The 576,716-nt window shown below is 33.9% G+C and overlaps 18 protein-coding genes, 1 long non-coding RNA gene and 2 other non-coding genes across 50 annotated transcripts in view; 12 read left to right on the plus strand and 9 right to left on the minus strand.

Moving 5' to 3' along the window:
• The first annotated feature begins 1,247 nt into the window (after window positions 1-1,247).
• LOC124539988 (ethanolaminephosphotransferase 1-like) lies at window positions 1,248-6,136 on the plus strand. The gene is made up of 9 exons (XM_047117377.1): window positions 1,248-1,566; window positions 1,926-1,994; window positions 2,782-3,004; window positions 3,305-3,458; window positions 3,871-3,979; window positions 4,216-4,373; window positions 4,718-4,895; window positions 4,995-5,171; window positions 5,741-6,136. The coding sequence occupies exons 1-9, from the start codon at window positions 1,510-1,512 to the stop codon at window positions 5,801-5,803; spliced, it is 1,188 nt and encodes a 395-aa protein (XP_046973333.1). The 5' UTR covers window positions 1,248-1,509; the 3' UTR covers window positions 5,804-6,136.
• A 1,922-nt stretch (window positions 6,137-8,058) lies between these two features.
• On the minus strand, window positions 8,059-10,914 carry LOC124539989 (coiled-coil-helix-coiled-coil-helix domain-containing protein 7). Its single transcript, XM_047117378.1, has 3 exons — window positions 10,663-10,914; window positions 10,484-10,582; window positions 8,059-10,325 (listed from the first exon to the last, which is right to left on the minus strand). Exons 1-3 carry the CDS (start codon window positions 10,702-10,704, stop codon window positions 10,209-10,211), a joined length of 258 nt encoding a protein of 85 aa, XP_046973334.1. The 5' UTR covers window positions 10,705-10,914; the 3' UTR covers window positions 8,059-10,208.
• A 606-nt stretch (window positions 10,915-11,520) lies between these two features.
• Window positions 11,521-29,417, plus strand: LOC124540140 (partitioning defective protein 6). Its single transcript, XM_047117586.1, has 7 exons — window positions 11,521-11,752; window positions 12,790-13,015; window positions 23,669-23,796; window positions 24,822-24,919; window positions 25,875-26,043; window positions 26,517-26,626; window positions 27,568-29,417. Exons 1-7 carry the CDS (start codon window positions 11,693-11,695, stop codon window positions 27,686-27,688), a joined length of 912 nt encoding a protein of 303 aa, XP_046973542.1. The 5' UTR covers window positions 11,521-11,692; the 3' UTR covers window positions 27,689-29,417.
• Window positions 29,418-36,655: 7,238 nt separating this feature from the next.
• LOC124540326 (dual specificity protein phosphatase 23-like) lies at window positions 36,656-40,130 on the plus strand. Its single transcript, XM_047117814.1, has 4 exons — window positions 36,656-36,834; window positions 36,918-37,342; window positions 39,112-39,235; window positions 39,392-40,130. The coding sequence occupies exons 1-4, from the start codon at window positions 36,690-36,692 to the stop codon at window positions 39,541-39,543; spliced, it is 846 nt and encodes a 281-aa protein (XP_046973770.1). The 5' UTR covers window positions 36,656-36,689; the 3' UTR covers window positions 39,544-40,130.
• Window positions 40,131-40,562: 432 nt separating this feature from the next.
• On the plus strand, window positions 40,563-44,224 carry LOC124540087 (dual specificity protein phosphatase CDC14AB-like). Of its 2 annotated transcripts, none has more exons than XM_047117503.1 (4): window positions 40,563-40,805; window positions 41,917-42,341; window positions 42,902-43,025; window positions 43,795-44,223. In XM_047117503.1, the coding sequence occupies exons 2-4, from the start codon at window positions 41,949-41,951 to the stop codon at window positions 44,097-44,099; spliced, it is 822 nt and encodes a 273-aa protein (XP_046973459.1). In that variant the 5' UTR covers window positions 40,563-40,805; window positions 41,917-41,948; the 3' UTR covers window positions 44,100-44,223. The 2 variants fall into 2 exon arrangements, with proteins under 2 accessions (XP_046973459.1, XP_046973460.1); XM_047117504.1 differs by lacking the exon at window positions 40,563-40,805 and adding an exon at window positions 40,838-40,914 and having other exon boundaries at window positions 43,795-44,224.
• A 489-nt stretch (window positions 44,225-44,713) lies between these two features.
• On the minus strand, window positions 44,714-48,217 carry LOC124540079 (probable 26S proteasome non-ATPase regulatory subunit 9). Its single transcript, XM_047117493.1, has 3 exons — window positions 47,918-48,217; window positions 46,386-46,618; window positions 44,714-45,126 (listed from the first exon to the last, which is right to left on the minus strand). Exons 1-3 carry the CDS (start codon window positions 48,090-48,092, stop codon window positions 44,875-44,877), a joined length of 660 nt encoding a protein of 219 aa, XP_046973449.1. The 5' UTR covers window positions 48,093-48,217; the 3' UTR covers window positions 44,714-44,874.
• A 2,643-nt stretch (window positions 48,218-50,860) lies between these two features.
• On the plus strand, window positions 50,861-53,394 carry LOC124540346 (26S proteasome non-ATPase regulatory subunit 9-like). Its single transcript, XM_047117862.1, has 3 exons — window positions 50,861-51,210; window positions 51,572-51,795; window positions 52,428-53,394. The coding sequence occupies exons 1-3, from the start codon at window positions 51,018-51,020 to the stop codon at window positions 52,662-52,664; spliced, it is 654 nt and encodes a 217-aa protein (XP_046973818.1). The 5' UTR covers window positions 50,861-51,017; the 3' UTR covers window positions 52,665-53,394.
• A 1,952-nt stretch (window positions 53,395-55,346) lies between these two features.
• LOC124540306 (26S proteasome non-ATPase regulatory subunit 9) lies at window positions 55,347-57,293 on the minus strand. Its single transcript, XM_047117788.1, has 3 exons — window positions 56,885-57,293; window positions 56,255-56,478; window positions 55,347-55,650 (listed from the first exon to the last, which is right to left on the minus strand). The coding sequence occupies exons 1-3, from the start codon at window positions 57,093-57,095 to the stop codon at window positions 55,429-55,431; spliced, it is 657 nt and encodes a 218-aa protein (XP_046973744.1). The 5' UTR covers window positions 57,096-57,293; the 3' UTR covers window positions 55,347-55,428.
• A 1,206-nt stretch (window positions 57,294-58,499) lies between these two features.
• LOC124540331 (microtubule-actin cross-linking factor 1) lies at window positions 58,500-356,180 on the minus strand. Of its 25 annotated transcripts, none has more exons than XM_047117832.1 (109): window positions 251,124-251,259; window positions 237,435-238,131; window positions 222,634-222,695; window positions 215,585-215,674; window positions 211,488-211,658; window positions 169,318-169,511; window positions 168,684-168,769; window positions 165,866-166,053; window positions 164,587-164,718; window positions 163,801-163,970; window positions 163,127-163,348; window positions 162,242-162,446; window positions 161,504-161,608; window positions 160,753-160,871; window positions 159,948-160,092; window positions 159,202-159,318; window positions 158,148-158,272; window positions 157,213-157,441; window positions 156,436-156,615; window positions 155,876-155,968; window positions 154,236-154,410; window positions 143,388-143,603; window positions 142,459-142,555; window positions 141,909-142,029; window positions 140,483-140,706; window positions 139,936-140,086; window positions 139,430-139,513; window positions 137,795-138,082; window positions 123,202-123,314; window positions 112,171-123,031; window positions 109,876-110,022; window positions 109,660-109,764; window positions 109,454-109,572; window positions 109,159-109,357; window positions 108,755-108,982; window positions 108,479-108,616; window positions 107,725-107,948; window positions 107,267-107,467; window positions 106,799-106,975; window positions 106,608-106,710; window positions 106,422-106,529; window positions 106,190-106,333; window positions 105,632-105,737; window positions 105,358-105,429; window positions 104,725-104,882; window positions 104,117-104,248; window positions 103,614-103,726; window positions 102,909-103,050; window positions 102,057-102,223; window positions 101,794-101,953; window positions 101,005-101,201; window positions 100,177-100,367; window positions 99,583-99,707; window positions 99,265-99,425; window positions 98,930-99,054; window positions 98,246-98,445; window positions 97,692-97,886; window positions 96,763-96,987; window positions 96,532-96,666; window positions 96,027-96,437; window positions 95,206-95,400; window positions 94,881-95,012; window positions 94,427-94,560; window positions 93,798-93,990; window positions 93,464-93,690; window positions 93,198-93,342; window positions 92,940-93,059; window positions 92,048-92,245; window positions 91,415-91,578; window positions 90,923-91,022; window positions 90,596-90,781; window positions 90,058-90,176; window positions 89,557-89,715; window positions 89,211-89,442; window positions 88,922-89,110; window positions 88,547-88,701; window positions 88,193-88,204; window positions 87,352-87,577; window positions 86,446-86,578; window positions 85,445-85,568; window positions 85,144-85,264; window positions 84,113-84,270; window positions 83,493-83,644; window positions 82,842-83,082; window positions 82,161-82,256; window positions 81,632-81,814; window positions 80,633-80,792; window positions 78,681-78,758; window positions 78,445-78,564; window positions 77,578-77,850; window positions 76,100-76,223; window positions 75,630-75,757; window positions 75,231-75,307; window positions 74,604-74,675; window positions 74,064-74,096; window positions 72,814-72,888; window positions 71,773-71,944; window positions 71,358-71,475; window positions 70,861-70,970; window positions 70,205-70,327; window positions 69,812-69,929; window positions 63,436-63,647; window positions 62,939-63,096; window positions 62,750-62,856; window positions 62,517-62,679; window positions 62,249-62,317; window positions 61,342-61,695; window positions 60,235-60,318; window positions 58,500-60,080 (listed from the first exon to the last, which is right to left on the minus strand). In XM_047117832.1, the coding sequence occupies exons 2-109, from the start codon at window positions 237,604-237,606 to the stop codon at window positions 59,900-59,902; spliced, it is 27,246 nt and encodes a 9,081-aa protein (XP_046973788.1). In that variant the 5' UTR covers window positions 237,607-238,131; window positions 251,124-251,259; the 3' UTR covers window positions 58,500-59,899. The 25 variants fall into 25 exon arrangements, with proteins under 25 accessions (XP_046973788.1, XP_046973790.1, XP_046973789.1 ...); XM_047117834.1 differs by having other exon boundaries at window positions 251,163-251,257; XM_047117833.1 differs by having other exon boundaries at window positions 251,149-251,257.
• LOC124540332 (protein wntless) lies at window positions 65,673-68,267 on the plus strand. The gene has a single exon (XM_047117849.1). The coding sequence runs from the start codon at window positions 65,783-65,785 to the stop codon at window positions 67,412-67,414; it is 1,632 nt and encodes a 543-aa protein (XP_046973805.1). The 5' UTR covers window positions 65,673-65,782; the 3' UTR covers window positions 67,415-68,267.
• On the plus strand, window positions 200,977-211,477 carry LOC124540333. The gene is made up of 3 exons (XR_006967131.1): window positions 200,977-201,162; window positions 203,491-203,578; window positions 211,402-211,477. It is a non-coding gene; the product is annotated as an uncharacterized LOC124540333 (long non-coding RNA).
• A 500-nt stretch (window positions 356,181-356,680) lies between the features above and the next one.
• Window positions 356,681-367,756, plus strand: LOC124540106 (protein Cep89 homolog). Its single transcript, XM_047117538.1, has 13 exons — window positions 356,681-357,103; window positions 358,009-358,231; window positions 358,797-358,969; window positions 359,400-359,637; window positions 360,147-360,279; window positions 360,848-360,987; window positions 361,770-361,871; window positions 362,440-362,733; window positions 362,999-363,158; window positions 363,549-363,716; window positions 364,398-364,539; window positions 365,879-366,045; window positions 367,450-367,756. Exons 1-13 carry the CDS (start codon window positions 357,071-357,073, stop codon window positions 367,604-367,606), a joined length of 2,130 nt encoding a protein of 709 aa, XP_046973494.1. The 5' UTR covers window positions 356,681-357,070; the 3' UTR covers window positions 367,607-367,756.
• Window positions 367,757-374,854: 7,098 nt separating this feature from the next.
• LOC124540141 (venom serine protease 34-like) lies at window positions 374,855-411,930 on the plus strand. 2 transcript variants are annotated; one of them, XM_047117588.1, is made up of 10 exons: window positions 374,855-374,990; window positions 377,298-377,378; window positions 378,247-378,387; window positions 378,862-378,988; window positions 379,482-379,585; window positions 380,668-380,869; window positions 409,625-409,685; window positions 410,267-410,400; window positions 411,090-411,241; window positions 411,737-411,930. In XM_047117588.1, exons 2-10 carry the CDS (start codon window positions 377,298-377,300, stop codon window positions 411,911-411,913), a joined length of 1,179 nt encoding a protein of 392 aa, XP_046973544.1. In that variant the 5' UTR covers window positions 374,855-374,990; the 3' UTR covers window positions 411,914-411,930. The 2 variants fall into 2 exon arrangements, with proteins under 2 accessions (XP_046973544.1, XP_046973543.1); XM_047117587.1 differs by lacking the exons at window positions 379,482-379,585; window positions 380,668-380,869 and adding exons at window positions 406,580-406,683; window positions 408,147-408,348.
• LOC124540142 (venom serine protease 34-like) lies at window positions 387,127-391,295 on the minus strand. Its single transcript, XM_047117590.1, has 5 exons — window positions 391,078-391,295; window positions 389,727-389,804; window positions 389,222-389,362; window positions 388,048-388,174; window positions 387,127-387,219 (listed from the first exon to the last, which is right to left on the minus strand). Exons 2-5 carry the CDS (start codon window positions 389,802-389,804, stop codon window positions 387,140-387,142), a joined length of 426 nt encoding a protein of 141 aa, XP_046973546.1. The 5' UTR covers window positions 391,078-391,295; the 3' UTR covers window positions 387,127-387,139.
• On the minus strand, window positions 402,482-402,553 carry Trnac-gca. Its single transcript has one exon. It is a non-coding gene; the product is annotated as a tRNA-Cys (tRNA).
• A 3,885-nt stretch (window positions 411,931-415,815) lies between the features above and the next one.
• LOC124540120 (centrosomal protein of 104 kDa) lies at window positions 415,816-434,204 on the plus strand. Of its 2 annotated transcripts, none has more exons than XM_047117553.1 (20): window positions 415,816-416,108; window positions 419,776-419,934; window positions 420,909-421,044; window positions 421,942-422,029; window positions 422,555-422,738; window positions 423,316-423,527; window positions 424,001-424,186; window positions 424,479-424,644; window positions 426,400-426,487; window positions 426,743-426,914; window positions 427,488-427,714; window positions 428,246-428,383; window positions 429,104-429,235; window positions 430,900-431,113; window positions 431,369-431,770; window positions 431,853-432,270; window positions 432,387-432,486; window positions 432,905-433,044; window positions 433,418-433,513; window positions 433,934-434,204. In XM_047117553.1, exons 1-20 carry the CDS (start codon window positions 416,069-416,071, stop codon window positions 434,053-434,055), a joined length of 3,420 nt encoding a protein of 1,139 aa, XP_046973509.1. In that variant the 5' UTR covers window positions 415,816-416,068; the 3' UTR covers window positions 434,056-434,204. The 2 variants fall into 2 exon arrangements, with proteins under 2 accessions (XP_046973509.1, XP_046973510.1); XM_047117554.1 differs by having other exon boundaries at window positions 426,758-426,914.
• Trnac-gca lies at window positions 429,954-430,025 on the minus strand. The gene has a single exon. It is a non-coding gene; the product is annotated as a tRNA-Cys (tRNA).
• Window positions 434,205-441,020: 6,816 nt separating the features above from the next.
• On the minus strand, window positions 441,021-453,812 carry LOC124540108 (tRNA (cytosine(34)-C(5))-methyltransferase). Its single transcript, XM_047117540.1, has 13 exons — window positions 453,639-453,812; window positions 453,469-453,561; window positions 453,055-453,269; window positions 452,375-452,552; window positions 451,435-451,519; window positions 450,431-450,570; window positions 449,477-449,610; window positions 448,075-448,262; window positions 446,710-446,854; window positions 445,585-446,010; window positions 444,538-444,704; window positions 442,933-443,079; window positions 441,021-441,199 (listed from the first exon to the last, which is right to left on the minus strand). The coding sequence occupies exons 1-13, from the start codon at window positions 453,759-453,761 to the stop codon at window positions 441,060-441,062; spliced, it is 2,181 nt and encodes a 726-aa protein (XP_046973496.1). The 5' UTR covers window positions 453,762-453,812; the 3' UTR covers window positions 441,021-441,059.
• Window positions 453,813-454,092: 280 nt separating this feature from the next.
• Window positions 454,093-479,023, plus strand: LOC124540060 (5-oxoprolinase). 2 transcript variants are annotated; one of them, XM_047117467.1, is made up of 29 exons: window positions 454,093-454,229; window positions 454,984-455,155; window positions 457,786-457,977; window positions 458,705-458,996; window positions 459,452-459,653; window positions 459,773-459,870; window positions 460,226-460,333; window positions 460,890-461,042; window positions 461,225-461,364; window positions 461,982-462,049; window positions 462,862-462,995; window positions 463,804-463,955; window positions 464,202-464,344; window positions 465,021-465,162; window positions 465,991-466,123; window positions 466,457-466,601; window positions 467,138-467,285; window positions 468,560-468,672; window positions 471,237-471,412; window positions 471,824-471,921; window positions 472,046-472,156; window positions 472,740-472,873; window positions 473,416-473,527; window positions 474,574-474,705; window positions 475,276-475,368; window positions 475,983-476,118; window positions 477,154-477,261; window positions 478,124-478,221; window positions 478,835-479,023. In XM_047117467.1, exons 2-29 carry the CDS (start codon window positions 454,988-454,990, stop codon window positions 478,982-478,984), a joined length of 3,879 nt encoding a protein of 1,292 aa, XP_046973423.1. In that variant the 5' UTR covers window positions 454,093-454,229; window positions 454,984-454,987; the 3' UTR covers window positions 478,985-479,023. The 2 variants fall into 2 exon arrangements, 1 of the variants encoding a protein (XP_046973423.1); XR_006967118.1 differs by lacking the exon at window positions 475,983-476,118 and having other exon boundaries at window positions 478,835-478,897.
• A 2,079-nt stretch (window positions 479,024-481,102) lies between these two features.
• Window positions 481,103-489,408, minus strand: LOC124540310 (serine/threonine-protein phosphatase 2A regulatory subunit B'' subunit gamma-like). The gene is made up of 7 exons (XM_047117792.1): window positions 489,116-489,408; window positions 487,892-488,243; window positions 486,252-486,423; window positions 484,849-485,037; window positions 483,724-483,860; window positions 482,368-482,581; window positions 481,103-481,452 (listed from the first exon to the last, which is right to left on the minus strand). The coding sequence occupies exons 1-7, from the start codon at window positions 489,255-489,257 to the stop codon at window positions 481,225-481,227; spliced, it is 1,434 nt and encodes a 477-aa protein (XP_046973748.1). The 5' UTR covers window positions 489,258-489,408; the 3' UTR covers window positions 481,103-481,224.
• Window positions 489,409-497,796: 8,388 nt separating this feature from the next.
• LOC124540007 overlaps window positions 497,797-576,716 on the plus strand; it is a 141,986-nt gene continuing 63,066 nt past the window's right edge. Inside the window, exons 1-2 of one of the 2 annotated variants that reach the window (XM_047117404.1) lie at window positions 497,797-497,991; window positions 556,181-556,773. In XM_047117404.1, the coding sequence (XP_046973360.1) occupies window positions 556,206-556,773 (568 nt within the window). In that variant the 5' untranslated portion in view covers window positions 497,797-497,991; window positions 556,181-556,205. Of the gene's footprint in view, window positions 497,992-555,633; window positions 555,727-556,180; window positions 556,774-576,716 lie in introns of those variants that run through there. The other variant, XM_047117405.1, reaches the window with a different exon arrangement.

Consider the following 576,716-nt stretch of genomic DNA (forward strand, 5'->3'; position numbering starts at 1 on the left):
CATAAACTGTCGAAACCATATTGATGACTTCTTTTGCCTATTCGATTGAGTGCAGTTGGCGTGGAAAATCATTCAGGAACTCAAATTACAAAAAGAAATCAAATGGCATTCAAGAATAACAAAAAGCCTGTAAATTTCCTACTGCTGAAATAAGGCCTCCTGTTCCATTAACGAGAGAGTTTGGAACATATTCCACCACGCTGTTCCAATGCGGTTTGGTGAAATGCCTGTGTGGCAGAATTTCGATGAAATTAGACACATGCAGGTTTCCTCACGATGTTTTCCTTCACCGCCGTGTATGAGATGAATTATAAACTCAAATTAAGCACATATATACAGTGGTGCTTGCCTGGGTTTGAACGCGCAATCATCGGTTAAGATGCACGCGTTCTAACCACTGGGCCATCTCAGCTCTAAGAGAGCAAAAAGTAAATTGTAAATTCGTCTATTTTAGAGGAGCTCAAGTTATAATGGATACATCCTGTTGTATAAAGAGTGTCGTAGCGGTCGTTCGTTTCTGTTCGAAAAGTCTATTTCATGAGTTCTTATGAGTTACTACAGCTGTCTTGTTCTCGCTCACGTTGTATAAAACGTACGCTTTAATATTCATATCGATATCTTATTGTAGTTATATATAATGGTCATTGAACGTTACCTATTACGTGTAAAGCCTTTAATATACTTATAGTGGCCATGTACTTCTGTATATATTTTTTATCTGTAACAGTTCTTCCGATTTGCAATTTTTCACGGATGAAATTCATCAATAAAAACCAAATGTAAAAATTAAATGATTCTTCTTTAATAAAATAGTTAAGTTATTATTAAAAAAAAAATTATGATTTACAACCACTCATGAGCCCTGTAGATTTTTTGGAATGTTTATAAAATTTAAAATTTCCCAAATGTCCTGAAAAATGAGAAAAAATAGTCATCATAAGTATAATTTATACTACACTCATACTACAACCAACCCGAGTGAAATATTTTTTTTACCACTTACTAAATAATTTAATTTCAAATAAGGTCGAAACTAAAGAAACCAAAACATTTTTTTACTCAATAAAAGTAATTATTGCATCAACGTCAAATCGATTCTTTTATTATACGACATACACAAATATACAAAACGTTTGACTCGTCGAATATTTTTCATATTTTAGTTTCGTTACTTTCACATACTAACTATACTCTGTGGCAAGTTCTAACCCATTATTGAACTGCCATAGTGTCAACTGCCAACTAACTAGTAATAGTAGACAGTAGTCTACTCTGTGGCTAGTAGGCTATAGGTAGTTAGGTACTACGCGTATCGTATAGGTACCTAATAGTCTAAGTCAAATTAGCAATATTTATTTATATCCTATTTTAAGAAATATCTCTAAACAATTTGGGTTGTACAAAGTGAAAAACATGAAATACAATAAATATATTCAATTAGCCATAAGTATTTAAAAAAAGTATATTTACTTTATCCGCATAGTTATCGTAAGTTATAAAGCCGTAAAAATGTTTCAATATAAATATCTCAGCCGGGAGCATCTTGAGGGCTTCGACAATTACAAGGTAATTTAATTTAGTTTTATAAAAAAGCATATTATTGGTGTATATATTTTTCAGACATAACCTAAAAATCGATCTTTTTACGCAACATTATACTGCACTTGCAACTAGTTTCTGCAACTAGTAATTAAAATTCAAATATTTGTAATAATTTACCAATTATTTAAACGAAGAATTGCATATAATATATTCAAATAAATATGCAACATTACTATTAATGGAAAGAAATATTCGATTTTAATTTTTATCTGAATGATTGCAAATAAAAATAATTGCATTTTATGCAATGTTAATAATAATTAATTGACGCCATAAAAAAGTGGGAATTTTTTTTTTCAATTATATGTATTTTTTTATTTCAGTATATGTCAAAGGACACAAGCCCCCTGAGTGTTTATGTCATGCACCCTTTTTGGAATAAAGTTGTAGAGGTATGATTTATAAAGTTTATAATTGCATTTTTAATTTTGACATATTAATGTTTACTAGTCTAATTGTACACTTTACCTTGATATTTTTTTTCAATAAAGGTCGATAACCGTTTAAAAATAATTATATTTGTTTATATAAGCCATACAAAAAACATTTGTAAATGCAAATTACTTTAACCTTGAAGTTGGTAATTAAAAGTATTATTTAATTATGATATTGTAATTAGTAGTAGTACTTTGTGAGACATTATAAACACTTTATAAAAACTTTGAAACATTAGTGTGTTGTTATACAAATTACCATTTTGTTGCATTAAAAATACAGCTAAACAAATTTATATTAAATGTGTTTACAATTATTCAGTAAGATGTTGATGTAGTAAATTATATAAAATTTAATATCAAACGAATAAATATATAGTATAAAATTAAATTTATTGTCTGTACCAAGTCTGTATAAGTACAGAAATCAATTATTTTTGTTATTTGATAATCATAATGTAGTATAATTGTGCCTCCAATCACATTGGGAAAACTGAGTGGAATGGTATTACGTAGCTATTGTATATAAGACGTATTATATTGCTATATACATTGCTATTTGGTAGCTGGCTTTATAAAGAAATTCTATTTATTTCTATGAAATTCTATGTTTCACTACTTAGAATAATTCTTCTAGTTACCAGACTTCCTAAAACCACATAGTTAATAATAAAATAAATCAAAAATGAATAAAGAATCCTTCAAACAAATTAAAATATTTTTTCTTACCATGTTTCTCTTAAAGATAATACCACGATGGGTTGCACCAAACGTTTTGACATTTGCTGGGTTTATGCTGACAGTACTTGACTTTGTGCTGCTATCATACTATGATTACGACTATTTGGCTGCTAGCACTAAAGTTCACAATGAGACATCGACAGAACCGCTGAAGGGCCATATGGAAGTCATTCCACAGTCTCTGTGGTACATCTTAGCAGTATTCCTGTTCTTAGCCTACACTTTAGGTAATTAACCCCACTATAACATTATCTTATTATTTTGAGTAAACGTAATACTATAGACTAATAAAGAGTTTAATGAATATTTTATCCATGAATAGTAGTCAGTTAGGATGTGCATGTTCAAAAAATTTACTGCATATAGCTTTCAACCATATAAAAATATTTGACAAAATACTTCTTTATGTAAAGCTGGAGATTATTTTATATTTGTGGTCAAATTAAACCTTGTCGAATACTATGGATGATTGATTGAATAATTACACATAAAGTAGTAGGTATATTTACTAAGTAATATATTTTCAGATGGTATCGATGGCAAGCAGGCACGTCGGACGCAGACCTCTGGACCTTTAGGTGAATTATTTGACCATGGACTTGATTCATATTCAGTTTTCTTTATACCAGCCTGTCTTTACTCCATATTTGGACGATTAGACTTCTCTATATCACCTATTAGGTAAGTTTTTCATTTTTTTAGTTCAGTTAAATCTTTCTTTGTCATCCACAGTAGTTATAACTATTCCATTTGGTATGCCTGTTGTATAATTCTCTCATTTATGCCTCATACTATTATTATAATCTGGTTTAGAGGGTGAGTGAGCCAGTCTAACTATATGCACAAGGGACATAACATCTTAGTTACTAAGATGGTGTTGCATTGACTATGTAATAGTTAGTATTTCCTAAAGCTCCCATGACAGTAGTGACCTTGTAAAAAAAAGTGCTACCTTTTAATTTTTTCTTCAGTCATCTTTCTTATTCTATTAAATGTTACATTTCAAATGAAAAATAGATCTATTATAGGTAATTGGTATTATAAATAATTACTTCATAAGATAATTATGCTATAATTTTATCCTTTTTTTCAGAATGTATTATGTTATGTGGAATCTACTTATCAATTTTTATCTGAGCCACTGGGAAAAGTACAATACAGGCGTGTTATTTCTCCCGTGGGGTTATGATTTCAGTATGTGGGTGAGTGTTATATATGCTTAAAATATGCTGTACTTATTTTTGTGTGATTTACAAATCATTTTTTATTTTTACAGCATGAATTAAAATTTTATTATTGTTAAATCTGCATTCATTTGTAGTTTGGCTCATAGTGGACCAACGAGTCTATGGCCCAGCGTTTGACTGACAATGTTTGTTTTAAAGTTTTTACTACGAATTTCCTTATAAAAGACAATTATTTTTATTAATAATTTCAGACGTCAACGGTAGTCTTCCTATGGACGGGTCTAAGAGGCACCGGTTTCTACAAGCGCTATTTATTCGGGGGATACACTCTCGCAAACGCGTTCGAGTGGCTCATATACTTTACTGGTGTTTTCACTAATTTACCTGTCTCATTATATAATGTATACAAGTAAGTGATATTTATTTAAATTTTTGAATGATAACACAATTGAATGGATAATATACAATTTTTTGCTGTTAGTATTCATTTATATATTTAATAATATAAACAATAAATCTAATCAACATATCCATGTGTTGCATTTTAGTAAATAAGTGTAACTATTATGTTTGTTATTAGTTCTTGTCTATATAATTCATTCATTGTATTCTGATCCAGTGTTAGGCAATGGTGGCATATATACATGCTTTTATGAGCCTGTTAGAATTAAATAATGTTTTTATCTACAGGCTGTTACTTTACTTTGATTTTTGTTTAAATTTTTAATAAGTATTATTTATAAATATTCGCAGATCGTATAAACTTAGGACTGGGAAAATGCGTTCTACGACTGAAGCAATACGACCATTATGGTCTCTGCTAAGCATGATGGTCGTTTGCTCGATATGGGTCCACAAGTCGGATCGGTTGCCCGACTGCGACCCGCGTGCCTTATTCCTACTTATTGGCACGCTCTTCAGTAATGTTGCAGTAAGTCTTTTTATATTTATGCAAAAAAAAAATTGAGTAAAAAACTGATTCACCACAATTACTGTAATTATACTGGTTTATTGTGTATTTTATTTTCAGTGTCGTCTCATAGTGAGCCAAATGAGCAACCAGCGGTGTGAAATGTTTAATTGGTTGCTCTGGCCATTGTCGGCCGCAACAATAATGTCCCTCGTCTTCCCCAACTACGAATTAGTAATGTTTTACACTATGATCTCTATGAGTATTGCGGCTCATATTCACTATGGGGTTTGTGTGGTGAGTATTATTTATAATAAATAACCCACTAGCATAATTATTTTTCTGTTCATGCAATAATTTTAAGATTAAGATAATTGATGTTATTGTTACGTCAAAGTCAAGAGTTATTGTAAATATTATTGATGGCTCGGGGTCTTGAATAAAAAATCTTTGGATATATGTATCGTTGTAGCTAAGTGAACGATAACATCGTGACCCAAAAGACTATATCAGATGATTTTTTTTTAAATAAATTTATATATAGTTAGATTATTGCAGTCGTTAAAATTTGATCAAAGCTTGTGTTCGAAACGTAATAAACATATATCTTATTCGAGTATACTTTTACAGTCACTTTTGAATCGTCATTTCAAACAACAAATGAACAAGCTTAATAACAATATTTGTGTGAATTAATGAAAATGGGTTATAAATATGTTATAACTGTAACGTTATTTAAAAAGAACATATTCCTTTGAGTGTAAAACTTAGTATATTCCTATGTTCAACTACATTAAATGCTTATTTTGAATACATTATACGTTCATACACACAATCCATGTTATAATTTTTTTCACAATTTTCAGGTAAGGCAAATGTGTGACCACTTCAGAATAAACTGTTTCCACATAAAGCAACGTTCAGATTGACTCTTAGATGACAATGCGTGCTAATAGCATAACATTGAATGCCTTCTTATGTTAATTGCATTTTATACTATATGTAAATCATTGTAAGGGTATACACATAATGGATGTATTTATGCAGTCATTGAAAACAATTATTTTTAATCTGTGGAAATGATATATTTTTTTATTTACTTAAATTCTGATGGTCAAATTTTGCATAGAAACATCCTAGTGACGTGGTATACAAGAACAGTGATAATGCAATAAAATATAATCAAGTATGGCAACATAGTCACGCTGACATTACGTTCATGTATTAATAAATATATAAATATACACATCATTCGTACTGACGTAAATTAAAAAAAAGCATTCATTTGAAAAATGTAAGTTTGGGTTTATTCTCGAAAAAGCCAATATATTTTTTTATGTCACTAATAAAAAATAATAATATATGTGTTTATTTGTATTATTTTTTTTTCGGCACTATGTTGATAGATCAATGTTATGTTATAAAAAAAATGTGTACAGTAAATAATTGACATAGAATTTAATTTCTTAAAACATTGTTTTTCTTTTGTCTGCACACATTTTTGTCTAAGTGTATGTAGCACGCATTGTCTATGAATTTACTATTATGACTTAGTGAATTCATTTAATTAATATATTATTTCGTGTGTTAATCGTTAATTATATTTGTATTAATTTATGTTTAATTTACCTTAATTAAGTTTCCGAAGGGAATACGCATACTAAATAAATGGCAGCTCATAATGATAACATTGGCTAAGTAACATTTATTGTAACAAATCTGAACACCAGACTCACGTTTTGATTCTGCTTTTAATAGGCTTTAACATGATTAATCATATACAGGTTGATTAAAAAACAAATTGCTACACCATATATAATGAATGTTATTATTTTTTATAAATTAAAATAAAGTGTAAAGAATTGTGAAACTTATGTTTACATAAGTGTTTCCCATTCTGTAGTGTTTTTTTTTTCATATATTGATTACTAAGCAATATTTTATTCCTATTATGTTAATGAACTATTCTGCCACATATAAGTTATTTTTAATAATTGCAATGAGCAAGCATTTATATTTTGACGACGCGGAGATGAATATTAATTCATACTTTAATAGTTTAATCCATAATCTATTAAGCGTTATAAAGTAATATCGAGTCAGATTTTGTCATAAAATATATAATTGTGTTGCAGATAATATAATTGGTCATACCCCATATATATTTCAATTTAGTTGTACTATGTAACATATTATATTAACTCGAGTACATTCTGTGCGCAGTCATAATAAGATGCAAACTTTTGATGGTGAGACGCGCTGGTTTTGTGGTTGTACCGTCCACACAAGCGTTTATGTTCATAAAACAATAGGACTTTTTTCTGAGAGTTGGAATGTTGTTCGCAATTGATTATAAATAATTATGAATTAGCAGTGATCTGCCAGTCATATACCCGATTTAAAGGTCGAATTAGATTAATTGTTGGATAATTATTTTTTTGCTGACACTACATCGCTCAAGAACTGTGTTTTGAAGAAGTAAATCTAAAGTATGAGTTAAAGTAATTCTATCTGGATGTTCAGCATTAGCTATTATAACAATATTTATTGCAAAATGTATAAGTTGTAATAAAATACTAATTGGATATATTCGTCTGATAAAATAAGTAAATCTACTTATAAATAACAAAATTTAAAAAAATACTAATTTTTATATTTTAAATAATACTCTTGTATTACAATGTATATAAAAATATATAATTATATTTGCATATCTAAGCAATGATACACCAGTGAAATTGTTTTATAGTGAAGTTCTTTGTAAACACGCTTAATGTAATGTGAATATTTAATTTCGCTAAATTAGCATTTCTTGATGATGTTTTTTTACATAAAACACTATTATATATAAGCTAAATCTCTCGTGTAAGGTAAAAAAAGGGTAGCAACATTTTTGCCAATGTAGCCTCAAACTTGTGCCCACCATAGCATAAGTGTAACTGTAGCTTTACATACGCTTGGTGACGCAAGTGTGCTCGAACGCCTTTTATTCCTTGTGTACATTTATTATAAAATAATAATAAGAAATAAATTTTATACAAACCCTTTATTTTTATACGACTATTTTGTTTTCTAGAAGTTCTATACGATCCAAGGGACAAGATTTAATTGTTAATTGGATATTTTTTGTTAATAAAACGCCTTAATATAGTTTTAATCAATACTTTAAAGTAATAAGATTGAATAAACTGAACAACTTTATTTCATAATGCGTATTCCTTTTAAAGTATTTTAATGAGATTATTTTTTTTTTTTTAATATCATAATTTTAAATTGCAATACCCGTTTGTATTATATGCGCTACATTTGTGTATTATTTCAAGCAATTGTGACGTTGATTCGTTTTTTATACATTTAAATAATACTGAACAATATTAAGGAACATAACTTTTTTTTCTTTTATAGCATGTATCTATAGTATTCTGCCAGTCAGTTTAAAATTAAACCAACAAGGCTATTGACGGAAAAAACAAAATGTATGTATATATTTTTGTTTAAATATGCATTTAAATGTATTATAAATATATTATACCTTAATATTTTCTTTACCCATGTAATGTGTAATGTCTGGCAGAGTAGAATAGAGCCATGTGACAACTTTCAATGCGATTAATCTACATAGAATACTATTTTATAATTATTTTGTTAAATGTTGCCTCGCAGGAGTTTTCACGTCAATGTTAGCTATTTAAAAACTCTAGGGGCTCAATATGCGAACAAGTGTAAGTCGTCCATTCAGAATGTAATTTAAACGAAATTACTACATTGCCATAATACAAAATTAATCAATTATTTATCTAATGATCCTAGTCACGATTCTGAATCAAATTAATTTAACATAAATTTGTAGAAGCAGACCTCATCACTAAAATAAGTCTGATTTTAACCCACCAGGAATATAAATTGTTTTCAATATCAAAAAATTCAATCAAATTCGTACAAAACAATTATTCTATAATTATCAAAGTATGTTTATTTTTTGTAATTAAATCCATCATTGGTCCCAGTTCATACCATTTTAACAATTGACGAAAAACCTTTGATTTTCAAACAAATAAATGGGCTAAAAATAAAAGTTATTCGCCTTGTCATAAAAACAACACCAGAAATTAATACTAGTATTTATCGAAATGAAATTTATCATTTGTACAAATTTGATTGAATTTTGGCACATTTGATTGGTCTGTTTAATATTTTTATTAGAATAGGTATGTACTTTCAAGTATAAATGTATATGTTAAGATACATCTTATGTAACTGTAACCCATTTCCACAGAATTTGTACAAATTGAAGTTTACATTTTTACACTGTTTATTTCTCTTATGGCAACACTAAAAAATAAACTTATAGCTTGTAAGAATAAAATTGATGAAGCTTTGTACAAATTCAATTGATATGAACAAAATACTAATAAAAAGTAAGTGTCGTTTACAGCAAGAATGTGAAATTTCATATAATTTGGAGTGAGCGAGATGAAACATGTTCTTCCCAATCTGCCTTGATCAAATGTGATAGAATAATAATTAGCTAGCTAGTTAATCGCTTTTACACGGACGAAACACTGTCATTGCTTATCGCAACACACTCACATGAAAATATAATGTTATAAATCTTTGTTGTTTTATTTCATGAAAATAGGCTTAAATAAAGACCTTGAGCTTGTTTACAATTTTTATTTATTAATAAAATATTATTATTTAAAGTACATTTGAATGCTCAATTTTATCAGCAGGCAGTCTTTGAAATAAAATGCTTTATTATTGTAAATGTTGAATGGATCCTTTTGAATCAGATGTTTAATTTTGATGTCAAACCAACCTGATACTTGTTTTGTAGTTTGGTTAATGGGATGAAATAACTTGTATTAAGAAGTTTTACTCAATTCATAGGAATATAGTTACTCAAGATATATAAATTTCTTATATTTAACCTCTTTCCTAGTACTTCTGTTTTGATAGTTATTTTTTATTGTTTAAGTATATTTAGATAAATTCAAATTACAGGCCAATATCATTGAAAGATTTTTTTTAGTAAATATGTAATGCTTGTTAGTTCTTATTACAACCATAAGTGATCCATATTCATCCCAAAAATAATCCAACATCCTGACTAGTTGTGTATCTGGATTAATAAGTAATATTACATTGATGTTTGGTCTTTTTTAGAAATTTAAGTTGGCTAGTATCTTTTGTGCATTTAAAGGTTCATATAAATATATTTTGTTCTAAATATCTAATTTCAATACTTTTTTAAATATAACTAATGCATATCAATTTTATAATAATTCTTAGTTGTCACACTATAATAATTGTTCTGTAATATATTTATGCAAATTAAACTGTATTGTTTTTTATTTTCTGTATGTACTCTCCTTTTATTCTTTCTCTATCTGCAACATCTGGTAAATAAGGTGTCAAGCCTCTAGCTTTTCTATCTTTGAACACTTTACCCTGAAATTAAAAAAAAATAATGTCATTTAAAATAACCTTTGGTGTTAATCATTCAGCTGGACTTACAAATAAATACTCATTTTCAATAATAAATATATGTACATGTTGTCTTCGTACCAAATTATTAGAACAGCTATATTTTTAAAAAATTTACATACCCAGAATTTTTTACATGTGTTGTAATTATCGAAATAGGCTTCACATTTTTCCTGAACAAATCCGTTTTTATTCAAGCATTCATAAGATTTCTCTTGCTCCTGTAGAAAAAATTACTAAAATAGTTATATAATTTACTATATTAATATAATTGTAATGATTTTTGAAATATGCTACGTACCTTCAAACATGGATTTACCCGTTCGGCGTCAGTGTTTTTCATTATTATTTTTTTTATATTTTTCTAATTTATTTAGAAATTAATTTCCAATCTTTCAAAACATTTTATGACTTTGAAGGATACATTTTTATAAATTGTTGTACGTCAAATCGAACTGTCAAAATCAAATAACAGGTAATTATTAATTATAACAAAATAAAACATAAAAAAGTGTGACACTATGTACTCTACTAAGTAGTAGAGTAAGCAAGTAGTACTACTTGCTGTACGCCAATTTTTCAAAAGAAAAAGTTACCGAATTTGTATAGCTAATATTAACACAGAGCTAAATAATTGACAATATTGAAAAATATTTATTGAAATTTCATAATAAAAATAAATACTGTCACCATTAGAAATAATATTATGTTTAACATTAACCTGCTGAAAGTGTTTGTTGTTTATTTATTTTTTGCATGTTGAAATTCATTATCATTAATATTTGTCTAAAGGATGATATTGTAAGGATAAATTGATGAATGTAACTCTAATAAATACAACGAATGAAATTCGAGGCAAAATGTAGTCACACTGAAGTATAAATTACCTATGAAAGTGAATATTAAATAGAATATAGATTTCAGTAGGAATTTATAAAACCATTTGATTTACCATTTTATGATTTTTAAACGGTAAGATCTATTTACTTTTTGATTAAAAAAAATCATATTGAACGTTTGTATATGTATGCGTCAAACAGACAACCTATTTGTTTTCTACGTCAGTTACTTTTCGCTTTACAAAATTAACCAATCAAAGTACGCAGATTTTGAAAAAAAATTGATATGATTAGTTAAATATTACTAATGCATGAAATATTTTGTAAGCCAAATAGAACTAACTAAAATTACGACGCGAGAGTAGTATTAAAAGAACAGCCTCATTTATTTGAAACTATTGATATTTTACAATGTTTTTTCGTAAAATAAGTGCCTAAATAATTAAAGAATAGTTTTAACGTGTTAGTGTTATTGTGTTAAATGCTGTCGAGATGTCGAAGAACAAAATAGCTGCTCGAATCGACAGTCAAAGTGTTGAAGTAAAAACTAAGGTATGTGGGAGCAAATTTCTAACTTCCTTACTTAAAATGAATGTCATTTACGATATTTATTTATTTAAAAATGTTTTTCAGCTCGTAATAAAATTACTTAGCTAAACTTCTCTCATTTAGTCTTTCAGTATAAAGAAATATTGAGTCCTAACATGAACTATACTGTTAATTTGTTACTAATGAATGTAAAGAACAGGGCACTAATTGGGAATCTAACGAACTAATTAAGAAATAAACGATTTAAACAAACTAACTTTGATATTATTCTAGACCTAGTTATAGTCGATCAAATTCAAATAAAGTAACTTTTATTAACTTTTGAAATCTCGATAAAGTTTTTCGAGTACTTAACATTAATTATAAAAATACAGTTTCTGAGATTCAAGCGCAGTTAATAACAGTGATATTATTTATTATAGAAGTTATTACTGTGATTCGTTTTAAGGTAGTCAAGTATGTTCAATGACTTAATTGTTTTTTTTTTATGGAATGTATGCAATTTTGTATACATTAATGTAAAAATATCACCTAAATTTGCTTGTGTTTGTGTGGTGTGCTAAAGTTCTATCTTAAACATTACTTCAATGTATTATATGAGAATGTATTTTTCAATGTATTATTCTTTAAAAAACACATTTTATAGTCATCATGAAATTTTATTGTTTGTGATACCATAGAAACAGATTAACAAATGAATAACCAAGATAGTTAAGTATTATAAGAGCCAAGGTCGCCCAGATAATCTGAGGAACTGTAAATCGTAACCAAGTTCTGCTGATATATGCTCAAGCAAGCATCACTGAATATTCATGAGCTCAATTTTTGTTTGCAATTTTCCTCATGTTTAATGGTACAGAAAGTATGTGTGTGATGTAAATGTGCCAAAAGTTTGTCCACCAATCCACATTTGCAGACTGTGGTGGAAAATGTTCAGCCCAGCAGAATGACATTTATAAGCTATTAATTTACTCTTTAACAGTTTAACAATTTAACAATTGTTTGAGGTTTTTTTTAAAAAGTTTCTGTTTTGTTTTCAGTTTGATGCAGAATTTCGTAGATTTTCACTGAGTCGATTGGAAAAACTTAAATATGAGGACTTCAAAGCTCTTATCGAGAAACTACACAGACTACACGATGTTACCTTTCTCATAAGTTACACAGACCCTCGAGATGGTGATCTGCTACCCATCAATAATGATGACAATCTTGCAAGAGCTCTACTCACTGCGAGGCCTCTACTCAGGGTCATCATACAGAGAAAAGGTAAATTGAAATACTTATTCTTATATTAAAGAACCAAAGACAATGTCAGTTCATTAGGTAATATGATAGCTAGTAAGTGTATGTATGTGGTTTAAGGTATACCTCATTACCTAGAGGCTTCTATATATAGAAGCCTCTAGGTAATGAGAATCTCAGGGCCCTGGTGTCTTCAAATATTTAACCTTATACTACTATGAAATTATAATATCTCATTTCTCACGTAGTTATTAATGTTAAATGGTTAATACTTAACCTAAAATATTAATTTCGAAAGTAAACTTTAATAAACATTCTTAAGACCCACAAAGGCTAATATTAGGTCCTTATATATAATATTATTTAAAATGTCACAAGGTTTTCAGAATGAACATATGATTGATTTTTCACAATTATTATGACATGTCAGAAAAACTTGCAATAATTTCTATCGAGGATTGCAGAATTTAAACCGGACATTTGTGTGATCTTAATAACAAATAATCTCTAATGCAAGGATGTGTTAAAAATTGTCAATTGTCTTACAAGTATAGTATAAGTGTGGACTTTGATTTAACTTTTTCATAAGATTGTTTTTCAGTTTGTTTTTTTTTTGTATAACTTTGCAGATGAGCTCCTGATGATAAGTTGTCACCATCACCCATAGACAAAGACACTGTAAAAAATATGAAGTATTTCTTACATCAATGTACCACCAACCATGGGAACTAAGATGTTAAGTGCCTGTAGTTACACTGGCTCACAAACCATTCAAACTGGAACACAACAATGATGAGTACTGTTATTTGGTGGTAGAATAACTGATGAGTGGGTGGTACCTGCCCAGCCGGGCTAGCACAAAGCCCTACCATCAAGTTTCATAAACTTTGTTGTTCTTAATTCAATAGAAATGAAAAACAGTTTAGATACATTGTCAATTTAGTACAATTATATGTATTGTGCACTAAATATCAGCCTTAATATGTGTCATTCTTTCTTTTATAATCTCAATTAGGGCTTGTCTGCAATTTTGTTCAAACTTCAAAGGGTTTATCATCAGGTATTTAAGAAAGTCTTTGTACTTCTTAGAGGTTTAATCTTTTAATCTTACTTCAAACTAAATTTCATAAAATTCACTCTCGTTCAGCAATCAGAAAGATACGCAAAGTTACTTTCCCATTTATAATATTTATTATAGATTAGGCTTAGTCATTTCCAAATCCAAAAAACCATTTGCTTAAAAATGGCAAGTCCATATAAAAGATTTTTTTGTATATTTACTATAACAACAGTTTACATGAAATTTTTAAGTAAAAGTATATTGATAAAATATCTAAATTAATGAAAACTCAATTAATTGCAATCACAATAATAATAAAAAAAACAATGTTGATGTTGTTAAAGGAACAAAAGTATTCTGCCATTTTATCACAACACCTACTTCTTTTTCTCAAGTTCTAAATTATCTGTAATTGAAAACAAGATTCGTTATAAGATACCTCAACAGAATTACCCATTCAATAAATTGATTAATTGTTCTAATTTCAAACAAGTGTTTACAAACAACATCGCTGGAGTTTTAAAATGTTTATACAACACTTTGATGCCTATATACAGGGGAAATATATTAGAGTGTCGTTAAATTTTATCTCTTATATCTATGGGATTAAGGGTTAGTTTTAAATACTCGGTGTGTTATACAAATCGGATATGGACCGTCATTATGATGGTTTATTAGCATAGAATGCGACACTCCCATATTGCTGGCTGTTGACTCTTTGAGTGACTATTGTGAAGCGACATGGTTCTGAATTGTCGTACCTTATCTATTGTTTGACACTTTTTTATGTTTCCCAAACAAGACGACGGCGATATCATATTCAGCCTAATTCAATGGCAAAGGTAGAGGTTTTGACAGTGCAATTTATTTTTTATTTTTATTAGGAATAAATATGAATGATGAAAGTAGGTTTTAATGCATAACAATTACAACGATATCGTCAGTTTGTAACAGTAAATCATGCTGAAGATATATAAGCGATCAGCTGTGCCATACTTCTCTGTTGGACGTCATCTAACAAGTAACATTATTTCTACCCATATCGTCTTTCACACAATCCATCCATTGTTTCTTTTGTCGTCCATCCATGCTCAAGACCTTCTTCACATCATGGTCCTCATTCCTCCGCATAATATGACCATACTATGTCAGCCGGTTAACATATAACAAAGACAATGGGACAATTATGATGATCATAACACAACTAAATATATGTAAATAGTGTCAAACACTACTGGGCCAAGGTTACCTCTCCTTTGGAGAAGGTCCATCACCATACAAAATTGACATACTTTCATCCGACACATGCAGGTTTCCTCACGATGTTGTCCACCGCTGAGTGAGAGATGATATAAGAACAAATGAAGCACATAGGAATTTAGAGATTTTGTCTGGATTTGAACCCGCTTTCAACAAACTACAGTGACACCTTATTTGATTAATATAAAATCAGTCTCCTGGTCTCAAACTATCTTTGTGCTAGATTCGAGACGATCGGTCGATGCGTTTAAACGTGAAAGCATAACGAACAGACACACTTTCACATTTTATAATAATATTATATTAAATATTTGTTTATATGTGAATAATGTATGTGTTTTTATAAATTATTCATAACAAAGTTACTTAAGTTTATTGTAAACGTATAACTAGTCTGTTAAGTTGTGTTCGAACCGCTAAACTTATTTTGAAACTCAAAACTCAAACTCAAATAAGTTTATTCAATATATATTAACTAAACTAAAACGATAAATTTGTATGCTGCTGTCATGAATTTATAATTGTAAAGGAAGAGGAAGCCTTATCCCAGCAGTGTGAAATTTACTTTACTTTTTTATTTTTGTACTGTCTCTACTTAGTATAAAAAAAAGTCGCTCATCGCCCTCTCTACACTTTTAGGTATTTTTATTTTTTAACTAGTAGTCGCCCTCGGCTTCGCCCGCGTTTTTGGATGTGTCATTTGTTGGGCAAAAGAAGCAGCTTATGTCCTACCTTGGAATTTAACTTTGCTTATACCAAATTTCATCAAATTCGGTTTAGCTGTCTAGTCGTGAATGAGCGAAATACAGACTTTCTTTCACATATAGATAAAGTGTGAAGTTGAGGCGGGTTGCTAGGTTGCTAGTCCGTATATATGGAAAAGTATTTAAAGATGTCTGAACTGATAAACGCCATGAAAGCCAAATATTTTTTAATCACCGCTAATAACGTTCACGGTGCGATGAATAAATAAGCGATGTAAGGCTGTCTCCACACTCAAATATAAAACCTATTCATAAATAATAACTAACTTGAGAATTTAAAAAAAAAACTTGTAAATAGACATTAATAATCTGTTCTATTGTGGTGACCCAATGTGGATTTGTACGCATGACAGATTTTCATCCATCACATGCACGAAATGAATTATGAATACAAATAAATCACATAATACATTATTATTAGGATTTAAAGTTTAATCCCCCAAACATTAGCTAGGATTGCGTATTCAATTTTTCATAGAGCTATTATTATTAGCTATATTGTACAATCTGCCTTATATAAGGCTAATTTAAACATGAAACCACCAAAGCGAAGCGCAATATTGACATAGTGAAGGATGAACCGACATATTATAAACGGTATATTAGATGTACATATATATATAAAGAATAAAACTCAATGCATACTAAAAATATAACTCAATAACTCTCTAAATAGAGATATACCTCTAGGCTTAATCATTTCTGCTCTGATCCAATGGTACATGCATTTGTTTTTTTTTTTTTAAATAAATAAATATGAGACAACATCACATACATTACTTTGATCCCAATGTAAGTAGCTAAAGCACTTGTGTTATGGAAAATCAAAAGTAACGACGGTACCACAAACACCCAAACCCAAGACAACATAGAAAACAAATGATAATCTACATCGACTCAGCCGGGAATCGAACCTCGACTGGCGTAACCATGAAAACCGGTGTACACACCACTCGACCACGGAGGTCGTCAAATGTTAACGCAATACTTTTTACGTTTGCAATGTTCTTATCGCTATGGAATGCAGTAACTAAGTGTATTATTATCATGATCTGACTGATCTCATATATCACTTAATCTATCTATATTAATATTATAAATGTAAAAGTAACTCTTTCTGTCTGTCTTTCTGTCTTCTTTCACGGCCATTGAACCGATTTTGATGAAATTTAGTATGAGGAATACTTGAGCTCCGTGAAAAGACATAGGCCTATTTTGCCTGACACGTGACAATCAACACCCTAAAACGCAGGCAAAGCCGCCAACAACTAGTCGCTATATAAAACTAAGATCGTCGCCTATACCCCAGACACTCATCGTGTGTCGTGTTCATTTGTTAATTATGAAAACAAATGAAAGTTTTCTTTATACGGTTGTGGTGAGATTTCGAAATTTATATTGACTGAAATATACGACAGTTGTTTAAGAAATAACAAAATATGTCGAACTAGCTGTGCCCGCGACATTGTACGCGTTTGAAATTAACTAAAAAAAAATGTATTGTTGTGTGGCTACAATACATTTTTTTTAGTTACTCTTTCTGGTTACTCTTTATTATATCAGTTATCAGTGAAAGTCCCGTCAAAATCCGTCCAGCCGTTTCAGAGATTAGCCGGAACAAACAGACAGACAGCCAAAAATTGTAAAGAATGTTATTTTGGAATATGTACCGCATATACATATAAAAAGGGCACTCTTAATATTACAAACAAACACTCCTATTTTATTATATGTATAGATGGGACTAGCTTGTTGACTGAACTCAGAATTGAAACAACAAGAAAATCAACTCAAATAACAATCTTTATTGACTTCTGGGCGGTAAATAAATAATTGTTGTTCACTGGCCTATTCTGTAATTGAAATGGTGGAAAAGATTAACTGATTTACTTGCCGGTTCTTCTCGATAAAATCTAATTTGCGAATCAGTGGTAGCTTTACATATCATTTTATGAGGCTACTTGAATCAATATATATATAAAACTGTTCCGTCACTAAGTGACTGAGTGACTGACAGACCACTCGTCTTGACTTGAAATTTGGCACACGTATGCCTTGAGTGTCCTGAGAGGTGCACTGAGAAGGGATATTTCAAAATTTCCTCGCGATAGGGAATAAATGGGATTTATATTTTCGAACCAAATTAGCTCTATCTCCGTAACTATAATTAGGGGTTTCAAATTTAGCATGCAGGTTATAATAACCACTAAAAACTATTTTTAGGATATTTCAGAATTCCTAAGAGATAGGGAATAAATGGGACTTGTTTAGTATAAGTATTGTACCATTGTAATATTTTGATTCTGATATTGTCAAGAAAATTAACTATATAGTTCGTATATAAATTAAAAGTACATTATTTCACAAAATAATACTTAACTCTTTGACATCTAATTCCAAAAGGCTAATGGCGGAATTGTTAAACTGCCGAATCACTATTTTTTGTCTTAATATATCAATGAGATAATTTAAGTATTTAATCTGACATACGTATGCATATTCTTTACGATTAGATAATCTCGTTACAAGCTTATACATATAATATGTATATAAGATATACTAATAATAATTTGTCTAAGAGATTAGACCTCGATACGACGAAGTAGCTCTTATATTTTATGGTTTAAAAAAAGAACAATATCATACAACGGTCGAAGGTCGAGTTCTTTATGCCAAAGAATATCATGACAAGAGTATTTTTTTTTTCATCAATTTAATAAAGACAATATCGAAACTTATATTTGAAATAAGAACATTTTTTTTTAATGCAAAGACTTAATTCCAAATTTATACAGGATAGAAACTGGAAAATCAGCGATAATTTACGTTTACTTAATTTTTGACAGTTAATAAAGAAAAATATATATGTATGTACGGATTTCTGTTAGTCTTGAGCGCAATCATCATCATCATTACATAGTATAAAACAAAGTCGCTCACCGCTGTCTGTCCCTATATATGCTTAGATCTTTAAAATTAAGCAACGGATTTTGATGCGGTTTTGTGTAATAGATGGAGTGGTTCGAGGGTAAGGTTTATGTACATGTACAATATAGTAGATAGTGACTGAAAAACTAAACATTGTAAGACATGCAGTATATTTTGTATCAGCATTGCAATCGTGCGACGCTGGGTCGGGTCGCTAGTGAGAAATAAATACTGGAACAGTGGTCATTGTTCCAGTTAAAATTTATAGCAGAGATTTATAACAGTCTAGTTTGTTAGCAATCATGTTCAGAAATATGTCAAAGCCGGGATGTACCTTAGTGTTCCGTAAAAAAAACATAATAAGATGAAGGATGACTCAAGTGTCAACTGTTTTGGAAATATAATAACGCTAGAGTGTTTGCGGATACACAATTGGAATCTCATAATACGATGTGTTAAAGAATAAGACTTCTGCACAGTGGCGTAGCTAGGTGTGGAAGGGCCCGGTGTAGAGAAAAAGAATCGGGCACTCACCCCCTCTTTACATACCTTTAACTAATAAATACCCTTTAAATATATAGATACCAAATAAGAAATCTTCTACGCGCAGTCGTGATTTTCTGTCTTCCGAAGCTTAAGGTTTAGTTTAGAGGGCCCCCTGAACTCCGGGGCCCTGATGCACTGCATCAGCTGGCTCTACGATAGCTACGCGACTGCTTCTGCGGCACAGGACCAACACTTTTGAATGAAGCACGGCCTTATATACATTTTGTTGCTATATTCCATAGTGAGAATTTTTGTGCAGGATAATCCACCAACTCTTAATCCAACCAACGGTAGTTGAGCCAAGGCGTTGCTGCGGCCTTGTATACTGGACTATAAGCTAGCGGTTTTAATTAAAACACAATGTGTAGGTCAAGGAACTGCCCGTCGGTAACCATGCGTAACTAGACTTGCTTCTCGTCGTATTAAGTAAAACAAAGAAATAATACGTACAAATGTAATCAGTCCGTGCCTTCGTACAAAATGGATTAATTTATATTATATTTGATTTATCTCCTGTTATTTTATCCTTTCCCAAAAGAAGAAAAACTTAAGCTATATATAACATACAATTTGCTCAATAGCTTTGCTATATTATGAAATACAGATATTTCGTGATTAATATATTTTTTACTTTCGACAACAATTTTACCGACACTGAAAACAATAGTTTTTCACGAATCATTGTGGATTTATTCAAGATCTAGACCAATGGTATAGCGTCTGTTCAGTGTGGAAAAAAAAATCGCGAATCATTGTGGTTGTATTAAATAATTTCAACCAATGATATTGCGTCAATTCAATGATAAAATTGTTTATTTTGCTTTTACTTATATAAACTACACCATAAATAAGGAAAACCTCCCTCTGAGAACTCCCAAATTTTATCAACTACCTACTGTGGAAATCGATAAGGTTGTAATAAAAACAATGTATACATACTTTTATTCGCTAATTTATATGATAATACGGGATTTTGGCTGAAGAGGCTGATTTTAAAAATCAATTATACATGTGTGTGTACAAGTTAGCAGTCTACTCACTCTCTAATCCAAAGGAATGACAATCCGTTACTACAATAGAAACCGTGTTATAAGTGCTTTTTGAGGCAATTTTAACGCAGGCCGCTAAACGAACGAGGCAGTCTACAAACATACATAACAAATACACGAATGAACGATGTATTAATAATTGCGACTATAACTCGTTGGTAATCGTTTTCTTAGTACAGTTAAATGACGCACGAAGACACGTGACGTAGACGTGACGTTAGCGTGACGCGAACGTGTAAATAGTTTCAGTTTAAAAAGGTTTTATAGAAGATTTTATTAAGTTTTATTGAAAAGTCATGTATAATTAAAGGGGTGTTTATTTTTTTAATTCTTATAAAATCGTAGACAGATCTATTAAACCACTGTAATCATGTGTAAGGTAGGAAATATAGAAGTAACAGTCTGTAAATTTCCCACTGCTGGGCTAAGGCTGCCTCTCCCATTGAAAAGAAAGTTTTGGGGCGTGGGAAAACATATTACACCACGCTGTTCGAATGCGGATTGGTGGAACGCACATGTGGCAGTATTTCGACGAAATTAGACACATGCAGGTTTCCTCACGATGTTTTCCTTCACCACCGAGCACGATTTGAATTATATACACAAATTAAGCACATATATATAGTGGTGCTTGCCCGGGCTTGAACCCGAAATCATCGATTAAGATGCACGCGTTCTAACCACTGGGCCATCTCAGCTCTAGGAAATTTAACTTTGTATATTTTTTAGCGTCAATTGCGCAATGGTTTAAGGGGGGGTCAGCAATGGAAAAAATCGCAGGATCGCCTGACCGCATGGCCAATTTAGCACATGAATATTCAGTGGTGCTTGCCTGGGTTTGAAATCGCAAACATCAGTTATGATGCACGCGTTCTAACCACTGGACCATCGCAGCATTTAATATAACGTTGACCTAAAATATCCGTTTCACGGCAAACATTGTTCGAAGGGAAACGCTCAATGACTAAAACATAACGAATGGTGTGTAACTTTATTTGGAAACCTGCAGTCAAGATATTTGTGTGACATTATGGTCTTTGTTCTCTGGTCCACATATCTTGGATACTAGTCACGACACATATCTGAAGCCATTACGGTTCGAACATGTGACCAATAAGAGAGTAATAAAACACATTTTTAGAACAAGATCTCCTTTATTCGACTGAAATTAATAATCTATTTTATAATCGAAAAATTTCTCCAGATATGTAGTAGCGTGTGGTATCAAATTATTATTTAGTTATATGTGTTAATAAGACTTTTTTAAATGTCAGATGCTTAGAATACTTTCTAAAAGATTTCAAAAAAGGAGTAGGTTCTAATTATGATGTTTTTTTTCTATATATGTACGGGCATAACTCCTTCCTATAGAGACGAGTTTTTGTAATCATTTTTATTCCAAAGAGGTTTTGGTCCAATTTATTGTTTGTCGTAAAGGTCTTATATAGTTTTGGAAACAGGAATCGGGACTCTTCAATAAGTGCCAGCAATTTCTGCTATACTATTCCTATATTGAAGTCTGTTTTTGCTAAAAAAAAATCTCTTATTAAAGAGATCTGTAGTCGCTTGAATCTTTTTTTGGTATAGGTTGGCGGACGAGCATATGGGCCACCTGATGGTAAGTGGTCACTATCACACATAGACAATGACGCTGTAAGAAATATTAACTATTCCTTACATCGTCAATGTGCCACCAACCTTGGGAACTAAGATGTCATGTCCCTTGTGCCTGTAGTTACACTGGCTCACTCACCCTTCAAACTGGAACACAACAATAATGAGTACTGTTATTTGGCGGTAGAATAACTGATGAGTGGGTGGTACCTACGTCACACTCACGTCGCCAGTGTGTACGATAAAAATAAATAAATCCTAATTAGACTTTTTTGACGCTTCGACATATACATACTTTTAACTCTTATTTAGTTTCCATTCCCCCTTTATGTTTCTTCGTAAATGAATAACCCATGCAACTCGTCGCTTATTGTACGTTGTATGGTATTGTGTCAGAAATCTGTTCGCAAGTATCAACAACAATCAAAACTATCGTACAATTCAAACGAATTAACGATGCGTGTACGCATATAATACGAACCGAAACAAACGTCAAATTGTTGACATTACGTAGTTTTCTGTTTAAATGTTGATCTCAATTGGAATGTCGGTGAGCAATTCCAGTCCAATGAGTCTCGAATTAATTGCATTTTATGGAGTTTTTATTAAATGGTTATCGTCATTATAAGAATTGATATGAAAATCTAAGAACTACAAATTTATTTCCTTAAATTGTACAGATAATTTCCAATTGGAAGTTTTTAATAAATTTGACATAGGACTATTTTTTTAACGCTAAATATTAAGCAATATCGATTACGAATGAACTGAGTTTTTCTTTGTTTATTTTATCTTTATCATTATCATCATGATTACAAAGTATAAAACAAAGTCGCTTACCGCTTTTTGTTCCTATAGTTATGCTTATATCGTTAAAATTATTCAACGGATTTTTATATACATTGATTAAAGAAGAAGTTTTATATGTATAATTATATGTATAATATATGTACAATATAGTAGAAAGAAATACTGATAATTTTAGTGATATTTAAACTGACGACATAAATAAACACATTCTGCAAACGCTAGTTAACCCTAGGAGATATATCAAAATAATATACTGCAATATTATACACCTTAAAAGGGTCTTCAAAAAATCCACTATAGTTTAAATGTGTATTTTAGGGATAACCCAAAATAACACATAACCCGATAAAATTTGCGTAAAAATGATGCCATTGTTGTGTGTGTCTTTCTGTTTGACATTGCACGGAACTTCGCAAGAAATGTTATAATGTGCAGAAGACTCATATAGACACACCCAGAAGGATCTTAAGTCTAGGAGAGTAATGCGCCAAATTCCAACCTCAAAACTACTTAAACTTTCTTAATAGAAAACAACAAATATTATTGGTTAATTTTTGGGGCCTCTAATAGAAAAACAGTATAGTCAAACATGTCGTAAGTGTTGTACAAATGGTACTTATTTATATTTAATCTTATTATTTTTCAGGAGACAGCCTTGAAGAGCTCAACGGCTATGGAACGATGCGACCTCGGAACATAATCTCCTCGATACTGAGCGGAACCCCTGCTAAGAACAAGGGACTCGCCATTTCGAATCCTCACGACTTTAGAATGGTAAGAATACATATCTTATTCTGTTCGTCTTAACGTAATTAATCCAAATTCAAAGGATTTTTTTTTATGGTATAGATTGGCGGACGAGCATATGGGCCACCTGATGGTAAGTGGTCACCATCACCCATAGACAATGACGCTGTAAGAAATGTTAACTATTCCTTACATCGTCAATGTGCCACCAACCTTGGGAACTAAGATGTCATGTCCCTTGTGCCTGTAGTTACACTGTCTCACTCACCCTTCAAACCGGAACACAACAATACTGACTAACCTAATATATTCGTCAATTTGACGCGTCGATTTACATGCACTTGCTTTCTCTGACGCGTGAAGATAGCGACGAATAGCGTCGAATGGCGCGATAGGGAGCTATTTTTATTGGTTGTGTGAATCGGCAGTAATCGGTTTTATTATCATTCCATTGCATTTTCCGATGCTACATCTAATTTGTGTCGTACTATACAGTGTTATGTATGAATAGTCAATTCCAACCACAAGGATTAAAGCAAAGTAAACAACTATGGCATTGAATTAATACGATATCATCGGTCTTGAATAATAATATTAATTATAGCCATCATCATTATATGATATCAACTAAGCCAGGCCCAGTGGTTAGAACGCCTTTATCTTAATCTATGGCTGCTCGTTCTAACGAAGGAATTATATGAAATAATTCTTATGTACATAGGTATATGAATTGTGTTAGTTTTTCTAGGTACATCTTAACCGCGTGCATCTTAACCGATGATTGCGGGTTCAAACCCAGGCAAGCACCACTGTATATATGTGCTTAATTTGTGTTTATAATTCATCTCATGCTCGGCGGTGAAGGAAAACATCGTGAGGAAACCTGCATGTGCCTAATTTCGAAATTCTGTCACATGTGCATTCCACCAAACCGCATTGGAACAGCGTGGTGGGATATGTTCCAAACCCTTTCCTTAATGGATGAGGAGACCTTATCTCAGCATTGGGAAATGTACAGGCTGTTACTTTATTTTATTTTGTACTTTTTCTAGGTATCAGCAATCATAGATGTAGATATTGTACCAGAAACGTGCAGAAGGGTTAAGTTACTCAAGCATGGCTCCGATCGACCTTTAGGATTCTTTATAAGGTAATGTCTATAATCATTATTATTAGAATTACGATTGTGTACAATAAATTAACGATAATTCGGAGTAATCTTAAGTTTATTATTAAAAAGACCTAAACCATTTTGACCATTTGCCAACAAAAATTAATAATATATGCCCAACTATTTACTTTTGAATGCGGTCTTTGTTTTATTACAAAAGGAATTAATTATTTAGGTCTGCTCCACGTGGGCAGACTACGACACAGTGACGTATTTATATTAATTAAAACTAAGTGGTAAAACCAAGAAAAACTAAAAAAAGTAAATACCCAAACGTATAATACACATAATCAAAATAAAAAATACAGACGAATTGAGAAAAAGCGTTTTATTTTAAGTCGGTTAAATATGTAAATATACGTTAACTTTGGTTCTTGGTAAGTGTTCGCTACCGATCATAGACATTGGCGCTGTTATACGTATTAATCATCCCTTACTTTACCGGTTTGATTGACGGGACTTTCCCTGGCAGATAGCTGATGCCTGTCGCCCTTTCAAGAAACCAATAAATCATTTGATAGAATTTGGTGTGAAGCAAACTTGAACTCCGAAAATGGACATAGCCTATTTTCTTGCCTGGCATATGATAGATAACCAACCACAAAACGGCACGAAGCCGCGGATAACAATTAGTATTTTATTTATCAACTAGCTGTGCACTTGACCTATTACGCCTTTGAATATAACAAAAATTATTGTAGCCTAAGTTACTCCCTATTGTATCAGTTATCTGTCTGGAAAGTCCCGTCAAAATCGGTCCAGGCATTCCAGAGATTAGCCGGAACAAACAGACAGACCGACAAAAATGGTAAAAAATCTTATTTTGGTATATGTACCGTGTATACACATATGCATTGATTAAAAAGGGCTATTTTAATAGTACAAACAGACACTCCAATTTTATTATATGTATAGATGGTATCAATTATTTCAGAGACGGCACATCAGTCCGGGTGACGCCGAATGGAGTGGAGAGGTCGCCGGGTATATTTATATCGAGGCTGGTGCCCGGAGGCCTGGCCGAGTCGACTGGCTTGCTCGGTGTCAACGACGAAGTATTAGAAGTCAATGGAATCGATGTCTCGAATAAAACTCTCGATCAAGTACGTATGACGAGAATTTTTATTTGTTTCGTGTGATATATTAGTTATTTACATTTATATTATGATTCATTTGGAAATGGTGATGTTTGGGTGGGTATGTCTGGGTACGTCCATAGTGGTATATGGTTCCGAAAAGCAAGAATTTTTCTTTACATGTTTATCTTACCTATAAAGGAACCCGTAACGTTAGCTTGTTACTTTAAATATAATACTCGTTGTCAGGTTTATTTATTTTGTTTACTTCTTTAATTATATATATATATATATAATAATATTTTCTGTATTCGTATCCAGGGCTCATTTCAGCTATATATCTGTCAAACGAAAAAAAAACCTTATATAGTAAAGACAATATGGTATAGACAAAAAATCTTTAACAGCTACCTACACATACCTAGAATGAACAAAGATTTTTTTACAGATAGGCGTTCCTTCCAATGTCCATATAAATAACGCGTTGCGTGTGTCGGCAGGTGACGGACATGATGGTGGCCAACTCGTCCAACCTCATCATCACGGTGCGGCCCGCCAACCAGCGCGCCGCGCCGCCGCCGCGCGCGCCCAGCGAGCCCGACGACGACCGGTACGCCAGCACTCCCTTCTTTCTCATCAACACCCCCCCCCTTCCTCACCTCCCCCCCTTCCTCACCGCCCCATTCCTCACTGTCCCCCCTTCCTCACCACCACCACCCCTTCCTCACCCCCCCTTCCTCACCACCACCACCCCTTCCTCACCCCCCCTTCCTCACCCCCCTTCCTCACCCCCCTTCCTCACCCCCCCTTCCTCACCATCACTCCCCCTTCCTCACCGCCGCCCCCTTCCTCACCGCCCTCTCAACTGCCTCTCTCAATCCGATGGGCGGCAAGCGCACCGATATACTCATGTTTGCTTCTTGAAGTTGCTCCTGGAAAAACCCCGATAGCTATTATCGCTATGATGGTTTGGGATTTGAAGGAGCCCCGGGATTGCCACCTTATATCTGACCACATAAAGGCTTTAATATCATTATTTCAAATTGTCAAATTGACCACCTAATGGTCACAACCGCCCGTAGACATTGGTGCTGTTAGAAATATGATCCATCCCTAACAACGATAATACACCAGCTATCTTGGGAACTAAATTTTCCTTATATCTATAGTTACACTGAGTCGCTCTCTCCTCAAGAAATACATAAATATGTGTTCATTTTACTATTAAATTAAACTTCACCCTGTTATAAAAAAATCGAAACTTCTTAAATAAGTATACTGTACAAATAAACAAAACTATTGCGCGATCTAGGTTTAGTACAACGCCATCTAGCGGTCGAAAGCGCAAAGCTAATTTATAATGGTTTAGTATATTATTACATCGCGATTCAGGAGTATACTAGCGCCATACTACGCATATATTAAGTTACTATCTTCAATATTGATGAACTTTTTTCTGGCCAATTATTATTGAATTAAAGCACTTAACACGTGAAAGAATATACTTAAACAAAACGGTTAATTAAAAATAAAACATCGTTCCTTCCATAGATTCGATCAAGAGGATCAAGACGAAATAGTCGACTTAACAGCGGTCACATTAGAAGATCAACCGGATCCGGCGTTCGCGCACATCCCGAGCAAAGACGACGGGCAGATACTACACCTATAGTACATACTGCAGAGGTACCGCCGCGGCATGCAAGTAAGAGACATTCCATAGTGCTATGTGCAGTGATCATTCAATTTTAGATTCTAATACGTAGACAATAAGAGTTGATATTGTGTGTACTTAAATTTTATTTTTTCATTCCAGTAGTAACGACAGGTTTATAAGATTTTTTAATGTAAATGTGTCAAATTATAAAACGTTTCGTCTCTGAAAGAGTTAAACTAAAAAAATCACGTTATGGTCTAAAGTCAAATATATTTAAATCGTAAATAAAATACTATTCCGTATTCGTTAAAAGCAATTTTGAATTATTGTGTTCAAAGTTTGAAACATATCAATTTGGAAGTTAAATTCGTTAAAATAAGGTATACACTAAGCTTATACAATTAATGAAGTGTAAATGAAATGCCCGAACTTTAAATACTATGAACTAATTCAATTCTATTATTAATAATGATTAATAATTAACATATCGTTATTTAAGCGTCCCGCTAATCCGGAGTTGAATCGTCTCTTAAATCGGGACGGGTTACAAATAGAATCAAATTGATTTTAACTATTATGAATTGCATTACATTTCAATAGGCTATTTGAATAGCGCGAAAACGCTACTTGGACAATATTGGGGTCGGTGACGTCAATTGCCTGTATTAAACAAGGTTAACAAGCAAGTGATGTCATCATAAACCCGGCCAATCGGGAACGTGACTAACGTTTTGAAAAATGCATTTTTGTTTATGGGTTTTTGAATAAATTAAGTATTATTTTCAACTTTCGTTAATAGAATATATTACGACTTTAAAGACTAACCGTCTTTAAAGTCATATTTATGACTTTAAACTGTATTTACTGCTTACAATAATTAACACTTTATTTTTCGCATTGTCATATAGCCTATTGTGTACGGCAATTTTTTGTCTGTTATTAGCTCGAAATTTTAGATCTATTTTAAGATGAAAATTCGTTATGAAAAATATAAGTTATAATATTTTATTATTATTGCATTTAATAAAAAAATAATTCCACGGCCAGTCCCGTCTGTTAGGATTAGCAGGACTCCACTCTGGTTATAAAACGGTAAACATTCTCAATAGGGATGGGCAAGTGGGGAAGAAATATCGATATATATCGTATCTATATTTTTCAAATGTTGATAAATATTGACTAAAAAATATCGATACCTTAGAGTGAATACACATCTGGCTGTTTTCATATCAGTTTTATTAGTAATGAAGAAATAATATATCAATTTTGATACGATTTTGTCATCTGAAAAAAGTATATCACAGAAAAAAATATCGCTGATTCATATCGATTTTTTTTTTTCTGAAAATATTATCGATATTTTAATTTATTTAGCCCAAGCCTAATCCTAGACTTATTGAGGATAAAATAATTATTCGTAAATGTATATCTGTGTGCTAAAATATATCGTTTAAATTGTTAATAATTTGCCGATACGACAATAATGTTAGCTAAATGTTTTGTATTGAATAGGTATAAAATTCCATCCATTTTTTTATTAGAATGTGCATTTTTAGAAGTTTTTGCTGTAAAATATGAACTATATAGTATTTAGGCTGATGTTCCTAATTCGTAAAAACAAATTTGTCTCCTGTTTGAATAGCGGAAAGTTTTAGTTAGATTTGTTGAAACATCATCACGTATAAATAAATAGCTCGTTCCTGTATTTAATGAAACATAGGTAATATTAATTCTATAATTGATGTTAATATATATGAAATAAAAAAGCGAAATAAAATCAGAAGAAATTATAAATAACATAGCTGTACTCAAAATCGCCAAGGTCTTAGAAATCCTCAGTAAAGTTGTAATGAATAATATTAATATCCTGCATACACAAAATTAAGAAATACAAGACTTGATTATTGGCAGGTACATACAGAAAATATAAATGGGCTAAAGATTATTGATAGTCTAGTATAGTACGATACAACTTAGACGTAACATCGGAAAATTAAATAAAATCGATTACTGCCCATTTATACAATCAATAGAAATAGCTTCCAATCGCGCTATTCGATGCTATTCGTCGCAATAGATTCTCGCGTCAGTTCTATCCCAGAAAGCAAGTGCATGTTAATCGACGTGTGAAATAGACGAATATATTCGGTCATATGATATCACAAGTTATTACGTTTGGGTGAAGATCATATTCACATAAGAAATAAATATTGCTAATTTGGGATGGCGTACTTAATTCGGATGTGATCGGTTTTACGAATTTTGCCGATGCTATATTTTAGTTGTGTCGTGTGTGAAATATTATCTCTACTCAAAAAATCGATTAAAATATTTCTGAATCGATATAAGAAAATGATTTATTTAATACAGGTAACGAGACTCTAGTATTCAAATAAATCGAGTAATATTAATTCAATAGTTTCATATTTTACAATGTTAGACGTAATCGTGCGATGTTAAGTTTTAAGATAGAATAGATTATTTCACTTCCAACGGAAGGTGCTATAGAACTTGTTTATCGTATCGTATACAATACTGTTCGTAATACAATATATTCATTGTTTAAAATTGTAACAAATTATTGTTTGAAAAAAATTCGATAAGCTTTATTAAATATAAGACTTTATGTCGTTCATTCGTTTAGATAATATGCGTATACATTCCATAGTAATACATTTCGTGCCTTGAATCTCTGTGTTAAAATACTTGTTTGTATCGAGTATCTATGTGGATAATTGTTTGCATTTCAAACTTAGTTTTTATCATAGTTGAATACATTGAAGTGTATAGGGCCTAATATCATGCCTTGCGGTACTCTTTGTAATTATTCTCGAAAGTATTAATATTTATTGTAGACTTATACACTCTTACACGTACAAACGCACACACACGACACACGGACACACACATACACACCAACACATGAACACATGCGTGAATATTTACATATTTCTTTTTTAATTACCTAAGAGCTGATTTATGAGTTGCCAGTTAGCTTTTATCGGAATGATTAATGAAAAGTTTTTATATAACGATTTTGTATAAACGTCAATTTTATTAATTTGATGAACTGGCGATTCAAAAATCGAATCTTAGTCTTATAATATATGTAGTAAAACATTAACAAGAACACTTTTAATAATAATGTATTTTTTTACAATTACTCTAATGCTTAATCACTTTAAGATAAATTACAAATAATCGTTTCGTTGTAATCATGTGTCATTGTGATCAAAGAATTTGAATATTCTGAGTCGAACTTATTTGATATATTTAGTTCATTAGTAATATTTAATATAACTATTAGCGTGTATTATTAAGTTGTTTTTAACTAAAGATAATAGTGTATCCGCACTATCGAAGAATTATGATATCAAAATCGAAATTTTTATCATTCAATATATATTATATATCAATAAGAACACCTCTATCTATTATATACTCTGTATTATTGAAATGACATCGATGTATTTTTATATTATCATAAGAATTATATTTTGCATTTATAAAAAATATTGCATTCCAATTAAAGTAAATTAAATTTTTATACTAAATTATCTTCAATATGAATGAGTCAGATGTAACTAAATTACTGTATTTTTGTTATTATTGGTACCAATATAGAGATTAATGAAAATTATCAATGGTTTAAAAACTAATCATATTTAAGAAACGGCCTTATAATTTGGAATTATATGGAAATAATGTTGTCTCTTTCGAATGTTAAATCAATGATGACAAAAAGAGAGGGATAATTTATCTGTTTTGCTAAATCAAGTGCAAAAATGAAATAATTGTTTCTGTTCATAACTTTACATATTCAATTTATGATGTATATCTAAAGGCCTCAGAATGTGTTATATGAAATATATGTATGTATTAGATTAGTATTACTATGTTTTATTTAAGCATAATCTGATAAATTCCAGTTATGTTAAAGTTTCAGTATGTTGCTCGAAACTTGTGATATAGTATTCATAGTATTCGATCATTCTTAATGTACTTAATTATGTTTATAAAACTTTCAAATCAGTAATTAGCTCGCATTACAATTTTTTTAAACAATTGAGCATGCGTAGCATTGTCCTTTATTTATATAAGATACACGAATAAAAAAAAAAACATTTGAAATTGGAACGACCGACGTATTCGGGGTTCAAATTATTCAGTTCCGTTATTATTGAATTTAATTTTAATATGGCAACACTAAATCCGATAAAAAAATTGTAATGTCCGTTAATATTTGATTTACAATTCAAAATAGGAGTCGTGGTTTATTATGGGCTCAAATCTATACGGTCCAAAAATATTATATAAAATATATTCGTTAGGAGATACCGTTATTTACACTAGCTTAGTATACTTGTGCTGTATGTAATTAAATATTATTATTCTTACCTTATGTTTTTGTTATTTTTGACATTTGACCCCAATTTATCAATATAAAAATCATTAGAGTTTTGCTAGCGTCAGTAATGAGTTTATTGACCCGTGAGGAAATGTGTTACACAATACGGAAGTAATTAAACTATTTACATTTTTTCCTCGAGGGCGCAGGACGCATCTGTGGTGGTAAGTTCTAATTGTTTTGTATATTTTTAGTTCCAAGATACACTTATAAAAAATATATCAACTGATAGACTGAGGGGTCTTTTTAGGAATCAGGTAAGGAGATTATTCCATGCTGATATTATATTTGGCCAAATAACTTTCGACAGAAATTTTTAAAAAGCCTTCTAATGCACCACCAGAGGGTCCACAAAGAGTCTCCAGCCAGTCCTGATTTGGGCTTCATGCTTCGTCTCTTGCCACGTTTTGCGAAGCGGCTTGAGTTCGTCCAGAACCGAGCGTCGCCAGGTTTGTCTCGGTCGGCCACGCTTTCTCTTGCCTTGCGGGTTCCAATCCAAAGCCTGGTCTGATGCCCTTCGCAAAGTATGACCGATCCAATGCCTCTATGCCGATCTAATGCACCCTGTTGTGGACAAATTATTAATCATCAGCGGCAAGACAACTCCAAGGTGCGATATCGGGGTTTCTTTTACACCCTCGATTAAGCACCCAGGTGACTCGCAGATAAGCCAAAATAAAAAACAGGAATTCTGTAATCATTGATTCTCATTTGATAAGACGCAAAACACTGCAATATTTTTGAATTTTCTCTTTTCATCAAATTGGCAACGCTTCCATATCTTTCATCAACACAATTCACAAATACTAGTTGTGACTTATTCTCAAAACAAATCATCAATAGAGGTCATTGCTCTTAGGAAGAAATATTTTTTATATATTACAAGATATTTACCGTTTGGAGAAAAGTAATATTCAGTGTTTTCTGATCTGATTCAGATTATCTTAAGAAGTTTTTTTGAAATACAGTGTAAACTCGTTATAACGAAACTCAAGGGACTGAGCATTTTTTGTCGTTATAGAGAGTTATCGTTATATGGACTGAACATAAAAAAAAACAACCAAATCGATCGAATCGAAATCGAAATAGATAAAACATGCATATAAATTATTGTTTACACTTATAGTCGGATAACTTTGTGTGACTTTTTTTGATATGTGGTAGAATTGTCTTGATTAAACTAAAAGAAAAAATTCTATCAACGCAGCGAAAATTGGTGGTGATTCGGTTTCCGTCCACTTGATAGTCTTCTTCATCTTAATAAAAGAATACTAATTGTATTAGCAGCGAAAAATGCTAATTTAACTTATTTTTTTAACTCTATGCTTCGAAGATTAGACATCATTGGGTGAGCAGGATAATAAATAGTTACTGTCTAAAATTATGAACACATTTCTTCGTAATAGAGAATGGCTGTATCGCTGTAAAGATTGTATCAATATGTGGGTTTTAACGTAAACCAACAAAGTCGTGCTCACTTCTACTTTATAGAGTGTTTAGCGTTATAAAGGATAACGTTATAAACAGTTGACACTGTAATTATAATCTATAATATATACACTAAATATACACCTGTTTTAAATAGCTCTGTATTTTAATGCTCTGTAACACGAGGCCTCTATGTATAAAATACTCAATACAGATGTATCATTATAAGAGCAATTAAATAAATAAAAGTAGGTACTTTGAATCGTCATATTATTGTATTGAATTAAATGTAAATCTATTACCGATTCGGAAACTAGATTTTATCGATAAGAAAAGACTAGAAACTCAGTAGTTACTCTTTTCATACCAATGAAGTAGCAACAACAACAACAACAGCCTGTAAATTCCCACTGCCGGGCTAAAGGCCTCCTCTCCCTTTGAGGAGAAGGTTTTTGGAACATATTCCACCACGCTGTTCCAATGCGGGTTGGTGGAATACACATATGGCAGAATTTCTATAAAATTTCTCACATGCAGGTTTCCTCACGATGTTTTCCTTCACCGCTGAGCACGAGATGAATTATAAAGACAAATTAAGCACATGAATCAGCGGTGCTTACCTGGGCTTGAATCCGCAATCATCGGTTAAGATGCACGCGTTCTAACCACTGGGCTATCTCGACTCCCCAATGAAGTAGAATTAAGTTTAAATAAAGCCTGCTTAGAAATCAACAAATACAGTCCACACCAGTTTTGTCATGAATATATTATTGTATTGAGCAATATTCCTTATTTATAAAAGCTGTTTTGACATGAGTTTTATATTCTTAATAGTCAAATAAATTCCACTCACATATAAATCTTGTACTTCTTGAACGGTTGTATACATTAACGGTTCCTGTATTTAACGAATCGTTATTAAACGAATATTAATTATCCGTAAGCCGTTTTTATATGTCACATAATATGTACATACTACTTTGATACTTAGGAAACGTTTTCATAGCAGAGGTTTTACATAACACCAATTAGACAGTTACTACTATTCGAAAACAAAAGGAATCAAATAAATAGTAACCGGATATTAATCTTTTCTAAATATAACAGAAAAAGGCAACAGCTACAGAAAATAATTATAGTCATCATCATCATCATCATCTTTTTTTTATGGTATAGGTTGGCGGACGAGCATATGGGCCACCTGATGGATAGGTGGTCACCATCACCCATAGACAATGACGCTGTAAGAAATATTAACTATTCCTTACATCGTCAATGTGCCACTAACCTTGGGAACTAAGATGTTATGTCCCTTGTGCCTGTAGTCACACTGGCTCACTCACCCTTCAGACCGGAACACAACAATACTGAGTACTGTTATTTGGCGGTAGAATAACTGATGAGTGGGTGGTACCTACCCAGACGGGCTTGCACAAAGCCCTACCACCAAGTAAATCATCATCATCAACAGTCTTTTTTCGTCTAGTGCTGGACATAGGCCTCTCCAGTAGCACGCCACTGTGATCGATCTTCGGCTACTCGCATCCATGATTATAATATAATATATTAATATAATATTATAAAATAAATATAAGTCATCGCATTAATAAGTAGTGTTGGTAACTTGGCAAGGTCCATTGAATAAATGCGACATTCGCATAAATATAATATGGCGTGTGTATTGAGTTTAATTTTAGAATCATGCGCACGTTCATTATTGACATATTAATTAGACATATAATAATTCATTGGACGAAATGCAACTAAATCAAATTTTGAAGTGGTACAGCAGTATACGGCGATGTCGATATCGAAATGATATATACTACATTAAAAATATAGTAAATACCTTCATACTTTTTTCATTATATATATACATATTTTTACAAGTTATATAGTAAAAATTTCTAAATATGTCAAATTTACGAAAGCCCGCCTGGATAGGTACCACCCACTCATCAGATATTCTACCGCTAAACAACAGTACGCAGTATTGTTGTTCCGGTTTGAAGGCTGAGTGAGCCAGTGTTACTACAGGCACAAGGGACATAGCATCTTAGTTCCCAAAGTTGGTGGCACATTGACGATGTAAGGAATAGTTAATATTTCTTACAGCGTCATTGTCTATGGGTGATAGTGACCACTTACCAACAGGTGACCCATATACTCGTCCCACCTATTCTATAAAAAAAAATACAAAAGCACTGTTCTTGTGTTTGTGCAATACATGCGGATAACTGCGCAAATAAGTTTGCTTGAGTAAACGTTGAGTGATATTTGAAGGACTTTCTACTTAAATATCTTTATTATAAGAAAAGTCGTTAAAGTCTTCGAATGTCCTCTATAGACGAAGATCATCCTTTTGAGAAGATTAAATCCAATTCGTTACATAATTTAAACAGGTAATTGTAAAATGATCACTATTCAGTTCTTAAATTGAGAAACTATTGTTACTATTTAATCTAAATAGTGATTATTACCCCAGTCGTCAGGCTTAAGGAGAAGATATGCTGCACAGACACCAAATAAAATTGGGATAAGGGCAGGAGGTGAGTGAAGCCTTCAGGCGTACTGTTATATTATGATGTTACAATATGATTTAGCCATAGACAATTTAATACTTATTATTAATATTAATAACCAGTGTAACTACAGGCTCAAGGGACATAACATCTTAGTTCCCAAGGTTGGTGACGATTGACGATGTAAGGAATACTTAATGCATATTTCTTACAGCGTCATTGTCTATGGGTGATGGTGACCACTTACCATCAGGTGGCCCGTATGCTGGTCCGCCAACCTATACCATAAAAATGCTAAGAGTAATTGAGATTATCTAATCAAACTTTGAATGAGACAGAGGCGTTGTTGCACTACACGTGAAACTATTAATTATAGATATTAATAAATTACATTATATGTCTGCTTATGTTCACGAATAATTATTAAAAGTTAACAACCATGATTAATTATTGATGTTTTTGTCATTCAGATTTTTATACTAATAATAACGAAAAATACGATTTACGCGTGAAAGTAAAACTTAAATCATTTGTATTCCTGTCAGTTCTACAAAAACATACATTTTATTTGCCTATTAATAAATAAAGAAACATCGTATTCCAAGGTAATAAAGGCTAAAATAGTGAAATAGATTGTTTAGTTTTCAACATAGATATCATGGCCAAGGTCTCCAGAAATAAATGCAACATCCTCCAGAAACAGAGCTCAGTGCCAAGTTTTACTTATCGAGCGTCAGTCAACACACTAAAACCGCGCCAGATGGTCAAGAGTGAAAGTAATTGTCGATGCGAAAAGTGTCTATGTTCGTAATAAATAAATAAAAACTTTTTGGTTATAAATACTACTTTCGCAGTGACAATAAATTTTCGCGCCTTTTTTTGACAGCGAAAAAAGACGAAATGGAGGACGAAACATACCACGTGTACACACGCATGGAGGATATCACCGAACAAGACGATAAACACTTGGCCGGAGCAAGAAAGGAGATTCGTAACGACTTGACTGTTATCATACCTGAAAATCCGTTTCCGGAAATCGAAGTCGATGCGTACCCGCCGTTAAAGTTTTCGTGGGTTATTCCAAAAAAATTAGCAGCCATGGCTTTTCCTAGGCACGTGGAAAATTTAAAATTTTTGGTCAATCAAGGTATAACGCATCTGGTAACACTGACAGCAGGTAAGAAACCTCCAGTGGACGACATCGCGAGGTTGAGGTGGACTGAAATACCCATAGAGGAATTCGAACCGCCGACAGTGGAACAAATTGCGAAGTTCATTGATGTTTGTAAAAGGTCCGACAAGAATGGCGAGGTGAGTACCTGTAAACATAAGCCATTATAAATTTAAAAAAAAAAACTCGATGAAATTACATTTTGTTTTTTTATTTTTATAAAATAAAATACTGACAAGTTTAAAGTAATCTATTAGAAGTAATTTTAAAGTATTAAAGCATATGTGTAGGCCACACATATGTCAAGACGAGTAAGTTAACAATATTTTTAAAATTATTGAATATTGAATTGTAATTAAATTACTAAATCTCTTTCAGTATTTATATTTACCGATGTCTATAATTGAACCCAATCTGGCTTCCGAAACTTAAGATCAATTATTTTAAAAGACAGATTCGCAAATTTAATTGACACTTTTCTATATATACATAAACTTGTCAGGCATCAATTTATAGGTTAAAAATTAAACAAGTAAAAATTGAGATAAGAATTGCTAAATCAAAATTATATTATAAAGTGTTAACGTGAAACACCGCTGGCACGGAAAACGTCCAATTAATCTTTCAGAAACTGGTCGTAAGCCATGATATTTGTTTACTTTTCGCCATGACTGAAGTCACTACGTAATATACAATTATAAACACAGTACGAAATTTGAATTTAGCATCTTAACATTATCTAATTTCAATTGCATCCTCATCTATATATAAACATAGAAAATTATGTGTCAATTTTATGTTTAATTAATTTACTAATAATGAATGCGATATGTATTTATTTTCTCACGCCTTATAGTCAAGTGACAATCATGAAACGACCACGTTTTCCCGTGTACCAACAACCTAACCTAACAATCTGTCCAAAACACGCGTTCGAAACCGTGTGCGGCACGAACGTTGTGATTATGATTATGACTGCATAGTAAAAAACAAACTCGCTTTTCGCTGTCAGTCCCTATGTATGGTTAGATCTTTAAACCATTTATTTTGCTACACACATACATTACATAGATTATACAGAAAAAAAAGAACACAGTGTAGGTAGCAAGGGGTTCATCTCAGTATAAGCTGTGCTAATGCACAGCACTGATTTTCAGATGGCCCCTGACTATATTGTCTTTATTTTTTTTATTAGTCTAACTATTAAAAAGAAACGAAAGAAGTTGAAAGATAAATTATACATTAGAACAATATTTCGTGGTCCTAGAAAACTGGCAGGACATCAACTTTTTTCTACTGAAACTTACTGTTTCTGTATTTGTAGTGCATGATATACCATTATATAGTATAAAAGCTTAGATCTTTTAAATTACGCAACGGATTTTGATGCGTTTATAGATAGTGATTCGAGAGGAAGGTTTTTGTATATAATACATGGACGATATAAAAGCACTGATAATTTTAGAAGTTTCTAATCTAATTTCGTAAATAAACATATCTGTAGTACATTTAGTATCAGTATTGCACCTGTGCGAAGCCGCCTGTCGCTAGTAATATATGACAACAACAGCCTGTAAAATCCCACTGCTGGGCTAAAGGCCTCCTCTCCCTTTGAAGAGAAGGTTTTTAACATATTCCACCACGCTGTTCCAATGCGGGTTGGAGAAATACACATGTGGCAGAATTTCTATGAAACTTGTCACATGCAACCTACATGTGACCTCACGATGTTTTCCTTCACCGCTGAGCACGAGATGAATTAATTATAAAGACAAATTAAGCACATGAATCAGCGGTGCTTGCTTGGGTTTGAACCCGCAATCATCGGTTAAGATGCACGCGTTCTAACCACTGGGCCATCTCGACTCAATATATGTACAATTTGTTATTAAGAGTTTTTATTTTACAGGTAGTAGGTGTTCACTGTCGTCAGGGCCGAGGTAGATGCGCGGTGATGCTGGCGTGTTATCTTGTACATTTCCACCGGTTCTTACCGGATCAAGCCATGAACGTAATAAGAATGATACGGCCAGGTAAATGTCAAACCTAATTGACTTTAAATTCACTAACTACATTTTGGAATCTATATTTATTTAAGTGATTCTAAGAATGTTATAGATAGTTAAACTTTATAAATGTATAAAATTATTTGATTTGATTTTGTTAATAATTAAGTTTTTTTTCTCCAGGTTCATTAGATTTCGACGAGCAAGAAGAAGCGGTTGGTAAATATTTCGAAAATCTAACGGAGAATAACCCCCTCAGATTTGGCGTGAGTGGTGACGTCATGGACGAGTTCATAGAAATTGCACGAGACACAACTAAAAATGCGCTTTTATAATATATAGATTATATTGTATAAAATCCTCATGATTATAATTATAAGAATCTCTTATATAAATAACGATCAACTCTAGGCTAGTTTTAGACTACCGTTACACAAAAAGTTTATAAATCGAATCGCTTCTTAAGAAAAAACAAATGCAAATATTGACATCACTGGCACAAATAACCTAAAAAAAAAAAAACAAAATTATATTTTGCTCATTATTTTTACACAAGGCTATCTATATCAGTGTAGTACTTTCATCGACCTAATTTAAGAAGTACTGACGTCTCTCAAGAATTAGTAGTTATTATCAGTCTTTAGAAAATGTAATGGCTGTATAAAATTTTTCAATGTCACGTTAAATCATTACTTAAGTTCTTTTTGAAAGAATGAATGATGTCACTAGTTTTTTTTTTATTTACAATTATTTGTATTGTTATACCGCTTTATATTTTTTTTAATATGTCACCATTTGTAACTCATGTATATATAGTCTGCTAGATTTTTCGCGCACTAGTTCAATACCTTGATTCGTTTATTTTTTTAATCTGTATTTATTATTTAATGAATTGAAATGTTTCTTTTAATCTTTTTTTTTTTGAAACGACTTTAATTTGCTTTTTTTGAAAAGTTCTCATTTTAATAACAATTCTGAGTTTTATGATATTTTTTATCGTATAAAATATTGTATCTATTCAAATATTAGTAAGATAAAGGTTATGTAAAATTTTAAATTGTTATTTATTAAATATTTATGTTTTGTACCTGAAAAAATGGATTTAATAAATAAAGCTCTAAATATTGACAATTATTGATATAATTTTAACACTTTTGTTCTAAGTGATAGTTTTTGCTTCGTATATTAGCAGATACGACATTCTTCTACGGGCTTTCTTATTAATCGTCCTTGAATTATTGCCCGAGAAATCCGACTTTTCTTATAAACATTGTATTATATGTAATAAAAATATAAAGACATAAATATTTTAAAAAGAACTTCCTTAATCTTAGATAAAGAAATAAAAAAAAAGTAATTTCTCAAAATGGCCTAATTCCTAATAATATATTGGCAGTGAACGTCTTGAACTAAATGTCACAAATGTACACGATGCCAATCGAGGTGCCAATGTATCAGCTGGCGTAATTCCAAGCAGCGGCCCCAATGTCTGTTAAAGCGTCCACGACGTAGGACTGAATATAAAAATAGCTAAGCTCCAAACCTTCACTTGTTGGCACTGTTTACATCGTAAATCATAATAGGAAAGTGTTGAAAGGTAAAGTGAATTGAGATCAGATGAGTGATGAGATGAGTTTTTTTTTTAATGTGAATTAAAAACGTGACCAAGGAAACGAAACGTAAAGCATTGTGGGAATAACGTTGACGTAAGTTTAATTGCTTTGTATAAATAAACGTAGCCTGGTATTTAACTTCGGTAGAATCTTGGAAGTATAACAATGAAAATAATTAACAATCTTCTCAAAAATCCTGCGAGTCTCAATTATTGATCAATTGACTGGATCTTCATCTCTCTATTCCTTAGTTTCGGGTACTAAAATATTACTGGGTTTATTTTTCAAGATATTTCACAGTTGATTCGTTTGGTAGTCATCAATGCCCGCAAATGGAAATGCAAGTATCATCAAATCAAATCAATTTTATTAAAGTAAACTACACAATGAAGTGTTTTTTAATCGGCGATAATTAAAAGGCAGCCTCTAGCAAGAAGAAACGGCAAGATACTCGCATAGTTGTTCTTTTTAAATAAAAAGATTTACAACGCTCTTATGTACAGTAATTTGTTTCTTGTGATGGAACTCCAACTTTTTTTCTAAAAAGTACTCTTTTAATGAATAAGATTTATTTATTTATTTTGTCTTAATATATTTTTTTAATTTTCTAAATGGTAAATTGATTATATTTCCCGGTATCTTATTAAACATGCTTATTATAACTCCCGTGCCTCGGAGAACACGGAAAGTGGTAGTTCTCTCACCGGTAGTGTTAGATTATCGTCATATCAAGTAAATAGAATAAGGAATAGAGCACACATCCTTGTCAGTTCGCGCACTTTATTTGTGGTATCATTACACCTCTGTAGTTCGACAATCTCCATTGAAAATTATTGCTGTAGCTGCAAGTCAGGAGAACATCACATCATAAATCATTTGTTAATCTTTCACAATATATACCTTAAAAATATTTTAAAATAATCTGAGAAACATACATCCCACGTGTAGTATAAAAAACCTGAAATTCAAAACCTTATTTAGTAGGTAGAGAACCTAAATGATGTAATCGGAATACCTACTATTAAATAAAATCAAAACAATATACAATTATCAATACAAATTTACTAAATATAGATTATTTTATTTTGATTGCAGATAAAACCGCTACGTTAAGTACATACTAAATAATGAGTACTGTAAGGAACAGAACTAATGTAAAGTTAGCAAAACTCTTTTACAAATACGCTGAAAGAGCTGATCATGAAGAAATCACGAAAGATGAGGTCAATGAACCGATGGAGACGGAAGAAGATTCGTACCCGCCTTTCAACTTTTCATGGTTCATCGAAAACAAGATCGCGGCTATGGCATGTCCGCATAATGTTGCCAACTTAAATTATTTAGCAGACGTCGGAATTACACAAATAATTACCCTGTCACCCGAACGTATCCCACCTTTAATGTTCTGTAAAAGAAGATTGAAATGTACGAAAATTCCGATCAAAGAGTTTGGCGCGCCGACCATGAAACAGATAATAAAATTTATTGAAGTTTGTAAAAAGGCCGAAATTACAGGAGAGGTTGGTTGAACATTTTAACGACTCAAACCGCTGCTAACCTTTTTTTTTGAATCATTATCATTACATCGTATAAAACAAAGTCGGTTACCGCTATCTGTCCCTATGTAAGCTTAGATCTTTCGAATTACGGAACGGATTTTGATGCGGTTATTTTTTTAATAGATAGAGCGATTCGAGAGTAAGGCTTTTGTATGTACATGGGCAACGAAAAGAAACAATAAATAATCTGTCGTATATATTAAATACTAGCATTGCACCTATGCGGAGCCGGGGCGGGTTGCTAGTTATCTATGCACGAAAATTTAACCAAAATGAACCAGGAAACCAGGGCAAGCGTTAAGTAAATTTTCACAGTATTACTTTGTGTTTGCAATTCAACTCGAGCTCTGCGTTGAAAGATGACATCGTGAGGAAATCTGCATGTGCATGTGCAGACTTCTAGACTACCTTTTGGAGAACCTATAAAAATAATTAGAAATTAGGTACCTATAAATCACTAAACATCACTAAATACAGAAAACTTAAAAAAAACACTGTTAAATTATGTTATTTTTTACAAGAAAATTGGTGTTCACTGTCAAAACGGCCATGCTCGTACTGGCACGATGCTGGCCTGCTATCTCGTCTTCTTCAAGAACATGGCGCCGGAACGTGCTTTGCTTACAGTACGGGTGAAACGACCAGGTAACTTATTTATAATCTGTAGTAAATACTTATTCATAACTTATTTTTAAAGAATGACACACAGGATGGGGTTTACGATTTGATTTTTCGTCCATGAGAAAGTAGGAAAATTCAGTTATAAGATTTTAGTAATGTTATTTATGATTGTTATATATAGTTATTATTTGTTTAAATCATGACAGCCATGGAAAAGTACAATCACCAAAAAAATCGTAAAGTTTGAGAGATATTTATAATCCTTCTGTTACTCAACTTTTTTAAATCCGCTTGTGTCTATATCTCTATGGTTTAAATTGGATAAAATAGATGATGACATAGGGTTCCATTTTTTTGCAAAAAATTAAAAAACTATGCATCGAAAATGGTCGCTGATGTTGTTATATTTGTTAAAAAAAAGTCTTATTAAATGATAGTATTAAAAAAAATTAAAAAATCATAATAAATCACACGATATAATTGGCAGAGATCTTAATTAATCTATGGTATTTTGTGCTGACAAAATGGCATTTTGAAGTAGTTATCGGAACTTTGAAAGTATAACTAAAATGGATATAAGTAGTTAAGGAGAATTTTTCGTATTATTAATAAAAATATATTATATTTGTTGTGCATATAGAAAAGCTTTCAGCCATTGCTTGAATATAAAAATATAAGATTTGTTTATGTTTACTCCTAGAATTTCATCAGTCTCGTTCAGTCAATTTCCTTTTTTAATCGTTGATTTTTTTTTTTACTGTATTTATAAGTATGACAAAGGTAATATTTTCAGGGTCCTGCGAGGCATATGCTCAAGAGATGGTCTGCCATTACCACGACTGCATCAGAGGTACATTAACGAAGCCAGACTATCGCCTCGTCGATGACAAGCTGTATTTCGACTTCTCCATGAAACAAACCTACCCGGAGGAAGACACACTCACAAATTTAAGTGATGAAATGCCTTTTCCTAAAATAGAAACGTTCAAAGATAAACTTTATAAGGACGCTGAATTCATTAAAAAGGTAGATAAAGTTGAGGCAGAGAGAAAGAAACGGATGAAAACAATGGTTATCAATCATAAGATTTATTTTTAAAGCGATTACATGTGCGCATAATATATGATAAATGTTTAAATCAATATAAATGTATTTAAATATAATTAAATTAATTTCTAAAATATATAATAAATTTTATCACAATGTTAGTAATTTGAAATTTCATTTCTAAACTACCGTTTGAATTTATAAATATAAATTACAAGATATCTTGATATAGAAGATTGTTACTGCTACACTGAAAACTAGACTCTTTCTATATTCAAGATATTTGATATTAGTCTGTATTTAATACAATTTTAAGAGCTTTACTGCTCCCTAATAGGGAAGCGTGATGGTAGCTTCACTTAATATAGTTGTTAACAAAGATTTTAATCTTTGTTATGGTTGTTAAATGACGATTCAAAAGTGCTTGTAAAAGCCTACTTGAATAAAGTATATTTGTATTGTGATTTTGACCGTATCTCCACTCCTAACTTCGCCCATGACGTAGTATCCTAAAGTTATACAATCCAAAGAATTTGTATATGGCACCATAATATCACCACAGTGGTAAATATCCAAAAATTTCTTTGTAATATGAAAATAATACTGTTCGTTCAATACATGCAAATAAATGTATAAAAACAGTTCAATATATATTGTTTTTAACAAAAAACGATAAGCGAGCAGACGTCCTAAGCAAGTGGACATCATAACATAGACATCGAATACGAACGGATAAAGATAGTGTTGCCAACTCTTGAATTTCACCTACATTCAGGGGTTAAACCCCTTAAGTTGGCTACACTGTTCGCGCTAACCGCGAAAGAACTTATTTTGGCAAGGCCCAGCGTGGGGATTTAGCTTGGCCCCAGTGACTCATGATCTGGCAGCCAATCAACCCCGGCTTCTCCCAGTAACGAGGAGCCACTACCAACCAAACTTTTTCGTCACCACGTCGCACTTGGATTTTAATATCCTTGTAAATGGACTCCTTAACAATCTTACGCAACTGAAAGATGTCGCTGTAGTTGCCGACGTTGATGTAGTCGAACTGTATCAACTTGTCATTCTCACGTAAACCCTGTAATGTGTAAATATTATTAATATATCTGAAATTAATCAATTTTTATACAGAATAAGGCAGTGTCAAGCCTAGTTGACCAATGATTGCGGGTCTAACCCTGGTCCTCACTGAAATTTCATGTACTCGATACTTATGTGTTTATAATTTAACTCGTACTCAGCAGCGGAGGAAAACATCGTGAGGCATCAGGTGAGAATCTGCCAATCCGTACTGAAGTCTTTAAGCCCTCGGAATGCCCTTAGCCCAGCCGTGGGACAATATGAAAATAACTAAAGACGTATCCGTAACTCTGTAAATAAAAATGTTACCAATAATCACTTAAACTATAATTTTAAAGAGGAAGACGGATCTAGAAATTAAATATATTTTGAAATATTAAACTTACGAGTGCATTTAGTAATATTATATGTTATAAGTAGTTTTAATGTAAGTAAAAAGTCAATTGGATTAAAAGAAATATATGTATGTATATTTTTAATATAGAGAAAAATAATGCGTTAAATTGCAAACATATTTAATGGTTCACAATAATTACATAGATTACAATCTGACGAGAAAGATTGTAATCTAAAGATTTTTTTATTCTTACAGTGACATATATACTATCAAAGACATTAAGTTTTCCCCATAGATCATTTATTAGTTATATTATTATCTATGGCCGTGATCTAATATTTAATCAAATCAAATCAATTTTATTCAAGTAAATTTAAGAAAGAAGCGTTTTGAATCGTCAACAATTAAATACTACCACCGTTTCGGAAAGCCGCTTCTAGCGAGAACAAACGGCAAGATACTCGCATAGTTGCTCCTTTCATATAAACAAATTTACAGTAATTAGTGTCCTATCATGGAACCTGAGCCTAACTCAAGAGGTTTTTTTTCCAAAAAGTGCACAATTAAAGAATAATACGATTTATTTAGTAATTTAGTCTTAATAATCTTTTTAAATTATGAAAATGAATATATTGATTATATATTTATATTCAATATATGAACAAAAACGAACCCCGAAATACCCGGTTTATAATAATATTATATATACACACATATATATACATATAGTCTATAAGTTTATATATGTACGTATATGAGTAAACTTCACAATAAAAACAAATAGGAATATAAATATCATTAACAACAAAGTCACACAGTCACAATCACACACACAGTCGCAGTTAAACACCCAAAAAATTAAAATAACCAAGAGTATAAATGAAATATTTTTTATTTCTAATAAAACAATATAATTTTACCCCGTCGTGAGCAGGTGATCCTTCTGCAACATTGTGGATGGTTGCAAAAACATCGTTGGAAAAGTCATCCACTTTGGGGGGGTTATCGTTATGAGCGTAAGTCTCGAGCTCCTCATATGTTTCATCACCATTAATGGCATTTTCGCCGAACAGGAGCGATTGAAAATTTGGGTCAGTGAACTCAAGATTGAGTATATCGTTCAATGGTACCTTATGGTGGCGACGTACTGGATCTGAAATGAGAGTATTTAGCATGAAGTATGACCTATTTCGTACGTAATTTATATTGGTAGATTGTTTATTACTTCTTAAGAAATGGTGTCCTTTAGGGAACTGAGCTATGAGCATTCTAATGGAGATAGAAATGTACATACCCCAAAAAAACAAAGTGTCTAGTAGGGCTCTCGAATGCCTAAGGTCGGTAAATGTTTTCTGAGAAAAAACCTGCACACCGTCCATGTAAATAAATTTTATTAATATTCACATCGAAACAGGCGACATCACATATCTGAAGAGGCGTCATGTAAATTCCGGGCGGCAACTTCATGACGTACTTGACTGAAGGACACTGCTAATTTAATGTCATGTGTACAACAGTATAAGTATCTATAAGTATATCTAGCCGTCATAGCGGAGCGTATTGATTTTCGCAATAGAGAACAAGCAATAAGTAGGTATAATACATTTATTGTCGTCATGTAAAGCATTATAATTTTAATGGCATATGATATCCGGTAATTTCGATGTTCTAGTCACTTAATGTAAAAAGAAATGACACGTACCAGATTAAGTAAAAAAAATATTAAATAATTAGATGATTATGAAAAAGTTGAATTGTATTGATATCATTTATATTCAATAAGAGGGTACATTGAGTTTTCTGTCCATTATTGTGAATTACTTGATTTGTAATTTAAAAAAATACCTAACACGCAACAGCTCTTTTTAAGATTACAAATCCACCAAGAAAAAATCAATAATTAAATCAGTCAACCCTTCTAGAAAGTTCGTCGATGATGAAATCAAATCAAATCAAATTAATTTTATTCAAGTAAACTTCACAATGAAGCGTTTTTGAATCGTCAGTAATTAAATACTACCACCGTTTCGGAAAGCAGCTTCTAGCGAAAAGAAACGGCAAGAAACTCAAGACAACAGATTTACAATGTTGTTATAATTAGTTTCCTATGATGGGACCCGCGGACTCAGGCGTTTCTTTCTAAGAAGTACTCTTTTATGATTAATATTACCACAAATAACAAACGAATACCAATTCTTGAGTTTCGTTCAACTTGTTACTTGTTGATTCTGTTTACAAAACAAGTTTGTTTACAAACTTTCTCATATAATTTGATATAAATTCACTATGGAATATAAATTCAAGACTGCGAATCCTCGATCGACCAAGCCATGAACAGGAGTCGAGATAGACTTAACACTGGACTGCCTAAAAGTAAAGCTTATTTTAATATGCCATAAAATAAGCTTTTGCATTAGTCTTACTCAAGCAACGATTGGTAAAGATTACTTACTTGGCAATTTTTGTTTCGGCATTTTCGTGAAACAGACATGCCTGAGAACTATTTCCTCGAAATTTTGCTTGAGTTCATCACTGGTCATTTCGGAAAATGGTTTATAGAAATCGATTTCCTGCGTCACTTTAGGTTTTTTAACTTTCTCAGTCTCCTCAATATAGCGGCGAACCATTTTTAAATTTTCACTGAACTTTTTTTAAATTAAATATATATAACAGCACGAGCTATTGCGTATCAATCTTCTTAACGATGGACAAAGACAATCTAATCAATGAGTTCCTGATAGAAGTCTCGTATTGATTTTGTACTTTTAAATTTTATTGTAACGTAATGTTGCCATTTGTCCTTTTATATGTTAAGAGTAACACTTATTGAAAACTGATATAGCTATAGTTACACCGTTTCCTGAAACTTCATTAATTTCTAAAATAAGCATATTTTTAACTGTATATAAGTAACAAAATTATGAAGTAAATTTGCTGTCGCCTTATCAATAAAAAACCTGTGGAAATATTATATAATACCAAAAAATTGTGCAAAAGGCTATTTGACCACTACCAAAATGCTTAATCCCAATAAGTGGTCAGATCTTTTGAGAAAAATTTTGGATCCACTTCGAATAGTGAGCAAATAAACCTAAAGTCCCTTTTAAGGTTGATAAATCCGTAGGAATTGGAAGATCCAGTAGTTTCCTAAAAGATTTATAGAGTCGGTTCCAAAGATACATTTACTAGTTTTCTATCGTGGTTATCTTTACTAGTACCACAAACTATGACATCATCTAAATATGCGAACGTTCCTGCTAATTTTTCTGTATAGATAATGTATTGTAATGTTCACTGGGACGCCGCGACACCGTTTGTTACCCCAAAAGGTATTCTTGTAAATTGATAAACTTTACCACATGTTTCCAATGCTGTATATTGTCGTTCAGATGACAAAATTGGCACCAGGTCATAAGCACTTTTTAAGTCGATTTGGCTAAAATAATTACATTTCGCAACCTTTTCAATTATAGACTCGATGCTAGGCAGAGGAAATGGATCTAGTTCTATAAATCTGTTTATGGTAAGCGAATAGTCAATCTCCAACTGAAATTCAAGCACTGAATGATTTTGTAATAAGTCATGCCCTATAATAGGGTCTAAGCAAAGATTGTTAACAATCAAGAGGGGCTGACGTATATATTTTATGTTGCCCTATTTTGATTGTCGCTACACAGGAACCTTCCACAAAAGATATGTGATTAAGTGAGGCTAAAGTTATGGCCTGCTTACATGGATTTCTTTTCAGATGTATTGTTTGCGCTAAAGAACCGCTTACGAAACTTATTGAACTACCAGTATTAATAAATGCATCAGCTTTGTAGTCGTTAATTGTTACTGATACTGTAGCTCTTTTTAAACTAGAAGGAAAGGCGGCAAAAATCGTAGCAACTTCGACCGATGCGTCTTCTTTTACAACATAGTTAAGTGTTTCTTTGTTACTACGGCACGACATTGGTGAAATGACCTGTTTTGGAGCAAAGTTGGCAGGTGGCATTACGAGCAGGACACATAAATCGTCGATGAATGCTTCTACAACAAAAGAAGCAACGCTTCTTTCTTGGATAATTTGCTATAGCTAAGTTTTGTTGAGTTGGCGTTTCTTGTTCCTGCTTAGAAAGAGCATTTAAATTAAAAGAAGTTTTTTTGACATAGCCCCGAGAATTTCGTCCGGCAGTTTCTAAAGCAATCGCTTGATTTAGGGCCTTATCTAAACTTAAGGTAGTGTTTTCTAAGAGTCTCTGTCGTATCGTTTGGGATGTGATCCCAGCAACAAACGCGTCACGATTGTATTCACTCTTATATTGTTCAAGAGTTGCGCCTTTAAAATTGCAATCATGTGCTAACAAATTCAGTGCGTGTACGTATTCTGTAATAGTTTCATCCTGTCTTTTTTTTCGAGCAACTAAAGTATGTCGAGCAAAAATTTCATTTTTAAGCTTTAAATCTAGTAACGATAAGGCATGCTCGTAGGATTTATTATCGCGTATAACTATAAAGGAGTACACGGTAGGAGATAGATGATTTATTAATAGCTTGAGTTTAAATTCATCAGTTTCGTTACAAGCTTCTTCTGAGATAAAGTTTATGAATGTATACCTCCAGTGTGACCATCGCAAATATGCGGACTCCGTATCAGGTTCGACATTAAGTTTAAGGACGAAGATATCTTGACATGGTAGATATATAAGATGGCATAGAATATTCTTGGACATTGATATTATTTATTCGTAATAAATTGATATAAATAAATAAGAAACCATTAAATTATGGTTTTATTATGAATAAAGTTAGATATATTTGAAAAGACAATATTAATTTACTTTTAAATATTATACGTCAAATATAATTTATAAAATAATAAATTATAAAATAACGGTCACCGGCCACATGGTCACCGCTATTTTTTGATACATTCCTAACACGGTCTTGGTATGAGGTGGTGTACTGGGTAAACTTCTCTGTGGTATGAGAAATATTGACACTATTTCTTCAGATATCTTTCTTATAACGATCACCGCAACTTGAACAAGTTTGCTTAATTGACGTATTTATATAAAAAAAAAATGTTAATTTAAATATATCTTAACTATCCTTACTAACCTCGCATCACTTTACTCTATTTTACACCACACTTAAACAGAAATATTAATACAATTATATCATATCAAATATTTATGATGATTAAGCCTTAATTTTTTCTAACTCAAACATTTAGAAAAGTATTTAAAAAACTTAGATTATCATTCTTATTCCCATCAAACTTAACGCATCATCTATCTTTAGAAATAAAATATGACACAATATTTATATTACGGGTGAGGGTAACATTTATTAAATAAAATTAAAGAAGTAAATATAATCAATAAGTACCATAAAGAGTGTTTCCGACGGAAGTTGAACCAAAGAGTATACAAACTTCCTACGGAAGTATTAGTGTTGCATTTGAATGAGAAGGCATACATATTACGTACAGTACAACCATCGTCTAGGAAGAAGCAAAACCACTGTAATTACTTACCTTACTTGAATTTATTAATAAAAAATTAAAAATGGTTGCTATGGATTGGCCGTCGAGAGATCAGTTAATGGAGTTTATTCAGGAAAAAGATAGAATTGACGGTGAAATCCGCGATGAAAACTCTGTTTTGGATAGAAATGTTGGAATGCAGGATCCTCTCATTGATATGGATGGTTTTCCTCGGAGCGATATTGCGGTGTATAAAGTCCGACAAAAAATCATTTGTGAGTATTAAAATATAAGAACTAAATACTAGCGACACATTATATTTGTTAAACGAATTTTTAAATTCATGAATTTGTAGTGTGTGAATATGAAACCCACAATTTCTAGAATTCAATTAATCTCTTTATTATTGTAAGTTCTACGCAAAAGCAAATTGATAAAAGTCGTGCTGTGCCTTGTATTCTTATGATTTATTATTATAATAATGATTTAAGATTTTAATACTTCAACGCGGCGCTATATATATTTTGTTGGCGTAATATAATTGTTTTTAATCCACACTGTGACTTCACAATTTATTATTTGAAAAAGACACTATGTCAAAATAATAATAATGATGTATTTATGTATACATTTCAGGCTTGAAAAAATACCGCATGAATCCGATTGAGCGGATAGAACAACATCTTGGTAAGGCCCATGCCAAGTATCTTATCTCCAATAGCAATGGCACGTTTGGTCCGAGGCGCTGTGCCTTGTATGCATATGATTATGAAGGACCCAACTGCGATGAGGACTCAATGGATCAAGCTAGTTTTGCTACCGTGGGCTACGTTCAAGAGGGCTCGCCTGCTGATTTGGGGGTAATATATTGTAATAATAATAATAATAATAATTCATTAATTTTCAGACAATAATAGTCCATATTTGTTAGTATACAATTTAACTTATTCTATGTTAGTATTACATAATTAATATTTATTTATTTATTTATTATTATTAATTTCTCAGAACATGTAGTTCAGTGAATCTCCTGTACAAGTCTGAGTCCATTCTTTCACTAATTAAATTCAAAATTTTATTCGAGCTTTCTCGAACACGCCGTACTAATGACGCTACCTTTTTGCGCATAATAGCATAAAAGTCATTAACTCCAGCATCAGCAAACATAGCTGAAGCACTGTAATGTAGTTAGTTATTTATTAATGTAAAACATCATAACGATAAGAACTTAACAACTTGATAGTTATTTTAATTTATGAATCTATTTTTAATTTTCAAATAAATATAAAAGCTACTAATAAGATAATAATCACTGCGAGCTGCAATTGCGATTTGTGCTTGCGATTATTATATACTTGTAAAGTAATAATGCTTTTGTCAGGTAATGTAAAAATTGACTTTATAATTCAATTGTAAATTGACTTTATAATTCAATTGTTACATTAAAATAAACTAAAATTAATTTTAATCCTGTGACATTTTTAATTTTTAGGGTCTACGTCAAAATGATAAGTTTCTGCAGTTTGGCTCTATAAATACCAGCAACTTCACAGACATCAGGCAGCTGCAGGCCGTTGTCAGGCGTTTCATTGATCAGCCTCTTAATGTCCTTGTTAAACGAGACAGGGAAATCATTAATCTTACTATTGTTCCACAACGATGGGAGAGACCTGGATTATTTGGCTGCCAAATCATGAAGCAGTGGTGTATAGTGAGGGTCACAACTTAAGTCTAACTTCATGAAGTATACTTGGTCTCTCAGGTCTTAGATCACCCTGAGATGATGGTAGAATGATGACCACACATTTGGTGGGACATCAGCTTGCTTAGCGGTTTTTGTTGATAAAATCATGCCATTATTTTAAGTATAAATTAGTCTTATGTATGATTTTGCTGTGATTCATTTTGTGATAATTTTTATTTTATTAGAATAAAAATCATTACAATACTATGTAAGCTTGTTAGATTTAGGTATATGTACTTAAATCTGATTAAAACTTTAGTCAGGAATAGATACAACTACACACTTCTATGGTATATAAATATATTGCATTGAAGGAAATAGATGATGATTTTGAACAAGTAAACAAGGTTTTTCAAACTGTACTTGTGATTCTCCAAATAAACTATGCATTAATTACATTTAGGGTAATTATTCTACATTCTCTATGTGTAGGTCTTGTCAGTAGTCTGACCATTGTATCGTATTATCTATCTATAATAGTTATTAGTCAAATACTATTGATGTTTGAGAAATTAAATTTCGATATAATGTCACATGTAATTAGTAGGTTATGATTAATTTCGTGATAATTTATTTTTATTAATGGAATATTTTTTTTACATTAATTATTATTAAGTATCTTGATGTAATGAATTTAAGAAATCATTGAATAAATGTAAGTAATGTTCTATGATATGTAACATGTGTACATTTTAAAAATAAATCTCGATATTGATGGACGTTGTTTTAATTAAAAAAAAAAAATTGCATTGAAATCTTTTAAGTTTAAATTAAATATATATAGAAAAACAGATAACGTACAAATTCTGACCATTGCCACAATGGCGGGAAATCTGTTTCGGTATATTGTTATGAATACGTAAGTCATAAATAGCTGTTTACGACGGATCGATAGGAATTTTCGAGATTTGGAAGTCTAGGACGCATGTCGTATGGCCTGGATATAGGAACAGTTTTCATTGGTCGACAGAGGGCGTCCTATTTTATGGTTCGTCAGTCAATTTGTTTACACCATAATAATATAGTAGTTACCTACTTTGAAGTGCGCGTTACTCGTCAGATACGTCTGTCTGCGGACAAAATCAATAAATACAAAGAATGTACCACCCGTGCAGATAAAGAATAGGATGGAAAATGATGTCGGGCCTTTTTCTTTCTCGCTCGCATGTCTACTCACAAGCGACAGTAAAACTAAAAGTGTTTTATACAAAAAATACTAACATTTACACCTGTTTTAGTAAATTTTCTTTTTAAATCAAACAATGATTCCATATACGTACACCATATTCACTATTCAGCTAGGCTCTAAGGACGACGTTAAATCTTTAATTTACAGTATTAAATTTTAATCTACTCACTATAGTAGTACAATAAGTAGTTGTACTTTGTATTTTTTTGTTGAATATCAATGATCATATTATTGGTTTATACAGTGGCTTAGTTAGGTGAGGAAGGGCCTCGGTGCATAGAAAAATAATCGGGCCATCAACCCCTCTTTAACTAATAATTACCCTTTAAAATTATACATACTAAATAAGAAATCTTGTACGCAGGGTTTTTCTAGCTTTCGAAGCTTAAGGTTTAGTTTAGACGGCCCCCTGAATTGCGGGGCCCTGATGCACAACACCACCTGGCCCTACGATAGCTACGCCACTGGGTTTATATTAATTAGTCATTCGACACGTTAGAAGATATGTGGCCTTTCTTTTTATTGTTGCACTTTGGGACTTATTACATTTTTAAAGTCGATTAGTTATCATTTATATAATGGAAATTAAAGTTTCTACTTCTTAGAAGGATCAAAGCCCCAGACAGCAATTTGTTTGGGGGAGATGGTTCTTCTGTTTGGTCGTTGTACCAATAAGTACCTAACAAGTATATTTTAAAAAGATTTTTTTAATATTAATCTCCTAAGGCCATACAATAGGATAATTTGTTTTGAATGTCGGTAATAGCCTTCAATATCCCAAATTCCCAATGCCTACTTGGCCAACAAGAGGATATCGTTATGCAGGTCTTTTTAACAGGAAATAAATAGGATTAGGCCTTATCTTCTATCTATCTATGTACTATCGGAAATTGGTGCTTATTTCAATGTGTTTGGAACACGGGCAGATTTTCATCTGACCCATGTAATAACCAACGATTCGAGATAAATTCAAATAAACATATGAGATGATACTCTGAAACTTATACAGTCAAGTATTTGTCCCCGAAATCACGTATACATTAATTTTGGTATATCGGCGTTGAAGCCGCAAACATTTCATTTTTAAACCTGTGGACTATTTTGACTGTTTACCTCTTTACGAAATTGTAAGCCAAGGATATAAGAAATATAGATGAAAAATACTCAACGGATAAGAATTAGCTGTAAAACCCTTAAAACAAGGATAAGCAATGCATAATTTAATTACCTAAACCTAATTATTCAGTAGTCTTAATTTTAATAGAAATACCATATTACCATTGTATAAAATATAATAGTATGTACAAATATTAAAATCAATACTGTTAATAATTTTATGTAATATATGTAAAAAAAAATTATATACAGGTTCAACTTAAAATAATTAGCATCCATTGAAAAAGTAATTGTACAAATTTTATATAAGCTTCTCAAAATTAATAAGCAAAATATCAAATGATCATAAATCAAAAGTCAAGTTAAACATTCAACATTTTATTTAAACATTCCCTTTTCATATTTAATCTTTAATTCATTATAGCTTTATCATTCAAGTAGAGTTCATGATGCATTTTGTCTCATTATTTGGCAGCCGAGTAATCCTGGTTGTGCCCATGGCCGAGGAACAACAGTAAAATTGAGCACATGTCTGTCTCGTTTCACCCGAACTTGTATGGGCTGGCCAACTGAGTGTGTCACAATGTTGTGTAGCTGAGTGATGTCTACGAAGTTGCTTGAGTTAATGGAACCAAATTGGAGCAATTTGTCATGCTCGCATAGACCCTGAAAATTTACAAGCATTACTTATTATTTTAATCACACTTATATTTGTAGTAATCAAAATTTGAGCATAATTGTGAATTTGACAAAAATTGATAATGGTAATCATCTCAAAATTCAATCAACTTATAAAAAATTACTGTTTTGTCATTATATTGTCTTCATATATCAAGATTTCCCTGTATATGTGTATATTTCCCTGTAACTCAAATATTTTAACCATGTTTAAATCTGCCTAACACCACTGACTGATTTTTAAGTTCAATAAGTAAGTGGATCAATAAGTAATCTGATGGTCACAACTCCTCGTTGAAATTGGTAGAATTGTGGACCCATTGATTATATTACCACTGACTCACTCACCTATAAAATGGGAACACAAGAATACTATGTATTCTGGCATAGCATTGAAATATATGAGTGGTATTAATCCGAACAAGCTTGCACATTCATTTATATTTATAATTGTGCATATTAGATAAAAAGAACAAAGACATCCTTTCTTATGAAAAAAGGTTTTTGTTCCGCAGCTTAACCTTACTAAGTTATTACTATAAAGCTCTTGTGAATTAATAAAAAAAAATACAAACTAAATTATATTTATTACCCCCAAATCAGCCGGTGAACCCTCTTGGACGAAGCCCACTGTGGCAAAACTATTTGTATCTTCCATCAGGTTCCCATTCGTGCTGGGGCCTTCAACATGATTTGTATGCCCATTATGGTTCCTCGAATTTGAAGCGCCTTCACCATTCGAAACAAACTGAGAATGGACTTCACACAAACCTCGCTCAATTTGTTTCATGATATTTTTGTGATCATTTTGCAAACCTAAAACATTTTTTTTGTTATATTAGTCATGTTAACTTTTATCTTACATTAGTCTTGTCGGTTTTCTTTCAGGTTACAATGGATGAGTTGATGTACTTAATACAAATATATATGGTTATCCAATACAGACATAAGTGACTTATTTATCAGTTAAAATGTACTTACTGATACATTATTGACTACTGACTCATTATTGTGCAAAAAATTAAATCAACACAGTAGGAACAATATTAAAGTACGAATGTAAATAATATTGCAATAATTCTACTTTTTTTTTTTGCTTGTATGATATATCAAATTTGTGTTTGGTTTCATAGTTATCTAGCAATAAATATACATCGATATACATACATACATGCGAAGTTCTTTAGAATTAATAAATTGCTTGAAATTTTGTTATACTTACAAATTATTCTATGTCTAGCATGTCTTACTTTGTATACATCAATATCATTGCGAGGAAACCCCTCCGTATCGACTAGAGAATCTTCCATTCCAACATTATTTGCCGCCAAGACTGCGTTTTCATCACGAATTTCGCTTTCAATTCTATCTTTTTCTTGCATTAATTTCATGACATGATCTCTCGCTGGCCCATTCATGTTGTAGCCAACCATTTCCAATTTTCACTTAACACAGAATCTAAGCAAATGTAGTGCAATGTATCAAACAAAATAATAAGGAAGACCTTGTATTTTCAAAGAAATGTTGATATTTATAAATTGCGATCTAATGACATGACAATAATGAAAATAGTGACACTGACATTTATTTGCTCATTGCCGATCTATTTATTATTACCATTATTGTGAATATTTTTCCCTACAACATTTTTTTTATGAAAATATAGGTATATAAAATTAGTTATTTTGCGATAATGAGATAATTGTCGTTTAAATTATAGACAAAAATAATGCAACTATTACTGGATATATTTTCTTTTTACTTGAAAAAAGTTTTATACCTTATTTGTCAAATATTCATTAAAACGCAAATGTTGCCACATTACAAACCAAGTTAACGTTATTTTTTCAAAGTAACGTTATTTTCGTTTAATCGTTAAACTTTACATTTGCTAAGGAGTTTTATTATCAGATAAACAATTACCAACCCAATTTCACAAGTTGTAAGCTCAAGTATGGGATACACCCACCAACATCAAAAATCAAAATCATATATTGATTTTGATTTTTGAACTTTATTCAAGTTGACAAACACTGTTGAACGAGAAGAACAGGAAAAAAAGAAAGTAGTTACACTGTTTCAACATTTAAAATATAAAGTTAAATACAATTATATGTGTATATTATATATATATTCTGTATGTTACTCAACAACAATTAGTTCCACGCATTTTATCATCTATATGTTTTTAATAATATGCTTTTTTTATTAATTTATTTTTTTTACAAACAATTAGAATTTGTAATATTTGGGCTAAAGCGATTCGTGTTCGACACAGTCAAACGATTTAGATGAATCATAGATATAATATTCTAATAGCATTATGTGACATTTGCCAGATTACACCATACCGTATTTACTCAATTCCACCAATAATATATTATTTAAATTATCGATACATTTGTATTTAAGTCCTACTTTATTTATGATTAAAAAGGCATTCAAAGTTACAACGTGTAGACCAATCCTAAGACGTTGTTATTTAAGTTAAAACTTGTTACTTGTTTATTCTAAATCTTAAGAAAGCTAAAGAAACGAGAGCAAATAAACTTATGTGCTCTACTTATCTTACAAAATAACAATATAAGTAATTTTTAATAGCGATTCCTTTTTTTTTTAAAGTTTCAGTACTCTGAGGACTCCGAGACTTTCAGAGGTTTGTTCGCTCGTGCGATTGGTTTATATTTCAATTATTATATTTAACTTTAGTATTTTAATGATTAACATAGTGACGTACAGTAACTAGTTATTATTATGAGTCATATATTAAACCGAAGCACTGGTGTACATCTTTCGAATAGGGTTGCTATAGAGGGTTTTATAATAAAACAAAAGAATATTTGTTACTTTTTATTTTGAAATCAATTGAGATTTTAAAAACTGTAGCTCTTCAGAATCAATACTTTATACAAAAAAATATTGCAAGCTTTTAGTAAATTTGCTTTGATTTTATATTTAACAAATACAACAATGATTTAAATAAAAATGACCAGATTAATAGTTTTACAATATTTCTAATAATAAGGCTTATTCTTAGAGTCAGATTTATAATAAAATTAACAAGTTAATGTGAGTGTTGGTTAACATTTTTTAGAGAAGGTTACATTTTAAAGCGTTTTTTTTTTCATATATAAAAAGTATTCTTAATATAGCTTCATTAAGTAAATGTCTTTTGTGTGGACAAAGTGTACTTTAATTATTTACTAAAATAAAAAGTCAGCTATGGAATTTCTTATCGTGAACAATGTCTGGTAAAAATAAGTTATCCAGCGACTCTGGCGTAAGTCGGAAGGAATAACATATATTTACCAGTCCAATGTGAACTTCTCTTTACAATCACAATAAATGTATTGTGCAATAACAGTGTATAAATAATCATATACATTATGTAAATCATGACGATTCCTAATAATTATTTAGTATATATTCCTATATGAAATTCGAATAAATACCGAATGAAATAAGATAAATGATTGTGCATTACAAATGAACCACGTAAATCTATTATCACCTTAAATAATTAACGGTAAAAACTTTACACACGTTCTGTTGAGACGAATAGTTTGGCGTTACTATAAGCCCAAGTAACTTAGCGAAAGCCTTTACCGGTAATCGCCTACGAATCGGTATTCCGTAAACAAAATGGTCCCTAAAGGAAAAAATACAAAATCACACTTTCCCGTCTCCAAAGGAGACTAATACGTATATAACACTAACAATTATGGCAACTTTGACAATAAATAAGAAAGAAATATTCACATGAAAAAAAAGGAAATTATCGATTTTTTTTTAAATACTGATAGCACAATTAATTCAATTTATAAAGTGGCAGGGATCATAGAAAATAAGTATACAAGGCAACAAGTGCAGACTTTATGTTTTACTACGCTATAGTTGTTACTAATTAAAAGCCAAATTCGCATTTTTTTTAACAAGCTTGGCCCAGTTTGCGAATAGGTTAATTTATTGTTAGTTATATAATTGTTTCATCGGCGTTCGAAACCGTAATGGTACAAGGCGCTTTGTCAGATCTTTACGCATGTTACATTTTAACACTAGCTTAAAAATAAAAAATACAATTTTGCAAAACGGCATTAGATTACATCGACGATAAGTCAAAGCGGCTTGCAACTTTACGCATAAATAACACTTGACAAAAGACCGCCATGTCAAACTGGTTGACGTTCAATATGGCGGTGTTTTGGTGGGAATGATATCGATATAATATTTTGTTCGTCTATAGTCGGAAGGGTTCGCGTTTATCCGTGGTCCTCGAGGACGCGGGCGTCGCTCGGCGGGACAGCGGGGTGGCGGGCGCGCCGCTGTCGGTCGCATCCGAGGGGCGCCGTACAAGCCGCGACGCCGCCGTTTGTTGGCCAGGCCTCACGGGCGTCGTGCTTCCCGACGGCGTTCTTTGCCTATCATCATTTAATCAATCAGCACTTATTTTACACCACAGCAATCATGCATGAAGCTACGCAAACAAAAATCCAGACACCTAAACTGACGGTATACAGAAGAAATAAAAAGGAAACGCTTAAACCGAACACAAACTACAAAGTTCAGCATTACCTAGAATTATGGTTAGTCTCCTTAGGCACCGGTATGCGACTCCTGCTGGGCGTTTGTCCATCCGTAGAGGCAAACGACCCACTCCTACGACGATGTTAGCAAAGCACAAAGACGGACAGATTAGACACAGGTGAAGATAGAAAGATTTAGTATTGTTAGTGCACATGCGTCTGTGCTTTTTGTTTTTTAAGTTTAAATCAAGACCGAAAACCTCTTAGACTAACAGCAAGTCTTATTAAAAAATCAACATCAGTTACTGTTAAGCTTTTAGTATAAATTTAGAAATAAATGTACACGTCTTAAGAATTAGTCAAAAGATAGAAGCCAATTAATAATAATGAATGCTAAGAAGTTTTCTATTTCTAGTTAGATCATTTTTGTATTCAGAAAAATTATTAAAGAAAGTAGTGCACACGTAAGTGCTTTATTAAAAACTATAAACAGTGCATGTACAATAACAAAATATAAATACAAATAATACATTATAATATTTAAGCAATTAATATATATTTAAAAGTTTAATCTAAAGTATGTCACCAACTTTTGACAATCCGCAAAAGTAAAAATTTATTTGTGACCACTAGTTAGTTAAGTGATACTGACTAGACTAGTCCCTTAGTTGTACTATTTCACATGACATACTAAGAATTAATAACTTTTGGTATAATGATATGAATGAAAAGCTAATAAATGATAAAGCTCCGTGAAATCAAACAGTATTAGTAGAATGTATAGTCTATTTCAATGGAAGGACGATAAACAGATAAATAACTTTTTTAATATCGGCGAACTTTGGATGTAATATTAAAGTGAAATAATTTTGTATTTTAGATGTTACATTTATTTTTTAAGAACTGTTTATTATACCAGATTTTGTAAGTTTAAGATTTGTTTATCTTTAGTCCTCCTGCCATTGAAATATACCATACGTATCCATATGTATAATAGATAAAAATTGCAAAATATCGAAGATGAGAGATTTGTGAAAACGAGTCGACAATCATATGAATGAAGTGAGTGATACGACGTGATGACTAAAAATGAAAATCAACGAGCATCAATCAAAATAATCGGGCCAAAAACATAGCTACGATCAACAAGCTGTACCCTTTGATGTCTCGTTGGGTTGGTTTCGAAGCGTCGCCGCTCGACTCGCTTATATTACTCTCATATTCATTGTCACTTGTCATTCCCGATATGCTGAATAGTGAGGAATCGTCTTCGGGACTCCTCTGGTCCGACTTAGGATCATTGGAAATAGGACTAGGATCTTGTGACGTTTCTCGTGAGTGGGATTTTCGGGACATTTTGGATCGTCGCTCAACGGATGGCGTTCGTTGCGACCGGTTTCCAATGTACACGGGTATTTTCGTCGAACCCTGAGTTTGGAATGCAGGATGAGTATGGGATAAAGATTTAGGATGCTCAGAAGCCATTGAGGATGGCTGGGAATGTGTCGAACTGTTCGTTCGTATCCATTTTCGTAATTGATGCATGTGGAAAGGAAAAATATAATTTAATAATAATTCATAATTAAATAATATATTGATCACCATACTTGTTAGAAAATGCCACTCGTTAAAACTTAGCTGAATTGAGCTCTGGTTAGACTAATGTAACATGCCTTCTTGTTGAATTTACCAACATTTATAATATGTTACTTGAATAATACCACCACCTTAAGAAACAGTATATAAAATGAAATAGCAGTTCGGACAATACAAAGTATAGAAATTCCAAAACGGGTGCACAATACGCTTAGACGTCACTATAACAACTTACAAATTCACCCCTAAAAGCAAAGTGACGTGCTTACAAAATAAACGCATTTGTCCCTATTTTTACGATCGCAATTTGTCACTATACTTTCGATGGTATTATAAAGTAATACAAAACGAGACTTCTTTGAAGAAAAAACCTAAAATATTATGTATATAAATTGTGACAAATGGTGATCGTAACCCAACCTCGTTGCAAACAAGACACGAGCAAATCCACATTCACTTTTCGGTACCTTACTAACGCCGGCACCGGTGACAGTGTCGGTATACTGGATGTGCGGTAAATCCCTCCACTAGGATACCTGCCCATACCCGTGTAAACCAATTGTAATACCTCATAAACTATCGTCTTGTGTTTTTATTCAACACATTTTGTACTAGTCACATTTGACTTATAAATTGACTGAGATTAGAATCAAATATTCTTATAGTTCTATTAGAATAACAAAAAAAATAATAATATTGAAAAATTTACGTAAATGAGTTTGAAGTTAAACATACCTTCCACTGGCTGGCGTTAATAGACCAGTGGGAGTTCTCGGTCGAGATCCACCGTTGGGAGTAGTGACTCCTAATTTAGCGGCATTCGCCGCCGCGCGAGCCGTAGAGGTGCGGGTGTTTGTGACCTTGCGCATCGGTATACGCGACGGCGTAAGAACTTCATCTGAAACATTCATAACTTATTTAATATAAATCCAGTAGAAAGCAAAATGAACAAGTTTAAAATTACCAACCTGTACTATCTAGAGACAAATTAGATCCATGTCTTGAAGGTGGCTTCGATCCCGCCCTAGATCCTGGTCTGGAACCTGGTCTTGAACCACCGGGAGTTAGGGTTGACCTACAAAGATACAATACATATATTATAATGCAACAGATATAAGAAAAATATTGTTGAATTAAGTTTTTAAAAATGAATTTACCTTGGTACACTAGGTTTCCTATATCTCTGGCCGAGACCACTGGCAGCTTCATTGTCGCTAAGCGAATCAGGCGTTCCAGCGCTCAGAGAAGATCTTGAGGCTCGCCCTGCAGCTCCACCAGCGGACATTGGCACTGAGCGAGCTGTTCGCTCTCTTACCTACATTTCAAAAATATAAATTAAAATTTGACTACATCATATTACGAAAAGATGTACTTTAAGTTAGCAAGAAAACAAACAGAAAATGGTATTAGAATAAATCGAAGAAAATGATTGTATGATGTATCCGACGAGTTCACAAATAACGTACCACAATATCTTCTTAGCAAATACGTGTTATGTGCATGCTATCTAAAATGGACTTGACGATTGAAACTATTACTTTAACGTACATATATCTAAAACACAGATAAAAACAAATAAAAAAAAATAATGGCTGCAATCAACTCATAAAAAAGTGCAATCAACCGCGAAACTCTCACATAGCCTATAAATTACCCAGTGATATCCAGGAGAAGGCTGATATCCATGATGGTGTGTATAGTGATGGGCGCCAGGCGTTGTTGAACCTTGAGATCTTGAGTGGCCGTATATAAAGGCTTGCTTAGTGCCATGTGTCGAACCCACGTGTAGTGGATACGAACATGGAAGCTCTTCTCGTTGCCGGAGAGCCTCAAATATTGGTTTCAGCTGCTCCATAAACTCCTCCGCTAAACGCATCAATATAAAACCGGAAGCCTTACATTAAGGATGGAACGAAAATCCATTACAAACAACAAAACTCTTTCAGAGTGCCAATCGTTTTGCCGAAACGCGATTTTAGGAGACGAAGTTACGATTAGTCCACACGATTTGCCGACGGACGCGCGGTTTTTTTATTTTACAGGTATGAAGGGATGTAGCAGGAGGGATGAACAAAATACATTACCATAAGATCCAAATGCGCTGACGTGCCACCCCTCCAATGCAGTGGATCCAATGAAAAGTACAACTAGCAAACAACACCGAAAACTACACGAGCAGGTGTCTCAATGCTTAGCTTTGAGCACACTAATACAATACGATAACGCTACGGGCTCATTACATGCTGCAGTCACGAGAATGCCTTTTGCAAATGGATCAATCAATCCATGTACAAAGTGCAACAGAAAAAAAAAGCGAAAAAAAAGTAAATCCCAAACCGAATTGCTCCCTCTATCAACTACTGTGCGCATAATGTGATAAATGTGCGAAATTAAAACTATTTAAAATCGAACCTGTAGAATTGATTTCATTAAATAAAAAAGTAGCAGTTTCAGCTACTTACCTTTGTGATGGGTCCGGTGGATGGAGGCGTATTGGTATTAGAGCGAGGCGTACGTGGTCTGAATGCAGCCATGCTCTGCGACACTCCATCGGCCAGAATGAATTGCTCTCGCAGTTCGATGTTGGTGCGACCCTTGGCTGCATGCGGGCGGCGTCCGGTGTGCAGGATTTTAAAGGGAAGGGATTGGAAAGGGTAAAAAAACCGTTCGGTAACAGGACAGGTGAAAAAAAAACACCATAAGTGTTAAAAAAACGGGGAGCGTGCATTGGTAGTGAGGAAAAGAAAAAAAAACAACAAAGAAAATCAGATCATGTCAAACAAAAAAAAAACAAACGAACATAACGCATAATAAATTAAAATAAAAATGTAAAATGTAAGTGTGCAGTTAGGATAGGATTGTAAAATACAATTAGATTATTCTTTCACCAAATTATATGCAATCATCATAAATCAAGGGCAAGATTTTTTTGAAGTTCATGTATTCAATAGTTTTTAAAGTTCATTGAAACTATTTGTAAAAGTTATAATAGTAGGATCTCGCACTTGACTTACAAAAACATCTACTAGAAAGTGATTAAAAATACCGTATGCAAATAAATTTTAAAACATGCAAAAATTCTTGGCGAAATTGAAAAGCAAAATAATTTTTACCTCACTTATGTCTCCACTAAAATATACTATGGCTTCTGTATTTACAGCTATAAATAATACATATAACGTGTATATAAATTTTATGATAAATCAAATAACTACTATGAAAGCATCCACTTTAAACCCTTAGTAAAATATAGCAAAATATACTATTTTTCTAAAAAAATAGCTAAGCCACACCAAATAATATCAATCAGAAATGGAGCAATCTTTTCAAATTAATTCCAAAGTATTCGTGAAGTGAATAGTAAAGATAGCTTCCATTGCAGATGACATTTTCTTACCGAGCGGGCAACAAGCTTCATGCTGTTCCGGTTTGCTCGGGTCAGGCAGCGGTAGCACTAATGATACTACTCATATAAAGGATAAGGACGAAACGCAATAAAATAATATAAAAAAAAATCGAGGAATAGGAAACCGGATTGGGTAAAGCGAATACGAATTAGTAAATTAGTAGCAACATCGATTATTGTGGACCTAAATGACTCTTACTTTAGCCTTAGGATTGCTGATACTAGCTTATTTTATGAGGAAAAAAAATCTTATTTGACGATTTTGATTAAAAATAGAAAATAAAACATTATTTTGCGTATTATTATTTTTTAATTATGTTTGTTTAGTAAAGAATTTTTGAAGCATTATGTTAAATTATTAATTAAATTTAAAATATATTTTTTTTTATTTCGTACCGTTATTTATATAACGTTTGGTTTAAACGTAACGCGTTTCTAAACGAAATAACGTCTGCTGGCAACATCACTACTGCGCATGTCAAACATATCGCGTCAATTAGCGTCCGACTCGAAGCTAGACAACAATGGAATGCGGTCGATTATTGTAAGCGAGTTTTTGTTTTGAAATTATTTTAGTTTGAGTGTGTTAACGAAAATGACTGGAACGATAATTGAAAATTTAAGCGGTAGAAAGCTAGCAGTGTTAGTGACGTTTCTTTTATTATGTCAAATAACATGTTTTTTGATCGGTGGGCTGGTCGCACCCATGCCCGCAAATGTCCAAAATATTCTCGGCACTGTATGTAAAGATACATCAATAATGAAAAATGATACTACAAAATGGTTCTACAATCGCGGTAAAGGTAAATGCAAGACTGTTGACCTTGGAGAGACTCGACACGATGTTTCCGAGAGAGACATTGTATTTGCATTTCAAATGCCGATTCCTCGTGAGGGCGAAACCTACGACTATTCGAGATGGCAGCAGAATTTAATCGGCGTGTTACAAATCGACATCGGTTACCACTCACAAATGGAAGTCAAACCGCGCAGTACAATAACAATAGACGCGCGACTGGCGTATAGAAATAAAGAGGATCCTGATTACGACTGGAAATTATACACACAGTCGGTCGAAAAAAGAGTTTTAGACTGCGACATCGATATAAAAACTGAAGATTACTTATATAATTGCTCTCATATACCTTTGTTTGAGCTTGGTTCTTTGTATCACGATTACTATTTGCTAAACATTCGATTGCCGATAGACACTCCCGACATGAACGCACATATCGGTCACATACAAGACATGTGGGTGACTGTTATAAATCAAAATGGAGGCTTCACTAAGGTGTGGCTGTCTCTAAAAACTGTATTTTTTCCTTGCATAATTGGTATATTAGTTTGGTTCTGGCGAAGAATTCACATGTTAGAAAGGAAACCTGTACTATTAGAAAAGATGCTTCTCACTTTGGGTATAGCTTTATGCTTTCTGAATGCACCTTTTGAGTATCTTACACTACAATTCGATTTACCTTTCATGTTGTTATTAGGGGATATAAGACAAGGCGTTTTTTATGCTACATTGTTTTCATTTTGGCTTATATTTGCTGGAGAGCATATGTTAATCCAAGATGCGTCAGCACAAAGTTCTTTGAAGCAGTACTGGAGACATTTGAGTGCAGTAGCAATGGGTTGCATTTCGCTTTTTATATTTGACATGTGCGAGAGAGGTGTACAATTGCGGAACCCATTTTATTCCATCTGGGTTACAGACTTGGGTACTAATTTAGCTCTAACATTTATCATACTTGCTGGAATATCGACTGGAGTATATTTCTTGTTTTTGTGTTACTTGGTATGGCAGGTGTTTATAAATATATCCCATAAAAGGCAGTCTCTTCCGACAATGTGTTCTGTACGTCGCTTGCATTATGAAGGAATTATATACCGTTTTAAATTTTTGATGTTAGCTACTTTGATATGCGCTGCTCTTACGGTAATCGGTTTTATTTTGGGACAAGTGGCTGAAGGCCAATGGAAATGGGACGAAAATATTGAACTTGAATATACTTCAGCATTCTTTACTGGTGTATATGGGATGTGGAATATCTACATTTTCTCATTGCTTGTATTGTATGCACCAAGTCATAAACGCTGGCCAGTTAATGATAACACTTCTGATACACAAAACTTGAGCGAGGAAATTGAATTTAGAGGTTTGCCGAATGAGAGGAGTGAGATTTCTTCATTGACTTCATTTATTAGAAAGACTACGATTGATTAAAAAATCATATAATTAAGATATTTCATAACTTGAAATAATTTATTTAAGTAGAAATGTAATTTTAAAAGATTGAAAAACTTGTAACGGAGCCTCTTTTTAGTTTAAGTTTAAACAGTATTAATAACATGTTTGTACTCAAATATTAGTCATCGGACATACTCTTTAGGACGGCCTTTTCTAATGCTTGTAGTCTAACTTAGTTTTACCTCAAACAAATATGTCTTAGTCTTAGAATTAATATTACTGTATTTTGTATTCAAAATTGCCGTTTCTTGTAGTTGTATGTTATAATATTACACTGTTGTATGAAAATGAGTCATTGTAAGCTTTAAAGATGTGAACTCAGGTAAATATTTGAGTCATAAAATTCCTTAGTCGGGCGAGACGGCGGTTTTCGACCTTGAATGTATTTTTTTATAACTTAAAGTGCTTCCAAATTGATGTCGTATTTGGATCTTGCCATTTTAAAACTACTTAATTTTCTCTGTGATAAGCGTTTTTGATAACTTTTTAATTTATTTTTATATTGGTAGTTTTAAACTTTTTTACTATGTTGCCAGCATTACTTTAACTGTTTCTTAAGTTTAACTAACTTTAGTATTTGTAATTCGATTAGTTTTTATGCTAATAAAAAAAATATTAAATTATCGGTTATTTTGTTATTTCACACTATTTTGTATAACACACACAATATTTAAATACTTGGGGCCCGTCAACACCTGTTATTGGACGCTAAAATAATCCCATGTTATGGGGTTAACACATAAAAATTACCGTAACGTTTGACACTTTGAATTAAATAACATGTAGAGTATATAAAAATATAAAATAACATTATTTTAGACTGACTTTCAGAATTGCAAATTATTGCAATAAGAAAAGTCAGTCAAGTACTTCATGTTAACACGAAATAATTAAAAGAATTAAAATAATAAAGCCAATTTCTTTGAAAATTAATATTACACAGATAATTAAAATTTATGTGTTTTAAAATAGTGTTATAGGCTTTATCAATTTTAATCTTAGTCCATTATAGAACATCATTCAATACTTTTTGGTTATTTAAATTTAGAAACAATTGAATACTTATTAAGATATTTAAGAACGAAGGGAGAAATTTAAATTAAGTATAAGAATGATGTTTAAAGTATATATCTTCGAAAAGAGCAGGTAAGTAAAGTTTTATTTTAAAATATATAGGATAGATGTGATTATTGTAAAGGTCCTGCACTTTTCTATCTAACTTAATTCAATAATTACGAGATTCAGGGTAAAAGTGAATAAATATTTTACGATTATAATATAAAATTATAAATGCAATAAAATAATATACTGAAATAAAAATAAGACTTCAATGTTACCCCGAACGTCAAAGTTGAGTTTTATACCAAGATTATAGTTTTAAGTATAATTTTAATGTGTATACTTGGTAACTGATTTTTTGTGTAAAAGACGAAAGTGTTTTGTGGAAAATGAAGAATATATACGTTTCAAGGATATGGCAATTTAAACGCCTACACAATTTTCCTTATTCAGTCGTGTAAATTATGCCTTTATTTTCATTCATCATTTTAACTGTCATTGCTATGAACAACGCCTAGTAGTCGTTCTATGGAATTGTTTTTCATACTTAGGAGATTTGTTTTACAATAAAACAGAATTTGATACTATTAGTTTCAATTAAGGAAATAGGATTATCTAATTTTTTATAATAGTTCTCAAATGTCAAAAGTAATACAGGATTGGGATATAAAATGAAAAATATGTATATTATTGAAAAAAAGAAGATTTTTTAATATCGCTACAATATTATATCTTTTATTATAGAGATGTTAACCATACCAATATGTCAGCAATTGGTTTCGTTTTATTGCTAAAATAATGTTCAAATATGACATTTCTGGGATTTCAGTTATCTCGAAATAAAAGACAAATGGGTAATCTTTGGGTAGGCGTTTAAATCATATTCAATTCCGCACCTTCTATTGTTGTTGTTTTATGGTTTTCCAACATATAGTGCACAGTGATGAAGTGTCTTTATATAATAACACATGTTGCAATGAGAAGCCTTAAAATGTGTATGAAGCCTGAAGACCCGTGACACTACATTTGGCAGTTGTGGGGCACAGATAACATAACACTGGTCTTGTTCCAAAAGCCAGTTCAAGTATAATGAGGTGGATATATTTTTTTCTGTGTCGGTGACGGAAAAATAATTATGTATTTAATTATATACATAATATATAAATAGTAATATTATCGGATATTTCATTGTTAGTTTCTATGTAACTGTACCTATGTGTGGCGTAAACGATTTTAATGTATGAACGTGTGTATTTGTGTGAGTATGTGAGTCTGTGTTTTTGTGTCTGTGTGAGTGTACAGTCGAGCACCTACCTCGGCAAGGATCGTTCTTGACGAGGAACTCGTCGAGCGCGACCCAACCACCTCCCACGCGCACCATCACGGTGGAACGCAGGATTCGCACCAAGCGGAGTTTCTGGGAGTCGCCGAACTGATACAAGAGAAATGAGGTTTCATTTTATAACCCGAATTAAATCCGTTGCTTGCCTGGAAGAGATCGCTATGCAGCGATAAGGTCGCCAAAATTGTATGCCTGTTTGGTGTACAATAAAATATAAAGCTTAAATTACTTGATACAGTACCTATTACAATAGGTAAATTTTGTAGTGTCGATATTAATTTATCTAGTATTTTTTGCCATTAAAGTATGACATATAAGTAATTATATAGCGTAACATGCTTCATACCGATGATAAATTCACTCACCCTGTATTTGCCCTCTCCGACTTGGAATACCCTGAATTTCTGTCTGCAAGTACACAGCATAACGAGCCGCTTCACTTCATCGTGTATCTTGTCTGCGTCGGTGGGCGGACCGCGTCTTTCAACCTACAAATCGAAACATGTTTTAAAACCGAAAAGGGACATATTTTGAACCATATTTAGGAAAATTTACTACAACATTTAAGGAATATAAGGATTACTTTTCCGTTGGAAAATATGTATACCTGTTATGTAGTAACTAAGTTGGTTGCTATGTTTGTTATTAGGCAATTTAATCTAAAAGATAAATTTTCCATATTCATGATATAATGCCGAGATGGGCCAGTCGTGACAACGCGTGCATCTTAACCGGTGATTTCGGGTTCAAACCCGTGCAAACACCACTGAATATTCATGTGCTTAATTTGTGTTTACAATTAATCTCGTGCTCGGCTGTGAAGGAAAACATCGCGAGGAAACCTGTATGTGACTAATTTGATCGATATTCTGCCACATGTGTATTATTTGAATGTTTCGTCCAAAATATTGAATAATGTTTTTCATTTTATTGATATTGCCTACAATATAGTTTCATACTCAAGTATATACTTGAGTATGAAACAAAACACTATATAGTGCCCAAATCTAAGTACACTTACCCAGTCAGGTCTGAGAGCGGCTATGAATTCTTCCCAGTCGATGAGGCCGCTGCCGTTTCTGTCAAACAGGTCGGCTACGGCGCCCATTTCGAGGCGAGATGTGTCGAATTCTGTAACGAATATATGCTAAAAACATCTGCTGTGTTGATATAATCCTGATTGGTGAAAGATTATAAATTATTTACTATTATGTATTTATGGTAAAGAAAACTACATACTATAACTACATAATACAGTCAGTACAACAGTGTCGCTTTCTCTGTCCCCATATCCTTTGTATGCTTAAATATTTAAAACTACCCATCGGATTTTGACGCGGTTTTTTTTAATACATTGAGTGATTAGATAAGAAGGGCTTTTGTATGTTATTACATATAAAAACCATAGACAATTTATTAAAGAAACAATGATAATTTTAGAAATTTCCACTGTGATGATACCATTGCACCCGTGCGAAGCCGGGACGTTGTTTTATACAATTCTTGTTTTATACTCACTGGTGTTGATGATTCCGTCGATGAATTCGTTTCTCTGTATAAAGCCGTTGTTGTCCTTGTCCATCTTGCGGAACAGGTCCGTGAGACGGGACTTCTTGTGGTTCATGAACTTAAGGAACTGTGAGACAAACGTTGTCATCAGATACGTCATCGGACATTATATAATTGAAGGAACATTCGTCAGTTATGTTATTTTCACACTGATCAGATTAATCGGTTGATCGATGATTTACTTAATATTTACAATTACGTCACGAATGAGATACCTAGGGTAGGTTAAGGTTAAGTAAAGGATTTTCATTAAAAATATGAATATTTTAATCAACTATTTAAATCTTGGTTAAAATAAAAAAGTTGACATGACATATCTTTTAAAATCAAGTGTTAATAGAAAATTTATATTTGGAAATCTCACCCTCTTTCTCCAGTCGTCCCAGCTGAAGTTGGATACGCGCTGAAGTTCGCGCAAGTGAGCGAGACGCTCGTGCAGTCTTCTCTGTCTCTCCCACGCGAGAAGCCACACGGTGCGCCATTTGTCCCAGAGTTGTTTCACACGAGGTGACCTGAACTCCGGTTCTGCGCCTTTGCTGTTGGATATGAGGCTAGTTTTAATATTGCTGTCTCGAAATTACATAAAAATTTTTTAGGTCTATTTCCTGATAGTAATATGTACTTTGAATGATCTATATCGAAAATTAAAACACTAAAATTATTAGAAAGTTATAAGACTATTAAAAAATGAGTATAAGAAATATTGATTAATTACGATTTGGAAACTGCGTAACAGTATGAAATATTATTTTACACGGTAAAAACACAATGTTGCAACAAATAAAAAAAACAAGGAACTTTTATTATTTTCAAGCGTAAACTCATGCTGATTTCAAACAAAAATTACTAGCAATATATACACTTCGTTTACAGCAACAAACATTAATAATATCATATAAATAAGCAGACTGTATAAGTCATAACACAATTTTGTTGAAATAACTAGTTGTGTCATACCTCTAGTACTGTTTGAAAGAATGACTAAGTTTCATTTAAAATAAATACTTACACAATGCGTATATTAGGTTTACAAAAACCTGTTAAACGAATCCTTACCAAACATTCGACAAGAGAAGAAGGAATGAGTACATATACATAATACAGTAGTACATAAAAACTAATAAAAATTACTAACTTAATCTAAAACAAAAACTACTTTAATTTAAGAAAACGACTGTAGATTAAAATTAACGTAACGAAAAATTAAAAGACATTAACCTTCAAATATTTCTTATTAGCATGAGAACAATATTGTCAGATGAAAAAGTGAATTAAAAAGAAAGCTTTCGATTTGACATTTGATTGATTTGATACGAGATATGAAAGTATATGCTGCGTAGAGACATACGATTTCCGTCGCGTAAATGTGGCAGACGTTTTACAGTCTGATGATAGTTAGCCTTACCTTCCTTTAGGCGGGAACCTCGGTCCGTAATGCGGCAGGTTGCGGTCGGGGGAGTCACGTCCGGGACTCAGGCGACTAAAGCACACAGTTATATGAGCACACGCTAATAACACTAAAGTACCCATACCTTGCCTGTTGTTAGTTACTGGTGCGCTTGAAGTTAGTAATCACGTAGGTGTTAGTGACAGCGGTAGTTTTGTACTGGTGTTAAATAGTTGAGGAGAAAGAAGAAATGAGGGAGGAAATTGATTTAATGGAACGATGAGGAAAGTCTTGTTTGAATTTTAGAAATAACAAATAAGAGAAATAAGTGAATGGGACTAGTAATATTAAAAATAAGTTACATCAATTTAATGGTATTGACAAGACATTTATATGATTGACAATTAATTTAAACCAAATCAAATCTGGCTATACTGTTGTTATTGTCATGTCATTTCTTTAAGTTGTCCCAGTTTATTGAATAATAATAATAACATTTTGAATTATGATCGTAATAAAAATGATGAGTCAAAGGGATAGGATATTGCAAAGAAAAGTTCTAGAAGGTTTCGGAAGATTCTGGAAGATTCTTACCGCCGTCTCTCTCCAGCTACAGGTTATGAACCGTGACTTAGTGTATAATTATCTAGATATTAGTGCAACTAATAACATACATACCCTTCTTTATAAGTTGTTAATAGACAGCAGCGTGTGTGGGGTTAGTTGAGAAGCCATCATTGTTATAATGATTTACATTAGTAATATATATAAACATATATATACTCATATATTAATAAAAATAAATGAACAATTATTTCATATTGATGATTTGAGAAAGGATGAATAGACACGAGGACTATTATGGTAATTATTTCAGTTAATAATTAGGACGAATATAAATATAATGACGTCATTAAGTGGAAGCTTATTGTTAAACGGTCCAGAATATCAATTTTTAAAATATTGACAAAATAAAAACAGTCAAAATAATGGTTTAACGAATTATTATAAAGAATAACTAAAACAAAAGGGCGCATGCACGTACCAAGTAATAACAAACACAATTCTACAGAACTAACTAAGTGTTTAAATATTTAAAACCCAAAAGCTAATAAAACATACAATCAAACTATAATGTATAGAAAATAATTATATAACTTATATTTTGTAATATATATACAATTACAAATGACTAAAAAATTTTAATAAATATTCTCTATACAAAATATCAACCCATAGACAATCCTAGAATAAAAACCACATCAAACCTTCCTCGCCTACTTCGACTGTGTATCCTGGACCTGCCGTCGCCAAGCGTGACATAGAGGACGAGACAGAAAGCCACATTTACATATGTTAGAGCGAGATGAAGCTAGTTTTGTTATTGCGTACGAAGAGAGCAATGTAAGAGTTATGCGTATTTAGAGATTTGTAAGTATAGAGGTGATAAATAGTGTGCAAATTGTTGGACTAACTTTCGAAAATTATATAATCTGTATTTAACTTGACTGGCTTTTGACATTTATAATAAAATCTAATATACATTGCGCTCTTAGTACTGCATTTAAATATATAGATTAACATGGAAAGCTTATTGATGGTAGTAATGTATTTATGTATTAACTTGTAAATGTATTAATAATGATTATTTTTGACCTTTTTATGGTTTGGTTACCATGATTACTCATTAATATATTCCCAACATTAATATTAATAATCCAATTTCGAGATACATATAATAAGACAATCACAAAAAAAAATTAAAATTAAATGAGTTTAAATGAAAAAAAAAATATATCCAAACAAACCTGTAACGCCTACTGCCATAATAATCTGGCGATACTGATCTCTCTCTATGAAGGTCGTGTTGCGATCCGCGACTGTGGCAACATTCACATCATGCAATGACGTCACAAGATGGCGGCGACGGGTGAAATAAAACGAAATAAGAAAGCGTGATTTTTGCTTTAGAGCACAGATAATGCTAAACTCAATGTGAAATGGCGGTGTGGTATAAAAATTAAATACAACACAATTTTTGAATAACAAACACAAATGTGATGGAAAAATTATAAGTAAAGAAAATATTGCTATTAACAAGAAGAACAAAACAGTGAAATAAAGAATATGATTGTCTTTCTTGCACGATGTGACTTAATTTGACAATTATTGCTCTGAACTACATAAATTTCTGTAATTTTGATTAATTCATTGAAAATAATTTGGCGATTTTAGCAGAATTTATTTCAGAGTTACTTAATTACTGAATAAGGGTAATGAGATTCTTGCCATTACAAAAAATCTACCTTGAATAAGGTTAATTTTACTTTGAAATAATTCGTGTCGCTTTATGAACTTTGATGCCAAAATTTTCCATTCTTAAGCTATTCACATAGTGCAAGAGTTTAAACAAAAAAACAACATCTATTACATACCTGGGCGTTCCTTTAATCGCTGTTTTAGCTGAAACTTTACGCGGTGTCGATTCACGACCCTGACTTTGACTCTTGACCTATTAAAAAAAATTTGTATTATAGAGGTTATTTTATTATTATGTTCTAAGGTGTTAAAAAAAACTATATTGACATAATCGTTAACATCGTATTGAAAAAGGACATAGAACATAATAAGGATATATGCAGGAGGTTTAAATGGGCTTGGTTTACATGTTTTTATGTTTCTTTTTAAATTTACAATAATAAGGATTTACTGTAGAATTTTTTTTTAAAACTATTGTAGTTCTTCGGCTATAGCTCAAAATTCAGGCTGATATTTTTGTCAAATACTTGTAGACAATATTGGAGTTATTTCTTTTAGTTATGTCAAAAACCTACTTGGTAAGCTTTGCAGACCCTGTCGACTTCGTTCTGGCGCTTTTGAGTGTGTTCCATCAAGTCCTTGTGGTCTTCAATCTGGCCTTCCAGCAATTCGATCGATTCGGGCAGAGGTTCGGCTTCCAAGGCTAAATAAATATAAATAAATATGAGACAACATCACATACATTACACTTATCGATGTAAGTAGCCAAAGCACTTGTGTTATAGAAAATCATAAGTAACGACGGCACAACAAACCCAAGACAACATAGAAAACTAATGATAATCTACATCAACTCGGCCGGGAAACGAACCCGGGTCCAAGGAATGGCGTACCAATGAAAACCGGTGTACACACCAGTCGACCACGGAGGTCAACGAATTTAATATTAAAATTGCCAATATCAAAGTAAACAATAATAAAACTACAAGCATACGATACAAACAAAATATAATAATAATGTTTACTAATATTCATGTTATTTTACCAATAAGCGTAGTCTCGAGTCCGCAGAGCCATTGCAGCAGCTCTTCCAGAACCAGATCGAGGTCTTTCAGGCTCTGCAGGTGTGTCTCCAGTTTGCTACCGCGTTGCATCGCCCATTGCCATACCTGAGACAGATTAGGACAATTAAATACATATATATAGAACCTAGTTTTTAGTATTTTCCTACACGTTTATTATGAGTAGAAAGTTCATAATTTTATATATTATATTATCAGAAAGAAAAAAATAAACTTATTAATATATATTTTTATAGTAATAGTCTTTTCTTGAAGCCGAAATTAAGAAAGAATATATGAAACTATTATAATGTTAATATAATGTAAAACGAAACTTGGAATATTAATACTGATATAAAAATCGTTTTTATTTGTTATAAGTAATAACAATATTATATATTTCAGGGTGACAAATTATAAAACTGTAAGCGCTGTTGCATCGAAAAACAGTTTATTTGTCTTACAACTGCTATGTGGGTAACACCAACCCAGACTCTAAAACCAGTAACCTCAAAGCATACGATTGTTTAATTAAAGTTTCCTAATATTTCAACAAAAAAATAAATAGAATAAGTCTCGCATAAATATATTTTGTCTCATACCAACTTGGGCTTAATATCCAATTAATAAAATCAATCACCTGCCCCGCTGAAACTTTACTAAATATTCTTAGAACTGGCAACACTGACACTGTTAACTTTCTCGGTTCACTCGGCGAGTTTGTGCTCATTTTTAACAACTATTATTTAAACTTTAGCACTTTATATAATACAATAAGACGCCCGAATATTTGATTTTTGTAAATAAGAACTTGTATTAAATTTCATATCATTAAGATAAGATATCGTGATTAAGGTTAAGACATTTTATCAATAAATTTTTTTGCAATCTTTTAATGTATCGATTCGATATTTCAAGGTTTCTGATTCGTTTAATTATATATATGATCATTATGAATGAACAAGCAACTCGCTCCGCCTTCGCACGGGTTCAATACTGATACTAAATATAGTAAAGTTTTTTTCTTGTTTCTTTACTATATTGTCCAATATACAAAAATATTCCCCTAGAATCACTCTAATAAAAAAACCGCATCAAAATCCGTTGCGTAAATTGATTTTGAAAAAACATCTAAGCATACATAGGGGCAGACAGTGGTAATAGACTTTATGCTATGTAATGATGACACTTTTTTTAATCTGTTATCTAACATTGAAATATAACAATTTTAATACATTATAAAAATTACTTAACTTGGTGGGACGTTGTGCCTGCCCGTCAGGATCACACACTCATCATATACTACCACCAATCATAATCATAACAATAAATATCCTTGTCTAAACATATATATGTAAATGAAATTGTTGGTCGTTTCCTTATCAAGTGATGTATATAGCAAGTAATCGATTCTCTCACTGAATAGAGAAGAAAATACATATAGTAAATAAAAATGTCTGACCTCGTCCCATCGGCTCTGTATGATCGTAATCCAGTGCTTGATGACGGTGACGGCGTCGGGGTGCGCCTTGGCGAGGATGGAGTGAGCGAGCGCGATGGTGTCGTCCTTGTCGCGCAGCTTGTCGGCGAGCTCGCGCGCGAACCGCTCGTGCTCCAGCAGCTGCTGCTGCGTCTCCTGCTCGCCCTCGGGCAGCTGCCCCGAGAAGCGCAGCTTCGTCTCCGCGTCCGACAGCCACTCCAGAAGCATATTCACGGATTTGTGCAGGCGTTCGGCCTAGGACAGTGAAAGATTAATTCATGACTATATTACATGGGAACATACTTTGGAACTAATAATTCTAATGATTGTACCGAGTATTGAGTGTGATAAATTTTAATTTTGACGTGACAACGTCTTATAAATTGGTTTGCCGGGTGACACTTCAAGAAACTGCGTTACGCTCCGCTCACGTTATGCGCTCACAACGAGAGCGAGTGAGAGGCACGCGTCCCTTCCACTCGGGCATGGTTAGCCCGCCTAAGAGCGAGAGAGACAGACATAAATAATAAATAATAGTGAAAGGCACGCGTCCCTTAATTAATGTTTTAAATATAATTCTTTGTATAAATAAATGTTTTAAATTGTTACTATTATTTCATCCTTCTTCCTACTATACGAATGAATATTCACATTAAAATTATTTTACCACTCAAAGTCGTTGTCACGTAAAACTTTCGCCCGTATACCGACTTTACAGGCAGCCAATTTTTTTTTATAATAATTACTGGGTGAACAAGCTACTCCTGATTAAATATATGACGTTCTGCCCCAATAAAGTAATTAATTAAGACGATTTGCCAAAGAAATACTTTTGTATGTTGTTCTTACCTCTTTCAACGCTCCCTCCAGCTTGCTCGCCTTCGTTTCGCTGAGGCTTTGTACGGCGTCCCACGCTTGTTTCAGTTCATTGCACTGCTGTTTGATGTTGGAAGCATCTTCTAGTGGAACCTGGAACACAAAAAATACATAAATTAAATTTAAATAAAAATAAATATTATAAATATATATTTAATTGCTTGCGTTGTAGTTCGTTTATAAATAGATATACATATTTATCTACTCACAGTAGCTTCAAGATCTCGCCCGGTCTTGAGGACGGATTGCATTTGTTGCTCGCGAGAGTGTAGATCTTCTTCGAATTGCTGGAAATTATGTCATTTATTACGTATTGCATAATTATTTGATCTGCTTTAATTACTGCAAAACTCAAAAGGTGTAAGCTTATTTCACGATATAAAATTAAGCTAGAGTAATTATATTTTTATATAATTATTCAGATTTAGACTAGTCTTAGTATAAAATATTTGTAAAAAAAAAATAGTTAAAAAAGGTGTGGTATATTTTCACATGCGCGGCGAGATGGCTCCGTGTTTACAATGTACGTATATGTATTTTGTGTAGTTGATGACTGCGGCTTTATTTATTCATCTCATGCTCGATTTAAAAAAAAAAACACCACGAGAAAAAAAATTGTGTACATCTAATTTCTAATGGAGTCACCAATCCGCATTGGAAAAGCATCCTTTCCCTTAGAGTATGAGGAGGCCTTAGTTCATCAGTAGGACGTCTAAAGATTGTTAATATACTCTTTTCTTTTACTTTTTTCTTTTGTTAATAAATATTTTTAACTTTGCCGTCTCGTAAATTCAAATCGTTTATAAAAAATACATTGGTAAAAAAGGCGTATTATTCGATACAAGATTTTGTAGATGATAAAAAAACGTGGAATTAATACCTGTTGACTTCCAGGCAGGATATATTAATACAAGTATATTTTGATTTAGTTAAATAAGTGTGTGTGTGTGTGAGGGGGGGGGGGGGTGCGTACAAGTCTATTTTGATTTAGTTAAATAAGTGTGTGTGTGTGTGGGGGGGGGGTGCGTACAAGTATATTTTGATTTAGTTAAATAAGTGTGTGTGTGTGTGGGGGCGGGTGCGTACAAGTATATTTTGATTTAGTTAAATAAGTGTGTGTGGGGGGGGGGGGTGCGTACAAGTATATTTTGATTTAGTTAAATAAGTGTGTGTGTGTGTGGGGGCGGGTGCGTACAAGTATATTTTGATTTAGTTAAATAAGTGTGTGTGGGGGGGGGTGCGTACAAGTATATTTTGATTTAGTTAAATAAGTGTGTGTGTGTGTGGGGGCGGGTGCGTACAAGTATATTTTGATTTAGTTAAATAAGTGTGTGTGGGGGGGGGGGGTGCGTACAAGTATATTTTGATTTAGTTAAATAAGTGTGTGTGTGTGTGGGGGCGGGTGCGTACAAGTATATTTTGATTTAGTTAAATAAGTGTGTGTGGGGGGGGGGGGGTGCGTACAAGTATATTTTGATTTAGTTAAATAAGTGTGTGTGTGGGGGGGTGCGTACAAGTATATTTTGATTTAGTTAAATAAGTGTGTGTGTGTGTGGGGGCGGGTGCGTACAAGTATATTTTGATTTAGTTAAATAAGTGTGTGTGGGGGGGGGGGGGGTGCGTACAAGTATATTTTGATTTAGTTAAATAAGTGTGTGTGTGTGTGGGGGCGGGTGCGTACAAGTATATTTTGATTTAGTTAAATAAGTGTGTGTGGGGGGGGGTGCGTACAAGTATATTTTGATTTAGTTAAATAAGTGTGTGTGTGTGTGGGGGCGGGTGCGTACAAGTATATTTTGATTTAGTTAAATAAGTGTGTGTGGGGGGGGGGGGTGCGTACAAGTATATTTTGATTTAGTTAAATAAGTGTGTGTGTGTGTGGGGGCGGGTGCGTACAAGTATATTTTGATTTAGTTAAATAAGTGTGTGTGGGGGGGGGGGGGTGCGTACAAGTATATTTTGATTTAGTTAAATAAGTGTGTGTGTGGGGGGGTGCGTACAAGTATATTTTGATTTAGTTAAATAAGTGTGTGTGTGTGTGGGGGCGGGTGCGTACAAGTATATTTTGATTTAGTTAAATAAGTGTGTGTGTGGGGGGGTGCGTACAAGTATATTTTGATTTAGTTAAATAAGTGTGTGTGTGGGGGGGGCGGTTGCGTACCTTGTGCTGCTCTATGAGCGCCATGACGGTGTCCAGGTCGCCGTGCACGGGCGCGTCGGCGGCCAGCTGCGCGCGCACGCGCTGTAGCCACTCCAGCAGCGCGCACATCGCCTCCACGAACTGCCCCGAGTACAGTAGCGCCTCCTCCAGCCGCCGCTGCCTGCCAGTACACGCCACACACATCACTCTAAGTTCATTACACTCGCCATTGAACCGTTTTAATTTGAAGGGTATAGTACAACACTCAGCTCTGATGGCCCAAGAGCTGAGATGGCCCAGTGGTTATAACTCGTGCATCTTAACCGATGATTTCGGGTTCAAACCCAGGCAAGCACCACTATAATTATATATGTGCATAATTTGTGTTTATAATTCATCTCGTGCTCGGCGGTGAAGGAAAACATCGTTAGGAAACCTGCATGTGTCTAATTTCATCGAAATTCTACCACATGTGCATTCCACCAACCCGCATTCGAACAGCGTGGTGGAATATGTTCCAAGCCCTCTCCTTAATGGAAGAGGAGGCCTTATCCCAGTGGGAAATTTACAGGCTGTTACTTTACTTTACTTTTTACTTAGTACAACACAACTTAAGATGTCGCATTGGCAAAATTCGTAAAACCGATCACATCCGAATTGAGTACGCTATCCCAAATTATCAATATTTATTTCTCACGCGAATATGATCTTTACACAAACGTAATAAGTTGTTATATCATATGACCTAATATATTCGTTCTCATTTGCAAATAAGTCAGGTTAGACGCTGCCTTCCAAAAGTAAATTCAAAACGAACGCGAAAAGTGATTCTACTTGAGACATCTCGAAGAGATTATTGTACAAAAAATCTCAATATGCCTATTTCATCTTTGATAAAACGAAATAACTATAAGGCGAGTAATTCACTTTTGAGCCATAATACAAACATCCCTGTCTATCAGGACGGACATTTTAAATTACAATAGGAAATTATTTTAAAAGTTGAACCGAATTTCCTACCTGTCCACTGCTTTGGAGCACACAGTCGTCCACTTGGACTTCAAGTCGGATAACATGTTGCGCAGTACGGGCTCGTCCGATTTGGGCGCCTTGTCTTTAAGCTGCTTGCCGGTCTTGCTCGTCTGGTCGTAGACCGGCTGTTTGGCCGCTAGTGCCTTTTGGAACTCGCGATGTTTGTTGAGTCTATGATAAAGTAATAATAATAATAATCATAATAAACTTTATTGAAAAAACACAATGCTTACATAATAGATTAGAACATATGGCACAATATTAATCTTCTTAAACTTAGCTTAAACGATTACAATGTTTTCCATGGGTTTAGGTGCATTATGGTTTTAGCAATTTTAAAATTTTTGATTATCTTTGGATCCCACGTAAGGAGACCTGTATCGTGGGGCCCGAGTAGGAGACATATATTTTAGCATATTATATAGAGATATGTTTCCGAGAAAACATTGATGATTTTAATGTTAATCAGTATATTAAGTTTTATAATACGAGTTTGACAATTATAAATCAAAGTTACCTGAGTTTAATCTTTTCAGGATCGTTGACGGTCGTTTCGGAGTTGAGTTGGTCCAACTGCTGCTCAGTTTCGCTCAGCCAGTTCATCAAGTTTGTCCTAAACGAAATCGCTCCGTTAGTATATCACACCATACCCTTCTCTTGTATTTCCATTTAAATATAGAATCAAAACTCGAGGAAAACAGAACAATGTTCCTCAAAAGAGGGGGTCGTTGGGGGGGAGGGATTTATGTTTTTTTTATGGTATAGGTTGGCGGACGAGCATATGGACCACCTGATGGTAAGTGATCACCATCGCCCATACACAATGACGCTGGAAGAAATATTAACTATTCCTTACATCGTCAATGTGCCATCAACCTTGGGAACTAAGATGTTATGTCCCTTGTGCCTGTAGTTACACTGGCTCACTCACCCATCAGACCGGAACACAACAATACTGAGTACTGTTATTTGGCGGCAGACGGGCTTACAAATTTTTTTTTTTTTTTTTTCGTATGGTCAGTTACTTTTGGCCAGAGTGGCCTCTACAGCGTCACCGGGCGGGGTGGCAAGTCACAGAAGACTCTGCCGGATGATGAGAGCCCACTGCAGGGCTCAGAGTACGCGCGTCCTAAGGGTGCCTCCTGTGAGGCTTGCACAAAGGCCTACCACCAAGTATATATATGCTAGTGGTACTGACCACATGTCGTGGAAGTCCCTGGCCTCCTTGAGCGCGTGGTCGAGCGCGCGCGTGCGCTCGGCGGCGCGCGCCACCACGCGCTCCCAGCGGTGCTGCACGGACACCAGCAGATTCTTGATGAGGATCACGTCCTGCTTCTGGCTGAAGTACTTCAGGTGGGTGCCCTTCTTGTCCAGCTGCAGCATGCTCTCGCGGTGCGACGACACCTCCTTCTGGAACGCCTTGTGCTCCTCCACTTGGCCTGGGGCGAGTTGCAATTGATTAGTTACATCAACAACAACAACAGCCTGTAAATTCCCACTGCTGGGCTAAATGCCTCCTCTCCCTTTGAGGAGAAGGTTTGGAACATATTCCACCGCGCTGTTCCAATGCGGGTTGGTGGAATACACATGTGGCAGAATTTCTATGAGATGTTTTCCTTCACCGCTGAGCACGAGATGAATTATAAAGACAAATTAAGCACATGAATCAGCGGTGCTTGCCTGGGTTTGAACCCGCAATCATCGGGTAAGATGCACGCGTTCTAACCACTGGGCCATCTCGACTTACATTAATTTATACAAAATTAGTTACATCGATCGACCTATTTCATATTTAAACTAATTTGCATGTTTACTATATTTAATCAACTATTCTGGCAACACTACTCACTCAGTAGCGTCTCCATGACTCGGGAGACGGGTTTGGCAGATGTCAAATTCTTCTCGGCGCTGGTCAGCCAGTCGACGAATGCCTGTAGGGCGTCGTGGAACTCCGTCGCTTCCTTGAGGGCAATCTCCAGCTTGATCTTCTTGTCCGATGCTCTATAATAGGAACATTATACATAAGTACACTTATAGTTCGAACTACTATGGAAATAATATTATTATATTTAATATTTGAGTTATTATTTATATATTTTCAAAAATATATGATTTAATAATTTTTATATAAGTTTTTAAATTAACATGGTTATTTTTATTATTAAAGTTATTAATTTCGGGATATTTACGAGACTACGAGAGATACGAGACTCTTGTCTCGTGAACAAGACATTCGTAGACAATGTCGAAATATCGAGCTCGACCAAACAAAAATAAAAAACATGGTAAATATCCCGAAATTAATAACTTTAATAATAAAAATAACCATGTTAATTTAAAAACTTATATAAAAATTAAATAATTTTGTTGTTGACCCTACTCACTTTCTAATACAGGTTTTTTAAATAATAAGATTCATAAAAGCAAATTTAGTAAAGTTATACTAAGATAAATGTGAATACAACTTACCTAGAGGTAACATTGTCCCATCTGGACTTGAGGTTGGTCAGGTTGAGGTGCAGCTGTGATGTTGGGTTTGGCTTGGCTTGCCGTTTGATGTACTCCTGACCTTGTTGCAGAACCGCATCGACCTTGGGTCGGTTTGCTTCTATCTCATTGTATACCTCCTGTAGAGTGAATGAAAAATTATAGCGTGTGAAACTAACTATAGTACGACACAACTTAGATGTCGCATCGGCAAAATTCGTAAAACCGATCACATCCGAATTAAGTACGCTATCCCAAATTATCAATATTTATTTCTCACGCGAATATGATCTTTGCAAAAACGTAATAACTTGTAATATCATATGACTTAATATATTCGTCAATTTGACGCGTCGATTTACATGGACTTGTTTTCTCTGACGCGTGAATCTATAGCGACGAATAGCGTCGAATGGCGCGATAGGGAGCTATTTCTATTGGTTGTGTAAATCGGCAGTAATTGGTTTTATTTTCATTCCATTGCATTTTCCGATGCTACATCTAATTTGTGTCTTACTATACACGACTCATTATAATTAAATGGTTCATGCCAGCAATAATAAAAAACTTGTAAAAACTAGTTGTCACCCGCGGATTAACTCGCGTTTTACGGGATGTTTGTCATCTGTTAGGCAAAAAAGTAAGCCTATGTCCTTAATTGAACTTCAAGTTTGCTTCACACCAAATTTCATTAAATCATGTTCGTTGGTTTGGTCGCTACAGAGCGGCAGACAGACAGACATTTACTTTCACATTTATAATATTAGGAAAGATTGAAGATAAGTTTCACTTGACAACAATTGCTAGTAAATACAATATTCAATTGAGTTGATATATAAATAAAAAAAGAACAATGCAAGTAACATTTACATGCCCGTCCAAATGTGTATGTGTTTGTTTGGATATTAATGAATTTATTGAAAAACAAATATCGTTCCGTGCTTAACTAAAATACATGAATAATACCATGGGTGATCCAGTAGATTTTATAATAAATTAAACACAACACTCACCATAAACCGTTCAAGTTGTTCAGTAGCAGTTTCAGGCAGACCGCCTACGGGCTTAGAGGCAGCGATCACGCTGTCCACTTCCGACAGCCAGGATAATAGATCCCCGATCTCTGCGTTGAAGCTGTAGACAAACGAATTCGCCATTAGACGTCATTTAATTTAATTTTTATGAAACTATTGTGAAAGCGATTACTTGTAATTAGACTTAATATCACTGAATGTTATAGTATGATTGATTTGAATGTCTTATATATTATATAATTGCTATTTAATTGCTTCATATATTTGTAGAAGATTTTACCTCTGAGCTTCTCGCAAAGCGTCCTCCAGTTCCGCCTGGCGATCTCTTGCCTTCTGTTGCAATTCCCGCCATTTTCTGTTCAGTGTTGCCAGTTTCTCTGCAGTTTCACCCGCTTCGTCGGATTCTATTTTTAAAATGCGATATTGAAATTTATAATATTTTTTTTGTTAAATTAAGACAAAAATATTAAGTATATTAATTTGCATGAGAATTGTTATAAGCAAAAAATGTATCTCATGACCTTCTTCCGTTTTTCATGGTAATTAGGTAATTTGTAAATAATTATTATATAAGTGACGTCACATTTGAACAAACACAAAAGCGTAAGCATTAAGGCTCATTAATAAGTACGATTAACCAATATTAGTTGAATTTAAATAGTTATAATTTGGAGTATGAAATTTCAAATATGAATTTCAAATACATTTAAAAAAAAAGTAATGGGACTCGCAATATAAAGTTTAAATTTTAAAACATTGAGATGATTCTACTACAATTTTAACTTAAAAAAAATATATTTTAGAGAGATCATTATTATACCATAGATAAGAAATTAGAACAGAGTATAGTAGAAATGGCAAATGCGTGTTCTACAAAAAAAAATCTTGAGACTTTAGGTCGTTGTTTATATGGTGGTATTTTACTTGGTGGTAGGGCTTTGTGCGAGCCCGTCTGGGTAGGTACCACCCACTCATCAGTTATTCTACCGCCAAATAACAGTAGTCAGTATTGTTGTGTTCCGGTTTGAAGGGTGAGTGAGCCAGTGTAACTACAGGCACAAGGGACATAACATCTTAGTTCCCAAGGTTAGTGGCGCAGTGACGATGTAAGGAATAGTTAATATTTCTCACAGCGTCATTGTCTATGGGTGATGGTGACCACTTACCATCAGGTGGCCCATATGCTCGTCCGCCAACCTATACCATAAAAAAAAAAAATGAATGCATATGCCATTTCCAGCTATCATCTGATGTTAGAAGCAGCCCAGTGCGCACACGTACCCGTACCCTGCTGCACGAGTTGTGCTCCCGCCTCGTTGAGCGAGTCCACGCTGGGCTGGTGGGCGGCGATGTCATTCACTAACACCTTCAGTTTAGCCAGTTCCACCTCCAGGATTTGAGGGTCGCCCGCCACCTGCAAACATAACACTCAGTATTTTCACGATCTAACTCCGATAGTGCGAACTGTCATTGTGTGAGCGGTACGCCGTCAACCGATCCCTATCACAATGCACAAAATATTATAAATAAATACGAGACAACATCACATACATTACTGTGATCCCAATGTAAGTAGCTGAAGCACTTGTGTTATGGAAATCTGAAGTAACGACGGTACCACAAACACCCAGACCCAAGACAACATAGAAAACTAATGGTAATCTACATCGACTCGGCCAGGAATCGAACCTGGGACCTCAGAGTGGCGCACCCATGAAAACCGGTGTACACACCACTACACCATGGAGGTCGTCAAATTTTGATCGGAGACTTGACCGTTCATATGAAAAAGCAGTACTTGTTCAACTCGTCTGAATGAAAAATGAACTCAACTGAGTCGAGATGGCCCAGTGGTTAGAACGCGTGCATCTTAAGCGATGACTACGGGTTCAAACCCAGGCAAGCACCGCTGATTCATGTGCTTAATTTGTCTTTATAATTCGTCTCGTGCTCAGCGGTGAAGGAAAACATCGTGAGGAAACCTGCATGTGACAAATTTCATAGAAATTCTGCCACATGTGTATTCCACCAACCCGCATTGGAACAGCGTGGTGGAATATGTTCCAAAACCTTCTCCTTAAAGGGAGAGGAGGCCTTTAGCCCAGCAGTGGGAATTTACAGGCTGCTGTTGTTGATTGTTGTTGTTGTTCAACTCGTCGACAATTCCTTTATAAATAGTCTGCGTACCGGTTTAAGTGTGTCGAGCGTGTCGCTGGTGTGCTGTATCCAGGCGAGAGTGTCACGCAGCGCGTGCTGCAGCTGTCCCAGGCGTAGAAGCGCTCGCTCCAGCTGCTGCTGACGCTCCACCATGCCGCGCAGCAGCGCCGCCCAGCGGGTGTTCACCTCGCCAAGGGGCTGCTTGATGGCAGACGCCTGCTCCGACGACGTGCGCTCCGTCAGCTCCGCCGCTTGTCTGCGCAGACGTCACGGTTATATTGCACATTATTAAAGAGAGAGAAATGGAAATCTTAAAGAGAGATTGGAAAGAAAATTATGATTGAATAGACATCATTGATATTATCATTCAGAGATAATGTTGTTTACTAGTCTACAAAGCAGACATGCAGATGTTTATTTATATTTTATATTTTCGTTTATATATTTTAGAAGTTGCATTATTTATTATTTAATATATAAGTTATAAAATCTTACAATAACAAAGAAACAATTAAGTACATGAGTAGAGAAGTTTAATCATAGAGCATACAAAAACATAAGTGTTAATAAAGGAGTCAGGAGAAACGAACACAAAAAAAACAACGAAACAAATATTACGATATAAAATGAAATAGACAACCTCGTACGGTCAGAACAACAAAATATTTTTTTCATAGATTGATGATTTTCTGCTATAATTATGTACTACTTCTAATTTGAAAAACGAATAAATAATAATAATAAATTTTGATTGAATATTTGTTATTCTAACCGTGCGATTTTTTTACGTATATCAGACATTCACTACAGCTACTTTATAACGATAACGGAACACAAGCAACACTCATAATTTGTTATTAATAGTTCTTGCCTCATCAAACTCCTGCTCAAGAAGATTCGTTGCGCGGAGGAACATAAAAAATTAGTACACGATTAATATGGAGAACTGTTTCAAAATTACTTTGGTAACGGACGATTATATCAAATTAAGGGTGGTGGTATTTACTGTTTTAGTCCATTCTATTAGGATTTTTTTAATGGTTTGGTTTCTACATTTAATCAAGGTTTAAACAGGATAAATATTTCATAGTATTGCCTTTTTATATTTCTTCTTTTTATATTAATTAGATCATGTTATTTCCATCACCATAAAATTATTTTATTTTACCGTAATCTGAATATATAAATGGACTAATTTTTTTACATTTAGTGAAAGGTAGTTTACCTGTTGAGAGCCTCAACTTTGACCATGTGTGGGTCAACTTCCTGTTTGAAGGAAGCAAGTTGGGCGATTTGACGCTTGACGGCGTCGATGTCGGAGCCCAGCGGACCCATGCGGGAGAACCGCTCCTCAGCTTTGTCGAGGAATTCTTGGAGATTCTGCAAAATACCCGAAATGATATTAATCTATAAGACTTCAAGATTCTATACTAAGTACGCCGTGGATAGAAGATACAAATTGTTACCGAAAATCGCTTTCGTAATCCACGCAGACAATTATGACATCGCATATTATTTGTCGTTTGGAATTATTTATATACTAATTCAAATGAAGTGATGCGTATGATTTGTTAGAACATTTTATTACATAATTTATTACCTGTAAGGTGTCATGGAATTCCATAGCCTTTTCCATAGCATCGATGAGGTTCTCCTCCCTCCTGGCGTACAGCGCGGTGATGTTGTCCCACGCACTATCCAGATCCTCCATGTGCTTCTTGACCTCCGGCTTGTCAGGTTCTCCACATATTGACATCAGAGTTGATCCAGTTTTCCGGACCTTCTCCACCTAGATAAGACACGAAGAAACATATAACCGATTATTGAAGTTCATTAAAACTTTAAACGACTAGGTAATTACTTTGTTTTGTAAAGAATTATTAATTTACCTCTGGCTTGGTATGGTCAATCTCGTGCCGAATCTCCTGTAGAGCGACTTGTTGCGCCTGTATGGCGAGTGGTTGCGCTGCCGGTGGCGGTTGCGCTGCCAGCGCGTCGGCCAGTTCTCCTAATGCGGCCATTACTGTGTCCAGTTGCTCCCAGAATTTGCGAGCCATCTCCAGCGCGCTGTCGAGCGATTGGCCGCGCTCGCCTGAAGCCTTTTGTACTTCGGCCCATAGTCTGCAATATCATTAAGTTGTGTGAATATGTCGTGGATAAAAGTATACTATATTAGTATATATGTATGGAATAGTATTTTAAATTGTTTTACGGTAAGCCAGTGATGCTACTAACTTGGTGAGTTTGTCCAGTTTGTTGCGGATATCACGTACGGCCGGGTCACTCTTGTTGGCTTTAGCCATAACGTCACTAGCAGCTCGTTGCACCGCGCGGTAGGCTTCCTGCCTCTTGTCAAGATCCTCAATGAGAGCGTTGTTCTCTTCGATCTGGTCCCTATGTAAAAAAATGGGGTTAATGACATCATCACATCAGATGGAATTAATATTATCCCCCAAAAAACATTTTAACTGAGCTTTGTAATTTGCACTTTGGTTTATGTACATAATTTGAAGTATGACATTGTTTATAATTAATTTGATTCTTGAACAGATATAAACTACACTAACACTGCACTAACTAAATAACGGGAACCGAATGTCACCGACTCTCTTTTGTTTTTTTTATTATCGATATTACTCCGTATGATATAATGAGTTTATAGTGATCTGTTTAGTACTTCGTATGATATAATGAGCTTATAATGATCTGTTTGTTAAGGCAGCTGTGCGCACGTACTGTATCTTGTGCGGGTGAGCGGAGACGGGCTCGGCGCGCTGCAGCTGGTCAGCGGCGCCCGCCAGCGCGCGCACCATGCCCTCCAGGCGCTCCGCGAACACGGCCGACTCCTGCAGCGCCTGCGGGAACCAGACCGATGACATGCAATTAAAACCGACAGAGGCGGCACTTATATTAATTATGTGAAACAGAATTTAAATATTTTTTGTTAAATTCGAAATTAGAGTCGAGATGGCCCAGTGGTTAGAACGCGTGCATCTTAACCGATGATTGCGGGTTCAAACCCAGGCAAGCACCGCTGATTCATGTGCTTAATTGGTCTTTATAATTCATCTTGTACTCGGCGGTGAAGGAAAACATCGTGAGGAAACCTGCATGTGACAAATTTAATAGAAATTCTGCCACATGTGTATTCCACCAACCCGCATTGGAACAGCGTGGTGGAATATGTTCCAAAACCTTTAGCCCAGCAGTGGGAATTTACAGGCTGTTGTTGTTGTTAAATTTGTTTTTTAGTAATGCTGTCCTTGTCACATACCTGTTCCAATTCCTGTTGTCTCTGTCTGAGCTCAGCTTTGAGCGCATTGTATCTATCGCAGTCGTTCTCCACGATGTCTTGAACCTTAGCGGCGTCCTCCTCCCCGCATAGCTTGGACAACGCTTCTCCGGTCTTAATGAGCTTATCGACTAGTGGTTTGTGACCGGCGATAGATTGTTGCAGCATCTGATAGAGTAAAAAAATATATTAGAATTTAATAGAATTAAATATAATTAGAGCTAAGCTTCAACAAACACACTTCTTGTAGTTAACATGACTTACTTAAAGTCATTGATAGATATTGGTAGTTTATTGGTAGTATAGTACCTCGTTCTTATCTTGCTGTTGTGCGATGTGATCGGGCCGGAGAGCAGGCAGCGCCAGCGCACCGACCTGCTTCTCCATCTCATCCAACCACGCGCATAGACTGTCGTAATAATTCATATTTTAGTATGTTATTATTGTCTGAGCGTAAGACTATTTGGCTTTAAGGCTTTGTTATGTAGTTCATTTAGTGGCCGAGTACAAGTGCTGCATGAAGAAGGAGTAAAAGTGTCATATTTTGCATATTTATTGTGGTATAAATATTTTACTTTTAGACAACAGTGCATTTTTATAACAAAGATAGAGTCTCATTAATGGCTAGAAGTTAGTAAATAAATTCCGCAATCTACTCTGTTTAAGGTCAGACTAAGTGCGTACCCGTTGTGCGTGTGACACTGACGTATTTTATAACAGAGATTGGAGTCTCATTAATAACTGGCAGTTAGTGTATAAAGTTCACAATGTATATTGTTTAGAGTTAGACCGCCTGCGTACCCGTTGTGCGTGTCGGCGAAGTGCTCGGCGAGCGGCAGCGCCTGGTCGAGCGCGGCGAGGCGCGCGGCGCACAGCGCGCCCACCTCCTCCGTCATCTCGCGCAGCTCGTCGCTGCGCTCGCGCACCGCGCCCGCCTCCTCGCTCGACTGGCACTCGCGCAGCACCTGATGCCACATGTTATAGTCACTCCGCCCTCATGTCTCCGGATGTATCAAAAAAATCAAAATCAAAATAAACTTTATTCAAGTAGGCTTTTATAAGCACTTTCGAATCGTCATTTTACAATTAAGTGAAGCTACCACCGGTTCGGAAAGTAGATTCTACCGAGAAGAACTCTTTTTTAACATTTAAAAAATACGTCATGTTAATTAAATACAATTATTTCAATTAATGTATCCTGATTGGAAGTCAACAGGTATTAACTCCACGCTTTTTTATCATCTACAAAATCTTGTATCGAATAGTATGCTTTTTCTACCAATGTATTTTTAACAAACGATTTGAATTTACTAAACGGCAAAGTTAAAAATTTCTGCGGAATTTTATTATAGAAACGGATACCTTGCCCCAAGAAGGATCCATTGACTTTGCGGAGTCGGAAACTTGGCGATCTCGTGGGTCGAGGCGACATACCTTCTTGGCCTGGCTGAGCAGGTCGCGCGCGCGCACGCGCTGCGCCGCCACGTCGTCGGCCAGCGGGCGCAGGTCGGCGAGTTGCGCGCGCAGGGCGGGCGCGTCGGCGGCGGGCGGGTCGGCGGCGCGCAGGCGCGCGTCCGTGGCGCGCAGCCACTCCACCAGCTCCTCCATGTCGCCCACCACCTCCAGCGAGCGCTGCGGACGGGGCACGGTTACGAACCATTTAAACGTGTCATGTAGAAAAAGTAACTATAGGTCTGTTCGCATTAAGAATGCAGTGAGTTGTCATTGTTTACCGCCCCATTTGACCAATCAAATCTTTTCAAATTACAAAGTCAAGTTCACATTGAATAAGTAAAGACATAAGTTCGAACGTGACGGTTGAGGATTTAATTAATTATTAACTGATATTCAAAAAAAAAAAATAATACCACACCAATCGTACGACCACATCGTACAAGAAGAAATTGTCATGTGGGATTTAGATGTTATGGAACTCGCTGCAGAAAATTATTTTATTATAAATACTAACGACGACACTTTTAGTAGTGATTAAAATATGAATGACTTGTTTTCAATTTTTTACGTTAATGTGTACGTTAATGTTTAAATTCATTACACTTAGCCTTTAAAACAAATATAATTTGTTGGAATTTTAACACAAATATGCATACACCTTCACCCTGCTGTTAAAAAAGATTTGATTGGTCAAGGGGCGGAGTAAGGCCGGTAAACAATGACAACTCACTGCATTCTTAACGCGAACAAACTATAGAGCAGTAATTATATTAAAATAAACTATACAAAGACAGGTATAATAAATCCGAAATAACGTTGTAAATAGAGAGTATTACTCTCTAAACTCATCGTAGGTTAATTCTGGACTCACCTTCTTGTTGAGCAGCAGGCGCTCGGCCTTACGCTGCACCTGCTCCGCGATGGCGTCGAAGCGCCGGTTGTCGCGCGTCACCACGCCCTCCACATGCGTCGCGCCCTCGCCGGGGGAGATCTGGGAAAGTAGTAACGATCATTTTGAATATTACGAATAGTTTTCATTCAAATATTGGACGTCAACTTTCAAACTATATTTAGATTTAATGTAAAAATCGACAGTGAAGTTTTATCGGTCGATGAAGACTATTATTACCTGACAAAGCTGAGGTCCTACGAGGTTGATATTATCCAGGACAGGTCTAAATTCTTGCAGCTCTGCTTCCAATCTCAATATGTCCTCTTCTCGAGGTTCGACTGACTGTAAGCACGTCTCCGCACTTGACATCCAATCGGTTAACCTGTTAAGATAATCAAAGGCATTAGCAGGTAGTTCCGTGATGGAATGATATGATACTCTGCCATAGAGTTATTGTAAAACAGACATGTCAAAACACAAAATCTAAGCTAAAGAGAACTCACTTGGCATGGCTGTTGTAGAGCTGCTGCACTAGCGGCAGAGTCTCTGAGGCCACTCGCAGGAGGTCAGCGCCTCGCGAGGTGAGCTCGTTATATCGCCGCTGCAGCGCATCCAGCTTGTCTTTCAGCTGCAGAGCTTCGTCACCGGAGATGTGCTTCATCAACTCTAGTCCCGAATCCACCGTGCTATCCACAGCCTCTTGCTTGGATGCGATTTCTTCGGTCTTTTCCTGTGGAAAGCGTTTAAGATATATTATTTCGTTTATAAATATATCAAATTATGTACTTGGAAAAAGCACATGACAAATTATTTGGAATGAATTATCGAAGTACTTACAGCCAGTTCATCCATCTGCCTCAGGAGTTTCTCCATGTGAACTGGCAGGATCTTCCTCTTGGCCAGGTACTGCTCCATGCCGTCCATCCAGGCGGACAAGTCTTGGTATGTCAGTACCAAGTGTCTGAGTCCCTTGCGGGAGTTGTCTAATAGTTCACCGATGTTCAGACTGTGGTCGACGAGGGCTTGGTACCTATGTAATAGGAAAATGGTATTTATAAGTTTGCAAATACATTTCTTTCCGTACATTCCAATTCTAGTCGAGATAGCTAATGAAGAATTTGGATGTCATTTAAGCTCACCGAGAGACCGTCGAGATGGCCCAATGATTAGAACGCGTGCGTCTTAACCGATTATTGCGGGTTCAAACCCAGGCAAGCACCGCTGTTTCATGTGCTTAATTTGTCTTTATTATTCATCTCGTGCTCAGCGGTGAAGGAAAACATCGTGAGGAAACCTGCATGTAACAAATTTCATAGAAATTCTGCCACATGTGCATTCCACCAACCCGCATTGGAACAGCGTGGTGGAATATGTTCCAAAAAAAAATTTTTCCTCAAAGGGAGAGGCGGCCTTTAGCCCAGCAGTGGGAATTTGCAGGCTGTTGTTGTTTGATATTGTAAGCTCACCTATCAGTAGCCGCTTGCAGTCTATCAGCGAGGACGGTAGCTTCATCGTCTCCCACCAATCCCATCAGCTGTGAAGCGGTCTCAGTTAGCTGCTTGAACGGTGGCTGCTTGGTAATGATATCATCGTGCAGAAGCTGAAAGATAAATCATATTTTAGAACAACATTTCGTGATCGTAGAAAATTGGTACGCCATCAATATCATAAATTTGAAACATATGACTGTTTCTGCGGTGTTTGTAATGCATGTTATTCAAAATCAAAGTATACTTTATTCAAGTGGGCTTTTACAAGCACTTTTGAATCGTCATTTAACAATTAAGTGAAGCTACCACCTATTACTACCATATAAATGAAACTATTACCATAAAAATCCTTTAAGTTAAGCTTAAATTGACTGATTGATATAGAATGACAGAAAATTTACTATCTTACATTAAAAACTTATTAACTAACCTTGTGTTCCCTAATCTTCTGCTGTATTTTCTCCTCATCAGTGGGCACGAGCTCCAAAGCCTTTACTTTACGTTCTGTGGTGCCCAGCCATTCGACCAGAGGTTGTAGTTGTTCTTGGAAGAGTTTCGCCACCTAATAAATTCGCCATAATTAAAACGTTATGTTATCAATTCTTAATTTTAACGATTAATAATTTGTCTCATTTAATATTTAAATATACGTCTAGTCCAACAAAACCTAAGTTTAAAATTATATTCACGAATTATAATAATTATAAAAAAAGGTTTAGTACTGATAGAAGAATACATTATATACGAATTCCTACCTTCATAGCTTGTTCCAGGTCTAACATTCTCTGCTGTGCACTACCAGTGAGGTTGTCAAAGCGCAGCATGAGGCCTTTGAGTTGCTTTTCTATGGCCTTTCTTTCAGCGGAGTCGCAACCTGCCGCCACTTCGTTGCCCATCGCAAACAGGGATGACATGGAGTTCTGACGATCCATCAGCATCTTCTTGAGGAACTGCGGGAGAGAGTTTGAGTTATGTTACTCAAGTGATAACAAATTGAATAAATCAAAATCAAAATAAAAGTATACTTTATTCAAGTGTAGTAGTAGTAGTAGTGTGTAAAAGCCACAAGCACTTTTGAATCGTCATTTAACAATTAAGTGAAGCTACCACCGGTTCGGAAAGTAGATTCTACCGAGAAGAACCGGCAAGAAACTCAGTAGTTACTCTTTTTCAACATTAAAAAAAATACAGTCATGTTAGTTAATACAATTATTAAATTAATATATCCTGCGTGGAAGTCAACAGGTATTAATTCCACGCTTTTTTATCATCTACAAAATCTTGTATCGAATAATACGCCTTTTTCACCAATGCATTTTTTATAAACGATTTGAATTTACGAGACGGCAAAGTTAAAAATGTCTGTGGAATTTTATTATAGAAATGGATACCTTGCCTCAAGAAAGATTTATTGACTTTGCGGAGTCGGAAACTTGGCGTTATAAGCTTATCCTTACTTCTAGTGCATATACAATGATTATCACTGATTTTATCAAAGTGATCAGATAGCTGTGGACTATCTTTATAACATATTTTAATCTGATAACAGATATCAGTTTTGTTATATATGTCTTACCTTCTGCTCCTGTAGCTGCGCCTTGACTACCTTGTAGTCCGCAGAGGGTGGTTTCTGGTTGTTCACCATGTCCTCGGTGTCTGCGAGCCACTTCTCGAGCCCAGCGAGCGCCTCCGCAAACTTGCCGGACTGCAGCAGACCCACATCAAGTCGACGTTCGCGCTCGTTCATCTTATCCTTCAAAGCGTTCCATCTATCGTTCATCTTTTCCAGATCCTTTTCTAGCTGTTGGGTAGACACACCCTGCAAGGCTGACCTCACGAGACCCTGCCCTATCTTGTTGCAATGGGACACGTTCTGACCCAAGGGCTCGAGGGTACGTTGCTTGAGGTCCGCGAAGTCCTTCTGTTGAGAGCGGATATGTTCCACTTCTGACGAAACTGGTTTGAGGCTGCGAATTTGTTCTGAAGCCTGGATAAATAATGCGTATGTTAGTTTCTTAACTGTTATCAACAATATTATAAAAAAACCTAAAAAGAAAAAAACATTGTCCTCGTATTCGTACCTCGTTGACGTCATCCATTACAGAGTCGTAAGCTTTGTAGAACGCTTCGAGTTTGCTTAAAGTATCGTCCAGATCTTGTTCCTTAGAACGCGCACGTTCGTCCAACTTGACGAGTTGCTTACGGATATTTTCCACCTGAAAAATATTGTTATTCAACATCCGTTTTTTTTTTTTTTAATATAAACAAAGACATCTATCTCTCTTTAATTATTAGTTTAAGCCAAGGCTTACCTGATTTCTAGCTTTATCGGAATCTCCGTGGCCGCTATCGGCCAACGACTCGGCCGCTCGCTCCGAGTCTATCACGAGATCATCCAATCGCTCCAGCTTCTTGTAGAAGCGGCCGAGGTCATCCAGCTGCGCCTTGACGGTCTTGATGTCTCTACCGGGCGGCTTCATGCCGTCCAGCTCCTTCTCCAAGTCCGACACGTCGTGGGACACGCCCTTGACTTTTTCCTAAATGAGGCATTTCGATTTATTAGTCGAGATGGCCCAGTGGTTAGAACTCGGGCATCTTAACCGATGATTGCGGGTTCAAACCCAGGCAAGTACCGCTATATATATGTGCTTAATTTGTTTTTATAATTCATCTCGTGCTCAGCGGTGAAGGAAAACATCGTGAGGAAACCTGCATGTGTCTAATTTCATCGAAATTCTGTCACATGTGCATTCCACCAACCCGCATTGGAACAGCGTGGTGGAATATGTTCCAATCTCTCTCCTTAATGGAAGAGGAGGCCTTATCTCAGCAGTGGGAAATTTACTTGTTACTTTACTTTTTTTACTGTACGATTTATGAGTAACATGTAACGTGTGTGACAACGAGTCAGCAGACTCGAGCGCGGTCACGGACCTTTTTACTTGGTGGTAGGGCTTTGTGCGAGCCCGTCTGGGTAGGTACCACCCACTCATCAGTTATTCTACCGCCAAATAACAGTAGTCAGTATTGTTGTGTTCCGGTTTGAAGGGTGAGTGAGCCAGTGTAACTACAGGCACAAGGGACATAACATCTTAGTTCCCAAGGTTAGTGGCGCAGTGACGATGTAAGGAATAGTTAATATTTCTCACAGCGTCATTGTCTATGGGTGATGGTGACCACTTACCATCAGGTGGCCCATATGCTCGTCCGCCAACATATACCATAAAAAAAAAAAAAAAACCTGGAAGTGCGAGTAAGCGGCGGCGGCGCCGGCCAAGCGGTCGCGCGCGTCGTCCGTCTGCAGCTCGAGGTCGCGCAGGCGCTCGGCCAGCGCGCGCGCCGTGTCGCCGAGCGCCGCGCGCGCCGCCGCGCCCGCCTCCGCGCCGCGCAGCTCCTCCGACAGCGACACGATGTCGTCCGCCGCTAACTGCACGCTCTGCGCGACACCGACGATTAAGGATTGCGGCCAACTCTTTTTACGCACATCGATAATTCAAAGTCAAGCCGTCTACGGGGATGACATCTTAATAAAAAGTTTACAAAGACAGTGCTCAATACTCATTCATGATTTTTATTACAAATGAAATTACTACTTCTTATTCAACTGAGTAGTTACTCAGTTAAATAAGAATTGCAGTAGTAATTTCGTGAACATTGGAGACTGAGATTAAAAAAAAAATATGTCTAAGTTAGGGTCGGGATATCGTATCCTGTATTCGTCCTCTACGCAAGTGAGTGAGTGAGAACTGTGTGTCCGATGTCAGTCAGTGTGGTCTAGTCATGTATGGGGCGTACCTGAAGAGGTGCGCGTAGGGCGTGCACGTGCTCGACGAGACGCGCAACAGCGTCCCGCGCGGCGGCGGGCGGGCCGGCGAGTGCGGTGCGCAGGCGCTCCTCGCAGCGCGCCAGTGGAGCCTCCACGGCGCGCACGCGCTCCGCCCACTCGCCCAGCCGCCGCGCCGTGCTCTCCAAGAATTCGGCCTGCTGCAGCACCTCTGTGACAACCGATAGAGGCATTAGGTAGTGTCAAAACTTTCACACTTCATATTACGAAAGAACAATTTCAAATGGAATAGATGTCTAGTAAAAAATATTTATGTAGTATTCAGCTTGAAACGATATCAAGACTTTAATTTAATTTTAAATACGAACTGATATCAGGTTCATGTTAAGGTTGAGATTATATTGAATTTTATTTTGAACAATATTGTATCACGACTTCGGTTTAGGCGACGTAATAATACACAAAAATCAACAAACCGTTTAAATATAACTAGTTATAACGGATTTTAATCGCGTATATTAAATATTTTGGACATCCCGACGTTTCGAGCACTTTACAGCGTTCGTGGTCACGTGTAGACTGTCTACGTCGGGATGTCCAAAATATTTAATATACGCGATTAAAATCCGTTGTAACTAGTTTTATTTAAATGTGTAATAATCGCGAAAATTTAAGACAACATTATGTCAACAAACCGTTGTTAATTCTGTCCCATCTCTCCTTCATGACGTCGAGCTGCTTCCTGACCGTCTCCTGGTCCACGTCGCAGGCCGATATGAAAGTCTCTCCGAGTGTTTTATTGTTCTCGTACTCTCCGGATCTGAAAATTTATTTTTGTTTAGTAAATCGTGTCATCTCACAATATTCACTCAATAATATACATCCACTTTTTAATAGAGAAAAAATACATCAAACAACTCACTTATCATAAGATAATTTATTCGATGACATTGAAAACTTTTTATATATAAGTGAGATTTTATATGTATATATAATAAACTTATATATTATATTATATGCTATCACTAACCTCTTCCAAACGTCGTTCCTAATTTGCTGCAACTCGCGCAGCTGTTTCTCGACATCCTTCTTGGTGAACGCGAGGGGCGGTAGTTTGGCCAATCGGTCCTCAGCGTCGGAGAGCCAAGGCAGGAATGATTCCTGCGCTTTGTTGTACTTGCGACAATGTTCCTGTGCGAATTAATTAAATATTATACTGATTTCACGGTTGGCGGAACATTGACAATTTTAACAGTATGTATTTTTATATATATTATCATTAATATCAGACACTTTTATTGCTTGATAAAAATCTATTTAAAAAATGTAATTTGTAAATTCTCCTTACCGTCGCGGTTTGTAATCTGTTGTATCTGTCAACAGCCTCTCGTTTGAGTTTGTCCCACTGGGCTTGAATCCTGTCGAGGTCTTTGCGTAGGCCTTGGAAGGCAGGCTTCTTCTCCATTTCACGACCTAATAAAATAAAAAAAAATTAAAAAAAATTGTTTTTTTTTTTAATTGTCAAATACAAACTTACTATCTAAGCATTTATATTTACAGCCAATTACATTTTTTGTGTGGTATAAAAATATTTTGTTTAAAATTTCTGATTTAAGTTTTGCCATATTGATGTAGTTCATGAGTCGAGATGGCCAAGTGGTTAGAACGCGTGCATCTTAACCGATGATTGCGGGTTCAAACCCAGGCAGGCATCGCTGATTCATTTGCTTAATTTATCTTTATAATTCATCTCGTGCTCAGCGGTGAAGGAAAACATCGTGAGGAAACCTGCATGTGACAAATATCATAGAAATTCTGCCACATGTGTATTCCACCAACCCGCATTGGAACATCGTGGTGGAATACGTTCCAAACCTTCTCCTCAAACGGAGAGGAGCCCAGCAGTGGGAATTTACAGGCTGTTGTTGATGTAGTTCATTACCCTTGTCGAGCAGCATGATGATCTCGTGTTCGCGCTGCGTGAGGTCGCGGTAGAGCGGCTCGTGCTTGGCCAGCTGCTGCTGCAGCTTGTTCCTGTCGGCGGACACCTGCAGGCGGCCTGGCAGCGCTGCCAGCTCTGCCTGAAGCCAGCCCAGCGTGCGCGACACGCTCTCCTCAAGGTTACGACCATCCCTGAGAAACGAACATTATTATATATTATATAAATAAATAAATATGAGACAACATCACATACATTACTCTGATCCCAATGTAAGTAGCTGAAGCACTTGTGTTATGGAAATCAGAAGTAACGACGGTACCACAAACACCCAGACCCAAGACGACATAGAAAAATAATGGTAATCTACATCGACTCGGCCGGGAATCGAACCCGGGACCTCAGAGTGGCGTACCCATGAAAACCGGTGTACACACCACTCGACCACGGAGGTCGTCAATTATTATGTGTTTATTCATCACACTGACTATTTGAATAAATATGATTTCACTTTACTTTTTCCAGGTGAATAGTTTTATTGATCGACGAATAATTTTGTACATAACTGGATATTATTTAATATATATGGAGTATCGCACTTGATTCGATTCGACTTGATGACTGTAGTATTAATTTGTAGTGTAACTAATGGGCAGCTTGACAGAAGTGATAAGCTAATGACTAAACAAATTAGCGCATCAGCCTCGTACGCAATATTAACGACATTTCCGTTAAATCGTTTTAACCGAACAGAACATTACTTACATTATTATAATAATAGACAGCAATTCAAACTGTGTTAGTGTAGATTAAAATATTTCAGTTTCTTACTTGAGGGCAGCTTCGATTTCCGCTTTCCTGTGGTCCAACTTCCTCTGCAAGGCATCGTATTGCCTGGCTACAGCTGCAAGTTTGCCCTGGATGTCCTGTCTGGCACCTGGATCAGCGAGTACGTCCGCGAGTGCCGCTCCGGCCGCTTCCAGGTCTGCGAGTAGTGGGCGTTGTCCTTCCAGCTGACGTTCTAGATTCTATAGGAAGATATTATGCGTTTATATTATTATAAAAAACATATATATTTTTGTTCACAATCGACACCGTTTATGAAATACCCATATAAATATAATTAGGTGTAATTTATTTATACCATTTAGTAACTATTACGTTACGATATTAATTAGTTAATTGCTAATATCGATAATACAACAAAGCATTTTTGAAATATATATTTTTTTTAAATTAAATGTTCGTATTTAATCATTGATTATGGATTCATTTTCAATTTTTACAAATGTTAAAAATGCTTGCAAACATTTGTGTTAATCACTCAGACAAGGCGGGACAAGAAAACAATGTGAGAATATACAAAGCGTAGAAGAATACGCTTAGAATCTCCTACAGAGTAACGGCACCTCTCATTAGTTCTAATCAGTAGTACTAAAGAATATAAAATGGATTATAAAAACCATTCAAATATAGGAGGAGGTGGCTATGTATGTACGAGTCCATCTGAGACGTACAACCGTAAGTCAGTATTCAGATATTCTACAGCTACAATTCAATACGTAGGGTTACTGTTCCAAAGGCGAGTGAGTGGGGGGTAAGCAAATGGCAGAGAGTGACCTCGACGTCACGCAGTTGGTCTGCGGGCTCGCGCTGCGCGGGCACGTCGTCCAGGCGGTCGGCGATGGCGTGCAGCGCGGCGCGCATGCGCGCTAACCCCGCGTCCAGCTCGCGTGACGTGTCCGCCGCCGCGCCCAGGCTCTCCGCGCGCTGCTCCAGCCTGCGCACGTGTCACAGTCAGTCACGTGGTCACCGTCAGCTAGTTAGCCCGCTCGCTGCGAGGCCACGTGACCCCAGCGGTAAGCCGCCTGCGGGCTACTCACTTGTTGAGCAGGTCGTTCCACCTGTCCTGCAGGCTCTCCAGCTTCTGGCTCAGCTTGCCCGCGTCCGGGTCGTCCTCGGGCAGCCGCTGGAGCACCGTGTGCGCGACCTCCTCCAGGTGAGTCAGTTGAGGCTGCTGACTGCGGAACTCCTCACGTAACACTTGTACCTAAATTTCAAAGCGTGTGAGAGTGTGCATATAACGTTTTTATGACAATTTAAAAAGTAATTGACATCGCTTTCGCATTGATTCTCATTGAAACATGCTTTATCAAATTAACCTTTCTTCCCATTACTTGTATGAAAAATGTGCAAATAGTTTTGATAATAACACATCTTAGCTTATTTATTTATATACTCTTTATTGCACACCAAAAATAATAGGAGTAAAACAAAAACAAAGAAAAGAAAAATGTACAATAGGCGGCCTTATCGCTAAAACAGCGATCTCTTCCAGGCAACCTTTGGTAGAGGAGAGAGATAGGATGGTAGGGGTGTACAAATTATTTAATACATAAAAAATAGATACTATATATATATATATATATATATATATATATATATATATATTGTATCTATTGTATATATACGATACATAAATAAATATTCCATAAATATATAATAATATAATATACATACACATTATAAATATATACATCTATATACTATAGATACTTACATAATAAATAAAATATTAAACTGCAGTATTTCTTTATGAAGCAAGATAGTGCTCTTTTATCATATTTTTAAAAGAAGTAATAGTTGGTGCACGTCTTGTTTCTAGTGGAAGAGAGTTCCAAAGACGAATTGATTGGACTGAGCTTCATGTAATGTAGGAAGAGTCGCGGCCTCACCTGTTGCACCTGCGTGTGCACGACGCGCGAGTCGGACGAGATGGGCCCGAGCGCCGCCATCATGCGCTCCTTGGCGCCGAGCCACTGGCTCAGGCTGCCGTGCGTGTCCAGGAAGTCCTTCGTCTCCTCCATGGCGCGGATCCTGGCGACACGTGCTCACTCGTGACTCACAATTCATTTGTATCGCGGAATTCATTCATACTTTTATTATTTATAGAAATATATTTAATTAATAATGAAAAGTATTGTTAACAATTTTATTTTTATACACTATTATTATTATATTGTGACGTCATAATGTTAACCTGTTAATGACGATACGAACGTAGCAAAATTAGTCTATGCGACCCAATTTTACGACAACCATAAATTTTATTTCCAAAAAACGTATACATTAAAAATTGGGATATTAAAAAAAAACAAACAAAAGAAATAACAGATAATAAATGATGACAACATATCAATATCAAAGTGTAATTGTACTCAACAACAACAACAACAGCCTGTAAATTCCCACTGATGGGCTAAAGGCTTCCTCTCCCTTTGAGGAGAAGGTTTGGAACATATTCCACCACGCTGTTCCAATGCGTTGGTGGAACACACATGTGGCAGAATTTCTATGAAATTTGTCACATGCAGGTTTCCTCACGATGTTTTCCTTCACCGCTGAGCACGAGATGAATTATAAAGACAAATTGTACTCACTTGTCCTTAAAGGCGTCATGTAGCGCTTTCCACCTGGCGGCCACCTCTTCAGCCTCGTCGTGTAAGCGATCCGCGCCTTCGACGGCCTGCTTGCGACGGAGGAGTTCACGAACCTAGAGATATTAGGAAGAAACAAACTATTTAGTATTACATATAAACAGGAACTTTTAAAGAGAAAAAAAAAACAATTATTATAATGAATAATATGCCGTCAAATTAAAAAGTCGTATTTGACGTTTAACTACGTCAGATTTTTCCTTATACTCAGAGGTATTTTTAAAGCCAAATTCACACTACAAAAATTAGAAACCGGTTTTTAAAATTTACTTTTTATTTTGTACCAAAAACTCAAGTATTCGTAATACATACTTTTTTAAATAAATATGGTCAGGGATATCGAAGCGTATATTTAGCAATGTATACCCATCTTTAAATTTCACCAAGCATGACACAATGTTGTAAATACGAAAACTTACTAGTATTAAATCTTTTGTATACGTCACCTGTGTCTTGGTAGAGTCCAGAATGCTCTGCTTCTCGTACATCTCCTCGAGCACAGCTCGCGATTGTTTCATGATTTTATCAGCGTCCTCCTTGGTGTTGGGAACCGATTCGCGCGGTAATTGTCTCTGGACCTGGAATTAACAACAATTTTATATTTTGTACATGAATATTTATAAGAACACAGTATTTTGTAAACACTTCGTTTTGATTATTGATTTTGTTTTTTTTTTTACTTGGTGGTAAGGGCTTTGTGCAAGCCCGTCTGGGTACCACCCACTCATCAGTTATTCGACCGACAAATAACAATACTCAGTATTGTTGTGTTCCGGTCTGAAAGGTGAGTGAGCCAGTGTGACTACAGGCACAAGGGACATAACATCTTAGTTTCCAAGGTTAGTGGCACATTGACTATGTAAGGAATAGTTAATATTCCGTACAGCGTCATTGTCTATTGGCGATGGTGACCACTTACCATCGGGTGGCCCATATGCTCGTCCGCCAACCTATACCATAAAAAAAAACATTCTATAATTTTTTTTGCCCTTATCACACATAACTAAATCATGCTTCCTGAAATAGCACTATAATGACACTATGTCGTACATACCTTGTCGAGGAAAGTGTTGAGTGCTCTGATGCTATCAAGATGTTTCCTAACTTCCTCTCTGGTCGAATCGAGGTCCGTTTGTCTGTCTGACAATTTCGTTCCGAGCAGTTCGTATCTGTTGTTGATTTCCGATACTTGTTGTTGAACGGGCGACATTTCTGTAAAATGAATAACGTGACTGTAAATATCTCGTCTTTCAAAATTAAATTATACTTTATGCAAAAATGAGCTTTAACTCATATAGATTAAACTCTAGAGAATAATCGAAGATACTCTGAAGTTACTCTGGTAAAGTTACTATGACGACCTTCGTGGTCGAGTGGTGTGTACACCGGTTTTCATGGGTACGCCACTCTGAGGTCCTCGGTTCGATTCCCAGCCGAGTCAGTGTAGATTATCATTTGTTTTCTATTTTGTCTTGGGTCTGGGTATTTGTGGTACCGTCGATACTTCTGATTTTCCATAACACAAGTGTTTTATCTACTTACATTGGGATCAGAGTAATGTATGTGATGTTGTCTCATATTTATTTATTTATATTTAGGAAATCGATAATGATGAAAGATGATCGAATAAATATCTTTTGATGATCGAATCGGGTCATCCTACGAGTGTTGCAACGTTCTCACTCACCGTCGAGATGGAAGGCGTCCTGGCTGGTGCGGCGACGAGTGCCGGGCGACGGGGAGCGGCCCTCCGAGCGACCTGAGTACCACAAACGTGTATTATTATCAGAAACTCACCTTCGCACGGGTGCAATATATTTGTAACAAAATAATAGATACACATTATATAATTGAAAGTATACATGTCATAAAATTTACCAGAACAAACAATTAAAGTTAAAATTTAGAGCATAAAAAATTAGAGCGTGTTTTGTTTACACGTTTAAAGTTAAGATACTAACTGGGCGTCTGCCTGCGGGCGGGGCTGTAGATCTGGCGCCGGCGCTGCGGGCTGTCGGCGCGCTCGCCGCGCGTCAGCGCCTCGTACACGGCGCCGGCCTCGTTCAGCTGACACGAATTACATAAGATTACAAGCACTCAATAAAACAAAAGCACTAGTAATGTTGTGCTGACCGATTTAGGCATGCAATACGCAGGACAAATCATTGTGCATAGCTGTGTGCACAAACACAGATGCAATTTTTTTTCCGGCAATCCAACGGCAATTATGTTACGACCGGAATGTGTTCTTCAGATTACCGGACTGTGGGATGCTACTGAGAATTTTCGATGGAAAAACCCAATAACGATTTATCGATCCGACATGGAGGGTTTCAACGCTCCAACATTCTAGTGATTAGACCAATGAGGCAATGTACAAAAACACTATGAAATGTGCGTTACGATGCCACATTACTCTCTAGTTTAACGCTATTGTATTTATTAATACTAAATTGATAACCTATCACTAGTAACATAGCAAGTAAGCATCGAAAATATACTCATATAATTAAACTAACCTTATCGATGTTGATTGAGAAGTCTCTGTACTCCTTTGCGATCGGCCTGAGTTCGTCCTGTTGTTGCTTAAGTACGTCCAGGTCTACGGCGACGGGTCTGAGATGCGCGACGCGATTCTCCGTGCTCTGCAGCCATTCTAACACCTGGATTGAAATTGTATATTTTTAATGATTTGAAAAAAGAATTGATGTTTCGTTTGTTATTGATTTAACTAATGATTGAATTATATACCTGCATCCTCAATGACTCGTATTGATTGAGCTGATCAGCTTTCTGCTTCGATAGCTTTTGTTTTTCTTCTAGAGAAACATTGAAGTCACGCCATTGGTTCTCCAAAGCCTGTAAAATTTATTAAATATATGTGACCAATAGAAACACAGATTTTTTCGAGTGACGAGCGTATTAGTGAGTGCGTACCTTCATCCTGTCACGTACGACGTGCGTGTCGGTGACGTCCTTTTTGGCGATGAGTTGCTTGCCGTTCCTGAGGCATTCTTCTAGCATTGGCATTTGTTTGTCTCTGTAAAAAAAGGTTTTATTTAAATATAAATACATATAAGTTCTACAAACAGTAAATTCCTGGTCACTAAACTAGACAGCAAGCGCACCTGGAGTGTGCGAGGTCGGCGAGGCTCGTGCGCTCGTCGCGCGCGTCGGCCAGCTCTGCCAGCTGCGCGTGCGCAGACTCCAGCGCCGAAGCTTGCTGCGAGAACTGCTGCAGCTCGATCGAGACTTCATCGAGGTACTGGCTGCGTTTGATTGATCGCTCCAGTATTTTCTCGTATCTGGCAACAAAGAAGAGGAATTCGTAATGTTTGCACACACCGATTGTATATTTACAACCTAGCTGAAACCGTCCAGTTATCATTTTAACCACATTGGTCCTAAATAAGACTTTAAATTAACATTGTTATTTTTATTATTAAAGACATTTAATACGGGATATTTATTATGATTTTTATCTTTTGTTGATTTAGCTCGATATTTCGACATTATCTACGAAAGTCGAGACCCGTATTAAATAATTAATAATACATTGGTCCCCTACTGTTATTGGGTCATTCCTACGAGCTCACCTGGCATAGATGTCCTCAGCGCGTTGCTCCAGCTTCTTGGCGATTCTGGCGTTGGAGGGCGTGAGTGCAGCGTCTCGCGCGGAGGCCAGCAGCTTGTGCAGCGTGGGGCGGCGCCCCTCCAGCTCCGACAGCGCCAGGCGCTGTTCGCGCACTTGCTCGTCGAGGCGCTCGCGCATCAGGGAGGCTCCCTTACTCTGACCCCTGAAACAATTCGTTACATCTAGTGTTACAACCTGAAAAACAATCGTCATGTCACTGTCACATTATTATTAGCTTTTAGATTTATTCTATTATTAAGATTTCCAAATTGTGCGGAGTTTAACTTTTATTTTTGGAAAACCCAGCATAAAAGTTGGACATACAATCAAATCATTTCAAAGAGATTAGTAACGTTGAACTTGTTTTTTTCCGAATGACTAGCTAAAGGACTTAAAACCTCGCATAGAAGAGTAACTTACTTGAAATTGTTTTCGACGGCGGTGAGCCACTGCGCTTGCGTCTCGGCCGCATCTTGCAGGCCCTGGCACTGCAGCAGGGCGGCCTCCAGCTCCGCGCACCTCGAGCCGACCGCATCGGTCAGCTCGTTGTAGCGATCCGTCAATTCTATCACTGGCACCTCGAGTTGCCTTATCTCCGATGGAGTCAGGTTGCCTTCCAGAGACTTCACTAGCTGATCGCAAGCCTGGTAATCAAATATAACCTAGATATCACAGAGTCAAGCAACACTTTCTTTCCACTTAAGTTTAATTTATTTTATATGTATGCATTTATATATATATATATATATTTTTTTTGTATCTATGTACGTTGAATGTATATATAGGTATATATTAATGTATTTATTTTTATTTAGTGTGTAATATATTAATTTATCGTTAAGTCTATTTTAATTTTATAATATAAAACTAATTGATATTGTACCTACACCATAAATCTGTACTACAAATAATCTCCACTAGATTCAGGGTTTCTGGAAGAGATCTCTTGTTAGAGATAAGTTATCCCTATGTACACATTTTTCATTTGTATAATTCTCTTGTATACTCTGTTGGTACATAAATAAATAAATAAATATAATTTTAGTTCTAAAGTGCAATTAGGAGTCGATTCTCCTTTGGTATTTCGGCATATGAAAAATGTAACACTGTTAATAAAAGTTACAACAATAGATATTTAGAGTAAGTCAAAACTGGTTGAGGTTCGCAGACTCACATCCTTGGCGTTGGCGACGAGTCGCGCCTGCGCCAGCACGTCGGAGTGCAGCGCGCGCGCGCGGCCCAGCTGCGCCTCCACGGCGCGCGGCTCGCCGCCCACCGCCTCCGACACCACCGCGCGCACCTGCGGCTCCGTCTGCAACACGCCCCCCAGTTACGTCACCACACTACCCTCGTCCAAATAATACTAAACTGATTTGCTGAGAAATTGTGTCATCAGAGTTTGTTAATGAATTATATTCAATTGCATTTTTTTATACATTTGAAAACGTACCGTTTGTAACCATCTCTGTGCTCTCTGCAGGGCCTCTCTGTATCTTGCAGATCCGTCGGAGGCCGTTCGTAGTCTATCCAGGAGCCTCTGTGCTCTATTCGCCAGATCGGAGTGTCGTCTTCGGGCCAGTGCGGCGTGTTCCCGGACAATGCTGTCAACTGGTGCTGCCACGTGTGACAGGCGCGCGGGAAGCGTCGTACGATACTCGTTTAGGATTGATAGGAATTCCTGGAAAATTTTAAGGGTCGATTTGGCATTCACTTATTATTTTATTGCGATATTTATGTATTCAAAAGCTTACGGTAATATCATAAATAAAATACTTTACACAAATATGAGAAAATGTATCCTGCGAAATTAGTCAAATTAATATTCATGTTTCAGGATTATTTTTTGTTTCTTACCTTGCTCTCATCCATGAACTTCTGTGCGGCCATAGTGATGAATCTGAGATCAGCTTGGTGCGCGATGACGTCTGATACGAAATCGCGCACATCGTCACTCTGGCCATTAAGGTTCTCCACTTTAGATAATGCGACTTCCTTGTCTTCAAGAGTGCGATACGCACTTTCCATCCATGCGTTAAACGTGTTCAATTCATTACTAAAAACAAAATGGTGATATAGAACTTTCTTAACTACAAAATGATCCGATGGTCTAATGCAAATATTCTTAGGTAAAAAGAATATTTTAACTTACGTGAATTTGCCAAGTTCGTCTCTGGCTGCAACAAGACGTCGAAGCATTTTGTCGCATTTCTCTGTGCATTTATCACATCGTTGTTTGAGAGATCTGACTCCGCGCTCTAGGGCAGCGACCTGGGCACAAATTTGAGATGTCACAAATAGAATATCAAACATACCGGTAGAGAAATTTTTAGTTGGAGGTCCAAACCAATATTTTACCTCATGAGGTGCTAGTACATCTCCGCCCGAAACTAGGAGCTGTTTGGCCTGATCTGCGCATGCGGAAACTTGACGTTGGTGACTCTCAAGATCATCCTTGATAAGCTGTAATATAATATAACATATATTAAATACACAAGAATATTATTCAAAAATTAATTAAATTGAAATCCAAAAATTTCAATGATTATTTAGATAGAAATCTAAATTACTTACCTTAAGTACGTTGATCTGGTTACGAAGTTCATCTACATCTTCTTTAACGGCTTCTTGATTGGCCAGTCGTTCTTCAACGATCCCTATCCATTCCAATAACTTTGATAGAGTCTCATCGCAAAGCCTGTACTTCTCTTCTACTGCTTGCTAAAGACGATAAATGTTATGTAAGTTTATATCCTTTTGAAGTTTTATTAATGCAAAATATACATGCCCACTTTCGGAGCTGTGACTGTGCATAGTATCTATGACTACTCAATGACTTTTAATGCAACTATCTACAGTGCTGACAATCACTGTACATAATCTATGACTACTAATGAAATATACAGGTGCCATTAATTTACAGATAGTGAAATAAACAAAAACAAGCATCACACGCTCTTCACTTAAATTTTGGACATTTGAATATTTATAAAACTAAAAAAAAGAAGAATATATAAATCAACTAGGGAGCCGAGCAGTTTACGACCTGAAAAGTAAGCTTACAGTACTAGACTATGCATAAAAGCAAAGACAATACCCAGAAACACATTGAGACAGGTGACACGAAAGAGGCCAATTTACAAAGAGCGTGAATATGACAAGACACAACCAGTCCGATTGTTGTGTAACACACGAATACTAGGTGCAAAAAGCGTTACATGCAAGCGGTGAAACAACTGCAACCGCCAAAGACAATGAAACATAAGGTATTTGACGTTTGCATGATGAATATGAGTCTGATACATTGTATCAACATACTCACTAAAGTTAAGTTTAATCCATAAGTTAAGTTTTATGTATAAGTAAATTGTTAAAAAAGTAAAAAAGACAAAAGTACCTTTTTGGGAAATCTGAAACTTTAAAACAAAACGTCTTTTCGTAAAATAACTGAGATTTTAGATATAAAAGTAAGAATATACACGTATAGGCGAAAATAAATTTGGACGAATTTACATATTTAAGTTAACAATGAGATCTTACTTCATTACATAGATTTTTTTTTAATTTATCGAATACGTTAACAGTGTAGTTGAAAGGAAATGAAATAAGTTCCCACAAGTCGCAGAGTTTAAAGAAAGACCATAATGAATTATCAATACTACCTTTGGTTTATGTGTTTGACGAAAATGTTTTACCATGTGATATTGTGAATGTTTGCATCGCGAAAACCGCCGCATTATCACAATAACTTAGCGTCAATCATGCATTCCGAAATTTTGTGAGCACGTTTCCAAGGAATGAGTATATCGGAACACAAACTTTGGATATAAGAGATAATGCTAAGTGAATTTGGATTTCCAAAGACTTTATTAAATCAGCAGTCATAATTAGCTGATTTTCAAATGAGGAAGCAAACATACGTAAGCGAGAGGTCGACGACACAGGTCAGGACGTAAGTCCATTTCGACCTCTCCTATTGAATTCTTAGCACAAGTGAAAATGGGGGTTAGGTAATTGGCGATACGGTGATGGTTCTTAAAATCGTCGTTAATATGATCCCTCAAAGGCAAGCATTCACGATTTAGCTCAAAAGGGCTCTTTAGCATCGCAGGCAACGGCTGGAAATAAAAAACAACATACATCGAGCCTTATTACAAAGTGGATAAGCACATATTCACTCGATTCACTGATGTTGACAATTATCTGTCGCAATAAATTATTAAGATTAATTTTAAATGCCATCATGTGTAACAAACAAAAATAAAAGTCATTATATTTGATTTGATGGTTGACAAGTTTATCATAATAATATTTAATAGAGAGTACCAAGATAACTGTCAATAATCGAGTGAATTTACCTAAACTTAAGCATCTATAACACAAGACACATAACAGATCAAAGAAAATTCACTACGTCAATAGAGAGCTAGGAAGCGTTTTATTTTATTTTTCCTAATAATACTGCAAATTAAGGTCGGAATCACTATAATTAAGCATGTTTAACATAATGTTAATCCTGTGGTACAGCATAAATGTAATTTCGACCCTCTGTATGCTCTATGTGCTGAAACTACATAGGAAACAATGGCAAATAATATCGATGAATATGTGACTTAGTTATAGGTAATATTTTAATATGTTTTGAATATTGAGGAAGGTAATATTGCATTAAGTTACTTTATATTATATAAATTAATTTACGCCTATAACCCAGTCATGGACGTAAGTCATGTGGGTGTTGTGCCATGCTAATGTTTCAAGCCAAACGCTTAGATATAAAAGATCACCATCTAAGAGTGGAAACATAGGAAGTTGTAAAGCAAAACCTTTGCTTGATCGAAGCACAAAATTAAAACGAAATCAACTCACCCTCGTTTCTGCTGGCAGCAAATATCCCTTTTTCAAAGCTTTGACTAAATCGAGACTGATTCCTTTCTTTGGATCGATCACCAGTCTCCCTTCCACTGGGTTCACAAGCTGTTGTTCTATTGCTTGTACTAATGGCCATATCTTTCCCGTTTCCGGTTCTTTAACCACGGTACTAGACGGATCAACGATACCTTGATGAATTGCTTCGCCTAATGTTAAGCGTTTCCTATCCATCACACTTGTTGTAATGAAAGGATCATTTAATGCACCAGTTGTTGGGTTATAAATACCGAAATTTAACGTTTCTATAAGAGTAAAACTCTTTTTAGGTGTCATAAGAAGTCCATTTTCAATGGCAACGCTTAATGTATTCAGCTTAGAGGTCTCAGTGTCTAATATATTACCCTTTTCAGCATCCATTAGTCCTTTACGGAAAGCTTCAGGAAGTTTTACTAGCCTTTTTTTAAGATTATCTTTGATGAGCGCCGTGTCCGGATCGATATAGCCCAAAATGGCTGCGTCTTTAATAGTTAACACATCGTTGGATTGAGGATCAGTAAATCGTGCAGTGTTAATATTCAGATGTCCTTCTTCAATTGCTTGCTCAAACGTTAAAGGTTCTCTAACATAAACTATTAATCCGTTTTCAAAAACAAAACACAGTGTACGCGACCTACTTTGTGGATCAAACAGCCCTTTAGCGTTACTATCAATAATACCTTTACTTATAGCAGATTTCAAGGGAATATATTTATTTTTATGTGGATCTTTTATTAAAGCTGTTTCGGGATCGATAAATTCATACTTGATTGCTTCATCAAGAGTAAACTCACGCAGCACTGCTTCTTTGGAAGAAGAAGTGTCGGAAATGTATCGTCTAGAAATCTTTTGTGAAGTTATAGGTTGAATGACCGTGACAAGTAAACCTTTATCGAATGCAATATCTAAACTATAGGTTTTCTTTGCTTTAGTATCTAAAACCCTACCTTTTGTTACATCAACGTCACCTTCATGAATCGCGTTAATAAGTGGTTTAAATTTATTCGTAGAACTGTCTTTAACGACTGTGAGATCTGGATTAACGAGATTAGTTTCGATAGCTTTATTAATATCTATAAATTCGTTAGTGTTAGGGTCAACAATTTTACCGTTGTCTGCTCTAAATAGACCATTCTTTATGATTTCTTCAAGACTAAGATTTTTCTTTGATGTTACAATGAGGCCGCGATGCTTAGCATCCAATAAATTAATTTGATTCCCATTAGGAAGTATGTAAAGACTGTTATTTTCGTCTATAATGCCTACTTTAATAGCTTCGGTTAAATTAATATATTTACTAGAGGGAATATTTTTTATGTATGAATTTTCTGGATTTACTAGTTCTTCAGAAATAGCAGTTTTAAGAGAAATTTTTCGTTCTGTTACAGGATGAACAAACATAAGCTCAGTTATATCATACATATTCATTGCTAAAACTTCGTATAAAGAGAAACCGGCACTTTCAATATCGACTATGAGACCCAAGTTCATGGCCTCGGAAAGCGTTATAGGTACATCAGATCCAGGTTCATTGAATTTACCATTTCTTTTGTCAACAATATCACTACGACAACATTCGGCTAACGTTAAGGGTTTTTCAGATTTTTTGTCAAAATAGCAGAGGTATTTTGGACTTATAATAGACCGTCTGATCGCTTCATGCAAAGTAATTTTTCGTGTAGTTACTGGATCAATAATTTTACCGGTGGAATCGTCATAGAGTCCTTGATGAAGTGCTCTTTGTACGCTTATAGGTGCTTTGCTATCAACGAGTAACCCTATTTCGAAGGCTTTCATAAGACTTATTTCCTCATTGTCATTGTTAATATTTTTAATTTTACTAGATTTATCGTCGATTACGCCTGTCTCTATTGACTCTGGTAATGTAATTTTATCCCATTTACCAAGCCTGTTGTCTTGAATATGCACGGAGTGGGGATCAATTAAATGCTTTTTAATAGCTTCCGCGAGTGTATATTTTTTGCCGCTTTGAGGATCCATAAAGAGACCCGTGATTTCATTATAAACACCTTTTTCGATTGCTTCCATTAATGACAGCGGTTTGCGAACTTCTACTAAAATACCTCTTTCAAAAGCTTCCCTAAAGTCTACTCTTTCTGCTCCTACCAAAATTGTACCAGTTCTACCATCGACTATACCTTTATCTACCGCAAATTCAAATGGAATTACTTTACCGCCTACATGCACTAGAGTGGATTGCGGATCTAACATACGTTTTCTTATTGCTCTGTCTGTTGGCATTTTATCTTTATTTTGTGGGTTTGAGAATTTACCAGTTTTAGGGTCATAGAAACCTTTGAATACTGCCTCTGGTAAGCTAAGTTTTCGTTTAGCTGGAACTATTAATCCACGTTCAGAAGCATCAGTGAGAGAAATCTTATCACCTTGAATTGGATCTGTTACTTTACCTTCTTTTGAATCAATAATACCTGCTTTAATTGCATCTGCAAGAGAAATGATTTCCCCAGAAACTGAATTTCGTACCGTTAAGGCTTCTGGGTTGATATTACCAATTTTAATTGCATCGTCTAGAGTCATAGTAACGTTATTAATTGTTAACAAGCCAGTTTCAGGGTCGTAAAAACCTTGAACTAAGCCTTCTTGTAATGACCATGGTTTTTTGTCGCTGATTATGTAACCTTTTTCGCATGCGTCTTTAAGGTTATTTTCAGGTGATGTTATAATTCCTCGGTCTAAGTCTAACAAATTTGTTTTGACAGCTTGTTCAAAGGAAACGACTGTGTCTAACCTATCGTCTTTAATTTTAATATTTGATGGATCAATGAGTTTATCTTGTATAGCTTTTCTTAGTGTAACGGTTTCGCCAGTTCGTGGATTTAAGATTTTACAGGTATCTGGTGAATAATAACCTAATTCAATCACATCGAGTAAAGAAAACGTAACTGCTTTAGTGGCTATTAGACCCTTCTTTAATGCATCGTCTAATGGAATGTATTTTCCAGTCTTTTGATCTTTTATTTTACCTGTTTCAGGATTTATTAGTTTTGTATCAAGAGCTTCGGATAGTGGTACATATTTTTCTAAAACCGTGTCTTTAATTTCAGAAATAGTTGGATGAACAATATTTCTTTCTACTGCTTCGTCAATCGCGAGTAACTGATCAGTTACTTTATCTATTATTTTACCGGTATTGGGTTCGTACATATTTTCATGAATTACGGCTTCGATTGATATTGCTCGTCGAGCAATCGTTATTAGACCACGTTGAATAGCAACAGATATTTCAATAATTTCCTGAGTTTCAATTATAGTTATAATTCCGCCACGTATTTCTACAATGCCTCGATCGATAGCGTCTGATAAAGTAAGAACTTCGTTAGATTGGGGGACCCTAATAAGCAGAGATTCTTGATCGATAAGGCCTTTCTGAACTGCATCACCAATAGGTACAAGTTCACCTGTATTAATATCTTTAATTTCTCCCGTTTTCGGATCGTATAAGCCTTGTTCAAAAGCTGATTCAACGGTTACCTGTTCTGGAATGGAAACATCCTCTGGTGTTTCTACAATCCATCCTATTTGAACACACTCTAAGAAAGATACGCGCTTACCTGTTTTAGGGTTAACCATATGGCCACTTGTCTTATCAATAATAGGTCGCGAAATAGCTTCGTCAAAGGAAATATAATCGTCGGATTTGCTATTCAAATCTTTTACTAAAATCGTTGCCGGATCGAAAACGTGAAGTCCGTATACTAGTTCTTCAAATGAAATTTTAGCACCGGTTTTTGGATTTAAAAATATTTGTTTTTCTATATCGTAAACACCCATTTCCGAAAGTTCTTCAGGTGTAAGTTTTTGTGAAATAGATAATGAATATTTAGGTTTATGTTCTTTAACAATAATACAATTTTTAGAAACTACATCTACAGGAGCAAATCTACTTATTTGCTCTTGTTCTAATGAATCCTGAACAGTCAATGGTGATTCTACCCCATTAATAATTATCCTGCAGATTTTTGGTTCAATTTTTCCTTGAGCGATTGCGTCTATTAAAGTAATATTTTCACATATTAATTTTAGTGGTTCGGATTTAACTTTTGTGACATTTTGTTCAGTAATTTCATCAATACTTCTTAATGGCTGCTTTTCAGCGTCTATCAATAGGGCTGACATAGTTTTTCCATCATCAACTACAGATTGTTTAGTATGACTCGATTCAGAACGGTCGGTCAAAGTTTTCTTATCAGGTATTTGAGCTGTTTCTGAAATTTTCATATCCTCTGTTGTAGTAAGAGTTGAATGGGAATCATCTGCTTTATGTGGTGTTTCAATATTTTTATCCTTAACCTTTAATTCCTTCTCGTACTTAGAATCTTGCTGTAACCCTTTACCTGTTGATTTAACAGCCGTAGTGGAATCCGAACTAACACTGTCCTTTACTAGTTCCACAACTTTGGATGCGACAAAAATAGGTGCACCTACAATTGCTATTAAGCCCATTTTAGCTGCATCAGTAAAGCTCATATTTTTTCCACTGTCACTTACAATTTCGCTCATATTTTCATTCACAATTCCTCTGTTCAAAGCTTCCTTCAATGAAATTTTCTGTTTCGATGTAGGGTCTGTAATTACTATTGATTCGGAGCCAATTACTCCTTCATTAAGAGCTTTTACTATGTCATTAACCTCCAAACTACTAACTGACACATCATTTTTATTTTCTTTTGACAAGTTAATAATAGATTGCTCTGGCGATACTTCAGGTTGATTTTTGTCTTCAGTCGGTATTATTTTATTTTCTTTATTTATATTATCATTATTAGGTTCCAGTTCGATAGATTTTGGTACTTTTTCATAAGGTTTTTCCGGTAATGAGTTATCGACCTTTTTAACAGCTTTGTCAATTTCATCAAGATGTTCCACAGTTTTAGTTTGTTCCAACGGTTCACTTTCATATTGTTCAACAACAGTGTAAGATGAAGATGAATTTTGAGTAACTTCAATCGTAGTTATTTGTGACGCTGTAGTTATGATAGTATCATGATGTTCAGTTACATATTCAGCAGGGTCAGTTTTAGAAATAGTGGTCTTGACAATAGTAGTCACTTCTTTGCCATCTGGTGTAACTTGTTTAAATTCTTGGATTGTAGGCTTTTCTTGCATGATGTCAATTTTAGATTTACTTACTAGACTGGGTTTAATGTCTTCGGGAGCTTTCGTTTCATCCGGCAATTCATCGGGTTTGCTAGACAGTCCTTTTTGCTCTTTCATACTGTTTTTATCAGGGAGTAAGCTTGTGTCGGTGTCTTGTTTCGAAGACTTCGCATCATAGGTTTCTTTTTGATTATCGTTTCTAACCTTAGAAACTGTTTCTGTCAATTGAACATTACTAGATTCCTCTTTAATTTCAGTTTCATTATTTTTGTCATTCGGTTGAATAACTGATTTCTTTTGAGCGACTTTTCCTTCTGCAACCAATGAGCGTGTGTCTTCGTCTGCCCGTATATAACTCTCAGTAAGTGAATGATCGGGTTGACGATCTTTATTTGTTTTAGATTCATTTGAAATAGGTCGATCTTGTCCTACTGGCAAGGCTTTGTTTTTCTTTGAAGCAATACTTTCTTTTTCTGGTATAATATTTTGTGCACTCGCAGTAGTGGTGCGTTTTTCCTCATTGTTAGATTGTGTTAATTTGCTACCCAACATTTTTGCTCCTTCGACAACTGCCATGCCTGCTAAAACTGGGGCAGCAACTACTGCAATTAAGCCCATCTTAGCTGCTTTTTTAATATCAACAGTATTTCCAGTTTCCGGTTCTCTAACTTTACCAGTCGCCTTATCTAAAAATCCTGTATTTAAAGCATCTTGTAACGTTGTCGCTTTACCAGCTTCAATATTATAAATAACCGATTCAGGGTTAATTATGTTTTTCTGTAAGGCTTCAGAGAATGTAATAACTTTATTTGGTGCTGTTGGGTCACGGAACTTTTGAGTTTTTTCATCAAAAAGTAATTCAAAGGCTTCATTGAGGTCAAGCATTTCCATGCTTTGTTTTTCCTTGCCTCCAGTTGGTACGTCATCTGATGTTTCTGTATTTAATATACCTGTGTTAACAGCTTCAGCAATTGAAATAATCTCTCCTGTTTGTGGGTTTGTAAAAGTACCTTTGTTTAAATCTATATAACCAAGATTTAAAGCATCCTCAAATGTAATATTTGTGTCATTAGTAATAAATTGTTCTTTGCTCGTTTGTTCATCTCTGATAATCCCTTTGCTTCGAGCTTCTTCTATTGACATTATTTCGCCTGTTTTTGTATTTTTTACTTCATTAGCATTTATTAAAACATAATCCGCTAAAAGTTCTACCATTTTAGTTGTAACGGTATGTTGAGAGGTAAAAGTTTCCGTTATAGTCGTGACTATGCCTCCTGTTTCACTAATGTCTTTATTAAGTTTAACTGCTATTATACCTTTTTCTAAGGCCTTGTCGACCGAAATTTTTTCGTTCGTTTTTGGGTCAATAATAACTCCATTTTCTAAATCAATAATACCATCTTCTATAGCCTTTTCTATGGAAATCGTTCCAGTCGATTGTGGATAAGGAATATTCATGATTATACCTTTTTCAATAGCCTCATTTAGACTAATATTTTTGCCCGTGAGAGGATGTTTTATTTCACCCGTCTTTGAATTAACAATATTTTGTTTTATTGCAACAGACAGTGTCATCCCAGCAGGGGGAATTTCTCTTACTGAATTCGTTTTGGTATTGGGGAATATTTGAGCATTTACTGCCTTGATTAAATCAAGTGAACCGTTGGAGGTTTTTACAATGTTGTTTTCACTATCAATTACATTTTTTGCAATAGCTTCATTCAGATATATAGTTTTTCCTGGAGCAATTGTGACCGATGACAATGGATCGACAATATCGCAAATAATTGCCTCTCTTAATGACAAATGACTTCCTGTCTCAGGGTGGATAATTTTTCCTGATGTAGGGTGTAATAAGCCTTGTTCAAGAACTTCCGGAATCGTCAGACTTTTAGCTAACGGTATTAACATTTCATTTTGTCCCTCAGGATCTAATAAACCTCGACGTAAAGCTTCTTTAATTGAAATATTATCTCCATGTACTGGATCTATAATATTACCTTTATTCTCATCTATAAGTCCGATTTCAATAGCTTTTTCTAGTGTTATTGGATTACCTTTGTCGTCTTTATATGTTTCAATGGCATCTAAGATTTGCGCAGTATCTTTGTCAATTAAACCCATTTCAACTGCTTCCTTTGGCATAACAACATGCTTTCTAAGTTTTTGTAAAACAACAGGTTTAATATCAATTGAAGGTGTATAGGTTTTACGGTCCTTGATTTCGACACCGTATAAAGGTTTAGCTAAGACTTGATCTTTACTTAATTGTATAGTATCAGGTTTGTGTAAATTCTTATCCTTTGTTTTATTATCCGCCATTTTTCTGTTGTCGGCAGTAAGGCTACTTTGAATAGATTCAACAGTTATAAAGCCTTCCGACACAGCTGCTCCAACCGATACAGGTTTGTTAGATCCTTGCGTTAATTTTGTTTTACTAGAACTAGCTTCATTTTCGATCCTTTCTTGTTGCATGTCAATCTCTGAAAAATCGCTTAATGATTCTTTATATTTTTTATATGTAGCCGAGTCCATAAGACCTTTTTTATTAGCTTCTTCTATCGTCAATTTTTCCCCAGTGAAGGGGTCTATAATCATCATGGACTTTGATTTCGAAACCGAAACTAAGTTGTTATCTGAATTAAAATCCCTTGCTTCAGTAGTATCTAATTCCGGAGTTTTACTTGTAATGGATTCTTCATAATTTTTGTAAGTAACTGGATCTACAAGTCCTCTTTCATAAGCTACTTCCATAGGCAGCTCTTCACCTGTGTTTGGGTCAACTACCATGGTATTCTTAACCACTTGAATTATTTTAGATGCAGCAACTAGAGGTGAACCTATTACTGCTATGAGACCTACCTTAGTGGCATCTGCGAGACTTACACTTTTACCTGACGTAGTTTTGTATTTGCCTAAGTTTTTATCTATAATTCCTTTTTCTATAGCCTGTTTTAATGTAATCTGGGTTGTGGTTTCCGGATCCATAACATGCACTTTATTAGCTGGCACTAACCCGCGATCAACGGCTTCGATGATATTTTCTGAAACTCCTGTTGTAGTTGATATAACTAAAGCTGTACCTGGATCATAAATAATGCCAGGTGCAATTTGTACTGGCTCCAAAATATATTGTTCATCATAGTCAGGTACAGGTGAATCTCGGGTCAGTTCGGATATTTCCATTTTATCAGGCATGCCTGCTATAGAAGTAACTGTGATAACTTTTTGGGTCGATGTTGTTTGTGTAATTGAAATACAGACAATATATCTTCTTTCAATTGCCTGTTTCATTGTCAGCACTTCACTGCCATTTGTATAATGTCCCGTGCTATCTATGACTTGATATTCTAAAGCCTTATGAATAGGTAATTCTTTTCTAGACTTTGGATCTATTACATAAGCAGATTCTGGATTAATAATGTTAAGCATTATGGCTTCTTTAAGATCTAAAATTCTGTCAGTACCATGAATAATAAACATTCCCGTTTCCGGATTGAAAAAGTTTTGCTGAATCGCTTCGTGAAGAGTCCAGCCACCTAGTGGAAGTTCTATGGTGTTTTTCTTTATAGTAAGAGATGTTACGGAGGGATCAGAAACATTTGATTTTGACGTAACAGTTTTTACTCGACGAGTTAAAACTTCACGAGGTTGGACAGATTCACGAATTGTGTAATCAGGACTCTTGACAGTCTCGGGCCTATTATCTTGGTGTAATTTACTTTCTGGACTGGGTGGTAAGTCTTTAATAAAAGACTTTTTGGTTATTTTTAACTCGACTACTTGACCAGGGATTAATTCATTCTTTGTTACGCGATCAGAAAGTCGAGCAATATGTGGATCATTTTGATCGACACCTAAAAGACCTTCGTCTAAGGCCTGTTGAATGGGGAAAACGGTACCGGTCGTGGGATCTGTAAACGTTTGGGTAGATTCATCTATAAGACCGCGACGTATTGCTTCGGCAAATGTAATAATCGTTTCGGATCTATTCGTAGTATTCGTTACAGTCACGTACCTTTTTACAGTTTTTGTTACTGTTTGGAGAGTTAACGTGATGTTTAAGAGGGAATTCAACAACGCAGCTCCTTCCGGAGTAATCATATTAATTTCAACGGCTTTATTAAAAGGTATAGGCTTTTTGTTAGCAGAATCAAGAAGATACCCTGATTTTGGATCAAGAACATTTTTAAATACTGCATCTAGAACCGACAATTCTTTTTCATTTTCGAAAACTCCAATTTTACGATTAAACATTTCCAACACTTCCGGGCGAACTATTGAAACTTTGGGACAATCTTCTAAATACACAAAATCACCACTTTCCGATTTCAAGAAAGTTTCACCGTTAACATATTTTAAATTACCTTTACTAAGTGCTGAATTAAATGAAATAAATTCACCAGTTTTTGGATCCCTGAATCCGTCTATGTCGAAAATGGATCTTTGTGATACGGAAGTAATTAGCCCCCTATCTACAGCTTCTGGAATGGTGCAAATTTCACCTGTTAAATTATCGCGAAATTTATTATCATGAAGAATGATTCTTGTTCCTAATGCCTCAGACAAAGTAAGTAACTGACCGGTTGTAGTATCAGTGACACATTTAATGTTATCGCTATCAAGAACGCCCGCGGATATAGCTTCCAAAATATTAAGAGGTGTTCTATTTGTGGGGGACAAAATTTTACCATCGTTTGTCATTAAATTATTATCACAAATATCTTTAAGTGTCATAGGTTTGCAAATAAAACGTTTATTGGCGGCTTCTTTAAAAGTCATTTTCTCTTTTGTTATATTATGTACATATTTAGAATGTTTTGTATTTATAATGTTTTTCTCTATCGCCTGAGCAAGTGTTATTTTTGTGTCATTTTTAGGATCTACGACCTCTCTTATATTTGGATTAACTAATTCATTTTTAATAGCAACTTCTAATTGAAATCTATCACCCGAATTCCTATCCAAAATCCAACCATTTTGATCTACTAATTCTTGACTAATTGCATCTGACAAAGACAAAGCACTCGATTTAATTTTAATAATCTCATTATAGATAAGATATCCTCGTTGGTAGGCTTCTGAGATAGAAATGTAGCTTCCGTTGGGTAACCTATAGAGACCTCTTTGTAAGTCTACTTGACCACGATTTAGTGCGTCCGATATACTCATTCCTTGACTGGCTCTTTCACCCTCGACAGTCACCTTAATTCTCTTTTCCGCAGGATCTGTCAGTCCCTGCTCAGCATCATAGAGCTCTCGTTGGATTGCTTCTAACAATGTAACTTCGTTGCCATCTTCTGTCATGCCGCAGGGTCCAGTCAATCTGGCAGCCAATTTGGGATCAATAAGACCTTCTTTGGCTGCTTGTTCAATGCTTATAGTTTGTTTTGTGTTAGGGGAAGACAAAAGTCTACCCGTTCGTACGTCCAATATCCTCATGCTTATCGCCTGGCCGACTGTTAGTATTTCTCGAGTTTCAGGGTGGACGATGCCTCTGGATTCTATGATATTAGGGCCTTCATACATTTTATGAACACGTTTTAGATTTCTTACATCGGGTCGTTCGTCATCTCCGATGATAGTCTTGGTTGTGTAGTTCGGTGAGCTCAGTTTGCCATTAGTCATTGATTTAATCGGCGCGTGACCATCGATCTCTGTTGAATGTGACGTCCTGACGTATCTGTGGTAATTTTGAAAATGGAATTATAATTTAACGTTTTTATCGCTTGCCTACATAGATATTTCCTAGAAAAACTGAGACGAGTATTCGTAATATATAATGTAACAACGTTGGTAACGTAACGTCATATGTACCTTCGTATAGTATGCGAATGTTTAGATGTTACTTACTTTTCAGAAGTAAAATGTGACGTATACGTGTGCTCTGTTGTCGCTAGGTCCTGCATGTTGAATTCTTGGCGGAAGGATCGTGCTGAGCGAGGCGCCATTGCCTCAACGAGGCGCTGGAAAAAAATCATCATTAATACATTATTTGCCTAAAAACCGTGAGTTAGTTTTGGATATTTGGGTTTAAAAAAAACAAATAAACAATAATTCTTTGTTATTATATTTTAGAATTCTACGAAATCATTAATCTTGTGTTTAAGGTTCAACTGTTTTGTTTTAATATTTATATTTTCATTGTCTAAATAAGAGTCTTTTAAGACCCATTTTTCAAGCAATATTGCGTTAGTTTCCTACTAAAATATACAATAACCTTTTTGTACACATATCTCGACGTAAATTAACGACCGTTGTTTTATATTAATTTTAGAGATATTGTGTGCTGTACACACATTGTGAATTAGCAAAATAAAACATTTAAAATTTTGCTTTATCTTTTAGTTCAGCATCATCATCCAGAGCTACATCTCCAGGACTCCACAAGAAAGTGAAGTCTACAGAACATGATTATAAAACAAAAAGCAACCCAATTTCGACAAGTACACATGTGACAGTGAGAGAAAGAGACAGTGTAAGGAATTAAATTTGTTTTAATTATTTTAAATCGGGAACATATTTTTCCCTTTGCTCCCCAAAATTTCTAGAACTGTTTATTTAAAGTTATTATTTTTGACCAATTTTATACATTGCTCGATTTATTATGAACTACTGGTCTTTACAAATAACTCTTACCATATACATTAATATGTTTGACAAATATGTACAATTCAAGGGACTGGATTGAATTGCAAAATTTGTTTCGATTGTAGGTCAGACATGTGCATTGAACATATGTAAATGTAACTATATCAAAGCCTAACATGTAATAGGTATAGACTACTTAAATTGGTCATATATTTAACCATATGAAATATTTTATCTTTTAATCGTCTCTCTATTGACATTTACTCGAATTATTTTTTTATTCTTGAGCTTTATTATAACGAAACATTTATGGCAACATTTTGACATATTGACAGCTAATATAGAAACTTTTTAATTTTTTAATCGTGAGTATATCACATGGTAATACCAACCCGGCATTCAAACGCGAAGTCATACTCGTACTCCTCCATTTTAACACAACGAATTCAAGGGACTGGATTGAATTGCAAAATTTGTTTCGATTGTAGGTCAGACATGTGCATTGAACATATGTAAATGTAACTATATCAAAGCCTAACATGTAATAGGTATAGACTACTTAAATTGGTCATATATTTAACCATATGAAATATTTTATCTTTTAATCGTCTCTCTATTGACATTTACTCGAATTATTTTTTTATTCTTGAGCTTTATTATAACGAAACATTTATGGCAACATTTTGACATATTGACAGCTAATATAGAAACTTTTTAATTTTTTAATCGTGAGTATATCACATGGTAATACCAACCCGGCATTCAAACGCGAAGTCATACTCGTACTCCTCCATTTTAACACAACGATAAATAGCACAACACTAAACACATTTATAACGTTTACAAAGTAAAAACATGATTCACACTATCTTTTAATTAAACTTAAACGTAATAAATTAGAACATTTTCTTTCACAACCTAGAATTAGTTTAACACACAATTAAAACCGTAAATAAAAATAAAAATCAATTAAAAAAAAAACAATGCTTAGATAAATATTATCGTAATTAAAAGAATAATTGTTATTTATAATGACAGCACGAGTGTACGCTAAACGTGCTGATTGGAAACTGAATGAAAAGCATGAAAACCGTAAACCGAAAAAAAATAACGCGCATTCTAAATTTAAATCATTTCGTAATAGTTTCCGACGCGTCTAGTCGGGACCGATGATTGTTACGCTGATTATTATTACGTTTGTCTTTTAGGAATTTTTGGTTAACAGCTGTTTCTAAATAATTTGAGGTTAGGAAAACGACTGGGCCACTCGATACTGGGAGATGCGCGCGCATCCCATTGCGCCGGTGCGGTGCCTTAAAATGGACTAGGGATTAAAAAGTAATATAACACATCAGCCGAATGAAAATAAACTTTATTCGATTGTTATAAAATCCAAAACAGAATATATCGTTTCGACACTACTAATAGTACTGACCCTATGACCTTAAAGTGACGTAGTAACTTTTTGTCGCAACAAGGAGTATTTATTATGATAAAAATACTATTTCTAATTACAAAGAGTATGTTATTTCATTCTGATTGCATGCATGATTCAAAAGTGGTTTAGCGGAATTTTAATTAATATGAAATTATTTCCTGTTTGTTAGTTTGATATTAAGTAGTACAATACGCTGAAGTTAGGTGTCGTAGATTTACGAAAAAATAACAATTAGACAAAGAAAAATGTACTTTATTGAATGTACAGTAAATTAAGAAATCGTTTAAACCGGTAATGTCCGCTGTGTATTAGGATAATGTTATTTGTATTTTTTAATCCGATTAATCTTCTTATGCAATGTTGAGCCAGGGATAAACTATTATTATTACAAACCGTACACTTTATTTTCCATTTCGCTGACGGCGATATTATGCAAAGACAAAAATCTCTATTCAATAAAAAATCATTTACACTTGTTCATATTAACCAGACTAATGTTTTAAGGTCTGTGCCTGATTTTTTTTTTTTTTAAATAGAATATTTTTACCGTGTTTTATTTTTCAGTATAGTTCACATTTAAGACTGGTCTGTCATACGTAAATTATACGAAGAGATTAAATATCTCATCTGTTACTTTAATAAATTAAATTGGAATATTGTGTTACATTTTAGTAATAAATCATTTTCGCTTCGTCTATGAATCATAGTCGTGATCCTTTACGTACGTATACTTGTACAAGATAGGATGAAACTATTTTATTAAGGAAATTTAAGATCGAAAACAAAATATTCCTTATTTAAGCACTTAAGGCTTCGCACGGATGCAATGTTGATACTAAATATACTACAGAATTTGTTTATTTGCGACATCACATTAGATACTTCCAAATTATGAATGTTTCAAAACTATTGTCCATGTATTATATAAAAACCTTCCTCTCGAATCACTCTATGTATTAATTGCATCAAAATCGATTTGTAAAAGATCTAAGCATACATAGGGACAGACAGCGGTAAGCGACTTTGTTTTATACTATGTAATGAAGCTCTTATGTAATCGCTTCTGAATCGTTATTGCTTATACTGTACTAGACGATTAAGCTGAATGTACCCTACAAAGCACCTTCAAGGTCCAATTCGCAGAATAGATTAAACTGAACAGAACCCGCTAGAAACTGTGTTATATTAATATTTAAAATGAGAAATTAACTCAGTCTGTCTGTCTTGTCTTTCATGACCAAACCACTGAACTGAATTTGATGAAATTTGGTATAAGGCAAACTTAAGCTCCAAGAAAGGATATAGGCTACTCTTTTGCCAAACACATGATACCCAATACCATAAAACGCGAACGAAACCATCGGCGACTCCTAATTCCTAATACAATATTTTTCATACGACGTTAAAGACATGTTCAAATTGTTTTGGTATATATTCTGTTATGGGATTATTATATTCATTTCAAAACATACGACATTTATGCTAGCTAGTATCTTTGAACAATTGATCTAGATTTATAATTAGGTGTGAAATGCTCTATTCATTATTTTGATAAATTAGTGTTCATTTCACAAAACATATTGGAAGTATTTAACAATTATAAATTTAATGTAAACGCTCATTATAATATATAAATCTACATTTACATCATATGGATTAATTCATTGAATCCTTTATGTAAATAATGCTATTAGAACAGATTTATTTAATATACGTACAATTGCTATACACGTGTATCTGAATGTCTGCTATTAATAGATTACTAACTAATACAGTTGTATAGAATTGATTGTGATATAATTTACGTATATTCTATTCCAATTCCAGAAATAGTTACAAATGATATCGAGATATTCGTGAAGAATTTCTTCATAAACGAACTAGCGACCCGCCCCGGCTTTACACGGATGCAGTACATATACTAAATATCCTAAAGAATTCGTTTATTTATGACATCACATTAGAAACTTCTAAAATTACCAGTGTTTCTTTTATATATTGCCCATGTATTATATACAAAAACCTTCCTCTTGAATCGCTCAATCTAATAAAAAAAACCGCATCAAAATCCGTTGCGTAATTTAAAAAATCTAAGCATCTAACAAATGTCACGTGAATATCTCAGGCGAACACCCGATTTCGCATTGACTACATTGATGCTACATTGAATAAAGAAAATCATATTATTTTTACGAAAACAGTTTACATTATATACCAATTAATTGCCAATAAACGTTTCAGTTACGCCACGAGATAATAAAGCAAGCATGTGAGATGTCCGATCAGTGGAAACTCAAATATTTACATCACATAACCCTCATCTTAAGTAATACCTAAATATAAACGGTGACTCAGTACATATAGCACTTAAAACACTGGTGTAGGAAGGAAGTCGAATGTGTTTGTTTTAGCATAAACGTATAGTAAAAAAGTTAAACATTTTGAAAACAAGCCAAGTTCATGGGAGTCGTGATAATATGTACCTACTTTCAAAACTAACGCATTAGCAATGCCCGGTAATATTTAACGAACGCTGTCATACTTTAATTGGTGGTAGGATGAAAGCCCGCCTCGGTAGGTACCACCCACTTTATATTCTACCTCCAAGCAGAAAATTTAGAATCGCCGTTTCCGTTTGGAAGGTGAGTTGTTGTAACTACATGAACAAGGGTCGTAATATGTTAGTTCCTAAAGTTGGTAGCGCATTAACGATTTAAGGAAATTTACAGTACTAATGTCTTAGGGCGATAGTGAACAATTTATACTAATATCATAAATGTAAAAAGTAACTCTGTCTGTCTGTCAATCTTCACAGCTAAACCAATGAACCGAATTTGATGAAATTTGTTATGAAACCTCCAAGGAAGGATATAGGCTACTTTTTTACCTAACACGAGACAACCAACACCTAAAATGTAGTATATAGATCATAAATCTAGTGTCAAAAATCAACAAATAAGAACTTAGGAGACACAATAAAATTGATGTATTATTTAATTAATAGCAAATAATATTTAGAGATAAATGCAATGATATTCTAATAAACAGATATGTTATACCCATACTAAACAACAGAAACAACAGAAAAAAGTGTGCCGCGCCGGGGACCGTTTATTTTACATTTCGTTACAACTAAAAAGGATATCTTGATAAAAACAATAAGTAAAAGGGATAACTAGATGTTTTAATTACGCAAAACGTATTAATACATAATTATGATGTATTATAACGTATTACTGGCGTAATTATGATGAAAACGACTAAGGGCAAACGTCACAATTAGGACGTTTTCTAGTCTTCACTTTTTGCGCGTTAATGACATATCTGTTTACAAGAACATCATTGGATAAATGTAAGTGAACAACAAAATCATGTATAATTCATTATTTTTAAACAGGCGGAACTCGTTCGGTTTCACAAAATAAATTCTTGCTTGTCGACGCATAAACACAATCTACGATATCGAATGCTGACCTAAAATTCGAATTTCAAACGTTTGCTATACTATGTACGTTTTTTTTTTTTTCATAAAACCTTTATGATTTACAACACGCAGCCGGCAGTGACACGTGCGTTACATAATTACTAATAATAAACATTCTTAACGTTCATTCATTCATTACTCCGAAAATATTTATTTAATCTGCATTCTGTTTTATCTGTACTTAAAAAATGTAATACTTATCGTGAGATTTAGTTACTTTTGATAATATACTGCTTTAACTGTATTTATTGATTAAATTAATTATTAAAAAAAATCATATGTAATCTATTGAAATTTGTCTATAGATAGAAATGTCCAGAAAAAACATCGATTGCATAAACAAAAGCGTGTATTTAGAGCGAAGACTTAGTAAAAACGCGCCAATGCGTCTCCGATGAGGTCGATGACCGAATTAAGACGTGCAACGATCTTTACGAAAAAGCAGAAATTTATTACTATTATTATTTATAGTGTGGGATTTCATGTTTTATTTTTTGTTAATACAGTTCAGAAAATGATCGAATATTAAATTTGGTATAAGTATATTGACTTTCCTGTATAAGTTTAGTATATTGATCTTACTCGAATCTTTACAAAGAACTCGTTTGAATTATTATTTTTTAATTTTAATGCATGATCGCATGGCAAAGAAAACGAACCTGGGTTTATCACGGGGTAATGCTCTGATGAATTAGAAAACCGGAGTAAAATATTATACATAGTTTATAAAATAGTTTTCAAACAAAACAATCTGAAATAAATGCTAAATTATGCGAAAAAAATATGTTAAATGTACCATACATTCCGAGAGTCAATGATTTACTGGTAATAAAAAAATTCAGATACTCTCTATAACGCAAAAAACTGGTATAAGTCCACCGTAGTTAAATAACATTTATAATTTGTTGTTCTTTTTTTATTTTTAAAGGACATTCAAATAACGACCTAATTGTCATTCTGTTTATAAAACACACGTCACCTTGAAACGCAAAAATAATGTACCAACTTGTGACTATAGAATATGGCCTTGAAATTTAACGTTTATTTTGCCAAGTCTATTTGGGAAAACGCCTTATTTAAAACAAAATAATAATAACAATAAAATTTCAAATAAAGAACTACTATTATTCACATTATGTCATATTAATTTGTCGTCTTACAAATAATATTTACACGACTTTATTCAATAAATAAATTGTATCGACGCCCTTATTTCAAAGGCGATACGGTTTAAAATGTGTGAATTACTGATAACAAAATGTCACGTGCCTGTAAAAATAGGCGATCTGGCAAGAGGCAATCGTTTGGTTTCAGTCTATAGCGATTAGTTGCCAAATGACATTTCAACTAGAACGCAAAATAGGATTTCGTCACGATTAAAAAGTATATTAGGTATTGTACAAAAATGTAAGGAATTCCTGATACAAACAAAATTTGTACGAGTAAGTTAAGATTACATTTTGAAAAGTACGTCAAATAGATCGAATTGTCTTGAAAGCAAAGATCATTTCAAATTTAACGGCTTTAGGTAAATTACGGATCCAATTTTTTAGTCATCAAAGATTTGACACTCGGAAGAAGAAAACACAACATTGTTTAATTAATCACAACCTAAAAAATAGGCGAACAAGCTGAACTTGTGACTCGCTCAGCGTAAGCCTACACCTTGTAAGGAATCTATCTGACAAATTTCAATCTTGGTGGTTTTGTGATTCCGTAATTAGTTAGTCAGTGGTATATTGCTTATATATACCTATAGATAGATAAACCAAAGTAATTATAATCGATTCTAAAACAGAGGAGGTGACTAAAATTCCAAAACATGGTATACCTACTGATATTAATAAAAAAAACTAGAACGAATGCATTCGTCCTGAGAGGTGTGGAGAGGTGAAACATTGAATTAATAAAGGTGACGCTAACAATTTGATTCGAATACAATGCATGATAGCGCCCAGCTCGAAATAACTCAGCACACTTTTCTTTAGAAATCATCTCAAATAAATTTGACCAACCATGAAATAAACTCAATTAAGCTTCACCGTTTGTTATATTCGTAACTGAAACCGTTTAAAAATGACGTCACATATTAATCAATATACAAAATTGAATAGTTAAAGGTATTACTATAAGTGTTTTAATAGCGGTGACCTTAAGAGAGGAAAAGAGTTATCATTGGTTTGGTCATGGCTGTGAATGAGGTCACAAACGTGATTAATGTGACGATAATATTACGCCATTTGCGGTACAATAATCATTGAAGTATGGATACCTATAATAAAATTACTTTGTAAGTATATTTTCCTATCTATGGCCAAGTTTCAGATAATAGGGTACATCTCTACCGAAATATCAGAATCGTTTCGCAACTATTACTTAGGGTTGCACTTCTTTAAGGCAAGTTTTTAAGGAAAATTCCTTATATGATCGTGCTCAAGCAACTCTCTAACTTTGTAACATAAATAAATAAGTCTTACTACTATAAATTGTAACAGTTTATAAAGATGTTAATTGTATTTATATCACTCAAAACTTTTATAACACATTTTATGTCTTGTCTTACGAACGTTGTTTAGTTAAACACTGTTTTATCTCTTTTTCTCATAATTGATTTGACATTTGAAAGAAAGAGATAGCATTGTTTAATTAACTACCCCTATGCAAAATTTATAGGTGCCGTTGTTGATGCGTACTATAGTTAGACGGTATCAGCTTTATCGGCCTTTATCACCTCTTGGAGTGTTGTATGTTTCTTTAACACTGTCAACAATTTCACAATGCATGAATTTTTCAGATTCAAAAAAGGAACAAGATTGATTCGATTGAAAAGATGATGAATTCAATATCTTACTAGCTTAACCCTTAATCATCAACGTGAAATTCGGTTTGTGACGAAAATACTTCTAGAACTGCCCAGAACTTGTCTATGCTCGTCATGACCCTCGAATCAGTAGTTTAGCCATAAAGTGTAACAGACATAAAAACATACTATCACATTAGTACAGATAATCATATCTAATATTTACTTTTAATTATTACGGAGAGTATCTTTGATCTCAAAGTGGTCTTCTGTAAGGCCTTGAACTCTGGCGAGATCATCGCATTAATTAAAAACTAGATTTTTGACTGTAGAAACTAAAGGAGTACATTTTTCATTCTATTGGTTATGTCAAATGTATAATGTATACTCAATAAAACGAAATTACTCGATTATTCGTTAATATAAAAAAAAAAATCGACTAGAATACGATATAATAATCGATTCAAAATTGTTCTAAATACGAAAGTTATAAAGGCATTAATTTAAAAAAAGAGTTTTAGAGCAGTATTATTGTTCACTAATCGGTAGAGTCTAAACAGTTTAAGGAATTATCGATGTTTTACTGCACCGATAACAAGATTACACGGTATTGTAGTATCATTTATAATACTTCTTAAACATCAACATTGATAAGGCCCTTGTATTAACATTTCTAATCGATTAAAAAGCAAATTGCAACCGTTATAACATCAATACATCGGGATTATTGAAATTTAAATTTGGAACAATATTTTTTTTATATAATTAATTTACTATTTCAAGAACGCTTCACTTAGAGGAATTAAAAGTAATATATTTTATACGACTACTTAAAAAGTACTTTATTTACTATTTTACGACTTAGTTCACTTGTGTGACAAATTTTATTATTATTTTTTTTAATTTAAAATAGACAGGCGGCCTACTAGGTGGGCCACTTTTGATAAGCAGTAACAACTACTAAAAACCGTAGCACTGTCAGAATTATTAACCAACCCTTCATAATTAATGCGCCACCAACCTTTGGAACTAAAATGTTACCCCTTTGCGTGCAATTACTGGCTCAATCATGCTTTAAGACCGACTACAACTATAATAAGTATTCCTGTTTTGCTATAAAATATTGATTTATTCAAAGAATTTTCAAAAAACCCATTATGTTTATTAGATGAAGACGCGGATGTCGTATCTCATATGTCATGATATTATTCTCGATTGGGAAGTATAATAAAAATTTCACGTTGTAAAAATGCAATTTGACAAAAACCGCCTCTGAAACAGCTTTCGACGACATCCAGAAAAACTTGATTTAATTTTTATTGTTAACTCGTACTATTTACAGTCATTAAAGTACATAATCGCGAATGTTATTTCGTGACTGCACTTATATTGATCGCTTCATTAATATCTGATACGGTAAATATTATCGAATGCTGTTAAGTTATTTTATCGTGTAATCTGTGAAGTTATTTTTTTTTCTTTATTGTTATTAAACGCAACAAGGTCAAGGTACGATTGATTTAAAAATAATTCACTGTAGATTTTTTCAAACGATAAAAACTCCTTGGTCACTGAACCTTCTCAGAAAATATTAAATGCACAAAACACTGGCACAAAATAACTTGCACATCGATAACTCGTTCGAATTTCGAAAACGCTGTACGCAGTTTGTATGAACGTGCGTCGATCAGCGATCGTCGTTCGCGCGATACTGAAAAAGCGGACGTAAAATCGTCATCGCGTCAAATCGCCGGGCTATCTGTTGATGATTGACTGCAACTATATAAATGACGTAATCTCCAACTTTTTATATAGCTTATCTGAGAGCTAAGCACTCTGCGAAAATCCCGATACATTTAAAGTGCAAAATAGATAATAATTCTCATACAATATCACGGATCAAACTACTCTAAAATTCACTTAACATTGTAAAAATAATGTCCGACAATTCTAAATAATTAATTCATCATAACGATTATATTTTTACACACATCAATAAAACCCGAAGAAATAGAAATCTTCAGTTTACATCACGTATAAAATAAAAGTAACAATAAAAAATACTTCGATAAAGACGTACTAAAATTGCCGATTTTTTTTTATCTGTAGTTATAAACGAACACGTAGAGAGATATAGAAATACTATCTACAGAATTGTTTAATTGCTTCTACAATAAAAAGTCAAACAATAATGCGAAACGGACGTGCATGTAATTACTTGAAAACAACGTCAACTCATTTGTAAATAAATATTACGTAGATTTATTGCCATTTGGTGGTAAGGTTTTGTGCAAGCTCGTTTGAGTAGGTACCACCCAATCATCAGATGTTCTACCGCCAAACAACAGCTGGTATTGTTGTGTTCCGGTTTGAAGGGTGAGTGAGCGAGTGATACTACAGGCGCAAGGAACATCTTAGTTCCCAAGGCTGGTGGCACATTGGCGAAGAAAGGAATGGTTAATGTTTCTTATAACGCCGTTGTCTATGAGCGGTGGTGACCACATACCATCAGGTGGCCATCATCGTCTTCCAATCAATAGCTTAAAAAAATGATGCTAAAAGGGCTTATATCAATAACCCTTAATTTGGTAATTAGAATATAATCAATATTAGTTATTTTATAGAACACTAACTGAGCAACATTGTTTAAGTTAACGAATATTTAAGGTATATAATTTTATATTCCTTCCTTTACAGATGATTTATGTTCTTTCCGCGAACGCTAACTATCTCTATAATAAGTATCATCGAAATCGGTTCAGTGGTATAAGCGTAAACAGCTAACAGAGTTACTTTTGCAATTATAATATTTGTGTAAATGTATAAATATATTTATTACGTAGTTTTAGCACAAATAAATATTTTTAGGTACGTTAATCTTTTGTTAATGGTCCGAGGCAAAGTGTACGTACAAAATTTGCTCGATTTTATCAACATTACGTCATTGTGTGGTTTTAAAGTAACGGATTTAAGTGGAATATATAATCACGCATTTGAAATTCATATAACAATTTACGAGGGCAGGATTTGAATCATAACTGTGTGAAAGGATAAGATCAGAAGGTTTGCCAATACAGGTATATGATGCATATTGGCTGATATATTCTGAACAATTATTTATTAGTAATAGACAACTTGTCGCAGCAAGGCAAAGGCCTAACGAAACGCGGCTTGGTAGATTTTAATTATCTGTGTGCCAAATTAATTGACATTTTACCTGGGTTTAAATTCTATATTTTTAGTATCTGATTAAAATAGATATATTTTTTAAATCTGTGTTGAACTCGTTTACTCATTAACGTCAAAGTTACAGGCCATGTGAAAAAAAGTGAACCTCGATCTGTATTAGGAAATACTTCTTACGTACTTGAAGAATGTGAGGAGCATACGCCATATTCAGACTTCATTTATAAATTATAGACTACTAATATAAATAGCATTCAATCATTAAAATTAATCGACTTCGAAAACACTACAGATAATGCCCAGATGCAAGTACTTCTCGATTGGATGCACTTACACGTTACCGATTCGGCTATGATGTTATAAATCGTTCCGAGATAAGAACTAATTGTGTAGTGTTTACTGAAATGGTTCTGAAGTAGCGGTAAATAAGTATGTCTATATTATTTATCTTGCAATAATATACGGATACATACTGGTGGTAACAGATATATCCATTATAGACGTAAAAAAGATGAATATGCTAGAATCATATGTGTAACTGTAAGTCCAGAGACAACCACAAGAATTATATATAGACTACTGTAAACTCAGAGAAAACGCGGGAAAAGATGGGCTGTGTCTGCATTTCACAAATTAGAAAAAATATTTAGAAAATATGAGGATTTGTCTTTATAATAACAAACTGAGAAACACTAACTACTCAGATACATAAATCGCCTAATGGTAAGTGATCAATTTTAACCATTTATACATCAGGAAAACTCCTCCGATAATGAGATATAAGATGTTTTGTCTCACTCTTTCAATCCAAAACGGAGCAATACAAAGAATTACTGTGTCAGTAGAATAGGCGTTGAGTGGGTAGCACCCACCAAAACGAGACAAAATCCTAATTAAAATATGACCTAGGGTGATATTATTCACCAAGCAGTTCGTATATCGTCTTGTTAAAGCTATTATGTAAAAAAGTATAGATAAAAAAATCTCGAGCGTTTAATTGGAACTATTTTCTTTTAGACTTAACGTTAAATCAATTGGACGTATTAGGCAAAAATGTTTAGAGCATTACATATTAGATAGTATTAGCTAATCCGATACCTTATTTAGTTGCCATAAAGCACCTAACCTTTGCGTTCGCTATAAACTCAATTACGCGTCTCGTAATAAAACATTTATTATCGGCCCACGTTGACTGTAGAGCAACGAGTGGGTGTCGATTTGCCTTATACAGAACGGTTGGATCATTGCTTAAGACTAGATTCAAAACGTTATTATTCAACGCTTAACGGCAAACAAAGTAAAACCATAATCAAAAATTAGGTAATCTATACGAATAACTACTATACCAATACAATTAATATTAATTTAAATAAGTATTAACTAACATGACTTTGTATTTTTTAAATGTTGAAAAAGAGTAGAAGGTTCTTCTCAGTAGAATCTACTTTCCGAACCGATGGTAACTTAATAGTTAATTGACGATTCAAAAGTGCTTGTAAAAGCCCACTTGAATAAAGTTTATTTCGATTTTGATTTTGATAAACATGAAATTATCAGAAGATGCCAGAATTATATCAAAAGATGAATTGTATCAATTTGGAACAGATTAAATTGCGAGGAGTTACTTACTAGTAGTATTGTTGTGTGCAAGCTACTCTGTGTGGGTACCACCCACTCATCGTGGTAGTCAGTATTGTTGTGTTTTTGCCCTTAAGGGCGACTAAGCTAGTGTAACTACAGGAGCCGCCCAAGGTTGGTGACGCATTGGTGATGCAAGGGATATTCAATATTTCTTATTACCATTGTCTATGTTGGTGACCGCATACCATCACCTTTACCCATCTGCCTATCTATTAAAAAATATATATAACAAAATTAGGTATATCATAAAACCTTCTCTGAAGCGAACCAATATTCTGATTAAACGTGTACCTAATAGGTTTTTCCGTTAGGCATCCTTTGATTTATATGTATAATCATAGCAATATTATAACCAAACGTACTATATTAAAATAAGTTAATATATAGAAAATAAAAAAGATGTTAAACATCAAAAAATATTATAAGACAATTTAAGAGACAAGATCATATCTAAAAGTTATTTAATTATAATCTATTAAAAAAATATATATTGATATTTATTTGCAACACAAAATGACCATTAAAAGTCAATATATTACAAATATCAGTCATGATCTAAAGCGCAAACTAGTTCGGTAAACACAGAGGCCTAATATTTTCTTATTTATTATTCAAAACTGGCGCCTGCCAGTGGATGGCCTCCTGCGAGGTCCGCACGATAAAATGACATAATCGTGACATCATTTCGCTACGAATCAAGTGAAACATACGTCCTTACTAGATACGAGTGTTTTCGAATGGAATTCAATGATTTCGATTGACTAGTATTCGTCAAGTTGACGAAATTCGACCGCCATTACTGTTCACTAATATTATAAATGTATTATAAATGTATTATAACTTATACTGTCTATCTGTTGCTCTTTCACGGTCAAACCAGTGAATTGATTTTGATGAAATTTTATACGAAGCAAAATTAAATCCTGACGCTTAAAACACAAGCAAAGCTCTGGGCGACAACTAATTGGTACTAAGGATCTTTATTGAATACGACGCAAGTAGTAAAAAAATTTCTACGAATAGAGAAAAACATTGCTACTTTTTTAATATATAGAGAATTTATATATACTCAATATTTAACAAGTTTAAGATCCGTTTATTTGCCTTATTAATTTGTGTTGATTAAAAATTCGTTTTCAGGTAAATTAACGTTGATTTTATCTCGAAAATCGGACTGCAAAACAATTATCTCAATCCTCATTCAAAAATTAATTGCTTCTCACGTGACGTCATTGTTTTGACTTACACAAATTAAATGCACGATATTTTTACACGTCAAATATCTAAGTAATCAAATTCAACTCACCAATGTGACAATGTCTCCGGGATTGGCGGCAGCTATCCTCCTCAGTCTCTCGTATAACAAGTCCAGAAGCCGCTGGTGTTTCGCATTCAACTCGTCCAGCTCCCTGGCTACGGCTTCAGCGCCTGATGGAACGGGTTCCACGCCGGGCACCACATCCGTTCGTCCTCGGTTCCGTAAACGTTCCGCTAGTTCTATTTCCGCCTGCCGCTTCAGCTGCCTCGTGTCGAGCGAGGGGTGGATCTCCTCGCAGATCCATTCCACGTAACGCTGACATCTCGACGAGTGTATCTAATTCGGGTTAGGTTGGGCGTTAGGGTTAGTTAAGACGGACTGCCCTTAAAGCTTTATATGAACAAACTTCTTCTCAAAAATATCTTCATCGACTAGTAAAACAAAACCTTTGATAGATAATAAATTTAAAAAAAAACATATGACGTTTTGTAAATGTTAAATCAGAGTTGTAACGTTTTGTTTTGTCTAGATACTAGATAGTAATAATGACTCTTAACTTTAAGAACAAACCGCCGTCTGTTAAATTAAGCGTAATATATCAAAAAATTCCATCACACACAAAATCTTTCATCGGTAACTTGAAACTATTGTTTAAAATTTCGTCTATAAATTTTAACATTAAAAATAGGCGCGTCCAGTCGTCCACAGACATCCTTTACACATTCAGAGCACATTCGCACCAAATTTGGAAAACAATGACACTTTATTTATTGGATTTTTTTTTTCTAAGTCCAGACAGGTATTCCAGGATAAAGTGGTCATGCTGGAAGTCCGCTACAAATAAGCGTGCAACACCCAGTGCGTAGGTACACTTTAAAACACCCAACGTGCATCTTCAACCGAAGCAAGATTTACAAACCACTTGTACAATTTCGAATTAAGAATGTTTTTTTTTTTTTATCGTATAGTCTACATCGACAACATTGAATATATTCGCATGCAAAGCGTAAGAACATTGACCGTTTTTTTTTTAATTTCCAGTCACTGATTGCTTTGTAAAATCGATTTGAATTTCGAACGCGTTCCACTCGCGGCCGTTGCGTTATGGCGGCCTAACATCTCGCTTAGTGACATTGCGACACAGCAGTCATATATTGCCGTTGGAATATGTTCAATCACACAAACGTCCCGCTTTCAGAGGTTTTGTTATGTTAGTTATAAAACAAGCGTTGAATAACGATTAGGCTTTATTTCAAAGCGTCATTCAAAAGCATTAGGATTGCCGGCTGAAGCGTCATGCATGGTTCGAAACAGACTGATAGAAAACCGAACAACACGTTCAAAGACCCAAAGACCAAAACGAAACAAGGAAAAGAGAAGGAAAGACGCTGGACACTTATATCAAAACGACTGAAACTTCAAATGCCTTTCATAATCTCTCAAAATTTGCTTCTAACGCGAACTTAATCGCATATTTGCATTCTATGGTATTATATCATGAAGTTAATTTTTTTCTATCTATCCTTTTCTCTCTTATTAGAAATACAATAAGAGGAAAAAAGGAAAGTTATATTTTCATTGAAACTAAGTAATGTCATATATGCAAATTTTGAAAATGGAATACCAAAGAATGCCACAGATTAAATAAACGTCAGATACGATTTCCGCAGCGCCGATATTTACCTTCGCCTCTCGAATGAATCTTCCGCCGTCTACGTTAACTTTCTCAATTTTCGGCGTCCTCTCCACGACACCCGTCAACAGATTCTGTGATTACAGTTATTCAATTAATAAAAATATTTTAATATCGCTAATAAAACTGACCGACAAAAAAACATTAATATTAATCTATTCTAAACTAAAGAATAATATTTTATTTTTTATTTTTTTTATTTTATATTATAGGTTGGCGGACGAGCATATGGGCACCTGATGGTAAGTGGTCACCATCACCCATAGACAATGAAGCTGTAAGAAATATTAACTATTCCTTACATCGTCAATGTGCCACCAACCTTGGGAACTAAGATGTTATGTCCCTTGTGCCTGTAGTTACACTGGCTCACTCACCCTTCAAACCGAAACACAACAATACTGAGTACTGTTATTTGGCGGTAGAATAACTAATAAATAATATTTTACTTGAAATAGAGCTGTAAGCTTTAATTAAAAGATATAGGATGACTTACCCTGGTAGGCTCCAGTTGTTCCTTGGGTCGCACCTCGATGGGAGGCTGCGCTTGCAGCTTGCTGTACGCGTCATCGATCCACTCCGCCTCTTTCTCGAGACCCGCGTTGTAGTTGCGCAGGAGTTGGTACGCCGCTTCGCAACTTCGGAGCCTGTCAGAAAGCGAAGTAGAGTCAAGTTTGCTGACTAAAATATATGCCTTAATTATGGACGTCGGAAAGTCGAAAGCCAAAGGAAATATTGCAAGAAAATATGTATGTTTGGTCATATGTATATCTAGTATAACTGAAGCAGCATGGGGTAAGTCCAGCGCTGTGTCCTGGAGATACGAGAACTTTTCAGCCATTTTCATTACTATGGGATGTACAAGGATTACATAGATAACACTTGAAAGAAGTATTATTTATCTTTGGCTACATTTTCGGAGGTGTAAAGCAAGGAAGGGAATGATCTATTCTTAATGAGACATTATTTTTCTTTAGCTACATTTTCAGAGTTGTTAAGCAAGGAAGCGAATGGTCTAGTCTAAATGAGGCACGAGGTCGCACCTCTCGGCGAGCTGTCCGCAGACGTGCCCCCAGCGCGCGTTGAGCTGCGCCACCTCTTTGTCGAGGCGCTCGAGGTCGGGCTGCTTGGCGCGCGCGGCGTGCGGCAGAGAGGCGCGCGAGCTCTCCACGAGGCGCCGGCAGTTCTCCGCGTCGTCGTTCATCTGGTCCACCTGGATCTGCTGCTTGCTCACCGCCACTTGCATGCGGAGCAAGTCCTCGTGGATCTACGGACGAGATTCGCGATACAGGATAACACATTATTTTATAAAAGTAAAGTAAAGTAACAGCCTGTAAATTTCCCACTGCTGAGATAAGGCCTCCTCTTCCATTAAGGAGAGGGTTTGTAACATATTCCACCACGCTGTTCCAATGCGGGTTGGTGGAATGCACATGTGGCAGAATTTCGATGAAATTAGACGCATGCAGGTTTCCTCACGATGTTTTCCTTCACCGCCGAGCACGAGATGAATTATAAACACAATTAAGCACATATATATAGTGGTGCTTGCCTGGGTTTGAACCCGCAATCATCGGTTAAGATGCACGCGTTCTTACCACGGGGCCATCTCAGCTCTTCATTATTCATTATTTATATTAAATTGTATTTTCTGTAATAATGTTATTAGTTATAATAATAATAAATCTTTATTCATTAAAAAGAGATTGAACAGAGTAATTTATAGTTTTATAATTGATTTGTACAATTGTATCTTATTTCAATCAGTTGGGTGTAGTACTGTACTCCTCGCGAGGTTTATAAAATAATCTGTATTAAGGAGTAACAGTCCCTTTCCCTTCTTTGGGTGTTTCATAAACATTTTGTACAACATGCAAACACGTTATAAAGATTTACAAAACAAATAAAAAAAAATAAAGAGATAAATTAACAATATTATATGTTCTACAGTTATTTATTTAAGTGTTTGTGTGTGTTGTGTGTGTGTGTGTGTTTATATATAGTTATGTCAATGTTATTGAATTTATTATTATTGTTTTTTAATTTAAATGATATACTACAATTATTATATTTTGCATGATGTGATAGCGTATAATTAAAAGGACATTTAAGCTATTGTTAATTTGATAATGAAATGAATGTAATAATGTTTTCTTTTGTTGGTTATCCAAATAATAAAATAAATTAGTTTCAAAAACTCTTAAGATCAACCAAAGAGGTATATCCGATTATCATCAGAATTGTTCAGATATAGAAGATTTCTCCTCTCATTCTTATGATCTCATCTTTGTAGTAACACTATCCAGATAGTAAAACATCGTAATATGAGGCAAATGTATAACTACAGTCAGCAGGACAATATCTGATCTCCCGAGGTCAGTGACGCATTGAAGATGTAAGACTTGATAATTCATTTCAAGAGAATACTAAATCCTTGTTTAGGATATACTATAGATATTTTATACATACATCTTTGAGTAGTTCAACATCATTGGGAAGGTCGTTGAACTGAGCAAGTTTGATCTCGAATTCGGAAATCGTTTGATTGTTCTCTTCTATACTGTTAACGACAATTTCGACGAACTTTAACCTGGAAAAAATAATATAAAATTAATGTGTGATACAAAAATATAAAGTCACCAAATTCGATAGCACCATGCTATAATGTAGTAGATGGTTTAATTTTTACATCTTAAAACTACAGTATTCACACAATTACGTACGTATACATATCTAACAGTTATATTAATTGAAATTCATAAAAAATCTATTTAGTAGGCTTTTAATATTAAATACTACTGAATCATTAATTTACAGCGTTATTTTAAATATAAGGCTAACTACGGTTCCGATAGCAGATTCTACTAAGATCCGGCTGAAACCTCAAGTAAGATTCACCTCAGTAGTTTCGATCTTATATTGCTTATTACAACGTTTATAATAAATATCTGATTACCGTATCAAGTAGAACTAAATCTCAAATTTATAATTACTTCTTACTCTATTTATATAGACTTACCTTTCAACGAACAGTTGACTCTTTGATTGCAAATCGTTCCATTTACCCATCACTTTGTCGAGATTCTTTTTCATAGCAGGAGTCTTGAGGGCAATGCCTAGAACAAGTACATAATTATATTATGAAACAAAATCACAAGAACTTGTAAGAGTATTTTGTATATATCAGTGGCCCAGTCGGGCTTCAAACTGTTTTTTTTTTATATATTTTTACCTTTTATTTATATATTTTATATTGCTTTTTACGAAATGTCTAACAATTATCGTTTTATTTTAACTAATTTACACAAAAACCTAACAAATTATATACCTATATCTTCCTTATATTAGGGAAAACATCATGAAAATCCGTTCCTACTGAAAGGAAATTGGAGTTAATAGCGAACATACAGACAGATAGACGCGGCTGAGGGACTTTGTTTCATAATATGTATTGATGTTTAGTCTGTAATCCCTTTATGTCTAACGGTTAGGTTAAGAGCTATCAAGGAGAAGCTTATTACACCTCGCTAGACTAATGCGACTCAGTTGATACACATTACATACAGATGGATACAGCAGATGCAAGTTCTTTATCAAGATACAAAACATTCCCACGAAATATATTATAGACACAATGAAATCACACTTTCGTCATACCCGGTTTTGAACCCGTAAATTTTGATTTAGATGCACGTGCTAACCACTGGGTCTTTCCAGATTCCAATAAAGTATGATAGAGCTACGTCATCTTAATCCGTGTGTGTCGAAAACGTCGAATAAGATTTTTGACTGTTAAGTGCTTCTATCACTAATTAAAAACCATCAGCGATTAGCGCTTTAACAGCGTAGAGCCAACGATAACATTAGTTCAAAGAATTAAACGAGTTTAAAACTCAAGCTCTTTGTGCTAAAAGGACTGATTAATCAAACGTAACGTCTTTTACTCACCTCTAAATGTCGCCTGAACTTCTTCAATATCAGACGACAAAGTATGCAGGCTGCTCTCCCAGTCCTTATGCTGCAGTACCAGGTGTTCAAGCGAGTCCAGGTCCCGTGGGATGTGACTCGCGATGCGTTCGTGCAGCTGTCGTTCGAATACTTCCAGCCGTTCCAGTAGATTCGAAGACTGTTCGGTAAATATTCGTGCTGCATTTTTGGAGTCCTCTGCAAGACGGAAATTTTATTTTATAATTTAATCCAATAAAATATTTCAACTTTATTCTGTTCGAAATTTAAAAATAATCGACACGTTAAAATTCAAGCCTTTGGCATTCGATTGAAAACAAACGTAATGATTTAAAAAAAAAAACAAATTTCGTAATTGGAACATTAAATCATCAATGTTTTGAGTCACAGTCGGTAATGCAGTTTTAAAATAAAACACCATCATTGACAATCACAGACACGAAAAGCAAAGTGAATGACCGTCATCTAGACAGAAAACAAAAAACGACCTGACAGTTTATAGTCGCACCAAACTCTTTCCACAGAATGCTCGGAGTACACTAATATTGTGTTACGTAACATTTAAATCCGGGTTTAAATTTACAAACTTGTATGATCAGAGGACTGGACCGTGTCGGATCAGATAGAGAAACTGAAAAGTATAGCGGATGATACGGGCACAGAGTAAAAACGTTTGCTTGACTAATTTTCGACGAAACAATCGTGAAACAGATCTAAATATAACCTTCGTTTCGTACTCTCTAAGGAGTTTGCGCGGAAAAAAAAATATTACCAAAACAAGAAATGCGACAACACAAATATTATACAATAAAATACAAATATTTTAAGTGGGATCAAATAACATTTAAATATCTATTAAGAGTAGTGTATTTTATATATTAAAAAAATGGCCCATTTTTACCGAATGATAAATGCGAATTTCTTTATTAGTTTGTAAATTTTCTATTATTTAAATGTTAATATATTCACAGATGTTAAAATTACTCTGTATCCAAACTCCTACACTTGAGTTGACCGTTATTAGAAATTGCTGCTATATACAATCTTGGATATCAAGCCAAGGCCAATAGAATTGACTGCTGGTAAAAAATACTATGACATCATCTTTGACGAAACATTTTTTATTAATTCAATTATGTTGAACGGTGCATAAGGACCCAACGGTTTGAATATTAGCACAGGAAACGCCCTTTGTAAACTTCACAGTTATTTTCCAACACTTCCCAAACTTTATGACTTATTTTATACAGTGAAATGCGCTTTTGAAACGATGAATAAGTCTGCGGTACTGGATTATGGATTGACATTTCAGCGCACCATGCTCGGACATAATATTGATTGCTGAATCCTTTCCGACTGCCAAGTCTCGAGAAAACTTTTGGAACCGCTGCTAAATTATATTTTTATTAACTGTACATTCGTATAAACGAGTTCATATATGTCTTTAACAAGTCTTTTAAATAATACAAAAAATCAAAAGCAAATAAAAAAGACTACATATATAAAATTAACATCACTAAATTTTTCACTTAAACGTTAAGAATTAAATAAAAAAACTACAAAATCAAATTCTTTGTTATAAAGTTTGTGACAACTTTGATAAAACCTCCTTACATAATTCCTCCGAACTAATCTTGTTATCCTTCTATAAGAACAAATTCTGTTTGATTTTCTGTCTGTATTGATTATAAATATGTAGAAATGCATTTAGAATATATACATTATGAATATAAAAATATGAATCTCTATTTCTCTTGGTCACGCCGTACTTGAGAACAGCTTTACCGATTTCATTACTTTTTCTAAAGTTTTATTATACTTTGAAAAAAAAAACTTACGATGAGAAAATTCGGAATACACTTGCAATTTTTAAAAATTCGAGGTTTTTTCGTATTTGCAGTTTACACGTGTTTTCTACAAGTGACTGTGAGCCAATAAAAATTGCGTTCGAGCCAGGGCGGATCGCTAGTATAGGAATCATAAAATTATATCTATTATATAATATATATATAATTTAGTGAACATTACTATAGTGAATCTTGTTCATCTAAATCAATCATGTATTTTGGTTCACAAAACATTTCGAAATTAATTACTATAAATAATTTTAGTCGCTAACAATCACTCACATCAGATAATAATATTTATTTAACTTGTCTCTTAAAAGCGTGATGTTACAGAATTTTATTTACTAAAAGTAGCCTGTTCAGAATGTATATTCAAACGAGAAGAACCATCGAAATAACATATAGTCTACTATATTCATTTAAAATTATTCGCCATGTAGGTACATATAATACGAGAATTTACAAAAGTTCCATAAAAGCCGTATTACCAAATAATTTTGAGAACCTTTTAAAAAATCACACAGTACATTTTAAACGAAAAAAAAAACAATCGAACAAATTACCTCTAACACATACATACAAACGCACACATACACTAACGTCTGTCATTAACATGATTCAAACAGATGGCAATCAAAACGACATTAGGGTACATACGTATTAAAGTTTAAAGTGATGTCATTATAATATCAGCTCAATTGCAAGTTCAGGTTTATATGTTGACCTGAGCGAATCGAAGATATCACGAGAGGTCACAAGTTTAAATACAAACGATAATTGTTATTTATAACGCTCTCGGCGACAGTGCGTTCTTTATTTATAAGATTGGAAGCAAATGTGTCATCAAATTGAAGTTTCGAGATGGCTCAGTGGTTAGAACGCGTGCATCTTAACCGATGATTGCGGGTTCAAACCCAGGCAAGCACCGCTGATTCATGTGCTTAATTTGTCTTTATAAATCATCTCGTGCTCAGCGGTGAAGGAAAACATCGTTAGGAAACCTGCATGTGACAGATTTCATAGAAATTCAGCCACATGTGTATTCCACCAACCCGCATTAGAACAGCGTGGTGGAATATGTTCCAAACCGTCTCCTCAAAGGGAGAGGAGGCCTTTCCAGCAGTGGGAATTTACAGGATGTTGTTGTTGTTTTTTTTTGTGTCATCAAATGTAAAGTTTTCACCTCCATTGCGCCAAAAAACATTTGACTCGATATCATAGATCGAGAGCTTGATTAATCTATGATATTCAGTATAGATTTGCGAAAGAAACATCACGAGACTGTTATCGGTATTTTAGAAATAATAAATAAATATGATCATCATCACATACATTACTCTGATCCCAATGTAACTAACTAAAGCACTTGTGTTTGGGAAATCAGAAGTAACGACGGTACCACAAAAACCTAGACCAAGACAACAGAAACCTAATAAACTTTTTCTGCATCAAATAGACCAGGAATCGAACCTGGGCTTACCAGAGAAAGTAAAATTAGAATGGATAACTAGTGAGGTGTAATAGCGTTGTATAATAAATAAAGATAATCCTAAACTCTGAGTAGTCTACAACATACTTGAGTTATTAGCATATCGCATGAAATACGTAAATAGGTATAAGATTTGTTTATCTTTATTGATCATTCGATAGGAGTAGTCTATATATACAGATATTAGCTATAGAACTAATATAGACCCCTCTTTATGTCGTCAATACTACCGACCATTGGGTCTAAGATGTTATAAACCTAGGCAACTTCACTGATTAATTTAACAGCAGTAGCATATACATTCCATTAGATATTTATCATTACATAAACAAAGAAAGTCGCTTACCGCTGTCTGCCCTTAAATATACTTAGATTTTTAAGATTACAAAACGGATTTTGATGCGGTTTCTTTGATAGAGAGTTTGATTCAAGAGGAAAGTGAATGTTTAATACATGCACAATATGTAGAGAATGACTGAAAAACTGTGAACATTGTAAGATATTCTACAGTATATTTTGTATCAGCATTGCAACCGTGCGAAGTTGGGGCGGGTCGCTAATCATAATATATATCTTAATTTATCTTATGTCAATAAATAAGTACATATATGTGCGTTCGCGAGTGTAAATATGTTTGTGTGTAAAGCATAAATAACTTCTTCGGGTAAGTTTCTTTACTATCCTTAATAAATTAAAAACATTGTTCTAATTTCAAAGTTCTTTATGTCAGGCGTGTTTAAGTTATCTCGTTAACGACAAACATCGTATAGCCTCTTAGATATGGTTATTTATATAAATATTAAAGGAAGTCTGAACGCATAGATATGTTTCTATAATCATGCTACTGCTAACTAAAAGTCAGATACAACATTTTGGCAATTTTAATATAATACTTTCCAAATAGCCGATAGATAACTAATATTTAAACAATTAGCATGAAGCATCTGATAGACGAGACCAGGAAGGAAAAAAGAAATTTAATATTTATCTCGTTGTTTAAAAACCTGCATTTCTATACGAATCCCTATAATCCCTTTCTATATTCCAAGATATTCTTTAATAAATAAGGCTCATAAAAGCCGGTTCGGAAAGTAGATTCTACCGAGAAGAACCGGCAAGAAACTCAGTAGTTAAACTTTTCCAACATTTTAATTACAGATGTCAGTAGTTCATCTTCGATTGCAGGTAGGTGTGATATATATGTTCATCCACATGCACATACTATATATATTAAACGTATTCACACAAATTTAAAACAATAATAAACTATACTTCATTGTGTGTGTGTTATTGCAATTATGTATGTGTGTGTACGTGTTTTATTATCTATTGTTGTTAATGTATCTTGTTTTTGATGTTGTTGGCTTGTGTTCATATAGTTTATAAATAATGTAAATCTTTCTACGGTTTCTGTTAGTAAGTAAACATGTTTGTAAACTATCATTTATTTATGATGCGTTAATATACCGAAGTGTATCGTTTGCATTTAATCAACATAAATTATTTGTCTTTCGAGACAAACAGACAAAACATACAGCTTGTTCTTAGTTAAACTTTGACTTAAAAATGTATGCTGTAGTTATTCTGAAGCCACACAGTTAGCAAAGTTGCTTAAATTGATCCAATATTTAGCTTGTGTATGTGTGCGAATAAAATAAATATAACCAAAAAGGTTTTATATCTATTCTCTTGTCCCATCTGTAAATACAAAAGCACGATAGACGTCAAACTACTGTCATATGAATTGACTTCAAGCAGACGAATCTGTATATTAGTATGTCCGTCTCGACTTACATATATTTTTTTATAATATAGGTAGGCGGACGAGCAAATGGACCACCGGATGTTAATTAGCTACCAGCGCCCATAGACGTTGGAAGGCATATTAACCATTCCTTACATCCACAAGCCATATACCAACCAATAAAATAAAACTAAGACCATTGGCTTCCTAAGGATACGACTACGATTTTATGAATAAATAACATACTATATATAATATTATAATTTATACCCTGTAACACTAACAAAAAGCGTCACTTTTACCAGAAACAAAAATATTAGTTCCGGAGATTGTAACAAAGACATTTTACCTCTTTATATTATTAGCATAGATAATATTAAAAGGTTACATTTGTTTAAATCTCGAATCAGAAAGTCTGGGTTTGTCATTATTATGTTTCAGTCAAATCAAAATTTATTTTATACAAGCATTTTCGAATCGTCATTTAACAACTATATCAAGTGAAGCTACCTCCGGTTCGGAAAGTAGATTCTACAGAGGAGAACCGACAAGAAACTCATTAGTTACTCTTCAACATTTAAAAATACAAAGTCATATGTTTATCCCCGAACTATCTCGACATTATATATATAGATCTAGAATTTGAAATGTTGTTTAAATTGTTTTATTAACGTTTAAAAATCTTTATTGTAGTTCCTTGAATGACAGAGAGGTCGGTGACGAGAGATTACATCTAGTTAACAAAAGTGACGAAACAATAACGTCTTCGTAATAAAAGATCTGAAATATAACCGCAGACGGACGGAGAAATATATTAAATTACAAAGCGTACGTTGTTTTTGGAAAATGTATTTAATTTCAAAAGACATACGATTCAATCTAGCATTTAATGTTTTGTTTGTTTGGTTAGAGTATACTTTATAAGCAAGAGATTACGATTTCGTTTTAAAAATTTAAATACAATACGTCTTCAAATGTGCTGATTATTTTGGACACATGCCATCTTATAATAAAATATATGACTTTTATTTAATAGTCTTTTCATAAATAATAAATATACTTCAAAGTAATTTGATTCATATAAAGTAGGTACTTTGTCTTTACGACCTAGGTTTGCCTTACAGTAAAAATGTCATCTATACTTATATTACAGAGCTGAGATGGCCCAGTGGTTAGAACGCGTGCATCTTAACCCATGATTGCGGGTTAAAATCCAGGCAAGCACTATATATATGTGCCTAATTTGTGTTTAAAATTCATCTCGTGCTCGGCGGTGAAGGAAAACGTCGTGAGGAAACCTGCATGTGTCTAATTTCATTGAAATTCTGCCACATGTGCATTCTTCTAACCCGCACAGGAACAGCGTGGTGGAATATGTTCCAAGGAAGAGGAGGCCTTGTGTCAGCAGTGAGAAATTTACAGGCTGTTACTTTATTTTTTTTACTTTATACTAATATTACGAATGATAACGTTACTGTCACGGCCAAAACACTGAACCGAATTCGATTAAACTTAGTATAAAGCTACAAAGGACAGACTTCTCGTTTTCCAAAACGCGAGCGAAGTCACGAGTGTTACTAGTAGTCTTCAGAAGCTAAATTGGCTAAAAATGTGTGTCGCCTAAAAATCGCTAAGAGTCATGCTTTCTGTTATATCTTAATTTGTCTTAAATGATTCAGATCTTTATAATTTGAGCAGTATTCAGTCACAAAATTATTTTAAAAAAACATAGCTTGTATTTTGTTAAATAATTTATTATATAATTTTTTATTATTCACCTACATAACAGCGCTTTGCAAATAAATAAAAACATCGAGAGAGGCTTTTGGCAAGCTTGGCACATTAATTGGCTGTTACTTTAATTTATCTAAACATTCGATGGTCATTTATTAGTCAAATTTCATAAAAAATGCTTCTATCATTATTTTTCCATTAACCTATATACATTATTGTTTATTATCATGTCATAAAGATAATTATCATGCTTTGTATATTTCATTTGTTTATAATTTTCGATTTTATATTTACAGAACTTAAAATTTAGCATTAATATTGATGTATTTATACAAAATTACAAATTGCGATTTTTTTTTTCTAAACGTTCGATTTTAATTCTAGTAATTATTACTCACCGCCTTTTCCAAATGAGAATATTCGTTTTATTTTCTTCATTTTCGTTGCAAATGTGCACCTTAGTCCAATTAAATAGGGTGCATATTTCTTTAATAAATTTCAGATTTTTTAGTCGATTGAGTCTGCTTTAAATAGTCTCATACGCGTTGAGATAAGTAAACAGTCACACGAACTATTAATATTTCCTTCACTTTAAAAAATTGAATAAATATTAACTTTTAAAAATCGAATCATAGAACACCAAAAGAAAATCAAACTCCACAAAAAAAAAATCACCAATGGGAAAACCGTTTATTTAAAAAAAAAAAAAACCGTACCAGCACTACGTACGCATTAGACAGCGCAATTTATAAATTATCTCCACTGATACTACTGTCTAGTACGACACGGTCATTGTGACTGACAGCTCCCGTAGGACGCCGTCCCTTGTCACCAGAACCTTTGGTAATTAAATGAAGACTATGTCCAATGTTTAATGCGAGTAAATAGCCCGGTACATGTTTCACTAGCTGTCGATCGTGACTTCTCTTGCGTTTTAGCAGTTCGTTTTCAGTTGCAGAGAGTTCAAGCTTGCTTTGCTGATCGTGGAAGTGTATTAGACAGACAAACATACAGAGAGACAATCAGTTTCGCATTTATTATATCAATATAGATACTACAGATTTTCATCTAATTATAACAAAGAACGCGAGCACATTGTACGAGAATAGATTTTAGTATTTATCTATGCCTGTAATTTATAGTCGAATTAAATATTTTTTGCTATAGTACAAATAATTGATTTACTTTAAAATAATTTATGACATACGTACAATTATATTAAAATACTGTTTTGTATTGCTGTTTGTTAGCACAAGGTACGTAACATTTCAGTTACCATAAAAATATACTACTTACAATCAGGTAACCCATTTTCCATTATTTTCCATTATTTTCCTGACTGCAGTGCTTAATTTTACCATTAATAAGAAAGTGTAATGCTTCTACGTTGAATAAAGTAATTTGATTTTGATTTTGACTCTTCAATTTCTTCTTTCGCAATAATATTCGTTTTATTTAGAATTTAAATTCACTATAAAAATCATATATCTCTTGGTGGTAGGGCTTTGTGCAAGCCCGTCTGGGTAGGTACCACCCACTTAACAGTATTCTACCGCCAAATAACAGTACTCGATATTGTTGTGTTCCGGTTTGATGGGTGAGTGAGTCAGTGTAACTACTGCCACAAAGGACATAACATCTTAGTTCCCAAGGTTGGTGGCGCATTGACGATAGTTAATATTTCTTACAGCTTCATTGTCTATGGGTGATGGTGACCACTTACCGTCAGGTGGCACATATGCTCGTCCGCCAACCTATACCATAATAATAAAAAAATAATATATATATTGAAAACAAATATCAATATATTATACGTTGACACAACTGTCATGATATATCTTAATGTTGCATTGGATAAGTAAACATTGTTGTTACGAGCACGCAATCAACAGGACGTCACGACTTAATGTGCAATACCTAACGTGTCAGATGTTATATACGAGCCGAGACCCGAGATGGTCCGGTAGAATACGATAATCTCAACCAAGAACTATTTATACCTATGATAAATGGAAAGACGTTTTTGTAATGCCTAACTAAGAGATATACTAATAAATACCAACAAACAACAACAGCCTGTAAATTCCCACAGCTGGGCTAAAGGCCTACTCTCCCTTTGAGGAGAAGATTTGGAACGTATTCCACCACGCTGTTCCAATGCGGGTTGTTGGAATGCACATGTGGCAGAATTTCTATGAAATTTGTCACATGCAGGTTTCCTCACGATGTTTTCCTTCACCGCTGAGCACGAGATGAATTATAAAGACAAATTAAGCACATGAATCAGCGTTGCTTGCCTGGGTTTGAACTCGCAATCATCGGTTAAGATGCACGCGTTCTAACCACTGGGCCATCTCGACTCGACTATATCATTATACATAATTCTTGTATATATACCACAAAAACCGAGATGGCCCAGTGGCAAGATTGCGTACATCTTAAAACTTGATTGCGAGTTCGAATCCAGGCAAGCACATGTGCTTTAACAACAACCCGCATTGGAGCAGTTTGATGAAATATGTTCCTACCCATCTTCTTAATGGAAGAGGAGACATTAGCGTTTCAATTTAACAAAAGAATTATTGCTGTAGCTTAAGTTAATCCTTATTACATCAGCTACCAGTGAAACTCCTATCAAAATCGGTCCAGCCATTCCTGATTAGCCGGAACAAACAGACGTACAAAAATTGAAATAAAATGTTATTTTGGTATATGTACCGTGTATACATACATACATATGCTTTAAGTTAATTCAAGATTTTTATTGTTCGTTGTCAGTTCTCTTGTGTCGTTATAGTTTCTGAATCGTTAAAGATGAAAATTAATTAATTTTGTTGCGATTGATACGACGCGACCGATATTCAATGTCGTTTGACTTATTTTAATTCCACGCATGACCCAAAAGATGGTCAATTTTCTAATTTACTCAATTGGACATACGGGTACCGACATCGTTTTTATAGACAAAATTCACTATTCGTTAATTACAAGACTATTTATAGAAAATTATGTTTGATAAAGACTTACTGTCGTGCTATTAAACTAATTATTTTATGAAATCATTTTTTTAATTATTTGAACACTACGAAATTTTATCTGGTAACATAACAATTTAGTATCCAAGGTTGGTGGCGCATTGGGCATGTAGGGAATGTTTAATATATCTTACAGAGCTATTGTCTATGGGCAGAGGTGACCACTTACCATTAGGTAGCCCATCCGTCAATCTATAGCATAAAAAAAAAGGTTCCAATCGATTTATTTCGTTAGGATATAACGTTAATACTTAGACATTACAATTGTGGGCATTTTCAAATCAAGTCGAAAATAGTAGTAATATTGACGTTAGAGAAATATGAGGTTTAAATATTCATAACTGTATACGTCCATATCCGTGAAAAAACATTCTACATACAAGGTCTATAAATCGCTAATTCGAAATTGCTCCAAATTAAGATAATTGATCACGACTAAGACTCAATTGTTGCAAAAAGACAAGGCTAATAGCCTGAGAAACGATATAATACGTCAAATAAAGTGTATTCTTGTGTGCGTGTAAGTTGTAAACTTGTGTGAGTACAGTTTTAAGTTCGCTACAATATTATTGAAAATTAAAGATACACCGATGTAATTCTTATGCTAACGCTATCTAATATACAACATACAATAAAAGAAAATAGATATAACAATAGTATCATCAAAAGGTTCTTGTTTTTAAGATTTGACTCAAGATAAATTAACTCCTGACTGAGATATGTCAATTCCCCACATATAAATAATTTTGGTATCAAACTTCATTTGGTGTGTAAAAGTTTTTGGTCGCAATTGACACCAATGATCCTTTAAAATTTCAAAATTAATGCTTTATGCTTTTATAAGCACTTCTGAATAGCCATTTAACAATTATATAGCTTCAATTACGCTCGTGATCTGAAGATTAAATTCCATCACTTGGATCAAGTATATTTTTTGGGTATAGCTTATCAAAATAACAATAATGGCAGTGTCAGACTCACCCTCGGCCCTGGCCCGTCGCTCGAACTCGTCGAAGAGGCGGTTGACGTCATCGATCTCCCGGCGCAGCCTGCGGAGCTGCGGGTCGGCGGGGTCGCCCTCGGCCAGCAGCTTCTCCGCGTCCTCGTTGAGCGCGCGGCGGATCGCCTGGCGCTGCTCCGCGCCCATCGCTACGAACTGGACAACATTTGTCAAGTTATGACAAGTCTTACAAGAACTCCATGGTCGAGTGGTGTGTACACCGGTTTTCATGGGTACGCCACTCTGAGGTCCCGGGTTCGATTCCCGGCCGAGTCGATGTAGATTACCATTAGTTTTTCTATGTTGTCTTGGGTCTGGGTGTTTGTGGTACCGTCGTTACTTCTGATTTCCATAACACAAGTGCTTCAGCTACTTACATTGGGATCAGAGTAATGTATGTGATGTTGTCTCATATTTATTTATTATTTATTTATTTATAACTACCCTCTTCTCGAACAGGACCCAGAATCACATAAATACGGCAGAATGCTTAGTAACGACCTGTGCCCCACCGATTTCGTTCTGAGCCGAGGTGCGATCTCATAGGAGACACCCTCAGGACGAAATTTAGTTTTAATTTAGAGCCCCGCGCTCAACCTCAGGGCAGGGGACATTAGTTCTCGCCCGAAAGTCAGGTGACGCTGTGAAGGCCAGTAGGGCCAACAGCAATACACAACACACAAAAAAAAAAAGTAACGGCCTTAATGTTCGATTGTCTGTCGATCGAGTCTGTTTGTGTCGGTCGTGGTATTTACTGTTCTTACATATATACTAATTAACCGTCTATGTATTGAAATATTCTTGTAACTGATTAAAGTTATGTAGTGATGGTAATTGTTTTCAATTATAAATAAATAAAGATCTGTAAAGTATAGGTTAGTCATTCGTGTTATTTTTTTTTTATTTAATAAATCATAGGGTTTGTTAGACAAGTTTTTGTTTAGATTTTAATAAGTGATATGCGAGGTTTTAAATGTATTCTTAATAAAAAATCTATGGAGTCGACTTCTATAAATTTATATCTTATATATACAAAAGATAACAACAGCAGCCTGTAAATTCCCACTGCTGGGCTAAAGGCCTCCTCTCCTCTTTAAGGAGGTTTGGAACATATTCCACGTGGCAGAATTTCTATGAAATTTGTCACATGCAGGTTTCCTCACGATGTTTTCCTTCACCGCTGAACACGAGATGAATTATAAAGACAAATTAAGCACATGAATCAACGGTGCTTGCCTGGGTTTGAACCCGCAATCATCGGTTAAGATGCACGCGTTCTAACCACTGGGCCATCTCGATTCTTTATCTTATATATATCTTCTATAATTTATATTAATGATTAATTGATGAATAATTCCAAAAAAAGTTTTCATTCATATTTAGTACTAAAGTATAATATTATAAATGCAACTCTGTCTGATACAAGTTTACAGTGAAACTGAAGAATCGAATTTGATGGAATTAATTATAAAGCAAGATTGAAAACCAAAGAATTTATAGGCTACATTATTCTAACACCTGATTAACGCATCAACGCAAGAAAAACTGCGTGCGATACCTAGTATTCAATACATTAAGAAGTTCCTATATCAAATAAATAAACATTTACACTTAAACTTACTTGTGGGAAGTCCCATCCTTTCACCACCTTTATGGTCGCGAAGATCATATTCTGTCTCATCCTCAGTTGTTTCCTCTGCCATAGTTGTATGACCTTGAGGAAGAAAAACAAAATCAACACACACAGAATATACTCCTCATATATACATATGCACAACACGCGCATGGCGATCCGAGGGAGACTGATTCGATTACATAAATATAAACACTATTATCGCAATGTGATATGGAAATTGACTTTTTGCTATATGATGCGATTAATCGTTTTCGTCATTCAGTAGTTACTATAGATCGCAAACTAAATATTAAGTTTTTATATTATGTAGTTTCGGATTTTTCTACTTTGATTTTCTAAGCTGTCTGAGTTATTCGTTTATGTAATTCGTCAAAATTAAGTGGATTTATTAAGTATTATCTTTCTATAGGTTGGTGGCGTATTAGATATGTTGAATGTACGGAATGACTAAAATACTTGGAGGTGATCTCTTGTCATAAGGTAGGAGACACATATATTTGTAAAACATGGGTACAGCTGTCACACTGCAGCGTAAGGCTACTGACCCGGTCGTAGGCGTTGCGCAGCGCGGCGGCGGCGTCGAGCGCGTCCTGGCAGGGCGGCGGCAGCGCCAGCACGGCGCCCGGCAGCTGCACCTCCGTGCCCGCGCCGCCCACGCGCACGCGCCAGCGGCTGCGACCCGAGTTGTCCACCACCGTCACCGCTGAGCCCTTCTCTATTGCCACCTGGGTGATAATAAAGTAAAAGTAAAGTAACAGCCTGTAAATTTCCCACTGCTGAGATAAGGCCTCCTCTTCCATTAAGGAGAGAGATTGGAACATATTCCACCACGCTGTTCCAATGCGGGTTGGTGGAATGCACATGTGACAGAATTTCGATGAAATTAGACACATGCAGGTTTCCTCACGATGTTTTTCACCGCCGAGCACGAGATGAATTATAAACACAATTAAGCACATATATATAGTGGTGCTTGCCTGGGTTTGAACCCGCAATCATCGGTTAAGATGCACGCGTTCTAACCACTGGGCCATCTCAGCTTATCTTATCTGGGTGATAATGTGACGATTAAACTCAAAGTCCGGCGTATTATTCGTATCCGGCTCGAAGGACCAAAACGTAGTTAAGGTACTGGACAAGGTATTTATGCTCTATATCTAGAGAGCATTAATGCTTTTAGCCCTTCGAGGTGCCAAGGATGTGAGTGGCGTGTATACGTTGGCGTGCTTGTAGGCGCAGACTAATCAAGGTACTGGACAAGATATTTTTGCATTAATGCTTTTGGCCCTTCGAGGTGCCAAGGATGTGAGTGGCGTGCGTACGTTGGCGTGCTTGTAGGCGCAGACGGTCTCTGCGCGCAGCGGGCGCGCGACGGGCGCGCGGCGCAGCCTGACGGGCCGCACGTGCTGCGCGTCGTCCACGAGGCGCGACACGGCGCCGCCCTGCTGGTTCAGCTCCTCGCGCAGCTCCTGCATGCCCTTCAGCAAACGCTCGCCCTGATCCAGCGTGAACTCCGACTGCGAGAACGTCGTGTTCAGGGCTTCTTCGCGCCTTAAGTTAAACAAATTAAATTATTTCTATACAATATATATTCGTCCATCCATCATCAAGGGGTATGCTAATGGTTATTGTGCGGTCAAGCTTGTGCTCAGAATATTAAGAATAATAAGTTAAGGTCTTTATTTTAGTTTTTTTTTTTTTTAAGTTCCTATTTGTCGATTTGAAGTGTAGTAAAGTCATTAAATAATAAGTGTTTGTAAAATTGGAATTTTGGTTCTGGAAATAAAGTGATTTTTTTTTTTTTTTTTTTATATACACACAAAAACTATGATATCAAAATAATCGTAAATTCAAAAAAAAAAAATTACCTGTTGCCTGTAAAGTCGGTATACGAGCGAAAGTTTTACGTGACGACTTTGGAGTGGTAAAATAATTTTAATGTGAATATTCATTCGTATAGTAGGAAGAAGGATGAAATAATAGTAACAATTTAAAACATTTATTTATACAAAGAATTATATTTAAAACATTAATTTATACAAAGAATCTCGCACTGAATTTTGTCTGTCTCTCTCGCTCTTAGGCGGGCTAACCATGCCCGAGTGGAAGGGACGCGTGCCTCTCACTCGCTCTCGTTGTGAGCGCATAACGTGAGCGGAGCGTAACGCAGTTTCTTGAAGTGTCACTCGGCAAACCAATTTATAAGACGTTGTCACGTCAAAATAATAATTGAGAAATTAATTTATATCATGCTTACTTCTGTATCCACTTCTCGGCCTCCTTGATTTGTTCGAAGAAGTTGTGGTAGTGTGTGGTATGTTTTAAATGTGTCTCCAGACACAGGGTAAGTTGGAGAACCCAGGCCCATTGTGACTGCATCACCTAAAGTAATTCCATTGTATATTAGCAATAGTATAGGAATAGTATATACATATATAAAAGCTGGATAAATGCTTTTCTATCAAGAATTTGAAGCATAAGCACCGTGATGTAAGGTGGGTTATGACACACAAATGTCTTCAAACACATGAAGATTTTTGGACGATATTATTCGCAAACCTCTAAGAAAAATCCAAGTCTGAACTACTGGACTTAAACTAGCGGCTTTCATTCATTAATTTAAACAGGAAGACATATAAGTAGGCCATTTAATGGTAAATGATCACCAAAGACCATGAGGCTCCAGCTCTAATTAATACAAACCACTCTATACATCTTTAGAGATCTATACAGTATATATATCGTCTTTTATAACTATAATGAAACATAATTGCCATTCAAACCAGATCGTTGAAATACGAGTTAATGATAATTGACGATAGATAAGATACCCTTCTAGTTGGATTTGAAAGTCTACACACCCAACTATCGGTTGTATGGAGTCTACCCACTTGTATTCACTCAGCTTCTATACATATGTTCGTACTCAGTTCTACCTACAACAACAGCCTGTAAATTCTCACTGCTGGGCTAAAGGCCTCCTCTCCCTTTGAGAAGAATGTTTTGGAACATATTCCACAACACTGTTCCAATGCGGGTTGGTGGAATACACATGTGGCAGAATTTCTATGAAATTATTGCTGAGTACAAGATGAATTATAAAGACAAATTAAGCACATGAAACAGCGGTGAACATGCCTGGGTTTGAACCCGCAATCATCGGTTAAGATGCACCAGTTCTACCTAGTGGGCCATAATGACTCTTTAACTCCATAAAATCTCAAATATTATTTATAGAAAGCCACTTGTTCACTGTATGCAAACTTTCCGTTTAAGATTGATGAATTTCAAATTGAAAAATGTCAACAGACCTGCAAATGGGCCTCAATAGTCTTCATCGCCGGGTGGTGTTGAGCGATGAGAGCCTCTCCGCGGTCGATTACGTTGCTGAATTGTAATTCCCGTTTCTCGAGCGACGACATCAGTTGCTATTTAAAAAATAACCTTATTAGGATGACAATAAAATCTAAAATCCATTGCTATATTAACAAGCATGAAAATAAAAAGCAAAACAAATGATCGAATTTAAATGAAAATTTTGTGTAAAACAAACCTCTCTATCGTCTCCAAATGAATGCTTGCACAGAAAGAAAACAAAATGTAAAGAAAATTAAAACAACATCTATGATTCAGGGAGCTCGTGTTCGAGTGAAAATGTGACGTGAAAAGTGGTTTTATGACGTCATGAGATATTAAAATGCGTTATATACAGATACAGAATATTAAAAAAAATCGCTTTTTGACAGTGGGCTTCAAGCGAATGTGTAGAGAAGTTAAAAAATTTAAATTTATAAAAGAATTTCATTTCGACGACCATACAGGAGAAGACCATAGTGTACATAGAAGTCGTAAACAATGAAATGACAGATGAAAAAGTCCTACTTTAAAATTGTAAACGTCAGTGTGTTAGCGTTTTATTCCATAGTTACGAAACGAAAATCAACGTGATTTAGTTCATATATATTTATCATTCAGATTAAAGTATCCTATACATGAAATCTTTTTATGTACATGAGCTTCTGTGAGAAATTGGGTTAGATATTTAATAACAAATCACCTCGTAATAGTGTTGTACAGCGGGCAGGTTGATGTGGGGATCTGCCCAGTCACGCGACAGTTCAACCTGCTCCTTCTCGTTGAGCCAGTTGAGCTCTGCGGTGGCTGACTGCAGGAACTCTTGTAGGGCATCCAATTCGGACATTCTACCAAGAAAACATTTTAAGTTAAGATTTAATGCGAAGCTAACTTTGCTCATTAAGTTGAGTTACACAACAACTACATTATGTTACACAAATAAAAATAATGTAATATGTATAACATATAATTACATAAATAATATAATTATCGTAGTCTAAATATTTCGTGTGTTTTATGTTAATTCGAGCATCTCATCAACCCAATTGTAAGAAGCGTGAAATTTTATTCAAACACGTCTTGGAACAGTTCGTATTGCTTAGAATAAGTTTTTGCTCGTTCCTGGCCGTTCTAAATCTCGGAAAAGTGTGTATGTCTATAATATTTAGACTTGTCATTATACTAGAAAATATATACTTTGAATAAAATAAGTTTTATGAAACAGAGTATATGAATGTCCTATTGGATAAGGCTTAATTTACGGAAAACGTTTGAAGTAAATTCCATCACGCTGTTCTAATGTGGATTTTGATGGATGTTTTTTTTTTTAATTAGACTCACACAGTTTTTTCCTTATAATGCTTTCCTCTACTCCCGAGAACGATCTGAATTATAAACACAAATGGCATTTCAGTGGCGCTTGCCTGAACCCGCGAACATCGGTAACATACACGCCTTCGAATCATTGAGCTATCTCGGCTTATATGCAGTTGTATAGAATGCCATACCGTTTAGTACTGGTTGATAGCAGTTCAGCGTAAAGCTTCTGCAGTTGATTCAAGTGCTGATTGTACAGATTCAGCTCCTCGCCGTTGAAATTCGATCGGTTGTGCACGCACTGCTCCACCTGTAGAATATTAATATGCATAGTAAGAGAGGTTTAATATGCAATACACGAAATATACTAACACAAGGATTTTTAAACTGACAGCGCTATAATTTTGGGGATAGCTGGTGAATGAATTTCTTTAACAAACAAGATATTTATTAATTAAGGACGATTTGAATTCAATCCAATAACATTTCATCTCATGCTATTTCATACTAAGGATTGCCATTCTATCCTTGCATATATCAGTTGTTTCCTTCCTATTAGCTCTTGTCATGTGGTCTGCTCTGCTCTGAGCAACAACAACAACAGCCTGTAAATTCCCACTGCTGGGCTAAAGGCCTTTAAGGAGAAGGTTTGGAACATATTCCACCACGCTGTTCCAATGCGGGTTGGTGGAATACACATGTGGCAGAATTTCTATGAAATTTGTCACATGCAGGTTTCCTCACGATGTTTTCCTTAACCGCTGTGCACGAGATGAATTATAAAGACAAATTAAGCACATGAATCAGCGGTGCTTGCCTGGGTTTGAACCCACAATCATCGGTTAAGAAGCACACGTTCTAACTACTGGGCCATCTCGACTCTGCTGTACTGACTCTCGAGTATTCTCTGAGCAATACCTTACAATGATTGCCATATCTCACCTTAGAATGGAACTGATCAATTTGTTTGTGCTCTCGTTGGTGTTTGTCTGACTCGTGTTGCACCGACGGCAGGTCGGAACCGTAGTCGGCTTCGTGTAGTTTTTTCTAAGGGGATAACACAAAAGTTAAAATGTAAATCCGCATTTAACTCAAAACAGTTACTTAATCCTGAATAAATATTTATTGTTGATCATAAACACTAAGTTTATTAAGTTAATTGAGAACTTTTGAAGAGATTGTTTCTTATGAGAGGGTAATACGTTTCGTTACGTAACGCGTTACGGAGAATCTGGCTTCCCTTTCTCACACGCATACGGCAACGATAGGCAGGCTCCCTCTCTCTCACTCTAACTCACAACATTAGTTTAAGTTATCACTTCTATCGGCGCGTATTTTTTTTCTATAATTTGTTTAATCACTCTCGTAAAGACGTTTTAACTATATATTTGCAGTCACATTTGTATGCAACTGACGGAAATGTATCGTTTCTAATGTAACTTATTCTACATCGGCACGCCCGGAAATCGAACCCGGGACCTCGAAGTAGCGTGCCCGTGAAAACCGGTGTACCCACGATTACGGATATCGTCGAAGGTGTATGACGTCATTTAAATAAAACTAATTATAATGGATGAATCGCGTATATTAATTAATTTTAAAACATCCCGACGTTCGTGGTCACGGGTAGACGGTAGACGGGAGTCTAAATTTAATACAACATTGTATGACGTCAGTTACCAGTCGGTCCTTGCACCAGCGCTGCGCCTCCTGCAGCTGCTGGAACTTGGGGTCGGCGTCGTGCACGCGCGTCTCGAGCACGGTGCGCGTCTCGCGGCGCACGGTGGTCTGCTGCACGGGCAGCCGCACGGACGACAGGCGCGGCAGCAGGCGCCCCGTGAACGCCTGCCGCGCGCCCAGCCAGCGCTCGTGCGCCTGCTGCACTCTGCGTACACGAAAACAAAACTATTCTTGTATGTCTGCCCATCTGTTTGTTCCGCCTAATCTCTGGATCAACTACAACAACAGCCTGTAAATTCCCAGGGGCCTCCTCTCCCTTTGAGGAGGTTTGTATGTCTGCCCATCTGTTTGTTCCGCCTAATCTATGGCTCAGTTGGACAGATTTGAAGGGAATTTCACTGGCAATTAACTGAGTAACTTAGGCAACAACAAGTTTGTTCCGCCTAATCTCGGAATCAACAACAACAACAGTCTGTAAATTCCCACTGCTGGGCTAAAGGCCTCCTCTCCCTTTGAGGAGAAGGTTTGGAACATATTCCACAACGCTGTTTCAATGCGGGTTGGTGGAATACACATGTGGCAGAATTTCTATGAAATTTGTCACATGTAGGTTTCATCACGATGTTTTCCTTTACCGCTGAGCACGAGATGAATTATAAAGACATATTAATCACATGAATCAGCGGTGCTTGCCTGGGTTTGAACCCGCAATCATCGGTTAAGATGCACGCGTTCTAACCACTGGGCCATCTCTGGATCGGTTGGACAGATTCGAAGGGAATTTCACTGGCAATTAACTGAGTAACTTAGGCTACAAATATTTCATTAAATTTAATGGTGCTCGAATCGCGGGTATAGCTAGAAAAATATGTAACATAAACCTACCGCCTGTGCAAGTCGCTGGCTTGAGGGTATCGGCCTTCCCTCAGCGCGTGCGAGTCCTGGAACATCTCCTGTATGGTGTGCTCCATGCTGCGCAGTTCCTGCTCTATCTGCTCAGCGGCCATCTTGGCCTCTGCGGGGTGCACGCCGCGTTCGACGCGACGGATCTCACTTTCGATATGCCGCTCTACGTTGTCGAGGCCGCCTTCCGTTTGTTTTATATCCCTGTTAATAATCAAAGAGTATTTATGATGAGACTTGGATATAAAGAAATCTTGTAAATGTACTTTTTTTATTGCTATAACTATCATCTTATTATAACAATTTTCCTGTGTACACATTTTCCTTTTCAATGTATCTGGCAAGTTGAATAAATGGTAAAATAAAATAAAATAAAAATAACAACAACAACAGCCTGTAAATTACCCACTGCTGGACTAAGGTCTCTCCTCCCTTTGAGGAATAGGTTTTGGATTACACATGTGGTAGAATGTCGCACGATATTATCCTTCACCGAGCACGAGATGAATTATAAACACAAATTAAGCACATGAATATTCAGTGGTGCTTGTCTGGATTTGAACACGCAATCATTAGTTAAAATTTAACAAAATCAAAAAAATACATTTACATCTTTACACATCCTGTATAGTCTATGTTATTAATGTGTTAGTAACCTGTGTAATTTCTCCGCTAAGCGCTGCAAGCGCTCGAGACGCCGGATCTCATCCGACAGGTCCCGCTCCCTCTCCTGCGCTGCCATCAGCAGCCGCGCCCACGACTGTTCCAGCGCTTCAGGGCGCAGTGTTGGTTCAACTTCGATCTCGCCTACCGACTCGAAATATTTCTGTTTGGGATATTAAATTAATTATAAACATTGAAATAAAACTTTTGTTATACAATTCAGTAATTCTTAATATATCACTACTACGCAACGATTGGTTTGAACCCATGATATTTGTTGAATATCCATGTTACCAAAAGGGCTCTTGGTTCGCATATAAATTCTTATTACATTAAGAGATATGTGAATATTAATCTAAAATATTTATAAAGCAATGAAACTCAAAGAGTTTGTTTTATAGCGACTAAACGCCTTAATGTTGAAATCTTCGACATGTGTATTTGTAACTTCAATAAATAAATCTCTAGGTAAATATACTATAAACATTGGACAACATCACATGCACTACTCTGATCCCAATGTAAGTAGGTCAAGCACTTGTGTTATGGATAGTCAGAAGTAACGACGGTACCACAAACACCGACACCCATGACAACCTAGAAAACTGATGAATTTTACTTGGCCGGGAATCGAACCCGGGACCTCGGTGTGGCGTACCTATGAAAACCGGTGTACACACTACTTGACCACGGAGGTCGTCAAATATGAGTTTAAGGCTAATAATAGTTTTAGTAGGAATACAATACTTCATGGAATTATTTCAAGAGTCCACACAAACCTCCAGCTCACGGTACTGATGGAACAGCTTCTGCTTCTCGCGTTGCCGCAGCGGCACCTCCTCGTTGCGGAATCGCGTACTCTCACTTAGCAACTTTTTCATTTCGATCAAAGTCGACGGGAAAGCACGGTCCTGGTCGAAAAGTTTCAAAATGAAAATTATAAACTATCCTAAGTCTAACTAATTACAGCAATGATGTAGTAAACAGATATGTCACTAACGCGCAAAAAGTGAAGACTAGAAAACGTCCTAATTGGGACGTTTGTCTTTAGTCGTTTTCATCATCATTATGCCAGTAATACGTTATAATACATCATAATTATGTAGTAATACGTTTTGCGTAATTAAAACATCTAGTTATCCCTTTTACTTATTGTTTCTTTCAAGCTATCCTTTTTACTTGTAACGAAATGTAAAATAAACGGTCCCCGGCGCGGCACACTTTTTTCTGTTGTTTAGTAAGGATATAACATATCTGTTTATTAGAATATCATTGAATTACAGTAACAGTAAACATACAATTAATTATATCATAATATAATAAAATCATTGAATTTTCGATCCCTAAATATTGTCATACGACAAAAGTTATTTCAATGAAGAATGTATTATAATAACTCTGTAAGTATACAATTACAATCCTTTATAATATTACAGCTCTAGCTAATGTTATATTTATAGATTATATTTATCCAAACATTTTTAATGCATATGTGCGATACATTGAGTTTCTGTGCAATATCACGACGTGTTGTGCAATCTGAATCGATAATGGCCCTGATATGGGTACCATCGACTTCGACTGGGCAGCCAGATCGTTAAGCATTTTCCGATGAAAAATCACCAGAACGAATTCTGGCAAACCAATTTCGACACTGCCTTTCTTTCAAGGCTCCATTTCCGTATACGGCACATAACTTCTTTTGTGCTTGCGAGGCGTTCTTACCTTTTCGGAAGTAATACAATAAAATGTTTAAAGTGCACGTCCTGTTCTTCTATTTTTTAATTGGGATAAAAACAAAACTAAGGCACTAATCGGTATATATTTTTTTACTAAATTAAAGTGAGAAGTCTAAACGATTAGAAAAAAATATAGGTTAGGTGCTTTGACCACTTTCACAAAACAAAAAAAAGCCTAAAGTCCACCTATCCACAAAATCGGCAATCACTTAGTTGCCAACCCAATAATTTCTATAACGTATACGTTTGGATTCAAAATGCTTTCCTATACAATCATCACCAATTATCTTATCATCTATATGATTACCAGTCCACTGACCTGCATCAGCGAGCACTTCTCGTGCAGCCAGGCGCGATGCTGTGCGGCTTGCTCGGTGTAGGCGGCGGCGCGGCGCTGGGACTCCGCGTCGAAGAGCGGGTGCACCGCCGGCGGCTCGGGGAACGTCTCGTACAGCGACGAGATGTAAGTGATGAGGGACTTCTCGTCCGGCTCGTGGGTGTCCACATCTGGGGACAAATTCACTCTTACATTAGACTCCTTAATAGAAAGGATTTACTATGTAAAAAGTTCTACTGAGTTTCTTGCCGTTTCTTCTCGGTAGAATCAACTTTCCGAACCGGTGGTAGCTTCACTTAATTGTTAAATGACGATTCAAAAGTGCCTGTAAAATCCTGCTTGAATAAGCTAAATTTTGATTTTGCTATCCGGGTCGGTTCCATCTACTCATCAGAAATTCAACCGCCAAACAGTGAATCTTTAACATTGTGGTATTCTATTTGTCTGAGTGAGCCAGTGTAACTACTAGCACAAGAGACATAACAATATTCCTCAATGTTATATGAGATATATAATATTTCTTACTCTACGAATTTAGTTGCTTAGTTTTTCTGTGCAATAATCATTAAAAAAAATACATTTTTTAAATAATAAATTCAGTATTCAGATTAGAATCAATTCAGTTTAAGAGATAATATTGTATTAAAAAAAACTGCAATAAAATGCACGAACGAGGTTGTAATCCATTGTCTTGTTACGATCACGGCCTCAGCATAAAAATGGTTACAAATAGAATGAAAATTACAACGATTATTTTAATATAGTTGCGTTGTCGCTTATCGCATACATCGGCGCTCCCTTACGAGACGGAGCGATTATTTACGCCAGCCGCAAAGTACGGAAACAGAATTATTGTTATGGCAAGATTATATCACAGATTTTCGATGACGGTTTTTGTAAATGTTTCTATTTATAAAAAAAATAATAATAGACATCAACGTCTACTTTATCCATCTATATACTTGTGGACTATAATAATAAAATGTATTACTCACTACACTACATATACTACAACAACAACAACAGCCTGTAAATTCCCACTGCTGGGCTAACCTTTCCTCTTGCTTAGAGGAGAACGTTCGGAACATATCACCACGCTGTTCCAATGCGGGTTGGTGGAATACACATGTGGCTGAATTTCTATGAAATTTGTCACATGCATTTACCTCACGATGTTCTCCATCGCGGAATACGAAATGAATTATAACAAAAAAAAACACATATGAAAACTCTTTGGTTGGTTGACATGTATGAACTGTTCCATTTCGTTTTTTAAATAATCATCAAAACGCATTCAAAAATTCATCAGCAACTAAATTCAGTCGAATTCAAAGTTCAAAGGCACAGCCAGTCTTTCAAATCACACATTATAATAAATCAATAAAGATACATGATGACATTTAAATTCTATTCCCCGTTCGACGGCCGAACAATGGTTCGTAAAACACATTACGTGTCGGCCAGACCTGCTGATTTTGTCGAACAATTGAATAGAATCAAGTGCGGATAAGAGCGTTCGTAACTCGTGTGGTTGCTAAATGATCCATAACGGTATCGGAAGCGTTTTATCGATTTTAACTTTGACTCTTGTTTGAACTCTGCTGTTTCTCACGATCTTTCGCATGGCATTATTAAATAATGCTGCTATTACGTGGACTTTCGATGCATGTCATTAAAAATTATACACTAATTTTTTACACGAATATTTATAGAGGTGTGTTACTTTGTAGAAGATCGTCTGGGTAACTACCACACACTCATAAGATACGTTACCACCACAGTGATACTTATTATTGTTGTGTTTTGGTGTGAAAGGTTACTGACAAATGGCGGTGGTGACCACTTACCATCAGGTAGGACATTTACTCGTCCGCCAACATATCACAAAAAATCTACCTAGGTTGTATTTTTTTGCATTTTAAGAATGTCTGATTAGATGGTTACGTTAAAAGTAATCTTTATCACAGACGTGTTTAGTTTACGAATCAAGAGACTTCATAACTTAAAATTATTAAAAAAAAAACATCCAAACAAAAACTCAATCAATTTTAAAATTATTCTACTACTTAATTAATTTTCAACCATGATAAAAAAACCAAGGCAGAGATTTTTACAATTTGTAAACAACTCATCACAGTTTAAAGTAAAGGAAGTATCACTCGAATGTGTTAAGCAAGATAGACGTAGAACAATGTTTTTAACAAACAATAAGTTAATCTAAAATCTGTTAAAAAAAGGCTGCCACACAAACGCCGTCACGCTTAATAAATCTTTATAGTACACGAATCCGATACGTCTAGCTTAAACAAAGCATTCGGTATCTTCTTCAAGGCGGAACGAATAAAATTGTAGATATTTGATGAAGAATCCTATCGTTTCTGTTTTGATACAGACTAAAGAGAGAGTATAAAATTGTTGAACTAAATCCGCCGTGAAACGTCAAATCAGCTGTTTGTTATTGAAATAATATTACGTCTTTGGAATACAGGTAATTATTATTTTATTCGATTTGAAACTTTAACGCTATAGTAATAAGAGTTACAGGCTGTTAACGCGATGCTGCTCGGCAAAGTCCCCTTTAACTTAGTGTTATTACTAAAAGAGGGTTATTAAAAGATGCCATCAATGTCAGTTGCTATTAAATGGCAAAATTCAATTATATGATAAAAAACATAACTAACAACTTTTTAATTACTCATTGCCATCCAAAGGCCTCTTTTCACAGGGAGCATCTAGTTTATTGAATATATTATACTAAATACAAAAGGTAAATTCCCTTATTTAATCAAAATTCAATTACCTTCAGGATCCAACAACCTGGTGACGCCATACTCCTTCTCAACCACGTGGAAAGCTGTCTCCAAGCGCTCACGGACTTGTCTTGATCTATAAAAAAAGTATTATAGTATTAATTATCAGATAAATTCAAAGAACTTAAAGACAAATAACTAACTAGTAATGGCCTCCAAACAATATATCGATCAAATTTCGGAATTTTAATATTACAAAAAAAACCTCATACCAAAAGGACAAAAGACAAATAATCAATATATTATGTCATAGAATGGACGAGATGTCATAGCTTGATTAATGGTTTCATTTCGAATTTGCCAAAAAGTCGACTAAACTGTTATCAAAACTTCTAGATTCAATGTAGGATGATTTAAGAACTTAAATGAAACAATAATTTATTATACATATAGATATATTAAACAAGATCTGTTAATAGTGCACAATACAGCTGAGCATTTAGTGTGGAGTACTCAAATATGTATAAGATTTGTATATCTTTCTCCTTCTTACTTTGGAATAGGTTATATCTTTTCTCTCACTCTTAGGATATAACATTACCAAATACTTTATGTGTCCGTAGTTTCAGTGCCACGGGAGTTTTTACATATAACTTAGCGTTGCTACCAATATGCGATCCTTACCTGATATTACGCCAGTCTATCAGATCAGGACGGTTCCTGTGTATGAGCGCGTTGAAGGCGAGCCCGTCTCGCCATGACGACGTGAAATCTGCCACTCGAACGCCTGGATACTTGGCTGTCGATCGTCTTGCCCAGCTGAGTAAGGCTTCCCGGGCTGTTACGTTCGGTTCCTGACCGACTACGATGTCTGATATCTGGAAGGGAAATAGTATATTAGTAAGTACGTATATTATATGCGTTTATACAATCATATTTTACTAGCGAATGTATTTATATAGTTATTAGCAGATAGTATTTTGCTCAGTACCAAACTGCATTTTTTCTATTATCTTAAATAGAATGCTTCTTAAGATACTTAAGGTTGTTACGAAGATATGTTTAAATTATTAATTGTTCTGGTTAATATCGCTAAAGTCCCTTATTATTAACTTATAGTGAGTATTGCTGATTGGCAGTAGAGTATCTGATGCGTCGTATTTTCATCAAATACTGTTTTCCTCTCTTTCTGTCATCATAGATTTGATATAGAAAAGAAGAAGACAGCATTGTTTCACCAATCACTCTCCAAACATCATATATAGCCAAAACAGTAATTGCCATACAAAGATCGTTTGCGAGATCCGTGTACAATCAAGAGATTAACAAAAGCATTAAGGTATATGTTTCATTCAGTATCTATGGTAAGTGTTGTTTTTTTTTTCACTAACCGTCTGTGGATTACATTCTCACACATGATAGTTTAATTATACATTAATAGATGATAAAGTGATTAAGCCCGAGTAGACTCGCATAAGACGTGCGTTTTTCGCACGAGTAAAATATTTTTATGTGACTATGGACTTAACAGACAGTTATAGATTTTCTATAATTTTACTCTTAAATTTTGATCTGACTTCATCGAAATTATAAAGGATTTTGATACGTGTATCCTATTCCGTATTCCATCATAACCCCATAGGGTACCATTGAAAATCAGCGTTGGATTATTGGAACCTAACTTGGAAACTGAATGGTACACCTATTCAGGACACGTTAACTATCATTGTTTTGTTGCTTTATTTTTGTAGATAAAGTAACTTTTTTTTTATTATAATTGTGCCATGGTCTAAATTATCATTTCTTTCTAAATCTTGTATACCTAATTAAGCTACTGCCTTTTATATCTAGAAACAATAAACGTATATAGAAAAGTAATTTAAGGCAACATTAAAACAATATATCTATTAAGCAGATAGCATTATCAACTAAAGCCTGAGAAAGGATCCAATTAAGCTGTCCTGTATTACAATTAACAATCGTGTAATTCGAAATACGTGTTAAATGAAAATGAACTGTAAAATTTAAACAACAAGGTTAAAAATAATTTATAAAACTTTGTATGTAACTAGTGCATACCAGTTTTAACTAGTTGTTACGAGTTATTTAAAAATTAACAGCAAAGTACCTTATTAACTGTACAATTTCTTGTTTATTATGCCATATAAACTATTACCATACCATATTTTATTTATAAAACAAATTATAGGAAATTAAAGTTTGTGTATCCTGTATGAAAATCAACGCTTATTAACTCAAAAGCTTTGTTATCTGTAATTCTATTCTGTAATATATGTATGCCTTAGTTAGTCAGTAAATACATTCAAGAACCATAATAATTTTTGATAAATTTGTAGTGAAAAATACGTTACAAAATCTACTTCAAATGAACTTGTTTAATTATATAATAAATAATTTGTATTCGAAGCTAAATTACTTTGCGGTCATTAAGTAGAACTAACGCCCTGCGATCTATCTTCGGGTTCAAAGTAACGGTCGGTGGTGTGATTCACTGACTCAAATGCGCCTGGTCTTAATATACACTGGATGACGCCCTGCTTCAATCGACACTGGTACTGTAGGTACGCAATTAAAGGTATGGTAACACGATTTTAGTTTATCGAGAAAAGTATGACTGATGAATTTCTGAAATGTGCTTTGATCCTATTAAATTATGAGACAATAGTAATTACAAAAGTCTTCTTGAGTAATGCACATTTTGATTTAAATTAAATTGTATCACAAATACCAATTTATTGCCATACATAACACAATTCCATCCTTAAATGAAATAATGACGTTAAGATGAAATCTCTTCGATTCTATCAGTGGTACTAGTTCTTTAACGAGCCTATTTAAATAAAGAATATTTTAATTTTTTTTATTTTGTGGTTAGGTAAAGTTCGCTTTATGATATGAACCGATTTCAATTCGAAAATGTCAACGTCTTGGAGATTTCTCGGCAGGTCCTGAATAACTGGCGCTTGGAACGAATCCAGGAACAATTTTAAACTAGAATGAGGAAGTGTAATATAGGTCTATGCTATAAACTTACACCAAGTTTAAAAAAAAAACAAACTCCCCACATACTTCAATCCTTTATACTATAAGAGAAATTCTAGTGATTTAAAAATAAATATCACCCTATCGAATCGATCGACTGAGACCTGAAGATCAAAATTTGACAAAACGTCCTAAATGCCAATAGAAAATTTATTCATATAGCCGTTAATTTAAGACAATTAAAGTTTTCAATCGAATAAATTCATTCAAAAGAATATTATTTTGAAATTAGAATGTAATTGTCACACACATTGACAATATTACCGTTTTGTGTAGATATATACCAACCCAAAGAATAGTTTTCATAACATTGGCTTCTGATTGGCTCATTTCTCCACATGGTTCAATAAATCGTTGAATTTTGGAGCCGACATGAGGTTATTTGTCCACTATAATTGAATTTAATATTAAATTGAATAAAATTGAATTGAATATCGAATTATGACCCTCATCATTATCTCATTTTTAATTGGTCGATCGTAATGAGTTGGCGGATTGATATCTCAAATGATATGATCAGCATTCTAACAGATGGGTACGAATTTCATATAACGTTTTTTACCAAATCAACTTATTTAGAAGAAGACCGAAAGACCGATTGCTAGTCCATTTGGGTAATAATTCATAACTACGCTTATTTACTTGGTGGTAGGGCTTTGCAAGCCCGTCTGAATAGATACCACCTACTCATCAGAAGTACTCAGTATTGTTGTATTCCGGTTTGAAGGACGAGAGCCAGTGTAACTATACGCACATCTTAGATTCGTGTGTAAGATTGGTAACGCATTGAAAATGTAAGAAATGGTTAAAATTTCATACAGTGGTATCGTCTATGGGCGATTATGACTCTTACCATCAGATGGTCCACGTGCTCAAACAAGGAGTATACAAATATCATGGTACTTACAGATTTTTATCGATAAATTTCATAAAAAAAACTTCAAGTAAAAACGAATGTCCTTTGAAGAATGTACTATCGAATCGTTTAATATGACGACGAATTCATTTTAAGAAAAGGTATCTGTTGTCTTTACAATATTGCTATCTTCTTTTAACAACAATGAGAAAGAGCGAGAAAGAGCCGTTTAAGTCTTTGCAATTAGTAATATTTACAATTTTCTACATACATTAAAATTGTAATCACAAGTGTAGTAATCCATTACGTTAAATGAAAAAATGAGTGATGAAAAAAAATCAATGATACTTACGAAGAAGGCATCATTATCTCATGACAATTATTTTATGATTTGTTATTATCGCATTAGATCTATCATTAATTTTAATTAGAATTTAATGATAAAATTCCAATTAAAGAAAACGTAACATGATTTGCAATTGTTACTGCATTTATCAGACATGACATAACGTTTATATATGTGCATAGCTCTTGTGTTGCTTGTGGACAAAGTCAATGATAGGTAAATTAATGATACACGATATTCCGTAAATGCTGATTAATGGCATTATTTTAATGAATATTTAGATAAATCACAGATATCTAAATTTATCGCATCTTTCATTTCATTTATAATGGAAAGCAGTAAGTTTACAGCACGGCATCTAACAAACTTTTAGGAAGACTGCCAATCCTTTTTGGGCATGTTTTTCTGGGTCTTGGCTGCAGTAAGGTAGTTGAGCATCTTAACGCTAGGCGAAATTTATAGATGCACTTAACAGAAATACACTTATTCTTCTATCAGGATAACCAAAGATTTGGATAAAAAAATCTATTTAAAATAGAAATGTTACAACGAGACAAAAGTGATAATCAATATTGATCATGGTATAATCTCAAGGCTTATATTTTAGTATCGAAGTGTATAAATGATCCCTTGTAATTTTACAAGGGTACTCTCTTCTCGTAGTCTTTTGGGATATTTACTGGAGTAAGCTCTAGTTGCACAAGGTTGTGAAATCACTGCTTAATTCGGAGCAGCTAAAAATCAACCCGATAACCATTCCCTAACGCTATAACAGGCTCATGTCAAAGTCCATTGGACCAATGAGGCATTTGCAATACAAAGGTAACGAGGGTACAGTCAGACAACATTAAAACAATATTTGTATCTAATTGCACCTTCACTAATAGCTACAATATTCTTCCAAGCATCAATCTCTATCATTTGAAGCTACATAACTATACACTTATAAGAAATCAACAATAAATCTTAATGACTAAATAAAAAAAAATTGCAAATACTATGAGAATATTTTCGAAACGTTTCAAATGTAATCATATATAAGGTGTTTTGAAATGGACATTTTGAAAGGTATCAAGAATCTTTCAAGAATTGTATTTATATGGAACTAGCTGTGCCGGCGACCTTGTACACGTTTGAATTTAACAAAAAAAAATGTTATTGTAGCCCAAGTTACTCCTTATTATATCAGTTATATGCCAGTGAAAGTTCCGTTTTAATAGGTTCAGCCATTCCAGAGATAAGCCGGAACAAACAAACAGACAGCCAGACACACAGACATACAAAAAATTGTAAAAAATGTTATTTTTGCATATGTACCGTGTATACATACATATGCATTAAGTAAAAAAGGGCTCTTTTAATATTACAAACAGACACACCAATTTTATTATATGTATAGATTAAAAAATTTGAATGATAAATAGAATAATCAGATGAAAGACTTCAAGCTTGTTATGAAGCAAACGAAAGTAACACGAAGGATGTTACGCTTGATATAATCGTAGGAAAATCAATGAAAACCGTAACAGACGATTAATTCCATACATTTGTACTTTCTCTCCGAGACAATCATGATATTCCTACTGAATAAGATATTTACTTATAAGTAACAAATGACCAAATGGCCTTGTAAAGAAGTCATAATAAATACTCAATTTGGAATCGAATCAGTATCTACTTAATGACGTATGACTGTATTCATCTTAAATAAATATAATTGAACAATAAAAACATTGCTTGTAATTTTAACAATGCACTGTAATGTAGGCAGAATATTGAGTAACACATGCAGATTTCCTCACAGTATTGGTCATCTGCGATCACAAAATGAATTTTAAATTAAAATCAAGCACGTGAAAATTAATACGTGCTTGTCAAATGGCGATAAGACTTTTTGCAAGTAAAATATTTTCTACTACTTCAAATATCAAACTAAATTACCGCGATTGCTGACGTCGATTAATCGATATATAATATCGATTTATGTGCAAGAAAAGTCTCTTGTAAATGTTCGCATTAGTTAAGTAGCTTGAATTACAATTGCAAAATAAACTTCATCATCACAGCGGCTGCATAAATCAAACTCGTGTGCTTCTTATTTATTTACCCGATTTATTGCACGTTATATTTTAACGCAAAACGAGTATTAGAGTACAGAACCTTTCGCAATATTATTTTGACGTTGATTCGTGGGAATTTCAGCTTTATTTTGAAGAGGATAAGGTCGGTGGTGGTTTCGTATGAGTCGTTCAGCGTGGGCGGGTAGCGCCGAAGTAAGTACATGATGTCATCAATGCGGTGTCAGGGTCTTAACTTAGACTCGGTTCATTTTTATTGTAACATACGCCTCTTGTACTTATGTGACATTCGATATTAAGTAGACAGTCTTAGTGTACTGACACTGTTAATAAAAAAAATGTCTTATGTCATGATAATTATTAATCTCATGTAATCGATTCGTATATATTCGTATATTTTAACTCGATATTTCGAATGATGTGTATATTTTACTCGTTATTCAATGTAATTGTCAGTAAGTCTTCGCAATCTTTATAAATCTTAGCAATGAATATTTCACTACTGGGTTAAGGAATCCTCTCTCTATAAGAAGATTTGGAGCTTATTCCATAACGCTTCTCTAATGGGGGTTGGCAGGTGGAATATAATTAAATAATTATTTACTCGTATTCTATAGAAAGTGCACATTTATTATCTCCTATTACGATTACCTAGTAAGTATTTCAAGATAAAGATAATCAAAAAAAATGTTTAAAGAATTTTACTTCCAATTTTGGTACAAATAGAGTTTGTAGCACAACCATATTCTATTTTAGATTGTTAAAAAAAAACCAAAGTATTTAATGACATATTATTAAATACAAGCACATTGTAATCCAACTTATAATCATTATTACAAAATAGTATCTATTGTTTTCTTACGACTACACGAAGCATCGGAACGAGACGGGACAAGCTAAATTTGCATTTTAATAACCCGTATTCCAAATACGTAGAGGTCAAAATCCTTTAAACTGCTCGCAGATTATAAAATCAAGTTGCGGTTATGAGATGAGAAAAGAAAACCGCGAACAATACGTTTCACGGCTGTGAAATATTGATCGGATATTACTCTGAATATTCTCATTCTATTAGTTCTTGTATCGTAATCTTTTAATCTTAATAGATACAATTAGGGTTGTCGATTTCAAAAAAATACAATACAAAAAAGGTTATATACTTTATAATTATATTACATATTGAGTGGCAATATCCTAATCTTAATAGATAAATAGGGTTGTCAATTATTTTAAAAATAAATCATGAAACTAATAAATTAAAGCATGGTTTTACTATGATTATTATTATTAGTATAAAATACTATAAAACAAAGTCACTTTTTCTGTCCCTATATTTTGATTCGGATTCGGATTTTGATGCGGTTTTTTTTTAATAAATAGAGTGATTCGTGAAGAAGGCTTTTATATATAACAAATGGACAAATTCCTAAAGAAACACTTATAATTTTAGAAGTTACTTCTGTGATGTCATATCACCCGTGCGAAGACGGGGCGGGTCGCTAGTTTAAAATAATCTTAACGAAACGAAATCTAATTGGAGAATTAGTACAGTACAAATAAGGTTCACAGGTGTCTTTATTAAGCAATTTCGAAGCTGAGTTGACAGCCCTAAATATGATTACACGATTAAAATAACGTTGGCTGGAGATAGATTTTCTAATTTGTCGGTTCGAATAATTTCGTACGCACATTGATGACTGAAATTGTTTTTTTTTTAATACCTATCTAATTCACATCTAACTGTATATTAATACAATATTACATAATTATTAATGTGAATAAATGAGCAATGAACCGTTATATGTATTCACTGTAATTAAAAATTTTATTATTATATAAAAGAGTTTGAGAAAATTTGTGTTTGTAATTCATCTCGTGCTCGGTGGTGAAGGAAAAAACATCTACATGTATCCATGAATCCCAGCAGTGGGAATTTAACAGTCTTATTATTTATATCAATATATCCAAAAATGGCTATAGAGAACTAACTTAACTAATAACGTCATTAAAAATGTCATCGACATCAATTAACTGTTGTTTATGACAACCGGTGTGAAGTAGTCGCGAATGGCAATAAACTAATAGATATACATATAACATACTAGTAGTCGCCTGCGGCCTTGCTCGTTATAGGGGGGTTTGTTATCATGTGTCAGACAATAAAGTATATGTCCATTTTTCGAGTTCAACTTAGCTTCATACCAACAACAACAACAACCTGTAAATTCCCACAGCTGGGCTAAAGGCCTCCCTTCCCTTTGAGGAGAAGGTTTGGAACATATTCCACCACGCTGTTTCAATGCGGGTTGGTGGAATACACATGTAGCAGAATTTCTATGAAATTTGTCACATGCAGGTTTCCTCACGATGTTTCCTTCACCGCTGAGCACGAGATGAATTATAAAGACAAATTAAGCACATGAATCAGCGGTGCTTGCCTGGGTTTGAATCCATAATCATCGGTTAAGATGCACGCGTTCTAACCACTGGGCCATCTTTACATGCTTCATACCAGATTTCATAAAATTGGCTAAATTGGTTTAATCGTGAAAGATCGACAGACAGAGTTACACACACACACGTGTGTGAATGTGTGTGTGTGTTGTGTATTGTAGCGGTAAATAGACAATATAGCTAAGCATTTAACAGCATTCAATAAATGACAGTCCATACCGAGAAATATCGTCGCGTTTTTCAACACTAACCCACATAACAGATCTGGTCCGGCGCCACTGCCTTTTAAAAATATCCGTTATAAACCGTCCATTTATATACTTTGTATCAGGTAAATCAATCTCCGGTTCGATTTCAAATGTCTCTAATAAGTTTTAGTTTTCATTATTATAGAACCAATAAACAATGTCGAGGCTTTTTGCTGAGCGAAAATCGACTCTATTGTGAAGATATAAAACATATTTGTGGATGTACATTTCAACTCATCCCTGTTTTTCCTTTAAATAATAATAAGGTACATACGTAAAAAAAACGCCAACTTCAAAGTTTAAATTCAAAAAAAAAAATTATCTAAATTTAAAATGAACAAAGAAGTATCTATATGACTAAAATCAAACCACATAAACGTATATCTACACATACGCACACACATAAACAAATACAAACACCTGAAAACTTTTTTTTTTAATAATATGTAATTACCAACAGGCGTATTGTATTCAACGTAACGTCATACATCCTACATAATTTACATAATGACGTCGTCAAACTGATAAGGTCAAAGATACTACTTTGTTAACTAATGTCATTTTAGTAAATAATATTTAAAGGAAGGAGAATCCGTATCCTTCCATGAATGTAATTACCAACAAGCGTTTTGTACTCAACGTAACGTCATACAGCCTACATCATTTACATAATGACGTCATCAAACTGATATAAGGTCAAAGACACTACTTTGTTAACTAATGTCATTTTAGTAAATAATATTTAAAGGAAGGAGAATCCGTATCCTTCCATGAATACGATATAAACTTTTAACACCATCGACCGAAATCTCGTGGGAAATGGATTTGAACTCGAATTCTGTTAAATTATGTTAAAATCGTCTCGGCCCTTAATTTCACGCTAACAAAAGTGAAAAAATAACTGTAACTACGAAGGGAAAACTTCTTAACTTAAGGCTTTCTCGAGTTCCGATAAAAATAGGACCAATAACCTATTTTCTCGATCAGTGTTTTATAAGCATTATTTCTTTTTCATATTTATGTTAATCAAACAGTAACTTCATTTTGTTGTTAATAGATGGCGTTAATAGTTCTTTAAATCGCGCTATAATTGTCTTAAGTTCTTATTTTAAGAACACCAACATTCAACATGAAAGCTGAGTTTCCTGGATCAATAGTTCAATTCGTTGACATGCAAGGTAAGCAAAGTAATAGACTTTTAAAAGGCTTTTGTCTACCCATAACTTTGCCGTGATATACAACACCATGTGCTGCCAAAGAAGAATCTCAGTAGCATACCTTGACCCTTTCAATGGATTCATTTTTTAAGTGGGGCGAAAAACACAACTACATATAAATAAAACGCTATCAGATGAGATAGTGATAACACGAACAATCGTTCGTTCCCGTTCCCACTTTACAATCTTAATATAATCTTCTTACATTTTATGTTTTTAATTAGAAATGAAACAAATCTTAGAAAGCTTTTATGTGACAGCGACAAAGGTTCACGTTTAAACAGAACTTTCATCAGATGAGGTGAGATAACAGCAAATTGGCGACTTTTCTCATTCGTTCGTTCTATCATTCATAAGGAAACTGCTCAGGAAATACAGTGGAAGGAAAGAAATAGTAGGTAAAGAACGCTAGTAGGAAAAAATGTTCGAACACATTTAAATAAAACTAATTATAACGGATGAATCGCGTATATTAATTATTTTTAAAACATCCCGACGTTTCGAGCACTTTGCACACGTTCGAACACGTTCATTGGTGTGAAAATGGTGATTTTTGACCCACAAAACTACAATGATTATATACTAGGTATTGCCCGCGGTTTCTCTCTCGTTTTAAAGGTTGGTTGTGGACATAGGTTACTTTTTCAAAAAAGTAACCTATATCCTTTCTTGGAGTGAAAGTTTGGTTCAAACCGAATTTCATCAAATACGGTTTAGTAGTAAAAGAGCGACACACAGATAGAGTTGCTTTCACATTTATAATATTAGTATAGATTGTATCGAACGACAATAGATTTTCGGGTTCTTCTCTTAATCTAAGAATGCACCACGCATAACATTGTAATATCAAAATTTTCATCGGCGACAAATAACATCTTGCCATGTCACGTGGTCAATGATTTAAAAAACACAGCAGAAAACGCTATAAATCTAAACGAATGCATTTTAAAACCGAAGTATTGAAAGCGTTCGTATACATTTAGAACGATTCAGAATAAATGAAATAAAAACCTTTTGATAAAAAAAAAAAAAACATTCAATAATTGTTCAGCATTCAACCGATAAATCATAAGTTTTAAATTTGAAAATCCACTTGTCTTATCGACTGCACCCATAATCAAATTGTGTAACCAAGGGAATACAATAGAAATGAAACCTTATAAGGTATTATTAGGAAAGTAAACAGTTTAAGCCTTAACAAATCACTCGAACAGAGCAGTTTATTCAAAGGGCGTGATCACGAGAAGACTCATTAGGTCGTGCCGAGACTGTTATCGGTTCACGAGTGGAGCTCACGAAAGGAAGACACGATCCTAATAATTTCACTCAAAATATATAAACGCTCCACTCTGTAGTATATCATGGATTTTATTAAAAGTGTGATTCCCAAAAGAGCCGAGATGGCCTAGTGGTTAGAACGAGTGCATCTTAACTGCGGCTTCAAACACAGAAAAGCACCACTGAATATTCGTGTGCTTAATTAATCTCGAGCTCGGCGGTGAAGGAAAACATCGTGAGGAAACCTGCATGTGTCTAATTTCGTAGTAATTCTGCCACATGTGTATTCCAACAACCCGCATTGGAACAGCGTGGTGATTTGTTCCGAACGTTCTACTCTAAGCAAGTTATTGTATGTTGTTGTTGTTATTTCAAATGTCGTATTATGGAAAGAGTCTAATGTATTTACTAGCGACCCCCGGTTTCGCACGGGTGCAATACTGATACTAATTATACTACAGAATTTGTTTATTTATGACATCACATTAGAAACTTCTAAAATTATTAGAGTTTCTTTACTATGTTGTCTTTGTATTATATACAAAAACGTTCCTCTCGAATCAGTCTATCTCTTAAAAAAAATCGCATCAAAAACCGTTGCGTAATTTTAAAGATCTAAGCATACATAGGGACATACAGCGGTAAGGGACATTGTTTTATACTATGGGACATTGTTTTATATATATTCAATTAAAATCTCTTTCATCGTCAGTCTCCTTGTAGTTACCTCGTAGAACTATAACGAGATAATACCCAATAAATAAATAATGTGTGCATAAAAACTCGTAAACTAGAAACTGTAAGTGTAAATTTACCTTATATCCGTAAATTTACTAGAGTTATAACATAATGGAACTGTAAATGAAATATAGAACTGTATCACAGTAATCGACTGTGAACGAAATCACGATCCGCTCTCAGAGTAGGAGTTGAATTATAATCTTAATATTTCATCGATAGCGACGAGAATTCGGACGATGAAGTCATCGAAAATATTGACATCATGGTATTTGATCATTGAGGTCATTAACAGGCTTCAAAGTGAGACCGTCATACAAATATTTTGTTACCGACATATTTATGTACTTAAATTTATACGTTACTAGCCCGGCTTCGCACGGGTGCAATGATATTAAATCACAATGAAAACTTCTAAAATTAACAGCGTATTATATATAAAAACCTTCTTCATGAATCACTCTATCTATTAAAAAAAACCGCATCAAAATCCGTTGCGTTGTTTTAAAGATTTAAAAATACATAGGGATATAGGTACGGAGAAAGCAACTTTGTTTTATAGTATGTAGTGAAGTAAAAGTTTTTTTTACTTTAATTCGAAGTAAAGAACTAATGAGAACGTACTTTGGCAGCCATATCTATGACATTCAAAACACAACATCCTATTCAAATGTATCTGTTAGTAGAGCAACTTTCATGCAGATTTTGAGTAGGTTTTACAAACAATAACCAATTAATTTAAGTATAAGCGATCAAATGAACGTTTCATTAACAACTTATAGAACAGTTGAATCTTAATCACTATTAACTGTGCACAATTAACCGGTTCAACGGAAGCGTCTGACGATTTCTACGGAAGCTGTCAACCGTCTGAATTAAAGCGTTAGGGCTACCGTTAACGCTCAATTTATAAATATACATTTTTAATTTGGCAAACCAACCTCACAATCTGATCAACTCAACTAAAATTGTCGCAAATATAACTTATACTTGAAAAATATCGAATAAATTTTCTACAAGTTTATAATTGAATTGAAATGTGTGTTTAGATCAATTCTTACGACAAATTTGACATTTTATTATACACTAGCGACCCGCCCCGTCTTCGCACGGATGCAATACTGATACTAAATATACTTCAGGATTTGTTTATTTACGACATCACATTACAAATATGTAAAATGATCAGTGTTTCTTTACCATATTTCTCATGTATTATTTACAAAAAAAAATCTCTCAAATCACTCTATGTATTAAAAAAAAAACCGCATCAAAATCAGTTGCCTAGTTTTAAAGGTTTAAGCATACATAGGTACATAGGGACAAAAAAAGCTACTTTGTTTTATACTATGTAGTGAAGTTAGTTATGTTCTGATAGTACTGAACTGATTCAACATCCAGAATTGACTTAACAAAGTAACTCAGATCAACAGCATAGATACGTAAGTGTATACAGTAAAAGCTTATTTTTAAAACAATTTAAAAAAAAATCATCGTGTATATTTCATATGTTATGGACATAAAACAAAAAACTGCAGTTCTCCACCGTTACGTGCGTTTTAATCATAACGTACTTCTAGGAAATTAAAAGCCTCGGAGCGTTGCGTTAGCATTACTGAGAACGTAAAGATTTTGCTAACATTCCGGGGAGTTCACTGCGGATACCGTAAAAGGGAATGTAACGGTTTGACGTTGGGACATAGAGAACGAACTTTATCATCGAATTGAGAAACGAAGGAGGATTAACATATAAAAAAAAATTGGCTGACAGGAAGCTATGGTACATATTTAAAAAAAAATGCTTCAAATTTAGAACGGTATATATATTCGTAGCCTATCGTTATTAGATATCTGATATGTCATGTGTACAGTCGGCACCTCTTTGCTCTTGATTGATGGAAAGCATTCTATTAATATTTTTTTTATTCACTTGTCATATTAATTGTATTGTTTCTACTTTATTATATAAAAGGAATTTTGTTAATAAACGTAACTTTAACTGTTATTATTAAATTAAAATTTAATAAATTTTAATTCAATTTAATTCAGTATGGAATATAATAAGTTATAATAAAATAAAAAATATAATAAATCCGTAGAATACTATTGCCCTAGAAAGATCCGTTTAGATCCCATAAAGAATACATTTCTATTTATTTATTTACGAATAACCGTAAATTAAAACAGCTAAATTGAGCTATTATGATAAACAAGCAAATTTGTGCTTTATTGCTAGCAAAATTTTTTTAAACTAATCAGCCTCATAAATATAACCTATAATTTATTCTGAAGCGAATTCTTATGCAAAACTAAAAAGTTAAAACGGGGACTGGATTTTTTTATTACTATATCATCAACATGGATTCAAACCTAACACTTCTTTGACTGAATATAAAAAAACAGTACAAAATCTGACGTAAACATTAAGCTTTGTAATCCGTCTGTCTGAAACAAAAGCAGCTGATGGATGTCTTTTAATTCACTAAGCACTATTCCCTCCCGGGATCTTCAAAGACGCATTGCAAGATGCAAGAGTTTATTGTACAAAAAAAGTAAGAACTGTCATGAAAGGCTTCCAACATCAAAACTTGATGTAAAATGTAAAAGTCCGACTATGTCTGTTCTCCGTCGAACGTTGACGATGTATCTTCATTCACTCATTCATTCACTGCAAATATAGAGATCAATACAAGTTAAGCACTATTAAGATTCGAGAGTTATCCGATCGTTCATTACAGCCTATGGGTTCCACGTTTTACTGGATGAAAATTATGTGATTGTTGATATACAACTTAATAGAAGGCTCGAGAATTAGACTGACGTTTTAAAATAAATAGATCATATGTAACAAAGTATTCTCTGTATACATAATATGTATAGTTTGAATGTCTTATTTGTCACATTGTAAATAGTAAGCTAACGCGTTACACGATGTAACTCTAAGTAATAATATATCAGTAAAATAAGATCTTTAGCAAGTGAATATCGTGTATCATCTTACTTTCTAGATTGGAGTGCCCTTTGCTTTCACCCTCGACGAAGTTAATAGGATGGAACACTTTCGATGGCCGGTTCAAGATACATAACGAATGTTTAACATCAGCGAAATTATGAACAAACATTCAATTTTAGCACCTAAGAATCAGTCATTATTTGATATTTTTAGGTGCTAATTTAGTAGAACTATTTAAAAACGAATAACTCTTAAGGCATTCTATTTATTATTATCATGGCATGAAACTCGACATTGGTTTTCTGAGATGGAAGGTAAAATTAATATCACGAACCAATTTGATCCGGTTCAATCTGGTTTCGAAATTTTCAATTAATTCTATAACTTGCAATCTACGGAGATAACTCCACTAAACAGATTCATGTGTATAGCAGTTCCAATATATGGAATGGTCTAAACAAAAATGTCATATGGAATATGACGTAGATAAACCCTAAAGTCATATTGCGCGCAAGGCATCTCTTCACGCACGGCTGAGCGCATCGCTCTGGGCTGGCGCACCTGTTCATGTTTCCTGTCTGCCATCTTGAACTGGAAGTTCCATAGCGTATCCTTTATCATTATAAATATCTATTACTCGTAACATACTCCATATGTGTGACAAATAATCTTAAATATATAACCTTTACCATAACTTTCAAAAATAATTTATTTTAGACTAGCCATCCGCCCCGGCTTGGCACGGGTGCAATGACATCACATTAGAATATTGTACATGTACACTATTATCTATTTAAAAAAAAAACCGCATCAAAATCCGTTGAGTAGTTTTAAAGACTTAAGCAGAGATATAGGGACAGAGAAAACGACTTCGTTTTATACTGTGTAGTGATATAGTTTTCGATGTGATATTTTGGGAGGAAAATGAACAATGTCAATAAAATCATCGACGAAAAAAAGGTAATTCAATAATTTCTACTAAAAATAAGAAAGAAGCAACCAAGGAACAACAAAGGTAGTCTAACGGTACTGAGGCGATGTTCCAAAGACGTGCGAAATTTCGACAATCGCGTCCGACGGCGCACATCTCCGGTTTCTCTGAACCGAGTGATTTATGACTCGCTACCGGCGATGCAATTACGATTACCGGCAGCCGGATATTATATGACACTGAAGATTATACGACCGACAAATTAACAACAATCACAACAATCATATCTCGTTGATTCGTAAGTTTATTACAATAAATAAATAATAAATATATTGGTACTTCGTGGTAGGGCTTTGTGCTAGTCCGTCTGGGTAGGTACGACCCACTCATCAGTTATATTTCCGCCAAATAACAGTACTCAGTATTGTTGTGTTCCGGTTTGAAGGGTGAGTGAGCCAGTATAACTACAGGCACAAGGGACATAACATCTTAGTTCCCAAGGTTGGTGGCACAGTGACGACGTAAAGAATAGTAAATATTTCTTACAGCGTCATTGTCTATGGGTGATGATGACTTACCATCAGGTGGCCCATATGCTCGTCCGCCAAACTATACCATAAAAAACATCACATACATTACTCTGATCCCAATGTAAGTAGCTAAATGTGTGTTATGGAAAATCAAAAGTAACGATGGTACCACAAACACCCAGACCCAAGACAACATAGAAAATGAATTTTCGACATCGACTCGGCCGGGTCGAACCTGGGACCTCGGAACGTACCCATGATAACCGGTACACACTACTCGACCATGGAGGTAGTCATATTTAATATCACTTTCATAATTTTCAATCGAACAACTTAGATTATAATACAGGATAATTACGAAACTATAAACAAAATGTTCAACAAAGATTAGGATCAAATACAGCGGATGTGATAGCATTAAAAAAAACAACCAGTTTTAGCAACGGTCATCGGTAAAAGCTTATAGGTATAGCTGTCTAGCAGATCACGAATCTAGCACAAAGCCTTCGAGTAAGCAATTCGTTTGTCTAGAATAAAATTCAGAAACAAAGATTTCCTTTATCCGGTCGAAGCATTAGGTCAGTCGCTGGACCGTGATACGACCGATGTTTATTAATTATTTTTTATACTCATGTAATTGTATCAAAAAAGCAGAGAAAAATTACAATCTGTTAAAATTAAATTTAAAAAAGTGTTGAAGGATAAGTTTAACAATTTTGTCTCTTCTTCATACAAATGTAAAATCAGTGGTGATAGAAAGAGAGAGAAATTTGCGTTTTTCTAACCAACATAATAAGACCCTATGTTCTGTTAAACTAGTAAATTTCGTTTATATATAAAAACCAGCTGTACTCGCGATTTCTTGCGCGTTTGAATTTAACAGAAGAAATATTGTTGTATGTTTAGTTTTTGCCTAAGTTACCCCTTTTTATATCACCTATCTGCCAGTGAAAGTCCCGTCAAAATCGGCCCAGCCCTTCCAGAGATTCGCCGGAACAAATAGACAGACACAAATTATAAAAAATGTTATTTCAAACAGACACTCCAATTTTATTATATGTGAAGATAATCGTAATTTTATTCAGTTAAACACAAAAATTCCTAACTGTATCCTTTTAAACATTGAATAATACAATGAACAGAAATTTCACAGTAATTATTTCACATCGCATTGAAGCGTGAGATCAGCTAGCCACCGCGATGTATTTGCATGCTACGTTGTTAATATTAAAAGTCATATATTTATTCAGTCTTGGAATGCAGCTAGCACTTTATAAGTTTGTCTGATTATAATGCTAATGTGTTATCACTTAATAAACGCTTGAATCTATTAAAAGTACGTGGCGTTGTTAGTTCTGATGAATTTTAATATATTAACAACATCCTTTATTTTTTTATTCGTAAAAACCGTTTTGAGTTCCTATTAGCCTTCAAATGTAATAATAAAATCAAGTCCAAACTAAATTACTGCTCGTTTAATTCGCACAGGAAATCACAACTACTTTAACGACTCATCAAGACTTATACGTCACTCAGTGTCGTCCCGACGTCGAAATATTTAAAATCACGAGGCTATGATATTGGTAATGAACCGGTTATATCCGGTTTATTCTGGTTTGGAAATTTTCAAATACTTCTGTTACTTGAAAACTACGGAAATATTTGGACTAAACCAACCGTTTAAGACCAAACGCAACCCCATGTCAATCAAAATCAAAATATACTTTAATCAAACACTTTTGAATCGCCCTTTAAAAACTATATTAGGTGAAACTACCAAAGGTTCGGAGAGTAGATTCTACCGAGAAGATCCGACAAGAAACTCAGTAGTGACTCTTATTCAACATTAAACATTATTACTTGTTTATTTGTAGCGCAGTTCCAATATAAGAATAGGCAAAGTCTGCCATGGTTATGGCCTTTTTGGTAAGTGGTAAGACAAAATGATCATAAGACCGTGCATGTCAGAATATTGGCATATCTGAAGATCAGTGATCAAGCAAATTGCTGCTATGTGGAATGTCGTCTCGCTATGCTGTTATTAATTACTAGAAATTTCAATCACGTACATTATATACTAGTATGCAAATTATAATCACTGTTTGATCACTGATAACGGCTTTTCCCAAAGTGTTACTGATCCGTTGATTACAAATTACATTCTTCGAGTATAATTTGATTCATATGGCATTTTGGCATTTATGAAATTGCTTATATACTTTGATTTAGTACTAAACTAATTAAAGCTGACGCTGATTTAAAAAAGCCTATGTCCTTTTTCAGTATTCAAGCTATCGTGTATTATTGTCGCTAGTTTTTTATTTAATTTACATATTATAACATAATGGAACTGTAAATGAAATATAGAACTGTTCCAAAGTAATTGACTGTGAACGAAATCACGACGAGTATAATATGATTCATTTTAGCATTTCTGCAATTGCTCATATATACTTTGATTTAGTACTATCAAAACTGACGCTGATTTAAAAAAAGCCTATGTCCTTCAGTATTCAAGCTATTATGCACTATAGTTGCTTGTTTTTCTTTCAATTTAAATAAATACTCCTTGGACGCTTTTCGCTTGTACATAATCTATGATGCCAGCAATATTTCCATTGTCCTGTCGTGTGTCTGCGTCGAGTAGTCGACATTATTCGAACTATTTTAAGATTTGAACTTTAACGTCTCGAGAATGCCATCGCCGTTTGTTGTTGACTTATCTATTCCAGATCTTTCTTTTGCAATATTATTTTTGGTTACGATATATATAAAATGAAATTAAACAAATTGCTGGACCGGACTGGACAAAAAAAGGCAAAGCAAAGGACAACCTGGAAGATGTTGGAGGAGGCCTATACCCATTAGGGGCCTTAACTTTTTTTTTTCTTCTTTTCTTTTTTTGTAAATTTATATAGCATACTTGTAAACGTTGTACTGAAGTTAAGGAAATAAAAGGCTTATTATTATTATTATTATTATTTATTATATATATAATAAATATTTTTAACGATCAAAAATTTTCAAACTTATCATTAATAATTAGTTTGACCTTTCCTTGAAGATTATATCGGATTAAAATTGCTTTTTTTCAGTTTAAATTCGCTTCCTATTTAAACTTATTGAAACAACGATATATAAATATCAAGATGTTTTAGTTTTACTACATGGTCATAATAAATTAATGATATTGTTAATTGAGTTTGGAGTGTATCAGACGATACAGTTGAATATGAACATACAGGAAGTAATGTAGATATCGGACTGTGATTTGATTTTTAATTTTCGAAAGCAAAAGAGATATACTCGAATATCACGGTCATAATACTCTATACAAAGAAAACTAGCAATTGGAACAGCAAACAAACAACAACATCTATTTATGTACAGTACAGTAACAGCATGTAAATTTCCTACTGCTGGGCTAAGATCACCCACTAAGGAGAAGGTTTAGAACATATTCCACCACGCTGTTCCGATGCGCTTTGGTGAAATGCACATTTAGCTGAATTTTTATTGATGTTTTATTCACCGCCGAGCACGAGATGAATTATACACACAATTTAGCACATATATATAGTGGTGCTTGCCTGGGCTTGAACCAGTAATCATCGGTTAAGATGCACGCGGTCTTACCACTGGGCCATCTCATGCTTTAATTCTATTTATGTATTAAAAATTAACGTTAAATTTGAAATAATAACATACTGGGTTATAGGGAAAAAATACGTAGCTATAAACGACCTAACAAAAAAATATCTGGCTCAATGTTTCAGATTAAAAAGTCATAAGTATTTACTTACAGCATAATATAATTAATCAAAAATACTTCCACACAATTGTTGCAGTACTGTAAATCATTATGTACCACAGAGAATATTCCACCTAAATAAAATTGGTGTATATCGTTAAGCCAATTCCAAATTCAAAATTTCCCAAAGACATAAGGTCTAAATACACTCAACGTCTATCTAGAACCATTTCGCAATAAGAACCTCTACATAAAATCTATTCAGATATAAAACGATTACAACAGCAAGTTTCTATATATATTGGTCATATACCACAAGGATGACCTACACTTGTGACACAGCGCACAAATCAATTTGTTAAGACGGTAATGTTCGAAGCGTGTTCTAACCATTTTAGTAACACGCATTTACGAGCCGACAATGCGTCTGATTTTAAATGACAGTATTGTATTCCATGCCTTTATCTCCAGCTAAATTTACAGTCAGAGTAAGAAAACCTCATTCCTTTATCAAGTCTTAAGCTCTTAGTACCTTTTGAAACTAAAGCACTGAACTGACAACTGATTATAAAATTAAACTTACATAGTACGATAACTTGGTTCAAAATAGTGTAACATCTTTGGACTACGTCTAGTTTTATATCAACATTAATTTTTTTAATGGCGTAATTAGGAATTACAAATTTAAATTAGATATGATACTGAATCTTCAAATGAATTGTCAAAATGTATCTGTCAGTGTCATATATTCTCGACCGGGGCTCTTCCTCACGTGTAGTAAAATACTCCACTGATCTATTCCGTTGTTCCACTGCGGTTAGGATGCCCTAGAATTTCGATGACCATAAGACTCCTCAGTACATATTCAAGGGTAAAAATATCTGACTTGGTAACTATTGTTTGCTTTTTAACGAGCTAAGGTTAATTCTGGTAATACATCAATTATTTTAATATAACTTTATGAATAGTTTTTTTGCTTTCAATCACCAATTACAAAAAATAAATATTCATTTAATAAGTTAATTATGTAATAAAAAATCTCTAATAAAGATAAAGAATATATATATGGTTGTGAACATATTTATATGTGGTACTTGAAATAACTACCAATTAATAAATGTCCAATATAACAAAATCATCAAAATCAAAATTTGGCCAAATATTTCCTCATTTTGGCTCAACATTATGCAACGAAGGTATTCTCAAAATATTCAGATGATCTCTCAGCTTATATATCTACTCTTAGATCAACGTTCAAAGTCAGTTAGTCAGGACATCGGAATTCAGATAGTCAGTCAGTTCGTGACGAGGACAGATGACGCTTGTTACAATGTACGTTTCACCACAATCATTACAATCATATATGTATATATGATCGTGCTGATACGTACACAATGATACTGAGTTTCTTGCCGGATCTTCTCGGTAGAATCTACTCTCCAAACCGGGGGCAACTTCACTTAGTGTAGGCAAATGACGATTTAAAAGTGATTGTAAAAGCCTATGTGAATCAAGTATATTATGATTTGTTATATGTATATATATAGTTTAATTGAAAAAAAAAACAATAACTATTCTTTGCATTTATATAAAGTACTTATATATTTCCTAGGTAAAGTAAAAACAAAATGGTATTCAACACGTCGCGTGCTGTGGAATTAGATGCATGTACTATATTTCAATGCAAATTACATTACCAAGTAAATGATTGAGCGATGACGTCACTGATATTTTTATATAGATAACTTTACGTCAAACGAGGACCACAACGTTGAATATGAATCAGTCACTCACGGCTTAATATATAATATTGTATACAAGAAAAACTGAATCTAACTTTAAAATACACTTATATATAACTATATACATTTCACACACACACGCAAGTCTTCGTAATAATTGGTAATTTAACAGTTTACATAAATACTTCATCCTTATAAAGATTTTTAAACTTACATTAATACTATGTACGTTTCAAATCTTCCATATTTCATTGGTTTATTTTGATGATAGAATTACGATCTTTACAGATACAAGTTAATCATAGTTTGATTAACTTGTATCTGTAAAGATCATGGATGATCTTTATCATCTCTGTCTCTATATTAAATAGGCAGATAAATGATTTAAGTAACTATTGAAATTCGTTGACGTCAATTAATTAGTAAATGCAAAACATTTCAGCTCTTCGGACATAAAAAACCATACAAGACGCAAAGGAATCTCGTTTGAGTAATAAATTAAAATCTACATGCAGTACTCAACCAGATATAGCACTCGCATCTCGTAGGCGGAGATACACAGCTGCCATATCCGGACGCAATTCACTTTGAGATCGACTTAGGTCTTACGTACCTATTACTTCAAGTGCATTCAAATTCTTATTCATACTCAACTGAATTCAGTGTAATTGAAACGATCGTCTGTTAATAACATTGGCATTCAAAGCTAAATATACTGTTGCTTGTCGAAAACTACAGCATTCATTTGCGCAAAGCCTTTTAATGGTAATCTGTAACGGGCATACCAAATAAAGAATATAAATTACTGTGTTTTCAGTAGCACCTATTTAATATCAAACACTGTATGTGGCCCAGTGGTTAGAACGCGTGCATCTTAACCGATGATTGCGGGTTCAAGCCCAGGTAAGCTCCACTACATATATGAGCTTAATTATGTTTATAATTCATCTCATGTTCGGCGGTGAACGAAAACATCGTGAGGAATTTCATTGAAATTCTGCCACATTTGCATTCCACCAACCCGCATTAGAACAGTGTGGTGGAATATGTTCCGAACCTTGTCCTTAGTGAGAGAGGAGACCTAAGCCCAGCAGGGGGAAATTTAGAAGCTGTTACTGGTGCTGTACTGTATATAAATATATTGATCTGATTTCAATTCAATTCTTAGTTAAATGGCTTTTATTGGTGCCGACAGGGCACAGATTATTTCGCCAATGTCACATAGGATGGAGAAGACATTTTGATCTGTCTTAGAATACTTAGAGATATGACTTAGAACGGATCGATCAGATGACTTTGTGTTAAGAAACGAAGATTCTTCCAAAGTGTTAATCCCTCTTTTCTATTATACTTAAACTTTGTGTTGATTGATAATAATCGGTCAATAAAGGTCCTTTTATGTAGATAGGTTTTAAATCTCAAGGAATAAAATGACTAACAGAATTGGGACTAATACGGTACGAAATTCTTAACTTGTATGATATATGATAATAATAAATAATAATGTAATCTAATGACGTTTAGTGCGTAAGATTATGGCCATGAATGAAACAGAATGTCAAAGGTTTTGCAAATAAACAATAACATAAACTCGTCATGTTACAAGATACCGCTAACAAACGGTATAGTGTTATGAATTTTTTGGATACCATTGTGAAATATAGCTAAGCAAAGTTTGTACTAAAAAAAAAAAATTCGTATAACCATTACAAATAAAGATTGTTTTTTTTTTTACAATGTTACAGAAATAAAAACTGATTTGCTATTTGAAAACTATACCATTTGTAGTATTAGTGTGTATATTACTAGGTATATAATATAGGTTTGGGGGTGCCCCGATATATCTCCACTTAGCAAGCTGTCTTGCGTTAGATCTAAGAGGCATTACAATTCAAATAGTCTTTTATTATTCACAGGTAAATATTGTTTACGTTAGATATGATTAACTTTTACCTTCACCTTTCGCGGAGGCGTCGTCTCCGTCTCGACATGTCTGTAGCGTTCAGCTGATCTGTGAACCTCCCTGCCTCTAACATCCTCCAGGGACGCTTTCTCCTCCCCGCGGGTCAACGTAGTTACTTTCCTAACTATCCTGGTGGTAATACGTCGCTGCCCGCTGTCGTCTTTCTTCGAGATCTTCGTCGACTCCAACGAGGAGCCAAGGACCTCGGTCGACAAGCGCTTGTTCGTATGAATCGCCTGTAGTTCCGAAACACCCCTCCCGCCGGCTGACAGCGGTACAGCCAGAGCGCTCTCGCCGTCGTACTCGAAATGTGTCTGATTACCGTCGTGCACTATTCGTCCATTGTAACCTTCTTCTCTGTACGATCCAGAGCGATAGCTAGACCTCTCGAAGCCGGGATAGTTACCATCAAATACGGTTTCATGTCTCGTCAGACTTTCCCTCAAACTTCTGGGCACAGAAGCCAGGTTGAGACTGGTCGTGATGGGGGATCCCACCGGCGATGGGGAAGGTTTCTTCAAACTAGACTTCAACGGTTTCGTATCATCACTCTCGAGTGTCCCTTGTACGAAGAGGCGCTTACTGCTGCCTTCTTTGACGAACCTATACATCGACATTCTCGATTCGTTCCTCTCAGGCCTTCACGGGCCGGTATAACATAATACTGATCGGACTTGGCGCGCTGCGGTGTTATTTCCAACTTATTACGGATTCGATACGCGCACACCTCGCTACACCGTTATGTGACAATACTTGCAAATGTATTACTTCAAAGGATCGGGCGATGAGTGGGAAATTGTTGATATTGACTATATTTAGAAATGTATCAGGCTTCGTTCAAATTGAACGACTTCTGGTTTAGCTGTGACACGCGTCAATGGAATCTAGTACTAATCATATTATTGTTAGCATGACTTAATATGGTCATAACGAATTATACTACCAACAAAGGAAAATGTCGCTACTTAATGCAACTATATTAATATTACTACGAGTATTTAAAACGGGAAATTTACTATGTGTTTAATTTTTATTTGGTGGAGCTCGATATTTCGACATTTACTACAAAAGTCTTGTATATTTCTAATGTCTCGTGAACGACTAAAATAAAAAACATTATAAATATCCCGTTTCAAATACTTGAAGTAATAAAAATAACCATGTTAATTTAAAATATTATTTATTAATATTATGGAACGTATGTTCGTATGAACTTTTAAAACTAGCTGTTTATAATCAAGCGATGTAGAATTAAATGCAAAGAAAGTGAACGCGAACTCAGCGTCCGTGGTGGGTTTTAAACAGGCTTCGGATTAGCCAAGTTTCCTTGCCATATTTGTATTCCGACAAATACGGACCCTTCCGGCGGACGCCGGCGTCACTAAACATTGAGGAAACTGATTTCGTGACGCCTTAGAACAAACGACTTTTTATATATTGTTTTAGTTATTTTTTTTTTTGCGGTTTTTCGTATTTTCGTAATCATTTAAAACTTTAAGGCTCAAGGCTGAGAAACAAATGTTTCATACAGTTATAATATTAACCTATTCATAATTTATGACGACCTCCGTGGTCGAGAGGTGTGTACAGTGGTTTGCATGGGTACGTCACTCTGAGATCCCGGGTTCGATTCCTAGCCGAGTCGATGTAGAAGGTTTATTAGTTTTCTATTTCGTCTTGATTCTGGGTGTTTGTGGCACCTTCGTTATTTCTGATTTTCCATAGCACGAGTGCTTTAGCTACTTACATTAGGATCAGAGTAATGTATGTGATGTCGCCCAATATTTATATTTATTTATTTTAATACCAGAATAATCTTCCAAAGTGGACATTTTTTATTTAAACTCAATGAAATAATACGGGTTTATTTGTAATGGGCAGACATGCGAAGGATTTCATTCAACAATACAACAAACAAGTAAACCTTGACCTAGGAGCTTACGTAAGCGATATCATAAGCCTCCGATAAATAATGCCGAAAATCGATGACGTCATAACCTTTTAAATATATTTTTTTAATTTAATTGCAGAAGGATATATTAAAATATTTGCATCATACGAGCTCCGTTTTATAATTGATAATTCGTATGAGCCTTGGCGCTTACGTCCTTATGTTTTTGTTCCATTGTAAGCCTCATTAAATTATCACAGGTATTGAGTCCTATAGTTGGAATAAGATCATTTTTCTTTAAAAACTTTAGCTATGACAAAGACTAAAATTAGGTCTTTGAAACATTCTCTTTTTCAAATTTCATTAAATGATATTTTAAGGCGAGACCAAGTTGTTATTGAGAATCGAATGATCGAATAAGTTTAAGTTAGGTCGGTAATGTAGCTTCTAGATTTACTTTGAATGTCAAATGAAAAGGACGCAAGCGACAGTTCAGACCTCGCTCCACGACCCGAGCTGACTTATGACGTAATCCAACAAAAGCTTTATAAATAAAATCAAGGATATTCAAAGAAAAATCTATTTGTAGAAATTATGTGATTGACGTTAAACTATGCACCTATAGTACGACACAACTTAGATGTAGCATCGGTAAAATTCGTAAAACCGATCACACCCGAATTGAGTACGCTCTTCCAAATTATCAATATTTATTTCTCATGTGAATATGATCTTTACTTTGTGTAATAACTTGTAATATCATATAACCTAATATATTCGTCAATTTGACACGTCGTTTTACATGCACTCGCTTTCTCGGGTTGAACTGACACGAGAATCTATAGCGACGAATAGCGTCGAATGGCGCGATTGTGAGCCATTTCTATTTGTCGTGTAAATCGGCAGTAATCGGTTTTATTTTCATTTCATTGCATTTTCCGATGCTACATTTAATTTGTGTACTAGACCTAATTGGTTTTATTTAAACAATGACAATTTAAATTGTTAACGTTATTGGTTTTCGCTCGCGTGTTGGGGTGTTGGTTGTCATGTGTTGTTGCGCAAAAAAGTAACCTATTTTCTTCATTGGAGTTCAAATTTGCGACATACCTAATTTCATCAAATTCGATTAAGCGGTTTGGTAGTGATAGAGCGTCAGACAGACAGAGTTACTTTCACATTTATAATATTAAAGATGATTTCAAATATATTTACAAAATTGCCAAAACTGTATAACTTTCATCCGGTTTTGTACGAAGAACCAATTCTCTCCGGTTTTGTAATAAAATTCTCCGGTACGATTCGTTCCGTAAACAATGTCCAAATCGATATTTGACTAGAACGCTTTCATGCTTTTGTGCACGTTAAATATAACCCCGCTAAATTAAAAAGGTAGAAATTGAAACAAAATTTCTATGTGTGCAATTTTAAAAGTAATTTACTTGGAGGTAGGGCTTTGTGCAAGCCCGTCTGCGTAGGTACCAACCACTCATCAGTTATTCTTTTTCGTCAAATAACAGTACTTAGTATTGTTGTGTTTCGGTTTGAAGGGTGAGTGAGCCAGTGTAACTACAGGCACAAGGGACATAACATCTTAATCCCAAGGTTAGTGGCACATTGACGATGCAAGGAATAGTTAATATTTCTTACAGCGTTGTCATCAATGTCTATGGGTGATAGTGACCACTTACCATCAGGTGGCCTATATGTTCGCCCGCCAACCTATACCATAAAAAAAGTAATATTTACAAAACGCTCTACATATAACGTCGTAATATAGTGTGTAATATTCAATTATTTGTGTGTGGGTGTCACTGTGGATACCGACTTACATTTTTGCGGGGGATTTTATAATTGTATGGTTGACGCCTACAAGGCTGAACCTTGGGACGCTTTATATGGAGCAATAAGTGTCGGTTTAATTTTAATATGACACTGCATTAAAATTAAGTTGATGTTTGGCAATGATGTTGTAGTAAACAGATATGTTATTAACGTGCAAAAACTGAAGACTAGAAAACGTCCGAATTGAGACGTTTGCCTTTAGTCGTTTTACGTAGTAATACGTTATAATACATCATAATTACGTAGTAATACGTTTTGCGTAATTAAAATATCTAGTTATCCCTTTTACTTATTGTTTTTATCAAGCTATCCTTTTTACTTTTAACGAAATGTAAAAATTAACTAAAATAAACGGTCCCCGGCGCGGCACACTTTTTTCTGTTGTTTAGTATGGATATAACATATCTGTTTATTAGAATATCATTGATGTTTGGTAATCATGTAGCAAAAAAATATTAACAAACATATTCGAATGTAAACAAAGAACTCATTTCATATCTGGAAGGATGCAAGTTTTCACGTTACCCATTCGAAATTCGATTTTATAACCAAGGAAAAAGATCGAAAGTGCTAAGTCAGTTGACGTCATATATGTCAAGAAGTATAACTGACATCTTGACATATTTCGACTTTTACTTCTATTTTTAAATTTAACTTGGTACGAAAAGATTCGTACAAGCAAATCTGGTATCTCATCATATATTCTACCTTCAAAGCATAAAGTCTTCAACAGATACAATTAACAATCAAAGGGTAATCAATAAATAGCGAGTGAAGCCGCGGGCGTCAACTAGACACTTTATAAATGGAGCCATACTGAATAAAACCATTCATATTTATGTGATTATAAATTTGGTTCGCGATTCTTGGTGTCAACGTTAATTCTGTGACCAACTTCGGTAACACTATATACGTATACAATATGCAGATGTCATTTTTTTTTATGTTATAGGTAGGCGGACGAGCATATGGGCCACCTGATGGTTAGTGGTCACCATCACCCATAGGCAATGACGATGTAAGAAATATTAACTATTCCTTACATCGTCAATGTGCCACCAACCTTGGGAACTAAGATGTTATGTCCCTTGTGCCTGTAGTTACACTGGCTCACTCACACTTCAAACCGGAACACAACAATACTGAGTACTGTTATTTGGCGGTAGAATAACTGATGAGTGGGTGGTACCTACCCAGACGGGCTTGCACAAATCCCTACCACCAAGTACAACCAGTTGTTTTATACATTCAATATAAGTTGTTTTTGGCAATGTTTTACTCGGTGGTAAGGCTTACTTCGAGACTGACAATGTCCGTACCATTCATCAGACATTCGACCGTCAAATGCCAATACTTAGACTGTGTTGGCGTTGGTGGCGAAGCAAGGAATGGCTATCATTAATTACAGCGCCTACACATATGGGCGGCAGTGACCATTTTGATGAGGTTACTAATTACTCGTACCTAAAAGCAGTAAGTTTATCATAAAATAAGTGGATTAAGGCCCTTTTAGCATCTGAGCACATGACTATTTTGATGAGGTCACAGATTTCCTCGTACCAAAAAGCCGTAAATATATACTAAAAGATATGTACTTAGGCCTTTTTTAGGATCAGGCCACAAAATTAAGTTAATTAAACATAAATAATCTCAGTATAATAGTATTGAGAGGTTATTATATAAAAATTTGTTTACGAAAGAACCCCTATAAGAAAAATTAAGCACTTCGCTTAATACCTAATGGGATTATTTTTATCGATAAAATTTTCAAACTAACGATAAGTGTTATGACTTTTAAGAGGTTTGAGTTTTTTTTAACATCAATTAAAATCAATATTTATTTGCAAACGTTTTTCGGCAATTATCATCAGATTATATTTCCTTGATTAACAAACATACATTTTGTATTTATTTGTATATAATATAATATTTTATTTATTTGGGATTCCATTTATTTAAGGCTCTCCGAAGTGGGCGTATTAAAATATAAATACAATTGAATGTAACAAACGTGTACTACTTATATGAAATAAATGATTTCCAATATTAATTGTTCCATCTAATTTATAAGTCACAGGTTTGATATTGACCCCTTGGTAATGACAGCTGGGGTTGCCATACGAGTGCATCCGGTGACCGTCCGGATGACATTATAAATGATTCTGATTTTAAAAATTTTATTGAATAAAAATAATAACTTTTTGGAAGATAAACGAAATATGAAGTAAAGAAATAGCGTGATGGAATCAACGGTAATTGTTCTTACATTAATACAGATAGCAACTGCATCTAAGATAAGTTTAAACTTGGAAACTAAATAAAATAATAACAGCTTTATAACAAGAGATAATTATTACATGTACCTATATGATTAATGAAAAAGTGTTAATTAGTGATTTTTTTGCGATTTCTCTAAGTAGACTCTCAATTTGGGACCGGTGGTAGCATTCAATTTCATTACCAAAAGAGCCTAATTGAAAAGAGTGTTTATTTGATTTTGATTCATATAACATTATTAACGTCGGTAATAATAACTTCTAACTAATAATGCGCATAAAGGCGCTTCTTGTTTATATGTTTTTTGACCTTGCTTGTTTTATATATCGTTTGTGTTAATTACCTTGCTCTTGCACTGTTACGAATTCATAATCATTCATATTAAACGACGTTACTAGACAAAGTCAAAGAATTATATTATTTGTTAAACACTAAAACCTCTTTTCACAGATTTTAAAATTCGAACATGAGAATTATTCTTATGTTATCATTACAAGTAATGAGCGAATTCTACGTCGGAAATAAATGGTCGTATCGTCATTCGCATTACACTGAGTATATACCTTTTTAGTAATCGAATAAATGTTATGTCAATTTTAATCACATAAATAATGACGTCACTTGTAAATGCGATATCACTCTCCTCTAAACTGTCATTAATTATAATTATTTTATTGTTTTCGAAACCTTCAAATTCAATGAATAACTTTGCATTATTTCGTCTTTACAGATCGAAATAAAACTATCATCCGCTTAAAAAGTAGGAATGCATCGCAAATCCTACCAACGATAAGATAGAAAGCCGAACATAAGTACTTTATTTTTAAAAAATCGCAATTTATCAATCGATAAAATCGTCGAATTTCGACAATATAACGCTGCAATATTTAAGGACGTTCATATATCTTCATTTGGTGTTACGTCACTCAAAACAATACACTCCCTTTACGAGTTGAGTAACATTTAAGTAACTAATTAGCGTTTACTTAGTTGCTTAAGTTCGCTAAGCAATAACAATATCCCACTAAATCCCAAGCATCACAACCGTTACTGTCACCGGTATCGTTAAAAAAAAAATTCGCGTATCGAATCCGTTTCTTAGACGTCACTTTGAAATAAATTAAAAAAAAAACACAGACCACAGTAAAACCTTTTTCGAAACGGTTAGTGTGTTAGTTATTCGATTCGTTTTTCGAAATTTGAAATTGACGTGCGCGCGCGCTTCGTTCGGACTCTAACAGGTGACTGGCGCGCAGTTGCAGCCTAGCCGCCCGTGACGGCTGTGAAAAAATGTATCGTGGGTTTACGTATGTTTCTCATTCATTATGGGAGCTGAATTCCGTGATAATTGTCATGTTAAATGGACGTTTTTCTTTTGTTTATTATATTAACTCTAACATAACTCTCTTCTTTGTCTTGTCAGACTTCCTTTGTTGCGACGATTATAGCACTCGAAGTTCGGTTAACATCGTCTAAGTTTTGATTTGTTTTGACAAATTACACGTTAAACTCGTATTATAATCCGGTTATATTTATTAAAGAGGATTTGAAATCATTTCGCGTAGAATTTTTTTAATACATCCGCTCAAAAGATTATCGGGAATCATGTATGTGCCAATGGAAGTAGAATAAAATATAATCAAACCTTAGATTCACATATATATCATGTTATAATATCACACTAGGTGTATTGTGTACTACTAAGAGTATAATACAACACTATTACACTTAGCTATTTATTTCCACTTACAAAATTTCAATAAAGATTTCGTCGACGTTTATCACACACGATATCTTTATATCTCATCTATATTCTTTCAAATATTGTTCATTTGGATTAAGTATTTCTTTTTATGGTTGCTATAATTACAATCCTTAAACTATCTAGAGTGGATACGAAACATTGATGTTGTAGTAAACAGATATGTTATTAACGCGCAAAAAGTGAAGACTAGAAAACGTCCTAATTGGGACGTTTGCCTTTAGTTGTTTTACGTAGTAATACGTTTTGCGTAATTAAAACATCTAGTTATCCCTTTTACTTATTGTTTTTATCAAGCTATCCTTTTTACTTTTAACGAAATGTAAAAATAAAATAAAATAAACGGTCCCCGGCGCGGCACACTTTTTTCTGTTGTTTAGTATGGATATAACATATCTGTTTATTAGAATATCATTGGTACGAAATAAATTATTCATTTATTCAGGTATTTAAGCAACGAAAACAGGGAAGGAAGTACGTACGAGAAGTAATAGATTAGAGGATACTCGATATCGTTTTCACGCCGCGTAAGGCTTCACAAAGCGCACCAAAGGTCAACATAATCACTATTAACTCCGCCTTATGAATTAGTTAAGACACCATTAAGTAAGTTTTAAATCCCGTCAAAAACATTTAATGTAAAAAAAAGCCAAGCCTCTCTCTGCAGTCTTTCCATCGTAAAAAGTTTTGAGATATCATAGAAGCCACGCCAAGTATTATGTAGTTATAAATCAATATTTAGTAATTGTATCGATAGTTTTCTTTATATTATAATTATAGTGACTTCGCAATTGATAATTTTTCTCAGACAAAAAAAGACAATCTTCCTTAAATATACTGTAGTATTTCTCAATTAACAGTGTAATGAAACACACACATAAATTAATATTAACATCTAGATATATAACCTTTTTCAACTTTATTATTAATTTTCTAACCAAAAAAACCTCATTGCGAAATTCAAATTATGAAAGTTTTACCCAAACCTACTCATTACAATATCCATTTCACTTCTGTACTTGTCAGGAAATAACGTTTTACTTATCAATGATTTTTAAAATACCTTATGATGTCATAATGTTAAGTTTTCAGAATGTTTAGAATCATACTCTAATCTATTTTATGTATACTATTAATTATGTAATAATTATTAATCATAATAACTCCTACTCTTGATCTTGTTAATATATATAATTAATATAATTATAATATATATAGGAACTTTGTATCTTATTATGCATTGTGTGGGCTATTTTAATGGGTGGACGACATTCCGTTGAATTATTTTTTGTTTGCAAACAATGTTATCACATTATTTTAAAAAACAACATATAGTAATTGTGTAATAAAATATGTCTGGTTGTGTGTGTGTATTAATGAACAGAATTAATTTTATTTTACTAAGTATTAATTCTATTGATTATGACCCCAATCAAAACAAAATATGAAACATTAAATACACAAGTACAATTTTCTCTTATTTTTTTATTTTAAAATACGATGTATTAACTAAGCGATGATATGAAGTCGTTTGTATTAATCAATGTTATGGATTTTTCACTAGTCTAATGAAACACGTGAACTATATAATTCACAACAAGTACTGCCATCTATTGAACGCTGGCGCAAAGCGTTGCCAAGCGAAGCTTAGCAAACATATATACGAACCATTGCTTGTTATGGTAGAGCGCCATCTAGCGTCATATAGTTTAAACCAAGCAAGCAAGGCTTTTTAGCGATATTTCGATAACTGACGACTTACCATAATCGTCTGCTAGAGTTTGCGTGGACAAATAAAATATTTAAATCATTTATTCAATATAATTATAGACGTGACGACTGTACATGTTATATTATTGTCGTCAATTCGATGTATATTTTATAAAACAGATGGCGCCACAAGTTTATAGAAATCCAAGTACAAATTTTAACCATTTGTGTAATTTTAACTCTATGTGACTTTTTTTAAACATCGAACTTTTTTTAAATAATTTAAATAAATAATTTATGAATTGAATAATCATAACAAAGTTATAAAAGTCGGTCTCATTGATCTTGGTATTTATATTACTTATTTTATTACGATCAATTTGCATTTACGAGTAATGGATGTGTCATTTGTGACATTGAAATAGTTAGCGCATTGAAAATATATTTCTTCTACGTACCTTCTAATTATTAAATAATATATGCTTTCTGAAAAGACGAGTTACATTTGACGAGCGAATTGAACACCTATTTGCCAATTATTAGAGAACATTTTTGTCATAAACACTGATTTGGTCCAAACAACTGTGTTGCAATCATTTGGACCAACGTTGGCCTGTTCCTTGAAACTGTCATAATTAGTAAACATCGTGTCTATTTTTTAATGACAACATTTTTGTATCTAATTCATAGTGTTATAATTATATACAGTGGCATTTGAAATTGGAATCCAGTTTGGCGCCTTTTAATCGATTAATGCCGGTATTTTTTTTAAAGCACAAATGTATTTCGAAATTTATGAGCAGAAATTCTACTTAACTGGTTCGGAAGGATACACTTCAGACTTGAGTACCGACGAATTGACGCAATTTGCTTTTTAGGGAATCGATTATGCATTTATTCTACCGCCAAATAACAGTACTCCGTATTATTTTGTTCCGGTCTGAAGGGTGAGTGAGCCAGTGTAACTACAGGCACAAGGGACATAACATCTTAGTTCCCAAGGTTGGTGGTGCATTGACGATGTAAGGATTAGTTAATATTTCTTACAGCGTCATTGTCTATGGGTGATGGTAGCCACTTACCATCAGGTGGCCCATATGCTTGTCCGCGAACCTACACTATAAAAAAAAGAACATAATTAACAAGGTGCCATCAAACCCACGACCTCTTGGCCATGATCCGTATTTACCACTGAACGTAACAAAATCCTCTACCCTTTTCAAGGCTTCGCCGGCTGTTACATAAGGGTGCGCGGGCGTTGTGTGGGCGTGACATCTGTTCCGTGACCTTGCGTCCCACCCTCGCTTCAAAGGTCAGTACAGTTAAGCAACGTGACGTCATTTCCGAAATATTTCGAAAGTTGAAATTGTGCAGTCATTTTTTTAGATTTTTATTACCTTCGATATAATATACCAGAATCAAATTATAAAGAACAGTTTCAGTTAATAATGCTAAGCTATGTTTTAAGCTATATTCAGTATATTAATATTTACTAAGTTCATATAATTAAATAAAAACTATTAAAGTTTCCCATTTTGAAAGTTAACAAATTTTATTTCAAACAAGGTGTAGGCAATTTAAATCATACATTTTTTCTTGTAAACTCGTAAATTCGAACAAATATTTGAAACGTATTATACGCATCTGGTATTGTTATAACAAACAGCGGCGCACGCGCACCGGCCGTCGACCCGCGACCTAACTAACAATGTCCCTAGCTAACTGTAAGACAATAACTTCAATACTATTTAAATTTGTACTTAAAATTATAGTATTCAAATTAGCAAGTTTAATGGGACAAGTTTGCTTGGGAACTATAGGTATAACAGGGCACAGATAACAGAATCAAAGATTACAAATCCCACTTCTTACTAATATTACAAATGCGAAAGTTTGTTAGGATGGATGTATGTATCTTTGTGGTTAGAACGCGTGCATCTTAACCGATGATTTCGAGTTCAAAACCAGGCAAGCACCACTATATATATATATGTGCTTAATTTGTGTTTATAGTTTATCTCGTGCTCAGCGGTGAAGGAAAAAATCGTGAGGAACCATGCATGTGTCTAATTTCATCGAAATTCTGCCTCTGCATTCCGCTAACCCGCAGTGGAACAGCGTGGTGGATATGTGTTCTAAGCCCTCTCCTTAATAGGCAAGGCGGCCTTAGCCCAGCAGTGGGAAATTTACGGGCTGTTACTTTACTTTTACTTTTATGTGTGTTTGTTACTCTTTCACGAAAAAACTACTAAACGGATTTGCATGAAATTTTACAGCAATATAGGTTATACATCAGAATAACACATCGGCTACAATTTATAATGATTTTATGTAATTTGATCATAATATAACGATAGATATCAATTACCCGTGTGAAGTCGGGGCGGGTCGTTAGTAGTACTTAGGTATTAGAATTTGAAAAGGTTTTATGGACTTTGCAGGGTACGCAAAGACCTTTAATTTCAAGACATTAGGTATTCAATAATGCCTTCAATTACTAAAACAGGTTTCCGTCTTTGTGATCGTAATGTAAGGTAATTAACAAACGGTAATTCTGATAACTAATTACTTATATAGATGAACAAATTCATTCAGAATACAAATTTAACGGACATGAAAATGCAATATTATCAATTTCGTACATTTTAATAATGAAAGTAGGTCGAAACAAAAATAGGTTTTATATATCGAGATTCGAGTTTATACCTTAACAGTTACCTTTTTAAAAGTAGTTCACTTTTAGTAACCCTTTTACACGTGTATGTTTGTCTATACTAATATTATATATTTAGTTGTCAGTAGCGCAATGTTTTACGGGCCGCCAAGCGATGTAAAGAGTCGCAAGATCGTTCCTGATTTCCTGATTCCTTGGACTATTGTCATCCCCACTCCTAATTCAAGTGATAAGCTTAAAAGGAGCGGTAAATAGGAACATAGTAGTAACAAGTCCCGTTTAATCCTGAAATATCCTAAAATAATTTTTAATTGTTGTTATAACCTACTTGCATTGTAAATTTGAAAACCCTAATAAATACAGTTACAGAGATAGAGCTACTTTGGTTCAAAAATATAAATCCCATTTATTCCCTATCCCGTGGGAATTTTGAGAAATCCCTTCTCAGTGCACCTCTAGGACACTTATGGCATACATGTGCCAAATTTCTAGTCTCTAGGTCCAGTGGTTTAGGCTGTGCGTTGTCTGTCAGTCACTCAGTAACTGAATAGTTTTTATATTGATTAATTTATTTAGGGCATTGCTATAGTATTCTTTATTTATTTTTCTCTGACTGTCACTCTTTTACAGCCAAACTATTGAATGGAATTTGATTTGGTGTGAAAACGAGCGAATACGGGAGCGACAATTAGTTTTCTTAATTAACAAATTTGTCTAGTTACGACTAGAAATTGTGTAATTAACACCGTTATCATTATTATATCTAAACGATCTTATCATTAATGGAATATTATGACATACTATAGATTACTTGTTTTTTTTAATTAATAGTAGGAAGGCGACTTGATGCTTATCTTATATCCCAACATACTTCTGAATACAAAACAATTTATAAGGCCGTCTTATAGCATACTAGGTGTCGCCTGCGGCTTCGCTTGTTTTAGGGAGTTGGTTGACAAGTGTTAGGCAAAAATGAAGCCTATGTCCTTCCTTGAAGTCCGAGATTGCTTAGTACAAAATTTCATCAAATTACGTTCATTGATTTGGTTGTGGAAGAACAACAGACAGACAGAGTTACTTTCACATTTATAATATTAGTTTAGAAGTATAGATTATGTTTTTATTAAGTAAGAACTGAGTAAATAGTCAGCCTTTAAATACCCAACTGCTAGGCTATGCCCTCGTCTCCTTTCATCCCTTAAAATGGATATAATCAAACCAAGCTAATCTGATGCGGAATGGTGGATACACGTGTGGTAGTCTTCTACCTGTCCCGTGTAGATATTCTTTTGAGTTAATTTATAACCAAAATTGCAATAAAAAAATTCTTTGGAAATTTCCTGGGTTTAAACCCACAATAAACGTTTGATATTCGCGTTTTCTAACCTTGTTTCTAACCTTTAGATGCTTGCAGGTAATATTTATTCTAAACCAAATAAATAGTAAATTACAGTTATCATGTAGTCAAAATATTACAGAAAGTGAATCTGAGAAGCAGCGAACTATAATTTTGTACTTTATCGTCATAATATAAGGTACAATTTTCATTGACAACATAAAGGATAATCTTAAGATAGTTTTGCACTATCTGAGCTGGGACAACTTCGCAATACATTGCATAAACGATCGCAAGTAATCTATGAATAAACATATCTGTATTATTTTACATGACATCACTTATAAGGAGCTAGGATTGTATACAGGTTGATTTAAAAAAACAAACATTAAAAAAATCATAGAAGTAAACTTTGTTACTTATTTATTTTAAAATCATAATCCGAAAAATAATCTTATCGGTCCTTATTATCATATCGAAATGAACTATAATCATTATGATAAAATCTAAATATATATCTGCCGAATCATTATAAAAAACAGTATTCATTAATAAATGAAACCACAGAAATAAAAACCAATAAGGGATAGCGAACAATTATTTGAAAATAAATATAATGGCTATAAGTTAAAAAGATAGCATACTAGGTTTTATATTTATCGACCTGAGTCTAATTTACAAAACAAAATTTAAAAAAAGTAAAAGTTTTGTCAATTTTGAAATTAGAATCCGATTCCTGTTTAAGTGCCAGTTAATGGAGAAAACTTGCTTCAAGTGTTGTTACCATCTATGAAGTGGTAACGATAAGAATGGTTTTCCTGCTTGTATTTAGTATCCGGCAGGGGCTTTACTTTATATATTCTAACAAATACAAGCGACGCATCCCTACGTCGCATGGGTACAATGCTGATACTAAATATATTATAGAATTTGTATATTTACGATATTACGTTAGACACTTCTTAAATTGTCAGTGTTTCATTACTATATTGTTCATGTATTATATACAAAAACCTTCCTCTCGAATCATTCTCTCTATTAAAAAAACCGCATCCAAATCAGTGCGTAATTTTAAAGATCTAACCATACATTGGGACAGAGTGCGGTAAGCGACGTTGTTTTATACTATGTTATGATTATATAGTAGCATTCCACCTGATAGTTCGAGGTTCAGTAACCTTCGACGGCTCATGAGATCTATCGTAACATCCCTTACATAATTAACAAAAATACATAAAACTAGAACTAGTCACTACAAATAATTCTTATTTTGTACAGATTGCCGACTAAGAAGTTACTATTATTCTAAGGGGCTAAGTCGTCCTCTCCCTTTGAGGAGAAGGTTAGGAACATGTTATACTACGAATCTCGAAAATCTTTCTTAAATAAAGAAGAAAAATAAATCATTGCTATCAATAAATGAAAATAATTAGCATTTATATGGCAACATGAATTCAGTTAAGTGCTCGCAACAATGCAGAAATTATAATATCCTACGACACTAAGCATTAAGGAATTATTCATAGTGCGACGCTCGAAGCATCTCAATTATTTTCGAGTCGCTGTTAGCCAATAAGTCCAAGGTCGCAAACTTGGAGCTTTACCAGGCCACTTGGAATTGCTAAAATGGATAAGTACCCAATAAAAGCCATTTAAATTTCAATAATAAAAGTATTCTGACGTGAAGAAAATAGCAAATCATATTCTAGAAAGAAGTGATAAATCAGATCACTTGTATTGCATATAAAATGTTTATGTCAATACTTAAAGCAAAATAAGTGACACATGTCATTGAAATAGAAGATTATAAATCTGTGAGGTATAGAGAAAATAAATGAGAAGTTAAACTGGAATATGAACTACTACAAGAGCAAAATATTCTTCATTCAAGTAGGTTCAGAAAAGAACGTTTACATTATCTAGTAAGTGTTGAATTAAATGTAAAACTACCGTCGACTCGGAAAGAATATGCTACTAAAAAGAACTGGTAAGAAACTCAGTAGTTACCCTTATGTTCCATTTTTAAATGTACACATCAATAAATACTAAGTCCTTTTTATCATTCATAAAACCTTATACTGAGTAATATGATTCTATTTACAAAGTTTTGCATAACATTGTAAACAAATAATTTACTTTAACGATAAACAACAGATTGATAAATTTCCAAATTGAATCTGACATTTCGGATACATTTATTGCATCTCGTTTAAATTTCTCATGATTGCATCCCACATCTATCAACCTTTAAACCGCCCGTCAAGTCATATTCGACCTTGCAGAAAGATATATCACATCCTGATAACACGCTGTATAATGCCTTATATGGTGCCGAGTAAGTGTGCCAGACTCTCAGCCCACGCGCTCTTTCAATACCATATTAATAGATCATTATTTTTTATCGTTCACCGCCAACTGACTGCTTTCTGTAGGTTACTTGGTAATTGCGAAAAGGAACCGCGCAATATGTACTGAATTTTAATTGGTTTTACTTTTAGACGTTCGATCGTTTAAGGGCAGGTTGAGTCAATGATAGCCAGATATGTCCATGCGGCCCTAAGGTTGCTCGAGCTGATACTGGTTGTAAATTATTATTTATTTTTTTAATTCGAAATTTAAACTGATTTACAATTGGTCCAAGGATTATCGAGAATTAAGATTGTATGATACACAATCATATTAAAGTAATTGAAAGTTTTTTTTACGAAACCTGCCAGGAATATAAAAAAATATAAAAAAATGTTTACCGATTTAAGAAAATGGCTAAAGCATTATTGCATAATCAATGAAAACTCTTCAACATAAGCCAAATCAAGAACCTTAATGAGTAACTTCGTAAGTATTGTCTGAATTGGAGATTTTGAAAATTCGGAAACTTAATATTGCTCAATTTGTACGCGATGTGTTATCATAGTTAAGGTTGTACCATTAAATGTCAGTCATGTCTTCCTGGTACACGACTGTCTTTTCTCATAAAAGCTCATTGTAACTAAGCATGCATGCATGCATTCAGATCTAGACAACTTAATACCAAGAAACAGGTTCTCGGGCCGATTTCCTTATTATAAATTCTACAGACATCCAATTGAATTGCACCGGAACAATACCGTGATTAGAAAGAGACGGAACAACATTACGTAATACAAAGAAACGAGAGGGAAAGTGATCTTTTAGTTCGTTGTCTGATATATGACATTTATATAAGAGTCTTGACATATTCGGTAATCAATCACGGCGTGCGCAAAAAAGGATTGTACTTAATGAAACAAAGAGTAGATTGTCTGATGTATCAAAACAAGAAGAGCCAAAATGGATCAAAGAAGAACCAGTGCAATGAAACAAAATGCCAGATACCAGTGGACCTACAAACAATAACATAGCAATATTGATTTCGTTTATAGACGAAAAGGAAATACATGTTTTTGATAAATTGAATCCTTAATTGTTTAACAATTGACGTATTGAATTTAATGTAGACGAAATCGAAGATCTGGATATCCTCAATAAATCGATATAAAATATAGATTTAAGATGATCTAAACCTAACACAAACAATCTTTCAATGTAAGCCTGTGCAAAATCACATTCTGCAATAGACTATACTTCGTAGAATGTATTGTAGTATATTCTGCAAATGCAAAATTAAGCAAAACAAAAACTGTAACTGTATTAGAGCCGTGACCAATTGCAAAAAGTTTAGTTCACCACACCCCAGCCATGAGGTCTTGCAAAGGTCAGAATATCAAGGTCGTAACGTGTACGTAACTGCGTACAAACACCGTCTTTTCGTCACTTCATTTGATATTAATGTAAGTCATGTATGTCATGGTGACATATAAGGCTATTATACAACATACGACCTATTTTTTATGAACAGGTAAATCTGTACAAATAATGATATCATTGAAAACATTAGATGTAGATGACACGAAACTTGCCGAGGACGTTATTATCTAGCGCGACCTAAAGTATAGCACAAATCGTACGATTGTTTCGCAATACTTGCTTTCATTTAACGGTTTAGTACTGAGATTAGAATAAGAAGACTGGATTTTGAAATAAGAACGTCGTGGATATTGCAACATCATAAAAAAATAAACCTATTATTTTAATTCACTACTTAGATTGGCAAATCATTTCTTTTCATTTACTTTTATAATAAGAAGAAGAAATTTGTAACCTAACATCTGGGAAGGAACTGAATTCCAAAACACAGCGAAAGCTAGTTTGGAATTCAGGGCTGACATTAAATGATGTAAACAAAACTTGTGTGTGAAATAAATAAATAATAAATTTAAGGAACCATATTTTCTATAAACAGGCGTAATGAACAAGCATATCCATGACCAATTTAAATAAAACACTATATTACAAAACAAGTCTTTAAGAGTGAATTTTAGTGAACGAGATGAAACACTAAGCCGTGAAATGTAAGAAAACGAAAGTGATCATCTTATAATATTTAATTATACTTCAGTTTCAACGATTTAACTAAGGAGTAATATTATGTAAGTTTCGGAATTTTGTAGTTGGATTACGAACATTTCAACACTCTTAATTTGTATGATTACGTATATTATTGTATATATTTTTATCAGTGTTACATATTTTGATCTCAAAATAGACTTAATGTATAACTAAGTGAAAAAATGTTTGTCTATGAATAAATTCGAAAAATGCAAACACTTTACTGCTATTGCTACTAACTTCACTAACCTTTTTAGAAATAGTATGAACCGCGTTTACTTCAAAGCTATGTTTAAAATTAAACGTTGCTTAAGTTTGCAATTTAATAGTTACCCTTAAATCTATTTTAAGATTTGCACGATTTAGAACATTTAATCCATTTCTGATGAGATATAAAATAGTATAGTAAGTATGCGATTATCATTAACGTTTAAGACAATCGTCAAAATTAATAAAACTTATTATTATCAGCTTCGATGCTTTTGCTCTTCAAACTAAATTAGATTTGTAATATGAAGCGCGATTATCGATAAACACGGCGTATCACTTCAAAATAATTACAAGGAAAATGCGCCAATCTCTACTTAATGGAGAATATGTAAATAGGTTATAATACTTAATCAATAATAAATATAATGTTGAATGCCCTATTTTCCAGATTTACAATTAATCGATGAATCCATCTAAAAAGAGAAGCCAATAGATGCTTATAATCAAGTGTTTCATGATGAAATAATCACTGACCTGGAAGTGCAGGATTATTGTCCATATGAGCCCCAGTGTCAGCTTCGGGTTCCCGTCCACGATGTCCTCCGCTCTGATGTTCACGAGCTTGATCTTCTTGTACCTGAGGAAGTCCAGCGCCATCTGGACGTTTTGCAGCATGTGGAAGCGCATACGACCTCGCTCACGCGGCTGGAAGAAGACATCAGAATATTTTGAATTTATCGAACTTGGAAACATATAGTAAATAATAACGTCGTCTAGCTAAAGATTTGTAAGGATTAGTCGTATGATACTTAGAAAAAGTCACAGAATTCAAAATGTAGCTTGAAAACTTTTGTTGTGATACTTTTAGTCCTAATCGATTACCATAAAATTCATTTCAGTATAAGCTAAATAAAAAAGGGTTGATATTAATTTAAATTGAGTTATATTATATTACTATATAGACTAGACATTTCTTTTAACTTCATTATATCAGGAGGCGATGTTATCTGATGGTAAGATAGCAGCATCCATAGGCGTTGTTAGAAATATTTAACATTCTTTTCAACGCCAATACGCAACCAACCCAAGGAGCTAAGATGCTATGTCCCTTGTGCCTGTACTTACTCAACCTTCGAATCGGAATACAACAATACTAAGTACTGCTAACAGTCGTTGCTGTGATTAGTGGGTGTTCCTAACAAGACAGGCCTATACAAAAGCATATACATATATACATATAATAAATGTCACAGGTTCAAGGATGACTATATGATTTAATATACAGTCATTTATGTTAACGTTTTTCGTATTGTATTTCCGTTGCAATTAAATCAAATTGTTATTGCCAGTTTAGAAAAAAAATATAAAATACCAAAGGCCGTAACTATTATAATAACAAATAATATATTTCATTGTTTACGATGTAATACAATAACATCGAAGCTTGGTCTCAATATAGTACCAAATTTTTTATAAAAAAGTGACAAAGTGTTATTGACACAGAGCTGAGATCTTCTTCTCCTTGATTCAAGAGGATTGTAGCTTATTCCCTCAACTTGCTTCAATGCTGGATACATACATATCTGGTAGGTTTTTATCCTAACTATACAGACTACCTAATGACGCTTTCCTTTACCACAGATCATAAATCATAAACACAAATTAAGCGACTGATGATCTGGCGATATCTAGATTTTGAAACCATAGTTCGTTAAAGAGTCATATATTCTAACTACTGAGACACCTCATCTCTTTTGTATCGTGTTATTTATATAGTTATGTACATCAGCTTGGACATTAACGTATAATGATAGCAATCTAGAAATAATCGGTTTCAATAAACGCTACAATCAATCACATTAGCTCAGAACGTGTAAGTACTAGGATTATTTATGCCCCACTAGCAATCAATGTTATGTGTAATTGTGTAGCTCACATACATATATTACACTATATTTGAATTAGAATATATCTCCCTAATAAAATATTCATTTCATGATTATACTTACTTATATTTTAATTTCATTAATTTAATTCTAACTAATTGTTAAACCTGGAGTATTTCTTTTTTTTTTTAATCTTTAATTGGTAATTATTGCTGATGAAAAACAAAGCCTTTAGTGTGAATGACAGATACTTCATGACCACGTAGTCGATTAAATTTAATTATAAACTACACAAAACAGTTTAAAGCTATATTTATATAAGTTATATCTTCTCTATAGCTTTTATAGAAAATGCTGAATTTGTTAGAAATATGCAAAAAGAATTTATTAACATTTACTTTTGCTCGATTAATAAAAAAAAGTCATAAATAAGTTAAGCGTTCAATTTTTAAATATTTAAAACCGGAGTAAGTGCTTTATTCATGGAAATCTTCAGCTACACTCTCTCTATTTGAAACTTAATGATGTATTTATTAACCAAAATATAATACCACCTATATAAGGGAATGATCATACGACTATTCTTCTTTGTATTGATCGACATTGCAAAAAGAAACAAGACGTATTGCAAACGTGATCAGCTGATGTACTTATGTATGCACGTTTAAAAGTTCATGATTTGCGAGTTTGGACAATGTATGAAAGTCGGTACGGAGTGCCAAGTTTCATTGTTTGACACACGTTCGTTTATAAATGCGTGTTGAGATACATTTGAATATACAATAGAACATATCTAAATAATTTAAACAAACAATTTTAATTATCTGTGTTATTTTCAAAAACTATCAAAACTTTTAAATAATATGATAATATAATTTATGCTTGGAATGATCAAAGAACAGATCTCTCACCTAGCTCAAATTCCGAAATAAAAGGCAATCTCTAATACCTGAGACAGCCTTGTCTTGGTCTTATTAAAGAACTAGCGATCCGCCCGGCTTCGCACGGGTGCAATGCTGATAATAAATATACTACACAATTTGTTTATTTACGACATCACATTAGAAACTTCTAAAAATGTCAGATTTTCCTTACTATACTGTCCATGCATTATGTACAAAAACCTTCCTCTCGAATCACTCTATTGAATAAATCCCATCAAAATCAGCAGACAGACAGCGGTAAGCGACTTTGTTTTATACCATGTAATGATAATGAGGACAACCTATTAATGGTAGTTCTTTACTTTTGCCTTTAACCGTATTTATAATTATTTCCTTAAGTCTTTTGTCATATGATTAAATGATTAACTAGCTAACTAAATTTTCAATTCAACTCATAACGTTAATATCATTAAAGTCCTTAGCCTACATTAACCCCGATACATCTGTGGAAGGGTGATAGCGGTATCGCTTCCCCGGCACACCTGCTTTAATATATTACGTTCGCTATTTACTAGGCTGTTAACTTAACCAGCTGTTACTTGATTGGATACTATCGGGAATTCGATAATTAATTGTAAAAGGTTAATACGTATTGGTAACTCTTTCGAGGATATTAAAATGATCAATTTTCAGAACAGATGTATACCCTAACCATTTCACGTGTGGGATCAGAAATCTTTCCATTTTCACATTTAAACGAATTAAAAAAATCGTTTCCTTTTTCGAAATCGTGTTTCTTAAAGCATTCCAAACAACAACGTCAAAAGTTATCTTAACAGTTGCATATTTGTTAATAATTACACAGTATAGTAAAGTTTAGTTTTTTTTTTGTTTTAATTTACTTAGTATAAAACAAAGTCGCTTATCGCTGTATATCCCTATGTATGTTGAGATCTTTAAAATAACGCAACGAATTTAGATGAGGTTTTCATTTAATATATAGAGTGATTCCAGAGGAAGGTAATATAGTAAATAAACTCTGATAATTTTTGAAGTTTCTACTGAGATGTCATGGCAATGCACCCGTGCGAAGCCGGGGGCATCGCTAGTATACTTATATGATAATTGTCTCTCTACAGTAGTCTAGTAGAAACAGTGTATTATTATTTTAACATTAACATAACTTATTGACTCGTGTAAAACGTTTTATCGAGTAAACAAACGCAAAAACTACAACGTTATTGATCATATTAATGAGAAAAGAAAAAGACTTGTATACACCAAGGATACTATAGTATTTTTCCAGAGTCGTTATAAATTCAATGTTTTTAGTTGAATATTGTAATTCATAGGCTCTTGTTTGCTAACAAAAACACCTAACTTATGTTTTAAAAGGTTTAAATTTAGGTGAATGAAACTGGATTGAAATTCTAAGTATACAATAAACAATAGTTCAATACAAGAAATTGGAATTGCTGTTTATATTAATGTTAAAAAATAAAATTAATCAAATTGGAATCATTGTCAATTTTGTCAATTTTTTAAATTAGCAAAATCCTACTGATTACTCCACTATATTTGAACATTCTCTAACCAGCACCATATAAGATATATATGTATATACTTAGATGTAACTTCGTATTTTGAAATACTATCAGAGCTGGTTAGGGAATACGCTATATTAACACTTTTAGACAGACAAACGGTCTCGAGAGATTTTCCTTGAAATAATATTCCGAGAATTATAGCTCTTGATTAAGAGAGAAGATTTAATTATATCATATCTTCAATGACAAATATTAGACAAATACGAATAATCATTCATGAAATCTATTTATTGGATTAGTAAACGTATACTTACGAGGTGTTCGCCAGATAGCACCTCCAGCAGTGAGATGAGATTGAGGCCATCTCGAAGGTCTTCGAACAGATCATTCACGTGACGGTTCACCTGGAAATACGAAAAATTTTAAAATGCTGCAATTTCTGTGTCAAAATCAAAACCTGACTGATGTCAGATCTGAGCTTTTGTTTTTATAAAGCAAAAATGTAAATTTTCTTATTCTTTGCGAATTGATTCATTTGAATAATTTGTTTTTCATTAAAGAATTTCCATCAAATACCAAAAAGGGTAACAACATTTTTAAAACAAGTTCCTCTACATTACTACGACTACATATATGTCGTCAATCAAGAAAACTACTTCAAACATTCTTACTAAACATATACTTGGTTGTGTCACATTCGTGGATATAACTTGAGAGTATCAGATCAAACGATCCACTTAGACACATCCTCAGACATTATCTTTTATTTAATTATTAAATTAGTATATACAATTTCAACTACAAAACAACGCTCATGCAACAAAAGGTACAAAATTAATCACAAAAACAAAACAAATGAACGTTATTTAGTAATAGGTTATTCGGCAATTCAGGAACGTCGAACTGTTAATATCTGAATTAGTCCAAAGTTAAACAACACGCAGACTAAAATAAAAATAACACTGATATCACGTGACTAAAAAAAAAACGAAACAAGACATTTTAATAGTTAAAAATGTAATTCGGAATGAGGAACATCAAGCATCTTTTGTTGATGCAAAATTAGGTGCATATATTATTAATAATTTACTTTCAATTGAAGCTAATGATAACAATCATATTCCTATAACAGAAGACTTATATATAGTCTGGTCCGAATCTATGAGCAGTTCGGAAATTATTATCATATCTATGTAATAAACAACAACAAATAAAAACAACAAACAATTTAGAAACCAAAATAAATAAGAAGCTTTAGATGAAGACAATCGCTATTTCAGACTAAAATCATGCTAATGAAAGTATTAAAATAGCATAACTTAAAATGTTATTGAACTAAATATAATGCAGCAACAACAAATCTAGAACATAAAACAGGCGTGTTCGACTCCAAAAAAAAGCATGTAACTTACGACAATCCAGTTACTTTGTATGCCAAAAAGAAAGCCAAAAAAAAACGAAGTACATGAATCATATTTGGATATTTTTTAAGGAGTCTTGATCATCTACCAAAAAAAAAACAACATCGAAACGTTCTCAATCACAACTTACTTGTTGGGGCGGACAACATGGTTGATTATTGACAATCTCACACACGTGTAGACGTGTGTATGTCTGTCCGTGCAGCGTGAAATATGCAAAAACCTGGATAAGATACGCAAATGAATCTAATCATAAAATTCTAAAGATTTTCTATCTTTTTCGAAACTCATTTGTAGAATTAGGGTCTGTTATTAATGTTTTCGCTAAATCTTAAGGTACAATATTTCAAAACAAATATTCCTAATAAAATATATCCTATTATTACATCGAGCTAAATACAATAACTAGTTGATGTAATGGATACAAATATATGACTAACTAAGTCTAATATTTGCATACCCGTAACAAATACATTATACGTAAACGTACCAAAGATATTATACAAATATAAGGACAAATAAATACGATTACGACAAAATTATACACATGATAATCCAAAATGAACTAAAAAAGAAATTATCCATGCTGAATAAATATATATATGATGATGTAAGCGTCAACTCATCAAAGTAACGATAGATCATCAAATATGACATCACTGTGAAATCCCAAAATATACACGAAGAAAATGAAAAAAAAAAAAATTCAATATAAAATATATCATATAAAATAAAATAAAAACAAATGTATCAGAGGGAGATAATGATGAGGACATAGCTACAAATGATGGCTAACTACAAACTGATAATGCTGAAACTAACAAGCGTATGTACACACCTTCAGATACTTCCAATGCTGCTCCCAGTCCGAATGAACAGCGATGAGAAATCAAACAAATGGAAATTTTTCTTTACATTAATAAGACTAAATACATTGCTTATTTGCTTAGATAGAACACACATATTTGCTTATGGTTTTGCTGCAGATTAATGTTATTAATACACGTGTTTTGTCCGAACTCTTTGGACTTTCTCATCTCATTAAAAACAGTTTTTGTTGAGTTGGTAATAATCATCTCGTTATTGCTTTCCTGGATAATATTAGAGCGGTATTTTTTTATATAAAACCATAATCAGACTATCGCATTAATAATACAAAATGGAAAGACATTAGTTAATTATGTCTAAGTCGTAAAATATTTTGAACAGAAGAGACTGCTGATGCCTTTAATTTTAGACAACTCTAGTAGTATACACAATAATATGTACAAATTAACAAACATACGACAACGACGCCTATTTGTTACAAACATAATATGATATATTTAATTCGAAAATCAATTAATCCATTCGAACAGAATTAGATGATTACATTTGTATCGCTCGTAATGAGCTTTTTGATTAAGATTTTACATAAAGGACTTCATACATTTGTATCACTAAGAATAATATATCTTTTAAACTTTACTTCCGACCACATAAGACCTAAAATTGCAAGATACCTTGACGTCGTTCAGTTTATCTAACGGTCGAGAAACAGGATTACCGCGCAGGAATGTCCATGACTCATTGTATATGATTAATAACTGCCATTAGTACAGCATACACCAAATTATTTTATTGGATTTAAGTACTTATGTTGTGCATCCTAAGGATGAAATTGAAATACATTATTCTAGTTTTGATCACCGTACAAATCTCATCAGACATGCTCTCAGATAACATAACATTAAACTGATGATTAATTTCTCTCTTTGAGTTATATCATAATGCCTTAAGAGGGCGATAATTTTTATTTGCTTGCATAGGACTAGTGATGCATTCAGAAGTTAATCGAATTATATTTATATACTATTCACAGTGAAGATTATTCACCTATCTATCTACTGAATCTATCGCAGTCCAATGTAGTTTTTTGGACAAAGATCTACTCCTACTCCTACTCTTCAAACTATTCATAGTAATTTTATATTATATTTTTAATTACTTTAAAGGTTGCTAAAGATTCAGAAAAAGAACTCGATTTTGTTTTGTCTTTATCGCAAGTAAAATGAAAAACAAAAGATAGAAAGAGAGGGGAATAATCTATGTTCAATGAGTAAGAAATTTTATCCAACATCAAAACTAGCAACGCAGACAGCGTTATCTCTAAAAACATTAATTTGTAATATTTAATAAAACGCCATGGATCGGATTAAGACTCTCTAGTTAAAATTATTTGATCGTGTAGTAACAGAGCATTGCAATATAAGGATATTCTTTCAAACGTGGGCCAGTATTTGGCCAATAGTCTGTGGGCGACTATCGTGTCATTGTGATCTGCTACCAGATATGGTGTTGAAACGTCGCACGTGGTCTATCACAAATTAAAACACCACCCACTTTATTGAAATTCAGTTACGTCATTATTGAAATTAGTGGCATTCGCTGTCAATTGTTTCTAATATCTATAGAAATTGAATGAACAGTTTTTCACTTTATTAAATTGGTTTATTTCGGATACTTTTAGAAGGGCTGGTAAAATATGCAAACGGTTATTGTAATATTTCTCAAATATACGAATGAACAACGTAAACAAGCTTGGTGTATATCATTTTACTTACAATACCAAATAAATCCGATTACAAAAATACTTCAAAGATTTCAACACCTAAATACTTTTCTGCTTACTTCTCTCAAGAGAAATCTGATTTATAACAGATGACCAATAAGTCCTATAATCCTCTCCGACATTAATTTAAAACATCTTGTCACATGCATTTCCCAACTCACAACGAAATGCACGTTGAGTATTATCTCCATGAGTAAGCCGGGTCATGTAACCAAAACATCCTGAGATGCCTGGAACGTGCGTCATCGAAAGCCTTCGTCATCCTTTGTGTGGGTCTTAAGCAAGATGTTGATATACGATACTGTAAGAATGGGAATTCGATTGGTCTCATTTGCATACTTGCATTTTCAATGGGCTAGTCATGATTGTTACCTAATTGACAATTATTTTAAAACACATTATGCTTTGGAATTTCTCAAAACGTTCAAAAAATTATCTGTAACATTTGAATTTAAACGCCAAAAAAGGACTCATATTCAATCGTTTTTGTATAATAATTGTCCCGTATTATAAATTGAAGTTGTTGTTTTCAATTATGGAAGTATTTTTCCAGTGTGTCGTAACTCTTGGGCAGATGTGCGTTAATGTAACAAAACAATCGAATGAAAATATCTTAAATCAGCAAAGCAACATACTTTATACATTACCCATCGACCATTAAAGAAAATCACACATCCCATAACGGACATACCACATCCTTACTTTCACAGGATAAAGAAACCTTTGTCTGAATCATTTATAAACAAAATCTTTGTTATTAACGCACATGTTGTTAATACAGTTGCTTTAACTCTAAAGGATATGAAATATGAACCAATTCAATAAGAGTTTTGAAATAAATTTTAAGAAACCGGATTTCATCGTGATATGGCACTTGCATAGAACGAATTTGCATTTATTCTGAATATCTTATTTTGGTATTCACGGTTGACATCTGTACTGATTAGGTACCACCAAGTGGTCTTTGTAGAAGTCTGTCTGGGTATGTACCACCTACGATCTGGTTTGCAGGGTGAGCAAGCCAGTCTAAATTCTGGCACAACGCACTTATCATTTTGGTTCCCAAGGTTGGTAGTGTTTGACAATGTAAGCGATGGTTTATGTCTTACAAATCCAATACCGATACGTAGTCACTTGCCACTATATGGCCTTTTTACTCGTCTGTCTACCCATTTCATAAGAAGAAAAAACAAAATAAATTTAATATGAATTGTGACGTTTAAAGGTGTTCGGTATTAATGTTTACAGTGGAAAGAGGAATCACATTTGTAATGGACCGTAACAGAGCGACCAACAAAGCGTTATGAATCAAATATATTTACAAATATTGGACAAAGGAATCCATTATTTACTCGAATCAGCTTTTGTCCATTCCACCTTGAGACTTTGGATGCTTCGTAAACAGACATTGATTGAAATGCAATTTAACAAATAAGAAAAACAATTTTATAGTATGACAGCTCGCTTTTACGAACCATACAAGTCAATTGAGTTTTACATCATTAAATTGCCCATGTTTTTTATTTTTCACGATCCCTTAAGATTGAGAAAGAAGATAATTAGAAACTACTAGTTTCCACCTCGGGAGGGGCAGGTGCTAGATATTCTCTGTAGCCCTGACAAAGTATACGCAAAATTTCACACTGATCCGTTGAGTAATTTAGAAGTAAAAGCGTAACAAACAAACAAACTCACTTTCGAATATATAATATCAGTTAGGATCTTTTTGTCTCATCAATATTCTACGCTCACGAGTCAATTCACGATCATCATGACATTAATAAATTTTGTTTGACAGTAATGTCAACGCTGTCAATCTATCGCACACGATTCTATTACAAAACAGGGGAAATGTTGGGGAATTCTATAGACATCAATGATGATTCGAGGTTCGTACGAGGTATGATGATGTCATTGAATGCCAACCAAGAAATCATTTGAGTTACCAACGAAGGATATCAATTAAATCTTACGATGAAAAGTATTGATTTGTAAAATATTTCACTTTAGTCTGAAAATAGTGATTTATATGGTTCAGATTTTGATTGAGCAACTATAGACCAGATTTTATTTACGTAAATAAAACATTTTACTGCCTATTGTCAAATGGATAACTTATAGGGTTTCCCAAAGTTTTCAAGCCCCGAGTCGATCAAATGGTTAAAATCGACAACGAAAAATTATAATAATATTACTTCTATTATGGAACTACTATTCAAGAACTAATGTATTTTATGACGTATGTAGGCGGACGATCAAATAGGTTATGGTAAGTAGTCACCAACACCCATACACATAAGCGCTGTAAGAAATAATTAACCATTCCTTCGACCGCCACTGTGAAATCAAGCTTGGGAATTAAAATGTTATGTCCCTGGCTCATTCATCCTCCAAACCGTAACGTAAGTACAATACCAAGTATTGATTTTTGGTGGTAGAATATCTAATAATCCAGTAGTAACTACGGGCAAACACAGACACAAAGATCCTATTGACAAATACCCATTCTTTTGCTGACAAAATTCGAATATTTTTTTTTTTTGTGCAAACACATCACGAATATAATGATACGTTTTAATTCTCACAATTCCATAATATATCGTATTAATATATACATATTAAAGATAAGATAAACGAGTAACAAATACAAGATACCGATCATAATTGAATCGGAATTATGGCGAATGGTGAGTACGTTACAACTAAGTTGGTTAAGTAGCCATCTTGATCATGTCGTTACCGCTGAGATGATATCATGGCGCCAGAACGTTTAAATATTTGCGTCCATATGTTTATGTAAATAATTTATGGGCGAACGGTTGAACAGAACTTTCCCTTGTACTTTAAAGAACTTTATATTTCGCTGAATCATTTCCGAATAAAATTGCCTGAGTAATTGTTCAAACTCAAACTCAAATTGATTTATTCAATATAGTAGTATAACACTTTCATACTGATGGTCAATTGAAACAGAACCACCGGTTCGGAAAAGAAAATACCCTGACCTGAGAAGAACCGGCGAAAGAAACTCAGCATAATCAGCATTGAAAAAGTATATTTTTTTTTGTTTCGTTGCTGTAGTCAAATATTTATCGATATTATTATCTTTATGACAATATCGAACAATATAATAATGTGTACATATTACGTACCATCTATGAAGTTTTCCAATCTAATCAAATTTCTCTTTTAGATAACGTTTCTGATATCGAGTTGGTGATTGGTCAATAGATTTATTTATTAGTTCAAATATCGAATGAGGATATGAAAACTTCTTTTAAAACCATAAGCAAATACTGATATTATTCATGGACAAAGTAGCAAGTGTTACCTTTTTAAGATGTTTGTTGACCCATTTCGTGAACGTCTTCTTCTGTATCGCGTCCCGCTCATCTGAAAATATAAAGAAAATATATAAATAAAAAAAATACAGTTTAATTAAAAGCAACTAAAGGTAAAGATTGCTTGTCCTTTCATTAAAAGACATTCAAACACTTTCCCAAGTGACTACCAGTCGCCACTTCGAATGGGTAGACACAAAGTTACCTTTACACATTTATCCCCATAAAAATGAAATTTCCAAAAACCTTTCTTAACGTATATTATGCGATACGCATACAATACAAATGGTGGCACAAATTTCAGCTTTCTTTTCTAAACAAAACAGTTTTGAATGATATTTGGAATATTGTCAAAGATTAGGAGAGAAGTCTGTTCAGAAATGTATCAATCATTGTTCTTTTTAAGCATGATAATAAATGGATTGTATTAACAAAACAAACAAATATATATACACTAGAATCGATCCATATTTTCGATTCATGACACAAAAAAGCTCACAAAACCTTCATGCAACAACATAAAGTTTTGTTGAATTCAAACACATAAGTTCTACAATCACAAGTTAATATATAGGGTATATGTTATACCATCAAATGTAAAAGAGTCGCATATGTAAAGTTCAAACTCTCATGCCAATAAACGTCATAATAAATCTATAACGTTACCAAATTGCGAAGTCTCACAAGGTGAATGAACCAGGGCAAATAGACAGCAGACCGATCTAGCGTATTTATAGTCAACTATTTCGGAGCTAAGGTCGTTGCCAAATTATTTGTAGATCGGAAGTATGAGGAACTTATCGGGGAAATGAAACTTTATCTAACGGACTGACGATTTGAGTTGGTAATTCAAAACTAGGTCGTTAACAAATATTTCGTGATGACTCAATGAACGCTGTTTGTCTCTTATCTTTGTAAATATTTGTCTTAGTTCTATATTGTGCAAAGAAATATCATTAAAATTTATTGAAACATTGTTAGTTTTGATGCAAGAATTTGGCTTTGTTCCTATAGTGTGATTTATGTTTTATACAAATATATTTAAGAGCTGAGATGGCCCAGTGGTTTAAACGCGAGCATCATAACCGATGATTGCGGGTTTAAACCCAGGCAATATATGCTTAATTTCTGTTTATAATTCATCTCGTGCTCGGGGACGAGGAAACCTGCTAAACTGTCTAATTACATACAAATTCTGCCTCACGTGCATTCCACCAACCAACATTGGAACAGCGTGGTGGAATATGTTGCGAACCTTCTCCTTAATGGATGAGGCGTCCTTAGCCCAGCAGTGGGAAATTTACAGGCTGTTACTGCATGAATATATTTTATCTGTGTATTTTTGTATCTGTCATCTCGAGTGACACACATCGCGAAAGCGCGGGAAAATAAGATGTATAAAATTGGGCGCGCGGTGTGCGTGCCTAACGAGATGATATTTAAGTATTATATATATATATCCTGGCTATTTCATTTCATACTAAATTGTTTAAATAATATATGAGACAAATAAAAAAAAAAAAAAAAAAAACCCGCTGAGTTTCTTTCGCCGGTTCTTCTCAGGTCAGGGTATTTTCTTTTCCGAACCGGTGGTAGTGTTTCAATTGACCATCAATAAGAAAGTGTAATGCTTCCATATTGAATAAAGTTATTTGAATTTGAATTTGAATTTGAGTATAATATCTATTTAATGTAATTGGTAAAACGACCTTACGTGTGAACATTTCTTTTATATCATTACCTCTCTGTCTATCTTTACTTCTATCTCAAGTAGTATCTTTACTCGAATTATTTAGCAAGTAACATTTATATATTTTCCTTTGTTGAAATCGATAATCTTATCAATCTTAAGCTGACATCTTCATTCAGCTAAAACTTCAGCCAATTCAGTCATATATGTGGGAGTGAATTTTTTTATTAATCTGTCAATTGTCATTCGACCACAACGCTTTTTATACTGGACTAGCTGAATCGGTTTTTCCCATTTCTAAACCACGTTTTACCCCCTTGGGGGTGTAGTTTCGTATATACCGAAACTGACTAACCTACCTGATAATTTTCAAGTTTGTAGATGTTACAGTTCCTAAGATATCGTGATAAATCAGTAAGTGGTATTTCGCTTTTATATAAACAGATTGCTTCTAGAATTCATAATAACTCAGTCATTGTTTCAATAATATATTGAGTATTAAGCAAAGATAATCGATAAGAGATCGTCGTTATAATTTATAAATTATTATTAGCATACATATCACACATATACAACAATTTTATATCCTCGTAAATCTCTCATAAAATGCTCTCATGCTAACCACATACATTATCTAAAGGGAAGGAAAGAATTGCTTAAAATTTATTTAATATTCTAATCCCATTAAACCTAGCCAAATTAAATTTCCCTTTCATACGTGAATTAAATTGATACTTTGAGTGTGAACCTGATTTTGTGATTTTAAATTAATTCCTCAATTTACTTAGCATTTTAAATTGAATCATTAGGTGTTATTATGATAACAAATACATTATAGAATCATTATTATTATTTTAAGTGATATTGCTTATCCGTATAAGTAAACACAAATTGTATTTAATAATATTTAACCAGACATAGTATCAAAATGTCATAACTACAAAACAATAGTTTTAATCATAACGACATAATTAAACTGCGATTAATTCAATTAATATTTGCTTACGTTTTAGAACGGAGACAATATCAAGTGTATTTTAGTCACGTCAGCTATTACGCTTCGTGCTGTCACGATCGAAACGTCAACAATCGTGAATAGTAATATGTAATAATAATAATAAATACCCCACTGGTCCATTGGTTATTTTAATAGGCTCCAGATTTTGGTGGTTTGAATCCCAGGTCGAGTCAAAATAAATTGAATGTGTTTTCTGCATAAAAAATCTTTATAATAAAGTCTTAGGAACATATGAGTTGGTCCTTCAGACTTCATGATTACCGCACATATATGAAGTGTCCTGCTATTCTACCGACAAATGCCTCTAATTTATATTGCTGTATTCTAATGAAAAGGGTGAATGAGACAACGCACTGAGGAAAATATATTTACGTGCCTCTTTATTTGCCTTTATAATTAAAAAAAAAAAACCAAATGTCAGCTGTCTACCGTCCCGTAATTTACACACAAATATATAATAATTTAACTAACTTGACTGTATTTTAATGCTAAAAAAGAGTAATAACTGAATTTCTTGCCGGTTCTTCTCGGTAGAATCTACTTTACCGGTGGTAGCTTCACTCAATATAGTTGTTAAATGACGATTCAAAAGTGCTCGTAAAAGGCTACTTGAATAAAGTATATTTTGATTTTGATTCGTACATTTTGAGCTACATATATCAACTCGAACGCATCTCGAGACAATTGTTTTTCTCACCGTTCTCCAATTACGTATAAGTGCTTCAGTGATGCAACGAAAGTTGTGTAACGTTTTAAGTATTCAATTATGGACCTACTTTCGAGAATACATCTAGAATACTTTTTAAATTACGCTAGATGTATCATCAAAACACACAAACTAAATACATACTTATATACTAATATTATAAATGCAAAATTTTGTGAGGATGGATTTATGTATGTTTGTCACTCTTTCAGGAAAACATGCTGTTCGGATTTAGATAACATTTTACAGTGATATGGCCTTAGACAAATTTTGGTATGAAGTAAGCTTGAACAAAAGAAGTACATCAGTCAAGTGTAAAGTCGCAATTATATTAAATATGTATATGAGTATTAAGACTTTGTAACTTAACACGTAATCTGTGACCATAAATAGCTAGTTCCGTGGGCTGGCTCAGTGGAGCTAGCCCAGAGTCCACTTATTTATTTTATTTAAAATTCTTTATTGACCAACAACATAAGTTGTGACAAAAGGCGGACTTAATGCCTGAAGGCATTCTCTACCAGTCAACCTTTAGGCCAAACAGAAAGTCATGAAGGCGGTAACAATAAATTTTATAATAAATACGATAGTAATAATAATAAAACAAGAACATAGAGGTAATATTGTATATATGCATAAGAATACACATTTATAACTATATATACATACATGATATAAAATAACAGAGTTGTAATAGAAATTATAAAAACACAGCGTAGTGAGAAAAAAAAAGAGAAAATTAAGAGAGGTTTTTAATAAGATGATCCTGTAAACGACGCTTGAAGAATGTCTTAGTAGGAGCCTTTCTAATTTCTACCGGAAGTTTATTCCATAATCTGACAGCTTGGACAGAGAAAGCGTTAGTTACGAAACCAGAGAAGTGACAGGGAAAAGAGAGAAGGAGAGAATCAATAGAGCGTAGCTGTCGATCGTGATTGTCAGAGAGAAATTTGAATTTATCTTTTAAGTAATCAGGGGAAAGAGGGTCAAAAAGAATAGAAAAAAGAGTACACAGTAGCCGTAAATCCCTGCGTTGGCGGATAGGGAGCCATTTGAGTTCGGCTCGACAATGGGAAATGTGGTCGAATTTTCGAAGGCAGAAGATGAAACGCAGGGAATTATTTATGAGGCGATCGAGTTTATTTAAAAAAATTTCGGTGAGATTGACATAACACACATCAGCGTAATCGATGATCGGATATATAAGGGCTTGCACTAGCAAAACTTTGGTTTTAATAGGGAGAAAATTTCTAAATCTATTGAGACACCTTAAGGTAGCGGTGACAGAGCGACTAACTTCATTAATGTGCACCTTCCAGCTCAAAGTTGAATCAATGTGCAGTCAGAGATCTTTAACATTTTGAGAGTAAGGTATGATATTGTTATTAAACACGATATTTGGCAAAGAAGAACACTTGGAAATGATACGCGAACTACCAACAATGATCGCCTGACACTTATGTAGCTTCAATAAGTTATTTTTTATTGGACCTCTAGTATAAGTTAAATCTTTAACTTGAAAAGGGGTCATTTGACCTCAATTTGTAGTACCCAACCTATAAAGTATATAAATTAATAATAAAAGAATACTTAGAAGGAAATTCATAATCAGAGACATTACGTCTAAGATTCTACAATCAGTTATCATCAGACAACACCAAAAAATAATCCTACACAATATGGAACTTTTAAGAGACATATGAACTCATGCCAGTGAATAAAATCTGGTTCGTCCATATACACCGAAAGTTATGACCGCATAACTGAAACTGGTAATATTTGGCACGATAAATCAAGTAGTGTGACCGCTTCCTTAACCGATGCTCTTGTAAAGGGCTCCTTTAATGGGATGTTTAAAAGTAGCAGCGGGTAATGCACTTAGTACGCACACTTGCAGTGTATTGTACAGTACGGTGCGAAAATTGTAATAAACAATATTATTGTTAAATATTGAAGTTAAATTCTGTAATTTGCATCATTTTGAAACTTGTGTAATAATATCTATATTGAATTAGTAAAGCAACGTATAGAAGTTAATGTATAAATCAAGACACCAATTTAAGCTGAATCAAAGATAGTTACTATTCAGTATGAAGCAAGCTTGAACTCCCTTGATCATCAAATTTGTTTATAGGAAAAAAGTAACTATGCGAGTTTCTTACGATTTCCTCTCACTAGAAACTGCTTTCCGAAACGGGGGTAGTATTTAAATATTGACGATTCAAAAACGCTTTATTGTGAAGTTTACTTGAATAAAATTGATTTGATTTGATTTTATGAAAAAGGCATAGACTACTTTTTATTACCAAAACCTACGACCTTCTAATACGAATAGTCAAAATCTTAAGTATTCCAATTTAGATGTACTGCAAATCATGGAAAATGTTCAAAATGAAAATTGTTCAAATCGCAAATTACCATGGAAGTATACAAAACTATCCGTTCAACCTAATTTCTCAATCACACAATTCCGTACTGTATAGTTACGTATGCATTGACAAAAGGATTGAATAGACTGTCAGTAGTATGGATGTTGCCATCCGAATCCTAATCAACGAACTAGTTTAATCTGCACTAACTGCACTCATCGGCAAGTGCACAGCCACTTACAGAGTGCAATGCACGGATCAATTGACATGCTGATTGAATCGATCACGCTTCACCAGTTCACACGATAACATACGTTATTAAGACGTTATTTAAAAAAAGTCAAATATTTAAACGTCCAATTTAGAACAGACCTGTTTTTGTCTAATTTCCATAATTGGCGTTAACTTGGTGTTTTGTAAGCCGAGATCGCACAGTACCTTAACTAAATATTCAAGTGCTTAATTTGTGTTTATAATTCATCTCGTGCTCGGTGGTGAAGGAAAACATCGTGAGGAAACCTGCATGTGTCTAATTTCAAATAAATTCTACCACAAGTGTATTCTACCAACCCGCATTGGAACAGCGTGGTGGAATATGTTCCGAACGTTCTCCTCATAGGGAGAGGAGGCCTTAACCCAGCAATGGGAAATTTACAGGCTTTTGTTTTGTTAGAAGTATTGATTGGAATTCTAAATCTTTTTAAATCTTTAAGAAACAGACCGTTAAATATTCAAATCTCTATGTGTACATAAAAACATCATTAATTAAATCAATTTAACAAAATTTCATTAACTTGCAAGTTTCTCTTCAGCCTATATTTTCGTAAAACAACTGAATGCCAATATTTCAACAATTATGTTGTAGAGATTCTAGGAACATTGTATCCGTGCCAATTGGGTCACCAAAGTGTGGAAAATATTTATCTTATTGAGAATATTCGTAACGGAAAATATTTATTACACGAGTAGACTAAATTTCTCAATGTATGGAAAAGATTTAATCAAAAACATGTCTAATCTTTAGAGATTTGTGAGGCTGTCATATTTTCATTTAATGTTCAGTCAGAGTAAGAAAACCTTCGTCAGTTTTCAAATTTATTCCTTTATCTAGTTTTAAACTCTTATTACCTTTTGAATCTAAACATAAATCATTGCGACGCAATATGTCATTCTCGATCGGTAAAGCAGACTATCGGTCATACTGAGCACACGAAAATTTATCTTAAGGTGACGAACTTTTTTCATTACCCTGACTGTGCAAATTCCTAAAAACTACATCTTTAATAGAACATAGCATACTATTATACTTCTTTTGTCGGTCTTATCCATTCATTCAATAACACAGTTTGCCATATACAAAAACAAACCGATATTTATAATGTCAAACGATTTATTTGCCAGTATAAAAAATATTAAACCGTGCATTAAAAGATCAAAAACACAAAGGGGAATAAAACCTTTTTGTGTTTATGATAAGTAAACACTGTCATAAAAAGGCCGTAATTTTTTGCATTAAATTTTTGCAAACGTTTAAGACTAAATGCGGTACTGATCAAACAATAAAGATTGAATAAACTGTATTGATGTACAAGCTACTGTATTGATACATGGACAAGCATTTCTGCACTAATTGGAAAAACGCTGTGAATGTGTGTGTGTGTCTATAACTCAGATTTATATTCAATTATATGTACTAATAACAACAAAAGCGCTTATTACATATTATTGGCTGCCATCGCTTATTTAGTGAAATTAATATTCAATTAATTCCACTTATAAAACCTCATTTCACAGTGGCCTGTCTCGCCCATTTCCAGAATAATAAGAATCTTTCATACTTTTCTCAACCATCCTCTTGAAATGTCGGTGATGATATTATTTAAAGAAACCTATTAATAAACAGGGATATGGAAAGGAATCGCATATAGCAATTGGGTACAAAAGTCAAACAATCTTTGAGGTAATTTGCAGCATCGTTTTCCGACATGACATCCTACCCTTGATAAAGATCCAGCTATCAGCGCCTCTCCGTCCACCTACACATATTGAGATGAATGGATTCATTACGAATAGTCATTGTGTTAATATTGCCAGTGTTATTCAATTTCAATCGTTTTACAATAAATACTCTTTGGTGATCTAATATTTGACTTCGAAATTTGAAAATACTTAAATAGATTCCTTTTTCAAAAATGTCTCTCTGATATAATTCGAATCTTTTGAAAATTCGAAAGTTTATAATTGACATAGGTTTTAATAATTAAATTTGGTAAATTAAAAATGTTTAAATATTTTGTTATACAACAAAATGTAGATTTAGTTAATACGTCCATAATATAGATAAGGGGACAGCTCTTTTGACGTATTACCAATACGTATTCGCTATAATATTCCGCGCGGTACATCTGCCTTTTATAATAATATGAAATGAAAAGTTCATATTATTGTGGATGTCAAAACATGTCATTCTGATATGTTGTTGTATGACAAATCAAAATTGAATATCGAACCCAGTCTGCAGTTATATCTTAGCTTTCGAGAAATTAAAAACACATACTTAAATATAAAAATCATCTCGTCATCAACGAAGATTTAATATTTTGTACGCCACATACAATAAGTATATTAATGTTTCATCTCGTTACGAAAAAAAATACATTATTTATATACATCATGGACTGAAAGTACATGATATGAATAAAGAACGAAACATATCTTTATTCAACTCGCTTTTACAACCAAATTAAAATTAAGAGCTTTTCTTAAATAGTAGAGAGCATCAAACAGTAATACTTAGGTATGTTGTGTTCCGCTTTGAAGCGCATATATGTACAGGCACAAGGGTCATAGCTTGGTGGCCCATGGGTGTTATAAGGAATAATCAATCTATACATATAACAATGTTGGAGTATCTGTTTGTAGTATTAGAATAAACGCTTTTACTCAATGCATATGTACCTATGTGTACACATTACATAATTTTTTCTAAAATTTTTGTCTGTCTGTTTGTTTGGACCAATTTTGACAGGACTTTTACTGGCAGCTGATGTAATAAGGAATAACTTAGGCTACAACAATAACACTTCTGTTTCATTCAAACTCGCAAGCAATTGCAGTTATGCCAACTAATATTTCTTAAATTAGCAACCATTTGTCTGAACAGCGGTGATTTGACCTCATTAGACATTTACCCACCCTATAAATTATACAAAACAATACTGGCGACATTTAATATAAATATTAATACAAAAAAAAAATCGAATTAGTAAAGCTGTGCTAAGTGATTCCGATAAAGATCTCACCTACAACTTCCCGTTCGCTGCCCACTCTCATTAAGATGAATGGATCATACAGCGCGTGCACTTGATTGGTTCACACTTGATTACGCACCTTTTAATGAATGGAATTGCGCATGTAACGAACATAGTTCTGATTTATGTTAATAGATGGCATTGCTTTTGACATTTAAATTAACCAACACATATCTATGTAAAGGGGGAAGTACCTTATTTCCTTCTTTTTACTTCACGATGTTGCTGAGTTTATAGGTGAAAGCGTAACAAACAAACAGAGACACTCTTCAGTTATATCAGATCTTCTACAAGCAAACACTAGCACTCCGTGTTGCTGTGTTTCGCTATATTCAATATATTATATAAGCAGTAGTCGGCATTGTTGTATTTCGCTTTGAAGGGTGAGTGAGCCAGTGTAACTACAGGCATGATGGACATACCATTTTATTTACGATGTGAAGAATGATTACTACTTCTTATAGCGCCATTGTCTATGGGTGGTGGTGACCACTTATCAAAATACCCATTTGCTCGTCCACCAACCTATATCATAAAAGAACTCACATTCGCATTCATAATATTTGTACGATTGTGTTTGTGTAAGAAATAACATACGCATGTGTGAGTGCTTACAAGTAATTGTCTTACAACAATTATCGTTATTTATTGATCACGTTTAAGATTAATATTCGAAATTCGAACTGTAATATCAGAGCCGGTTAAGTCTGAGTAGCTCTAGCACTAATCTCCTAGAAAAATGTCCATCACGCTTTAATTCACCGTATTAACAGCATTAAGACGCCAAAAAACGTGATTGGAATTATTCTAATGATTGCAGACAATGACCTACTTGCGAAAAAGATTATTTAAACAATAAAATACCATGGATTAAATATAGCCTGTATATTAGACTACATAAGGGTCTAAATTCCTTGAACGAATTATTTTAATCTTTGTATAAATTGCTACACGCTCGATCTTTATCAGCATTAGCTATGTATGCAAATAACGTGCAAATCATAGTTAAGTACATACATATATGTATAATGCCTTATACGGTATACACGAGAAAGATATATATATGTATACATATATATAAAAAGTTCATTGTGAATATTATTAAATACTAGTAGTCGACAGCGGCTTCGCTCAAGTTTTAGGTTGTCACGTGTCAGGCAAAAAAAGTTGCCTATGTCCTTTGAAGCAAACTTGAACTCCAAGTTCAAGTTTGCTTCAAACCAAATTTCATCAAATTCTGTTCAGCTGTTTGGTCATGCAAGAGACAGGCAGACAGACAGAAAGACAGAGTTTCACATTTATAATATAAATATAGATAATATAAATAATTGTTTGCAAATGACGTTTACTTAATGTTGAGACCTTTTTTCACGTAAATAAAACCTTAAGGAATGTAATCACCTGGGACTTTTGTGTTCTCGTCACTTTGAGGCTCGATCGTGACGGTATAACGCCTCGCGGTCCCTTCCGTGGTCGTCAGGCCTAATGTAAGACCGCGACTACACTGGATATTAAAACGTCATCAAGCAATCGTATTGTTGTATTGTGATAGAACTATTATTATAACAAGCCTAGGAAACATTAAACCTTATCCCACGGTTAGGAGCACATTGAGGAATGCAAACATATATCAACAACACATATGTATATATCGAACAATATTGACTTTTAAAAAAAATATACAATAGTCTTTATTGATATAGTCTTACAACGCCATAATATATTGACGTATTTAATTATATATACAGCTGAGATAAGGCAACGGTTCGTAATGTAGATTCTACTGAGATAAACCGGCAAGAAGCTAAATTATTACAAATCAATGAATATATACAACTGTTTGTAGTTACTACATTTTTCAACATCAAGGTATTTCTTTGCGATTATTTTATATACACATTACATTGAACATTTTATTTTTATGAATTAAATTAACTGAACCGATAATTTATAACACTATACTAAACGGTTTAAGTCAAGGAGATAAAAGATAGAGTTACTTTCACGTCTATAATATGAGTACAGATTATATATACGAGCCCGTACGTCTCATTCTGCTAACGAATAAAATGCTATTTAAATAAAAAAACTACATAACTATGGATTTATCATATCTATAATAACACTAATAAAAAATAAATAAAGCAGTTATAGTATATCAGTGTATTATTTAACATCATAATGTATCTACGAATTTATAATGACTGTATAATATACTGATGTCTTAATCAAAACTCACCTTTTTACTAATAGCAGGTTGGTATTGCCATAAGCAAATAACAAGGTACTATTATATATAAGAATTTCTTATCTATATGGAAGGAATACTTTACCTATCTATGCTAATAAGTAAGCTAAATGTATCCCAAGATAACGACTCGACAATACTGACAAGAATGCTCCAACTATTCTTATCAAACGTTGGATTCCAACAAGACTGATGGTTAGAATCCAATATCTAATTACAAAACCGTAGACAACAATGTTATCCAAGACTGGAATCCATCAAGGACGTAATCCAACGCTTAGTTGGAATATTGCTGGAATGTCTAATTCAGACCGACTACAACAATGTTAGGCACAGCCTTTCACCTAACCTAGCCCTAAATAGCAAGGTCGTTTTAACCGCTTAGTTTAAACTAAAACTTTTGTTGAATTTATTACGAAGTATTTAACAGTTTAGATTTTAACAATTAAAAAAAAATATTATGATATTAAAATATCTATTCTATTGGTATATATGTCGCATGGTTAATATATACTAATATTTATATATTTGACATAAATGTGAAAGTAACTCCGTATGTCTGTCTGTCTCTTGCATGACCAAACCGCTGAACCGAATTCGATGAAATTTGGTATGAAGCAATCATGAACTCCGAGTAAGGCCAGAGGCTCCTTTCTTGACTAACATATGACAACTAACACACTCAAACGCAACCGAAGTTTCAGACGACTACTAATGTATTATAAGCGATTAGTACCTATACAGACGGACTTGGATATATCCCTACCAAGTAAAGTAACAGCCTGTAAATTACCCACTGCTGGGCTAAGGCCTCCTCTCCCATTAAGGAGGGTCTGGAACATATTCTACCACGTTATTCCAATGCGGATTGGTGGAATGCACATGTGGCAGAATTTCGATGAAATTAGACGCATGCAAGTTTCCTCACGATGTTTTCCTTTACCGCCGAGCACGAGATGAATTATAAAAACAAATTCAGCACATATATATAGCGGTGCTTGCCTGGGTTTGAACCCGAAATCATCGGTTTAGATGCACGCGTTCTAACCACTGGCCCATCACGGCCCTACCAAGTATTAAACTATAATAATATAAGCAAACTAATTGGCCGTTCGTAAGAATTTTCTACTATTCAATTGTTAAAGGTTACTGTGGAACAAACAACGAACCCATCGGTTCCTTTGGTACCAATTGTAGCTGATTGCTCTAATCAACCGCTGTTGCGGTGCTATCAGTGAGGTCGATTACGTTAAATGCCATCTAATTAATTAATATATAAATTGAAACCGCATTCGTCGTGCCTATGATGTAACTGTCAAAGGCAGTCTCAATAACAATTAATGCTATTGTATTGGCTTTTAAGCGCCGTTTAATTTGGTGTTCTGTTTTATATTTTATTTATGAAAAAATTTAGATAGTAATTGTTTTACTTGGAAAATTAAATTATGACAACTCTTTATGTAATAAAATAAACAAAGACTTTTTATTTCTTAAACAGGATCAATTCTTATGAAAGGATTTTGTTTGTTTTGTTGTTTACGAGAAATATTAATTTTTATGAAATTGTGGCCAAAAAATCTTTTGGTCGATTTTAACGAAGCTTCCCAAATTTAAAAGAGAATTTTGTGTTACATAATATATAAGGCGTTAGAAATGAAAACTCCAATGAAGCTGAAAAGGAAATAATTAAGACAAGAAAAGTTAATTTACATTTATACGATGTGGCTAAATGTAAAATATGTAAATGTATGCGTTTGTACATACAACTAGATTGAAAAGATGTACCCTTTTAAATTACTAAGCAATAAAATTAAAAAATAGGCCGTTTTATATTTCAAAACAAATAATATATATGCCTAGTAAACACCATTCAACAATGATAATATGTGTGTTGCAGAAAGAACACGTACTGATTTGATTGCTCATGATTTATTTATTTCTTAATATTGGTAGATCAGCACATCTAGTTTGAAGTGGTCATGTCCTGTCCTGTAGACATTCCTTACATCTTCAATCAACCCTCAACTTTGAGAGCTAGAATGTACCTTAATATAAATATACCTTAGCAATACTGGTTTCATCCTCGAAATGTATGAAATAAAATCCTTATATGAAAACCACGTGTTCTAGATGCAATCCTTTTTTTATTTGAACAAAGGTCATTGAACCCGTCAAAGCAGAGGCAAACAAAAAACCGTTCGCTTTTATCTACGAAACAAAACATCGTCTTATCTGAAACTATCTAATCATTGTCCCACGATGAAATCTTATAGTCCAGTAATTAACTTGTTATATTTTTCATGGCAATTATTTTAATGTACATTCAGCCAGACACAATAATCCTTTTCGTTAAAATTATACTAACGATAACTAAAGCACTGTATAATCTTTTCAGCATAAAATCTTTAGTGAAGATTATTTGTATAAATTAATTATACAGTTTCATATTTAATCTAATACTGAGGATGTAAGGATTCGAACGATTTCCTACCAATTATAATCTGTAAACTCATTTAATAGTTTTGATGGAACAGACACACATACATTTGTACCCTGAAAAGATCACACTCTTTTAATGCGCTGTCGTGTTAAAACGTGATTATTTATTATTAGAACAATCTCACAAATCATATGTTTTTTATTTAACTTATTTTTTTCCAACGTCAATAAATATGTCTGGCAATTACGTTTAAGATAAAAAAAAACATAACTCATTTTTATTATTGGCAATAAATAAAACGTTATTTAAATATCGAACACTCACAACATCGATTAGTATTTTTTTTTATCAAATTAAAAGCTTACACGGGTAAAGTAAAACAAATTATACATGCTAATGTCATTCCGTTATAACATAGGAAATATCGTTATAATTCTAACACGACCGGTTTTTTAACTCGTTATTTGAAATAACGTAATACTTGTCATATTATTTTAAAACTCCAAAAGAAAATATTTTAATACTGAATTATGACCATAGAGAATCATTTATTATCATTGTATTGTCTGTATATTTGCGGTTTTTTTATCGAAATGGGAATGTTACTTAGTAATTTTTATATGGAAACCTTTTTTGTTTCGTCTATCTGTACACATTGTCTAAGCATTAAATTAAAATTACAATAGTTATCACTAATATAATAGGTGATTAAAAAAAATTAATGATTTTTTTGTGTAATTAGAATTTTAGTTTACATCATTAACAAAGATGTGCCTTAATTTTTTTTTATTATAACAATAACAATCTATCAGCCATTGTTTAATTATGGATCAATAAATGTTATTACTATGCATTAAACGCTATTCGTAAACAACACCTAGAGTTATTTAAAACGAAAACAAAACGTTTGTTATTGTATCAGTGCGTGACAAACGTAAAACACACGCATTCTCTATAACCCATCACCACGAACCTGACTGTTGTATAAAGAACTCCCAACAAGTTGTACCTTTGAATTTAGTCAAATTCTCCTCGTATACTTGGTCGTGGGACTCCTTGACGTCACCACGGTGACGTTTCGGCTGATGAGGGCCGTCGTAGTAGCCGCCGTTGACGCCATCTTGCATAGCCTCCTGCGGGTCGAACCCGAGGCGCTCCTTGTAATACGCTTGCGTCGACATATCAACACTTCATAGCACTTTTGAATTTCGAACACTTTTTTAGGTTGTTTATGGGGTCAGCGGTTTTTTTTTTTAATTTTAGGTCCTTTATAACCTGCCGCGGTGCAAACACGAGGTATTATGAAGAGATCCGCCAAAATCGCTTCACAATCCCGTGTAAAAGCCGAGGTCACTTTTAAACGATTCACAACTATTTTATCGTCGATGTCATCCAGTCAACTCCGCAAAAGGAAAGTTGAGACCCCTTGACACACACTTATTGCTCTTGACACAATTTTTACTTAAATTATCCGCGATTACTCAGAACTTTTTTTTTTAACTATAATTACAAAAGCTTGTTATATGTTAATATGGCAACTTTTATTGGTTATGCGTTAGTCGTATGGAATGTTCGGTTACTTTCTTTTGAATTTCGAATGTTATATATTTAATGTTGTTTTTCGTTTCACGATCGGCTGTTCACTGAGTCATTGTTTTCACATAAGGCTTCGTGTACACTTGTGTAAATAACGAAACTATGGAAACCTGGAGACGAGAACAATGTAATTGAAAAAACGCGTTTACGTTTTAAATTGCCTCATAATGAGTCATTTTTAAACGTTACGGAGGTTAAGAAATAATAGAGGTTCGGGAACGAGAATTTGGGTAATTCTTTGCTCATTATCGACATAAATACCGTTTCTGTAAACGAGTACATACGAATTAATCTTAAATGTCGCAATAAAACACTGAATTCGCGGAAAACCTTAAAAAGGTTTTAATTGTTACAAAAAAAAAAAATTATTGGCTACCTGATTGTAATTCAGTGCGATGGCTGTATAGGCAATTAAGAAGAACCAACCAGCTTACATAGCAATGCGCCACCAACCAATGGTGTGTTTGTTATATCAAGTTTTATATTTGTGTAGCAATTCAATGATGCTTAAAAAGAAACTGCATCATCTAGGGAAAGTTAGAAGGAACTGTATTTTTTTCTTATCATATTTTATTTCTTATTAATAATAATTATTAAATTAGGTAACGAACCAATACTTAGCTCAGCGCGTTTGTCGTAATTTATTACATTAATATATATCAAAAATTCATGAGGCTCATTTATTGAGTCATAATCTGTAATAATAACTTCCAAGAATAATGCATTTATCTATACTGATATCATAAACTCCAAAGTCATTTTGTCGGTGACACTTTCACAGCCAAAACACAAAACCGAATTTGATGTTGTTTGTAATGAATCAAGCTAGAATCCAAAGGACATAAGCTACCTACCTTATAATAAAACACAAGCGTGTCCGCGGTCGGGTAACTTATGTATTTAATATTTGTAAAGATATCTACAGACCTATTAATTTAACAGACATGACATAAATAATTAAATCTAAACTACTGCCAAATTGATTTAATGTAAAAATAGAATACCACTGTTGCATATCATTACATCTGTCTCCGTCTGTCCATTATAAGAGAAGGCGACACTCAGACAAAAAACTAATTCTTTGTGTCTGTAGCTAACCTTTCCTGGAAGAATTTAGAACTTTTACAGATTCATGTTAACGACATTAAGTATAACTATAATATTGTTTCAATTTTCATACTAGCTTTATTATCTCGAGCTTGAAACCTATATGGAACCCATGTCTCTTAAATTTTGGGTATAATCTGAAATAAAAGAACAAAACAGCATGACATTTATACGGCGTGCGTATTTTTAGCACGTGAATACGATGAATGATAAAAATTAAACCTGTCCGGTCAAGTTCTAAACTACCTGAGATTCTTACATTTATTTCTGAAGGCGACACGGTTCAAGGGCACGGTGAGACACGAGATATTTTTGCATAACGCCTCACATGCGTATAATGTACAAACTCAAACTGCTTCATTCAGTATAGGAGCTTTACACTTACTTATTGATGGTCAAATGAAACAGTACCACCAGTTCGGAAAAGAAAACCCAACCTGATAAAAACCAGCGAAAGAAACTTAGGGGGTCTTTTCTTGTCTATTTTATTATATACACAATTGAATATTAAAAGAAATAACCAGACGTATTCCTCTTAATTCTACGAGACTCCACATTACGCTAACCGCGAGGAAAATGAAAGTACTAACTCTATAAATACACATTTTGAATAACAGTTAAATTAATTAACAAAATTTTAAATATTAGGATGCAATGTCGTAACCATTTCTTAATTAACAATGATTAATATGACCTTAATTTTTATAATTAAAAAACGATGTTATCAAATAAATAGTTCATCGGAGAGGATGATACATATGATAATCAGATCTAGATTAAAAGAAAACATCAATCGACCTTCTGTTACAAGGCCAAGGTGGAATAAAATCGGAATTAATATTCAAATGTCGAAATAACCGAATAAACAAATAAATCGATTTTAAAAAATAATAACGAACTAAATACCGATTAATATGTTCATCAATTAAAAAATAATTTAAAAATAATGTTTTTATATTAATAATTCGTCTGTATTACAACAAAAAACAAGTTTATAATTTATGATTGATCTTATACTCTCTATTAGTCTTTATGATGTTCCCGATTATTTTCTTTACAAAAATATGTCTCAGTTGTATCGTAACTGGAGGTTAATTCTACTAATTTGTTACTGTTACGAAATGTTGCCAATTCCATTGATCCAACATCAGGCGAACCGCAACTGCATATTAATATTGGTAGCTTAATAGAATAAAAAAACAGCTAAATAAGGACGATTACGTTTCGATTCATTACGATGAAGTGACAAATTGTTAGTAGAATGACCCGAGGGTCATTCTACTAACTACTAACTTCTACTATTCCGAGGAATAGCAATTTCTTATTAAAGCTGTCGGTATAAGAATTATTATTGACACTTTATCAGCTTACAAAACGGGATAACAGCCTTCAGATATTGTTTAAGAAGAGGGGTTATCTCCAAATCGATGTCAGCAATCTTTTAATCAAATTCACCGTTCAAACAAGGAACGCTAATTGAAAAATTGTTTTAAATTCGGTAAATGTTTGTGAGGCCGATGCAGTTTTTATTTATTCTACTTGCAAATATTTTCGCTAATTTAAAACTATAGATAGATGTTTCGAAGATTTTTCTAAAGATTGGTACTGCTGTGCGACTTTATGGTTCTATATTTAATATTCGGAAATTTGGTTACCCAACTACTTTTAAATGTTATGCAATTTGTTTACAAATATTATCTTTAATAATGCTAATGAATTTGGTCATTTAACTCAAAGCAGCCATTCGATTCTCCGAATATCGATAAGATAAAAGCATAATACAGATTAAAAATGCAATTAATATAGTTATCACGTGAACGTATATCATCTGTATCTGGATTACGAATCGGATTTACGCTATCTCGATCTCATAATATCCGTCATGGCCTTTTTATCAACGAGACAGTTTGACGAATTTCGTCGATCAAATTTACGTCAAAACTGATAACAAATGATAGGCATATATCACCATTTGCAATAGCCCTACATGTTCTAGACGCTACGAGGACATGTTTGGACGAAAAAATAATTAGAGAAGTCACATTCGTGGTGTACATACATTAACTTGAAAACAAACTTTTGACTAATCAGTTGAATTACTTTTTTTCATCATTAAAAATTATATTTGTATCTCTATAGCTTTTGCTACTGGTGTGTCCGTTTTTGTCGCTTATAAAATATACTACCACATTATATTTTTTAGTCTTTCGGTCGCGTGCCGGTTCTGGGTAAAGATTTTTCAAGGTCAATTAAATGTTCGCACGAATCTCTGCACTAATAACTAACTTTGGTTGGATTGATAATTCTATGTTAATGTGGGATTTGCATACGATAGTTTCACTATAAAGGTTTAAAGATAATAATGAAAATTGAGCTATTTCAAGAACATTAAATAAAACTGTCTAAATTATAAGAGTTTTAATTTGCGTTAAATTATAAACCACCAAATATATCGTCAATACCTAAATGGTACAAGGGCCACACAGCAGTAGCTATATTATAATAAAATAGAAAATGAGGAACTCTGTCATATAAAATGTATTACTTTTAAATGCCCTTAAATGTACAATTCTTTTGTAATAGTCCATTTGTATTCTGCAAATTAGCATGTAAGATAGAGGAGTACATAAATTATGTCCATTTGTCTAAAAAGCGATACCAAACTCTATATATATTTCGTACTGAATAAATCCACATCCCATCGACTTTGGATAAATCTACTAATTTTAATCAATTTACTCACTAGATATTAAATACTCTATCAGAAAAATATAGACCAAAATTTATATTATGAACGTTAATAATCTGTTAACGTGCGAGTTAAAGATGGCCGCCGCCAAAATCCACCAATCATTTGTACTTCTGTCAAATTTACGCTCACATTGGAAGCACTTATGTTACCATTGTGTTAAATTTCCCACGACATGGTTGTATTTTTGAGCGAAGGTCACGTAACCTTGGCTAAGTCTGGGCCTAACTGGGGTCCGCAAAATGTAGTCTTCGGTGAATTCATTTTATTGTCTGCGAACTCGTTTCAATTATTGTGTTTGTTGGTCATGTTTTTGGGTACAATATGTTACTGATGAAAGGTACTAGTTTTTGGGTACAATATGTTACTGATGAAAGGTACTCCCATAGGGATTGGTCTGTACTTGTATTCTTTGATTCGTGTAAGATATTCACAGCGATCCCGTCCAGACTTAAGAAATAAACAATTAGCAATTGTTTGGAAGACGCATTTAAAATATTCAACGGATTGACTTGCTTGAAACCTTATCCTATACACTACAGATTTACTATATAACAGAGAAAGTTGATAGAACTTTGTCGTACAAAATTAACTTTTTTTGTAACTATACCGCATCAGGTAGGTTTCGCAAATGTACAACGAGTAGCGCTAACTTTTGCATAAATCTATTCAGAGCTAAAAGTGAAATCTGTTCGTGAAGTACCAAAACAGTAAAAAACAACATTGAACCAATGAATGAATTTATCATAACTTAAGATAAAATGGGATTCAAATCGGACAGCACTGAGTTTCATGTATTAAATTGTAATTTAAAAAAGGTTCAAAATTAACGCGAGAAAGAAACATCAAAAACTGTTTCGTAAAATTTTGTGACCATCCCGTATTAGACCCACGTCTTAAATTTTAATCTATACTATAATCTTATAAATATGAAAGTAACTCTGTCTGCCTGTCTGCCTGTCTGTCTGCAAAGCCGGTGAACCGAATTTGATGAAATTTGGTATGAAGCAAATTTGAACTCCAAGAAAGGACATAGGATAAGCTATTATATATATATATATATATATATATATATATATATATATATATATATATATATATATATAGTTTTTGCTTGACACATGACAAGCAACACCCTAAAACGCAAGCGAAGCCGCGGTCGATTACAAGTCATTTATAATTTTGCGGTAAAGATGAACAAACATTAATTTCAGCGGTAGTCATAAAAACGATATAACTTACTTAACAAATAACAGCTGATATTTGTATTGTATCAGTTAACCCACTGGTTTATGTTCGACAAACGTTTGTACAGCGTTTATACAAATATAATTTACAAGCTGACTTTGTATGTTGTAGTTAAAACTAGCAGTTATCCGCCCGATTTGCTATTCATAAATTAAACACAGTTATATTTATTGAGTATTAAATATAAATTTCACTATTAAATATTCTCATTTTACAAAATTATAAATAAGTGATGATCCGATTTACACGATATCCTCTACAGATTAAATAGTTCGCGACGCGAAATCTGGCAACACTTGCAAAACTATATCACGGATGGCAACACTTTGTATATTGAAAGAACGTTAATTAGAGCTCCGACGCGACTCCGGCTTAAATCGCAACTTTATATCTTCAGCCACCTTCAATTCAAAAGTTTGTGATAATTAACAAAAAAAAAAAAAAATCAGGGCACAAGCAAAAGTCTCAATGACAAATTTCATGCAAATGACGTTGTTTATGGACTTCTACAGTTGAGGTAGAAAAGGTTCGTCACCTTAAGATCTATTTGCGTCGAAAATGACATATTGCCTCGCAATGATTTGATGTTTAGATTCAAAAGGTACTAAGAGTTTGAGACTTGATAAAGGAATTAATTTGAAAACTGACGAAGGTATTTATACTCTGACTGTACAAAGAGAAAAAAATGTTCTATATTGTAACACTTGCTTCACTAAATGTCCGATCTAGGACAAGACATCGAAAGTGACAAATGACATGTTAAACATCAAATTAAATTTATCCATCACGGTATGAAAAGTTTTGATGTGTACGCGTTTGACTGTCAAAATGAATATCTTGATACAATGAATTTTCAAGAACAAAAGTATCAAAATTGACCTGTTTTTGTATAACTGTTCCGTTCTAAAAATGAATGATAGACGTTGATTGAATATCTTTTAATCGTTTGCTTGTTATATTTCTCATCTATGAGACTAGTGGACTGATTTTGATGGAACTTTCGTAATTCGATTGTTTTTTTTGTTGATAAAAACACTGTTACATAAATGTGCAATGTCCTGTATAAATCTCCAAGTACATCCTCAATTCAAAATTGGAATAGTAAAATTCGTCTTATAAGTTTAAATGTGCAAGAAAATACTGCAAGATTTGAGAGATACCTAACTCTCGATACTAAACACTGCCAATAATTAATAATTGCCCAGACAACTGTCGCTAACCAAATGAGAGGTCAACGCACCAACGTCTAATAACATTACTCATATGCAGCACAAAAAATATCGATCGTGTGCTGAATTTATTTGAACCCAAGCGATAGCGACTTCTTTATACTGAATTTGAAGATATTTTGCGACCCACAACTTTTCAGCTTCCAGCTCTAAATTATAATATGATGATTTTTTTAACATAAAAATATACTTGACCTCAAAATTTGTGGAAAAACAAATGACTAAGAATAAAATCGTGGCATAGATGGATAACAATTATTATAAGGTTAAGAACTTAACACCCAGAAGACCATTATTTAAGATACTGTTATTATGTTTTGTATCATGCAAACATATTTACTACTCTTTTAAGACACGAACTCCAATTTATCAAATTATGAATACATTGAACTTGTTAAAAGTATTAAGTGAAACAGTAAATGTTTTGGATATTATTAATAAGTCTTTGAATGAAATTATTTAATTAAATTTGCTGCCCGTACCAATCCACAAATTGGAAATTTTGTACATCATTATTATTGCTAACGAGACGTATCAACTGTCAAGTACTTATCGATTGAACTCCAATATTCTGTAATGAAGGCTTTCTTAGCTTTCCTCGGATATATCATCGCGAATATTAAGAGCAAGAGATAAGATGAGTGAAGCCAAAGACAGCTTGTTCCAATAATCTGACACCGGCAACCTACTCTAGAACGAGGTAAGAATAATAAATAAAAACCTCATATTCAAATTTGAACTTTATTCCGAAGAAAATAAATTATAATTTACCTTTGATATATTTATTGAAAAGTGTTATGGTTTGTAACAATAAAGGAAATATCGTGCGAATAATTTTAATTTCTCAAGAAGAGACCATTGTGCGTGATGGAGATGTGTACTGTAATCCGATTTATTTGAACGTTGACCGGAGTTCACCGTTACGACATGGTCGAAACACAGATCCACAAGTCATTGAATTTACTTGAACAAGGTATCTCGCTAATCAATGATCTTTACGCAGGGAATGCCCAAAAGGCATAAAAAGATATCTATAATACGTAACATCTATTATAAAACTACACAGTGAAACAGACAAATCTGGATTTAACCAAAACCAGATCGAAGTTTGAAGTGCTTTTGAATTTTGTAAGTCTATCCCGCCAGTTAAATTTCAAATACAAAGTAATAAGCCAAAATGACCTCACATCTCTTATTATAAAACGATGATTAATAAAACTAACATATTATTGACACAACATTTTAACATTTTCAATACTTGGAAATACAAATGAGCTGAAACGTATTAAAAGTATGAATAATTTATCATTTAATATAAAAAAATAATAAAGATATTCTTTATGTTTTGTATACAACGTATTTATTCGACGAAGTATTTAGCGACGGCAATTTTATGGTGCTGATGTGTTTCGTTAAAGTAAATAGGTATATTCAAATTCGATTCAATTATCCTTGAGACGAGAAAACAAAAGACTGGCGCCAAATATAGTGAAAATGAGAATATTAACTTGCAAAGGTTAAAACTAAATGAAAATATTACTCAATCTGTGACAGATTTATTTATTTTATCAAAAACATTTGCTTAGAAAATTGTACTCTTAAAATTAAAAATATATTTAATTGAATTTAACAGCTCAATATGGACTTGTACAGCAAAAAAAGTATTCAATAAATTTTGTAACGTCTGATATTTCAATAATAATATTCAAAATAAATCCAGACGGTACTTTGACAGATCACAAAACATGGGAAGAGACACAAAGTACAAGTCGAAGATAAGTGGAGCAGTGACAAAAATAAATGAACAGATGCGTCTGAAACCTAAGGAAGAGATAAGGGCAAATAAAACGCGAGCAATGCAAGGAACGCGAGGCATTCACGATACAGACCGGTTCCTAACGGGATAGCTACGCATAATCTCTAAGTACAAATCTGTTGGACGATTTGACGCGGTAAATTGAGACGCAGTATGTAAATTAGTATTTTTGGTACATATATAGTGAGCAAGAACAAGATCTTTGGCTAGTGTGAGCAAACACAGAAATAGTTCTCAAATGCTATAAAATCACATATATTTATTTACTAGTATATGGACGATTGGGCAGATCTAGGTTAGGTAAATTTTATGTTCATGTTTTAGTTTGAATTAGTGACGTTTTACTGTGAAATAAAAAAAGCGATTCTAAATATAAATACGATGACAATTCTATTCATAAATAGATGTTTGAAAAGTAGAAGAGAGATCAATGAAATAAAACTATGCGTGCAACGGAACACTTTAACCCATGAAACGTTTTCGATATCGGATTCGGTACGAAAGTAACTGTTCTACATGTTTTTAAGAATTTCATGCACCAGTAATCGTTATGGTGTTTTTAAATACTGCGTCCATTAGGACCAATACTATCTTTCCACTAAATATAAAAGCATTATAAAAATATTTTTGTCATGAATCATTATTGAAAATATCAATTCAGTTTCATTTCGAATCTCTTTTAAGAAGTAAAAAATCCGAACACATGTTACCAAGTAAAAAGATTATAGATATATAACCATGACAAGTAGTATAGAAGACCCGTATACGATAGCACAAGGTTCAATGAACAGTTCGACACAACAGATGACATTGTAGGGTAAGGTTTCAAAGCCAATATAAAGTGCAACAACTTAAACCCTTGTCAAAACAAAACATGATATTTTTGTTTGACAAGGAAACACAAAATGAACAATACGAATTTACCTACAGTCGCGCGAATATAGGAAATATTCGCGCTAATTACTGAAACATTAAGTTTTCGTATAATGTTTAAGTATTTATCAGAACTTCTTACTGATGGAATTGATAATTTAAAATTCAATGCATTTGTAAGTGATAGAGATGCTTTAAAACGAGTGTATAGAAACTGGTCGATGCTTGACACTGCAGTTTCTAGTATTGTTACTAAATTTTTGAACAAAACAGAAAATAACACAGCCCACCATGTTTTTTAACACTATCGAATCATTAATTTTCAAGAAAGTTTAAATATATTTTTTAATACAATTTTCTAAAGGGAATTAATTAAGTAATGACTTATAGTCAATACGTATTATGTTAGAGAAGTAATCGTGAAAAAATACGCTTGTATTAGTTAACTAGTTAACCAATATTCGTGATCCCTCATCGAGTATAATTGAACTCAATCGCTTTCCAGATAACGAGGCTTGTGGATCAACTAAGCTGGTTTCAAAGCTCGGAGCAATGAAAGTACTAACAAAAACAGTTGAAATGATGTCAAGTTTTTCGATATAATCAATATTTGCTCTCATTCCTAGTGTTTACGTTACATTGTGAGCGCTTCTCTCGTCTCTTTATATTTTGTTATTAAATTGAGTATGTCAGTCACGATAATTCATTAAATTATTTAGCGGCTGTAATCGCTTAATGTTTTTCTATTGATTATTTGTATAACAATAATGATTTATTTATGATTATTAGGATTTATGGGCTGCTGCCTTGGTATGGCTTATAATTTTTAAATACTAAAGTTTTTGATTCACATATAATACTAATATTAAACTAGATTGTGTTTTAATTAAAGTCAAGAATAATTTATTCGGTGAGGTTATTTCTGTCAAAATTATTTCTCGTTAACGACGTTTGGATCAACGAAAACATTAATTAATACGCAAATAACGAATCCTCGTTCAAATTCCATACGAACGGTCACGAAAACAGGTTCGATCATTATTTCGTTCGTCGTAATCTTATCGAAATAATAACTAAATATATACAACAATTATAAGCGTAATTGTGTTATCATAATTTGTTCTATTTTTGTAATAATCTGCATGAAACATGTTATAATTGCATTCGTGATAATCTGAAGACAGAAAGGTTACTAACAATTAGCTACATCTTTTTTTATTAAGAGACTAATGCCAACATTGTTTGATTAACAGAAAAAAAATAATAATACTGTCACAGAAAAAAAACACTGGCCAGTTAAAGTATCAAGCCTGCCTTGATATGACTTCATCAATAATATAAAGCATAAAAATTTACACCTTCGACAACAATTTTACGAGCAACTTTATTTACGAAATTGGCTTGTAATAAAAATATATGTATTTACTACCATTGCGGCATATAAAATTCATTATTAAATAAAATTGATCCTTATATGGAAATGAAATAATCTGTTGTATTTCAATTTCATTGAAGGTCATCGAGAAAATGTATTTTCGTTTTTTATATACTTTATGTCTTGTCCGAATTTCGGTCCTGATGACCATTTTCAAAAACCATTGTAAGTGATATTATGATGTACAAATATAGTATTCTTATCCTACTACTATTATAAAGGCGAAAGTTTGTATGTATGGATGTATGGATGTTTGTTACTCTTTCACGTAAAAACTACTGAATGGATTTGAATGAAACTTTACCACAATTTAGCTTATACATCAGAATAACACATAGGCTACAATTTTTGAGGTTTCTAATGTGAGGTCGTAAAAAAACACATTTTTTGCGCATTTTTTATCCTTTACTTTGTACGAGAAATAATGACTTATTTACGAAGCGATTTTAAGCGATTACTAGACTAGACGGGACGAACCTGAAGTCCACGCGAACGAAGTCGCGGGCAAAAGCTAGTATTATATACGACATACAGGCAGGAGTTGGATTCGAGTAGCCGGAGAAAGACCATAGTGGCGTGCACTTGGAGAGGTCTATGTCCAGGAGTGGACAAAAAAGGGCTGATGATAATCATGATGATTATATTAGAACGTAGAAGTATGGGAAAAACGAACAACTTAATTTGTTTTCCGAAGATTACGGAAAGTATTAATTGCAACTTATATTTGTCGAAACATTGAATATATTTATTTAAGACTTATTTTTGTAACTATAGTAATGACTTATTTAAGAAATTTTATGCAAGAGTAGTAAAATGCAAAGGTTTGTGTGTGTGTGTGTGTAATTATTCTTACACGTTTGCGCACTACGAATTATCAAAAAATTTAATTTTTAGTATAGATTACTATAAGCAACATTTCAGACATAACAGTCAATATATAATGTGTACAAATTGTTTACCAAAACATTTATATTTATTTATTTATTTAACGCCATTGAACCAACAATTTCACGAATGCGATATAATACTTTAAACTCAATGCAATAAGGTTCAATGTTCTATCGAAAATAATTGAATAATATTGATATGACGTTATCAGTGAGTCAAGCATTATATATTTTAATGTTTATTGTGTTGAGGAAGTACCTACATATAGTTAGTACTAAAATAACCTAAGTCTACAAAGTTTAAATTATTAAATAATTTATTCATCATAAATAACATTGTATCTATTTAAAAAAACACTTTTAAATTAACCATTACATAACTTTTTTGTAATTAATATTTAGCATTTTTTTAATCTAAATTCTGAGTTAGTGTTATTATATAACAGATGTAACAATTACTTATTATGTTGCAATAAAAACGGTATTAAATAACAAGCAATGTGAAGTAAAAAAAAAATAGGAATCCAGACAGTGTTTTTGTTACAAACCGCAAAACAAATATCCGTTTCTTAGCTATACCTACTTTAAAATAATAATTAATTTGTACTATTCCATTTTTCTTTGTGGAGAAATATTTGAATCAAAGATCGAATGCCATACAGCCACACAACGTCGATTGTTTTATTTTATAATCTATAAATTAAATCGTAAGGAATAAAAAAATTAAGAATAAATCACCTTTCTTGTGGGTAAGTTTTGTCGAATATATTTTAAAATGTTGTATTACACTGTTACGAGCAATGCAGTTTTTACGTTATAGGTACATTCCTCCTAATTTCTTATCGCTAGCCATATTATAGCTCTAAAATAAGAATAGATTATGTCACAGTTATAAATAAATCGAACGTGGACGATCTCTTACTCATAAACACAGTATTTTATAAAATATCACGCTTTTTAAATCTATTAACGTATTTTTAAAGGCCGTTCCACGTTTGAATCATGTATGGAATTAATAATAAAATTTTAAGGCTGGCTAAGTACCCAAAATTATTTACAACATTAATTAAAAAAAAAATCGTTTCTTTAAATGTCCTCTTTCTTAACGGTTTAGTTATGATCCAAGATTAATGGTCCAAGAATCCATGTACAACTCAACTTTTAAAAGAATAATAGTAAAACGATTGAATTGACATTTACACAAATTCAAGGTAATTAATCTCTCTTTGTGACGCAATCACAGATAAAAAATATATATTTATTCTTGACAGTTGCGATTTAAAATTTATTAAACAAATCGATTTTTCGCAACATTATCGATAATCTACTTCAAAATCATGAACCATGAGATCACTAGACACGATTATTTTAAGTGACAACACTTATCTAATACTCGAAACACTAATCATGAAAATAAACAAACACATTATTAACCGAACCGTTTTCGTTGAAGTCTTTAGTAACCCCGTTCCGTTTGGAACATTGACCGTAACCTACATGCTATTATAATATATTATTATTTAAACATTAATATGATATTAAAAATCTGTATAATCGATTGTCGGCTTATGCAAATAACTGATAATCATTTTGCAATTTATATCATTGTGGCATTACGTGGAGTCGTCACCGGCTGGGCAAAAAACATGATTTGACCGCGAATACGTTGTAACCTCAAATAAGATTTTAAAAAACCGTTGGAAATACCCAAATCCTCATCTCCTTTATGATTTGTATGAACATATATTATTTTTTAACCTCCTTTATAGTTTTTAACACACACTTCACTACACGTACGGTTTATTTTTAATTGAATGCACGGAATTTCGTAAAACAAAATGGCGGACGAACGTACCGCGACGCCGTGCCTCGGCGAACTGACTCGAGTAACTAGTAAAGTCAAACTGGCTTGGACTGTTATCTTAGTAAGCGTGTTGATTTCGTGTGTGTGTGTGTGCATCATCCGTGTACGGTAAGGCTTGAATGGATAGAGGTGATCGTGGTGGCTGTATACCGGTGACTCAATATCAAGTAGGTGGAAAAAAAGTCATGTCCTCAAGTTCCGCAACAGATAATAAAATCGAACTTTCGACTGCTAATACAAAGTGTGACCTACGTGGTTAAACTAAATTATATTACAAGTAGTTTAAAATAGAATAAAATAAAATTTCTATTTAAATAAAAATAAAAAATGATTCTAGGACACAATGATTTAAATGGAGCAAAAAATAACAGACATTTTTAAGAAAAAAATCATAAAAAATAAATGAAAGAGATATTTCAAAGCTGATTTTAAAATACAAGATAGATACGGCTAAGTGAGATAAGATTATGTTATCATAATAATACCACGTTTTCTCTTTACACATAATAAAGGAAATTTATATGAATCAATAATATTTCGACAACATTTGAGAAGGAATAAGACTGGAGTAGTTATTCTTCACATTTTAGATATTATTTATTTTATTTTTTTATAAATGTTCTATGAATAAATTGGAAAATATTTTTTTAAATATATTTATAAGTTTTGTATAATTTCATTTCATTACGATGATCGATGGGTTTAAAGGAACGTTTCTAGTTGAATATTTGTGTAACGAAAAACTTATTTTATGAGTCATAAACTTGAGATATCTACCTAAAATTTCTTTAATAAATTAATTTAAAAATTATGAAATAGCAGTTCAATTTATCCGAGATCCTTTACAAATAATGTATTTGGCATGTTATACATAAATTATATAATATAATAATTATATTATGCAGCAAAAAGGTTGCATTATATAGTAAACTACCCCTCGCTGGCAGTTTCGCTCGCTTTTTAGGTGCTAGTCGTAAAGTATCCTGACTTTTAACATCAAATTACATCAATTTCCGCTCCAAGGTTTGACCTTGAAAACTAACAAACAGACAGACAAATAGTTCGTGTTACTTATGCATTTATAATTAAGATAATATAGTAAAGATGTTCTATGTATATCTTTCCTTTGTGTAATAAAGAATAATTGTATTTCTTTATTGCAAAAACAATCACTTAATAGATTATTTATTGCGCGTTCCTTGATCTTCTGGAAATAAAATAATTATATATAGTACTGTGATAACCCTTCTAGATTCGGAGCAGAATAGATATGATGGCTTAAATATATTTATACATGGAAAAATAAAGCAAATATATCTCGATACAATTGTCAGAGTTGCGACCAATAAAAACGATTTAATTTAAATAATCATATTCTAGACAAATTACGATAAAATACAGTTCAAATGTAACTCTTATTATGTTTGTAGAACTTTCGATAACAACGCTAAGTATATAAAAATAAATAAAACTTCTTTGGTGATAATTTTATCTAAACATAACATATAAATGAATGAATGATCCTTTGTATGACATTCTACACGTGCGAAGTCAGTACGAGAGGCAAGTAATTAATATAATTTATTGATTATTAACTAAAATAACAGCCCAATAACTGTACATGGAATAATAAACAAATGTACTTAGTCGTACCAATAATAAAAAGTTAAACTCATTCAGATCTACATAACATGACAGACACCGTCAAACATCCATTTTAATATTCTGAAATAAACAAATTCATATAAATAATACGCAATAACCCCCATTGGAACAGCGTGATAGAATATGTTCTAAACCTTCTCCTCAAAGGGAGAGGAGGCCTTTAGCCCAGCAGTGGAAATTTACAGGCTGCTGTTGTTGTTGTTGTTGTTTGTTGTTGTATATAAATAATAATCGGGTACTTATTCTCTCTTGAAATATTTAAGTCAGTCTACATAATATTTTAAGAGTATAAATAGTACAATGAATAATTTAAAACCTTCCGTTACGCATATACACAAATCGGAAGTAGTAATCCTCTGTGTACAAGCCTTAAGTATTTACACGTGAATTTCAATCCACCGCAGGTTCAAAACCGTGTCAAAACCACTAAGTTTTCATGTGCTTAATATGTATCTGACTACCTCGTGCTCAGTGGTGAATTAATACGTCTTTAAACCCGTAGATCTATCTGTGCATATGTCATATAAAATTCAGCTATATGTAGGTAAGTACGTATTCACCAGACTCTTAGCTCTGAGAATTATCTTCAATAAAAATGACTTCCAATAGGGAACGTTTAAAGTACAAACGTCTTAATCATAACAATAATTCCTATTAAAGAAAACAATAAAGTCTTGAAATAGTTTACATGATTCCCAGCTAATTATGTAGTCATAATTCATTCGCTTCATAATACTGATAAACCAAGGAGGTTATTAGGTAAATAGGTCGTATTATCCTTGATAGCTTGGTCCTGAAACTACAAAACTAGGGCAGGTCGAAAATAAAATTTTCCTTTAGTATTCAAATACGAGAATGACGTGATGTCATCTTATTTCAAAGAAAACAGATGTCTTCAATGAAGTTGAGTCAGAAATGCGAAACAAGTTTTTAACAATAATACGTGGCTTTATCCTGTACTAGACGAAATAAGATGAGAGCCGAGGCCCAGCGGTTAGACCGCGTGCATCTTAACTGATGATTGCGGGTTCAAATCCAGAACCCACCACTGATTGTTCATGTGCTTAATTTGTGTTAATAATTCATCTAGTGCTCGGCGGTGAAGGAAAACATTGTGAGAAAAGCTGCATGTGTCAAATTTTATAGAAATTCTGCCACATGTGAATTCAACCAACCCGCATTGGAACAGCGTGGAATATGTTCCAAATCTTCTCCTCAAAGAGAGAGCCCTTAGCCCAGCAGTAGGAAATTTAGGATGTGGTTATTGTTGTTGTAGACAAAATAAGAATCAATAGTACATCAATTGTAAGTGATCAGTTATGATATATGATATAATAACTAAATAATTCCAGTTTTTTTGTTAATTTTCTCTCGCCGGATAAGTTGTCCGTGCCTTTGGTACATCGATCTTTCATATGTTATTTTTTTTTAATTTTATCACCAGGCAGCATTACAATTTAATTTAGAAAATTATTATTATTTTCTATATCATAATTTCTTATATTTAGTTATATTATTTTAATGTCACAAAAGTTGCTTGGACGAATTTGTTACAGTCTTTCCAAGCTTTGAAATTCCTGAACATTCTGTGCAATGGTATATTATGTAGTGTGTTATACAAGTTATAAAATAAAAATATCCTAAATAGGCTTCACGATATGTCTGTGGTCAATTAGTAATCATTTCTGGTGACGTCATAATGTATACATAGCTATCTGTAGCTTAATGATTCAGTCATGATGTTTATACTTTTTTTTTATTTATACATATTTATACAAATAGGCAAAGGAAATAACTTTTCTGGTAGCCACAGATATTTAGTGTTGACAACGTAAAAATGAATACAAGAGCAGAAAATAAACCACAAATTTTATATATCTTCCTCGGATTGTCAAATTGATCAAGATCGAATTTTGACAACATCGTAATGACTAGTAAATGTAAACAAATGTCAATTAAAAAAAAACAGAAATATTAAAATACAAGATAACCTCAAAGTATTTTTAATAATGAAGTAATTATTGAATAAAATACATATATGGCGGGTTCCCTTGTATAACCGGATATGGTAAGATACGCGACCCAGAACTGTAATCCAATGCGATTATTGTATATGGATATTTTTATCTTAATCATTCTATGGTATAAAATGTACATCTAAAGTAAGGTAGGCGCCGAGCGTAATCACGCACTGTTGACTTTACAGCAATATAAATTAATTGCATAAAAACTTTTTTTACACAACGTTCTATTTTCAAAAAGTCATGCCTATGCTGTTGACCGTTGGGATTATTTCGTCTAGGTGATTCTATAGTGTTACGCGAATGGACAGAGTAAGGAATTAGTAAATATGAAGTTTGAAAGTGGCCTCGGTAACAGAGAAGCTATCAGCCTTGGGAAATAAGAAGATATGTCCTTGTATTCCTGTAGTTACACTGGCGCACTCATCCTTCAAAGGGAAACAGAACAATATGAAGAATTGTTGTTTGGCGCTAGAATATTTGATGTGTAGATAGTATGTTCCCAGTAATAAAAGTATAGACAATAAAAAATACATTCAAGGAAGCGTCCAGTGCAAGCCAGAGGTAATACACAAACATTTAACAATTTTTTTACCGCTCAATAGCAATATTACAACTTAAAGGCACATAGTCCGAGAAGACACTATTAGGTGAACAATTAGCTTCATTTATTTCTATATAAATGGAATCAAATAAAAAATCAAAGTTAATAATTTAAATGTCAGTATTGTGACCTCAGAAATTCTAAAAGGAGATCGCTTTAAATACTCGTGTTCCTATACACATTCCATGCCTATATATACGATAAACATACATAGGTTAAGTGCTATCATAATTATACGCAGAATTAATGACCCTGGAAGTAATGAGGGATATCGTTTCTGGTCGCAGTTGGCGTGACTATCGCTGTCGTAAAAGAATATTTATAACAGCGACAGCACGGAAAAAACTAATAGTAAATTTATCAGAGGGTACTTTGCAAATTTATTTCTAATTGTTTTAAAGGAAAAAGGTTAACATATGTATTTTTTAAGATTTGTCCTCTAATATTTTTTGCGAAATAAGGAATCAATGATAACTCAAGGTCATTTAACGTATATTCTAAATCCATAATAATAAGTATTTTTTGAAGGGTAGTGAGCCGGTGTAACTACAAGCAAAAAAATGTTGTATAGCTCACAAAGTTCGAGGCGATATATTGAGTGATTAGCTATTCCCGCGACTTCACGCATTTAAATTTGACAAACAATTATTGCTCAGTTCGTAATATTTACTATAACTTATTAGGCAGTTGTCATACCAAGTGATTGGTGGGAGGAACCCGATGTAAGAGCGGAATGGTGGCCAGTACTGGATAGGATTTGGACATATCAGTGTGACTATAAAAAATATAAATAAAAGTACCCTAAGTTACTCCTTATTACATGAGATATCTGGCAGTGAAATTCCCTTCAAAATCGGTTCAGTCGTTCTACAGATTAGCCAAACAGACAGACAGACAAAAAATTGTAAAAAGTGTTATTTTGATACATGTACCGTGTATACAAACATATATCTAGTAAAAAGCGGTTATTTTGATATTATAAACAGACACTGCAAATTTATTATACGTTTAGATCATTACATTGATTATAGTGGAAATGTCTATGGGGTGGTCTGTTTGCCAATAAGCCTTCTGAAGTTATTTGAACAAAAACGAATGCTTGGTCTAAAATAAACGACATTTTGCGTAAACCTCATTGATTACGCAATTTGTGACTGGATCGATGAATTAATAGCGAGTATAATTAGTGCAGCCCACACTATGCGTTAGTCACTTTGGCGATTACACGCTTACTCAGTGGGCTTCGTGAATTGGGGCAAATATGGGATTAAATTTAAACTTAACTAACACTTATTATGTTCGTAGAACATGTAATCTAAATTCGCTTAATGTTTCTCATAAATGATTTTAAATTAATGTTTACATAATAATAGCTGTTATTACAATTGCATTTGATATAAATTGTTATTTATTTGATAATGAGGCTACAGTTTCGATTATTTAAGAATGACGATTTCTTCTGCATATTATACACAACAAAAAAAATTAAAGTGTCTGTAATTATAAGTAACCGTGATATTTCCTGTAACTAAAGGCACATGGAATACAACATCTTAGTTTCCAAGGTTGGTGGCGCATTGGCCCATTGGCGCATTGGCGATGCATGGAATCTTTAATATTTCTTGAAAAGCTACTGGATGTGAGCGGTGGTAAACACTTCCCCTCAGATGGTTCATTTGCCCGGTCTTACTATATACTATAATGTATATTCTATCCTAAAACATATTTTTTATTTTCTAAATATCGACATCACATATTAAGAAGAATAATCACAGATATAGAACCGTCTATAAGCTTCTTTATAGCTAACTATAAATCGTTGAAAAGTTTAATCATTATCCAACAATAACTAAAGTACTATTTAAAAACCGTTTCCAATATATAATATCGTTCGAAATATTCACGAACTCCTAACCGGATCATTTCTTATTGTCCATATCAAATGACGTGGAGATGGGCATGGACCTCCAAAAGGACAAAATACTAAACTTCAATTAATTTCTTTAATGGTAACTGGCATTTTGAGAATTGCTAATAACTGATCGTCTGGAAATTATAATTAAATGAAATCACTTCGGTAATAATCGTGTTCTTGTCGGTTATTTTCGGTAGAATGAACATTTCGCAGCGGTGGTAGATTTTTGAATAGTACAATTCTGTAAAATGACGATTCAGAAAGTGCTTGTATATGTTGACTGAATATTTGACGTTTAAAGCCATTAAATAAATAAGCCAGTTCAATTTCCGTTTTTAATTAATCATATTAATATAATAATCTATATTAATATAATAAATGTCAAAGTAATTTTGTCTGTCTGTGGCTCTTCCATGACCAAACTCCGATTTGATGAAATTTGCTATAAAGCAAACTTGAACTCCAGGAAAGGGCATAGGCTACCTTTTTGCCTGACGCAAAACAACCAACACCCTAAAATGCCAAGCCAAGCTACTTCTAGTCTTTTTATAATATTATTCTTCTTAAACTTGTTAAGAAGAAAGCCGCGAAAAAACCTTGCATATTGTGTCAGAAGAGACCAGAATTTTGTCAAATACGTGTTTGTATATACGCCAAAACTTATATACACAAAAACAAAAAAGAGGATATCTTTGTCTTGAAATGAGACTTGGACGCCACAAAATGAGACATTTAATGTTAAATTAATTTCATTGCAAAAAGCTGGATTGATTCGAAAGTAAACCTGTTAGAGGTTCGATGCTAAATATGCAAATACGAATGATTTATATTCGTATTGCGTTTGATTTGTTGCTTGCATTGAAAATGTGGGCTTAAAGCTGATCAGACTGGTTGCTTTATATTTAATTGTAACCTTTTCACATTTATTCATTGACAAATAATCAAAATTATAATTAAATGTAAAATTAACTTTCTCTATTCAAAACATTTAAACGGAATAAATAGCATTTAATACATGTGGTTTAAGTTTTTAAATTCTTCGTGCCAAATCATTTTTCACACAAACCATCCATAGTACTATTGGTCCCCATTCCCTATATCCATCCATCCACTTATATCCTACATATAAATCAATAAATACTAAGTCCACTTTATTATACAGAGTTACTTGCATATGTACCATTATTATTATAACTGTCATCAGTCTTGAGCGTTCCCAGGACAAAATCCTGTTCACTTTCTTTTAACCATTTCATTTTTTTCCAAATTAATGATCAATCGTTTTGGAAGGAATCCAGCTCTTTTCGTCACCTTCGTCGGTGTCTGCCTCGACGTCGCTGACCACTAATGGGGACGTGTTTACTTGTAAATTTAGATCAGAGATCTTTTTACTCCTAACATGTACTATGCCCAGCTGTTTAAGCGATGCTGCTTTCCAAGTAACATCAATAACTGAGGTTTATAAGCTAATGGAAAAAAAATCGACACGAATGATTAATAATGTTGAGGATCTTTAGATGGTAAGAAATTATTAATAAACGTCATTATTATTATATATCACTCGGTGGTAGGTAGTTATCACCGTATCATCATATATTTACCGACTAATAATAATACATTAGTGTTATAGTGTTTGTTAATTAAATATCCAGTGTAACTAAAGGCACGAGAGACATAATTAATGTTCTCAAGGTTGGTGGTGTATTAATGATGTCAGGAATGGTTAATATTTCAGCGCTAATATCTGAAGACGATGGTGACCACTTACCATCAGATGACTCAATATGTCGTTTATCGAATTTCTACAACGGTATTTTCTTGTAAGATACACCTAAAGTTGAGCGTCAAATAAATTCATATATAGGTTATGTAGGTACTTTGATTTTATGGTATAGGTTGGTGACCGGACATATGGACCACCTGATGGTAAGTGGTCCTCACCGCCCATAGACAATGGCATTGTAAGAAATATTAACTATTCTTTACATCACCAATGCGCCACAAACCTTGGGAACTAGGATGTTAAGATCCTTGTGCCTGTAATTACACTGGCTCACTTACCCTTCAAACCGGAACACACAACAACAATATTAAGTACTGTTGTTTGGCGGTAGCATATGTGATGTGTGGGTGGTACCTACTCAGATGAGATTGTACAAAGCCCTAGCACCAACTAAAAACATTTACGATACGATGTTATAAAAGGAAAAAATCGCCTTATAGATTCTGAAGTACGTCATCGACGCATCTGTCGGTGTTTCAAAGTGATTTATTTGTATTCAAAGAAATGCCCACCCTCCTCGGTTACACTTCAGAGGCGAGACCGGATGTCAATAATAATCATGTAAACTTAAATGTAAACGATTTGTTTAGTTTATTTCTTCAATATTTATGAAGTTTACAATCTTCATATACACTGTACAATAAATAGCTATTAAAAAGCAAGTAAAAAGAACTTAAGAAATCGTAGTTAACTATATAGAAAAATGTTTTTAATTAGTGCATTAACAATTTTAAGAATTATTTATATATTTATTGGCTGATTTTTATTAGCTCGTTCTTTTTCTCTATTAATGTATTGGTTTAGTATACATTTTGTTATAATATCATTAAATGTATTGTGTTGAACATGTGTTGAGTTGAGCTATGGTCTATTATTTATTATTACTTTATTATGTACTATTTAGTTTATTTATTTATAGGGAGCAGAGTTTATATTTGTATATGTGTTGTATATATAAATAAATTTGGTGTGTTGGTGTAGCTTGAAGTCCTAGGAAACATTGGCTTACTTTTTATAAGTACGTAAAATTTTACAAATAACCCTAATCTACGTGCGGCAACAAATAGTTTATATAAGTGTTGTATTCATTTAATAATGATAACATTAAAGGTCGACAGGTTTCCTTTCTCTGAAACATACATTCAATAAATTTAAAAATAAAGTTTTGTTACAGCATTTATTTACTTTGAGGAAAGTAACCAACATAGCTCGAGTTAGCAAGCTGAAATAACATAACCTACGAGGAAAATACATAAATATTGTTGGATGATAAAGATATTTATTGTGATTTCTATACTATATGTAGGTACCTATACTCCCACACGCCCACCTGTTGCTACGCAACATAATCTTCGGCGTAAAAATGCATGCTCAGAGAGATTCGTTCCATAATCCATACCTCTTAACGAGAATACATCTTTATTTTCTTTCAGAGAAAAATAAAATTATGTAACCAATTACTTTTTTATTCATGTATTCCTTTTTGAGGAATCAGTTAGTCAGTGTAATGATCTATGATGGCAATGTAAGTAATCAAGGTACTTGTGTTATGGAAAATCAGAAGTAACGACGATTCCACAAACTCTCAGACCCTAGACAACATAAAAAACTAATCAACTTTTTCTACATCAACTTCGTAGGGAATCGGACCCGGGACCTCAGAGTGAAACACGGAGTTAGTCAGTCGTTTATATTGCTAATGTTTGAAAGTGACAATTCGGAGCATTGACGTGGCATTCTAGCAGTTAAAAAATATATATATGTATCTTAATAATTATACTCTAGGTAGCTTAAGTATACGTATTTCTATTAATCTGTATCACAACGTTGATTACGAAATATTTAAATCGTTTTACGTAATTGTAATGAATTTATAATTTGATTTTAACGCGAGTTGATTTGGTGTTAAGAACTACTTCGCAATCACTGGATACCGGTTGCTCTGATTTAACTGTTTGTTTAAAATGTCATATTTTTATAGCATAGGTAGGTGGACTGGCAAATGAACAATCTAATGGGAAGTGTTCACATTGCCTACAGACATTAGTGCAACAAGATATTTTAATCATTGATTAAATAGCCAATTAACCACCAACTTTGACACTTAATGTGTTATGATTCTTGTGTCTATACGCTGGCATATTCAACCTTCAAACCGGAACACAACAATACTGAGTAAGTGGTGCTGATTGGCAGTGGAGTATCTGATGAGTGATATTAAGCCTAAGACTAAGCCAGACGCGAGTGGCCGTATTCTTATCACCAAGTACAAATGCAGTCTGATGAGTGATAATACTAAGCCAGACGCGAGTAGACAAAGTTCTATCACTAAGGATATATGTAGCATATGTAACATTTAAATAATGTACGGAACCCCCAGCAAATTCTCATAGCAATCGAATCAATATTTAAAGAACGCAGATCAACATTAAAAAACTATCAAACCAAAATTATTTTTTAATTATAAGATTAATTAAAATAATTGATTTTCATTATTCACTATTTGTCGCGTGCGGTTTTTCTTACGTTATCGGGTTGGTTTGTAGTTGTAAGGGATAAAACACAGCATATGTTCTACCGCAAGATTTGGACATGCTACGAAACAAATCACAACAAATTACGTAAAATTGTAACAGATAGACAGAGTTACTTTCGCATGTATAATGCTAAAAAGCGACCAGCCCCGGCTTCGCACGGGTTCAATACTGATACTAAATATACTATAGAATTTGTTTATTTACGAAATCACATTAGAATATTCTAAAATTTACAGCGTTTCATTACTATATTTTGCATATATTATATACAAAAACGTTCCTCTCGAATCACTGTATCTATTCAAATAAAACCTCATGAAAATCTGTTACGTAATTTAAAAGACCTAAAACATAGGGACAGACAGTGGTAAGCGACTTTGTTTTATACTATGTAATGATAAGAATTTTAAAACGATTGTAATATTAATTCTGTATAACCTGTCAATCTCCATATAGAGCAATGTTAATGAGATAAGACACTACGTGTACACAGGCGTAACAAGGTCGAGCGATTCATTCATCGAACAATTACTAGATCTCAGTCAAGTAACTTGATTTAAACGGACTGATAGTGAAGTATTGAAACTAATCCAACCTCTTTATATGTCGAAGCACCAAAAAGTTTAATTAAGATTCTTTTTTTTTATCGTACATGCTGGCAACTATTTCAAATCAAATCAAATCAAATCAATTTATTCAAGTAAACTTCACAATGAAGTATTTTTGAATCGTCAATAGATATATACTACCATCGTTTCGGACAGTTTCTTCGAAATTCTGCCACATGTGCATTCCACCAACACGCATTGGAACAGCATAGTGGAATATGCTCCAAGCCCTCTCCCTAATGGTAGAGGAGGCCTTATCCCAGCAGTGGGAAATTTACAGGCTGTTACTTTACTTTTACCGTTTCGGAAAGTGGCTTCTAGCGAGAAGAAACGCCAAGGAACTCGCATAGTTACCCTTTTCATATAAACAGATTTACAATGCTGTTATTTACAATAATTCGTGACCTATGATGAAAAACATGACAGCAAAGAAGTGATTTTTTTCCAGAGAATATTGAAAAAGATACATATTACGGATTTAAACGAATAGACTTATATTTCGAATATTATCATTTCTGATAACGAGTTGATGCCTAACTCCTCGTTATATACATAAATAAAAATAAATATTAGTAATACGACTTTTTGGATTTAGACTTCAAAACTGTTCGTCAACTCTCATAGATAATTGATGCATGTGTTGAAGGATCACTATAAAATATTGACAATTAAATGTATTTTCTTGATATTGCTTACCAATAAACTAAAGTACAGATACAAAATTGACAAGGTGTTACAATTTTCATGTTGTATTAATATTAATAATGCGAAAGTTTGTGAATGACGATATCTCAAAATCTACAAAACCTACCAACTTATTTTCTTACTTGGTGGTAGGGCTTTGTGCAAGCCCGTCTGGGTAGGTACCACCCACTCATCAGATATTCTACCGCCAAATAACAGTACTCAGTATTGTTGTGTTCCGGTTTGAAGGGTGAGTGAGCCAGTGTAACTACAGGCACAAGGGACATAAAATCTTAGTTCCCATGGTTGGTGGCACATTGACGATGTAAGGAATAGTTAATATTTCTTACAGCGTCATTGTCTATGGGTGATGGTGACCACTTACCATCAGGTGGCCCATATGCTTGTCCGCCAACCTATACCATAAAAAAAAGAAACTTGAAATTTGTTAGTAAGGTTCCTTTTAGAGTGTAGACCAATCGGTTAAAACAATTTTACGACTCTCCACTCCTGAGGGCTTTTTTCCGGGGTTGGAAATTTGTGTTTTATACATATATTTAAAAAGCCAGGGTAAAAGGAAGTTCAGCAAGTTATTATATTATACAATTAATTTAGTGATGCCAATTAATACGTTACTTAAAAAGAAATAACAGACGACGTCTCGTAAGTACGATATAATAAATAGGCTAACAAGTGTCTATTGTCTGATAGAGGAGCCGCGTTTATCTTATCGTCTCGATCAGAGGTGAATGGAATTGACGATAATAATGAGTTTGGTCCAAAAAGAGGTTAATATGAAAGTGGTGGCCAGTGTGGTGGCCAAGTTGGTGGCCAAGTTGGTAAACGTATCAGGTCAGCAGTGCGTTCTCTGAGAATTCACTCCATATTTCACTTTTGAAATGTTGGCAACAGACAATGGTACGCTATTTTGATACGTATTCCATTAAGTTTATAATTCAAAGTCGCATGTTTTTGTCTTCTGCGATGAGTTTCGTGTTTCTGTTTTACAGAATACCGCTTAATACAACAGATATGATATTGCCGACTTGGTCTTATATGATCCGATCGATGTGAAGATCACATCACCGCTTTATGACGTTTTAAATATAAAGAGTATTTCAGTATAAATCGAAGTCACATTATATATCATAAAAATCAAGATATTATAAATGAGTGTATATTATAAGTGACTGGTTGTCAACGACGGCCTTTCTCGCGTTTTAGGTTTTATGTACAAACAATTATAGACAGTGTCTTTTCTTTCCTTTAGGGTTCAAGTTTTATAACAATAACAACGACAACAACAGCCTGTAAATTGCCACTGCTGAGCTAAAGGCCTCCTCTCCCTTTGACGAGAAGGTTTGGAACATATTCCACCACACTGTTCCAATGCGGAATACACATGTGGCAGAATTTCTATGAAATTTGTCACATGCAGGTTTCCTCGCGATGTTTTCCTTCACCGCTGAGCACGAGATGAATTATAAAGACAAATTAAGCACATGAATCAGCGGTGCTTGCCCGGGTTTGAAGCCGCAATCATCGGTTAAGATGCACGCGTTCTAACCACTGGGCCATCTCGATTCTCGTTTTATAAGCAATTTTATAAAATTATGTACAGTGGATTAGCATTGAAAAACCAATAGTCAGACAGACAGTTTCGCATTTATAACATTAGTATAGATCAATCTATTGTACCGTCGTTACTTCTGATTATTCATAATACAAATGCTTTAGCTACTTACATTGGGATCAGAGTAATGTCACATACGTGCTTTCCAATATTTATTATAATTCATTTTTAATTTAACAAAAAAAAAGCAAGTTGAAAATATACTTAAATATTGGACGAATAAGATTTAACTACATTTATTGGTATATACAAAGCGAATTAAAAATAATTACTGCACAAATCACGACCGCGTGGAATGGTGGCAAGAATGCTAGCTGCATTTCCCCGTTGAATCTCAATACCGGTTATCTGGGTAAAAACAAACCAGCCCTCCCGCCTGTGGAGTGCACAGACACGGTGAGTGAAATTATATCAAAAACATACAGACATACACACTTTTTGTAATCAAATCAAAACAAATCAGAATAAACTTCATTCAAGTAGGCTTTTACAAGCACTTTTGATTCGTCATTTTACAATTAAGTGAAGCTACCACCGGTTCAGAAAGTAGATTCTATCGAGACTAACCGGCGAGAAACTCAATAGTTACTCTTTTTCAACATTTATAAAATACTAAATCATCCACACTAATATTACAAATGCGAAAGTAACTCTGTCTGGCAGGCAAAAACTACTGGACCGATTTTAATGAAATTTGGTACACAAATAGGGTAGAGCTTGAGAAATGTCTTTTTTGGAAAAATAGAGTTAAGACCTCTTTGTACCAATCATTAACGTAACATTTTAAGTTAATTTGTAAATATATTCATATTCTACGCGAGCACAGTCACGGCCAAAAATAAAGTGTTTGGTTTTTTCCTTAATTCAAGCAGTACTTGTAGATCATATTTGTATAAAATTGGACTGTCTGGTTGTAATATTAAAATAACTACTTTTTACTTCATGCATATTCTTAAATTTTTTGTCAGTCTGTCTGTTTGTTCCTTTTTTTTTTTTTTTTTTTTTTATTACGCTGGAAAAACGCTTTGCGCGCTTCCCTCACGTGATGGAAAGTGGGGGGGTGTGTGGGACTCCCCGGAGCCCTGAACGCCGAGTGCGCCCAAGCACACCGGGTTTACCCACTAAAAAACCAGCGGTACCCTCTCCGTCTTTCGGCGGACGCCACGGGATCGCTTACGCATGCTACCGTGACGCCCTGACGGTCGGCCCGCTTATACGGGCCTTCAACAGCTAGGGGGGATTCCCAGGATACTGGGACCCCCCCTGGTCCCTACGGCGCCTATTGAGGCGGAGGGAGAAGATGCGCGTAGCGCCTTTTCCTTCTCCCCGGTCGTCTTCTGCGGAGCGAGTCAGCGGCGGCATTTTTTTCCCGCTCCCGCTCCGCTGCTTCCTTCTGCGACATGACACTTTCGCAGAAGGAGCGCATCTCTGACCAGCACACCTCGCTACCGAGCATGGTGTTGATAACGCTCGGTAGCGAGAGGTCTCCGCCCATAGTCGCCACAAGGATGTGCCTCTGGGGCCCCCACGCAGCACACTCGTACAGGGTGTGGTACGCCGTGTCCACTGGCGCACCACACTCGTGACAGGAGGGTGACTCCTCCCGCCGCGCTATCCCGTGCAGGTACTTACCGAAGCATCCGTGTCCGGTAAGTACCTGCGTCATTCTATACGACAGTGTGCCGTGCTTCCTCTCGACCCAGCGACTCAAGTGGGGACGGATCGCCTCCACTGTCGCTAGGCCCGCCGTGGGAGTCCCCAGATCCTCCTGCCATCGGGCGATCAGGGCTTGCTGGGCTAGAGCCCTGATCCGCCCGATCTCCGCCGACCCTGGACGGTCGCCGCGGTCCCTCGCCTCGACCCGGAACCGGTACACTTCCGCGAGCACCTCCGCCTGGAGCTCCCAGGGCGGATCGCCCGCGAGAAGTGTCGCCGCAGTCCACGACACCGTACGGTACCCTCTGATGCCTCTCACCGCTATGACCCTCTGCGGCTTTCGCAGCAGAGCCCGATTTTTAGCGGTGAGGGCGTCTATCCAGATCGGGGCACCGTACAGCGCCATCGACCTCACTACGCCGGAATAAAGACGCCGGCATAGCGAACCCGGCCCTCCCACATTCGGAAGGAGGCGACCAAGAGCGGCAGCGGCGTTGATGAGCCTTGGGCCGAGATGAACAAAATGCTGCCCGAAGCTCCATCGTCCGTCCAGGATCAGGCCCAGATACTTCATCTGGGGCTGCACCTTGATAACCGTCCCCTGGACGGTGATACTCGCCCCTCGTGGGGGTCCTTTTCGTGGACCGTGAAAGAGGAGGGCCTCCGTTTTGGATATGGAGACCCTCAAGCCCAGCATTCCCATGCGGTCCACGGTGAGAGCCGTTCCGACTTCGGCAAGGCGAGCCGCCTCCCGGAAGTCCCGTCCAATCGCCGTGACGAGAGTGTCGTCAGCATAACACAACACCCCCATCCCGGGAAGGACGGGAGCCCGCAGGAGCCAGTCGAAACCGACGTTCCATAGAATTGGGCCGAGGACCGACCCCTGTGGAACGCCGCAGCCCACTCGATGCCGGACGATCCTCCCATCGACCCCCGCCCAGAGGATCTCCCTGTCCTGGAGGTACGCCTCCAGCAGTCTCCTCAGATAGGTCGGCACCCCATGGTATCGGAGTGCCTCCCGTATCGTCTCGAAAGGGAGACTGTTGAAGGCGTTCGCCACGTCAAGCGACACAGCCAGGACGACCTGCCCCCGGGCCACCGCTTCCGTCGTCCGAGTCTTCAGGGCATTCAGGGCGTCGACTGTCGATCGGCCCGCCCTGAATCCGTACTGCGCCTCCGAGAGACCCGGACCGACCTCCTCGAGGTGCTGAACGAGACGGGCTGCGAGGACCTTCTCGAAAAGTTTTCCCGTCTCGTTCAGCAGCACAATTGGCCTGTATGCCGAAGGGGAATCCAACGGCCGACCTTCCTTCGGCAACAGGACCAACTTCCCTTCTTTCCAAGGCTTCGGAAACTGCCCGCTGCACAGACACTCGTCGAATAGCTCCCGAAGCCTTGCACCTAGGTATTCCAAGGCGTCGCACAGAATACGCCCTGGAACCCCGTCCGGACCCGGCGCCGTCTTCCTGGCCCTCAAGCGACCGAGGGCCATCTCCATCTCCCGCTCCGTAATCAGTGGTGAAACCACTGGGTCTTCGGTCACGGAGCGGGGCGCCATCTGCGGAGGGACGTGCTCGCCTGGATGGGGGAAGAGTTCCCCAACCAGGCGAAGGAGGAGTTCCGGTGGCATCGTCTCGATGACGGGGGCGCCTTGGGTGCGGAACTTCCCGCGTACACCGCGGTACGGACGCCCCCACGGGTCTCGATTGAGACCCGCCAGAAGTTCCTCCCTGGCCTTCTCCTTGGCCTTGCGTATCGCCAGCTGCAGCTCTTTTTTCAGCTGGCGATAGGCGTCCAGCAACTGTCCCTCCAAATCCGTGTCGAGGCCGTTGCGTCTTCGACAGCGGACGTAGGCCCTCCGTGCCCGACAGCACGTCGCCCGAAGGTCGGCGATTTCGGGCGACCACCAGTATACGTGTCGGCGCGGAACTCTGCGCCGGGTCCGAGGCATGGCCGCATCGCAGACTTCCTTGAGTGAACTGCGCATCCGGCCTGCCAGCTCCTCTGCGCTGGCGCCCTCCCTCCTCGCTGCGGAACCCCACCGCTGCACGATTGCGGCCTCCTTGACCAGCTCTCGATCGACCTGGCCGAGAGACCACCTCGGCAACGTGGTCGGCACCCTCTGGGGTTCCGCCGGCCTGCGAGAAGTGGAGATCTCAAATCGGATGTACCGGTGATCCGATAGAGTCTCCACCTCCTCCTCCACTCTCCAATCAACCACTCTGCGTGCTACGACAGCAGTGGCGAACGAAACGTCCACCACGGAACCCCCGTGATGGCGAACGCAGGTGTGAACCTGTCCCCTGTTGAGAAGGGACAGGTTGGAGAGCAGGGCCCACACCTGGACGGCCCTCCCTCGCGGATTCGTGACAGGGTTACCCCAGGCACGCGACTTCGCGTTTAAGTCGCCGAGAACCATTATCGGTTTCGGCGACTGCCTGGCCACCGCAACTCTGACCAAGCCGAGATAGGTCTCGAACTCAGCCAGGCTGCGGTTAGGGGAGAAGTACGTCCCGACGACGACGTACTCCCCCCACCCCACGACTACGTAGCCCGAACCCCTTTCGATGAGTGAGAGGGGGGGCCCCGTTCCGCTCCTCGTGAGGACCGCTACGGTGTCGTCCAAGTCTCCCAGCCAGTGAGGTAGGGGAGGGACGTAGTAGGGTTCACAGGCCACCGCCAGGTCTACCTGCCACTCCGCCATGGACTGCAGTAGAAGATCCTGAGCCCCGGCGCAGTGGTTGATATTCGTCTGAAGGAAGCTGAAGTCTGCGCTCATGTTGACATTGCAGCCTCCTCCTCAGCCTGGCGTCGTCCGACGTTATTGGTAGTCTGAGTAGCGAGGGCCACCTTACCTTTCGTGATGGGGGGGCTACATTCTTTAGACCCCATCACGTGCCCGGAGGGCTTGCCGGCGTCTGCGCATACTACGCAGCGCAGCTTCCCGGTACATGTAGATGATTTGTGTCCATCAACGCCGCACCGGTAGCAAAGGCTTCCTCGTTCCGCACTGAATGGGCAGAGCAACCTTGTATGGCCTAGACCCATGCACTTGTAGCAGCGCAGAGGGCGCTGCTCCATCACGTACACTCTGGCCGAGCTCCACCCAACCAAAGACGACCGGTGTCAGCCAGCTTTTTTGCCGCAGTTATTGGACAAGACACGAAGACCATACCCATGGAACCAGGTCCTCGTGAAATATCCCCGCACCTTACCGTTTCAGCGGGGCAACTCCCCTCGCGAACGACTGCGGCAATAATTTTATCTTTAGTGACGGAGTCGTCTAACCCTGTCACCTTGATGTCCACCTTTCTTATGGGGCGAGCAACGTTGGCCACTCCATCCAGCACCGTACGGAGCTTGTCGGCTAGTTTCTCTGCCTGTTCCGTCTGTGCTTTCGGCAGCTCCAACACTCTGGCCCCCGTCGCTGAGCGTCGAACTTTGAGCCCACCATTGATCCCAAGGTCTTGGAGTTTCACGCTCTGCTCAGCGCGCTCCAAGACCTGAGCATACGTGATGCCTTTCTTCTCCGCTTCCGGCTGCAGAGTTAATACCACTGCAGCTGTACGAGGCGCGGACAGCTTAGGCTTAGTTGCTTGTCCTGCCTTAGGCCCCATAGGCGCAACTGTGGTGGTTGCAACAGTCGGAAGGGAAGCCGGCTTTCCCTTCTTTCCCTTTTTAACCACAGTGGACCAGGAAACCTCCTGGACCATCTGTGGCGGAATTATCTCCGACGTAGGCTGAACGCCTGAGGGACCAGCAATAGATGCCCTCGGAACAGCAGGTGGCGCCCGTTTTGGCGCGGGTGCAGCTTTCGGCGGTGGAGCAGGCTGGACAGCCTGCGTGGAGGGCGTAGCAATCTGCTGCGCCGCCTCCCGCCTCTTATCCGCAGCTAACGGAGGGCGATGTATTTTTGCGGGAGGCAACCGTTCCTCTAGTGCGGCAAACCGTGCGTTGATCATGTCGCCGACCGAAGAAATTATGGAGGCTTTAAATCTCTCCATTTGAGCATCCTGTGCCGAGCCGGAAGCATCACTTGCCCCTGCCACCTTGGTCCGCATTTCTGCAAACTCGCGGCGATGAGCCTTTACCTCGGCCTTGAGGCTGTCCACCTCTTTGCGCAGGCGGCCATTATCGGCACGGAGCTTTTGCGTCTCCTCGGCTTCTGTCCGAGCTGCTAAGGCGTCTACAATGCCCTGTAGTGCAGCCGCCGACTCCTTCAGCCTCTTTGCAAAGCCACCTTTTAAATTGGTGGACTTTTGGGCCACCTCCAAAATTAGGGCTGCGCTTCGGCCAGCTTGTGCCCGGAGTTCCTCTGCTCCCATCTTCGTGGGATCTTCGGTGTGTACATCCGAGGATGAGGATTCCTCGGAGTCCACGACAACCTGTGGAGCGTCCTTTCGAAACGCCCGACTACGCAGGGACCGCTCGAAAGCCTCCTCTCTGGCCTCGCTGGCCTTGGCTTTTAGCTCAGCCTTTGCCCGAGCGAGGCCACTACCCCGTCCTTTCGCGGTTTTGCCGCGAATCGCAGGCTTGCTCTTCGCAGCCAACCTCATCTCCGTCTCCGTTTCAGAGTCGGAGTTATAAATAGCAAGGCCCCCATAAGGCCGTTTTCTACGAACCAGGGCGTCGGACGACAACTCAGTGTCGACGTCCATCGCCGAAAACGAAAAACATCTATAAACAAAACAATAAAACAAACGAAAATATTTATATACAATAATAAATATTGAACTAAAACAATTAAGATCTAAAAAGATCTATTCCACAACAACAATAGGACCAATCCTTAAACAAAACAAGTGTCCGATAAACAAAGCCAATAGTCCAGATGTTACGCGTCAGAGATAACGAAAACCGGCAAGCAGGTGTCGTTTTAAATCTTCAATCGTAAAATCTTATCGCACAATTCAACACAACCTCAGTCGACGACGTCCGAACGTTGAATGATATGAATCCTGTCTGTTTGTTCCGGCTAATATCTGGAACTTATGGACTGATTTTGACAGGAACTTTCAATGGCAGAAACTTGATGTATTAAAGAGTAACTTAGGCTAGGGCAATTATTTCTTTGTTAAATTTAATCGCGCTCGTTGTCGCTAGTATGTAAAAAAAAATTAACATTTATTTACCAATGGTAATGTAAAAAAAGATAAAACAAATTTGTATGCAAGTAAACATCGAATAGAAAAATGAAACAGATATTTCAAAAATAACTTAGTAGGGCTTAATGTAAGCCTGACTAGCACGCATCATATGTTATACCGCTAAGCAGCATATGTTGGAGACTGGACGTGTGGCACTATAGGCACTATGTATTCTTTTCGGTACTCTTGAAATTAAATTACAGATAGATTAAAATATTTAAAGTAAAATAGCATCCTGTATATGTCAAAAATCCTACTCATGAGCGAAGGCATTTTCCTTTGAGAAACTTTGGAAAACCTTGCGTGTTTGTGGATACACATGGAGCAGAATTTCAATGGAATTAGACACAAGCAAGCTTAGTTCAATGTATTTTTTCACCACCAAGCTCAAAATAAACTATAAAAACAGATTAGGTACATGAAAATTCAGTTATTAACAGTACATGCAGATATATTGAAAGCGCAATCATTGATTGAATCAAGAGTTTTCATATTCAGGCCCTAAATTATACTAATTTTTCATTACGGTAACAGACAGAGTAACATTTTTTTATGGTATAAGTTGTCGGACGAGCATATGGGTCACCTGATGGTAAATGGTCACCATCACCCATAGACAATGACGCTGTAAGAAATATTAACTATTCCTTACATCGTCAATGTGCCACCAACCTTTGGAACTAAGATGTTATGTCCCTTGTGCCTGTAGTTACACTGGCTCACTCACCCTTCAAACCGGAACACAACAATACTGAGTACTGTTATTTGGCGGTAGAATAACTGATGAGTGGGTGGTACCTACCCAGACGGGCTTGCACAAAGCACCGAGTAAAACATTCGCGTTTATACTCTAACTAGGGGCTCGTCCCGGCTTCGCACGGGTGGACATGAGCTTTTTTTTATATTTTACCTTTTATTTATATATTTTTTGTTGTTTTTTTTGCGACATGTTTAACAATTGAAGTTATATTTTAACTTATTTACACAAAAACCTTAGTAAATTATATTGTATACCTAAACCTCGCCCATTAATCTTTCTGACTATTAGTGAAAACCGCATGAGATTCCGCTCAGTAGTTTTGGAGTTTATTGCGAACATACATACATAAGAAGTTCTTTAAATAATTCAAATTTTGCTCTGAACGACTCGTCTTAAATACCGATATCATGACTTAAATTAAAAAATATTATTTCATTGGTCTCGTTGTAACTGTATACAATATATTCCGAGAACCGAACCCGGAACCGCCGGTGGCGATCGAGTGCATTGTTTTTTTTTTTTATATATTTATAGTTTTTATGTTAGGTCTTTCTCCAAATTGTTAACAACGCTATTGATAAAAATTTCGCTGAAATGATTAAATTATTAGTATTTTCGTGCACGATATTTTTTTTTAAATTATTAATAAATACTAGCAACCCTCCCGGCTTCGCACGGATGCAACAGTGCTACTAAATATACTACAATACATTTATCAGTGTTTCTTTACTATATTGTCCATTTATTATATACCAAAACCTTCCTCTGGAATCACTGTATCTATTAAAAAAAACCGCATCTAAATTAGTTGCGTAGTTTTAAACATTTAAGCATATAAAGGGACAAAGGGACAGAGAAAGCGACTTTATTTCATACTATGTAGTGATATTATGTCGTATGTGTATGTATTTAGTATGTTCTATGTACATACAGAATATTAATAAAATTGTCCGTCAAGGGACGCAACAAGAAACAAATCATTTTCAGATTGTTTATTGAAATAATTTGTAATAAGACCATTAATATATTTTGAGCATAATTAATAAAATAATTCAACCATCACCGCCCACGGATAATAACTCTGTTAGACATATTTTGATTATACTGGCTCACTCAGGCTCAAACTGGAACACAACAGTACCAAGTATTACTGTTTGACATGTAACATAACTGTTTAAAAATGCATGTACTTAAAATAAATTAAATTAGTAACAATAACTGATCGAAATGGAATTCAAATAACATCGAATTCCCATAAAGCGACGAGAAATTCAACGAAGTATTTCCTCAATACGAGAGGAATTGGTCAATACTAAGTAATGATTTGTTATATTACAAGGGCCGTTCACACCTGCTATTCAAGTAACCAACTTTACGATACGCAAATTTGCAACTAACATCAATTTCAGACTTTATTTCAAATGACGTAAGGATTATATTAGAATGAATGAATGATATGGAGCTTTCACGAGGTTTATGACCTAGGAAATAGGTCTTCGGATATAACAGAAATAGGTATTGGTATTTCCTGCTGCTAAGTAAGCATTTGGTTAAAGTAATCACCGTGGCATGAGATCTGGGCAGTCTTTGAGTTTTTGCATACATATAGAGAGTGTCGGTCCAATGCTTTGATTCTATTTGAGTATGTAGTAGTTTGTACTTAATTATTTGTGTGTGTGTGTGTTATATATTGAGTCGAGATGGCCCAGTGGTTAGAACGCGTGCACCTTAACCGATAATTGCGGCTTCAAACCCAGGCAAGCACAGCTGTTTCATGTGCTTAATTTGTAATTTGTCTTTATAATACATCTCGTGCTCAGCGGTGAAGGAAAACATTGTGAGTAACCTGCATGTGACAAATTTCATAGAAATTCTGCCACATGTGTATTCCACCAACCCGCATTGGAACAGCGTGGTGGAATATGTCTAAACCTTCTCCTCAAAGGGAGAGGAGGTCTTTAGCCCAGCAGTGGGAATTTACAGGCTGTTGTTGTTGTCTTATATTTGGTAAGCGTTATTCGATTGTGTGATTCTTTTCTCAGTTTCTCAGTTCTGCCGTGTTTATTCCGGATCGGTGTGAGAATTTTTAAGTGGAAAATCATTATGTGTATATATTGGATTTACGATTAAGCGTTTCACGGAAAGATGTATTTTGGGACATTATTATTGCGTACATTATTTTTATTTTTTTATCAATTTTACTTTTACGCAGGTAACATTTGTCAAGTCGTGTAAAAAAGATATTACTTTGAAAAAAAATTGTGTAACTAAACATTTTTTTATGGAATACGAGTCCCATCCACTTTTCTATAGTCAAAGTTGAAGTGAAACGTTTTTGAGGAAAACATAAATTAAATGTTGAAAAAGAATAACAACTAAGTTTCTTGCCGGTTCTTCTTGGTAGAATCTACTTTCCGAACCAGTGGTAGCTTCACTTAATTTTTAAATGACGATTCAAAAGTGCTTGTAAAAGCCCACTGGAATAAAGTTTATTTTGATTTCGAAAGTTTTTGATTTTGATTTTTCAAAGTTTATTTAATTTATTCTTCCAATTTTTTTTAATTAATATTATAGTGAGACTTTCATGTAATTATGTATAGCTCATTCATCGTCCATATTATTTCCGTAATATGGTACTATCCTACACTCAAGGAATGTTGTCAACAACACAGCACTATATATAGGTGGATGGCGTAGGCTTAATCGTAGGCGATGTATTGTCGAATATACTCAGTAGAACTTTGTCTCATTTATCGAGGACGACATTTGAATACAATTTACCTGTTACATTATAAATCAGTTATTTAGACATGGTTGTATGTGTATTTATGATGTAGTGATCTAATGTGTTTGTCTTAATACCAAGATTATCCATGACTAAATAAAGTCAGTTTCCGTTGTGTTATTGATTTGATGAAATTAATATATGTATCATACGAATGATTTATAATTTTTTTACTTCTTATAAAAAATTGATGAATTTCTAACTAATAGTAAAAAGTATTTTAGAATAATGGCTTCTTACAAAATTCAAAACATTCATCAAACAAACAAGAGACTCGTCCGAATCGTTTGACATTTTTAGATCAGATTTAATTAAAACTATATTGTATCTAGACTGCCTTTTACAAAAAACTGATTAAATGTCAAAAATAAAATAAAAGAATATATGAATATACCAATTATACATATATTTGTAGTCTGGTTGACCTATTAAAGTTATACTAAAATATGCAAGACAGGTTTGCCGTGAGCCTGTTTTATAAAATGCATGCAATTTGAAACTCTGAAATATATAACATAGAGTTTACAATATAATAAACTGTAATTAGAGTTTCTTGTAACACCTACGTTATCTATGGAGGGGGATGAATAGATTTGTAACATTTATCATTGAATTGCAGCTAAATGCTAAAATAAGTAATAAATTTCGCTAAATATGTAATTATATTATAATTTTCTCCTCCTCCCTCATATTATCCTTTCCACTTTTGTTGGCCTAAGGGTATGTATACCTTTGATGATGATATGTATACCATCATCATCACCAGAGTTGGAATCGTGTCCTTGCAACTATAATTCAGTTTTTTTTTTTAATTTATTTTAGTATAAAAGCTTAAAGTATCGAATACTATGCCACGATTTGTCTTCAGAACATTTATACAAATAGGTATGCTTAAAATTATTCAGAAACCTTTTTTGTATTTTATTAAAACAATAAAAAGTTTCATCGTAATATCCTTTTACGTATACGTATAAATATTTTTAAGGAGACCATAAAAAAAAGCTATTTCGTATGTCATAGAAAAAGTATCTTCCCACTTCGATCGCTCTACACTGATGATACACATTTAAGACGAATGAGACGTACCAAGGCCTATGACATCTCTACTTAGATTCCACACTTGCGGTGAAGCTGTGTATGGTATGCATGAAGGCGAATTTACGAATAGTAGCAATATCTACATATATAATAATTGTTATTAACACCATATCGATTTGTAAAATGTTTGATATTATAAATGAGAAAAAACTCTGTCTGACTGTCGCTCTTGTACGACTAAGCCACTGAACTGAATTTGATGAAATTTGTTATTAAGCAATCATGAACTCCATGAAAGGACATAGGCAAGTTTTTTTGCCTAATATATGACAAGTTGAGTCGAGATGGCCCAGTGGTTAGAACGCGTGCATCTTAACCGACATCTCGACCGGTTCAAACCCAGGCAAGCATCGCTGATTCATGTGCTTAATTTGTCTTTATAATTTATCTCATGTTCAGCGGTGAATGAAAACATCGTGAGGAAACCTGCATGTGTCTCATTTCATAGAAATTCTACCACATGTGCATTCCACCAACCCGCATTGGAACATCATGGTGAAATATGTTCCAAACCCTCTCCTTACTGGAAGAGGAGGCCTTAGCCCAGTACTTTCTATACTAGTCTGATTTGAATAAAACTTTAGTAGGGAAAGTGATTATATTGTGCAAAGTCTTTGTTTAAGTACTTCTCTTGAACACAGTTTCTTCACTATCACTACGCGCCCTTTAATTTATTCGCGATGTAATAAATTCACCGTGTAGGCGCAGCGGAGGCGACGAGGACCATTACCAAATAATTACGTAGGTTTGATTCTCTGCTGATGTCATCGTCGAAAACATTTTATTGTGACACTATATTAATACAAAGGAAGGCAGTCTTTTCTTTAAAGACATTTGATTAATGTAATTGGTTATATAGTCTTTATAAATATTATACATTAAGATAAGAATCCGTTAATTTAAACATTCGTATTTAATAGTAATATCTATTATATACAAATATTGCTATCTATAGCTTTTATAAAAAAAAATATTTTGCAATAAAACACTGTACTGTAATGTATATGCTTATGTCATTATGAATGGCATTCCGTTGTCTTATTAACAATTATTAGTTTTAGTTTATCTGTGATAAAAAACTCAGACAGATATTTTTATTTTTTATTTTATTTAATGGAATAGGTTGACGGACGAGCATATGGGCCACCTGATGGTAAGTGGTCATCACCCACAGACAATGACGCTGTAAGAAATATTAACTATTCCTTACATCAACAATGCGCCACCAACCTTGGGATCTAAGATGCTATGTCCCTTGCCTGTAGTTACACTAGCTCACTCACCCTTCAAATCGGTATAAATACCTCGTACTGTTGTTTAGCAGTACATTATCTGATGAGTGGGTGGTACCTACCCTTGTACAAAGCCCTACCACCAAGATTTTTACTTTAACAAACAAGCATGCTTATTCATAAAGCAATCTGCGGTGTGTTATTCGTTTAAGTTTCGTACATAATAATCAATTGGCCTTATACATATTTTACGAGCTCGACGTGTGAGACGGTCGCCATAAACACGGTAACATATCGTTTATTTCAATTGACTCTGATTGAGTACGCGCTTACTAAATGTAATCATAAAGTTATAGCGTGTTAAGAGCATGCTTCTTTATTTAATTCTTACTTTATGTATCATACTTATTGTTATTAACTATGTTTTATAGTTAATTTACATAAACAGTCTGTAAATTTCACACAGCTGGGCTAAGGCCTCTTCTCCCTTTGAGGAGAAGTTTTGGAAAATATTCCACCACTCTGCTCCAATGAGGATACACATGTGGAAGAATTTCATTAAGATTAGTCATGCAGGTTTTCTCACGAGGTTTAACTGATTTATTTACACAACTTAAGCACATGAAAATTCAGTGGTGCCTGCTTGGGTTGACACACGAGTTCTAACCACTGGGGCCATCTCGGCTTGGTATAGTAAATACTTTATGTTATATTTTTATGAATGGAGATATTGTATACCATATCAACTCTTCCGGCTGGCGTATGATTTGGCAAGTACCGAATTATTTTACAAGCATGCTAGGCTAGGCTTTACCCATGCTACATTTTCTTTATTTCTGTTTTGTGTTATCCAAAGAATATTTGACATAGCCATGACTATTATTTGTAACTGTAATTACACTGTCTCACTTAACTTTCAAAGTGAGTGTGTTTATATTAATTTATTTATAAATTTTTTTAATCATAATAACAATAAAAAAGCTTTTGTTGTGAAATCATGTCTCACTTGATGGAGAATATTCAAATTTATGTTAAAAGTTATGGTTATGTGTTTTAGGAGATTCGTTCTTGTGGTATTTGATTATCTGTGGGAGGTTTTGTCTATAGAAACATGCTGTATAATGTATAACTATTATGTAGGAAGAGTCTAAAATTTACGGTCACATCAATTTGAATACTGAAACAGATCTCAAGTCAACGACCGTCTCCGAATTCGGCAAAACGGCGGCGCAGCACGCGCATGCGCGTTCCCAATTAGTTTCATGATTAATGGTATCTCTTTACATCCGTTATACACGCGAAAACGTTTAAAATATTCACGTATCAACAAACTATCGATATATCATCGACAAATATGGAGGTTACAGTTTGACAATCTTCTTTACATAGTAATAAACAAAGTCGCTCACCGTTGTCTGTATCTATGTATGCTTAGATCTTTAAAATTACGCGACGGATTTTGATGCGGTTTTTTTTAATAGATAGAGTTATTTGAGAGGAAGGTTTTTGTATATAATACAATATAGTAAAGCAACGCTGAGAATTTTCTAATGTGATGTCGTAAGTAAAAAAAAATTCTGTTGTATATATTTAGTATTAGTATTGCACCCGTGTGAAGCTATGGCGGGCCGCTAGTTTGAAAAAGACTACTTCTACTAATGATTCCATTTTTTTATTCTTTATCCTAAAACTGGACAGATGCACCTTTTATGTGGTAAGAGGGCTTTGGATAAGCCCGTTTGAGTACACCCAGCCATCAGCTTTCTACCGTCAGCCAGCAGTACTTTATAATGCTGTGCCTATTGTTTTTAAAGCCAGTCCTACTATAAACATAAAGGACCTAACAATTTATCAGCCAAGGTGGCGCGTTGGTAATTCAATAAATGTTTAAAATATTAATGGCCGGTATTGACAGTCAGGTCGATCATTTGTCAGTCCGTGTTCTTATTACTCAAAAAAGAATACCTTAATGTGTTTTTTTTCAGTGTACTTACTACGTACTAACCATTACTTCGATCAAATCGTAAAAACATATTATTAAAGGATTAAGCAAACATATTATTTAACGAAGTGATTTATTTTAGTATACATATATGTATTTTCGTTGCATCACCTTAGACTACATTTGTATAATTACGTAAGATATATAAGGCTTTTTATATTTATTTATGTAGATTAAGTGTCGTTGCTCTTTTCATTGCTAACAACTAAAAAAAAAGTATAAATGAAGCACCGTTATTCAGGATGTCTCACTTTTCAAATTCGTTCTTTCCGGCTTCAATAACCGCTTTAAAGATTTCCTCTACTTAACTGTGTGTGCATCCATTACCAATCTTACAATCACATTTTTTTTTTAATTTTTATATACTAAGTAACATCTAAATATTATACTGATTATCGCGGTAATAGGTTTACTAGACTCTCCAATGCAATAAAAAACGGACATTTTATTTGGCTGGATTTACGTCAATGGGCGATGGTCTAATGACCGAATATATTATATATTTTAAAATTGGAAGCTCCGTGCGCTATAAAGGCGCATCGAGTGTTATTAGAGTAATACCGCAATATCCGGACAAACCGGACATGATTCTAAAGCCATACCTGTCCGATAAAACTGGCAACCCTACGTGAGAATACAATAAATGTAATGCAAGACGAATTTTTTAAATTTCGAAAAAGTTTTGTTTACTGTATTTTTTTTAAAAAAGAGATACATACATATTGTCTTTTAATGGTTACAGATCTCGTTATGTATTTTTATATGAATACATTAATCATTATATATATTTAATACCCTTGATCTGGAAGCAGCAAGTGAACAGTATGATGTATTGAATACATCAACGTCTCTTTATCAGAGATAATGCATCAATAGAACATTGTACGCAAAAACACTCCTATACGCAAGGGGGTGACATCATTTGCTCATTGCGAAGTTGTTCACATACAAGCTTGTCCTGCAGTTTCACCTGCGTTAATTTTATATCACTCAATATGAATCATCTATCCATGTAATAACACTAGTTCTATGAATAATTCATCGGACAAATAATAATAGAAAACTGTTAAAAACCTCCAGCTCCTCTACATAATGTAAAACAAAGACGACCTCCATGGTCGAGTGGTGTGTACACCGGTTTTCATGGGTACGCCACTCTGAGGTCCCGGGTTCGATTAACGGCCGACGTAGATTACCATTTGTTTTCTATGTTGTCTTGGGTCTGGGTATTTGTGGTACCGTCGTTACTTCTGATTTCCATAACACAAGTGGTTCAGCTACTTACATTGGGATCAGAGTAATTGTATGTGATGTTGTCTCATATTAAAAAAAAAAAGTCACCTCATGTAATCTTTACGTTTAGATCTATTAAACTATGCTACGGCTTTTAATGCGGGTTTCATCAATAGACTCATCACAATGAGTTTGAATGTGTGTAATACATGCATATTACAGTGCAGATATGCCGCGAAGAGCTGAGATGGCCCAGTGGTTGGCCCAGTGGTTTGGTTGGATGTATGTATGTATATGTGCTTAATTTGTGTTTATAATTCATCTCGTGCTCGGCGGTGACGGAAAACATCGTGGGGAAACCTGCATGTTTCTAATTTCATTGAAATTCTGCCACATGTGCATTCCATCAACCCACATTGGAACAGCGTGGTGGAATATGTTCCAAACACTCTCCTTAATGGAAGAAGAGGCCTTAGCCCAGCAGTGGGTAATTTACAGGCTGTTACTTTAATTTTAACTTTTATACCGCCTCCTTCACCGCTGAGCACGAGATGAATTATAAATAAAAATTAAGCACATGAATCAGCGGTGCTTGCCTGGGTTCGAACCCGCAATCATCGGTTAAGATGCACGCGTTCTAACCACGGGGCCATCTCGACTATTTTGAACACACATTCGATCACCCTGCGTCTAACTAGCCTGCGTGCGTTGAGAATGCAATTATTTATTTTTTTATTAAACAAACATGAAGTCGAGGATTTTGCGTATCTATTTAGAATAGCTAGTCCACGAGGAATTAATCTTATAATTCAGCGAGACAATTAAGTGCTGATATACAGCACTTCTCGCTGATATATTAAGGGGCGGCTACTTAATGTGCCGCAGTCGTACTCGTCGACTTGCAGAGGAATTAATCGTGGCGACGGCAGATGAAGATTGTTTGAAATATAAATTAAGCGACGTGTCTGCGCTGTTTTGTTTATGATTTTATATATTTACTAGTCGCCCGCGACTTTGCTTGAGTTTAGGGATCGGTTGTCACGAGTTAGGTGAAATAAGACGTCTATGTTCTTCCTAAGAGGTCGTTCGCTTCTCATCAGATTTCAAGAAATTTGGTTCTTTAGTTTGGTCGTGAAAGAGCGATAGACAGACAGAAAGATTTACGTTCTCATTTATAATATTAGTAAAAAATTCTATAAAGACAAACAAAAAGTTACGATTTATTTTGTATTTGTAGTACTTTCTAATATAATAATTATTACTGTATGACAATAGAGACACTCTAGACGGAAAGAAAAGACGTTGACCGTTTTTGTTATTTTTATTCGAATTTAGAACTTTCTCAAAAACAAAACGTTTAGGACTCAACGACAAAAGGCCATAACTGTATATGTATTTAATATTATATTTTAACTCAATAGAAATAAAATTCCAAAATCATTATATCTATTTTAGTGTACGGTCTTAGCTGAATATGGCGAAGCGACGTGTTAGGATCTGCCAAATGTCACACTAAATCTTTGCTTTAAATCCGGGAGACAGCCCGCCTCTTAATTGATATTTTCGCCGTTGGATATAAATGCGATACATGGCTCATATTAATATTAAGAGATTAACATGGAAATCTCAATTGAAATTTGTAGGGTTCAAATCTAGATGAGAAGTAATCGATCTTTCAATCAATCATTTGAGTATTCCATTAATGTTTTACACTTGGTGGTAGGGTTTTGTGCTAACCCGTCTGGGTAGGTACCACCCACTCATCAGTTATTCTTCCGCCAAATAGTACTCAGTATTGTTGTGTTACGGTTTGAAGGATGAGTGAGCCAGTGTAACTACAGGCACAAGGGACATAACATCTTAGTTCCCAAGGTTGGTGGCACTTTGAGGATGTAAAGAATAGTTGATATTTCTTACAGCATCATTGTCTATGGGTGATGGTGACCACTTACCATCAGGTGGCCCATATGCTCGTGCGCCAACCTATAACATAAAAAAAAGTTATGACCGGTGGGAAAATCATCACGGCCGAACTTACATCAGTGTACAATACAATCATTGTTATAATACAATGCATTATACAACAATATATGTGTGAATTTATCAAAACCCCCAAAAGTAATTATATAATATTGGATTAATTTATTTTCAAACTCCATAGAATCCTTAAACGTTATTCAAATCAAAGCAAATTCAAAATATTCTTTATTCAAGTTGGTTCAATTTTGTATGTGAGTGTTTTATTAAATGTTCAAATTCTACTTGACAAAAATGGCCTAATTTTCGGGGAATCGGATTTTTTTTAATATGGAATTATTTCCAATATTTAAAGATGGCAACCCTAACCGACTTAAATTAAAATAAAACACCTGGGCACGTGTAAAACATTAAACTTAAGTTTTATGTCTTTGCCAAGTTTAACGACTGTTTTTTTAAAGATACGCCATAAAGAGATTTACAAGGAAAACTGTGATCGACCGTGTAATTAAAACGATTTGTTAGAATTTAATATATATGTAAGTCACAGGGTTATTATATGCAACTAGCTATGTCCTGTGTATCCGCCCGTGTAATTTTATATCTAATTATATACAGTACGACTTTCTGTCCGTGATTGAGACTACTCTTGGATCTTTTTTGTACCCTTGACAACGTGTTAGCAAGACTTAATGATGATCGCTTGATAGTTGAAACGTGTTAGCGTACCAAATAAACAATCAAATAATTTTGTTTCTAAATATTAGTCAGAATGTTATTACACAATTGTGTTGACCAAGCAGATCTTAAACGAAGCTTGCGACACAGAAGAAGAGCATCTGTATTTTCATTTGCTTGATTTCTATTTATCAGTGGTCTGACCACGACATTAAGTAGGAACATTCATGTGTCGTTATACTTGGAATAAGATCCAATCTCCTCCTCTAAAGTCGAGACTTTAGCAATGGGACTTAATGGTGTTTATACAGGAGTATTCATTAAATTTGTACGTAAATGGCTTTTAGATGTATTATTTACCTTATTAATACTTAACCTAATACACAAATATTACGATACAGTAATTAGTAATCAATAAGATATCAATATGTATTAGTATTACAGCCATATAAAACACAACAGGTCAATTGCAATTTACAGTTTTATTACATTTAATCTTTATATATATAAACATTTAATTCTTCTATACTTGTGTACTGAATTTTGAAGCGACTGAATCGATTTTGATTATTTTTTTGTGTGGGTTTAATAATTTAATGGGTAGGTTGGGGTCAGTATTCGGAACGGTTTATATCCGATCTGGTAAGTAACTCTGAAATCTATTTGAAAAAAAAAAAACAATTAAAATATGGAGGTAATATTATTACGCCAAGTATGTTAACTAACTTAACAAAAACATTATAAACACAAGTTTAAAATGCCATAGTTGTTTGTATGGATAACCATTACACGTATGTACATTTTTTGTTAAAACTTTGTACCAAGGACAATGAGTTATTACAAAATATTAAAAAAAATATCATTACGTAAGAAACGAAGTTCCACCAATTAGTTCAACGGAGTCGGAAGTTTTTCTCACAAACGCCAAAATAAACATAATCAAACAACGTAGGCTCACGGGCTACATAGCGATGGACTTATGTCATATTTGCTATGACATAATACGGGTATATTGACTTAAAAATATTTGCTAAAGAATACCTAAGTTATTACTTGTATGTATTGGTGAATTGGTACCACGGACCACCCAATCGATATACATATTTACAATCCGAATATACCAGCAGCTATTTAGTCTACTTAGGCAGTTATAACTGTACTGCCTACCATTTGCCTCGTTGATCCTTGTCTATGTTCATAATAAGTTATTCGAATAATGACCAAAGTTAATTTAGAAATCGTTCCTTTACTGATATGAACAACTATTGTATCTTGTTCATAAAACATCATGTATATATTTATAAAATAAAAAAATAAAATGGATCAAGTCAAGAACTTCTTTTTAAGTAACTATGCAGGTCAAATTAATTAAACAAATCCAGGCCCATTTAAGTATCACAAGTGGTGCGAGCAATGTTCTACCACAGGAGTTGACTATCTGTAAGGCCCGGGCCGTTAGCTCCTTTGGTCGAGGGCCTTAAACAAACCTGAACATACATACATAGCTAAGAAATATATCTAACGTCAATATTTTAAACTGTCATTTATTTATTTTGCATGATATTTCTGCTAGACATAACAACTTAATAATATGAGTATGTCCTAAATTCTACTGAGTAAGGTTTCTTTCGTAGTTTTTGTTGCTCTTTTATTGTATTTTTACGCTGTTAAATAAATCATAATGGTTACAGATATTTATATAACTAACTCATGTAATAATAATATTCATTAAATTATTAGGTGATAATAAACTCCTTATTGAAAACATACAGAGTTTAATGGCTTTTATTGTGCCAACCAAGCACAGATTATTTCGCCAATGACCAATCTCAAGTACGATTAAGGATTAGAATTTAGATTTTAAGACATTTCGTTGCATTAACTCTATCACAGATAAAAAAATAACGTCATTTCTGATTAGATAGACAGTAGGTACATTATAAATGCATACGTGACACTCACGGCGGATACACAAATTCTGGGTGATTTTTTTTAGATATTATATCATGGCAATGCTATTTTTTATCGCGTATTAACGAAGATTTGCACGAATTTATAAATAACTTCAGCGATAAAATTTGTAAGAATCTAATTTACTTACCTTTTGAAATCTCTGTATTATTTTCATAACGACTTAAGAGAAGATAATGTTACCTGTAAACAAAAAATAAAGTTAAAATATAAGAATTAGATAGCGCCATCTAGTGAAATCGTTTTAAGCTAACTGAACAAAGATGTTGTTAGCTCGGTGTTATTGGTTAGTTCGAGTTGTTGCCATAACTCATCAATAGATGTCGTTAGTAGTCATTGAAGTAATTACTTTTTAATAAATTACAGTCCAAGTAATAAAACGTTTACGGTATGAAATATTCTAATTAGCTGAACAAATTGCGTTTGGCATTAAATTACACTGCGTTATTTTTTTTTTTAATAAAAACCAACCAAAGTATCTGTTCTGACTGCTTTAGATGTTATAATTGGAAATTATTACACAATAATTTATCTATGTAGGTGTAAAGTTTATTTATTAAATAAGGTTATATTTCTAGTATTTTAGTACCTGTCCACTTTTAGAAATATGTTATTATTTATTATTTTTTTATAGATGTTATTAGATGTTTTTAAACAATAAATAATAATAATAAAAATACATGTAATTGTCTGAGCTATATTGGTAAGTTCTTAAAAAATATAATGATGATAAAAAAAGGTGAACTAATTATTTTTCAGCTTTGTTTATAAATTACAAACAACCGATAGCACATTGTAAATACTTGTAAATACACAAACAGGCGCCATTTTCTCCGTTCTAACAATAAATATAGGAATAAAGGCCAAAATTCCTGACCTAAGTTGTAAATACGGCAATTTGTATGCGAAAGTCGTGCCCGTGAGAAAAGTGGGTTTGTTCGTTTTAAAGTCGCCGATACTTGGATCCTAATCACGTAGTTACTGCGGCCGTGAAACACGCGGTTTTCATTCATAAATAAACCTGGATTTTATTTTTATCTGTACAGATAATAAATTAAAAAAAAAACAGGTTTTCAATTTATTTACTTGATTAAAATAAAAAGGTTTTTATAACTAATGAAGTCGATAACTCGTCATGCCTATGCTCTGCAGGTATGTCAAGTTTTATGGTCTTAATTTTTTTATATTTACCATTTTCAATTGAATCAAAAGTACTTTTACAAACCTATTGAATATTAATTTTAACTCGATCGAAGAGAAATAGCTAGGTTTACGTTTTTTGTTACAACTCTGGATCTGAACTTAGACGTCGATAAAGAGGTTACTCTTATAAGCTAGCTATTAATCACTAAAGCTATTAATCGACCAAGTAGTACTGGTGACCAGCCCCGACTTCGCACGGATGCAATGCTGATACTAAATATGCTTAATTGGATAAAGATTCATGCTATATTGCTTAAAATCGATTTGAAAATAAGACATTTTTTCTCGTAAAAAGTAAAGGATAATAAATGGTCGCTGTTGACTATCATTAAGAGATAGACATGTACTATAGCGGATTTCTTTGAAGACCTTTTTAAGATGTACAACACTGTAGTACAGTCAGAGTAAGAAAATCTTCGTGTGTTTTCAAATTGATTCCTTTATCAAGTCTTAAACACTTAGTACCTTTTGAATATAAACATCAAGTCATTGCGACGCAATGTCATTCTCGATCGTTAAAGTATATTATCACTCACACTAAGCACACAAAAATAGATCTTAAGGTGACGAACCTTTTCTTACCCCGACTGTACATTATTTTGATTTAACTCGTAGGGTTTAGTTTTATACTATGTAATGATAATATAACTGCAGATTACTTGCGTAAGAATTATCGAAACTCCTTCTCAGCCCTTGAAAGAAAACATAAGAAAAGATCGACACGCAAAAATGTCTTAAGTAAGTAATAAATGAGTGACCCCTTACCACAAATATCTAGCAATAAATTTATTCCATTAGCAATCCCTTGAAAAGTCAGTGACGATCTTTTATATCGTATCACAGTTTTACGAGTGAATTCCTATTGTTTTAAATGGCATTTTCTTCTCAGTAAGCTTGTGTTTTAGTGGCCTGATGAAAGTTAGGTGATCCGAGTGTGCATTATGTTAAACACGTGTGCTGCAGTTTTTTGCATCGAAACATTGGAACACTTATAGTGATGATAAGAATACAAAAATCTATACTGATATTGCAACTGTGAAAGTAAACTGTTGCTCTTTGACGGCTAAGCCACTGAACTATTTTTTTATGCCTAACACCTGATGATTACACCCAAAACACAAGATAAGCCGGGCGAAAACTAGCATCATCATTACATAGTATAAAACAAAGTCGCTTACCGCTGTCTGTCCCTATGTATGCTTAGCTCTTTTATAATACGGATTTTGATGTGTTTTTTTTTAAATAGATAGAGTGATTCGAGAGGAAGAATTTTGTATATAATACATGGACAATATAGTGAAGAAACACTGATAATTTTAGAAGTTTCTAATGTAATGACGTAAATAAACAAATTCTGTACTATACTTAGTATCTAGTACTATACTTAGTAGTATAGTAACTGCACTCGTGCGAAGCCGGGGCATGTCGCTAACAACAAATTCGTAAAGATCACAATTCCAGTTTACTTCGTGGTATTGCCTTGTGCAAGCCCTTCTGGGAAACCACCTACTCAACAGATATTCTACTGACAAAACAGCAGTACTCAGTATTATGGTGTTCCGGTTTGAATGTGATCCAGTGTAACTACAGGTACAAGGGACATAGTTCCCAAGGTTGGAAGCGTATTGGCGATGAAAAGTATGGTGGAATATGTTCCAAATCCTCTCCTTAATGGAAGAGGAGGTCTTATCCCAAAAGAGGGAAATTTATAGGCTGTTACTTTACTATAATAAAAAAATAATGTGATGTCGTAAATAAACAAATTTTGTAGTAAGTATATTTAGTATCAGTATTGCACCCGTGCGAAGCCGGGGCGGGTCGCTGTTTTACAATATATGTAATAATTTATTTAATTGCAACTGGCAACCCAACGGAACGGGTCAGCGAACATTGCAACCCAGACTTATAATTATTTCACACGTTACTTTGCACACGTAATGTTTAATCTGCCACAGCTATAAGGATATTAAGCAAATATTTCATAAAAATATTACAAATTTTGAACCGATATATTATTAAATAAATAAGGCTTATTATAGTGTATAGGATTATTAATAACTAGCGATATCAGCGGTATCAGTCTTTGCACGGCTGCAATTAAAAACGATAACATAATGATACACCTCAGTAATAATTGAGCTTTACATATACCAGTGAATAATTATTGAAATCAAACTAATTTTACCTTTTAATTTCATAGATATATAATGAAACAGAGTAAGTATTTATTTAATTTAAGGATCCTTAAATTCAAATTTTTATAACTAATTAATGATACTAAACATCGAGTTTCTTATCGCTTCTTCTCCATACAATTTATAACATCAAACCGGTATAAGGGGCATTATCGTTTATAGCGTTCTTCTAAAAGGACGATTTAGAAGTGCTTATAAGAGGAAATATAATAAAAATCTTATTTTAATTAGAGATAATTTGGTGCATTGGTTTGAAGAAAGGTGAATTATTTACACAGACGTTGTATATTTGAACAATTTTTAATAATAAAGTAGACATTTCACTGCTCTTAAATCCAAATTTAAATTAAAAAAAAAAACAATCACACCAGGAGAAAATATTATTTTTGTTATGATTATTTAAGACCAATCGGCATTTTTAAATAATCTAACAGTCAATCGTGATGACGGTAGATACTCTACTTATTTGTTATTAAAAAAAGATCGTTCATAAGATCTGTTCATCTAATTCTCCTTATCCCCAAAGCCGGTTCAAATGACCGACATCCTTCCGCATCATATTGAGCGCCGTGAAAAAATTCGCTATATCCTGTTTGCACGATGTCATTACATAAGCTATGTACACATTACGATATATTTTGACAGTTTTTGCTTACAACTATCATATTCGTAATGTCGGTATCCTGCCGTGAAGTAACAAATTAGTTACCGTTTAATAATATCTCAATGATACAATTAACATTACTACTAATATAATTCATGTAAACGTGATTATTTATGTCAGCTGCTAAAGCGATTTTGATGGAATTTAGTTTGAAGAAAGGACACCGAATGGAACCATAAGACGCAAGCGAATCCGCTGGTTTAGTACCTATCATATAACTTTATACATGAGTTTTAAACTAACAAGTATCTGTGTGATATAGATGGAGAGAAATTTTCTGCCCTTGCTAGTGGTGTGTTGATTATGTATTGTTGAACACTTATATCTACAGTAGTATCCAACCGTGGCTTCGATCGTTTTATGAACATAGATTACATAAGCACATGACAAATATCATCATTACGTGTTCATTATGTACGACTAGTTTTTTAAGAAAAAAAAAACGAGATGGCCCAGTCGTAAGAACGTATGCATCTTACCCGACCATTCAAACTCAGGCAGGGACCATTGAATTTTAATGTGCTTAATTTGCATTTATAATTCATCTCGTGCTCTGGGGTGAATGAAAACAGTGGGAGGAACCTGCATTTGTCTAATTTCAACGTTTTAATGTGTTTTCCACCAAAACGCATTGGAGCAGCGTGGTGGAATATGCTACAAACCTTCTTCTGAAAGGGAGAGGAGGCTTAAGCCCAGCTGTGGGTTACAGGCTGTAAATGTGTTAAGACATGAAAGAGTAACAAATAAACAAAGCCACATATATATCTAACATAAATTAGTATACGTTTACAATCAACATATCACAATATTAGGTATAATACAATAATTATTTTATCAATGATTAGTTGATTATTTTTCAAATATTTTGATAATCACAATCAAATTCTCGAGTTATTTTAGAATTTCAAGGATAGATTGTTTCGAACGATTGATTGTAGAGGTTACGTTTTTGACACTTTTGTTTGACTGAACTCACACTCTATTGCTAATTACTAAGACCTCATGTACAGAATTACATCAATTATTTGACTCAAGTATTATTTCAATATATCTTACCAGGTAATAAGATTATGCAGAGATATTAAAGTTATCTATATACAAACATACTAGCGAACCGCCCCGGCTACGCACAGGTAACACAATACCTACTGATACTAAATATACTACAGAATTTGTTTATTTACGACACCACATTACAAACTTCTAAAATTGTCAATGTTTCTTTACTATATTATCCATGTATTACATACAAAAAACTTCCTCTCGAATCACACTATCTATTAAAAAAAAACCGCATCCAAATCCGTTGCGTAATTTTAAAGATTTAAGCATACAAAGGGACATAAATACATAAAACAAAGTCGCTTATCGCTGTCTGTCCCTATATATGCTTGGATCTTTAAAATTACGCAACAAATGTTGATGCGGTTTTTTAGTAGATTAAAGTGATTCGAGAAGGTTTCTGTATACAATACCTGGATGATATTTTAAAGAAACGCTGACAATTTTAGGTTTCTAATGTGATGTCGTAAATAAACGAATTCTGTAGTATATTTACTATCAGCATTGCACCCGTGCGAAGCCGGGCGGGTCGCTAGTAAAAAATAATAATTTGTGGGGGCTTATGACGTAAATTATTTTTTATTTGACAGTTCCTGTTTCTAAGAATTGGACCTTCACAGACAAAGTATGTCAATAGTAATATCAAATTAAATACACGTTTCCAATATATATTTTTTAATTAAACCTCCATGCTCATAATAATTTCCGCGTATCATTAATTTCTAACATTACTATTGTTATTTGATCACGCAATATTTTATGACACACGTCCAAGGTATGAGATCAGAGAATTGAAACACACTTGTAACATAACACTTTACTTATACTAACAAATGCCTATATCAATTTGTATAACCTTAATCAAAATCAAAATATACTTTATTCAAGTGGGCTTTTGCAAGCACTTTTGAATCGTCATTTAACAATTAAGTGAAGCTACCGCCGGTTCGGAAAGTAGATTCTACCGAGAAGAACCGGCAAGAAACTCAGTAGTTACTCTTTTTCAACATTTAAAAAAATACAGTAATGTAGTTAATACAATTATTTAAATTAATATATCCTGCCTGAAAGTCAACAGTTATAGAATCTTATAGAATCGTTTCGATACAAATATGTTTAAGACTTGGTAATCATGCAAGCACCTGGTTTAGGTAAATTCCTTGGCACCATTGTCTATGGGCAGTGATGAACACTTACCGTCAGGTGGGATATTTGTCAGTCTATATCATCGTCCTCCTGCCCTTATGCCAATTTTTCTTGGAGTCGGCGCAGCATGTCTTCTCCTTCCATACTTCTCTGTCGGACGTCAACTCGCAAGTAACGTTCTTTCTAACCATATCATCTTTCACTCAATCCATCCATATTTTCTTCGGTCGTCCTCTATCCACGTTACCAACCAATGTTATAAAAAAAAGGTCAAAAATGAATTCATAGTATACTTAATAGAAATTAATGATTTTTGCTTATGACCGATTTTGCGACATTGACCACATATCTATGTGTAACAAAAAGAATAAGTGTATGCGGAAACACAAGTGCATCAGTGTGACGCAAACCCAAGTGCAATCTCTATTTACACGCTCTTACTCTCTTATAAGCCAACAGGACACCAATCGCAGTGGCCAATGTTGGGGCTATTTAGGGCCAGTCTTAGGGTTTGGGTTTGGGACCTCGTGATCTGTGGCTTTCTAGCACGCCTCTAGACCAACGAATTCCATAAAAATAAAAACGTATAAAATATACGAAAATAATCAAATGTTTTTATTTAAATGACATATTGTTAAAAAAATTAATAACTTTTTCATTTGATTAAAATAATGAAACATAGCTTCTGATTCGTTAATTTTTTGACGCCAACATCCTTGTCAAGGTTTTGATTGGCCCATTTCACAAAATCAAGCACAACCAGAGGATGTCACCTATTCTGACGGTCGTATTTCATCTCGTTAATGCCACGATGGGGGTCATTTAACTTACGAGTGAGTTTGGTCATATGGATAATTAGATAATTACTCGATTACATTTAAGGGGAAAGACCATATTTTAACGTATTCAACCTGATGTGACATGCGCCATCATTTGAACATCACTAGCTCTTTGTCGTAGATAACAAATATTGAAAAATGTTGTAGACTGAGTAAATCAATCAGTTACTCGTTTTTTGAATTCGAATTTTTATTTTTAAGCTATTCGTTTTAGTACAGCTTGTGTCCTTTTTTAACATCGTTCATAATATATGGTTTATGCTCATGAACTTATAAAAAATACATCTCTTAGTATTGTGCATATTTCAATAATAAGCTTGTTAAAAAAGGCTGCTGTCTACTTGACAGTCCTCTCAAGTTAAGGAGTTCTTAGCGTGCCGATAGCCTTCAATATTCTTTGCCAATGATTGTCAAAAACAGCACTAGTTAAAAAAAAAAAAATAAAAAATAAAAATATTTTTTATTCATTCAGCTTATTTCGTCTAAACAGTAAAGGTTGGAGCCTTCTTTTAAGTGCAGCAGGGCACCTGTGCCAGAAGACTAGTTACAATTAATTAAGGTTCATTATTCTTTAGACTTACACAATTATTTGAAATATTATGACAGTTCTGGAATTAATATCATATAATTAAACTAGCTGTACCCGCAACCTTGTAAGCGTTTGAATTTAACAAAAATTGAAATATTATTGTAGCCTAAGTTACTCCCTATTATATCAGTTATCTGCCAGTGAAAGTCTCGTCAAAATCGGTCCAGTCGTTCCAGAGGTTAGCCGGAACAAACAGACAGACAGACAGACCGACAAAAATTGTAAAATATGTTATTTTGGTATATGTTATACATACATATGCATTGAGTAAAAAGGGGCTATTTTAATATTACAAACAGACACTCTAATTTTATTATCAGTATAGATGAAATGAGCAATTTATAAGATACCTTCCTAATTTATGACATATTAATGAAAGCTTAATTACATTCAAAAATACGGCGATCTATAAAAAATATATGGAACTAAATGTCATGACATTAATAACTCGATTTATACGAACTCTGCATGTCAGAATTAGACCAATTTAAATGACGACAACTTCCATTGTGTTTTAAATTATCCCCTTGAAGAAGCTGTTCTTCTATGTGGTATGACGATCGCAGTTCATTGAATAATTTCTTTCATGCCGGGAACACACTGAGGTTTAACGCCGTAATTATCGTGTTATTAGATATTAAAACATAAACGTGCTTTATGATACTGCTGTTGTAACGGCATTTATAATTTTAATGGCCGACAATGTCCTCCATGTAAGTATAGTCTGGGTGAAAAAGGTTCGTCACCTTAAGATCTATTTTCGTGTGCTTATTATGAGCGATAACCTGCTTTACCGATTGAGAATGACATATTACGTCGCAATGATTTGATGTTTGGATTCAAAAGGTACTAAGAGCTTAAGATCTGATAAAGGAATGTATTTGAAAAACTGACGGAGGTTTTCTTACTTTGACTGTATATACATCATCAAATCTTGCAGATGTCTATGGGCAGTGTTAGTTACTTTCTGGAACATCAAATATATAAAGTGCCTTATTTAGTGACTAGAGTGTACCAGTGATAGGATTTAATCTATTTTTATTATCTTTTTTTATTCTCTTAAATATCTGTTTTTTATTTCTATTTGTACCACATTACTTGGCCACTCACGTGCGATACTTAACTTTTACTTAACTTTTGTCACACCAAAACTAATGTCAGCTGTAAGTCGGTTGACACTAACAATTACGGTCTTCTTTATTGAAGTGTTTTTCCTTAATGCAAATACAATCATATATAAATAATTGATATTGATATAAATATTGGAAACAATTGAAAATAACCTTTAATGTACCGACTGTAATTAATAATAAATGGCGGTATAGACACAATGTATGATCTTAGTTTGTTGCGATTTTAGCGAAAGGCATTAGTGTGACCCCAGCATAAGAATTTACTGATTACCATTTAAACTATACAAGTAAGAGCCTGTCATTATACCATTGCTAGTCAAAGAGCTCAAACTGTATGAAGTGATACTTTTACGTTTAATTGTTTGTTTATATTGAGATAAAAGGGCGTATAAGAGTATATAACTCAATTGGTTTCGACATTTTATTTTTAAGTTTCACAACGTTATTTATTCAAGAGATGTCACCTTACTTATCGCGTAATATACACGTTAGTTGAGTAAGGTGACATCAAGTAACAAAGTAAAAAGTAAGGGTGAGTATGAATAAAGTAAAACTCAAGTCCGGTCAGTTTTATCTATTTATATTTGATAGACATAAGAATATGAATTTGAAAACGTATTTTTTGTATCATAGTAAGTGCCTCGTTCGAAAAGAGTTACAAAACCTACAATTATCAAGCCAATAATATTAAACTAAACACATTATCAAATCATTTCTACGTCTCGGAAATCTATAATTTATTATTCAAACGATTCATAAGATCTTAATAATGACATTGATTGATTTCTCTGTAATAATGATGTCATCCTGTGACCTGGAGCTGACCACAAGACCTTGATATGACGCAACATTAAGATCCGATCTTTAAATTGTTACTTGTCAAAGCCACTTGGAAATGAATGACATACATATTTATTTACTAGCGATTTGTTTTGTTTTGTTTGATAGTTTACCCGTGAAGCGGTAACAAACAGACAGCTCATTTATAACATCATTAATTATAATAAGTCGAGATGGCCCAGTGATTAGAACGCGTGCATCTTAACCGATGATGGCGGGTTCAAACCCAGGCAAGCAACACTGAATATTCATGTGTTAAAGTTGTGTTTAAACTTCATCTCGTGCTCGGCGGTGAAAGAAAACTTCGTGAAGGAACCTGCATGTGTCTAATTTCATAGACATTTTGTCACATGTGTATTACACTAAAACCGCATTGGAAAAGCGAGGTGGAATATGTTCCAAACAATCTTTTCGAAGGGAGAGGAGGCCTTAGCCCAGCAGTGGGAAATTTACAGGCTGTTGTTGTTATTGTTGTCATAATATCAAAACACTCAATAGTCTTGCTAGCTTGCTTCCTTTATATAAATTTAAATATGCATATTAATAAAAATATATAATAATCGCATTTGTAATGTTTATAATATTTTAATGTATTTGTCAGACGTAGCGAATTGATTTAGTACATATATGTATTGTTAAGTGTATGCTTTTATCCAAATGTGTCCTTTAAATGCACTTTATATTCTTATGTATGTAGGTTGCGTAATATATTAGCTTATATTTCTGTAAGAAAATTTAATCGAAATAAAATGTGGTAATATTTAATTCGAATTGTTTTGTCTTTTGTGTGTGTGTGTGTGTGTGTGTGTGTGTGTGTGTGTGTGTGTGTGTGTGTGTGTGTGTGTGTGTGTGTGTGTGTGTTTGTGTGTGTGTGTGTTTTTGGGAATTCACTTGTATAATGATGAATACAGAGGCGAGATGTCCCAATCGTTAGAGCGCGTGCATCTTAATCAATGATTGTGTTTTCAAACCTAGAAATTTGAGGACATCGAAAACATCGTAAGGAAACCTGCATGTGTCTTAAGTCATTGAAATTAGGTCACATGTGTATCAACCAACACGCAATCGAGGAGCGTAGTGGAATTAGTTCCACTTCTCATAAGAGAGGAGATCTTAGCCCAGCTGTGGGACAATTTAGAGGCTGATTCTTTTGCACAATTATATGACCTGTCCCGGCTAGTTAGCTAGTGGTCGAAATCAGTTAGGCGGATGAACATCATTATTTCTATAAATAATGTATTACCTCACGTAATGATTAATAATAATAATATTCAGTAAATAAACACGAAGATTTATTGGTATAATTATTTCTCTCATTAACCGTATAAATATTTTGTTAAGCGATATTCAATAGATTAGAAGAGGCAAGGACATGAATGACAAACATGTTTACATTCTATGAATACAAATATGTACATATATTGTAATTAAAAAAACAAAATCAAAATATGCTTTATTCAAGTAGTCCATTACATTACATTAAGCACCTTTGAATCATCATTTAAGAGTCGAGATGGCCCAGTGGTTAGAACGCGTGCATCTTAACCGATGATTGCGGGTTCAAACCCAGGCAAGCACCGCTGATTCATGTGCTTCATTTGTCTTTATAATTCATCGTGAGGAAACCTGCATGTGACAAATTTCATAGAAATTCTGCCACATCGTGGTGGAATATGTTCCAAACCTTCTCCTCAAAGGGAGAGGAGGCCTTTAACCCAGCAGTGGAAATTAACAGGCTGTTGTTGTTTCTTGTTGTTTGAATCATCATTTAACAAATATAATAAGCGAAGCTATCACCGGTTCGGAATATAGATTCTACCGAGAAGAACCGGCAAGAAAATCTGTTGTTACTTTTTTCAAAACTTAAAAATACAGTCATCTTAGTTAAATACATGTATGTGTGTAATATATTGTCTGGAAGTCAATAAGTATTAATTCCACGCTTTTTTATTATCTGTTTATTTTATAATTTACAATGGATCAGTCAATCTGATAAACATTCAAGGGCTCATAATTAAACCTGGTTTTAAAAGCGTAACTCGTTTAAAAAGGTAGGTAAGTTGGGCTTAAGGACTTACGCCCTCGACTGGACTAGGATGAAAATAAGTGTTGACTTTTGTTGTTTTAGAGGGCGCTCAGTGAGTATGAAGTGTTGTTTATGACCCTCGGCTATTGTTTAAGGATTAAGACTCTTACTCTAAGGGTGCAGTCAATGTATGAAACTGGTACTCCTCACTCTATATGCGTATGCTTGTCTTACGACTTATATCGATCACAAGACCAGTTGTACTAATAAAGTACACACTTTATTAAGTGGTAGCGCTTTGTACAAGATATCTGGGTACCACCGCTCATCAGACTCAAACTTAAATTCCTTTATTTAATAGAGATGCATTACACTTACTTAGTTATAGATAGATAAATTAAACACTACCATCGGTTCGGAAAAGGAAACCCCGATATGAGAAGAATCGGCGCAAACAGTTCAGCGGGTCTTTTTTTTGGTACTAACTACTGAAAAAAATACATATTATATTGAAAATGAACAGAAATAGCCATGCCACGTGTTCTACGCTAAATAACAATATTTAATTACTGATTTGAGTGTATTAGTAACTACAGGCACAAGGGACATCAAATGTTATTTCCAGAGGTCGGAGGAAAATTGAAGAATTGTTATTATAAGATGCTTCTAGGCGGTGGTAAGTAACCACTCACCATCATAGGCCCATTTGTCCGTCCGCTATACCAAAATTTACGATATTATTGTCTAAATACTTATTGTTTTGTAAATTTATAAACTTCTAGTGAATTTTAATAATTTTATTTTATTTTATTTTTTTGTATTTGTACGTTGGTATAACATTTATTATGTTCACAGCTATGTATATGAACCGCAGCACTTTGCTAAATGATTAAACTTTTTCCAATAGCACAAAAGTTACGACACAGCTGAACTCAAAATGGCGCTGAAAGTGAGCTAACGAAGCTTTACCGAATTACTAAATTTTATTTTATTTGATTTTTTCAAAACGAAATGGAACCCTCACATTAATATTATGATCAATCATTTCTATAGTTGAACTACGAGTGAGTTTGTTTTTCAAGGCGATACAACAACAACAACAGCCTGTAAATTCCCACTGCTGGGCTAAAGGCCTCCTCTCCCTTTGAGGAGAAGGTTTGGAACATATTCCACCACGCTGTTCCAATGCGGGTTGGTGGAATACGCATGTGGCAGAATTTCTATGAAATTTGTCACATGCAGGTTTCCTCACGATGTTTTCCTTCACCGCTGAGCACGAGATGAATTATAAAGACAAATTAAGCACATGAATCAGCGGTGCTTGCCTGGGTTTGAACTCGCAATCATCGGTTAAGATGCACGTGTTCTAACCACTGGGCCATCTCGACTCCAAGGCGATATAGTTTGTTTTATTTCAAGAGATTGCGGCGACGAATTATCAGATAATACAATTTAACACACACCTTATTATAATAAGGAATCTTATCGCTTGTTTGCTTTTCATGGAACACGCACGTTCGGTTAAAGTCTCTTTCATGTTAAATAGTCGTAATTAACGTAACGTAGTTTACTTTTAAATATTTATAAAAAGCACGGTCGCTCATTGTACAAATGTTCTATGTATATTCTACAAACATGTAACGAGTTGATGGCCTGGTAGGACGCGTACATCTTAACCTATGATTACGGGTTCAAACCAAGCACCAAATGATTTTCATCTGCTTAGCTTGTTTTTATAATTCATCTCATTCTCGAAGGTGAAGGAAAACATTGTATGGAAACCTGCATGTGTCTAATTTCATAGGAATTTAGCCACATATGTAACCACCAACCCACATTGAAGCAGTGATAGAATATGCTCCAAACCTTCTCCTCAAAGGAGATGAGGCCTCAGCTCAGCAGTGAGAAAATTGTAAAGTAAATGTAACGAACTACAAATTATGCTAGCTATTGGCCGTTAGGTTATCGTCTAAAGAGATTATCACACAGAGTTTTATATCTACAATTTAAGAATTGTATGAAAATAAATCAATTGTTTAGATTTTATATAATAAAAAAAAAAACGAAAGAAAATCAATTATAAAAAAATCGCACATTGAACTCGTCGGCTTCTGAACGCAAAATGCAAATCAAAGAATCAATTGACCTCGCGCTGATTCTATTAAGACATTAGACTTGGACCAAGTTAGAAGCTTAAGGAGACTATGAGGATTTTGCAGGCCATTGATAATTAAACCGCTCGGATCTCATATAAATATCACACAAGCTCCACAAAGTTGTGGTAGGGCTTTGTGAAAACCCGTCTGGGTAAGTACCACCCACTCATCAGATACCCTACCGCCAAATAACAGTATTTGGTATTTAAATAAAACTATTTATAACGGATAAATCGCGTATATTAATTATTTTTAAACATCCCGACGTTTCGAGCACTTTGCAGTGTTCGTGTTCGAGTATTTGGTATTGTTGTGTTGTTGAGTTCCGGTTGAAGGGTGAGTGAGTTAGTGTAACTACAGGCACAAGGGACTTAACAACTCTCCCTAGGTTGGTGGCGCATTGGCTATGAAAGGAATGGTAAATATTTCTTTGCATCATTGTCGCCAATGTCTATGGGCGGTGGTGACCACTTACCATCAAGTGATCCATATGCTCGTCCGCCAACCAAAAGCATTAAAAAAACAAGCCATTACTAATTGGCGTGAATCAAGATAATCCAGGAGATAGTATATCTGGTTTTAAAACAGCCGGTAACCGCGGATACAAACTAGGAAGCAGCTGATATCCCTATCTTGACGTTTAGATAAGCTGTTTGCTAGTTACTTGTCTCGAACTGCTAAGCTAGTAAGTGTGTGGGTTTTGGAATTAATCAATGTTAATGGTTGGCAGGCTGAAAACGCCAAGTTTTTTAATGTCAAAGATATTTTTTTATAATGGTTTATATACCATATAATACCATATACCTTTATGTTTCGTTTATGTTTTCAATACCAATTAATTCGAAAAACAAAGTAGGTAAATTAACATTTTTGGAAGGGTAAGGATATTAGTAGATAGTAAATAGGTAGATAGGTAACATTTAATAAAAAGCTTGGTAAATACTAAAACAATTTAGTACCATTTTGTAAATATTTTTGTTTTTATTGTTTTTACGATCAATTATGTTCTATATAAAAAACATTTTTTTTCGAAACATGCACATTCATGTATCATATTAACAATAATGTTTGTGATGTAATTTTGGCTGAACAATAAGTCGCTTACCTTTCTAAACTTGTGCCACACACTATGATGTGGAGATAAAGGCATCGTGGGCGGTCAAAATTAACAATAACAGATTTTTGTTATTGGATCTCATTGTGTTATTAAATAATCTTATTGTTGGACAATTCTAAGATATGATCGCGAACTAATTTAATTAAGATCAGATCTTGTAAAACATTTGTCGTACGCTATCAATGATGTTCTACTAAACAGATATGTCATTAACGCGCAAAAAGTGAAGACTAGAAAACGTCCTAATTGGGACGTTTGCCTTTTGTCGTTTTCATCATAATTATGCCAGTAATACGTTTTGTGTAATTAAAACATCTAGTTATCCCTTTTACATATTGCTTTTATCAAGCTATCCTTTTTACTTGTAACGAAATGTAAAATAAACGTGTCCCCGGCGCGGCACACTTTTTTCTGTTGTTTAATATGGGTATAACATATCTGTTTATTAGAATATCATTGTGCGATATAGTCTATTTCAATCAAAGCAGGAATAGAAATAAACGAACCTCACATTTACTTATTCCACGCGTTTTCACATTAAGTGTTAGTACCTGAAGACTGCAGTGCGATTCTGTAAGAAATCATTTCCCATCTCACTCGAGATAAATTGTCAACCAACTTACGACAGTACGCCATTTTGATACGTCTCGTAATAATTATTATAGCCAATATCGCATAACAACTTCTGACCTTCCACGCTCGTGTTCCGAAGTGAGTTTCGAGTGTGTTCTCAAGTAATACTCTACCAATTTGTAATTATTTTAATTAGCCCAGCACAGCCTAGGTAAGTGGCCAGCTTTTCGCAAGCCGCATTCGTATCGATCGCTGGCCGTAGCATGAAAACCGTAACTCAAACCCTTACCTTATTTTACAATTCATATTAAATATTATGACGACCTCCGTGGTCGAGTGGTGTTTACACATGTTATCATTGGTACGCCACTCCAAGGTCCCGGATTCGATTCCCAGCCGAGTCGATGTAGAAAATTAATTAGTTTTCTATGTTGTCTTGGGTATGGGTGTTTGTTTCACACACCCAACTTCTAAATTTCCATAACACCAAGTTCTTTAGCTACTTACATTTATTTATTTATTTATTTATTTATTTTAGACTAAAGTAATGTATGTGATGTTTTCCATTAAAAAATAATTCTATAAAACATATTAATGTGACCTTGAAAAAAAAATAAGTCGTCTTAATTTGTGTTTTGGGTCGTTTTAACTCAGTTTAAATTATGTCTGTATAAATTAACATTATTAACGCAAGGTGATCCACTAAATGATAATGTCATTAGATAGACCTTGGAGATCAAGATTAAAGGGCACCTCCACAAACATCATTTGTTTATGACTGATACGCAGATAAGACTATTATTGCCACAGGCCGTGTCTATGTTATTTTTATGCTATAGGTTTGCGGACGAGCATATGGGCCAACTGATAAGTAGTCACCATCACATTGTGCTATAACAAATATTAACCATTCTTCCAGCTTGGGAACTAAGACTTTACGTCCCTTGTGCCTGTAGTTACACAGGCTCGCTTACCCTTTAAACCGGAACACAACAAAACTAATTATATCTAATTACTTTTTTGGTTCCATTTGCTGTCGAAACGCTTGGCCCTTGGAGTAGTGGTGCAAAAAGCTTCATCAAAAGTGTAACACCTCGCCTCATTGCCTCCACTGGTGACAGGAGGGCATGTTCGTTTTTCGCCCAGAGGATCGGAATTGCGATTCAACGGGGAAATGTTGTTGGCATTCTTGCCACCATTCCACGCGGTCAAGATTTATACAGTAACTAGTTTTAGTTCATATTTTTATATATTTAAGCATTTAATGTTGTTAATTCTTATGTTAATAAATTTACAAGTACTGTTGTTTGGCGGTAGAATATCTGATGACTGAGTGTTACCTACTCAGATAGGCTTGTACAAAGCCCTACCATCAATTAAATTTGTTATATTTTAATGATCTAATAATGTTGCTCAATTAATTAAAGGACTTAAGTGTTGTGTTATAATATTAGGATTACAAAATTAATTATAAAGTTTATATAATAGAATGTTAATTGTTTTAATTTTGTTATGAGATCATTGTAATTTTGGTAATTATAAGGATTTTTTTGCAGATTTATTTTTTCTAATTCAGCTGGTTTATATGATATTTTTTTACTTATACACTCACTAGCTTTTTCCCTCTGCTTCTTTCGCATTTTCGCAGTCCTAGATTTTAGGTATGAAAGAAGCCTAACTAACTTTTAGTATTAACTTTCTAAGGGTTCTTGTTTTATATAAAATTTTCAATGAATTCGGTTTAGTGATTAGCCAAGAAAGTGTAACAGACAAACATAAAGAGTTCGTATAATATTAGTAGAGATGTAGAAATAATTTACGATGTAACTAATGTTAGAAGGCTTAAACAATAAAAAAACAACATTCAGCAAAAAAACATCCCAACCACAAAATTCGTGTTATATTAACGCAACGCTTTTTTATATTACACGCAGAACGACCATATAACGAAATTTGTGTTGTGGCTTTGCATATCCGACCAAAATCCGCAGTGACAAAAAAATACAAACTTAGTGAACGATGCCTTCTGTATGCCTCAATTATTTTGTTTTTGAGCATAAGATTTATAACGAAAACAAAATAAGAAAGCCTTATCACTAATTCTCTTAGCATCCACAAATAATTACTATTTATCACTTTTCGGTGTTGAACGCTGAGTGACCCAGTGAAATTACAGACGCAAATATAATGTCCTTCATTTGCAATTACATTGTGGACTTGCTGAATCGGTGGCTTTAAGATTTTTTACGTAGTTTAATGTAAAAAAAATGCTTAACAGATATATTATTTTCTCACATTAATCAAAATCTAATGAACATTATTACGAAGATGTCAACGCTTTAAGTGTGTTTGTACACAATTAAAATATTTTGTATTACACTACAGACAATGATATTCTAATAAAGAGATATGTTATACCCATACTAAACAACAGAAAAAAGTGTGCCGCGCCGGGGACCGTTTATTTTACATTTTGTTACAAGTAAAAAAAAGATAGCTTGATAAAAACAATAAGAAAAAGGGACAACTAGATGTTTTAATTACGTTAAACGTATTACTACGTAAAACGACTAAAGGAAAACGTCCCGATTAGGACGTTTTCTAGTCTTCACTTTTTGCGCGTTAATAACATATCTGTTTACTAGAACATCATTGACTACAGACATATATATATATTTAAGTTCTGTGTATTTATGCAATAAAGTATAAATTAATTTCTAAAACAAATCGGCGTCTTTCATCAGAGCATCGCGTTATGCAATAAAACAGTTCTGCTAAATAAGAACAAACAATACAAGCTCTAAATAAGAAATTATTATTCATGAATGAAGATCGCGGGGCGGTGCAAGTGAAAGACGCCGGAAGTTTCCGAATACATTTTTTTTTTTTTATAAATTAACTATTCTCTAAACGCCTGTGCACAACCTACTTTGAGTAGGTTTTGCATAGGCGGTAAGCGATCCCGTGGCGCCCACCGAAAGACGGAGAGGGTACCGCTGGTTTTTTAGTGGGTAAACCCGGTGGGTCTGGGCGCACTAGGCGTTCAGGAAACCGGGGAGTCCCACACACCCCCCCACTTTCCATCACGTGGGGGAAGCGCGTAAAGCGTTTTTCCAGCGAAAGAAAAAAAAGAAAAAAGATTTTGCATAGGCGTCTAGCGCATATTAATTAAAAGTTTGCGTCTAACTATAGTACATACATTCTCTCGTGCATTTTTGTATATTAATTATTTACGCATGTTTTGTTTTGTACTACAAATTCACAATTAAACCCAAATAACAAGGAACATGAAATCTTATTGCCATTGTCTATTGGTGGTGACCACTAAGCAGTAGGTGGCACATTTGATTGTTCACCAAACTATACCATAAAAAAGAAAAAAATCCCAAGAAAATTTTTTGAAAGACCTTCTGGGGCACCCTTCCCTGATCTCGAACTTGATCACTATCGGCACCCCCAAGCAACCAGAGATGAGATGCTGATGGCTAATGATGAATAATGTTTAATTAAATTCGTATTGCAGTTCAAAAATAATTGCATTATATATTGCGCCTAATACTATATAACAGCCTGTACTTTGGGCATTCCTACAATCTTAGCAACTGCTACTTAACTGGAACAGATGTCAGAACAGAGAAAAAAAACTGGCGACCATATTGTTCGTCTGAAATATCATCCAACTATTGGCTCACAGTTTCGCCCGCATGTTTTGAGGAGGAATGAGGGTGCGGGGGGTTAGGTAATCTATATCCTTTTATGTACTCATTGGAACGAGTATTCAAAATTTCGTGGTGATCAATTGAGAGCGCATTGAAGAAAAGTTAGTGGCCATAGGTTGGACACTAAGTACACACACACTACTAAAGTAGTATGACGTTTGGTAAGTACTCGTATCAAGCGTAGATGTCACGCACACCAAGACAACAAAGTTATATATGTACGATTAACTGTAATGTAACTATTTACTCACACATTAAAACGCTTGTGATCATCACTTGTACCACACGAAAGATTGCGTAAAAACAAAGTGTACCGTGTACAGTGTACCGTGACGTATACTTTCTCAGCGAAACCGCGAATCACTCGCTTGTGACTTGCAAATTCTGTTAAATTATCTCATATTGATAACAAACGTAACAATTTGAATTTCGAATATTTTTTTCTTAAACTCGGTCAGGACTACATTTTATCATTAGTTGCCAGTAATTAACTTTTTTTTAATAAAAGCGTTGTACCTCTTTGTTTTTTACACGATTTTTTCAATCCTAAGTAAATAAACTCAGTTAAAGTTGATCATAGGATTTCTGTAGGTTAATGTTAGAGAAAAAAATAGCATTATTTTATAATGACTACAATATTATATATAATGATATATATTATGTCGGATATTAATAATCAGTGAGCACTACAACAGTCGTTGAGTGACATAATGTATGATAAGTATTTAAACATAAATACATATTCCGTATTATTTTTCTGTCGGTACAACGAAGGTAGCCATTAAAACTAAAATATCCGGTATATAAATTACTACGCCGATATTATTACGACACATCGACACAGCCTAGGTAACTTTACGTTTTTCCTATCTAGGACAGAAGCTTAAGTAATTTTGTTACATTTAATTTAAGTTTAATTAATCAGCATTATATAAAGTAGCCACAAAAGGAGCGTTTGCAAAATCTAAAAAGGTAATATGTCGAAACTACATTCAAGAACTGAACTCCAGTACTCTGTTAAATGTTGGTAATAGTTTCAAAATTTGTCCAACAAACCCAAGTGTCGTTGTGATATTCCATCATCGTCATCCAATAACCGCAGATCTCGAAATGAAATATATACAAATATATTTATACCAAAATGTACTTTGGATTTACGACAGACAAAATGCGAGGGTTTTATACGCAAGGGTGTTACAAGTACGCATAAGGTACTGGTGAATATAAGCCATGAATATATAGAATATTAATAAGAAGTCTTTATTGTAATTGTAATAATCTTATAATATTTTAATGTTGGCACTACGCTCCATGGTTTTCGATTCTAAGTAAATATGACATTCTAAAAATTTTAAATATTTAATAATAAACATAAAACTATTAACGAAATAGTTTTCTGAAAGTGTTATCTAAATTCAGAAAAGAACATCTTCTGAATTATAAAACATCGTCAAAGTAATTAATTTAAAAAAAAAAATATGAAATATACTTAAATATAAAATAAAAGTGTATAAATATACGTATAGAGGAAAAAGCACGCCGATAGCTCACGTAATTATTTCAACGTGTCAATTAGTATAATTAAGATAGATACGAGTTGGGTTTAGTCATTGGCGTTGCTTCCGTAGAATAAAATTAACGGATATTAAAAAAAAAAAAAAAAACAAATTATAAACTTTAGTAATACAGACAAATGTAATTTCTATTGCATAATTTATCCAGCATAGTAGAAAATATCAGAATGTATTTAAAGAGCGTACTTACGCTCTTAAATAGTGTGTATGTGTTAGTTCTCGTTTTTATAATATAGGTAGGCAAACGGCTCATCTTATGATATGTGGTCATCACAATCCAAGACACTAAGTGCAATATTAATCATTCTCTGCATCACAAATGAGCCGTCAAAATTGTGAGCTAAAATATCCCTTGTGCCCGTAGTAACACGACTCAGCCTCCATAACAGGACAACAACAACTGAATATGATAGGTATAGGTATACAATATTAGCGACCTGCCCCAGCTTCGCACGGGTATATACTACAGATTTTACAGACATTTGTTTATTTGCGACATCACATTAGAAACTTTTTAGATTGTCAGCGTTTCTTTACTATACTGTCCATGTATTATGTATAAAATCCAAACTCAAACTCAAATTTTAAAGCTCTGAGCATACATAGGGACAGACAGCGAAAAGCGACTTTGTTTCATACTATGTAAAGATAAAATATTTTTTATCATCTGCTAAGAATATTACAAAAGTTCTACAATTATTATGCTTTATTTATTAATCGTGAAACTTCATCTTTAATTCACTTCCATACATTATGAGAAAGATTATTATCATCATATTAGCTGAGTGTAGTGATTCTGTAAGCATATGTTTACTTGTACAGTGACAGTAACTAATGAATTAAAAATGTTACGATATATTTAGTTCCGACCTACGACAACCATGGCGGCGAGCAAAGAGTAAATTATTAAACAGACACAAAAAGCTTAAGTTACAACTTTTATTTTATTAATTTTGTGTTACTTTCTTTTCTTCTGTGTCTTTGTATATTTTTGTTTGTGGTGTACAATAAAGTATAATTCATTCATTCATCTTCATGGTAAAACTGTAATTTTATTATCTGTTCTTTATTTAAATGAGTAATATAAAATAATAAAATTAATAAACAATCTTGTTTCTTTTTAAAAACGTATATTTGCTCAATGCATATTTTTTTAAATAAATGTATGTTACAATTCATGAATATATAAAATTGAGATTAAGTTTATACCGTCGCCGCCATGTCGCCATTTGCCAGACGCCATTTTGTTGTCTATGAAAAATATCGTAGAAAGTAAAATAAAGTAATTCAGTAAGAGCTATCACTTAGTTTGATGAGTATTGGTCTTATACTTTAACTTTTATTAAATTTTAGTTTTATAACGTTACATTATAACGTTTTGAAATAAATATCCATAGTAAAGAACATGATTGCCTGAAAACTTGTACATTAAAATACATGGTTGTTTTTTAGATTTTTATCATTGTATTATATTAACCGTTTAGAATAGAAAGGTTATTTGAACTTTAAAAAAAATTCAAAATAATTTTAGACCTTTACTTGGATTATTTCAATAAATTTTTAATCAGAATGTATACGACTTTTAAATTAGCATAGAATCAAAATACTTACGAAATAATGGTGCCTTAAGGTTTCATCCTATTTATGAGATATAGAATTAGAGACGTTGTATTCATTCGCAATAGGCCAACATATATTATGAGCTAGTACATGAATTTGTTGCGTCAAATCGAAAGCTTGACATTATCAAAAGCTGTTTGACCAAAGTTAAATTAGTCTATAACCTATCACAATAAACTGTCCTAATGGCTCTGACATAAAGTTATTCTGTAATATCGGTATAGATTACTAGAAATTCATAATTTATGACTAGCTTTATACATTAGAACGTGACCGAACTGACATATTATATTAATTTATTAATTCACTTGAATTTGATTTTTTGACATACAAGACAAGGCACAATCAGTACTACCATCATTAAGTGTTTTGTCAAAGTTGGCAACGCTTATTATTTTACAACTGGTTTATTTATTTTTATTAGTAGTCTTCCGCGGCTTCGCTTGCTTTTCAGAAAGTATTCATGTCCTTTCTTAGAGTTCAAGTTTGCTTCATACCAAAATTTAATCAAATTCGGTTTAGTAGTAAAATAGTGACAGACAGAGTTACTTTCACATTTATAACATTATTATATATTCTGCGCGTTATCCGATTCAGCCACATCTGTTTCTTTCATCTCATTGACTCAGGTCACTGACTCGAGCGCATGTGGGCGATAGAGCTTTTTGTTCTATTGAACTGTATGCGGTCGCATTACACCGTACGATAAAATTAAATCCATTCTAATCGTAAATTTAACGCGACGTCATTTTTAACATTATATTATATTTAGTCGAGATGGCCCAGTGGTTAGAACGCGTGCATCTTAACCGATGATTGCGGGTTCAAACCCAGGCAAACACCTCTGATTCATGTGCTCAATTTGTCTTTAAAATTCTCTCAGCGGTGAAGGAAAACATCCTGAGGAAACCTGCATGTGACAAATTTCATAGAAATTCTGCCACATGTGTATTCCACCTACCCGCATTGGAACAGCGTGGTGGAATATGTACCAAAACCTTCCCCTCAAAGGGAGACCTCTTTAGCCCAGCAGTGGGAATTTACAGGCTGTCGTTGTTGTATATTATATTTACTTTTATAATAACAACTGTATAACACACCACAAAACAACATGTGATGTCGAATTGACGCGGTATCATTGGTCGAGAGCTTGTATAGTCTATGATATTCATTATGGATTTTCGAAAAAATGGAGCTATCGATAATGTTGTAATCGAAACTCGTAAATGAAAATCGATATCTAAGTCGATAAATTGAATATTGTTGTATTATATAAAAAAATATATTATATTTTAATCGAGAATTTTTAGTACAATATAGAAGAGTACGCTTAAATCTATGGTCTGTTTATATTAATTCTTCGATTCGACTAACTAATGTCAATTTTATTCGATTTGTAACTGTCGTATCGATTTTAATCTTCGTAAGTGTAATTAATTACGGATGGCTTACAGACGAGTAACGAGTGACGAGTGATTTATTTGATGGAGCCGGAAAGTAAACCCATACGTAGTACAAACAGAAACGTGTTACATATTTAGTTATCTACCATTATCATTACATAGTATAAAACAAAGTCGCTTACCGCTGTCTGCCCCTATGTATGCTTATATCTTTAAAATTATGCAACGGATTTTGATGCGGTTCTTTTTAATAGATGTTATGATTCGAGAGGAAGGTTTTTATATATAATACATGGACAATATAGTAACGTAAAGAAAAAAATTCTGTAGTATATTTACTATTAGTATTGCATACGTGCGAACCCGGGGCGGGTTGTTGATAATTTATAATATACATAAACAAAATATTTTCGTAACAATAGATTACAAGAAGACATTTTTGCGTCACAGTCATTTGTGTAGCCAAGCCCTTTGAGGAGTAAAAAAATTGATTAAATATTTAAAAGTACAAAAGAAATCACACAAAAACTTCGTAATATATCACTCATCGTAATCTTTATACAATAACGCTTTAATTGAAGAAAAATAATACTTTTATTTGATACTGGTCGAATATTTGTCTGTGTTAATACATTTTGTATCATTCACACACAAAATCTAAATTCAAATAGTCTCATAGATTTATTGTCACGTTTCAGTACAATTAAATGTAGACCTATCACCAGTTCCCAAAGTACAATGCAAACTAGCAAGAAATGTTGCTATCTAGTAATCATCATTACGAATAATAAATATATGCATGTGTAATACATTAGTAGAGTTAATTATGTAAATAAATAATTATAACAACAGACGAAAGTTACCACAGTCGTGTTTTACCAGTTAGCGAGTTCTTTCAATCAGCTGGCGATATTATAATTATCACGATACTCTGTACGCGATGCCATTACAATGGACTTGTGCGCTGAGATTTTATAAAGCAATGACCGATAACCGCTTTGTTTTCAAGACATATTGCAGCTATTATAGTCACGAATGTCTGATTGCACATTAAGGTAGTTATGATTAAAACAAAATATGTTTAGTGACGCCTGTTAGATGAGAAACATAGAAATTAATGGTTTTTTAATGAATTTGTAATTAAAGCATCATAAACGAATTTGGTGTTTAAAGTAAAAATGTTTCTTTGTATATAAATATATTTTGATTCTCTTATTATAATGTAGTAGCCTTCAAGTTAAAATTTGTTTGTTTAGTGGTTTGATCGAGAAGCGTAACAGACATACTGAGTTACTTTATCATTTATAATATTTGTATAGATACGTGCCGTATACCTCTATATATCATAAGAGAGAAGTAAGTTGATAAAAGAGAGTCATTCTGTTTTCCGTCAAGGCAAAGCCTGCCAATATAAAATTAAAACAACATACATACAACAATATAAAGTGTCTGTAAATTTCCCACTTCTGGGCTAAGACCCTCTCTCCCTTTGAAGAAATGGTTTGGAGTACATTCCACCACGATTCTTCAATGCGGTTTGCTTACACATGAGGCGGAATATCGTGGAAATTAGTCACATGCAGGTTTCTTCACGACGTTTTCCTTCACCACCAAGTATGAATTATAAAGACAAATAAAGCCATGAAAATCCAGTGGTGCTTGTCTGGGTTTGAACCCGCAATGATCGGTTACGATGCACGCTTCCTGAACACTGGGCTCTCGACTCTAATATTTCAAGCGTGGTGCAAATTGTTTATAATGAAGTCTGTTGTTATTAAAAGTAAACCTAGTTAGCCTAATAATATAAAACGACATATTTCTTCAAAGAAATGTCCGTCCGTGCCTTTGATTACATTTTTATCTTAAGATATGTCATTAAAATTCTATTAAAAATAAATTATTACTAAATTAATTGGCTATTGAATTACATACTCATGTAGAGCGGCGGCTACAATTCTATTATATTCTATTATATTATAAACGCGAAAGTTTGTTAGGATGGATGTATGTATGTTTGTGAGCCTTTCACGAAGAAACTACTGAACGGATTTGGATTAAATTTTACAATAATATAGGTTATACATCAAAATTACACATAGGTAATAAGTCATAATGATTTAATATTATTTGGTCATAATATATTAAGTACCCTTGCGAAGGCGGAGCTATTAATTATTATAAATTTCATTTTACACTAAAAACTAGTTACATTACAGGATTCTTAAGTAGAGTGTAGTAGTTCAATGTTAATGTACTTTGTAGGTACCACCCGGGACCCATTTTACTATCCGAGATATGAACAGAAATATTAACACACATAAGTTGTGTTAGGTCCAGTATTTAATAACTTTGAAATACTATAAGTACTTTCAAAAATAATTCAAGTATCTCTCAATAAGATTTTTTTTTAAAATACTTAGTAGAATCACTTTAAATTAATTATACAATCAGCCCAATTATAGTATAATCGTTCGACTTTCTTTAAGACGACTTTGAAAAACGTCTTCTCAGAAACAGTATCAATTACATTCTCGATTTTTTTGCAGCATTTAACACTAATTTCCCGGTACACATTGTTGGTATTACTCTTAAGGAGCGTGCGTTGACAACTTTTTTTTTCTTGTGATTGCACTATTTCTCTTCGTATCACATGGTTACTTTTTGTTTTGAAACCATTATTTTGAAATATAAACACGATTTGATGAGTGGACTGACCTTTTTAACCGTTTTAAAAAAAGGTAAGTTGTTAGCGCGAAATTCGGGCTCTCATATAGTATAGCGTTCCCTTGGACTTTACACAATTCAAGAACACGGGCAAGGTATGGATGATATTATCTAGAATAGAAGAAGGATAACAGTTCATTACACTAACGATAGTTAACACGCACACAAAAAGGGCAGCCTACGTCAAACGTCAAAATCATACATACTTGGAAAATTATCAAAATCGCATTATCCTAAAGACATACTCTTTGAGTATAAAAATCTTCTTAAAAATATTAGATGTAAACAAGGATGTTGTTATATTTGTCTGAGATTATTGATTAGACTTTTGACCTTTCTTCACGCTGGAGGCTGCTTTCCGAAACGTTGGTAGTATTTAAATCTCGACGAATCAAAACACTTCATTATGAAGTTTATTTGAATAATATTGATTTGATTTGATTTGCAGGATCATCATATACATACAGCTTTATGAAGTAGGTATCAATACGAACTATTTGTAATTCGCCACTAGTACAAGTTAACGTACTGCCATCAGTTTGGATCCTGACTGCTTGGAATGGCGGCAAGAATGTTAGCAGATCTCCGTTCAATTGAAAATGCGATACTCCGATAAGCCGACAACTTGTCCAAGTTACCTTGATATATTGAATTCACGACAAATTACCTGAAACATAAAAAAGTTTGTTAATACAGAATCATACTTAATGTGACCAGTGTCGTATAAATTTTACTGCTACTGGTTTTAAAATTTTATCGTTCGAATCGAAACGTCGAAATTAAAAGGCTAAATTTTAATTAATTTATATTTATGGTACATACAGGCTGTTCATTTTATTTAGTTTTTTTTTTTGTATTCAAGTTTTCAGATTATAGCAAGATTATGATGTATAAGTCTCATTTATTAAGTTGACGTGTTTGATCAATATTATTGCTTTATATTCGTGATGAATAATGATAGGGTTGGTCTATATGTGAGAGTAATAAATGATCGTAGATTGAGCAGTCTAGATACAGTGAACGGATTAATAAAAACAACACATTTTATACGTTCTAGCAAATATTAATCGTGTCATTTTTTTATTTTAAAGGCACCGTGCGTAGCGATGACTCTGCCATCTCGTGACTCATATTCAAAACTTTTACTCTCAATTTCAAAATTCTACTGTCAAACAACGGAGAATATTTCTGAATTATCGTGTTAATTTTTGATAATTTGAGCTATCGAAATGTATTGTTGTATTTCTGGATGCCATAATACATCCAAAAACAACTTTAAGGGTGTAAAATTTTACTACTTCCCTACTAATAGTACTCACATGCCATGGCTTAGGGATAAAAGAGTGAAATGGATAAATGCAGTTATAAAACACACCTAAGTATACCTTCAAGTATTTAAAAAGTACTATTTGATTTTATTTATATAAAAATCACCAATTTTGTGGGTAACTGTTATGGAAGACAGTTTAATTTTCGTCGATCGTTGAATCTAACCTATAACCGTTGTTTCTTTTACTAGACATCCAAATTACTGGTTCCCATCTAAAAATACCACCACCATAAGCAGCGCCCATTACTTTCATTGTTAATTGGTAAAAAACCATGTTTTATAATTTTGATCATTTAAAATCATATTTACAGACTTGACAGCTGCCAGCCTGCCACCAATGTGTCTGGGAGGTTTCTTTTTTTACTCGCACGGTGTCTCTACTGTCGGAATTATAACGCCCTCTATTGTTTCTGCACGGTGCCTATACTTCTTGTTGTTTCTGACCTGTCATAAATCGGCATAGGGGTAACATAGGTTTTATTTTATGTTTTAGTCTTTGACTAATTATACGCCTCTATAATTTATCCAAGATTACTATAATATTATTTTTGGACAAAAAAAAAACAGAGGAAGGAAATAAAAGAAAAAGCATCTTATACATAGTGTAAGCCAATTTTGTACCCGTCATTATGGGATGATAGCTGCACATAGAAAGTCGATAATGGTCTTATTTTGAAAAGCTCATAGATGTGCAGAAAAATAAAGTAATATTCTTTTCTTGATCATAATATACTTAATTGTTGTGATTTAACAAAGATTTAATATTACATAGCGGAAAATGTGACTGGCCAGTTTGAGAATGCTATGGCTGTATAAGAAAAAAAAATGAAAATTGGTATCGACAAACTCCAATTCTTTCGAATAAACGCCAAGTTTCTCGACTGCCGAAGTTTTAGTTATTATTAAAAAATATATTTGCCTGAGAGAACTGTCAAATCTTCTCATTTTACAACAAACCGGCGAGACGAACGGAACCCCACTTCGCAACAGTTAGAGGAATGCAGTCCACGTGCCGAGAGCACTAACCGTTATAAATAACGACGAGAATACTAAATGCTACGTCCTGTGAATACCAACATAATAGGATAAGTTGTTTATATGATCCATATATTTTAAGTACAAACAAGTCCATGAAGGTTTTATATCTGGACAAAGACCTCCTTTCTTGATTAATAAAATTTGTGTTTATTATAGCATGCTAATCGCAAGCGATTTATAATGTAATAAGTCACAATAAGCATGCTACTTTAATGCTGCTTTTTGATCTCATTTGAATATTAAGCATGCTACTCTCCTGCGGATTAATGATCTTATATGGTTTATAAGTATTCGTTTTGATTATTAATAATTCTCACTCATTCGTTTTATCACTATGCCTTCCTTAAACATAACAAGCATGTGAAATTATATTTTATAATACACTGTTATTTGTTAACCATGGTCTAAGATATTACGTTCTTTAATAATACTGACTATTGTGTTTCAGCGTGTTGGACATCAGATCTGAATAGAGTTTATACAAGAGCCATAGGCCATAGCCTGCAAAGTATTGTTGTTTGGCGGCAGTTTATCTGAGGAGTGGATGGTACTTTACTACGAGCCTAAACAAAAGCTCTGCTCTAGTTTATTGATTATTCGAAAAGCGATGACGTGTTCGTACTAGCGTGAAAATTTAATTTAATTTTATTATAATTAATAAATACTCAATCTAAAATATTTCTGAAAGACGTTCTGATTTTGGCAATAATAAATATATAACTGTTCGTTCATGGTTATGACAGATAAGTAATCTAGTTTTTTTACGCCGTAGGTTGGCGGACGAGCATATGATAGTAAGTGGTCACCACCGCCCCTAGACAAAGGCGCTGTGAGAAACATTAACCATTCTTTATTAATTAAGATGTTATGGCCCTCGTGCCTGTAGTGACACTAGCTCAATCATCCTTCAAACCAACAACAAAAATACTAAGTACTGTTGTTTGGAGGTAGGATATCTAATGAGTGGGTGGTACCTACCCAAACGAGCTTGCACAAAGCTACCGCCAAGTGAAGTGGAGTGTTGAGTTAAGATATAAAATAATATTATATGTAATTTTATGTCGAAATTAAACATATATGTATCCGAACTCAACAAAAATAAAATAAAAATAACGAAACACGGATACAAGTCTGATCAGATATAATTATTAGCAATTAAAAAAAGACCCTTACGTTTTAGTTCCGGCTAACAGAGAAAGCCGTATAAGTAATAATTAAACAAAAACATTACGACATGCAACTTTGCGACTACTTCCTACAATGCATGTCACATGTTGCCCATTGTGCCACGCCTAGACTTAGATTAGATATGCATGACTGGTTTCAGGCACCTGTACCGCCTGTAAATGGAACCTGTCGATGTTCATTACGCCTGAATAATTGACATATTAAATACCAATTTGTGTTTGTGTTTTTGTAAACATATTTCAAGCATATTTATAACACGCGAGGACTGCAACCTGTATTTATCGGGTATTGGCTGGGAGAAATTTAAATACAGGTAACTTTCAAATATTTCTTTGTTAAGACATATTTTTATGTGATAATTTCTTTTATGTAATGTAAACAATGGGTTTGGTGAATTAGACTAATTGGTAATAATTAAATATGATGTTTTTGGATTGGTTTCAGTATCTTTAACGAGTATAATGTCCTGCTGGAGACAAAATAATAACCAGCTGTGTAAAGTCTGACTGCAGATAATGATGACGCCGATTTGAAATTGAGAGAAAAAGTGTCGTATTCGGTATAAAATGGTCAGAGTTTTAACTTGCAACACTCAAAACTACTTTGGTTGTATCTTATTCACTATTTTTATTAATAACATATTTTAAAGGCGGTAAACTTGAATAAAGTATATTTTGATTATGATTTATTGATTTAAATTCCTTGTCACGCTGAAATAAAATATATATAAGCTCTTCCACTCTCAGTGATTCAATTTATTTTACTTGTGTACGTTTGTTTAGGTTAATAATAGTGAAAAAGGTGCATTGCCTATTGTCATGACTGGTATGATTATGATCAGAAACCTCCACTAAAAAAGAAAACATTTTCGAAAATTATATTTGATACTGTACAAAAGAACTAAACTACAAAATATTGTTCTTTCTAAATAAAATATTAGAAAATAAATAGTATTTATAAGCAGCTTATTTTATTTTTAGTAGTTTAATATCTGTAGTTATTAAAACTTCAATTTTTTTAAATAAATTATATTCCCTTAAGCAATGTAGAAATATTCATTATAGATTTTCAAGTTAAACAATGCCACTGGGTCGGAAAAGATAATACCCTGATCTTAGAGGAACTGACATCCTGTCCAATATGAGGGAGCAGCTCGTAACGGAAGTTCTACCTCCATTCATAATTACACGAAAACTCGACAAATAATAATTCGGTTTATAATGGATCATAAATTATGGGGAAGTCCTTACCCTATTGTTTTAAGTATTTTAGTGAAACTTACTATTTAATAGAGTTTTTAATTGTAAGCGGTCATCATCGTATCGTCAAGATCACATTGGGCAGCACCTATGTACTTTAAATGGTCTGAACCAAAGTTTACAGTAGACATCTCAAACGTAAAAGTTTGGTAACATTTGAACCATCGAAATTATCTAACGCAACGTAAAATGTTCATTGAAAAAAAAGCGCTAAATCGCTTTACTTATATTCCTTTTGTAATTAACAGTCTTAACGGAGAACAATAAAAACTCGGGTCAAGCTTTAAAGCGCTAGAAATTTTCCACAATCGCTACACATACTTAACAATATTGCCTTACATTAAGATTAATCGTAATTAAAGAATAGTGGTCTAATTACATTTTTAAAACGAAAATATCTGAAGAGTTGTTAGAAATGTGTTTAAGTGAAGTTTTTATGAATTTTAAAAAGTTTTTTCAGGTCACGTACTTTTCACTCGGGTTTAATTCGCTCTTGACCCTTGGATCTTTTTTCGAGCTGGTTTATGTTAGACCACGGTGAGGAAGCAGATGCATAATATTCAAATATTTATAGAAAAAAAATATTACATGTCAGATGCTTAATGTAAAAAAAGTAAATATTAAAAAATTGCTCCACCAAATATTATAGTTTATTGAATTCGGATCTTTCAAATGTTTTCGATTCGCCATTTTCCATTGTTCTATATTTAAATATAAAATCTGAATGTACGTATCAAGAACAACTAGAAAATATTGTTTTTATTTTTGATATACGTAAATTCTTATAAATAAATAAATATGAGACAACATCACATACATTACTCTGATCCCAATGTAAGTAGCTGAAGCACTTGTGTTATGGAAATCAGAAGTAACGACGGTACCACAAATACCCAGACCCAAGACAACATAGAAAACGAATGGTAATCTACATCGACTCGGCCGGGACTCGAACCCGGGACCTCAGAGTGGCGTACCCATGATAACCGATGTACACACCACTCGACCATACTGACATAATCGTATATACTGTATAAAACTAATAAATATTGATAGTTGCATGACTTCTAAAAAAAAGCCTTGCCTTTTGAAGTATTAAACGGACGAATTTGGACGTAGACGTAAATACTATCTATTCTGCTTAAAACAGTGACAGTCGGAAATGACGTCACAAACAAAATCATATACAACGGGACTTTAAAAAGTATGTATAACTTTAATCAGTATAAAGAAATGACGGCCGACAAAAGTTCGGGTCGTAAAATGAACCTAACTTTTTATTCGTACTTTGAACACCGCGAGTTACTTTCATCTATTTTATTGTTTTTTTTTATTTTTTTATTCTTGAAGTTCTACGTTTTATTAACGCGTTTTAATATTTAAGTTTAGTCTATTTTTTGTTTTTGTATTGTAATGGTCTCTTCCTGGAGGAAATATTAAAAAATATATATTGCGAGTATCAGTATTATCAGCACGATTATAGCAGATATATGCAGCAGCAGTATTATACGAGTCGAGATGGCCCAGTGGTTAGAACGCGTGCATCTTAACCGATGATTGCGGGTTCAAGCCCATGCAAGCACCGCTGATTCATGTGTTTAATTTGTCTTTATAATTCTTCTCGTGCTCAGCGGTAAAGGAAAACATCGTGAGGAAACCTGCATGTGACAAATTTCATAGAAATTCTGCCACATGTGTATTTCACCAACCCGCATTGGAACAGCGTGGTGGAATATGTTCCAAACCTTCTCCTCAAAGGGAGAGGAGGCCTTTAGCCCAAAAGTGGGATTTTACAGGCTGTTGTTGTTGTTGTTATCAGTATTATAAAAGAGACTACGTTTTAACTTTACAATAATTCAATATAAGAGATCGCCTCCGGCTTTCATTGAGCATTAGGGATTGCTTCCTTATAGTTCTAACTTGATTGATACCAAAATACATAAAAATAAATGAAATAGCAACGGATAGTTGCTTTCGCATATATAAAATACTAGTAGTTGCCCACGGCTTCGCTCGCGTTTTTGAGTTTTGTTTGACATGTATTAGGCAAAAAGTAGCTTTTCTTGGAGTTCCAGATTGCTTCAAACTAAATTTCATCCAATTCGGTTCAGCGGTTTGGTCATGAAAGAGCGCCATACAGACAGAGTAACTTTCACATTTATTATAGGAATACGGATTAATACAGATTGTTTGCCCGAATTTCTGAGTTTATTTGCTTGATTTGTGTTTATATTTCATCCTGTGCTCGGCGGTGTCGGATGAAATGACATGTATTGACGAGGTGGAATTTGCTCCGGCCTTATTATGAGACGATGATTGATGATTGATGACAACTATCATTGGATATTATTGGTTATATCATTAGAGTGTAAATGTAACAAAATAAAACTGGTTAATATAAATATGTTGTTATCTAGAAACATACATATTTGCACCTCATGCAACTTTTGTGTAGCAAAAATGAAATTTTTGGTTTTAATTTTGGGTGCAATAAGGAGTTTATAAATAAATATTTTTCAATGTAAATTGTAATGCTTGTTATTATTTTTTTAATATCTTGATTTCGACAATCGTTCAATAATATCGTTCCACATTTTTGAGGTCTCAACCTCATATCGATTACCGATCAATGTTAAGTATCTTATTGATCCTTGAAAATATTACAGATTAACCAATGCCAAGTATGAGCGTGTTAATGATATATTTTTTAAGTCGACAGCCATGCAAATTTACAAGAAACAGATAAAAAAGTACATCAAGTCCAGATAAATTGCTACTGAGTTGTGTTCCGCTCTGCCATGAGATCACAGATTATTGCACAGATAAATGTCACGTAGGATGGAGATGTACGTCCTTGACATTAGGCTTCTCGGGAATCTGTAGTCATTTTTAATTTATATAATATAAATATTGGACAACATCACATACTTTACTTTCATCCCAATGTAAGTAGCTAAAGCACTTGTGTTATGGAAAATCAGAAGTAACGACGGTAAACGACGGTACCACTAACACCCAGACCCAAGATAACACAGAAAACTAATGAACTTTTTCGACATCGACTCGACCGGGAATCGAACCTCGAACCTCGAATCGATACCTCGGAGTGGCGTATCCATGAAAACCGGTGTACACAATACTCGACCACGGAGGTCGTAAAAAGTTTAATTTGTATTCGCTTTTGTTGCTTCACTAAAATGTTCCACGCGTGGCTTGAAAATATAATAAAATTCTTAGAAATAAATGTTCACGAATTAATAAAAAAAACTTCTCATATTAAGAGCTTATCATTTCGTCACGGTTAATAAATAATAAGGCATTAATGACATTAGTGTACTAGAACAGTAAAAGTATACTAATTAGGATCGTCGTCCAGTTAACGCATAGCTTTATACAACGCAATGGCAGAGCGCCCCTCGAGGAACGTTAATTGCTTTTAATGATCATTAAAGAGTCATTACAATTAATTAAGGGCCAAACTTACATTAATAGGCACTTACGATGTGAAAGTCATTAGATGTACCAGGTGTACCATTTTGTAAAAAAAAGTTTATAAGCAGTATTCGGTATTTTTTTTAATGCGCATCCTATTTTATTTTGATGTATGTGCACTAGGAGTAAGGATAAGCTTATAACGCCAAGTTTCCGATTCCGCAAAGTCAATAAATCCTTCTTGGTGCAAGGTATCTGTTTCTATAATAAAATTCCGCGGACATTTTTAACTTTGCCGTGTAGTAAATTCAAATCGTTTGTAAAAAATACATTGGTAGGAAAAGCATATTATTCGATACAAGATTTTATAGATGATAAAAAGGCGTGGAGTTAATACCTGTTAACTTCCAAGCAGGATATGTTAATTTAAATAATTGTATTTAATTAACATGACTTTGTATTTTTTTAATGTTAAAAAAGAGTAACTACTGAGTTTCTTGCCTGTTCTTCTCGGTAGAACCTACTTTCCGAATCGGTAGTAGCTTCACTTAATTGTAAAATGACGATTCAAAAGTGCTTGTAATACCTACTTGAATAAAGTTTATTTTAATTTGATTTGATTTGATGGTACCAAGCCGGAATCATGACGCGTTAACCAAACAACATACCAATTGTTCAAACAAATTTTGTCTACCTCAGACTCTATTTTAACACTGAATGAATATATGAATTGAGATTTTCAATTAAACCATCAAAATATACTTCAAGTAGGCTTTTGAATCGTCTTTTAACAACTATATTAAGTGAAGATACAACGTTCGGAAAGTAGATTCTACGGAGAAGAACTGGCAAGAAACTCAGTAGTTTTTCTTTTTTAACATTTAAAAATACAAAGTAAGTTTAAACTTATACAAACGACGTGAAGAGGCATTTTGCCGGCCGGCATGGCGAGGGTGACTAGTGCAGCTCATTCTTGCTGTCTGTACTAGCCGTCTTCGCGTTTGGGACTCCACTCCCATATATCCTATCAGGTAGAGTTGAGTTATATACCTACCCGGATAATATATTTATAAAAAAAGTAAATATGATGTTGTCTTAAATTATTGCGATTATTACACATTGAAATAAAACTAGTTTTAACGGATTTGAATCGCGTATATTACGGGTAGACCCGTGACCACGAACGCTGTAAAGTACTCGAAACGTCGGGATGTTAAAAATAATTAATATACGCGATTCAAATCCGTTAAAAATATTATACTACTACTATAGTTTTATTTCAAAGTAAATATGAAATATTATAGCGTCGTATCGCAATCTCGTTCAATGGAATATTGCCTTAAGGAAAACGAAAGTGAAGCCAGAGAAGCGGGGCAGACATTAATATGTACATAAGATCAAATAGTTTTTTTATAAATAATACATATCTCGTTACATTCGATATGAACCAACGTGTATTATTACTAAGCTTATCAACGTGTACGACTCTTGTAAAAAACGATTCATCGCTATTGATAAACATTATTTACGCATGGTTTATAATTTTCCTTACAAATTTCCCGGTACGGTAACATAAAATTATCTCTTTATAAATGTAAATTAATATACATTTAATTTCACGTTATATCGTACATGTATTTGAATCGCCACTTCTATAAATAACTAGCTCTTCACTGCGGCTTTGCTTATGTCTTAGGGTGATGGTGGTCAACGGATTAATTTATTCGACAGCCTACCTATTTTATATACAAAAAACTACAGAAAAAAAAACCAGTAAGGATAATTACCCACGCGATAGAACATAAAATAGAAAAATCGGAAGAAAAGATCGAGAGAATTGACCTCTGCCTTACACCGTTTTTAATAGCAATGTTCACATTGAAATGAATAACAGATTATATCTGATTATTCAACAATAACAACTTTAGGTTCATGCAGGACATGGAAGAGTACATCAATTTGTTCGCGAAAGCAGCGATCTCTCTCATATAAACTTTAAAGGGGAAAGACAAATTAATAACAATACCGTACCATAAATCAAAATAAACTTTATTCAAGTGGGATTTTACAAGCACTTTTGAATCGTCATTTAACAATTAAGTGAAGCTACCACCGGTTCGGAAAGTAGATTCTACCGAGAAGAACCGGCAAGAAAGTCAGTAGTTACTCTTTTTCAATATTAAAAAAATACAGTCATGTTAGTTATTACAATTATTTAAATTAATATAAAATTAATATAAATAGAAACTAAGAATAACGTTATTGTTACTGCATTGTATTTAATGATGTGTGTTACGCTTACTAACCTAAACTCATTGTAAACTAAAACATCCAAATGCCAAATATTGTCATTTAGCGGAAGAAAGTCGAGTACGGAACCTATTAATCGATGAAAAGTGACTCAACGTTTTGTCAAATTAACTATTTTACAGTCTTGGAACACTCTCAACTCAACTTGGTGGTAGGGCTTTGTGCTAGCCCGTCTGGGTAGGTACCACCCGCTCATCAGATATTCTTCCGCCAAATAACAGTACTCAGTATTGTTGTGTTCCGGTTTGAAGGGTGAGTGAGCCAGTGTAACTACAGGCACAAGGGACATAACATCTTAGTTCCCAAGGTTGGTGGTACATTGACGATGTAAAGAATAGTTAATATTTCTTACAGCGTCATTGTCTATGGGTGATGGTGACCACTTACCATCAGGTGGCCCATATGCTCGTCCGCCAACCTATACCATAAAAAAAACTCGATTATTCGTAAAAAGGACTACTAATAAGGATCTTTAATGTAAGGATATTAAAAGCAGGTCCTTTTTAAGTATACCATACTAAATTTGACAATTAACAAATCAGTCGAGCCCACGGTTTTTAACTAACATGGACTATTAATAGAAATAATTATTGGAAACATTCAAATACGATGTTTAAAATTTCGCGGAACGTAAAAATTACACGGATGGATCAAAGCTTCATACCGCAAAAACAAATGAATACTTTAAAATTTAGGCATAGCATACCAAGACTTGGTATTCGTATATTGTTCCTTATTTATACCTTATTCCAAAATGTATAAATGCTATAGCTTAAAAACTTTTTGTACAGTCAGAGTAAGACAATTCGTCAGTTTTCAAATTAATTCCTTTATCACCTCTTAAGCTCTTAGTACCTTTTGAAACTAAACATATAAATTGCGACGCAATATGTCATTCTCAATTGCTAAAGCAGATTATCTCACATACTGAGCAAACGAAATTAGACCTTATGGTGACGAATCTTTTCTACCCCGACTATACATTGTGATAAATTTTTAACCAAACACTGGCAAGCAACGAAGTTTCCAGTCGTGTAAGCAGTTTGTCGAATAAATTTTGGAGATTTCAAGATCGAGAACATTTGTACCCAAATGACGCCGCATTTTCACATATGCACAGAGAATTTTCTCGTATTGTTTGCAGTCAAAGCTCTGTTCATTGTAAGTACATTTTATGCTTAAAATTTCAAATTATTATAAGCATTTTTAGTTTTTATTGATAAATATAGTCTTAGAATATTCGACATATAACTACAGTTTTTTTTTCATTGAAATTTAATATCAACAACTTTTTCTCAGCTTATTGTTAATCAGTGATGTCCTCGTTAATTTCTATCGATCATCTGTCATCTCTACATTCGCACGAATTTTATCTATAACGTCTAGCGTACAACCCATCATATATTTGATTCTACTATTCCAATCTTCCCACCCATAAATACTTATATTCAATATCTTAAGCCATATCCAATCCATTTTGCGAAAATATTACGACAGTTATAATAAAGCAGAGAATTTCCTCTGACTGCTGAATTTTAATGCAACATGCATCCATTGAATGTATGAATATAGACCAATACATTTTAAACCAGCATGGAAACAAGCTTCCAACCTCATAAAAGGAGAAGAGACCTTAGCCCAACAGTGGGCATAGAACTACTGTCAAAATGTGAACTCGAAATAAAACAAACGGAGTTGACATTGAATAATTCGAGCACGTTTGTGTACGATACGGCCTCCGTTGTTATAATTTTACCTTTACGCTAGTTTGCGACCTCGTCCTTCATGGCGGAACCCGATATTCTTGTTTAGACTAGGTATCGCAGCTGGGTACGTGTGGATATAGTAAACATACCATATATAGTTCTCACATGGAAGGTAAGTACTGGAGTATACAATACCTATCCTCTGAAACGTGTGTGTACAACAGAATTAAATATAATTTTAGGGTACGTTATTATCGGAAGAGCCGGGATGGCCCAGTGCTTAGAACGCATGCATCTTAACCGATGATTGCGTGTTAACCCAGGCAAGCACCGCTGAATATTTATGTGCTTAATTTGTGTATATAATTCATCTCGAGCCCGGCGGTGAAGGAAAACCTCGTGAGGAAACCTGCATGTGTCTAATTTCATTTCAATTCTGCCACACGTGTATTCCACCAACCCGCATTGGAGCAGCGTAGTAGAATATGTTCCAAACCTTCTCAAAGGGAGAGGAGGCTTTAGCCCAGCAGTGGGAAATTTACAGGCTGTTGTTGTATTATTGTTTATTTATATAAATCTTGTAGGCGCGTACGTGTTTAATATATAACAGAACCTAATCCTATACGATTGGCTCGATTTCGCCTGGTCGGTTTAGATTACACCCGCAGCGATAAGATTAAAAAATATTTCAGCCGGAAGAAGTTATGTCAAGCTATATCAATCTCATGACTAATTTTTATGACTGCAGATTCCGAAGTCCTGAGTTCAATGACTAGACTTATTTCTGACATACTGCTGGGTAGACTGGGTGGCCTATTACCAAAAGACTTTTTTGAGATTGTTACTGTAAGAAATATTAAACATTCCTTATATTAGAAATGTTAGGTTGGAAGGGTGTGTACCAGTACACACCCTTCCAACCAAAACACAACAATATTAGGTATTACTGTTTGGCGGCAGAATAATTATAAATAGGTCATTGTTGTTTATAAATATTTATAAATAACAAATGAATGTTACTTTAATAGAATAATGTTATCTTCTTTTGACCTCATTGCCTTATTTCTTTATCTTTTTTAATTAATTTATTTATTAAGTTTAAAGTAAATAAAGCACATTTGAAAACTGATTATCGGTCATTACATAGATAATTTATAATTTGAGTCGGACGAAACTTCGATCGTCTTTTTAGCGTTATAAAAATATAAAAATATAAGACAAACTTTTATTATTTACAACGCTAAACAGATTTTTCATTCACCTATCAATAGCTCATTAGTTGAGTATGTTTTGCTTCATTGAAAAGTTTATTTATAGCAGGAATAAACTATTAGCCGATAACCAAACGTAATTAGATATGCAGTCTGAATGGTATCAGGCCAATATCTCTGGTCGATCGTGACAATGTAATGGCAATAATGGACACTAAAAATCATTCATGCACCGGCCTCACCTTTAATTACAGTTAGTATGCCTCTGCCACACCCGATGACTTCATTTGTAATATAACCTGTTAAGGCATTAGGGTATCTGCACTACCAACCAAAGTCCTGATGATTTTCAAAATTTTTTTGTAGATGTCAAGATATATACCCATAAGAATCACACTTCTGAATTAAGCCCTCTGTTTTGGGAAGGTTTTTAGATTATTCCAAAACATAACTGTAGTGTAGGTTGGTAGATAAGATTGTAAACTGTTTTTCTTCGTATTTTCTTCCAATGCAAGCAAAATGAGTTATAAATAGACACATGAAACTCAGTCTTGTATGTTCGGATATGAAACTATGATCTTCGTTAACGTCTGATAAGAAAACTCGACGAATATATAAGTCGCCTAAAAAGTCCCAAGTGCGATGATGGCATGTTCGAAAACTGTTAGACCTCTACGACAAATTAAACATTTAGTTAGGAGGGAAGTGTCAAAATCTATGAATAAGCCACATGACACACAATCGTTGTATTTCGCATGCGTGACGCAGGTGAGATCATCGTGAATGCTTGATAATTACTGAAACTATTACGGCAGTAAATGAAATTGTCCATCGATACTTCTTTAATCGTTCGTCCTGACTATCGACACATATTTGTAACATAATTTTATTTTACATCTTGAACATCAGCTAATAATAGATTTTTTGAATTTCAAATTACATGAAAATGTCTTAATTTTCAAGGTTGGTTGAGCGTTCATCTCGTATAGATATATTATATCTTACGATGCCAATGTCCATAGACATGGATAGATTCACCATAGACCATTTGCTTGACAATCTCGCCATTCCATTTCACAAAAAAAAAACTATTGAACTGATCAGACTTTGACAAGTTTTCAGACATTTCATTTCATCATTACATTCAGGCTTTTCTTTGGAGTCGTTTATTATTTGGAAAAATATATGCTACTAAAAACATACAAATCAAAATGGAACTATTTTATTCATGATATTACAATACACATAATAATTTCAAATTTCAAACAAAACAAGCTATTTTCAATGTCACAGTCTGCATTACCAACGAAACAAAAGTCGGTATGATAATCTCCTACCGGCAAGGTTATGTGATGTAACTCATAAGAACTCAGTTATGAGGGGAAAACAACTGATTATAATAATTTGCTTCATAAAATTGCTAATGACGTTCGTTTTACACGATTCTGAATTAAATATTAAATATAATGTTCAAGCCATTCATTGTTCTATTAAGTTAAGCGATGACCTCGTAGTTTGATGCCTAATTATTCGAAAACTTGCTTGTTGTTTTAGTCTAAATAAAAATGAGATTTAAAAATAGAATGTTGTTCCTTTTTTATGATTAATGTCGACTTAAAAACAGAATTATATGCAAAATTGCGGCCCGTCCCGGGGTGGACATAATTTTTTTTACACTTTGGGTTACGTTACATAATTTTAGTAAGGATCCCTAATTTTATATACTCAGGATAAATGCAGCTCCTTAATGGTGAAAGAATTTGAAATCGGCATAGTCAATTTTGCGTTTAATTTATTACACACTTAAAAATATATTTGTTTTTCCTCTTTATAATAGTATTATATTTAGATTGAGTGAATGGAGCAATTTTTTATTTTCCATTCGTAATTAAACAAAACACTATCACGACTGCTTTCGAATCGTGTAATTATAAACAGTACATACAGAAAGATGCATGTGGACTATATTTCTATAATCAACTTACATCATTATGTAATGAATCAACTATGTAAATGAAAAATACTATAACGAGCCAATAAAATGAGTAATATTTAAAAGTCATCTTATTAATTGCTAGAGATATAACTCTAGCAACTATGTCGTGTCGAACATGACACAACATGACCCTTGGGAATTCAGCAAGTTATCTTTCCAACGTATATTAAATACGCTCCATGACTTCCTTAGTTTTATGATTAGGAAGTCATAAAATAGTAATCACGAATAAAAATCTCTGGGTGGAAAAAAATCATGGATATTAGAATATTCGCATATATGGTATCAGAAAAGGAATTATGTTCTTTATATGTAGTTTTGTCGAGTAGTGGCTAGTTTACACGGCTGGATATCTTTTTGGACCATTAAAAATTAAGATTTTTCTGATAAGTTATTTGTAGTAACAGTTGAAATCTAGGAAATTGGGAGGAATGCATACGTTTGCCTAGAAGAGTAAGTCATTGGCTAAGAACTCTCCGATCGTGTTGGATTGACATCCTATTGGAGTATGAGAGTGAGAGGAACGAAGATGCCACCTGTAATTACACAAACTTGTGCACTGGAATATCTTCCAATATCCACTTAAAACGATCGTCGTTTCGACCGAAATCAGTAAACATTACACATTCAAGATACGAAGACGGTGTAACTTATACCAAATGGTACAAACGATTTGAAATTGAATTTAGTACGTATATACGCTATATTGATATCTATCAATCTTCGCCACTTCCGATTATGCCTTCCTGTCTTAAACTTGCTATAATTGTACTTTCCGTCCACGTGTGGATGATGGGAGGGGAAATTTGTTCAACCAGACAAACTTGTATGCAAAATTTCGTGATGGTTGGGACTATTCGATAGGTAAATCGTAAGAACGTAACGAATTAATAGAAAAAACTAATTCATAATATTAGTAGATAGAATACTCTAGAACCATATTCTGCTTAATAGTATTCCGAATATGTACCAAATTATTTTAAAATGTGTTTGAATATTCGTTATAGTTTCACAACACAAACTTGTATTTCATTCAAGTACGACTTCCTACAACGAAAATTATTTTCTATTTTAAAGTCTCGTTTGACTTTATGTAAAAGAACGACTAACGTCATGACATTAATATTACTTTAAATATTTAAATAAACACTTTTGAATTACTACTTGAATATATAAAAAATATATACCAATATTTGTGAATGTCTAACCGCAAGATATTTTTAAATAATTTATTTATAGAATAAAATAAGTAGTTAGAATTATAGTGCCCAACGTGTAGTAGCAAACTAAATTAAAAACAATTTGCACGACGACGCATGCGCGTAATACGACGACCACCGAACTTATTCGTAATCTGTGGTTGAATGGCCTCGCTCGCTGACCAATGTCCGGTCAGGGTCTCTATTGTTTAGAAATGTCAAATCACTATTACTTATTTACTCATCGTCTTATTTTAATCTATACATATAATTAAAATATCACGTGGTCATATCTGAATACAAAATAATTTTGAAGGGAAATTCTTGAAAGACGATAAACAATTGTTAAGTATTGCCTTTAAAGGAGTTTTCGTGGAATGTATGGTGGAAATATATAGCCTATGTCTGGCCTTGGAGTTAACGTCGGCTTCATTCCAAATTTCATCCAATTCGGTTCAGTAGTTAGGCAGTGAAATACAGACAGACAGAGTTACTTTCACATTTATAACATTAAGTATAGATTTAAAAACAAATTTTCGTCATATTTTTATTTATTAGAAGACGTCAACCACATATATGTATATGTAATTATTTATTTATATTTACTTAAGACGTGTGTACAATAATGTAAATTAATTAATAAGTAAAAGTTGTAAGGGGAAACTTAATACTCATTATAGCTCGTCATATAATTCCCTCCTGAGCCATTTGCCGCTCCTTTCATTTGCTAACGTGTCATAAATTATAAATACAAATAATTTTTCACGGATCTACAGTTAAATGACACACGAAATTAAAAAAATAACTTTTGACTCTTTAAAAAATACCTTGTGTATTCGTTATTTATTTCGACTGTAATTTTTATTTTACCGAGGTTTTTACGTATAGAATTTCTCCTTTCATATCAACGAAAAAAATTGTACATTTCATTTAAAATTGTTCAAATATAAACTGCAAAAAAATGGCTAATTAGCGCGAAATTCATGGTAAATTTATTTTAAACCAGCCAACTCAAATAAGACGTCTTATATGTTAATTAATGAGACCAAAATAAACAAATACGTAAGTCTCATTATACAGCATAATTAATAGACTACAAAAAAAGCATGAAGCGGAGGAAAAAAATATACAGCCATGATTATTTTTAATCTATACTTGAAAAATTATTAAAAATTTATAAATTTATAATATTAAAAAAAAAAAAATCTTCGAGGAAATTTCATTTCGATTATTCCTTAATATATAGTCTATTTATGCACTAAATAGCACGTTGACAGTCTAAGCGGGTAATTACATAGCTGATAAATAGAAAGTGAAGCTGTTCGTGATCGAAGTGATTGTTTATTATTAAACAAGATTATGCTGTTCATGCGAAGATATTTAATTATCATTTTAGCGTTATGTACGATACATATTTCATTAAAAAAATTTTGACGTATAGAAACGTAGTTGAATGAACAAACACCGACACATTACAGTTATTGTCATTTGTTTAAATTAATTCATTGATTAAATTTTTTTAAATATAACCGCAGGGACCTAGCACTTTCAAGATTTTTGGGGGTCATGTTTATTTAAAGGTAATTAAGCGTTTACCCAAATTTCAACATCAGTTGTTTGCGACGATAAAAAGTTTTAATAAAATACCTATATTAATTTATTGAGTTTTCATGCATTGATTATTTATTTTTAAAAAGTTCTCAACTTTTCGTGTAAGATTTGTTGGAGGCATATCCCTTTTTACTGTTTCTCGGGCCGCCTGGACTTAGGCCTCTTTTCCGTCAAGGAGTTTAAGGTCCTCCATTGCGCTGTTACAATGCTTTTCAACCGACTTCCAAAAGGAGGAGGTTATCAATTCGTCTGTATTTTTTTTTTTTTTTTTTTTTTTTTTTTTTTTATGTTTGTTACCTCATAACTTTTTACTGGGTGGACCGATTTTGATAATTTTTTTTTTTGTTTGAAAGGTAGTGCTTCCCGTGGGGTCCCATTTTTTTTTAATTTTTTTCCGATGATGGTATCCGTATGAAAACGACATAAGTCTTAAATTTGCATTATGTATATGCGCGACAAATAGGTGAATAACTCAAAATCACGTTAACCAATTTTGATGATTCTTTTTTTATTATAAAGGATATACTTTAAGGGTAGTTTCGTGAGAGTTTGGTAAGGTTCTGAGCACAGGATCCATGACAAATTAAGGGAACGGGAGGGAACGGAACAATTCTGAGGAGCACGTTAGCAATACTCGGTCGAATCTTTTATTTATGGGTTACTTGGATATTTGAATCACCTTCCGGAACGTGTTTATGTTCATGTAATTGTCATAATCGAATATTATAATCAACTAGCGACCCGCCCCGACTTCTCACGGGTTCAATACTGATACTAAATATACTAAAGAATTTGTTTATTTACGACATCACATTGCAAACTTCTAAAATTGTCAGTGTTTCTTTACTATAGTATTCATTTATTATATACACAAACCTTCCCCTTGAATCACACTATCTATTAAAAAAAACCGCATCAAAATCCGTTGCGTATTTTTAAAGATATAGGGACAGAGAAAGCTACTTTGTTTTATACTATGTATTGACGGAACTCCTAAACGGCTTACAGTTAGGATGCGATTTGGGGCAGAATTTCTTTCTGTCTTTAATCAAATTTTGTGTATATGATGTGATGTCATATGATGTACGACATAGCATACGAATAGCTCTTTTGCAAAGTTTTTTTACTGAGGTCGATTACAGCTCATTCGAGGGTGGTACCTTGTAGTTTATGCCGCATGACGTATTAAAGCCGCATTTTCGAAAGTCTATTTTTGCTTTATTCGAAAGTTTCTTTTGAAATTGTCCCTGAAGTAGTTTCTGATTCATATAAACGGCATGCTTAATCTATCCATATTAAGAAAAAAATGTTAGTCTACATCAGCTTCACTTAAAATCAAAAAATAAATAAAATTTTAACAAAAAGAAAAACCGACTTCAAACAAAACAGTATTTTAAAACAAATTAAAATGCACTAAAAAATAATAAAAATAATTGCATATTTAACATATTTTTGAGAGTCCTCCTAGGTAAAATGAAATGAAAAATATTAGACTACTTAAAAGTCGATTTACGATTATATAATGTAGTTATAATTATTGCTATATTTGGAGTCGGTGTCAGCCAACCCTATACTATACCTATCAAAAAACAATACGAGAATACTTTAAGAAATGTTTCTTACAAATTACCTTTTATACGATATTCTACTGGGTCAATCAAGAGGCTCGTATCGCTTCTTTCTTTTGATTGTTGAAGCGTGTGCCTGTAGCTGACACCGGCTCCAAATATAACAATAACTATAACTACATTATATAATCGTAAATCGACTTTTAAGTAGTCTAATATTTTTCATTTCATTTTACCTAGGAGGACTCTCAAAAATATGTTAAATATGCAATTATTTTTATTATTTTTTAGTGCATTTTAATTTGTTTTAAAATACTGTTTTGTTTGAAGTCGGTTTTTCTTTTTGTTAAAATTTTATTTATTAAATACATATGTGGTATTCATGTTACTGCAGATTACGATTAAAATTGTAAACACTGAAGACATTAAAATTCAGTAGTTCGTTAAGGTTTAAAAACTTGGGTTTGGACCATCAACTTTCTCAGCTCTTAGAAAATTATTTTCCGAAAATGTAAGTAATAATAAAAAAAATATATTAGGTATTTCATTTTAGTGTAATTTCACACTCGACAGCGATTAAACAAAAAGTGGTAAACTGCAGAACCATAAATCAATGTTGCATAATTTATTTTTTCTCGTTCTTATTTACAAACAGCTCTAAACAGAAAGTGTCTATGGTCATTCACACGAATTGGCTTTCTATGATATTCGTGATGCAATGGAATATTCTAGTTCATTCTCGTTATCCAATCAAGCATGATTTGTTTTGTGATGCACAGATTAATAGAGCCATTGACATTGAACTCTTTAGACTGCTTTGTTGCGTAACGAAACGTAGAAATAATTTAAATACTTTGCAAAAAATATCATTGTTTGATATTTGTATATTTTTAACACAAACTATAATTATTAAATTATTTAAAACAACCGTATGTTCATAAACTATTTTTTTTTGACAATACAAAAACATGTATATATGCAGTTCTAATTTTTTTTTTTCATATATGGAACTGTTTAACTTCATATATTAGAAATCTCAGGTTATAAAGCAAAAGTCAACCAGACAACGCGGTTTTTTATTAATATTTCAAAAATTAAAAATAGAAGTAAAACTGTTTATTTATTAAGCCAATAAAAATAGAAGGAATAATTTTGATTACAACACTTAACTTCTTAAACTTAAGTATAAGCTAAGACTTTTTGAAGATCGATTTGAAAGCTATCAAATTCCTGATTTTTAAATATTAATAAATTGTTATATTAAAGTATTTTTTGTTTCTTATTTATTATAAAGTAATTAATACGAAAATCAAGATATTTTTAATATTTGTAACTATAACAGCTAGATCATGGGATTCCTGTAGTCTATAAAAATTAGGTATTAAAGTAAAATTTATACAAATATTTCTTTAAAAAATAGACAAAAATGAAACTCATTTTAACCTTACTAGGACGGAAATGGATGAAGCGGTATAGAGGTCAGTTGCTTTGACGAAGTACCTTTGAGAAAAACGGGGTAGTTTGGAAGTAGGCCGAGTTAACACGGCGTATTGTGATGCTAGGGTAAAACACTCAAGAAATATAAAAAGAATTTTTAATTTACGGTAGTCACCAAAGTATTTTGTTATTTGTAAAATATATATATGTATTTTTCAAACATTTTGACTAAATTATTAGTAGAAAATAAATCGCGTATCACTAAGCTTTATTTTATTTACTAATTATTTTAATACTAAATTAATTAATTAATAATTAATTTTTAACATCGATTATGTTATGAACTTTGTTTTATGAAACTGTTATTGCAAGAATTAGGTATAAATAAAAAAGAAGATGGATATATTTTAATGATATCCAAACCGAAGACATGAATTTTAGTTTTTAATTTAAAATGGTATCAAACTATTGTCCCAGAATTGGCTAAACTGAACGAAAATTTGCGTAATATTATAAAAAAAAAATAACTTGGACCACATCACATATTTTTCTGTTAGAAACATTTAATATCAAATCATATCAAAATTAGGAGCATTCACAGATATTATCTGCTGAATTGATTTTGACTTGTGTAAGTGACTCGAGAAATGCCAGGTTTTGAAATAAACCCCAAGTAAGTGCATAAAATAAAGCAGTCAATTCAGGCAAATGTCACAAATAGAAGACTCTCTCAAAACTAAAACAAAAAATATATGTTATAATACCAATTATGTTAAACATTAATCGTGATAATGTTAAAAACTTTATATTTAAATGTTCCATAGTTCTAATGCCACGGAAATATTCCTACGAAACAACTACAAATTATTTTTTATGATATTTATATAGATAGCTGTTTTGAGTTCGCGGAAACGGAATCACGTTTTTAACTCGTAAAAATCAAGATAAATCGTACCGGTTTAGGTGATATATACCTATCTTTATCATTCCTGTTATCTATTCGTAACACAAGACTATTGTTACGTAGATTTTCTATTAATCGTTATCTGTGAAACGAACATGACGGAAGTTTTTTATAGATAGATGAAAAATTATAGTTAGAATAAAAATAATCTGTGCCTTTTTGACACAACAAAATCCAAAAAAACTAACACTACTAAAAATTAAACAACATTAATGTAAGATGTTTTTTTATGTAAGTTTTTTTCTTATAATTAATTCGTTCAAACGTTTTAAAATGTATACAATCCACAAATATTAAAACTTATTTAAATACTTTTCCTCAATTCATTTATTAAGATACAATTTATTTTGCCTTTGTGATACGTTAGGGATAAAAAAAACTTACTACTATCATAAATTCAAGGGTTTATCGTTTCAATTTGATTTTTGTAATCAAATATTTTATAAGAGTCTAAATATACATCTCATCATTATTATGTAAGTGTGTAAAACCGCCGGCTAGGAGTTATGCTAAGGTTAGTCTCGTTACGTCATATGTATGAGGTTGCATCGACCAGAGATCGGCGCCAGTCTCCCAGGCGCCTTGCGAACTAGAACACTGGAGATTAAGTCGCCTTTATTGGCTATTTACCAGAAATATAAATTCAATCATTATTTTTACTACCCGTACTAAAGTTTTTGTAGTAGAGCGATTTTTAAATGCAAACTTTACAAAGATCTTATTTACTAAAAACGAGATATAAATAATTTTTAAGGATTAAATACCAGAGCCGGACCACATACCTAAAAGTTATTTCCGTTTTTTTTTTTAAATTAGAATAGTAGCATTCCCCAAATTAATCAAGAAATTACTAACATTTCTTTTCACCCTTCCTTTTAAGCTTATCACTTATGTTAGGTGTGGGGACGATAATAGCCCAAGGGGTCAGGATCTATCCTACGACTCTTTACATCGTTAGACGTCCCGTAAACTATGGTATTATTGACGCTCTGTTATTGTTTTGGAATAGAGTAAAAAGAACTTCCGAAATTCATAATATTATATCCAAGGTGTGGGCCTTGGAAACCAAGTTTAGCCGTTGCCCTTAACTATGATTGATCACCCGTCGTGGCTTAATTGTAATCCCATCGCATATGGGCCATCTGATTACAAGTGGTCACCCATAGACAATGACGCTGTAAGAAATATTGACCATTCCTTACATCATGAGAATGAGGGAATGAGGATTGGGTTATTTACTTTTATAATTGTGAAATATCACATCTCTTGCACAGATAGCTAATCCTTAAGATTTGAGAGAGGGGAATATAAAATACTTGCTTTATTTTCGTAAATGCATCGCCCTGCATATGTCGAAAACAAATGTTATGTTCAGTAATTACAACCGAACGTCGCGTAAAATCGTATCCTTAATTAAAAGCCCTAAACTTGGGTTCATTACACGTGTTTAGGTATTTAAATGCGACGTCTTTTTTTCTGGACAAGTTAATTAAGTTATCTGAGTTAATTAATCTATTTATTTAAATAAAAATAAATGTTTGTATATTTGTCCTGTATACGTTCCTAAGCCGTCCACCTAATTATAATGAATATTTCGTGGGTTCTTCTGCATTTGCCGAGAAATTACCTTAAAAAAAAAACAAGACTTCGTGTGTTTGGCCTTCCTCGTAAAGTTCGGAAGACTAGCTGATTCCTTTATTTTATATTTCTAGTAACACTATTAAAAAAACATACCTATAAAAGAGGTTAGTAATAGAAAGTTCGTATTTCAAGCTGAGTTCTAAATAAATAATTACAGCTAGTAACCGTATATAATAAACGCATGATTAATGGTTATTACTGGATAATACTATGTCATCAATTTATCATAACTTGGGACTTGTTTATTAGCAAAAAGGAAATAAAATAATATGTATTACTTTATCATTATACAATACCTACAATATGCGTGATAACAATTGTATTTATATATGTAATAAATTCAAAATGTAACTTCTCAAATACGACCTTTGTCGAAAGTAAAAGAAAAATTAAATCAAATATATTGATCACATGCATACGAATTAAATCGTTTCGACTGTTGAATATTCATTTTTTAAATTAAGACAAAATGTGTTCGTCCGATTAAAAGAGTTTTTATATCGTTCCATCCAGCCAAAAAGTATCAAAAATAATTCGAATTTATTTTGGATTAATGATACGATATCACGCCAGCAATTGCCGCATTGAAGAAGAAAAAAATAAGCGTGTCTTTGTGCACGCGCAGTGCGGCCTTGAACTCGCAACCTCTGATCGGTTATCTCGCTCACACAATACAAATCACTCGAGATAGTTGCGTGAAGACGATTGTGTTGTGACAGCCTGTGTTAGAAATATAGATCTTTGTTTTGGATTTACTTCTAACTACTAAAAGTTGTTAACTATTTGAAGTGTCTCAGAGAATTCTAGCTAATGAAATATATTTTTGCTTTCATTAACATGTCTTCTCGATGAACAAAACAAGCATTAGACAGAAGTGCAATAACTATAGATATATACAAAACAATACTATGCACCTTTATATTTAATATGCAGTTATGGAAGGATTTTATCGGCGCCCGTTAGGTACATAAATACCCCCAATCATCATTTATCCTACCATAAAAATAATTTAGGTATATTGCTATTCCAAATCGGAGCGGAGTGCCAGAGTAAGCTTCAAAAGCATATCTTCAAAATAAAAGGCCTTAGCCCAGCAGTGGGTCATGTACAGTCTGTTACTTAATGGCTCTCCCTGTATGTCTCGTTAACCGAAAAATATATATACGTTACATTACAAACCACACAATGTCTTTTGTACTAGGTAGACAGACTGGCAAAAGGCCTAGCTGTTTGTTTTGCAAGAAATAATAACCATCCCTTACACTGCCAATGCGTCATCAACCTTGAAGGCTAAAATGTTATATTCATCGTGTCCATAGTTACACTGACTCACTCACCTTTCAAACCCGAACACAAGAATACTAAGTAGTGTTGCATGGGAATATAATCATCAGTCTGGGTTACCCAGAACAGACCAAATAAAGACTTGTAAAAGTAAAAAACACAGGATGTATATTTCATTCAATATATAGGCAGACATGCAGAATATTTAAATATATTTATTTAAATAACCCCTTAACAGTGCTAAGTCAATATAGATCTGCACCCATTTAATATTAAACATTTACTCACTCTTGTTATTTCAAGTCTAGACAGGCACAGATGACTGCTCTACGTCAATATTATCAAAACTGCCAAGCCATTGTGGCCCTTATGCTCATACGATACGTACCAAAGTTGTACCAAGTACAGTCTACGGCAATATTGATCACGGTTACTAAGTTACGGTGACGTTGTGTATTGTTTATTCTCCGAACAAAGAAAGCCTGTAATGAAATTGCACAATGCCTTGGCACATTTTCTTATGCTTTTTCAATGTTTAATGACTCACTGAATTGTGTCTGAGTAAATACTTTCTATTGTGATTATATTTTTTTTCTTTTCGATCGATTTTATTGACCCCAATAGACTTTAACACATCCTGATAACAGCGAAATCTCTACGAGACGTGATGAAGACACAGAAGGAGATTAACAGTTCGGTAACAGTAACAGCCTATAAATTTCCCACTGCTAGGCTAAGGCCTCCTCTCCCATTAAGGAGAGGGTTTGGAACATATTCAACCACATTGTTCCAATTCGAGTTGGTGATAGAAGGAGACTAAGGAGATTTTATATTATAACACAGATTATTTTACAGCCTATCTAGGAGTATAGCACTTCAGTAACCTAAAGGGAATTGTTACACATTACATTTACACTATTACATTGTTCAATTTATCTTTTATGAATAAAGTTTATTGTTATTTTTAAGTGGCGACTCACTAAGATTCATACATTCCTAATCACGGAAAATGTAGTTGCATATCATTCAAACCAGCATATAATCAGTTAAGGAAAGCAACTGGAAAAAACAATGTAGAGTCACAATAAAAAAATAAATATAAAAGAAAGCACTGAAAAGTGTAATTCTTAAACATCAATTGTAATGCAGTCTGTATATAAAGATACAGACACATACTAAAATCCATCAAATTGAGTCGGTATATTATACGATCCTTTCAAGATTTTCAAGTGAATCAAGTACATGGGCACTTGTTCATGATAACAGCATTATTGCATAAAAGAGATTTATTCCGTCAGAAACGATGGTGGTGTAGCACAAGGTAAGTGATTAGAAAACAAGGGACTCCTCAACTCAGCGACATTAACTTTCCATATAACACGTGTTCCTTTAAATGTGTCAAAAAGCAGTTTCGAATTTCACCTCGGCAATCATTACCTAAATTGGGTTAATACTTTTAAATGGCTTAATAATTTAATTACTGTTAACGCGTGGTTATACACATATAAGGTTGGCTTATTAGAATTGCAATGCGTTACTTTTATCGTTAATTATCGTTAATTTTATCCGCAAACATCGCGTCCCCCACGCGAGGTCTTCCCTGGATCAATTAATCGGTAACACCCAAACTCTACAATAATCAATTAAAGTAACAAGCACAATTACCACAAATATAGAAATAAAACCAAGAATTTTTTTTTTAAATATTATGATTGACAGAAGAAATCGTACGCAAATAAAAAGATCACAATACCATTGCTGCTCTGCAGTTTGACCAGAATTCAAATCAAGACCAGATGTCTTTGGTGCAGCCTCGTGTGTCTTATTGTATTATATATGATACACATTAGTTGTCACCCGGTTTTCGAAATAAAAAAATCAACGTTAAAGATTAATTTGAACGCAGATCTTATCAACACATATACCAAACAACGCTCGCATTTTTTTCAATATTGGACAGCATCACTTGCATTACTCTGATCCCAATTTAGCTAAATCACCAGTGTGAAAATCGGAAGTAACGATAGTACCACAGACAATAGCAAAGTAATGAACTTTTTCTACATGGACTAGGCCGGACCTCGGAGTGACGTATCCATGTAAACCGGTGCAAACACTACTCGGTCACGGAGGTCGTCAAATTACATGAAATCACTCTTTTTTCTTATAAGTTACGTGGTCTAGATACTAGGCTGTCTTAGTAAGTTCGTCACGGTAGCATGCGTAACCGATCCTGTGGCGCCCGCCGAAAGACGGAGGGGGTACCGCTGGTTTTTTAGTGGGTAAACCCGGCGTACTTGGGCGCACTCGGCGTCCAGGGCTCCGGGGAGTAACTTTCCATCACGTGGGGGAAGCGCGTAAAGCGTTTTTCCAGCGAGAAAAAAAAAGGCTGTCTTAGTAAGATGATATTATACATAACACTATTCAGAATAATGATGATACGTTTATATTATTTTTTCAAATAATTACACTTTCTCATAGAACACATAAAGCAGTAACATTATCATGATCTTATATGATCTTACGTTTTGGTTTTGAAGCTACTGTGTGTAGTAAGTAATATTGCTTGTAGTAAATAGCATTCACTCTGTATAACGAAGATAAAGAAGCACTTTGAATAATGATCTTTATCTTGGTAACTGTTTCGCTCGTCAGTCGTAAAGGTGAAAATTAATGATTTCAAGCCTGCGTAAAAACGGCAGTTTTAAACGAGAGCTGTTGTATTAACCATTATAATATTATTATAATTTTATTGAAACATAACCCTGTCTTGATCATAAAGACACGAAACAGGGTTCCAGAATTACGATATTATACTAAGAATCGTCAGACCTCGGTTTCTTATAAACTTTGTTTATTTAATACAGATCTCTCTTTCAGCCATACTTGATTTCGCATTAGGGAGAAGAAAACAAACATTGTTAGAATAATCCAAAGCAACATTTATTGATAAAGTCGTTAATGTCTACGTATAATACAGTCACTCGATGTTTCCAATTAGACACTAAAAGAATCCATTGTAATAAAAAAAACCCAAGCCACGTGTATCATGTTAGTAACATTTAAATTATATCAAAGAGACAAAAATGGATCATTGTACGATAAACCAAAACAAGACATACAAAAAGCAATAAATGTCACGCACCAAACAAGTACTGCAGCGCGTTAAGTCCGGAAACTATAAATAAGAGAACAATAGCACTACCACTACCGGAAGATGTGTTAGTTTAAAGCGCTTTCTTGGCGCTTTTTGGGTGAGCAGGTGCATTGAACTGTAAACAACATTATCTTCATACAGGTAAAATAAATCGTCTCAGCTTATCATATTTATTTTTTATCAAGTTTTGTTGAACATATTTGTTAGATTATAAGTATTTATCAACTGTGCCAAAAACAGATAATATCTATAGTGACAATTCGCGAATATACAAACACGCTTATTTATGTTAACCTTCTTATATTGTTTAAAGCCTGTGACGTCACAATCGTATAAGTCTAGATTATTGATCATACTTAAAATCCAGACTACCATAAATAGGACGGACCTAAAATGGATATTGCAGATTGATTCCGATAACCCCTATAAGGGTCATTACTCTTTGATCTTATATACAGTGTACGTGAGTTCGTGCGATTTCGACTGCGTCTGTTGAATATGTAATAATGTTTTTTGACTATCCTGATAAAGAGACGAATTTTAAAAAAGTCTTCAGAAAATGGAGAATATAGCATCAAAAAATAAATTTGCAATATTTGATTTCATATATTCAGTGTAAATACACCTGAATTATAATCTAATATTAAGTTAATTCGAAGGCTTCATTTTGCAATTTTTTATGGAGTTTATGAGCTAGTACTCACTAGGGAATTTTGAAACTTATTTTTACGTTACTGAAAAACTAAAACTTGCTATGAATTTTGCAAACAACTCCAGAAGGTTCCAAGTTTTTTGCGGCTATTGTGTATGTACATACAATCAAACACTGTTTTTATTCAAGTATAAACGTTGTTTCTATTGTGTAAATAATTCATACATGGTCTACAATAGTTTATTGCAATTTGCACAAAAAAAATGTAACGAGATTTGCATTTTATCTTAGGAAAATTATGCTTATTACGTGCCCGCAATGCAGAGATTACGAAACGTAACCTATTGCATGCAAGTATATATTTGTTTTATGCTAATGATATTAAGTGGGCTATTTTAGTATACCTTATAAAATTTAATCCGTTTTAACGGAAAACTTGACCTAGATAGATCTATTAAATTACGACTTATATTCACAAGAGTGAATGGGCATCTTTTAAGGAGTCATGTTCCATCTCAGTATTCTTAGTGTATCAGTATTTACCACTTACCATCACGTACGTCGTATGATTAAAAAAAATTAACAACTATAATGTACAACAACATGAGCCTGTAAATTTCCCACTAATGAGTTAAGGCCTTCTCTCCCTTTGAGGAGAATATTTGGAACATATTACACCACGCTGTTCCAAGGCGGGGGTTGGTGGAATACACATGTAGCACAATTTCTATGATATTAGCATGTGGCTATGTGGCAGGTTTTCTCATGATGTTTTCCTCCACCGCCGAGCACGAGATGAATTGTAAATACAAATTAAGCATGAATATTCAGTGATGCTTGCCTAGGGTTGAACCCGTTATCAACGGTTAAGATGCACACGTTCTAACCACTGGACCATCTCTCTGTGACGGCCATTAAGACCAAGATTAATTGCCCACTTCTTTACATACGATTATTTAAATAATCACCACAAATTTGTCTCAAAAGCGCAGGTAGTGTGCCAAATGCAAAGCTATCCCCAATTTTAAAATCATCAAGCGTACGAGTAATTTTCGAAGTAATTACCGTTTTACAAAACGAACGAGAGGCCTACTCGTTAAGCTAATGGAAAATGAATAGAAAGACGTTAAACCATTTGCAGCGGCGCTTCTTTGTCTCAACGATCCAAGGCCAGTTTCACTCTCGAACAAAAGTACAATACTTTTGTCGTTGTAGAATGTAAACGTGTTTTAGTATATTTCAAGTGCGAAGGATCGCGACGAATAAAGGATATTAATTATTCCTTAAGAGACAATGATGTTTGCTCCACATTGAGTTCTGAGAATAAATTCCGAAGCTTGGGATATTATAAAAACTGTCTTCTATACTAATAATAAAACATTTCAACTGTTATTTTTTTATATGAATTAATTTATGGAACAAGACTGTAATTATTTTTTTGTTTAAATAGTTTCATTACGAAATATTTTCTCCCATCATCATCATTACAACTAATGTATCGAAAGGACGTGTGAGTGTGTAATTAGAAACTTGGTTCTTGCTGGTTCGTTCTTGGTTTAATCTACATACCGACCGGCAGTAGCGTTAATTCAAGTCATAAAATCTTGTCAATTAACAATAAACGAGCCTATACTAAGAGTTTATGTATTTAAATTAAAACCTTTGTAAAATGAAACAAAACATATTTCTCTTTCATTCGTTTCAATTGTAAGATTTAAAACATTATTCAATTTTATAATGAGGCTCAATCGTTCTTTTGAATATCCTTTATTTCCTGATTACCTTTGTTCTTGTTTTAAATAAACTAACAACAAAACAAAAAATACAAAAACAACACATCTTGCCCTTATTATTGACGGAAGGGCTAGTTTATTTTTTCGCACAGATAATCAAAATTGCAATCTACCATTACACTGCAGACGTTACCATTTTAGCTACCATGAATGACAGAAAAACGCGGTCATTTGTACTATTGTAATTTTTAGTAAAAACCTTACTTCATTTCAATTTTAAATTGTCTTAGTTAATACTTATATTATATACGTACAAATATTTACATTTATTTCACACCAATACTTTAAGACTACTTCTTTGTACTTCTTACTTCTTCTAAACTTCCAGGCAATTTTTGGGCAGAGGACTGGTTGTAAAATAAATGCAGGAAGGGGTACAATATTTTAACTTTCGGATAAGTAAAATACTGCATAAAATAATACATAATACACTTACAAGAATTGCTTCGTACTCAGCAGACAGCATGTTACGAGGACTAAGTATTCCTTTTAACTACACACTGTAAAAATAAAGCTTTCAAATAAATCAACAGCAGAATATTATTTTAATACACATTTTATTTTCCTATCGACACCTTTTAAAATGACCGTCGTATTTATTTAAACTCTTACTCGAAATATACAAATTGCTAATGAAATTAGAACCTTATTTCATTTGAAATAAGATACGTAATTCTTTACAGGTCCATCTCGTTGTGTGGTGTATGAAATCACTTAACAAAATACATCTGTTTAGTATTATCTATTTTATTAGGAGTTAAGATTCTTGTGCTTAGATTTGTTATAAACACTTTTTGGTTGAATAATGCATAATTTACGTTTTGGAATATTTCTATTGAATAAAATTAATGGGTTAATTAGCATCTGATCTAGATAGTATATAAAAAGTAACATTTGCAAGACTTATGACTATATTATTTTACGTTCATTTACTTGCTATGATTCTTTTATATTGAGTCATTTGAACTATAATATGTACGCACATAATTTACATCGCGATTCATTAAAAAAAAACCATCACGGGCGCCAAAACTACATCAGTGTCTTCTGGTTGAAAGCTAAACAATGTTTATTTTGAAGAATCGTTGATCAATTTCGTCTGTTCCAAACAATTGTCAATAGAAACCGGATTGGCAAAAATGCTCTGGTTTATTCTGAAACAAGTTTTTTATTGGCATATTTTGTGTCAATTCTGGTATTTGAGAATAACAAGAGACTTCTAAATTCTAAGAATTTTCGGCAAACAAAATCATCCTTTGAATTACAAGAGAAATTACGACTTTCCTCTAGGCTACTTTACAACAAAAGAGAACTTCATCACAGCACTATACTACTCTATAATTTCATAACTTAATTTGCATTATGATACGCTTAACCTTTGTAAAATATGGAGCCTTGCTTAACACGCTTTTTTGTTTTACATCTATTTTCTTGATCCATTATCGTCGAAGCAAACTCGATACGTTTCAGCAAGATGGTTCCATTATAAAATGCCATTGCTCCTGAGAAAGAAAGGTACGGAATGTGGGCGTGAAATGATTGAGTGCCTTTTTCTAGTCATTCTTGGAGCAGATTAGGATCGGAATTCTTCGGGATGGTGTAAGGGAATCTGTAACGCAGAGATTAATATTACAAAAAGGAATGGTTGCAGGAATTGAAGACTATCTTTTTTTCTGTATTTAATAGGTACGTAAATATGTTCTTCGAAAATAGACTATAATCATATTTCGACGCCGTCAGAAATAGGTTTCGAAGTGACGACAAAAATATCATGGTGGGTGAATCACGCAGCTGCGCTACGTTCACCTGTACTATTACGACTAACGTTAAGCGTCGAACACATCTGCGCAGTCGGGGCAAAAGCGGCCGCGGATTCTTTTATAAAGTAAGACCACACCTTCGCAATCATGAGTTATTTGCACAGGCATTGTTATCTGACTTGGTCACGCTCAGGTGTTTTCGATCATTTAAAGATATTCGTCTGTTAAGTTCATTTAAGGTATACAATAAGACAATACATGCAAAATTAGGATAGAAATAAAACCTAAAAATCGTTTTTATTTAATATTTCAATATTTTTAAAGTATTTTGCATGTATAATTTTTTTAATTTATACCATACATTTCTATTCGTTTTAATTTAATCATGCATAATAACTACTTACAAAAAGTCCTTTCTTAAAGAACAAGCATTAAGATCATTTTTTTGGTGGACGTTTTAGTGACAGAACTGAATCTGACACAGGCAACTTTACTTAAATTAAAAAAAATGAACCACCGTTTTTCAAAGCTCGGTATTTTGATTTTGATCTACTTTTTCTGGGTTGTTACTGGAGAAAATCAACAATCATCATAATGCGCAGTTTTTAAATGCTGCTATTAGCTATTTACAAACATGTCACGAATTCAAAATATATTTTTTTGGAAAATTCTCTTTAGGTATGATCGTTACGTATGGCACTAAGTTGATACGAATAGCGATATAGTATATTAGTAGATTTCGCAAACGATTCGTCAGTCACTTATTAATGTCAATGAACTTATTAAGAACATCCTCTCTAGATCGTTAAACTTTAGTTTACCGAATTGTTCGTGTGGATCGTATGAATGGAATAATATAGTAAGGTAACTTTACCTCAGAATTAATTTATACTGAAATGGTATTGACTTTTGGCTTGGTTACTACGGAATGAGTTTACTTAGAATATTATTTTAAATACACTGTAATAAAGTATGATATTTTAAACCCAATTACACAGGTACAGAGCTTTTTAGACCTACCCCTTCTGGGGTTAGATTTTTATTGAATTCATTTAAAGAATACGACCGTTCCTTTGTGTTTATTCAGTACAAAATAAAATAATTATTATAAATATGAGTAATAAAATAAAAGAAAATAATAAGACAGTATGGCTAATTTATAAAATAAAAAGGGGTTTTTCAAAACCTACAACAGAATTTCACTTTCTCTTCTAGCCGAAAACACTCATACATACCACTTCTCACCAACTACTACTTCTGAGTGTAGATTGAATTACCAAGGTCTTGAAATGCAAGAATATGAAAGCTGTTCCAAACGGTTGAATCCGACTCGTTTGACATTATTGACTGGAACCATGGCGATACCTCATATTATAAAAAGAATCCCTGTCCAAAGTAACTAGTTAAAAGTAGATCAAATTGAATAATTACTGGTAAAACAATTTATATACTCAAATAGGTAGATTTTGATAGCTGTGTAGGCCCTGATCTCCATACGAGGCATAAACTTACGGCAAACAATACAGTTTTCTCAGCGGCTTATCGGTTCTGATAGAAAGTTCCAAATCATAGTTTCGAGATTATTGAATTATTTTCTTTACGGAAAGCCGCCTTCTGGGAAGTAAGCATCACCAACTATACATATTGGCACCTTAGGAACGTAAGCATTTTATCCATTCCTAACTAGAAGTTATGTCCCTTGTGTCGTTTACAGGTATACGGACTCTTCCTCTACCTTTAAACTAGAACACAAAACACGCATACTAAGAATTCCTGCTTGGCGGTAGAATATATAATGAGGGTATGGTACCTAACCGAATGAGCTTGCATCAAGTCCTACCAAATATATCATAAAGCAAGTGCAGTCTTTGTATGATTCCCTGATGAGCTAGAACGGAAAGGCTTGTGGCAAAGCTCGCGCGTTGATTAGAGCTTTTGGATTAAGCTATGCTTACATTTATTTCAACGAAATATTGTGACAGATTTCACATCATCATTGACGTGCGACGTATTTATCATCGCTTTATAGACGGTTCTACTCCTGTAAGTAACAGGTAATTGTAATATTTTCTTTGAAGAAAGAATATTTCGGAATAGATAATCCCTAGCTTAAAGAATATAGATTTTTTATACTAGAGATATATGTAGAGGGTCTCCAAGAAATTTTCACTAATAGAAGGTAAAATTATTGATTGCCTTAGGATATAAATTATATTTGTTACGAATGATTTTCTTTATAAATAAACTAACTGAACCCGTGTGAAGTCTGGTCGGCTCGTAAGTGTTAAGGATTTGTATCCTTAAAATTAGCGAAAAACGGGTCGTGTCTATGAATATTAAATTTAATAGTATCGTAAGTATTACATGCAAATTTTATTAATGTTTAAATTTGAATAAAATAAGCATATTATTAAAACAAAACTTTAGTACCGGACCAATAGCGTGCAAAATTTGTCGATTTATTTAGCGTAAGCCAATTTAATTAACATTTTAATTTGATAAATACATTGATAGATTAAAGTCCAGACGCGTAGCAAGTTTTAAAATGAAATATTATATTCACAGAAAATAAAAGTTGTACAGTTAAAGGGTTACCTTTCGTCCAGATACCTATTTTTATTGTGATCTTGGTTGTATGTGTTGCGTTGGTTTACTCGTTGACTCTTAGTTTGTAACATTTTAATTGCTTAAATCAAATCAATCGACTAGTTTTTCACTACTAATTCATTGTATACCATTTTTAATTTTCTAATAAAATGACTTGTCAGTTTTAATATGGAGACCATGTATCGATCATTCATTGGTACATGTTAGTATTCGCTCTATTGGAATCGACATATAAATATCATAAAATTGAAAATATCAACACATTATTCGTATAATTAAAACAAAGAAAAAAAAAACGTTTAATAAGAATAAAAACGTACTCTTGTGTTGACAACAAATGAGTTCATGATAAAAGAGTTTTTAAGGAATGTAACAATATAATGACAAAAAAAATTAACATAAAATTACGACGCATTAAAGCAGCAACATGAAAAATAATAAGGTCGTTAGAGACACTCGGATATGTGTTCATTATCACACACTTGTGGGAAAACCGCAAATGTCTATTGTCAATTGTGTCTATTTTTATTATAATGAAACTTTGAAATCAAGTAGATATACTGTTACTATAATGAGTTGTAAATCACGTTCGCCTTACTTTGGTCATCGATCTGTTTTTTATTACTATTCCGTGTCATTTCCGGGTACAATAGTTAATGAAAAATCCCCGGTTTGAGCTATCATCACATAGTGGGTAAGTACGAACATGAATGTATTAGAATGTAATAAGTCGAAGAATTAGGTATGTGACCAGACGCGTTCAATTTAAAAAATAAAAACATTTATAATTATTGTGAACGCTAGCTTGAAGATGTTCATCAATTTAATAGGACCTTATTTCAGTTCGATATTTAAAAAATATTTGTTTGTTTTTTTTTTTTATTATTATTATATAGGTATTAGTTTCAAAATTTTCACTGGCTTATATAGGAGATTAAAATTATTTAATAAGAATATTGATCAAACTATTCCTAATTTTGACTGTATTGTGTGTTTGACATTCGAACGAAATACCAATAGAAAAATAACTTTGAAAAATCTTTAATATAGTTGCGAAAAATGTGTGTTGGGTAGTCTTCTGTGAGCGAATTTAGATAAATTACAACGTGTTGTTATGACGGCTGAGGCTAGTGTAGTCTCAGTAACATACCATTATGATCGTCCCGTAATGACAGTTATATTGAATACATAAAGAACTGCCCGTAATATTGTGACACCGGTAGGCGATGAGTTTTATAGTAACGCTATAGTAATATACAGTTTCATACTTTCATATATGCGGTATATTTAAGGTAGATTGCATTATCATTGCCTCCACTGGTGACAGGAGGGCTGGTTCGTTTTTTGCCCAGAGAATCGGAATTGCGATTCAACGGGGAAATGCTGCTAGCATTCTTGCCACCATTCCACGTGGTCAAGATTTATACAGTAACTAGTTTTAGTTCATATTTGTATATATTTAAGCATTTAATGTTATTAATTCTTATGTTAATAAAGGATTTTTATGAGGTGGATTGGCAAAGGAAATGGTCTACCAGATACTAAATAATCACAGTCGCACTAAGTTAATGTTAATGCGAAAAGTAAAACTACTGACGTCACCATTACACCGTCATCCATGAAGACTACTTAAATAGTAATAAATACAACCATTCATTAATTAATTGAATGAACATAAACCAAAAAATATACAAAAATGAATGTTTATGATGTAAGCTCGTTAAAACGTCGTGTTTACCCGAATTTGTACCTTTGCACAGCGGGTAAAGGTTATCCACGTTTTATTTTATTTATTACATTTGTTACAGTCTATATTACATTATTATTACAAATAATCTTTAACATATCTTAGCAATGTATTTCCTTAACTTTTAGGTAAATCTATATTTTAAGCATAGATGATGGGACATAATAGGATTTTTAATTATCTATGTCCTTCTTTCCTTCAAAGTTTAAGCTTACTTCATTTTCTTGGTGGTAGGGCTTTGTTTGGGCTGCTAGCCCGTCTGGATAGGTACCACACACTAATCAGTTATTCTTCCACCAAATAACAGTACTCAGTATTGTTGCGTTCCGGTTTGAAGGGTGAGTGAGCCAGTGTAACTACAGGCACAAGGGACATAACATCTTAGTTCCCAAGGTTGGTGACACATTGACGATGTAAAGAATAGTTAATATTTCTTACAACGTCATTGTCTATGGGTGATGGATACCACTTACCATCAGGTGGCCCATATGCTCGTCCGCCAACCTATACCATAAAAAAAAAAACAAATTTCATCAAATTTGGTTTAGTCGTGTAGCCGTGAAACCGTAGTATAAAGACAGAGATATTTCCTCATTTAAAATATTAGCATAGAATTTATACTATTATCATAAATACATTAATCTATAATGTAGATTAATGTAAATAACAATAACAAACTAATCGTCATCTCTGACAACGATGGCGGATGTCTGCTTCTGACGCGCTGTGAAGTCCAAGCTCTTATATATCCTTTGTACCGAAAATAATTTAACCATTGGTTAAATTCTATTGTAGAATATTCCACTCGCACAGCGGATGTTGTGTGAAACGTTCTATAATTAGTAAGTGGATGAAAGGAGTAACGCAAAACAGTGATACTTAGAGATATTAACACACATTTGTAACCGTTTTCTAATTATTCGATTCTATATTCAAAATTAGTATCGTTCTTTGTTATTATTGGTTCAATTGGGTTTATATGTGTAATAGCCTATTTTAATTCTATATTCAAAATTAGTTTTCTGATATTAAAACTTTTTTATTCACATTATAATGCAAAAACTAAAATGTTCTTTTGATCTAATTAATATAGTAGATAAAATACATACTTATATTTTAATCTTTCATGAAGTGATATCATTATGTTATTTAATTGTAATATTGTTATTACGAACAGAGATGCAAAGTAAGACACCTCGAGATAACAATTCACAGATAAGTAAACACCTAGTTAATAAGAAAACAAAAACCGTTGAGTTTCTTTCAACGATTTTCTTCAATTGAAGCAATGATATTCTAGTAAACAGATATGTCATTAACGCGCAAAAAGTGAAGACTAGAAAACGTCCTAATTGGGACGTTTGCGTTTAGTCGTTTTCATCATAATTATGCCAGTAATACGTCATAATACATCATATGTAATTATGTAGTAATACGTTTTGCGTAATTAAAACAACTAGTTATCCCTTTTACTTATTGTTTTTTATCAAGCAATCCTTTTACTTGTAACGCATACTTTTTTCTCTTGTTTAGTATGGGTATAACATATCTGTTTATTAGAATATCATTGAAGTGAAGGTATTTTCTTTCCCGAACCGATGGTAGTAATTATTTTGATCAATAAGTAACTATAATTCTTTTCTAAGTTGAGTAAAAGAATTGATTCAATTTGGAGTACGTTCAAATCAATAAGAAAGCATCATGCTACCGCAGTCTATATTATACATTTATGTCGCATTTCATTTTATTATTTATATATATTGGCATATTATAATATCTGGTAGGAATTTCATGGAGTATACACAAATCAATGCAAGACCATCGCGTCGCGACTATTTACCGTAATCCAATAGAACAGTCAATGTCAGGCGCATTAGACTACTAAATAGTTTTTTCTCAATATGGCCCGGACATATCCTCCGTCGTCCATATCTGATAAGGGTCTTACGGTATCAGTCACAGATACATTAAACATGATCATGCTGGACTTCTTACGGTTGTTAGAAAGAATGCTATTAACAATCCAATTGATGTGTTCTCTATTACGATTTCTGTCACGAGCCTTTTGTTATTTTTGTATTGTATATTTATCTCTGAAAGTGTGTCGCTGATATTATCATGATTACATTTACGGGTCATATAAAACCTACTTAATTAGTTTGTTCAAATAATTCTTTTAAACGATAAAAACGTTGTTTTCAAATTAAGAACACCAATTTATGTTAAACAGTTGTCTCATAAAATTTAACTTTGTAAATTTACAGATCAGCAATTACACTTAATCCACAATTTTTTACATCCGCATTCCGTAATTATCATTATCTCGAGGAAAACTCAAACGCCTTATTGATAGCCAGCGAACCTTGACGGTTGTAATGGGAGCCACAATGGTGAAAGCTATACGTAGGGTTGCCATCTATCTGAGTTTCTCTGGATATATTCTTATGGCGTCAATGAAGCGACCGGCCTGAGTTTTGTTTTCAATACAAATTAAAATGTTTGATGTTTCCAGACTTTTGTAAACTTTAATAAGAAACCAACATTTTACATCATTATATGGCCTTATATAATTTGTAACCATAGATTGCGGGTTCAAGCACGGACAAGCTTGAGCAGAATTTTTAGGTGCTTAATTTGTGTTTTCTCATGATCGACAAAAACTGTGTAACAGCATACAAAATACTGTACGCATTGGATGTAATTGAATGAAGCCTTTGCCTAAAAGTATAAAGATGATGCTGTTACTTTTTCTTACCCGAAGTTTATCGACTTTAGTCTTCGTTTAATTAAACAGACAACCGATGCTATACGGCTTGTGGGGACTGAACTAAATTGAATCCAAACGTATGGCCCTTAGCTATGCCACGTTATCTGAAATACGATCGTCTGTAGCTGATCTTCTAATTCGATTACATATCTGCAATCCCATTTTAAATTGTCTTTCTATCTTTAGATATAACTAGCTGAAATTGTGGCTTTACCTGCGCGAAATGAAACTACCTATATACATATAGCCCACAAATTGTCACTCCTACTTTTACCTCTTTAAGCGATTGATTAAAAGAGTTATCTATGTACTTCCCAGGGGCTCAAACTATCTCCATACAAAATTACATCAGTTAAACAGTGATGAGGTAACAGACATAGTTACTTTCGCATTTATAATATTAGTAGTAAATATAACGGCGAGATTTTGGCGCCGTCATCGACCGATACTTTAAATTTTTAGTTGAGTGATTGTAAACTATATTTTGTTAATTTCATTCTGTTAAAGTAAAGTAAAGTAACAGCCTGTAAATTTCCCACTGCTGGACTAAAGGCCTCCTCTCCCTTTTTGAGGAGAGGGCTTGGAACATATTCCACCACGCTGTTCCAATGCGGGTTGGTGGAATACACATGCGGCAGAATTTCTATGAAATTTGTCACATGCAGGTTTCCTCACGATGTTTTCCTTCACCGCAAAGAACGAGATGAATTATAAAGACAAATTAAGCACATGAAACAGCGGTGCTTGCCCGGGTTTGAACCCGCAATCATCGGTTAAGATGCACGTGTTCTAACCACTGGGCCATCTCGGCTCATTCTGTTAACGTCATCATAAAAATCATGGACGGATCGCCGTTAATTTTGAATTCTTTTGAATTTTCACTAGTGAAAGGAGGGGTAGTTCGGTTTTTCCAGAGGTTCGAAAGTGCGATTCAACGGGGAAATGCTGCTAGCATTCTTGTCACCATTCCAGTACAATACATATACGATACGGTAGTTTTAGTTCATATTTGTATTATACTTATATATATTTAGGCATTTAATGTTATTAATTCTTTTGAATCTTAATTTTTAATAAAAAGTAATTGACGCAGCTGATTCTTAATTAAACTTTTGCCATAATTCTTGATTTTTATGGTCACTGCTTGATTGCTTTGGATTGTAGCGTGAAGCTATATAGCCTTCTTAAATCAACGGAATATCTAACATAAAACTAATTATTCTCATCGGGCTGATAGTTCATGTGATAAGCGCTTTCAATCACACATTTTATCTGCAGTCTCATCAATTAAAAATTACCCAGCGTCCAATCCGCTGTAAAATTCAGTTCCCAGTGTTTTCTAAACAGATCTATCACTGATCTACACAGATATGTTGTCTGCGCCTTTGGTATATCTTTCATTTTTATGAAGTTTAGTAGTTTGATACATAGGCTTTTTTTATTTCCATTGCCTGGAAATCTAAATTTAAGATAACAGATACAATTTGAAATTTTATTTGCGACCTTTCTCGAGTGGTATGATAAGGTTTCGATTATTCCTTACAAAATAAAATCGGCATTAACTAGATTTATTATACCGCATAGAAACTTATTTCAGAAAACATCTTAGAAGTAAGAAGATCATTTTCTCCTCACTTCATTCGTTAGTAATATTTGCAATAGACTCAGCTGTAATCTAGATAAATGGCATAGAGCCTAACTGTGTTCCTAGGTAGAGTGTAGGAGTAAAATCGATGGTATGACGCACGGTTCCTACAAATCTTCCGTAATGGCAACTTCATTCGCTCAGTGGTGTAACACCCTTTTGGTACAGTCATGTAACGTTATTTTCTGTATATGTATTATAACAACACCAACAGTGTATAATAAGTCATTATTTTACTAAGTACATTGTACGTATATATTTAATGAAAGCAATCAAAGTATTAAGTGTTGCCATTTAAAAAAATATATATATAAAAATAAATTAACGTTATAACTAAATTATTATATTATCACAGCAATATTATGACACGGCTTATTTATACATGAAGGACTAGGCATAGGCAGACATTTAGATGTGTTAGTAAGCATTCTAGGAAAAACCGGCATTATATTGATTTCCTTTGAAGTACAGGGCGTAGGGTGCAGTTTAATCGCTAAGGCCAATATGATAGCCTATCTATCACATAACAAACACAAATAGAATGTCAAACACGTTAGATGTAATGGGAATTTATTTATAGATACTATACGTAATACTTAAGAAATTATTATTAAAGTAAATAAAACCTTTTCTTAATATTGTATTTTGTTAAATAGGCTATGCGGCTACATAATTGCAATGAAATGAAAAAAACATCATTAGATTGATTATTAAGAGTTAATTGAGCTGAACAACTGTTTCATCAAAATCGATTCGAACCGTCAAGGGACTTCCAAGTTCAAGAGCCGGTGCGTTGCAACTTGTAGCGTGTAGCGACGTCTTTATTTTTTTTAATTCGTTTATGGAATTCATAGACTTACGTATTAAATTCTTTTAAATAAACTATACATAAAAAAAAAAATATGCCGTGCGAAACAAACTGTCAAGTAGACATCTTTTTACTCGTCGTTGTTTATAGCAGAAAATAAATTCCATAACCATTATTACTTTGGAAATTAATTAATAAAAAAAAGTGTTTATAATTATACCTTACGCAAAATTCTTATCATCCTATTCCAGTTTATACTGTCACAAAAATGAGACATAAAAAGTATATAATTGCCTTAATAACGGGTTTTATATAAACAAGCCATAACTAGTAATGAGATTAAACGTCTCCTACGTTCGTGTTGTAAAATGGTAGGTACTTGTACTATTTTATAACACGAAAGTTGCTATAATAGAAGGTTTACTTGGTGGCAGAACTATATGCAAGATCGTCTGGGTAGTTACGACCCACCCATCACGTATTCCAATAAAAATATAATACCTATTTAGAGAAAATAATCCGCCATATTTGAATGTCAAGAGTATAAAATATCTGCATAATCTGTGCTCTTTTTTTGAATATATATTTACGAAACGAGTACCTACCTGGCCGTTATAAAAAAAGTTACCCTTCATCGAATTCGTAATTTGTATTGTTATAAGCTACGGGGTTTATGTGCATTGTCGGCTTTCAATGGTATTCTAGAAGAGTAAACGTGATTTTTTTTAAATATTTCTTCTCGACAATTGTTTAAAACTCATTTTAGAATATTCAGCACTACTGTACATATCATCTTAAAGTATTTGAAAATTATTAGAACTCTACATACATTCATAATTATATACAAATGTTTTATAATTGTCGAATCAATTTACATTGATATTGTTTATCATGTAATATATAAACTATGTACCTAAGTATTACGCCAAAAAAATAATTTAGGCTCGTAATTGAATTTTTAGCAACATACAATTCATAATTATGTTACATTGAGATTTATGTTAAAAGACACTACTTTTATGTACACGAATATAACAACGAAGAAATATTTTTCAATCTTACAATAAGGAAAGTACCTAATTCATCTCAAAACTTGTATAATATCAGATTGCATAAAGAACTGCTAAAAAAAAATTTGGAGCATCGAAAGTTATGTAACTCTTAATTTAACTATAAATATTAGCCGTTATTCTAATTCATATATATCATAACCAACACTTTTTTTATAAAAGATTTAAGATACATAAAAAAAGCAAAAGTATGTTCTAAATTATGTTCCAAATTTAAAATTAATCCTTTATGGGATTAAAGTTTTCAATATAAATATTTAAAAAGTATTCGTTATTGCTGTTTTAAAATGTGAACGAAAGGTAGACGATAATTAAAAAAAAATGGTCATAAGACGGTATTTGCGTACGTCTATGTAAAAATATATATTTAAAAAAAGGTTCTTTACAGAGTCTAGTTACGCTATCAGTGGATGTATATTATCACTTGAAAGCGAAAACTTCACGAGGTCACAAGTAATTAATCACGATAATAAAAATACCTACAATGCTAAGTCCGGACGCGTGGTTTTTTATTATAATAAAGACTATTACTTTTATCGTATTTACTAAGTACTTTATTTGAAACATTCTGTATCATAATACATGATAAGAGAATGATTAATACTGAAATATTTAGCGGAATTTAGAACTTCCGCGACGACGTTATATCGTTCCTACGTACCAGCTTCTTACACAAGATGCACTTGAAGATGAAGGGCAACTAACCTGCTATCCTTAATACGGCACGGTCTGCCGGGTCCAGCTGCAAAATGGACAAAGGCTTGTCCTTCGCCCATTCTTTCAAGCTGAAATCGTTCTCGAATTCCATGTTTTTGTCATCCAAAACACGTATTCTCGCCCGAACTCTCGCACATAATTGAATGAATCCCACAACAACACTAGGGCCGAATACCGCACATTATAAAAAAAAACTTCAGAGACAACGTTACACACGAATAAAAAGTAAACAAAACGTTACGCTCATTGTAAAATGAAAATCGATAAACGCTGTACAAAACTTACGAAAGATACGGCACTGCGTATCTCGAATTTGTAAACCCTGATAATTCACTACTAGCACTGTAACTTAACACAAAAAATAAACCGATGTGTAAAATCAATTAAAAATCATCCAAATCCCAATGGACGGAGCAAATAATAACTGTTTTAGGTTATCAGTACAACCAAACGTCATACACCGAACCGGCGGGCAGACATGATGCGACTGTCTAGTTCATAATGATACCGGCTGTCGCTACCATCGCTCAGCTGTTTCCGCGCACGCTCACGCTGTGTATTATCCGAATAAATGTGAAAGCACCTTATCATTACCACATCAGTGCGCGATTTTAAATCTTTTCTTATAATCGATTCATTCGGTTTCGCCGAACTATTGCTGCCATCTCTATGTCGATAGACGTACTATACAATAGTCACACAGGTGTCTGTGTGACCAGTACATGAATTTCAATCTACCATTTTATTAAAAAATAAACAACATAGTTTTTTGTGGCTTAGTAATTTCGCTTACAAATATAACCTTCAGCATGTCCATCTGTTGATTAAATGTTATTATTATTAATTTAATAAATTCATATAATCTTCATTTTACTATTATGAAAATGAGTAAGTATTATAAAAGAATATTACATTTATAGAAGTTTTCTTTTATTATGGTATTACTTAACATGACTGTAACCATGGTAACGTATTTGTCAAACTGTGATTGTTTACATTTTTTGATAATTTGAATATAAAACAAGTTAATCGATTAAAAGTATTATCATTTGTGTAGACAATAACTAGCTTTTTGAAAATAGATATTTTATTACTAGCTTTACAGAAAAGAGCACTACGAGCTACTGAATTTACAAGTGTATCGCGTGGCCTATATATTCTAAGCAGTTTTATCAATAAAACAATTTGGGTGATACTAGTGACCTACATAAAGTATTTTTTGTCCCCAAATGTTTATTCAATAATCGTTGTTTTACACGGTTAGTGAAGTTCATTGGAAAAATGATAAAATATTCTTAATGTTACACACTAACAGTGAGAATAATTTATTTAAAATGTTTCGAAAATGTAGCATCAGTTATGCTAGTTGACAATGGATGAACATTTTATGAAGAATTCATGTATTGTGAGTATGAAATTCTTAAAAATAAAAATATTGCTGTATTTATTTCATATATAATTTAAATTGTAGTTTGAAATATGTAGCGAATAAATATAATAGATGACTATAAAATAAAACTTAATAATGATTATAACATATATTCTTTTAAAGCATTAAAAGTCCTTAAAGAGAAGTTTGTTTATTTATCACACCACTGTTGATATGTCTGCAAATGCTCATTTAATTAACATTAAGTTTGCTCACAAAATAAGAAATTCTTGCTTGTGTTTCACTTTGTAATCTTCAGTTAAGATTTACATGTTCTAACTGATGTACTATATTAAATAATAATAAATCAAGTAATTTTAGTTAATAAATGAGGATAGGCTTTTTTTGTTTTTCCAAAATGAATAATTCACTGAACATACATACCTTAAACTTATATATTAAAAGGTGGATCATGTTTTAAAAAGCATTTAATATATAAATCAACACAAACAATATCTGCTGATGCCTATTTAAAGAATAACAATTCAACAAAAACTAAGATAGCCAAGAAGTAAATAGAGTTTGTCGTTGTGGTCTTTGTTGTTGAGTTTTGAGGGTTGTTGTTGTTTTTGTGATAGATTAGGTTCATAATCTTTTGTATTTCAAGTGCTGAAACCTATACATAAAATATTCATATATAATATCTACATACTAGCCCAAAGAAAGTTTGGGATTTTTTAGTAGTTAATATAATATCTTAAACAGTGTGAGACTTTCTTTACATTTTTTGGTGTGCCAATTTCTAGAGAAGTGAGAACATAATGTTTATTATTTAATTTATTTAGTAAAATAGACGAGCACTAGTATTTTTTTATCATCCCTTCATTTTTACTACTTGTAACATGTGTGCTTATGGTATTGTTTTTGTGGTTTATTTTCAGCCTAATAATTGCAGTATCTCCAAAAAATGCCAACCGACTCACAAGCTAACACTAACTGGCAATTTCACCCCTTGGCATCGTCATTTTGATATAACTACCTCAGGAAGACGTAGTATGCGTGAGGATATATTGAACACTGTCTTAAAGAAAACAGAATCTATAATGACGGAGCATAGGAGCAGTGATTTCAATAATCCAACATATGAAGATCCAAGAGATGTTGGTATGTAATACTATATACACATTTAAATTATTGTAGCTCAAATAAAAAATAATATAAAATGACCTATTCCAATCTTAATGATGGTTTGGAATTTATTATACCCGGCCACTCCAAAGCGGGATTCTATCAAAGAATGGAATGTAGAAAAATGTAATTCAATGCTTTATGAAAATTTCCTCAAGATATTTTCCTTCCTAAAAACAATTGAACATCATAGCTTTCCCTGAACAAACTTATAAATAATTATCCACTGTAGTATCATACATAAAATCTCACAATAAGCCCATATTCATTTCAGTTTTTGTCATCATACCTAGTTGGTCTAGTGACTTATTTTGTATGGTAACAGTAGGATTCTGTTACCCTGTTTTTCCATTGGGGTAGGTTTGAAAAAAAGCCCTCCAGAATTACAGGATGGCTATGTTTTTTTAAGACTGGTAGAGTTCACACGCTTCGGATAGCGTAGTAAACTTGTTAGTAGTAGTTTTTAATTTAAATAAAAACTACAGTGAATTTGTATTTCATAAAATCGTTTTAGTGATTTCTCTGATTTGATTAATTTCAGTTGAAAAACCTGCAAAACCACCTAGAAAGAGGAATCTACAAGGGATTGCAGTGGCATCGCCGCGGGGTAAAGAGGGGAAGTCCCTGCTCAAGGAGCAGAAGCGAAAGCTGACTAAGAAATATGAAGGGCTGGTGACAGCGCTCATGGATAAATGTGAGGAGAATGTTGTTGTGGTATGTGTGTTGTGCTGTTATTATTGTAAATTGTCGTTGATTGCTTGAAAGCTTGATTTATCTGACAGCTTGGGTTATAAAGACATTCTCTTGTTGATTTAGATACCCAAATATTAGGAATTGTAAAAAATAATAAAAACAGAGCCAAGAAAAAATAATAATAGCTGTACCTCCATCTCTTTCTAAAAGCTAATTTGAACAGCAACGTGCTTTATAAAAACACACGTGCTTTGCAAAACTGTGTATTGTTGTTTGGTGGTAGAATATTTGATGAGTCGGTAATACCTATCCCGACGGGTTATGCAGAAAGTCCTACCACCATGTTTATACTTAATTAACATTTTAAAAATGGAATTAGATATTATCTGATACAGTCTTGAAGAAAAATTACTCTAGAAAAAGAATTTTCATCCATGCTTTTCTTTTAAAGATTACAGAAAAAGAATCTCAAATCAACAAACTAAAAGATAAACTTAAAACGGTATTAGAATATAACAAACTGTTTGCTAATGAAAATGATCGAGTGAAAAGCGAGTATACAACATTAGTAAGCTATGTGGAGGAGTGTAAGAGAGTTATAAAAGAAGAGAGAGATAGAAACGGTGAATTAGAGAAGAAGTTGAAAAAGTTTGAGGAGAAAGTGAAACATTATGAAATTCCGGATAAAGGTATGATGTTGTTCTAAGCAATATAGTTTTTTATTATACAAATGGTAACTAAGGTTATCAGACTATTGTCAAAGTTAAAATCTTTTCTTTATTTGGTTAAACAATATCTTTCCATAAATTACACAAAAAGTAACACGAAATAATACAAGCTAAAATAATATTTAATTAATTGGTTGCGTCGGTACTTCAAACTTGGGTAGTAGGTATTTACTGTATGGGTCCATTTCACATATATTCAAGCAACAATAATGATTATTGTTGTGTTCCGGTTCAAAGGGTGAGTGAGCCAATGCATCTCAGGCATAAGGGATATAATATCATTTCCGTAACGTCTATAGGCAATGGTAATTACTTACCATCAGATGCTTCATTAGGCACTCCTATCTGTACCCAAAAACGTATAATGTAATAATTAATTAGGTCGTCTGAATATAAATGTACTATTTTTAAAGGTCTGTTTTTAATTTTTTAAATGTTTTATGTGCGATATTTTTTGCGCCTGTTTCTAGAGCAATCTACAGCCATACCTCTAGTGGAGGTGTGTATGAGTTGCAGCAGTCGGCAAATTGTTCTTAATCAGGCACGTGAACAGAATTCAAGGTTGCAGAAAGACATGCAGGCATTGAAGGATGTTCTATATAGGTAACTATTTACATAATTAATAAATTTAATCAATTTAATCAAAATAACATACAATGTCCTACTGAAGACATTCCTACTGTATTCATCCTCAATCAGCTAACGATTGATAGTGTGTGCGTAAATACGGATTCACTTTTATTGTTCTCAAAAAAAGATGGAGAAATTTGTCACAATTGGAGGAGAGTTCACAGATAAATAATGTTACGTTCATTTAGAGGGAGCGTAATGTAAATACAGGCACGTTCTAACCGCATAGCTTCTGACAATTTCATAGCAGAAAAACGCAGTATGTCTTTATTGGTTCAAATAAATTTCATACAGTATTAAAAGCTTATTAGCTTATTATTTAATTGATGTCTAGCGGTCAAGGAAAACATCATGAGTAAATTTACCACATGTGCATCCACCACCTCGACTTGGGTAAAGTAAGTTTTTCAAAAATAAGTTCCCTTCTCCTTCACAAAAAGATATACTTTTCACAGCTGTAGAACATTAAAGTACTTAACTTCTTAATATTAAGTCGTATTTTTCATTACTGGTTTACTTCACAATGCAAATGGTTTTTCAGACTAAACGTTCAGATGTCCAGATACCAAGAGCGATTGAGGAGTGTGAACCCGTTGAATGCAGATGGTAATATATTCAAACCGAGTGAGAAATACGATGGGCTTGATTCATTGATAACAGCCAGCTTGGGGCAGAGGCATGGTTAGTATCCTGACATTTCTTTAAATGTAATAATTCAAAGTAAATGTACGTCCACAGATCACAGTCACTATTTTAATTCTATCTACAAAAAAAATACCAAGTAAATATATAAATCTACTAGATTTCGACCGCGGTTTCGCTCGCATTTAAGAGGATTGGTTGTCATGTGTAAGACAAAAAAAGTAGCCTATATCCTACCCAGAGTCAGATTTAAAGGTCTGGAGGCCCTGGGGCCACATAGTAGTGAAGGCCCTAGACCAACAGGAGCGTGGAGATCCTAATAATTATATCATGGATTAATGGATTAGCTTAAGCTTTTATTAATTTGAATCAGTAAGTATTTCTTGACTGGTATCGGTAACTTTTAAAATATTAAGTAGTAAGATTATTATAATTTGACTATATCTCGGTATTTGTTAACTCACTGAAAACTTTTGTGGCCCCCACTTATGTGGAGGCCCCAGGGCAGTTGCCCCGGTTGCCCTTCCCTAAATCCGGCCCTGATCCTACCTCAGGTTCAAGTTGAAAAAGGAGTTCAAATTAGCTTTATACCAAATTTCATCAAATTCGGTTCACTGTTTTCGTAATGAAAGAGCGACAGACAGACAGACAGAATTACTTTCACTTTTATAATTTTAGTATAAATTGCTCGTGCTAGGGTGCTCGGCTCATGTAAGCTACGAAGCCGCGAACGATACCAAAAATTTTGGTAGTATTTCCTGAAATTTTGTTCATAGCAAAGTTATTGTTCATGTAAATAAATATTTTTTTTGATATTACAGAAACGCATGAAGATGGTCACAGCAAGAATATGTCTGAAGACGGTACCGCACAATCCGAAAGATTGGTAGATTTATCCGGACTCTTAAGCGCGCAAGCTCTGGGTATGTTCATTCTAGAAGATAACTTGTATTGTAAATTGTATTTCTTTGTCTACTTCTATAAGTAGCTTCTAAGTTTCAATATTTTATGGATATTTGCTGAAAAATTTTACGATATGTCATTTACTGATTAAGGTATACATAATTATGGAGTGTTCACTGTTCATGTATTGTGCCATTATTTTTTGTTGGTCCGTATCAACTAAGATTTGTAACTCGTAGAGTTTGATCCATGTGGTTCATTTTTTTTCCCTGACATTCATCATTATATCTCTTAATTTCCTTAAAAGTTATAAATCTATTCACTCTCGAAGGCTATTTAACTATTTTTAGTCTCCTAACGTATACTGAGACATTTTATCTGCACGACCGTCACACACCAATACTAATGCCCTCATTTTATCTGTACTTATTTGTTTTTTTTGGTCTTGTTTTTTGTCAAATTGATCCATTCCGGCCATAACAGTCGAATAGAAGAAAATCTGTGACCTTTTTAAAAAAATTCTGTTTGCTCAGGTAAATTTGAATGAATCAAAATCATACCATAATTCAATAACGTTGTGTATTACAGCACCATTGTTTGACGCGTATCAAGAAAATCTTCAAGAAAAAGACAATCTTATCTTGGACTACGAAAAACAATTTGAAATCATTAACAAGAAATCGAAACAAATTGTCGAAGAAAACAAGTTATTGGTGGAAAAGGTTAGCTCATTGGAAGAAGAAGTTGCGCGAACGAGACAGAGCTATAAGAAGGTGGTAGTCGAGAAAGAGACAAATGATGTAGAGAGAGCTACGCTATTGGAAAGAGCGGAGCGGGCGGAGTCTAAATTAAAGGAAGTTTATGAACTTTATGAAGGGAAAAGTACGTATGCGATTTCAGCAATAAATCTGCAAAACAAGATGATAGGGTTGATTATAATCTTGCAAGATATGTTTTATTATTGTTATCTAAAATGGCAAAAAGTGTTTTGGACAGAATTGTTTGTGTAGTTTTTTATATACTTCCGCTTTGCACATTTGGGAGTCACGTGATCTAATTAATTATATTTAAAGATTTTAATAGGGAATACATAAAAGTCTTTCATCGTTTTGTATAACGTATCTAAGGTATTCTGTTATTTCTTTAGTGGCGGCCATGTTCCGTGACTATGAAACCGTACATAGAGAATACTTCTCGGTTAAGACGGCTCTAGAAGCTTCCGCTGGTAAGATGGCGCAATTGGACGCCATGAGAGCTAAGACCGTACCGGCTGACTTGCACGAGAGGAGATTAGATGATTGTAAGCGGTATGTATTTGTCTATTTTCCTCTCTACGTATAATAAACTATTTAACATATTCATTTGAGCAGAGATGACCAATTAGGTAAAGCTGCTGTAACATTAAATTTTCATGTGCTTAAATTGTATTTATAATTCATCTTGTGCTTGGTGGTGAAGGAAATTGTTGTGAGGAAACCTGCATATATCTAATATCAAAGAATTTCTGCCACATGTCCATTGTAGAAGCGTTGTGGAATAATCTCCAAAACCTTAGTGAGATATTTACTAAACATTAATTTATTCGCTTATTCCTGCTCACTTTTTCATCCAGTTTATTTTCAAAATGCCTCTTTCATATGTATATCTGAAGGAGTTTAGGCTCTTATTGCGATAAATGGTATGAGTTATCATTATAGGTTACTGGAAGAATTAAAACATCAATACGCCTTGGAGTCGGAACGCAAGAGCGAACAAATTAAGAAGTTGGAAGAGGACTTACGGAAAACAGATGACAAATACAACAAAGTTTGTCAGGAACATGAAGCTGTGAAGGAGGAATTGAAGGCTGCGCTAAAGAACGTCAGGTATGTCTCAATGACTAGGTCTAGAAGACTTTCGTTTCAAACTATTTGGAAGAATTAACATTTTCAAGCCAAAGGTCAGGTTTCAATCCATGATAGATTGTATACTCTTTTCTTTCTTATAGGACAGATGATGTTGTGAAGAAGACCAGCCATTTAAGAGCGGTTTTGAGACATGTATATATAAAATCAAAATATTCTACGATTCTTTTAGGCAGAATCTAGTTCCCGACCGCTGGTTGCTTTACTTACATTTGATCCAACGCTGTAACATGATGATTCAAATTTGTTTCTAAGAGCCTATTCGAATCAAGAATATTTTGGATTTGATTGTCGTAGTGCTCTAACACATGGCGTCCGGAATCTTTGCATCCTCCAAGCTCTTGATTAAGATGGGATATAAGCGACCTCTTTTTCATATGATTTTTATTTTTCGTTTATATGATATTTATGACATTTTCTGTCTCGCACAAATACTCTGTGGTAGTTGACTTGGAAACCTTCACGAAAAGATCGTACTCCTTCCTTAAAGGCCTCTGCACCTGCAAGCCCTCTGGTGTTGCAAAAGTCCATGGGTTATCACGATCCATTAGATGAGCCTGCTACTCGCTTGCAACATAAAAAGAAAACTAAGGTAGAAGTGGTCGCTTATATGAGACTGGTTAGAGAGTGCAATGCCCGCAGGCTGTACCGCAAGGCAGCGGTAGTGTTCCGTCGGCGCGCGCGCTGGGCGGCGGCGCGTGCGCGGCGCTCGCAGCGCGCACAGCACGGCGAGCCGCTGCGCCGCGCGCTGCAAGCGCTCGACAAGATCAAGGCCGAGATTAAGGTCCGTGCACATAATCGTCATTGTAGTTGCATATGAAGTAGAATCCCGATTATCCGGATCAATTAAAACCAAGGATATTCCGAATATTCGAAAGTCCGGATAACCAATTTCGGTGTAAATCAAACAATATTTAAAATTTTATTTTTCTTTAATATGTGTTTTGGTTTTACCTAGAACCCGCGAAGAAATGAGAACGGGAGTATACCGTCGAGTGTCGTAACATGCCTCGTTGCTCCGTCAAAACAATTTTCAGTCAAATTATTTTTTTACTAATTGGAGCCGAGACGAATGAGTCCGGATATTCGGATAATCGGCATTCTAGTGTACACGAATGATATTAATTGTGGCAATGTCTCACAACAATTGCAAGTTCAGTCCAGACAGCTTTTACTGCCTTTTCATTGTTTTTATTACTATTTATTCTGATAGATTTTAGTTTGCAGTGTTTGGTTAATTTCAAAATTATTTCGTCATCTTGGCTTCTTGCAGTGCAAAATGTACAGTTCCTACTAAAGGATAAAATTAAGCTAAAAAGAGTAGTTGAGACAGTAAACGATTTGACGGGAACTTTTTATAATAAAGTACAAATATTTACTGCAATACAAAACCGTTTCAATAAAGCTTGTGCTGTTTTTGAGTAAAACGTAGAAAGATAATTATTGTTTTTTGTTGGTCGTTTTCATTCTGAACTGAAAAATGGTGTTTGGATCTAATAAAGCAAATTTCCGCCAAATTTATGGCCAGATATTTCAATCTTAAAATGTCATTGAACTTTTTGATGATTGAAAAATTATTAATTCTAGTGATAAATAACGAGACGTTTACCATATGCAAATTGATCGAACGATACGTAATATTTATGGTAGGAGATCGGAGTCTATTAATTTCATCTCGTCAGACATGATGCATGGCGAGGGCGAACTATTCTAGTCTTTATTTAGTTTAGACATATGTTAAACCTTGGCTAGAATTCCTAGTGGCAACTAAGTAACTTATCTTAACAACATTTGTCTTGAAGCGAAATATGAAAATGTTGAATTCTTGTTACACTGTGTCCAGAATCATAAAAATTTGTGTCCTGAGTAAATTAATGAGGTTTTCCTTGCTGATTTTTATTAATGTTTGTTTTAAAGAGGCTTTCCATGTAGAAATAAAAGAGGATACCCTAATGTACCCATATACATAATATCCATCTGAGTAATACAATTACTACAGGCATTAAAGATAGCAACAAAAACTCTTTGGTTGCTTTAATTTATATGAAAGTCGGCTGTCATTCTGTAATATAACATATAAGTTTGAGGTGGTCGATGTGCCAACTTAACCGTTGTCTTAGCAGACGGTGAAGTCTCACGCGCAAGTGTCTCTGTCGGAGCTGGAGCGGCGCATGGCGCACGCGCACGACGAGCACCGGCGCGACCTCGAGCGCGCCGCCCTCGCGCTGCGACACAAGGAGGCCGTCATCCGGAGCCTCATCGACAAGGTGGCCGACGTCGAGGAGGTCCGGTGAGGCTCGCACTAATAATACGACTATAGCACCTACGTTAAAATACCAGACGCAGATTACGGTTTCACACAAATACATCCCATAATACATTTAAATAAAACTAATTATAACGGATGAATCGCGTATATTAATTATTTTTAAAAACATCCCGACGTTTCGAGCACTTTGCAGTGTTCGTGGTCACGGGTAGACCCATAATACATATGACGTCCTCCATGGTCGAGTGGTGTGTACATCGGTTTTAATGGGTACGCTACTCTGAGGTCCCGGGTTCGATTCTCAGCCGAGTCAATGTGGATTACCATTGGTTTTCTATGTTGTCTTGGGTCTGGGTGTTTGTGGTACCGTCGTTGCTTCTGATTTCCATAACACAAGTGCTTCGGCTACTTACATTGGAATCAGAGTAATGTATGTGATGTTGTGTAATATTTATTTATTTTATTTATTATATTACATACACACGGGTAAGGATGTACATTAACAGCTCGTAAATTTGCCACTGCTGAGCTATGGCCTCTGGACCTTTTGAGAAAAAGGTTTGGAGCATATTCCATCACGCGTCTCCAATGCGGTTTAGTAGGTACACATGTGGCCGATTTTTGTCGAAATTACGTGCAGGTTTCCTCAAGATGTTTTCCTTTAACGCCGAGCATGAGATGAATTTTAAACATAAATTAAAGCACATGAAAATTTAGTGCCTGTGTTTGATCCCGCAATCGTTGAATAAGATGCACATGATCTAACCCCACGGGCATTATTGCCAAATTTGCCACACATTTGCACATGTTTTACTTTGTAGTAAGGTTTATAAGGTTAGGTGGGCTTAAATATGACAATCTGAATGATTGACCAATCTTAGTGTTCGGCTTTTGCACTCACAGTGGTTCGCTTTCAAATAAAATTATTTGGTAATCTTCATATTCATCTTTCTGTACTTAATAATAATAGTTGACAAGTTTTGAAATGTTCTACTTTTTACTGGTCAAGGTATCTTGCCTATCCTCTAAGAGATGACTCTCAAAAGCTTACGCATTAATGGCAGATTTTTTTTCTTCTATTTTTTATGGTATAGGTTGACGCACTAGCATATGAGCCACCTGATGGTAATTAGTGGTCACCATTACCCATAGACAATGACGCTGTAAGAAATATTAACTATTCCTTAAATCGTCAACGCGCCTTGGGATTATGTCCCTTGTGTCTGTAGTTACACTGGCTCACTCACCTTTCAAACCGGAACACAACAATACTGAGTACTGTTGTTTGGCGGTAGAATAACTGATGAGTGGGTGGTACCTACCCAGACGGGCTTGCACAAAGCCCTACCCCAAGTAGGCAGATATTTCAATCATAAATAAGTTTGTCATGGTGTATACTTTACTAAAATAAATTTCTGATTTCAGATTAAGTCAAACCAATACGAGTCGTCTTCAAGGTATAATCTCAGACTCGTCCGATCGTTCTCCCAAAACCCAAGAAAAGAAAGACAGACCCAATGTAAAGCTGGTCCCCGGTCCTGGGGGTTATTATCAGGAAAAAGATGGGAAAAAGAAGAAGTAAAATGAAGAAGAAGAATATTCTGGGCGACATTTTTGTAAAATTATCACTATTGACTTGATTTGCTTGGTTGTTAATTCTTTGTGTACTTATTATTACTACAGAGTCGTGGTACTCTAAAATAGCTTTCTGGCGTACCGTTAAGTATTATTAAATATACTCGTTAATAAGATTTAAAGTAGACAAATTTACAACTTTTACTAGAATATATATGTAAGCAAAATACCACTCACTTACAAGCTACTAAGAGCTTTAAAAAAAAATCTACCCCTGAGGGGGTGAAACGATGTTTGGAAATTTGTATGAAAGTTCCATGTTTTTGAAGTAAGAAATTTGAATTTGCTAAATGTATGGTCTATATATTTGTACTATTAGTGTAAAATAGGGGATGCTAGTATAATAATTATAATAGTAACAAATTTATTACTTATGATTAACTAAAATGTAATGTTGTGAAATTTTCTTCCAAACTACTTAATAACCAAAATCTAATAAAAATAGAGATAAGATAACTAGAAAGTATTATGTCGTGACCGGATAAAAGATAAATTATATCAGATATTACAAAGTCTGAATATTAAACAAAAGAAATAGTTTTCTGACATACGTCATTTTATAGAGCTCTTTGGTTGGGTACGTCACGAGTCTCAAAGAGCTGAGAAGTTATTTCTCTTAGGTTTGAGTTTACATTGGATATATACACAATTAACCACCATTTTAATTGGGTGGTACGTATTACTTACCACCGTGCCTTCAAGTTTACAGAGTCCAACTACTGAATCTGAGTACTACATTGAATAGTACTACTAGTAGTACTGAAGTTTAATTTCTTTTCTGTATCTCCTTCTATAAATACTACGTATATTCTCTTACACTATAAGAGGAGAAAAGTCAAGTATATTTCACAGCAAATTGACGCGTTATCATTGGTCGAGAGCTTGATTAATCTATGGTATACATTATGGTTTTATTCTAGAACATTAATGGAGATGGGCGATGTTCATCGTTTTGTTATGTTTTTCTTAAGCAATACGATACAAATTCAATAATATATTCTGTAATTTCAGTAGTTCGGGATGGTTAAAATAATATTGTCGTTTTACAATGATGCTTCAATCTCTCTATCTTTTGTTAGAATGCCCTGCTATCGTCCAATTGTTTTCTATTGACAGCTCAATCATATTTAAAATAAGAAATAGTGTTACATGCCAGTATTAAATGCTATGCCATATAAAATAATATTAATTACAGTTTAACAAATTATTGATCAATTAATTACAATAATAATTGTTTATAATAAAGTAAATTCAATAGCCCCTGCTATATTAATAATATGCAATAATAATTTGATATAAATTATGATATAGAATCAAATGTCATAACACCGTATTGAAGGCTAAGGTTACTCTCCTAACAATTCCGATCTAAGTGGCCAATTTTAAGGAATAGCAGTTCACTGGAGTTTTGTTATATTATAGTGCATAATTGCAAATGCAGAATTATAATTCGATACAGATATATTTAAACAGGAAGGCATACATTTATTGTTTATTAAAATTAGTTGATAAAAGTATGTAATTCTTTTGCTGTCGTCATTTTTAGGCGTTCCAGGCACTGAAATACTAGTCTTGAAAGTAATTGATTCTGATGATAATATTGATTCGATCTTGTAATCGATTGTACTATCTTATTATCGATTTGTGAATTTCCATTTTCATTATTACATATATAAAAATTTCTATGTCGAATATTATTGTGATTCCGTACGTTCAAATTGAAATGGTATTCTCATGAAGGCAATTCCATGTGATTAAGTCAATACATTTGTATAGATTATTCAATTCAATGATTATTCGTACCCTATATAATGATTACATTTATTAGTTTTGGATATATTCCATAGATGTCAAATAATAGCTTGAATAGCCCAATGATTAGTGACCACTTTTTCTTTATCCGATTGACTCAAAATTTGCCATACCTTACACTAGTATAGTACGACACAAATTAGATGTAGCATCGGAAAATGCAATGGAATGAAAATAAAACCGATTACTGCCGATTTACACAACCAATAGAAATAGCTCGCTATCGCGCCATTCGACGCTATTCGTCGCTATAGATTCTCGCGTCAGAGAAAGCAAGTGCATGTGAACCGATGTGTCAAATTGACGAATATATTAAGTCATATGATATTACACGTTGTTACGTTTGTGCAAAGATCATATTCGCATGAGAAATAAATATTGATAATTTGGGATGGCGTACTCAATTCGGATGAGATCGGTTTTACGAATTTTGCCGATGCTACATCTAAATTGTGTCGTACTATAAATGTATTCTTGAAATTTATAATTCAAGCCAGATAACAATATGTATGTACCTATATAACTAAATCCTATTACGCGTTAGTTTCACACTTACAATTTTTTATCGAAAGTGTTTTTTTTTTTTATTATTACCGATCCAATTAATTATATATTGATAATCAGATAATTTGTGTAATAGCTTGCCGCTTTGTTCTAATCAATTCAAGAGGATTATATATGAAACTTTGATTTTAATCATATTTATTCCTACTTGAAAAAATTACAGTCACTATTAATTATTAAAAGTAAATCATCTTGAAGTTTTATCTTCTCACTTTTCACACACACACTATACAGGGTTATTGGTGACTCGACGTATATTCATTAGGAGGTGATAGGGGTGACTATTTGCAATAAATTTAACCCCCATATGCATAAATGCCAAATTTGGACCGATGATTATTATTTAAATATTGACAAATATCCAGTGTTTAATCGTTTTTATAAAACAAAAGAAAAAAAAATAGATTTTTATTGAAACTTTTTTTTAAATAAATTTTTGAAGTTGCATTTTTGACAAATTTTGAAAAAACTAAAAAACGTGATAACTCAAAAATGGTTCACTTTTGGATTACACGTATATCGATACGTCGAGTTACCAATAACCCAGTAATATACAGGCTTATTGGTAAATAAAAAAAAGCTTAGAACAATAGAAAATATACATCTATATACATAAGTACTTAAAACTATGTTATCGTAGTTAATACTTGTAGTCGTTCGAGTTTTGAGTGTTGGTTGCGTCTATGTCCTATCTTGGAGTTCAAGATTGCTTCATACCAAATTTTATCAAATTCGATTTAGCGGTTTGTTTGTAAAAGATCAACAGACATACAGACATTGTTACTTTTAACTTTTAATAATAATATAGTTAAAGATTTTAAGAAGCAGATATGAAACGATTGTCTACCGATATGGTATACGTGTTAACACATAGATAAAATAATATTTCATATCATAGAAATTTATGCGAAATGTCTTTTATATATTAATATATGGTAGAAATCGTTTTTCAGCTATTATAATAGAACGCGTATTTATACTATTAAATAGGGCTATATTCTATAATTTTTTTTTTATTTTGTCTCAGAATTATTAACGTACAATTTACATAACATTAGTTTATCCACTATATTAATTAACCAATCGATATATGCCTATATATATTAATTATCACTTTTACTCGTGTCTTTTTTCTCGTACCAGGCAGTACCAGCTCGCCAACGATTTTGGTTAGGTTAGATTTGATTCTAGTCGAAGATATTTCTATTGTTATTTACATGTAGCGTGTAATTTAGGCTAGATCGTTTAGTCTAGACTAATTATAAATGATAACATATTTAGTATTAAAGTAACAGCCTATAAATGTCCTGTAAATCTCCTGTTAAAAGGTCTTGTTTGAAAAGATTTGGAGGATATTCCAAGTTTCGGTTAGGACACATATGGGCAGAATTTTATCCGTTAAAGGCAGTTTGCCACACGATGTTTTCCTTTATTGCTGAGTAACTAAGTGTTTCTTGATCAGGTTTGAAGCAATGGATTATTAAAGCTCAGGCTTTTCAGCAGCTTTTGCAATATCGGAATCGAGTTGGAATGATTCCTTTCTATTGAGTCAATATGCAAGCAATATGTACCTACGTGTTGCGGGGACTTTAATTTGATTTCATCGAATATATTATCTACTATTTGAATACTATGTATTTTGAAATTGGAATGTTAATTATTTTTTAATACGTTCAACGAATTATAATAAGGTTGACCATGTATTTCCATTGTTACGAATAAAATGTATTTTATAAGTAGTTGAAATTAAACTTTCCCATTAATTTGTTTGTTTTATTTAATTGTTATCAGTTGAATATAAATATACACAATGTAACCTCCATGAAGGTTTTATATTTAAATGAGTCAAGGGTACCACTATGTAGGAACAAATAAAATGTATTCGTAATTAAATCGTTGAGATAAAGGATAGTTGATCGTGACGGTCTTACGTAGTTATGACGAGAGAGATTCGTGAACGGACTTTGTTTTGATAAATATGAATATATACATGGTGTTTTAAAAATGGATTTTTATATTACAGTTATTAACTACGGGATATTTAACATGTTTTTTATTTTTATCCGTTGGAGCTCGATATTTCGACATTATCTACGAATGTCTTGTTGACGAGACAATTCGATATTTAATAATAAAAATAACCATGTTAATTTAAAATCTTGTAAAAATATACTTTATTCAAGTAGGCTTTTACAAGCACTTGAGTCATTTAACAACTATTTAAAGTGAACCATCGGTTCGGAAAGTAGGTACTACCGAAAAGAACCAACAAGAAACTCAGTAGTTACTCGATTTCAACATTTAAAAATACAGTCATGTTAGTTAATGACAATCATATATGTATGTAATATATCATGCCTGGGAGTGAACAAGTATTAATTCCGCGCTTTTTTATCGTCTCCATAATATTAAATTGCAAATTGTAATGAAGCAAGAACATAGACTCACTGACTAGGGAGACCGATGCACTAATTTGTTCTAAATGACGATTTCTCAGTAAAATAAAATACACGTTCGTTTTAAATTACCCTGAATACCGCGCAAATTAATTATTGAACTTAATTACTGTCAACATTAGTGTATTTGACGTTTCAGCCTTAGACCTATTGCTATGAGATTTTTATTTAAATAGTAGAATGCAATTTGCATATTAAACTGCAGACCGTATAAAGACGCCCTTCGCCCGCACGTTTACTTTTTAATTTGTTATCTGGAATGCAGGGACAGACTTTTTGTCGTTATTTTGCGATACATTTTGTTTACAATAATCATTTCCAAGAACGGCTTTAAGGATCTATCCACATTAAATAAAGAGGGAGCACGTTTGTCGTTTTTGGCCCATTGAAAATCGACGTTAATTTCATAGGTGCAATTTACAAAAGAGACATTACACAATACATAAAAGTGTCATGCATGTGTCTAATTTCAATGAAATTCTGCAACATTTGTATCCATCAACTCACATTGAGGTAGCGTCGAAGAATTAGTTCCAAATCTTCTCTTCGATGGCAGAGTAGACCTTTTTTGTCGCTGAAAAAACGCGTTTCCTCCACTTGAAGTGGGTATGTGGGGCATACCAGCACCGAAGGAATCGAAATATTCACTAAAAAAGTGGTAACCATTCCGTCTTTTCAGGGGGGAACCATAGGATTGCAGGGGCATGCTTCCGTGGCGCATGATTTGGGCCTCCAAGCTAGAGGAGTTCCAGGGGTAAAGAGAGCCCCCCTACTGCCGGCGACGCTTACAGCGGCGGGAGAAGGTACGCATAGTGCAGGCACTTCTCCCCGGTCATCTTCGGTGGAAAAACGGCGTTACGTACATTTAAAAATGTATTATTTTATTTGCTGTCAAACTCGAAACGCCTAATTGAATACAAATGTAAATTTAAATAATTTGTTGATAGGTGTTAATGCTTATTTCCTCCAATTATTATAATTATTTCATTGAAAATTCCATGCAAGAGATTAACATTGATGTATATAGAATAGCCTTGCTGGTGTGTGTTTATAGATTCGACGGTAGTTTTAAGTCTTTGTTTAAAATTATATTAAAAATGTAATACGAAATTGTTTGTTTTTATTTTTATTTTTTAAGGGTTCTAAGATAATTGATCATTGTATATAGCCTAAATCTCGTAAATTTAATTTGAAAATAAGTTTGTATTATATTTTATTTCGAACTAACTTATTTCTTTTAATAAGTTTTATTTAATGTTATACATATATTAACTCCTTATATTTTAAGCTGTCTGCGCATTGCCGTTGAAGTAGATAGAGACTGGCTTCTTTTTATTAAACATTCATTTTTGTAAAACATATAATAAAAAAATGTAATTAATACATCAAAAATTTATCAATTATATTTAAATAAAACGAGATGCTGTTTATTCACTAATAAATTAACTTACGTTCAGTACTGAACACTATACTTTTCTGTTTTATTTATGGTAATTTTGACTTAAATGTAATTAGATACTAATAAAAATAACGCCTAAGTGGCATCAAACAATGTATTGTCTCCCAGAAACTCCTTCTTGTATCTTGTGGGGAGTACCTACCCAGATGGGCTCAAGAAGAAAGAATAATCTGTACTTAGACGTAATATCATCCATCCATCATAAATTTACAGGTTCAAAACATATTAATACCGATATTCTTTTTATTATTTTTTCAGGTAATTACAAATAGAATAAGTAATCTGTAGTAATAAATCCTTTTTTTGTCCAACAGCCCGCTGGATATATGTTTACTTTCATCTTCGTATCCTGCTCGAAGGACCACCCTGTCTAATGAATTAGAGGATCACGATTGCGATTCAATGGGAAATACTTCTAGCATTCTGATCACAATTCCTTGGCTCCTATTGAAAATAAAAAAGTTTGTAAAAAAAACAACAACAACTTATTTTAAGAGTATTATTTATAATGGTTACATTTACTCAAAACAATTGAATATATGAATAGATAAAGGTGATATGTAACATTTTATAATAAATGATTTTATGTCATACCACTTTCATTTATGACATCATTTCATGAAAGTGAAGCATAATAATATATGAAGATATTAATGCCTAAAACTTATCGCAAGTATGTCAACACTGAAATCGTGCCTGTTATCTATGCAAACCATTACAGCGATTTGTACTGAACTCTTTTATATCACCCGTTGTTGTGTTAATGATGCATTTATAACAATTTATTACGCTCCTCTCGACCTGTCAACGGTGGCGGGAAATGTGACGTTTTGATTTTTTAATTTACTTTTACTTTTTTTTGCAAAGGGTTTATTTTTAAGACTCTTTTACACAGTTACTCGTAAAGAAAGTATTTATTAAAACATTTATCGTTGAAAAATTAAGATTAGTTTTGTGACGTGGATTTGAATAGACGAAAATTGGTTCAGGATATGTCTGAAGGAATTTAAGAAGAATATAAAGAGTATTTAAATTTCAGGGTGAGTTTCATTATAAATGTTCAATACCGGCCAGAGATATATAAGATATTCTGATTATATTGTTATGTTAATAATTTATGTAGATAACATGTCATTCTTTATATATACTGAAATCCTGTAGTCGATAATTATTATATTCAAAACAAGCCAGTGGGAAATTGGCACTGAAAATTGTAAGTATTCTTTATAATTAATCAAAGTAACCATATCATTTTTTTTTCTATTTCTGAATAATATTTCGGAAATCTGATTATTTCTTTATTTTTTCTCTATCAGTTGCCACCGAATTAACACAAAATTTTATTTTAATTTTGCATAAAGTAAGTAAGTTTTTTTTCATTAGTTATTATTTTTAGTTAATTTTGTGAGAATTTTAAAGAGGGACCTTTAGTACGAATTCGTATGTTGTTCGTTGAATGTTCGAATACGTATTTCCACCAGCGTCCTTTCCGTTCATTTTATTTCGATTGATTTGAAATAATTTCCTTCTTTTTATACATTTTTGGAAAGCTGAGAAAACGGTTGTTTTTAAATAATCTGCAGGCCAAGTTATATAAGTTTTTTTTTTTTAATTTTAAAGGCATTTTTGAGGAAAAAGAATCTGAAAAATATTGAAATAATTTCGTTTTCCGTCTCGCATTTTTAAATTTGGGCCGATAATAATTGTTTAAACATTGTTTAATCGTTTTTATAACAAAAGAAAAAAATAGATTTTAATTGATACTCTTTTTTAAATAAATTTTTGGAAGTTGCATTTTTAAAAGCTAAAAACCGTGATAACTTAAAAACTTTTTACTTTTGCACTATGCATATGGGGGTTAAATTATTGCAATAGTCGCCCCTATCGCCTCCTAACGGATATACGTCGAATTACCTACCCTGTATATTAATAATATATTAAGGTCTTAGATTTTCAATCACATCGCATAAAAGTAAACAATTATAATAATAATTGAATATATAGCTTAGTAAAGCGATGCCAAAATTTCAGCCGAAAATTTTACTTATGAATTAAGACAAGCAATGCTGAATTTTTAGGTGCTTGTTCGCGATTATTTCATTGGCTTATCTCGTGCTGGGCTTTGAAGGAAAACATCCCGGAACCTGCATGTGTAGTATGAGATACGTTTAGTATTGGCAATTTGATTAATTACTGTTAATAAACCTTCAGAGATCCTTAGCCTTAAGTGGACCACGAACGAGTACTAATTATTTTGGGGCATTTAGGATTTCGATTAGGGGCTGAACATTCGTACCAATAATATTGAATATCTATCCTACAAATATACTATTTGACGTACGACTACTTTCTAACTTAATCTTTTACCTTGTGTATGTGTCATCATAATAATATTGAGAAGTCCTTAAAAAGTGAAGTACTTTTTACTTTATTTATAATATAAATGATAAGATCGAAAATCATTGTTCAAATTGTAATAATAATAAAAAAATAGTTCTTTACTAACTTTCAGATAAAACTAATAGATAAAACAAATAATTCATATCATCGATATTAATATTAATTTAATAGTATTAAAAGATATGAGATAATATTATCCAACAATATCAATAATTCGCAGAATAACAATTCTAATTGATCAATCACTGTTACCGGCGATAAAATAGTAATGGAAAAAAATGATTACGCTCAAATAATTTATAATTCAATCAAGGTCAATAACCTACTGTCAGTATCCAGTGGACATAACATCTGAGTTCCCAAAGCTGGTGCCACATTGACGCTGTAATGGATGGGTAATATTTATTCCATGGTCTATGAGCGATGATGCCCATGGATCATCAGATACCTTATTTGCTCGTCTGGCTGCCTATTTGAAAAACAGAAAACCACTTATCGAGATATGTACATATTTAAAGAAGACTTTTAAGTGTGGTCTTTTCAACAATTCTTTTTCAAGTGAAAAAAGTATATTTCTAGTATTTCAAATTTAAGATTACAAATTATAAAATACCTTATCAATAAATGCTTCAAAATATCATATTGTACTACTTTTTTAACTTTTTGCTTTTTAAATGACACTAAAGATTATACAAATTAAGCTTAGAGTTGTGTAGTTGTTAGAACACATGAATCATAACGAATATTATGAGTTCAAAAGCTAGGACCACTGAGATTAAAACGCTTATTAAGTGTTTTTAACTTATTTCGAATTCGATAAAGGACAACATCGTGAAGATATGTTTTTCTATCAAACCACATCGAAGGAGCGAGAAGCAATATCGAGTTAATACCCTAACATAGACATTTTCTCTTTCAACATGCTCATTACTCTATAATATTTTCAGATGTATTTAGCCGCAATAGTATCAGTTTTGCTGGTCGGATACGCAACGGCGCAAGACGCTAACTGCGACTTCTCGACAAATGTAAGTTTATTTAATATAAAATATTACACAATATTATCAGTAAAAGTACAATTAGAAGAAAAATGAAAAAACATATATAAAATATACATGTTACATATTTGGTAATTGAAGTTGTATATAAGTTCTTGAAATTATCGAAAAGCTGAATTTCTTTAATTCTTATAAATATAGATAAAAATAAGTATTTCTGAAAACTTTGTTTGTAAGCGATTTTCGAGTAAGCCCAATAGAAAGTTCTGACAGAAATATGTCAGTCAAGAGTCAATTCCTACTCCGTTTAGACTTCCTCACTCTAAAACGGCGAAAGAAACACAATCGGATTTTTCTTTTATATTATAATGATATATTATCATTTATAATGATAACTTTTTAATTTTACAATTCAATAATTTTGAACATTTTCTGGGATCTTGTTGTAAATACGTTACCAAACAATTTTGGAAGTCTGTGTAGTTAGGTAACAATCGACAGCATCTTTGCTATTTTTTAGGAAACTCCTTTAGTATTTCCATGTATCTAATGTAAGAATGCCATTGATATTTTAAAAGTTAATTTCTTTTCACGCATATCGGATAACCGTCTAATAACATTTTGATTTTTCCTTTTAATATATTGGTGCGAAATCTGACGATTATTTAGAGACATTCTGAACTCGACAATAATTATTGGCAATTTTGAGAAAGAGGAGTCATTCCTAAATTTTTTTAATTGTATTATTTCTTATACTTATGCCATATTGGGTTTACAGCTTGAATAAATAAATTACTATATTACTAGGATTGTTCGTTGAGTTAATTCCGCGTATGCGGTTCATTGTCACGTATTAACGAAAACTGACTGTTCTTTACAGTGATTTATACATTTTCAGGTCGCTGTAGGTATCACGTATTATGTATACAGTCCAAATTACCCGCAATACTATCGGCCAGGCGTACAGTGCAGGTGGCAGGCTCAGTGCCCAGCAGGGTACAATTGTAGACTGGATTGTACTGACGTTGATCTACCACAGGTAATGTAACATGTTGGTATATATTAATGATATTAAAAATTACAATTTAATGAAATATATTTAGGCGTGGATAGCTTTCCGTAGTAACTCTACCGATAACATTACTACAGTCATTTTCAGCCAAACAGCATTACACAGTATTGTTGTGTTACAGTTCGAGAGAGTGTGTGCAGTCTAACGGGCACAAGGGATATAACATCTTAGTTTCCAAGATTTATGGTCACAGCGCCATTGTCATTACGCGGTGGTAACCACTTATCATTAGGTGGGCCATTTGTTCATCCGTCTACTTATTACATATATAAATATATTTCAATAGTTGTGTGGCTGGTATTGAGTAAAATGAGCATAAATCTCCTGGTAGTACAAAGTCAAACAAAGTCAAAGTCATATATCAAAAATTTACTCTTAAAAATATTGGAAATATTTGTTTTTATAAATGAATGGTATTAAACGTACACTTAATTGTTTCAGACTACATCATGTTCCATGGATCGTCTCCTCATATCAAAGTCTGGAGACCCTCAATTAACGCAGGCGGAGTTTTATTGTGGACGCGGAACGGTTAGCGCGGTGTCCACTGGTCAGAGGATTAGCGTCGGTAAGGCTTCTACACCATGTGCTTCCTACGTACCTACTCACTACTACTGCTCTACTTATTATGATGTAAGCTCGTGTAAAAATATTGAGCGTATAATAGGAATGACTATTTATGACAATTTCGTTACACATTCGAGACAAATTCCAAGATGTCAAATTTTAAGTCTCAGTTAGGGGATATGAAACATCGCTCTAGATCGTTTTCTCGTTAGTCTTGTTTAAAAATTTTGACAAACTACTGTAAGGTGTCGTGATTCTCAAATAAACGCGCAAAATCTTCTTTTGTCGTGGTGACCGCTGATACAAAGTTAGTTAAAGTTAATAAAACAAAACAAACCATATTCAAAGCTATCAAATCGATTGTTCAATACATAAATCATAATCTTTTGTGTTCCATGTATAAAAATCGTTTTTTTTCCCTATATATTTAATTAATTGTTACTTTTTTGTAGTGTTATTATTATTTTATTAATTTAATTATTTAATATTCACAGGTCTCATAACCTCATTAAGTTCTCCAGGAGGACGGTTTATGTGTGAACTCAGAGCACAGCGGATCGCAACGCCACCAACTTGCTCTTGTGGATATCGAAGAATGGTAAGTAGTATTTTAAAGCAATAACTCAGTCGAACTATTCACATAACTGTAATGAGGAATACAGCTTTACTAAAATTTAAAAGGCACTTCACACCCGTTCAGATTAACAGATTTATTATTAAAATTACGGTCATCATAATTCGTAGCTGACTACGTCATTGGTACATAAGTAGACATACCCCGAAGTCCAGCGTTCAAACCTTTGGTCCATAAATAGTTATTGTGTATTGACCAATATAGTGTAAAGTTTGGAAGCTGGAAATGTGTAAACTTCTGTGTATCTGAAGTCGATGGTCCTGCGTTTTTAGATTTTCGTTTTGCGTCGAATTTCAGTACTATAGGATTACATTAGGATATATGAGGAAAGAAATAAATAGTGCATCTATGGACACACTTGTGCACTGTCAAATCAAGAGTGATCGCAGAGATTGATTTTTTTTTGTTTTATTAGCATGTAACTTATTAAATAGAGGATTAGTTTCATATATAGAGGCAGATAATTAAATATGAGGTCACCAAACTGACTGATATTCGGAAGACGATAAGAAATTATTAATAATGTCGGAAATATGATTATATTGTAAATCGCAAATTCCCAGATACATTTGGGTCAAGGGTGTTTAATGGCCCTTATATCAATGTATTATTGATATTATCACCGAGTATGCACATAGAATACTTTTGCCTTAAGCCCTATTAATATTATTTAAAAAATATATGGATCTCAACCCAAGATAGTGGGTTTAACCCCAATAAGCTCTCTCACCTATAAAAGGTGCTTAATATGATGTGTGTAATGTGTGTAATTTAGTCTCTTGCTTAATTCCGTTGGGCATAATTCCATCACTTGTAAATTCAACAATTCGTGATACATGGAACCCAAAACTTTTCTCTTTAGTAGGAAACAAACTTTATACCATGTATTGCGAGATGTATGAGTTTTTATAATGTGCCATTATGCCACTTGTAAATTGAACAATTCACGTTGGATCTAAACTAAACCTTGTATCCTAAAGGTACACGAGAATTTTGCCAAGTATTAACATTCAATGGATGTTGCACATTTTTTAAATTTCTTTCAGGACAGAATCGTTGGCGGCGTAGAAGCGAGACCCAAAGAGTTTCCAATGATGGCTGGCATCGTGTATGCTGACCAAGGTGCTATTAAATGTGGAGCTGTTATCATCGATAAGAAGTACGTCCTCACTGCGGCTCATTGCGTGGTCAATGAGGCCATTTCCAATTTAGCGGTGATTGTTGGCGAAGTGGATACAAGCACTGGAAGTGAGTGCTCTGCATTTATTGCTTTGTCCATCCATTACTTTAATGATATTATTTTCATTATATTTTCGACATTGTTCGTAATCGTTGTTTTAATTTTATTCAATTATATTCAATATCCTTCATAACTAATAGATTTGTCAATGCAATATAAATGTAATTATTTGATACTTCATTGCATTCTTGCGGATACGCCACGCGACCATGATTTATACTGGAACTTTGTGATCATTTTCGTATAGTGTAATTATTAGTTAATCTGTATTATCCATGTAAAAGGCGAGGTTTCATAAATGGCGATAGAAAAAAGGATTATTATCAGTTCCTCTGATAATTGAGTATTACTACTACGCATGGAAACACCATGCACCCATGCTAACTATACGTTTTTTCCTTCAGGTGAATCGGAGACGCAAGGCTTCAGAGTTGCCAAAGTAATAGTCCATCCCCAGTACACACCGTAAGTTATATCCATACGATTACACTTTGTCTTACACTGGTTCAGTCAACCATACGGCAAATTTGCAAATAGTAGATGTGTCATTAATTCTCAAAGTTATGTGCCATATATTGACATTTAATCTATACTTATAATAAATCTGTAGAGTTGTCAATTCTGTACATGAAATATTTTTACAAAATAACTATCAGGGGGTGATCAGGGGTCGATACTGATGGCAAAAACGCAATCAGTAAAACTTTTGTCTGTCTGTCTGTCTGTCCATATAACCGTTATAGAAATAAAAACTACTCGAAGGATTTTAACGAAACTTGGTGCAATTATTATTCATACTCCTGAGCTGGTTATAGTATACTTTTCATCACGTTAAAGTCCATAGGAGCAGAGCAGTGAAGGGAAATGTCTGAAAAACGGGAGAAGTTACCCCATATTTTGAGCTTCCGTCGCGTGTTTAGCCTTAATGGTTAAAGCTACACAGAAATCATGTACTACGAAAATGTTCTCCTTAAAACTATACAAAAAATATCCCATGACAGCCTATGTCTATCTTTTATGGTTGACTCACAATAACACGTGTCACTCCCAATAGCTTAGTAGTTCGAAGCTTTCTGATTATATTTGTCTATTCCTACGATATAACATCTCAATCATCCCAAATTACAAAAGTTAACAGTATTAACGATTCCATAAAAAAAAAATCATAGAAATCGGTATAGAAACACCAAAGTTATACATAAAATACGCTAATAATAAAGCTATCGCACGTCAGTACTAAATCTATACTATTATATAAATCTCTAGAGTCTGTCTGTACACTTATTTTTTGTCGTAATTCGTCATAACTGTGTTCTTTGACTGACTTAATTTTTACCATTTTTGAAATTTTTGTGTGTCTGTATCTTTATAAAAATTGGCATACAGGAAAAACATGTACTTGCGCAAATCATAGGCGATCTATACATACAAAAGTATATATAGATAGCCAAAAGGATGTTTTTGTATGTGTGTCATCGATAAACTCAGAAGCTATTTGATCGATCATTATGAAAATTGGTATGTTTATCTATTGTTTTATGGAGAAAGTAATTATTTCATCCGTATCATTAAAAATAACCAACAGATGGCCCTTACGTGTATCACGATGCACTTATATTCCGATCAACCGATATCCGATAATTATAAAATATGAAATAAAAAATGAAAATCTATTCAAAAAGCATAACAACTAACTTAATTTTCGTCATATGCCAATAAACATAAAATAATCACAACAATAATAATTGACATTTTAAAATGATATAATTATTATAAATTACATATATGGGAAGAAGTGATTAGCTGTTCTGATTATAAGAAAGTAAATAATAATCATTATTGGTAAGTATACTCATAACTCCAATAACAATGAATCTTTAGTATAAAATGTAAACGTAAGACACATAACCAAAAAAGAAACAACTTATTTATATAAATTGAAACCACCATGCCATTGAAGAAATAGAAGATCGGAATATCAACAATATATGCGTAGCGTCATCCAAAAGAGCTACGGAAACAACACACCAACAAGAAATACGTTTAGAAACAAATAGAATCCGAATTTCTACGTTAAGAGCTGCCAAAACAGTTAGTCAACGAAATGATCAAGTTCCAGATCTTCGAACAAGCATCTTTATCGAGAGATACTGATAAACCTGACAAGCCCAATGACTGGATGATGAACGATTAAAATAGACTAAGTCAAGAACTAGAACCAATCTCAATAAATCAGCATTCAATTACTATATAGGTTATGATAACAAGATGAATCCCGATGTGATCATTGGTTCAATGAATATAGTATGCCCATATTGTCACGCTAAATAAACTGATGGTATATGCTACTCCAATGGTAAAATGTATTTACCACAACTGGTTGAATGACCAGAACCTCTTCTTACCTACGTGACGGGAACTATTAAGGAGTCTAAATATTTCCTTCAGTATATTAGAAATTACAATTCATGCTTTTAAATGACATCTTTTGGATCAACAAATATTGTACAATACAATAATTTCGCGTCTACGTTTAAAGTGTATCATATGATTGGTTCACTTCTTCCAGTATCTAAATAAAATCCCCAATCTCTGGACATTTATTTCACGGACAACGTAGAAAAAAATTGATCTTCGATGCATGTACAGTACCACAACTAATCGAGAAATAATCGCTAAATTTAGGATTATGCCTAAAACTGCTCTAGAAAGTGAAAAAACAAATGATTCAAAGTAATTATCAATGCAGATAGAACGCAGAGCATAAAAGGCGTATTAAAGCTTCCATAGCTCCTGAAGTCACAGCTGTAATTGTCGGTACAGAAATTACATAACGAGGTATTGTTGTCACTAAGCACACAAGACACAAAAACAATCAAGGTTTCGCTGAAAAATATCAATCGTATGACAATTATTACGATTATCCAATTATGATTATGCGAGCAGAAGATGGATATCATCTCGGACTGTATCAAAATAATCTCACGACTGGCTCTGTGACATCGAAGAGTTAGATTTTTATGCGTATCGTATAATTAGAGATAATTAATCTAACCATATTCTGAAGTATCGTCAACTGTTTTAACAATTCATTGTTGACATGTACGCTATGGTCGAGAACGAACGATTAAATTACATTCGATGCAACCAATGAAAACTTCAAGCCAAAGGTTACATTTATTTACGTGATACATACAGATGACAAGGTTGTAAATGTAATAACATCGATATTTGATAGAACCGGCCAATAGAGGACGTTTTTGTGTGATACAAACTTTTCTAGACTATAGAAATTTAATTAAAATTTTCATCGTACCAACTTTACATCGAGATTACATCAACAAAAACATTCTCATAAATCATATCTGTTTCCAGATTCAAAAAAATATATGATCTTGATAAATAAGTTTATGGGTGTTATGACCAATCTGCAGCCTATCGAGAACATCATTGACGAATATTAAAAGAAATAATTTTTAAGTATTTGATTAGAGCTCGCATGTTTCTTGATTATTTGTACATTCTATCAGTAATTAATTACAAAATTATAAATTAAAAAAATATTTTTCTACGACTAATGCCCAGCGAAGCGGGCGGGTATAGCTAGTAGTAAAATATTATATAGCTATGTATGAATATACACTGTTAATAAAGTAACATAACGACGATTCATAAATTCAAATTGTTTTTATAAAGCATATTATTCAAAACAAGGTTATATGGGCGATAAAAAATAATAAAGCTAACACTTTTTGACTTTCAGGCGGGACATATTACATAAAAAGAGTAACTACTGTAGTTTGTTGTAGCTTGCGTGCACTTAGAACCTAAATTCCGAACCGTTAGGTTCATTTCGGTCCTGTAAAATGTCGATTTAAAAGTGCTTATAACGTGCCCACTTAACAAATTATATTCTGATTTTGCCAATATATATATTTTCAGATCAAATTACGACTACGATATTGCGATTGTACGAATCGTCGGGCAGATGAGGTACACTGACTACGTCGCTCCGGTGTGTCTGCCGTTTAAATTTGCCAACTACGACTTCAACGGGGCTAAAGTTACTGTCCCAGGTACGTACATCAGTTAAAAAACGTTTCAAACACAGGTGTTCTTACTGTAAAAATGCTTTATCCACTACCCCACATTAAGTAGAGAGGAGCGTGTATATTCAAGTCGCCGATGTTCAGGACGCCCAGTGCACCGGAATACCTATTTAAAAAGACAGTGGTAATCTCTCAGTCTCTTCGGAGTCGTCACGGGATTGATTTTGCATGCTATCGTGGCGACATGTTCCAAGTGTTCTTTTTTCGCGCTGGAAATACGCTTTACGCGATTCCCCCACGTGATGGAAAGTTGCGCTCAGGTCCACCGGGTTTACCCACTAAAAAACCAGAGGTATCCTCTCCGTCTATCGGCGACATGTTCCAAGCCTTGGGCTAATAAGTAATTTATCAAAATTAACATATAGGCCTTCGGATTTAATTTATTACATTTCTATATGGTTATTATTTTTGTGGTTGCATAGGTTGGGGCACACTATTCGCTGGAGGCCAAACATCTAATGTGTTGATGAAGGTGAATCTGGATGTGATCAGCCAGGCAACTTGTAGACAAAGTTTCCCTGATCTAACTGCCCGTCAGATGTGCACGTATACCGCTGGGAAGGACGCTTGCCAGGTAATCTAATATTTGACAGATATTCAGAAATAAAGTTGCTCATGTTTTGAACCAGGTTGATTGAGATATATATAATATATAAATATGAGACAACATCACATACATGACTCTGATCCCAATGTAAGTAGCTGAAGCACTTGTGTTATGGAAATCAGAAGTAACGACGGTACCACAAACACCCAGACCCAAGACAACATAGAAAACTAGTAACTTTAGTATTGTATCTATATTTACCTCACTATGTAAAAAAGATAACTGATAAATGCTTAATATAGATTTACTATACAAAGTCTACAAAAACGTCGCCCATTTGTTGACCGTGATTCATTGCTAACAAAAATAATACCTAAAAAACGGACATTACAATACTATACTACTATGTTTGCAACTTAACAACAAATAGATAATTTCGCCTTATACATACATAGTACAAAAGCTACTTTTCGCAACTACTCAGAATAAATTTTTGGACATCTAACGCCTATTTCCCGAACATCGCCTTAATTCTTTAATTACTTGTAAAAAAGAGATCGTATAGTATTTCATTTATTATACGTTTGGATATATGTTTAACGTGATCTAAATATTTATCCCCAGGACGACTCAGGCGGCCCCGTGCTCTACACCGACCCTCAGAACGGTTTGATCTACAACGCAGGTATCATCAGCTACGGCCGGTTCTGCGCCTCTCGAGACCCCGGCGTCAACACGCGCGTCACCGCGCTCCTTTCGTGGATCGTGGCTAATGCCCCGGCTGACTATTGCATGATATAAATAGATTTTACTGAACTTATATGGCGTATAATTTATTGAAAGTTACTAACCAATATTCATTAATATTTTCTACTGAAGTTCTGACTAATAATAATGACCCTATTTATAACTAGCGACCAGCCCCGGCTTCACACGGGTATGATTTTGATACTAAATATATGGTATTTGTTTATTCATGACATCACATTAGAAACTTTTTGAAGTGTCATCATTTCTTAACTATAGTGTCTATGTATTATATACAAAAACATACCTCTCGAATCACTCTATCTGTTTAAAAACCGCATCAAAATCCGTTGCGTAATTTTAAAGAACTAAGCATACATAGGGACAGATAGCGGTAAGCGACTTTGTTCTATACTAAGTATGTAATTTGTTATTGCAATACTGACTCCTAATCACGCTTAAAAAGCGGAATCGATTTAGATGAAATTTGGTATGGAGATAGTTCCAGGGTAAGATATGGGTTAGTTTTATCCTGAAAACCATCTCTTAAGAGTGTCTCACGAGATCCCGTGTAAAAAGGCTGGTGGGAGTCTATATGACGATAAAGATAGACATGGTTAAAAAATAGCACAATAATTCCACTAACCAACGCACTACACCAAAAATAATAAAACTTATTTAATTACATCATCTAATTTAATTTATATCACAACAACAACTTTAAAATAATATATGGACCCAAAATTTAAACTAGAGCTAGAACAAATTATAAACTAAAACTATATACGGTATAAATAATATAATACATCATAATATGTTAATAAAAAGCAGTTTAACAATTTTACAACAACGGTGTTTATCTGAATTTTTTAAATTTACTCATCATCTGCGGACCGCTGTGCTCTTAGACGGCATAAAAACCTTCCACCTGGGCTTGATCTTGAGGCGACGAGACCTGAAACAATTAAAAATTTTTGAACAGCAAATACCAATAAAAATATTTTTAAAATCTCGGCAATTTATGTATTACTTTAATAAAAGTATAACACCTCACTTTTTTTGCCTCCACTGATGTAAGGACAGCTTCATATTTTGGCCTAGAGTATCAAAATTGTGATTTAAGCGGGGAAATGCTGCTAGCATTTTTGCTACCATACCAGATAATACATCATTAATCCTTATCCAATGAAGTACTTTAAATACATTGTGAATTTACTATATATCAATATGCCCCTTTACAGCATGTAATTTAAATGAATATTTTGGAAGATATTACAGATTTAAAATGAATGTTTGTATTGTCTAATGTCGGAAAAACTGTGAACACTAGATATAAAGACATTCTATAATACATATAGTATCAGCATTACACTCATGCGAAGCCGGGGAGGGTCGCTAGTCAAAGATGATGTCAAATCATTTATAATCTGTTAATGGATTCTGAGACTTATTTCTAAGGAACGAAGGTCTAAATTCACCTTTCATTCACCGATGATTGAGGCTTCAAATCCAGGCAAGCACCAATGATTGTTCATGTTCTTAATTTGTGTTTATAATTCATCTCGTGCTCAGAGGTGAAAGAAAACATCGTAAGGTAACCTGCATATGTCTAAATTCATAGAAATTCTGCCACGTGTGTATTCCACCAACATTGGAACAGCGTGGTGGTTACAAAACCTTTTCCTCAATAGAAGAGGAGGCCTAAGCCCAGCAGTGGGAAATTTACAGGCTTTTATTGCTAGTAAAAATAAGTAGTAGGAAGTAAATTGTATAGAAGACTTACCAATGCTAATCATCTGACCAGTGGACTCAGCCGTGACCATATCGCGTCCACAATAAGTGGCAGCCCCGTCTAGTTTAGGGTCTCCAGACCTTGATATGAGGAGGCGGTCCACGGAACACGATGGACTCTGAAATAATGTATACAATGTATATATGTATGTATATCATCATCACACTCGTGCCCTTATCCCAATTTTATTTGGGTTTGGCCCAGCATGTCTTCTCTTTCCATACTTCTCTGTCAGACGTCATCTCATAAGTAAAGTATGTAGTAAGTAGATATGTGTATGCATATATCAATTGAAAAAAAAATTTAAAACCTTAAGGGCTGTGATGTTATCTCACTTGTTAGTAGGGATTCATAAAGCCCTATCACAAACCAACCAATCAAATGCAACACAGTTTCCTACTATTTATATGTTGATTTACATCATTACATAGTATAAAACAAAGTCGCTTACCGCTGTCTGTCCCTATGTATGCCTAAATCTTTGAAATTACGAAACGGATTTTGATGCGGTTTTTTTTAATAGATATATTTATTCGAGAGGAAGGTTTTTGTGTAGAACATGGATGATCTAGTAAAAAGTTTCTAATGTGATGTCGTAAATAAACAAATTCTGTACTATAATTAGTATAAGTATTGCACCTATGCGAAGCCGGGGCAGGTTGATTAAAGCTCGTCGTAACCGAAGACAGCAACATGAATCTTATCTATATATAATTAGCTGGCGCCCGCGGCTTGTCTCGTGTTTTAGTGGGTGGTTATCTTATGTTAGGCAAAAAAGTAGCCTTTGTCTTGAAATAAAACTAGTTTCGAGTCTACCCGTGACCACGAACGCTGTAAAGTGCTCGAAACGTCGGGATGTTAAAAATAATTAATATACGCGATTCAAATCCGTTATAACTAGTTTTATTTCAATGTGTAATAATCGCGAAAATTTAAGACAGCCTATGTCTTTTCTAGCAGTTCAAGTTTGCTTCACGCAAAATTTTATTAAATTCGGTTCATTGGGTTCGTCGTAAAAGAGCGACCGTCAGACAGACAGTTAGAGTTACTTATTTATAATATTAATATAGATTACACCATCCGTAAACGGTACAAAACCCCAGCACATCTAAAAACATTTAATTTCATTTTAAATTGTAATATGATACATATTATGTTACATTACCTCTGGAATATCAACGTCATTACAATCCAGTCTTAAATTGTATCCAGTCGGGCCCTCAGCCTGCCACCTGCATCGCACGCCTGGATCGTATCTTTGTGGGTAATTTGGATTATATACAAAATACGTGTCACCTACAGTTACCTAAAAAATTTAAAAATAATTATAAGGAACTTAAGAAATCTAGCAGTTAGATGCTGTCAAGAAATTCTTCAATGACCAAATACATATATAACATCTAAAAGAAAAATCAAAATCAAAATAAACTTTATTCAAGTAGGCAACAACCACTTTTGAATCGTTATTTAACAATTAAATGAAGCTACCACCGGTTCGGAAAGAACTCTACCGAGAAGAACCAGCAAGAAAGTCAGTAGCTACTCTCTTTCAACATTTAAAAAATACAGTCGTAATAGTTAAATTCCATTTAATATACGTTATTTCATTTTCATTCTAACTGTACTTTTACTGGTAATATTGTGTTCAATATTATATTAATTAAACTTACATTTGTCGATAAGTCGCAGTCAGGGTTTTGCGCCGCTGCATATCCGACCAGCAAAGCGAATATTGCGGCTAAATACATCTGAAATTAATAAAAAAATTAATATATGCCTCTATTTTATGATAATTGGTTGGTGGACGTGCATATGGGGCAACTGATGGTAAGGTCACTTCAAACCGGAACACAACAATCCCAAGTACTGCTGTTTGGCGGTAGAAGACCTGATGAGTGGGTGGTACCTAACCAGATGGACTTGCAAAGCCCTACCATCAAAAAAAAAAACTCTCCGTTGAGCTAAGCTCCTCTCCTATTGAGGATTGATTATGTTTGCGGTTCCATCACGCCATATATTCACGATGTAACTTAAACCGAAAGTTCAACGGGTTGACCCATGAACCTGCGGTTAAGGGTTTCCCTACAAAATTTGTGTCATGCGAACGCGGCTTAGCTTATGAAAATACATATTAATCACTCTCAACAAACTAAATAGTATAGATAAATACAAAAAGTGAGCTGCCAGAAAGAGACAACACTAGTTTGACAACTCCATTATCAAATTATGTTGATGCGTGATGCTGAATAAAGCATGCAACTAACTAGTGATGCATCTTATTTATATTCAAATGACGAGCCCTATAATAAGATTCCACAATTATTTTTAACTTTGTCTACTTAAAAAAATTAAAGCTCATGTCAATTAAATATTGATAAATAAAGCTTTTACTCAATACAAGATTATACTAAAGATAAAAAAGCGTGAACTAAGTATTCATTGATTACTTATATATTATATATTACTTATATATACATATACAGTACATGGTGGAAAAGACTAAGTAAGATTCTTAGCTAACTATTGACCATAAATCCGACTAAATATCGTAACATCCACCTGACTAAACATTATTATAATAATATAATTTTGTTATATAAATTGTATAAATTAACACCGCTGTTTGATTATGACTAGACCTGTTTCACGATTTCACTCGAATTTAATTGGATCTGTACATTATTTCACTGATTTTGGCATGTTTTATACTTAAATGAATGTTTAGAAGTTATAAAATTTTCTTGCAATGTTGAGTAACATTCACATGCCCAGTGCTATATCGTACAATTTTTTAAAATCTGATTTACTTCTATAATTTTTAAAATCCTATATTTGAAACTTTTTACCATAAAATTAACAATAAACACTGAAATTTAAAAGAAAATAGCAGTCAGCATACAAAATAGACAAATTCGAACTTACTATAAAAGTAATTTTCTAGTGTATATTTTAAATCTTCTGAAATTAAAATAAAAAAAAATATAAGGCAAATCTGAACTAGTTTAAAAAAAATATACTCACGATTTTTGGAGCGAAATAACAACGGTCTGCTGTTGAATATAACAATTAAAATCACCAAGTGTTATATATATAGTATATAAACAATAAAATCTTATCTACGTTAATTATTAACATAACAATATAATTAAAATGTCTTATGGTTCTATTATTTTGGAATTTTTCAAAGATTAATATTTTCTTATTCCCTACTTTATAAACCTTTTGTAAAAAAAGTAGTTAATTAATTTTCCCGCCAAACGTTCACAGGTCGAGAGGAGCGCAATAAACCAATGTTATGAATGCACCATTAATACAACAACGGGTGATATAAAAGAGTTCAGTACAAATCGCTGTAATGTTTTGCATAGGTAATAGGCACTATTTCAGTGTTATCATAGCATTTATATCTTTATATATTACTAGCGACCCACCCCGGCTTCGCAGGGATGCAATACTCATACTAAATATACTCCAGAATTTATTTATTTACGACATCACATTACAAACTTCTAAAATTATCAGTGTTTCTTTACTATATTGTTCATGTATTATATACAAAAACCTTCCTCTTGAATCACACTATCTATTAAAAAAAGCCGCATCAAAATCTGTTGCGTAGTTTACAATAATTTAAGCGTACAAAGGGACATAGGGAAAGAAAAAGCGACTTTGTTTTATACTATGTAAAGATTATTTATAATGCTTCAATTTCGTATAAAAAAATCTCTACTCTGTTTTATGACATGTAAAATAATGTTACATATTGATCTACTCATGTTATTCCATTTTCTTGAAAAAATATTTTTTTCGACAAAGATGCTTACTACTTGCAACGATGCTTACTGTATTTCCCCATTGAATCGCAATACCGATCATATTACCGAATATATATTATGGGTGGAACCAATTTGACAGTGGTCCTTCGAGCCGGATATGATAATATTAGTTATAAAATTAATTTATTTTCCTTATAATCAAAATAATTTAACTTCCAATTGATTACTGTACCAATTATTCTATTATATGTATATTATATTATATATATTGTATAGTATATTATATTATTATATGTATTCGATGTAACAAACTTAATTAATGTTTTTGACGCTATAATAATAGGTATATAAGCTATAATAATAGGTATATAGAAGGCCACCGACGGGCTTGGGAGCCAGAGGCCAACCGGTCTCGAACAGGGTCCCCGCTTCCGGTGGTGGTGTGCAGCGCATGCGATGGACACAACCCATTAATGAAAATGTCATGCGCGCATACTATGGGGCTACAAAGGGGGGAACTAACCTCACTGCGTACCGTGTTAGGATGCTCTCTCTGTTTCAGGCGCTTGAACCAGCTGTCAACGTCTCGGCTCAACGACTGTCGGATCAGGTGCGAGTCATTCTGCGTAACAACAGGCTGAGTGACACCGTACTTGATCGGATTCGCTCGGAAACATGTAATAGCGATGTCACTTCTGGCCCGTCAACGCCCGTGGTTGAGGAACCACTTCCTGCAATACCACAGGGCCCAGAACATGATGATGAGGGTGGTGGTGACATGGCTATTACAAAAAGTAAGTACAGTGATCATTTGAGGAGCGCACTGGGGGATGCGATTCGGGAGTATCGTAACACTCCCGCTGAGCTTAGGCCACGTTTGCCACGTTTACCCATGACTAAACGGAATAGGGACCTAGTGTGCACTCTGGATTCACTGCTCGCAGATTATTTTGAGAGCAGTGAAAATCTCGAGGATACGCACTCAATTCTGTTTTGTGCGGCTGTTGCAGCATGTCGTGTAGCTGGTGTTACATTTGAAGACACCGAACGTGCTACACGACCAAAGGCTGTTGCACCGGCCTGGCAGAGCAGGATTGAGAAACGTATTAATGAGACCAGAGTGCTCATTGGAAAACTATATTGTTTTAAGGAAGGGAATACGCGTCCACGTGTAATGCGTTTCGTGGGGCGGGCGTTCTTGGGAACTGGTATCAGTCCGCAAGAATATCCATCCCATGTCGTGGAGCGTATTGACTTCCTAAAACAAAAAGTTTATGCATGGGCAAGCCGCATCCGTCGGTACAGGCGGCGAGTGGACCGTTATCACTTGAATCGCAAATTCCAGAGCGATCAAAGGTGGGTGTACAGAACGTGGGAGCGACTCGACCAGGATGTGAGCGATGGGTGCCGCCCAGATGATGATGCCACGAATACATTTTGGCGCAACATCTGGTCGGTGCCCGTCGACCACATTGAAGGTGATTGGATGCTGGAGGTCAGGCAAGCGTGCGAGCCTTTGGAAGTGATGGGAAAAATTTCCATTGCTTCTGAAGATGTAGCTGCTGCAGTTCGATCCGTTGCCAACTGGAAGTCTCCGGGACCGGACGGGCTGCATAACTTCTGGCTAAAATGGCTGCGCAGCTCGCATGAATGCTTGGCATCCCAGTTCCAGTCAGCTCTAGAGTCTGGGTCGCTACCACAGTTCCTTACCACCGGAGTCACCCACCTGCTCCATAAGTCAGGTAGTGCAACGGATCCTAAAAATTATAGACCGATTACTTGTTTACCGACGGTCTATAAGCTCCTTACCGCCATTCTGAGAGATAAGATTAATAGTCACATACAGAATAATAGTATTTTGTCTGTCTCTCAGAATGGATGTAGGGGTGGATCACGAGGCACTAAGGAGCTACTCCTCATTGATATGACCATTAGCCAACAGGTTCGTCGTTCTCGAAAGAGTCTGTCGACATGCTGGATAGATTACAAGAAGGCCTATGATTCCGTGCCGCATACATGGCTCTTGAGGGTGCTGGAGTTGTATAAATTAGATACAACTCTATGCAGTTTCTTGAGATCATGTATGGGGCAATGGCGGACAGTCCTTCGCTATCCAGGATGCCGAACGATTCATGGTAATGACGAACCGATAAGGATTGAGCGGGGAATATTCCATGAAACAATCATTGCAGGAGCGTTTCTTTGGTCGCCTGAAAAAGGTACTCAAAAGTCTTTTATCAGGTGGCAATAAGGTTCGCGCCTTCAATGGTTGGGTCATGCCGGTCTTGATGTACTCTTTCGGCATACTCAAGTGGACTCAAAAAGAACTAGACGCCTTGGATAGGAAAGTTCGTGTCCTGCTGACTGCATATCGAATGCATCATCCTCGGTCTTCGGTGATGAGATTGTACATCCCACGGAGATGTGGTGGCCGTGGCTTTTTAAATGCCAAGACCCTACATAACCGTGAGGTATACAAACTCAGGGAGTATTTTCTCCACACTGACTTGGATATGCACCGAGATGTAGTTACAATGGACAAGGGACTAACTCCGCTCTCTTTAGGCAAAGAGAACTGGCACAAACCTGTAGTATTAAGTACTGAGAACCGCAAGGAGGTATGGAAGAGCAAGGAGTTACACGGACGCTTCTATCGGGCCCTTCATGGACCCGATGTGGACTTTATGGCGTCCGTAACTTGGCTACGGTTCGGTAACCTATTTGGTGAAACCGAAGGTTTTGTCTGTGCGATTATGGATGAAGTTATCATGACGAACAATTACCGGAGGTATATTGTGAGGGATGGCACGGTGGACATATGTCGGGCGTGTCACACTCCGGGCGAATCCCTTAGACATATTATTTCCGGTTGTTCTCGTCTTGCTAACGGAGAGTATTTGCACAGACATAATCAAGTGGCCAAGATTATCCATCAACAACTTGCACTTCGATACGGTCTTGTGGTATCAGAGGTACCATACTACAAGTATGTGCCCGACCCAGTTCTCGAGAATGGTCATATCACACTGTACTGGGACCGATCTATAATCACTGACAGGACTGTTGTCGCCAACAAGCCTGATATAGTGGTGATAGATCGGTCAGAGCGCCGCACGATAATTGTTGACATCACCATCCCTCATGATGAGAATCTCGTGAAAGCTGAGAAGGATAAACAAATAAAATATCTTGACTTAGCTCACGAGGTTGTCGACATGTGGGATGTGGATACAGCAGTTATTGTGCCGATAGTTGTTTCAGCGAATGGCCTAATGGCCAAGAGCCTCGACCAACATCTTAAGAGACTCTCGTTAGACAGCTGGGTCAAGGGCCTGATGCAGAAGGCAGTACTCCTCGGCACGGCGCGTATTGTGAGGAAGTTCCTCTCTTTGGAGCCCTGACCACCGGTGGCTTAGACCCTGTTCCCGTCACTGGTTGGCCTCTGTTTTTTATATTTTTAAATATATTTTATACATATGTTTGTATTTTATATTTAAAAATGTAATATAATATGAGTAAAAATAAATAAATAAATAATAATAATAAAAGATTATATTGTTATAAAAAGCGTTAATTTTATGAATGCACAATTCAGATACATAATAATGTAGTTTATATGTTCCTTAGAACCTCATTTAAAATTAAATAGATAAGAAAGTATTGCAACAAACGATATATATTCAAACATTCATAAATAAAATATTTTATAATTTGTTATTTTAAATTTGGAATGTTTTAAATATATTTATTAACGTTATCAATTGATGTGTATTTGGTGTCTCTTGCACACATTTAAACCTCTTCTCACACCCTCGTTTATTCCAGTCTTGACTATTGAATATTGGTTTAACAAAGATATAACAAGAATTAAATGATCGAAATAAATTATTTTTCTGCACATGTAACAGCAGCAGCCTAAAGATCACGAATCTTAAGCAAAATCATAACTTATATTGAATTGCTCCAAACCCTGCAGATGGTTATTTGTGTACTGTTTTCTGAAAGAGTATTTTTATGGGACGCACAAGTAAATAGTTTGATTCGCCGTATTATAATATGTGATTTATTTTGTGTATTATAGTTTTGTAATTAATGTTTTGACGGTAGAATATTTGACGAGGTGTACTATGAACGAGCCAAAGCATAGCAACATCCTTCTGTATCGCTAAATATATTTAGTGTAGATCGTTCTTTAAGGTCGTTCTTAGATATAATTATTGCATACATGATGAATTGCAACGTAATTAGAAAAAGTATATCCTTGCATTCCAAATGGCAAATTAAAAGAATAATGTGCGGGCGAAGGGCGCAATGCAATGCAAATTGCTTTTTAGTGCTATTGCTTTTAGTTTTAGTCTAATTAAGTCCTGTGAGATCTTTACTTCTCATAAAGACTTAACATTTCAAGGTGAGAGAATGAGAGAGAAAACATAAAAAAACTTTTAAATAATATATTTATGCATACATCATAATATTTATGTAGGTATATATCTACCTGAATCTACTACTACCACACGAAATTTATAAAACACAAATTTTCAAGCTCTGTTGAACCTCTTAGTTTCATAAAATCAGTTCTTAGCGGAACCCTTTAAAGAACCTACGGACCCTATAAACTTGGCAAGTTTATAATCTGTTTCTTAGGTTTCGTGATTAATCAGTGAGTGGTACTTCGCTTTTATATATTTATATAGATAGTAATCATTAATAAGTAGTCAAATACATTAGTTACACCTGGGAATAACTCTCCTTTCAGGGATTTCTTCGTGAGGATAATGATGAGCATAGCATCCTGCACTTTAGAACATGCTGTGTGTGCAGTGTTCTTTATAGAGAGTTTCTCGGATTCGCTTATGAATGAGTACTTTATTTAGACTGTATTACAAAATGTCTTATTTATGACTTAGCTATTATTTGTTTCTGTTTCTAAACTTTATTTTATATTTGTATTAAGTATTCAGTTAAGAAAGTGAGTAAGTTTTTTTTATTAGATATTATTTTTAGTTAATTTTGTGGGAAGTTTAAAGAGCGACCTTTAGTACGAATTCGTTCAGGGTCGAATAAGATTTTCCACCAGCTTCCTTTCTGGTCATTTTATTTCGGTTGCTTTGGAATAAATTCCTACTTTTTTACATTATTGGAAAGCTAAGAAAACAGTTATGTTTTTAAATAATCTGCAGGGCAAGTTTAATAACATTTTTTTTTGTTTTTAAGGCATTTTGGAGGAAAAAAATATATATTTTTCGTTTCGTTTACGTTTTCCGTCTCGCATTTTGAAATTTGGACCAATAATTAATGTTTAAATATTGACAAATATTCAATGTTTCATTGTTTTTATAAAACAGAAGAAAAAAATAGATTTTACTTTTTAAATAAAATTTTTGAAGTTTCTTTTTTGACAAATTTTGAAAAAGCTAAAAAACTCGGAAGTGGTTAATTTTTGCACCATGCATATGGGAGTTAAAGTTATTGCAAATAGTCACCCCAATTATCCTCTAACGGATATACATCGAATTTCCAATAACCCTGTGTATTGTTTATTTCAATCGACTAAAGAAATAAAGATAAAACAAAATATTATTAGTTATACATTTTATGCGATTTGCTTATAGCTCAGTTATTATTATTATTAGTTATTATTTATAATGCAATGGCATTCCATTTAACGAATTACACACATTTTAATTTTACTTGCAAAATTCCGATAACAACTGATATTTGCAACTCAAAACGCCATTTTTTTGAAAATCCGTAATGCATATTATCTATAGTTTTTTTTTTTAAATTTTATTTAAATATTCAGCTCTATACGAATGATATTGCTACGCCAAATGTTAGCTTGTGTTCTTATGTAGTTACTATATGTAATTATTGAATATTGTGTTTACAGTTTATGTTTAGCGAATAGAATTGCTAACGTGTTTTGATGGATTTCACTGTAGTTTTTACAATGTTTGTTTCAAATCATATCAATCATAGAAAGTAATTGTTTTATTTACATCAATATTTTATAATTTATGTATAAATTTAATATAAGATATTTCTCCAATAAAATTATTATTATTGTTTTAGCACTCAAAATATTAAATTCAATTAATTCATTCTCATCAACTCTTCAAAATTGTCGATAACTTAGACGTGTAGTCTCTTTTACAAATGTCGTTTGCAGAATATGCGCTTAACTAGCGTAGATACACGCCAGACATAGCAAAATCTGTGAAATAGCTTTCTTTTTCAGGAATTATGATGTGCTACAGTTACTATAACAGTATTCCAAGTGGTAGTGCCACGCTGTATACCTTCGGGTTACAGCCGAATGGGCCGGCACGCCCGGGGAAGTACCACTCTCTCACTTAAAATCGGCGTAAAGTGGTAGTTATGCTACCGCGTTTCGTCCGGTAAGTGAGAGTTCCGGAGGCCCAATCCCCCTCCCCCCCAAAACTTGATGGTTGTGCAGAATTTGGTTAAATTACCCCAGGAGGGTACCATCAGCGACAGCGGTGGAGAATCCCTCTCTGGGCATCCATGCTCAGGACATACACCACCTGAGCAGGGATGCCCAGGCTGCCCTCCGAATTCTGGGGGGGGCAATTTTGCGCTCGCCACTGTTCGGGGCAAGCGGAGCAGGCATCATAAGGCAACCCCTACCACCCTCGCTGTGGACTTCTGCAACATAAGGGGACTCAACTCCAACCTCAACGCCGTTCACTACCATCTGGAAACGGCGAAGCCGGCCTTGCTCTTTCTAACCGAGACCCAGATATCTTCTCCTGCCGATACGACTTTTCTCTCGTACCCTGGGTACAAATTGGAACATTCCTTTATACCACGAGCTGGGGTATGCGTTTACGTCAGAGATGATATCTGTTCTCGACGCCTCGGCAGCCTTGAAGGACAGGACCTATCGATTATCTGGCTGCGTGTAGACTGCGATGACCATCCGCGAATCTATGCGTGCCTTTATAGGTCCCATAGCGGTAATGCCGAAACCGACCGACTGGTTGAGCACGTCCAAATGGCTACAGATTCCGTGCTTCAGCAGATTCCATCCGCAGAGATCATTATTCTGGGTGACTTTAATGCTCACCACGCAGAATGGCTCGGCTCACGCACCACCGATCATGCGGGTAGATCTGTTCTGGATTTCGCTCTAGCATATGATCTGACACAACTGGTCAAATCGCCAACGCGAATACCGGATGTGGAGGATCATACACCTTCCCTGTTGGACCTTCTGCTGACTTCACATCCGGATGGCTATCACGTTATCGTCGATCCCCCTCTGGGCTCGTCTGACCACTGTCTCGTCCGGAGTACAGTGCCGGTTGTGCGGTACTCACGGCCTCGCTTTGTTGGGTGCCGCCGAGTATGGCACTACAAGTCAGCAGATTGGGATGGGATGCGGTCTTTTTTTGCATCTTACCCATGGGGGCAGATTTGTTTCTCGCCGGATGATCCGAACGCTGCTGCTGACTCTGTTGCCGATGTGGTGCTTGAGGGTATGGAACTATTCATTCCTTACTCTGCAGTACCCATCGGTGGCAAGTCCCAGCCTTGGTTTGGTCGCTTCTGCAAAACGGCATCACGCCGAAAGTGGGAACGCTATCAAACCTGGGCTAATGCATCTGCGTCTCGTGATGTAAATACCAGCGCATTTAAAAAGGAATACAACTCTGCCTCTAGGTCCCTCAAAAACGTGATTGCTAGGGCGAAGACGGAGTACATTGGCAGAATTGGCGAGAGACTGGTGCGTCTCCCTTCAGGAACACGAGCGTTCTGGTCTCTCGCTAAGGCTGTCTTAGGGAATTTCTGTCAGCCATCTTTTCCATCTCTGCACAGAGACGGTGAGTCATTGGCCCATACCGCGAAAGAGAAAGCTGATCTTTTAGGCTCTCTCTTCGCGTCGAACTCGACTCTGGATGACCAAGGAAAATCTCCACCAACAATTCCGCGATGTGATACCACGATGCCGGAGGTTAAATTCCGGCAAAGTGCAGTTCGTAAAGCACTTCTTTCCTTGGACATTCATAAGTCGAGCGGACCCGATGGTATCCCTCCAATCGTGCTACGGACATGTGCTCCCGAGTTGGCACCGGTCTTAACGCGTCTTTTCCGGCAATCCTACACATTAGGCGTCGTCCCGAATTCCTGGAAGACAGCTTTGGTGCATCCGATCCCTAAAAAAGGCAACCGCTCAGACCCGTCCAATTATAGGCCTATAGCCATCACCTCCTTGCTCTCCAAGATAATGGAGTCCCTTATAAACTGCCAGCTCCTGCGGTATCTAGAGGAGAACCAGCTGATTAGCGACCGCCAGTACGGTTTCCGTCGGGGTCGGTCAGCCGGTGATCTTCTAGTTTACCTTACTCACAGGTGGGCTGAAGCAGTTGAGAGCAAGGGGGAGGCATTAGCAGCCAGCTTGGACATAGCGAAGGCCTTCGATCGTGTATGGCACAAAGCGCTTCTTTCGAAGCTTCCTTCCTATGGGCTTCCCGGGAAATTATGCAATTGGATTACCAGCTTTTTGGCAGATCGGAGCATCAAGGTCGTTGTCGACGGTGCATGCTCTGACTTAAAATTCGTCAATGCTGGTGTTCCACAAGGCTGCGTTCTATCACCCACTCTGTTTCTTCTGCATATCAATGATTTGTTGCAAATCGGGAACATTCATTGCTATGCAGACGACAGTACCGTTGACACCTTATACACCGGCCGCGCTAATATTTCTCGGGAAAACGTCGAAGAGAACCGGAACAAACTTGTGTCTGAAATCGAGTCTTCATTAAACGAAGTCTCGAATTGGGGCCGGCTAAATCTAGTCCATTTCAACCCCAAAAAGACGCAAGTTTGCGCGTTAACCGCTAAAAAAACACCATTTGTCGTATCTCCACGTTTTGAGAACATTCCGATAGCCGCTACAGGTAGTATCGGAATACTTGGCGTTGATATTTCGAGCCTCGTTCAGTTCCGCGGTCAATTGGAAGGCAAAGCCAAATTGGCTTCAAAAAAGCTGGGCGTGCTCAGCAAGGCGAGACAGTATTTCACGTCGGCCCATCGCCTTAAACTTTACAAGGCGCAAATTCGGCCTCACATGGAGTACTGCTCTCACCTCTGGGCGGGTGCTCCCCAGTACCAGCTCCTTCCATTTGACCGCATCCAACGTAGAGCGGCTCGAGTTATCGACGATCAAGCTCTTTCCGATCTCCTTGATCCTTTGGCTTTGCGTAGAGATGTCGGATCACTCTGCATATTCTACCGAATTTTTCACGGGGAATGTTCCGAGGAATTGTTCGGATTAATCCCGGCTGCTCAATTTCACCTTCGGACATCTCGCCAAAATTCTAAGTTTCACCCGCACCACCTTGATGTCCGAAAATCCACAACAGCGCGATTTCTCAGACATTTTCTGCCTCGCACAACCACTTTGTGGAACCAGCTTTCGCCGGCGGTTTTTCCGAACCGATACGACATGGGAACCTTTAAGAAAAGAGCGTACTCCTTTTTGAAAGGCCGGCAACGCACCTGCAAGTCCCCTGGTGTTGCAGGTGTCCATGGGCGGTGGTAGTCACTTTCCATCAGGTGAGCCTCCTGCTCGTTTGCCACCTATGCCATAAAAAAAAAAAAGAAAAAAAAAAAAAAAAAAAAAAAAAAAATACTATACGTAACACCTCCTATTAAGAAAGTATTTGTCAACCTAATTGTATTTATTGTTTCGGCTTCATTATATACAATAGTTAGTCGGATAGATAACTGCGCCACCTGATGCTGAGTAAACACCATCGCCTATTGATATTGGTACCGTTAGAAATATTAAGTTTCTTAAAAGTCTAATGCGCTACCAACCGTGTGAACTAAGATGTAATGTCCCTTGTAATTAGTGTGTCTAAGTCCTTTGAAGATACAGCTATTAATTTTAGTACGGATATTCCCCGGTATGGCCTGAAATTGCCCTGGTATAAAATCTAACTCTTTTTTATATTATCGGGGCAGGCATATGACTCCACTCCACCTGATGGTAAATGGAAATTGAGTCCAAACGCGAAGACGACTAGAGCGCACAGCAAGAACGAGCTGCGCTAGTCACCCTCGCCATGCCGGCCCACAATATGCCTCTTCACGTCTCGTATGAAGGCACCAGGGTATAAAAGCAAGTGAACACGTGTGCAGGTAAAGAGCTCCATTTTTTGGCTTTTACTCTTGATGGTACCTATAGTTTGGCAAATTTGCTGCTCAATGTTAAATGGTCATAAATTTTGGGGCTGTACAAACTGATACATTAGAATTTATACCGGAAGACAAGTATACAAAGTATTGATGGTTAGCTGTAAAATATAGACTGTGTGGGTGCGATCTATCCCCAATTAATAATTTTGACGTCATCTCATGAAATAGAAGACGGCTTCTCTAATGCTATCTTTTAAAACGTGGAAAAAGATTTGCCAGCTGTAGCTCGATTCTGAAATATTGACAACTAAATATATATATTTATACACTTATAATGTAAAGTCAATGTCGCATATGTCATTCTGACATTTAAAGCATGTATTCAACGGTGAAATTCGAGTTTCTTGTCACAGAATAGCCTAACTGATCGGTCTTTTTTTTTCTTGCTGGAAAAACCCATTACGCGCTTCCGTGACAAGAAAGCTAGGGAACACCCGGATTTGAACCAGGGACCTATCGATCTGCAATCGATTGCTCTACCACTGAGCTATATCCCCTTCTAACTGATCGGTCTGGCGAAGCGTCATAACGATAGTCGGCTGGAAGGTTGAATGCCACTGTTATTGCGGAGTAAATCGCCACCACATCTGCGACAATGTTCCTCATAGTTTATACAATAAAGGTGCCGAATATAAAAACAATATGTAATTTTATATTTATCTTATTCAATAAATGTATTTACTATTTGATAGCTAAAAGTTTGTTTTCTTTGCTAGGGTTGCCAAATACTATTGATCGTATTTCTTTTTAAAATTAAAAATCTTTTATATTATTATATCCGGTTCGAAGTAATAACTTCATTGATGGAGTTTCCGATGAGATTTAGAATTGTTCCTAGCATTCTTGCCACTCTTTGTAGCGATCATGATTTGTGAGTTTTTCCTCTTTTATATATATTATGAGTACTCATAAGTGTGTCTGCTACGCCCTGCGGAATATACCCTATCCCGTTCCGGCTTCGCGCCAGTCTATCAGAAGAAGGCTGACCAGGCTGGGTCCATGCAGAGCATCGCTGTCACGAGTCCTCGCGTAACTAAGTATTTCCCAAAACCACATGACCGGTGAAAATCGAGCCTGTTATATGAGCAAATAAATACACTGATATTTTTCTTTTATATTGTTGTTAGTTTAGAACGTATAACAACTTAATACGCTTCTCTCAATCTGTCAATGTTGGCGGGAAATGTGACGTTTTGATTTTTTATAATTTACCTTTCCTTTTTTTAGGGTAAATTCTTACGCCATTGTTTCACATTTAAAAAAAATATATAGACGGAAATTGGGTATTAGGATGTGTCCGAAATTATTTAGGAAGTGTATAACCAGCATTTCAATTACAGGCGAACATAATAACAAATGTTAAATATCTACACAGGTGCAAAACATATTTAGATTATATTGTTATGTTAATTATTTACGTAGATAACATTTCATTCTTTATGCATATAATATATGTAGTCGATAATTATTATATTCAAAACCAGCCAGTTGGCTGGCGCCGAAAATCGTAAGTGTTATTATTTTATCTATGGAAAAAAACAACGGATCTATCTTTTATTAAGAAGAATTATTATGATAATTATGTCACAAGGCATGATATTACAAATTGAATTGACTTTAATAATATAATTACTTAAAAACTTATGTTTTGAAGTATGCTTACTGCTTACTTAGAAAAACAATAATGGTAGTTTCTAAAAATAATTTTAATTAAAAATAATCAACGGGAACTTGCCTCAATTTTCAAAATAAGGGAATCTGATGATTTGGGAGGTATTTCTATCAAAGTAACTAATTCAAATAACGATGTCGTTGCATCTTATCTTGCAAAATATATTTAACAGCTTTCTTAAACATGGTATATTTCCATCCTGTTGAACATTATAATAGAATTCCAATATTAAAATTTGGTTTTTTCTCAGACCTCAACAACTATAGACTCAATCCTAAACTACTAACCAAAAAAATATTTGAATAAAAAAACATAAATCTTTTTTATACTTATTTACTATACTTTACTTTATGCTTGCTTCATAAAGCAAATCATGCCTATAAAGTTGTTGTCTCATCATGCATAGAAAACCTTAAGTTTTACGTAGATTCCGTTGATGACCATCGAAAGAAATATAAAGCTTAGGGTAAAAGATTAATTAGCTTTGGTAAATTATGTTTATGATGTACTGTAACGATAATATTTTTAAAAGAAAATCAATGTAACTGTCACATATATCCAAACAATAGTAAAAAAATATATATCCTATAGAATCGTGTTACACTAAGCAAAACTTAATAAGCCGCGCATCACAACCACCAGTATAAAGATATAACTTTAACTTTTTATGTTTTTTTATTCAAACGATTAGCGCTCGTTCGGCGACAGACAACATGTTGTGGTTATCGTTATCTATCAACCCACCTGGGTGAGGAGTACTGCAACCTCAAATATAATCTTCAAAAGGATCAGAGAAACTTTTTTTTGATTAATTCCAGATGTATTTAGTTGCAATAGTCTCAGCACTGCTGACTGGATATGTAGCTGCACAAAGTCCTAACTGCGACTTCGCGAGAAATGTAAGTTTGTCTTATATGACTTTATACTATATTGGAAATGAAAGTACAGTCAAAAGAAAACAAAAGAAGTATATAAAATATAGATTTATTTTTGTTATTGAGGTTGTAGTACCTCTTAAAATTGTATAACTTATTAAAATAAATAAAATATTTCTCTCAACATTGGTCAGCTAGATTTCGAGGTTCTGCTAAAGAGTTTCGAGTCATGACTATCAAAAGTTATCTAAGTCTCTGTCAAAATTATGTCTGACAAGAGTCAACTTCCTACCGCCGTTAGTTCCACACTGTAATGTAAGAATGTCAATGATCCTCAGATCTGAAAAGAAGTCGCGAAAAAAACTCATCGAGATTTTTCTCTTTGTCTGTATGTAACATGATGACTTTTAAATTTTTCAATTGAATAATTATGAACTATTTCTTGGATCCCATTATAAATCAAATACATTGGCAAAAAACTTTTGAATTTTACCTAGTTAGGAAACAATCGCCAACATCTTTGCTTATACCTAGGAGTAATTTCCGCGCGCGCGGTCAATAATCATACATTGATGCACACTGACTGTTCTTTACAGTGATTTGTATATTTTTCAGGTTGATGTAGGTATCACGTATTATGTGTACAGTCCAAATTACCCGCAATATTACCAGCCAGGCGTACAGTGCAGGTGGCAGGCTCAGTGCCCAGCCGGGTACAATTGTAGACTGGATTGTACTGACATTGATCTACCACAGGTAATGTAACATGTTGGTATATATTAGTGATAGTAATTTAAAATTAAATGTCATATATTAAGTCTTGTTTAGGCTTGGTTCCCATGGTTATAAAGAATTTCAATATATGTGTAAGTTGAGGAAAACATATAATTTGTTTGTGTCTTGAATTCATTAATGAAATTATTGGGTCATTTATATATATTAGTATTTTTTTTTATTAAAAGCGCAAGACCGTCCTTTCCTTTAAGGACAAAAGTAATCAAATAATAGTAATAAAAAGTAGAGTTTAAGTGTATTTAATTAGACTTGAAAAATGTAGTTACTGCTTATATACATAAGCTGTCGCTTTGTATGAAATATACTAATATTAATTAATTGTTAAACATGTGTAATTGATTTGGTGAGAAATAAAAAGTATTCATTTATGTGATACATTACCCTTTCAGACTACATCATGTTCCATGGACCGTCTGCTCATATCAAGGTCTGGAGACCCTCAATTAGCGCAGGCGGAGTTTTATTGTGGGCGCGGAACGGTTAGCGCGGTGTCCACTGGTCAGAGGATTAGCGTCGGTAAGGCTACTACACTATGTGCTTCCTACGTACCTACTCACTATTGTACTTATTTTAACAGACCAAAATTTCATGACCGTGGGTTAAGTTTAACTATATCGGTAGACGTATATTTATTTTCTTTATCATATACCTATCTAGACAGTTTTTATGTGAGTTGAGGAATGCTATTAGCGCATTCTGTGACTTATCCAAAGCTTTTGATTGTGTGGAGCAAGTAATGCTTTTATAAAAAAAATACAGTTTTAATAGAAAAGCTTTTGACCTTATTGCTTCATAGTTGAATCAAATAATTTATTAGGAGTCTTTTAAAGAAAAAGTTTCATTTGGATCTGCTCTTAGAATAGGTGTTCCATATGGCTCAATTTTGGGTCCCCTCTTGCTTTTGTTATTTATAAATGATCTTTTTATGTAAAAGTTATTTATGACATTGTATTGTATGCTGATGATATTTCATTACTCTTTAATTTGACTGGGAAAAGGCTAAATATAACAATGTAAACTATGCATTATCTCAAAATGACAGAATGCATCTTGTTTGCCTTATCTAATGTCAGAGTACAAAATTTCATGCTAACTGCTTCCACTTCTACTAATTTGCCTTTGTGGATGAATAGATAATACAATTTTTTGTCGTTTTCATTCAAATGATGTAATTCTGACAGGACTCATAACCTCGACAAGTAGTACAAGAGGGAAATTCATGTGCGAACTTAGGGCACAGCCGATCACAACGCCACCAACTTGCTCTTGTGGATATCGAAGATTGGTAAGCAATATTTTAAAGCAATAACTTAGTCGTATAACACTAAACTGTAATGAAGAATAAAACTGTACTAAATTTTAAAAGGTACTAAGGCATTATTAGTTCAGAAAAATATATTTAGGATTACACTTAAGGGATTGCGATCATCATTTCAAAGTAGTTGACTGCGTCGTTAGCTGGATGTCAAGAGGGATATCCCGAGGGTTTTTTGGAAATATTCCAGGTTTTTGAATCTGGAATTATGTGTGAATAGATGACACAACATGCCCTTTCCTATTAATCAAATATTATTCAAGCATGCATTTACAAAGCATGTACGTGAAATGTAATACTTTTACACGAGTACAAATAATTTATTGATAGAAGAATTACAACTTGTTTTGCTTTTTTTTGTATTTTTATTGTCATTTTAAAGATAAATTAATGTAGGAGTGTTAATTTTATTATTTGACGTGTAAAGTGTAAACGCCTGTAGTGGTGTATCACACCGTACATTAATTTATTTTTATTATTAGTTTTTCTTAATAATTTGTGAATAAGTCAATGCCTATCGAATTATAAGAGTGAAAGAACAAAGAGCGGACTTGTATTTACGAACATATTATTGTGCACTGTAATATATCTAGTGTAGTTGGCTGGTCTGATTGCTCAATAGGCCGGACGACAACATATATCATATAAAGAACAACTCCTAGCAAAAATCAATCAATACTCACTTCATCTGCGTACAGTGAAATATCGCCATGTAAATTCAAAGTATGGATATTGTTAATATAAACAAGGAATGGTAATATACCCAATATTGATCCTTGTGGAACGCCGTATGTATTTTTTTCAGGATCACTTCGCGCCTTTCCCGTCTGGTTACATGCAATACGATTAGTAAGATAGGATTTTAACATTTTAAATAGTTGAATACACCAATTGATTTATTACATTTGATTTAGTACATGTTTGTTAATTTACTGGGCTTTCTGCAAGTGAATCTCGTAAGAAGCTTTGATGTCGTATAAATTGTGACAAATGTCAAATGATGTTATAGGTTAATAGTAAAAGTTAGTGTAAAAATCTTTGTTTCTTTTAACGCATTTAAATATAACCTTTTTTTAAAGTCATAATTTTTTTTTTATTAAAATCTAAACTACAGATACTCACAGTATATACATACATGTAAACATCACCAACTGTTTATGGTATAAAAACATGTGGATCTCTAACCAACCTTGCGGTTGTAACCCGGATAAGGTGTAGAGATTAATCAGCTGCTTCATATTTGTATACAATTAATTAGACACGTGTCGGAACACGTCGTAGGTAAGTCTTACATAAGTTGGCTGTATTATGCCACTTGTAAAATTAACAATTCACGTTGGATCGAAACTAAAGCTTGTATCCTAAAGGGACACGAGAATTTTGCCAAGTATTAACATTCAATGGATGTTGCACATTTTTTTAATTTCTTTTAGGACAGAATCGTCGGCGGCTCAGAAGCTAGACCCAAAGAGCTTCCAATGATGGCTGGTATCGTGTACGCTGACATAGGTTCTATCAAATGTGGAGCTGTTATCATAGACAAGAAGTACGTCCTCACGGCAGCCCATTGCGTGGTCAAGGAGGCGATTTCTAATTTGGGGGTGGTCGTTGGTGAACTCGATATAAGTACTGGAAGTAAGTGATGAGCATTTATTATATTGTCAATGTCGTTAAGATTTACAAGTCTCAAAATATTTTGAGGATTCCTTATTTAGATTTTTCAAGGTATTAATGGAATCGTATAACATGGCATTTTTCATGACCGTTCCACGTTCCTGATTGGTATAGGAATTTTTCAGATTTGTGATAATTCTGAGTTATTTGTGTTGAACAGGTAGGAATAATGTCATCATGTTTTCGATTAGCTATGATATTTTTTAATAACTCCACAATATACCACGTCAAAAGGCGTGGGTTTTACAATAAGAATATAGAAGAAATAGGGTTTTTAACGATCATTTTATGTAAGTATTAATATGTCTATAGGTGCACACCTCATGACATATATTATTATGTATTCGATTTATTACGCATGCATTTGTTATTCTTGTTATTATACTGATGGCAAGTTACAGTGGCTCCCCCACATAAACGGATTGGCGGGTAGACTGAGTTCTGCGGCATTTGCGGTCAAAAAAATTAGATTACTTACTGATGTTGATACGGCTCGACTAGTATATTTTAGTTACTTTCATAGTATAATGTCCTACGGTATTATGCTTTGGGGTAACGCAGCCGCTATCCAAACTATATTTGTGCTGCAGAAGAGGGCTATTCGCGCAATCTATAACCTAGGAGCCAAGGAATCATTAAGGCATAGATTTAAAGAAATTAAGATATTGACTGTTGCTTCTCAATACATATTTTGTAATGTTTTGTATGTACGGAAAAATATTAATGTTTTTATGAGAAAATGTGATTCTCATAACATTGGTACAAGGAACAAACACAATCTTGTTACTCCTGTTACTCGACTGCATAGAGTCAGTAACTCTTTTGTGGGGCAATGTATACGCTTCTACAACAGGATCCCAGAAAGCGTTCAAAATGCTTCTATTGCCAAATTTAAAAAAATTGTTAAGGAACGCTTGTGTGCAAAAGGTTACTATACAATTAGCGAGTTTATGTTTGATAGCACACCTTGGGAATGAAACGATCGCCTCCTGGCTATTTCTAATCATATACTACTATGTACCTTATAAATTTGACAAAAAAAAAAAAATAACAGAAAAAAAGACCCGCTGAGTTTCTTTCGCCGGTTCTTCTCAGGTCAGGGTGTTCCTTTTTCCGAACCGGTGGTAGTGTTTATTTGACAATCAATAAGTAAGTGTAATGCTTTTATATTGAATAAAGGAATTTGAGTTTGAGTTTGAGTTTGAGCTTGTCTTAACTGTCTGTTTTTTTCCTTCAGGTGAATCGGAGACGCAAGGCTTCAGAGTCGCCAAAGTAATAGTTCATCCTCAATACACAGCGTAAGTAATGACCATCTTGATTTCTACGGGTTATATCATATGAGCTTGAACCCCGGTCTTTAACTCGATACATTGTTTTGTCACTAATATCTAATAGAATTCATATGTCATCGAGATTTTTTAGAAATGAGGCTATGATTATTTTGATTTGATATCAATATAAGCTGCACGTCACTCTTCTATAATTGGCGCTAAAATTATGATGAAACGTTATTTAATTAAATATCAAATAGATATTAGTTCGGTTAGAATTGGAGTTTGTCGAAAACTATTTTCTTAGAATCTGTTTATGTTTTTCTTTTTTTTTCTTATACAGCCTAACCGGCCAGTAGCTTTTTTTCGCTCTTAAAATTTATTTTGTTTGTTATATCGAAACAATTAAGTAAAATGCAATTAGTCAAAAGAGTCCACTTTATCTTCAAATGATAGCTGTTCAAAATGTGCAGCTATCGTGCCATGATAACTGTAACAAAATCGGCTTACGCTATTAATATATCAGATATATCACCACAAAGACTAGTATCAACTTTGTACATTGTATTTTTTTAGCACAATTAGATGCACATCATGATTTCTTACAGATCAAATTACGACTACGATATAGCAATTGTACAAATCGTCGGAGAGATGAGGTACACTGACTACGTCGCTCCCGTGTGTCTGCCGTTTAAATTTGCCAACTACGACTTCAACGGGGCTAAGGTTACCATGGCAGGTAAGTAAATGAGCTAAACAATTCTCACAGTTTTTTGTTCTTACTATAAAAATGCATTACGCGATTCCCCCAAATTAATTAGGGGAGGAGGTAGGGTATGTTAAAATCGCCGATGCCCAGGATGCACAGTGCCCTCTAGTGCATAGAGGAATACTTACTTAAAAAGCTAGTACCCTCTCAGTCTCGTTGGGGACGTTTGTTACCCACTCCGTACATGAGTTAAAACAGTTTTCGAATTTCAATTATACTTACTTACTTGGTGGTAGGGCTTTGTGCAAGCCCGTCTGGGTAGGTACCACCCACTTATCAGTTATTCTACCGCCAAATAACAGTACTCAGTATTGTTGTGTTCCGGTTTGAAGGGTGAGTGAGCCAGTGTAACTGCAGGCACAAGGGACATAACATCTTAGTTCCCAAGGTTGGTGGCACATTGACGATGTAATGAATAGTTAATATTTCTTACAGCTTAATTGTCTATGAGCGATGGTGACCACTTACCATCAGGAGGCCCATATGCTCGTCCGCCAACGACCAACATAAAAAAAAATCATTACAACTGAAAAGGTTACAAATCTTACCCCAGGGCTATATATACATTTATCTAAATTAACTCATCCAAGTATAAATCGAGGCGAGGTCAATCGATGAGTTTATTTTTTATATATTATATTTCCACGTAATCCATATAGGTTGGGGAACGCTGTCTATTGGAGGCGAAACATCGAGAGTGCTGAGGAAAGTCGATCTGAATGTCGTCAGTCAGGCAACTTGTAGACAGAGTTATTCTAATCTAACATCCCGTCAGATGTGCACGTATACCGCTGGGAAGGACGCTTGCCAGGTAAGCAAAAGTTTTTGCGATATTCAGAAAATAGGGTTGCATCCATGTTTATGAAGAGTCACATTAATTAAGATTATTCATTAAGAGTATTGAACAAGGAACAGATTATATAATGCAGCAAATGGTTCTTTGTCGAATAAAGGATCAATCATCATCATTAACGAATATTTTAATCTATTATGAATTTTCAATTACTATTCTGAGTAATAATTTTCGAGGTAAATGAAGAATACGAAAAGTAGCCAAAATGAGGATTAGTTGGATGATATCTTGGCCTCACAACAGCTTAAGAAAATAGTCTTTATTTTAGTTCTATTCACATATAAGATATATATAATTTTACCCCTAGAATAATTTTTGGATATTTTTGGTGTATTTCGGGGTCAAAGCTTTATGTTTTCCAACTAACTTGTAAAAATAAGTTGTGATCATTTTCAATTTAATATCCTGATCGCTATGCTATATGTTTAACGTGATCTAAATATTTATCCCCAGGACGACTCAGGCGGCCCCGTGCTCTACACCGACCCTCAGAACGGTTTGATCTACAACGCGGGTATCATCAGCTACGGCCGGTTCTGCGCCTCTCAAGATCCCGGAGTCAGCACTCGCATCACATCGCTCCTTGACTGGATCACGGCCAACGCCCCTGCAGACTATTGCATAAAATAAATGCATTTTACCAAAATTGTATGTCTTGTGATTTATTGAAAGTCACTAAAGACTAGTGTTGTCTCTTTCTGGCAGCTCACTTTTTGTATTAATCTGTACTATTTAGTTTGTTGAGAGTGATTAATGTGTATGTTCATAAGCTAAGCCGCGTTTGCATGACACAAATTTTGTAGGGAAACTCTTAACCGCAGGTTCATGGGTCAACCGGCTGAACTTTCATTTTTCGCTACATCGTGAACGTATTTAAAGGAGCTCGATAGAACCGCAAACATAATATATAATAATTTATTTATTTATGACAATTAAAGTCCACTTGTTAGTAACAACAGCAACTTAAACACTATGTTAGTGTACTAATACTAAAAAATATACAATGAAAAAATAAATAAATCCGGTCATAAAATAAAAATAATAAATAAATTCCGGTCTGAAGGGTGAGTGAGCCAGTGTAACTACAGGCACAAGGGACATAATATCTTAGTTCCCAAGGTTGGTGGCACATTGACGATTTAAGGAATAGTTAATATTTCTTACAGCCTCATTGTCGAAGGGCGACCACTTACCATCAGGTGGCCCATATGCTCGTCCGCCAACCTAAACCTAAAAAAAAAAAAAAAACTCAAGTTACATCTACTGTACATAGTATGAAAAGAAACACACCATCTGAACGCATCTTCTAAGCTACCCAAGATTACTTACTACACAAGAGTACACAAGACATTTCGTGCAGTTTTCAGTTAATAAGCAGAGAGATTCAAGAGAAAAAATTGTATGTGTAGTATATGCCTTCTATACTAGAGAAAAGCACACATCAACTTTACTAGCCGGAAAATATCGTATACATACATACATATGTCGAAGCACCAAAAAGTTTACTAACTAACTAGGATTTATTTTGTTATCGTACATACTGGCGACGTCTGTCTGATTTTTTTTTCATGGAACATCGAGATAAATATATTACGAACGTAAACGACTAGACTTATATTTTTAATATCATCATGACTGAAATGAGTATATGCCTAACTCCTCGTTATATACACATATATCTCTACTTCATGACTATATTACTAAGCAGTAATATACATAATGTTGTCTTAGATTTTTTTTTTTTTATTCTTAGATTTCGCGATTATTACACATTGAAATAAAACTAGTTTTAACGGATTTAAAACGCGTCTATTAATTATTTTTAGCATATAATCAGTCTACCCGTGAGTCGTGAACACGAACGCTGTAAAGTGCTCGACACGTCGGGATGATAAAAATAATTAATATACGCGATTTACCATAAATCTGTTAAAACTAGTTTTATTTCAATAGTAATATACACCTACCTACACAAAAATCAGCCTTCTCATTCCTCGGCCTAGTTTTTGTATATAATGACGGGAATGAGTTGTGACTTGCAAGCATAGGTCGACCTCATTATCAAATATATTGTCAAATATTTTTTTCAGAAATGTTGCTTGACCATGACCGAAGTTTGTATGTAATATTTTCCTCTATCCTAGACTTTAACTAGTATTTTTCTACATTCCTGATAATCATTTTTGACGAGTAGGTATATAAATAATTGTATACATTTTTGTCGTTTTTATTAAACATAAAACATAAATTAATAACATTAATTTATGTCACTATATTAATTTACGAATCGATACATATATTATTTATCCGCTTATTGTATATAATTATATCCTTTTACCGCTCATCCACGAATCTAGCTTTCTTCTGCCCTGCCCGTTCAAAATCCACCGCCTTTTGTTTTTCTCGTGCCAGGCAGTACCAGCTCGCCGCACCACGCCACGAGAGGAAATGACGGGAGTCCCACTATACGGTGTCGATAACCGAATATATATTTTTTTATTCAGATTCACATAAAAAATAATTCAATGAAAATATTTCATATGTTTTTAAATACATTTTAATAGCGGATAAAGGCTTCAATGTAACTGAATATGTTGTTTTAAAGTTTAGTTTAAAAGGCGCTCATATATAGGAGAATCATTTGGCGCTTCAGACTCTTTTCTTCTCAACGTTTACTACATATATCAGGAGAGATTGATGGAAGCAATTAATTAATTATTAATTTAATTTGTATTTAAAATTAAAAATTAACAGCTTTGTATTAAAGGGTATTTGTATGAGATTTGTGTCCATAATATCTACAGAAAAATCACAGGATAGACAGTTATGTACCTATATATCTCCTTTTATATGTCGAAAAAAGGCGTATGTTAAGAAATATAGTTTTGTTAAATTGATACGAATGGTTAAAATTTATACGTTATTATAAGATATACCGTCGCTAGTACAAAGTCGGACAGGCTGTTAGTTTATCATTACATAGTATAAAACAAAGTCGCTTACCGCTGTCTGTTTATGCATGCTTTCTTTAAAATTACGCAACGGATTTTGATGCGTTTTTTTTTAATAGATAAAGTTATTCAAAAACAAGGATGTTTTTACAGGCATTATTATGCCTCTAAATATAGTAGAAAAATACTGATAAAATTAGAGGTTTCTAATGTGAATCGTTAATAAACTATTTGCATTGTTTAATGACAAAACAGCTATGAACATTGTATATACAGACATTCTACAGTATGTTTAGTAGTAGCTATAATTCCTAGTGACCCAGGGTCACTAGGAATTTATATAACATAGTGTAATTTCAGTAGTTCGGGATGGCCAAAATAATATTATCGTTTTACAATGATGCTTCAATGTCTCTATCTTTTGTTAGAATGCCCCGCTATCGTCCCATTGTTTTATAATGGCAGCTCAATCATATTTAAAATAAGAAATAGTATTACACGCCAGTATTAAATGCTTTACCATATAAAATAATATCAATTCCATCTTTGCAAATTATTGATCAATTAATTACAATAATAATTGTATATACTAAAGTAAACTCAATAGCACCTGCTATATTAATAATATGCAATAATAATGTGATATAAATTATGATATAGAATCAAATGTCATAACACCGTATTGAAGGCTAAGGTTACTCTCGGAACAATAGGAACAAGGAACATTAAGCTGATCAGTTAATCCTAAATACGACTAAGAAAATATGCTGCTACGCATGCGTAAAGGATTGCCAGTCATAGTTTGGACATTAAGGCGCTTCTCTTGCCAATAATAACAAATTCCTTACGTAACCACCATTTGGTGGGGCTTTGTGATAATTCCCCCCACCCGTCATATATTCTACCACAAGTACAAATACTTAGTATAACTTGAAGGGTGACCAGTTTAACCAGCACAAGGGACATAAAATCTCGGTTCTAAGGTTGGTGCATTGGTTTTGTAAGAGATTATTAAATGTGCCAATATCTATGGGCAGTGAGCGCTTACTATTGGGTGGCCCATGTGCACGTATCTAAAAGTATTATTTTACATTCCTTGATATTTTTTTAGAACACGCTGTATAATATTATTTTTCCTAAAACTTTCTTGAAGCGACACAAACTGTAACTCTTTAGAACATATATATTTAAAAAAATAACCATTTAAAAAATAATGTGCATAATTATTAAGTCTATCTTTAAGTTGTTACATATGAAAGTATGCATACACATTATATACATACATACAATACTGTAAACTGTAAAATAACAAAAAAAACATTTATAAGTCGATTCCCTTGTTTAATATTTTTTACGTCTTATTCTATTTTTAAAAAACTAAATGACTACACATCTATTTAATTCGACGTTTCACAGATAAAATAATAAAATCGTCCATTTCGGACGTAATAGCATTGCGTAGCCGTAACATATTAGGACTATTTCACCCTCCACTAGATGGCGCTACTAGGAACTTAAGAGGGCGCTATTCTGAAGCATTATTGATTGAATCTATTCATTTTCATTCGAAGTAAACTCGGTCCGCCTTCAACAGTCAACACTCCATTCCTATTTTGCAGTTTACAATTATTTCGAACGAAAATTTATTATTTTTACAATTAAAACTTGTATTTCATTAAAGTGTTAGAGATATGTAGGTAACAGTTTTTGATGAAAAGTGTTTAGATTCGTTTAAAAATGGATTATTTTGCTTTCTGACCCAAATAATAGTACGGCGTAGCTATGGGAGTGCAGATCGTACTGAAGAGGGTATGCAGGTAGCTTTGCGGGTATAATGCCAAAACGCATACCGTTCCATGTCGTCTACGCAACAAGTAAGTATAATCTATACTACCTATGTATATTAATAATATAAATGTGAAAGTCACTCTGTCTGTCTGTGGCTCTTTTACGAGCAAACCGCTGAACTGAATTTGATGACATTTGGTATACAGCAAACTTAAACTCCAAGAAAAGGCATAGGATACCAACACCCCAAAACGCTACCAAAGCCATGGGCGATTACTAGTGTTTTTTATATACATATATACTTATTGTAATGCTTTTTTGACTTGGTATAAATTAATAATTATTTATTTTATTTTTTGGAAATTATTACGTATATTATTTTTCTATGTAAATATTATACGATATTATTACATAAAATAATTATAAGTCGATGTCTAGTTTTACTTAGTATTTCATGTGGTTATTCATTTACTAATATGTATTTAATAATTAACTGCCTATTCAATAACAAATATTGTTGGTGATGTTCAATAAAAATATTAATAAAAAATGGTCAAAATATACATGATAGTGGAGAAGATACGATAATTAAAAAAAAAAGCTGAAATTAATCGATTCAAATTCAGGTATTGAACTTGTTTTATATGCTATTGAAATATTGTTCTGAAGTTCTAATTTATTATATTCGTCTTTCTCGTACTTCAATGAAGAAATACCGGCTGGCATTAAGAATAAATGTATAGTTCTTAATAAAAAAATCATAAGATATGTAACGCTTTTGTCAACGAAACTAATATATTCTTTACTTGGCACTATACGCCAATCTGGATAGGTGACACCCACTCATTAGATATTTTAACTCCAAACAGCAATACTTAATATCGTTGCCCATCTGTGTGCGAGGCACAGGGGACATAAAATCTTAATTCCCAAGGTTGGTGGCGCATTGGCGTTGTAAGGAATGATAAAGAAATTTCCTATAGCGGCAATGTACCTATATGAGAAGTCGATGATGACTTATCCTATCTATCACCTACCTATCATCATATTGATGATGGTATGATGATATGTTTGTCGGTCCGCTAAAGCACATCATAAAAAAAAAACTTTTCGTATTTCGTAGTTTGGACTACAGCGGGGTATTCCCCACTGGGGATAGGGATATTTCACTATCGGGTAACACATTAATAATTATTGTTGTTTGGTAGCAAATCTGATGAGTGAGATGAGTCGTACCAACTCAGACGGATGAACTCACTTTAATCAATACGGTATGTATACGTTTAATACAGAGTTAACAAAAACTTTATTTATTAAAACATTTATGAGTCAATAAGCCTGTTCATAAAGCATTTAATTAATAACAATATTGAACAACATTGCATATAAATTAAGATAGCCACAATTATTTTTATTTACCATTCAAGAGTAAATGGTTAAAAATTGAAAGTTAAAACATGGAAACAAGCCCTCAGTATACGAGTCAGTAATTGGCTCGAGGCCCGTTGTAATCAATACTTCAAGAACTTATTACTCTTTCAGAAGCTCATAACGATGAATAAATAACCGTGAATCGGGAAAGCTACGATACTTCGACTATTATAAGTCGCCATGTTTAAAATCGTAAATTATTTGACGGAAATAAATGGTTAATTCCAAATATTTAAGTCAATATCACAACTATATATTAATCTTTTGAAATATATTATGTAATAGAAAAAAAACAGAATATATGTGTTTAAAATATGTAATTACACATATTTGCATGGCTTATGGCTGCATTTAATAACGATTTTCGATTATTAAACGATTATGAAACGTTTGGTTAACGGATAAAAAAAGTATGGTATGTATATTTTCTACACGCTTTAGAATTTCTACTTCTTCGTAGTAATTAAAGTAGTTTTTAAATGCATGTAAATAATTAATAACTCTAAAATAATGATAATGCACTTATAATAAAATAATTTCACCATTTCTATACACACCCTCAAATTTAAACATTCACAAATAAAAGTTCGGGTTCGATTCCCGGCCGAGTCGGTGTTGATTATCATTTAGTTTTCTATGTTGTCTTGGGTCTGGGTGTTTGTGGTACCGTCGTACTTCTGATTTTCCATAACACAAGTGCTTTAGATACTTTGGTATCAGAGTAATTTATGTGATGTTGTCTCATATTTATTTATTTTATTTATTTATTGATCTAGGCAAGCACCACTGAATTTTCATGCACATGAAAATTCACATGTTGTACGTGTTGTGATCTAGATATAGGTCGTCTATTTCGAGAGACTTAACATTTAATTGATGTAGTATTCAAGGCACCCCTATAAGTCACATACGGATAAGTGTGGGCGCGCTGAGTAAAGTCACTCATCATTTATATACCTTTGAAATATGATACAGTTTTAATTATTCTTTATTTCCATAATATATTATAAATACTAACTTATTTTAACTTGAAACCGTGGGGAAAAGTTCTTGTGGTTTGTATTAAGCTAAACAATATATGAATAATTTTTATTTATAATCGTGATTTTTATTTGTATCGCCTATATTTAAAAAAAATACAGGTAGTATATTGAACAAAGCCGCCTTATTGTATACAAATGTGTTTACTATAAAAAGACGACGTATATAAATGTCAATTTCATTAAATTTTAAATAAAATAATCTTTAAGAATATCAATATATTTAAAAAAAGAAATTTAATATGTACGTACTGTGATGTGAAGCAGACAAAGTCACCTTAGATTTACCTATTTCATGCGATTTGCTAATTACTCAGCTATATTGTGCACTACTGAGAATTTATGATTAATGTATATATTCTTATAATACAGCATTATTATACTTAACTACTTATATTCATTATAATTTTACTTTCACAATTCCGATAGCAATAGGCTATTTGACTGGTTTTTATAATCCATTTTATATTATTAAGTAGAAGTTAAGGAACCCAATAAAAGTTGATTTTATTATTTCTAGTACATATTTGCAGAAAAATATCATATTAAAACTTCCATATTTAAATAGCGCGCAAAAACGCTACTTGGACAATATGGCGCTGCAATGTGGTCGGTGACGTTACTTTTTTGTATTTTATTCTGTGGTACATATAGTAGAAAAGCAAGGTTTACAAGAAAGTGACATCATCATAAGCCCGCCAATCAGGAGCGTTTTGTGTCACGTGATAAACTTTGTGTGAAGTTTGAAAAAATGCATTTTTATTTATGGATTTTTGAATAAATTAAGTATTATTTTCAAGTTTCGTTAGTAAATAACCATTTTTGAACTCATAATATACACTGATTACAATAATTCACAATTTATTTTTCGCATTGCCAAATAGCCTATTTTGCCGACGTTTAAAATACCATTTATTCGTTAAAAACCATAATGAATATCATAGATTAATCAAGCTTTCTACCAATATCGCATCAACTTGCTGACAAATAATCTCTATCTGTCTTTTCTCCTCTTATGGTTGGAGTTGAATATATTATGTACTAGTGATCGCCCGCAGCTTCAATAGCGTTTTAGGGGTTTGGTTGACATGCGTTAGAGAAAAACTTATCCTATGTCCTTCCTTTTAAGTTCAAGTTTGCTTCACAACAAATTTCATTAAATTCGGTTCAGTGGTTTAGTAGTGAAAAAGCGACGGCGAACATAGTTACTTTCACATTTATCATATTTATATATATGTAGATTGCGATAACAGTGTGATAAATTAATGGAATATTTCTCGAGGCGAGGACAGCTCCTATCCAGCATGCGAGCTCAACGCCCAGGGTCCTGCTGCGCGGGGATGGAGGAGTTCAGGTCCGCCGCCCCACGAGCTACTCCTTCGTCTGCAAGCCGTCACCAGCATACACAAGCTTCAGCTACTCGCACACCATCAACTTATACGTAAGATTAATTCTATTTTTTATGCTATTGGTTGGCTAACCAGCATATAGGCCACATGTGTGGTCACCACCGCCCATAGACACTGACGCTGTAAGAAACATTAACCATTTCTTTCATCGCCAATGCGCAACTAACCTTGGTAACAAAGATGTTATGTCCCTTGTGCCCGTAGTTACACTGGCTCACACACCATTCAAATTGAAACACAAAAATACAAAGTATTTTTGGTTGGCGGCAGAATATCTGATGAGTACTTTCCTTGAACTTGCACAAAGCCCTACCACCAAGTATAGTTTTTCTGAAGTTGATTACATAACTCTTCTCATTTTATATTTAAATAAGGATGTCATGATGACAAAATAATTAGACCACGTAAATCTTAAATGAAAGAATGAATTTTTTTTCTGATATTGATTTGCATTACGATTTGAAATAAATAATACTATAATTCGTAAACGAAAGCGTCGTGATCTGAAATTGTCAGTAGAAAATCTGAAGTAGAAACCCGCATTGGAAGCGTGGAATCATCTCCAAATCTCTAGAAGAGGATTCCTTAAACCAACTATTTAAAGGGTGATACAGACATTGCTTGTGCGTTGAAAGATCACAAACAGCGTTATGTTAATATCATAATGTAAATGCATTACATTGAAGAAAAAAAATTATATATGTAATGTAAACAAAACAATCGCAATAAAATAAATGTTCGTTACTATCAGATCTTACATAATCTTACATAGGATAATGTCATATACATATTATATAAAATTAAACTATTAAGAAAAATCTTATCTTTAGGTTTTACAGCTTATTAGATATTTCTAGGACATTGTGGCATTAATATGATGTGAATGATTTTTTTCTATAATTGTGTGAGCGAGCGGAGATGTTAATTTGTAGTTGAAAGTGTATATAAAGTTATGTATACAATTACGTAACATTTAGATGTTCAAAATCTTTTTTTTTTTATATAGCGGCATGCGTAGAGGTTTTGGTCTCCGGCGGACTAGTCTCAGAAGGGGCAGCTACACCATGCGGGGCAACTTACACCAGCGTCGGACGCGTCACTCTCGCCAAACCAGCCCCACAAGCGCGCACTAGAGAACTAAGGTAATCTCATCATTGCGAGTTTCCTGACGTATATTGAATACCGGAAAAGATTTTTTTTATAGTATACCTACTCAACCTAAATAACTTTATTCAATGTAAAAGTTTTTATTAACATAAGAATTAACAACATTAAATGCTTAAATATATATATACAAATATGAACTAAAACTAGTTACTGTATAAATCTTGACCGCGTGGAATGGTGGCAAGAATGCTAGCAGCATTTCCCCGTTGAAAAATGTAAAAGCATTACACTTGGTAGCTTCACTTAATTGTAAAATGACGATTCAAAAGTGATTGTAAAAGCCTACTCGAAAAAAGTTTATTTTTATCTGATTTGATTTGATGGTCAAATTAAACACTACCGCCGATTCGGAAAAAAAACACTCTGACCTGAGAAGAACCGGCGAAAGAAACTCAGCGGGATGTTTAGGAAAGTTCAAGGACAAATGTTCACTACTGTCCATGGATATTAGTTCAGTAAGAATTGTTAACATTCCTTTATAGACCGAGGACATTAGCTCAGTAAGAATTATTAATATTACGATATTCGTACGCACGTGACCAATGCACGACCAAAATAGGAATCAAACTATACCTATATCCGATCAGCTAGTAGTTTCACTGTTTTTAATCACCTTCCAAAATCTCCAATACGCCGTCACCAATCCTTCAAACCTTAACAAAACAATACTAAATAATGCTGTTTGGGAGTAGAATATCGGATGAGTGGCTGGTAACTTACTCAGACGTGGTATATACCAAATGGTAAATAATAAAAACAACCGTTTTTAATTAAACGTAAAAATTACAAGTTAAGGAATAGAAGTAATTTTATAAAAATATTGTTAAACGAAGTTAGAATATAATGTTCAATAAATAATAATGTTTTTTCAGATCTGCAGCTCTCCCTGAACCAACTATTGCCAGATTTGTAAAGCTCCGACTGTCTGGACCGCATCCACCGTCAAAAGAAGATGACCAAGTAAATATACCTAAACATTATAAAACTTTGTTTCCATAATAATGATATAGACAAGCTGTGGCAGTGACTTCATGCGCGTTTGAGTTTAGCAAAAAAGTTATTATTTTTGCCTAAGTTACTCTTTGTTACATCAGCTATCTGCCTGAGAAGTCCCGTCTAAATCGGTCCAGCCGTTCCAGAGATTAGACGGAACAAACAGACAGTCAGACAAAAGAAAATTTTAAAAATGTTAATTTGATATTACCGTGTATACATACATACATGCGCAGACACTCCAATTTAATTATTTGTATAGATTACGTAGAAACTGATCCTAATATAATACGATTACAAGAAATATAAATGAAAAATCTACAAAAAAATATTTCTTTTTTTAAAGTAACGGTATGTACCCTAAAGATACTAAATGGTTTTAGTATTTGATTCAATCACAATATATATTAATATAGTTCTTTTTTTATTATAACAAAATAATTAAAATACATTTAAATGTATGTAAATCCATCCTTTATTTTACTTTACTAGGTAGCATTAATGGCAGTGAACGTTCTCGGGGATGAAATAGAAGACAGTAACAAATCACCCACCGTGAAAAAAGCTGAAGTATCCTTTTCTCCATACGATGATCTGGCCTTCGTGATGTACGTCGACAATGAAATAGCTGATCTCGTACGCAGTTTAGATAGAAAGAAAAAAAGCGCTGTCGCCGGTAAGTCTGTGACTTCATTTAAATATTAGTATAGATAATTGTAGTTAACACGTTTTTAATGAAAGTCAAAAACAATACATTGGTAACTTACACTCTGGTAACTTTCCTATTCATCAGTTTATCAACATCTGAAATAGGATGAATTTGAATATAGGTTAATTTATATGAGCCGAGATGGCTCAGTGGTTAGAATGCGTGCATCTTAACTGATAATTACAAAGTGCTTAATTTCTCGTGCTCGACGGTGAAGGAAAACATCGCGAGGAAACCTGCACGTGTCGAATGTCATAGAAATTCTGCCACATGTGTATTCTACCTTATTTCCACCAATCTGCATTGGAATAGCGTGGTGAAATATGTTCTAAACCTTCTCCTCAAAGGGAGAGGATACCTTAGCCCAGCAGTAGGACATTTACAGGCTGTTGATGATAATGTTGATTGATTTATGTAAGTATATTATGTGTGATGTGATATGGTTAATACGCATAAATAATATTATTTCGGTATACTGATATGATTTATGTATATTAATTCAGTTAAATGTGATATGAATGATATATGTTTATGGAATACACAGAAGAACGCTTCGAATATGCAAGACGCTTAAAATCAGCTGGATCTGCATTAGCCGCTGCTGGGATAAGGATTGGGAGGTGGAGACTCCGCAAAAGAACAGCTGCAGCTCGGGATGACTTCGAATTAGCGAGACGCATGAGGGATAGAATAGCAGATGCTCTCATCGGAGTAAAAGAAGATCCTGAGTTAAGAAGACTGTTTGAAGATGAAGGCGTAAGTTGAATTTTTCTCTAACGATTATAATCCTTCAAAATTGAATTGAGTTTGTTTCCTCAGTTGTACCAATCAATCTCTTCCGTGTCTTTTCTGTCCTACGTAACGTTGGCGAAATAATCTGTGCCCTGTGTCGGCACAACTAAAAGCCATTAAACCAAGAATTGAATTGAATTGAACGATCATAATTTTTAAATATAGATCTGTTCATTGGACGTTCTGCTATATGGATGTTTTGAGACATGTACGTTTTTCTTTAAAGGCAATTTGCTAATTGGACGTATTTTTTGAATGATCGTTTAGAGTAACTTGACTTTTTGCTACTTAGACTTATTAATCGCAATACTTACAATTTGTTTGAAACTGATTGTCCTTGGCTTGATGACAAAACGGTATTAGCATTGTAACACCATGTCATCATAGGAGTAATAATTTTTATAACTGTTATGTGTCCTAATTGTTCGTCCTTCCAGCCGGATACCCGCAACGATTCCTCAATGCCTCAAGCGTATGACTTCTCTCATCACCTCTCGCCGTCCGTCGCCGCCGGAATACAAAGTGTGGACATCCCCTCGCCCGTGCCCCCGATAGAACACCTCTCAGAACCGCCAGATGAATTCAACAGTGTTGACGATATGGATGGTCATCATGTTCCTGCTGTGAGTACTGAAATAATTATAAATAATGAATATGACTTACCATGATAACAGAGATTTTTATAATATAGTTAGGTGGACGAGCAATTGGGTCATCTGATGGTAAATAGTCACCAACGCCACGCCACCGCGGTACTATTAATAATGTCACAAAAGCAATAACTGCCGATTTTTTTAATATTATTTCAGTTGCTCTGAAGAGCGTAGGCGTTATGATATCACATACAATATTTTTTTGTGGTATAAAACAGTATGTTTGTTCAAAATATAAAAAAAATATATATATTTATTTCAGTCACCCGTCCAAACTATAGAAGATGATACAGAAGTACAACTAGAACCTGCCCAATTAATAGAACCAGTACAAGAAGATAAACAAGAGATACAAAAGAAAGAGGAAGAAGAATTGAGAAGAGACACAGACAGTCCTCGAAGGAGTATAACACCTAACGCTGCGAACGGTAATTCCTTTCCAAACGAATCTATTATAGCTAATATAATAGCTCTCGATAATCTTGCAATATAGTCTAGTTATATAAAGGCTGCATACATTTAAACTAACCCCATTTTTATCTAAACAACATAATTTACCTTAAGAATAAATTTCAATATTACACTGCTTCTTAATATTTGCTTAAGTATAAAGCTTAAGTACCACCTGTTGGTAGGTGTTCACCAGAACATCAGATATATTAGGTTGGGGAAAAAGTCTTTTCGCATATAGTATGTATGAACTTGTAATAAAATCTCTTTGGCTATACCATTTGTATCTGGCTGGTTTTGGTATCAATAAAAAGTTTTAATTTTAAAGAAGGCACATCTAAATTCAAATTAGGAATTTGTGTGATTTGCATTTGTTTTTGTTGTTGTTAAAATGAGTGAATCTAAAGAAGAAATTCGATACATTTTAAAATTTTACTATAAAAAAGGTAAAAATGCAACTCAAGCCGCGAAAAATTTGTGATGTTTATGGACCTAACGCAGTATCTGTAAGAGTAGCGCAAGTTTGGTTTAAGCGTTTTCAAGCCGGAAATTTTGATATCAAAGATGCATCTCGCTCTGGTCGCCCTGTTACGGACAAAATTGATGCCATTTTTGAAAAAGTGGAGCAAGATCGGCATATTAGTAGTTACGATGTAGCTGAAGAACTGGCAATTGACCACAAAACGGTTTTGACTCATTTGAATAAAGCTGGGTACACAAAAAAGCTCGATATATGGGTGCCTCATGAACTCGCTGAAAGAAACCCAATGAACCGTGTACTCATTTGTGATTCTTTATTACGACGTAATGAAACCGAACCATTTTTGAAGAAGCTGATAACTGGTGATGAAAAGTGGATCACATACGACAAGAACGTGCGAAAAAGATCGTGGTCAAAGGCCGGTCAAGCTTCACAGACTGTGGCAAAACCCGGATTAACTCGCAACAAGGTAATGCTGTGTGTATGGTGGGATTGGAAGGGCATCATTCATTATGAGCTGTTACCGCCCGGCAGGACCATCGATTCAGAACTGTATTGCGAACAATTGATGAGATTGAAGCAAGAAATTGAGAGAAAGCGGCCAGAATTGATCAACAGAAGGGGTGTGGTTTTTCACCATGACAACGCTAGACCTCACACATCTTTAGCCACTCAACAAAAATTACGAGAGTTTGGCTGGGAGGTATTAATGCATCCGCCGTATAGTCCTGACCTTGCACCTTCAGATTTTCATCTGTTTTGGTCTCTGCAGAATTCCTTAGGCAGTGTCAGGTTAACATCACGAGAGGACTGCCAAAACCACTTGTCGCAGTTTTTCGATCAGAAGCCCCAAAATTTTTACAGAAATGGGATCATGTCACTACCAACAAGATGGCAAAAAGTTATGGAACAAAATGGCACCTACATACTTTAGTCAAATGTAAATAAACTATAAAAAAAAAACTTTTTGAATTTTCATATAAAATACGAAGAAACTTTTTCCCCAACCTATTACATTGATGCTGTAAGGATTTTAAACATTCCTTAAAACACCAATGATCCAAATATTATTAGTATGATGTCAACTCATGACAATTCATGCTTTAAATCGGAACACAACAATACTGAATATTGTTGTTTGGCGGGTTTCCAAGCTTGGAACAGATAAGAGAGACTCTAAATATGTCCTCATAAATCTTATGCATCTGCATATTCCCATTTAAAATGATTTCTCTTGTGATTAATGTTTCAGGTACTCTCGTAAGACGAAGAAACAAGAGTGCAGGTCCAAGGTCCACCTTCGAAGCTTATGAAGAAAGATTGTTACCAGCTCTGAGACAGTACTTATACAAAACCTTATTTACTAATCAGATATTCCAACCTACGGACCTATAATTTAAATTCCAATTTCAAAAATCATTGACCGTTAAAACACTTTCATAGTTTTATACCAGCATTTAGTCCATAAACTCATAAGGGAAACATTATAAGTCATCAACGTAAAAGTAATTTTTCATTACAAACACCACCTCCAAGCTTACTCCACGATCCTGTATTTCACCAGCACCGTATCATACAGTTCTAAATGACTTTAGAATCGAACCCAACAGTTCCCACACTAACGAATACCTGCGCGAGGCTCGTGAGAGTCGTGAGGAGGAGTGCAGTGGGGGCAGCGCGTCGTCCCACGCTCGCGCGCCGCACCGCCTCACCGAGCGAGAAAGGAAACAGGCCGCGCTGCCGATACTTATATTTGGTTATCCCTTGGTGAGACAAAAAAATAAGCTTTAGTATTTGATACATTACAATTTAATGTTTTTACTTTTAACTTAAGATATTCAAAATATTATTGAACGAAATAATTTTACTGATTAACATCCTATCATCTTAAATTACTAACAATATTTGGTTGATTAATCCACAATAAAAAAGAAAAATAATATATTAGTATCCTCAATTATGTTGAATGAAAATATACTTACAATAATAACCGACGCCATCTATTAACAAATTGAAGTAACTATATTATTAACATAAATTTTAACTACAATGTTGCATATGAATACTTGCCCACGGTAGGTGAAGAGAGATTGCCCTCTAAAAACTTTGACGACCTCCCTGGTCGAGTGGGTTGGGTGAGGTTCCGGGTTCGATTCCCGGCCGAGTCGACGTAGATTACCATAAGTTTTCTATGTTGTCTTGGGTCTGGGTGTTTGTGGTACCTTCGTTACTTCTAATTTTCCATAACACAAGTGCTTTAGCTACTTACATTGGGATCAGTGTAATGTATGTGATGTTGTCTCATATTTATTATTATTTTTTATTTATTTTTTTATATAGGTTGAAAAATTCTTCTCTAAAAATTATCTGGATAAAGAAGAAGGTCTTGCTCGTCTCAGAGCGGAATTGACGTCACCGTCAAACGGCAGCACGAAGACCTCTCCCAACAAGACCGCGAGAGCCGCTGCAACTCTCCTCCAAAGGGCGCTGAGAGACAAAGTGTTCTCCGTGTACAGCCAAGCTAATGAAGTTGTCAGAGTTTTGTTCAAAGAATTTGTACCAGACAGGTAATAACAGAATATTAAATAAAATAGAACTGTTATAAGAATAATACAAGCATACACTTGACTAATATTTTGGTGTATGCGTTAGCATAACAAAAAAAAATCAATTTGTGTAGATTCGAAAGTAAAACGTTTATTTTTATATTCTTTTTTGTATTTTTATGTATCACTACAACATTTTTCCTAATGATTCGATAAATATCTTAATATTCAACAAAAAAACCTATATTTAAAATTCAAATATTAATATTATTTAAATATGAAATATTCATATGATTTGTCGTATGAATATTTAATATTTAAGTAATATTAATGATTTTGATCATTTCATTACAGCATTATTAAAGGTCTTATTTATAAACGTTGCATTACGAATCAAAGGTACACGTTGATTTCTCTTTCTATCGTTATTAATTTACCATTGGAAAGAAAGAGACAAATTTTATAACAATACAACCACTTCAAATAACATTGTAGTAAGTTAGTAAGTACACTTATTTATAGATAAAATAATAATAAGAAAAACACTTTCAGAGTTTGTGCAGCAGAAGTCGGGCGTTGTCTTGAGAAGCTTCTGCCAGAGTTGCTTCGCGCCTGCGGAGACCCGGCGCCTCGCGTGCATTCCACCGCACAACACACTGTACTTACCGTCGCCGACTGTCCTCTAGTCAGGTTTGTTTTTAATAGATCAATGACGTAACAGAAACAAGCTAGAACCAAACGATTATGATTGTTATATCTCATGTATTATTTATTATACTAAGTAAATCCATTTACATTGCATGTATAGTCGACACAACTTGATGAAACCGATCAAATCCGAATTAAGCACGCTATCCCAAATTATCAATATTAATTTCTTATGTGAATATGATTTTACATAAGCGTAATAGCTTGTAATATCATTTGACCTAATATATTCGTCAATGTAACACGTCGATTTACATGCAATTGCTTTCTCGGATTGAACTGACGCAGGAATCTATAGCGACGAATAGCGTTGAATGGGGCGATAGGAAGCTATTTCTATAGGTTGTGTAATTCAGCAGTAATCGGTTTTATTGAATTTTCCGATGTTACATCTAAGTAGTGTCGTACGATACATGTAAATGGATTACTTAGTATAATAAATAATACATGAGATATATATAACAATTACATCTGCATGTTTAACGTTCGTTTCTGGTTTCTGTTACGTCTAAGTTGTGTTGTACTATACTAAGCTTTAGCCTATTCCAATGGAAGGAAAAAAGATAAACAAACCTAAGATTTACGTATTTCATGCAATTGGTAGTAATTGAGCTATATTGAGAGTTTATGTCAAACCACATATTTGTCAGGAAAGCTTTTTTCTTATTTTAAATATCATGATTACTTGTGGTGTTATTTCAGGAGTCTCCACTTGATACCGCAACAGCTGGTCCGCCCTGTTGCTGCTTCTATGCATCCTCGCCTCGCCCTCTCTCGTCTCCAGATGTTGGAACAGCTCATTCTAAGTCATGGCATTTCAACAGATAAGAATAGGTAAGTGCTAATGGGACGAAGTTTTACGCGGCTTACAGTCGAGTAAACTGCTTGAAATCACGTAAAGAACTATGCAGATGAAGTTTGCCTCCCTTTTTTTCTCGCTCAGTATCTTTAAACACCTTGTAATTATAATATTTTAAGAGCAGAGATGGCCCAGTGGTTAGGACGCGTGCATCTTAATCGATGATTTCAGGTTCAAACCTTGTGTGCTTCATTTGTGTTTATAATTTATCTCGTGCTTGGCGTGAAGGAAAACATCGTAATGAAACCTGCATGTGTCTAACTTCATCGAAATCTACCACAAGTGCATTCCACCAACCCGCAGTGGACCAGCGTGGTAGAATATGTTCCAAACCCTCTCCTTAATGGAAGAGGAGGCCTTAGCCCAGCAGTCGGAAATTTACAGGCTGTTACTTTACTACTTTACTTAAGAGTTCTTATAGAAATGGTGGCAACTCATAGTGGAATAAACTTATTCCACTAATAAATCTGTTCTGATATCGATTGCTGCAATATGGATCTAATAAGTATGTGGCAGTATTCCATCCTACACATGCAAGTTTCCTCACAAAGTTAATTATCGCTGAACGCGATGCCTATAGATAGACTAGCCTTTATATCGGTTTATGAACGAATGTAATTCTTTATATTATTTAATTTAACTTAAAAAAATCTAAATTATTTATTAAAAAATAATATTCCATATAAAAAAGCTAGGGGACACCCGGATTTGAACCAGGGACCTATCGATCTGCAGTCGATTGCTCTACCACTGAGCTATATCCCCTTCGAATGGTAAAGCGAATAACAAGAACAATACAATTAATTATTACGTCATAGATTATAAAAAATGGAATTTAATATTCATTTCATTGAAAGGATTGCGTAGGTATTGCGTTGGCAGATCACGTTATCTTAATGTCAACGTTTTCAACATTGTCATATGTTTAACTTGTTAACAAGGATTGAATAAATACTCACAGAATTATAAAAACATCAAAGGATGGATGACACTTATTTTTTTATGTCTGGGGTAGTGATTACGTCATCACGGTTGACTGTTATTCTAAATTATAAATGTGCATTGAATTAGCCCATAAATTTCTAATGCATAATAAGAAACTACTTCTCACAAATAACAAAACCGAATCTCATTCAGATAAAATAAAAAACATCAGTGAAAGCGAGAAAGAACTTAGCTTATTTTTGATAACAAGGATATTATGAACCATTATGTAAGGATTTGTGAAAGCCCTGCATACTGGGTTATTACTACCACACACTCATCATACATTCTACCCAAGCAAACATTCTTTGTATTGTCGTGTTCTGGTTAGATGGATGAGTGAGCCAGTGGAATATCTTATTGTGCCAATGCCTACGGGCGGTGGTGACCAGTCACCATCAGGTGGCCCAGTAGCCAGTTCGTTTATATATGTCATAATAAAATGGCCATTTTTCAAACGTTTTTACGCAGATGCGATTTAAAATAAAGTCGAAGTTAGCTATATATAAAAAAAAAAAAACATAATTAAATACCTACCATAAGATTATGGTAGACAGAAATGGAATTAGAACTAAATTAGACTGTTGAAAATGACTCGTGAAATATAAATTATAAGAGAACGAATATGTACTGATTTGTTTTAACTTCTGTCCAGCGGTCTTACGGTGCGGCGTCTAGCAGAATGTGGCGCTGCTGGTGCCCAGCATGCTGCAGGGTCAGTGCGAGCTGCTGCCGAACGTATACTCTTAGCTGCTTATGCGAGATCCCCGAGGGTCGTCAGAGCTCAACTACCCCCAGATGATGCTGTCACAAGACGGAATCTTATTTACAGACATCTGTTTCAACAATTTGACAGAATTGATATGCAGGTATTTATGTTGTACATGTATTGTATTCTAGTTATGCCATCTTTTGTAAACCCCTCAAAACTATTTGTACACTATTTGTACACCTATTAAAAACTTTAAGTGAATATTTATTGACACTCAGGTAGTTTCTTATTTGGTGTGTTTCCAAAAGTACTTAACTTAAGAAAAATGGTACACCGTTGTTTTTTAAATCCCATTTTGTTTAATAAGGTAATTCATATTATGATTTTGTTATTAAGTAATGAAATTTTACAGAAAATGTTGAATCAGGCACCAACCGAAGAACAGATACTGAATGGTGGGGATCAATCAACTGCAGATTCAAATCTCGAAGCGAGCGTTAGTCAATCCACCAGAAGTGGCACAACCGTGAGCGGTATGAGCACATCCTTTGGCATGACGTCATCATTAGATGCCACATCTTCATATAGCTTAAAATCAAGTGCAAGTGGAGGTACATTAGCGCCATCCAGTTTAAGCGGTAGTTTTACAACATCGAGGACAAAAAGCAGTTTAAAAAAGTCCCCTACTAAGAGGTATACGCCAACTGGGAAGTCAAAAGAGGGCACCAATTTCCCTGGCTATAATAAACTCAGACTAGATAGCGCAGTCAGTCCTAAACATTCACCAAGATCCTCTGTAACTGGTAGTGAAAAGGTAATAATATTTCAACTCATGTCATACTTATATATATTAAATAAAAAGTTCAACCATAATTAGAAGATCATCATAATTTTAGGTACATTTCGAGGAAAAGCAAACTGACGACGTGATATACCGTAGAACAAATCGAAACATAGAAAACCGTCATTCCATGATTCACTACGACCACGATCCCTCTAAGCCTCAGCTAAAAGAGCGACCCGCGACTGTGTACGAACCTTTGCACTTAGAATACAGAGACTCCCCAACTATTGGATCACCGAAAACATCGAAGAACGATCTCCGTAGCATGGACTCATTACCGATGGATTCCCCACAGATGTCAAGAAGTGATCTGAGATGTGACTCAGACAGTAGAAGTCTTGATTCACCTAAACTTAAGGCTGATTATTTTAGAGATGTAGGTTTGGAGTCACCCAAGCTGGTGGCCGGTGTTAGAAACTTGCATTTAGATGAACATAGTCAAATGGATGAAAGCGGATATTATAGCCCAGGTAAAAATATTTATAATGTAATAGGACGGAGCGAATATATGTTAACATACAGGCAATAATACGACCAGATATGTTATGTCCTAAATTTTGTTATGTTAATGCTAAACGTGTTACAGGAAGGAGACAGCAAATGTCCAACAGTGAACATCAGTTCGAAGGATACGAAGCCGTCGGTGTTGACGCGAGTAGCGAAACTACTCCAGAACCGGTTTGCAAGTTAGTACCCAATTATGACGAGAATGCTTTATTGTCCAAATTTAATCAGACTTGCCTTTTTTAGGTCTGTGTGATATAATTGTGATGCTAAATTTAATGCTTGTTATTTAATTGCTATTTATCCAATTTTTCCTCCATATTTATTTAGTTTAGGAAGGCTGACGAGCTTATGTGACGAGTGTTTATAGACGTAGAAGGCCACTTAAAAACTTCCTGATTTTTAAGTGGCTTCCTACGTCCATAGATATTTGCATTGCTTCGACAAGAAACCTCTCCTTAAACCAACGTGCTGCCAACCACGGGATCCAAGATATTACATCCCTTGTGCTTTTTACTTGGTATTGGTGATGGTCAATTGATTGATGATTAGATGAGCTTCTCGGGGTTTCATAATATTTAAATGTATGATAATTGCCAGTACATCGTGTTCGTGGTGCGGTCGACGCGTGCGCGCGGCGGCACTGGAGGCGCACTACTGGCGACGCTGCGTGCTGCTGGCGCGCTGTCCGCACTGCCATCTCGCGCTCGAAGCGAGAGTTCTACACGCGCATTTGCTGGGTAATTCTCGTGCCTACCGCTGATATTTTATTCTCTATGAATTTATACGTATAGAACTTTTTATAAGCGCTATCTCTAAGACATTGATAACAATGCACAATTGTTTAATAAATTAAAGGAATTATCATCTTTTATACTTCATACGTATAAAATTTATTTAAGTTGTTTAGTTTTGTTTAACACGGATTTCATATCTCTCTATATTCTCCTTTATTTAAAATAAAGGTCACAATCCAACATTTGGGATGAGGTTGAAGTTATAACATTAATTTCAAGGCACCTCATAATCTTCTAAATACAAGAAAATAATTATTTGTACTTTCAACTATAAATATGCAAAGTTTATAAGAGTATTATTTTCAACAACTTGTAGAGGAGTGTTCGCTTAGCGAGGGTCTCTGGAAGGCATGTCAAAAGTGTGGCGCAGCGCTACGGTCGGATGAGAGCGATTATCACGTCAATTGCATCCGTAAGTATCTACATATATACATCTTTGAAACGCATCATATTTTAAATTAAATTTTAATTTATAATTCCCACACAAAGACAGAAAGCAGTCAAAGTTTCATTAGATTCAAACTTAAACTTATACTCAAATTCTTTTATTTAATATTACGCGTTACACTTAGTTATTGATGGTCAAATAAACACTACCATCGGTTCGGAAAAGGACTCCCAGGCCCGAGAAGAACAGAGGAAAAAACTCATTTTGACAAACTTATTTTGACAAGCTATATTATATAGAAATTTTTAATTATTTATTTTTATTTCTCTTGTAATAAAAAATTTTAGTGACGGATTAAAATTTCCTGATAAATAAAGAAAATCAAACCATTTTTTTTTAAATTAGCTACTTAAGTAATAATATTGCAATTCATTTTTTTTCTAGCATTAAGCTTTGACGAATGGAAATGTCCATACTGCCTAACAAATGTCCTGGCTCGGGACCTTCCATGGCAAAGGCACCTGATGCAATGTCCACGCAATCCACGACTGAGGCAGCAAAATTGAGGCTTAAATTTTCGTCCACAGAGCAGATAAGTCGCTTAATTTTCTTTGGTGTTTACAATAATTAAGAAAAAACTATAGGACACGATTAGGTTGCGGTGTTTGTTTATATTATTTAATTAACGTTGCAATTTTAATAATTCCTTTATTATTTCATTACTAACTATTTAAACATAATTTTATAACTAAATTTGATATGATGTAGACATTCGAAGAATTTGTACACTTCATTTACTTTTAAAAAAATTTGATAAACTTAATTAATAGTTAAAATATTTAAGAATGTTAAACCTGTTAGGAATAACGCTTTGCCGGCCATGAAGAATAAATTGAATTGTGACAGTTACATAAAATATATTGACTAGCGTCATTGAAGCTTCTCAAGACTCAATCTCAAATAGAAATGGAAGCGGCAGGATATCCATGTCATCTGATTAATATTGTCACTTAAAAAAATATTATATCAGTTTAACGTTTCGGCTTTTGTTTAAAACACACTTTTTAAAATTATTTTGAATTTAAGTGGACGTTATCATGAGAATTCAAGTGCAATATTAAGGTTGTAGGTTGTTTTTATTTATAAGTATAAAAAAATTGAAGCAAGAATGTAAGAAATTTGATGGCATTAAGATTTTAGTTTAATTTTTTTTTGTAGGAAAAGGCCTAAATCGATTCATCTTATTAAATTAAGAATTTCGGTCGGCAAAATATTTTATGTTATAACTTAAAGCATAACAGTTTAAAATGGGTTTAATATATTTTTAAAACATTATCATAAACAAGTCAATTCACAAATTATTCATGTAATAATTTTGTACTGCGGCACGTCCTTTAATTAAGAAATAGATTTAAAAAAAATAAACTTCTTCGCATTAAAAGGTTAAATATTTTTACTCTTTTTACATAGCAATATTAAGCATTTTTTTATATTAATTGTATATATTATTTCCCTATTCTGTATCTAAGGCACAGACAGCTTCCTTGTCCATTTTACCGTCCGATGTTATGGATTCCGTCTTTTGCTTACAATTTATTTAAAGGTGAAGCACATTTTCTAATAAACAACATTGATTACAAGGCACAATTATTTCATAAATTAAAGGAATTATGATCTTTGACACATCATACGTATAAAATTCATTTACGTCGTTTAGTTTTGTTAATCATGGATTTCATATAGAATATAATCGTCTGTTATAATTTTGAAGTAGTTGTCTCATCATATTCATATAAATATTAAAATTAAATTAGTGTAGTACCTTCTTTTCTTACTGTAGCAATAAACCTTTTTAATAGTTTCTTATATACTTTATGTCAAATTAAATTGTTTTTCTTGTTATATTTTATTGAATTTAATGACATGTGTTTAATATTTACTTATATTTTTGGGTGCTTCATGTTTATAGTTTTGTAAATAGAAAAAATAACATTGTTTATGATAGAATTATTTAAATAAAAATAACCACAGATAAATTACATCACAAAATTAATTTTCAGTTATTTTGTTTTCAATTACATTATGTATAGTCAAATGGATTTAGAGTAGACAAAGGGACCTTTATTTAATATTATTTATTTAATTATTGTATAGGTATAATTATTTGCCATTACTACTGATTATTTTTATGTTTTGAGTAGTAACGACAGTAAAAAGACAACCCTGAGTAAATTCCCATAGTTGAACTAGATAGTAGAAAACTTTAGTGTAGATATTAAATAAAAAGGCCTTGTTCCTATTCTAAAAATATCTGACTTAAAAACTTTTTATTAAATACTGCTTTAAAATATAAATAACGTTAAAAATAACGTTATATTTATAGGCATACAATAGTTTTTCATAATATAATAGTTAAATATCTTATAAATAGTAGTAAATTAATTAGTTATTAGATACCACATCACCCACTGTGATATTGGGTTGAGATGTTAAAATGAATCAGGATTTTAGGTGAGGGATAATTTGTTGCTGGTATAGATTTAAAAATATAATATTTAAGGCTAGAATAAGGCGCATTTCAGTTTGACATCGGTGCAGTACTAAGAACATTTTTCTGTTGAAATAAACTAGAATTTCTCGTTAAAACGTTGAGAAGAATTGGAAAAAACTTATATTTGAAATCAAATATCTATAAAGAAATTCTCGGACCCACTGAACTTCGCGATTACACATTGAAATAAAACTAGCTATAACGGATTAGAATCGGGTATATTACAGCGTTCGTGGTCACGGGTAGTCTACCCGTGACCACGAACGCTGTAAAGTGCTCGAAACGTCGGGATGTTAAAAATAATTAATATACACGATTCAAATCCGTTATAGCTAGTTTTATTTCCACTGAACTTCGTCCAATTCCAATCAAATAGGCAAAGTTTGCGTTTTGGCTTCTCAAATAAGCGTTTCTCGTATCTCCTAATTTTAAAGAAGTTCTCTTTTATTGCTGCGGTTATTATCAGAATAATTGAAATCAGAATTTGAAAAGTGGTACAGTTCCGCAGACAAGTGGAGGATAAGGCCAAAGTGGCAGCTAAAGATCTCGGTGTGTCCAGTGAAGTGAGACAGTACTACACGACGGCTCATCTCCTAAAACTATATAAGACACAAATTCCACACCACGTGGAGTACTGTTTTCTTCTCTGAACTGGAGCTTCCCAGTACCAGTTTCTTCCATTTGACCGTATTTAACCTAGAATATCCGTTGTTAAACATGGTCAAATGCGCTAGAGCAGCACAATTTTTAATGATCAAGCTCCAATCTGCGCAATGTATCGATTTTGCACAGAGAAGTTGAATCACAACTACCAATATACCTACCGGGATCCAAGAAATTGTTTTGATGAATCCTGACCGCTGAATTCTATTTTCGGACATCACTTCAAAATATTAAATTTTGTACAACTCGTGACAACATAATACACAACAAAGCTGCTTTTACAATGTTTGTGGCCCAACAGTCGGCTTATCTAAGACAATACGACTTGAGAAACTTCAAGATATGAGCCTCTTTATACCTTAAAAGCCAACAACGGAGATGCAAAATTTCCGATGTTGCAGTCCATGGGATGAGTCTAGGGCATAAAAAATATGCATCATAATATCTAAAGGTTCATCCTTTGGAGGCTTTGCGCAACTACGTCCTACTTTATAATTGTGACTAAATCCGATTTGATAGTTGAATAAGCCAGTGTAACTATATCCACAATGGAAACATCAGAACATTAGTTGGTAGCCATCTGAACATTTCCTGACTTTCGCTAAATATAAATAAAGAAATAGGTATTCTTCACTTTTACCGGCTTATAATACATTTTTAGTAACTTGTAGATATTAAATTGAATATAAACATTCTCATTTCGTACTAAGCACGATGTCCTATTTAAATATTTATTGGTAAGTTTTTGAGATGACACTATAGGTATATCATTAGTTGCGAATTTTTTATGATTTTCGAAATAATACCAACCTTAATTATCTTTTCATTTGAATAACTCGCTTCTATTTCTAGATTAATGACTATTGCTTGATTTCAGTATGTTTTATCTCAAAAACTTATCCTGTATAGTTAAAGCTAGATATTTTTGTAAGCTAATGGAGTCTCAGGCGTACCTAAATTAGTTAAGACGATAGCGTTGCAAAATGCATTACATGTTTTTATAAATAAAATTGTAAATATGTAAAATAATAAATAATAAAAAAATAAGTAACGTAACTATGCGTCATTTCTAAGTTACTATATCAAAAAGTCAATGTCAAATCTGATTCGTTATTTTTTGTTATAACGTTAAAATTTATTTTTGTTTATATAATCTGTGTTACCAATTGTTTCAACACACTTTAAATCGTTTTAACGATATTCCTAATTGTTAGTAAAGGATTCTTTCATTCTTGAACAACTATTTATATTAAAAAAAAAAATCATCTACGGGGTAGAAAAATATCTATTTAAAATTATTTATTTTTATTTCCTTGGTTTCTATTGGTTTATTTCCTTCTCTTACTTGGAATACTTATTTTGAGTTTTGTTCATGTTTTACTTTATTGTGTTAGTGTAATAACAGTTTCTTACATTTTCGAAATTGTTCTTCAGTCACTAAAACTTGAAATAATCATTAAGTCAGGAAGCGTAGGTATTATTTAATTGTATATTGTAAAATTCTTTTGTAACAGGTAATTGTAAACTTATATGATATATATATAAATACCTATATGTCAAAACAATAACGACGCTTGGTTTTTAATAATTAATGTAAATATAAAGTTATTAATTGTTTGCATTACATACAAAGTCCTAGAAACAAGCAATATAGAATATTTATTATTTACTTCACTGACGTCATTAAGTCACATCACAAAGGTAAACATTTTTTTTTGCGTTATGGGGGCGCTCTACACTCTCGCGGAATCTCGCGAGGACGTGAGTAGACGAGAAACATAAATGTGGAACCGATTCGTGGGTTCTCGCATGGTTCTCGTCTTGTACTCCGATTTTTGTCGGTTTGTTGGCGCGCGACAAAGGAGCCGAAAACGCTGTAACGAGAACCTTGTGAGTGTGTACCCAGAACAAGTTCTCGCGAGAAGTTCTTGCGTGAGTGTAGAGCGCCTATTATGTTTAAGATATTATATTTGAACACTGCGCATGCGTTATTTGACCGTAGAGCCTGACAACTATTGCTGAGTATTAAAAAGGCCTTATAGGTATACTTTGATGCCATAATTAATTTTAAATAATAGTTATTGGTTGTTTAATAAAAATAAAAGTAAAATGAATTCTACATATATTTGTTACCCATAAAAGTAGGAATCGAGAAGGGAATCGGGGATTTTATACGTCATTTGTTCTACTTATAACGTTTTAATAACGAGTCATCTTTGAAACCTATTTTAGATACTATTGCAACTATTCTTTTAATATTTGCTGCAATCTATAGTCCAACTTAGGAAAAATCACACGCTTAGATTACACGACATTAGCGAACTTCATAAATCCATTTGACAGATAATGTAAGAAAAAAACAAAATAATTATTCCTAGAACTCTATAATAGGGTCCAATTAATATTCTAAAGGTACATTCTAATTTTATAAAATTGAAAACATTGATTTGTTACGATTTCATACACTTTTAGCTATGATTCATGTCTGAGTAATGAGTATAAAATCTTGTTTATAGTGTAATAATAAAAATAGTAGTTTTAATTCTGATAAACACTGTTATTTTTCCTATTTAAAATACTATCTCCAAGCATATCTATTTTTCTTTACACAAGAAACGTCCGATCGTAAATATAAAAAAATATATATTGAAATTTAAATGTGCAATTGGCAAGACTTATGTATATTATAAATTTTGCTCCTAAGCTTTATGATGAAAACCAATTTATGAATTTCTAAGCGTATTTCTAAAAGAGTAAGTATTATTGAAATGAATGGACTGAAAAATGTATTCTTAAAATTACACAATTGCTTATCAATTTATGCTTGACAAAATTAAAAAAATAATTAATGTGAGAAATAAAAAATGGTAACATAACTTTCTATATTGAATAACTAGCCTTAATCAGCTGAATATTTTTTTTTATTATAGATATAAATTACCTTATTCAATGAAAACAATTTTGATTATAAACTAAAAAAAAAACAATATTAAAAGTGTTTTTTTAATATAGGTTCGTACTCTTATTACGTTCAATCAGAATACATTGAATGTAAAATGATAATTGGCTCAAAATTGTTCATTCATTTATTCAAAATTGCCAAATATTTACGAAAATTGGTAGGTATTGTTAAAATAAAAGCACCTAGTATAAATTGGCGAATTGGTTTGGTGGTATTTAATAATATTTTTTAAATCATCTAAATATTCATTTGAAAGAAATGAAATAAAAACTTATGAGCTTCAAAATTTAAAGCTAAAATATTATATGGAATGGTAATTTTGATGAGAAATACGAAAAATCAAGACTTACCTTTTATTAATTGAATGAATATTTTTAAAAATAACATGATTAATATGAACATTTTATTAGTACCTCAAATTATTTTTGAAATAATTTTAAATAAGATATTTTATTTTAATATGCAATATAGTTTTAAATGTAATTTTGTATTAATTCTTTACTTTATTTTCTAAGTTGTTTATTATTGTTTAATTAGTGTGTACAGGTTATTGTTTAATGTATACGTTAATGTAAGCGCACTTTTATGTTGGTATCAGCACTTTGGCCTGTAAACTGAAGGCTGTAAGGATTGTTATCGCTCGTGACTGAGCGAGTTTGGAAGATGGAATGAATAAATTGTTTATGTAATCTGTGATTTTATTTATTATTCCTTTTCTGTATAATATTCATTATTTATATTGAAACAAGTTATAGTGATTATAATTAGTGGCGGATTTACAAATCTGCCGTTGTTAGTAGGCTATTCAATTTTTGCCGCGCCTAATTTTTGTTTTTGCAACATTTATGATTTGTGTTCTGTCGTCCTCATTACATCGTTTTCTTCCCGTTATTAGTATGATTTTAAGCTAGGTGATATTTCAGTCAGTTACTAGATTAGTTATCCAACCCGCTATGTAGTGACGAGTATACGGATTACGGACGTAATGTGTATGTAGATATAATTTTAAGTTTTTTTTTTATTTCTGTAAGATAACAACAAATTTGGGCTAAATTTGCCGCCGCACTAAATCTGCCGCCCTAGACTCCAGCCTACTTAGCCTATTCGTAAATCCGCCACTGATAATAATGTCTCCTAATTACAGCTGTATATGATACAATTACATTAATACATAAACATTTGAAAATCTTTTTCATGACATATTATCACATATGCACAAGTTATTCTGCCAATGTCATAATGTATTACTTAATTTTTAATAATTCCATTTTGTAGCTGTTAGTGTTGCTATTTTAAAAATAACTAATTAAATATTTAAATGATGGTGAATTAGTGGTAAAATGAAAATCAGATCATGAATTTAATATAATTATATTCATATTATATATTGATCCTCATGTATTATTTTCATTTGCAATACTCTTATCTTCACTAATGTCAACGTCATTGAGATCATTATCCTTTGTAGACTGTGAAGCCATTTCTGTGGATTTTTCATTATCTTCTTCCGTCTCTTTTTTGAATTTATTTATATCTGAAAATGGTAAATTCATTTTAAAATACGTCACAATTATATGGTTTTGAATAGGTTTTTATTAAGTAAACACCTGTTCTCTTAAGGTTGGAGTTTATTTCACCGACCTGGATTGATTAAAAACGTTCTTTATTGGTAGGTTACATACATATCACAGAACTTCGTCTGATAGACTATAGATAGACTTTCTCATGAAGTTTTAATTCAGCGACCATCACGTGATAAATTATAAGCACAAATTAAACGCTTCATCATCAATCGATCAAAATAAGTGTTTGATCGATTGATATCTAGAGTGCGCAGGGCATAACGGCCACCCAAGAAGCCCAAAAAAAAAATTGAACATGTTTTTTTTTCACGTATATAGTAAGTAAGTGTGGGACTATTTTATCCACATTCTTAGCGGCCCAAGAAGCAACGTCTTAAGCACCGCACGCGCCGATCGGACAATCCTTTGTCTACGCAACTCGCAAAACAACGAGTCAGTTCGCCGACGGCTTTCATACGCTTGACCCGCTCGCGCTCGCTAATAACTTTGCTAAGCAACCTTAGACTTTATTCCTATACGCTTAAGACTGCTCTCATAATTACATACTTATTTTCTTCTCATCTTTATAATTTCATCTGCTTTCCTATCTGTGCTTGTGTTCCTAATTCTTGTGCTTGCGTATTACTGTACTATAAAACTAAGTGTGCCTTCTGACTTTTGTGTTGACTCGTAATATGGACATTATACGAGTAAGTGAATTTCATTTCTAGTGTAGTGTAAACCAACCACATCTACACTAATATTATAAAGAGGAAAACTTTGTTTGTTTGGTTGTAATGAATAGGCTCAAAAACTACTGGACCGATTTTAAAAAATCTTTCACCATTCGAAAGCTAAATTAATCCCGCATAACATAAGCTAAATTTTATTTTGAAAAAAAAAATAGGGTTCCGTAAGATATTTTGGGTTTTTCAGACAAAAAAGGAAAAAATCTACCAAAAAAGATTTTTGATTGATTTTTGATTTTTTGCGTATGATGCCTAAACTATAAAAGATAGAACTATAAAATGTTCTAACTCCGGTCCTTAGAGGGCATAATGGCCTCCGACCCTAAGAACCTCATCAGATTCGTGGCTGATGTTGGTCTGGCTGAGGTGTTGTGATCACGAATTTGAGGTTTATCACAATAGATCCAAGCGCCGGTTGCAGTAATTCTTCAAATGTGACCGTGCCTCAGCAGTAGGGATATTAGAAGACTGATTATGAACCGTTATCTACGCGGGCGAAGCCGCGGGCGACCGCTAGTAAGTATATATAGTAAGTAGTAGTACCCAACGATATTCGGCAATCGAAATCTTTGTCCATCTTTAAACATCGCTTGAAAAACTATTATCTGTCCATATCCCAAGAATGTATGTAAGTATGAAATAATATGTAGTTTATAATTATGTATATATATTGATATATATTATATGTATATTATATTATTATATGTGTATTATTTGGATGTAGTTGTGTGTAGTTTATTATTATACTGCAATATTAGTCTACTTAAATTATAGTTATTATCTCTTAACTATTAATTCTATTTGCACTTAACTGTTCTCTCGTCTTAAGTTCCTGTCACCAAAGGTTATCTGTGAGAGATCGCTATAAGCGATAAGACCGCCTTTGCGCACCATTTGTTTTTTTTTTTGTCTCTCTATTACCCATTGTCGTGTAATGTGTTGTGCAATAAAGTTACCGTATTTGCTGTAGTCGGCACCCAGCAGGCGCAATAAGTGCACGGTGTCGGAGGCTGCTGTGTAGGCGCGCAGCGAGCGTACGCCCCGCCAGCCCACCAATACCAGCCTCGGAGAACCCTCGTGCTGCAGCACACAGCTGCCGCTCGCTGACACAGCACAGCACACACAATAACAAACTCCGCAGACATTTCTAACTTTGCCGTTTATTAAATTCGAATCGAATTACTTGGTGGTAGGGCTTTGTGCGAGCCCGTCTGGGTAGGTACCACCCAGTCATCAGTTATTCTACCGCCAAATAACAGTAGTCAGTATTGTTGTGTTCCGGTTTGAAGGGTGAGTGAGCCAGTGTAACTACAGGCACAAGGGACATAACATCTTAGTTCCCAAGGTTAGTGGCGCAGTGACGATGTAAGGAATAGTTAATATTTCTCACAGCGTCATTGTCTATGGGTTATGGTGACCACTTACCATCAGGTGGCCCATATGCTCGTCCGCCAACCTATACCATAAAAAAAAAATCGTTTGTAATAAATACAGAACGCAGAACCAGTGGTTAGAACGCGCGAACCCAGGCAAGCACCGCTGATTCATGGGCTCAATTTGTCTTCATCATTCATCTTTTCATTCATCGTGCTCAGCGGTAGGGAAAACATCGTGAGGAAACCTGCATGTGACAAATTTCATAGAAATTCTGCCTCATGTGTATTCCACCAACCCGCATTGGAACAGCGTGGTGGAATATGTTCCAAACCTTCTCTTCAAAGGGAGTGGAGGCCTTTAGCCCAGCAGTGGGAATTCACAGGCTGTTGTTGTTGTAAAAAATACATTGGTAGAAAAAGCATATTATTCGATACAAGATTTTATAGATGATAAAAAAGCGTGGAGTTGATACCTGTTGACTTCCAAGCAGGATACATTAATTTAAATAATTGTATATAATTAACATGACTTTGTATTTTTTTAAATGTTAAAAAAGAGTAACTACTGAGTTTCTTGCCGGTTCTTCTCGGTAGAATCGACTTTCCGAACCGGTGGTAGCTTCACTTGGTTGTAAAATGACGATTCAAAAGTGCTTGTAAAAGCCTACTTGAATAAAGTTTATTTTGATTTAATACCAACGCTACCAATATAGTTATATTGGCAGGACAGTTTTTATAGTGACAAATAATAAAATAAAGTAAAAGTAAAGTAACAGCCTGTAAATTTCCCACTGCTGGGCAAATGGCCTCCTTTCTCATTAAGGAGAGGGCTTGGAACATATTCCACCACGCTGTTCCAATGCGAGTTGGTGGAATGCACATGTGTCAGAATTTCAATGAAACTATACACATGCAGGTTTCCTCACGACGTTTTCCTTCACCGCCGAGCACGAGATGAATTATAAAAACAAATTAAGCACTTATATATAGTGGTGCTTGCCTGGGTTTGAACCCGAAATCATCGGTTAAGATGCACGAGTTCTAACAACTGGGCCATCTCGGCTCTATAATAAAATATTTTACCGAAATCAAATTATAAAATAATAAAATATTTTGCCGAAATCAAATCATAAAATAATAAAATATTTTACCGAAATCAAATCATAAAATAATAAAATATTTTACCGAAATCTTTAACTAAATTCTGCGTGTGCTCTGAGAACAGCGACAAGTCTGGAGGATTGCTCGGGTTGTCGTTCTGAAGCACCAGTACTAGGTCCTCCTTTAAGATGTCCACGCGACGCTTCGGACCGATGTATGGGGATATACTTTGAAGACCTTCTTGGGATAGCCTGAAAAAGAGAAATAATAAAAACACTGATTATTTTAATTATATAAATAGATAAACTCCATATCTAATTATTATATAGTTGGCTTGATCAGGTGCATACTCATCCAAAGATGCATGTATATACAAGGATTTTAGATTGACATATTTTATATGTCCTACAATTACGCTACAGTAAAGAAGATTGATTGTTACGGTTATGATGTATGTATGTATAGTACGACACAACTTATGCATAGCATCGGCAAATTGAATAAAATCGATTCCAGCCGATTTCTACAACCAATAGAAAAAAGCTCCCTATCGCGCCATTCGACGCTATAAGTCGCTATAGATTCTCGCGTCAGTTCAACCCGAGAAAGCAAATTGACGACGTGTCAAATTGACGAATATATGATATACGTTGTTACGTTTGTGTAAAGATCACATTCACGTAAGAAATAAATATTGATAATTTGGGATAGCGTACTTAATTCAGATGTGATCGGTTTTACGATTTTTGCCGATGCGACATCTAAATTGTGGCGAACTATATGTATAGATGTGAGTCGAGATGGCCCAGTGGTTAGAACGCGTGCATCTTAACCGATGATTGCGGGTTCAAACCCAGGCGAGCACCGCTGATTCATGTGCTTAATTTGTCTTTATAATTCACCTCGTGCTCAGAGGTGAAGTAAAACATCGTGAGGAAACCTCCATGTGACAAATTTCATAGAAATTCTGCCACGTGTGTATTCCACCAACCCGCATTGGAACAGCGTGGTGGAATATGTTCCAAACCTTCTCCTCTAAGGGAGAGGAGGCCTTTAGCCCAGCAGTGGGAATTTACAGGCTGTTGTTGTTGTTGTATATGTAGAGATATATATGAGTGTAACAGCGCTTACCTGAACGGACAAGTCATGTTCTTATTGTCGCATCTCACGAACGTCTTAACGCCGGTATTGATAATCTTTATGTTGGCCTCATTCTTCTGCACCACGTCTTTCACTATCGGTGACACTAAGTAAATATTCTTTTTCTTGCCAACATGACATCTTGTTAACAGACACGTGGAATCGAATGAATCGTCGAGATCATAGAACTCCTTTATCGAAGGGTATACGTCCTCTGTGTCCCCGGAGAAGAATACGAAGGGATCTTCTCTGTAACCACCCATTCTTCTCCTCTTCTTCGGTGGTTCCTTCTTTTCGTTCTCTGTTTCATTCTGAGGTTTTGGTTTTGATTCTTTCTCAAAGGGTAATGGAGCGGTCTTCTCGAATACGGCTACGAAAAATCCACCCGTATCTTGGTGGTGGGGTAGAATCCTTATGCTGAAAAAATAAAAATATATTCAAAGGTAGCTTTCACAAAATTAAAAAAAAAATCGGAGAAATGATTCGTTTCTTTTCGTTATATTTCAATCTTTACAAGATTTCGATAAATAAGCCTTATGAATGGTCTTCATGAGTCATGAGGCCAACGAAACAGTTTAGTATAAAATATTGAAAGATGACAGACGGTGTGGTACATTTCAGTTTCGAGTTTATGCTTATTATGCTTCATTTAAAGTTTTTGATAAATTATTTTGATTTATATATTTTTTAAATTATAACTATTGAGTTTTTGTTTAGATACTATTTACTCCATATACTGATTATTATAGCAATATCCCGGCATAGTATTACATATACTATCTAACCAGAGACAATGAGATATAGACAATTTTAATTTTTTACTAATATCTAATAATCCTAACACCACCTAACTACTTATATTTATTTCATTTCCAAGATTCCGACAGTAATTTTGTCGACATTCAAAACATCATTCATTCACAAACACAATACATACATAAGAGTATTTTAAATATCAACCAATGAGGTTTTGTTAATTCAAGGTCAAGCTTGTTTAATTATTTATCTATACACCTCCTGCCATTTAATCAGCAATAGAATAGACCTGAGTGTCATACAATTACCGCTTTATAATCAATTGAAGTTTTCGAGACATGTTATATATTAATTAATTACCATTTGTCTAAATGATACTTCTCAGCGTCTTCAGGTTTGGGGGGGAACATCTGTGGTCGAACCACTGTCCGCCAGTTCTCTGGCACGTCTTCAAACTTGTCGTAAAACACCATGTCCTTAGACGCTGGCCGCCAGTGGGTCATACCTGTAATGACGCAAGTTTTATGTAGTTTTAATTTCAGTTCCAATTAAACCAGAATTTCTACTAATTTATTTCAATTATTTACATATAATAAATTCCGTGACAATACTGTTGTTGTTGTTATTTTGTGAAATAAATAAACGACAGTGACTTCAAAAAGTTTCATTTATTTAACTCGAACTTGTAAAAACTCAATATTTATAGCGAAACTCATTAATTAAATTAACGCATAAGGGAAACACATATATATTTGGCAAAGCCCCTCTAGGTAGATACACCCCCACTCATCAGATTTTTTACCATCAAACATCAATACTATTTATTGTGTTCCGGTTTGTAGGGTGAATAAACCAATGTAGCAACAGGCACAAGGAACATAATATATTAGTTCCCAATATAGTATAGTTTATATATATATCGAAGATTATGAATTTACCCATATACGACCTCATTTATTAGAATGACAATAACACACAACGTGATTAAGTTTTATAGGTTGTCAGTTGACAGATGTCAATGGTTCAAAATCTGTCAGTGTATGCTCCTTTGTTGAATGAGGCTCTTGGTCTTTTGGTCCTGGGACAACAGCGCCAGACGTGCGTACTGACTAAATGTGCAAAACTAACACATCGGATAATAGTAAATAATAAATAATATTAATAAATATGAGAATATTTATTAATATTATTTAGAATCACTTGTGTTATTGAAATCAGAAGTAACGACGGTACCACAAACACCCAGACCCCAGACAACATAGAAAACTAATGGTAATCTACATCGACTCGGCCGAGAATCGAACCCGGGACCTCGTACCCGTGAAAACCGGTGGTACACACCACTCGACCATGGAGGTCGTCATATATATCGAATGTTTGGATATGATTCTGCGACATATACAACAACAAACAACAACAACAGCCTGTAAATTCCCACTGCTGGGTAAAGGCCTCCTCTCCCTTTGAGGAGAAGGTTTGGAACATATTCCACCACGCTGTTCCAATGCGCGTTGGTGGAATACACATGTGGTAGAATTTCTATGAAATTTGTCACGTGCAACCTCACGATGTTTTCCTTCACCGCTGAGCACGAGATGAATTATAAAGACAAATTAAGCACATGAATCAGCGGTGCTCGCCTGGGTTTGAACCCGCAATCATCGGTTAAGATGCACGCGTTCTAACCACTGGGCCATCTCGACATATACCTATATATGTTTTTACCTTTCTGGTACTTGAGTCCCGGCAGCATATCAGCGACGTCCACCAAGTGTACGGAATCCCCGAACTCTTGTAACAAGCGATGCACGACAGCCTCGTTCTCGATGGGGTTGAACGAGCAAGTCGAGTACACAAGTCTCCCGCCGACCGCCAGCAGTTCACAACCACGACGGAGTATCCGGTATTGTACGCTGTTTACAAAAAACAGTGAAACTTGGTTAAGTGGAACCTGGATAAGTAAAATACCTCCATAACTGGAACTCATAAATAAATAAATATGAGACAACATCACATACATTACTCTGATCCCAATGTAAGTAGCCAAAGCACTTGTGTTATGGAAAATCAGAAGTAACGACGGTACCAACAAACACCCAACCCCCAAGACAACATAGAAAACAAATGATAATCTACATTTTCTCGGCTGGGAATCGAACCCAAAACCGGTGTACACACCACTCGACCACGGAGGTTCTCACCACTTTGAATCACCTCTGTTAGTGGGACGAAACAAACCTCTGTAACTGGAAATAGTTATTTTGTTTTATCATCACAGTTACCTCTATAAATAGGACAGCAATTGATTTTAATATGCATAAACCTCTTTAACTAAGATAATATCGTTTTGTTTAAATTAAAACTCGAATAATATATTTTCCTTGGTAACAGTTTTCAGTAAATTTCCCAATATGAAATAGATTGTATACACACGGTATAGTTTTCGTCCACAGTATTTAGATATATCATTCAAACTTTTCAAGATATTACGGTAGCTTTAAAATTAATTCAATAATAAAACATGACGATTCAAAAGTTCTTTTATGAACATACTTGAATAAAGAACATTTTGAATTTGATTTTAATTTCTTTAGTATAGGCTATTTGACAATGCGAAAAATAAATTGTGAATTATTGTAATCAGTGTATATTATGAGTTTAAAAATGGTTTTTTACTAACGAAACTTGAAAATAATACTTAATTTATTCAAAAATCAATAAATAAAAATGCATTTTTTCAAACGTTTGTCACGTGACACAAAACGCTCCTGATTGGCCGGTATTATGATGAAGTCACTTTGGTGTAAACCTTGCTTTTCTACTATATGTACCACAGATTTAAATACAGCAAAGTGACGTCAACGACCCCATTGCAGCGCCATATTATCCAAGTAGCGTTTTCGCGCGTTTATTAAATATGGGATTTTTAATATGATATTTTTCGGCAAATATGTACTAGAAATAAAAAAATCCACTTTTACTGGGTTCCTTAACCTCTACTAAATAATATAAAATGGATTTTAAAAACCAGTCAAATAGCCTATTATCATGGAATAAATACACATAAGATTAAAAGAACTTTAACTTCGTTTGCCTCGCAAAAACAAGTATATAAATATTGTCTCACCCGTGCAAATTATTTCCATTACCGGTGGACCACTTGAGCCATATATCCGGATTCTTCCTCAGTGTACCGTCGCCAGAACACGGCACGTCACAGAGTATACGGTCAAACTTCAACGGCTTAGTCGATTCTGGGTTCTGAATGAAATAAAACATACTGTTCCAGAAGGATATTGATGATAACACTACAAAGAAAAACATTTTATTTGAAGGCGTTCAAATTTATAATAAATTATCAGACTTAATCATTAATAGCAAGAGTTTTCCTATATTCAAAAAACGTGTAATGGAATATGTGCAAAATAATTTATAAGTTAATGTAACTACCTAAACATGTACACAATAACAACAGTGTATACAATACATAAGGCAGACTTTTAAATGTACCCTCAGGCAAAATAATTGTAATTTCTTATTGTAAGTGAACTTTTGTGTTCTTTATGAGAAATAAATGTCTTTAAACCGAACACTACTGGTACCAAACTGGTTTTCTATATGAAAGTCTAATGGAGTTGTGTAGTAGAAAAAGTATGTGTACATGTCACATGTGTGTTGAAACACCCGAAATGTTTAAATTACTTTCATATGATTAACATTGACATTTCTTCTTAGAAAACTATTTTACTCCTAGTTTATATTGTAAGTAATTGGCTCGTCAAAACATTAGTAAAATTCATTAACTGTTTCACATATTCTCTATTAGTTTTCTAGTGTAATTGAAGATAAATTTTAGTGCAATTATTTTATATTTAACTACTTGTTTTGTGTTAGGGGTTGGTCGTCAGGTATTATGAACAAAACTGTAACATATGTCCTTTCTTGAATGGATGAAACTTGATTAACAGCAAATTTCATCAAATTTGGTTCAGTAGTTTAGCCGTAACGGACAGGCACAGTTTGAGTTGTGAAAAATGTTTTTTCTGTCAACAGTACTAACTGGCATGTCAAGACAACATACCTGTTCATCGGTTATAACCAGCGACGGCATAACAGCGGAATCGTGGTTAGTGATCACTATACAGGATGAGTTCAATCTCTTCGCTTGATGCACCAACATGTAGCAACGGCTGTTGTCAACATCGTTCGCCATTACGAAACCTGAAATAAAATTAAATGTTTGAAATTATTATTAAACTATGCTTATACTTTTATCTTGAAGTTAAAAAAAAAGCCCGTCTGGGTAGGTACCACCCACTCACCAATTATTCTAACGCCAAATAACAGTACTCAGTATTGTTGTGTTCCGGTTTGAAGGGTGAGTGAGCCAGTGTAACTACAGGCACAAGGGACATAACATCTTAGTTCCCAAGGTTGGTGGCACATTGACGATGTAAGGAATAGTTAATATTTCTTCAGCGTCATTGTCTATGGGTGATGGTGACCACTTACCAGCAGGTGGCCCATATGCTCGTCCGCCAACCTATTCCATAAAAACAAAAAAAAAAAAACAAAACAAAAAAATATAATGTAGAAATACTTCATCTAATACCGGCAAAAGAAAGTTTTTCTTAGTTTTATTTCATAATACTGAAAAGAGTCTTGATATTGCTTTTGAGATTTCAAATGGTACCCAGCGATAGTAAATTTTCGTGACAGGTAACTTTTGATTCTCAGGTTGTTTATAGGGTATTAATAAGAAAACAAGCTACCTATACGATCATCAGATCATAATTTAATAGTAGTGGGTAGCAGTCAAAAAAGATATTTTCTTATTGTTATAAGTAAATGTATTATTTCCGTTCAAACTCCATCGTGTCTTCTCCATCGCATGTGACATTGGCGAAATAATCTGTGCTCTCTTGGCACAAATAAAAGGCATATATTACAAAAAAAAAAGTAAATCTATTCTTTAGTCTTCATACCTAAAAGTAACGCGGTAAAATATAAAAGAGGATCTCCAAATATTCCTAACATAACTTAAACTGATTCATTTATTTACATATTATTTCTATATGTACAAACCCGTGGGAGTCTTGTCTTCTTCAGCATGTAAAAATTCAATAAGCTGAGCTGTCTTTGAACCCGGGGCGGCGCACATGTCTAATACCTAAAAAGCAAAGAGTAATTAATCATATAGCCTTCAAGCCAACAAGTATTTTGAGTTCATAGAAGTTATAGAAAAGGTAAGACGAGAATTCCACCACACATGTTTAAATTTAAGACTTTTATTTTGAATATTAATCTGTAACATGTTTTTTTTCCAAATGACTTTATTTACGATTGATAGATATATGATTATTTCATTGATCATTATGGAGCTCCATCCAAAACAAACGATGATTAAAATATGACGGCGGCAACAGATGTTCGTCAAAAATATCGGACAGCGATAACAATGCGCTAGTGGCACGTGCACCTGACGTCATCTGTTTAGTATAAAAACCATCGTAATGTTAATCCGGCACGCTCCCCACCGATTTCGTTCTGAGCCGAGGTGCGATCTCATAGGAGACACCCTCAGGACGAACTTTAGTTTTAATTTAGAGCCCCGCGCTCAACCTCAGGGAAGGGGACATTAGTTCTCGCCCGAAAGACTAGTAATGCTGTAAAGGCCAGTAGGGCCAACAGCAATACTTCACACATAAAAAAAAAATCCGGCACGCATTTCTTTTGGATGCGTCTTGGTGCACGGACACTGTCCCAGTAGCCTACCCTGACTGCCATTTTGGCATTCCACGCCATTATTGTAGTTTAAATTTAAGTGATATTATAATTATCAGAATAGTGATTAATTACACTATGTTATATCTCACTGTAATAGTTGATTAAGATTTAAGATATTTAATTCAATTAAATCTTTAATTAATAATTAATACTGAACTCTTGATCTTTTACTTCTGATGTCAGCCTCAAATCCAACAAATATGTATATAAATCATTATTTTCATTTCAAAAATGTTACCTTATGATGTGGTTCAACTTGCAATACAACTGGAGGTATCATAGACACTGCCTCCTGTCGTGACACCCCACCTGCTGCTGTTTCTGCCACAAGAAAGTTATGTAGACGATAAAGTGGTTCACTGCGACGAATGTCCATTCGTGAAAGTCGTAATTGCCAAGCAAGGCCTCCTGGGTACCTAAAATTAAATAAAGTGTTATTGTAATTTGAAAATTGGATTATAAGTTAACTGAATATAGGATATTAAGTGGAATAGTGTTGTATTATAAATAGGGATATTTTTTAGTTGGTTTTAGGGTTTTATGCAAGTCCATCAACGTAGACTCCACTCACTCAATACTACCTTTATAATACTGAGTACTGTGGTATTCCAGTTAGAAGGGTAAGTGAGCCAGTGTATCTTCATGCACAGGTGACATAATATCCATTGACCATGGTTAGTGGCACATAGGAGACGTAAAGAATGGTTAAAATAATTACAGCACCCTTGTCTATAGGTATAGGTGACTACTTACCATCAGACAGCCCACCAACCCATATCATAAAAATAAATGTTTATAGTGCATAATATTGGTGAGCTATTAGTAAATCACATGAAAAATGTAAATCTAAGGTTTGTTCATCAAAGGAGTAGAGTTCTTTGGAATGAGCTAATACATATTATACCATGAAATTCATACCAAGGTAAATTTATTGGTTTAATTTCTTCCTCATCTTCCTTCCCTTCCACCTTCAATTTCATGTTAAGTATCTCTGAGAAATATTCACTCTTCACTATATTTAGAAGTGCATCTGCCTCGGACTTGGAACCTGTTATCCTAAATGCTGTCGGCAGGTTTGATTTAATAGATTTCATGAATTCCTCCCATTGATCTTCTGGGCAGACTTTTTGTTTCTGTTGATTGATAAATTAATATTTAAAACTGTGACAACTGCAATTTACAAAATAAAATAACAATTAAGTTCAAGTATTGAGTTATGGTGAAATATTTTGAAGTCCAGCTCTGTTGCAATCTGTCATGAAATCAAAATATAACCTATTCTAACCTCTTACAAACAGTGAATAAGTTAACTAAGAAAATATCTGAAAATACCTTATAATACTCCTCAAATGTTGCATTTTCACGCACTATATCTTCGTACGGTCTCCTCGTATCTCCTTCTGGTTTTTCGTTAGGATTATTTGCCTATAAACAATAGAAAAAAAGGTCTGTTATACTTTTCTTTGGACAACCATGTTTTTTCTTTTTAAATGTACACTGACCTGTTCTTTACGATCTCTTTTTCGTTGAGCGAATTTATTAACATTTCGATTTTTACGACCCATTCTCTTTAAGTATTCACCCAGTGAAACAAATCTTTTTTGTATAAAATAATTCAAACACATTCAATGAACACACAGTCCACGACGTTTTGACATTGACAGCTAACGATTGATAGATGACAATTGACATCAAATATGAATGAAGTATATAATTAATAATTTGCTGTATGTACTACAATTTTTTATGAACATAGCGAGACTTAATATTTCATGAACGTGAAATATTCGATGATGTTGTATATTTAAACTTATTTGGTTTAAATCAAATTTTTATTTTATTTTTACGCAATATATATAGCATACATTAATTTGACATTAACATTTGTCAATACTGTCAAAGCATATAGCAAAAAGAAACTTTAATCCATTCAGATAAAGACTGTTTTGGTATATTTAAAAATGTTGACGTTGTTATCAAAGTATGTGTTTTCTTATCAATTAATTTTTTTGACATTTCTACAAATCATACTACAGTCGTAAATATAGTACGGTACTCACAAGTATTAGAAGAAATTAAGACTAAATTTGAAGGTATGAATTAATTTTATTCGTAAATTAAGAATACATTTTCAAAAAGTACGTTTACCAGTGCGTTACTTGAAAACCCTTTTCAGTTATTAAGCAAAAAAAAAAAGAATAATTGATAATGTACAAATTAGAAGGAAGTGCCATTATTTAAAAAATTAGATCAATATAAGAGAAAAGTGTAAAATATTTCAATATGCATATAACTCAGTAATTAGTCAAGTTTTAAAAAAAATTAAATCATTTAAAAAAAAATACGTAGATATTATAAATTTAATGGCAAACCATGTAAATACAATTCTTTTTTTAAATATTTCTAAGTTTTCCTTAAATATCTTCTGATCTCATTGAGTACACATCTTGTTTTATCACAAAACAAACGGAGTTTTGATAAGATGAATGATTCTATTGTAAATTGTTTCTTAATTACAATTTGATCATTCATCTTATAAAACTCAGAGTCATGATGATAACATTATTAAATTGATTATAAAATATATTTCAATTTTTTCATTAAAATAATATATAAACCATATAGGTACTAGGTAACATAAACAGAAAATAAAAATAAGCTATTAATGAGTTATTAATAATCAATGTATTGTAAACAATTTTTTTTTAATTCTATAAAAGTAAATGAACCATATTAATAAAAAGTAGTACCTACTATGGATAATCTTATTATAGCCTCCTTTGAAAGTAACACCAAATAATCCTGTTTGATTTTAATGGAAATACATTAAATTTCACATTTTCACAGAGACATGGATAAACCAAAAGGCTTTCAATTTGCAATAGATAGAGGAGGCACATTCACAGATGTGTTTGCTCGTTGCCCAGATGGCAAAGTTCGTGTCATGAAACTACTCTCTGTAGACCCACAAAACTATGATGATGCACCGAGAGAAGCTATAAGGCGGATCCTACAGGAGGTCAGCAGTGTTTATACAACAACTAATTAGTTAAATAGTTTGTATTTTGCAGATGCTTGTAAGAGATTCCACCAATTATCTTATATAATAATGATGATCATGATGATTCTATAGTGAAACATATATTCTTTATATGTAGGTAAATGCATTTGAGTGATGATAAACATTCACCGTTCCGTTACACATTGGTGCTTGTTGTAACACTAGTTCACTTGTTCAATACTAACTAAAACTAATTGCAGTCCAATAAATTATGATTAGGTGATATCTACTAAGGTGGGCTGGTAGAATGCCTTATCAGTACACACAAACTTTGCCTTTTAAATATTAGTAAGCTTTATTTCATACTTATTAACAATGTTATTTAACATTTAAAGATTTGCATAACTAAGTATCTACTGAGATAATTGACTTAGGAATTTATTCAACATCCTCAATTGATACGTCCAACCTAGGTATAATTGGGTTCTAATTGACTGAGTTATTTTTATTCTAGTTCTAAACATGATCCCATCTGGATGATTCCAAGGTCATTGAGGTTAAGGAGTAGTTTAGTAGTTATTCTGTAAAATTAAAATACAATTAAGAAGTATTATTTGTAATCAATAAGAATCATTATTATTAAAGGCCTAACTAACAATTAGTTATTAAATAGTTACTTAAAAAGTCGTATGTGTGTAATGGTGGTAAAAATACTAGTAGCCTCTCTGAAAAAAATTAACCACTTTGTATGTGTGTTATTAAATTGTTAGTTAGGGAGGCGAATAGGGGAATTTTCGGTAATACTCGAGCGTGGCAGTTTAAGATATGAGAGATACCTTAGACCTAATAGAACAACCTTGCAAAGTATTTAGCTCTATATGTAGTGACGCGCGCCTAGGATAGACGATCAGATTAGTAAAAAAAAATCGATAGTCTGAAATACTCGAGCGCGTCAGATTAAGATATTGGGGGTTGATTTTAGTGTTTTAAGACTAAATTTAACTAATCTGACAATACGTCCTTGACGCCGCCGAGTTATAGGGTCGCGAACTTGTAAAAAAAAACGTAAATCCGGCATTCTCGAGCGCGATTTTTTTTATTTTTATTTTGAAGAATATAATCTAAAACTTACTAAAAATACAAAATCTGCCGGTTTCCGCATGACCGGAAGTCTGGAGGAGCCATTTCGTCTTCCGAAAAACGCGTTGCGGCATATAAGTCGCGAACGATACATTTTACAAAAAAAAGATTAAATAAACAAAAAAGGTAATTTTATTTTACACAAAAAAGGTCTCTTTACATTTTTGTCCAAAGTTAAAACTTTTTGACTTGAAGCATCATGAAAACTCAAACTCCCGGTTTTTTGAGTATATCTCGAAAACTGAGGGTGTTAAAAAAAATTGCTATGAAATAACGAACCAGTATTTTTCCTTTATTTCACAACATTGATGGTGGGGAAAGGAGCGGTAGAAGGGAATTTTCGGTATACCCTAATATATATATATATAGGTTTATGGTCCCCTACCGTAGACCTTTGTGCCCTCATTATGACGCCGATTGAAGAGAGAGAAAAGACCAGACGGTATGTTTCTCGAATGTGCTGGAAACTTTCTCCCTTGTAGCCCCGCCCCGCACTCGCTGTATCTATTTTTATACAATAAATAATACAATTCGTACGACATTTCATCTACATTTACGTTGGTTGTATCTATTGCTTTATTGTTATTCTTAAATTCCCCGTTTAATCGAGGAGAAAGAAAGGAACCCAAAAACCTTTTTCGGTCAGATTAAGAGAACCCACCAACATTTTTGTCAGATTAAGAAAATATGCTCTCAGGATACCGTGATAAACCTCCCCTATGAAAATCTGACGCGCTCGAGTATTTCAAAAAAACTTTTTTTTTGTATTTTCAAAAATTCATCGTAACTTATCGTCACGCCGAAATCGTCAGTTTTTTTAAAGGGAGCTTCCTTGGGGCCTACTTAACACCCCTTCCGAAAATCTGACGCGCTCGAGTAAATTTTTTTTTTGTGCATTTTTGACTACTTCATATGCCTAGCCCCACCACGCAAACCGGCAGATTAGTATACCGTTGTTATCAGAGGCACTTGGGGCATACGTAGTATGAATATCTGACGCGCTCGAGCATGCCCAAGTAATTGTTTTTTTTAACATTTTTGAAAAACCGTACACGCCAAACCCACCGCTAAAATTGTTTTTACCATACGAGCTTTTCTTTTCGAAATTGTTTTATCTTTCGATTTTGATAAGTCTCGACGGCGCCGTTGAATTACGCCATTTAGCTACCTCGCCTCCCTAACTATGTAAAAAGTATAAACTTTTAACAAAGGTCTTTGCACTACTACTCCAAGGTCCAAGTGTTAGAACTGCAAATTAGATGAATCAATAATTTGGAATAAGATCATTTGAATTGTTAGTATGGTTTCAGCTTTTTCAGACTCCTGCTTACATTGTTTCTCTTATATGAGACGGGGCCAGCGTGTCGACATTGTCCCACACCAGAGTCCGTCCTCGTATATTATTGTTATGAATATAAATTTAAATTGTATAATAATAAAAGTGATATATTATAAATACTTCTTATATAATGTTGTTGTTTTAAGCTATCTTTTATTCCTATTTTTAGGAAACCGGAAATGCATTGGATAAAGATGGTAAAGTAAACTCAGCATTAATTGAGTCGATTAGAATGGGCACCACAGTGGCGACAAATGCATTATTGGAGAGAAAGGGCGCAAAGATGGCGCTCGTCATTAATAAAGGCTTCAAAGATCTCTTGTACATCGGAAATCAGGCCAGGCCTCATATATTTCATTTGGTCAGTATTATTGATACACAGTCAGGTAAAAAGTATAAAATATTTATTATAAAAAATATGATTATATATTTCTTTAATTTTAACATGGTAAAATTTTAATTGGTTAAAAAGTGTGACTGCCGGTTCTTCTAGGTAAAATTTAAACTTGGAACGGGTGGAGCTTTACAATTTAAATTTAATTTATATATATATATTAAAAGTAATTAACGACATACTAGAGTAAGTTTTGATTACTTGGTGCACATTTGTGTCTTTCCATTTCTTATTTGAAAAAAAATGTAATATACGACATTTTTAACATAATTTGTCAGTGTACTATCAATAATCTGCTACAGATTTTGACTTAGCTGGAAGATCTGAAGAAAACTAAAGACTATGATTCAAGCAGAATGCTATATGCTATGATGAGTGATAGGGAGTCATTAGAGCTTGCTCCTATAAGATCTGGCAACTTTTTAACATTTCCAGCAATACGTACTCATCGCGGCGTTATTTTAAATAACTTTTTTTTGGATAATATATCTTTACCTTAATTTATTTCGTATAAAGATGTAGTTACAACTTGAAGGTGTGCTTCCAGTGGAATAGTTATCAATTATTATATGTATAATTTTTATTTGATATAAATTAACTACAAAATCATTTTTCATCAATAACTTTAGTCTATAAGAATTCTTTTAACTTTTTAATATGAAGTTAATTCATTATAATTTTTATAATATTACAGGATATAAAACGTCCCAGTGTACTTTACACAGAAGTTGTAGAAGTGGACTGTCGGGTGATACCAGCTTTGGAAGACCGTTGCCAAATCGACAAATCTAAACTAAACTGGAGAGAAGTTTATGGCACTACAGGCCAGAAAATGTTAGTTATGAAGGATGTGGACGAGGAAGCAGTACGGAAAGATTTAACAGCCCTTACAGAGAAAGGCATAGATAGCATTGCGGTTGTTCTTGCTCACAGTTACACGTATCGCGAACATGAATTGAAAATTGGTAAAATTGCTCAACAACTTGGTAAGTACGATTGCATTTTATAAAATGAAGGATTACTTTAAGAGACTTACATTTTTTATATTAATTTTATTTAAATATTTTTTGCTTTATAGTGCATACTGTGGTCTCCTATAATTTAGGAGCTCATAATTTGTAACCCTGGTATTGTTTAATTTGAAGAATATGTAATCTTAAATTAAACAAAAGAATTAACCAAATATTTAATCTTTTGTTAGACTTGGCGCCATCGATGTACATACATTGTACATCTACGGTACAGCTTTCCTCACGATGTTTTCCTTCACCGCTGAGCACGAGATGAATTATAAGCACAAATTAATCATATGCCAATTCAGTGGTGCTCGCCTGGGTTTGAACCCGCAATCATCATTTATGATATACCTACGTGTTCTAAACACCTCGGCTCCCAGTCGTAGATGTAGGTGTTACATAATTAATTTGTTGCATGTCCACAGGTTTCAACCAAGTATCCTTGTCACATTCGGTCACATCCATGGTGAGGATGGCTCCTCGCGGGTACACAGCGTGCGCTGACGGATACCTCACTCCCCATATAAGGGAGTACGTGAAGGGTTTCGCCAGTGGCTTCACGGACGGCTTGAAGAATTCCAACGTGCTATTCATGCAGTCCGATGGCGGTTTGACGCCAATGAATATGTACGTACCTAAGATATATAATTTTGAAAAGTATTATTAATTATTAGACGTTTGTTTTTAATGTTAGCATCGTCTGAAAACCAGCGAGAATAGGTCCAAAAATTTTAAATATTTTCTAGGTTTAATGGATCACGTGCTGTATTATCTGGCCCTGCGGGTGGAGTTGTGGGCTATGCACTGACATCTTACCAGAAAGAGACTAATTTGCCTGTTATTGGTATGTTATATTTAAATATAGACAAAGATCTAAAAAAAAACTAAATGTCCAACGGCGATGTAAAACTTGCAGGTTCAATTCTGATTCTTCAGGCATGTTGACTCCTCAAATAAAATAAAACTCAACACACACACACACACACACACACACACACAAATACACCCATATTATGTACACTCGCACATACACACACGCTCTCAACACACACACACACACACATTATAAAAATTTAATAGAGGGAAAAATATGGCCAAGCAGTTTCGAAATGTACCAGTGTCTACTGTTCCCAATAAATAATAAATTAATCAAAACAATGAACTAGCGGTATTAATAGCTTTAAAACGCTTATTTACAGGTTTCGATATGGGTGGGACATCTACGGATGTTTCTAGATATGCTGGGGCCCTCGAACACGTCCATGAAGCGACTACCGCCGGTGTGACCATACAGGCACCGCAGTTAGGTGAGTTGTTACTATTATTTGGTATATTAGGAGTATGGAGAACACATACACAAATTAAATATTAAACCTTTTTTTATGGAATACTTGTCAACTATGTTCGTATATATATATATAGACGTCAGACGAGACGTCTATATATATAGTGTGCATTGTCATTACTTACACACAAAATAAATTGTTAAAATTAAATAATCGCCTTTACTTTTATTTCATCAAAGGGCAGGTCCGTCTTGGAGGATACCACTCAGTTATCAATTCAACCACAGTCGCCCCAATTGTGGGCTTTATCTACTCCAATAAAATTGTTATCATATCTCGTACTCAGCGGTGAAGGAAAACATCGCGAGGATACCTACATGACTTATATCAATGATATACTGCCATGTGTCTAACAGCCCGTATTAGAGTAGTAGTGTGGAATAAACTTTAAAGGCCAGCCCTTGCAGATGCGTTCATCTACAAGTGTTGCAGATGTCTAAGGGTTGTCACTTTCCATTAGATGAGTATCCTGCCCTTTTGTCACCTACATATGTATATCTTCTGTCATTTCTCGTAGATATTAACACGGTAGCAGCAGGCGGTGGTTCCATGCTCATGTTCCGGTCCGGGCTCTTCGTTGCTGGACCGGAGTCGGCGGGCGCAGAGCCGGGACCGGCTTGTTATAGGAAGGGAGGACCACTGACAGTTACTGACGCTAATTTATTGTTAGGTAAGTTAAGAAGAATAGCGAATGGTGCGTGAGAAATGTTATCCAGGTTAATTATAAAACCGAGTTGGTATAGTGGCTAGCCACTATACCAATTCTACCGTCAAAAGAAATATAAAGGCTTTACAGGCTTTTTAATTGTTCCAGTGGTACAATTTTTATACGATCCGATTTTGTTTTTCTAGGTCGTCTTCTCCCAGAATATTTTCCAAAAATATTCGGTCCGAATGAAAACGAACCACTCGACAGAGATGCAACGGTTTCCGCTTTCACGAAGTTAACTGATGAGATAAACAGCTATCTCAAAGAAGAGGGCGGGAAGGCGGTAAGCCATCATGCTTTTATCACTTGGTCACAGACGTACTTATTGTGAATCCAGTATTAGCGATCAGTTTCATCAGTAATGTCTCACGACTGATCATAGACAAGTACGGGCAGGGTGCTTTTTAATGATGAACTCTTGGACCATATTATGCGTCCAATATAGTCCCTAAAAGAACCATTAGAATTCAGAGAAGATCACTAGAATACTATTTTCGACGGCCTCTTGTTGTGCTTAAAACCGACTGATGAAACTGATTCTTGGACAATATGCGCTCCATACAATCTCTAAAAAACCTATTGGAATTCAGAGAGGATTTAACGGTAAAAGGAACGGTGTTTAGCATATGCCGTCTGTACATTCAAGGAGAAGTTTTAGAGCTTATCCTTACACGCCATTTCGCACTTAGGCACATGTAGCTTGTGGGATACATGTGTAGAATTTCTTTATTTAACACATGTAGATGTCATCGTGATATTTTCCGTCATATTGAGCGCATGAAGACATTAGTGTAGCTTGTCCATATTATGTTCATTATGACTTTTGTGACGTATTCAATGGACCATCTCGTTAGTACTTAAGAATATCTGTTTACAAATCGATGTTTTCATTAATTTCAGATGACCATGGAAGAAGTCGCAATGGGATTTATTGATGTTGCCAATGAAGCTATGTGCCGTCCCATTAGGTACAGTAAATATGTTTTAATTGTTATTCATTAAACTGTGTCATATTTTAGATGTAGAGAAAGGAAGTGTTGGAAAGTGTATTAAGATATTGTAGGATTTTTTTTTAAAGTAGTTACGAAGATAACTTTTAAAGAATATCACTGCCGGTTTCGTTAACAATCATTATATGTTGAAAATTGTTTGTTAATTTGTTATTATGGACGCAGTCGCGCTTAATAAGAAAGTTAGGTGAACGTTAGGTAGTATAAAAGCTGTACGATATATATATATATATATATGTCGTGACAAAAATTAAAACCGTTGGCACTTTGAGACTTATTACTAAAAATTTAATAGAGACATAAAATAAACTGGATTCCATATATGACGATAAATTGATGGTCGTTGGAATACATGAACTCCAGAGTGGAGATCTCTTTTCGGATAAGTATATCGTAAAGGTGGTGTCAAACTGAATGAGAGAAGTCTATGTACCAAAAGTGATTTACGTTTTGATGAACGATGATGATGTGATAAAATAACGTTGACTGTAGTGTTCGGCTCAGTCGCACAGAGCGGGTGTTCAGAATGCCATATGTAGTATGAGGTTGTGCGCTGGCCAGCTTCGGCTATTGTGAATCCAGTATTAGTAATCAGTTTCATCAGTAATGTCTCACGACTGATCATAGACAAGTCCGGATAGAGGTGCTTCTCTATGATGAACTCTTGAACCATATGCGCCCAATATGGTCCCTAAAAGATCCATTAGAATTCAGAGAAGATCACTAGAATACTATTTTTGACGTATGTAGTGAGGTTGTGCGCGTTGCAGGGCGCTGACGACGGCGCGCGGGCACGACGCGCGCTCGCACGCGCTGGCCAGCTTCGGCGGCGCGGGCGCGCAGCACGCGTGCGCCGTGGCGCGCCGCCTCGCCGTGCCGCACGTGCTCGTGCACAAGTACGCAGGTCAGCCCTCTTGACGCACAATCTCCTTGGTTTCGGGTTTTTTGCCATAGGTAGGATGCTCCCCCGATGAGAAGTGACCATTATCGCCTATGGACATTCCAAAACCAAGATGCTAGCTGGTGCGTTACCAAAATGATGAGGCTCTTTTTGATGTTTCCCAAGTCGCATCAGCTTAGAAAAACCGTCGGTGAAAGTCGGTTTAAATTTTTTTCAAAGAATGTTGACGCTATAGGGGGCTAGAGTAGAGTAGAGTAAAGTAACAGCCTGTAAATTTCCCACTGCTGAGATAAGGCCTCCTCTTCCATTAAGGAGAGGGTTTGGAACATATTCCACCACACTGGTTGGTGGAATGCACATGTGGCAGAATTTCGATGAAAATAGACACATGCAGGTTTCCTCACGATGTTTTCCTTCACCGCCGAGCACGAGATGAATTATAAACACAATTAAGCACATATATATAGTGGTGCTTGCCTGGGTTTGAACCCGCAATCATCGGTTAAGATGCACGCGTTCTAACCACTGGGCCATCTCAGCTCAGTAGGGGGCTAAGGTCATTACAAATAAGACTTTATGAATTCGATCACACGACTCCTTACGTCAATGCGACACCGACTATGATGCTTTGAGATCTATATCCCTTGTGCTTACATTTGCCAGTGTAACAGACAGTGAGACATTTCTCTATTTCTAACCGAAATAGAACAATCCTATGTATTACCTGCAAAACATTTCTTATATCTTGTAATAAGTGACGCCTGCCCATACTGTGCCTTAGTTAGTTATAAGTGTTTATATAAATTTTTAGGTATCCTCTCGGCATACGGCATGGCTCTAGCCGATGTGGTCGAGGAAGCTCAGGAGCCCAGCGCGTTGGTGTATTGCTCCAACAACTTTGACCAACTCGACATGCAGCTGGACAAGTTGGCTGCGGTGTGCAAGGACAAGCTTAGAGCTCAGGTGATATTAATTTAATAATTTGGTTTTTTTTTGGAGTTGGACACCAGGTTTTCAAACATTGGCCATAGACATTGGCGCCGTAAGTGAATATGTCATAAATCTGCCTGATCGCGTGAAATGATTAATGGTACCTCTATATTATTAAGTGTAGTGAAAAAACATAAATTTATAACTATTCGTTTTTTTTTTTGATTGTTTAACGAAATTATAAAATATGGAAACTTAATGGTTCATTGTCTATGCCAGGGATTCACAGACTCTCAAATAACAGTCGAACCGTATCTTCATCTACGTTACTCGGGCACTGATTGCGCCCTCATGGTTTCTCCGTCCCCTGATGGTCCCCACAGCACCAGACATGGCGACTTCTATACGGCATTTATTGAAAGGTTTGTTCGATATTTAACATAAGTAGTGTGTGGGTCAAACCGTACCACATCGTTACAATAATAAAATGGCATTGTGTTGTCCGGGAGATGAGATGCCCAGTGGTTAGAACGTATGTTTCTTAACCGATTGCGGGTTCAAACCCAGGCAAGTACCACTGAATACTCGTGTGTTTAATTTGTGTTTATAATTCATCTCGTGCTCGGCGGTGAAGGAAACGTGAGGAAATCTTTATGTGTCTAATTTTATTGAAATTCTGCTACATTTTATTCCACCAACCCGCATTGGAACAGTGGATGTTCCAAATCTTCTCTTCAAAGGAATCCCTTCCTTAAAGCTTAAATCCTTAGCCCAGCAGTGGTGAATTTACAGGCTGTTCTTGTGCTGTCTGTGAAATTTGGAAATAGATGCACATTTAAACCAGAACACAGCAATACAAATTATCGATGTGCAGAGATTTTCATGCTTTTGATATTTCCTACTACTTTTTCATTTGACAAAAAAAAATATATTACACTTTATTTGTTAACCGTACTACACAATAAGAGATGAGATATTTTGTCTCATAAAAGTAATCTTTATTCCAATAGGTATGAGAACATATAGTAGACTTTATTTGTTTAACCCTACTAAACAAAAAAATATATTGTCTCATAAAACTAATCTTTATTCCAATAGGTATAAGAACGAATTTGGCTTCACGCTCTCCGGGCGCGACGTGCTCGTGGACGACGTGCGCGTGCGCGCCGCGGGCCGCAGCGCCGCCGCCGCGCCCACCGCGCCGCCCAGCGGGAGGGGCACGGAACCCAGCGTGGAAAAGGTCATTGTAGTACTCTGTTACTGTACTCTGATTTGATATTTATTTACCATTGATTGTAGGCCGTGTCTTTTGGCTTTTTAGTCACCAGTGATCAGTCGTCGGTATTAAGCTTTGACGACCTCCATGGTCGAGTGGTGTGTACACCACTTTCGTTCGATTCCCGGCCGAGTCGATGTAGATTACCATTAGTTTTCTATGTTGTCTTGGGTCTGGGTGTTTGTGGTACCGTCGTTACTTCTGATTTCCATAACACAAGTGCTTCAGCTACTTACATTGGGATCAGAGTAATGTATGTGATGTTGTCTCATATTTATTTAAAAAAAAAAAGCACAGAAAGTGTATGTAAGTCATTTCTTAGGCAAGGAAAGATGATAAAAGATTTTATAGACGATAAAAAAGCGTGGAGTTAATACCTGTTGACTTCCAAGCAGGATATATTAATTTAAATAATTGTATTCAATTAACATGACTTTGTATTTTTTAAATGTTAAAAAAGAGTAACTACTGAGTTTCTTGCTTGTTCTTCTCGGTAGAATCTAATTTCCGAACCGGTGGTAGCTTCACTTAATTGTAAAATGACGATTCAAAAGTGCTTGTAAAGCCTACTTTAATAAAGTTTATTTTGATTGATTGATTGATTCCCCTTGTTTCAACACAAATTTTATCAAATTAGTTTTAGTGTTTCGTTTGTGAAGGAACCATAGTCATACAGAGAAACAAACATACAGATAATCAGACGGATGGACGGACAGCAAAACAGTTACTTTCATATTTATAAAATTGGTATCGATTATGCGTACCTTAAAATTAATATTTATGTTATTTCAGATAGTAAAAGTCTACTTCGAAGGCGGCTATCAAGATACGGCTATTTACTTGCTGGAAAAATTGAAGCCTGACCAAAAGATACCCGGCCCTGCTATAATCATGGATAGTTTGTCCACAATACTTATAGAGCCAGGTCAGTGAATATTACTCTTAATTTTAACGTTTAAAGGGTCAGTGAGCATTGGGGACAAAATCTTAGCTCCCAAGGTCGGTAGCGCATTGTTGGTTAATATTTCTTACATCTTCTACAGTACTAACATCTATGGGAGTTGGTGACCATCACTCAACCTACTTGACTAATGTATATTTATATTTTTAATTCAACCCATTTGTCTGCGAACCTATTACCAAAAAAAGATACTTTCTCCATTGGTACACCGCCAAAATATGGGTGATACTTTTTTCGTATGAAATGTTCTGGATTTTTTAATGAGTACTTAAAAACTAAGTGTTTTTTGTATTATAGGTTGTTGTGCTGAGATAACGAAATATGGCGATATCCGAATCATAATAGGCGCAGGTCAAACTAAAGTGGTCACCTCTGATCTGGACACAGTGCAACTGAGTATATTCTCACATAGATTTATGTCTATTGCGGAACAGATGGGCAGGTATGTTTTCATTGATCTTTTATGTTTCGTAATATTTTTAATGGTAAAAGATTTGTTAGTGTAACTTTAATTTGACTCATCGTTTCTATGTATTACGTTTTCAAATGAAACCTGTTTATCGCTTTTGAAATTTGAGTACTTTAAATATTTATTATAAATTAATAGAAAACAAAATATTTTTTAGAATAATAAGAAATACTTACTTATTGAACTTAGTGTATGTAAAAGTATAAATTATAAGAATACAATAATAATACTAGTATAAGATCAATTTCATTATCAATAGACCTTTTAAAAAACGTACAACAACAATACAACAAACATATTTATTTTTATTTATTGGAAAAAGTTACACCATCGACTTATCACTTAACACTTTAAAAAAAATAAAATATTTAATATGGGTGACATTCGAGGTGATACATCTTTATAGGTGTAAACAATATTGACGTTCAAAAATAGTAACCAGACTAACCTATGTAAAATATAAAATCTTATGGAAGAGTATTATACTTATAATTTCTTTAATGTTCTAGAGTTCTCCAAAGAACGTCAATATCCGTGAACATAAAGGAACGATTGGATTTCTCGTGCGCCCTGTTCGGTCCGGATGGCGGGCTCGTCTCCAACGCGCCGCACATCCCCGTGCACTTGGGCGCTATGCAAGAGACTGTACAATATCAAGTGAGTATTTTTTTTTATAATAAAGAGTTATATATACTATTTAGTTATATTACTATTTAGTTATACTATAATAAAATTCAAATCGTTTGTAAAAAATACATTGGTAGACAGAAGAATATTATTCGATACAAGATTTTATAGATGATAAAAAAGCGTGGAGTTGACACCTGTTGACTTCCAAGCAGGATATATTAATTTAAATAATTGTATTTAATTAACATGACTTTGTATTTTTTAAATGTTAAAAAAGAGTAACTACCGAGTTTCTTGCCGGTTCTTCTCGGTAGAATCTACGTTCCGAACCGGTGGTAGCTTCACTTGGTTGTAAAATGACGATACAAAAGTGCTTGTAAAAGCCTACTTGAATAAAGTTTATTTAGATTTTGGTTTTGATTAACAATACAGTATATCATAAAAGCGAAATACCAGTCGCTGATTGGTCGCGAAATACTACTCATAACCTATAGTAAAGTAAAGTGAAGTAACAGCCTGTAAATTTCCCACTGCTGGGATAAGGCCTCCTCTTCCATTAAGGAGAGGGTTTGGAACATATTCCACCACGCTGTTCCAATGCGGGTTGGTGGAATGCACATGTGACAGAATTTCGATGAAATTAGACACATGCAGGTTTCTTCACGATGTTTTCCTTCACCGCCGAGCAAATTAAGCAAATATATATATATAGTGGTGCTTGCCAGGGTTTGAATCCGCAATCATCGGTTAAGATGCGCGCGTTGTAATCACTGGGCCATTTCAGCTCTTATCTTATCTCATAAGCTATATCACCTACAAACTAGAAATTTGGTAGGTAGGTTACATAGAGGGTGTAGACATGCGCTTAGAACGGGTTTTACGAAACCCTAAGGGGGTAAAACGGTTTTTATAAAAATGGTTCATGCAATACATATGTATATTTTATTATTGTATGTAATTTTCATACAACAACAACAACTGCCTGTAAATTCCCACTGCTGGGCTAAAGGCCTCCTCTCCCTTTGAGAAGAAGGTTTTTGGAACATTTTCCACCACGCTGTTCCAATGCGGGTTGGTAGAATACACATGTGGCAGAATTTCTATAGAATTTGTCATATGCAGGTTTCCTCACGATGTTTTCCTTCACCGTTGAGCACGAGATGAATTATAAAGACAAATTAAGCACATGAATCAGCGATACACGCGTTCTAACCACTGGGCCATCTCGACTCGTCTTTAGGATGACAGACATCTTAACCGTCTTAAATCAATGTTAATATGGAATTTCTTTCTTATGTCAGATGAAAGTCCGAGGTGACTCCATTAAGCCAGGAGACGTGTTGCTGGCCAACCATCCCAAAGCTGGAGGCTCTCATCTGCCAGACTTGACGGTCATTACTCCGGTATTCCATAAGTGAGTAATGTTTACTAAATTAATATAATGCCTATAGTGAAGCCCAAAGGTTTCTGGAAGAGATCGCTACATAGCGATAACTCCTGTTGAATCTCGTGCAACTTTTTTGTAACAAAATGTAATTTTTAGTTTTAAGTTAGGGTGCAATGAAGAATAAATAAATAAATTGAAGCTTTAACTGTCAATGCTTGATTTTGACGTACGATAGTACGACACAAATTAGATGTAGCATCGGAAAATGCAATGGAATGAAAATAAAACCGATTGCTGCCGATTTACACAACCAATAGAAATAGCTCCCTATCGCGCCATTCGACGCTATTCGTCGCTATAGATTCTCGCGATAGAGTAAGCAAGTACATGTAAATCGACGCGCCGAATTGACGAATATATTAGGTCATATGATATTAAAAGCTATTACGTTTGTGCAAAGATCATATTCGCATGAGAAATAAATATTGATAATTTGGGATAGCGTACTCAACTCGGATGTGATCGGTTTTACGAATTTCGCCGATGCGACATCTAAGTTGGGTCGTACTATACGTGACTGTTCGTGTGGTTTAAGATAGAAACAAAAGATGATGAAGAGGTAAATGCCTATTTGGAATACGAATATTTTATAACTGAAGAAAAAGTCAAATTACTCATTATTCTTTAACTTATTTGACAGCGATAAACATTTTGTTTAAGTAAGTTCCCAAAACGGAGTTCTTAATTCAAAAAATAAATTGGACATATTATTTTACAGGATTCGTTTTATATTTCCTATCTCTCATAATATCCTTATATTTTAAGGTTTTTTTTAAGTGTTAGTAATTTCTCGTCTGTCAAAGTTTATTATGAAACAATAGTAACTTCTTTTTTTAAATATTCCTTTATTATAGAAGGTTTAATCAAATATAATCACGCCACCCTCATTGGAACAAGCAGTCTTATTACATCATGCAAAATTATCTTCGCTTAATAGCTAATAAAACAAGTCTATACAACATTTGTGCCTCCTCCGATCGAGGAAAAGCCAAAATACTGTTACATTTTCCAACCTCATGTAAATTTATTCCATTTTCAAATTTCATAAGGGACCTTTCAACTTCGTTCCGGACACACTTCACCATGACATGAAAAGCGTCTTCTACTTTATGGCACTCCGTGCAATTAGATGTGTTATTTTTTGCCATTAGGAATGCAAAACTATTTAATGGAATATGTCCGGATCGAAGTCTCAAAGCAAGAACAATATACAGTCTGGTACAAAGTAGAATCAGAAAACCAAGGAATTCGCATGAGGTGGGGTTGAATTGTTCTGTACCATATACCCTTAGACAAAGATCTCTCTTCAAAATACTCCTTCCACAGTTGTGAGCACATATTTCGAACAACGTATAGATGATCAGTGAATAAGGGTACACAGAAATGGAACTACATTAATAATAGAATCTTTTGCAAGAACATCAGCTTTCTCGTTTCCTGGGATGCCTATGTGAGAAGGTATCGACTGTATTTCGAGAGCTAATCTAATATGCTGTAGGCTATCGGTGTTCCTCGAAAATTAGAGGTACAAGGAGCTAGGTGTTTTTTTTATGGTATAAGTTGGTGGACGAGCATATGGGCCACCTGATGGTAAGTCACTACCACAGTCATCACCCATATACAATGACGCTGAAGAAATATTAACTATTCCTTACATCGTCAATGTGCCACCAACCTTGGGAATCTTAGATGTTATTTCACTTGTGCCTGTAGTTACACAGGCTCACTCGTCCTTCAAACCAGAACAAAACAATACTGAGTACTGTTATTTGGCGGTAGAATAACTGATGGGTAGGTGGTACCTACCCAGACGGGCTTGCACAAGCCCTACCATCGACTGTGTAAACTGGTAATACTGGAATCTGTTAAAATAACGTATTCCCCATCCTCCAATTGAAACATTAGCATTAACGCTTAACTGAATGTTTGTATTTATCTAAGAGTCATAAATCGCAACAACCAGATTTTTAATTTTAGATCCGTCCGTCTAAAGCTTATGGAAATCGGAATTGATTTATTCCGATCTAATCTAAAAAACTCTTACAAATTTGCTTAAGTTTTGTTAATTCACATTTCTTTTTATTCTTATCAATTCCTTGTTTTTCTGGTTCTACTACACCTGAAAGATCCACATTGCTGACCCATGTCTGTAAAGTATACATTTCTAATGAAACAATAGCAACAATCTTTAAATGTTCTGGTGGTTTAAGACCTCCTTCTTTGAGGAGAACATGTGGGGCTCATTCCAACATGCTGTTGAAATGCTCATTGTATCATGTACATATGTGGTATAATTTCGTTGTAATTTGACTCATGATGTATTTCCTTCGTCGCTGATCACGCGATAAATTGTAAACAGAAATCAAGAACCTGAAAATTCACTGATTTTTATTGGTTGGGCAAATTTCGTTTAGCTTGAATGGAATAGTCCGGTTTTCCCTTGGACTCACTCATTCACTCACTCACTCTGAGTCCGACTCTGAGACTCAGAGTGAGTGAGTGAGTGAGTGAGTGAGTGGTGTGGCCCCCAGGAGCGGCGGGCGGCCGATCTTCTTCGTGGCGTCGCGCGGGCACCACGCGGACGTGGGCGGGCTGACGCCGGGCTCCATGCCGCCGCACTCGGCGCGCCTGGCGCAGGAGGGCGCCGCCTTCCGCTCGCTGCTGCTCGTCGAGCGCGGACGCTTCAACGAGGAGCAGCTCGTCGAAGGTACTGCGACCCATCGACCACCAATGACTGCAAGTGCAAGAATTTTAACCAGCTCCTCGAAGGTGCGGCGCCTCATGAGGCCCAGCGGCCGATGGGAACAAGTGCAAGGATTTTATCTATGCGTGCAGATTTCCTCACGGTGTTTTACTACCCCGCTGAGTTGAGTAATTGGTAATGATGGCACTTTCCTGATTTAATTGTAACACTTCAACATGTGCGCAACAAAAAATCAGCACTTTCTTAACTTTCTAATTTTAATAGGACCGGAAAAGCCTATAGATTTACTGTTTTTGTATTAAATCAATCAATAAAAATATTTAAGCATACTTTGTACTTTTAAAATAATGTATAGAATCCTGAGGCGTTTACTAATGTTTTGTTTAATTGATATTACGTAAATGTATTTTACAGAGCTAATGAAACCGGGCAAGGAGCCAGGCTGTTCCGGTACGAGGAACTTGGCTGATAATTTGTCGGACTTAAAAGCACAAGTGGCTGCTAACCAGAGGGTGAGCCAGTGATTAATTAGTATAATACGAGTATAGGATCTTCGTGTATATATTTATTAAATACGAAATAGTAGTTTCCACAAAAAAAAAATCAGGTATAATTATTATCAGTGATTTTTCTCAGGGTATTCAACTGGTATCGGAACTGATAGAGGAATACACCTTGGACGTCGTGCAAGCGTACATGACGCACATCCAGAAAAATGCGGAACTTGCCGTCAGGGATATGTTAAAGGTTTGTTAATCATAACTCATAAAACGTTATTGCAAAAGTTGTTTTGATTCGTTGTATAATACAGACTTAGAGTAGGCTCCATACCATATCAGGGCGTTACGGTAGCATACGAAATCAACCCAGTGACTCCCGCCGAAGAGGGTACCTCGTTTTCTAGTGGGTATTCCGGCGAACCGGGGCGTACTCGGCGTTGAAGGCAACAGCGTTTCACACATCCAACACCCCCCCCCCCCCACTTCAACGTGGAAGAAACTTGTAATGCCTTTTCTCCAGTGAAATAACAAAGGCTACACACCCCATATCCATTAGACAATTCCTTATCAATTATTCTAAATTCCCAGATTATCTTGCGCTTTTCGTACTCGTTACAGCTAAGCCTATAGCATTCTACTACGATATTAATTACTCACAAATATGTTACCTAGTAATGGTAAATAAAGTACTGAATTATATTTCAGCAAACTACGCCGCGCTTCCTAAATGCGGCACTGGATACGTTGCTTAGTATATCAGAATATTTTTCCTCGCATTCAAACAAAATTAAAAGCCGTGTAGTACGTTTTAGACTTAATATTGTTGACAGGAAATAGCTAAAAATGCGATCGCTAAGACCGGCTCGGCTGTTCTCAAGGCCACGGAGTACATGGACAACGGCACCCCCATCGTCCTCACCGTGACCCTGGACAAGGACCTCGGTAGTGCGGTGTGCGATTTCACGTGAGTTACCTTTATTTGTAATAGTCGGATTATATACCAGCCCGACTAGGTAGGTATAATTATAGATTAATATAACTGTCTTTTCGGACCAGTAACTGTAATTGATACATGGTTCATATCATATTAGAGCCGTGAGCGGTCTAAGGGATTTTCCCGTTATAATATATATTCCAAAGCCTACTCCAGTTTCCTATTCCTTGGAAGTTGGAAAAATATAAACAAACCCTAGATTTGCGTATTTCATGCGATGTGCTACTAATTCAGCTAAATTGTGCACAACTAAGAGTTTAGTTCTTTATATACATTCGAACCGATATGGATTGGGAACTTTCAAGAAAAGACAAGGGGGTACGCCCCCTTCCTTAGAGGCATTAATGCACCTGCAAGCCCCCTGGTGCTGCAGATGTAGATGAGCGGTGGTAGTCACTTTCCATCAAGTGAGCCTCCTGCTCGTTTGCCACCTATAACATAAACAAAACACCAAACTGTTGGCAAATGTTGTTGGAATAGAGCATATGTGGCTACTGTGGGGCATATTCCAGCGGCACGGGCGTGGAGGTGTGGGGCAACCTCAACGCGCCGCGCGCCATCACGCTGTCGGCGCTCATCTACTGCCTGCGCTGCATGGTGGGCCACGACGTGCCTTTGAATCAGGTATATTATATTCGAAGCTCTTCATTTTATCAGGGCCGTATTTAGGGGAGGGCAACCGGGGCAACTGCCCTGGGGCCTCCACATTAGTGGGGGCCACATTTTTCAGCAAGTTAACAAATACCGAGATATAGTCAAATTATAATAATGTTATTATTTAATATTTTAAAAGTTAACGATACAAGTAATAAATAATAGCCTAGTGATTGAAATGAAAAAGTAATTAGTTCATGATAATATAATTATTAGGTTGTTCAAGCTTCTGTTTGTCTAGGATTTGTTGTCCGGGGGCCTCCAGACCTTTAAATCCGACTCTGCATTTTATATTATAATTTTATGACCTCAGTAACGTTATGTGATAGGGATGTCATAAAGATAACGCTATCTACTTATCTGTTAGAAATTTTGAAAAATTGTCGATGTCGAAATTTTAATGTCGTTGTTTAATTAATTGTGGTAGTACTAGAGTATGGAATATCTATCTATTAAATTTCAAAAAACATTTTGGAATATAATTATTACCGCTCAGTAGCATCCTGTAATTTTCCCTTCCTGAGCTAAGACCTCCTCACACTTTGAGGTCTGGGAGATTTTCGGAGCATATTCGACTACACTGCTATAATGAAGATTGGTAGATACATTCGTGGCAGAATTTTGTTGAAATTAGATCCATGTTGGTTTCCTCAGGATGTTTTCTTCACCGCTAATCACGAGAAGAATTATAAACGGTGCTTGCCTTGATTTGAACCCGCAAACATCGGTTAAGACTCATGCATTCAAACTATTGGACAATGTTGGCAAAAAAAAGTATTTTATTTTATTTATATTTGGGAAACATACAGTGTGTTATTACATAGAATTAAGGAATTATTACTAAATCATAAACCAATAAACTTTCCACTTAAAAATAGTACAAATGTTAGAGTATGCGTGTAAAAAAGACAACAGAAAGAGACAAAAATACAATCTATCACTATCACTACTACTTATATGTATATTGTTCTTCAGTCTATTATAAGTTAAATGTATTTGATGTGACTTTCCGCTAGGGTTGCTTGAACCCAGTGCAAGTGATAATCCCGCCGGGCTCCATCCTCGACCCGTCCGAGGACGCGGCCGTGGTCGGCGGCAACGTGCTGACGTCACAGAGGATCGTCGATGTCGTGTTGAAGGCTTTCCAGGTCAGCATGGCATCAGAGACACCTAGCGGTGATACTTACATTTACCCACCCAATTCATATTAAAATCATAAGAAAACTTATAAAAGTATCTTGTAACTAACAAGTCAAGTGAATCAAATCAAATCAAATCAATTTTATTCAAGTAAACTTTACAATGAAGCGTTTTTGAATCGGCAATAATTAAGTACTACCACCGTTTCAGAAAGCAGCTTCTAGCGAGAAGAAACGGCAAGAAACTCGCATAGTTGCTCTTTTCCAATAAACAGATTTACAATGCTGTTATTTACAGTAATTAGTATCCTATGATGGATCCCGAGCCTAACTCCAGGAGTTTATTTCTAAAAAGTACTCTTTTAATGAATAATATGATTTATATATTAATTTAGTCTTAATAATCTTTTTAAATTACGAAAATGGTGAATAAGGACAAATAGAGACCGAACTTGAGACAAATTTGTAGTCAGTAATTATGTTACTTTTACAAATGTCAGTCGTGAAGCAAGGCAACATTTTTGAAGCTAAAAGCTATTGATACTTATACTTCTCTTAATCTATTATACTTCGATGTAGGTGTGTGCCGCGTCTCAAGGGTGCATGAACAACCTGACCCTGGGCGAAGACGACTGGGGATACTACGAGACCGTGGCCGGAGGCAGTGGAGCGGTAAGTACGGAGTACGTAAGGAGCACTTTGGTACCTTGCTTCGCGGACTTAAGAAGGCTCTCATAATGGGGTACCATTGAATTTGACATTTTACTCGTCACTTGCTGACCGCTGGAGGAATTTTTTGAAAATAGCAGCCTTGCAATTACGTTTACATTTTATACTGCACAAGTGTGTTGTGTGGGTAAACTTAACTTTTTCCGGAACTCACAGAATCTGAGAGGACACCAAGAGTTCAGAAGCAGTACCAACGACGTGACATGTTTCTCGAGACACAGGAGTATCAATTCTGTAAATTGCCAGACTTTACTTCCTAATTTTTTTCGACTGAAAAACTCAATAAACGTTTTTATTCAGCTTTGCAACATATGAAGCACACTTCATATGTTGGCCACACTAGACGAACGTGTCAGTATCGTGTCAGTATTACTCCTACCGTTCAGTTCTCCATTCAAATGCGTAATGCGAAGTACCTGCTGTGCCTCATATGTTGGCCAGTAGACTAACGATGTGGTCTTGTCAGTCTAACTCCTACCGTCCAGTTCTCCATTCAAATGCGTAATGATAAGTACCAGTCTTGGTACCATCTCCTCTATAAGTCCTGGTGGCGACAGGGCCCGGGCTGGCGCGGCTGCGGCGGCGTGCACTCGCACATGACCAACACGCGCATCACGGACGTGGAGATCGTGGAGACGCGATACCCGCTGCTCGTCACCAAGTTCTCCCTGAGAGCCGGTTCCGGGGGGCGAGGTTGGTACTGTCCACACCCACAGCCGCTGAGATGGCCCAGTGGTTAGAACGCGTACATCTTAACCGACGATTTCGGGTTCAAACCCAGGCAAGCTATATATATGTGCTTAATTTGTGTTTATAATTCATCTCGTGCTCAGCGGTGAAGGAAAACATCGTTAGGAAATCTGCATGTGTCTAATTTCATCGAAATTCTGCCACATGTGCATTTTACCAACCCGCATTGGAACAGCGTGGTGGAATATGTTCCAAAACCTCTCCTTAAGAGGAGGCCTTATCTCAGTAGTGGGAAATTTACAGGCTGTGAATTTACTTTTTTTACACCCACACCATTATTACCATTTCTAAATATCAAATTAATTTAAATTACATACATATAAAATTGTAATTATCCAAGACGACTGTATTTTTAAATGTTGAAAAAGAATTACTGAGTTTCTCGCCGGTTCTTCTCGGTAGGATCTACTTTCCGAACCGGTTGTAGCTTCACTTAATATAGTTAAATGTTGATTCAGAAGTGCTTGTAAAAGCCTACTTGAATAATAAATTTAAAGTATATTTTAATTTCGATTTTGATTATCAACTACAGGAGGAAAAAACAAATGAATAACATTTAACTTATAATTTGTCACGATGTGATTGGTGACATAAGAATTATTATCATTAAATCCTTAAATATAGACAAATATGAATTAAGCAATACACAATTACACAAAGATTAATAATTACTTTACAATTAATATTGACCGCGTGGAATTGTGGTGAAAATACTAACAGCGTTTTCCGAATCGCAATGCTTATCCTCTGGGAAGAAGGAGTTAAGAAGTCGAAGAAGCTGTTACTGGAACTTTTTACAATTAACTCAGACATAAGTAGTTAGATGGAACAGTATTGTAATATAAATAAGGACATACTTATCCTTATCAAGTACTTTTACTCGTGTAAAATATAGCTGAGCTGCTAGCAAATCTCATGGAATGCTTGTATATATCTAAGGAATTCAGATACCTTTAAGCACCAATATGTTACCATCAGGCCAGTGGGATGGCGGGGACGGAGTGACGCGCGAGCTGCTGTTCCGGAGGACGGTTCAGCTGTCCGTGCTGACGGAGCGCAGGGCCTTCCAACCTTATGGGATGAACGGTGAGAATACTTAGTGTACAGACTTAGAGTTACAAGCAAGGCTGTATCTGTTATAAATGCGCATTTAAATCAGGAGGCGCGTTATTGTTGCCAAGCTTTAAAATGTTTTACTGGGTAGGGCTTCGTGCAAGCCCGTTTGGGTTTACCTTAGGTGATTTTACCCAACTACTCATTATATTCTATTATCAAGCAATAATAGTATTTCATTTTCCGATTTGAAGGGTGTGTGAGTCAGTGTAACTAAGGTAAGGTATTGGTTTAAATTTCTTACGGTGTCTATGTTAATGGGTAGTAAAGACCACTCAACATCGGGTGCACTGGCATGCTTATGCAATGAAAAGTAGTACTTTTATTTTATAATGAAAGTAATATTAAAAATGATAATGTTACTCAATCATGACGAAACCGCTTATATTGCAAGCTTATATCTGATTAAAAAAAAAGAAGACCTAACCTGACACGCACACCTCTTCCAGAGATAATTGGTGGAAGCAGGCATATTATTAATAACCGTCGTAAAACAAATTGATAGTTATGCTATACATATGATTTGCCCGTTTATCACAGAAACTGTATTTTTTTATATTATAGGTTGTCGGACGAGCATGTAGGCCACCTGATGGTAACCCATAGACAATGACGCTGTAAGAAATATCAACTATTCCTAACATCGTCAATGTGCCACCAACCTTGGGAACTAAGATGTTACGTCCCTTGTGTCTGTAGTTACACTGGCTCACTCACCCTTCAAACCGGAATACAACAATACTGAGTACTGTTATTTGGCGGTAGAATAACTGATGGGTGGGTGGTACCTACCCAGACGTGACCCATGTATATATGTATATTTATATGTGTTTAGGGGGCGAACCCGGCGAGCGAGGTTTGAATCTCCTGCAGCGAGCTGATGGGAGGCTGATCAACCTTGGCGCTAAGTCATCCGTTGTGGCATATCCAGGGGTAAGTAATGATTTTAATTAGAGATCAAACGACATTATCACAAATTTATGGTACGAATAATTAATTATTTTTCAAATCGCTAATTTACATTGTGTAATGAAGTATAGTGGCTGGTTCTTCTTAGGTCAGAGGTACATATATCTTTCAATAATAGGATAAGATGTAGGTAGATACTTGACAATCATTTATTTCGATAGAATTTTAACTGCTATAGTCGGTCATCTGTCACTCAGATTTATCACGTTAAGGCAGTTTAAGCGACAATAGTGCAATAGCTTACGGGCCGCCTAGGGATGTAAATGTCGGATTGATCCTGATGCCTTTGGTTATTGTGAACCCCACTTCAATTTTAAGCTTAATTGGGGGTACTTGGTATATTAGTAATCTATACTTGTATACTAATATTATAAATGTGAAGGTAACTGTTTGTCTGTCATTCTTTCACTGTCAAACCAATGAACCGAATTTGACGAAATTGAATATGAAACAAACTTGAAACTCCAAAGAGTAACACTTATAATCAATCCATACGTTTTATGGAATAATATAGGACATAGTTTAATATAGGACGTAATTTAATATAGGACATTACACATGAATTATTTACGTCTAGGATAAATACATAATGAACTCTCCGGGCGGTGGCGGGTACGGGCGGCCGTCGGACGCCGCGGACACGAACAAACAAGCTGACAAGCAGTACAGTGAGTTTCTGGAGCGAGGCAGCGTGTACGAGTATAGAAGTGCGCAGGAGTCCGTTTGAGGGCAAACTTCAAGGTCAAAACGCATAGTACGTACGCAAAGTGCGTGCCATCTAGCAGGCGTGGCTTAATATGAGTCAGTTACACACTCTAAGTCAGTTACATTACCGTCACTGATTTTTTTTAATTATTGTGACTGAAGTTGTTTTATTTCAGTTACAATATTGATGAAAGTTATTCTCAAATTTAACTTTTTTTACTATTATTTCTGTTATTTTGTTATTATTTAGTGGAGTTGCGCACAAAGCTATATTTCTAAGCGCTATCGTTATATGTTTAAAAAATAATGTAGCATTTTTAGTACACATATTTATAGGGTTTGTTTTTTTTTGATAAATTGTTATTTTTTTATTATTATTATATAGTTAGTAATCTCCGTAGCAAGTGATACGATTCTTATTTATATTTCATTGTTCAGAGCAAATGATCAGTAAAATGTTTTAAGGAATTATATAATTTGTCTATGGCTAAGTCTACTCTTTATAGCACGGCAACAATGGATGTTAACAGTAGTGCCTTCTGTAGTATTATATTGTCTACGGATAGATTACACAAACAAGAGCCTTCTGCCTTAATATAAACGAAAACAATAATCTTTGACAATAAATATATGAATACGCACACATGCAAATACATATACCATAAATAAAAAAATGTACAGTACGACTCAATTTAGATGTACTGACGCGAGAATCTATAGCGACGAATAGCGTCGAGTGGCGCGATAGGGAGCTATTTCTATTGACTGTATAAATCAGCAGTAATCGTTTTATTGAATTTGCCAATGCTACATCTAAGTTGTGTCGTACTATAATCGTCATTAAGTACAATTTTTTAATCTTTATTCTTTATAGGTGATGGTGTTGTTAGAAAAATAAAATTTACATAAAAACAAACATAATATACTAAAAGATTTTATTTAGATAATAAGTTTTACAAATATATAAGATTTATAGTAAATGATTTAACAATGTATTTTATATAGTTAGTGTTTTTTATTTACTTTGTTTCTTGTTATTTACAAAATATTGACAATAAATCGAATTCTACATAATGATATTTGTTTTATTATGTTCTACTCCTAATTTAAAGGTTGGCAGTAATGCAGTCTGTAATATTACGTTGTCTATGGATAGATAACACAAACAAACAAGAGCCTTCTGCCTTAATATAAACGGAAACAATAATCTTTGACAATAAATATATGAATACGCACACATGTAAATACATGTATAAAAATAAATGAATACTTAAGCCTTTTGATTTGAGCCTAGAAATTTCTTCCAAACAAGATCCAAATTAAATATTTCACATTAAATTTTTATATATATGTAATTAAGAATCAAGTAAACATTTTATACGAGTTATTAATTACTGACATAATTATCTGTTACTCGCTATATGTACATATAATTTTTTCGTGTTGATAAAAGATCAACCTAAAAGAGCTTGTTTTCAATTATTATTCATAACTTTATATATATTGAATTGGCATAATTATATAACAGCTACCAGTCCCTTCCCACGGATACAATAAGAGTCTATATACAACTTTCATATTAAAGATGAAACGCAAAATGATATTCTTGATTTCTTTTCCAGTTAGGAAAGTCTAAATTTTCTGCTTTTCTCTAATATAATACGCATATATACTTTCTTCTGTTTATTGATGAAAACCGCACTAAAATCCGTTCCGTAGTTTAATAGATCTGCAGAGAGCGTGAAGCGACATTCTTTTATATCATACAAATATTTGTTCACGTGTCGATAACAACTTCAAAACTGCACAAAAACACTTTTACTTTTTTTATGGTATAGGTTGGCGGACGAGCATATGGGCCACCTGATGGTAAGTGGTCACCATCACCCATAGACAATGCTGTAAGAAATATTAACTAATCCTTACATTGTCAATGTGCCACCAACCTTGGGAACTAAGATGTTATGTCCCTTGTGCCTGTAGTTACCGTCACCCTTCAGACCGGAACACAACAATAGTGAGTACTGTTATTTGGCGGAAGAATAACTGATGAGTGGGAATAACCTACCCAGACGGGCTTGCACTTTGAGTTTATTAAGAATTTGTCAATTTCTTAGACGCGTTACTTGAACCCCAATATTTCTTTTATTGTTTTTTCCTTCATCAGGATAAATGCCAATCGTGAAAAATCCACGACATCGCACCCCTCACATTCTACCGCAAATTTATATCAATCTCCTTCGTAAACTCCATCTTGCCCTGTCAAGAGTGATCGCCGGCCGCTGCCAGCGCCTCCCTGTTCTCGTACGCCCAGAACCCGTGCAGTTCCAACAGGATGGACACGGCCGTGTGTCCGTGGCCGCTCCTGATGAGGTCCTGGAGTGTAATGCGGGAAGGGTGCTCCGGTCGGATCATGTCGAAGATTTCGTCTTTAACGTCATCGAAGTTAACCGGCTCCGCGCCGTGGGCCACCATTTGTTCTTGAATCGCCTGTAAACAAGTCATATATAATTTACAGTCATTATGATTCGTAGTGAGTGTTCTTGAGATTTGTATTGAACGAAATCGCAATAAATTATGAAGAATTAGTTAAGGTATATCAACTGTTATTACAAATTCATAAGAAAAAAAAAGAGGTATCGCGGGACATTACATTGGGACGAAGTTGTTTTCAAAGTGAAAATTATGTATTACATAATATACATGATTAAATAAATATTGGTGATGTTTAAGAATAATTTAATGAAGCAATTTGTTATTAAAAGCTAAAAATAATAATTATATAATCTGCGTATAACAGAAAGATCGTCCACTTTAAGTCGCGTAAAGGACACCGTACAGAAATACTTAATCTAAGTTTATGATTAAGACAAACATAATTATGTCGCTTACTATTTGAGTCATAAATTATTTCATAACATTAAAAATAATAATAATTACACAAGATTTCAAATTTATAGTAATACTTCTAATCATAATATTATAAAACGAAGTCAAAAAATTACCTGTTCCCTGTAAAGTCGGTATACGGGCGAAAGTTTTACGTGACAACGACTTTGAGTGGTAAAATAATTTTAATGTGAATATTCATTCGTATAGTAGGAAGAAGGATGAAATAATAGTAACAATTTAAAACATTTATTTATACAAAGAATTATATTTAAAACATTAATTAAGGGACGCGTGCCTTTCACTATTATTTATTATTTATGTCTGTCTCTCTCGCTCTTAGGCGGGCTAACCATGCCCGAGTGGAAGGGACGCGTGCCTCTCACTCGCTCTCGTTGTGAGCGCATAACGTGAGCGGAGCGTAACGCAGTTTCTTGAAGTGTCCCGGCAAACCAATTTATAAGACGTTGTCACGGTGACGTAAGTGTAATAAGCCCTAAGTAATGAACGCAAGACCTTGAAGAAGTAGTTGAGCGTGAAGGCGTCGAGGAAGCCCTGCGAGTTGATGTCGAGCACGCGGAAGAGGTAGGCGAGCGCGGCCGGCTGGCGGCGGTTCTCCAGCGCCAGCACCAGGTCCAGGTACGTCTTGTAGTCCATCTCGCCGTCGTACGTCAGGCACTGCTGGAACACGCGCGCCAGGAACGCGCGCGTCAGCGTGCCCGACCCGTAGCTGGGGGGGGGGCAGATACAGGTATGGAGGTCAACTAGCCGTGTACAGGGGGGGGGCAGATATGGACGTCAACTAGCCATCCGTGTACAAACAACAACAACAGCCTGCAAATTCCCACTGCTGGGCTAAAGGAGGGGGCCTTTAGCTATTAGATCTGTCTAATATAAACGATGTTATAAGGTCTTACAAAATGACTTATGAATAAATAGGTCTTTAATAATGTTTTACTGGCTATATAGATTTTTGTGATGTGATCGTTTGTGTGTCAAACGAGTTTACTTGTAAACTAGAATGGTCTAGAATAAGTCAGTACGATAATAAAATCCTTTGACATCGTTACATTTTGTTTGCTTTTTTCTACATAAATATATCACTCTCCTTTTTGAGGAGAAGGTTTTGGAACATATTACACCACGCTGTTCCAATGCGAATATGTGGAATTCACACGTGACAGAATTTCTATGAAATTTGTCACATGCAATTTCCTCACGATGTTTTCCTTCATCGCTGAGCACGAGATGAATTATAAAGACAAATTAAGCACATGAATCAGCGGTGCTTGCCTGGGTTTGAACCCGCAATCATCGGTTAAGATGAACGCGTTCTAACCACTGGGCCATCTGTGTAGGACTTCATATATCGTGTATTTCTACAAGAAAGAGTGCACCCTCCTATAGTCGGTAGAGTCGACTCGACAGCCTGAGTTCTAGACGTCGGACTGAGCCGTTTCTAGTGTTTTCTGATAAACTAGATTGTATAGATTATGCATCTGTTTGGAAAAGAGTATCTACTGATTCACTGTTGTATTTTTAAATGTTGAAAAAGAGTAACTACTGATTTTCTTGCCGGTTTGTCTCGGTAGAATCTTCTTTCCGAACCGGTGGTAGCTTCACTTAATGTAGTTGTTAAATGACGATTCAAAAGTGCTTATAAAAGCCTACTTTGAATAAAGTATATTTTGGTTTTTACTATGTTTCTTACCGGTTATTTTCGGTATCTACTCTATCTACATTCCAAAACTGTGGTAACTTCTCAAATTACTCTCAAGAGCTTACTTGAATAAAGTATACTTTGATTTTGATTTGTTAATTAAACTTAGCTTAACATTTAGAGGTAATAATTATCAACAGTATTTCCCATACCCAGCCAGCTCGTTGATACTGAGCATGCCGTTATGATCCCTGTCCAGGTTGAGGTACTGCCCGTATACTCGGAGAGCGGACGCCGCACTGAACCAGTTCTGCTCCTGTAACTCCATTGGCAGGTCTTCTTCACGTAACTGGAAATGCCATTATCTTTATAAAGTAAAAAAATGATAATACATAATAAATACATAAATATGAGACAACATCACATACATTATTCTGATACCAATGTAAGTAGCTGAAGTACTTGTGTTATGGAAATCAGAAGTAACGAAGGTACTACAAACACCCAGACCCAAGACAACATAGAAAACTACTTACTTACATCGACTCGGCCGGGAATCGAACCCGGGACCTTAGAGTGGCGTACCCATGAAAACCGGTGTACACACCACTCGACCATGGAGGTCGTCAAATTTGACCCAAACATTTTTCGTTTTCTACTTAACAATAATATATAGGCGAAGAAAATCTGAAAGTAACTTTGTCTGTCTGTCTGTATGTTGCTTTTTCACGACCAAGCCGCTGAACCGAATTTAATGAAATTTGGTATGAAGTTAACTTGAACTCCGAAAAAGGACATAGCCTTCTTTTTATGCCTAACACATGACAACCAACACTATCAAACACGAGAGAAGAAGCGAGCGACTACTAGTAAGTAATAAGCAAAATTATTTTCTGGTAATGTATAGTCCATTCCAATGACAAAAGGAAACATTCAAAACATATCGTATTTTTCAATATTACAAGTGTTTTGTTGATAATTCCGCTATATTATATATTCCGCTATTTTATATAGTTAATCAACTACAAACAGTTCTTGATTAATATATCTTCTTTTGTAATACAACATTATTTCACTAAGCTACATGAATCCACTTTAATTTCACTTCTAAAGCAACGAAAACAATAAAGTTTTGTCGACATTCAAGACGCCATTTTTCGATGAACGAACATTTAAAATAGAGGCCACGACTAAGGATGTTCGCTAAACGTATGGAAACTGAATGAATTAGTTATATTTTTACATACTTTTGGAATATTCATCACTATATATTAATTTATTTGGAACATAATGGTTACAAACAAATTGTGGCAATAAAAATCTGAAACATGCCTCACCTCCAACAAATCATCAAGGAATGAGCAGGACAGCACATCCCTGATCCTCACCCGACCGACCCTCAGAGGATCCAGGAAGAAGAGGAACTTCCTGGCTGCTGTGCAAACGTAGAACGATGTGAATGACGAGTCGAGACCGTCCAGCGCTGCGAGGGACGGCACTAACTCTGCTATATAACTCTCTAAATCCTGTAACAACAGCAGCCTGCAAATTCCCACTGCTGGGCTAAAGGCCTCCTCTCCCTTTGAGGAGAAGGTTTGGAACATAGTCCACCACGCTGTTCCAATGCGGGTTGGTGGAATACACATGTGGCAGAATTTCTATGAAATTTGTCACATGCAGGTTTCCTCGCGATGTTTTCCTTCACCGCTGAGCACGAGATGCATTATAAAGACAAATTAAGCACATGAAATAGCGGTGCTTGCCTGGGTTTGAACCCGCAATCATCGGTTAAGATGCACGCGTTCCAACCACTGGGCCATCTCGACTCCTGATAAATGAATGATAAATAAACGTAATGAAATCCTGTAAGGGATGTTCGAATTTCACGAATGAACAATCAATCAATGGAATCAATTTTATTCAAGTAAACTTCACAATGAAGCGTTTTTTAAATCGTGGATAATTAAATATGGCACCGTTTCGGAAAGCAGCCTCTATCGAGAAGAAACGGCAACAAACTCGCATTGTTGCTCTTTTCAAATAAACAGATTGACAATGCTGTTCTTTACAATAATTTGTGATGGAACCCGGCCTAAGTCCAGGCGTATTTTTTAAAAGGTCCTTTTTCAATGAATAATAAGGCTTATTTATTAATTTCGTCTCAACGTTTTAAATTGTGTGAAAAATATTGGAGCATTCTCTCAAATATTGGTTGGGTTGCTTTCTGGTACTAGTAATATAAGTGATAGGTGTACTTTAACATTACAAGATTACTCTCAAATATAAGAACGACATTTAACTAATCCATCCAATGAGAAATTATAAACAAGAAAACACCCGTTTTTGTTCAAAACCCACAAAAATTGGTCATTTGAAAATTAATAGTAATACTCAAATTAAATTAAATTTTAACTATGTATTTTTACATGGAAATGGTTTTCAATGAAATGGTATGTTTATATCCAACTTACAATTGCACTTTACATATTTATTACCAGAAACATAAAATGTCATTTTTGTCATTATCTTTATGATGACAAAAATGACATTTTTCCAAAATATGATACATGTAGTAATGTTTTAAATATTTGTAGCGTTACTAGTTCTACTTTAGTTTATGTTCTATCTAGTATATAATAACTAGCACAAGTATATAACATATTAATATCCTTATTTCTGGAAAATTGAAGGTTTAGGTACCTGGTGCCGTTGGGCATCTAAGTAACTGAAAGGTACTCACATGTTCAGTTAGATATCCCTGTCCTGACACATCGTACAAGGACAGACCAATCCGTGTCTGTTGTAACCAAACTCGACGCATCACATAGTTGAACAGGGAAACTCCTCGAACGCGGCCAATGCCCCCTTCAGCAGCTTGCAGACGACCGAACACCTCGGCTGTGAAGTAAGGCCTGGGGAAAAGTGTCAGGGTTCATCAATGTTTTGTTTTGTTTTTATGGAATAGGTGGGCGGACAAGCATATGGGCCACCTGATGGTAAGTGGTCACCATCACCCATAGGCAATGACGCTGTAAGAAATATTAACTATTCCTTACATCGTCAATGTGCCACCAACCTTGGGAACTAAGATGTTTTGTCCCTTGTGCCTGTAGTTACACTGGCTCACTCACCCTTCAAGCCGGAACACAACAATACTGAGTACTATTATTTGGCGGTAGAATAACTGGTGAGTGGGTGGTACCTACTTAGACGGGCTTGCACAAAGCCCTACCACCAAGTAAAATATATAAGTAATAAATAGTAGTACAAGTATTGCGTTTATTTTTATATATAAAATGAAATAAAACACTAAATATTATAAAATAAAGTTCTACAACTGAGTCTGTAGGCAGTAGTAGCCACAAATATTGCTAAACAGAATTTTATACAGCTTTCTCTAATGGACGGAGTTATTCATAAGGGATGTTAAGTGTATAAGTCATTATGGTTTTATGTATAATGCAAGAAATATGTATGATGACAATTGTTAAAAATGTAACAAAAACAATTCAACCAAAAGATATGTATTGTGATATAAATGATATAGTCCCTTGATATTATCAACGAATTTAATCATTTCTATGAACCAAATTATTTCGTATGTGTCACCGTAAAAATTGTTAATACCGTCGTAATCGAATGATTGGGAACCTACTATAATACTGGAATACTGTTTATAATTTAACACATTACTTTTCGGTAGATTATAATCCCTGGAAGCAAATTTCATTTAAATAATAAAAACTCTAAACTACCCAAAATGTTATGAGCTATTGAAATTGTCTGTGTTTTATTGTATAAATCTTCACAATCTTTGTAGCGATATTTGTAATATAACGGTGACATGTGTATTAAAAAGACTATAATCTATTCAAATAAAACTATTTTGGTTAAAGTCTTAAAAAACATTTGCTGATCATGACCACATGGAATGGTGGCAAAAATGTTGTTAGCATTTGATGACACTGAATTGAGGACTGCAATTCCAATATTCAGGACAAATACCTAACTAACACAGAAGCAAATAGACAGAGTGTAAATAGTATTTACTATTATTAATGAAGTAAATATGGACCAACATGGCTCAGTGGTTAGAACATGTAAAACATAACCAATGATTGCACATACAACAACCCAGCAAGCACCACTTAATTTCCATATGCTTAATTTGGATGTATAATACCTTCATGATCAGTGGTGAAGGGAAACATCTTGAGGAATACTGCATGGGTCTAATTATAACAACCAACCTGCATTGGAGCAGTGTGGTGGAATATGCTTGTAACTTTCACCACAAAGTGAGAGGAGGCCTTAACACAGCAATAGGAAATTTACAGGCTTTATATGTTGTTGTTAATCTTAATTTTTCAAACGAATTACCTATACTTTGGTCCCGCCTCATCTCTAATTTTCTTGAACTGTAAATAATCAATAGTCAATTCGTCACTATTAGCCATACTGTAACTTCCATTAGATTTCTCAAGCAGACTCCATAAATGCTTCAATTCACTATTGTCTAATAACTCCTTGCTTTTCTTCTGCAAGAATTGAGCTCTTGTTTCTTCCCTGAGTTTTTGTGCTAAGACATCATCGGCCCGAGGAAGTTTGAAGTAGAATTTGGGTATTTTTTTGTAAGTCTCAGCGTCACCGTCAAGTTTCGGTTTGTATAGTTGTTTGAATGTCTCAAGTTCGGTCTTTTCACTTTCTTCCTTACTCGTGCACATATTTTTCTCTGTAAATAATTACAGTAACAATTAATACTAAAGTAACAGTTAACTAATAACCAGCAATTACTGTTATTGGTGATAACAGTGATTGCTGGTTATTAGTTAAGACTGAGCCAAGATGGCCCAGTGGTTAGAACATGTGCATCTTAACCGATGATTTTGGGTTCAAACCCAGGCAAGCACCACTATATATATGTGCTTAATTTGTGTTTATAATTTATCTCCGTACTCGGCGGTGAAGGAAAACATTGTGAGGAAACCTGCATGTGTCTAATTTCAACAGCATGGTGGAATATGTTCCAAGCCCTCTCCTTAATGGGAGAGGAGGCCATTCGCCCAGTAGTGGGAAATTTACAGGCTGTTATTTTTACTTTTACTGTTATTGGTGAGAAAACTTAGCACAATAACTGTCAGCAAATAAATACTTGAAAAAGCACGAGTTCAGGACACCTTTCAATATTGTGAAATAAAATACTCTTAATAGGAATTAAGGAAAAGAATTACAATATGGAATGGCTTTTCATTTACTTTTGGTAAAATTGAGATGATGTCAAACTTTTAAATTAAGGATTTCGTTTTTATTATTATATTAAAATAACAGAATAATTATATTGTTATAAAATGCCACCACATATTCTACTACCAAGCTGTATTGAAGGTTGAATAAGCCAAAATCTGAATGTATGATAACAAGATACATTAAGTTCCCAAACATATTGGCAATGGCTCTTACATTGGTAAACACTGTTTAATATATTTTATAAAACTAATGTTATAGGCAGTTGAGGCCACTAAACGTGTGACCTATGGTCAGTCTTCGAAGTTATTATAAATTAAAAAACGACAAATATATTTTTTTAAGTAACAATGAACCTACCATCTAATTTTTTTATGTATTTCCTTAAACGATTTTTTAACATTTCGTTCACCTTCTTCTGTTCTTCGTTTATAACGAGATTCGTTTCAAGCAATTCGCTAGTGATTGTTTCAACACTTTTGTTTTCTTTATTGGTCGACATTTTTATGAAAATATAAAGAATTTACTAATAAATTAAATTAATGTATTTGATGAAGTTGAGGTATTGTTCAGCTAACTTCAAGATTATATTAGTAATCAATATAATACATAATTTAATAAATTTTCATATATTGCTAAGTTTTTAATTTATATTAGTATTTAGACTATTTAGTAAATTGTTTACTATTTAACGAATGACATTGACATGTACAAATGCATGGTTGTTTGTTTTTGTTCAAATCAAATCGAATCCTTAGACAATCAAAAATGTGATAAAAGAAATTATGTCAAAATTATTGATCACACTAATTCTTTTTTAATATATCACTATACAATAAAGTATTACAAAATATTTTAAATTGAAAACAATATTTTACCGTGGAACGAGGCCCAGTGGAGTAAGTTTACTATTCGCCGATAGATGTCTCTCAAATTAGAATTGTTTATTAATTTATTTAAAAATTACAGAATAAATGAAGTTAAGATTTTTAATACTTAATAATTTAATAAATAATACAATAAAAATAGAATAAGTTTTTATTGTCATCGTGCTTAGAAATGCAACATTATCATGCAACGTACTGGACAAAATATTATCGTTTAGAAATAAAATTCGTCTAACAAAATTTATAATAATTGTATTTTTTGGTTCAGTTTCCTTTCACAGAAAAATAACTTATAAACTAAATAATATAATATTTCAATGTGCTGGAAATTGACGTTGTAAATATGTAGAATATTGTACACATATTGGTCCATTTGATATCATATACGTCGGAGTTATGTTATAACAAAAATAAAATTTGGACCTAATGAAAGCGTTTGTCGTATAAATTGTGATTATTGTTGAACGCTTCGTACCCTCAGTACACGTATAATACATTTTCCCATTATATAAAACTAGTAGTCCCGCAGCTTCGCTCGTGTTTTAGCGTGTTGACTGTCTTGTTTTAGGCAAAAAGTAGCCTATGCCCTTTCTTGTAGTTTAAGTTTGCTTCATACCAAATTTCATCAAAAACGGTTCAGCGGTTTGGTCGTTAAAGAGCGGCAGACCTACAGACAGTTTTACACACATTTATAATATTAATATTGATAAAATAGATTGTATAGTTTATTGTGTAAATAAAAAAAAATAGTTATTAAATAAAACAAATATATCTTAATACTTTAGAAAAATAAAATAGATCAACAAACTTATGACTTTTCAATACAACGTAAGACTAGTTTTATAATCAAAAACACATTCTATCGCTTTTGCTTTATTACATTAGGTGATGTTATTCATTAAAGCTTACCCGTTAAAATATTCAAGTTTTAAGAAAATTTGTTATATTTGTTTGTGAAAAAAAAAATAGGTTGTATTGTCAATCGCTTTCCTAAGTCTGATCATAAACTTTGTATGTAAAAAAAAAATAGCGCAGTAGTTTTGTATTATGTTAAATAAGGATATCATTTAAATTTCTATCATACAAATTAATATTCGTAAAAAAAGGTTTATTTCAAAATAAAAATCTAATAAGTAAATATTAGCATATTATTCAAACAGCCATTTGCTATAACTTATCGAAAGCCACAAAACGTAACGTACCTGCAATTTAATCATCAATATTATAAAGCTGTATGCGGCTGAACTTTCGTCGACACTTACAAGGAAGTACAGATAATAAAATAATATTGTACAGTTACATTATCTGCATGATATGTAGACGAACATTTATAGTTCCAAGTATAACATCTATAAACTTGTTGTTTTAATATATTATGTAACAATACATATATCTATACTCGAAAATTATAAGTATTTTTTAAAAGATTAAAAGTCAAAACTGTATTCATGATGTTTTGTATTTTTTAACTTTTAGATTTATACGTAAAGTGGCCATATTTGAATTGAATTAAAACCTTTTTTAAAAGCACTGAAAAACAATACGTTAATTACCGATATAATTTATTGGTTTTAAATTTTTTTTAAATGAATTACATAGAAAATAAACTAAGAATCATTCGGCTCTTTGACAACGGGAAAAATAGAGTAATCAATTACATGTTATAATCAGGATATATTCTTAGTTTAAAAATGGTTATTTACTAACGAAAGTTGAAAATAATAGTTAATTTATTCAAAAATCCATAAATAAAAATGCATTTTTTTAAATGTTTGTCACGTGACACGAAACGCTCCTGATTGGCCGGGCTATAGGTACCACAAATTAAAATACAGGCAAGTGACGTCACCGACCCACATTGCAGCGCCATATTGTCCAAGTAGCGTTTTTGCGCGCTATTTTTGAAGATGGATATTTAATATGATATTTTTTGGCAAATATGTATACTAGAAATAAAAATACAACTTTTACTGGGTTAACATCTATATAATAATAAAAAATAGATTTTAAAAACCAATCAAATAGCATATTAACTCATAAACACCACATGATTTTTGACTTTATTCATGTTTAAGAAAACGATATAAGTAAGTTTTAAGTTTCATAGTCAATAAATAAAGCTATTATTTTTTGGTAGTAAATATTATTCTTCATATTTCATTCTTACAATAAAAAAATGTTATGTAAATAATAATTTGCAAATAAACTTTCTGGCCATTTGATGTAAGATTTTAGTAATCCTGTTTACCAGTTACTAGTTATTCACGTAGTTGTATTACATATTTGTACATTTTTTTTATCTGTATTCTAAATTCAAGCGTTGTCTCTTCTAGACAAACATGCTCTTACATTTTTAAACTATAATCTGTATGCGGTATTTGAAGACTTTCATTGTAATTTGTTTATTATATTTTCCATGTTCTCTAGTTAGTTAAGTGAAATTTGAATGTTAAATACATTCAAATTGTCAAATGTCATTTTCTTTATTTATATCAAGGTAACGATTATGCGTCTATAACAGGAACCAGAATATAGATTGAATGAATTGAAAGTTTCCTACAGTCATAACGCACGCATAACTCTTAGCACGTAACTAATTTCTTATTTAATTACTTTTTTTTACATCGATTACTGAATTATTCGATATCCATCCGTTTTGCGTTACGTTAATAACGTAATAAATATGATTATGTAAGAGTTATTTGGCTTGTGTAATTTAACGTAATTACACTAGGTTAGAATTTGATATTCACTTATGTATAAATCGTATTACAAACACGGCGAAGATTTTATTTGCTACTACTTTACCGCGTCTTCGCTTGCCGTCTATACCCTTACTTAACCTTTAAGTACCGACGTGCGGTCTCACAGGCCCCGACAGGTATACGAATTGCTAGTTTACCCCTTTCCCTCCACAATATCGAATCCAGCTTTTCAGTAGCTGCATGGTTGCGCCGTGGCGCCATGGCGCCTTCATTGATATTGGAACAGGGAATGTTGTTGTAGCGGGCATATTTGGTGAGTAATCACCTTTTGAAATTCCGACGCGGCCTCACAGGCCTCACGTCGGTACTAACGTAAGTTTTTCTTTTAATTTAGATTCTAAATTATTATTTAGAATCAAAGCTGGATGTTATTTTTAAAGATATTATGAACTATAGATACACCAGGGACTTCCATTAACGAAATCGTCGAACGGATGTCTATTAATGAAATAGTTTTGCAACAAATTAAATAAAAAAATACCCCCCAGGGTTTTTGCCTACTAACATAGGAATAAACTTTATATGGTTTTTATAAAGCATTCAACGATCTGGTCTCATCTTCCGAAGAAGGGAAAAGCAGTAATTTTAACTTAATTACTGCTTCATAACGACAAAACAAACAGTAAAGCCAGAAATTATAAGTTTTTATAATTCTATGAAAGGTGGGATAGATAAATAATTTGATACAGTATACACATGCAGTCGCCGGCCAAGACTGTGGCCTATGTCAATTTTTACCGCATTTTAGATATTAGTTGCGTCAATTCTTATCTTTTAATTTTAAATAATATTAATATGGGAAAACATTGTGATAGAGATACATTTGTAAAAAAAAGTCAACAGTTAGTATTAGAACATATAAAGCAAAGATTTTGTAGCCTAAGGTTGCACGTGAATGTAGAATGAGTTTGGCAAGAGTGCTTGAAGCTGTGGAAGTCAAGAATTGTGTCTCGTCAGCTTCATATTTTCTTTCACACCAACCTAAATTCAAAAGAAAATCAATCTATGCATACTATTCGTGTAATAAATACGTTTGTTTGTAGTGCGCTAAACAAGTGTGACCTGGCAGGGCTTAAAATTTAAGGAGTAGTTGGACTGTGGATGTTTTTTTATTCAGAAGGTTTATGTCAACATATTATTTTTTATCTAATAGTTATACTAGTCATAAGTTAGAAATGCTATTTTTTGCTATTCTGAAAGGAGTATTTTTTGTGTTTTGATTTTTTATATCGAATGGTCTAAATTTTTCCAGAAATTGAAGCCAAATAATATTATTGTGTTATAATTACATGTTTCATAGTCAGAATTTATTTCTATGCTTATTTTTTCGTAAAACCCTTTAGTTTTCAACATAATCTAAGGAAAAATATACAACTCATTCTTTTGTTACAAAAAACTGATATTATATACGCGGCCTCTCAGGCCTCACGTCGGTACTAACGTTACAAAAAATGCACGTCGGTACTTAAAGGTTAAAAAGTGTTTACCCTTCCTTAAAGGTCAAGCTTGCTTTCTATCAAATTTCACCTAATTCGATTATGTGGTTTGACTTGTGTACATTTTCGATTTCACAATTTTTTTCTATAAAAAAAAATGGGAATTGTTTTTTTTTAATTTATTCGCAGATTGCCAAAGCGTGTTATAATGTTTTTTGTATACCTAAGGTAGTGGTAGACAAGGCATATTAAAGTGAGTGCGTAAATAGCGATGCACTCTTACTCACTCTCATATTCTAATGGAAAACAAATCCAACACGAGTGGGAAGTTTTCAAATGCAGGATTATTGCAAGTGCCTCGGCAGTCTCGAGGCTCAGTAGTACATTTCTAAAGTTCTACTTCAGGCTTGTACTGAATTTTGTTATGCCAAAAAATAATACAAAATTTAAATTTCGAAATGTTTTACTATTCCAAGCCAATTCAAAAATGTTTTGGGAGTAAAACAGGAAAGTAAGAGCGGCATAAGTGATCAATGATTCTCTCTGTCTCTTTCATCTCTGTGTGTTGTTCTGTTTTTGTTTCTTGTAATTATAACAGTCCCTGTAATCACCTGCGGCTTCGCTCGCGTTTAAATTATTGATTGTCATATGTCAGGACAAAAAGTAGACCCTTGGAGTTCAAGTTCCCTTCACAACAAATTTCATCAAATTCGGTTCAGTGGTTTGGTCGTGAAAAAGCGTCAGACAGACAGACATAGTAACTTTAACATTTATAATATTAAAATATATTTGTGAATTTTCTACAACAATAAGGTAGTTTTTGTTATATCGAGCTCCATCGACTAAAAAAAAACATGGTAAATATTCCGTATTAAAAAACTGCAATAACAATAAAGTAGTATTTACATTGGTAATATTGCGCATCGCTCGGTAATCAATAACCAATCAACAATTACATCCATTATATTATAATTTATTTACTTGGATAGAAATCAGCACAAGGACCTCCTAATTTTTTCAAGTAAGTTTATAACGAAAATTAATGTAGTCAACATTTCAGAAATAAAAAATACATCTTAATTTTCTTACTCATTCACTATTACCTAAATTTACTCATTTTTAATTTCTTTGTGAGGTAAAGTAATATAACTGATGGCTGAGATGGCCCAGTGGTTAGAACACGTGCATCTTAACCGATGATTGCGGGTTCAAACCCAGGCAAACACCACTTTATATATATGTGCTTAATTTGTGTTTATAATTAATCTCGTGCTCGACGGTGAGGGAAAACATCGCGAGGAAACCTGCATGTGTCTAATTTCATCGAACTTCGGCCACATGTGCATTCCACCAACCCGCATTGGTACAGCGTGGTGGAATATGTTCCAAACCGAATGGAATGTTTAATGGAAGAGGAGACCTTATCCCAGCAGTGGGAAATTTACAGGCTGTTACTTTACTTTTACTTTACTTAACTGATGGGTAAGGGTGTCTCGCCTCGCGGAAAAGATTGAGAGTTTATTCCACCACGTTCCTTCAATTTAGTTGCTACAGATCTGGTATAGAGTTTTCCTGACATTATTTACCTTCGCCACGAACAAGAAATTAATAGGCTATTGGACAATGCGAAAAATAAATTGTGAATTTTTGTAATGAGTGTATATAATGAGTTTAAAAATGGTTATTTACTAACGAAATTTGAAAATAATACTTAATTTATTCAAAAATCAATAAATAAAGATGCATTTTTTCAAACATTTGTCACATGACGCAAAACGCTCCTGATTGGCCGGGCTTATGATAAAGTCATTTTCTTGTAAACCTTGCTTTTCTACTATATGTAGCACAGATTAAAATACAGCAAAGCGACGTCAACAACCCCATTACAGCGCCATATTGTCCAAGTAGCGTTTTCGCGCGTTATTTGAATATGGAATTTTCAATACGATATTTTTCGGCAAATATGTACTAGAAATAAAAAAATCTACTTTTACTGGGTTCCTTAACCTCTACTAAATAATATAAAATGGATTTTAAAAACTATTACAATGGGCGTCTTCGACACGGATCGGAGAGGCTATGAGTGTCTAAGCTAACCTTTAGGTCGTCTCTGATCTTATACTTACTTATTGCGTCATAATTCGGTCAGTTTGGAAAACAAATGAACTCAAGCTGAAAAAAAAAAAATCAAAACAGTTGTCAGTTGTTTGTTTGGTGTATGTTTACAATTGCAAAGACTTAATAGAAGTTATACTATCATGAATGTAAGTGTTACTATAGGGGGCACCCATTAAATAACAGCGTTATAACGGTAAGGGTGACTATGATTGCTTATATTGTGGAACATAGGGGTCGATTAAAAAGAAAGAAAATGCACAGGAAAAAAAACACTTTTATTTATATATATTTAATGTAATTGCGAAAAATGACCTTTTTTTTAAAAGAAATATATAATATATTTCTTTTAAAAAAAACTTACTAGTTTCTGTACTATGTACCGGATTGCATTCGACGGTGTCAATAAAATTTTATGTTTTTTGTTTTGTTCCTTGGGAAGTTACACTAATTAATTACCTTTATTTGAAACCTACAACTATTATTACTAAAGAAACTATTTTTATTCTTGAAAATACTAGGAGCTTTTTTACTTGGTGGTAGGTACTGGCTAGGTACCACTCACTCATCAGATATTCCACCGCTAAACAACAGTACGCAGTATTGTTGTGTTCCGGTTTGAAAGGTTAGTGAGCCAGTGTAACTACAGACACAAGGGACATGGCATGTTAGTTCCCAAGATTGTCGGCGCATTGACGATGTAAGGAATAGTTAATATTTCTTACAGCGTCATTGTCTATGGGTGATGGTGATCACTTACTATCGGGTGGCCTAAATGCTCGTCCGACAACCTATCCCATAAAAAGAGTAGTTCTCAATACTAATAATAATATAACAAGTACTTATTCGGTCAAGACTGAGTACGAGTACGAGTAGAACTCACTTTCTTTGGCTAGTTCGATAAAAAAAAAAAAAGATTTGCATAACTACGAGTACTATAGAGCAATGCACGCTGTTTCTGTGGAGCATTAGTGATCTCGTTGATATTAAGTATTTTCTTCAATCAAAATAGTTAGATTTATTCAAATTATTGTCATCTTTATACTTGTACTTTTTTTACCTCGCGCTAGCTGAGTCAGTGAAAATAAGACTAAAATCTAGATCTCTCTTCAAGACAATTTATATTAAAATTGTTTTCTGTATAATCTTTAGATTGTAGATGATACAAAATATTTTAGAATAAAATAAACTAAAGTATTGCATGTGACCTTATTTACATAACTTAGCAAATAATTCATAAAAAGTCACGTATATTTTCATTGTATTGTCTATTTAATAGATGGTGTTATGTAATAATAATTAATCATATTTGATGTTTTCACTATTCCGGAGTCACATTGGTAAATCGTTAAGTTAGGATATTTTAACCATATTTCAAACCGAGGGTAGTAAAATACAATTAAAATTAAAAGTATCCATCAATCTTACCACAAACAAAATATTTCCAAGGAGGCCGTAAGTCTTCCAAATACCAATGTGGAATAGGCCCTCGGCAATCAAATGATGATTGTGATAAAGAGTGATTTGTAAATAAATATATACGAATTATTTGTATTTTGTCATGTCCGCAGATAAAAAAAGCCTTAGATAATTAATTGACTGTACATAAATTAAATATTCACACCGTCAACAAATAAATCAATCGCGGCTGAAATGACCGTGACAACGTCTACAGTCAAAAATTTTCATTACATAATTTTTGTATGATAAAACTGATATATTCTTATGACAAAAGGCGAAGTCGAAACAACTAACAAGCGTAAACCGGACCATCCGTTGGGTGCGCGAGCGCAGGCCGTAGACCGCCCGGGCAAGTTTGCCGCGAGTGCCGAGTGCCGACTCCGAGCGAGCGCTGTCTCAGTTATGCGCGAGACGTCAGCGGGTGTGGATGTGCGTCCCTATTAATGTGTCAAAATTAATTCGATACCGATGTTAAGTGATCTAACATTATTGGCATGATAAAAAAGTTTAATTCAAGAAGCTCAGTGCTTACAATGGACGGATAATTTGGTGGTGCACGGCAGTTTATATTGGTGAGTGTATAAGCGACCGAGTTGAAAAGGGTTCTATTGCAGCACAACCTTTTGCCTCTTAACTTCTTTCTGAAATGTTTAGCTTCAACTTTTGCAAGGCGATTCGCATTCTACGTGTTACGGTGAATTTAATAACAAAATAAATCGTGTAATGTGTTTTTTTAACGTTATTAATATAGGCCAGATATTTGCAAGTGTCGTGTCTATTGCGTTAAGTTTTATTATGGCTAGTCGAATCTCTCCGACCTTGCGGGCTTCTGAGTTCTGATGGAATGTTAGGCGGTCAAAGAAAATGTGAACGTCGATTTAGGCGCTGCTGTTTAGATCCGGTAATATGTATTATAATATACTACTGCATGTAACATAGACCCTTATTACGAATACAACAAATATGTAAATATAAATAGGAACGGTGTAATGTAGAGTTATTCGTAATTCGTTTTGATAAATCTCAATTATAAAATGTGATTAGTCTTGAATATTTATAAAAAGAACACAAATTATAAGTACTTGCTATATTTATTTACATGAAATCTCTGATAATTTACTTCTATACTATATTCATAATTTAGTGAATAGTTTTATTTAAATTTTAATATAACTACGAACGTAGTTCTAATGAAGAATAGTGGATCACGATTTCTGAACGTGTTGTCATAGTACTAAATTATATGTTTTAAATTCTACTAAGGAATTTATGTTGTGTGATCTAGTTAGGGATATTATGAAATAACCTAATATGTTTTATAAATCATTAATCAACTCATGATTACATAATTAATACCTATGTTATAGACAAATTTAACTTTGAAATTAAAACTATTTCAAAATAAGAAACAGCTGTGAACTAAAAATAAAAAATATATCTATGAAACTACTCGATCGATTTTAATGAAACTTACGCTGACTGTTAGTTATTTCGAAGTGTACCTAACTTAAAATAAAAATGCTCATTTCAATACGACCTTTAGTTTTCGAGAAATTCGTTAATAAACACACAAACACAATTACGAAATTAAGCACACGTGCTTGGAAGCCTAAATGGATCATCATATTCAAATATCATTCAATTTTCAATTCTAACAATGTAACATACATATATGTCGAACTGACAACCTCCTTCTTTTAGAAGTCGGTTTAAAACTACCGATTAACTTTGGTAGTTTTAATTTTTTTAACTCAAACTTTATTTTATTGGATCGTAACAATAATTGCAAGCTCTGTAGAATTATATACGGTTGGAATTTATTATAACATGAACTAGCAGATATGATTCATGTAATTCTATTTTTTGTACGTAAAACGAAATTTTAGTCTGAAAATCTAACCTAAAATATAATTCATCTAAAAATGCAACATCTATTGCTGGTTGCTTAAATAGTTTTTTAATCTGTTGACATAAAAAAGAATAAACATTATAGTACTAAATAAGCACTTTAGTTAGAAAATCTAACCTAAAACATAGATAAAATATAATTCATCTAAAAATGCAACATCTATTGCTGGTTGCTAAAATAGTTTTTTTAATCTGTTGACATAAAAAAAGAACAACAAACATTCCTAAATAATGTATTGTATAATTTATTTTATATCGTATTGCATTCCGCGAAGTAAAAATATGTTATTATTATAAAATTTCAGGAGGACTAACTAGTTGAATAATAGACAATTGACTTCACTGTATCAGTTTAAGCTTAATCAATTCAAATCCGTACTTGTCCGACTAAAATTCTAGAAATGCGTTTCATAATGCTATTATTCAGTTGAACTGGTTTAGGCAGACTATGAAATTTGGCGGGCCAGGTGTTGCGTGTTCGTAATAGTCTTATGTGTATTTATGTTTGTACATTGATACTTTTTGGTGTTTGATTTTTTTTCTAATCTGTTATTATTGTAATGGAATTGGGAATTGTAATAGAATATCTTAACTTGAAGGTCAGTTCTTTTTTTGAATATTTTAGTTGTAATTTTTTGTTTTAAAGCAAAACGTACTTTTTAAACGTAAATCATGAAGTTTAAGTAAGTTTCTCGTATAAGTGTCGAATCTGATATTATGATGAATGTTTTGAAAGAAAGATAAGCGAATTTTGATTTAATATATCTCAATATGTACACAAGTAAACACTATACACTTATAATATGTGCAGTGTGCATATGAAGTAGGTATGTTGAAATAAATCTATTTCATCCAAAATATTCAGTAACTAAATTATCTGTAATTTTATCTAGATAGATTGTAAATAATGATTTTCGTTGATGTAATCAAAATATTTTTAATTTTTCTTATAAATATATTTAGATGTTTTTTTAAATATGTATGTATAAAAAATTACACTAAGGCCAGTATCGTGATGTAATGTTATTTTTCCGAATATAATATTTTGACGCTAAAACCAATAGATTAATATTTTATTATCAGTGAAAATAAAGTGACAAATACACGCAAAATATTGCCACTGTGCTTTTTGCCTCTTCTAAATATTATCCGGAAAACAATGGGGTTTAAATACTTTAACGATTTTAATCGAAATGCATTTCAAAACTGACAGCAGGAGTTTAAGGGAATGGAGATCGTCGTATCTGGTCCCTAATTATAATAATATCAGTCGTAATAAAAGGAAATAACACCATTTTCAAGAAAACGTAAGATGAAACAACTTGAAATATAACGAAAATCAATACTGAGTGAATACGTTAGCATACCTCAATCTGTATGAGTACGACATGAACACAAGATATAGACTGTCAAGTATAAGTTGGCGTTCCTGTGGCAGCACCTGCTACACCTTTGTTTTACCACTCTTTTGTTCATTTTACCAATATCTCCCTAGAAAATAATTCTCTACGTCTCATTTTTAATAGATTTTGGGTAAGTTTTCTTAATAAGGGTAAATAAAACAAATAAGATATAAATGAACAAAAAAAATAAGTACATGTTTTTGCCACACGCCAACTTACACGTGACGCGATATACAAAGTCGTGTGACATATGTCAAAGTATGAATGTGTCAATATCATGAAGGTTATTAATGGTTTTCTTTCGTGTTCGGTCATTATTCAACCGCTACTGCTGGCAGATTATAAATTTAACGGTTTGGTATAGACAAAAAAATATTTAGAACGTATTTTAGTTCACCAACATTGTTATTTGTTAGTCAAGACAAGTTTAATCTTGCAATATATATGTAAGGTGAAGAGTAAAATAGACTTTCCGATGGTATTGGTGACCATCTCCAAAATTGGGGTTTCATTACCTACTGTCTATACACTGTAACAGTAAGAGGATCCACTTCTACAGCGTCTATAGACCAAATTCCACAGTCATACCAAGATCTTAGATGTTATGCCTCTTAATCTTATATGCTGCCTCAGTCAAGCTTAAAACCGGAACAATTTACACAAAGTACTGATATTTAGATAGATAACTGATGATGAGAAGTTCACCCTAAATGAAAGCCTATAAAATATCCCAAAAATGTATCACCATTATCGGCTACTCACCAATGTTATCTACCAAAGATAATATTGGTTCCAAATTGTTGAATCAATTGTCAAATCGTTTAAAGATATTTCTATTCATTAGGCTAGTTAGCCTTTCGTTTTCCAATACAAACATTTTTTATCAGTGATTAATCAATTAAACCGGTCCTGAGTTTTGTCGCAGGTGCGTCTTTACAATGGAAATGTTTGAATAACGATACAGTTTATTGTTACGTTTTCTACAGATAAAATAAGAATCTCAATTTATGTATTTATATTATCCAAAATATACTTTAATGAAATGCTCTCTAAACAAATGAATAAAGATAAATCTCCGTCTCATATTGGATCAATTTGTTAGATTCGTCCGATAAATAACCTTAAAACCGAATTATTAAAATCAGATTTAATAATAACTAAAACACAGCAAATTAATCATGTGACTATTATTAATGCTTAACATCATTGACCTAGCTATATACATATGTTTAGCATTAATTTCTTGAAAGAAAGCTTAAACATTCTTGTATCTAAAAAACTATTAGATAAATGTTAAAGAATAAATAAGAATATACTTTTTATTACAACACTGCAAGCTCCCTTGTGGTGTAGATGTCCTTGGGCGGTGGTAGTCACTTTCCATCAGGTGAGCCTCCTGCTCACTTACCACCAATCACAATAAAAAAAAGTTATATACCGAAGATCTTCTCAAGCGTTACTCCACTATAAATGTGTGCTTGTGTTTATAATTAATCTCGTGCTCGGCGGTGAAGTAAAACCTGCATGTGTCTAATTTTGCCACATGTGCATTCCACCAACAGATGAACATCGTGGTGGAATATGTTCCAAAACCTTCTCCTCAGTGGGAGAGGAGGCCTTAGCCCAGCAGTGGGAAATTTACAGGCTGTTACTGTACTGTAACTGGCTCAAGCGTTTTCCTTCAGATTGATTTGAACTGCTTGTATACAAGAGGTAGCTCAGCGTACTAAAATTGTTATTAAAATATAAGTCCAACTATGAACTATGCAATAATTACGTAGATCATCTGTGACGGACGAAGTCACGGCTGTGATTCACGCTTTGATTCAATAATGGGTTGTTTTGCATGGCATTTAATTGTCTGGAACGAAATAGATATTGATATTATCCTTGAAGTTTTTGTATATATTGAAAATGTCTTGAGACTACATCATTATTAATATGAAATATTCGATAGTTTGATCTTTTGTCAATCTTTATCGGAGAAACAAGGTAACCATCTATTCTATTTTTGTAAGATGTAAATGATGTGAAGAAAATAATATGATAAAAGCATTGTTATTTAATGTTTCCTCAGACTAAACGATAAGTTAAAAAGCATATAATATAAAGAGTTAAAGTCACTAGGCAGTTCACCGTGAAGCTATTCAAACTTTTTGCTATGATTTTTTGAGCCAATTTATAACCCCTCTCAAACATTTGATCCAACGCTTGGTAGCGAATCGGTTACATAACCTCTAAATATCTCATTCGTAGTGTCGTTCAATGTCTGAAAAGATATATTACCATTAGGTCGCACGTTAAATTGTTTTTCTTTTATTAAATAATATAATTAAGTAACGCTTGTTTGTTTAAATTGAATTAGAAAATTTAAATTTTGCAAAGTTTAATAGCGTGGATAAATAATGAAATAGAATTAAAACTATTAGAATGGCAGTCGTTTTCACACGGTTTTATATAACAGCGACAAAAGCGAATTTCATCATTATTACACTCTTAACTATATTACACCTGCAACTTTGTATACCGTCGTCTAATGCCAGTATTTGTACGTATTTACCTGATATGAGATGGCCGAAGATGATCCCCTTTGAAAGGCGAACTGTGTAGGTAAACCTGATAAGTTACGACCAATATCATATCAATTTGTGTTTGTAATTCATCTCGTGCTCATAGGTAAAGAAAAACCTGGGTGAAATTTGAATGTACGGGATGAAATTCTGTCATATGTGTTTTCCAATCAGCATCAGAGCAGCATGGTGGAATGAGCTTAAAAAAGGAGATTTTCGCACAATTTATGGCATATTATCATTTGTAATTGTCAGTTGTATGTCTGTAAGGTTCTTATATTGCTTGGAAGTTCATTATATCTTGACCCCATATTGCCTGCACATATCTGTAAACTACTGAGTTTCTAGCCGGTTCTTCTCGGTAGAATGTACCTTCCGAACCGGTGGTAGCTTCACTTAATATAAAAAAAAGTTGTTAAATGGCGATACAAAAGTACTTGTAAAAACCTTCTTGAAAAAAAGTTTGATTTTGATTTGATAATCTTGTGTCTACTTTGTCTTTACTTTCATAACTTTCATAAGAATTTCATGTTCATAACAGTTTTTTTTTTGTAATTTCATAATGAACTTCATACATATATTATTAAAACGATACACCAATGTCATATCGTCAATTCGATGTGAGATGTTGTTTATTTGGATTGTGTCTTGTGACTAGAGGTGTGTTCGGTTATTACTCTTTACTGAATTTAACTTTTCACGGTTGTATGCACAAGCTATTCCGTGACGCCCTTCGAAAGGACAGAGGGTACAGTTTTTTTTTTAGTGGGTATTCCGGTATACGGCTACCCATGACTCTCATATTGTTGTGGAGGAAAGGTGTTAATGCGTTATCCATCGAACATAAATAGCGAGTCTGTGAATAAATGACTTATAATCATTACATAGTATAAAACAAAGTCGCTTACCGCTGTCTGTCCCTATGTATGCTTAGATCTTGAAAATGACGTATCGGATTTTGATTTGGCTTTTTTTAATATATAGAGTGATTCAAGAGGAGGGTTTTTGTATATAATACATGAACAATATAGTGAAGAAACACACACATCATTTTAGGACTTTCTAATTTTATGCTGTACTTATATTTAGTATCAGTTTTGCACCCGTGCGAAGTCGGGGCGGGTGGCTAGTAAAAGTATATACATATACTAATATTATGTTGATATGACAAGGTGAGGTGTCTTGTACAAGGATAGTATTTGTTTAATAAAGATCAATAATTATGATTACAATACTTTTAACAAATGCTATGTTAAAATTTTATAATAGTTTTGAGGTTAAATCTCTATTTTTAAAACACTAGTTCTGACCTTCTGATTCTTTCGCAATTTTGCGTATTTAATTTTTGTTGATTACTTTTAATGATTATTTATGCTGAATTTTAATTAATACTTCAAATATTATTTAACAAAATTTAATAATTGTTTTGTAAGATATTTTAATTAAATTTTACCTTAGAATTATAAATAAAAGTGTTACGATATTTGTCAATATAATATCCGGACTAATGTCAATATATTGGACGTCTTACCTGTTTTGTAGTAGTTTTTTTTTAATAAGCACCTTTTTTTAGCGGATCGAGAAATGTTTTTTTAGGTCAATGTCAATTTTTAAATCACCCATACGGAGTATATTTTTGATTACTACAATTATATTTCTAATACTTATAATAATTAAGCTAATTGTTAAATCAAGAATTTGATAAATATGTTATGTTATGTTCATAACGTTAACATTCAGTAATTTTGTTTATAGTCATGCAATATTTATATTATTATCTACAGACGTCTTATGTTTCTCCAATATTTTACATTCCCCATTCCGTATATTTCATCTATTTATGTTTATTTAGATGTTATTGTTCCTGTAAAATACTAGCAATAACACACTAACAACACTTTGCACCTCCGTTCACTACCAAGGTTGACAAATGACTCATCCCTTACAACCTTTGTTCACTATTTATAAACTACCCTACACACAACAGTACCTATCCTTTTCCCACATGTAACGTCTTCCCTTTCGATTTCCTGCAAATGAGTAATTTCGCGAAAAGAGACGGAAGTATGTACCAAGCAAGCCCGCGCTATTTGAATTGACCAATGAGCGCGCGTGATGGGATTATTTCGATTATGTGTGTAACAGGATCAAACGCGCGATTTTTGAATTGACCAATGATCGCGCGCGGAGTTGCAATTGGTTTTCAGATGGCACCAACCCCTTCATCCCAGAACATATAATGTTAAAATCCTTTGTTACTTAGAAGATATATTACATGTTATACTTTATATGCAACTACTGTAACGCTAGCTTTATCGCACGATGGCAAGTATCACTACCGCTCAGACATTGATACTATAAGAAATATTAGTAATTACATCGTCAATGATTTACAAAGAGTGGGTATACAGAACCCTATTTCCATTTTCTTTATAATTTGAGTAAAGCAATTTAAAGCAAAGCAAAACACAAAAAAACGGTAATTCATTCATTCGATAGTGTAACTATGATGCAATAAACAAAATGATTGTGGCCTAGAATCGGACCAGTTTTAAAGGAAATACGTAAGGTCGTAACGCATTAATAATATATATTTCCAGGATGATGCGCAACGTCCGAATATAACGTTATTTTATACAAAATCTTAGATTTCATCTATAGATGTGTGAATTGTAAATGAGAACATGCCATAACGGAATCATGAGCGTAATATAGCATAATCGGCTGAGTCGTTATCTCACTGAGCTTCTATTTGTGTTTTTTTATTTCACCGAGAAGGCAAACGCCGTAACTTTATGGTTAGTTTTTAACTATGGACATTAGTATTGTGAGAGTTATTGTATTAATGATTGATTTTTTATTAAAATAAACATGTTCCTTTTTTAAATTTAAATGTTACGGGTATATTTGAAATTTGATGAAATTTGTAACAGTCTAAAAATAAATTGATATTTAGTTAATTTAATTGATATTAGAGTAGAATATTATTACATTAACTGTATAAACAGGTGACAGACTGTAAATTTTCTTTGCTTGCAATACACATTGTATGGCTAAATACAATGTGTGTATATTATACGTGCATATGACTATGGTTTAATATATTTTAGCGGAATAACTAGAGGATAAATGGTACTGAGGAATTTTTAATTCATAAGTTTGGGTTGACATTCGATTTGTGTACAATATAATTGAAAGGATAGTAATGAGATATTTTGCATAGTTCACGAAATGGTTTTTCGTACAGGTTGCATAAAATCAATTGTAGGTAACGTTATTTACAAAATAAAAGTATCTGAATGTACTCAGCGTTTACGCGTCGATCAAACAAATTATCTCAGTTTTCAGTTTCTTTTCGATTCTTGAAATAATCTACTTTTCAATGTGTGCTTTATATGTCAATATTTTTATTTATATAATAATTTATAAATATATTAAATTATTATAGAAAAGTCATTGTCATATAATAGTTACGCAACAAAAGAGTCTGGAATGTATTTTTTTCGGTTTTATTTATTGAAAGTCCGGTTTTTATAGCTCACTGGGTGATTGACCGCTTGTGACAAGTGCGAAGGAGGATTAACGTGGCAGTCATAATGTAAGTCAGTCGTTTAGCTAAACGACCAGCCTATTAAGTAGGCTGATTTATTGCATGAGTATTTTTGTAATTAATAAAAGATTTCTTATTCGGGATAAACCTTTACAATGTTATTAATTGTAAGTATAAAATCCTGTGCCTATTAAGATTAACTCAAATAATTCTATAATAGAAATCGTTAGGGATGTCCCATAAGATTTCTATTACAGAAATGAATAGCTTGCCCAAAGAGGATGAATTGAAGGAGTCGGAAATTTGGCATTGTTATCATATGCAGGTGTGCAATTATGAGCACTGTTTCTTAGTCATAAAATATTACAAAAATATAACTTCAAGTGGGCGAAATAGAGCATTTGAAATGTCAACTAAAATAACTGTTAGTATCTGTCAAAATTCCGACAAGTTGAGTAAATTTATAAAAAAAAAATATGTATTGCATGTTTTCAGGATTTTTATGCTATTTATGATGATTTTATATGATAAAACTTACTATTGCTGTTGTTACAAAGAATAAACCTATTTTAAAAAGTTATCTGTAATGTAGTCTATACGTAACAATATTATCGTGATACGATTTTATCGCGTCGATCGACTTTTATCGTATGACTTTTATTACTTAACTGTTTTCGCGTTAAACCCCAGTTCACAATCATGTTTGTTTTATTCTTAGCTAGTTATTAAATAACGCTACATTGGAAACGCTTTGGAAGGCTTTGTTTATTTTTATGTCTAGCTAGATTGTCAAAGGTGAGAGAACGTTGACAAAAATTAAGGCAAACGATCAGCTACTGAGAAAACGCGTTCGGTATGTTCGTTTTTATGTGTCCCTGGTACCTACGTAAAATTTCAGACTGCTCAACTCTATTTCGAAATAAAATACTAGTAGTCGCCCGTGGATTCGCTTGCGTTTTAGGGGGATGATTAGTCCTTTGGAGTTCAAGTTTGCTTCATATCAAATTTCAATAAATTCGGTTTAGTGGTTTGGTTGTAACAGAACGACAGACCGACAGACAAACAGAGTTACTTTCAAATTTATAATATTAATATATGTAGATCATTAATTAAGTTATAATTAATTTTACAATGAAACACAGTTATGTTGACAATTATATATATGCATAAAATGTAAATAATATTACAAACGTGATTCGTAATCTGTGATTAAATTTCAAATTATGATTTGCTAATAGCGAGTAAGCCGACATATCCAACGAAATTTGGTAATAATTAAAGTTATTCGGTGTTACAGAACTGTCAAATGCATTGTCAGCTAATAACTGGTTTACGAAGGATTAATGCTAAGCTTAAATCGTTGTTTAAATTAGAGAAACATTCGCATTCAAACTTTAGACAACGTCCGCAGATTCCAAGATATTGACAATAACTGTATATATTTAATTTAATCGAAAACAATTCAAAATAGTGTTAGGTACTAATATTTTTAATTGACTGTTACTTTTCGGGACATATAAAATTAAGTTATTGGATAGATTTTTCTCTTGAGTTTTCCCCTAAATAACCACCTAGGAGCTTCTAAATTAGGTCTTGTAATAATTCTACTGTACGTACGCAGAATGCGTTTGCATTCTCGGATATATTAACCAGCCATGAATGAATGTTTTCAAATACCATTATTATTTATTTAAAAACTAATTGTAGCCTGTGGCTTCGTTCGCATTTATGGGGGTTGTTAGACAGGCAAAAAAGGAGCTCATGAACTTACTTGGACTTTAAGCATTTTTCACAGCAAATTTCATCAAATTCGGTTCATTGGTTTGGTCATGATAGGGCGACTAACAGACAGACAGATAGAGGTACATTCACATATATAATATTAGTATATATAGATAGAAGTATAACACTTTAATCTAAGTAAAATTCACCACTAGTTTGAAAAAGAAAACACTTGAACCGGCGAAAGGAATGGAACGTTATTTTGTATTGATATTATATTTTAGATTTTTTTAATGGATTAAAGAAATCTCTTACTAAACTGACTGCGTGTATCTCTTTAACTGCAAGTATCTTAATAACGAGTTGTTATTAATAAGATTCAATTTATCATTACAAATTCAGATTCCGTTAATAATATTCAAAGATATAGGTGAAGGCTAGTTGTAACTATCTTTAATAGCTCATAAATGTAATTGAGATTTTATGTACGTTTGTGTATAAGTTAACACAAAAACTCAATTTGATCATACTATAGCTTTGTCAATTATTTGATTGTGATTTCAACTTTTTATTTTTGTTTTTTTTAACTCAATTCTACTATAACCATGGAAGTACATTCAAGAAAAGTTGAGAATCAAACAGAACAAAGTATCAAAGCATGCCGAAATGTATTTAGCAATCAATAAATTCTATAATAATAAATGTATTATAAAAATGAGTCGAGATGGCCCAGTGGTTAGAACGCGTGCATCTTAACCGATGATTGCGGGTTCAAACCCAGGCAAGCACCGCTGATTCATGTTCTTAATTTTTCTTTATAATTCATCTCGTGCTCAGCGGTGAAGGAAAACATCGTGAGGAAACCTGCATGTGACAAATTTCATGGAAATTATGCCACATGTGTATTCCACCAACCCGCATTGGAACAGCGTGGTGGAATATGTTCCAAACCTTCTCCTCAAAGGGAGAGGAGGCCTTTAGCCCAGCAGTGGGAATTTACAGGCTGTTGTTGTTTGTTGTTGTTGTATTATAAATAGACTGGGTTTATGTGTTGAATTTATAATTAGAATGACATATTAACTCGTCAACAGATTACCATGAAATTCAGAAAACACGTCAGATGTACAGAAAACTACATACTACATAGGGCTCCTTACATCTGAACCCCCAACATACAACGAAGTGAACGAGTGAATGAAGCCGCGAACGGAATTTAGTTTGTAATAAATCTCTTACAAAAAATCCCGAACTAAGCCGGGCGTATCGCCATTTGGCTGTATTATGAAACTAGTCACAATTTGCAAGTTAAAAAGTATACGAGAATAATTATATGCCTTAGATCAATTCCTTTTAACTTAGAATGCATATTAAAGATAAAATCCAATCTAGAGATACGTAGAGTCGAATCGTAAAATATTTTTTTCTTGTATCACAGGACATGACGTATTTCATGTTATCTATACGAATTTGACATTTTTATAGGAATGAATGAGAGGTTATATGTATCTAAATCGATATGGAATCCTATTAATAAAAATAATGATTTATTATGAGTTAAGATACTGACAAAAGTCAGTCGAGAGATATTTTGTTTTACAGGCAACATTTTTTTTTTTCGGGCAATAAAATATGGCAAAGACATTCAATCCTGAAGGCAAACATTAAAATTAGCTTAGGTACCATTTTTGTCAATAAATAATTTGTGTATAATTTATTGTGATAACTTTATTATATTATAATTTATGACAAGATTATGAATATTGTAAGCTTTTATTTTAACATGCAAAAATATTTATTTATATTCATTGTGAACTTATAGTTTGTCGTGAACGCATGTTTTATTAAAATATTATGACTTTATAAGGACGTTGAACTTATCTTCAATATTTTGTTTTCAACTTCAAGGATAAATAAGAATTTGTTTGATACGATGAAAGATTTAGAGAAATTTAAATAAACGAGTTTTTTATTGTGTAATAATTTTAGTTTATTTTCATATGAAGTCTGGGTTGGTCAAATATTTATGATATTATGTTATGTATTAGCTCAAAGGATATTACAAACTAAAATACATATATGCGTCAAGTCTATCTGTTCCAATGTGTGTTCACATGACTGACTTGATTTTTCTTGATGATAATTTAAAATTTTATCCACCACGTGGTTCTTAAGTGTGATGGTGATATGCTCGTTACAAAAAATAATCCGATGTTAGTTTTCTAACCTCGTACTTGTTTGTGAAACACTCATTATTCTTGGCTCAGTCAGATTCACGTATTTAAACAAAGCTTTTATTTATTATTTATATTATATTTTATTATTATACTTATGTTATTATTTTATAAAAAGAAAACGAGTCATTGAACCAACAAATCTATTATGTAAGAATAAAAATAGCGATCAATACCCGACCCACGAGCCGAGATGGCCTAGTGGTTAAAACATGTACGTCTTAACCGATGATTGCTGGTTAGATCCAGGCAAGAACCACTTAATTTTCATATGCTGAATTTGTGTTTAAAATTCGTCTAGTGGTCGGGGTGAAGGAATATGTTCATATTTACAGGCTTTTCATATTGTATCTGACTCGTATGTAAAATGTAAGAAACGATCTGACGGTGATACGTTCTTTTGACGCGTAGGGTGTACGCAAATAATTATATATTCCAAGGAATGTCCGGCCTCTAAGAGAATGTCTTGTCCGTGGTCGAAATAACTTTGAAACGGTGAAAATATTTACGATAAAAATATTCTAATATTTTATTTGCTCTACTAACGAATAAGTTCATTGAAGATCATAATCATGTTAACTTATAATAAGAGGTCACCACTAGACATTAGCAAGTAATGCGCCACCAACTTAAGAGCTACGATGCTATGTTCTTTGTGCCTTATTTCAGAGGCCGCTCACCGTTTCTGCAGGAACATATAAGTATTTGTCATTTATTTATGGAATTAATATTTGTAGACACCCAGGCACGATATATTAGTTACATATATAATTGTATAACCAACATTGTATTTTTAAATGTTAAAGAGTAACTACTGAGTTTCTTGTCGGTTCTTTTCAGTAGAATCTACTTTCTGAACCGGTGGTAGCTTCACTTGGTATAGTTGTTAAAAGAAGACTTGGAAGTGCTTGTAAAAGCCTATTTGAATGAAGTATATTTTGATTGATTTTTGATTTTGATTGCTGGTTAGCGGTAGAATATTTGGAGTGTACCTAGACTGCCTTACACAAAGCCCTACAACCGAGTTTAGTACTGCGCTGTATTTCAACTGTTTATTTTCATAGTAAATTATTGAACAACCGTCAGACGTCAGGAACGCGTTCTCTGCGGCCGGACTTTAATTATTGTCATTCAACATGCTGCCCCGCTTGAGGTCTAAGTTGTTGTGTGTCTATAATTATATTGGCTCACTCACCCTCAGCGCAGCACTATTTTTTTTTTACTTTTTTTGTGGTGGAATAATGATTAGTAATTGGCTGTTTCTTGTCGGGTCTTTGCCATGTACATAAATGACAAGATATTTAGATAAATAAAATTGTACGTTAATTTAATTTAATATTTGGAAATACTTTTTTTTATTTCCGAATAAATTTGCATAATATGAATTTATTTCGATGAGATCGAATTTTTGATAAAATATTAGTCAATCACTATTCACTATATTAGAAAACAGTCAACGTTCCCGTCTGTCCGTGTGTCTGAATGCGATAAACTCCCAATGAATGAATGGATTCGGTTTTTAAAATGAACGAGTGAAGGATTGAGCGAGGAAAGTTGAGATGTGTAAGTACACATTACGATTTCGTGTAAATTTTCTGACATTTTACTGTGATTATTGAAGATGTTGAAAAAAATCATGATGAAATATTTTTACTAGTTTGTGTACACTAGCTAGTACAATATAGAATGTATATTGTTGCTTAGAATATAGTCATACCTATAAAATAAGTAGTGTCGTATTTAGAACGCTTCTCTATTTTTTTTCCTTTGATTTCAAATATAAAATGTATAAAATAAACAGCATTTTTTTTTAATTTATATAATGAAAAAATAAACGTTACAAGAAAATCATAATTAAAACCTAAAACCATTTATAGAATATAGAAGAAAGTAGTGTCTTTTTTTCTGCAATCAAAATTGCTTTAAAGTAACACAACCTGTAAATTTCCCACTGCTGGACTAAGGCCTCATCTCCCATTAAGGAGATAGCTTGGAACATATTCCACCACGCTGTTTCAATGCGGATTGGTGGATTGCACATTAAATTTGCAAATTTGCAGAATGAAATTAGACACATGTAGGTTTCCTCACGATCACGATGTTTTCCTTCACCAACAAGCACGAGATGAATTATAAACACAAATTAAGCACATATATACAGTGGTGCTTGTCTGGATTTGAGCCCGAAATCATCGCTTAAAATGCTCGTGTTCAAACCACTGGGCCATCTCAGCTCATCAAAATTGCTTTAAAATATTAAAATTGTTTTTAAATAAATGAGTATTAGTTTAAATGGCAGTTGACTGTTTCTCGCTCGGGGCGGTGCGACATTCTTTAGCTAGTGTTGATGTTGAGGTTTCGACGTTTGTTTCCCTTGTACACTGTAATAACTTTATCGTGTACCTGATTTTTACACACATCAGTAATACAGCCCTGGCTCTGTGCTAAAGCTGACAGCATCCAGAGCCTTCTTATATAACCGGTACTGAAAAAAAGAACAAAAGTACTACGGATAAAATATATGTGTAAGTGTTTTTTTTTATAATAAATGTGTGAAACAATTGTTTTCATTTCCTTCATCTATTGATAAAAAAATTTCTGTTTTTACTGGTTTTTATTTATATATTAAAAAATATGTTTATGTATAGTTATTTTAACTTTCCCTGGGTTCCTTTCAATTTGCGCATGAGTTCTATTTACAAAGACACATTGAACATAAGCACACATATAACTACAGCTAAATTCCTTCCCCAAAATACACACTTTGTACAATTTATCAAATAAAACTTAAATGTGAAGATAACTCTAATATCTAGTGGTTAGTTTAGGTAGTTAATCATATTGACTGGGGGTAATCCCGGCTAAGGTTTCACTACCTCGGGAAAGTAGGTACTCCGGATTGTTTTTTGGGTGGAAGGGTGAATGAGCCAATGTAACTAGGCATAAGGTATATAACATCCAGTTTATAATTGTATGGAATGGTTAATAAGTTTACAGCGCCAATGTCTTCGGGCGCTGGTGACTTTTCCATTCGCCTTCCTTTAAAAAAAGAACAGATAAAAGGAAGCATTTATGTAACTAAATGCAATTTCAGATACATTAATTAAACGTACCCTCTGCAAGTTTTTATTCGCGCGGTCGCGTGCGTCAGCGAGATCGTATCTCCGCTGTGCTCGTTTTAATTGAATCTGTGCTTTAACACGTAAGTTTTTATGTTTACAAACACATCGTGTGCATGAAGTAATGTCCTTTGTTAACATTATCAGATACAATATAAAGAATGGCTGGATTTTTTTTTATCCGATTTATGGTGTTGCTGATAATGGCATTATATTACGTGTATAGGTTTAACATTCACGAATTTAGTGTTCTTTGATTAGCTTTCATAATATTGACGGATATTACAGCGCGGTTTCGTGCGCGATTGGATTTAACATAAAAACATATTTAAGTTATACCTAAGTTACTCTTTATTATATCAGCTAACTGCCAGTGAATGTCCCGTCAAAATCGGTCCAGTCTTAGCTGAGATTAGCCGGAACCAAAAGACGGACAGTAAATGGTAAAAATGATTTTTTTGTGCATGTACGAAATGCATTAAGAAAAGAGCAGTTTTTTTATATTAAAAACAATAATCTATCTAATCTAATTTTATTATATGTAGAGATATAATAGAGTTCATTTCTTCGTTAGTATGATCATGAAGAGTATTTTTTTAAATATAATATATAACATTTAATGTTGGACCACTTAGTAAATTTAGACTGTGGCAAGTATAAAATATGCTCAATACTAATGCGCTGCCGATCATGAAATAAGATGGGCCTGTAATAACTTTGTCTAAAACTCACACATCAATAAAAATTACTCACACATATAGACTTGCACTTAAAAATATCGAACACAATGTTCTGTTATTAATTAAGTTTAGGCATATCTAAAATATGGTATGGTATTATATATTCCCAACAGCACAAGGAGTAGAAATTCCAAGCAATCAAGTCGTAGACATTAGCTAGTCTGACGTAATCAGAAATCGTATAAGGCCAATAAGAGGCATCATTTCCACAAACCGGTTATCATTGGTATAGCAAAATGTATGTAATTTGACTACTTTTCTAGTAAATATTTAGTTATTGTTGAATGTTTTGGTCTTTATAAGGTTTTTCTTAACACTTTTTCCGAATTTATATCGTCGAGCATAAGATTAATTATAAACAAATCAATGTCCATTGTAAATCTGTGGTATGTCTGTTGGTTGAACTAAAATTCGTTTAAATTTGCGTGTTCTAATGGACAATATGACTTTCAGTTTGGTAGAACACTTGATATGTTCCCTTGATGATTATTACTGACATCCCATATTCCATTTTTAAAAATATATCTAATATATCCAGCGCTGTCGATGGCTCCGCCGTTCTTGTCAGTTGACATTGACAGATTGATCTGTCAATGTCAACGGACTGTCATTCTCTAGGAACAAAGAAAAATTCAAGTTTATGTGCCTTAGTAAATGTTTGAGTTTAGTTAACATGATCAAAAGATGATATAAAATAAAAATCAGTAATTATATAAGCCTCATACAAGCCCCTAACTTAGTATTATAATAGTTTTTATGATATAAAGAGCACTGGGTTCAATCTATTCAATCAGGAACCATTTCAAACATAAATAAAACCGTAATCGATCCAGATATTTAGAAATAGTTCCGTGACGGACACACATACATACTAAATATATAATAAAGATTGTATTGTTAGCTTTAATTAAAAACTGTCGTATTCATTAGCATGCAATACTCAAAGACACAAAACACTTTCTCTCGTTTCTTTTAGAAAAGCGAAAATAGTTAGAAAGGGCGATCATTCTGCCCGTTGAGGCATGTTATGTTAATATCCGCTGTTTTACCAGAAAACGCTTATATTTTTGAACAGTAGGTAAAAAGGTCTGTCAAAGAGCCTTTGTGTCTCAAGTTATTGTAAAACAAACCACTTTATACTTTTTTTTGTAAATCAATGACGATAGAACACCTTGAGAATGACATGATCGTCTTAAAAATGTCTCAAACATAAATAGCTACATGTTGCTGTGGCTTCTGGCATCACTTTGTGACGAAATTTCTTTAAAAAAAATATTTCTAACTCTCGATCCCTAAAAGGTGAAATTGGTAGATTTAGTCAAGCGTTTTTCGTATCAAATATCATCAAAATTGCTTCAATGGTTTAGTCGTGAAAGCGTAACAGACAGACATATAGACATAGTTAGAATTGTTTAGAAAAAATGCATACTCTTACAATTCTATATTTATAAATGAAGAGACGTAAAATGACCCTACGGTTTGAAGTTTTGATGACGTAAATAATAATCTATGATTAAGTGAATTTCTTAATGTGCTTTTGTTTTATTGTTGACCTCATGCTTGGTGAAGGAAAGTGCCTAGCCTGCATGTGGTGGATGCAGAATCTGCCACGTGTAACCAACCCGCTTTGGGACAACTTAATTGTTTGCTTTAAACCTTAAAAACTAGAGGAAACCTTAACAGTATTAAGCTATACTTAGCTTTTGATAATTGTAATAAAATCATAACTAAAGTCTAAGATTTGAGTCTCTATTATGGGCACATACGACTTGAAATATTAGACAATAACATTTGGTTCAAGTTTTTCATTTATTTTTTCGTGTAGTGGCCTCGTGCTTTTTGTCAGAATTGTTGCGGCATGCAGTTTAAGAAGCTATAGACAAAAAAATGTAACATTGAGTTAAAAATAACGTTAAAAATTGAATTAATGAAAATATCATTCGTTATTATGGATATTATGCATTGTTATGAGAACTTTATTAACTTATTTGTAATCTGTTTCGCTCTCCCACGATTGTCACTGACCCTGCTTTCAGGATGCACAAATTAGTAACTGTTTTTAATTGAAAATAACGGTTTTATTAACGACTTTCAATGTTACTTATCCGTGATTTTCTTTGATTGAAATAACTTGTAAGGCTTTAATGAACAACTGGCATAATCCTTATCGTTTGTTTTATTTTCATAGGATATGTTGCATTGATTTGCACTCTTTAAGATTATCTCGTTCAATTTACTTAATTTGAATGTATTTTTTTTGATTGATTGATTAAGGTAATTTAAATTTTGACTTTCATTTAAGTAACTTGCACTGTGGGTAACAATGAATTTAATTGCACATTGATCCTTATAATTACAGCTTTGTAATCAAACATTATTTAAGTTGTACTTAAAAAATATATAAATTCAAGACTTTGGTACTTTTTTAAATAATTCATTATTTTCTCTCTCGGTAGCCGAGATGGCCTAGGGAAAATGCATCTTAACGATGATTTTTTGTTCGAATACAGGCAAGTACCATTCATGTGGTCAATTTGTATTTATATTTTATCTCATGGTTGGCGGTGAAGGATAATATCGTGAGGAAACCCGCCACATTTTTGTACACTAACTCGCAATTATTTCCAAAGTTTAAAAGCCCATTTTTAATTTGGTATAGCATCATCTGCCTCTCATAAATGTGCAGAGGTGTCATATACCCTTTGCATTGTACTAACGCATCTATTGTGTTCTATGGCACGTGCGATACCAGATGTTCCATATTTAGTAATATGAAACTAAAATAACCCTTAGCGCATCAATAATTAGTGCGAAATTTCCTTGTACGTTTATTTAAAAAAAGTCAGCTGTCATGTACATCAAAATTTATTTTGATATTTATTTCTTTACTAATAAGGTTGATTTAATATATTTGTAGTTGAAAGGCTGTGATGCATTATTATTGATTAACATCTGTCTGCTAATCTGCCCAGGTGGTAAGAATTTGTTGTGCTGTAATCGACACATGACAGTTCCGATCTATTGGTTATAACTGTTTGATTCGACATAGGGTCCTTTTATTTATGAAAAAGTGTACTGATTCACTTTGTAGGGTTTTGTGCAAACACATCTGGGTAGGCTCCACCCACTTATCATATATTCTATATTCAGCTTGATGGTGCGCGAGCCAGTGTAACAACATCCGTAGATCCCGAGTTTGGATGCCTTTGAAATTAGCTTTATTCGTGGACGAAAAAAAAAAGAATTAATCTTTCTGAATCTTTCTTTCGTTTGATTAAATCGTTTCGTGAATTTAAGACTCGTGTTAGCCTTAACAGCATGAAACTGAGATAGTTTTAAATATAAAGTATGTATTTATCTTTACTAGAAATAGGCGTTCCTACGGGGTCAATTTTAGGTTAATTTCTATTTTTAGTGTATAAGTATGATCAATAATTACTGTGATGAACTGTCTACTGTCAAAAACTTTGGTGTTGAAATTACGTAAAATTAATCGTGTAAAATGAATATTCATAAGTACTTGCAATAGCGTACACTAATGAAGTATATTTTATTTCGTTGCATTATAATGGTTACCGCTATATCGGATCTTATCTGGTGACATTCTTGACACTTATAAATCTAACGACACCTCATTTGTCTGCGCGAGCAAGGTCGGGGTGTGTTGTTTGTACTAAATTAGTTTGATGTAATTTCCACTCATTGTTTTGACGTTAATTGTCTATGACCAAGTTTAACGGTCGTTTGTGTTTAAACGTAACATATTAGACATAAGCTTGCCTGCAACTATTGTCTTAAGAGTTTAACTTGTTTTGGAAACAGTTGGTTTAAAGTTATTTTGATTGTTTGTTCTTGAGCTACCAGCTTGTTGTCCTATGTTTAAAATTCATATAAATATACCCAGGCGTATGCTGAAAGTTGAAATTTTCAAAAATCCTTCCTTGGCGTATGCTTACTTTAGAAAATAAGTCTAGATATGATCCAAATTTCAGTTTTCTCGATTCAGTAGTCTTGAATTCAATCAGGGCAAACATACATGAAGGCTACATCACTATGGAGGTTTTATTGAAAACGTTCCATTGCTTTAAAGATATATTGTGTTCAACAAAAGGCCAGATTATTACGTATATAGCTAGCATGATTGTCTAGGTTAATGTATCAATATTCTCATTTCATTAACACGCAATGCTTTTGCATAATACGCGTTAGGATAAATATTCGTGCGTAAAGTTTACGTGATATCGATATAATTAAAAAAATATTTCAAGGTTCTTTATGGTGTTGGTTAAAGCTTTGTGTATTACTTACAGTTTCTCTTGCGTACATACTTTAAAAATAAAGTTAAATAAATTAAAACGTAATTCATTAAAACTAACTTCATGCACTATTATGTTTAAAGAACAAGAAATATTAGTCAAAATTCATCTAAATTATGTTATATACTAAAACCTCCTTGAATGGGCTTCTCTTATAAGTCTTTTTTGTAAATTGGCGTTTTTATTATACTAATTAAAATAATATCTTACATAAAAATATTAAATATTGAACTGAAAAGGAACATTAAAGCGCTTATTAGAACTATTTGCCAAACTTGAAAGGCCAAAGTGTCAAATCAAATATACTTTTTGTGAATGAAACGAATGTAAGAACCTAATGACCGTATCGTCACGTGCGATGAAATAAAAATACACAACTTATTTGCGCTACTAATGTTAAAGAACCCAAACCGTAATGAACCTTAAACACAAGTGGGAAAGTTTATTTTCAATTGTTCGATGAAAGAATTCGACTGCAAATATAAAGTTGCGAGTATTGTCAAAGCAAATATACAACGTTCGGCTAAAGACGTTCTTATTACAAGGCATTTAAGTTGTCTTTTCATTGTTTGCCTGCAGATAACATTTCTCGAGTTCAACGAACCGAATGAATGGTTAAGTAAATAAATTGGTGCGAGCAATCCGATGCAAGAGTGAAAAAAACGGTACCTTGGCACGGATTGGAGGTTAGATAAGTTATCTTAGGGCCGCGGCTGGCTCTATAGGGTACCTAAAAGGGAATACACGCAGCTAGTTAGGCTAACATGGCTGGAAATTGAGGATTCATTATTCATTTGCAAGGAATTAATGGTTGTTTTTGGTTGAGTATAGATTGCAGGGTTCTTTGAAGGATTTTGAACCGTGCAACTAGATATAACCTGTGATTTCGACCGCGTTGAATTCGATCGATAGCTAGTTTCATAAAATATACGTGTTTTATATGTAAAACTTTTAGTTAGTATTGTTAACATATTATTTTTAAGGGTGTAAATATAGTAGCGACTCTGCGCGGTTTTATTTGTATTTTAACTTTATGAACATACGATTTTACTTTTTTTTATTAAGTTATGAACCAAAGCTGTTAGAGAAGTTAATAAAAAGTAAGTAAATAAATAAATTCGTTCCTGTTGTGGTCTGTTGCACGATTTTAAATAGTCTAGAACATACTTCAAACAGACTGATAGCACCACAGATTAACAACACTTAATTTTTCTTTTTTTTTTTTAAATACATATGCGGACATGTAGTTAGTGGTCACAAATGATAATAAAAGTTTGCGTTGCAAGATAAATAATTCCTTACATCCATTTTCAACTAAGACAGTAGATCTCGTGTCTTCTTCTATTGTTATTTTCCTCTCATTTTAAGATCTTTAAGTCTTTAAAACGATTTTGAAGCCACATTTCGTTTTAATTTCGGACCTTTGAGAACTTAATGTTGAGACATTAGCTTCATTCATTTACATAAAATCTAAATATAATTTATTCAAGTAGTCTTTTACTTACATTTAAATAGTCATTTTAAACGAATAAATTAAGTGTAAAGCTACAAGTAGATTCCATATGGAACAACTACCAAAAAATACATTCAAATTAAATAGACATGTATATCCTCCATAATATACTTAAATTGTTTTCGTTTCCTTGTTTGTTTTTATTTTTTTATTGTACATTTTTATGTAATATATAAGTTAAAAAACTTGAATTGACGATTTTAATTGTCGACTTTGACTATAGCTCAGACAGAGTACAGCTCTGCTATAGTCAAAGGAATACATAAAAAAACATAAATCAAAAACGATCTCTTGAATATATACAGTTGAATATCTTGTACTGAGTAAAAAACTGTGTATTAAGAGTTTAAATACTTCATATTTTATATAAATAGATTTAAAAAATGACCACGGAACCCTAAAAGTAATCCAATTTCCCTATGACTTCGCATCATCCGAAATCCGTGCTGCGAGTTACGGTACAATCGAGTAGCTCGTTACGATTACTGTTATGATTCGATTATCAGTTTCCTTTTGTAAAAAACACCGGAAGTCTAGAAACTAACCAGTTTCTTTAGCCTTGATTTTGTAACTTGTACGTTGAGACATTACCGTAATTCGCTATTTTTTATCGTGTCTTATTGGAATCATTAATCGAATGAAATATGAGTTTTAAATTATTCGAGTAAAAGTAGACTAAATCGATTTTAATGATAAGTCTTTTTATAGTCGAATACAGGTAACTTAAATAAAAAAAAACTATGTAGCGGACGCACATCAATTATATTGGATTAAAAATAATGACATAATAAAAAGACTTCCAATAATTCATTTGTAATCTGTGCAGTGTAACGTCCTTGGTTCGACATTCACATGTCTACAATGGAAATGCTTTTCAATTTCAAATCAGTTCGATTTACAAAAGTACGATAACCGCAAAAGAGGTTTTTGTAAAAAAAGTCAGTATAGCAATTTTTTAAGCTAGATTTAACATTTGTTTCATTGCCATCACAAGTGATAGGAAGGCATCATCCTTGACACCATTCCGCGTAGACGTAAATCGTCCTCTAATTAGTTTTAAATTTCTATTTGAAAATGTTTATTTAATGTTATTGTTATATAATGATAGTTTGATAATTTTTATCGTGAATGAGGCCATTGTTTTATAATGTTAACTATTTCCAAAAGATTTAAATTCAATAACAAAATAACCTAATAATACATTTTAACTTAACACTTACATCCTTACGTTAGGTACGTACTAATATTCAAAATACTTAAATTTTTGATTGGGTATTATTGAGCTAAGATTTAAGCGTTTTTTAAAAATGTATTATGCGTATTCAAAAATGTCGTTTCAATATTTATTGAAATCGCGGAAAATAACGTGAAACAAGTGCAGTTTTCCGAGATTTTTTCCCTACCCGCCGATCACTGCCATAATCATTAAATAAGTTCTAGATAAATCTGTTTCTTTTTAGACCATCTCCTCTTTCAACCTATTAATTACATGAAATTATTATCTGAATCTGTTTGTCTTATAATAGCGATATATACAAACGTACAAATATTAGAACCTTATATTTAATTAGGATTATATTCGTGAACACGGAACAAATTACAAGTGACGTCATAAAAATATGCACTTATAGGATTTTAAGCTGAAAGTAATAGATTAAGGTAATTGCTACTCAAAGGTTAAGGACGGGTCGCGGTAGATTTGCCTAATAGCTTCTGAATAATCTGTAGTCGTTTTATTTATGGGAATAATCTTATTTGAGTGTGATAAGAGAATTTCTGTATTTTATACGGTATAAGAGATGTGAGGTTCGACTATACGTTTTTTTAAAATACGTAATTAAATATTATAACCTCATTTCAGTTCTTAAAAAAAAAAGTATTCGTATTAATATTTCATTATAAATACTCAACCTTCTTTCTAAAATAACTGGCTGCATTGTATAATACTTTTTTTATCTAGACTTGCGATCTGGTTTTTGGGTTTAGTATTTTATGACTTTGTTGCATTCTTTTACATATATGTCGTTGTAACTTTGTTTAATGTAACATAAATAAGTACAAAGTAACAGCTCCATCTGGTTCATGTAACATTACAAATTATAATCACAAGTGAACGCTAAGTCACGTTTAGTGCGCTAGACCTAGAAATTTAGTTTAACTAACCCATTACACTTATCGCAGATAAATAACAACGATGACAATCAAAAATGAAAATAACGGATAAGCAGCTTCAAATCAACTAACAAAGCAATGTTCTAAATTGAAAAATTAATTTCGTTACGAAAAAGTCCGTTAATTTTATAAGTTGCCATTATCTCAATCAATAAAATTAAAATGTATGCGTATTTAATTCAAATAGTATTTACAATTAATATTACAAGCACTTTTGAATCGTTATTTCACAAAATTGTTTCTAATCTAAATATTCCAGGATCTGCCGAGGGGAACTGAAAAGAAATTTAGTAGCTGGCAGAAAAATAATAATTAACTATATTTAATCATAAATTAATGATTATTAGATACATAACACTATAGGGCTTTATTTATAGCTAATGTATGATCACCATCATGATGTTTCTTAGATTCTCCTTGTAGATTTTTATTTTGATGGATAGTCGTAGAGATCTGCAGTCGATTCGCGCGGTTCTATTTGTGTTATATGTTACAGAACTCGCGGCTTCATTATAAAAATCTTCCAAATAAATAAGGAGTCTAGAGAAAAAAATCTTTTTTAATCGATCTGATTCTTGTATAAGCAATAAACATATAAATTCTTTTGCTATAATGGAAGCTACAGTATAGAGAGTTAAAGCTAACAACATCGTTAAATTTTCATTCATCTATACAAAATATATTTCAAAGTCCATGCAAAGTAGTACATTTACAGACTACTAAATAAAAATAAATAAAAAAAACATACATCAGTATATGTTTGATTTAAATATGGAATCCTTTCCATTAAAGCGTTGAAATTAGGATTCAAGTAACATATGTATTATGCAATAGCGTTCATCTAAACAACGTATATAGTTTTACGTGTGCTAGATGACTGCATTCCATACAGGCGTTAGAAACGGCTCGTTCGTTATATTTTAAGCTAGCGCTATCCGGAGCTATCTTCGCGTGGGCGTTTAGCCTTATACGGCAGCAGTAGCTGACAAGAACAAGTTTGTAGTTTATATTAGAATAGTAGGTGATGTTAAGGGAAAAACAAACACTTTCGTCTGTCGTCAACTCTATTGTTGCGTAACGTGGAAAATAGCGTGCCTTGCTGTGAGGATTTATGGAATTGTCTTCGTAACGCGATATTGTGGGCCGGCTTGCAGCTGATCTGACGATCATTAATGTAGATATGACTATATCATTTTGAAGAATCTGTTTTGTTTTAATTTATTAGTATATCTGATATAATGTTTGGTAATCATTTTGCAGGCACAAGGTATATCATACCTTCCAAGGTTGGTGGCGCATTGTTGTGATCAATGGAATGGTTAATGGGCGGTGTTGACCACTTACCATCAGAATTTGCCCGACCCACTGCCATTTCCAATTCAGAGTGAATTTTTGTATTTAGAATCGTTAGAATCGTTGAGACTTTGTTGCTTTTAGTTAGGTTCGTCACTTAAAATACTTATATTTAACTCAGTACGTTTGATTTCAAATAAATCATAATAACTAAAACAGGATAACTATAGCACACGACGATGTTATTCGATTCTAACTTCAAAATCGAGAGCTTTACATATATAATTATGATTTATTGTTTAAATGACATTTGAAAAGTGCTTGTCCAGGCAAACAATATACATAACGGTTTATCGAAATTTGAAAATGGAATCAATTTTAAAATGGCGGACTGGCGGTCGGGACCTCTGTCAATATTCATTGGTACAGTAAGAAAACTAAACAATTTCTCCGTAACCAATGCGCCAACCTTGGGAACTAAGATGTTAACTTCCTTGTGCCTATACACCGGCTCACTCGTCGTTCAAACAGAAACTCAACAATATTATTGCTGTTTGGCGGTAGAATACATTATTTTACCTACCCAAGTAGGCTTGCACTGACCCTCTAATTACTTTCAATAGGAAAATCAAAATTTTCATCAATATCGTTAATAATTGTCTTGTAATCAATACACCAGTTAGTGTCTTAAAGTCCGGCGTGTTACGGGAAACTAACAAAAGCATTCCCAAAAAAGAAAACGTCAGGCAGGCGTCCTCACGTTAATTTCTTCCGATACCTTTTAGCCCAGGACATTAGTAACAAACTGTAGTGATTAAATTCCCCATTTGCACGTATACCAAGTAATATAGATGAAGTAATAATAGGTTCATAAGCGACCCAATAGATACCGTATTTATACATTAACCTGACGTGGTTAACGTAAAAAAAGTTTTTAACCGGTTTTAACAGTTCATTTCTCGTTACTCAAATACGATCGCTTAGTAAAGCGGGTATAAGTAACAAAATAGAAAAAAATAAAGATATCTTTTATTCAATTTAAAATGATTATTTTTCGAAGTATTCCCATTACAGGATTCGTTTTTCAAACGTATTTTAATTGAATTCTTATACAATACGTATTAAATAACGTCGGTTCAATATTAATTACTTTGTGAAAGAAGTTACTAATTAAATTATACAACAAATCTTTTGATTGGTTGGCTAGTGATCACAATAATACCGGCTGATGTTACCAAGGTAGTCGGAAGATACTGACACAGCCATCCATGTGCTTAATTTGTGTTTATAATTCATCTCGTGCTCGGTGGTGAAGGAAAACATCGTGAGGAATCCTGCATGTGTCTAATTTCATAGAAATTCGGCCACATGTGTATTCCACCGACCCGCATTGGAAGCTTGTTGAAATATGTTCCAAACCTCCTCAAAGGGAGAGGAGTCATTAGCCCAGCAGTTGAAAATTCACAGGCTGTTGTTGTTCTTTGAGGGGGGGGGGGGGGTGTATTGTAGATTAGGTGAGTTTAAAGCATTTATAAAATAATTTCGCTATTGTCTCGAAATTATGTCGATATTAACATATTCGATATTTCTCGTTTCGGTTGCTTGATCTATAAAATATGTGTAAAGTGAAGTCTGAAACAAATTTATTTGTTGTCCGGGATATAAACAGCGGGCTGCCCACGCGCAACATTGACGTTAGGTAATTGTTTATAGTGTATCGGTTGCCTAATATTAATATTCATTGTTGATGTAACATAATCTATATAAGGGCATGTGGACGTGGATTGATAGCTTTGCTTTGTTAAAGAAATTGTTTCAGTCATACAGTGTAAACTCAGCTTGGACGACTGTTTTAATCTGTGTCTCCTACACTTACGCCGTTTTGGTTGAGCTTGCTAATGTTATGTGTGTCGGTTCTGCATTTGCGAGCCCATAGGTGTGGCAGATGCCTCTGGTAGTCACTTTGAGTGATCATCCAGCACGATTGCCAACTATTCTACATAAAAGACTATTTTATATGTTGACTTATAACTAGTTATATTATAGTATCAATTTTAATCAAAACGAAATTTAGATTTTTAATTGTTTTTATGAATTGCCCGGATACAGCGAATACAGAGTATTTAATTAAGATATTAGAACAATACAAAACTTTTTCTTGTTTTACCAAAACTTTACTCGAAATGCGCTGCATCTATATGTATATTTATTATTATTAGTTGTGTATGTTTTTCCAATTAGGAAAAAGAAAGTAAACGTCTCATTATTAATATAGTTAAGCCATTCATCCAATTTTTATTCAATGTTCAATTGTTATGTTTTAGGTAAGCAAGAGTCGAATAAGACAAACATTCGCAAAGAAGTTTGACGCACTGAGGCCTCCTCTCCTTTCGATAGCGTTTAGAGTTCGACAACGCTGATACAATGCAGGTTGGTGGATACCTCACGATTCCTGTTCAAGGTTTACAGCCTAGCACGTGATGATCAGATTATTTTAAATACAATCAAAACACAAAAGAATTCCCTCTCTGAACATATAGTAACGTTAATAGTAACGATAATAATAACGTTAATAACAACGATAATAACAAAAGTCTATCGCAATCATTATAAATTACAAATCACAATTAACAATGATAAACCCTAAAAAAGTTGTTACATAAATTGAATTCAACGATTGTAATTGTAATTCGCAAAAACTTTATTCGCCATAAAACGTGGGATCTATGGCGAATCATGTAACCGCGGTTATGTCATAGTGAGGTGCATCAATTGTATGTAATTATCGATGCTATCAGTTGATTCTATCGATACTATCTGGGTAAGTCGATCAGGTCAGTGTTGTAAGCTATTGTACAGACGATTCGCCTTAGAAATAATTAAAGTTAATTATTATAATGACTTGAGTTTTTTATTTGAAATCAATTTTACATTTATTATTTGGAGGTTCAATGAGATTTTTTTGTAATATGCACAGCTGCTACGGCAACAATATAAATTAAAAAAAAACTGCGGAATTAATTCTTTTAATAGCAATTATTACTTATATTAAAAAAAAAAACAACGTTTTTCTTCGCGAATATTAAATCCGCAGATAATTTAAAATCAAAGTTTATGTCTGATAAATAAATAGCTCAGAATAATTATATATTTTTTTAATCATTGCGTTACTTTAGGAGACCAATTAAAACTATTTACTATACATAATATACGTTCTCATACAGAGGTTGAGAGGATTGTTCCTATTGGACTGCGCTTTCTGTTGCGGTCTAAGTCTATTTTTTAATGTTATTGTAACATGTCGTTGTAAATTTTAGTAAGTCTATAAAGCCGATAAAATAACGGGGAAGGCTATAAAATCAAAGTTACGATGTATTATCAAATAAGGAAGTCCAAGTCTCGGATATTTTCATTCAAATAATTTACGTGAGCGTATAAAATATGGCGAAATTAAATCTAATTACTGTACGATGCCCTAAAGAGGTACGCTAATAGACCATTACTTGAGAGTCTTTGCCCTTTCCGAGTACCTTTTGTGATCGCTTTTGACTAATAGGTAACGGAGTTGCGATATTTATAGGACGCTTGTTTGGTTTTTTTTAAATACTTGCATTACAATGAGTTTTATAGTTATTAACGCTGTAATTTGATAGTGGAAGTTCTAGAAAAATCGATTACGGTTTTTAGTATTATAGAATAATGAAACTAATTAGAATTAAAATATTTTTCTATTAGGTTTTTGTGCATTCCTATATTATAAAGGAGATTTTTTTGCATATAGACGGTAATCTCTGTAACTAATTATTCAATTATATTTGACTCTTTGAAAGTTATATTATTTCTTAGCGCTAAATTATATTTACATGTCATATTTCTTGATTAATTAATTACATCCGTGCGAAGCCGGGGCAGTTTACTGGTCTTAAATATTTACACAAAGTATGTGAAACGAACATTGTGGTTTCGAATTGGAGACTTCTTTGAGTTTACGTATTAATTCGTATTTTTATCAACATGATATGATATGAGAGCATGGTGGGCACGTCCAGAGGATGGACAGAATAATGGCCTGTAAGTTAATATAAGTATTCCTAATATCGGATACTGTTATTATCATATCATGTACCAATGTATTTGGAGTTATTGAAACATTTACAAAAATGCTTCTGGTCTAGTATTGAGTTTATTTACAGCTCAAATAACGATTATTCAAATAATAAAGACAAAATTAACGGACATGAAATAAAATTCATATAAATCTCGATGATAGGCTTTCCTATCGGAGAAAATGCTCCTCCACTGTTAGTTCGAAAACGGTGAGATTACCTACTTCACGACAATTTTCATGAGCGTCGAGCATAAAGTCAATTGTATAGTCAGTTGCTCGATTTAAACCCACGGCAATAATCTGGAATAGCACGTGATTTCTAAAAAAATGGCATAAAAACATATCAACACACATTATATGCTACAAATGTCAAATATACAAAAAATAATAACGATAGGACAGCACTTAATGCAAAACAAACCATAAACAATAAAACTTTATGTATGAGAAATTCATTCAATTGATAAAATCCTCCATTTTTTTTAAAGGCGATTAAAACACATCGATAAATGCATTATCAAAAGTATGGAATAAAAAGAACAATAAATTAAATTGTCCTAAAAACTTGTAATGATCTGACGTCGTTGAAAATCCCTTCTTAATTAATTACAAATTAAATAAGGTCCACATTTACTGCCGTGATAATAAAAGGCGATAACGACACGCAGCGAGATCGCGAAGTACATTATAATAAAATCATTAAATTTATAGTGTATCGTCAACGTATATTGTTGTATGTTCAGGTACAAAACTACAGCCTATTCTAACCACAGGAGTGAATATACATAAATTACTAGTTGTAGTCCGCGGATTCGCACGCATTTTAGGGGTTTGGCTGTCAAGTACTAAGCAATTAAAGTAGCCTATGTCCTTCCTCAGAGTTCTAATTTGCTTCATACCAAATATCATCAAATTCGGTTTAGGGGTTTGGTTGTGAAAGAGCGATAGACAGAGTTACTGTCACATTTATAAGATTAAGTATAGATATAGATAGTATAGATTAATACATTGAATTGACGCGATATCATTGGTCGATTTAAATAAAGAATTATTACGCTCTATGGTTTTTTTTAAGTTGTAATCGGAACTTTGGAAGTAAAATAAAGTTGTAATATAAATAAATATATATTAATAAAACTGTTTGCATACTATAGCAAAAATTAACGGAACGCATGAAATATGTAAATGTAAGATTTGTTTATAGTCCCTTCTATCATTGTATAAAATTACATATAACGTTATAACGTTACAAATAACGATAATGTTTTACTTTAATACTTTTCTATTTAGATGTGGACACATACTAAGGTGCCCGAAGTCATTAAATTAGGATTGAAAAATTCTAAATTCCAAAGTTTGTTCACGCTATTACGTACTCAAACGATTATCATGATATTTTGCACACACAACACAATTTCAGTGGTACTGAGATGGGCATAGTGTAAGACTAGATGTCTAGTATAAGTATTTAAATAATAATAAGATATTTCAATGTATTAAATTTTCATCGTTAGTTATGATATAATTTTAGATTTTTTAGGTTATGTGTTTGTTACATTGTGTGTCTTTAAAGACAAAACATTATTATAAGTGTTAGAGTCTATGATACATTTATATGTAGGTACGTAGATTCATCGCGTAAGTACCCATTCATGTCTGTCAATATGTGTCAGCCTGCAAACTTCGTGAGGCTTCGAAGTCGTCAATCAACTGATACCGTATAATTATTACTCTGGTAAATGAAATTTCAAAATGAGTAAGACTAACGGCTTCACGAGAAACAGGAGTTTAAATAACATAAACGCCTAACTCGTGTTGCTACTGACAAAATCTTCTCAAAAAATTTGCGTTTTTCTTTTTTTTTATTTAACTCATGTGTACCTGTATAGCTGCTAAACCAAGGAGGTCGTCGAAAATTGTATGTCTTATATTTTAATAATTTCGTTTGGTAACCCCGATCAAAATATGTCAAAAAAAAAATTAGTCGACAAAATATGTCCGAAAAATTATTTTAATAGAGAAATTTTTATATTAAATCCATGATTCAATGACATCGATAAGACAGTTCAACGGACAGCCATGCAATAAATGTCAAAATCTCTATGACTTAGTAATATAGCGCGTCAAGTGTAAGTTGGCGTGTGGCAAAAAAATGTACTAAATTTTTTTGTTCATTTATATCTTATTTGTTTTATTTACCCTTATTAAGAAAACTTACCCAAAATCTATTAAAAATGGGACGTAAAGAATTATTTTCTAGGGAGATATTGTTAAAATAAACAAAAAAGTGGCAAAACAAAAGGTGTAGCAGGTGCTGCCAGGAATGACAACTTATACTTGACAGTCTGTAGTATGTCAGAAGCATCAAAATTTCGCACCAAAAAGTGACAAGCGTTCGCGCGCTCTTTTTTTTTTAATGTCCATATTACGCTACAAGGTAATTAAAACAAGGCGCCGCCGTGTCTGTATTTCTATGTCTGCACTCGTTAACTCGATATAAACTCAAAATCTACCGAATGGATCTTCGTATAGTTTTCACCAATGAACGAAGTGACACAAGGCCAATTAAATAATTAATAAGTTTTGTCTAAATTGGCTGACTTGTGATGATTTACTGTGTGACATTAAAGATATAAAAAAAAATCATGCCGAACGCATTGAAAACTAGAATTTAATGTAATACGATGGGAGTTTTTTAAGACTTCTACCCCGACGAAGCCTGGGTGGTTAACTAGTCTTGTCATGTACACAACGTATGCTATTTTGTAACTCATAAACTCATAATGATGTGAAAGTTCTATGTCAACACCATTAGCAGTTTTTACTCAATACAGAGAAACCAGATTCAAAATTAATTTAATTATAAATTAAACTGGCAACCCGGTTTTACACGGGCACAATAATATACAGCTTTTCTATTGAAAAATAATCATAACATGAAAAATCCTTCTTGATTTCCGTCTAGGACACTGGAAAAACTTGGTATTTACCTAATTAAATTTACATATCATATCTTCCTCCAAAATCACTACTTATTCTGTTAAGGGATTAAAATCCATTGCTTTGTCTAAAAAGCATATGCAGATAGACAGTGTATAATATTATACATATATAGGTGGTAGGTAACTATATAAAGTAACAGCCTGTAAATTTTCCACCGCTGGGCTAAGTCCTCCTTTACCATTAAAGAGAGGGTTTGGAACATATTCCACCACGCTGTTCCAATGCGATAATTTCGATGAAATTAGACACATGCAGGTTTATTATATAAAACAATAATATAAATTAAGTTAATATTCGATTTTGACCACCAAAAGAACAAACTTATAAAACCCTTCAAAAACCTTTTTTTCTTAAACAATACTATAAAAAATAATATGACGCTATAAACCGTGTAATCTTTACGATAATATACAAGTCAAGAAGTTGGCTCACTACAAGATAACGATCGCTACTTATTGTTTAACGTCACTGTTACGACTCGACGCCATTGTTTTTTTAATTTGTCATCCGAAATTGTGTCGAGTTGAAGGTCGAATTTTGACAATTGATAATATTCCGACACCAAAAAGGTTTGTCTAACTTTTATTATGATGCATAAGCTATCCATAACTGAATATGTCAGTTTTAATGGGTCTTTATGACTGCATCATTATTTCTGGTGATTATAGTATCATATATTGTAATTTTTTTAATTTAATCTTTCGTCAAATTATACATATATGTAAAGTTTAAGCGTTATGTTCGTTTGAAACAAAAACAATACAACAACAATACTTTTAAACTATACGTTTCCGCTATTATCACATAACAAATTATGAAAAGAAAATTTCAACTGTTTTAACATCGAATAATAGTAATAGTGTAAAGCTAAGATTTCATAGTCCTTGTGCCTATAGTTACATGGCTCACTCACCCTTTAAACCGGAACACAACAATACTGTACTGCTGTATCGCGATGGAATATATGACAAATGGTGGGTAACTACCCAGATGGGCTTGCACAAAGCCCTATCTCCAAGTATAGCCTACAAATACAAAGGTCCTAGGATCAAACCCCGTGTCTGATCATAATGATTTTCCATTTTCAACCGACTTCCAAAAGTAGGAGGTTATCAATTCGTCTGTATTATTTTTTTTTTTTTTTTTTTTTTTTTTTTTTATGTTTGTTACCTCATAACTTTTCACTGGGTGGACCGATTTTGATAATTTTTTTTTTGTTTGAAAGGTAGTGCTTCCCGTGGGGTCCCATTTTTTTTATTTTTTTTTCCGATGATGGTATCCATGTGAAAACGACATAAGTCTTAAATTTGCATTATGTATATGCGCGACAAATAGGCGAATAACTGAAAATCACGTTAACCAATTTTGATAATTCTTTTTTTATTATAAAATATATACTTCAAGGGTAATTTGGTGAAAGTTTGGTAAGGTTCTGAGCACAGGATCCATGACAAAGTAACGGAACGGAAGGGAACGGAACAATTCTGAGGAGCACGTTAGCAATACTCGGTCGAATCTTTTATTTATAGGTTATTTGGATATTTGAGTCACCTTCCGTAATGTGGTTATGTTTATGTAATTATCATAGTCGAATATTATAATCAACTAGCTACCCACCCCGGCTTCGCACGGGTGCAATACTGATACTAAATATACTACAGAATTTGTTTATATACGACATCACATCGCAAACTTCTAAAATTATCAGTGTTTCTTTACTATATTGTTCACGTTTTATATACACAAACCTTCCCCTTGAATCACACTATCTTTTAAAAAAAACCGCATCAAAATCCGTTGCGTAGATTTAAAGATATAGGGACAGAGAAAGCGACTTTGTTTTATACTATGTAGTGATGGAACTCCTATACAGCTCGCAGTTAGGTTGCGATATGGGGCAGAATTTCTTACTATCTTTAATCAAATTTTGTGTATGTGATGTGATGTCATATGATGTACGAAATATAGTTGGTCTTTTTCAAAATTTTTTTGCTGAGTTCGATTACAGCTCTTTCGATGGATCCTTGTAGTTTACGCCGCGTGACGTATTAAATCCGCATTTTCGAAAGTCTATTTTTGCTTTATTCGCAAGTTTCCTTTGAAATTGTCCTCGAAGTAGTTTCTGACTCATATAAACGGAACGTTTAATCTATCCATATTAAAAAAAATTAGTTAGTCAACATCAGCTTCACTTAAAATCAAAAAATAAATAAAATTTTAACAAAAAGAAAAACCGACTTCAAACAAAACACTATTTTAAAACAAATGAATATGCACGAAAAAGTAATAAAAATAATTGCGTATTCAACATATTTTTTAGAGTCTTCCTAAGTTAAATGAAATGAAAAATATTAGACTACTTAAAAGTCGATTAACGATTATATCATGTAGTTATAATTATTGTTATATTTGGAGTCGGTGTCAGCCAATAAAACCCTACAGTATATCTATCAAAAAACAATACGAGAATACTTTGACAAATATGTTTTTTACAAATTACCTTTTACACAATAATATACTGGATCAATCAAGGGGCTCGTATCGCTTCTTTCTTTTGATTGTTGAACGTGTGCCTGTGGCTGACACTGATTACTTTTTCGTGCATATTCATTTGTTTTAAAATAGTGTTTTGTTTGAAGTCGGTTTTTCTTTTTGTTAAAATTTTATTTATCCTGGAAAGAACTTCTTAATAGCAGTCAGTAGATTGAAAGTTAGCAGTGTTTCAACTCCATCGAATGTACCCACAGAAATCGGGTATAACACCACGTTGAAATGTTCAAATAAAATAAATCAACTAAACCATGACATCTATATATGACTCTGATGTGTGACAGGAAAACAAAACGAGAAAGAAATCTTTAATTTCAACTTTATTATAAAACGGATTCCAATTTAAGTGCTACACCCTAAAGACAGGTGTAATTGCAATATATAGCACAGATCTGCTTTAAAACACTATAGTAGTCATAATAATAAAATTGAATTAATAATTCATAACACAAAAGGTAGAAATTTCAATAAACCGTAACAAATACACTAATGAACGAACGGAAATTATTTCTCCAACATCCACGCATTACTAATTACATGCACCTATTACAGGGCTGCCAACTGTCTAGCTTTAGAAACATAATCCAGTTCTACTCTACGTTTTTTATGGCGTTCGGATACTTTGTTTAAGTTTTCTAAAGTGACTTCGATTTTTTATGACGTTCTATTTGATGTGTTATTTTTTTTTTCTTCTTTAATTTCGTGCTATGTATAAAACAGACATTATTTATGATTGTATTATATATATTTACATTGACGTGCTGTTCGGGCCTTTATTGTATCTTGTCTGTTATATGATTTAGTTTTTTTTAATGTCTTTATATTTTTATTGCAAGACAAAATCACAATCTTTATTGTGGGATCGTTACAAATAATAATATTATGCTAATACTTGTACAGTTGTCATTATTATATACGCACACACTCGTTTTAATTAATTTTTTTTTTCGGTACACATTGATATTTTATGTCTGCTTTTTATCTTAGATTGCAATGTCTAAAGTTGACAACCCTAATCTAGTACATACAGTATGCATCCAAGTAATCTGAACCTCAGCATGGACCATCAGTCAAGCCGTGTAATCTATCACGTGGCGGGATTTACGCGTCGAGCAAGGAAGCATTTTCGTGTTCCCGCTTGAGCGAATAATGTTACGTGAAGCGGTTTAATAATAGTGGCGCTTAGAAGCGCTTTTATTTTATCGCAAAGATCCTTTATGGAACGCGTTCGAAAATTATTTTACGCTTGCAAGATTACAAAAAAAAAAGTGGTAATTTAAAAATAGAACGTTTTTTTAATCTATTTGTGAATTGTGAAGATTTATTATTTGTCAAGTACGTTAATTGTTGATTTTTTATTTGTATATAGTAAAAACATTTAATAATGAAATTATACAAATATCGACTTTATATTTAAACGTGCAAAAAAAACATGCGAACTAAACTGACGATCATTATAGGAATTTCATAATATATTTTATCATTAGTTAGTTACTGATACTTTTAGAACATCGAAGCTGAACATTATTCACAATTTAATCAAGAAAATTAGAAAAAGAATATAACGACTCCCTGTAATCAAGCCCCTTCGATAAAAAAAACGTAAAGGCGTTGTAAATTTATGTACATCTGTTGATTCTCGCTAAACTAGTGATTAGGAATTCATGAATAAACATAGAATAACGCTGAGAAGTTTTTCTCACGCCAACTTTACTTACATTTTCAATTCATTTTTTTTTATGGTTTAGGTTGGCGGACGAGCATATGGGCTACCTGATGGTAAGTGGTCACCATCACCCATAGACAATTACGCTGTAAGAAATATTAACTATTCTTTACATCGTCAATGTGCCACCAACCTTGGGAACTAAGATGTTATGTCCCTTGTGCCTGTAGTTACTCACTCACCCTTCAAACCGGAACACAACAATACTGAGTACTGTTATTTGGCGAAAGAATAACTGATGAGTGGGTGGTACCTACACAGACGGGCTTGCACAAACCACCAAGAGTATGTAGTATTCATGCAATAATTAAGGTGATTCTTGTGATTTCTATTCTCAGTCTCAATTTTGTAATATATTACCAGAAAGTACAGCGATGACAAATTTAATTATCAAAAAGAGCATACCAACGCAACCTCAAGATAGTATCAACAGCCTCATCGCGTAAAAACCAAGGATTTTCATACAATTAAAATGACGTGGGAACATCGTTTGTGATTGTTTATTGTTGTTACAACAATTGTAAGTAGGAAACAGTCCTAAAGATGTTAAGTGAGGTCAGCTTGTACTATGAGATTTGTTTGTTAGTGTTCAGTCAAAATTATAGCCATTTTGGACATAAACATTACGACCTTAGTACAAGGTTTGGGAGTAGTATTTTATGTACTGTACACGTTCAGAGCTACATTATATGTCTTGACATGATACTAAATGGACGTAGGTGCAGGTCAACAGAATAACTCGCCTTCAGACTCTTGAGTATCACTACCCCAACGAAATCCACGTTGCTAGCGTTTATACACCGGTATAGACTGTCTGTGGCGCGGAGGTCTCATTACCTTGCTCTTTGCCCAGTGTGGATTCAGCCATGGTTATCTTCTGAAAGACATGCACCGCACAGAAAAGACTGAAGGATCAAATTACTTTGGCTAACTCTGATGAAAATATCAAAGGGTATTAAAACAACCCGACCAGGGAAAAGATCAGCACTCAAAAACGCCTTCTATGACAGATAGCATACTTGTCATATCAGATAGATTTCCGGCGCATTAACGTAATGACCAATTCGTATTTCTCGCACTTCTCAATGTCTTTACGTGTAGGTTGATACTTATTATCGGCAGATTCATTTGGCTTTGCATTTCTGGTAACAGTTTAAAGTTGATACTTTAAACATACCAAAGATTTAAATAGTCTCAATTTAATGTCTGACCAATAAATAATGACATATTTATATTCAAATCGCATTAAAAGCTAAATTAAACTCTCATTAGTCTGTCATAGCAGAGATAGGGGTTGCTGTGCTTGAGATGAAGTGCGCTAGATTTACGAGCAATTACTGTAACATTCAGCTGTGGAAGATTAGACGTAATGAGTCATCTAACGCCAAATAGGTCATAAATTTTCCCAACAAATTAGAGGCACTTATCTACCAAATAAAATCTACTAATAATAAGGACGCAATTTGATGAACGCAGTGTGAAAACACGATTCTTCTTTGTTTGCGTTGCTGTATAGCCGATAACTTATTTATGGATATTCTAGCATATAGAAGATATTAAACAAATCACATACAATTAGTCGCTATTTAAAACCGGCTATAAATAACGTTATTCAATAGTAATGCAATGTTTTCTCAACGCTGAGTCTCCACGTCCACTTACATTGCTCTGGGCCCCACTCGCCGTGTTAGCGTACCGACGTCGAATGCGCTGACTTGACCCCGGGCAAGCCGTCTATGCGACTAGCGATTAGCGTGCCTTTCGTATAACTTCTCACTCGAGATGAAATTAATTAAAAATTTACTACGGTTCATGAAAACTCGTTGCTACTTTAAGTCACGATAAATTGGAATCATACATGGCTATTCCATAGTGATGACCATAATACGATTCCATAGTGATGACCATAATACGTTGACATTTATGCTCATCTCTAAACGGTCATAGTCCGAAATTATAGTCTACTAGTAGTCGCCCGCGGTTTCGCTCGCGTTTTAGGGTTGTGGTTGTCATATGTTGTGTCAAAAAAAGTCTATGTACTTTATTGGAGTACAAACTTGCTTCACACGAAATTTCGTTAAATTCGGTTCAGCGGTTTGGTCACGAAAGACTTTCATTTCTTTCTTTATTTCACATTAAAATATAATATACACTAGGTCGAGATAACAGTCGAGATGGCCTAGTGGTTAGAACGCGTGCATCTTAATCGATGATTGCGGGTTCGAACCCAGGCAAGCACCGCTGATTCATGTACTTAATTTGTCTTTATAATTCATCTCGTACTCAGCGGTAAAGGAAAACATCGTGAGGAAACCTGCATGTGACAAATTTCATAGAAAATCTGCTACATGTGTATTCCACCAACCCGCATTGGAACAGCGTGGTAGAATATGTTCCAAAACCTTCTCCTCAAAGGGAGAGGAGGCCTTTAGCCCAGCAGTGGGAATTTACAGGCTGTTGTTGTTATACACTAGGTAGCATAAGAACAGTTATTCAAATCGCGTTGGATGTGAGATAAGCACGTGCTCCGTGCAGTAACGTAACGTGATGGTCTGTTTCTCAATAAATGGGCTATCTAGATCGTTTCGTATGTACTGGAACACACGAATTTTGTAAACATTGCCCTTTTGATCTGTGAAGTGTTATTTATCTTAATTCTTAGTGATATCTATAGCTATCATACTGACAAGTACGTAGCATAAATTGGGTTGTAGTATTATGACTGTATTTTTTTCTGTAGTATTGTAATGTATTGTATATATGTTAACGTAGTGTATGTTCATTATTTACATTCGTGTATGCGTTAATTATCGTTTTTAATTATATTATTTTTAATTTAAATATTTTGCTGTATATACTAATATTATGGAGAAGAAATATTTGTTTGTTTTGTATTAAGGGGGTGATTTCCGGAATTATGATACAATTGTAAAAATAATGTTACTAATGTAATTTAATTATCTTCTTTAATAATTTGTACTCATGCGAAGCCGGGAGGACGGGAATTCTAATGTATGGAATGTATACGAACAAGTGTAATAATAAAATATTTTGTCAAATTCATTATCAAGTACAGAATTATCAGATCAGTAGTAAGTCCTATATTACATCGTTATCTGAAGATTGAGTTCAACATTTCACTATCAATAACATAAATTGATTTTAGCAATACATCATTTAGTCTTCCCAATGAAGAACAAGTACAGTTAAAATAGATTTAAAATCCATAGCCACCTTTTGGATACTTTATTTTTTTGACGCGTTCTCAGCTTTAACTCGTCGATATTATAATATAAATGTTGAAGTCTTTTGAAAAGCTCGGTCTGTCTGTCTATCTATCGTTCTTTCACGACCAAACCGTTGAACCGAAATTGATTAAATTTGATATAAAGTAAACTGGAACCCTTAAGAAAGGATATAGGCTACTATTTGCCTGACACATGACAACCAACATCCTAAAACGTGAGAAAAGCCACGGGCGCCTACTATTTATGGTAGTATTTAATAAAGAAACACTTGTATATATGATTTGGACCAATGTTCCAATCAAAAACAGCAAATACCGATATTGAAGCCAGAGGTAGTTGTATGCAAGATCACAAAAAGGTACCACATTTTGAAACGTCCGCGCCGTATGCACGTATTTCCCTTTTGCAAATGCAAAAAGTAGTTTATAATTAAGTAATAATAAATAAAAATACATTGCTGTCTTTATTTTATCCAATACCCAAATTCAAAAATTTGACTTCACCGCTTCACAGACATCGTCTATTCCACTTAATAAGAGCATGATAACAGGTCTATTTTAGTCTGCCAATAAATAAGATATGATGTAAAAAATATACATTCTCTTGTAAATTATACAATTTTAAAATCAAAGCATACTTTTTATTTTATACATATTAAAGGATGGCTGCCACCGGTTTGAAAAGTAGATTCTACAGAGAAGAGTCGGCAAGAAACTCAGAAGTATGTAGTTACTTGTGTTGATACTTTGTTGAATGTCTGTCTTACTCCTTCCTTATCGTAAAACACGATCGTCAAATACCAGAAAGCGATAAGCGACGGCAAACTATAATAATTTTATAACATAGTAAAGACATACGCATTAAAATAACTTGTAGTAAGTCGGTACACATTTTACGAGTGAGATACAAAATGTTGAGATTAATACAGAAATTAAAATACTACAACAACAACAACAGAAGCCTGTAAATTACTGCTGGGCTAAGACCTCCTCTCCCTTTTCAGGAGAAGGTTTGGAACATATTCCACCACGCTGTTCCAATGCGGGTTGGTGGAATTTCTATGAAACTAGACACATGCAGTTTTCCTCACGATGTTTTCCTTCACCGCCAAATACGTGATAAATTATAAACACTAATAAACGACATATAATTAATATTCAGTGGTGCTTGCCTGGGTTTGAACCAGCTATCATCGGTTAAGATGCACGCTTTCTAACCATTTTGAAATAATACTAAGGGCATCTTTTTAACCCCTTAAAATTGCGTTTTTAGTAACAAGCAATTCTTGTGCAATATACCGTATAGCTATTTTATTTTAACTCTTTTACCTATATAATCATCCCCTTGTCCAAAATTGTTTGGAGACATCGCTGCGTCAGCAATAAGGTCGCCTGGTGATCATCTTTGCTTATTGGAATGCAATAATGAATATATAAATAGAAATAAGACGTGGCACATTTAAACAACACTATAAAGATCGCTAATTCATATTATACTTTATTCAAGCTCAATTCTAAATTTTCTTTTTACAAAACATTATTGAATGTAAATAAACCACCGGTTCGTAATGTAGGCAAAATATGGTTTTTCTCAAATATAGTAAACGTTCTACTAAATAAAAATTAAACGTATAAAACGGTACCATATAAACGTACGAACCCTACGCCATATAATTATATATTATTGTATTTTTAAATAAGAATTTACTATTTATGTACTATTGACGAAAGATTTAAAATTAGAAAATGCTGTAAAGCAAATATATTAAGGCTTTCGTATTTATTTTAAATAGCCTGTAGATAATCCACTGGAGGGCTTAGATCGCTTTTCTATAGATCCGACTGTATGGATATTTTTGCTTGAAATACTTTTAATGTTTATTTATGTTAACGATAATATAAAGCTATATTTTAATGCTTGTCCAATTTTAAATTCGCCATCTTTGATTAACCTCAGTGTCTCTTTCCACTAGGTTATTGACAAGCTGAAAAAAAAAATTTACTCTATGACAGAACTCAAGCTTAGCTGAACAACGGTAGTAGTATTACTTACGACAAGTTACCTCGAAGCATAAAAATGTATTATTATATAGGTAACATTCTTGAACATTCATTTTAAAATAATTCGAACCTACGATATAAGTTCCCAATATATGTTTGGTTATTTATTTGTTTTCACCTAAAAGTTTTGTTAAAGTTCATTCCTGTTTCAAATTACTATGTCTCGAATGTTTTCACAAAACGCCCGTTCCAAGATATTTGCGGCATCTCAATACGTCCATTAGCAGCCCTCTGGGCTAGCAGCTTGCCATGTTAGCGTTTCAACTTGACGTCAAATGGGCTGAGGTGACCTCGGGCAAGGCTACGTAAGTGATGAGATGGAGCGATTTAATCTATAAATATCTGAAAATAGCGTCTTTTTAGAAACAATATAATATTGTAAAGTTTGTTCGAACAGACAGAAATACGTGTCAGATTTGAAGGTATTTCTAAGTTCGATAACTTATTTATTGAGACCTAATGGAGCGGAACAGTATTGCTTAAGCAGGTGAAACCACACGCAGGACCTAGTTTTATATATTGTGATACATTTTCACCAACACTTTGTGTAATTTAATCTGTGTATGTGATTGGATTTTAAATCACTTCCATCCATTCGATTAAACTGAAATTCAAACCGTACTATTTTGGTACTGCTGAAAAAAAAAATGACAAAAATGTTTATTAATTATAAATTGTTAATAGGGTTTTAGTTTAATTTTATATGTTATTCTTATTGTTTGATAGCATTTTCTAACTTACACCAAGCAACATATCCAATCCAAGACTACCATATTCGTCAACGATGACACCCCGCCCGTACCGTACACCGCATATATCTAAGATATAAAGATTTATTGCAATGTACACTCTATGACATATACATTAAGAATTTTAATTGCTTACAATAAACGAGTTATGCATTTAGTAGCAAGGCATGTATATACATATATTAATTCTGATGTCTCCACTTTGTATTCAACGCGCTAAGAACCCTACTTTGTATATGATTTTATTGGATATATATTTTTTATTGTATTGCGTGTTAGCTACTTACAAAACTAATTTATGAATAATGGAAGTGTCGGATGGAGCGGTAGTCAAATTACTCGGGCCATTATGTGAACATCAGATTACTTTTTTTTATGTTTTTTTATAGCCGTTTAGTTTTGTGACTAGAGTAGAAATTTATTGTGCCAATTTTAGTAAGAAATTGTTTTATAAGAGTATTAAATAAAGTATGACTTATATCTTATCCTTTTTTGTATATCTTCTCTTATCTTCTTTATCATAATAATTAATTTATTTTTTACATAACTTAACGTGTGATTTAAAAAACACTATAAAGTCACACATAAATGTCCCAACGCTCAGAGCTGATCAATGCTATTCTCTTAGGGAGAAGATTTCATTGGTAGATACTTTTAAAACCAACTATAAAATTAATCCTCTGAAATTACAATTAAAATCACTATTAAGTAATTGCAAACAAAGTATAGTCTGTCATGATTTGATTTGCATGTCTTCATACCAATTCATATGCATAGGTAATATTTTCGTCATGTAATATAATTAATGATAAAAATGTTCATACCAATAGACATAGACTTTATAATGGGTAGAGTTACCAACATAAAAAAATAATAGTGTTCGAATAAGCGGTTTCATAAGATACTTCGATTTGTAAGAGGCGTTCAGTCAACTTGTTTTTGTAACACCCACGTAGCGAGTTGTATATCCAAGGTCGAATTAAATAACTTACACATAAAAATATAAATCAATTAATACGATGAGTATGAATGAAATTACTTTAAATATTGTTACGTGTGTTCATGAGGTTAATATGTAGTTTAAAATAAGATCAAGAAAGAGATCACCAAAATGACATAATGTGACATTGACTGTTTTCAGTGACTGATTACTAGTTGTAACACGTAGCTTCGCTTGTTTTATTGGTAGATCCTTGGAGTTCAAGATATCTTTGTTCCAAATTTCATCAAATTCAGTTCGCTGGTCTGGCTGTGATAGCACGCGTCATAGAGTTGCTTTAATATTAGTATATATGTTTATACATGTATATATATGTCCATAGACGGGATATTTACTGTTCACCATCAGGTCTGTGCTTGTCCTTTGAAATTTAAATGTTATGGTTACTTATATCTTCTTTTATGGCATAGATTAGCGGACGAGCATATGGGCAATTTGAAGGTAAGTGGTCACTACCGCTCATAGACAATGGGGCTGTAAGAAATATTAACCATTTATTACATCGCCTACGCGCAACCAACCTTGGGAACTAAGATATCCTTGTGCCTGTAGCTACACTGGCTCACTGAGTACTGTTGTTAGCGGCAGAATATGGGAGTGGGTAGTACCTACCTAGACGGGCTTGCACAAAGCCCTACCACCAATCTAGGTACAATAAAAATATATGCATATACACCATAGTAAAGTATATTTAGATTTATGAGATTAATTAGTTAAATTTCATTACCCTTTCTTGTATGGCTTATTAGTGGCTCCTCTGATTAACATCTTTCCGCTTGGCAACACTTTAAAATAATTAAATCAAACAACGAGATGTAAAAGTCAGTTTTAATATGTTCGAATTTAAATTATATAAATCTTTATTTTAATTTAGTTTTATTGTGTTATCATAATTATATGTATAATAAAATCATGATTTTTTTTATTGGCTTAGGCCTATATATATTATACTAAACGTGTTATTGGCAGAATGATTTGCATATATCTGAAGCATCTGATCTTAAATAAAAAAAATAACTATAAAATTAAAAAACTATATACTTAAATTTGACAAATAAATGAATTGAATTTCTCAAAACATAAAAATATAAAACAAGCTTTCTGTCCCGACTTGAAACGTGTAAAATATTTTTCTTTTACGTATCATGCTAAAAAATAAATCCTAGAATGTGATAGCTACCCACTCGATCTAGTGTAAGCCAATCATTCATCCACTGAAATACACAAACAAAACATTAAAATCGGTTCCGAGGGCTTATAGATCAATATAAACAGACATACATATATACGTACAGAAGAACACATAATATATAAAGATATTTGATAGGAACAGCGATAAACATGCTATAAACACTAGAAGTAAAGATAAAAGTACCCGACATCGTAAAAAAATACATCCTTCCTGAGACAAGTATTATAAAATAAAAACCCCACAACCATTTTTTCCTTGACATCTGATATATTTAAACCTTACATTAAAAACATTAAGAAGACAAAACATATTAATCTATACAAGATTACATATGGGAAAAAAGTGCCGCATTTATATTGATAACATACAGGATGTATAAATTTAATTTTATTAATAAATATAAGTACTGAAGTCGAGTACAAGTCTGAAGTACTAGTAGTGTTCCTTGATGGTTCTTGATCAGTAATTCAGTAATTATTCCATTATATCTTATACGTTTACATAAGCATTGATCCGACGATTAATTATTTTATCGCCCGTGACTTTGCTCACGTATTAGATGTTGGTATAGGTGTTATAAGTAATCACAAAAAGGCTATGTCCTTCCTTTAAGTTTAAGCTTGCTTTGTTTAATTTCATCAATTTCGGTTCAGTGGTTTACCGTGAACAGACAGACAGTCAAAAAGCCAGTTACTTCTGCATTTATATTTTTAAATTTCTGGACATATATATAAGTCTTTGCGCATGCTTGCGGATTGGCGGACAAACAGTCAGTGCGTGCGTTTCTACGTTCACGCGTGCGTGGGTGCGTTTCTACGTGCGCGCATGCGTGCTTTCTTGCTTGTGACTTAAACATTTGAATAAAGAACTTTTTAATATGAAGCTACCGCTAACTAGTTTTTCAATAAAATAATCTTGATTATTTCAGCTTTATTGTCCTGGCAATTGAAGAAGGATTTCTATGTATCCCGTGAGAAAATTACTCTTCCTCAGATTAATTCGTTTTCTATGATGCTCCTGTTTCATTCATTCACGTCACATAGACAATGCTCAATTTTTTCTTTTCTCTAACAAAGCACACGTGATCTCTTACAAAAGAGTTTCTATACAGACAGAACGGTCTATCTAATAGTATGTGTGTAAAGAATGATTATGTATGACAAATAGGTATGTGAAGTCATTAAAAATCGATGACCGCGTACAATGCTGCCTCAGATTAAAACACGGACGGAACAAAAACGTCCATTATAATAATAATCGGAGGAAAAAAACTAAGTTATATATTTCAATGTCAACTGGAGTTGGTGTGTGAGTCATCTGATCTTATTTTATATTATGTCTAGGTACTTGTTTTGGGTACACGAGTAGCGTTTTACGCTTGCTAATTTTTTTTTTAAATTTATAATAGAAATACAGATGAGTATAATACATAATATACATAACTTAGACGTAGCATCGGCAAATAAAACCTATTAGTGCCGCTTTTTACAACCAACAGGAATAGCTCTCCAATAGATATAGATTCTCGCGCCAGTTCAACCCGAGAAAGCAAGTGCATGTAAATCGACGTGTCAAATTGTGGAATATATTAGGGCATATGATATTACAAGTTATTACGTTTGAATAAGTTGTGTCTTGTTGTTGTTGTTGGAGTGACGATTTACGCAAGGTGGCTGGCAGTGACAGTGACAGTGGCGTGCACTGGGAGAGGCCTATGTCCAGTAGTGGACGGGTATGGGCTGATGATGATGATGAAGTTGTGTCTATAAATAAATATGAGACAACATCACATACATTACTCTGATCCCAATGTAAGTAGCTAGAACACTTGTGTTGTGGAAAATCAGGAGTAAAGACGGTACCACTAACACCCAGACCCAAGACAACATAGAAAACTAAAGACGGTAATCGATCCCAGGACCTCGGCGTGGCGTACCCATGAAGACCGGTGTACACACTACTCGACCACTGAGGTCGTCAGATATCAAGGAAAAAATGGTTGCGTCGTACCATAACTTCGTCCACTGACAGTGACATTTAGAAATATAAACCACTTTTTACATTACCTCTCTCGATAATTAGGGCACAAAACCCCACCACAGATATAAACTTATAAGTAGTAATTTAGACTCATTAATTTCAAATTTAACATACTTAATTTATTTATTTTTAATACTTTTATGTTTTACAATGTGAGTACGAGTTAATTTATTATTATTATATTATTATTATGCATATCCTGCATTACATTTTGAAGTAAATGTTTCATTATTTTAATTTTTTATTTTGTCCTTGTCTATTAATAGGACTTTTTTTTTAAATTAATTTAATGGCAATAACAATATACCAAACATAAATTGACTGATTTAAAAATAGAATTATCACGTGTTATATTTTCCATTCCTACCGGTGTGTTGGTTTGTCTATATGTTCTCACATAATACAAAAAGGAACTTTACATTTTTTGCCTCCGTTTCACTAAAAAAAGATCACAAATAAAGCGGGTAGTGAACTTTACGTATCAAAAGACCCCAAAAGATTCAAATTACGTATTATGTAAATCGTATAAACATCGCTTGTAAAAAAGTTGACGATGCACGTGTTCCCAGTTTTTTATTAAGAAATCATACTTGAATGGCTTGAACGATAGTAATTATAATAGTGTAAGGCGATAAGACACGCTTGTTGTAACACACGCTTATTAATATACTGATATCATATTTCCTTTATGATATTAAACACACCAGATTCTACGTTCTATATGAGTATTTTCCGAGTTGACTTAATTTATATCGATGATTCTACTACAGGTATTGAGAAGACTACAAAAACGTTTCGATAAATAACGTCAATAATAACGAACTTTTCCAAATAAATAACGCTATTTAAAATGAAAGATTTAATACTTGTACAAATTTTCTGCAGGTAAGAATGACTGAAGCGCCAAATGTTGTTATTGTTAAAAGAGATTTATTAACTTAAGTTTAAACTTCATTTCCCTAAAAATGTGTTATTGTGCTTTAGTGTTTCTTCACGACATATATATTTTAATCCGCATTTTTTAGATCTGTTAGTATGTGCGGGTCAATTTTAGGGACTGATTTAAAAACCAGTTCGACCCAACCGATTGAGTTCCAATTTTGCTTTAAGTGCCGGTAGTAATACAAGCGCTATAACTCAATTATTTCCATTTTTAAGTTGAGATTAAATGAAAGAAATGTGAGCTATGTCAACGTCTTTTAGATCAATGTTTGCATTTTATATACGAACACCTATTTTAATTAAGGGATTATTTGCGATGTTTGGCATTTTGGCATATTTTGGATATCTCTTAACGGTCATTGAGAGAGTAGGGTTTTACAACAGTGGGACACTTAGAAGCTGTAAATGTTAGTACGTTTGTAATCATAATTGAATTTTCATGCTATTAATTTATGTTTATAATTCATTTCGTGCTTGATAGTGAAAGAAACATCGCGAGGAAATCTGCATGTGTTTAATTTCAATGAAATTCTGCCATATGTGTATTCACCAACTCAGATTGGAGCAGTGTCTTGGGATTAGCTCCAAACCTACATTGGCACCATGTTGGTTGAACGTTATTATTTTAAGATTATTTTGTCATTCAGTTTTAATTTCAAATAATAATCTGAAATTAATTCTCTCCTTTTTAGGAGTGTCCAAGAACCTCAGAATGCGTCACGTTTTAAAATTAAGTTTAATGATAGGTACCAAGATGCCATTAATATGTGAGGTGAACGGCTTTTGATTTTAATATGAATTGATTACAATTCGAACAGAATGGAAAAGTATGTACGTATGTGTGTGTGTATATATATATGCACAGACAGGCGCACTTACTGTCTTAATTCGATGTTAGTTGACCGAAAAGAGTTTACACGCAATAAGTCTTCACGTGCTTTGCAAGGTACGGGAACGTTAACTGAGAAATTCTTCACCAATTTCTTCATGTGAAGCTTGAGTCAAAGACCTCAATATATTCAGCCATATAAGCAAGAAGTTTTATTGACATATTTAAACGATATAAATTATATTTTTAAATATATCTAGTTTCATTTACATACAAATATAATCATAAAATATATTCCTTAAAGCAATTCCTTTGTCATAAAATAGTTTTAATTTGCATAAAAGATGATTAATATGTATGCAAATCCAAGTTTTTGCTAAAACATTCACTTCCAAGTAATTGGCAAACAAACAATCGATTAATGCTAATATAATCAATGCTTCTTATGTAACTTTCTACGAGTAAAACAGTGTGAAATTATAAGTGCTGATAAATATGTGTATTGAAATAGACGGGAAGTTTATTAATTACGATTAATGAACCGACAATACTGCTTATTAGGGATGCTTCTCTAGATTTTCTTTATGATCTAGATACCATACTATACCATTTACTTGGTGATAGGGCTTTGTGCAAGCCCGTCTGGGTACTTACCACCCGCTCATCAGTTATTCTACTGCCAAATAACAGTACTCAGTATTGTTGTGTTCTGGTTTGAAGGGTGAGTGAGCCAGTGTAACTACAGACACAAGGGACATAACATCTTAGTTCCCAAGGTGGGTGGCGCATTGACTGAAGAAGAGTGAGTGTACCTACACTCACTCTTTCTCTCTCACTCTACCACTCTCATAATCAAATGGAACAGCAAATCTGACACGGCCGGAAAGAGATCAGGCGCAGGAGCAAGATATTTACATGCTTTCCTAGGAGTGTAGACTCTTCAGCCCTCAAAGCTGTTACTGAGAATATTTCGACAAAATCGTTTATTACCGACTTGTTGTTTGAACCGACGACCTAGAGAACTGTCTTATGGACTGAAAGCCAGTGATCCGTAGACTTAGAGTATAGCAGCAAACTCCATATTACAGGCAGGTACTACTTCACCTGCTGTTGGAGAAATGGAGATTCACTATTCCCATCGAGGGTTCCTTTGAGCGAGCCATGGAGTCGAAAAGCATAAAAGGTGACTTTCAAAACATGATCGCTGTAAGTCTGCCATTTTGATATCTTAAAATATATCAGAAAAATTCTAGAAAATATTAATGGCAGACGCTTATTCCCGTTTCTACCATATTTTTTATAATGTCGAAGCTACGTTTGATACAAATTTGCACTATTATGGGATTAGTTTTATTTTTTTTGTAAGTTATAAGTTGGCGGACGAGCATATGGGCCACCTGATGGAAAGTGGTCACCATCACCCATAGACAATGACGTAGTAAGAAATAGTAACTATTCCTGACATCGTCAATGCGCCACCAACCCTGCGAACCAAGATGATACGTCCCTTGTGCCGGCAGTTACACTGGCTCACTCACCGTTCAAACCGGAACTCAACAATACTGCGCACTGTTGTTTGGCGGCAGAATATCTGATGAGTGGGTGGTACCTACCCAGGCAGGCTTGCACAAAGCCCTACCACCAAGTTATGGAGTATGCAACTATGCTGTGAGTCTGCGAATCAGTAAAACTATCTAGGCACTAGACCAACGAAAAAGTCATAGACAAAGCTGAACTGTAACATTAAACATAAAATCCATAGATAATCATTTTAATTTTTTATATTATTATGCGCACAGATTATAACTGTACAGTCTCGTTCGTGTTGAATGATAACAAGAATGCCCGTTTCAATGTTGAGACGCATTTCCGTTTTGAAACCAATCAACATTTTATTCGTCGCTTTCATTTGTATTAATCCCGTGCGACATGTTTTGCTGTTAATTGAGACGTAATTAAGATTTATAACTTTAAACATACATAATGAACTTTATGTATATTTTATAAGTATTTAATTTATCTAAAATGATTAGAAGTTCACGTTTTTTTTAAATTAAATAAATATAAATAAATAAATATGAGACAACATCACATACATTACTCTGATCCCAATGTAAGTAGCTAAAGCACTTGTGTTATGGAAAATCAGAAGTAACGATGTTACCTCAAACACCCAAGACAACATAGAAAACTTATGGTAATCTACATCGACTCGGCCGGGAATCGAACCCGGGACCTCGGAGTGGCGTACCCATGAAAACCGGTGTACACACCACTCGACCACGGAGGTCGTCACTTAAATGTGATATTAGAAATTTGAAGAACATTCTCGACTGACTAGAATAAATATTTATTCGTCGCCTTTGTTTAATTTTTAGGGTACCTTACATCTAAAGGGAAAAAGGGACCCCCTATAAGATCTTTGTCCGTCTATCCGACAAGAACCTTATTCTCAGGAACGCATATATGTATGAGATTGAATGTAATCATGTATCTATCTGATACAGAACCCTAAGTGCTTGAATCCAAATCGCACATACTTTTTTTGTTCAGACGTGTCAGTTCGAGTGAAAGAGCATAATGTCCGAAGAAGGAAACCGTCTGATTGCACCTTTACAGTTCTCGTATTTCCATATTCTTTCATTAATAACGTGCTAAGTGCTAACCGGTCCGTTCAGGGCGCTGTCATGTTATTAATTACAGTCTATTCAGGTTCCGCTGAAGATTCATTTGTTATCTATCAAAGAGAACATCAATCTATCGTATTTTACTTACAAAACCTGGTAAATAGCAGAATTTAAATGAATTTTCAAGCGGTCAATGCAACGGAATCTATACATATAATGAAAGTTGGAGTGTCTGTTTGTAATATTAAAGTAACTGCTTTTTACTAAATTCATATGTGTCACGGCACTTTTACCGATCTAAACATTTTTTCAATTTCTGTCTGTCTGTTTGTTCTGGCTAATATCTGGAAAGCCTGGACTGATTTTGACAGGAATGTCGCTGGCAGATAGCTGATATAATAAGGTGTGAGTAACTTAGACCACAACAACAACATTTTACATTAATTTCAACAACACACACTCACACAACTAATAAATGGAATAAAAAGACTATATCTCACCTAAAACACATGCACTGTTGGTTGGTCCGAACGTGTTATGAATCTCTATTCGAAACTTTTAATTTTAATTACACGTCTCGTTAATGGAATAACTTGGAGTTTATTTATTTATTCAGAACATCCAACGAAGTAACAATAGTTATAAAATAATTAAATAACAAAATAGTTTATTGCACTTTTAACTATTGGATGTTAATATATGGAAAAAACAAAATAAAGTGACTGTTAATATATTATAATTATCTTGTATAAATTATATATATAATTATTATATATAATTGTTATCCCTATAATTTGGAGTTAATTATCTATGTAAATGATTTGATTGACTTACTTGGCTTGACACGCTACCGCGCGTCTAGACACCGTATTGTTCTGGCGGTAGAGTCTTGTCACCGGATTAGAAATATATCTTCCACTAGTATCTATTCTTACGATAACACGGACTGGGATGTTCATCCTCTACGTTGTTAATTTACCAATAACTTTAATTAAAGAAAAGCAGGTGGCAATACTTATTGTCTTCATTTTAAGAGTTTCATCGCTAGCATGGTGTATGTCATGGCTCATATACACTGAGGTTTCAAACCAATTTTATTTTAAATGAAAGCTAATCTATTATTCTAAACTTATAAAATTGTTTGCTCGCTCTGACTCTGACCTGTTGACTTCCAAGCACGATTTATTAATTTAAATAATTGTATATAACTAGCATGACTTTGTATTTTTTAAATATTAAAAAAGAGTAACTACTGAGTTTCTTGCCAGTTCTTCTCGGTAGAATCTACTTTCCGAACCGGTGGTAGCTTCACTTAATTGTAAAATGACGATTCAAAAGTGCTTGTAAAAGCTTACTTGAATAAAGTTTAGTTTAACAGAGCCAAAACTACGGAGTCTAAGAAGCTGATATTTGTAACGTAGCTTACATCCGCTATTACAGTGTTTATAGAAATTTAAACTTGGAAGAAGGAAATTGGTCTTGTAATTTCGTATAAACTTTAACTAAGTCAAGTCGCGATGAGCTGTTTTAATGTACATATTCGGAATATCTGCTACGCACGCTACAGATTATTTTTAATTAATATAAATGGGCACAGGTTTGTATGTTGTTAATTAAATTTCTAATAATTTCAATTTGAAATCGATGTTAATAACATCCTTTTTAAAATCGCATCCTCCGGTAAACGGTAACCCTGTAATTGCCATCTTAACTATTTGAGTCCGTTGCGTGCATTTACTCGGTGCTCGTAATGAGCAGTCGATTATATGTGATTGATTGTTGCTTCAGAACCATTTCATCAATTGCATATGCTTTTCAATAAGGTGTTAAAAGCAGATTTAATGAATAATATATTAATTTTATACATTCAATAACGACGCTAGTTTAATTCACAAACCTCCTTTTAATACGCTGTTTGACTGGTTTTTAAAATCCTTTTTATATTATTTAGTAGAAGTTAAAGTAAAAGTTGATTTCTATTACATATTTGCCGAAAAATATAATATTAAAAATTCCATATTATATATATATATATTACATTATAGCGCGCGTAAACGCTACTTGGACAATATAGCGGTGCAATGGGGTCGGTGACGTCATTTGCCTGTATTTTAATCTGTGTTACATATAGTAGGCGAGCAAGGTTAACATGCAAGTGTCTTCATCATAAGCCCGGCCAATAAGGAACGTTTTGTGTTTAAAAAAATGTATTTTAATTTATGGAGTTTTGAATAAATCAGGTATTAATTTCAATTTTCGTTTTAAAGTCCTAGAGGGATTTCAATAATCGACTATATAATTACGTATATATATAATTGTATGTATATATAATTACGTATCTATAGGAAGTTGACTAACATACATGTAATAATCCACAACAGAATATATTAAATACATGTTTGTATTTATTCTGACTAACTTTAAAAAGGTTTTATGCAAAAATGTTATGGAATAAATTAAAAAGTATATATCTCTGAGTGTACACGCAGACTACAGGAGAAGCTAATATGCATTACAATAACGAATTCTACTGAGTTCTCATATATTCTTAGTAGACGCTAAATGCAGAATGAGGACCAAGGCAAATGGGAATCTATCCTCAGTCCCCATAGGCAATACAATCGCTTAGCATTAAAATTAAACTGAATTCACACAGCAATAAATAAAAAAAATACATACTTATCCGAAGCCCAGTAATTATATGCATAGTTTAAGCGTCTTTTTACTTAACGTTGAATAACTTCGGTCATCTTAAACTGGTTTCGCGACGGTTTTAATTACACGTATGTTGATTGCACTCGCTTTGTAAACAAATAAGTATTAATGGCAACAAATTAAACTGGGTACACCGCATTAGCATAATTGTATATCGAGAATGCGGGGAACGTGATACGAGGGGCTTTTATAGCATAAGGGTGATCGCGTCGCGGTCGTATATTAATATGTTGAAAAAAAAAAACTAGCGGTCTGCAAATGTTCCAAAGCCAAGCAAGTGTACTCTCCTCTTTAGCGGACGCATGAGTGGAAGAATTACATTCGAAATATAGTGTTTTCAGAATGGTTTCCTTCATTTCAAGCAAGTGAATAATCAAGTTGAACCTTCAGTGAAATTCGTGATATAAATATTTTCTAACCAACAATTTATTTAAATAACGTTCTAAATGTCTTAATTTATATATGCTTAAAATGCAAATACAATTATATGACAACTATATTTGATAACTTTTATGTAATTTTATCTGTTTTCACTGAACATTTAGTGAAATTATTAAAAAACTTTTGCTAGTAAATTTAAGCTGAATTTGTAAGTTGAAAATGTTTGTTCTTAAAGAGATTGTTTGTATATTTGTTTCATTAAATTCACAGTCTAAAAGATTTCAATATCTGCAATTATTTTTCATAATTAAATTATTCTTTATTTGAAGATTAAATAGCATTTGACATTTGAAAGTATTTCAATCTCCAATGATTTTTCATAATTAAAACATCCTTTATTCAAAGATTAAATAGGATTTGTGTGAAGCTTCGGTTCTAAAAGAGAATTCTACGAAGAAAAAGCAACAAACTCAAAAGTTACTAGTTTTCTTTAATATTTATACTTAGAGCTTAAATTTCGGGTTAATCTATTTCAGACCAGGAGAATACTTTATATTAAAGTATTTTTTTTCTATCAAACGCCAACGATAATAAATTAGTGGTTTCAAAAATAGCTTTATTACACGACTTGAGGCATACTCGTTTCACGTTTAAATAAATATGGCGTAACCAGAGACAATAAATTATTGTCTGTGGTCTTGCAGAAAATTCACATGTTGCATTATTCTCTATGTATGGTAAGAACAGGTATGGAGCCTGAGGTGCAGTCACATATAAAAGATAAATATGAGAATTAAAAAGATTAAAAATAGATAAATTATTAATTATAAATATATACTTTTTCAATTTATTGCACGAATAACAGATAAAGTTATGGACCTCCTGGTGTTAAATACGTTTGCCCATAGACACGAATTGAGAAATAAGGAGTTCGTATATCGTCAATGAACTGCCAACAAGCTCTCTTTAATTGGTTTATGTAAATGTTATAATATTGGACACATCTTACTAACATATAATCCATATAATATATCCATATGGACGGATTCTAAGCTATCGAAGACAATTATACCTTGGAACATGGCGAAATGCGGAAAAAGTGTATTGTCTTAAATACACTTTTTCCATATTTTGTTATGTAAAATACAAATTTATGTTTTATAAAATAGAACGCTCTTACCTTTTGCTAAAACTGGCGAGTGTCGCAAAAATATATTTTTTAAACCAAAAATGTGGCCATTATTTTATAGGGCTTTGTGCAAGCCCGTCTGGGTTGGTACCACCCACTCATCAGTTATTCTACCGCCAAATAACAGTACTCAGTATTGTTGTGTTCCAGTTTGAAGGGTGAGTGAGCCAGTGTAACTACAGGAACAAGGGACCTAACATCTTAGTTCCCAAGGTTGGTGGCACATTGACGATGTAAGGAATAGTTAATATTTCTTACAGCGTCATTGTCTATGGGTGACGGTGACCACTTACCATCAGGTGGCCCATATGATCGTCCGCCAATTTATAACATAAAAAAAATATATGTAAAGTAATTGCTGATTTTGATAATTATTTACCGTTTCGTAAAGGATTGCGATGCGATCGTAATCGCTTTGTATAATTTAGTATCAGATTTGGATTAGAACAATAAAGACGGGAAAATAAGAAAAGAATTGAAAATATTTTAACGAACTATACTTAACATAGTTTATTATAGGTTCAGTACATTCTGTATAAATTCTATTTATCGGTGAGAAAATCGTAACGTCTTTTGATGTTATTGTAACGAACAATAATCCGTCTTATTTTGAAGGTAATAAGGGTCATATATTATATGATAATACGTCATTATTACAATTGCATTATATTTCTGTTCGAGTCCATTAACTAGCTGTGCCCTGTGATTTCACCCGCACCAATTTAAATACATAGTTTTTTCTTTTTAAAATTGACCACTGGCAAATGGGTCACCAACGCCAATATGCATTGACACTGTAAGAAATATTAATTATTCCTGACATCACCAATACGCCAACTTTTGAACCAAGATGTTAATTCCCTTATACTTAGTTATACGGCTCACTTACACAAACCTGAACACAACGATACTGAGTATAGCTATAATATATGATGAACAGGTACCATCCTAGAGGTGGTCAAACAATATGTCGGGCATAAAAAAAGCTATACAAACTATTTTCCGAGACTCCATTTATGTCATATTTATTAACCTCAAAAATCCGGTTACTTATATTGTATGTCCCCACATCATTAACGAAAGTTACGATAAATCTATTTGGTTTATTTCCTATGAGGTAACAAACAGACTGAATTATCGTCGTATTTATAATTAATCTAATGTCAGCTATACCAATAGGCCAACTTAACCAACAGGTGGTCCATTAACGGCCTTCCTACCGGCCATATAAAAAACTATAGATGATTTTCCTGTTACCATGGTTATATTTTTTACTTTAGTTATTATATAGTTTATTGACTCGCCGTAGTTGTAGATGCGATCTGTTTCTCAGTAAACATGAAGTAGTCGAACAAAAACGACGTCTAATTCTGTCGAGTCACTTTGATAATTATGAAATGGATTAATGAAGGTATCCGGAAAATTGTTTTATATTTGAGTTGAGCAATTTGAATTTAATTTTTATACTTTTTTTTTTAAATTGTTATTGTAACAAAAATTTTGGTTTGATATTCAATCAAGTAGGTACTTTAATAAATTGTTTATGAATTCTATATAATAAAATAAAAGAATAAGAATTAATTATTAAATTTAATTTTTTATGTTGCCTGCTAAATGAAAATATGCAGGTAATAAATTAAAAAATAATTCAAATCGAAAATAATTAATTAATTTGACAAAAATAGTATTGTTTTATCTACATGCCATTGCTGTTAAGTTATTTAATTTAATTTATATTTATTTTAATATCCTATTTTTAGTCACATTTAAGTTATTTTTTTAGTAATATAAGAAAAATTACTGTCATACCACTTATAATACAAGAAAATATTATTCTGCTATAACTATTTTATTTCTTGTTCTAGGTAGAGGCATCAATGGCCTGAGAGAATGTTCCGCACGGCGTCAGTAGAGGGCTCCGGGCCTAGGACGCCGCCCGCCTACGCCCCTCACCCGCCCTACGTTCCACCCCGTTTTTTCCCACCACGGTTGCGTCCACCGCCCCCTCAGTATTGCTTCGACGCAGCACGCTTCGCCTGTGACGCCTCGAAACCGAGATACCTCGACGTTGAGAGAGAGCGACTCGTTACGAGATGGCTCGCGGAGGCGAACGAGGCGCTCGTCAGAAGGGATCGACCTCCAAGGTACAAACCGAGAAGTAGTGAACGGCGACCTGACTTCATGGAACGGAGGCCGAACGCGGATTGGTCGGACAACTTCCTTCTAGGCAGGCGGAACGGTTCCGTCGAACCGGAGGATGATACTAGTGATGTGATGACGCTCAAAGAGTTTGTGGATAAGTTTTCGTTGCCGCGTGTTGTGAAGTTCGAGGGAGAGGATAGGGCTGTGCTTCTTTATCGAGTGTTGGAGGCGCATAGAAGAGTGGAAGCTGTTCCGTTGTCAGGGAAGAAAGGAAAATTGGTGGGGAAACCGCTGTACATCCCGGATTCTTATGATGGTGAGTTCTTGTATTTACTGACTTTGTTTGTGATTATTATTGACTAACTGTAAGAAATTTATGACCTTGGATTCTATGAAATGAGTTTCTAATGCCTCTTGTTATCAAGAATTGATTATCTGTAAATAATTGAAATTGACCCTTAAATAGCGAAGTAAATTGCAAGATTATGCTTCACAAATAACCAATAATGAACCCAATAAAATGGATGATCTATGAGGCATCTGGAACGTATGTCTTCATTCGAAATTGTCTAATCACCTACGTCATAATTACAAAAATATAAGTTATACTTAACCTAAAAGATCCCAAAGTAAGGAAAGGAATCATGTTAATAGCTAGAAAACAATAAGGTCGATAATTGTATGCATTATCTTAGATATATATCCCATATCTTCGTGCAACGTCTGATCTTCATCCTACGTCATATTCGCACAGTCCCAAAGCAAAGTTGAGCTATTAATATTATGCAACACATCGTTCGTACCATAAATATTTGCCCATAGAGATAATTCAGGAGAAAGCGCGTCGATTAATATAAGCCAGTTAGGTAGTTGGGCAACCTTCATCATTCAGGGCCGAACAATCCCATTACGTTTTGTTGTACTAAATTAAATTATACAACGTCAAGTGTTTTTTGCTTGTGTATTTGTTTGCCTTCTCTCTAATAATACCAGATCTGGGACATCGACACGTACTATTCCGTTTTTAGAGTTTTCATCACGCCACCGACCACCATTAAATTTGGAGATTTCTTAATGTTGCAACAATATTTTAGTGTTTTATTTGGATATTTCTACAAAATATAGGCGCCTTACGCTTAGGAGATCGTGTTGGATATATTATTACTATCCGTCCGGCTTAGCATGGATATATAAGGATTTATGTATAGGAACAAACATTGAAATTATTTTTATTTATAAATATTTTATATATTTAAACTTTATCCGAAAAGCTCTGCACCATCCTCAATCATCTCATCCATGGTATAGGCTTATGATTTCGTTTAGTAGTTTTAGTGAGACATTACAAGAAATAAGTTCTTTTCATTGATAAATATAGCATATTATAATGTAGTTAGTATATTAATAAAGATCACCTCATTTATTTCAAGTATGTGTCGGAATAAAATCTGTAATTTCATTATGATTATGGCAGCACATTTAGATGATTCTTAGCAAAAAATCTTTATATATATAATAAAAGTTCTTTTTGATTGTCTTGAAAACCATTTCACAATGGCATAGTAATTAACATGGAAGAAGTAATTTTATAAATTCGTCCATATATGACGGAGTAATACCGCTCCTGCTCTAGGGATGACTGAAACTCTTGTATATTATAAGAAGATAATATGTGTGTAGTTTAAATGTAGTATTGAATAACATACAAATAAGTACAAATTAAATATTAATTTGTATAAAGGCTACTACGAACCTCCACCTATTTTGAAGTGGACTAAGAATGTGATTATACTCCGTAAGTTGCTTAGAATCGTTTTATCAGGAACAAATATTATACAGGCTGTTGAGAAAACGCTTAGCGACGTGTTTTAAACCAGTTCAAACTATCCTGACCTTAGAATAACATTGCTTAACCTAACGTTTCCGCACCAGACGCTAGCCCACGATCCCTTGCCAGCGAAATTTTAACTTTACATAATCTTGGTGACAATAGACACAGCCATTAAGGCATTACCTAACTACAATGCATAATCGTCTCTGGCCTAAATGCCTAAACGGTTGGAAACGTGTATACCTTTATTATGATAAAGAATTTCATAACTTATTGTTTCGTATATACGGGTGAAATTTCCGAAATTCAACATCGTTATTACAGTGAACTTGTTTGTAATGTCTGAAAATGATACATGCAAATTTCGTCCTTATAATAACAGTTTGACAAGATTTAAGAATGGAACACATAGACAAATCTGTACATGCATATCGTAAATTAGTCTTTATGTATATATAAATAAATGTTAAAGTTCTATGTACAATCGAGGTGCATTATTTGCATCATAATTACCATAAAGTTTTACTTCAATCAATTTTGATATTCAATAGTTAAGAATAGCGACTATTATGGTATGAAAGGTTTATTCATCTAAATTGCATGCATGCAATTTTCGTATTGAATACGCCATTATAAGAGTTATTATCCCATGAATGGGGTTGTTACCGTCGCGTTCACAATGACATTGGATCGTCAAACTAAACGTTTCTAATGCTTAACTATAGATATACAAAATATTTATAATTTGACGTTTACTTACGTTTTAATATCAGAAATTAACTGTTTATCAGAAAAGGCTTATTAACTTTAGTATAAATGACTCTTGCTTTCTATTTTTAAAGGCTGTCTTGTTAGTGGCTTATATATTTGAAGGTCCTGAGCCGCATTTCGGATCTGGTCAGAGAAAAAGTTCAAAAAATTTCATCCCGCTTCTGACATTTTGTCTTTTGTCCAAATAACATAATTATAATAATAAAATTATCATTTTGATATACATAAGTGCAATTTCTTATCTAGTACCTGACATAGATAAATAAATATAGGTTAATACAAATAAACATTGTACAGATGCTGTTATCTACAAGATTATATTTGGAGTTTTGAGAAATATCTCCAGCTATCAGTACTTAAAGATAAACTAATGTACCTAATTCTTGGTCCTATTTCAAGTCATAACGTATTTTGCGTCTAACACTTATACCAATATAATTAACATCACTGCCTCTGATTCCAGGCCGAAGTTTTATATTCAAATGGTCGGGATTAAAAAAAAAAAATATTTACATGCATTGTGTACCTGAAACTGTTGCTTTCAAATCAAAATAAACTTTGTTCAAGTAGGCTTTTACAAGCACTTTTGAATCGTCATTTAACAATCAAGTGAAGCTCCTACCGGTTCGGAAAGAAGATTCTACCGAGAAGAACCGGCAAGAAACTCAGTAGTTACTCTTTTTCAACATTTAAAAAATACAGTCATATTTGTTAAATACAATTATATATGTATGTAATGTATCCTGAAAAACGAAAAACTAATGCTTTATCGAAACTAACTATCTAGTAGGTTAATAGTGTTTTCACAAGCCAGTTGGGTTTTCATAGTAATACTAGTTGTTCCTCTTTAATGTTGTTATTTTTAAAAATCCTTACCCAATTAGCGTCTAATTCACGAACGGAATGATTATTCTAATTTCCAAGTGTATCGGACGTGTAGTTTCGAAGATATGTGATTCAATTCTATTTCACTAGATTTAACAACAACAACAACAGCCTGTAAATTCCCACTGCTGAGCTAAAGGCCTCCTCTCCCTTTGAGGAGAAGGTTTGGAACATATTCTACCACGCTGTTCCAATGCGGGTTGGTGGAATACACATGTGGCAGAATTTCTATGAAATTTGTCAGATGCAGGTTTCCTCACGATGTTTTCCTTCACCGCTGAGCACGAGATGAATTATAAAGAAAAATTAAGCACATGAATCAGCGGTGCTTGGCTGGGTTTGAACCCGCAATCATCGGTTAAGATGCGCGCGTTCTTACCACTGAGCCATCTCGACACACTAGATTTAAACACTAAGTTAATTGCTTTCGTTTATTTGTTTCTTATTAGTTAGGCAATAAAGAAAGCACTAGCTAAATGTTAGATTATATTAAGGATATTACGGGCTTTAATGGCGTATCGTTTTAATCACAATTTGTTCGAACGTAACTACATACGTACGTTGTATGGGGTTAAATTAAACGTGCGCTAACAGGTAAACTGTTTATACGTAACTAGTTACCCATCCCAGCTTCGTCCGTGTTGTAATTATATTTACTTCCCGATCGCAGTCTTTTAACGGTCTTATACCATTTAGGGACTCGAAAATATACAAAATAAATCTGACATAAAAGCACTATTAAAATATACCCACTGTAATATTAGGTATTACTATTTCGTGAGTGGAAAGTATTCCAGTGAGCTTGGACTAAAGCCCTGACGTCAAATGTATGTTTTAGTATTAATAATTAGTAGATTTTTTAAGTAGAGTTGTAATTGTCTATTGGTATTATTTATAGTTGTATAGTTGTTTGTAACCTTTCATAGACAACGAAATCACCTTAACTAAATAAAAATAATAACATGGAATCCTTTGAAAGAAAAATGTTGCATACATGGTGTAATTTTTTTTCGAAGCATAAATGAATAATATCAAAAAATAAGTGTTTTTAATACTATGTATTCGTTTAAAAGATTGAGTAGTTTAAACTGAAGCGTGGGATTTTACGTACCTTCCGTCAGTATTTATTATCCAGAGTTATAGTTACATTAAATGAAAATGTATCTCTCTCTTAACTATTATTTAATCTGTGGTAAGAAGATTAAAACAGTCCATCTAATTACTCTATTTGGCAGCATGATGTACTGTCAATTAACAGATTATACACGGGTATACTTTTTTATTATAAAGCATATTATATCGTAATTTATGCAGACAAAAAAAATTACTCTATTGATAAAAATAGATAACTTAATTAAAGAATTAATAACTTTATTTTAAAAAAATTATTGTACAGTCAGAGTAAGAAAACCTTCGTCAGTTTTCAAATTCATTACTTTATCAAGTCGCAAACTCTTAGTAAATTTTGAAACTAAAGCACTAAACTGACAACTGAATATAAAATTAAACTTGAAACTGATAACTTGGTTCAAGATAGTGTAACATCTTTGGACTACGTCTAGTTTTATATCAACATGAAATCTTTTTAATGGCGTAATTATACTCCAGCCACATTTGATCTGGAATTTTAGTAAACAAACCATGTGTCATCATAATTAGGGTTGATACACTCTTAATAAAAAATAATAATCATTATAATAACAACTATATTCATTATAACACAATTTCCTGTTTAAACACAAAATAATTAATTTAATACAGAATCCAAAAAAATTATTTATCCGGTCAATACATAATTTATATGAAAATTTGCTTAAAATAAAAGTTTAAAAATCTTTAATTACCACTATAATATTACTACAAAACTAACAACCCTATATTTTAATATTGACGTAAAGAAATCGCAGGTTTGTAACATTTGGAGTGTTTTTTAAGCAATTGGCAGATTTAGGAAGGTATATAATAACGATACAGCATCTTCGTAATTAGTGGTGTATATTTTTAGTCGTATAATTTTAATTTTAAATAAAAATATATACTTATCGCACATTCCTAATAAAGTATAAAATATTAATGCTTAAAAAACATACTAATACACTAGCATACCAACAGACGTTGCTTTTTCCAGTATTAGAGCAATTGTAATCTCAAACCTCCCATTGACCCATTCAAATATACACTAAATTAATCTAAATGAGACCTGTCGTTTGGGAGGCGATAGATAAAGTGAATAAAGCGAATTATATAACTACGAGGTAATTTCTGATATCATTTTAAAATCTACATTATTCCAGATGATCATAAGTATTATAATTATAACCAAGAATGCGCTTAGTCCTTTGTCTTAAATATTTTATTATTCATCATCAATTTTAATTTTTATTAATATCAAAAATCATTGTTTTACATATTTCTAAAAATGTTTTGAGCATCTGCCTGACGTTGGTTGCTAAGCAACGCTTTGTTATTAAACATTCCACATCGAATTTGGCTGGAGTATAGATATGATATCTTCTACTGAATTGTCAAAATATGTCACTCAGTGTCATATATTCTCGATCGGTAAAGCAGACTATCGCTCATACTTAGCACACGAAAATAGACCTTAAGGTGACGAACCTTTTTTTACCCCGACTGTACAAATCACGACCGCGTGGAATGCTGTCCAGAATGCTATACATATATATATAAAGTGATGGCCCAGTGGTTAGAAAGCGTGCACCTTAACCGATGATTGCGGGTTCAAACCTAGGCAAGCACCGCTGATTCATGTGCTTAATTTGTCTTTATATTTCATCTCGTGCTCAGCGGTGAATGAAAACATTGGAAGGAAACCTGCATGTGACAAATTGCATAGAAATTCTGCCACATGTGTATTCCACCAACCCGCATTGGAACAGCGTGGTGGAATATGATCCAAAACCTTCTCCTTAAAGGGAGAGGAGGCCTTTAGACCAGCAGTGGGAATTTAAGGGCTGTTGTAGTCGTTGTTGTATATATAAAATATTCAATCAATGTAAAATTTTTAGGAATTATCAGAAGCTGCGTTTAATATTTGTAATCGATATCAAATAAATATGCTTGTATGTTAACATTTCGCTATTATATGTAATAAAATCAAAATAACGTCATAAATATGCCCCAATTATTTTTATTGCCGAGTCTTATGTAAGGTCAGTGCAATTAATATTGATGAACTTGTATCAATTATATTAAATTTAATAATATTATAACTCGAGGCTATTAATGTAGTTGAACAGTTTCCTGGTTTTATGTTAAAATTATTGCTGTATTCTCGTTAGTATACAAGTGTAATTAAACCATGGAAAAGAGTAACTGCTGAATATCTAGCCGGTTCTTGGTAGAATCTACTTTACGAACCGGTGGTTTAATATTTAATTCAATAATGTAATATTAGGATACAAAAGTGCTTTTATGAGTGTACTTGAATAAAGATTATTTGATTTTTATTTATAGGCGTTTCATATAATACTGCGTTTGGTCCACATTGGCGTGTTTGCGCTGTTTTTGCTATTTACTAATTCGATACTAAAATTGACTTCTATTAGTAACTAATTATCATTGTAGGTTGCTGCGGTGTTGCCATGACTTAATAAAGCTATGATTTATTGACATTTTAAGTATTCGATAGACCGATTGGTGGCTTAATAAGAACATTCAAAATAACTAATAACTAATTGTGTGAAAATAAGGAACATGTCACACTTGCTTCATAATAGTCAAAGTTAACCTAATGTTAGCTAAATAATACACATTACCCTCCATGTTTAGTTATTTTTTTAAAACCGCTAAATGTTTTTGTGTAAATAATTTACAATATCACGCTCATAAAGTACGATTAATTTAAAAAAAAATGAAGTTCTTTTTGGTAAAAAATATATAATTCATAGTCTAATATAAATGGGCAAATACTAGGCATTATTTCTCGTTAATTTTAGGTACCTATGCCAAATATACATTTATTTCCAGCAAACTCCACTTGAAATTGATTGTGAAAAAAATATATGTATATTCGCCTATTTGTCATATTAACGTTTGTATAGTTTATCAAGCTTCAATTATGTTTAAATTGGCTGTACTGTCGTGTGTGGCTGGAGATAAAAACTGGTTTCCAATAAGCCATTCAAATATCAATAGTATAGAGTAATAGGCATTAATTTTATGTCAATGCCACGTTTGTAAGGAGCATCCTATTAAGTTCACCTTGTATGGCAAGGGTTGACTGACTCGGAACCACTGTTTCCATACATGAACGTACAATAAAATATTAAACAATATTTATTTCGAGTAATTTAACAGCGACAAATCGATTTATCTATGATCATATTAATGTAATATTTTGAAATGTGTTTTGATAATCTGTAATCTGATATACTAATAATATAATAATACATGTAAAAGTCTACTGATACATGTAAAAGTCTACCTGTGTGTCTTTCTGCTTGTCTGTCTTTCACGGCTAAACCACTAAACCAAATTTGACGACCTCCGTGGTCGAGTGGTGGGTACACCGGTTTTCAAAGGTACGCTACTCCGAGGTCCCGGGTTCGATTCCCGGACGACTCGATATAGATTATCATTAGTTTTCTATTTTGTCTTGGGGCTGGGCGTTTGTGGTACCTTCGTTACTTCTGATTTTCCATAACACAAGTGCTTTAGCTACTTACATTGGGATCAGAGTATGTGATGTTGTCTCATATTTATTAAAAAAAATTAAATGAGAATGAAGCAAGATTGAACCCCTGGATGGAGATTGATTCTTTTGCCAGACAGGACCTGACGTATTTGTAAACCATGAGTAAACTCCGCACTACACTTAAAATAAATGTCACAAAATCACGCAAAATAAAGATATTACTGATAAATGCCATGTTACTCCTCTTAGCCAGAGCTGTCAAATTCCAGTAACAGATACATAAAAGAACGTAAAATTTTTCTCTGATATAATTTTTCTAATAAATATCTGGTCGTATAAAAAATATTATATTTTGCAGATGTAGTTTATTTCTTATTATTAAACTCGTATAGTAAGTCAAGAATAATGTAAAAAAAAGTTAACATTATGACTTAAGTAAAAAAATAAAATAAAAAAAAGTAATTTGTTATAAAATGTCAATCACCTTATTAAGTTTATTAGATTATTATTTTATTATCTGTAAATATATTTAAAAGAAACTCATATGATATGTAAATGACCGTTTTGTAAATAATTAATTAATATTAAAAAACCATTTAGTGTAATAGGTATTTGATAGAAGATACTAGTCCACTACAAGTAATACGCAAATGACATAATAAGGAAGCAAGGTAACATATATATGATATATAGCTGTATGAACCGAGATGGTTCACTAGTTAGAACGCGTACATCTAAACCAGTAATTGCGGGTTCAAACCCAGGCAAGCACCACTGAATTTCCATGTGTTTAATTTGTGTTTATAATTAATTTCGTGCTCGGTGGTGAAGGAAAACATCGTGAGGAAATCTGAATGTGTCTAATTTTAAAGAAATTCTACCGTGTGGATTGAGTAAATTTTGTTTGCGTTGAAATTCTGCCATAGAGGAGTGGATTCACATCCACCAACTCTCAACGGAGCAGCTTGGCGGAATATGCTGGCTGACTGATTTCAACAACGGCGGTCAATCTTAATCCCTACGATAATATATTCGCTTAGACAAGATATATAATCGTTTAGTAGTGTGACGGTTAGTTCAGTGCAGAACCAACGAATTTATGTGCCTTACTTGCTTTCTGAGGCGTGAGAGTGTACACTTCCAACTTGCAGCCTTAAGGTTGATGATGAGGTTTTTTCCGCACCTTTTGAACGCAATTAATATTACTTTGCCTATTTCTCAAGAGGAAGGCCCATCTGTAGAATATTCGCAGCCTGCCACTTATCACTAGTATGTTATATAACATTAAATTTTTTAATAATACATGTCGTAGATAGTCGTACAAATCAAACCAAAATAAAATATTATTAAAATTAAAATATGTATTTTAAATAATTTTTTAATAGCTTTTTTTTATAGAATAAAGTCCCGTGTTTAAAGATATCCAACCAGGGCTCTAACCTCTGTTGACAATTAGCGTAAAATTGAAGATGATAAAAAACCGGAAGCGAGCACGAAGGGTTCCGTAGCATAATCTATAAAAACGGCAAGAAATCACATCGTGGATTGGAAACCCGCTCCCCCTTAACATTTTTTTTTCTATTTATTTAAGTTTACAAAACTGACTTACAACTAGTGCATACAAAATAAAATCTAAGCTAAAGAGAGTGTTATTAAGTTGCAGTCTTCTGGATGTAAACCTAGCATGCTTTAAAAAACATATACCTAGCTTTGTTAACAAGAACAGTACTTGTGTATTTACTGGACTGATTAGTTAGTTATTTAGTTTTTATTTATTTTAGCGTTATAGCAACAACAAAATATAATAAATGAGTTTATAGGATAAAGCCTAGTGACAGACGGAGAGATGTAAGGACGGAAAGCGGAACCTTAGTATCCCGTTTTATTATGTATACGGAACCCTACAAATGTTTTCGTAATGAATCATTTAACAACTAATAATATAGACAGTGAAGAGTTCAAATTAGATAATTAATTTCTTTTTTAAGTTTTTCTTTTTTCAAATAGCCGTTTGTTCCGACTCCGAACCATAAGTCTAGAACGGCCTCTATAGGAGTACTTGTGAAATGACTGCGTTAAATGCTTGATAGGATTATCAAAGGGCTACTTAAAGGATTCTTAATGCCTGAACACGTAACATGTATCCGACTCATTAATCCATTTAGTGTTATGGAAACATTAGCCTTGCGTAGAAGTCAAATTACTTTTTAATTATACCTGTAATACTTTTTCTATTGCTTCTATTCTTTTCTTATATAGATAGACTCTTGTGTTACTGATTTGTGTAGAGTGAATGTTACCTTCAGGCATTAATTGAACATCAGAATTAAGCACCAAATAGGTTCTAAATTATATACAGTACTTTTTTTATATGTAGCGTTAACCAAACTTATGATTATATTTTTATTTCCTGTCACCTGATGGTAAATGCTTACCATCGCTTATAGATTTATAGCAATATAATAAATAGGCTTATTCTCACCATCAATGCACCGCATATTATGGTGTTTATATTAATTTTAGGGATGTTATATTACTTCTGTACTACCCTGGCTCGACTTTTCCAGACACGAATAGTCTTATCACCAAAAAATAATGTATTTATACTTGCCATTATTACGAGCTCAATTAATTATTAAAATATTTTTTATAAATTGCATAATCAAAAGCGTCCTAAAAAATCTTATCGCTCCTTTAGGAGACTGACAATATAAAATATATGAATGCATATCATGTATGTAACACAACAATACAGAGAAAAATATCCTACAAAACTAAACATGAATACCGTGAAACCACATCATAAAATATCCACGTTAAAATATATTTCTATTCGCAACTAGTCCCTGACCTGAAAATGATTAAACTACGCGCCATAAATAGAAACGCAAGTCCAGAAATCTTAGCCATTGAATAATAAATCAGTAGTGTACATAAAAATACATTGATTGTATCTAAACGACCGGACTGTGTAGTCACTTCCTAAGGCCTCCACGTATGGTCTACCGTAATGGGACAGGCCTCCCACGCGCTCTACCAAGGTTTAAAACCATTTTGTTGCCAACAAGTTATATGAAATTTTAGACTCTAAAGTATTATTCATTTATTTTTTATACATATTAAGATAATTTTAATTTTTAAGCTAGAAGAAAAATGCAAAATGAGGTGGTATATAATTTATACTATGTATATAGTTTTTGAGTTTCTTCAACCGGTCGTTCTGAAATCAGAGTTTTTTTTTCGAACCGTTGGTAGTGTTTAATTTGAATATTAAGAAGTGTAATGCTTCCGTATTGAATAAAGAAATTTGAAATTGAATACTCTAAAGGTATGTATGATGTATGTATGAATGTATGATATCTGTCAGTGTAAAATTTCTAGCACAGATAGATGTCTGCATCTCATAGATGACTAAAAATTTTCGACTGATTTAGCACTTATCGTTATTTCAATTTCAGTTATTTCTCACTTAGTAGTAGCTTTAAATTTAATTCAAAATATTAACTTGATTCAAATGTACTTTTATGAGCCCATTTTATTAAGGGTTATTTTGATTTTGATAGTATCAATATTGTATTGATTATATTGTAACAATCTTTAATAATAATTTATTGTATTTTATGTTACTAGAAATAACATAGAACTGTTTCTTCTTTTAGCATTTTTTGCACAACCGACTGAGGTTAAAATATTCGATTGTCCGTTGAAGACAAAAAATCTGAAATTTGGCTCGTCTGGACTTCCCAAAACCTGACTGTGTAATTTAAAAGTTCTAGACTTTAGATCGGGACTCGAGTAAAAAATAATATATTATTTAAATATAATTTTCCTCGTCCTGTTTAACCTGAGTATTGCTGTCTCTTTTATTTACTACATAAGCGAATGAGACGTCAATATGATGACGAATAATTGATTGATGTTTAGCTAGATATCTTTAAATTTGACTGTTCTATATGTGTCGGATGAGCCAGTGGTTAGAACGCCTGCATCTTAACCGATGATTGCGGGTTCAAACCCAGGCAAGCACCGCTGATTCATGTGCTTAATTTGTCTTTATAATTCATCTCGTGCTCAGCGCTGAAGGAAAACATCGTCAGGAAACCTGCATGTGACAAATTTCATAGAAATTCTGCCACATGTGTATTCCACCAACCCGCATTGGAACAGCGTGGTAGAATATGTTCCAAACCTTCTCCTTAAAGGGAGAGGAGGCCTTTAGCCCAGCAGTGGGAATTTACAGGCTGTTGTTGGTGTTTTTTGTTGATGTTCTATACGTGTAAATAACCTATGTATATACAATAATGCTGTAGCTCATGCCATCTACGTTAATGGTATAACTATGATTTTGACTGATATATGTTAACTAACAAGGTTCGACTAAAGAACAACTAAAATCATTGTGTGACTAACACTATTAGTTTATTTCAATTGAAAAATTACTAAAGAAATACAATCTTGATCTTGATACAAGATTTGCCAATAGCTTATCTATATAGTGCACTACTAAAGATCTTAACTTAAATATATATACTTGGTTAAATATAAATACTTATACTTGGTGGTAGGGCTTTGTGCTAGCCCGTCTGGGTAGGTCCCACCCACTCATCAGTTATTCTACCGCCAAATAAGAGTACTCAGTATTGTTGTGTTCCGGTTTGAAGGGTGAGTGAGCCAGTGTAACTACAGGCACAAGGGACATAACATCTTAGTTCCCAAGGTTGGTGTCACATTGACGATGTAAGGAATTGTTAATATTTCTTACAGCTTCATTGTCTATGGGTGATATGCTCGTCCGCAAACCTATACCATAAAAAAGATGTATAATTATTTGTAATATAACCCTTTTCATCATTATTAACTTATTTTTAAGCATAACGATCAAATGTTTCGTTTAATAAATACTGATAGCAAATGTCCTATTTACCGACACACAATGCCGTAAGCCATCAATACTTCGAAAGTGATTCACATAAAACAATTTGCACGCGAACCATACGCTGTAAACAAACGTGCAATGAATTGTTTACAATGGATTGTGTCGACTACATGAGCCGATGATAATGTTTCCGTTCTGAAATGTTTCGGAGTTGAATCAACGTTTCTTATTTATAAACTGGCTCATGCTCATGCGTTGCAATTTGAAAATTTGAGACAAATTTACAAACTTGGAACCGATGTGGCACAGTAGTTAGAACACGTGAATCTTAAACTAAGATTGTAGGTTCGAATGTGGTCCTATTAGATTATATGTTTTGATTTATGTATTACATTTTTTATGTAATATGTAGTGCATACAAATAGGCCATAAGATTGCAAAGTATAAAATTATGCCACAATTATGCCATGTAAATGGTCACCATCGCCTATTCTCACGGACGCTGTGAGATTTTCATAATTGTTAAGTTCAGTTTAGTGTTTCTTTTTTAATATACTTTAATTTGCTGTAAAACTAAATGAATAAACAGTTCCTATCCAAGAGGGGTAGCCATTTAGTACAGGGCATCCTACTTTGGACTAATGCCTCCTGCACACAACTATACTTATTATCAAGGCATATTATTAGTAATGCATAATAATGTCTGTGGGAGAAAATAAATAAATTTATTATTAATTATATAATTGGGATACATCGGTAGATATGACGTCACTCAGCCATGTTTGTTACGTCATAATGAAAACTTAGGTCACAAATAGCTCAGGGTCTAGAAACAATGTTTGGATACACGCTAATTAATATACAATTCGTCATGATAAGGATACACGGATTTTATTGTACCTTACGGATGTCTATACCAATATATCCTGGCTTTATTGCTAAAGCGATTTAAATTTATTCACGCAATTAATATAATAAAGTATAGTCCTATGTATAATTATACCGATTATGTTACAACTTACGTCGTTATGTGTGTAAATATGTCTCGTATAACATCGATATATATATTTATACTTATTTCATTTAACATCAAATATTTGTTTGCGAAACATGATTTACATATACATAATTGACATCCATTTTTATATGGACGACGATGTAACAAAAACCTACTGGATTTATCCGTACACTAACTAAAATACTTATATTTTAAACTAGCGACGCGCCCCGGCTTCGCACGGGTGCAATGATATGACATCACAGTAGAAACTGCTAAAATTATCAGTGTGCCCTTATACACGTATATTGTATATAAAAAAGTTCTTCCCGAATCACTCTATCTATTAAAAAAACAGCATCAAAATCCGTTGCGTACTTCTAAAGATTTAAGGATACACAGGGATATATGGACAGAGAAAGCGGCTTTGTTTTATACTATGTAGTGATGATTGTTGCTTAATTGAATAAACGAAATAATAGAACGTATGTACAATAAGTGAGTTTATAGATAACGAAACGATCGCAGCCCGATTTCTTTGTTCTATAGAATATTGAAAACAATTACAAATTAAAAAAAAGTTAGTTAATCAAAGTTTATTTCTGCGATTCGTCTTGAATCAAAGCAATTCTTTTTCCAAATCTTTCTTTAATTTTTACTTTGAGTGTCAATACTGCATTGAATAAATGAATTTTAATAACTTCTACTTTACAATTCTACCCTAAATAAAGGAGGTCCTATAACACCGGTGGCAAAGGTTAAGCAGTTGACATTTTGAATGTATATATTCCTCGGATTATCATCGTGTATTCTTATTTAATGAATAAAATATGTGTTCCACTTAAGTTTTTATTTTCACTTTACATTGCCATACGTTTTGACCTTTAAACTTTTATCAAACCCAATATATCTTTATTCAAATAGGCTCTACATTTTATACTTTTAAATCGTCGTGGTTATGCTACCGCAATACTCAGTAGTTGCGTTTTTTTAAAATTAAAAAGACGTCAACGGCATATATACAATTTAAAAAACCTTCAATATATGTTCTGTATTGTAATCAATCATTTTAAAATTCAAGATATTTTATTAAAAATACCGGCTATAAAAAAATCCATTTGGATTACTAATTTTAACTTTTTAATTACACATGTTATTCGTCCTTATAATATGAACTCAAATGTAAAACCTTCTTGGTGGCAAAAAAGTTAAAACAATAACGAAAATAGGGTAGATTTTCTTGGAAGGTTTTTTTTTTTCAAATTCAATGTATTTTATCTATCTATACGTGCGGACGAGAGACATACGACATATGCATTTAAAATAACCTTAAAACTGTTCCAATTTATCTCTCCCTATTACAAGGTAACAAGGTTTATAATTGCTCGATTTTATTTATTAAATGTAAAATAAAAAATATTCAAAACCAAAATTAAAGTTAACTGTCATTCGAAATTCGAGTTCTTTAATGTAATTGCAATAGAGCTCATTATCGTCTAATTTGTTGTTCGTAGCGGGTCATGTGTAGTTTGTTTTATTGTTTCGTGTTAGCGATCGCATAGAGATAGAGGCGGGAATGCCATTGTTGTACCGAAAGGGAATGGCGGGAACGTTGTAAGTATTTAGCCTCTCACGCCATCGTTTCTTATGAAGACATTGCTAGTGAAAATTAAATTAAATAATCGATTGTTTTAATATAATATTATTTGAGGTTATTATTTTATTAACCATTAATTTTCTTTCTAATCATTATTTACTGATCTTTTCTTTATACTTAAGTAACTAGCTAATCTGTCTGCGGGGTATACATTAAGTTTAGTAAGGAAATAATCTTGTTTAACCCAAATACTCACCAAATTGTCATTATTACAGTGAAATGAATCGTTTAGGAACGCAAAGAGGACAGACATACAAATATTTGTATGAGGCACATTAAAATAAACAATAAACAACACGTTACTTCGAACATCCAACTAGAATGAAGTTAGTTTCGCTTTCTATAATGTATTAAATGACAGAAACAGTGAAATACATTAATACAGTTTAAGAATTATTAACTGACAATATATTGACATAATTGACATTAAAAATGCCACGTGAAACAAAAAATAAGTTCAGATAAAATAGCATACGATAGAAAGAGATAAATAAAGCTCTCTTTCTTCACCAGCTCAGGAGGCATCATACATGCGTTTTAATAACGTGACGATTTCGGACAGTTCTTTGTTCCAAATATTAAAAAAAAAAATCAATATACACCAATAGCAGATACATCATATATCAATATAAAAATAAAAAATCTTATAAAGAATATATTTCATTTATATTAATAGTTAAGTTAATAGAGGAAGAGCGTTTAATATAATTTTAGCTTAAGTTTATTTCATTGTTTAATCTAACTATATTTCAAATCGTTTGATTTACCTGTGAATTATTTATACATTACTCTGTACAAAGCATTATTTAAACTTGTCTATAAAATGAAATGGCCGTACATGTCATTAAATAATAATTATTAAATGAAAAATGATGCCTTACCACGGTACCAACGTAATGATTACATACGCAGTACCTACGCTTCGTGTGCACGCTGCTCAATAGCAATAATGTACTGTTACGTGCAGTACGTAATACGTGTGGGCGAGGCCTTACGTTCAATAGTCTGTGACGGCTTTGTTTGTTTTGTTAATAAATATAAAATCTTTTGTTTTAAGCCAATGTCGCTTGGCCTCTGTGTAGAACACGCTTTTATAGATCTTCGAGGTCAAGGAGTGATTTAGGTTATGCTTGACATAGTTAGAAGTTTTTTTATAAGTACTTCTTCATTTAAGCCTTTATGGATCAAATTCTTGACACTTAAGTCTTTTAGTAAATAAAATAAATGATGTAATTTAAAAAAAGAAAATTACGGTAAAAAGTTTAAATGGAACATGTTCGTTTTTTGAATTCGTAATGAAACTTCGAGACTAGTCATCTAAGATGGCGACTTCATTAATTATGTGGTTTGTTATAGGTTACGAAACTATAGACAATGGTTAGTCTATGGGACAGTATTATGCAAGAATATACAATGGTAGTATTTTGCTAATGGGAAAAATTCTCATGAGGACAACATGATCTAAACAATGGCTTCGAGATATATAGAATTGTGTATATGTTGTTGATAAATAACATATACAAGAAAATGAATTATAAGAAGAATTTTATTTATTATTATAATTATTTATTATCTGTCCCTTTATAATAGGATTTAATGGAATAAATAACGTAAAATAAATGCCTCTAAATGTAAGAATTTTGCATACATATATATTAGCCAAACGTTCCAATTTTGTCAGGACGCAGCGCCATCTGCTGTGTCCAATCTTAATCCACATAAAAACATTATCAAAATTGTTACATTTACTAAGAGTTTAGTAACATGCACACATTTAAAAGATTGATATGAAATAATAAAGCTAAGATGCCAAAATATCTTAAAATTATCATTTAACGATATTTGTTAATGTTAAAAAGAAAGTTAAAACACACACAAACCATTATAACAATTACAAACGGAATAGATCATCTTTTCAATCGCCACTTTCCATTTCACAGTGCGCGGGCGCAACGCCATGCGTACTGCGCACGCGTGTCGTGATTAGTAACGTTTATTTAGAATTATACTAAATTACTTAAAGATAATTCATAACAAGTTAAATTAAGGGCTTTTTTTTTATTTTTGAATATATGATAATTTTTTAACATGGCAACACAGTTTTACTTGAAAATAATTACCATATATTGCAGTTATTAATTACGGCATATTTACCATGTTTTATATTTTTATTCGACGTGTCGTGAACAAGATATTCTTAGATAATGTCGAAATAGCTACAACGAATAAAAATAAAAAAAAAACATGGTAAATATGCCGTAATTAATAACCGTAATAATAAAAATAACCATTTTAAGTACCATATTGTATTTGATATTATACTTGCACACCACAAACATAAAATACAGAAATATTAGGACAAAAAATGAAAGAAATAAGTACATTAGTTATTAAAATGTTTAAATTCAGATTTGTTATGGATAAGTCCATCAACATTTAATCATAAAGCAAATTGCTATATAGGATCAGTTTTCGATTTTAAAAATATATGGTATAATTTTTGATACCGTAGTGTATGATATGTGTTTTTTTTTATTCTTGCTACGTATATATTCAACCAGCTATCACCGCACCGCTGCCAAATAACTTTTGGCTCAGAGTCAGGCAGGTATACTTCCTTTTTCACTTTCCTGTCGTGGAAATGTTCTGAATTTAAACGTGTCATTATATTGAGGACGTTGTACCTTTCTTTGATAGACATTTAGACTTTCACCTGTTCTATTTCGAGTTTCGTTATTACTTTTTGATTAAGCGTTCTTATCTATCAGCGCCGAGATGGCCCAGCGGTTAGAACGCGAGCGTCATAACTGATGATTGCGGGTTCAAATTCAATCAAATCAGGTACGCACCGCTGAATATTCATGTACTTAATTTCTGTTTATAATTCATCTCGTGCTCGGCGCTGAAGGAAAACATCGTGAGGGAACCAGCATGTGTCTTATTTCATAGAAATTCTGCCACATGTGTATTCCACCAACCCCCATTGGAATAGCGTGGTGGAATATATTCCAAACCTCCCTCAAAGGGAGAAAGAGCCTTAACTTAGTGGGAAATTTACAGGCTGTTGTTGTTGTTGACACACTTTCTTAATGATGTCACTAATATTTCTAGGCCAAGACCCAATATATATGTTACGCAAAAAAAACTTTAATTAATTATTGTTTAAAGTCAGTACAGTGATAAATGTATAATACATTGCATATTCGCAAGTAGGAAGTGTATACGAATATGTGTGTCAGTATAGGTTATTGGTTTTGGTTATAAATCCAACGCCCTGGCCCACTGAGGACGTTATCAAACCAGTGGCAGAGACCGTTAATCGAGAACATGGAACCAAGAATTGAAACGAAAAACAATTGAAAATGGATGTGGTATTTGTTGAAACAATCAATTTTTATAGCATCATTGACATTTGACAGTTATAAAAAATAATTATAGTTATTGAAAGGTAATATATTTCAAAGTTAATTTTGTGTATGTTAAAGTTATAAATAGTAAACTTGAGGATAATTGTTGTCGCCTAATGATATTACTAGGTCATCTGTAATGCGTAGCTGAGGTCGACTGACAATAGCTCCAAATTGAGAGCGTACCTGGGATGGAATATTAAAAAGAATTAAATATTATAACTTGCCATGATGATATAAGAAAAATACGAGTGACTATCTGTGACTCATAAACGGGTTCCCAGTTTGAATACCACCTATTATATATTATAAAATAGAATTATTGAAACATATGATGATCTTATAGCCCATTCCGGCTATAGCAGCCATTTCCAAACATGACTTTTTTTTTTATATTAGACAACATCACATACATTACTCTGATCCCAATGTAAGTAGCTTAAGCACTTGTGTTATGGAAAATCAGAAGTAACGACACACAATATAAACCGGTGCACACACTAAACGACCACGGAGGTCGTCAGGTTAGCACAGGAATTATTACAGTCACAATTGATTTACTTAAATTTTGATGCACTCTTTATTTCCTCACACACATAACCCGGCATTTGAACCCAGGAACTTAGCATCGGCAACCTTATAATCTGACCAACAAGACTGTGGACATATATTTATTGAATGTAGACATAATTTTCTTGAGACAAAACAATGAGTAATTCTCAAGGGCTATATATCGTTGCTTTTAAAAACAAAGCTTCCCTTGAGGAACTTATTGAATATAATTTATGTAAATTACATGCATGTGCATGTAGAGAAAATATAAACATGTTGACCTAATTTCAAGGAGCTCGTGTCCGCGATGTATTTAATCTAGAGATTGATATATAACTTTTTTTTTTTTTTTTTTTTTCGCTGGAAAAACGCTTTACGCGCTTCCCCCACGTGATGGAAGTGGGGGGGTGTGTGGGACTCCCCAGTTTCCTGGACGCCGAGTGCACCCAGGACCACTGGGTTTACCCACTAAAAAACCAGCGGTACCCTCTCCGTCTTTCGGCGGGCGCCACGGGATCGCTTACGCATGCTACCGTGATTGATATATAACCTTGGATAAGCAGTGTGAAATATTATTTTAGCATTAAAGAGCATTAAAATGTGTTTTCGAGGCATTTAAAGGGTCA

Source organism: Vanessa cardui, chromosome 24 (assembly GCF_905220365.1).
Source record: "Vanessa cardui chromosome 24, ilVanCard2.1, whole genome shotgun sequence".
In the NCBI taxonomy this organism is placed as follows: domain Eukaryota; kingdom Metazoa; phylum Arthropoda; class Insecta; order Lepidoptera; family Nymphalidae; genus Vanessa; species Vanessa cardui.

Excerpts from the sequence above, each read along its gene's own strand:
- LOC124539988 (XM_047117377.1), top strand. The coding sequence starts at position 1,510 with ATGTTTCAATATAAATATCTCAGCCGGGAGCATCTTGAGGGCTTCGAC. Across the intron at positions 4,374-4,717 it reads TCATTATATAATGTATACAA|ATCGTATAAACTTAGGACTG; the intron begins GTAAGTGATATT and ends AAATATTCGCAG. Across the intron at positions 5,172-5,740 it reads TTCACTATGGGGTTTGTGTG|GTAAGGCAAATGTGTGACCA; the intron begins GTGAGTATTATT and ends CACAATTTTCAG.
- LOC124539989 (XM_047117378.1), bottom strand. The coding sequence starts at position 10,704 with ATGAAAAACACTGACGCCGAACGGGTAAATCCATGTTTGAAG. Across the intron at positions 10,583-10,662 it reads GGGTAAATCCATGTTTGAAG|GAGCAAGAGAAATCTTATGA; the intron begins GTACGTAGCATA and ends TTTTTTCTACAG. Across the intron at positions 10,326-10,483 it reads ACACATGTAAAAAATTCTGG|GGTAAAGTGTTCAAAGATAG; the intron begins GTATGTAAATTT and ends TTTTAATTTCAG.
- LOC124540140 (XM_047117586.1), top strand. The coding sequence starts at position 11,693 with ATGTCGAAGAACAAAATAGCTGCTCGAATCGACAGTCAAAGTGTTGAA. Across the intron at positions 26,044-26,516 it reads CGAATAAAACTCTCGATCAA|GTGACGGACATGATGGTGGC; the intron begins GTACGTATGACG and ends GTGTGTCGGCAG. Across the intron at positions 26,627-27,567 it reads AGCGAGCCCGACGACGACCG|ATTCGATCAAGAGGATCAAG; the intron begins GTACGCCAGCAC and ends TTCCTTCCATAG.
- LOC124540326 (XM_047117814.1), top strand. The coding sequence starts at position 36,690 with ATGGCCAAGGTCTCCAGAAATAAATGCAACATCCTCCAGAAACAGAGC. Across the intron at positions 36,835-36,917 it reads TCGATGCGAAAAGTGTCTAT|CGAAAAAAGACGAAATGGAG; the intron begins GTTCGTAATAAA and ends TTTTTTTGACAG. Across the intron at positions 37,343-39,111 it reads GGTCCGACAAGAATGGCGAG|GTAGTAGGTGTTCACTGTCG; the intron begins GTGAGTACCTGT and ends TTTATTTTACAG.
- LOC124540087 (XM_047117503.1), top strand. The coding sequence starts at position 41,949 with ATGAGTACTGTAAGGAACAGAACTAATGTAAAGTTAGCAAAACTCTTT. Across the intron at positions 42,342-42,901 it reads AGGCCGAAATTACAGGAGAG|AAAATTGGTGTTCACTGTCA; the intron begins GTTGGTTGAACA and ends ATTTTTTACAAG. Across the intron at positions 43,026-43,794 it reads AGTACGGGTGAAACGACCAG|GGTCCTGCGAGGCATATGCT; the intron begins GTAACTTATTTA and ends TAATATTTTCAG.
- LOC124540079 (XM_047117493.1), bottom strand. The coding sequence starts at position 48,092 with ATGGTTCGCCGCTATATTGAGGAGACTGAGAAAGTTAAAAAACCTAAA. Across the intron at positions 46,619-47,917 it reads GCCGAAACAAAAATTGCCAA|ATCCAGTACGTCGCCACCAT; the intron begins GTAAGTAATCTT and ends CTCTCATTTCAG. Across the intron at positions 45,127-46,385 it reads GATCACCTGCTCACGACGGG|GGTTTACGTGAGAATGACAA; the intron begins GTAAAATTATAT and ends TACACATTACAG.
- LOC124540346 (XM_047117862.1), top strand. The coding sequence starts at position 51,018 with ATGGTTGCTATGGATTGGCCGTCGAGAGATCAGTTAATGGAGTTTATT. Across the intron at positions 51,211-51,571 it reads AGTCCGACAAAAAATCATTT|GCTTGAAAAAATACCGCATG; the intron begins GTGAGTATTAAA and ends TATACATTTCAG. Across the intron at positions 51,796-52,427 it reads GCTCGCCTGCTGATTTGGGG|GGTCTACGTCAAAATGATAA; the intron begins GTAATATATTGT and ends TTTAATTTTTAG.
- LOC124540306 (XM_047117788.1), bottom strand. The coding sequence starts at position 57,095 with ATGGTTGGCTACAACATGAATGGGCCAGCGAGAGATCATGTCATGAAA. Across the intron at positions 56,479-56,884 it reads TGCTAGACATAGAATAATTT|GTTTGCAAAATGATCACAAA; the intron begins GTAAGTATAACA and ends AAAATGTTTTAG. Across the intron at positions 55,651-56,254 it reads GTTCACCGGCTGATTTGGGG|GGTCTATGCGAGCATGACAA; the intron begins GTAATAAATATA and ends GTAAATTTTCAG.
- LOC124540332 (XM_047117849.1), top strand. The coding sequence starts at position 65,783 with ATGACTGGAACGATAATTGAAAATTTAAGCGGTAGAAAGCTAGCAGTG.
- LOC124540331 (XM_047117822.1), bottom strand. The coding sequence starts at position 193,398 with ATGTCGATGTATAGGTTCGTCAAAGAAGGCAGCAGTAAGCGCCTCTTC. Across the intron at positions 142,030-142,458 it reads AGTCAACTGTTCGTTGAAAG|GTTAAAGTTCGTCGAAATTG; the intron begins GTAAGTCTATAT and ends TATTTTTTCCAG. Across the intron at positions 98,446-98,929 it reads ATGGGACAGAATTAACAACG|AGGTGCTGCAGCAGGCCGAA; the intron begins GTTTGTTGACAT and ends CGGTTGTCACAG.
- LOC124540106 (XM_047117538.1), top strand. The coding sequence starts at position 357,071 with ATGGATGAACATTTTATGAAGAATTCATGTATT. Across the intron at positions 357,104-358,008 it reads TTATGAAGAATTCATGTATT|CCTAATAATTGCAGTATCTC; the intron begins GTGAGTATGAAA and ends GTTTATTTTCAG. Across the intron at positions 358,970-359,399 it reads GTGAGGAGAATGTTGTTGTG|ATTACAGAAAAAGAATCTCA; the intron begins GTATGTGTGTTG and ends TTTCTTTTAAAG.
- LOC124540141 (XM_047117588.1), top strand. The coding sequence starts at position 377,298 with ATGTATTTAGCCGCAATAGTATCAGTTTTGCTGGTCGGATACGCAACG. Across the intron at positions 378,388-378,861 it reads CTGACGTTGATCTACCACAG|ACTACATCATGTTCCATGGA; the intron begins GTAATGTAACAT and ends TAATTGTTTCAG. Across the intron at positions 409,686-410,266 it reads GTTCATCCTCAATACACAGC|ATCAAATTACGACTACGATA; the intron begins GTAAGTAATGAC and ends GATTTCTTACAG.
- LOC124540142 (XM_047117590.1), bottom strand. The coding sequence starts at position 389,804 with ATGTATTTAGCCGCAATATTCGCTTTGCTGGTCGGATATGCAGCGGCG. Across the intron at positions 389,363-389,726 it reads ACTGCGACTTATCGACAAAT|GTAACTGTAGGTGACACGTA; the intron begins GTAAGTTTAATT and ends TAAATTTTTTAG. Across the intron at positions 387,220-388,047 it reads TGGTCAGATGATTAGCATTG|GTCTCGTCGCCTCAAGATCA; the intron begins GTAAGTCTTCTA and ends TAATTGTTTCAG.
- LOC124540120 (XM_047117553.1), top strand. The coding sequence starts at position 416,069 with ATGCCAAAACGCATACCGTTCCATGTCGTCTACGCAACAA. Across the intron at positions 422,030-422,554 it reads CGTCAAAAGAAGATGACCAA|GTAGCATTAATGGCAGTGAA; the intron begins GTAAATATACCT and ends TTACTTTACTAG. Across the intron at positions 426,488-426,742 it reads TTGTTACCAGCTCTGAGACA|AATCGAACCCAACAGTTCCC; the intron begins GTACTTATACAA and ends AAATGACTTTAG.
- LOC124540108 (XM_047117540.1), bottom strand. The coding sequence starts at position 453,761 with ATGTGTTTGAATTATTTTATACAAAAAAGATTTGTTTCACTGGGTGAA. Across the intron at positions 449,611-450,430 it reads TGGTTATAACCGATGAACAG|AACCCAGAATCGACTAAGCC; the intron begins GTATGTTGTCTT and ends TATTTCATTCAG. Across the intron at positions 448,263-449,476 it reads AATGGAAATAATTTGCACGG|CGTACAATACCGGATACTCC; the intron begins GTGAGACAATAT and ends TTTTGTAAACAG.
- LOC124540060 (XM_047117467.1), top strand. The coding sequence starts at position 454,988 with ATGGATAAACCAAAAGGCTTTCAATTTGCAATAGATAGAGGAGGCACA. Across the intron at positions 457,978-458,704 it reads GGCCTCATATATTTCATTTG|GATATAAAACGTCCCAGTGT; the intron begins GTCAGTATTATT and ends ATAATATTACAG. Across the intron at positions 478,222-478,834 it reads CCGTTGTGGCATATCCAGGG|GATAAATACATAATGAACTC; the intron begins GTAAGTAATGAT and ends ATTTACGTCTAG.
- LOC124540310 (XM_047117792.1), bottom strand. The coding sequence starts at position 489,257 with ATGTCGACCAATAAAGAAAACAAAAGTGTTGAAACAATCACTAGCGAA. Across the intron at positions 486,424-487,891 it reads GAGGCGGGACCAAAGTATAG|GCCTTACTTCACAGCCGAGG; the intron begins GTAATTCGTTTG and ends ACTTTTCCCCAG. Across the intron at positions 481,453-482,367 it reads CGCTCAACTACTTCTTCAAG|GCGATTCAAGAACAAATGGT; the intron begins GTCTTGCGTTCA and ends ACTTGTTTACAG.